This window comes from Osmerus eperlanus, chromosome 8, assembly GCF_963692335.1.
Source record: "Osmerus eperlanus chromosome 8, fOsmEpe2.1, whole genome shotgun sequence".
Taxonomy (NCBI): domain Eukaryota; kingdom Metazoa; phylum Chordata; class Actinopteri; order Osmeriformes; family Osmeridae; genus Osmerus; species Osmerus eperlanus.
In genome coordinates this window covers 13,836,486-14,317,415 of record NC_085025.1, presented here as the reverse complement: position 1 = coordinate 14,317,415, position 480,930 = coordinate 13,836,486, and the positions used below count along the sequence as shown (strand labels likewise).

At 44.5% G+C, this 480,930-nt stretch overlaps 34 protein-coding genes, 7 long non-coding RNA genes and 2 pseudogenes across 56 annotated transcripts; 23 read left to right on the top strand and 20 right to left on the bottom strand.

Annotated features, from left to right (window-relative positions):
- Positions 1-3,150: 3,150 nt before the first annotated feature.
- LOC134025234 (sodium- and chloride-dependent GABA transporter 2-like) lies at positions 3,151-16,324 on the top strand. Its single transcript, XM_062468130.1, is given in 28 exon segments — positions 3,151-3,331; positions 3,476-3,610; positions 3,841-3,978; positions 4,094-4,181; positions 4,292-4,424; positions 5,592-5,726; positions 5,822-5,837; positions 5,840-5,921; positions 6,019-6,143; positions 6,639-6,751; positions 6,892-7,029; positions 7,177-7,279; positions 7,594-7,618; positions 7,620-7,692; positions 7,773-7,943; positions 9,208-9,313; positions 9,418-9,505; positions 9,616-9,748; positions 9,882-10,016; positions 10,140-10,243; positions 10,356-10,435; positions 10,438-10,479; positions 14,612-14,724; positions 15,103-15,240; positions 15,390-15,492; positions 15,680-15,780; positions 15,861-16,031; positions 16,223-16,324. Coding segments are annotated over 28 exon segments (3,072 nt in total).
- Positions 16,325-48,129: 31,805 nt separating this feature from the next.
- On the bottom strand, positions 48,130-55,075 carry gnpat (glyceronephosphate O-acyltransferase). The gene is made up of 16 exons (XM_062467679.1): positions 54,947-55,075; positions 54,476-54,667; positions 54,063-54,239; positions 53,848-53,977; positions 53,639-53,766; positions 53,418-53,493; positions 52,605-52,756; positions 52,289-52,419; positions 51,949-52,193; positions 51,417-51,668; positions 51,190-51,269; positions 50,906-51,046; positions 50,569-50,668; positions 50,374-50,467; positions 50,076-50,137; positions 48,130-49,531 (listed from the first exon to the last, which is right to left on the bottom strand). Exons 1-16 carry the CDS (start codon positions 54,968-54,970, stop codon positions 49,488-49,490), a joined length of 2,028 nt encoding a protein of 675 aa, XP_062323663.1. The 5' UTR covers positions 54,971-55,075; the 3' UTR covers positions 48,130-49,487.
- Positions 55,076-55,085: 10 nt separating this feature from the next.
- c8h1orf131 (chromosome 8 C1orf131 homolog) lies at positions 55,086-59,021 on the top strand. Its single transcript, XM_062467683.1, has 7 exons — positions 55,086-55,295; positions 55,841-56,115; positions 56,864-56,923; positions 57,042-57,137; positions 57,317-57,403; positions 57,567-57,601; positions 57,829-59,021. The coding sequence occupies exons 1-7, from the start codon at positions 55,223-55,225 to the stop codon at positions 57,956-57,958; spliced, it is 756 nt and encodes a 251-aa protein (XP_062323667.1). The 5' UTR covers positions 55,086-55,222; the 3' UTR covers positions 57,959-59,021.
- A 108-nt stretch (positions 59,022-59,129) lies between these two features.
- Positions 59,130-84,497, bottom strand: LOC134024931 (E3 ubiquitin-protein ligase TRIM9). Of its 3 annotated transcripts, XM_062467676.1 has the most exons (11): positions 83,651-84,493; positions 73,855-73,950; positions 71,856-71,978; positions 69,439-69,549; positions 67,486-67,639; positions 66,533-66,601; positions 65,884-66,044; positions 65,043-65,181; positions 62,998-63,301; positions 61,587-61,749; positions 59,130-61,328 (listed from the first exon to the last, which is right to left on the bottom strand). In XM_062467676.1, the coding sequence occupies exons 1-11, from the start codon at positions 84,413-84,415 to the stop codon at positions 61,278-61,280; spliced, it is 2,136 nt and encodes a 711-aa protein (XP_062323660.1). In that variant the 5' UTR covers positions 84,416-84,493; the 3' UTR covers positions 59,130-61,277. The 3 variants fall into 3 exon arrangements, with proteins under 3 accessions (XP_062323660.1, XP_062323661.1, XP_062323662.1); XM_062467677.1 differs by lacking the exon at positions 66,533-66,601 and having other exon boundaries at positions 67,477-67,639; positions 83,651-84,497; XM_062467678.1 differs by lacking the exon at positions 66,533-66,601 and having other exon boundaries at positions 83,651-84,496.
- A 1,702-nt stretch (positions 84,498-86,199) lies between these two features.
- exoc8 (exocyst complex component 8) lies at positions 86,200-89,061 on the bottom strand. Its single transcript, XM_062467728.1, has 2 exons — positions 87,264-89,061; positions 86,200-86,853 (listed from the first exon to the last, which is right to left on the bottom strand). Exons 1-2 carry the CDS (start codon positions 88,917-88,919, stop codon positions 86,446-86,448), a joined length of 2,064 nt encoding a protein of 687 aa, XP_062323712.1. The 5' UTR covers positions 88,920-89,061; the 3' UTR covers positions 86,200-86,445.
- Positions 89,062-89,299: 238 nt separating this feature from the next.
- On the top strand, positions 89,300-93,395 carry sprtn (SprT-like N-terminal domain). Its single transcript, XM_062468191.1, has 6 exons — positions 89,300-90,180; positions 90,318-90,417; positions 90,496-90,624; positions 90,878-91,137; positions 91,192-91,271; positions 91,688-93,395. Exons 1-6 carry the CDS (start codon positions 89,864-89,866, stop codon positions 92,527-92,529), a joined length of 1,728 nt encoding a protein of 575 aa, XP_062324175.1. The 5' UTR covers positions 89,300-89,863; the 3' UTR covers positions 92,530-93,395.
- Positions 93,396-94,908: 1,513 nt separating this feature from the next.
- On the top strand, positions 94,909-98,888 carry fam89a (family with sequence similarity 89 member A). 2 transcript variants are annotated; one of them, XM_062467670.1, is made up of 3 exons: positions 94,909-95,368; positions 95,915-96,184; positions 96,346-98,888. In XM_062467670.1, exons 1-3 carry the CDS (start codon positions 95,117-95,119, stop codon positions 96,442-96,444), a joined length of 621 nt encoding a protein of 206 aa, XP_062323654.1. In that variant the 5' UTR covers positions 94,909-95,116; the 3' UTR covers positions 96,445-98,888. The 2 variants fall into 2 exon arrangements, with proteins under 2 accessions (XP_062323654.1, XP_062323655.1); XM_062467671.1 differs by having other exon boundaries at positions 95,915-98,888.
- A 1,531-nt stretch (positions 98,889-100,419) lies between these two features.
- On the bottom strand, positions 100,420-103,730 carry arv1 (ARV1 homolog, fatty acid homeostasis modulator). The gene is made up of 5 exons (XM_062467669.1): positions 103,237-103,730; positions 102,889-103,008; positions 102,588-102,744; positions 101,982-102,203; positions 100,420-101,783 (listed from the first exon to the last, which is right to left on the bottom strand). The coding sequence occupies exons 1-5, from the start codon at positions 103,405-103,407 to the stop codon at positions 101,656-101,658; spliced, it is 798 nt and encodes a 265-aa protein (XP_062323653.1). The 5' UTR covers positions 103,408-103,730; the 3' UTR covers positions 100,420-101,655.
- On the top strand, positions 103,392-114,943 carry ttc13 (tetratricopeptide repeat domain 13). Of its 2 annotated transcripts, none has more exons than XM_062467668.1 (23): positions 103,392-103,701; positions 104,460-104,554; positions 104,821-104,896; positions 105,031-105,101; positions 105,268-105,333; positions 105,680-105,772; positions 106,038-106,154; positions 106,612-106,722; positions 106,847-106,929; positions 107,076-107,217; positions 107,992-108,166; positions 108,760-108,916; positions 109,094-109,224; positions 109,459-109,591; positions 109,704-109,796; positions 110,085-110,168; positions 110,284-110,368; positions 110,700-110,806; positions 111,756-111,891; positions 112,362-112,441; positions 112,708-112,786; positions 113,021-113,100; positions 113,291-114,943. In XM_062467668.1, the coding sequence occupies exons 1-23, from the start codon at positions 103,524-103,526 to the stop codon at positions 113,403-113,405; spliced, it is 2,487 nt and encodes an 828-aa protein (XP_062323652.1). In that variant the 5' UTR covers positions 103,392-103,523; the 3' UTR covers positions 113,406-114,943. The 2 variants fall into 2 exon arrangements, with proteins under 2 accessions (XP_062323652.1, XP_062323651.1); XM_062467667.1 differs by having other exon boundaries at positions 103,394-103,701; positions 110,697-110,806.
- Positions 114,944-116,190: 1,247 nt separating this feature from the next.
- Positions 116,191-119,406, top strand: selenol (selenoprotein L). 2 transcript variants are annotated; one of them, XM_062467681.1, is made up of 10 exons: positions 116,191-116,375; positions 116,754-116,832; positions 116,921-116,974; positions 117,120-117,165; positions 117,473-117,600; positions 117,934-118,048; positions 118,233-118,355; positions 118,535-118,672; positions 118,794-118,902; positions 119,117-119,406. In XM_062467681.1, the coding sequence occupies exons 1-10, from the start codon at positions 116,273-116,275 to the stop codon at positions 119,128-119,130; spliced, it is 909 nt and encodes a 302-aa protein (XP_062323665.1). In that variant the 5' UTR covers positions 116,191-116,272; the 3' UTR covers positions 119,131-119,406. The 2 variants fall into 2 exon arrangements, with proteins under 2 accessions (XP_062323665.1, XP_062323664.1); XM_062467680.1 differs by having other exon boundaries at positions 116,192-116,375; positions 118,794-119,406.
- Positions 119,407-119,758: 352 nt separating this feature from the next.
- clec11a (C-type lectin domain containing 11A) lies at positions 119,759-122,174 on the bottom strand. The gene is made up of 4 exons (XM_062467682.1): positions 121,798-122,174; positions 121,268-121,376; positions 120,988-121,179; positions 119,759-120,774 (listed from the first exon to the last, which is right to left on the bottom strand). The coding sequence occupies exons 1-4, from the start codon at positions 121,924-121,926 to the stop codon at positions 120,374-120,376; spliced, it is 831 nt and encodes a 276-aa protein (XP_062323666.1). The 5' UTR covers positions 121,927-122,174; the 3' UTR covers positions 119,759-120,373.
- Positions 122,175-123,665: 1,491 nt separating this feature from the next.
- Positions 123,666-125,788, bottom strand: c8h1orf198 (chromosome 8 C1orf198 homolog). Its single transcript, XM_062467663.1, has 4 exons — positions 125,377-125,788; positions 125,019-125,069; positions 124,160-124,849; positions 123,666-123,907 (listed from the first exon to the last, which is right to left on the bottom strand). Exons 1-4 carry the CDS (start codon positions 125,680-125,682, stop codon positions 123,851-123,853), a joined length of 1,104 nt encoding a protein of 367 aa, XP_062323647.1. The 5' UTR covers positions 125,683-125,788; the 3' UTR covers positions 123,666-123,850.
- A 615-nt stretch (positions 125,789-126,403) lies between these two features.
- igf2r (insulin-like growth factor 2 receptor) lies at positions 126,404-154,996 on the top strand. Its single transcript, XM_062467662.1, has 46 exons — positions 126,404-126,647; positions 127,170-127,309; positions 131,100-131,221; positions 131,801-131,899; positions 132,315-132,447; positions 132,548-132,659; positions 132,899-133,004; positions 133,372-133,531; positions 133,927-134,119; positions 134,612-134,715; positions 135,141-135,305; positions 135,547-135,693; positions 135,904-136,050; positions 136,536-136,673; positions 136,805-136,955; positions 137,447-137,624; positions 137,765-137,880; positions 138,075-138,234; positions 138,578-138,856; positions 139,372-139,473; positions 139,696-139,870; positions 140,120-140,293; positions 140,768-140,917; positions 141,198-141,376; positions 141,770-141,857; positions 141,986-142,195; positions 142,526-142,656; positions 142,884-142,987; positions 143,223-143,353; positions 143,468-143,664; positions 143,994-144,120; positions 144,301-144,432; positions 144,740-145,011; positions 145,484-145,696; positions 145,975-146,124; positions 146,243-146,609; positions 147,856-148,008; positions 148,399-148,633; positions 148,963-149,099; positions 149,535-149,652; positions 149,985-150,131; positions 150,465-150,646; positions 150,913-151,099; positions 151,278-151,430; positions 151,883-151,952; positions 152,117-154,996. The coding sequence occupies exons 1-46, from the start codon at positions 126,502-126,504 to the stop codon at positions 152,543-152,545; spliced, it is 7,509 nt and encodes a 2,502-aa protein (XP_062323646.1). The 5' UTR covers positions 126,404-126,501; the 3' UTR covers positions 152,546-154,996.
- An 877-nt stretch (positions 154,997-155,873) lies between these two features.
- On the top strand, positions 155,874-163,806 carry LOC134025445 (solute carrier family 22 member 2-like). Its single transcript, XM_062468482.1, has 12 exons — positions 155,874-156,174; positions 159,375-159,567; positions 159,652-159,755; positions 159,909-160,063; positions 160,176-160,344; positions 160,470-160,584; positions 160,692-160,792; positions 162,095-162,309; positions 162,505-162,613; positions 162,738-162,850; positions 163,208-163,307; positions 163,433-163,806. Exons 1-12 carry the CDS (start codon positions 155,963-155,965, stop codon positions 163,515-163,517), a joined length of 1,671 nt encoding a protein of 556 aa, XP_062324466.1. The 5' UTR covers positions 155,874-155,962; the 3' UTR covers positions 163,518-163,806.
- Positions 163,807-167,314: 3,508 nt separating this feature from the next.
- slc22a2 (solute carrier family 22 member 2) lies at positions 167,315-170,788 on the top strand. Its single transcript, XM_062468483.1, has 11 exons — positions 167,315-167,752; positions 167,863-167,966; positions 168,151-168,305; positions 168,453-168,621; positions 168,728-168,842; positions 168,912-169,012; positions 169,324-169,538; positions 169,857-169,965; positions 170,130-170,242; positions 170,443-170,542; positions 170,632-170,788. The coding sequence occupies exons 1-11, from the start codon at positions 167,348-167,350 to the stop codon at positions 170,717-170,719; spliced, it is 1,674 nt and encodes a 557-aa protein (XP_062324467.1). The 5' UTR covers positions 167,315-167,347; the 3' UTR covers positions 170,720-170,788.
- A 345-nt stretch (positions 170,789-171,133) lies between these two features.
- On the bottom strand, positions 171,134-182,568 carry plg (plasminogen). The gene is made up of 19 exons (XM_062468220.1): positions 182,419-182,568; positions 181,876-182,011; positions 181,521-181,627; positions 180,010-180,124; positions 179,174-179,313; positions 178,944-179,064; positions 178,624-178,742; positions 176,818-176,980; positions 176,585-176,709; positions 176,089-176,248; positions 175,738-175,913; positions 175,194-175,342; positions 174,900-174,993; positions 174,578-174,689; positions 174,362-174,436; positions 173,872-174,012; positions 173,621-173,727; positions 172,590-172,735; positions 171,134-171,656 (listed from the first exon to the last, which is right to left on the bottom strand). Exons 1-19 carry the CDS (start codon positions 182,465-182,467, stop codon positions 171,495-171,497), a joined length of 2,397 nt encoding a protein of 798 aa, XP_062324204.1. The 5' UTR covers positions 182,468-182,568; the 3' UTR covers positions 171,134-171,494.
- Positions 182,569-184,274: 1,706 nt separating this feature from the next.
- Positions 184,275-279,156, bottom strand: LOC134024909 (caspase-1-like). The gene is made up of 4 exons (XM_062467656.1): positions 278,937-279,156; positions 278,230-278,307; positions 277,676-278,061; positions 184,275-184,418 (listed from the first exon to the last, which is right to left on the bottom strand). The coding sequence occupies exons 1-3, from the start codon at positions 278,998-279,000 to the stop codon at positions 277,715-277,717; spliced, it is 489 nt and encodes a 162-aa protein (XP_062323640.1). The 5' UTR covers positions 279,001-279,156; the 3' UTR covers positions 184,275-184,418; positions 277,676-277,714.
- On the top strand, positions 192,318-199,655 carry LOC134025231 (uncharacterized). The gene is made up of 3 exons (XM_062468128.1): positions 192,318-193,139; positions 193,705-193,789; positions 199,333-199,655. Exons 1-3 carry the CDS (start codon positions 192,693-192,695, stop codon positions 199,653-199,655), a joined length of 855 nt encoding a protein of 284 aa, XP_062324112.1. The 5' UTR covers positions 192,318-192,692.
- Positions 199,999-201,728, bottom strand: LOC134025318 (12-(S)-hydroxy-5,8,10,14-eicosatetraenoic acid receptor-like). Its single transcript, XM_062468286.1, has one exon. The coding sequence runs from the start codon at positions 201,540-201,542 to the stop codon at positions 200,499-200,501; it is 1,044 nt and encodes a 347-aa protein (XP_062324270.1). The 5' UTR covers positions 201,543-201,728; the 3' UTR covers positions 199,999-200,498.
- si:ch211-140l13.3 (centromere protein J) lies at positions 201,968-212,272 on the top strand. Of its 6 annotated transcripts, none has more exons than XM_062468251.1 (14): positions 201,968-203,711; positions 203,971-204,070; positions 204,438-205,593; positions 205,763-205,987; positions 206,749-206,836; positions 207,074-207,155; positions 208,697-208,912; positions 209,155-209,283; positions 210,590-210,632; positions 210,768-210,949; positions 211,049-211,189; positions 211,314-211,398; positions 211,499-211,619; positions 211,763-212,272. In XM_062468251.1, exons 1-14 carry the CDS (start codon positions 203,554-203,556, stop codon positions 211,947-211,949), a joined length of 2,913 nt encoding a protein of 970 aa, XP_062324235.1. In that variant the 5' UTR covers positions 201,968-203,553; the 3' UTR covers positions 211,950-212,272. The 6 variants fall into 6 exon arrangements, with proteins under 6 accessions (XP_062324235.1, XP_062324234.1, XP_062324232.1 ...); XM_062468250.1 differs by having other exon boundaries at positions 207,074-207,185; positions 209,155-209,274; positions 210,593-210,632; XM_062468248.1 differs by having other exon boundaries at positions 207,074-207,185; positions 210,593-210,632.
- Positions 212,776-214,664, bottom strand: ttll2 (tubulin tyrosine ligase-like family, member 2; the record flags this gene model as incomplete). The annotated part of the gene is made up of 1 exon (XM_062468127.1): positions 212,776-214,664. A coding segment is annotated over exon 1 (1,875 nt), but the record flags the coding sequence as incomplete, so codon positions are not given.
- Positions 221,356-222,829, top strand: LOC134024982 (vitelline membrane outer layer protein 1 homolog). The gene is made up of 4 exons (XM_062467754.1): positions 221,356-221,581; positions 221,750-221,862; positions 222,162-222,468; positions 222,679-222,829. The coding sequence occupies exons 1-4, from the start codon at positions 221,366-221,368 to the stop codon at positions 222,682-222,684; spliced, it is 642 nt and encodes a 213-aa protein (XP_062323738.1). The 5' UTR covers positions 221,356-221,365; the 3' UTR covers positions 222,685-222,829.
- Positions 224,843-231,226, top strand: LOC134025229 (uncharacterized). The gene is made up of 15 exons (XM_062468126.1): positions 224,843-224,857; positions 225,495-225,572; positions 225,654-225,731; positions 225,854-225,856; positions 226,067-226,138; positions 226,317-226,400; positions 229,227-229,325; positions 229,443-229,490; positions 229,607-229,687; positions 229,775-230,137; positions 230,298-230,413; positions 230,521-230,590; positions 230,689-230,775; positions 230,859-230,957; positions 231,107-231,226. The coding sequence occupies exons 1-15, from the start codon at positions 224,843-224,845 to the stop codon at positions 231,224-231,226; spliced, it is 1,413 nt and encodes a 470-aa protein (XP_062324110.1).
- On the top strand, positions 231,299-231,719 carry LOC134024581 (uncharacterized). Its single transcript, XR_009930900.1, has 2 exons — positions 231,299-231,397; positions 231,502-231,719. It is a non-coding gene; the product is annotated as an uncharacterized LOC134024581 (long non-coding RNA).
- On the bottom strand, positions 231,835-241,385 carry LOC134025228 (protein unc-93 homolog A-like; annotated as a pseudogene).
- LOC134024987 (uncharacterized) lies at positions 250,941-252,285 on the top strand. The gene is made up of 2 exons (XR_009930958.1): positions 250,941-251,069; positions 251,790-252,285. It is a non-coding gene; the product is annotated as an uncharacterized LOC134024987 (long non-coding RNA).
- Positions 258,175-262,006, bottom strand: LOC134024980 (protein unc-93 homolog A-like). Its single transcript, XM_062467750.1, has 7 exons — positions 261,821-262,006; positions 261,043-261,224; positions 260,633-260,862; positions 259,915-260,255; positions 259,282-259,417; positions 258,894-259,025; positions 258,175-258,461 (listed from the first exon to the last, which is right to left on the bottom strand). The coding sequence occupies exons 1-7, from the start codon at positions 261,908-261,910 to the stop codon at positions 258,190-258,192; spliced, it is 1,383 nt and encodes a 460-aa protein (XP_062323734.1). The 5' UTR covers positions 261,911-262,006; the 3' UTR covers positions 258,175-258,189.
- Positions 267,880-454,394, top strand: LOC134024910 (uncharacterized). The gene is given in 17 exon segments (XM_062467658.1): positions 267,880-267,919; positions 398,968-399,239; positions 399,242-399,674; positions 400,054-400,758; positions 419,482-420,186; positions 420,566-421,270; positions 421,879-421,880; positions 422,799-423,144; positions 423,147-423,485; positions 443,082-443,159; positions 443,348-443,505; positions 443,603-443,658; positions 444,340-444,554; positions 451,849-452,087; positions 452,228-452,347; positions 452,872-453,019; positions 453,408-454,394. Coding segments are annotated over 17 exon segments (4,671 nt in total). The 5' UTR covers positions 267,880-267,885; the 3' UTR covers positions 453,524-454,394.
- Positions 273,293-275,742, bottom strand: LOC134024907 (uncharacterized). The gene is made up of 9 exons (XM_062467654.1): positions 275,651-275,742; positions 275,476-275,536; positions 275,354-275,393; positions 275,095-275,124; positions 274,981-275,010; positions 274,717-274,888; positions 274,396-274,505; positions 274,100-274,277; positions 273,293-273,579 (listed from the first exon to the last, which is right to left on the bottom strand). The coding sequence occupies exons 2-9, from the start codon at positions 275,485-275,487 to the stop codon at positions 273,477-273,479; spliced, it is 675 nt and encodes a 224-aa protein (XP_062323638.1). The 5' UTR covers positions 275,488-275,536; positions 275,651-275,742; the 3' UTR covers positions 273,293-273,476.
- On the top strand, positions 284,567-286,223 carry LOC134024912 (uncharacterized). The gene is made up of 3 exons (XR_009930945.1): positions 284,567-284,674; positions 285,666-285,758; positions 285,866-286,223. It is a non-coding gene; the product is annotated as an uncharacterized LOC134024912 (long non-coding RNA).
- LOC134024903 (protein unc-93 homolog A-like) lies at positions 299,412-306,028 on the top strand. Its single transcript, XM_062467645.1, has 8 exons — positions 299,412-299,501; positions 300,110-300,291; positions 301,330-301,559; positions 303,436-303,776; positions 304,024-304,159; positions 304,409-304,540; positions 305,122-305,316; positions 305,916-306,028. The coding sequence occupies exons 1-8, from the start codon at positions 299,412-299,414 to the stop codon at positions 306,014-306,016; spliced, it is 1,407 nt and encodes a 468-aa protein (XP_062323629.1). The 3' UTR covers positions 306,017-306,028.
- Positions 307,018-308,506, top strand: LOC134024908 (protein unc-93 homolog A-like). The gene is made up of 3 exons (XM_062467655.1): positions 307,018-307,107; positions 307,339-307,520; positions 308,024-308,506. The coding sequence occupies exons 1-3, from the start codon at positions 307,018-307,020 to the stop codon at positions 308,349-308,351; spliced, it is 600 nt and encodes a 199-aa protein (XP_062323639.1). The 3' UTR covers positions 308,352-308,506.
- LOC134024914 (uncharacterized) lies at positions 313,485-314,214 on the bottom strand. The gene is made up of 4 exons (XR_009930947.1): positions 314,182-314,214; positions 313,920-314,003; positions 313,650-313,748; positions 313,485-313,532 (listed from the first exon to the last, which is right to left on the bottom strand). It is a non-coding gene; the product is annotated as an uncharacterized LOC134024914 (long non-coding RNA).
- On the top strand, positions 322,096-325,508 carry LOC134024905 (putative nuclease HARBI1). Of its 5 annotated transcripts, XM_062467648.1 has the most exons (12): positions 322,096-322,191; positions 322,475-322,545; positions 322,633-322,809; positions 322,900-322,961; positions 323,044-323,130; positions 323,218-323,259; positions 323,328-323,501; positions 323,581-323,616; positions 323,715-324,269; positions 324,339-324,454; positions 324,551-324,662; positions 324,757-325,508. In XM_062467648.1, exons 9-12 carry the CDS (start codon positions 323,798-323,800, stop codon positions 325,125-325,127), a joined length of 1,071 nt encoding a protein of 356 aa, XP_062323632.1. In that variant the 5' UTR covers positions 322,096-322,191; positions 322,475-322,545; positions 322,633-322,809; positions 322,900-322,961; positions 323,044-323,130; positions 323,218-323,259; positions 323,328-323,501; positions 323,581-323,616; positions 323,715-323,797; the 3' UTR covers positions 325,128-325,508. The 5 variants fall into 5 exon arrangements, 4 of the variants coding, with proteins under 4 accessions (XP_062323632.1, XP_062323633.1, XP_062323634.1 ...); XR_009930943.1 differs by lacking the exon at positions 324,339-324,454; XM_062467649.1 differs by having other exon boundaries at positions 323,218-323,501.
- On the bottom strand, positions 330,361-354,120 carry LOC134025138 (GTPase IMAP family member 8-like; the record flags this gene model as incomplete). Its single annotated transcript, XM_062468022.1, has 6 exons — positions 330,361-330,854; positions 331,063-331,152; positions 331,634-332,326; positions 332,930-333,634; positions 352,286-352,990; positions 353,370-354,120. Coding segments are annotated over 6 exons (3,291 nt in total), but the record flags the coding sequence as incomplete, so codon positions are not given.
- LOC134024913 (uncharacterized) lies at positions 342,781-343,977 on the bottom strand. The gene is made up of 4 exons (XR_009930946.1): positions 343,550-343,977; positions 343,363-343,440; positions 342,983-343,060; positions 342,781-342,859 (listed from the first exon to the last, which is right to left on the bottom strand). It is a non-coding gene; the product is annotated as an uncharacterized LOC134024913 (long non-coding RNA).
- LOC134024915 (uncharacterized) lies at positions 363,312-363,776 on the bottom strand. The gene is made up of 3 exons (XR_009930948.1): positions 363,675-363,776; positions 363,488-363,565; positions 363,312-363,390 (listed from the first exon to the last, which is right to left on the bottom strand). It is a non-coding gene; the product is annotated as an uncharacterized LOC134024915 (long non-coding RNA).
- LOC134024911 (uncharacterized) lies at positions 367,167-369,319 on the bottom strand. The gene is made up of 6 exons (XR_009930944.1): positions 369,250-369,319; positions 369,137-369,166; positions 368,883-369,054; positions 368,552-368,661; positions 368,255-368,432; positions 367,167-367,370 (listed from the first exon to the last, which is right to left on the bottom strand). It is a non-coding gene; the product is annotated as an uncharacterized LOC134024911 (long non-coding RNA).
- LOC134024906 (12-(S)-hydroxy-5,8,10,14-eicosatetraenoic acid receptor-like) lies at positions 373,993-375,220 on the top strand. The gene is given in 2 exon segments (XM_062467653.1): positions 373,993-375,011; positions 375,013-375,220. Coding segments are annotated over 2 exon segments (1,023 nt in total). The 5' UTR covers positions 373,993-374,181; the 3' UTR covers positions 375,206-375,220.
- LOC134024904 (uncharacterized) lies at positions 393,261-396,977 on the top strand. 2 transcript variants are annotated; one of them, XM_062467647.1, is made up of 9 exons: positions 393,261-393,337; positions 393,425-393,787; positions 393,948-394,063; positions 395,830-395,899; positions 395,998-396,084; positions 396,168-396,266; positions 396,419-396,505; positions 396,611-396,715; positions 396,820-396,977. In XM_062467647.1, exons 1-9 carry the CDS (start codon positions 393,284-393,286, stop codon positions 396,958-396,960), a joined length of 1,122 nt encoding a protein of 373 aa, XP_062323631.1. In that variant the 5' UTR covers positions 393,261-393,283; the 3' UTR covers positions 396,961-396,977. The 2 variants fall into 2 exon arrangements, with proteins under 2 accessions (XP_062323631.1, XP_062323630.1); XM_062467646.1 differs by having other exon boundaries at positions 396,608-396,715.
- A 3,615-nt stretch (positions 454,395-458,009) lies between the features above and the next one.
- Positions 458,010-461,235, top strand: LOC134025227 (uncharacterized). The gene is made up of 12 exons (XM_062468125.1): positions 458,010-458,182; positions 458,318-458,389; positions 458,568-458,651; positions 458,823-458,921; positions 459,039-459,086; positions 459,203-459,283; positions 459,371-459,733; positions 460,286-460,372; positions 460,456-460,554; positions 460,704-460,790; positions 460,896-461,000; positions 461,095-461,235. Exons 4-12 carry the CDS (start codon positions 458,853-458,855, stop codon positions 461,233-461,235), a joined length of 1,080 nt encoding a protein of 359 aa, XP_062324109.1. The 5' UTR covers positions 458,010-458,182; positions 458,318-458,389; positions 458,568-458,651; positions 458,823-458,852.
- A 227-nt stretch (positions 461,236-461,462) lies between these two features.
- LOC134025226 (protein unc-93 homolog A-like) lies at positions 461,463-464,961 on the bottom strand (annotated as a pseudogene).
- Positions 464,962-465,252: 291 nt separating this feature from the next.
- Positions 465,253-469,965, bottom strand: LOC134024978 (protein unc-93 homolog A-like). The gene is made up of 7 exons (XM_062467748.1): positions 469,788-469,965; positions 469,049-469,230; positions 468,639-468,868; positions 467,194-467,534; positions 466,814-466,949; positions 466,433-466,564; positions 465,253-465,850 (listed from the first exon to the last, which is right to left on the bottom strand). The coding sequence occupies exons 1-7, from the start codon at positions 469,875-469,877 to the stop codon at positions 465,555-465,557; spliced, it is 1,407 nt and encodes a 468-aa protein (XP_062323732.1). The 5' UTR covers positions 469,878-469,965; the 3' UTR covers positions 465,253-465,554.
- Positions 469,966-480,930: the final 10,965 nt, after the last annotated feature.

Sequence of the window (480,930 nt, the reverse complement as noted above, 5' to 3'; positions counted from 1 at the left end):
GAGAGAGAGAGAGAGAGAGAGAGAGAGAGAGAGAGAGAGAACTAACAAAGAGGAAGAAGAGACAAGCATACATCCCTTTTCATAAAACAGACAGACAGGCAGGTGGGCAGATGAAGGCAGGTGGGCAGGCAGACACACAATAAGTGACTATGCCTCGGTTATAACCTGTGGATAAACAAGGGCTAAAAGGGCTTACTGTAAGACCAGGGATGAAATCCTTACGATTCTTTCATCTTCCTTGTTAACCCCAAAGTCCTCTTTGTTAACATTGAAGGACTAGTTTTGGAAAGTTCTGAATGACCACTGCAGACACAACTGGAATTCCTGCAAGGCAGCTATCCTAACCGGCAGAGGTTATTAAGCATGGGCGGGGGGTGGGGGGCGGGGGGTGGGGGGCCATTCCTCTCCTGAGGGAATCCCCCCCTTGTGTTTCACCATTCTGCCATACTAGACCATGGCTTCTACTTGCTCACAAACAAGATGGAACTGGCAGAAGAATATCCCTGACAGGAATCCCAATGAGCTGTCTCTTCCTCTCTCGCCTCCCTCAATGTCCTACAGTAGGACAGACAGACATGTGCCATCCAAATCTGAGATGGTATGCTGACCACCCACCAGTTAGGAGAAAGCTCTTTGAAGTAAATACCCGTTTCATCCAGGTATGTGAGTGTTTGTGTGTGTCTGTGTGTGTGTGTGTGTGTTTGTGTGTTCTGCAACAGGGAGAATGGAGCTGGTTGAACTGTGTGATTTAGCCTCCCACAGAGATGAGACGAGAGACTGTAATGATGAGCATACACCATCTCTCTCACACACACACTAAGACACACACACACATGAATGCCCCTAACAGTTTTGGTTGTCTCAGCATTAGCCCAGTGTGACAGTCTGAGAGGATACAGGCTACAAGGAAATAGTAGATGGGGGTCAGATGGCTCAGCGGTTAGGGAATCGGGCTACCAATCAGAAGGTTTCTGGTTCGATTCCTGGCCGTGCAAAATTACGTTGTGTCCTTCGGCAAGGCACTTAACCCTACTGGCCTCGGGCGAATGTCCCTGAACTTACTGTAGTTCGCTCTGGATAAGAGCGTCTGCTAAATGACTAAATGTAAATGTAAATAGGTGGTAAGGATGCAGGCCAGTGCCAAGACAGCAGTCCTAAACACACCGTAGCTAATGTCTGGGATGGGGAGTATGTGTGCATCTCCCACACTAGCAATTATAACTTGATTTGAGGGAGAGTAGATTATCACGGTCCTGTATGGTCTCCACAGTGATTTTCCTACCCGCCCCTTAGCCCCCCCCCCCCCCCCCCGCCCTCTCTCCCCCACACACATCTTTCATCTACTCAGATAAATTATCAATTTGATTCGGCATTGGAAACTGTTTACGCTTCACCCAACAAATGGGGATTTTATAGAAACGAAATCATTATTGAAGTTCTGTGAATATCAGCGGTTTTGTAAATAATATTATTACTGTAGCAGCTGTTTGCTGTAGAGAAAGGCAGACAGAGACAGCCTAAACGAACGGGATGAATATTGACAGTTTCTTGAAATTCAATCATTTTTGTAGCTGAGGAAGATTGAGCTCACACTCACAGACCCTCTGATTGAGCCCAGCCAATCACCACCAGTCACAACCTCTAGCTGCCGCTGACTTGTTCCCTACATTGCTGCGCATGTATCAAGTGCCTACGCGTCACTTATCAGTATCGCTTCCTCCCTTTTGTGCCAATACCAAGGCTCAAACCTGGATCCTCTGACTCACACATGCGATGACCACCTCTCATAAACATCACTATGCCACTGAAAAGCTAACTATTTTTTGTGTGAACTTCTGTGCTTTCCTCCAGCTCAAGTTTGGTTGACAGTGGTTTAAAAAAATACGCCAAGGAGGAAGGCTCGCCTCAATGAAGATGATTGGCTGGAACAGGATTGCCGGAACATAATTGGCTGGAAAATAGCGACATTTTAAATTGACATTCCATTGGCACTGAGCTGTCTGTGTTGCTAAACAACTGAAGGGCCTTATTAGCTTACACAACATGTTTATAGGGGATAAAACCTTTCTTATCAATTGTACCTTTAACTCTCTAATGTATACTAAATTGTGTTAGAAAGATGTAATATTAAAAAACATTTGGTTGTTCTTTACGTGTCAGATAGTGTGCCACAACGTGCCCTGTGTCCTGAGAAGCTAACGATCCTCTACAAATACTGAGAGACCTTGCAGCTCAAACCATGACACTGCCTCCGTAATGTCATATATTGTTGATTTTGTTGCTCACAAAAATAGTATATTGACTGGGTGGAACTACGTATGCATGAGGAACAGAAGAAAGAATCAAACAAACATGCTCCTCAAACCGGATTGGTTGCCTTGAATATGTGACATTTGTCAACCGTTCAATGCTCACTTACCGTTCCCCTTGTAGGGTTTGTGCCACCATGTTTTCCACAATTCCCTGCATGCTTCTGCCCTTATCTAGAATACTGATGGAACTTCTCCAGTCAAAATCACTGGTGGTGAAAACTTATCATTATTGTTGTATATACCAAACCCTCTTCATGCATTAATTTTAATAATAAATAATGTAACTTTTTCAATAAAAATTACAAGAACGTATTGCCTTGGAGTCAGGGCAAGTTTGTTGTTGAAAAACACAAAAGTCAAGTTGTGTGTGAAGAAGAGAGTAAGGGAACAGGTTATATGTTTTTAAGAAAAAACCCCATTTGCCCATTCAAATTGTGTTCTGTGTCTACTTAATTCTCCATGTGTAATGAATTGTGTGCTTTACATGGTTATAAGGGCCAAAGGGAAACTTAATGTAAATGATTACCAAGAGGTTTTCAAACAGGAATGCCTATGAACATAATATAGACTTCCTGAGGATTTATACGTTATGATATGTATGTTTTTGTTTGTGTTGTGAAGTTAAAAAAGTGTTTGTAGAAAATGAAACTCGTTGTTGATTACTGTTAATTAAATTCAACAGAAGTTATTGTTTAAATATCATTTGTGAACAAAACCGTTTGTTATATAGTCAAATGACATTCAAAGTAAAAATGTGAAGTTTGCATAAATGATGTTTCCCCTCACATAAAACATCTTTCTCAGTCAGTTTGTGGAAAAGAGTCAAAGCAGCCAGACAATGGAACTCAGAGGATTTGAAGAAGACATGAGAGAGGAGGAGGGACAGGCTGAAGACAGCATAGTAGAAGAGAGGGATCAGTGGGGCTCTAAAACAGAGTATATTTTAGCTACTGCTGGAACTATAGTTGGCCTGGGGAATTTCTGGAGGTTCCCATATCTCTGTTATAAGTATGGGGGTGGTAAGTATGGACAATCTCTTTGCAATATGATAATATTCTTTACTATACTTTCTGAAAGCCTAAGACTGACAGACATTTAGCACCTGAAATGTAGTGACACGTCTGTTATTTCTTTATGTTTTTGATACATTTGAAATGATACAGGTGCTTTTTTAGTGCCCTACGTGATATCTATTGCCGTTTTGGGGGTACCTATGTTCCTGTTGGAAGCATGGATTGGTCAGTACACCCAGGAAGGCCTAGTCACCTGTTGGAGAAAACTCTTCCCACTGGCACAAGGTGAGGTAGAATATAGCAACAATAAATCCTGACTCATTAAAAATAAACTTCTTGCAAAAGATTGACCAGAATCACGACAATGATTGATGGAGTTTAGCTGTGTGTCAGTTTTAACCATATGGGTTTAACCTAAGTTAAACCCATATGTTAGTTTTTTTAAATAGTTTTTGTTGAGAGAAGCTGACAAAATCTCGACTTCAATGTTATTTACATCTGCTTCTTTTTTTTAGGGATTGGCTATGCTGAACTACTAATCAACATATATAGTTGTGCTTATATGATAGTCCTGACCTGGTCTCTGTTCTACCTGGTGTTCTCCTTCAGATCCCAGCTACCCTGGGCCAGCTGTGGAAACACCTGGAACACAGGTCGTGGATTATTCTAGTTTGAGGACTGATGTGAAATGCTGTGCATTCCCACGTGTATGTTCATTTATAACAATAAATATATAATTCATGCAAAATGTTTGTTACCATAAATTAGATAAGTGTGTGGACCTCACTGCAGCCAATCAGACGATCAACTGGACGTCCACAGTAAACACCACATCAGCTGCTACTGAGTTCTGGGAGTGAGTACACATCAGGAACCTATTGAGAATACTGAGCAGCTTTTTATTACATCTTCATTCCCAAATGTACTCTTATTATTTCTTCCCTGTTATTAATTGTTCACCCCCAGGCGCCGGGTGTTGGCAATGTCAGGGTCCATAGAGGAGGTGGGCAGTGTGAGATGGGAGCTGGTGCTTTGTCTCATCATCTGCTGGGCTGCCAGCTACTTCAGCATTTGGAAAGGAGTCAAGTCCACTGGCAAGGTGTTACATTTATTTATATATAGCAAACATGGCACCATCCTTCATCAAAGATAAAAACATTGACACACTACAAAAGTGTGAGTCAATGGGGTGCTGCTTAGGATTTATTCAGTAAACGCTAGCCCAGTCATCAGGATTGCTGGGTTTGTGTCCTCAAAACCTTTGCTTTCTGCACTCAGAAGTACACAAGAAGATTAGTGTACACTGGTTTTTACCATTTTCCTTTGGTCCATGCCACAGTTTTTTTTTTTAGGCCTCGGGTATGGGGGAATGGCAGTACCAGCTCATAAGTTTCATCTAACCGTACTTGATTGAGGCTCCTTGCTCCGCCTCTTGCTGGTTTGGAGGATCTAGCCCATAAGACATCCATCCAGAAGAGTCCGTCTAAGCTGCTGTGCTGGTACCCTGACTGACTGGTGGTGGACCTCAATGGAGGTTGCAGTCCCTGAGGGCTAGGAACCACCAGGTGATGTGGATATTGCTTTCCTGGGCCCTAACCATCCACAAAAGGGCGGTAGTGGTTGTTGACCAGGGTGAAGTGGTGGGCCAGTAGATAGTACTTATCTTAGCTCCTGACTGGTCCCCTTGGCAAACGTCTAACTGGAGAAGGTAGGAGATGAAGGAGATGTTGGGAATGAAGCGTCTGTGGCCAGCCCCTAGAACACTTCCCTAGTTCTTGCTAATGGGTTGATGGAAGGCTCACAGTTGTGTTACCTTCTCCAGTGGATTCAACAGTTCTCTGTGAATCTGGTCCACCTGGTGAGGTGAGGTCGAGTGTGGAAATGGACCAACAGATGCCCCAACTGCAAGCACACCTCATTTCCCCAGACATTGTACCCTCTCTAGTTTATATGAATCCTTACCCCCCCCCCCCCCCCCATACTAGGTTTTGCCTCTGGGGTAGATTTCAGGCCTAGGTGACAAGGAAGTGGTAGGACCAGTGCAATGTCTGGTGGAGTCCAAGATCTGACAGGCCAGTCCTGCAGGAGAGGGAGCCTCAGTCCTTGGTGTTGAGGACCAGCTCCTTTCGGAATCTGGTTCTTAAACTGACCTGTTCCTAACTGGGCTTGACTGGGTGAAAACTGGAAGCTGGTTCCGCAATACACATACGGTATTTCCGAACATTTTTATGTCATACTTGTTCCAATGTATTCTCTTTTCATTTAGGTTGTGTATTTCACAGCCACGTTCCCCTACGTGATGCTCTTACTGTTATTGGTGAGAGGCTTGACTTTACCTGGAGCTTGGGAGGGAGTTTACTATTACCTCTATCCTGATCTGGATGGTCTTGCAGACCCTCAGGTAACCTGTTTTTCATTCATTTTCATTTCAAGCTGAGATCTCATTTGATTATCACACTGTTGGCAATGGACTTTTGTTATTTGTGGTTGCTGCAGGTGTGGATGGAGGCTGGAAAGTCCTTTTTTCATACAGTATTGGAGTAGGCAACCAACTTATTCTTGGAAGTTTTAACAAATTCAAGAACAATTGTTACAAGTAAGTTACATAAGTACATGCTGTTCGTGAATAAATATGAACCACAAACTTCTAGCAATTTATTTTTTATATTCTGGAATTTGTCTCTTGTGTTTAGAGACTGTCTGTGGCTGAGTTTGCTGAACAGTGGGACCAGTTTTGTCGCTGGATTTGCAGTATTTTCTGTCCTAGGATTCATGGCCAAGAAACAGGGTGTTCCAATAGAAACGGTGGCAGAGTCAGGTATTGCAATAACTTTAGAATCATGTAGGATTGCGCTTCTACTAACATGACAGATCCTGAACCAATTTGTGGAATAAGTTGTATTCCAAATCACATTATTGCCGTACACATACTTGAACAAGAACGACATACTACAGACGATGCCAAGGAGTTTGTGTTACTGTCAAAATGTTGCCACAGCCATGGCACCCCTAACCAACAAACGGCAGTACAACAGTACTAAGCCATTGCTACGTAGCATGTTAACGGACTATTTACTGATCACAGTATTTCACAGTATTTATGGCAAGTAAGTATGACTACACAGCAGCCCCATAGTCAACGGTACCACTGCTACAGGTGTAGTCACATGGCTCGTCTGTATTGCACACACCTTGGGAGTGTATATAATGCTCAGGAACCTTATTATTGCAAAGTAAAATTAAGAATTTAATTTGGTGCTTTTACAACTTATTATTATTTTTCTTAAATGTCCCTGATTATCGTGTTGAACAGGTCCTGGTCTGACATTCATCGTGTATCCTCAAGCCGCAGCCATGATGCCCCTTCCTCAACTCTGGTCAAGCTGTTTATTCATCATGCTTCCCCTACTGGGTGTGGACTCACAGGTGATAATGTCACATATCTTTTGAAGTTTTATTAATATGTGTCAAGTGTGCTCTTCATCTTCGGACTTTGACATTGTCTTTTCAAACATGATACCCCCTATGAAATCACTCTGTATCTCACTGTCTCTTTCTGTCTTCAGTTTGTAGGTTATGAGGCATTCGTAACCTCTGCCATTGACTTGCTCCCTACAATACTGCGTAGAAGAGGACGTTGGGAACTCTTTGTCCTCCTCTTTAGTGTCTCGTGTTTCCTTGTAAATCTGACTCTCGTCACACAGGTAATATATTAAAATATGATCTGAAAGGTGAGGGGATGTTTTATCATAAACAAAACAGGCAACAGACTGACGGTACAATTCAGCATTGTGATGATTTAAATATCAGGATAATATAAACATGCTTGTGTGTTCATATCTTCTCTCCAGGGAGGGGTCTATGTTTTCCAACTCATAGACTACTACGCCTACAGTGGTATCTGTATTTTTTTCATGGCTCTGTTTGAGTCTCTAGTCATGGGCTGGATATTTGGTGAGTTTCTTTTTTCCAATGCATGTATGTCCTAAAGTTGCCACTCCTTGTCTAAGTAATTGCATAACTCCTAAAATAAACCAAGAAACACAATCAAATCAAGCTACTTATGCACTTCCTACTTTGGGATTGCAAAATATCAGAAACACAATCGGAAAAACAGCTCAGTGTCTCAGAAATGAATCTTTAATTCACCAACATTTAGTTTCAACATTCAAGATGTTTCAACATTTAGTTTCAACATTCAAGATGTTTCATGGGCGACACTACATTCTCCCATTGAAACTGTTAGGATCTCTCCGTGTTACGGTTAGGTGCTGGTCGTGTATGTGACATCACTGGACATGACTGGACAGCGGCCTTGTGTTCTCTTCCAGCTGTGCTGGCGTTATCTAACCCCAGTTATGTGTCTGGTAAGACTTGAAATGCACAGCACACTTTTGAATCTTAGATTTGACAAAGCATTAACCTCTTAACCTCTTGTTCGTCCCAGGGTTCCTTAATTTTCTACCTAGTGGACTACAAACCTCTAAAGTTTAACCACTGGTACGTGTACCCAGATTGGGCATACGCCCTTGGATGGACCATGGCTCTCTCCTCCATCCTACTGGTACCAGTGTGGGGGATTGGAAAGATCTGTGTTGGCACAGGCAGCCTCAAGCAGGTTGGGGATTTTCTGTATTCGCACGTTATCAACATTTTGAACTTCATTTGCAGGTTTCGAATATGTTTGAGTGGCATTATTGGGAATGTCTGGTACCATTTGAATATTTCACAGACTTATCTTTGGGTAGTGCCATCTAGGTAGGAAATCTATGTGTCAGCGTTTTTTAGAGATGATTAAAACGTGTATCTTTTTTACAGCGTATAGCTGTCCTCTGTCATCCAGAAGATGGACTTCCTCCTAACAAGGAAAATAACACAAGACATCAAGCTCTCATAATAATGGACACAGAAGCCTTTAGGATATAAGAACTATGGGCTCGCTATTGAAAGTAGAAGCATTTCCATAACAACAGACACAGCACCATAAGAGAATGTCTTTGAGTATGAAAGTATTAGGGTGTTGAGCATGTCGTTGTTGGTGGAGGTGGGTAAAAAAATCTCCAAAAAGTTTTACAAATACAGATGGATGCTGTCAAACCCTGCAAATCCTGCCAAATCCTCATCCTATGCAAATGGTGTTGACCCATCTACCCGTGTGTGTTGTCATTCAAATGTGAACAAAAACTGTTCTTTTTGTAATTTAACATAACAAATGATTATTATAAAGTCAGTCAAATGTACCCCTCATATCTTTTATTGAAGAGAGTTGTGAATCAGACAATATAATTCATTGTCAGAGCAAGATGTTGAGATGACAAGGAAGAAAAGACACGATGAAGAGAGGAACAGGGTAGAAAAGAAGGATCCGTGAAGTTCTAAAAGGTTGACAGTGTACTGGAACTGCGGAACGTGTCGAGGTTCCTCTACCTCTGTTATAAGTGTGTGGGAGGTGAGTGTGTTTGTTACCCTGCAGATATGATCCCATACTTTCTGAGATCCTAATGTTCTTTGAGAAATAATTGAGAAGAATAAAAGTGTTGTTGTGTAATAGAGATTGTGGGAATAAATGTAATATGTTTGTGTGTGCTTCACAATCAGTAGATTAGCCATTGCCTTGTTAATTCAATTGTATTATTCATTAATGTGTTCCTGTTGTAACTTCTCATATTTTGTAGCTTACTGCTGATAGTCATGGGCTTATGATAACTTATGATTCAACTGATTGAATAAAGAATATCTGTTGGCTGATATTATCTTTGTTTTTCCCTATTCCCTAGAAATCTTCTTCTCAGCCTCATGCAGAGAGACCTTGCTACAACCACTGCCTTGACTGGTCATTTTACTTGTTGAGGTGTATGTTAACTCTCTCTCCACTCAGCTAGTTGTTTAATACTTATAAAATTATCCTGGCCTGGTCTTTGTTCTACCTGGTGTTCTCCTTCAGATCCCAGCTACCCTGGGCCAGCTGTGGAAACACCTGGAACACAGGTAGTGGATTATTCTACTTTGAGAACTAGTGATGCACCAGCACTTGTTTAAATGATATGCTTATAAACAATCCATTTAAAATGTCCACTTAAACCTTCAATTAGATAAGTGTGTGGACCTCACTGCAGCCAATCAGACGATCAACTGGACGTCCACAGTAAACACCACATCAGCTGCTACTGAGTTCTGGGAGTGAGTACACATCAGGAACCTATTGAGAATACTGAGCAGCTTTTAATTACATCTTCATTCCCAAATGTACTCTTATTATTTCTTCCCTGTTATTAATTGTTCACCCCCAGGCGCCGGGTGTTGGCAATGTCAGGGTCCATAGAGGAGGTGGGCAGTGTGAGATGGGAGCTGGTGCTTTGTCTCATCATCTGCTGGGCTGCCTGCTACTTCAGCATTTGGAAAGGAGTCAAGTCCACTGGCAAGGTGGGAAACTTCATTTATTTAAATGCATACAAATAACACAAGGTCCACGATAAGCATTGAATCATGGTATAAATAATAATACTTTCTGACGCTATTTATGTGACACCTGTACCAATCATTCATTTTTATTTAGGTGGTGTATTTTACTGCAACGTTCCCATATGTGATGCTCTTGCTGTTGTTGGTGAGAGGCTTGACTTTACCTGGAGCTTGGGATGGAGTTTACTATTACCTCTATCCTGATCTGGATGGTCTGGCAGACCCTCAGGTAACCAGTCAGTCAGAAGTTAACATTAACTTTCCTGTTTCAAATTGAGCAACTGAAATGTTACCTTTTTGAAACCATGACCGCTGTAACTAACTTTGGTTTGATTATTTAAAATATGTCTAGGTGTGGGTGGAGGCTGGAAGTCAAATCCTCTTCTCATACAGTTTTGGAACAGGCAACCTACTTACTCTGGGAAGTTTTAACAAAAATAAGAACAACTGTTACAAGTGAGTTGAGTTACGTGATTGAACTGGAACTGACAAACTTTCAGGAATGGTCATATATTGCAAACTACAAGCATTTATTGTACTTATTCTGGAATTTGTCTCTTGTGTTTAGAGACTGTCTGTGGCTGAGTTTGCTGAACAGTGGGACCAGTTTTGTCGCTGGATTTGCAGTATTTTCTGTCCTAGGATTCATGGCCAAAAACAGGGTGGTCCAATAGAAACGGTGGCAGAATCAGGTATTGCAATAAATCATGATTGATGACTGTAGTTCTGTAATAAGTGATGTGATTTTTGGTTATCATGAAAGCATCAATAATTTGTTCAGAACTTCTGTAAAATAACTTTTTTAGGTGTTAAGATTCACAGAATCGCAGTATTTTGTTAGTGGTGTAAAAAAAAAAAAGAACAAAAAAGAAAATTACAATTCACACAGAGTTGTGATGTTTCCTGTTTCATCAATGATGGATGTGGCTAAACTTTAAGCAAGCCCTTCTTAGCCAGTGTTTTAGCTATTTGCCCGTGTCAATGCTGACTAACGTTCAGGTTACCCAGCATGTAATTTGAATAGCTATCTAGCTAGCAAGCTAAGTAAATATACTTACGACATATCAGCATGGCCAGGCACCGACTCTTCTTGACCAGCAGTAACAATAATTATTCCATTCCTCCCATATTATAATATACATTTACATTTATTCATTTAGCAGACGCTTTTATCCAAAGCGACTTCCAAGAGAGAGCTTTACAAAGTGCATAGGTCACTGATCATAACAACAAGATAGCCACAAAAACATTGTGAGTAGCCAAAACATGAAGCACACATTGTGAACAACCAAAGTAAGTGCCAAAGGGAAGAACCATAAGAGCATGTAGTTAAACAAGTTACAATTAAACAACATGAACCGCTATAAGTGCAAGTGTACCTGTGAAAAAAACAAAACAAGCAACAATAATAAAAACAATATATCACAGCGAGTACAATTTTTTTTAATCAGTTACCACTAACCACAAGAGCAACAAGTCTCTAAGCAAGAGTCATTGTGATCCTTGAGGAAACTAACATCGGGTCAAGAGAACCATTCATAAGTACCGTTGTACTCCCGGAACAAGTGCGTCTTGAGCCTTTTCTTGAAGGTGGAGAGACAGTCAGTGTCTCTGATGGAGGTGGGGAGTTGATTCCACCACTGGGGGGCCAGACAGGAGAAGAGCTTGTGTTGGGACCGGGCGGTCTTGAGCGGTGGGACCACCAGGCGGTTGTCTGAAGAAGACCGTAGGTGACGGGTGGGGGTGTAAGGCTGCAGGAGAGACTTGATGTAGACGGGTGCAGTCCCGTTCACTGCTCGGAAGGTCAGTACCAGGGTCTTGAATCTGATACGGGCCATGATGGTGGCCTGATACGGGCCAATATAAAATATTATTTTATGATCGCTGGTCAAGTTGAGACTCAGCTCTAGCACTGGGCTAGGCTATGAACTTCAACAAACATTCAGTGTGTTCAGAACATTTGGAGGCCGAGCCCCTGGAGATGGAGACTCTTTTTGGGGGTGGCTGTGCTCACACTGCCTATGATACCAACGACATCTCTCTTCATGGCTCAATTGACTCCAGCAAGGAGGAGTATGAGGGAGTGCTGGACCCAGCTGAGCACTCTACTTCAGCTATGGCAGTATCTACTTCCCAGCAGCAGTCTGGTTCTAGATTCTTTGTTGGCCTGTGCCAATGAGCTTGCATGCCATGGCCTATTATCGATCAAGTACAATTACCGTGGTAGTGTTGCAGAATCCATAAGATCAGTGGAACATTATGGGAAACGTTTGAGACCACCAAAATCTTCCTAAAGTTGTCAGACTAAACTAGGACAACCAGACAAGAAGGTTCTTGGCATTAGAGTTCATCTGCAGAGGTGGGACCACACCCATCAATCAGGGCTTTGTGTGAGAGTTGCCAGACGGAAAGCACTCTTATAGACAGCAGGTTAAGAGTTTGCCAAATGGCACTTCGATGAATGCCAGAATGCCAAGCACCTGGCGAGAACTAGACAGCACGCCTCACCTGCCTAATACCATCTCAGTGGTGAAATGGGTTTGTGGCAACATCATGCCATGGGATTATTTTCCATGGCAGTGACTGGGGGAGTAGTCAGAACTGAAGGAGGATGAAGCGCACAAGATCATAGATGTTTCCACTTTCAGCATGAAAACACACAGGGCGCAACAAAGACAATGCGGGAATGGCTTCCAAAAAAGATTCTGAATGTCCTGGGGGTATTCCAGGTAGCGGATTTAGTTAAAACTTTGAGTTGTTTAACCCTGAAAAGAGGCATACTCCGAGTTTCACGTTCCAGAAAGAGAGGTAACGAAACCTTTTGGTAAGTGGTCATGGTAACTTACTCTGTGAAACTAACCTGCTCGCTAGCAGGTTTTCCATGCCAAACTCTGCGTTTTTACCTATCCCCTCCCACTTTCTGAGCCTGACAGCGTTGGCAGACATGGGATATCCTTTCCTGGTTCAGCCGACCGATCTTGAACACAATTGAATTTGCTTAGTTATACGCCGGGAGAGAATTTTAAGACTGCGATTTGATGTGCTTTAATTCCCTGATGAATACCTAGGTTAACGTTACCGTTTCCCGTCACAATCTGTAATTTTTTGAATGCTGCTTCAGCATTCCAAGTATTGTTCTTTGAATCTTTATTCAACTTCTTCATATTCTTCTATTTCTTCCGTGACACCTTTCAGCTCCTTCAAATCTTCAGCTATTAAAACCGTTCAGCTATCAAAAAATTTGACTATGACTGCTATAACTTTTCAGCTTTCTACCTCTTATGCTTGAATTAATATAAATCAATATTCATAATATTTTTTAACATGGTTTTCCAATGGAGTTTTCTTCAAATCCTCTTAATCCTCTTAAACTTCTTCACCTTTCAAATCCTTCTTCTTCCTCAATATTTCAGCTACAGCCACCATTTAAACTTAAAAATGTTGACAAAACCCTAAACTATTTTTTAAAAATCTGATTTTTGATATCTATTCAACTTTTTTCAATATCACTGATTATGTTTCATGAGTTTTTCAAACCGTTTCTGAGATTTACATGGGTGTGTATGTGAGAGCCTAGAGTGCTGACTTAAACGCTTAGAGTGGAGGGGAGCTTCGAAATCTTCTTCAAAAATATTTCTAGTTTTCCAGCATTGCCACAATTTTCACTCTTCATGCTTCGTTTTTGGATCAATAGATAGTGTGACACTGTGCTGTGCATTGTGCTGGTCGTAGACATTTGTCTGTGGAATCCAACAGACTTACACACTTACACAAAAGCGAGACAAAGTCCAACTCTCGCCCCAGAGACCAATGCAAATCTGGTGACAAATTTCTCAGAGAAAGCAGAAGGTATACGTTTTTGAAACTGCCGGTAGAGTCGTATTATTTTTTGGGGGGATTGGACGTATAGTTTTGCGTCTAGGTTAACTTGTTTGAGGTGTGTATTCTAGGTACATTTCTGTTATTCTCTCTGCCCTCAGCGCGTTAACAATCATAGTTGCACCATCACAGTGGCAGCCACACAGACACGCACCACTCAGCCTCTCACACAGGTGATTGGTATTAGTTGATTAGTGGAGTCACAAGACAGAGCTATTCAGTCAACTCGTCTCATTAAAAGTCTAAGAGCACTACTACACAACTATTACCACTACTAGTGCTGCTACAACTACTGCACCTGCTGCTATATCTTATGCCACTACTAAAACTACTAATGCAGATGCTGCTAATATCTCTTTTACTACTATTGCTAATGGAACTGTTTTATTCTACTACGCCACTGATACTACTGTATCTGCTACTGCTATTACTATCCCAACTATAATTTCAGCTACCAAAACGAATATTCTACTTCTTCTACTACTTCTACAGTTTAACAGTTCAGCTTTCAGCTTCTCCCGCATTGTATTTCAGCATTGTATTTGAGTTTCCCATTTTAGAGTAACTCAACTCAGAGTTCAGGGTTAGGCTCAGAGTTTGTTAAACCCGCTACCTGGAATACCCCCCTGTATGCTCATGTTAAAAGTATTTGTGATAACAAGCAAACCTTTTTGTTTAGATTGTGTTCCCTGTTTTAAAACTTGGTCCATTTACCTTTGGAGTGTCAAGATTTGGGATTCAGGATAACACTTGCCATTGCCGTCGTCGTCATCTGCCGCTTGTCCGGGTGTCGGGTCGCGGGGGCAGCAACCTAAGCAGGGAGGCCCAGACTTCCCTTCCCCCTTGCCATTGCCAAGTTTTGAATTTTTTGTTGTCTTTTCTGAACTGCATATATTGAACTTTAAACAACAGTTTTGCATTCAATAGTTCCTTATTGCTGTACAGGTCCTGGTCTGGCATTCATCGTGTATCCTCAAGCCGCAGCCATGATGCCCCTTCCTCAACTCTGGACAGTCTGTTTCTTCATCATGCTTCTCCTACTGGGTGTGGACTCACAGGTCATAATGTCACACAATTTCTATTTCAATGTCCTTTGACTCAAAGATTTTTGCTTGGTTTCTGGATTGTGATGATTGAAAGTACTACCTACTCCACAGACAAACAATGACTGTCTTTTTAAGAACCAATACAGTGCACAATGATGAGAAACCTGCTGTTGCATTCAGTCTCTAAAGTATCAATGCATCTGTTCAGACTTCAGAAGAGAACTTTGTTTCCTCCCTCTTCTCCCTGTGTCCCATTCACAAAATTCTTCAGTCAAACTTATACCAACATACTGAACCCACTATCCACTATCTCCTACATTGGACTTTGAAGACATTGTTTGTTCAAACTTGACCCTGTAACTCACTGTCTCTCTCTCGGTTTTCCTTTAGTTCGTAAGTTTTCAGACATTCGTAACCTCTGCCATTGACTTGCTCCCTACAATACTGCGTAGAAGAGGACGTCGGGAACTCTTTGTCCTCCTCTTTAGTGTCTCGTGTTTCCTTATAAATCTGACTCTCGTCACACAGGTAATATTTTAAAACATGATCTGAAAAGAGTGTGTGATATTTTATCACAAACAAAACAGAAAATAGACAGACAGTAAAATGCAGGAGATGTGATGATCTAAATAGTCGGTACACATGAACATGCTTGTGTGTTCATATCTTCTCTCCAGGGGGGAATCTATGTTTTCCAGCTCATAGAATACTACGCCTGCAGTGGTATCTGTATTTTCTTCATGGCTCTGTTTGAGTCTCTAGTCATGGGCTGGATATTTGGTGAGTTTCTTTTTTCCTTAAAGTAGTTGTTTGCTTTCACTGCAGTATATGAACAATTGTCTAACCAACTATATACAACACTAACTACTATATAGCTATTCACCAACATTTAGTTTGAACAGATGTTTCATGGGCGACACTACATTCTCCCCTTGAAACTGTTATTATCTCTCTGTGTTATGGTTAGGTGCTGGTCGTGTATGCGACATCACTGAGGACATGACTGGACAGCGGCCTTGTGTTCTCTTCCAGCTGTGCTGGCGTTATCTAACCCCAGTTATGTGTCTGGTAAGACTTGAAATGCACAGCACACTTTTGAATCTTAGATTTGACAAAGCATTAACCTCTTAACCTCTTGTTCGTCCCAGGGTTCCTTAATTTTCTACCTAGTGGACTACAAACCTCTAAGGTTTAACCACCGGTACGTGTACCCAGATTGGTCATACGCCCTTGGATGGACCATGGCTCTCTCCTCCATCCTACTGGTACCAGTGTGGGGGATTGGAAAGATCTGTGTTGGCACAGGCAGCCTCAAGCAGGTTGGGGATTTTGTATATTCTCAACATTTTGAACTTCATTTGCAGGTTTCGAATATATTTGAGTGGCATTATTGGGAATTTCTGGTACCATTTGAATACTTCACAGACTTATCTTTGGGTAGTGCCATCTCTGGGTAGGAAATCTATGTGTCATTTGTTAGAGATGATTAAAACGTGTATCTTTTTTACAGCGTATAGCTGTCCTCTGTCATCCAGAAGATGGACTTCCTCCTAACAAGGAAAATAACACAAGACATCAAGCTCTCATAATAATGGACACCTTTAGTATATAAGAGCTACAGGCAACCACAACAATGTATTTACGCAAGCAAGGCACCATTAGGAGCAGTATACACTGGCACTGGTTCATTTGCTTGCTGTGCAAATAGTCAGTGTGGATGTGGGCGTAGCTTAGTTAGCATGACGAAACTCATGGTTGTCATTATTGTGTTTGCTGTGTGTTTAATCTGAGTTGCCCATACTGATGTTGTTCATTCACAAATGCCCTTTTTAAAAAGTAACAAGTTTATGTTGTGTGATTGAATTGTCTTTAAATGGTCCCGGGATTGTGAAGCTATGATGCAACAATAGTTAGTTAACTATTGGTAGCTATGTAGCTTTGATAGCTAGGAACTCCTGAAAACAGAAATGGGTCATACTAATCACTCTAAACAATCCAAAAGTATCCCCAAAATGCAAAATCACCCAAAACAACCAAACAGTACCAAAAACAAAAAAAGGAAATGTACCAAACAGAAGCCAAAAGAAAACCCCAAAATACAATTGAAAGGGACAGTTGTTATCCAGTAGGTAAAGTGACTCAAAACTGGCATCAAATTCAAAAAATGTATATTGTCTTTCCAATCCATCTTATACTTGTTACACTGGTTACAGCAATATCTGTCAGACGACTGCAAGTGCTGGTACCATGCTTCATGTCTGTCTCGGAATGAAAGACAGATGCAGTCTTGGAACTGCACAGGTTTGGAATTTCTCTGCCCCAAGTGTGTGCAGCAACTATTTTATTTGGAAAGTTGTGTGCAAACAATAGTGAGTGCAAAAATAAAAGGTTTTAACTGGAGTCAAGCTCCCACAGTCTTCCTCTCACAGTGACCAGGCATGTACTGACACTGTCTCACTAAATATTTTGGGAAAATACCAGCCTAGTCTCACTTCTGACTACAGACCGGGACAGGGGCAGACAGAAATGGTTTGTATTGTGTCACCTCTGCAGTTTTTTTTTTCTCCAAAGAGTTTCAGGCATTTCTGAGAATTCTAATACTTGAAATGGCAGCTTCCTTCCTGGTATGAAAAATAGCAAAGTATTGCTCTCCTTTCCAGGATCATTCCTGTATTATATCGGACAAAAACTGTGCAAAACCGCCTTGCTGGAGAGCTATTCCGATATAAACCATATGCTTGTTCTCACAGTGGTACTTGGCATGCCTATCAAGAGCTATTTCCCACCTGGTGAGTAAAAATGTGATCAATTGCATCCATTTATTTGATTAATCGCTCTATTTACTTAACAAGAATAATAGAAAATCACCCCTCTTCCCCTCTTCCCCTCTCTCACCCCTCTTGCGAGTGAGTGAGAGAGGAGCAAATTCAATCTGTCTTTCTCAAAACCCATTGGATGGAAAGGACAGGTTCTGCTCCTCTCACTTTCTCCAATTTTCCAAATGTGCACAAATCAGAGTAAGCCAAAGGATAGCCCAATCCCAAATGGATCCATAAACACCACAACATGACCTGACAGGAATGCTCTGTATAAGCAAGATGGGTATAGAAATAAATATGCCTGATTGAGTGAAATTGTGGATGAGAGAGTGAGGCTATATCTAGATATTACATATGATTATATATGAGCTAATAATGTTCAAATTAATTGTTGTTGAGACCAGTTACATCTTGATTGTCATATGACATTTTATATCAACTATTACTTTTCCACCTCCAGTTTCCAGGAGCTTTGTCCCTTCACACTCATGGTAAAAGCAGGAGGAGTTAGATCTAACCGGTACTAATGTTTCAGTAATGTGGACATCTGTGTCTTGGAACAAACTGATGAACACCTCAGTGTTCATCATTTTGTGCTACTTGTGACAAATACACAGGAGGAGAAACTGATTGACTACAGTATTACGTTTTAAATTGGAATAGTTAAATGGAAGCAGGAAAACAACTGAACTGCTCAATGATTATCACTGAACTACATGCTGTGCAGCCTTGGAAGAGTTCTGCCCAGCCCTTCTTCTTGATGTCTTGAAGACAGAACGGTCTTTCTCCACCTTATACTTCCTCCACCGTCCACTTCCTTCTTGTCCTTGAGTTTGTCCTGGACGAGGGGATCTGCCCTGCAGTGACACTCTTGTCAGAAGACACAGAGTGACTATTTGTAAATGACCCTCATGTTGTCAATGAAGTCCTCACACTTCTTGATGTCATTTGACACTCTCCAGCATGAAGGAAATCGAAATGATTTGTCTAATATAATTTTTGTTAAAAGAAAATAAACAAAAATAACAATGTTGAAGAAATAAACAAACATCCAATTATCATTTTGGATTCGCCTTCAATTTACCAATGAGTGACTGCTTTTCTTTGAAGACAGGCTTGGCGAGGCGTGCTCTCCCAAGCCACAACCTGACTGCCCGTACCCTTTCAGATCAGCTGGCGACAGTTTGCACGTTGTAGAGGTTTAGGGCTGCTACAAATGAAAGAAATCTATTCAATCAAGGCACATGAAGCACTGAGCTTCTCTCCTTTCCTGTAACCTTGTTTGTTATTGTTTAAATATGTTTTAATTCCAGTGAGTTTTTCCCTTCCCTGAAAACATTTAAGAAAAATGTCTTCAGAGGAAGTGCTCACTGGGGGGAGAAGCTTTCTGGAATTGGAACCCATTCCTTGTATAAATGAATGTCACCAAGAACACAAGAAGACAGGAATGGAACTCAGCCACATTCACTCCAATGCAGTTTACCATGCCCCAGGCTGTAGGTCTGCAGGCCACCCCCTCAAGGCCAGGAAGCAGGAAATTACATCTGCAGTAAGGAAGTAGGATTCTCATGGCAATTGTTTTTAATTCGATTTTTTTCGCCCCACAGGACCAACTGAGTCGAGGAAGTGAAATGATCCTCCGACGGTAATTGCTTTTCACCCATTGAGAATGGTGGTGGGGGGGCTAAGAGAGGGGGGAAGACCAGGAAACGGAGAGAAAGGAAAAGAGGGCAGAGAGGAACACGAGAGAGGAGGGACAAGAAGGAAGAACAAGTCGGAAAGAAGAGCGGGAGGACAAGCAAGCAGGAGGGGAAAAAGAGGAAAAAGCTGGACGGGCGGAGAGAAATGAAGGACTCTTAATCGCTTTTCAAGTAGTCCCCACCCGCACGCGTGAGAGACACGCGTTACCACGGCGCTCTTCAGGCTGATGAATGGCATCTGACGGCGAGACACCGCCTTTCTTTCAGAGGAACAGGACTTCAGACAAGGAGATTTCTATTACCAGAGGATGAAAGAGAACATTATGTGTGCTCTGAATAGTCATTAGCACCTGGGTGCCTGTCAACACGTGTGCCCATCAACTCGGTGGCAGTTTCCTGTGCCTGTCTGAGGGAATTCCTGTCGTAGAGGTGACACTGGCGTTGTGTGCATGGAGGAACAGATTGAGCCGACCACAGTTTGTGTATTGAGTGTATGTGTGTATGTGTGTGTTTAATGAGCATCTGTAGTTAAGCAGTTTTTTGACATTGGACAGGTTCATAGCCAGAAAGACCATAAAGGCAGGTGCGCACACAGAAACACACACAGATGGCCACACCCATTCCAACTTGTTTCAAAGTGTCTGTTGAGTGCTTCATAGGATCTCCACACACCATTTACATTTAGTCATTTAGCAGACGCTCTTATCCAGAGCGACTTACAGTAAGTACAGGGACATTCCCCCGAGGCAAGTAGGGTGAAGTGCCTTGCCCAAGGACACAACGTCAGTTGGCATGACCGGGAATCGTTGTCTCATTGTTTCATTGTCAAGAACATGTCAACATGCTTTTTGGCCACTTACAGAAGATGCATGTGTACTCATGTGTGATTACTCCCGCAACCACATGCTTCTGTTCCTCTGAACATGTTTTTTGAGTGTGCCAGGCATTTAGTGTGTGTCAGTGAGTGAGGGTGTGTGTGATGTCCCTCCGTCATTTTCTGCTCTGCAGCGTTGTCCGTTGGGGGTGTGTGGTGGATAATTAGCTTTCTTGTGTACGCTCTCACACATACCAATTCACAAGATACATACTTACATTTCCTTTCTCCCCACACTCATGCATGTACACATGCATGTACTTCTCACACACACCAACTGATCCTGAAACAAACTAACACACAACAAAGGAAAAAAAAACACGCACACGTTTTCAGTCTGTCTCTCCCATGTGCACCCTCGTGCATCCACAGTGTTGAGGGTGTGTTGAGATGTTGCAGGTCAGACTTGGCCAGATTAGTTCCACAGACCTCCAGCAATTCTCATTAACCCAAACAAGCACCCTGTGATGGGACTCGCAGATGAGAGGCAGCCTGTGGTCTGCCTAGGTAATGAGGGGAGAGGGTCAGTCCAGCAGACCAATGAGGGCAGGGGGTCTGGGCCTGGGGCCAGGTTCAGGTGAGGACACCATGTCGGTGCCAGAGCTGCAATGAGCACGTCTCTGCTCCAGCCCGACCTTCGGTCGAATGCCAACATAATCAACCTCTAGCCCTGCAGGTGTCCCAGTCTTAACCCTTGTGTTATCTTCGGGTCATTCTGACCCATCAGTCATTGTGACCCACCGTCGTATTGCGACAACTTTACCGCATACCAAAACAAAGTGAATCATTTTCTTTTAACCGTTGGGCTGTCTCAGACCCCCCACATTGCGATGGTTAAAAGAAAATTATTTTTATTTGTTTTTGTATTGGGTAAAATTGGGTAAACACAACGATGGTTCGTTATGAACCTTTGGGTCATGTGACCCGAAGGCAGCACAAGGGTTAAGGGGCTGCAAAAGAGGGGGAAATGGCATCGTTCCCTTGAGTATCTGACAAGGCTAAACAGTTCCTGTACTACTGATAATTTTTTGCTTAGAAACTTTTAGTTTTGGTGTTGTTTTTCTTAGTTCAGTGTCTTTAAAGTCATTGAAGGTCGTCTTTGACGGGGAATGACAACAATCTATTTCAGTCAGAGCAAGAGATGAAATGGGTGATATCCCTCTCAACATCCCTCTCAGAAAGGAATACATAAACGGAGCGTTATTGTTAAAGCCTTTTATTCCACCCCCCATTCAGGACACAGTCGTGACTTTTACAATTCAGACAAGTGTTTAAAATGCTACGGAGACTTCCAGTCTGTATCCTACTGAGCATGGTTCATTTGGTTCTCTAATAAAGCCAGTCGGAGTAGCTGTGACTCAATGGGTTCCAGGAGTCGTGTTTAGGTGGAGGGAAAGAGGAAGATCCGCAGAGACAAAACACTAGAGCTCTGCACACACACGTACACATTCAACCCACTGTACAGGACGTCAAATGTTACTGGTGATTCTACCACTGAGAAGTAGTTCTGTTACGGGTGAAGCTACTGTGCTGCTTTCAGACAGGAGGGAGCATCAAATACTGATCATCTACCAGGTGATTCTACCTGTCAGCGCAGGGACTAATAAGCCCAGTGTGGATTCTAACAGGAAGGAAGTCGTTTCAGAGTTCAGACCGTCTTTTTGTCAGCATTTCAAATTCCCTGCTATACCTTTCTCCTTTTCCACCCTCCTCAATCCCTCTGTTCAGCAGTCTCTTCTCAGGTGTGGCTGTGTGTGTGTGTGTGTGCGTGTGTGTGTGTGTCTAGGTGTGTGTGTGTCTTTGTGTGTGTGTAGTCATGTGTCTGTTTCTTGTCACATCACTACCATTCACTGGAAGAATGAAACATAATTAATTTTGTTAAGAGCTACCTTGACTGGGTGTGCCTTCCTGCAGCCTCTCTCTCTCTTTCTCTTTCTTTCTTTCTTTCTCTCTCTCTCTCTCTCTCTCTCTCTCTCTCTCTCTCTCTCTCTCTCTCTCTCTCTCTCTCTCTTGATATATATATATATATATATCCCACCCTATCTCTATCTCTCTTTCTCTTCCCTCTTTGCATTCTGTACGGGGTACGGTTCAATGTCATATGTTAAAAGATGTAGTCACTCAAACACTGTACAAAACACATTCTTAGCAGGGTGGGGGGGCAATGGTAAATTAATCATTATTCAAATTGGAAGAATCAGGTTGTCATCACTGTGTAAATTGTGTGGGTGATTTTATCTGATAGCATAGTGCCAAAAGGTAAGGGAGAAAAAAGGGATTTAAAGAGAGAGAGAGAGAGAGAGAGAGAGAGAGAGAGAGACTAAAAAGGTAAGCAGAGTGAGCTCTATTGTTATTCTCCAACATTCAGTTCAAGAGTCATTTGTTTGAATTAAACAGCTCTCGACAGGAGAGGCTGCTATATCTGATTCTAATTATTTATCTGTGTAAAACACTTGTGCTCTTGTCCTCCTCTTCTGACCAACTGGTCACTGTGTGTGTGTATGTGTGTGTGTTTGTGAGTATGGGACATGGAAGAAGGGGGAACAGTTGTTCCAGCTGACCAGAGCTGACAGAAGGCTTAGCCTCTCCCAAGTAAGAGGTCGAAGTTCATCGTGTTACTTTTTCTTCAACACTTTTCTCACTCAGAGGCGTGACGCGGGGGGGGATGGGGATTGTCAGTCTCGACATTTGCCTGGTCTCTCCTCCCTCATTCCCTCCCCTCCCCACCTCTCTCTCTTGCTCTCGCTCCCTCTGCCTCTCTTCCCTCTTTTTGGAGATTAATCAGGATGGCATGTTTGGGAAATGAGCTGGCATTTCCCAATAATGAGAGCGGGAGGGGGAGGGGAGCTCCACCTAAACCCCCCCCCCCCCACCACCACCACCCCCACCACCCCACCCAAACCCCCACCCGCTGACAAAGATTGACATTTTCCATTACAAAGTAAAAATGTACATGTGTTCGTCCGTCAGGGCGCGGAGCGGAGGGGTTCTGGCACACGACGCCGGTCAGGTCATCAATCTTGCTGCTCGCCAGTCAGACGTGGCATTGCCGGGGAAAGAGGAGGTGTAAAGGGTGATTTATTAAAAGGAATGGCGCTGGAAGCCCCCGGTATGAGAGGGCCGGTAAATCCTGATCAAAAGTTGGATAAAAGCAATTTAATGCCATCAATCATGCAATGTTGGGGCAGGAAGGTAACAAGAGTTGGGGAAAAGGGGGATGCATCGTTCTGTGTGTGTGTGTGAGTTTGTGTGTGTGTTTGTGTGTGTGAACGTGGTGGTCTGTCACACACACTACTGACCAAAAAGGCTACCATAAACAGAGACCTTCCTTCATGTATTCATCAAGAGGTCAAATTTGAAGAAATGATATAGGCTACAGTACTAATTTGTAGATTTGAATAATCTTCGATTAGGATACATCCCATTGATACAGATAATTGTTTATGAACGGAAAACGTCGCACAACTTGAGTAGTATAACGTCACGTCTGTTGGGAACACATCGCAGCAATGCAGCAAACCTCCAAGTGCGTAACTTCTGACTCAATTCCAGCAACATGAACAAGCTAAAAAAGAACAGCGCTCATCTCGTCGTCAACAATCCATGTCGTCAACAATGGATTGAGGGGCATTGTGGCAAGAAATTAGAAAACAAACTTAGAATCAAAGCGTAAGCTGCCCATGAAGACACAAAGGAATGTTGCAGCATCAAACCTCTTTGACGGTGTGAATATTGCACTGTATGCGTCGAATAACATTTGAATACTGTAGTTAATACAAACTACAATGAAGGGTAACATACATGCATACTGCATATTGTAGAAAAGTGACAAGTGGCCCTGGCTCAAAACATAGGTGATGGGAAACTCCCAAAAATTGAATCCCCCAGTCTCTCTCCCAGACTTACATGCTGCAAAATGGGGGTCACAATGTTAAGTCTAATGAAAAAAAACATTGGAAGGATTTACTGAACTTATGTGTTTTCGTATCACAAGTTAAGACATTTGCCTGTGGCCTATTTCATCATTACAACCTGAGTGTATCCATCTGAGATTATGTTTTTTTGTTTTCAATTCTCATAATAATTTGGGGGGCAACATATTACTAACAGTTAGGTTCTGGACCATGAGCCGCCCAAATACTGTAGGATATGGAGCGTATAGGAAGAAGGAACAACAGCGGCCTTTAGAAAACTGTGTGTTAAATTTAGCTTTAGTTTTTCTCTCTGTGCGCCGAGATTTTATCATAATAAATAATAAATATCATAATATATTACATATATTATATATATGTAAAACCTAATATTATAGATAGGACATAGTATGTGCCCATCCATGCTGCCAAGTACAGCCTACCATTACCTTTACTGACAGTGGCAGACACAGATCCCAACAGCAAGACCAAGCCTTTAAAGGAAGGGATTTTCACAGGCTAATGCGGCACACTTTTCCAAAAATTCCATGATAGTGGCCTTGTTCCTGACAACATTCCAATAAACGAATTAACCCTACTCTTTTTTTCATTTTTTTAGCTCATTGGTTCAATCTCAAATGTAGCTACTTGGAATGTGGAAGTAAAATGGAGACTTTGAGAGTACAAAAATGATTTCAAGGACATGAAATAGAACGAGGACCATAGCAAGCATGGGACTATGTGAGCGGTGTCTGTGTTTGTAGTACACCGAGCACACTGAAACACAGTGGAAACAGAGGAGAGCGAGCCTCAACCCAAACCTGACCCTAACAGCACAGCACAGGCGATAATGTAACACAGCATTCCCACCGGAGTGCCACGGCAAACTGTCAAAGGGTTTTGAAAAACAAAACAGACAAGTGCACACTCCCGGGAGATGCCGGTCTAAAATAAAACGCTGACATGCTCTCCATCAACACACTCAAGTCCTTTCAGTGACCAGAGTCCGCTTCAGTGGAGGACTCAGGGGGAAGTCCTGTACGGTGGCCCAGTGTGCAAGAAAACGTCATGCAGTGCCCTCGAGGGTGCTCTACCTGTGGAGGAAACATGCATCTTATTTTGACTCAAACATAACAACAACATGAGTCATACTTATTATATTACATAAAGCTTTTTTTGCGAAAGAAATTGGTGTGCTCACATGTGCTATGGATGTCCCTGCCTAAGCTGATATCAAACCTACATCCCTGAACTGTACATATAGTGGGTTAAGCGAGCGAAGTTTGTATAGTGAATTGTATTGCACACTTCTTGTGTAAGCTTGGAAGGAAAATAAAAGTGATGAGTAGCTCTATCGAGGGGCCTGTGCCCCAATAGAGCTGTATGTCTAGCAACCCCCCTGTGCCCCACCATATGCAACAAAACAAAATGTCCCTGCCCCTCAGGTAAGGAGTCCACCACTGGTCCGCATGATTAAACTAACATGCGACTATCACAAAGCGTGGTGAATCTTTTTCTCCATAAATTCATTGACATTTTAATACAAGAGGTTGCTACAGTACTTTGGCTGTTACCTAAACAGCAACAATGGAGTTTTAAGTAACCCGAGGAGCAGCTGTTTGAAACAGAAGCCCTAAGCTGCAGTAGCCTGCACTACGTTCAGCTCGGCCCTCCAGAAGTGCAGCGTCAGAAGTTTTTAAGCGCCTTCTCACACTCGTTCAGCTTCACTGGCAGATGCACGGCTGACGGCTTAATTAGGATACTTAATAATTGTGTAATTTTCCAGAACACACAGCTGAACATTCCAGATGTGTTGTTTGCCATGACTGATGAGACAAGTTCTTTTTTTTTCTTTTTTACGACACACATAGGCTACATACCGAGAAGAAAAGTATGTATCCCTGCCTGCTCCCGGCCTGTGTGAGGCTGGGATGTGCCCTGCCTCTCTTTCTCTCTTTCTCTCTATATCTCTCCCCCTTCCCTCTCCCCCCCCCCCCTTTCTCTCTCTCTCTCCCACTCTCGCTCTCTCTCTGTCCCTCTCTCCCCTCCATCCTGGACGGATGTTTATCTGCAGCTTGTTCGAGCGCTTCTCTCCGCGGCAGATCTTTTAGGAGGAGGCGGTGCTTGGCCAATGCATCTTTTTATTGGACAAGCTAGACTGGCGAGGCCTTGAGGAGAGATTTAACTCTCCATACCAGACTATATATCACCTCCAGGGCTGCCGTCTTCTACCCTTTCCTCTCCTCTTCTCAACTCCCCCTCTTACCTTCCCCCTCTTCCTCGCCTCTCCTTTTCATCTCCCTCATTCCATTCCCACTGAGATGACAGTTGTTTGTCTGGTTAAACTGGCTTCGTTTCTGAGACAGAAGGGGATTATAGAAAGTCACGTTCTATAGAAGATCTGAAGACGTTTTCAGCATCTTCCAGAAAGTACAGGGAAAATGCAGGACTATAAGTTATTGCTCAGTGTAATGTCGAGGTATTGCGAAAAGATACAACAATATGAATAAAACTGGGAGGAAAAAAAGCTGTCTTCGTTTTTGACGGACTTTCAGATGGAGTTTGGTGTCTTGGTGGCTGTGTCTCTGGTGCAATGACCTGTAGACTTGACTTGACTGACTCTTTTGAGCCACTAGTTCAAACTTCCTTCACAACAAGACTGTGTGTTTTCAGACTACTGAAGCAATCCCACAAAATCCCTGTGGAGAAAGTTAGCCTTTTGTAGTCACCCCCACCATCACATCTCTCTCTCTCTCTCTCTCTCTCTCTCTCTCTCTATTTCCCTCTCTCAGTCTTAGTATCTCTCTCTCTACCATTGATCCCCTCTCCCCAGCCTCCTCTTACCATTCCTCCCCCTCTCCTCCCGCCCCCCCTCCCTTCCCTTTCATCTGTCCTCATCTCCCTATCGTTGCCACACTCTCCCCCCACCCCCACCCCCTCCTTCCACCCTTCTCCATCCTGTTCAATATTTCATGGTTCCTCTGACCTGGCTGATGGAGCAAGGACACACCCATCCAAAGAGGCAGGGGGTAGGAGGGGGCGAGGTGTGTCTGTCTGTGTGTGTGTGTGTGTGTGTGTGTGTGTGTTGTGGGGGGAGGTTGTCAGACAGAGTTTTTTCCAGACATCTCTAAGCTCCGTCTCCAGACATCACTTCTCTGACACCTGTCCCCGCTGTCGCTTGGCTTTCCCCTCCCTGGGTGTGCCGCTACCTGGCGCCCCACTGCCCACACACACTCACACACACAGGCAGACACACTCGGCATACTCATGCACATACACACAGGCCGTCACACACAGTCACATCACACAGATATACACACGCAAAGACAGACTCACACACACATATCACACAGATATAGACACACGCAGACGGGTGCGCACACACACGTCACACACATGCACACACAGACACACGCACATCACACACGCAAACAGCCACGAATGCACACACTCACAAATTCCACCTCGTACACCCACACACACACACACACACACACACAACAACAGTCACATGGACACACTGACACACACACGCCACACTGCCAAACACTGCCATGAATGACCAGAATGAGGAGGGGACAGGGGAGAAGAAAGTACCACAGAGTGATAGTTAGAAAGAGAGAGGGAGAAAAGGAGGATGGATTGTCAGTGGCACATGACTTGTCAACAAGTCATAGTTTTCTCTCCGGTCCAAGAGAAAGTGAAAACTGACGTGTTATGTCATAAGTACATGAGTCACGCACACAGCTTCCCGTTTGACTATGGAAAGTTTGGAGATCCCAAATGAATGCTCCATGTGAGCAGACCGCCAGAGAGGCTGTCTGTTAAATGTGCTGCCCCACCACCCACTCTCCTCCCCCTCCCCTCCCTCCTCCCTGCACTGCTGCCCTCATCTCCTCCTCTTCCTATCATCTCCCTCTCTCTCCTCTCTTCTCGTCTACCCTATGCTCCTCTCCTCCCCTGTCATCCTCTCTGCCCCCCCCCCTCCTGCTACTCTGTCAGGTAGCAGCCAGATAACCTTGCCCTGTCATTGCATTCTAAGAACAAATCTCCTCTTATCTCTCTCTTGTAGTGGCAGCAAATGCAATTTCCCCGCTCCCTCCCAGGAGCCCGCCTCTCATCCGGCAGAGCCAATCGGGGCTTTGATCTGACGGCCTTAAGAGGGACTTGAACTGTGTGGGTATGAACCCATTTGACAACATCTGTCTGCCGACTCGTCAGGGTTGGCTGGGCTCACTCCCGAGCCAGCTCCCAGCTCGCAGATCACTGGGACACATTAGCAACTGCTGCGCTGTGTGTGTGTTTGCCAGCGTGTCAAGAGTAGAAAGTCTATCAAAGAAGAATATATCTACATGCTTGTGTGTGCGCATGCTTGTGTGTAAGCGTGTGTTTCTCTTCCCCATATGGGTCCTCTTCCCAGAGAGAGAGAGAGAGAGAGAGAGAGAGAGAGAGAGAGAGAGAGAGAGAGAGAGAGAGAGAGAGAGAGAGAGAGAGAGAGAGAGAGAGAGAGAGAGAGAGAGAGAGAGAGAGAGAGAGAGAGAGAGAGAGAGAGAGAGAGAGAGAGAGAGAGAGAGAGAGAGAGAGAGAGAATAAAATGAGAAAGAGAGGGATGTTTCAGGTTGCATGCCCAGAGTCAGTGTTCTAATAATGCATAACCTGAAATGGAAATGGCCTGACTCATCATTTTCGAGGTTGTTCCAATTGCTTTTGGATTATTTGTGTCGTCTCGCATCCACGGTGCCCAGAGATAGAGAGCAGGGGGCTTATTAGAAGGATTTGGTGTCGGAGTAGATAGCACTGACTGGAAAAGGAAATAGGACCATGGCCTATGTGACATTTAGTGGAAAATACTAGAACAGGGGTCGGCAAGTAACTTGGGCCTCGGGCCAGTATTTTTCCTCGCCACAAAATGACGGGCCAGAGTCTGGATTACTGCCTATTTAGACGCTGCGATAGGTGCCCTTGCGATACGTGCACTCGCAACAACTAGGCCTATTAACCATGTGAATGAGCCCATTGGTGGTCTGTTTGAATAATTTCATTATTTTAACGAACTCAATCAACATGGTCGTCACTGTCATCCCAACGTGGTGGGTCGTCATCGTTGGTGCACATAAATACTGTCTCATCCAGTGAGAATAGGATTACTAGGACCTAGCAAAGGTTTTGATGTGAGGTGAAATCGGAACTTCACATTAATGCGAGCGCGCGAGCGAAAGGTTTTGCATTAATTTCGGTGCAAAATAGTTTTTAAGCTTTATGTAGCCTAACCTAAATAAACATTACGTTTGACTCATATTCTTATATTTTCCGGAAATTACAACCCAAATGTTTACCTGAAAGATTCAGGGCTTTTAAGAAAACATATTTTTCCCACCCTTGCAAGAACCTAGATTTATGAAGTGACAGATCTTTCTTTTTTTTAACTGGCTTTTTCAGTTCCTCCTGGGATCTTTTTCCCTTCCATTTTATTCTTTTTGCATCAGCTTAATCTAGCTAACTCCCTCCACAACAATAAATGATGGTTTAAGGGTTGTCTCCATAGCAACAACTTGGTACACATACTTGAGAAAGAGAGCATGCGCGACAACTGAAAACAGCACTTTTGAATGCACGGTCAGATCATGCGCTTAATTAGATTAAAACCTAATGTAGCCTATTAGCTTACTTATCAGTCACACAGTAACTTAACAAACTTAAGACATTGTTAAATTTTATCAGCAGAGTGGTGCTGCTGACGATGCGTATGAAGGAGGCTGACGACTTCTCTCATTATAGGACATTTATTTCAGAACAATGAAATGTGGCCATCTGCCAGTTGGGTTGATCGCGAACTAAATTTTTAAAGTAAAGACGTTACGCATAAAAATGTCCATGTACGGGAAGTCCATTAGATCACAATACAATACATGAACATTCATCACATTAATTATTGTGTGCTCTTGCGCCCTCTTGTGTCGCTAAGAGTAAATCATATTTACAGTCATGTAACCTGAGAACATAAAAAATAGGCTTACATTTTAACACCCCCACTTGTACTCAGGTTGGTAACACAAAAAACACCAAAACAAGTTAAACAAATGTGTACCTTTGGCTTACACATATTAGTCACCAAAAAGAGGACCTGCAAACTTTCCCAGTTTGAACTTGCTGACAGGCTTCGTCATCACATCAGCGACCATTTCATCAGTAGCACAATACATTAAATTCACCTTACCCTCATTCACAGTAGACCTAATAAAGTGATACCTAATGTCTATATGTTTACAACGCTTTCTATTTACAGGATTTCTGGCAAGAGCAATCGTCCCCTGATTGTCTTCGTGTATTACCATTTGTGTGTATTGGTAACCATCCATATTCTCCAGTAATTGTTCTAGGTAAAGGCATTCCTGAACAGTAGAAGCAAGTGCCATATACTCTGCTTCGCATGTGGAAAGTGCAACAGTAGGTTGCTTCTTAGACTTCCATGAAACAAGTGCACTGTTTTCACTAAGACTAACACAGTATCCCGAGGTACTGCGGCGATCACTGATATCAGTCGCCCAGTCTGCATCACTGTAGGCTTTTATACCAAGATTCTCAGTGCTTCTCCTAAAGGTTAAACCTTTGCCTGCTGTACCTTTAAGGTATCGCAGGACATGCTTCACAGTAACCCATTGCTCCTCTGTAGGCTCGGCTAGGTACTGTGACAGCCTGCTCACCACAAAACTCAGATCAGGCCTACTGCAGGTCGTCAGGTATATCAGACTGCCCACGGCCTCTCTGTACATCCTGATATCTGTCATTTTAACGGCATCATTACTGTATTCCAGCTTTTGCTCACAAGGAGTATCTCTCACCCTGCATTCTGACATGTTGAAACGCTGTAAAATTTTGTTAATGTACTTCTCTTGTGACATCTTAATGCATCCATCAGAAAAATCAAAATCAATACCAAGAAAATGTTTGAGTTGCCCCAAATCTTTCATCTTGAATTGCTCTGCAAGCATCCCTTTCACCCTTTTCAGTTTTCCTTCATCGCTTGCAGCAATGATCAAGTCATCGACCCACACAATTATGATTAATTTCCCTTCTTTAGACTCTTGGGAATAAACACAGTTGTCAGCTTGGTTTTGTGTGAAACCATTTTCAGTTAAGCAATCATGTAAAACCCTGTTCCAGTTTCTTCCAGACTGTTTGAGACCATAAAGCGATTTTTCTAGCCTATAGACTACACCCTCTTTTTCTTCATAGCCCTCTGGTGGATTGATGTAGATTTCGTGGTCGATGGGGGCGTGTAAGAACGCGGTTTTCACGTCCATTTGGTGGACCAGTAAATTTTCCTGCACTGCCTTCTGTATCACAATTCTAACACTGGTTAGATCTGCTGTAGGTGAAAACGTTTCCCCATAGTCTACCCCCATTTTCTGGCTGTAGCCCTTGGCGACAAATCGAGCCTTGTACTGGTCATTCCCATCTACACCAGACTTGATTGCGTAAACCCACCTACCCCCCACTGGTTTCTTGCCCACGGGTAGTGTTGTCGGGGTAAAGGTTTTATTCTCATTTAGAGACTGGATTTCCTCATTCATTGCTTTTCTCCATTCTTTTGAATTGTCTGACTGCATTGCTTCACCATAAGTTTGCGGAATGCCATAAACTGCTCTGCAGCAGTAGTCTACTGTGACATGCATCCCGTCACTATCACTGTCTTCTCTCACGAAGTCGTCTAGGTAATTAGGTGCCCTCCTTTCTCTAGTTGGATACCGCCTACTCTCAGGATCGACGCTTGTAACAGTTTCATTATGCTCAGTAGACTCATTTGCTGCCCTTGGACTATCGCAATGTGGACTTTTACCGGGTTCATTTTGCTCTAGAGCCTTTTCTGCACTCCTGTTGACCCCCTGCGTCCCCCTAGTCCTGACTCTGTGCCCCACACTGTCATCATTTAGATCTGGCTCATCTGTCTGTGTTTGTTTTTCTGCAGCTGTTTTGCTCACAAATTTCACCAGCCTGTGTTTTTGCACTTTGTTTGTATCTGGGTGGTACACCAAATACGCTGGGCTATTTTTATCGTACCCCACAAAACGCCCCTGATCACACCTGGAGTCAAGCTTTCCCTTTTCCTGCTTATAGTTGTAGCAAACAGACCCGAATCGTTGCATTCTGGACACATTGGGCTTTTTGTTTGTCAACATCTCGTAAGGAGTCAGCCCTGTGCGCTTGTTCAAGCATCTGTTGCGTACCGTTGCTGCTGTTTGTACTGCGTAGTGCCAAAGGTGTTTTGGTAACTCACTTTCAATTAGCATGCACCTGCCCATCTCGAAAAGAGTACGCCACCCACGTTCTGCTGTTCCATTTTGGTGTGGTGAGTACGGAGCTGTCGTCTCATGCCTAATTTTGCTTTTCCTCAGCAGCGCCTGGAACTCACCACCTGTGAACTCAGTTCCATTATCAGATCGCACACACTTCACCTTCCCATAAGGGGATACATCTGCAAGGAATTTTTCAGTTGACTGCACTGCGTCACTCTTTTTCTTTAGAAAGTAAACAAATACTGCATTTGAGTAGTCATCGGTGAAAGACTGTGCATATTTGTACCCATCTAATGACTCAGTGGCTATTGGACCTGCAAGATCTGTGTGTATCATTTCTAAAGGAGCCTTTGCTCTGGCATCGGGGTTCCTATTTCTAGTTTGTGTAAACTTCCCTTGAATACACACCTCACACTCTTGCTCAGGCTTGCTCATTTTTCCCTTGATCTGCATACCATCAACAACATCATGTAACCTAAGCACATCATCATAATTACAGTGGCCTAGTATCTCATGCCATGCTTGGATGTCGTGGGTTGCATTACACTTATCATCAGTTGACTCAATCTCAGTGTGCAGGTAGTACAACCTGCCACACACATGAATGTCAAACCTGGTACCATATCTGGTTATCAAGACATCATTGTCTTCTTTGAAGACGACTGTGGACCCATTCGTGGTTGCTGCCTTCACCGAGAAAATGTTCTGCGGGTACGACGGCACATACAGAGCGTCCAACAGTTTTGCATTGCACCGCCGTCCACTGCTGTCGATGAGGGTAACCACTGCCGTGCCTCTCCGCTGAGCGACGCCGCTGCATCTGGTCCCATCAGCCAACTCGACGCTGTGAGTCTCCGGCCTGAAGGTGCTGTCGAAACTTGTGAACAAGGCGATGTCGTTGATGATATGGGATGTGGCCCCGGTGTCCACCATCAGGCCCCTTTCCTGGATGGTGCGCGCCGGCTTCCGCTGGTCACTGGCCCGTCCGTCCGCCATCTTGAACGCTAAGTCCTCCTTTACCTCAGCATTCTCCGACACTTTGCTCACGCCGTCCCTTCGGTCTCTGTTTTTGTCTTTTCGTCTGCATGTCGCGTCCCTGTGTGTTTCACTTTTGCAAACACTACACCACGTCTTCTGTCGACACGCTCTCGCTCGGTGCCCCTTGGTCCCGCACTTGAAGCACACCATCTCGCTGTCGTCTTTGCCCGGTCCATGTGCGCTGCTACTGGGAGGTCGCCGTCCGGTTCTCCCCTGGGTCTTCATCACGCTGTCATCGTTCGACCCGGTTGCTCTGATGTTCTCGGTTTCCTCGAAACTCCGCAATTTGGTCTTGAAGTCAGCAAATGTGATGTTTTCGTAGGTGTGCGCCACATGAATTGCGAATGGCTTGAAGCTCTCTGGCAATCCCTTCAGCACCATAGCCACCAGCAAACTGTCCCCCAGCGTTTCTCCCGCGCTTCTCAGGGCAGTTATGGCGGTCTCTGCTCTAATGATATAGTCCATTACACTTTCGCCGATGGACTTTTGAAGTGAGGTCAGCGTGTTGTACAAACTAATTATACGAGGCTTTCCCTTCCCTGCATAATAGTCTCTCAGAATATTTAATGCTTTTCTGCCATCATCTTGCGCATCTCTCATTACCAGAGACAGACTTTTGTCATCTAGCAGTAGGATCAACTCTGCATACGCGTCCGCATTTTTCTCAGGATCTGCTGCTTTTTCAGCTTCTTCTACTGGCTCATTCAACACAGTGTTTTTCAGCCCTAATAAACGAAAGTGTCCCAACAATTTAGTTTCCCAAACTTCATACTTTGCTTCGTCGCCGTCGAATACCAGTTGATGTAGCCTGCTGCTACTTGCCCTTCGTTGCTCTGCCATGCTAGCTTGCCCCTCTTCTCAGGTTAGCAGCCTTCCTCAGCACGCGATCCGTTGCAACTTTCTTGGCTTTCGTCGACTATCTTCTCCTTCAAACGTCTCCTGGGCCCATAACCTGTTAAATTTTATCAGCAGAGTGGTGCTGCTGACGATGCGTATGAAGGAGGCTGACGACTTCTCTCATTATAGGACATTTATTTCAGAACAATGAAATGTGGCCATCTGCCAGTTGGGTTGATCGCGAACTAAATTTTTAAAGTAAAGACGTTACGCATAAAAATGTCCATGTACGGGAAGTCCATTAGATCACAATACAATACATGAACATTCATCACATTAATTATTGTGTGCTCTTGCGCCCTCTTGTGTCGCTAAGAGTAAATCATATTTACAGTCATGTAACCTGAGAACATAAAAAATAGGCTTACATTTTAACAGACATATTCTTTTATTCGGTGTGTGAAAAAAATAAGAGAAAGCAGGCGATCTTCTGGCCTAATTTATAAGGGGGCAGAGCGGCCCTCCGTGAATTCTCCCTATTCTCCCGATGGCCACTCCGGGCCTGAAAACTATTAATTTCACAAGCAATATTTTGGGGGGTGCTATCGGGGTGCTTTGGATCATATGTCTATGGTAGCGATGACATAGCGAGAAAATACTTCAGAAAAGTCAATGACACCATACCCAGTTTCCGGTTTCAAAATAAAAGTCGACGGGGAAAAAAAACGATACAAAAAATATATAAGCGGAAATATTTTGACGGGCCAAATAAAATCGCTGGCCAGCTGTTGCCGACCCCTGTACTAGAACCAATACTATGGAGACCAACAACGTTTTTTCTCAATTTACAGTTTTTTTCAACTGCTGTATACACTTTTTTTTTTTACTTGTCCTCTTTTTTTTTAAAACTTAACACACAAATCCAAGAATTGCACACACAAAATGCGAAATGCCTCGCTTCTCTTGCAAAATGAAGCACTGCATTCAAAATACTAGAGAGGGTACAATTTCTGGGTTTTTGAATGACATTTTTACAACTGATATTTCTGTATACTTTATATAAAAATGCATACTTATTATTTATAAAGATTACATAGATTTAAAAGCATTTTTTTTGCTGCTCATTTACAACTGAAAATACGAGTGAAGTGTAGAATGAAATAGATGTCTTATTTCACCTGCAAGAGGCAGCCTCATCGTTGAATCAAAACGAATACATTTGGCAGACCGGTGTAAAAATTGACCTAATCTCTATGACTTAAACGTCCTTTTAAGTTTTTCCCTTCTCGTGATATTTTAAGGAATTTAGCCTACTCATATTGCATTCATTCATGAATAAAGAACCCCCTTTGAAGATTATTCTACGACGTTACCGGCAGTATAAGATGGAATCGCGATTCAAACAGTACCATCTGCTAACTGAAAATATGCGCCCAAAAACGTAAATAAGCTTGACATTTATTTAGTGGAAAATCGCTTTCATAAAAAGCTCACTGGTAGCGATCATTGTCAGTAACAACGCAAAATGCGATATAGCCCTGTGTGGAGAAGCTGCCCCGGCAAATTGTACTACTACAGTACAGTACTAGACTACTGCTGTGTTCGTCTTGGACCGAGGTGAAATCAGTTTCATATTCGAGATTCAACAGACATTCATATTCGTACCTCCGTTCAGGCTCCGCGTCATATTTAGGGACCGGGGTAAAAGAGTGGACAGTCAGAATGTTTCTTCAATATCTTTGTAAAAAATGAACATAGAAAATTAAAACTTGTTGCACATTCTTCTACTACTAGCTGACCAAGTTGTCCAAGCTTTGGTTTGGTGATAAAGTTGATTATTGATTAACCTATAGCCAATAAATCAATAAAAACACCAATATTTCAGTGTTTCCTCAATATATTTGTCAAAAATGAACATAGAAACTTCAGACCTGTTTCACATTCTTCTACTCCTAGCTGACCAAGTTGTCCAAGCTTTGGTTTGGTGATAAATTGATTATTGATTAACACATAGCCGATAAATCAACAAAAACACCAATATTTCAGTATTTCCTCAATAACTTTGTCAAAAATGAACATAGAAACTTCAGACCTGTTTCATATTATTTTACTCCTAGCTGACCAAGTTGTCCAAGCTTTGGTTTGGTGATAAAGTTGATTATTGATTAATCCATAGCCAATAAGTCTATAAAAACACCAATATTTCAGTATTTCCTCAATATCTTTGTAAAAAATGAACATAGAAACTTTGAACTTGTTGCACATTCTTCTACTCCTAGCTGACCAAGTTTTCCAAGCTTTGGTTTGGTGATAAAGTTGATTATTGATTAACCTATAGCCGATAAATCAATAAAAACACCAATATTTCAGTATTTCCTCAATATCTTTGTCAAAAATGAACATAGAAACTTCAGACCTGTTTCACATTCTTCTTCTCCTAGCTGACCAAGTTGTCCAAGCTTTGGTTTGGTGATAAAGTTGATTATTGATTAACACATAGCCGATAAATCAACAAAAACACCAATATTTCAGTATTTCCTCAATAACTTTGTCAAAAATGAACATAGAAACTTCAGACCTGTTTCACATTCTTCTACTCCTAGCTGACCAAGTTGTCCAAGCTTTGGTTTGGTGATAAATTGATTATTGATTAACACATAGCCGATAAATCAACAAAAACACCAATATTTCAGTATTTCCTCAATAACTTTGTCAAAAATGAACATAGAAACTTCAGACCTGTTTCACATTCTTCTACTCCTAGCTGACCAATTTTTGACAACTTCATCACCAAACCAAAGGTAGGATAACTTGGTTTTCTAGTAGTAGATGTTCAATTTTGACAAAGATATTGAGGAAATACTGAAATATTGGTGTTTTATTGATTTATTGGCTATGGATTAATCAATAATCAACTCTATCACCAAACCAAATCTTGGACAACTTGGTCAGCTAGGAGTCCGTTGGAAAGGATGAGCCCGGTCCAGGTCCGTTTAGCGGATCTGCGCCAAATGCTAATGAAGACCTGGTCCAAATCTGGCCCAAACACATTTTGCTGTCTGGGTGGTAGCGATCATTGTCAGTAACAACGCAAAATGCGATATAGCCCTGTGTGGAGAAGCTGCCCCGGTAAATTGTACTACTACAGTACAGTACTAGACTACTGCTGTGTTCGTCTTGGTAGCGATTGCGTTGGTTGAATTCAATTTAACGTTCCGTTGTACGGTTTAGGCTGAAATTAATTATTTTCATGAACAGATTGACAAAGTTTAGGCTGTGGAAATGAAGTTAAGGTTAGTAGTTAGATAGATTTTTGATTTAAGTAAGGGGAGTGCCGAACATGTTCTGTCGCCGTTTGACTTCCTAAACAGCTGTGTCTCGCGTACAGTAGGCTACAGCGTTTCAGTGAGCAACACTGGTTTGAAACCACAGGTAATGATAATTTCACCCACAAATCGTTTACTTGTAATGTAATGTCATAATAAATCCTACAACGAAAATGTATTTGTGAGGAATGTTTATTTTAACGATTGAAAACAGATACGTCATAGACCACTGTAGTGTGTGTTGCCCGGGCAACAGGATGATGGTGCAAGTTTTGTCCGTGGAGCATACAACGATTAATAAAAAAGAATCATGTAGACGCGTTTATTGAGTAATCGCATAACTAATTACACATGTAAACGGAGTAATCGTATTATTGGCATAAAACGACAATTGCTAATAATCGGGTTTCTCATGTTCAAGTAAACTACCAATCACCTGTGTGAGAGACTGAGTGGTGCGTGTCTGTCGTTACGGTGATGGTGCAGCTATGATTGCTAACGCGCTGAGGGCAGAGAATAAGAGAAATGTAGCTAGAATCCACACCTCAAACAAGATAACCTAGACGCAAAACTGTACGTCCAATCCAAAATATAAGGATATTTTCCGAGACCCAAGACTCTGCCGAAACCAGAGATATTCTTTATATGTCTGTGCAGTCAGAAATACAACTCTACCTGCAGTTTCAAAAACGTGTTCCTTCTGCTTTCCTGGTGCGTGTTTGTTTGGTTGCCACGGCGATGGAGCAGCTGTGATCGCTGACGAGCTGGGCAGAGAGAATAACTAATGTAGCTAGAATCCACACCTCAAACAAGTTAACCTAGACGCAAAACTATACGTCCAATCCAAAATATAACGATATTTTCCGAGACCCAAGACTCTGCCGAAACCAGAGATGTCCTTTATATGTCTGTGCGGTCAGAAATACGACTCTACCGGCAGTTTCAAAATCTTGTTTCTTTCGCTTTCTCTGACGAATTTTACCCACCTCTCCATTGAAGTTAGTGAGAGAATTTGAAAGGCTGCTCTCGCTTCAAGGCTCATAGCTGAAAATCTGTAAATGTGAGCTCTTTAGTAGTTACATTGGCTGAAAGAGGACAATTTTTCCTACATTTTAAGGTATAACTTGTTTCTGTAAGTTAAACTATATGAACGTTAGAGGAATTTGTTTGACAATTTAGTTGAATATCAGAAAAAGAGCAGCCAGCAGTGTGCCACTCTGCTTGCTGCTCATTCATAAAAATCAAGAAGGAGCAAACATTTGTTTGTATGTATTTCAAACTGTCATAATTCAAAATTGGCTGAATATTTGAAAAAGCTGAATCATTTGGGAATAGCTGAATGTCTTGTGAACATTTTAAAGGTTGAATGGTGTCTCTAGCTGAAAGTATGCTGAAGTAGTTACGTTTGAAAGAGGAGGAAGCTTTTTAATGATTTGAAAGGATTTACCATTACTTTTAATGGGAGAATAATTTGCACAAAAACCTTAATGTCTTAAAAAGTATAAAAGTGAGAAATACCAAAAGTCATAGCCAACATCTCCTGAAGGAGCTGAACATGTTGATACAAAAATTGTAGGAATCGGTGAAAGTATGCAGAACTAGTTAAAGGCCAAAAAACGGTGGAAGAACTAAGAAGTTGATATAACTAGAAAAGGCTGTTCCTGCGAAACAGCAGTGAGAATGCTGAAAACCTGAATGGGGATAGCTGACCATGCTAAAAAAGCTGAAAATAGTGAAAATTTAGTAGAAAGTTATAAGCTGAAGCTTCAAAGCTACCGAAAGGTATTTTTGAAAGGGGCTGGAGCAGCATTCCAACAATGATTTGAAAGGATTTACCATTACTTTTAAAGGGAGAATAATTTGCACAAAAACCTTTATATTTTAAAAAGTATAAAAGTGAGAAATGAGAAAATACCCGCAAGCTGAAATGAATTTCAAAAATGTGTGAGTGACACAAAAGAGGCAGTGTGGAAGCTGAACTGCATCATCTGCATCATTTTAACAAAGCTAAGAGCTAAAATAGCCTACAATGCGGGAGAAGCTGAAAGCTGAACTGTTAAACAGAAGAAGTAGGCTAGCTAGTCGGAACAAGAATATTATCGTTTTAACAGCTGAAATTATAGTTGGGATAGTAATAGCAGTAGCAGATGTAGCCTACCATTGAGTGCGTTTACTCGGCTTTCTTAGTAGGATTCAATGTGTTGATGGAATGAAACATACAGCAGTAGAGCCGATACAGGAAGACACGGCGACACTTTGTTGCAGAAGGATGATGGTGCAAGTTTTGTCCGTGGAGCATACAACGATTAATAAAAAAGAATCATGTAGACGCGCTTATTGAGTAATCGCATAACTAATTACACATGTAAACGGAGTAATCGTATTATTGGCATAAACCGACAATTGCTAGTAATCGTGTTTCTCATGGTCAAGTAAACGTACCAATCACCTGTGTGAGAGACTGAGTGGTGCGTGTCTGTCGTTACGGTGATGGTGCAGCTATGATTGCTAACGCGCTGAGGGCAGAGAATAAGAGAAATGTAGCTAGAATCCACACCTCAAACAAGTTAACCTAGACGCAAAACTGTACGTCCAATCCAAAATATAAGGATATTTTCCGAGACCCAAGACTCTGCCGAAACCAGAGATATTCTTTATATGTCTGTGCAGTCAGAAATACGACTCTACCTGCAGTTTCAAAAACGTGTTCCTTTTGCTTTCCTGGTGCTTGTTTGTTTGGTTGCCACGGTGATGGCGCAGCTGTGATAGCTAACGAGCTAGGCAGAGAGAAAAACGAACATTTACCTAGCATCCACACCTCAAACAAGTTGACCTAGACGCAAAACTATACGTCCAATCCAAAATATAAGGATATTTTCCGAGACCCAAGACTCTGCCGAAACCAGAGATGTCCTTTATATGTCTGTGCGGTCAGAAATACGACTCTATCGGCAGTTTCAAAATATTGTTCCTTCTTGCTTTCTCTGACTGATTTTACTCACCTCTCCATTGAAGTTAGTGAGAGAATTTGAAAGGCTGCTCTCGCTTCAAGGCTCATAGCTGAAAATCTGTAAATGTGAGCTCTTTAGTAGTTACATTGGCTGAAAGAGGACAATTTTTCCTACATTTTAAGGTATAACTTGTTTCTGTAAGTTAAACTATATGAACGTTAGAGGAATTTGTTTGACAAATTAGTTGAATATCAGAAAAAGAGCAGCCAGCAGAGTGTGCCACTCTGCTGGCTGCTCATTCATAAAAATCAAGAAGGAGCAAACATTTTAATGTATTTCAAACTGTCATAATTCAAAATTGGCTGAACATTTGAAAAAGCTGAATCATTTGGGAATAGCTGAATGTCTTGTGAACATTTTAAAGGTTGAATGGTGTCTCTAGCTGAAAGTAAGCTGAAGTAGTTACGTTTGAAAGAGGAGGAAGCTTTTTAACCCTTTGACGCGTACGAACACACCGGTGTGTTGAGTCCTGGCTGGTCCCTGGAGCGTACCAACACACCGGTGTGTTGGAACGCGTCCTTTAGAATGTCCAGTTTGGCTTATTACGTAACAATAAACTCTTCAGCATTAGCCTACGCGTATGTTATAAACATGAATCTCAATTTACTGTATATTTTGAGAAAGTTTACCTTTATTATCCATAAGAAAACGTTCAAACAATTTAGTTTAGCTAATGTTAGCTAACAGCTAACCAAAAATAACTCACGCTTTACTCACGCCACCTAGTAAACCATAATATTATCCGTTTTCCTTGACTTGGCTATCGCTTTCAACAGATTTTACTATTGTACAACCAACCAGAGATCGAAATAATAGATATACGTTCACAAATATGCATCTAAAACATCTGACATTCGTCTGTCTTTCGTCTCGTTTTGAGCTACTAGAGGCCATCTTTGATTTTTTTGTCTTCCGGCAACAAATATGACCCTTGATGATGTACCCCTTGACCCCGTACACCTCAGTATTTTCTCGTGAGAAGATTAGGTCATCTCGTTGACCATTTGACACCCACAATGCAGAGTACTGATCAAAACAAAAAACATGGCAGCCTACATTATCGTCATTAGCCAAGTTAGCTTCTCGAAAGCTACACTACGATAATATATCATATCAATTCACTGTGGATTCACCTGTGTGAATATTTAAAAATCGGAACAGTAATGACAGTACTAAGTTATTTTAATAAATATTTTAATAAGTTAAAAAGCCCACACCAACACGTTTCTTAATTTTTAACACGTATCCTTTTACTCATTTCAGGTAGCTAATTACATGTCCAGGAAAGGGTACAATCTCGTCATTGTCACGTTACATATCAATGAATATCATTAGCACACAGGTATAAAAAATATCACATCAAAATTATTTAAAACCTTACTGTGTAGGGGTAGGCAAAGCTTCCGTCAACATATCGGCAAAAAGGTACAGCATGTTTGAGTTGTGTGATGTACTGGCTATGTTTAGGACATGATCCTTTACACAGGATCCACTATGGACATCCAGGATCATGAAGGGCTTGGGATTTCTGGATCTGTTGTCATGACAAGTCAACTGGTATTTATTGTCATCATATACTTACAGTACACAATGAAACAAAACAACGTTCTTCCAGGACCTAGACATAACCTAGACAACTACAACAACTGTGTGGAATTAGGTCAATAAAATTGGTCCAATAAGACAAGATGAAATTTGTGACAAATGCCTCAAAACACCAAGAAGTGGGGATACTGTGAATGTAAACAAGTAAGCTAGTGCAAGGGAAACTGAATGTAAACATAACATACTAATACCATAATACATGGACATCAGTTATTGAGGTAGCAGCAATATGCAAAAATATTGAGTTTGATGATGTACAGGAGCGTGTGGGGTGCATGGGTTTGTCCACAATGCGTGTGGGTTTGGGGATGCAGCATTTGGTATAGATGTTTGTGAGGGAGGGCAGAGAGATCCTGACTATCTTCTCAGCTGTCCTCACTGTCCTCTGCAGGCCGTGATGCAGCTCCTTGGGATGCTCTCTACAGTCCCTCTATGCAATGTGGTGATGGTGTGGGATGGGAGATGGGCTTTCAGCCTTTGCAAAAAAAATAAACATGCTGCTGGTACATCAAGGAATTAGGTGTTTGACGGTCTCGTTGATGTTCAGCAAGGAATGGTCACTTTGTGCTGACCGTACTTGCTCGACACCTGAGAGAAGGCCATGTACTATACATGGACAATTTGTACAGCAGTGCTGTCATGTTCTGTTTCTTGGAACGGGGCCTGTGCAGGCCAACATTCACCTGTAAAATTATAGGGAGATGTTCAAGATATAGAAAACGGTCAACAGCAGGCAATCAAGTGGTATGACAAGTGGTGCGTTTCATTACCCTATGAAACATTACAGTCATACATTGCCGTCTTGTCATTTCAAAAGGTTGTTAGATTGAATAAGCATAAAGTCTGGTTTATTCTACATGTCGTCCATCAACTAGCCCTAGCCCAGATTTTCCAAACAAATTACACTTGCCATTTCATTTTTGCTTGAACTGTGGCCTGACAATAAATGAGGAATACATTTTCTATCAACACGGAAATTAATGACAGTAGATGGTAGCAAGAGATCACAAAACATAGCCATCAATATAGAATGGATGTCTGAATTATTGTGTTTGCTTTAATTTGACTAAACATGGCAAGTTAGTAATCGCTAGTTACCTGAATAATACCCTTTACTACGAGCTAGCTAGTAAAAACATCAGATAGTGGAAAACAACCACAGGTCATGCTTTCGTCTCAATATCATGCCACAGGTATGTGTATATTTTGTGGGTATAAATAATCTACTCACCAGAAAAGTTTCCCAGATAAATTGAAGCCAACCAAAAAGGTTTGAAGGTATCCAAGCAGCATGAGCTTGCTTGATCGCCTTTCGCCGAGGTGTCTGGGAGTCATGTTCCAGTCTCGCCTACAGTATAGCTCAATTTGGTTGACGATCAACAGTTACTGCTAATTTACTTGGCTATGTTACGTAGTTTGTGTAGTAGGATTATAACAAAGTAATGCAAGTGCATCTAGTCAGTCTAGCGTATTACTAGGATTGTAATGTATCGTTTTGTTTTCGTTTAGCTGGCTTCCATCCAGTAACTTATTTTGTGAACACTGGCTGCGTTGCCAACTCAGAAGGTTTACGAGATGGAAGCCAGCTAGAGAAAACAAAACGATGAATAGAAATCAAATTAGACTGACTGGATGTATCCAAATTATTTTGTATTCGTTATAATCCGACCACACAAACAACGTAACATAGCCTAGTAAATTAGTAACAGCTAACTTGTTGATTGACTCTTTACTACACTACGAGCTAGCTAGTTTGGCAAAAACATCACCTCGTGAAATACAACAGTTCATGCTTTCATCTCAGTATCGTGCAAACTATATGGGTGGTATAATTTGAGTTATACAAATACTTCAGTCACCAGAATAATAGCCAAAATATCTACTTTGAAGGTTTCCGCCAGTCCCCTGAAGCGGAAGAAATACGTAACGAGAAGGTGGATAAACAAAACAACCAATGAATGGAGTATTCGTCACTAATACGGGGTGCAAACTAGGTCAATGGAAAATGCGAACCGAGAAATACTTAAATTGTATAGCAATTCGATTTTAATGCGTCATAATCAATTTCTGGAACGTTGAGATTGATCCAAACTCACGCGCATAAAAAACTCACTCTGGGGGACCAGTCAAGGAATTTAGAACCTACGTGTGAAAGGGTTAATGATTTGAAAGGATTTACCATTACTTTTAATGGGAGAATAATTTGCACAAAAACCTTAATGTCTTAAAAAGTATAAAAGTGAGAAATACCAAAAGTCATAGCCATCATCTCCTGAAGGAGCTGAACGTTTTGATACAAAAGTTGTAGGAATCGGTTAAAGTATGCAGAACGAGTTAAAGGCCAAAAAACGGCGGAAGAACTGAGAAGTTGAAAAGCAATAGTGAGAATGCTTAACAGCATTCTCACAATAATAAAGAGAAACAGGAAAACAATAGTGAGAATGCTTAACAGCATTCTCACAATAATAAATATATGTGAGAGAACAAAGGTTGTGCTCTCGCCGAAGGCTTGAGCACACCCAATAATATATATGTGAGAGAACAAAGGTTGTGCCCTTGCCGAAGGCAAAGCACACCCAATTACAAACATGTCTCAAAAGCAAACATTTGTCTCATGTTGCAAACACTTCCCATTATATTACATTTTTGGATAAATCATTTACACAGTTATTCAAAACCTAAAGCTCTTCTTCCATGAGCTCCTTTGTATATTTCTGTACAAGATTGAAAGTAAATGGCAGAGATGATGAAAAATTCATGGTAAACACGAAAACAAGATTGAAACCAAACTTTTTTTTACTGTAATCATTTGTGGTTGTAAATACAGTGTTACACAGTACGAAAGAAAGAGTGTAGTAGGACAGAAACATTTACATTTAGCAGATGCTCTTATCCAGAGCGACTTACAGTAAGTACAGGGACATTCCCCCCGAGGCAAGTAGGGTGAAGTGCCTTGCCCAAGGACACAACGTCATTTTGCACAGCCGGGAATCGAACCGGTAACTTTCAGATTACTAGTCCGACTCCCTAACCGCTCAGCCACCTGACTCCGTGGAATGGAGAAAACAAACCTCATTTTAAAAAAGTGTGACAATTCGCTATCTCCGTCACCAAATATGTTTCCCCCGGGTGCAGGAGAGAAAAAACGAGATGCTGAGACGGAGAATTGCAGCAACACTTCAGTTATATTTTTTGTTCAGAGGAGCCAGAACACTAGCAGGCACACTGCCATACTGGGATTTTCAAAAATGATAAAATAAACACTTTACGTCAAAACAAAGTTAACACAAACAATCGGCGAAATCACAGGCGGTCCCTCTGCCCGAGTATTTCTCCGGCTCCACTCTGTCCTCTCTTTCATCTAATCGGGACCTTTTAAAGAAAGCACAATCAAGCATATGCATTTCACCTGGTTACTCAATCAGGTGAAATGTTCGAGAAACCAGGTGTGTCCTTGGGCCTACCTCCCAGGAGAAGGTGCCCCCGGACCCTGTATTCCACCTGACCCCTCACAAAAGGTGATTACGGAATGGTGTGTGTGTGTGTGTGTGCCATGAACTGTAGCATACAGTAATATATACTATTTTCTACATTATTGTCAGAATGTCTTCTTACAGTCACTGTACTGTTGCACAGTATGATACAGGAATCCACCAGACTGTGACCAATCATGCAGTGCACTGCAGTCAATGGATGCATGGGTGCTAAAATATATGTTTGTGTATAGTATACCGTGTGTTGCGCTGAAACAGCTAATAGCTATGCAGGGAATGGAGGTATCGTGTACTACACAGTAGTTTCGTTTCATGACATTCTACAGGCTGGTTCGGAGTTGGAGAGGAGGAGGAGAGGAGGAAAGGGAAGGAGGCGAGAGAGAAGCAGGCAGTCTGTGATCCTTCATCTCTTTGTGTCTCTATTTTTTTCCCTCAGGTAGAACACAGGGAGACTATGACAGTCACCTGAGGGGGTACGGAGAAACAAGACAGAAGAACAGAAGGAGGGCGGGTTCTAATAACCAGGAGAACAAACCTTTCACGGCTTGAAGAAAGAAGAAACCGATTTTTCATTCAGTGCTTGCTCATTGCTTTGCATCAACAAAATATATCCCCCTTTTCCCAGAGAACATTAATTAGCTTTTGAGAAACACGCTAAAAGCTTTAGCTAATGAAAAATACTTTTACATTACTGTGAGCCATATATTAAATGTAAGTAGACAAACCAACAACTCATGTTGCAGAACATTCCAGTGAACGGACTGAAATCGAATTCATTAACCCTGTACTTACTCTTGAAGGAGGACCTAGATGTCTTACTGGTCAACTGCAACTGAGAGCTTTTAGGAGACAAGGAAATGGATGTGGAGAGAGACAGGGAGCTGGAGAGCCAGTACTCACCCTGGCAGACCTATTCGTTTACCAGAGACTTTCTTCTTTCAGAGATGATGTTCCTCAGAGAGGAGGACAGAAATAGAGACTGATGGCTCTCCAGGGGGTTGGTCTGGTTCCAGCTCACCACCTCAATTAGATCCTATTGGATTTTATTAAATCTTCCTCTGGCTGTCACTGCGTTGCGGTCGCCATCACAGGATTATTATTTATTTACCTGTCAGAACTGGCAGCTCCAGAAATCCCACAGTGCCGGAGAAACACACACAAACACACTCTCACTTTCTCACACACCGCAAGCACAGTCGGTTTGTGTTTTTCTTGCTCTCCGCACACACACAAATGCTTCTTATCTCTCTTTAACACACACGCACACATACCTTTTTTTCTCACACACAGAACCCCCCCCCCCCACATACACACACAGCAGAGAGGGAAGGCGGGAGGTGGAGGGTGTAAGATGAAATGAGTGCTAATGGATCCACTCCCTAGTGAGAGTTCACACTGCGTCTTCAGCATGACAGGACATCCCGGGATGTGTGTGTGTGGTATGTGTGTGTGGTGTGTTTGTGTGTGGGGGGGGCTTTGGAAAACAACGTGTTAAGAGAGGGGAGGGTAGAGATGGGGACTGAGGGGCGAGAGGTGGGGGGGGGGGGGGACTTGACAAGGGACTCAAAACTGCTCATATCAGGAGGAAAACAATAGCACTGAAACTGCATTTCTGTCCACACTCACACACAAACACGCCTTTACGGAAGGCTATACCCCCAGTTGAGAACAGTTAATCTGGTTCATGCCCCCTTAAATAAAGCATGTCAGGAGCCACACACAAAGTGCTGATAAAGCTGTAGCCATCTTTCAGCTGGAGATGGATGGAGATGAGGAACAGAGAGCAGAGTTAGACCTGCCTCAGCCTCTACCCCAGCCCCCCGCCCCCCAGCGCCTCCTCTACTGCCTGCCTATACCTGCTTGCCTTTCTACCTACCTACCTACCTACCTACCTGCCTGCTTTTTTGCTTGCCAGTCCGTTTGTCTCCCTGCCTACCTGACTGTTTTCCTACCTGTATGTTTGTCCATCTGCATGCCTGTCTGTCTGCCTGCCTGTTTCCCTGCCTGTATATCTGTACATCTGCCTGCCTGTCTGTATAACTGCATAGGTTTTACTCAGCAGCCCAGGCAGAAGACAATCGAATTAGCAATGCTGCTGTTGTCAAGAGACCTGTCTGTCTGCCAGGAGGAGGAGGAAAGGAGAGTGGGAGAGGGGAAGAGGAGGGACGAGAGTGGATGCATTTGAAGAGCTACACTTCCACCTAGAGGTGGGCCAGAGTTACATGACGGGGGGACGTTCCTGAAGTGACGATGTAAGAGACAGAGACAGTCTTTGTATGGCTGTTTAGGACATTTTCCACCAGCGGTTCACAATAACGTTTTAGGGTTCCAAGGTCAATTATTTAGAAAAGAAATCCTTGGAACCAGATTAAATGAATCACCAGTCCATGAATTATAATAAAAGATGACATAAGCCTGATCATGAATACAGATAGTAAGGACTGTGGGTCCAGGGCATCTGGAGCAGAGTTGCTAACACACACAAAACCAGCCATGATACTTCAAAAATCCTTTATTGACCTGATACACACCAGTCAGCAGATTCCAAGTGTAGACCTCAGGATCATCATAGGTCTTCACAGCGAAACCTTCAGATAGCTTTGTTGTGACTCACCACAAGGACAGTCACCAATGGTAAAGCATTTCACAGTCAGTACATCAACACAGTCTACATAAAGGCAACAGACAGTAAGAATGCTTTGGCCAGAACAGGAGTGGTCGTGTATCTGCTGCCCTTGGCATCAGAGACTTCCACTCAGTCGATAACTTCCTGTTTATGTTGGTTTGTGTAAACAAATAGGCGTCAACAGCCAGGACAACAGTCGCTAACACTAGGTGTTGCATAGGACAAAAGTCGTCCAGACAAGCTGTAAAATGTGTCCAATAATGACTGTGTTCGACATCTTAAAAGGATCCTTCGGTTAAGCGACAGAGAAACACTTTGGCGTTAGATATGCTGCTGAGAGTCTGTAGCTGAGGGTATGGGAACAGCCGTAAACACAACACGCCACAGGAAACATGGGTCTTGCTCAATGACAACATGGTTCAGGGAAATCCTTGGTAACAGACAGTTGGCTAGTAAAATCCACCTCCACCTCTTTTGGCTTGGTTCGTAGGTGGTTCAGGTCCACTTTGACTTAATTAAATCCTTTGTAATAGATTGTAATGTTAAAATACAATATCTGAAATGGTTAATGCTCCATTTACCCAGCGTTAATATAAATAGACTACTATCACCCACCTTATAACATAATCCAATCCTCCTTTGGGGTCATTTTTAACCCCCAAAAAACTACAAAGGCAACAATTCTCTTTACAAAAGGGGAATATAGAACTATAGATAGGAACATCATTCGACAGGTCCACATCACCGTGCAAACATATACGTAGATTAATACAAAAGTGCAAACAAAACCTATTAAACATTGTTATGTAAAGCAGACCTCTATTTTCGTTGTAACAAACAGCAGTAGACAGAGCTAAAGTCCAAGCAGTTAGAACATTTGACACACGCCACAACGTATTACATCACGCACGTTAATCAAAACCAGATACTTCAAGACTTGAGTTGGCAGCATCAGGTCTGATTCAAAAGGTTTCTGAAGAGAGACACAAGAGCTTAGTCAGGGGCCTGGAGACATAAGAAACTTTGTGAGGTGTTAGCTGTCGGAAACCTCTTCTTGTGAGAGGAGAGCTCCACGTGGCAGGTGTGTGAAGTCCCCGCTAGCAGACGCCTGACGGCAGCCTTTGTAGTCGGCCCCAGTGGTGGAACACAGAAGGTTCCGGAATGCTCAGCTTCATATGCTAATGAATCCAGAAGACATGCTCTCCAGACTTTCCTTCTGCTCCGGTGAGGATGACAGTTAGAGGCGAGCGAGGACAGCTTTCTGAGCGCAAAGTTTTCCTCCTGGGTGAGTGAGAGAGAGAGAGAAGAGAGATAGATAGATAGATAGATATAGATAGAGAGAGAGAGAGGAAAGGAGAGACAAGAAAAGGAATGAAGGGTGCAAAGACAGAGAGAAGGCGGGGGGTTGAGAAAAACTGAAAAATAAAACAAAACATAAAAACAACTGTTGTGTTGGGAAAGCCCATGGTGAGCTAGCTAACTAGCTGGCTAGCTAGCTGTCAAGATGCTTCTCAGCAACATCAAAGAAAGCAAACACCGGAAACTAAAGTTTAACTGGAACAGATGTTGTAATCTGGATAACAGGGTAGCTAGATAGAAGCAAGGAGACAGCAGAACAGACTAGTGTAACGCCATCTACTTATACAACATACCTTCTTGTAGTTCCGACCTCTGTACAATTACAATTACTGGGTTAGTCATGACAAATCATAAAATCTACTGTTCGATTTTGTCTGCACCTCATGCCTGGGACCAAAGCACGCCCATCGTACATCCATGGTCTACCATAGCCTCGTGTGTGCTTCGATAGCTAGCAGTCTCTTACCCAACGTGTCTTCTAGTGAGTTCACCGCCATCTTGTTCACCTTCAGGGTCACCTTGTCAGCTCTGAGACAAAGCAGCAGAAGATTCATGAACCAAATACTCACGCCATTCAAAAATACAGTTTATACCTCTTTGACATGGGTTAGAATCCCATCCCAGTTCACATTCAACTAAGTCAAACCTTTTTTCGTAGGACTCAAGACACCTTCTCATTCATCCAATCCACTTTGGAATATGGATTTAAGTGAGTAACGGTTTGTCCCTCTTAACGGTCAGTGGGCTGGTTCATGTGCTCTTACCCTTTGACCTTCTGTACCGCCCCCATGCGCAGTAGAGCCGCCAGGGAGTTTTTCTGCAGGTCAGACGACAAGACCTCGTAGCACCTCAGACTGCCTGTGGACGTGCACACACACGCACAGTCCTTCATTGGTGGATTCATTGTGAGAGTGAGTGAGTGAGTGAGCGAGCGAACAAGCGAGGGGGAGTTTACCTACCTGCCAGGATGAGCTTGACCGCAAAACTCCTGACGGCCGGGACAAACTCTTTCTCGGTCAGCCCCTCCCCTGCCTCCTCACACAGGAACCGACACACCACCTTCAGGACACAAATGACACATAAACTGCCAGTTAAACTGGCCCTGGAAGGTGGGGTGTAGACCGCACACAGCACACCTGGTATCCCTGTCTAAGGATGTGTGTGTGTGTGCCTGGTATCCCTGTCTAAGGGTGTGTGTGTGTGCGTGTGTGCGTGTGTGTGTGTGTACCTGGTATCCCTGTCTAAGGGTGTGTGTGTGTACCTGGTATCCCTGTCTAAGGGTGTGTGTGTGTGTACCTGGTATCCCTGAATGAAAGGCTCCAGGACAGCCACGAGGAAGGACAGTGTGTCCTGTGTCCTGTCGGTCCCCAGCAGATGATCTTGAAGCACCTGCACAGCCCCGGTCTTCACCAGCAGGTAGCACGCCTCCTCGTAGTCCTGCACAGCACGACACGGAACAGATTCATCACAACTACACCTGCATACTACTTCCTGTATTGACTGACTGATAAATTAACCAGGGGAAACGAAAAACCCACTACTGTCGAGACAGTCCTGTCAAGACAGGTTTCTGCTCATACCTGCACCGTGTCTCCAGGACAGAGGATGAACTCGTTGGAGAAGATGTTCCTGAGGAAGCTGAAGCCGTTGTAGACGTCCTCTGAGAACAGACAAGGTGGAGTTAGACAGGCTCTGAGGAAGACACCTTTTAAAACAACAAAAAAACACCTCAGACTAGACGACTAAGACTACCGTCTAGACTACTCAACCAGATTCGGGGGAACATTTCTGTGAACAAATCGCTCACCTTTCTTCGTGGAGTTTGCAGTGTGCATGGCTGTGGCCAGCAGGGCTGGTCTGAGGAAGATGTGGAGGACCTGGTTCCTGTAGGAGGTGCAGGCCAGCATGCCCACAGCCCGGGAGAAGAGGCTCTCCTCCGGGCTGGTCGAGGAGGGAGAGGAGCCTGCCTCCAGCAGCCTCACGCGGCCTCCGGACACACACACCAGGCCTTTGTGGAGAGACAGGCTGGAGGAGACCACCGTGGCTGGAGGGACATGGTCTGGAGAAGGGGCGGGGAGTACATAGTGCTTGTTGCCAGTATAACAATGACCTCCCCATTCCGTGTCCGCACCTTTCATACAGAACTAATCGACATAAAGGTGCAACATTCCCGCCTTAACAGGCTGTGTGAAAGGGTGGAGGACAGAGAGATCTACATGTATACCACTAACCAAACAAAGTCTTCCTCACATCAAAGGCAACTTGATATCAAATACTAGTGGTTCAAACACAATTACCACCTCAACCTAGAGTAAGAGAGAGGGTGTATGTGTGTGTACCAGGCCAGTCCAGGAAGGCCCCGTATTCCCGGGCCAGGTGTCTGAGCCACAGGCTCTGTTCCGTCAGCAGGTCCAGCTCCATGCCCTGGTTCTGGTCCTGGTCTGTGGTGTGGTTCTGGAGCAGCAACAAGGCCATCAGAACCCAGGGCTTCAGGACCATGTTCTCCTCCTGCAGACGCACGACTCGATAAGCCGCGTCATTCACCAACGCCTGGGCCTCCCTGCTCGGCCTTCTGGGAATGTGTCTGAAACGGAAGGTAGGGTCAATGGGGAACCAAAGGACCCACCGCAAAACACCTACACCCTCTCATTAGGACCCTTTGAGGGTTAGGGTGTGTACCTGGGCAGACAGTTGTATTCTGCTCGGTTGACTCTGCTGTGAGCCAGACTTCTGACTGAGACTGGCTGGCCAAAGTAGACATGGATGCTGCCATAGTCCTCACTAAGGACATTGCGGGCTTTCAGCAGACCCTGAGGGGCAAAACACACACATACACACACAAGCTAAGAATGGAGGAACAAATACATAAGTGGATGGGTGGATGAGCAGACAAACATGACAGTAAATGGGTGAATAAATAGGAAGGTGTGAACAGGATCCTATGATAGGTTGTCTGTCGTTTGACTGACAGGAGCAGAGCCAATGGAAGACTCACAGAGGTGGACTCCTTGGGTTTGGGCACGCCCAGAAGCTCCCGGGCATACAGAGTCTCCTCCATGATCCTCTCGTAGCTGATGCTGACCGGAACCAGGCTGACGTCAAACACCTCACCCTTGAAGAAGGGCTCCATCACTATGTTCAGCAGACCTGGACAGGAAGGAGAACAATGCTCTGCTGAAGATGGATAAAAGCCTTCGACCATACTTCTTTCATCCCTCCATCTGTCTTTGACCCGTTTTATTAATCTATTCCTTCATCCATCCATTTATACCACCGAGCATTGAGTGGATATGGACACGGCTGTTCTGCTAAACACCAGCTTCTGCAGGCTTAGCAAAATGTACCTTTTTTTATGCATTTACCTCAGGTCTTACAACCAGACTATCATTATGAGGGGGAAATGTGATACAGTAAATGAGCGTTCCGCCATCTGTGCCTCGGGTGGAAAACGGAGGCTTACGGAGGAGAGGCAGTGTGGCGCCTCTCCCCTGAGTGTTCAACAGCCACGCCAGCACAAAAGCCAGCTCCTGCCACCTGCCACCCCCCTGCACGCTGGGAAATGAAAATAAAAAAAGTATCCAAAACAAGAAAAGTGCTTCCCTCAGCAAAATAGCAGGCCAGGTCAGCAGTGACCTCCAGTAGGAAGACTGACAGGTACGACTGAGGTAGAGGGGGATTGTACTCTCTCACCCTGCTTCAGCTAGCTGGTAAACACTGACTGTGTGCAGTGAGGAGTCTGGGTGTATGGGCTCAGAACAGCTAACAGATGTCTTCTCTCAACTAGTCTCCATGGTGACGTTTCCCCTACCTAATTTTGGAGTGAGGGACTTGGATGTTCGGCTTCTGGTTCCTTCTAGGAAGAACTCGATTGGTGCATATCCACTCTGAAACACAAATAAAGAGTTCAACCTGGCACTTCAATTTCAGAATTTAGTGTAGTTCTAGAAAAAATAGAGGAAGAATTAAGTCGTTTTTTAAGAGTGATTCGTTGCGCAACAGCTTGGCACTGTGCAACAGCTGTGAACGCACCCTCAGCATGGTCTTGACGTACTCAGAGAACACAGCCCAGTACAGCCTGTCTCCTCCGAACGAGCGGCGGAGGAAGAACGCCCCCGACATCCGCAGCATCTCTCCTATGAACTTCATTCCCATGAAATCTACAGGAAAAACAATAGCAGGGCATAACCATATTGAAGCACAACGTCCAACTCGGCCCATGTCCAAAACACAATGCTTACCCATCCCGGCCGCGATGACAGGAAGTGTGAGGTCGTAGGTGAACAGGATGTATGACATCAGCAGGAAGTCCATGTAACTACGGTGACTGGGCAGGAGGACTACTGGGTGTTCCTGGATGGCCTGCTGCAGCTGTGAGGGGGGGGGGGGGGGGAGACTGAGTGTGTGTGTATGTGTGTGTATGTGTGTGTATTTGTTCACACGACTGCGGACTCACCCTCTGGATGCCATCCTCGTTGACCCTGATGTTCCGGAAGATGATCTTGAAGGCCTTGGTGAGCGTGTAGGCTAAGAACCTGACAGTGCTGATCTGCTGGCGGTGAGCCATTTCATCCAAGATGGCCGAGGCCTCCTCCTGGATGAGCTCACGGTCCTCGCCAGTCTCCCTGGACAGCTAGACACACACAGCCATCCACCAATGAATAGGAGACAGTGACCTTGATCATGTTGTTCTCTCTCACATCCAAGTGATACTGATAACCATATCAATGTCTCTCAGGGGCTTGTGTGACCCTGCTCTCTTAGCTGTAGACTAAACTGAGCCTGAACTCACTTGGCAAACTAAAACGTGGCACACTTGACAATCGGTATCTGACGCTGCATTGACTGAATAAACAAGTGATAGATTACCTGATTGATGACATAGCGGAGCTGATCAGAATGAAGCACGATGTCCTTCAGCTTGCTGGCTGTGCAGGGCGTCACACCTTTATACAGTAGGGGCGCGTAGCATTTCAACACATATCTCAGATCGCTTGAGTTCCTCCGCTCCTCCAACATGTCTTCGAAGTCATCCCTCTTTTTCAGCACTGGGTCCCTTTGCTGAGCAGACAAGGCACAGCGTATTGTGCAATTATGTAGCTACGGTCACCTAGCTACCACAAGGCAACACATTTATGCCATAACAAAAACTGAGCTAAAGTATAGGTACATGTACCTATATATAAAATACCACTATGCTCGTTCCCTAACTTAAAACACATTTTCTGAAAAGTGTCAAAAGTGTCAAACTTAAAAATATTTGTGGGTTGGGCAGCTGATGGTGGGTTACTGTAGCTAGAAACGAGACAGCTTGGCGTCAAGTTTGCAAAGGATACATACCGAATAAAGAGAATTTGAAGCCATTCCTCAATAAAATGTATAAAAACGTGGAAGCTGCATTAATGTCGAAAAATCTCACATGGGTGGTGCTGTATTGCACTTCCTTGTTTGTACAATAAGTAACTACGGTAACCGCTAAACTACAATTTGTCTCCTGAATTTTCTATCGCGTTTTCCCACGTGGGATCAGATACAGTCAAACAGGTTACTACAGTAGCTAACCAGTTTACTCCTACAAACTTAATTTCCTATCCGCAACAGTGTCGATTGATTGAAATGAACAACGAAAACGAAGAGGACTTGGATCAGTCCTATCTTGACGATGTCCTAAACAATCTGTATGATTTTGGTGAGCACAAACAGGAGCTAACTAGCTAGCATTACTAAAGTTGAGCTAGCGTCACTCACCCGGCACCAGCATGTAAACAAACTATTTTCCGTGATTAACTTGTTGACAATCCTATCAGAAGAAGCCTACCGTGATTTAATGCTTGATGTAGTTGGATAGGTTTACCATGCTTCATAAATTAATTGTATGCATTTTAGCTAGCTAGTGCTAATATGGCAGGCAGTTTCGTAGCTTAGCAAATGGCATGCATGCGTCTAGTTAGTTAGCTTGCTACAAGCTAAATTCTGTCTATTTGTCTTCTTAACCCCGTCCTGCAATATTGCGTTTGTTGTCTGACTTCTGAACATATACAACTGATAACCGTATTCTGGAAATAACCTAGCAAACAATTAAACGATTTGATGAAAAGTGAGAGGCTGTATAGAGAGTACTGTGTGGCTAGACATGACGAGATGAGTCGGTACAGTGCTTGTTGAGATGACATTAGTATTGGCGCTAACATGGTGGTCATTGATAACCATCGTACATGTATCTCATTGTTTTAGGTGATGGACCAGCAAGGCGAAAAAACAAGTCACAGAAAAAGAAACGGAAAAGAACCGCGGAAGAGCGGAAGGAAGCATGTGCAGATGAAGACTGTCTTCTTGAGGAAGTACAGCAACAGGACGGTTCAGGAACCTGCTCCGACGTAACGAAAACAGAGTCCGACAATCAACATCATCCGCCAGGAGTAGAAGTGGTGACCTTCCAGGACCCCATGAAAAAACTCATGACAAAGAAGAGTCCCATGGTACCTGTAGCCTCAACTGAGATAAAGGAGGTAGGTCATAACCATAGGCTGATTAGTTATTGGTAGGTTGAAGGTCATGGCATTAGTAGTCACCCCAACAGTGAATTGTAAAACTGTACAGTTACAAAAAGGGTGGCCATTTTGGGACACAGATATTGGCATGTTTAAAGAAAGGAGATGAGTGTTTTCTCTTCCCGACGTTTTTTCATGTTTTCTCTCTGAGCCTTTCCATGACTTCCTGGAGGTTTTAAGTTGTTTTTTGGTGCTCACAGCCCATAGGTCTGTGAGCATATGTGAAGTCCTCTGTGCCATTGCTTTAAAAAGGCTATACAAATAAGATTAGATTTGAATCACAGCAGTGTCTATTGGAAGATGAATACACACACACACACACACACACACACACACAGTTCTTCCTTCCACTTTGTCATCCTGCTCATCTCAGTCCTATAAATATAGGCAGCAAAGCACCAGCAGCAATCACGTTGTCACAATAATATTGTTGTCCGGGATGATTGAATGTGCATAATAGCCTCAGTCTTAAATAATGATGCTTCATTTGCCACCAGTGTTCTGAATGGACCATAATCAGCCCAAAGACATTGATTTCACATAGCTTGCATCATGCATAGATTGACATTTCGTACCACCCTTGAGGCTGATGTAAATGCCAGTTTTCTCTCTTTCTTCAGTCCCCCCCCCCCCCAGCCAGCATGTTCTATTTCTGTGCCTCCTGTCAGAACCACTGCATCGCCAACCGTTCCACCCTCTCTTTCAGAAGTCCAAAACAAAGGAGAAACAGAAGCCGGAGTTATTGGAAGAATTCAGTTTAGAAAAGGTAACAGATCCGTAATCTCGTTTCCCCCATCTAGTGGTTCATCTTGTCTCTGGCTCTTTCTGTTAATTGGTTTAAGGCTTTGTGAGGTGTATTTTATCAAGATTTCCGTGTGTGCCAGGCTCGGTTAGAGGTGCACAGGTTTGGGATCACAGGGTATAAGAAGGAGCAGCAGAGGATGTTTGAACAGGAGAGAGCCATCATGCTGGGAGCCAAGGTATTGGAGCTGAGAACATTCTCTCTGTCTGTCTGTGTCTCTCTCTCTCACATGAATCCTGTCTCTCTTCCTCACTCCCGCGCCATTAAATCCGCTCTGCTCTATTCAGACGTAGCTAAAGGCTGTGTTCCCTGGGTTAAGAAAGAAGCCACTCACTGTTGTTTTTCCTCTGCCTTTAGCCCCCTAAAAAGGAATATGTGAACTACAAGTTGTACCAGCAGATGAGTAAGGACAAGAAGCAGAAAGCCAGGGAAGAGGTCCAGACAGTGAGTTGATGCAGCCACCTTATTGTTTTCATGACAGTTTGACACTCCAGGCTTTGTCTCGACTAACAATAGCTGAAGACTTGTTGAAGTAGTTGTTCGGTAAACCCTTCATGTCTGTCAGACTGATGTTCCCTCGGGTCTTAATGACTTGTCTGCTTTCCAGGACCTGAAGAAGAAGAAAAAGAAGAGTAAACCGAGGTGAGATTTCCCAACCTCACCTGACCCTATATTACCTTACCTCACCTCACCCTACCAAATCCTACCTTACCCTATCCTACCATTCACAATCCTATCCCATGATAGTGTTGCTCCACAACACGCATAATCTTCTGGGTGAGCTACAGAGTCCTTGTTATTCCAAGGCCTGATGATAACCCTCTTCTGCTCTATCTCTCTCTATCTCTCTCTCTAATCCTGTCCTCCAGGGACGAGAAGAGGAAGTCTTCCTCAGGCAGCTCTGCCCCCACGGGCCAGGTGGGACGCTTCAAGAACGGCATGCTAGTCCTGAGCTCCAAGGAGATCCAGAAGATCAAGACCTCCAGGGTCAGCAAGTGACGACATGCATGAGGAGAGGAGAGAGAGAGGAGGGTTTGGTACTTTGTCTGTGGAAACTAAAGGGGTTTACTGGATTGTTGGTCCCAGACCAACAGCAGTCAAAGTTTGTGATTGAAAACTTCTCTTCAGAAGGACCAGTACTCTCACCTCAGACAGTAGCTGTTCCAAACACTCATGGTACGGGAGGACGAGAGAAGAAGAAGAAGAAAAATGAACCCAAGCCAGAGCGTCACCTATTCCATCAGCGTTTATTAACACATCCCTTTTAAAAAGGAACCAAGACACCGCATATTCTTTTCTGTATCACCATGAAAACAATGTATGAGTACAATGCATTCATTTTCCATATACAAACCACTGAGTACAAAATGTTTACATACTTGTGGAGGGGAAAGGATGAAAACACACACATGGATGATATTGTAGAAAGGGATGAAGTCCTGCCCCACGAGCATAGGGCAGCTGTCACAGACTCGACCTTTAAGCTTCAAATGTGAGGCCCCATTGAACGCTTCTATTCTTGTACCTGGCTTATACTGTGTCCTTGGATACCACCACCCCATACAACAAACACAGTAGGCATCCCATAATGGACTTGAGTGGAGGGCTGAAGATGAACTGGGTATGAAATAAACATTTCTGTAATATATTTACATAAATATATGAATAAATGTATTAACCTGTAAATGTGTTTACGTTCCTGGCTCTTTAAGCAGGGACACAGGTAGAAAGGGGGTCCCAACATCAGTGACTAGCGCAATTTAGTTAGCATATTTAGCTTTTTGTCTTTTACTTTGAGATGTTCACATTCAGAGAAAATTCCCCGTGGTCGGGGAAAAGGGAGCATGCATGTGGTCAGTAGGCTCCTACTGATGCGAGTTGTTCGATGGCTTGTTTTCACGGTGGGGGTGATTCAGTTAGCAGCAACTCTGAGACAAAACGGCACTCAATCATCTCACATGCTGAACCCTGACCAACGCTCTCGTTTCTGAAAACTTCCGTCCGTTCTTGAACCATCTGCTGCTCTGTGAAGCGCTCTATGTTGTGAAAAGTACATCCAAGATTCTGTTTTGGAAAAACAGCTCTATCAGAGCCTACTCTACATCATGTCATCAGGTTTGAGTCATCAGGTTTCTATGTACAATGCAACAGTTAAACACATAAGAAAGCTGTCACGACAGAATACAGGAATTTCTCCAAATCCACTTTGAAAGAATAGTCCTTGGTATGACCCATATTGACCCATTTTTGGTGTTTTTGTAATAAGTTTACAAAGAGGTTCATCAGAAGTACAAATCCTTTCCATCACCCCTAATCTAGTAGTCCCACTGTGATTTAACTTCTAATGTGGGTGAAATTGGGTTTCCTTTCTAAAAGAACAACAGCAGCTTTGGTCATTTTAATCCAGATGCAGTCATGGAGTTAAGGGTTCATTACATTTCAGGAACAGAATGAAGTCTGTGACACATCTGGACTGTTGGGTGTAGGGCTTTAGATGTTGGACTCAGACAACTAGAGCAACTGCCCAGTGAGAAACCAACCAAATAATAAGATATAGCTCTTGATTTTGGTAGAAGACAGCTCACGTTACTGAAATTGGCTGCAAGACTTGGCCTGCCAGGGTCTGTATTAGTTTAAATGAGGACATAGACATTTGAATGCCTAGAGAAATCCACCTGCTCTAAGCCTTTGCATAAGCCTGCTTAAGTGTCTTCGATTTCACTAAGACTCTGGAACCACAAAATCCCCTTTTTTATAAAGCCCTCTATTGTCACTGTCATTTAAAAGGTTTAATATGCCTGAGCTTCATAACGGTGTTAACTCTGGAGTATAAAGGTAGCCTAACATCTGTGTGAATGTGGGGCTGTAATGTTCATTTTGATCTCTAGGGGGCAAAGTACCATTGGACTGAACTTGTCATACACATATAAGCACTCATATGGCTCCCAGTTTACTATGTATGTGTGTTTTTCAGTAAACAGCTTCACTTAGACTACATGCTTAGTATGAGCTCATGACCTATCATGACTCTAGTTTCAGTATTTACAACATGCACACAGAATGTTCCGTGGATCTTTCTCTAAATGCTTAACAATGTGTCCTCATTCACACACCTACGCACAAACACCCTTTTAGGCAATAAATATATACTGTAAATAACATATTCAAAGTCAATGCATAAAACATAAGAGTAATAGGGTTAGTAAACTGACGGATAGGATATTGATAGGATAGGATTTCTGACCGACTGTATAGGAATCATTTGTTAAAATATACATGGGAATGTCTCTTTCTAAATAATCACAGTGGTTTGGTTTAACCTTTGAACCTAAATAGCCTCTACAGGTTTCCTTAATGACTTTTGAGATTTGTGTTTGGTGGTGAACACGCCAGCATCATTTGTGCGATTAAAGTTTGTTGATATGTACACAGCGTTATGGTTTACTTGACAGCATGGACACAGTATGTCATTGTTGTTCAGTACAGTTGAGGGTTCGAAGGCTGTTTGGTCATACTTGTGTGTTGTGTTAGGAGATATGTGAGGTACATCACCCTGACTTATGAACGGTTATCATTTAGTAAGAGCAGGGTTGGACTGATTCCATTTCTGTACAAGCTGACTGAGAGGACAAGTTCAGATTCAAATCTTAACGTGAAACGTCCTCTCTCGAATAAAGATTTGTTTTCGACTGAGTATTGAAACCAGGACTGAAACGGAATTTATCCATGTGCCATCTCTGATATAGGCAGGTTCTGTAACAGTTACAAAAACAGCAAAGCATTTGATTTAAAAAATTCGAAACAATCTCTACTTTATGGAGTCTGAGAGATTCCAAGTTAATAACAGACATATCCAAAATGGCGGTTGAAAGTTGTACAGTGTTCCTCTGTTAACACACCTGAGAGAGGAGAAACAGAGCTGCAGGGGCCCTACTTCCTACTACTTCCTACTTCCGGTCCTCCTGACTTCCTCTTCCTGTAAGAAGAGGTCCCTGGGGCAGCTGGATTGTAAACATGAAGTGTGATTGTACGCTGTGTTGACACGTGAGTAACTAAGACCTAATATACAGATAAATAATATGCCTTTTTAAAATACAGACGGAATACTTTCATGGTATTCAGTATTGGCAGATGTTCTGCTTGGCTGTTTTCCCAGGGTGGTGTTTGCACAGCATCAGATGTAGAGATGGGGGGAGGGTGGTGGGGGAAGGCCGAATGTCTCGGGTCGCTCGTACGGTCCAGTCGGGTGCGGAGGGAGAAATGGCCCCTCCCTCACCAGGCCCCGGGTCACCTTGGGAGCCCAGCCATTGGACGACAGCTACTGCTGTTTAATATTCTTTGGCACCTCCAGTCCTGTCAGTAGGGTGACCTGTGGGGGACAAGCAGAGCACAGCCGATGAGATCATTCGCGGATGAGCTTAGCGCAGTGCAGAGCACCGCAGTGCCACCTCCTTCCTTCCATCATCCATCCAGTCATCTGTGCCTTCTCAGTCATTCCCTTGGGCTTTCATTTCAATATTCTCCTCCAATTCAAATCAGCAAACAATGGATTTTTCGTCAAAACATAATTCTATATCGGGCGCCTGCATGAGATGTTCCTGCACGTGAAGGTAGTGTTGTTCCAGACCTGGACGTTTCTGTTGAGGCTGACGGCAGGCATGAAGACCCCCTCCAGGTTCTCGAAGGCCATTGGGCCGTGCTGCTCCTGGTTGATGAAGAAGGTCAGCGTGTGCTTGTTCAGGTCCAGCAGGATGCCCACCTTAGCTCCCTTAGAGATGCCCCCCTCAGCCCTGCACACGACACACACACACATGTTCTGGTCTGTATTCGGTCGAGCCAAACGGTCGTCCAGGGTTGATACAGGATCTCCCACAGCAGACAGGAACATATGGAATCTTCCTTCATTCCAACACATCTGACCCGATTTATTTTGATTTCATATTCACGGATGATTTGATCTCAATCTGTACTTTAAATGGAATCATTAGACAGCCAATTTAGCTTCCCAAAATGTGTCATACTAGAACAAATAATACTATTATTTTCAATGGAGATGAAAGTGGAGGAGCAATTTCCGAGGCAAGCTGGGAAAACATAGCATCTCAAAGGGTTCCACAGTGAATTCCAGTGAGGTTAGAAACCAACATGACTACCGAGAAGAGGGATATAAATCAGGCCACTGCCAAACACCAAATACACATACATAAATAAAGACACAAGCTGTTTATCTGTGTTGTTTACTAGAAAGACAGACAGACATGTCTACTGGGAAAGAGGGGGGGGGGGGGGGGTGAGATAGGAATAGTTCCCCATGGCAACAAGAAGGTGTAATTACTCCTACTGTATTCTGGGATGGAGGATAGTGCTCTCTGTGTACTGGTCAGAGGGAGGGGGGGGGGCGCTTTGGTTGCTAGGGATTGTTACCAGGCCCTAAAGCTACCCACTGTTTCTTTTTGTCCCTGAATCTGTGTCAGCGCTGTCCTACTGTGAAACAGAGAGAGTGTGCGTGTGCATGTGCGTGAGTGTGTGTGTGTATACTTCCATTTCCATCTGACTGCCTACCTGATGACGCAAGTCTGTTACTGTACTCGTGCCAGTCTGACATGCGAAGCTGATGGTCTAATTTTGGCTGTGTGTGTGTGAGAGTGTGTGTGTGTCTATAGAGAAAGAGCAGAGCTGTATCTTCCCACCAGCAGACCCCTGCCCTTCTGAATCATTCTCTCTCTGTGTTATCCATGTGCGGCTCACTTCTCCATCCAATCAAATCGCGTTTCATTTGCCTGGCCCTTAGTACAAGTAACATCACAGAGAGCTTCACAGTCGGGCAAGCGTCTCACCACCCTTCCACACAGTAATTAGCAATCAGGCATACCAACTGTACGCCTGTCTAAAGCCATGTCTCCAGAAGATTCTTCAGAACAGAACCCTGCCTACTTTCGCCGGAAAGAGCTAGAAAGATCGAAGATGGAAGATGAAAGGAATCGAAATGTATAAATACCCACCCTCAAATAGAATGTGATCCGGCGGGGTGTGTTTACCTGTTGGTGTGGGAGTTGTTGTGCATGAACCAGGAGCGGTTGTTGTCCACGTACATGGCCCAGGCCTTGTCGTCCTTCCCCAGCATCATGTCCTTCACCGTGTTGATCCTCGCCACGCCGAACGCAGGGTCCGGGTGGTTGTCATAGCGATCCACGCTCAGCTCCCAGTAGTGCACGCCCTTGGAGAAGGCGGCGGTGCCCAGGACGACGCGGTCGTCGTAGCTGCTGCACGACACCGTCTGGTTGTCGTTGGTCAGGACGATGTCGCGGTGGGCGGAGCTTTGGTCGAAGGTGAACCAGGCCACTGTGGAGGGGAGAGAGAGGGAGTTATGGCAGGGGGATCCCCAGGCGGAAAGAGTCGACTTCAATTTTGTTTAAATGTGTGAAAAGTCAGAGCTTAATACTTTCACATGATATTTATATGTATGTGTATACAATGTGTCGACACAACTGGAAGTGCGCTTGAAATGTAGGGAGTCAGGTGGCTGAGCGGTTAGCGAATCGGGCTAGTAATCAGAAGTTCGCTGGTTCGATTCCCGGCCGTGTCAAATGTTGTTGTGTCCTTGGGCAAGGCACTTCACCCTACTTGCCTCGGGGGAATGTCCCTGTACTTACTGTAAGTCGCCCTGGATAAGAGCGTCTGCTAAATGATGTAAATGTTATGTTTTTGCATGTTCACAGACTTACCGACCACCTTAACATGGTGGTCACATGTTATCTACTTTCTCAGTATGCTTTAAGTAAAATATTGTTTTGCTTGGATCGAGTCTGGTAGGGGAGGTTACAAATAGTTGGTCCACCCCCCCCCCCCTCACCTCACTCCCTCGTTCCCCACGGCATAGCAGTGCATGAACCCTAGAACACGAGGAAATTAAGGGGAGACCGACCGTTCCACCGTTAATGTGCTATTTAAAACACAAGCTTCAGCTGCGTTTCCTTGCTTAGGAAGCAAGCTCGGGCGAGGCCCGTTCCCATCATGCAATGCGCTGCTGTATGGCCCGACTCCCGCTGGCTCAAAGCCCTCATGTCCGCCGTGTGTCTTAAACCCCCCGCAGTTCTTCCAGAGAACAATAGAGAACCAGTTTGGAGCGGTTTCCTCTGGCGCAGTGGACGCAGTGCCGAGTTGGTCTTCTGGCATCTGCTTGCACCATTGTTCCTGCTCTGGCAGAACTGAGGCTGTTAGGCTGAGAACGAGGCTGGGACTAGGGTAGAAGCTGAGGTGAAAAACGATGGCCGGGACTGGGAATGAGGCTGAGCCTGGTAGGCTCTCTCCTCTTTCATCCCGCCGTCTCGCTATCTCCTCTCATCCGTCCATCCGTCCTCCTCTTCCACTCCTCTCGCCTCTCCGTGATACGGACAGATTGCACATCAGACGTGCCTCATTAGACACATCAAAACAGCCTGTCACACTCTCCAAGCATTAGAAAGACAGATTAAAATGTTCTTAACAAAATAAAGTCATCTAATCAGGTTAATTCTACTTGATTGCACTATTCCCCTGTCAGGGTTCTCTACTGTCATTTGTGTGTGTGTGTGTGTGTGTGTTAGTGAGCTGTACCCATGTTCCTCTATCTGTGGCTCAGCGCTCCAGCGGTAGTGACATTAACATGGTGTCTGCTAACAGCAGGCTGGCTGTCCCAGCGGACTGGAGGAGCAGCGGTGAACACGCGCACGCTCACACACGCTCACACACGCTCACACACGCTCACACACGCTCCCAGCTCTCATTAAACCTAGCTCCCATCAGGGGGCATCGCTTTCATCTCGACGTGGTAGGATCCTCTCGGTTCTCCCGTTTACCCTTGTTCTCCTCCTCTCCTCCCGTGTTCTCCTCTCCGTTCCCCTCTCCACTCGCGTCAAACACTTCGCCTCGATTCGACGTCGCCCCCTTCCGTTCCCCCTGTTCTCCACCCCGGTTCCCATCTCCCTCACCCGTACTCACACTAAGACACTTGCAGGGACGGCGAGATAGGAGGGGTGTTGTGGTTGTGAGTGGTGTGAATGTGTTCCGAGGTGCCGCGGTTGTATCCGGACCGAGAACCCACCGTCGGAGGTCTTGAGGACCACGGTCTTGCTGTAGGGCCCGACGCCTGTCGAGTTGTAGGCCTTCACCCTGGCGTTGTAGGCGCTGTTGAAGTGGAGGCCGTCCACGGTGCATACCGTCTCTTTGCCCACGTACACCTCCTGAAACACACACACAGTATTAAAATATACATTTAAAAACACACTCACACACAGTATATGAACACTCACACAGTATTTGAACACAAACATAGAGTGTATGAACACATGCACACCGTATATAAACAGTATATGAACAAAAATAGGCAAACACACACACAGTATTTGAACACACCCACCAACAGTATTTCAACTCAAACACAGTATGTGAACCTACGCACAGTATTTGAACACACACAGTATGAACACACACACACACTCCTGTCCATCTGGCGTTGGTTTAACTGGGCAGCAGACACACAGGGTGAATCATCTCAGAGCCTGTGGAATGACAACCCTACTGTCTGGGGAGCGTGTTGTGACAGCTCACACACAGAGTGACACAGCACTGACAAGCACCACACAGCGTACTCTTTCATTACACCACCTGTCCACACTGTGTGTGTGTGTGCATGTGAATGCATGTCTTTTTGAGTGCTTGTGTGTGTGTGTGAATGTGTATCTTTTTGTGTGCTTGTGTGTGCTAGGGTGTGTGCCTGTGTGTGTGTGTGTGTTTGTGTGTGTGTGTGTGTGTGTGAATGGATGTCTTTTTTTGTTGTTTTGTGTGTGCTTGTGTGAGTTTGTATGTGAATGCATGCCTTTCTGTATGCTTATGTTTTTGCAATGCTGTGTGTGTGTATGTGCGTGTGCATGTGCGTGACTGACCCTGTACTGCCCCCCATTGCCATCATCCAGCTCCAGAACGTAGCCCTCTATCGGGTTGCTGGGGGGCGCAGTAACCCTCCAGGCCAGGGTGGCGCTGTTGTTCCTGGTGCTGCACTTCTCCAACTGCAGCAGAGGGGCCGTGGGGACGGCAGCAGACTCCACTGCAGAGGAGCCGACATGGGGGGGGGGAGAGATCACACACACACAGTGCAGTGAGTCAGTGAGTCTGGCGAGGCTAGTGGACACCGTGGAGGGCTGGAATCACACACGGGCCAGGCTGGGTTCCATATCCATCACAGGTTCCTCAAACAGGACTCCTAGACCTCTGAGTGTGGAGGCCTGGGGTGGGTATGGAATGCAACCATGTTGGGAAGGAAGGAGGGAGCGTGGAGGGTGAAGTGAGGAGAAGGGTGTTCACACTCTTAAAGCCACAGTACATTCCAGAGAGGTAAGGCATGACCGGATAACCAGGGGCGTTACATGCATGGGGGAAGAGGAGGAGGAGGATAGAGGAGGATAGAGGAGGAGGAGGAGAAAGAACGCAGTTTGAGTGTCCTAGAAGGTGACGGAGGTGGAGGTGTTGGCTGCTAGGTTTTCAAGGGACAAATAAAAGGGGGAAGGTTGGATATTATTAGCGTCTCTGAAATACCTCCCGGACTCTCGACTGCGGTCTGTCCACCTTCGTGAACTTGTTTCATTAACGGGGCCTCCTGAACATCTGAAACACGATTGGACAGGTGGTTTGGCGCGTCAACACCATTGGACGGATCGCAAAGACCTCCTGTGTTTCCGTACAGTGCAGTGGGGCAGCCAATCAGAGGCAGCCTCATTTAGATGTGATTCAGGGATGGACGAATCAGAGCAGGCCTTACTGACTCGTGAAGTAGGTCACACCAATCAGGCCTATTTATAGTGTTTGTGAGATGTGGGGCAGAGTGAGTAGGGTAACTGAGTAGGATTGCCCAGAAGCAATCCTGTGTAAATGCGAGGACGGTAACTGTAGTTTTATAAATTCAGTATACATGAAATATGCATCCCTCCAACTCAGAAACAGACATATCTGCAATAAAAAGTGTAAGCATGGCTACGCCAGTCTAACAGACTTCTGTATGATTAAACCCCACCAACAATGGGCTGTTTGATGTGGAGAAGCCAACAGAAATGTAGGCGTTTGTCATCTGAGCCTAGAACTCGGAGCGTGAGTGTAGATGGAGCTGGTCGGCTTGGCTCAAGAGCTCCACAGCACAGCCAGGAGGAGGAGGAGCTTTTAACGAGACAGCATCTCGGTTCACAGTTAAGACTCCACTATAGGTCTTTACGATCGATTACGAAACTGCTTCTTCACACTGGAGAGAACCCATTGGGGATGGGAAGCCTTCTGTGGCAGTTTAGATGGACTTTAATAGACCGGTGCTGCCGAACCCTCTTCTCTGAAGAGCTCCTGTGCTGTAGGTTAACTCTAATCCAATACAAGCTGATTGTAATAGTTAGCTTATTGCCAAACTGAATCATGAACACCCAGGAGAGTCATGTTGGGAGCTCTCGGGAAATGGCATGAAATGTCACAAGGGTGACGGGGTGGTCATAGGTCACCTGTCTGACCTTTGCTCTGCAGGAAGTCCAGCTGGAGGATGGTTTGGAGGAGGGCGTCACTGTTCAGAGTCAGGTCAAACTCCGCCCCCACCTTGGGCTCCAGCGCCCCCTTCACCCACTGGTCCTGAGAGGACGTCACGCGCTTGACCAGGGCGTCCGAGATCTGCACACGAGGAAACACGCACAGGCGCACACGTGTCACCAGACACACACGTAGGCACACACATGCATCGGCACACACACACGTAGGCACACACACACACAGAAACACCCACACGCAAACACAGAAACACACACAAATGCAAATAGACCGAAACACACACACACACACAAACAAAAGATCAGCGGGATGTCAAACAGCTAACTGCCAGCTCAATGTGCTTTCTGCTTTAACGTCTCAGCACGGCTTTCCCTGCTAGGTCGAGAGCCTTCAGTAAGCGCAGGATACTGCCTGTTACAATGCAGAGAGCGCATGCTGAGCTGGGCGGCGAGGAGCAATAGCTCGATCAATACTTCATCCATTTTTTAAGCAGGAGCCGAGCCTTCTTCCCCAGAGAGAGTCTTTGATCTGCTTTTTATCTCTCCTCATGAGGAGGCCTCATACAGGATTGAATGTTCAGCATGGTGGGTATCTCAACTTGAGGTTTAGATCTCAGCTTAAGCTGTGAGGTTCTGGTTCCGGGGCAGGGGCGGACTAGCCATCGGGGATACCGGGGGAATCCCCGGTGGGCCGACGGGGTTGGGATGGTCCAAAATACCTGGCCACTTCCATCACCAACCGGCCCTCCCTCTGACATCGCCGACACCTCCAACTATTTTCCATATTACACAGCTTGAACACGTATAACGTATAATATATAAAGTTGCCTTGCCTTGCCTACTCAACATTTGCGTCACTCGCTAGCAGACAAAGTTGTTTTTGAAAGTGAGAGCATGTCATCGGCACCAACACGTTAAGGTGGACCTGAAAAGCTCAGGGAGAAAAAGAAAACATGTCTGGAGGAAGGTGCATCAAAATATTTAAAAATCTCTGATTTATTTGGGAAACCACCGACTGGTGACAGTGATACGACGGTAAGTTGTGCCGTTGACTTGGCCAAGAGCCAGTATCATTTTATTCCATGTGTCAATCCAGGCAAATTGGTGGATCCAAATGTTATTAAAACATATAATAACATAAAACATATATGATGTAATTTCTTTGTAATCATCCAAAATAATGTTAAGTGTATGGGTATTTTGCCAAGTAGGCCACTGACTGGTTGATACGTGCGATGCATAGAGTGGGCAACGCGCTGTGTATTGAGTGGGAGGTGCGCCGTGGGCCGGTCTAACAGTAACTCCCGGGCCACTTTTTCCCCCCAGTCCGCCCCTGGTTCCGGGTAACCTGTAACCGAGTTAACCTCTGATACCGAAGATCAATATTGGATAAAACAGCCTTGTCCATCAATGTTATTGCACAGCAATGTTAGAATTCAGATTATATTAGCTTCAGCGTTTGGTTGAGTCTTTATGAAGGAAGGGCAAATATGTTACAAAAATGTTACTTCCAAGGAACCAGAGTTTTTAGGTTGACTGCAGTACTGTGCTGCCCTGAAGGGGGCAGGGGCAGATGCAACAGGAAGGGAGGGTGAGGGTGGGGGTGAGGCAGGGCAAGCAAACACCCTCAACCTCTAGACTTTGCTCCTCAAAGCACTTCCATCTTAATGTGCCCAAAGCATGAACCACCCTGGGCTGTACCTCATTTCAGTTCGGCTGGAGTAGAGACCGCAAACATTGTGGTTTCAACCACACGCCACTCTCATAAAAGCAAATCACAAGATACACTTTGTCTTTTGTTTCTATTTCCAATGTATTTTGTTTCTATTTCTATTATGTCTTTTCCCAGCCTTATCTCGTGCACTAGGTGCATCCTTACGGAATGGTACGTGAACCACCTCTGTAACAAGCCGTGTGGCGTACCTGCAGGAACCCGCTGGGGTCGTTCTCCTTGATGACCTCCAGACAAAACTCCATCATGCCTGTGGTCTGACGTAGCTTCATGGTGCAGTGTGTGATCTGGTCACGCACCACCTGGACACACACAGACACACACAGAAATATACAGCCACACACACAGAAACATACACCCACATACAGAAACATACACACACAGAAACATACACAGACGCACAGAAACACACACAAAGTCAGGCATTAGAGACGCAAAACATAAATGTTCACATCCTTTTTGTCTACACAAAAAATGACAAATAGGCCAACAAATACATACAGGTATGCAAATACTCGTGTAAACACACATTCACTGGCACACATTCGGGGCGAGGGGATTTGGATGGGTGTCAAAGTCGTTCATTCGGGACTAATTGATATTCAGTGTGCTGTCAGCTTGAATGAGGCATGATTTGTAAGAGCATACACCTGTGTCCGTCACAGTCACACAAACATACTCTCATTATGCTTTTTACTAAATGAGAACTTTGGTTAAATTCAGTAAAAATACTTTAAAAATATAAATATATAAAAAGTCATAAAAGGTTCATGATCTGTGTATGCTAATTACTCTCTCATCTAATTAAGACGTGGCACTCCAATACAATCTATAAAATGAGATTTAATTGCAGACAATTTCCTGTAATTAGCTGCTCTTTAGATACAGCACCATACAAAACACCATCCATATTTCTGAAGGGTAAAATGAATAAAAAATTACTCCTGAACAAAGAGAATTATGGATGATATGTCTTTTGGATCTGTAATACTACTAGGACATACATTGGAACAGTGAATTATTCCATACACATTTCTTGTATTAATCATTAGAATGATTATCATTATTAATAAAAGAGATCATCTTTCCAAAGCACAGAGCAATGGAGAAACAGAGAGGAAAGCAGATTATAATTGCAGAAGGCATATGTACCCATAGCATGATCCCAACATTCAAGGATGGAAATGTCAATTCAGACTGGATTATACCAATGATGACTGGCTGTGTGTGTGGGTGTGTATGTGTGTGCGTGGGTGTGTGGGTGTGTGTGTGTGGTGTGTGTGGGTGTGTGTATGTGTGTGCGTGGGTGTGTGGGTGTGTGTGTGGTGGGTGTGTGTGTGTGTGTGTGCGTGGGTGTGTGGGTGTGTGTGTGTGGTGTGTGTGGGTGTGTGTATGTGTGTGGGTGTGTGGGTGTGTGTGTGTGTGTGTGGTGTGTGTGGGTGTGTGTGTGTGTGACAGACAGAGTTTGTGTAGGGATGACAGAGTACAGAGTTGGAAGAGCAGATAATGACCTCCACCATCAAACACTCCCACACACCCACAAAGAAAAAAGGCCCAGTTGAGACAAAATAGCCTGTATTCAGTGTATAATACTAACCGACATCATGAAAGACTAGGTTTGTGGGACAACAGCATTACATCTGTTCCAAGAATACAGGATCTGTTTACCTATTCCTGGAATAACAGACCTTTCATAGTTTCACAGAGAGAGAGAGAGAGAGAGAGAGAGAGAGAGAGAGAGAGAGAGAGAGAGAGAGAGAGAGAGAGAGAGAGAGAGAGCAAGAGAGCAGAGGGAGAGAGGGGGAGGGAGGCAAGGAGAATCTATATCCCCCCCTTCCACATACTCATCCTTCATACTTCATCCCCTCTCATCGGTCTCCCACCCTCCCCCTTCCCTCCCCCTTTCCCTCCACCATCTGCTATACCAGCAACGCCCCCACCCCACCCCGCCACACACACACTCTCCTACATCCTACGCCTCCATCTCCCATTCCCCTGTCCCATCCCTGCCCACCCTCCTCCTCCAGCCAGCAGCTGTCCCAGAGAGAGAGTCCTGACACCATGCCCCCCCCCCACCAGCCCCACACCTCACCACGGGGACTGGGCATCTCTCCATGTGACCAGAGGAGGGCTTAGACAGAGCAGCCCGCCAGTTGGCCGGTTTCGCCAAGCAGTCATAAAGTCAAACTATCATTCAGCCAGACAGGTGGTTGACTCTGGTGTCTATGTCAAACCAATACAGTAGCTACACACACACACACACTCACACAAGCACATGCATACCAGACCTATAAATCAAATCAAAAAATCGAATCAAATTTATTTGTATAGCCCTTTTTACACGCAAGCATGTCACAGAGGGCTTCACATACGCCCATAGAACTGCCCCTCAACCAACCTAAACCCTCAAGGAAGACAAGGAAAAACCAGAAAAACTCTCAACAGGAGAAAAAATGGAAGAAACCTTGGGAGGAGCAATTCAGAGAGGGATCCCCTCCTCCAGAGACGGCTGGTGAGAGAGAGGATAATAGGCCCCCACACACATAAGATATGTACAAAAGCAAAAGACAAAAGAAATCAGAGGGATGGGCTTTGGTGACATGCGTACCTTGAGTTTGTAGTCTTTCTCCTTGGTGACCTTGGTGAGCAGCTTGGCCTTCTGCCTGGTCAGGGCCTCAATGAGGGAGTCACACTGGGCCACCAGACACGCCTCGAACTCCACGCCGTTCTCCTGGAGGACACACACACACGGACACACACACATGTGTGTCTGCAGTGTCTGGGATTGTGTCTTGTGTCCTATTGTGTGGTTTAATTATTCGTAATTGTACAGCACTTTGGCTAACAGTTGTTATTTTAAAATGTGCTTCATGAATAAAATTGAATGACTGACTGACATACACACGTTTGTGTGGCTCTTATTGTGGGGACTGGATATTGAGGTACTTTACCATTACCCTAGCTTTAATCTTGACCCAAAATTCTAACCTGAACTCTAAAGTTAACCCTAGCTTCTAACCCCAAAATCCCTAACTCCTAACCCCAACACTTAATGTAGTTCTAATCGTAACCCTAATTATAACCTTCACCCGTAAACCCCTTAAACCTCCCTAGAAATCGTACTTGAACTTGTGAGGACCAAGACATTTTTCCTCTCTTCACTATTCTTGAGGAAACTTCTGGTCCCCACAGGAATAGTTTACAGTAACAAGGACACACGCGCACACACACACACACCAGAGAGTTAGAGACAGAACTGCACTCAACAGACACAACAGTGCATCCAAAATTCCGTAAATTCCAGATTTGCCTCATAATCTATACATCCGCAGAGGACACTGTACAAATCCTCTCCCCCCTCACATCCTCCAGCGACTCATCACACATGCCCAGTCACCCCAACCACCTCTGCCACAGGCGCGTTGCCTGCCCCGCTGCATGGATGATTAATCTCCGAGCCGGAGATGAGAGCTGAGATAGAGACCTCTAATCCTGCTTTAGACAGTAGCGGCTGTGGGCTCTCAGGGCTGAGAGGGAGCGGACAGAGAGTCTGGGAGATAAGGGAGTACAGAGTAGAGCTGGGGGTTTACTCCGACACTATCCCACCCCCCTTCATCCCGCTGTAAGAGCTTTCATACACACGCTAGCCTTCCATTCCTGAGGGAATGATCAGATATGATGGCGAGGAGGGGTGAGGGGAGGAGGGGAGAGGAGAGGGAGAGTGGATAGATGGGAGGAGAGGAAAGTGGGGGGAGAAGGGGGGCAAAGAATGCCGGGGTAGAGGAGACAGCGGGGATGGGAGGAGAGGGGGGTAGAGGAAAGGAGAGAAAGTGAGGGCACCACGTCAAAAATAATTTTAATCGCCAGGCCAAGGGGTGTATAGCAGTGTGTGTGACTATGTGTTCATAGCAGTGTATGTGTTTGCATCAGGCTGTGTGTGTGTGTGTGTGTGTGTGTGTGTGTGTGTGTGTGTGTGTGTGCGTCTGACTGGCAGAAGTTTAGGGCTGCTGCTGTACTTCTCCAATCAGCAGCATGGCAACACAGCCCTCAGGGTTTCTCTTGACTTGCTGCTGGAGAGGAGAGGAGAAGATAAGGAGAGGAGAGGAGAGGAGAAGAGAAGAGGAGAGAGGAGGTCCCCTGAGGGCTGTGTTGTCCAGCTGCTGATTACAGAAGTACAGCCACAGTCCCACAATGCTGCCAGTTATACACACACGTCCACATGAAAACACACATAAACATATTTGGCAGACAGTCACACATACTGCTCTTCTAAGCCCCTTGGTCAGGTGATAAAAAGAAGTTTAGAAGACGTGCCAGTTTAAAAAGAAACACCACAGTAAAGAAGTGTGTCATACTACAGTGTTCAGTCAAGTAACACTAAAGTGTTTAGCGCAGAGATTACTAATATGACTGTTCAGTGTAGAGCTGGGTAGGTTGTTGGATACAGAGCTAGATTACACCCTAATAATATCTAAATTGTTTATGTATTCATTATTTATTTTTGCCAGTAGGGGTAGGCAAAGACTAAGATAAAGAGTTTGTCAGGTAAGGGAAAAAGTTGGTGTAAAATGGTGAGGCTCCATTGACCAACGGGACAACGTCCATACCTGGATCTGCTGGAGCATGTTCTTGAGCTGCACCAGGAACTCCTTGGCATCCTTGGCCTTGTCAGACACTCCGTTCAGAGCCTGGGACAGCTGGCACTGGAACCAGGAGGACACACGGACAGACAGGTCATTAGCAGGTCAGCATCAACACACAGATAGTGGGCCAACGTAGACACATTACGAGGGTCCTAATCCCCTCCATCAGAGTTGCAGCCCACCCACACAGCAGCGGGGACATTTAGAGGTCACAGGGTCAAGGTCAAAGGTGAAGATCATTTATTAAGATCACCGGAGCCATGCACCCGAGAGGTTAAGGCCCTCCATCCAAACAATGGACTGTGGTTTATGATGTGTGTGTGTGAGAGAGGGTGGGATTGGGGGGGGGGGGGGGGGGGGGAGAGGCGTGTCTGCACATGTGTGTGTGTGAGACCAGCTCGGTATCATGCAGTTTTGTGTTCATAGACACCAAAAAAAAGTATCTATTGGATCGTGTTATGGGGCACGATTGTCCAACTTTTTTTGAGTTGCACAAAAACGTGCATGCAGTTTTGGAGAATGATTTACCCATGGGTTAGGGCAAGGGATAGGATTAGCTGCCCCTAACTAAAGTCTGACAAATGCTCCCTTTTATAAAGCATGGGTTTACATTTTATTCTGTGTAACTTAAAAAAAAAACATGGACAATTATGTCCCAAAATGCCAGGGTTTTTAATGTTGTTCTCTGTAAGACCAAATCACACACTCATGCTCTGGCACATGCTTGATAAAAATAAAACAAATCAAGTCTGAGCACAGAAAGGGGTGATACCGGGCTGGTGTGAGGGTGACTGTATGTCTGCGGGTGTGTGTGCGTGTGCATGTGTGTGTGTGTGCTTTCCTCCCATGACTGATGGGTAATCACAGCGGACAGCCTCACCCACCCCACACTCCTCACACACAAACACACACGCACACATCCTGCCCTGGCCACACACGATGAGGGGGGCTGGGAACCAGACATACCTCCTTGGTCCTACACAACCTATTAGAGAGCCATCTGGCCTGGCAAGCTGTCTGTCCAGGTTAGGGAAGACCAGGGCTAGAGTGGGTCCGGGCCAAGGGCTAGGATAGGCCAGGCTGGCGCTACCAAGGGAACAACAAGCCATTCCTGTGGAGAACAGGCTGGCTGAGTCAAGAAGACTAGCACCAGGATAGCACCAGAGCATAGTGTGTGGAGATTGTGTGTGTGTGTGTGTGTGTGTGTGGATGACCTTTCAGAGGTCAGCACTCCCATTGGGAGACAGACTGTCGCACCACAACTATCTCTCTCACACACACACATCTACTAATGATGCAATTGCTCATCATGCATGAAGGGTTCTCCAAGGTGCTAGTATCCGGGAAGGTTAATGGTCTAGTCATGGACATGTTAGGAGATCTAACAGGATGTCCTGTGGCCGACAGATCTACTAAGCAAACCATTCGGTATTGACCACAGTATCTGACAGTGAAGAGATTCGGGTCATGTGTTGATTCTGTCACAATCAGTCAACCCAGAATTTAATACATGAATAAACATGTCAATTGCGAGAATAAAACAGTTTTAAAATACAGACTTTTTGTTTGTTTGTTTGTTCTCAACCTGAGCTGGTTTCCAACCCTGACATCACTGGTGGGTGATGTTATATTGAGGCAGAGTAAAATGCACTTACTCTAAGTGTCTGACACAGTGAGAGTATGTCAATAGTTGGCCCGTCAGTAGGCCAGTAGTCACCCAAACAAATCAAAGAGGCCTGATAGACGCAAAGTTAGCCAGCTAGCTAAACTAACCTACATCCATTTAAATATGACAGTAGTAATCCCTAACCCTGTCTACCCTGCACCTCTGCACCCTGCACCTCTCTCTGCTCCTCTCTCTCACCAACCGTCACTGGGGGAGGGGATCCCTCACTGAATTGCTCCTCCCAAGGTTTCTTCTATTTTTTTCTCTAATGAGTCTTTCCGGGAGTTTTTCCTTGTCTTCGTTGAGGGTTTAGGTTTAGGCAGGGAGGTTCAGTAAGTCAGGGAAAATAGCTCTTCTATCAATTTTAGTCTACACTTCACGGTTTACTTCCAGCGAACAGGAAGTGAGTCATGCTCTTCCTGTCACACGCAGATTCTGTCCTGGGTTATTATTTGATCACACAGATGAACTAGAGAGGGTACAATTTCTGGGGAAATTGTAGGGTGTGCTTGCTTGCGTCGGTTGCACAGGGGTCCGTTTTTGAATGACATTTTTACAACTTATATTTCTGTATATGTTATATAAAAATGCATACTTATTTATAAAGATTACATAGATTTAAAAGCATTTTTTTTTTGCTGCTCATTTACAACTGAAAATACGAGTGAAGTGTAGAATGAAATAGATGTCTTCTCATTTCCCCTGCAAGAGGCTGCCTCATCGTTGAATCAAAACGAATAAATTTGGCAGACCGGTGTAAAAATTGACCTAATCTCTATGACTTAAACGTCATTTTAAGTTTTTCCCTTCTCGTGATATTTTCAGGCATTTAGCCTACTCATTGCATTCATTCATTAATAAAGAACCCCCTTTGAAGATTATTCTACGACGTTACCCGGCAGTAGAAGATGGAATCGCGATTCAAACAGTACCATCTGCTAACTGAAAATATGCCCCCCAAAACGTAAATAAGCTTGACATTTATTTTGTGGAAAATCGCTCATTCATAAAAAGCTCACTGGTAGCGATCATTCATTGTCAGTAACAACGCAAAATGCGATATAGCCCTGTGTGGAAAAGCTGCCCCGGTAAATTGTACTACTACGGTACAGTACTAGACTACTGCTGTGTTCGTCTTAGTAGCGATTGCGTTGGTTGAATTGGATTTAACGTTCCGTTGTACGGTTTACGCTGAAATTAATTATTTTCATGAACAGATTGACAACGTTTAGGCTGTGGCAATGAAGTTCAGGTTAGTAGTTAGATAGACTTTTGATTTAAGTAAGGGGAGTGCCGAACATGTTCTGTCGCCGTTTGACTTCCTAAACAGCTGTGTAGATGTTTTTGTAGTGTCTCGCGTAGGCTACAGCGTTGCAGTGAGCTACAGTATATTGGATTGAAACCACAGGTAATGGTAATTTCACCAACAAATCGTTTACTAATGTCAGAATAAATCCTACAACGAAAATGTATATGTGAGGAATGTTTATTTTAACGATTGAAAACAGATAACGCTACATCATAGACCACTGTAGTATGTGTTGCCCGGGCAACACAGGCTAATGTCATGATGCTAATACTTCAGTGAAATAGTAGACTACTGTTTCCGAAAGTAGATGTACTTCCTTAATAATATCAGCTTATATTGTACATTACACATCACAATTGTGTGTCATATCACAAAGTAAAATGAGTAAATAGTTATCACCCTGGCCTCTTTGCTTGTGGCGTTTCTGCAGCTGCCTTGCAGTAAAGCTATAGTTAGCCTAGCTATCCCCCAAGTTAACAGATGCGAAACGAATGTTCTGCCAAAGGTAGTCACACGTGTTTTCGTGACGTTAGTGACGTAGTGACGTTGGTCACGTCAGTGACTGTTGCTAGCAAATTAGCCACCGTTAGCTTCACTTTTCGCCACAAAAACGTAACTTGAGCCTAAACCATGCAACGGAATGTAAATCCCAATAGAAGCAACTCAATCACTACCAAGACGAAACTTTTGACACCTAGGTTGTCTATGTAGGCCAAATATTGACTGAGTTTTAGGGGGGCAAAAATAATAATAATAATATATATGTGAGAGAACAAAGGTTGTGCTCTCGCCGAAGGCTTGAGCACACCCAACTAATGTATGTGCGTGCGGTAGCCTAGTGGAGGAGGACAGGACACAGCTGTGCTGACTAGATGGATATGTACAGGGAGAGAGACAGAGAGAGAGAGAGAGAGAGAGAGAGAGAGAGAGAGAGAGAGAGAGAGAGAGAGAGAGAGAGAGAGAGAGAGAGAGAGAGAGATAGCGGGGGTCAGTGAGGGAGGGAGGGAGGGAGGGAGGGAGGGAGGGAGAGAGAGAGAGAGAGAGAGAGAGAGAGAGAGAGAGAGAGAGAGAGAGAGAGAGAGAGAGAGAGAGAGAGAGAGAGAGAGAGAGGAGTTGACCTTGGTTACAATCACTCCTCAGGGACACGCTTGCCAGGAGGAGTGGGTCACCGCGCCCGAAAACCCTCCCCCTCCTTCCTCCCCTCATCCCCTCATCGCCCCGCCTCCCCTCCTCCTCCTCCTCCTCCTCCTCCTCCTCCCCTCCCCTCCTTCACCTCACGTCCCCTCATCCCCCACCTTTCTGTGCCTTCCAGCTCGTCCTCACCCCCTCAGCCTCTCCACCGCTTCTCAGATGTGTTCTCCTCAGGTCTGCTGCCTCTCTTTTCCCCCCCCCTTGCTCCTCTCATTCTCCCTCCTTCTCTTCATCCCCCTCCGCACTCACTCAGCAGCTGTGTCATTAGTGTTCCACATCTGGTGGCGCCGGGCACAAACAATCTCTCTTTCTTTCTCTTCACTTGGCAGCTTATGATCAAAACCCTCTAGTTCTGTGGCCCACGGATGCTGCATTGACACACACTACACACACCACGGTACTAAAAAGATACGCTACACACACCACTCTACTAAACTATACTACACTACACACTACACTTTGTGGTACTACGTCACATACACCACTATGATACAAAACGTATCCCAACATTGCAAAATAGTACCCAATATACAACACTATACTGCAAAATACCACATTACACGCACCACTATACTACAAATGACCACACTGCACACAGACAAGTGTGTATGAAATTGAACACTTGAACGCACATTCACTATGTTGTCCAGCACAACACCACTATACAATTCTGCCAGGCAACTCACCAGCCTCTAAAGAATAGGTTATGACAGAGAGCTGTGTTCATTATTAAAGCATGTTCTCTAGGGCCATATTACTGTAAAGAGGATGCAGAGAACGTCCTACATACCAAAAAATTATCTTCCACTACAAATAGATTATTCATGGACTTTGCTACATTAATATATGCATGGAAATGCAAAATATGGACCCTTCCCATCCAATTAAACCAATCCAGATAAGATGTGTAAGGAATAATGAATCTATCATATCTATATTTTATCAAGCATTTTTCCACCGAGTGGTTAACAAACACTGACCTAGCACAACTACAGAGCGACTTCATTTTATTATTGAAAATATTTCTTTTGAACCAGGGTGTTTATGTAATCGTTTTATGAGGTGAAATTAGGTTTCATTTTAAGTAATAATAGGACTACTTGCTGCCATGTATCCATGGTAACACAGGACGGTATGTACATAGCAGTACAGTCCACCCTTCATAGAAGCTTGGCACTAGCACTCTCTCCTGCCTCTAAATATAGACCACAAAAACTCTGGCTCTCAACGCCTTTGGTCACAGTGAGTTACGCGCACACACACACACGCGCACACACACACTCGAGAAAGCTCCTACTAAAGCATACACACACACTCGGAAACGCACACTCACGATAATGGTGCATGCACTCATCCACACACACATGCCCATGCTGTACACACACACACACACATACAATCACCCTTGCTTTTCTCCTTTAGCACCTTTCACCAAATTGTACAGACCCCAGATACCCCAGCATTAATCTGGTATGAAGAGCTAGCTAGATTCAGCTGAACAGTCTGTATTCAGTGGAACAATTGAACAGTCAGTATTCAGAAGAACAGTCCGAATTCGGTAGAACAGCCTGTATTCAGTAGAACAGCCTGTATTCAGTAGAACAGTCTGTATTCAGTAGAACAGCCTGTATTCAGTAGAAACAGCCTGTATTCAGTAGAACAGTCTGTATTGAGTAGAACAGTCTGTATACAGTAGAACAGCCTGTATTCAGTAGAACAGCCTGTATTCAGTAGAACAGCCTGTATTCAGTAGAACAGTCTGTATACAGTAGAACAGCCTGTATTCAGTAGAACAGCCTGTATTCAGTAGAACAGCCTGTATTCAGTAGAACAGTCTGTATACAGTAGAACAGCCTGTATTCAGTGAGACGGCAGATCCAGTGCATTAACCTACATTTCTGAGGCTGTGTGTGTCTGAAGCATACTTTAGTGCAGGAGGGTTAAGGGTGGCAGCCTTCTCTCTGTGTGCCTCAGGATGAGAACTGTAGCAGCCAGGCCAACCTGCTGTATGGAGGCACCCACAACTAGCAGTGGGTTAGGCTGTCTGCTCTGCTCTGCCTGGTTAGACTGTCTGCTCTGCTTACTATTGTAATAATATTCTATTGTACTATTCAATGAACTACAATAGAACATTTGTGTGTGTGTGTGTGTGTGTGTGTGTGTATGACTGCGTCATTTGATAGCACAACAGGATGCATCCTAAAATCTATGGATCGCTCCACTTCTGCAGACAAGCAGGAGAAGGAGAGACAGAAGGATAGAGAGGACAGAGCCGACTCAGCCAACCCCCTCCTCCCTCCCTCCCTCCCTCCCTCCCTCCCTCCTCCCTCCCTCCCTCCTCCCTCCGCCCTCCTCCCTCATCCCTCCTCCCTCCCTTCTCCTTTTGCCTCCTCTGACCACAGGGAGACCACAGTGGGACACACACATCGATCCATCGATCCGTCTGCCTCCTGGAGAGCCCAGACTCTCCCGTGCCCTCAGGTCCCTGAGTGACCAGCCCACCAGATGGGCAGACGCCCCAGGGGTCCAGCCGGCCTGGGCTGCACATAGACACCCGTTCAGGTGGGAGTGAACCTGAACAGAACCAACATGGGGGGGGTGGGGACGGGGGAGGGTCAAGCCCCCTGTAGATGCTGATGCTGGGATGAAGGATGGCTGGATGGAGGGGGGGGGGGTGTGTCACTCAGTGTGTTTCTGCTTCACTGGTCACAGGAAGCTACACGACTGTTATCCCCCCCACCCTACCCCTCAGCTGAGTCCATCCGGTAGTAAATACATATTCATGAACTGTAAATGCATATTCATGAGCTGTGAATGCATATTGTCATTAGGCCTCTTTTATGCACAGTGATTTTGACGGAGGGGTAAGTATCGCTGGCAGCCCAGGGTCGTCCCCTGTGTACGTGTTGTTAAATAAGATAACATGACCATGACGTTTCTTCATAGCGCTAAGCGCTAATGTCTGTGAAAGCAGCTATGTTTTCAGGTCTCGGTTGATGTGTTCAAGAAGCTTTAAGTGAGATTGACAAGTCGGTGTTAAACACCACTCGAGAGGGTTTATCGTTACTGTCAAAGTAAATCATAAACACACACACACACATGCACGCACTCACGCAGTATTCATCGGTTTAATTTGTTGAGGGAGATAGGGTGCGTGTGTGTGTGTGCGTGCATGTGTACGTGTATGATGTGTGTCTCCGTGTGTGTGTGTGTGGGTGTGTGTGTCAGCCACCGATGCTGTGGAAGCTCTTTCATCTCACTACGTCAGTGCAGGCGTCGCCACTGTCAGTGCCCTACATCTCTGCCTACACCACGCATCTGTACAGTATCTAAAACCCACATCTCAGAGTCATAATCTCTCTTTCACTCCCCCCATCCCTCCCTCCTACTCTCTTTCTCCCTATCTCCTCCCATTCTTAACCCCCTAACCCAGCAGCCTGCTTCTTCCATCTGGAAAAGTGAACCCTGTTGTCAAATATGTCCTCGTTGACAGACAATTGATACTAATGCCTGTCAACATGAGGTTGAAGTTGATATCCTATATCCTATAACACCATTATAGGATATATGTTGAATGTATGCACCTTCCTGCGAAAGCAAACTCCTTGTCTGTGCAAACTGTCATGGCGATCGAAACCCTTTCTGATTCTGATATTGACATTGCTCTTGAGTTTGAGGTTGAGCACAGGGACGGGGATAGGGTGGCCTGGTCTCTGTCCTGAGGGGTCACAAATGTTGTCACTTAGGCAGAAGTCTTAGCGTCACTGTTCCAATGCAAAAGGTGCCTATGGCGTCGGCCTTAGCCTATGGCTTCAGTTTATTCATGCATAAGATCGTCCTAACCCTGACCCTAACCTACTGCGTCAAGATACTAGGTAAGATGCTGCCCCCCGCGTCATTATAGCTGCCCAAGAAGAGTAAAAATATGACGAGTAGGGATGATATCAAGTTAGATAAGGATGAGGAAGGGAATGAATATGGGGATAGGTATAGGTATAGGGATTGGTATGAAGATGAGGATGGGGCTGAAGCTGATGTAGACGCTGGGAAGTGAATGAAAATGCATTTGAAGATGAGGTTGTGGATGAGGTTGAGGATGCCTGGCAGGTTGGATCTCAAATCCAGACCCAGACCAAGCCCAGTACCCCATCTCCAGACAGGCATGTAGACCAGCTGTAGAGAAACAGCATCACTTCAACGGCCCTTGAAAAACAGCCGGCTGCAATAAAGAATAAAACACCTTCTCCTCTTTTAAGATGAAAGACCACTGACCTTCTCTCTCCCTCTCATTCCTTCTCCCTTCTTCTCTCTCTCTCTCTCTCTCTCTCTCTCTCTCTCTCTCTCTCTCTCCTACATTAAACTCCACTAGCTAACCTCCTCTCTTGTTGTGCTCTGTTACGTAGTGTTCATCAAGCCCCGGCAGGGATAAGTGGATGACATGGTGGATCGATCTCTTTCCTCTGCAGAACCGGGAGCTGTGTATTAACTAAGTGCTTGCCGTCTTGTGTCGACGACGCTCGTTACTTATGAAAACGCTCGTTGGCGGCAAATGCGATTTTCACGGCCCATTTGCGGTGTGGGCAGCGTGGTGAAGGTGAGTCCGGAACGACAACCTGATTATCGAGAGGTGGAGGGAGGGTGGGGGTGGAGTGGAGTGATAGAGATGAATGAGGGGAGAGAGAGATGCATGGGGGGGGGGTTGGAGGGGGCACAGAGTGAGGCAAGGGATAGATTATGAGTGATAGACGGCTAGACGCGAGGGCGCCCACTCCCAATCGCACTGGTGAGGGATTACTGACCCACTTCATTCCCCGGGCCCAACAGAAACTTAATTTCCGTTGGCTGAATTTGGGCGTTGTGAGGACAGCTCTATCTAAAAGGCTTGTTTGCCTGCGAGGCTGCTATTAGCTGTGAGAGGATGGCAGGCAGTGTAATAGCTCTGTTAGTCTTCCCACAGTAGTCTGTTATCACGTAATAACTTGCCTGTGGTGGTGTGTGTGTGTGTGTGTGTGTGTGAGCGCGTAGGAAGAAGAGGAGGAGGAGGAGGAGGAAGGAGAGGATTCATACACAGCTCTGAGTCATATCCTCTTCCACACACATTCGCGGCCCCCAAAGCCAGAGCTGGAGGCAGACAGAGACTGGAGCTGGAGGGCTTGTAAACAGCAAGCTCTAAAGACTGTATAATTGAGCTCTGGGGACAGGGCACTGTTTGAACTGAAAAGGGGGGGGGGGGGTATTGCAGAAGTATTTACACACCACCCCACTCACCACCCACTTTTGGGGCAACCAAGACCTCTGAGCCTATTCAAACTCTAGTGCTGGACATTGGGACTTTCTGCATGGAGACAGGGTGAACTAGCTATCCAACAGTGCTGTGTCTAAGACAGTACTGGAGGCCATTTAATAATTTCCAATGAAAACATGCATGAAAAGCTGCACAGCTGACCCTGTTAATGTATCCCAATTGGTGACCTACTCCACTGAGTGACTAACACCAATTCAGTAGCCTACATTGGATGACACTTCGGTGAGGTGCTCTTGTGATCTAGATTGGACGGTAATGATGTTTGTGACCAATTAGACTTCTATCTTACCTTATGTTGTTTCCACATGACGCTCAGGGGTTTGATATCGTGTTTTCCGTGCTTGCCGTCGTCCAGACACTTCAAACACACGGGAGTCTTGCAGCTGACGCAGTACATGCTGAAGTTCTCCGAGTCGTGATCCGCACAGCTCGCCGGTTTGCGCACAGTTGCGCCGGGGAGTTTCTGTGGTTGACCCCCGGCTGCCGGCGCATGTGTCGGCGGCACCAGCCGGTGCTTGGCCAGCGGTCCGCGGGAGGGGTGGCATCTCTGCTGGCAGGGCGTGCAGTAGAAGACGTCGCACTGCTCGCACATCACAGTGGCGTCGACTGGGTTGCGATCACACAGCTGGCATTTGACGGCGGCGCCGCGGCCCTGCTGATATCGAGACACGATCGATTCAAGCAGCCGGTTCCGAGGGAAGCCCCGCAGCCCCCGCTCGTCCAGCGAGACACTCCGGTGACAGAGCGGACAAGTGATGGAGCAGTGACGGTGCACCAATGTCGGTGGAAACACCCTTACACCGTTCGGAGATTTGAGGCACGGAGTGTATGATCCATAACCGCTGTCTGTTTCGCTGTACATGCTCATTTTGTCCATGTCCAAGTAATCATAGTCCGAGTTCCCCGATGCTCGGCAATGCGGAGGTGTCTCACCCTCCGGGGTCTGCACGATTATATTTCGGGCGCACGCTAAACACACATTGTGCGAGCATGGTAGCAGAATAGGATCCTTGAAGAGAGAACCGCAAACAGGGCATTTTAATTCTTCGTCCATAGTGTTAGTTCGTCTGTGAAAAGACGCTCTCACAGAACGCAGGAGCAGCGGTCAATGAAAACAGACCAGCACTATCTGCTGTGGACAGCTCCCAAACGTAACTGTACGCATGCGCACGGGAAAGGAGTTGTTGGGATTGTAGTCCGCGAACGCGCATTCATCCAACGCGCCATCCAAGGAGGTTTCACACTATCGTCTATACATTATCATAAAACTACAAATCCCATTGAGGGACTGCAACTATAAACTAACACACACACGACACCCATCCTCACCAAAAAGAAATCAATTTACAGAAGTCCTTTGTTGCCTGACAGGCCTGTGGGGGCTATACCACATCCAACAGTCTGGACTACCCTTAGTATCCTACGAGCCCATCCGACGAATTCCAGATTGATGGCCTGTGCTCAATAATTAGGTCATCTATTGACTAACATGTATTGATCTATTCAATTTGATCAAATTGAATGACCTTATTAAATAGTGTATATTCTTGTTTTTACTGTTGTGTGTGGGTCTTTGGTTTCAGATGTCTTGGCAGAGTCCATCAACCGATCACTCACCTTCTTCCACGTTTCTAAATCCGATGTTGGTAAGATATAGGAAAGCATAACCCTGCAAGCTTTCACTGGAATGTGATGGTCATGCATTTAACTCAACAGTAAATATCTGGGTGTGTACATATGTGTGTGTGTATGATGTATTTAGAGTACAGTACATACAGTAGTCTGTCTATAATGTCTACAACAAGATCATGTTAACTCATGGTGACAGCTTCTACTTAATTCCTCTCATAAGGATTTGAAAACAGACACGAAAAAACAGTGTTCCCAAAGAAAGAAATCATTTTCAGATAATGTAATCCTAAACAATCCCGATAATCCAATTTTAAGAACACTTGTACACCTGATTTACACCTAACACCGGAATGAAGGACCCTCATCTTTAATTGGATGGCAGAAGTCTGATGTACTGAAGAGAAGGGAGCTCAGGGAGGGATCAGGGAACTACAGGGAGGGATCTAAGGGCTCATGGCTCCATCCCTGCAGATCTAAGTGGAGAAGGAACAAGAGACTATATGCAAAGAAGGTCATCCATAAATGATAGTATATGGACTCTGTGTAGAAACCCTGCTGTAGGTTCAATCCAGGCAGACCACCAAACAGAACCTAGTTTCCTACTAGGCCTACCTAAACAAACAGTCACAATCTGTCAGCCAATAACATTTCTAAAAACCTTAAAAGGAAGAAAATGATTTTTTTTCTTTAGTTTTTGACTGACACTCCCTCCCAGAGTGTAGCTGAGCTTTAATGGACGATTTTATTGTGAAGCTCGGGAGATGGAGAACAAATTCAATTGCAGAACTGTGTGCTCCAATATCAGGTTGTAGAGGGATGTTTGTTTTGATATGAAACCAATCCATACAGAGAAAAGCCACGTGTCTTCACGCCCAAACAAGCACAGCACAATTTTCAAACAATGTTCACTTATAATACAGGGAAACCTATTTCCTTAAGAAGATTATGGATTTCAATATCGTATTCTAGATTTCTAAAATCCCCTTGATCTTTTTGTTGCACATCTCTTTTGGTATCGAAATTCAGATTTAAATTAATCCTGAATCTTGTCATGCAAGTTGCACGTGCCTTCTGTGCGGATTTCTCTCCTGGTCTCTCTGAGTCGATCTCCCTGGTTGAAAATAATTCAAGATTTAGTGCCATCGTCACACAGCAGCTTGTCCCCTCAGCCTGGGAACACTGCAATGATCGACCCCGAGACCACAGTAAGCGAGTGCAGCACTTTTATTACACGAGCATTCGAGCGGTGCCTTGGATTACATACAGCTTCAAACATCAACCATTTTCCACCCGACCATCCCCTATCATCCAGCACAGAAACACTTAAAAACGAAGAAATGATGAAATCAGCCGTTCGGATCATTTTCTGCAGTCCGTGAGCAAAGTCATGAACGAGAGAGGCACGTGAGCGTGGGACGCACACCTCACGGGCGCCCCGGGGCGGGGGGCCTCTTACACCATGGACATGGTGCTCTCCGGGTTCACCCTCACCGGCCTCATGCTCTTCCTCAGGTCCTGCAGCTGCTTGGCCGGCTTGCCCACGCCCTCCTCGAACCTCCTCTCCACCACCACCAGCACCGTCTCGTGGAGGAAGGAGGCGTTCTGCAGGATGAAGGCCTTCTTCTCGGGCTCCTGCTCGCAGCGCAGGCTGTAGTCCACGTGCTGCACGGCCACCAGGATGATTTCCCTCAGGCTCTCCAGCAGCACCATGTGCAGCTCGGGGAAGTAGAGCTTGAGGCCTTCCTCCAGGAAGCCCATCATCTGCTTGGTGAAGGCCACCACGGTGTAGCTCAGGTTCACCCAGCAGTTGTCGCCGGTGTACTGGTCGAAGCCGGCGATGCCGCAGGTGCGCATCTCCTCCTGGGGGGGGGTTTGGAGAGAGATAAGGAGAGAGAAGAATGGAGATAGGGAGGGGGGGACGGAGAACAGAGAGTATAGAGAGAGAGAGAGAGGGAGGGAGAGGAGAGAGAAAAATAGAGAGAGAGAGAGAGAGAGAGAGAGAGAAGAATAGAGATAGGGAGAGAGAGTGAGGGAGGGAGATGAGAGAATGAATAATTGAGAGAGGAAAGGGGGCGTGGATAGTTTAATGTTTTGTATAGGATTTAGATCCTCTACCCTCAAACTCATCCTCTCCTTGCACACACGCGCGCACACACCCTCCTCTACATCTATCACACAAGTACTCCCTTTTCTGTACACATTCGCACACTTCTCTATATGTGACACTCCTGCACATCCACCACACCAGCACACCCTGGGGGTCCACCTGCCTTGAGCTTGGCCAGGGCCTCGGGCGTCATCAGGTTCATCTTCCTCCACATCTCCTCGGAGTTGCGGTGCTTGGTGGCCTCCATGATGACCTCCTTGTAGCTCTGCAGCGCCGCCTTCACGTCCTTCACCAGCAGCGACTGCAGCGTGAACGTCAGGTCCAGGCCGATGTCGCTCAGCTGCCTGCAGTGCTCCTTGGCCACCTTCACGCACTCGGCCGCCGTGGACAGGCTCTCCTTGCTGTCGAACACCTGCTTGCTGAAGGCGTCCACGAACATCCGCATGGCCGAGCGCGACCACACCACGAAGGCCGAGTAGCAGCCCGTGTTCCCGGCGAAGTCCGTCTCGAACTCCTTGGCCGTCTCCAGCAGGCTGGTGAAGAAGATGTTGCACAGCTTGTGGATGTAGAGCAGCGTGGCGCCTTCGATGCGGAGCTGGCGGATGGCCGTCTGCACGGCGGCCGCGCGGTTCTTCAGGAACAGCTCGCAGGCTTTGGTGGACTGGCCCAGGCGGATGAGCTGGGACACGGCCCTCCGTGTGGCCTTGGGCCCGCCTCGGAGGGACCGGTCCGGGGAGAGCTCGAACACGAGCACCTCGGTGAGCTGGCGAACGCGCTCGTCCACCTTCCCCCTCAGCTCCTTCACCCTGGGGCTGGCGGGCTGGTCTTTCAGGTACTCGTTGAGCTTGTCCAGGAGGTCCACAGCGCCCTCGAAGTCCCGTTGAGCGATGCAAACATCCAGGTCTTCGGGGAGATCCTGGATCCACTCCAAGCTCAGGTCCACGGCCTCCTCAGCGTCGACTGGCTCCTCGTCGTCGAAGGGGTTGGTGGAGACCGAGGATGGCTCCGGCCTGACTGGAGAGTGAGGGACCTCCTCCTCCTTCTTGTGCTTGTCTTTGGTCGCTTTGTTCTTCTTGGTCTCGTCCAGGATTTCCAGCCACTCCTTCTTCACTTTGCTGTTCTCCGCCTGGAAAATGCGGCTCTCGGGGAACATGAGGATCTTGAACATGTCCTTCATTGGAGGGTGGTCCTTCACGTTGACGATAGCGAAGCTCTCCAGGTCATAAAGTGCGTTGTATTTATATTTCTCGGTGCCTCGTCGGGTCGCTAGCCATGTGGCGATGAGGAGGCAGTCATTCATCAGGAAGGCATGCACTTTCTGAATGGAGGACATGCTGTCCACATCATATTCGACCAAGTCACCGTTGTACACCAGGTATCTCCCGGGTGTTTCCATTATATTTTTGCAGCCCTCTACTCTCTCCAGCAGAGTGGTAAGCGTCCTCTGTTTCACCTCCTCCGTTTCCTTAGGGAAGGCGGCCAGCATCTCTTTGGACGTCTCGTCCTTGTCGGTAGAAAGCAGGGCCTGCGTTATGCTCTCCATGATGCTCTTCTGCTCGGTTAGAATGTGGCTCAGCTGGTACATCTCACTTTCCAAATACGAGATCTCTTTAGCAGTCTCAATGAACTGTCTGTAATTCTTGTAAACGTTTTTCTTCAGGTTTTGAGCCGTTTCGTCAGCAAGGGTTTGTATTTTCTGACGGTGCTCCTGCAAATCTCGGTCTCCATCGGATTGTTGTGACAGCTGTTTGACGTAGTTTTGAGGGTCGAAATTAGCTGATTCTAGCTGCTTGCGCAGCCTACCAGCTGTGTCGGTCATATTCTATACTTTATCGTTGCCTATTTAACACAAACAATTGTTTCAGGGAAACTATAACAGACAAAACGATGACGCTATCACCACCGCAACTCAACTGCGAGCTTCAACAATACAGGAAACATCACGGGTTTACTCCCTGAAACGTCACGATCTGAGGAAATAGATGGCCAACAAATGACATGGGGATCCAAACAAGAATTGTTTGCTCAAACATATATTTTATAAGATAAATGAAATATGTAACAAGTAAATCATACAATACGAATATATTGTTAATTGTTTTTGTTAATTAGTGATCAGTAAATGTGTTAGTAAATTGTTTTGTAAACTTCCGTGGATGGTTTTAGTTGGACAACAGTTATTTGCCAACACTGGTTAAATTCTAATTCAAAAAATTGTCCCTATCGTATGTTCTTGTTTATTTATTGTAACAGATATTTTATTTAGATATATTTAGGTCATTTGTTTATGTTGAATTCGTTCTGGTCTATATTCAGCTGTTCCTATGAACTATACGTTCAACGTTCAACGTTATTCATGAAGATTATTTATAAAGAGGCGTACAGAGCGATGGGACGTTTTGAATTGGAATGCCACCGAACCCACGTAAACAGGAACAGTGCAGTAATTTAAAAGAAAGGGGACGGCGCGGCTAGTGTTGCTACTTAAAGCTTCGGTCTTTAGCTTAATTCCGTTCACTGGTCAACAAATAACTTACTATCAAGCAAGTGAACTATACTGAGATGGATGGATATAAACTGGATATTAGGGTTAACAGAACTCGAAAGGCACAATCACTGGGCCGACATGACTGATTCGATTGACTTGGCTTGACAGCTCTGCTGCTAGTGCTAGCATCAGTCATAATCGTTAGATCACTATCACACCCCGAAAAATAATAATCTGAACGAGGGAAGTGGGCATCTGTTCATCCTTTGTTGAATATGGACGAAGATTATTTGCTCGCCATTCAGCTGCAGGAGCAGTTTGACCACGAGGCGTCCCGATCCACAGTAAGTGATGAAGGAGACAGTTTTGGACAAAGCAGCAAAAAGCGAAAAGTTGAGTCTGGCAGCAGCAGTGTCATCCCTTATTCGCGTCCGCGTGTCGACCCCGAGAGGCCAATGTCCATCGTGGATGACTCATGGGAAACGCTGGACCCCAACCCCGATGTGAGGTCCATGTTCCTTGAGTTCAACGACACTTTTTTCTGGGGGAAACTCTGCGGTGTGGAGGTCAAATGGAGCCCTAGGATGACTCTGTGAGTTCTTAAGTTGTAGATTCTTGAATGTCATACTCCAGGTCTAAATATTATCCTAACCTACCTGGAAGATTAGTGTGATTATCAGGGGTCATTTTTTACTTTCTACATCCATAAGTCCTGCTCTCTTTTGCCAGATGTGCAGGTGTGTGCTCCTACGAGGGTCGAGGTGGACTGTGTTCCATACGTCTCAGCGAGCCATTACTGAAGCTTAGACCCAGACGGGATCTTGTCCAGGTGACCTACCTTGATCAGCTCCTTTGACGTAGACATACAGTATATGCTTACTATAATTGATACATTTTCTGATTTCAGACGCTTCTTCATGAGATGATTCACGCTCTGCTGTTCGTGACCCAGAACAATCGAGACAGGGACGGACATGGGCCAGAGTTCTGCAGGCACATGGACAGAATCAACCAGGCTACTGGGACTAAGATCACCGTAAGCGTCCATTCTGCTTGTTTGGAGTCATCTGTGACATCATTTGCATGATGTCGCTGACACTTGACTCTTGAATCCGTCTTTGCAAATGTCATAGCTAATGATTAGTAGACAACTTCAAAATAGAATATTTGGACAATGAAAACGACTTAAAACAAGGTTTTGTATGACCACAAATGACACAGTCCCCTACTAATAAAAGAGGACGCTCCATAGACCAACACTGACGTGGAATCTGTTTACATCTCTCTAGGTGTACCACACCTTCAACGATGAGGTGGACCTGTACCGCCAGCACTGGTGGCGCTGCGACGGCCCCTGCCAGAACCGCAAGCCTTTCTTCGGCTACGTGAAGCGGGCCATGAACCGGGCCCCTTCGTCCCTGGACCCCTGGTGGGGGGGCCACCAGAGCAGCTGCGGGGGCACGTACACCAAGGTGAAAGAGCCGGAGGGCTACGGGAAGAAGGGGAAGGCCAAGGGAGAGGGCAGCAAGGAGAAGGGGAAGACCAAGGGAGAGGGCAGCAAGGAGAAGGGGAAGACCAAGGGAGAGGGCAGCAAGGAGAAGGGGAAGACCAAGGGAGAGGGCAGCAAGGATGGCTTCGAAACCAAGCCCACAGCCAGCAGGAAGCCCTCCAGCACAACAACAGGTCGGTTTGAAACCTAATTCATGCACACACCTCCAAGGGAGGTATATCCAGTGGTAAACAAACGGCAAAAGCACCCAGACTTCGAAACAAAGCTCTTCAATGAATTCTTAAAGTGCATTCTCTTATCTGTTTCTACACGATTAAATGAATAGTTGTATATTATGACCGGAGATGTGATCTATAAGGGTGGAAAAATAACATTTTCATTTCCGCTTGTCTTTGAGTTTCCGTTTCTGTGTTTCTTCTTTGATTTGTGTAATTTTTACCTGGCAAATGCAGACACTGCCCCCTAGTGCATGCATATGTCTAGTACTGTATGTTGACAGCCACCTATGCAAATATCTGCTGTTTAAGCCATGTCTCACTGAGTGTATTTCAGCCATTTTTGATGCAAATATTATTTTTTTTACTCTTAGGTTCCGGTTTACAGGACATCAGGAATATCATCCCCTTCAGCGGCAAAGGTTTCTTGCTGGGTGGAAGCTCTCAATCGTCATCCTCATCGTCCACCAACAAACCCTCTGGGCCCAGCCCCACACAGCCAGCAGTTTTCCCCCCAGTCTCCCCAGCCAAGCCCTTGATGTCCCCCCCAGCCCTGTCAGCCAATAAAACAGTGGGCTCATCTGGATGGCTTAATGGAAGTAGCCCCATTAGGGGTAGTAACACAAGCTCACCAGCAGGTGGAGCCCCCAGTGCCCCTCCAAGCAAGGGACCGCCTATGAAGAAGTCAGTCAGCAACACCAGGGTCTTCGTCAACATCAACGGCTCCCCAGTCAGGATTCCCAAACCCAGCCGACAGGTCGCCAATCCAATGAACACGTTACCAAAGACCAAACAGCAGTCTGTACAGGACCTATTCAACTCCAGAAGCCTTCAGACATCTCAGAGTGCAGCTGGTCCCTCCACTGTGTCAAAACCTCCTGAGGAGATACAGACCAGAGACCCTACCAGCCAATCCGGGGGCATCAGTTCCAGGAAGAGACCTTGGGACAACCGGACCTCCGCCAACATCTTCGACTTCTTCCGGAAGACCATGGGAGAGTCTTCATCCTCCTCATCATCTACCACCACCTCCAGGGACGGGAGACAGGGAGGAGCCTCAAGGGCAGCCCTCCCAGCCCCAGCCCCCTCCACCTCCACCCCCGTTGCCCAGGCCAGTTTTGGGGCTTCCACCAGCCTGACAGTGAGCTGCCCAGTGTGCCAAGTCAAGGTGCCGGAGGCCAAAATCAATGAACATCTAGACTCCTGTCTGTCCTGATGGAGAACAGCGTGAGGAAGAAACACAGCCGTGGCATTTTATCACACAGCTCAGGGACTTTTAAATAGGACCAAAGCACTGACTGGGATGTAATTGGTTTGTTGGATGCTGTAAATGTGGACATGTGAAGGATTTGCTACTATATCTTTTGTAACCACATAGAGCTGATTCCTGAGTCCCTGTACCTTCAGTTTGAGATTTAAATTATAAACAACTCCTGACTAGAAGTCACTGATTTAGTTACAACCGGTGTTTTAAAAAAAAATATGCAGTGACTGATTTTTTACTTAGTGGTGGACACAAGCAATCATTACAAAATAATAGTTGGTGTACTTTCTCATAAAATAAGTGCTTTAGGCCATGTCAAACCATCTCTATTGCAGCCTCTTTATAGACTTGCTGTGGTACATAGTTTGGAGGGGTCCTGATAGGCTGTGATGCTGATCGGGCAGTATTGTATTTCACACCTGCTTGCGGTTCACGTCTTTCAAGTTTTGAGAATTCATACCGCATTCCGCATTCAGTTGGGGTGTGACAAGGGCGTTGGGTGACCTCAGTCATTTGTTACTGCGGTGCTATTCTGTGCTGTTCTGAACCACAACACTAAGACATAATGCCTTTTAACCTTTTATTTAATGTTATGTTGTCAGTTTCTGTCAGCCTTTAAAACGTATCTACAATAGTTTTAAGGTGCCTGTTTGTTTCGTTCAAAAAAAGTGTTTACATGTTGGAGGAATAAGATATATACTGATTGTGTTGGATTCATTGCTTTGATACAAAACTATAATTGTATTTTACCTTTTATATTTTTGTCCAGTTTTACTTAAAAATAAATTGTTGTGAAATAAACGTTCTACTCAAATGGATGTGTTCGCATACAGTTCTGTCTTCAAAATCAGTCAGCCTATTGGGGATCAATAAAGCAGCCTCAAGTTCTGTGTTGTCATCTCACAGTGCTCCGTTAATTGTCTGGAAAGGTCACATCATTTTCAAACACATACTTCAATGCATGGTCATGCTCAGATGCTCCTGAATAGATTTTCCATTCCCCAAAGGCATTGCACTCGAGAGCAAGAGAGCAGTCGGTAACTAAGACAAGGTTAAAGGAACAGGTTGTTTAGAAATACGTGTGTACATACTGGTCTTGTGTCAAGTAAAAAGCTTTATTTTCAACACAGGCCTGTTAGAGTTTTCACTTTGCAGGTCTTTGTGCTTCTTTCTGCCTCATATAAGGCACATCCTCAAGTCTTCTCTGAGGCATTGTGTCTCCAACAGCTTAAGTGCCAGACAGCAATCCTGCTTTCTATGAATATTGTTTTGGAACAATTCAAGCCCTTTCATGCTCATGAAGACCTATTTGCATGTGAATATGCCACATGGTGTAATTCATATTCCGTGTTTGTTTTCATTAGGGTTGGTGTTCCTCTCTTTGGGGGTCTGCTACGTTTAGAGATTGTGGCATTAAAGACAGCCACTTATGGGATGTGTTTTCTTTGTGAGAGAGGGATCTGGAGAAGTGAGCAATGTTTCAGATTAGAAGCTGGCTGCATGCTATCACTGACACATATTTAAATGATGCCCCGGGGGTACATTCACTGGCCTAATCTCCCCATCTTGAGCGGCCTCTCAAAAACCAACTACAGCACTTATGTTGATCATGAAGGCTTAGAGGTGCAGTGTCCTTGACTCTGCTTTAAGAGACCTTCAGAATCACATGCAAGAAGACCTCAATGTCGTTTGAAAAGGGACTCACCATCCGCCAATTTATATAATTGGAGATAATTCTATTGGTGTGAGCTAAGTGGCTGACCTGGATGTTTTTTTCTAAGGGCATACAGTGTACGTTTCTGACATCTGCCGGTGTGTGGCTAGCGTGTGCCTGTGTGCGTTTGGTTCTTTTGCCTCTTTGTCTCCAGTGCTGTTGTTGTTGAAGAGACAGGCTCACCATCTGTCTCCTAGGCTGACACCTTTGTTGCACACACTCTCTTTGTAATGGTCTCACCACCAAAATGTCTATTGTACCGATGCAACGTACGTGGTCTGCGAGTTGTTCTCTAGCTCTCTCGCTCTTTATCTTTCCCTCTCTCTCTCTTTTTTTCTTTCTTTCTTTCTTTCTTTCTTTCTTTCTTTCATGCTTCCATTGATAAAATACTACTTCCACAATATTTCCTGCAGTGAAGTAATTTCATATTACATTTAATTTAATATAACATTCGAATATGGCTGTTGATGTTGTTTTGTCCTTTGTATTTCTTATGTTATTTAAATATCATGCACAACACGTATACATAATTAGTGATGTGTCCAATACAAATCTAATAAAAGTTATGAATATTCAGCCAGCCGTTTCATGTCTGTCACCAAGGGAGACGCCCCATCAGCCTGGAACTAAAGAGACAGGAAGTGCAAGTCAGCTCGAGCCCGTGAGGGGGATTACTGCGTTTCGGTCAGCAAAGAATATCGACTGTTGCATGGTACTCGATAGAAAAACGCATTTCTTTAACGAATGTTGTAATTTAAATCGACGCCAAGTTACTCTTAACGTCTCCAACATTTGGTGTTGCTTTTGCTCTACAAAGACACCACGATGAACGGGAAATCTGCGAACGGTACTGCGGGCGGAACACTGGCCTGTATCGAGGGGCTACCCCCACTGCCGAAGAGCCTGAGCGGTCTGCTTAACTCAAGCGGCGGGTCTTGGAGAGACATGGAGAGGATGTACGCGAAGAAGACCATGATCCAAGACGACCTGAGCCGAGGGCGAAATAACGCAGATAATTTGCTGGCAAACAAACCGGCCAACCTCGATGCGGCTTTGGCTCTCCTACGGAAAGAAATGGTAAAGAAAATCTTATTGCACAATTGGAAAATCTGGCTTAGGGGGTTGTGTACGGGTGTAAATAGGGCGAGCAACAGCTGTTTGGGCTAAATCATGAGATCTTGCTTTGATCTGAATTCCAACCTTCAAATGTCAGCCTGGTGCCGTCAAATAAAACACAGTTGGCTGTACACACAGTCATATAGTTACTTGACAGCTGGCATAATGATTTTGCAACCGTGAAATGCGGATGAATTGTAGCTCTCGGGATTCGTCTAAGTCACTTTAATGACAACCAGTGAGTCCCCAGCGCTACATCCCATTTCGCCCCTCATCCCACCCTCATCCAGATATTCCTGTTTGACTTTAACCTCAAAAGCTTTCCCAACACTTGTCACACTGAATAAAACCCACGCACAACATCAAGTCCCTTGGCCTGGCACTGATCCTATAATGATGACTGACTAATCCTTTTGGCTGTTCCTCTCAGCCAGCATCTGTGATAAACCAACTGGTTGAACGCCGGTAAATTCAGAACCAACGCCTAACTCTTGTTGTTGCTCCCAGGTGGGTTTGCGGCAGCAGGACATGTCGTTGCTGTGCCAGCTTTGGTCCCTGCACGAGTCCATCCAGGAATACAAAGGCAGCTGTCATGACCTAAGTGCCGGCGCCGGTGGCCTGGATAACGGCTACTTCGACGAGGAGGACGAGTACTACCAGGAGGCCTCTGGGACCACCCCTACGGAGGCCCTGCCCCCGGGGGAGGGCCCCGAGACGGAGGGTTTGAGTCCCAAGAACGGGACCAGCAAGGACAGCTGGCTGCAGGACTCCTTCCATGTGACTATTTGAGAGATGGAGAGATGGAGGGAGGGAAGGGGGGATGTGGTGGAGAAGGGAGTAAGACATGAGGGAGGTTTAAGAGAGAGGAAAGGTCTCTGGTTGGAGTTTTGAAGGCCTTCCTCTCATGGCGGTCTCTCTCTCTGGGTCTTTCTCCTCAGAGAAGGCAGGAGGTGGCCTGTTATATCCTACCTCGACCACCTCCCCTGAGGCCTTTAGAAGGAGAAGATATGGAAGCTACCTATCTACCTTCCACCTGACTAGAGAGACTGAAAGGAGCTGAGCTGTGGACCTCCAGACTTCGACAGCTCCACACCTATAGAGGCAATATGCTCTTTATAAAGAGCTCCGCTGCAGTACATGCTGGCTTATATAACCCCCCCCCCCCCCTTTTTTTTGTTCTTTTTCGGCAAACCTTTTCATATAAAGATATAAACAAAGGTTGATTATTTATTATATTATAAAAATGAAAAATGTTATATCTCGTGTATTTACTTGGATGAACTTTAGAGTTTTTTTTTGTATGGCTTGGTGGAAAGAGGCTGCCAGTTTTGGTCCAGCCTTGAACAGGGTTGAGATGGAGGGGGACCTCCAGTTGCTCATCCATACAAGAAGATGTCAGCTAGCAAGAAGTTATGGGGATCTCCATCTCCAGGGTTAGAAGTGGTTTGCGGTTGCCTTTTGTATCGGCCAGAGACAAAAGCGCGGGAAGAAATGTGATTTACAAATACTGGAAACATTCTTACATCTGGAACAAGTTTCAAGACCACGAGAAGCGCACATATCTGACCCAGCACCAGACTGTTACCCCCCCCCCCCTCCCCCCCAAGGCCCCCGAGCTTTGCTTCTCCACCCATGGTGATGCCATCTCAGACACAGGTAGCCTAGCCACCTTGTTATACCACAGATGACATGACGTTGGTCCAGCAATGTTGTTAATTTTGGACGCGGTTTCTCTGTGGGGAAAACAACGAACTTGGTCTCAGGCGGACCTGCGTTTAGGATGAACTAGCTTAACTTTCATGGGATCTTCCTGGTTCTGGGTAACCAACCGGAAACACTCACTCATGTTGGGGGGGGGGGGGGGGGGGAATATTGTCCAAATCCTTGTAGACATTTAACAACTTGACACAGGGTACCCTTTCTAACTCCCGTCTATATGTTATTCTCCCATATATGATCTGTGATATTTATTTTGTTTGTTTGGCAATGTTTCCAAACAGTCTTCCATAGTCTTACCCAGAGAGCTTAGGTGACTGCACTTGGCGTCACTACAAGGAGAATCAACTCCAATGTTCATTCTGAAATTGCATCCCGAAGGTGAACTTGTGCTTGTGCATATCCTGGCATTTTGTGTGTGGAAAAAAAAACGGTCCATATTTTTGGGTGATTGTGGTACTCGAACCAAAGAGTCAAAATGACGCACACATCCTGGTTTATCGTATTTGGATTTCAAGGTGTTTTACCACACAGTGGTGTTGTGGTTTAAAAAGCCTGTAATGCCAAGTTGTCTTTTTGCCCACCATCAGCCTAGTTGTTGGCTACTAACACATGTATGATGTGATGTCTCTATTGAAGAATGTTGAACCTTCCAGGGTTAGCCTCAGACAGAGGCTTCTGGGTAGTGTAGTCTGTTATCTTGACTGTTAATGCAGTTTGACAATGGAGCATGCCTGTAGGCCAGATGCTGCAAAAAAAACAAAAAAATCCCAAATCGAAATGGAGCACTGAAAGAAAATGTCTACGGAACCTTGTGTGGTACTCTACAGACATGTATACCTCCTTCTGCTTTTGAGTCTTTAGCCTACTGTAGGCATGCAGGTTAACACACTACAAACACCAGCCCCTCATTGTGAAAGTCAGTATTACAGGACACCTGTCAGTCCTAAACCTTTGTCTGTAACACTACACAAAAACGTCCCTCCCAACGCTAATTGCTATTAGTGCCTTTATGCCATGTGGTCTCAGACCATTGGCTATTGCTGTTGTCTCTCTCCAAACCCCAGAGCTTTGGTAGCGTCTGCGACAAGAAAATATGGTGCATCTCGTACAGGAGCTCTCCTGTAAACCCAACTCTGCAAAACGTTTGATTCCCACCAAAAAGAAACCCCTTAAAAAAAGAGGTTGTTCACCAGCAAAAGAAAGTTCACATTATCAGTTATGTGGAGCAGTCTGAAATGTACCCCACCACTACCACCTGAGGGCTGGAGTGCAGGGTGTGGCTCTCTGTTCTGACAGGGTTTACCGGTGCAGAATCAGGATCTGCAGCCAGGCAGAAGGTCTTGTAGACCTTCGGGAAGTTCCACATGAATCATTCATGTTGTCAAACTATTGAATATTTGCATGAGTTCACATTCTAAATAAGGAATCATCATCTTGTCCATCTCCTTGTGGGGGTGGGGGGGGGGGTGCTAACGTGTTTAAAACGGCCATTAGTGACATGAGGGTAGTCAAATACAACTTTGGTTCATTCCTCCTCCATTAAGTCAGTGGATATGTTTTGATGTGTTTTAAGTACTTCTGATTGTTCATTAGGATGAGAATCCATAAAACCTGCAAGGGGATTGTTATTCCGGTCTGTTCCTCATGTTGATTTGTTATTTTTCAGTGAATGACCATACTACTGTTATTGGAAGATTGTTTTTATGCTATGTAATAGTTACACAAATTGTGTTAATAAATGACGAGTAATAAATATCCTCAGCTTGATAAGGTCTTGTGAAAACATCTTTAAAATAGTTGTTATACAATTCTTTCTTCTGGAGCAACAAGGCATGACCCAATAGAAAAAGCTAAAAAGGAGAGAATGTCGTTACTCTTCGCGACTGTTGCCCTAGTTCTGCGTTTCCTGGAAGCAGTTTCCTGAGCTGAATGTAGAGCATCGTTCCCTGTTTGAACAGCAGCAGGCCTCAGCTCTGGGGCTCTGTCACTTTTGGTGTAAATATCTTGTTTTCTATCTGAATGCCGTCTTTGGTGACCCCATTCTTAGACTTAATACAGACACAGGACACTAGTCCTCAGATTATGTGTGCTAAATAGATTGTGTGTAAATATTGGCTAAAAAATTCAGCACTGCCATTTGGAATGTGGTTCTGTCTACCCTGCCCAAGCACCTGTTTAGGAGATTGCAGCAGATTAAACAATCTTGATTGACAGCAAATCCAAGGTACGCATCACTCACCATGGGATTGGCCAGGCTGCCTATTGTACAATTTGCCACTATCACCATGGATGCACCATATAATCACTACCACCATGGGTGCACCAAAACAAACACTGATGTCATCACAAAGTATTTTTTCAGTTTGAGCAATGGGCAGGCTTAGACAGGCTTGAGCACAGTTGTACAGTTCAAATAACTTTTTCAATCTTACAGCCTGCTTTAGACCCTTGCCGACTTCATTAAGGTTAGTATCCTATCCAGAGTAATTAAGAGTGCAAGGTCATCCAAAGCTTTACTCGAAGAAGTGCAGTAAAATATATAATCTTAGAGTAACAGTTAAGCTATACCAGAGTTGGGTGGTGCTGATAGTTTACAGTCCTACTTAACCCTTGTGTTATCTTCGGGTCATTCTGACCCATCAGTCATTGTGACCCACCGTCGTATTGCGACAAATTTACCGCATACAAAGTGAAGCATTTTCTTTTAACAGCTAGGCTGTCTCAGACCCCCCACATTGCAAAGGTTAAAAGAAAATTATTTTTATTTGTTTTTGTATTGGGTAAAATTGGGTAAACACAACGATGGTTCGTTATGAACCTTTGGGTCATGTGACCCGAAGGCAGCACGAGGGTTAACACTTCAGAAAGCCAAGACAGGTAAGAAATGCAAAGGTATGCACCAAACATGACGTTTTGTACCACAGCAATGTGCAGACATATCCACTGATATTTTCATTAAATGTTTACTACATCGGCAACAATGTCTGAGTGAAATGTATTGGATATTGTGTAGAGTAGTATAGTTACTAACTTGAACTCAAGCTGTGATATTTAGGACCATAAATCAGATCTTCATTTAAGATAAATAGTTTAAAGGGGTTCACAAGTTTACACTGGCAACAGCATCTGTACTGTTCCAACCAGGGGCCAACTCTGAACCTCAGGACACCAAACCAAACATTCCAAGCTGGAGTGTTCCCCACGTGATCTGACGAGCTGTTTCAACTTGTGGGTTCACTATGAATCCTAGCATTCCTCTCAAACAGAAATCTGGCAGGAATTCACACAGGAGAAACAGTAGAAAATGTGCTTTATTATAAAATGCTGGCTATCAAAATTACAGATATCACCAAATAAAATAAACGTAAGTACGTTATGTATACATCGTATGGACACAGAGGACCATGTTTGAAGAGAACAAAAGCGTTTTCAGAGAATGTTTCCCCCAGTGAGGTGAAACTCTGCAAACATCTGGTTCTGGTGAGGAGTTATGCACTTCCTAACACACGACCAGTTATCCATGGACATGCACGTCAAGTCACCCCTCTCTCTGTGTCTCCACACGCTCATCATTCCTCGGCTACTTGCGTTAATCACAGCAAGATTATTACCAAGCGAACACTGCCCTCTTGTACAGTTCCGATTCAGGGTGAGGGCCATACCAGGGGAATTCCACATTCATACTAGCCCCTCGAGATCTTCCGCGCACACACAAATGTCACATTCACAGCCCGCCAACTTGTAAAAAGTAGACATTTCTTGCTGCCGATATCGCTAGTCCCCCCCCCCCCCCCCCCCTCTTTCTGACCTCAGGTAACCTCCGGAATGGCAGCTCACCTGCCAGGCTAGTTGCCTGGACACAGGAGGTTGTTGGGTCAATCAGGTCCTTCTTCTCTCTCATGGTGTGTAGCATACCTGCATTAACTCACTCCCACGTAAGTAGGTACACACAGTCCATTCATTAACCCTCGTGCTGCCTTCGGGTCACATGACCCAAAGGTTCATAACGAACCATCGTTGTGTTTACCCAATTTTACCCAATACAAAAACAAATTAAAATAATTTTCTTTTAACCTTTGCAATGTGGGGGGTCTGAGACAGCCCAACGGTTAAAAGAAAATGCTTCACTTTGTCTTTGTATGCGGTAAATCTGTCGCAATACGACGGTGGGTCACAATGACTGATGGGTCAGAATGACCCGAAGATAACACAAGGGTTAAGTGGTGTTTTTTTTGACAGGGAGTATGGTCCTTGTCCTCCCAGGCTAACTAGATGGCAAATTCCAGACAGACAGTTATTTATGGAGTTTGGTCCACTGGGTTCTGCTTGATAGTGCAATCTGACCCATATCAGTCAGTTGTTGGCTCTGTGGCAGGTGGCTGAAGCTAAGGGAACACGCACACCACTCACTCCCAGTATGAGAAGACCTGAAAAGGATTCAAACCAATCAAAAAGTTCCTTTCAGGCCTATCAGCCAATCAAAAGATATTGTAAGCCCTTCTCAGGGAATGGCTGCGGCAGGTCAGAAGTCAGTGCAATGCCAGGATGTCCTGGAGGCTCCAGGGAATCTTCTGGAAAGCCCGGGCCAAGCCGGTCTCACACAGCAGGCCCACACACACCGCCAGTAGGGACAGCCTCCTGCTACAGTTTAGGATTACTGGAAAGATTGGGAGGAGGGGGAGGTCAGGTAGGAGAGACAGGGGAGGCACAGGGAAGGGAGAGACAAAATATCAAACATCAAATCCGTGTCAGCTTTCAGGTTTCGAGTTTCAGACGGGGACAGCTGCCATCTGGCGGAAGCCATCAGGCATCCAGACGAGCAGAGCCTCAAACAGTTTGCCGGAGAGTTGCCTACCCCTGATGGCCTGGGAGTTGGAGGTGAGGACGAACAGCTTGATGAGGGTGAAGCAGAGCGGGGAATGGTCGTGCTCCCAGATGACGGCGGGGACGAGCAGGACCTTGCCGTAGGAGGACAGCATCAGGGCCCGGAGCAGACGAGCCATCTCGGCGCTGCGGCAACACAGCCTCCCCGACAACCACAGCAAGCACAGCACCCCCGCGCAGAACACACACAGCTCTGCCCACGCACAGGGACGCAAACCGGAGAACAGAACTCAAGTCTTTTTGATCTATAAACGTGGTGGTTTGGTGCATGAATCTTCCTTAAGTTGAAACAAAAAAAGTAATTGGGCCAGTGTCACAAACTAAATGGACGCTAATCTCAGTACCCAGAAAAACTAAACTTCTAGGGGGATATCACTGATTCTCTGGCTGGAAACATGGGTGGTGGGGGGGAGCCTACATTGAACACGATTCATTAGATTATTGTGGAACAGAGAGAAAAGTGTGATGCCCCGTTTACACACAACTCACCCATCAGACTTTTGATGTATTCACATGTTTGATATGTGAGACTTAAATGGAGCCAAACCCTGTACAGTGGCAGAAGTCTTATTATTACCAAGAGTGGCCAGGCCGAACATGGCGTAGAAGTTCCACTCCTTGGTGTATCTGATGATGTCAGAGGGGTCGCTGCTACCGGGCTCAGATACGTGCAGCTGAGACCACCTCAGGTAGGCCTCGCATAGCAGGCAGAACACACACAACTTCCAGTGGATCTGTGGAGGGAATAGGAACACATGCACGCACGCACGCACACACACACACATACACAGTGAGGCATCCTCGTTTCTCTGCGTTGATTGTAAAGGTTTGTTTGTAGCATTCTGACAGACACCAACCTCCAGAAGACTAATGCTTACGTTCAGGGTAGTGTTGAACAGAATGTGCCTAAAAGCTTGGGTTTTGCATAGAATGGCATCTATCAGGATTATGACTGGGTCATATTCAATGTACTTGTCCACGGGCTTCTTGCAAGACTCCTGTGAAACGAATCCGCAAACATTGAGTGTGTGGGGTAGAGGCACAGATAGCAGGGAGACACTGTTCTCACTGCCCAAGTAACCACGCAACAATTTACTACACAGGTTTTCTCTTGGTGACATATTGTGCCATAGCCTACAGCTAGCTAGCTTGGCAAAGTGTCTGCATCCACGACTACAGCATCAACACTACCACTCAGCCAGGTGGTAATTAACTAGTTAACTCACGCATATGGTTATCTTCAAAATCCCATTACTGTAATCTCTGTGAAGCTCGACCGCGTCCTCGTTACATTCCACACACCGAAAGACAGCTTTAGCCATTCTGTCTTGTGCAAACTCCCAAACTAGTCTACCGGCTTGACGAAGGCGACTTCCTTGATTGGTCCCAGATAGCATGGGAGATGTAGTTTTTTGTAACTCTCGCTGGCAGATTGGTTTCGGGGAATTTGCAAGGGGGCGTAGGCAGTGAAGGAACTACACGAGCAAAGCTTCCGCTCTCATCACCTACACACATGAAACACAACATGGCACCTGCCTGCCGAGGTGTTGTTGTGGTAGCCCTTTCACTTCTCTACTTCAGTCGAGCCATCTTTTCCACTGAGCACTTATCTACTCTCACTTTCTTCAACAGCGATCTGCACAAACATGGTTGTAGCTCGCCAGAGTTGGAAGAGTACGCGGCGGACTGCGGTAGGATCTCTCTTTGCCATAGTTTTGCCACGTCCTCGTACTCGGTGTTGAAGGCAGCTAGCTAACTAGCCACCAGTGCTATCTGTTGTTGGGTGTCAAACCCGTCTTCCTCGCCCGTTGACATATAACACGGACAACCAGCTAACCGCTCCCTGGAGCTACTCTAGGACTAGAGGTTACGTTTTGCAATGACAAAGGTCAGAGGAGAATCAGTGACTCTGCAATTAAGTCACTGCCATAGCATTTAATTGAATGAAGCAGGTTTTCTTGATCGTAACTAGTTTTATTTACTGGCTTTAGCTAGAACAGTTGTTGTAGTCTAAAGTTGCTTAAATGGCTCGCAATGTAAAAGGGAACGTATTGTACTATGTTGTCTAGTAGTCCCACCGTGCACTCTTCAGCTCGCAGCATTGGGTTCTAAAGGTGCATAATTGGAAGTGTAACGTGACGATTCAAATTCAAGAACGACGTGAATGAATGACTTTAAACTCTACAAAATGTTGTCAACGGAGCATTCATGAAAAGTCTGTCAGTATTTTGTGGTATGTATTGTGTGCGGTCCTATTTGAGACGTGCAGCTTTTTATTTAATTGATATCCTTGGCACACGTTGTAAAAACAGTCCACTACTGAACCAAGTCACAAGGTGACTCTAGACCTGTGTATCGTATTTCACTGTAGGCTTGGAGCTCTGTGGAGTGTGTACCAAAGGGGATTTTGGTTATGATTGTTTGACACTCTCTCACACTGTCTCTGCAGAGTCATCGATTCTGCAGTTGGAGGACCCGGACTGTGAGGAAGGAAGCAGTCCGCCCTGCCAGTCGGTCTTCTCGCTCAACGCTGAGAAGATCCTGGTGAGTTCCACAAGTTTCACACGGTTTCACCCGTCCTACTTCTGTAACTCCTGACAGGCCTGTATACCATAACAACTTCCCAGAAGATAGGAAAGCAACATGAGAGCAGACTATTCCCCCTACTATGACAGACTGTCTCCTCAGCTCCCAGAGGCAGACTGCTCCACCTCTCTTCCTCCCAGAAGCAGCGGTGTGGCTGATACAGTCTTATCTGACTAACCTCCTTGTGGTGTGCTTGTGTGTGTGTGTGTGTCCGCCTGCTCCAGAGCCAAGCAAGGCTGTTCATAGAGCAGAAAAGGTTCCCTTTCCCTGTCGACAACCTCAACACAAACGAGGAGCTTGGTACGTTTCCGCCAGGAAGAGACATTCATTCATTCTTGTGTGCATTCATTCATCCATACAGTGATTCTTGTGTTCTTGCATTTATTCTGTGTTTCTGTGTTTTAACCCCTGTTGACACATTTTTTGTTTTGCAGCAATAGGATACGTTCTCATAGGCAACGGCCTCTACGACGAAGCCATCAAACACTTCTCTTTGCTACTGCAGGTGGGTGGGCTCGACCGGTCTGTATGTGTGTTCAGGGTTCAACAGTCCCTTCTGTATAGGAGAAAAATAGGCCCACTCCCTTTCCAAAATGGCGTCTGTCTATATGGCATGGCAGTGTTTGTGCAGTTGTTGATGGTGTGTTTGTTTTTGTTGCTGTTTCCAACAGGGGGATCCAGAGCTGGTCAGTGCCATCTACGGACGAGGAATAGCGTACGGGAAAAAGAGTCTGCAGGTGGGTGGCGATCTCACAGAGGGATTTTGAACAATGAGTTTGACAACATCTGGTGTTTGGGGTGCTCCACACAGCAGTGACTGCTCAAGTATAAGATAACGCTTTATTAATCCCCAGGAGGGGAAATTTGAGAAATGCAGCAGAAGAAAAAGATAAGAGATAAAGTAATGACTGAAAGTGAAATGGACCAGAAAAAAACAATATGAACATATAAACATATATTTTTTATGAACAACACCAAAATAGACATATTAACAATATAAAACAACACCAACTTTACATTGAGTGGTAACTGTGTGTCTCTCCCCCCCCCCCCAACCTCCCTTTTCCCCTCCCCCTCCTACAGGACATAAAGAATGCTGACTTGGCGCTGTACGAGCTGAGCCGAGTCATTGCCCTGGAGCCCAGCAGGCCTGAGGTGTATGAGCAGAGGGCAGAGGTGAGAACCGCAATCGAGGAGAGGCAGGGCGACGTGGAGGAGGAAGCCTAAAAACACGGGAGTCTGGGAAGCCTGGGAAGGGATGGGCAGAGAGAGAGATACACAGACGCAAATAGAGAGAGCCACAAACATTCCTACATTCCTTCATTCTGTCTCGATTCCTCCCCCTGACTGTTGACTCCGACACCATGCGTTTGTCTGGTGCTGCTGTTACAGTATGTGTGTGTGTGTGTGTGTGTGTATGTGCGTGTACGTGTGTGTGCAGATTCTTTCACCGCTGGGCCGTATCACTGAGGCCTTGAGTGACCTGTCTAAAGCCATCCAGCTGCAGCCTTCAGCACGCCTCTACAGACATAGAGGAACCCTGCTCTTCATTTCTGAGGTCAGAACACACACCGTCTCACACACACACAAACACACACACACTCAATAATGCTACACACAATCAAACACACACGTTCTCGGACGTAGCACTGGTCTTCCCACAGTCCTCCTCTGGCATGTATTTTGATATTATCAGGCAATAACGACCACTGACGACTTGCACTGTTTACTGAACATCTTGTGCAGTGTTATACAGGGATTCAATCACTTCTCTGTCACACAGATACTCTCACTAAGCCTCATGGGTAATATTCTTGAAGCTGAATGCCACAATAAATGGCAAATTAAACAGTTTCTGTTTCTGTTTTTTCTGTTTCTGTTTTCAATGAAACTCAATTCTAAAGACAACAAATTAAACATTGAATAAAACATTCATGACTATTGGTACTCATATTAATTCACAACATCCCCCTCTGCTCTCCATATCCTCTTCTGGTGCTGTGTGTCCCTTGCAGGACTATGTATCTGCAATGGAGGACTTCCAGCGCTCTCTGGACCTGAAGAAGAACCAGCCCATTGCTATGCTCTACAAAGGCCTTACCTTCTTCCACAGAGGCATGCTCAAGGTGAAGTCCTCTGATTCACTGCCTAGCATTAGCCTTAACTAGCCTGGAGCTAGCTAGCTGCGTTAAAGTGCTGCCTGTTACTACATGCTAACCGTGCTAGCCCTGTTCCTTTTCATCTTTCCAGGAAGCCATAGAGACCTTTAAGGAGGCCCTGAAATTGAAAGCAGACTTCATAGATGCGTATAAAAGCCTGGGGCAGGCCTACAGGTAGTCCTTTTTTTCTTTCTTTTTCTCTTTTAGCTCATCCATCTCTCTTTCCCTCACTCTGTGTCTGTGTTCTAACTTTTCTGCCACTCTCTTTCTCTCGCTCTGTGTTTAACCATATCTCTATCTCTCTTTGTCTCTCTCTCTAGGGAGTTGGGGGACTTTGAGGCGGCCATGGAGAGCTTCCAGCGAGCCTTGCTGCTCAACCAGAACCACATCCAGTCCCTTCAGCTCCGAGGCATGATGCTCTACCACCACGGCAGCCTGCAGGAGGCCATCGGAAACTTTAAGGTAACTGTGTGTGTGTGTGTGTGGGGGTGGGTGAGAGAGTTGGTGCCCTGTGTGTGGTATTCTCGCTAGGCTTTGCTGACTGTGTTGTGTTCTTATCAGTTCACTTGCTGACAATGCTTGGCCAGTGATGACACACGAATGGACGCACACACAAACACACTGTGTGTAGTTGAGGACTATCACAGCTACCAGCAGCCACCGGAGACGCACGGCCCTACACACACATTGTTTACACCCGCACATACGCAGACACGCTCCACACCCCTCGTAAGTGGGCCTTTCAGTCTCGTGTGCTGCTCAGCCAGTGTGTGTGTGGTTTGTGTAGGATGTGGTGTAAGAATTCACCTGTTACGACGTATCTCCTTGCCACTCGCGCAGTCACGCTGCGTGAGTCACGCCTAGATTGGGGGTAGAAAGTGTTTCAGGAAGCCTTTGTTTCCTGTTGTGTCCTGTGTGTCGTAATGTGTAACACAACTGGATACTTGTCATCTCTACTCCATCGCTCATTCAAAGTCATTCTTTTTCTGCTCGAGTTTCTAAACGAGCTCCTAGCTACCCGACCCACTGACATCAACTAGGCCACGCATAAATGCTAACCTGCCCCACAATCTTACGTTTGTCCCACGGCCATCTGTCAACCACTATAAATGATTTAGGGCCTTGTCTTTCTGTTGCTCAGATCTGTCACTCATCATCGCTTTCACCCTTCCAGCAGTGCCTATAGTTAGCAACAGTAGACTTAGACCTGTCTCTCTCCTCCCTCCCCCCCCTCAGCGGTGTCTGCAGTTGGAGCCCTACAACGAGGTTTGCCAGTACATGAAGGGGCTGAGCCACGTGGCCATGGGCCAGTTCTACGAGGGCATCAAGGCCCAGACCAAGGTCATGCTCAACGACCCCCTGCTGGGGCAGAAAGCCAGCTCTGAGTACCTGAAAGTCAAATACCTCAGAGGTTGGTGAACCAACCTAGCATGAATCCCCGTTGACACACCGATTGCAATCACAAATGGTCACGCTGTTCACAAATCGCTGAAATTCTCGTTTCGTAACTTCCGGGGGGCTGGTTTTAAATTGAGATTAGACTTAGTCTGTCAGGATACTCATCCACTTTTAAAAGCCTGTTGTAAAGAGTTCCATTACATTTAGTCATTTAGCAGGCGCTCTTATCCAACGCGACTTACAGTAAGTACAGGGACATTCCCCCCGAGGCAAGTAGGGTGAAGTGCCTTGCCCAAGGACACAACGTAATTTGGCACGGCCGGGAATCAAACGGCAACCTTCTGATTAACAGCCCGATTCCCTAACCGCTCAGCCATCTGACCCCCTAGCCATCTGAGTTCCTTGTCATTCATCCGACTAGGTTTTCCTGTTGGATAGCTTTGGATAATATAGGTCAACTTTCCCATTAGTCTGGGTGGAATACAACTTCTTGTCTCCCTTATGTCTCTCGTATCCTAATGTCCTCTCCTGATGTCTATCACTACGACAGAGTCCATTCCTAACCTTCCTTGCGTGTCTCCTCCCTTCTCCCCTCTCCTCCCCCAGAGTACTCCCGATACCTCCACTCTCACCTGGACATCTCCGTGGCCGAGTACAACGTGGACCAGGACCTCCCAGGAAACTTCAAGAACCACTGGGCAAAGAACCTGCCCTTCCTCATCGAGGACTACGAGGAGCAGCCGGGCCTGCAGCCGCACATCAAGTACGTGTGTGTCTGCGTGTTTGTGTGTCTGTGGGTGTGTCTGTGTGTGTGTATGTCTGTGGGTGTGTCTGTGCGTCTGTGTGTCTGTGGGTGTGTGATTGGAGAGAGAAGCACATTCACGCGCACCTGTCCTGCTCATCCCCCCTCCTCCTCCCCCGCTGCTTCTATCCGATCCAGAGACGTGCTGCCGCAGAACTTCGAGAGCTACAGCAGCGAGGTCCAGAAGCTCATCTGCACGGCCGATCACCTGGGGGGCCTGATGCAGTACAACACCCCGGGCTTCCTGCCCAACAGGCGCATCCACCGAGGTACACCCTGGGGGTGGTGGGGGTGTTGGGTAGGGGTGTGTGTGTGTGTGTGGGGGGGGCGCTTGTGGGAGGGCGGGGGGGGGGGGGGGGGGTTCTCGACGGCTCTGCCTGTTAGCATTTGTCAAAGGGGATAGTGTTATGGACTGGACATGGATAAGAAGGGATCACAGCTGTGTTTCTCATTCTCTCTCTGTCTCTCTCTGTCTCTCTCTCTCTCTCTCTGTGTGTGTCCAGCCATGGGCCTGGCCACCCTGGAGGTGATGCAGGCGATGCAGCGCACCTGGAGTAACGCCAAGGTCCGGGTCAACGGCAAGACCAGGCAGATGCAATGGAGAGACATGTTCGACATAGCCGTCAAATGGAGGAGGTAAGGCTCGGGAGATAGAGAGAGTCATATGTCACGTTTAATGACACGTTTGGGCAATGACTCACCCCCTCTCTATCCCGTGTGTGTGTGTGTGTGCGCCCCTTTCTTGCAGGATCGCGGATCCAGACCAGCCAGTTCTGTGGTTGGATCAGATGCCCGCCAGGAGTCTAAGTCGTGGCTTCAACAACCACATCAATCTCATCAGGTAGACTCCCCACCGACACACACACACACTGCCGGACAGAAACCTGATCACCAGACACCTCGCTCTACAAAGAGCGATCTGACAACAGGCTGGAGTTTCCCTCAGCTTTTGTGGTTTCTTTAAGACATCAGGTCTGTTGTGTCTAGAACAGTGAGCCCATGAAAGAATATCTCAGCGCTACGACTTCCAGCGGGGAAACTAGCCCTTGGGAAAAGGCAGAAGAAAGTTGGATTTTTGTTGTTTTACTAGGGTGGTCTTGCTGATGTAGTGGCTCTGCTTCTCCTTCAGGGGGCAGATTATCAACATCCGCTATCTGGCTTACTTCGATGACATCCTCAACTTCATCAAAGACAGAATACTGGTCTATCACGGGTTAGTCACATGAAAGCTACACCTGTGGCTCAGGTATATGACCCGAGCTCTCAGTGCTGCTTTCACAATAAGGCCCAAAGTATAATCTTGTGTGTGTGTGTGTCCTGCTGCCCAGGGCCTACAACCCCAGGGGGCTGCTGGAGGTTAGGCAGGCTCTGGAGAGTGTCAGCAAGGTGGAGGACCTGCTGCCTATCATGAAGGTAGGGAGGGGGCGGGGGGAGAGGGAGAGGGAAAGGGGGGGGATGATGGGAGGAGTTAGGATGGGGGGGGTGGGAGAGAGGCTGGGATCATGAAGGACTAAGGGGAGGGAGTTTGAAATAGTGAGGGATGGTGTCTGGGAGAGATGGAGGGATGGAAGAGATAGAGTCTGTCAGTAAAAAAAAGTGTCAGTATCTCTTCCAGAAAACACCAGTTTTGCCATGGCAGTGTTTCAGCCCATAGATCTGATTGTGCTGTGTTGTTTTTGTATATCTTGTTTGACGGCATTTGTGTGTGTGTGCGTGTCTTTGTGTGTTTTGTGTCTTGAAGCAGTTCAACAGTAAAACCAGAGATGGCTTCACAGTCAACTCCAAGGTGCCCAGTGTGAAGGATCCTGGGAAGGAGTATGATGGCTTTACCATCACCATCACAGGAGACAGGTCTGTACTTGAACCCAGTTCTAAACCAGCCCATACCCCTAGTCCCTACTGGTCTGAACTAGAACCCAGTCCAGACATAGCCCACCACCAACTCTATATCCTTTACAGATATGTACAAGCGCTCAGTTCTTAGCCGCTTAGTCCTAGGAATCCCTAGGTTCTAGTCCCTATTCCCAAGAACTGTTCTCTACCCTATACTCCAAAACTCCTAGTCCCTAACCCCTACCCCCTATGGAGATATCCTTAGCCCCCATTACTTTTCTTTACCCTTAACTTATAGAATATAGGGGGGGGGGGGGGGGGTTTGTTAAAGTGACTCAACCGAGCACAGGAACCCACACACACGCAGTCAGCAGAGTCGATTTAACCAACAAACACACTTCCTAACAGGAAGCGAGGTTTGATGGTGTGAATGTGAGTCTCTCTCTGTAATGGAGAGCAGAGAGGTACTTTCCAGCTCTTTGGGAAGGTTCAGGTCTTCAAGGTTCCCTCCAGGCCTGCCCATGTTGACTAGGGGTCTACAGCATTAGTAGTTAATCTAATCCTAGTGCCTGGTGACACTGTGTGGTAACACAAATGCTGGAGTGAGCTGAACAGCAGCAGAGGGAAAGAGTCGTCAGTGTTCAGGTCCATGTTCTGGGTCAAAACTTACCATACTGGTTTTTTAGTGCCTGAGATCTTCCATCACATAAAATACACCATGCCTTCATCCACGGTGTGTGTGTTTGTATGATTTTATTTGGGCTGTATGGTGATCCCCTATCCCTTGATGTTTCCTGCTTCCTGACCTGCTGTCTTTCGGACGCTTCCGTGACATTGCTCTGTGTGTGTGTGTGTGTGTGTGTGTGTGTCTGTGTCTGTGTCTGTGTCTGTGTCTGTGTCTGTGTCTGTGTCTGTGTGTGTGTGTGTGTGTGTGTGTGTGTGTGTGTGCGCGTGCCGCGTCCTGCAGAGTGGGGAACATGCTGTTCTCAGTGGAGACCCAGACCACCGAGGAGAGGACCCAGCAGTACCAGTCTGAGATCGAGAACCTCTACAAGGACCTCACAGCCAAGGGCAAGGCCCTCATGCTCTCCACAGAACTGGGGGTAGGAGCCCTGCCTCTCTCCCCCGTCAGAGAAACGTCCCCAGCCTGGGGTTGAGCTGTAGTACTGGAGCAGCAATAAGGCAGAAGCTGTTTGAATGGCTCAATGGACTTATTTGTAGTTGTCTTGTCTGAAAATGTGCCGTTGTAAAAATGCCTTCGCACTTGAAACACGGGTTTGTCTATGAGCACACCAACTATGTGAACTCCTAAAGCTGGTAAAAAGACTAAGCCTATTTGATACTGTGATGCTGTGATTTTGATTACTTTTGATTAATTACTTATAATATATAATTGATATAATTACTTGTATTATGACGGACAGGTATATCTAGCATAATGTTCTCAAAGCATGTTATCAAGGAGCAAGAGCCATTATCATCCATGAAACGGTATTGAGTTTTCTTCTCTCTTTTTAACATTTTGTCTGCTTCTCTCTCTCTCTCTCATTTCCTGTCTCTCTACCCCCCTAAGGATGCTGATGCAGTGTGTAATCTCATCCTATCTCTGGTCTACTACTTCTGTAACCTCATGCCCCTATCTAGAGGCTCCAGGTAGACACTCTCTCACACACACACACATACACTCGCACACAATCCACCCAAAACACTCCCTCACACACACCCCACCCCACCCCACCCTAAACACTCCCAAACATTCTCCACACCCTACTCGCACACATCCCGCCCAAAACACTTACACACCCCCATCCCTCCTCCCACAACAGAAAACGGCGGCGTTATGACACGTGTTCCCTCTCCCCCTTTCCCCTTGTCCACCTCACCCCTCTCTCCCTCTCCCCTTGTCCCCCTCTTGCCAGCGTGGTGGCCTACTCTGTGGTCATGGGAGCTCTGATGGCCAGTGGGAAGGAGGTGATAGGGAGGATCCCCAGAGGAAAGGTACTTAGGCAACACCCCTACCCACATGCAACTAGACAACCACTCTCAACACACCTGGCCTTACCACCGCCATGCTGCCCTGGGCGCTTTCATCCACTGCAGTCAAGTGGCTGTGTACTGTGTCGTGGGCTATAGAATACCTGAATTGTATCATAGCAGATTAATGAGATCAGTGGGAATATCAATCAGTGTCTTCTCTAATTACCATTTTTATTCGGTTGACGTTTGATCCAGCTGGTGGATTTCGAAGCCATGACGACGCCCAGTGCAGACAGCTTTAGTAAAACAGCCAAGAACTGGATGAATTTAAAAAGGTATTCCTTTTAAGCGTTCCTTAAAAACTTAAAGCGTGTGTTCGTGCTCATGTCAAGAACTGCTGCTGAGCTTAGTCTATTTATTACCCATCTTGTTATCTGGCTATGGTGTGTCTCCAAATGCCTGCCCCCACTACCCTAACCCAGTCTGCCCCCCACCCCTCTACCTTTCTCTCTGTTTCCTCCCAAGTTTACCGGGCTGGTACCAGAATCTTCCGTCAGTAGCAGAAACCTTCCCTACCTCCAGAACCATGATTGAAGTTCTGAACACAGACCCGATCTCGCACTGTCCCAAGAAGTCATAACAAGACCCTCCCCCCCCTCCCCCCTCCTCTAACCCACCCTCCCCAGCGACCAGCTGCCTGGACCACTCAGCCCCCGACCCCCCTCACCCACCTCTACACTCCCGTGCCCTGTAGATACAAGATCTGAAACAACGGGGTAGGCCTGAGCAAGTTGGCGGACAAGTCCACTCTGCCTGCCGGAGGATACAGTGAAGCCGGCGGCCATCTTACTTGATCCTGTCTGTTGTTCTTGAGGTCTAGTGTCTATGGGGGTTAAGCTGTAGAGGTTGGTGGAGGCCTGGGGGGGGGGATGTCCCCTCTCTCTCTCTTTCTATATCTCTCTCTCCAGAAGCACAACAACCCCTCCCCAAGTCTCTAAATGGAACTGTGAACGTCCCCACGTTGTTTAGTAACAGCCTCGGCCTGTGGACAAGGAGCTCTCTGCCTGTAGACGTGTCATCACCATGGGATGAGAGGTTGGGGTTGCGTTCACAACTCCCATGGTTAAAATCTCATGTTTTTTAGTTGTTTTTTTTGCACCCACCACCTGCTATCTAACGATTGTTCTCTTATGGTACTGGAAAGCTTGGTGGGTGGGTACGACAAATTGATATGTGAATGGGAGGGATTCCCTATGAATGTGATTGGCACTTTAATTCTATTCTATTTTAAAAACAACCCCCTTATATATGTACTAGCAAAGAGAAAGGACAGGGAGATTCTGGATTTAACTTTTTCTTCAGGGCTATTTAATTCCTCTTGGGATACTTGAACAACAAACAAAAAAAAGACAAGCAATTTTTATATTATTTTGTCTTGTCGATGTCGGAAGACACTTTCCGTCATTGTTTTAACTTGACCAGTAAAAGGTGTGATGAGGAGGAATAGGATTAGAAACGATTTTGGGTTGCACTCAAACCCAGCACATTATTTTGAGGGAAAAGTGAACCGAAGCACACGACCTGGTGCTATTTTAATCATTCCTCTGGTGATGTCAGAAGGCAAACATCCGTGAGCCAATCATTTCTTTACCCTTTGTTCTTTTTTTTCTCCATTAATGTGTTTTTAATTAGCAAGGTCACAACTGCACACACAACAGTGTACTTTCAGGGACTTTCACTAGGGCAGACTATGGGTGACTGAGATTAGTCCTGGACCAATTATCCACAAAGTTCTCTGTTCCCATTTCAACCTTTTACTGGGACTTAGCAACACACACAACGTTGGTTCCCTTTGTGAATGAGCTCATGATCAAAACGGCTTATTGAATGAAACAAAGATGCTCTTCAAACGGACCTGTTTAGGTCAATTTTGGGAGGAAACGACTGTTTTATGTTTCCATATTAACGATTGTGCCGACTGGTTTGGATTTAGTTTTTCTTTTTGTTTGTCTTCTCTTTTTTTTTGCACTGGGTTAATCATTGTGATAAAGTGCTACGGTGGACTTTTAAAGTACTGTATGTGTCTCAACTTGAAGAAAAAGGAATGCGCAATTTTAGGGGATTTTGTGGTCCAGGATGAATTGGGATTTTCAATGGTCAATAAAACTGCTACACTGACTTACCATGTCACTTTGGTTCCTTTTGTAATGATTTACTATAGCCTACATCTGTCAGAAGTAATTAGAGGATTATTCATATTGCGTGGCATCAGCACATTGAAAGAGAAGTACCTGACTGCAGTCTAAAAATCAGGAAGAGGCTCAACCTGGGCGGAGTCAAGCGTTTGATTGGCTTACTCAAAGGCACCAAGTGGTGGAAGCCATGCAGAATCAAACGTTTGACTTGAGGCAAATTGACGTTAGCGGAATGAAATGAAATCATACCAACAAATATTGTGGGTTCGCTATAAATGAGATGAAGCTGTTATTAGTGGGATATTGCAAAAAAGTGGTGAAAGTATATTGGACCTCTCTCCAGTACTATGATTCTGACCTCTAAACATTCTAGGGGGGCACAAGGGTACGCCTATGGGAGAAATAAAACAGTTTTAACAGTTAAATGCATCAATCTGGTGCACTTTGAGGTGAAAACATAAAAAACAGATGAACATTTGCTGTTTCATCATTGACAATCAACAGACATAGGCATACTCATTCAGGATGAACTTTGAAGAGCTGAGTTGACACTGGACGGACGTTAGGTTCATCCAGAGCCATAGGGCTCTGGGTTCATTCAGTTCAGGGTGACCTCCCTGACTCTGATCTAAAGCCTCAACAAAAGCCTAGACAGACTCTGGCTTCACCTGCTGGTTGAGGACATCTGAAGTGCGCAGGGACATTGGGTAAGATGTAAACGCAGATTTTTGATAAAGTTCTGGGGCGTCAGACACGGTAGGCTTGTTGAGTTTCTCCACTGCCTCTGCAAACTCAATCAGAATTTTTCTGAAAATACTGCTGGAACTGTTCCAGAAACCAACTTTTTTCTCTTTCTCTGTTTGCAAGAGACAAGCATTAAACATCACAACACGGACGAGACTCTAGATTCAGAATAACTTATGTCAAACCTACAAAGGTGAAATGAGGACATTCTGACATGACACTAATTCAAACTCAGCTTTAAAAAAAAGGTTAAAATGATAGTGAAATGTAATGTACATTTGCTGCAATTTGCCTAGACCACATTCCGAGCATTATAGAGATGACTTATAGTATACTTTCACATCACAAGATCTGGGAGTAGTGATTAGTTTGAAATGTTCCTCTGACTCCTCCCTCTCTGACTCCTCCCACTCTGACTCCTCCCTCTCTCCCCCATTCCAGTTTCTGTATGTTAACCACCAGATATCGCTGTTGAGCATTTTTGGTCACATGGTGCTTCTCACATCTGTAAAAGCAGGTTCCCAGTGTAATCCAGTGCTGGAGCTGGGGGAGAGAAAGAAGGACAGGCATGGAGAAGGAGGACGTCAGCTTGGATGATGTGACGTGCTCTCTGTCTCTGCTCATCAACCTCGGAAGGGTGCTTCTGGAGAATGGAAAGCAAGAGGCTGAAGGTAGAGTGAAGTAGCCTAAAGTTGACTAGCGCGTTAGCTTCTGTAGCATGTAGCAATTAGCCAACTGTTCTAGCAACCTCTGACACAATCAAAGATCCGCTAGCCTCAGGAAGTCTCTTAAAATTGACACAAGCTCGAAATCTAAAAGTCACTAATGTAAGTAAGGTAGTTGACTATGTATTTAACACCAGCGTTTGAAACTGTGTTCAGTTTACCATCCAGTTGATCCTTATTCTAGAATCATCAGCAATTAGTTCGACACTCTCAAACTATAGTATTGCAAATTGGAGATTATTGCTGGCATGTGGCGTTGTGCAAGGCAGCACTAAGCTCTCACATGCCCTAGCCATCACTGATAATGCTGCTTTGTTCCCACAGCCTCTGTACAGGATTATGTTCCCAATAAAATCACCACTTTGTTTGGCCTGATGACTGCTGGTGCAGATCTCTACAACAGGTGTGCACTGAAGGGATAAATGATTGGCTGAATTTATTCAAACGTTTAGTACTCCCGTCAACTTTCATCTCTTTTGTATATCTAACAGCATTGGAGTCACAACAAAGTCTGAAGCAGACGCTGTTTTGCAGAAGTTTTTCCAGTGAGTAGAAGCCAGAGAACATACTGGAAATCCCAAGGGCCATGTACAGGGTCCTGGGAAAGTTTCAAGTTCTACATTAGGCTCATTCATGTGTATTGCAGCACAGTGTTTACATAACTGAGCCTTCTCCCTCCCTCTGTATCAGCCATGAGAGTGTCCGGGATCGCATGGAGGACCTACTGAAGTTGGAGGTTCGTTTAGTCATGATGCACACAGTCGAAGCCCTGTCCCAAACCACCTCTGCTACACACTAACATTCCTCAGACATGATTGGTTAGCGCCGCACACAGACTTGTTATTATCCCTGTGGTTTCAACTAATGTTTCTGTGGTCACTCATATTTGTAGACATGGGTTTACATTGTATTTGTGTGTAGGCAAAAACAATAGGTCCTTACACACTGGTTTGTTCCCTTCTGTGGTTTTGGTTGTTATTGTGCCTTAAGCTGTATCTCGAGAGTGCAGTTGATGTGTAATTACAGAGTTGTAATTCCTGCAGACGGAGTGGGATGAGTTTCTGGAGCGTCTGGATGTAGACCTGCAGGCCACAGACAGACAGCTAAGCAGAGGGCCCACCGTGGACAGTCTGGGTGCAGACACACCCCTCACCGATGCCAGGACTGGAGAGTAAGTCTGCGGAACCCCACCAACTCTGTCTGTCTGCGTAACTGTCTGTCTCTCCATCTGTCTGCTTAGCTGTCTGCCTGCCTAACTGTATCTCTGTTTGTCTGCCTGTCTGTCTGCGTAACTGTCTGTCTCTCCATCTGTCTGCTTAGCTGTCTGCCTGCCTAACTGTATCTCTGTTTGTCTGCCTGTCTGTCTGTCTGCCTAACTGCCATCTGTGACTAGCTAACTGGCTGGCCCTCTTTCATCTGGGATTAGACTGACTGTATTTCTGACGGTGAGACTTCTGAACGAATGTATGACATACTCTCATAGTTGTGTGTGTGTGTGTTCTAGGAGTGTGTCTCTGGGTAGGTACTTTGTGAAAGGAGAGAACCTGTTGCTGGTTCTGATCCGACACCTTGGATGACTTCCGTGACGAGACCACCTGGCACAGATGGAGACCAATCAGGTTTTGTTATCAGAGTTCCACGTCGCCGGGTCAGTCACACGTGTGTGACTGAACCTGTTCTGTGTGTGTGTGTGTGTGTGTGTGTACCTGTGAGTGACTGACCCACATGCATGTAACTGGCTCTCGTCTCTGTCTGTGTGTGCGTGTAACTGACTCTGTGTGTGTGTGTGCGTGCACCGTGCAGGATCTCCTGGATGCCGGGTCGGTGCGTGTTCTGGTGGTCTCCTTTGGCGCTCAAGAGGGGGCTAAGATGTGGCTGGAACAGACAGGCTGCTCTTACGACATGCTGCTGGACCCTGAGAGAAAGGTCACATGTACACACAGATACAGAAACGTACCCACAGATACACATATTTACATATTCAAATGGACTCATTTGGTGTGGAGACGGACACGCACACAGGCAGGCTGCATGACACAACACTGCAACACTGCTTCTCATCTGCTGTTCACCTCACAATGTGCTCCTTGGCTTGCGTTCGCTAGATCTACAAAGCATTCGGTTTGGGCTCCTCCTACGCCAAGGTGCTAAAGTTCAGCAGTCTGCTGCAGTGCGGAGAGTACCCGGCTGCAAATCGGGGCTTCCCCGAGATCCCTTTCCATCTGTTGGGGGACCTCTACCAGGTACGACCTTCTGGAGGAAATGTCTCCCCCAACGTTGAACCACACCCATACCAGCTCCTCTCTCGCCAGGAAGCTCTGTGATTGGACCAACCATGTGTCTGTCTGTCTTGTCTGTTACCAGATGGGGGGCGACTTTGTTCTGGACCAGGGAGGGAAGGTGTTGCGGTCTCATCCTTGTATGACCCCCAGAGACAGACCAGCGCTGGGGGACTTGCTGCAGGATATTACTGGTACAGGCTCCTCCACCATCTCTGGATAAGCCCACAGGCCCTAGTCAAGCCCTTAGCCCTTGCATTCACTAACCTAGCCTGGCTGGCCAATCTCTGACCCAGCCCAACACCCAGCCTTTGATTAACTTCACCTAGCCCAATACCCAACCTCTTCCATACCCTAACCTTGTCCAGCCACCAGCTGCTACTAACCTAACCCACCACCTTCCTCTAGGGCCAAGGGAGTGATTTGAGGTCCAGGGTCCTTGTAGATGACACTGACACCACAGAAGAAGAGCAGCCCTCAGTCTCCTGTAGATGACGACACGCCTCACACTCATGACGTCATGAAGAGGCGAGGTCCGATGAGAACTCCGGAGCTGAGGGCCGACCCGCTCTTCCTGCCGTGGTGTCAGGGTTGTGATGTCACTTCCTGAACGGTATACATGTTTGCTGGGAGTAGACCTGAAGTGTAGATTGAAATTAACCTCTTGTAATTCATGTGATTCATAAAAAAAATACTGTCTTTAAATCACGTGATTTAAGGATTTTAAGGAAAATCTTTCTGTGATGCTAACTGGTCCCAGGAGCACTTGTGTGTGACAGTGTTTTATCTGGTCACTCTTCAAGTTCTTGTTTTAATATCCTACCAAGAGAAATCCCTTTTCCTGTTGACTGCAGTCAGTGCACTATAGAAAGTTATTGTGTACTTGTGTAGACGGCACCTTGAGAGTGAGGACCACTGTGAACTAGTCTATTAGTGATTGTGTAATAATAAGGTTATCCAGTAGTAGTAATGTAACAATGTTATGAGAATGTAAATCACCACACATCTTTAATAAACTAGACATACATGACTGAAATAATTTGGGTTTAGGCTTTTGTAGATGTTTTTTATTGCTTTGCTCACATCTCTTAGTGAATCAACATAAAACAGCATTCAGTGTACTGATTTTACTGAATATAATTTATTTATGGAGCTTTTACATTGTGCGTTACGAGTCTGCTTACAGTATTTTAACATTCTGTTTTTTGACAGAATTGTGTATTATTGTTTAACATTAGAATCGTTGAAGCCTACAATGTCTGTGAATAATTGATCATTGAATGACAGTACTCTACTGTACACAGTAAATTACTCAATACTTGAACTCATATTGTCTGGGTGTGAATCTGTGACAGAGACCTGCCAATCATAGAACAGAATTTACATACAAATGTGAGGCTCACTTCTGGGAAAGCTGCTCATAGAAAGTGTAAAGTCATTTTCTGGTTATTTGCATTGTCTTGGCTTTAAGGGCCAATCTGCTCCAACACGACGTTTGTCAGAGAATATGTCGTACATTCAACCATTCCATGTCTATGAAACTCGTCTACAGTATAGGCCATACAACACCACACAGAAAATCGTGGAAGCAGAAGGATAGAAAGTGGAGGAAAGAGTGGACAATCCACTATAACTCAGATGGCGGTTGGACTGCTTGGGTGTCACTTAGGCATCGAATTCACAGAGGTAGTACATGTTTCTATCACAGTAGTGGTCCCACCAGTCGCCGTCATCCGACGACATTGCCACGCAATTCTCGCGCTTCCCTCCGTCCGGCTGGCTAGATAAGAAGTGCTTGCGCCACTGAAAGTAAGAGACGCGCGTCATGTCCTCAAACAGGTATTGTCCCTCGGTGAGTAGGTCATTGATACCCAACCAGACCGGCCAGTTCCCAGGGTGAAAGAAGTTTTTGACGTAGTCTGCAAGTGCCTCCTGCTCTTTCCTGTCTCTGGGCATAGCCATCCTCCCACCACGCTCCTGGCATTTTGCGTTGGCGCCGGCGTAGTTCTCGTAGCTGCGGTAGACCAGGTAGCACTTGTGGCCGACACGACGGCCTTTCTGACACCCTGGGACAGCGCAAGAGGCGGGTTGAGAATACAGTTGGAATGAGCACTGGGAGTTAGTAAAATGTGTCAAATTGCAAAGTTTTACTGTGACAAATTGGTGTGTGGATGATTTCAATGCTACAATACAAGTAAAAAATACCTTTTTATGAAGGTATTTTTGACATTTAGATTTTCCCATATTTAAATTATGTGGTATTTCCTCAGAATACCTACCCTCAAGCCGGCCTATCTCTTTGCGGTTGTCCTTGGTGTAAAGGACGACCTGCTGCATGTGTTCCTCCATGTCTCCTATCCGGCCGTCCAGCCGGGACACCCCATCCAAGAGCTGGGTCACCTTTATATCCAGAGTGTAGTGGCCCACATTTAGTTTGTGGATGGCCTGGTCCATGGCTGCCAACCTGGACACTGGAGGAGGAGAGAGGAGGTAAATAACAGAGAATTCTCCTGGCCATATGGTTTTGGGTCAGATGTTGCGTTTGTATGTTATACGTACACACGTAATTGTATGTGTTCTCAAAGTCCGAGAGGGGGCTTGTGGGTTCAGGTTCCGGAAAATTGTTTGGCACGTCTCCCCTGACCTGTTTCTCCTCCGCTTCCGACCTCTGACAGACACGACACAAATGGAACCATGTGGAACCATGTGGAACCTTTAGAACGTTAGCATTCACGAACAATTTGGAAATCATCTCTTGGTAAAAAGCTTCACTATCTAATCATGAGCCATGGTTGACACCATTGTCTTTAATATTAACATAATTTTTGCTTGGCTGCCTCACCCTCAGGGTGTCAGAATACACCACTGCAGCGGAAAGACTTTGCATCTTACGAAAATCAACACAGTTAAACAGTTCCTTATGTACTCAATACTAAGTTATGTCCATTACCCCGGTAATCAAACAGATGCTTCTGTGGCCCTTTATGGTTTTACTAGCATGGGGACCTATGGAGGTCATACCATCTACAGTATAGGTTGTGTGTGTAATTGTGTGTTATCTAGAGGGGTCTCTAGGTTGGTCCACTCACCTGTATGGACGCGGGGTTGGCCGGAGAGGCTTCTGTGGAGCCAGGGTCTGGCTCACCTCTGCTGGGAATGCTCATCAGACACAGGACGCTGAACAGAACCACCGTAACACAGTCCATTATCCTCTTCATAACTCGGCTGGCTGTGCAAAGTGTTGGCCACTTCTGCCCTCTCTCCCTTTCTATTTTCAATGTCGGTTTCCCTCTCTCGCACTTGCCCTCCCTCAATGTCTCCCTCACCTTCCTTGCCTTTCTGTCCCTATGCCTCTCTCCTCTCTTTCTCCTTCTCTTTCCTTGCCCGCTCTCTCGTTCTGACTTGTCCTGAGCTACACCAACAACAGGAAAGCTCTTTGTTTTCCTTTAACTCCCACTTCCACTCTTTGTGTTAGCTAGGCACTTTTATGAGCACACACACAAACACACACATCCCCATTCACTAATACTCCCCCCCCCCCCCCCCCCCAGTCTTTTTGGGCTGGCATGTCAGGTCTCGGGCTGTGGAAACAAATCACTGCCAGTGTTTTCCCAGGGTTTGCGGCGAGTGAATTAAGAGAGGAAATGAGTGAATGTGTCCTTACAGAGGGAAGCTTCTGTACATTGGAAGGATGCCAGTTCAAATGCCACAGGAATCCTGCTTTCCACAGCGGCAGTCCACCAGAGTCTAGGATGTCTGGGTGGGGTAGACAGAAGGACTGACTGTGTTGCATAACTCAACTCAACATGGCTCAGGCTAACTCTTCACATAACTTTACACAGTGGCTTGGACAGGCAGATGTAGACCATTTTAAGATGCATGCAGCTTGTTGGCACCCTAACACTACTTTAGTAGAAGATGTAGAAAATTATAATATAATAAAGCCATACAATCTGTTGTAATATTTTGTTTGGCATTATGTATATCTTTGGTTCGGAGTTGACTTAAAAGAAAAGCTGACATATGTTCTAAATCTTACCTTATTCCACAAGTTGATTTAACACTATCCCTGATCATTTTGTTGTCATCTTATAGAAGAAGCAATTTTATTTAAAGCAGATGGATCATCTTTGATTCTCTTCCTTACTACCTCATTATTGTAGGAGGGTTACCCACTTCACTGTTGCTTGCAACTATATTTTTACTTTAACTACTAACTTATTACTTACAACTAACTTAATCAAAACAAATGTTATGCAATATTGCCATTGAGAAAACTAATATTTTTGTGAACTTCAACTCATGTTTAAGAGAGGAGTTTAAGTGCCAGGCTGCTAATATTTTTGGACACGACTAAATGGATTGACCACACTGTATTTCTAGACTATATTTAGGTGGCAGTGTGTGTATTTAGTAGACAGAAAGGGACAATTGCAAGTTCAGTTTCATTTATTAGCTTTTTATCTGTGATTTGCAAAATGCATGAGTGCAATATAATAGCATATGATACAATCAATGAATATACTCTACATACAAAAGTCAGTAAAATAGTACTCTCTAGTCGTGTAAAATGGTCATCGATAAATAACGCGAGTGGTACAAATCACTTAGGTCATGCTCCTTTATCTAAACACACCGACAAGACGGCTGCAGCATCCTACATGTACACTACGTCATAATAGCACGAGTGGAAGGTCTCAGTACCAGGATAAGGGATGGATAGAATCAGGAAACTGGAAGGGAAGAGATAGTGACTATGTTGGTGGGGAAACACAAGCACATGGCCGTAAGAAACGTCCTGAACAAGATAACCTAACCTGCTTTCATGCCTTTACGACACTTAAAAGTGAAGCTGGAGGACAAACGTCGACTTTCGAACGTGCTAATCGACCTTGACAACGTCGCGTGTCAACCTAAGTGGAAAGTTTGATGCAGTGAGCCGAAAATAACAAGTCGGTCAGTGACACTTCATTTAATCTGGAATAACATGACAGGGATATGACGTTGAACACCTTCAGAGTGATAAGAGGAGTGCGAGCAGGCAGCATAAAGAGAGACAGACACACGGGCCAGCTGAGCCTGGATCCTGATGGTGCACCTGCTGTCGGCCTGGCCCGTCGAGCAGTGTGGCGTTACTGGTCGTTACCAGTTGTCCAGGAAGTCAAACCCGGTCTTCAGGATGTTGTTGCTCGTATTGAACTGAAGTCAGAAAAAACACATAACATGTCACTAGTGTAAGGGCTAATTATAATTATAAAAGGAAGGTCTAATTATTTTTCATTTGGCATCGATTTTTCTCGTGTCGCAGACACTTTTCTATAAAGCGACATACAGCACGAGGTAGATCTGAACCCACAACCTCTTGATCTGCATTCAAATTCTCAAACCACTGAGCTATACCTATCCCCCCCAGGGGTTGAAGGGCGTATATGTTTGTGAACGGACGCTAACCTGTGCAAAGGTAGGGCTGGAGGCCAGTGGAGGAGACTCCACCCTGTCTCCGTCTCGCGCCGCGCTGCCTGAGCGAGCGGGGGTCTTGGCGCCCGGCAGAAACACCTCTTCGGGGGCGCTGCTAACCGACGGCAGCGTGCTCTGAGCGCGCTCCCAGCCGGCCACCGTCGACGACACGCTGACGGGGGCGGGGCTAGGGGCGGCGCTGATGGCGGCGGGGGTCACGGCGATGGCGACAGGGATGGGAGGAGGAGGGGCGGGGGGCCTTGGGGCTCTCTGCTTGCTGGACCTGGACGGTGGAGGAGGGTCCTCTGGCTCCTTGGAGGTTGGGGAGGGAGAGGGGGTCTCCGAACGCAGGTAGGAGGAGGAAGGGGTCTCGGGGCGCAGGTAGGAGGGCAGTGGCTTCTCGCCCTTCTCCAAGGACTTGATCTGGCTGGGGGTGAGGAAGTTTGCCTTCTCCCCATCCAACCTGGAGCGCTCCGCACTGATCTTCCAAAAGGAGGACTCCTCCTCTTGCCTGCTGCCCAGACTTGGGCCCTCACCGTTGGATGGCTTGCCGCTCGGGGTCCCCTTGGCTAGCTGGCTGCTTTGGGCCACTTTGGCCGGCTTAGGGTCGGCCTGGATGGAGGAGGAGGAGGTAGATACGGGTTGCTCTGGGAGAGCACTGGTCATGTTGAAGTCCAGCTGGCTCTGAAGGGTAGTGGACAGATTAAAGAGTGAACATATGTAAAAAATAAAATAAAAAAAAGCATAGTTAATGTATCTGCTCTTGTCTGGATCATTACCAGAACAAATGAACACTGTGTCCATGTATATGAGGCGTTAGGCTATCACAGTGACAGAGTTGCTGCACACACACCTTGGTCTCCCATGAGAACGGGGCCGAGTGCTCATCCTGCCAGGTGAGGTCCTGAAAACAAACACAGACGGAGTTAGAAGTCATCTCTGTGCGTGTTCCATCGTCAGGGCTGTGAAAACTTAAATGGGTCATAAGATTATTAGATATGATTCAAAAATATATATTCGTAGTCCACTTATACACTGACCAAATGTTGATCGGTCGGTTACGGTAACTTACTTAATAGTAAATATCGATAGACGTTTTAGTTTTGGCAGACCGGTGTGACGTTTACTGTCCGACTGCATACGCGTGTCCTAGATAGCTGGCCTAGCTTGAATTTTAAAACGACAATGACAAAATAACCAGAAGAACATACCTCCTCGCCGAAATGGACAATTTTTTGTCCTGTCTGTATAAGTAACCTCGGATAGCAAATGACCTCCTCTCGGTCGACTTTGTGCATCGCGTATCTCGTTCGGATGTGTGGGTCCATCATTCCATTGTCGATCGCGGCGTCCTGCTCGTTTTGAGTCATTGTATCCCATGCCGAACCATACCTCTCCTTGATCTTCTCCCGTTCCAGCATTATTTTCCTAGCCATCGAGTTCATCGAGGAGAAATACTCGAACTTCTTCTGCTCCATCCTGTGGCCGTCGGCCCCAGACATGGTCGCCGCAGCCATTTTTCTACCAGCTGTACAGCATTCCAGGGTGGAGACTGGAGGGCAGTAACCAGCCCTGTGACGTTTAGTTCGCTTGTAAACACAAACGTATTTTTCATTGACGAACAGGGCCACCTGGCGGATACATGCATTATTGTTCTCCCTTGTCTGCAGTGGCAACATAATTCATTTTCAGTAAGCGTACAGTTTCGGGTATTATTATAGATCATTCGGGTTATGAGAGGGTGGCTTTGAGAGCTTTGTGCACACGATCAAAGCGGTTACCCCATATTGACAGGAGCTGTCGAGCTGACATTGGATATACAAGATCTTTAAATGATCACAAAAGATTATTTAATGATCTTTGTGGAACTTTCTTACAGAGCTTGTTGATTGCTCATGTCTTACGCCCACATCAAAAGGACAACATATTATCGTATTATGATACTGATGACTCCAGACCCCAAGCACCTAAAATACTGTTTTCAGTGGCAAACGTGACGTCATTCACAAATCGGCTAAAGGTCATTTTGCTGCTGCTCAACAACGAAAACGGAGATGGTCAAAGTCGCTAGATTTGCCATTAGTCGCTAGATGAGATGGGAAACGTGAAAAATCGCACAATCTAGCTACAAAGTCGTAAAATTGGCAACACTGACTTTTTTTAAAATCATGACTCATGTGTAGAAGGTCACACCACGTGATGCCTGCTATCAAGCGTTGAGTGGATCATGTGATTCGGCCAGTTCCTGCTTCAGCTAGCAGAAGACAACCGTGGAGACTTTGCTGTATCATGTCGGACGCAGCGCGATAGCTTATTATTTCAAAATACTCTACAAGATGGTCTCATCGTGTAAACATAACGACATCGCAGCACCATGGAAAAGACCAACAATGTTTCTGGTGTGGCTCGTGGCGATTGTTTCATCTTTCCCCCGTGGCGCAGCGGGCACGGATGTCAGTCCTTGGTACCAGGATCTTTGCAGGTGGGTACCTCTCGGTGATTATAGATCTCGCTTGACACCTAGACGATCGGCTAGCTACAGATAACATTAGCTAAGATACGTTACGAAATAAAAACAGATGTTAAACAGATAGCTACAAAGTGCCTTATCAGTGTGGTATTCCATGTTTCCATTCGCACTACTGTTGACTGGCGCAGCAGAGTTAGCTAGGGGAGCTACGTTAGCTACCTGGTATTTATCTAGCAAACAATGAATACAATAGTGAGAAATCAAATTTTGGTCACAGCTACTATAAGTGGTTTTAACACCTTTGTATGGTCTAAAGCAGAACGTTAGCAAACATATGGACAAAGGCTGATCATCTGTTTGTAAAGCAATATGTGCAAAATATGCAATTTAATAACATATTATTGTGCATACGTAGCAATACAAGGTCATGCAGTATATTAGCAGCCAAGTCACTGTCCATTCAAATGTTGTTGTGGTATTTTAATGTTTGCATGTTATCTTAAGCATCATCTGTCTTGTCTTCCGTTGGTGCAGTTACAAATGGGAGGCCATAGACCTGGACAACAATGTCAGCTACTCTCTGAAGCTGTGTGACTCCTCTCCAGACACTGGCTGTGGGGCTGGCACTGCCATCTGTGCCCGCAACCTCACCACACAGAAGGCCCAGTCAGTGGGTGAGTACACCAACAGCACCGCAGTACCGTCGTAATATCCACAATCCTCAGTAGGTGAGGTTACAACCAGAGTCTACTCCTGAGAATAGCACATATCTAGAAAACTGTCCAGTAGGCCTACGGTAGATGAGTAGCCTAAGCCTGCAGTATTGTAGCTCGAGGCTCTGTTGTCAGTAAGGGGAGCTTGGGGAGCAGTTTGTCCATTAGCTGGAGCTGGTCTCTGGCTGGTCGCTGTGCTGAGGAGGCAGAGTGGAGCCAGGACTGAAATGCTGATTGTGAGCTGCTTGCATGACTGTGGGGTCAGCAGGCCTTGCAGAAGGAGCTAGGCTAGCCAAGCGAGAAGACCACCACAGCCAGAGAGCTAGGTTAGCAGGAGCATCGGGAGCGATGCTAGGCTGGCTAAGAAGGCTAGCCACAGGAAAACTCAGGGGTTAAACCACTGGTTGACCAATGACGTCTGTCACTAATAAATGTACTTCAGCAAAGAGGTTGTACAAGCCGTTGTATAAACCTGTTTCATGTGAAGAGCGATTGTGGTGGGAGTTCATTGTTTTTGTGTTGAGGTTCCTTCACTGTGGTCGTATTTCCTGTTTCAGTCGCTTTGTTTTCAGAAGATGAAAACGGGCAAGGGCAAAGGAAATTAGCTTTCTACAACACTCATGAGTTAACTTCAATAGACACATCCTCCCACAAAGCCATTATCTTGATGTAAATATCATTCGAAGATCATAAGTCCAGAACTGGTTGTGAACGAGACTCTGTTTGACTCTCGTAGCTTTAACAGGTTTGTGTCAAGGTCTCAGTTGTGGCTAGACGCTGCACTAAAAGCAAACAAATTAAATGACAATTCAAATTATTCTTGGCAATGCCACTTTTTAGTCCTGATCGAGCAGTTGTGAAGGGATGGGCTGTTGACATGGTTGTGTTACTGGAAAGAGAGGACAGTTATGATGGAATAACTGGGGTGAAAAGGCCAAATGGCTCCTTGAATATATTTAGGCTTACATTTGTTGTACATGCTAGAGACAGGCCTAGCCTGTAGCTAGGGCTGTAGGTCTACATGCCAAACAGCCTGTGGAGCTCTCCTGGCAAGCAGAGACAAGAGTGGTGTCAGGAGTTATTTCAGAACACGGCGCTAACAACATGGCTGGAGCAGGGGTCGGGGACCTTTTAGTGCTGTGACAAATCAGTGTTTGGTCGCGCTCAGCCAGCCAGTGACATCAGCTGATCACGTGAGCTCAGGGTGGGAGTCACTTGGGCAGTCTGGCCCTGTGCAGATACCCCAGCAGGAGCTAAGCTCTCTTCCCAGAAGAGACCAGGCCCCGCCCCAGGCCCCAGAGTCACCTCCCCAGTCCCTAGTCCTCTCACCCTGGGTCCTCTCTTCCTACATGTGTCCAAGCCTCCAGTCCTCATTCCCTCTAATGACGGCTACTTTTTATCGGATTACGTGGGATGGCCTGATCGTTGCACCTTGCTGTCCACACGGGACTGCCAGCGTTGCTCTACGAAGCTGCTACCATCACATGCCGTCCTCAATCAGTGATTGGTGCTCCTAAACAAAGAACGGGCGAACGGAAGAGAGGGAGAAAAGGAAAGGAGGAGAAGAGAGATGCTGTTTTTTTATGCTTCGTTGAACCGCTTCGGAGATGATTAGAAGGGATCAAAGGTGGACAAAATCGTCTGTCTCACATGACCATGTGATCTTTAAACCTTTTTGTCTTCCTACCCGACAACATGTTATGCCTCGACAAAAACATAAAGGAAACACGAAACAACTTATTATTCATGTAACAAAACTGGAGCCAAACCCAGTTTAACCATTCACTTCCTCAACTCCGGGAAGCGCTCTGAATTCCTCAGGCGCCCGGCATGTGGTCAATTAAGCTCAGTAGAATACAAGCTTCTGTCCTCCAGGGCTGGTCTCATTGTTGTGCAAATGGTGTTACTGGGTCATCGCGCTGGCAGCTTGTCAGCACTGTTATCAAACTGTGCTCTCAAGCACTGGTTTATGACAGGGAGAGGGAGGAAGAGGGAGACAGAGTGAGAGAGTGAAAGGGAGGAAGAGACAGAGCGAGAGAGTGAGAGGGAGGAAGAGACAGAGCGAGAGAGTGAGAGGGAGGCCCCAGTGTCCTTTAAGGCTACCACCAGCCTGGGTGTGGCTAAAGATAGGAGGCCAGCCAGGGAGCAGGACAGCCTAAACACAGTTGGGGAAAGTTCAGAGTTTCACTTGAAGGCTGAAGGTAACGTGCTAGCAACGTCAAACACGAACACAAGGGCTGCACAGAATGGAACTACTGAATGAGACATGGAACATAAAGTCGTTTGTTTCAGTTGAATTGACCTTGCTTCTTTGTAGCGGGTACTACTGTAAACTGCTCAAAGTAGCATACTGTACTGGTCAGTGTAAGGGATTCTTGTAAGTGATGTTCCGCATGGCATTTTGCGATAGCTTGACGGAGCTTCTTCAAGTAGTGAAGTAGCTAAGGTAGGATTGGTCAAAGCCGTTTTGGGTTATGTCTTTCGCGATAGGTTAATTCGTACGTTTGTACATGAGTGCGTTAGGGAAGCTCTGGGAGGAGCCGTCACTGACCGTTCTGCACAGCAGCGGAGACGAGTCTAAAGCCGACTCTGAAATGTAGTTCTTATCAACGCCTGGGGTTTGGGTACAGGACTGTCTGGCTGCTTGTCAGTACCAGGCTGCCTCGCTGCTGGCTCAGCACCGCACCCTGCCTCTTATCAGCTCACGTAGAACAGGGAGACCTACACTGTGGACTCAGGACTGTCAACGGCTTTTACTGCGCTGATGTACCGGGGAGAGGTTTTTGGTGCACGTCGAGTCGAACCCTTGTTAGAGGCCGGGACAGAAGCAGTCTCGGTCTGTTTACTCGTACATAAAGCAACTTCACTGGTACAGAGAAGGGAAATAGCCACACAAACGGATAGAGACAAGGAGAAATAGATAGAGACAAGCAGAGAGAGAGAGAGAGAGAGAGAGGTCTAGATAGAGGGGGACAGTGACACACGGACAGCATAACAGGGAGAGACCAGCCGTGCGTTGGCAGCAGTGTGTGAAAGACCGACACAAGTCGCACACATAGAGAAAGAGACTGTGTATCCAGACGTGTCTTTTCCCTCCGTTTCACATTTGTATTCACTTAGCAATTGCATCATCATCCAAAGTGACACGTGTGGAAAGTACAGGATCACGGATCAGAAGTACGTAGTTCTGCTCCAGGACTCCTGTCTGCGAATCTCCCCGGCTAGTACACACAACAGACAAGCCTGGCAGCCAAAACCACGTCATATCCCCCCTCCCCTCCCCTTTCTCCCCCCAGTACCCTAATGTTCACCTCTGACCCCACGGAGGACTGTGTGGCAGCCCCGGGGAGCTGGATTATGAATCACCTCGGAGCTCCTTGAGGGAGCATGTTAGCTTTAAGGGGAGATGGATTCCGTCACTGGGTCATGTTGGAGTCTCTGGGCGTGGGACTGAACGGGGCTGGGAAGATAAAAATGTTTTGCCCGTTGCCTGCATGCCTCACTGGTGTGTCTGTGTCTGTGTGTAGGGAGTCAGATGGCTGAGCGGTGAGGGAGTCGGGCTAGTAATCTGAAGGTTGCCAGTTCGATTCCCAGCCGTGCCAAATGACGTTGTGTCCTTGGGCAAGGCACTTCACCCTACTTGCTTCGGGGGGAATGTCCCTGTACTTACTGTAAGTCGCTCTGGATAAGAGCGTCTGCTAAATGACTAAATGTAAAATGTAAATGTGTGTCTGTGTGTGCGTCCGTCCAGGTGAGCTGTCCCTGCGGAGCGTGACGGGCACCAGCGTGATGGACTTCAACAGCACGCAGCGTTGCCCCGGCGACAGCAGCGTCATCCAGAGCAGCATCAGCTTCCTGTGCAGCAAGACCATGGTGAGACCAAGCCCCTCCGCCGCCCCCCCCCCCCCACCCACCACCACCCACACGTTCCCTCCACGCCCCCCTGTAACACCTGTCAGCGAACAACCCCTTTCTGACGAACTGCAACGTTTCCTGTCAGAGGGACGTGGGGACCTCCTGTTCTCACAGCAGGTCTAACCACAGACGTGAAACGGTTTGCTCACTCTCACCGACTGCATGTTCAGCTCAGGCACGGTGAGCAAGCATAGGAGACGATGAGGCGGATGCAAACAGGTTCCGGTTTTCATCTTTTGCGCGCTTGCCGCTTCGGCCAGCTGAGCACACAGGAGGAGCGTTTTACTGGGCGGGTGTGTGTAAAGAGTGTGGGCGTGGGTGTGTGTGTGTGTGTGTGTGTGTGTGTGTACATATGCATGCTGTATATAGACCTGACAGCCTGTTTCACTGCCAATCTGTAACAGCCTTCATAAAAAGCTTTTCTAATCCAGTTGTTATTGGGTTGAAAATGCAAATAAAGTAAATGTCCACCGAATATTGACACAATGCCTTTCACTAGGTCACATTCATCTTTGTGTGTGTGTGTCCTCCTTCCAGGGGACACCAGAGTTTGTCACCATGTCCCAGTGTGTCCACTACTTTGAATGGAGGACGTATACCGCCTGTAAGAAGGACAAGTTCAAACCACATAAAGAGGTTGGTTGAAATTCTATCTAATTTACCTCTCTCTCTGTCTGTCTGTCTGTCTGTCTGTCTGTCTGTGTCTGACTCAGAAGGTGTGTGTGAAGCCACAGAAGACCCTATCTGTGGGTAGCCGTTTATGAGTAGCTCGTTCAGTGTGGAAAAGGTGACAGTGAGTCAAAGGACTTCTCTGCAACCTACGTAGGCCTCACTGGAAATTGAAATGCCAAAGATCATTACTGCCATATCATGTCTGCCAACCCCCTTTTCCAGCTGAATAATGTTCTCACTGCAGTGGTTGCAGGTCTGTTGTACAGCCCTATTTCTGATACCGTAGAAATGTTGCCGTGGCGGGCCCACATGTATACACACACACACACACACACACACACACAGAACAACACTGATGTGTGTTGCCGTCCCTGTCCAGGTCCCCTGCTACGTGTTTGACTTGGACGGTAAGAAGCACGACCTGAACCCCCTGGTCAAGCTGTCGGACGGCTACCTGGTGGACGACTCTGACGACGAGGTGGACTTCTACATCAACATCTGCAGGAGCCTGAGTGAGTCGGCGGCACATCACCTCGCGTCTCGCGAGTCAAACGTAGAAAATGCGTTTCTTGGCTTTGACGAACAAACGCTTGTTTCTTCCTCCCCCCTCAGACCGTTCACAGAGCCCCTGTCCTGAAGGCTCTGCTGCCTGTCTGACCTCCAGTAAGGGCTCCTTCAGCATGGGCTTGCCCACCCACCAGCTGGAGCTGCTGTCCAACGACAGGTAAAGCCGAGCAAAACGCGAGCGTCTCCATACGCTAAAGCGGACCACGCTAACTGCTAACGACCTCGGAGCTAGCCTCGGAGTGACCTTAAGATTCCTCTCTGGTGTAGCTTTGACCTGAGCCTGACTTTCTCTCTCTTTCTCCTTTTTGTCTCTTTCTTTTTTCTGTTTTTTTTCCTCTTTTCTTTCCTCTTCCTTTTTCGTCCTCTCTCTCTCCTCTCTCCTCTCCTCCGTCCCAGGCTGAGGTTGCGCTACGAGGGAAGCCCCGACAGCCCGCCAGACTTCTGTAACGGCCACACCCCCGCCGTCACCATCACCTTCGTCTGCCCCTCGCGTCGACAGGAGGTGAGCATCCAAACTCCTGACACCCACACACCAACCCGGGGGATTTCTGTCAAAAATACGACGTCAGAAGATGACGCAAACCTAAACAATATACTACATTTACATTTAGTCATTTAGCAGACGCTCTTATCCAGAGCGACTTACAGTAAGTACAGGGACATTCCCCCCGAGGCAAGTAGGGTGAAGTGCCTTGCCCAAGGACACAACGTCATTTTTGCACGGCCGGGAATCGAACTGGCAATCTTCAGATTACTAGCCCGCTTCCCTAACCGCTCAGCCACCTGACTCCCTACATACTAGTGTCTCTCTCTGTTGTTGGTTGGCCAGTCTCACGACTCTGTGTGTGTGTGTGTTTGTGTCCCTCCAGGGCACCGAGCCCAGGATGACAGCCAAGACTAACTGTCGCTACGAGGTGGAGTGGGTGACGGAGTACGCCTGTCACCGTGACTACCTGGAGAGCAAGACCTGCAAGCTGACAAACGGACAGCACGACATTTCTATAGACCTCACACACCTCACACTCAGCGGTATGACCACACTCCCTATAATGACACACACACATGCACACACATACAAATACACACACACACGCAAGCATGCACGCACACCAATACAAATAGACACAAACACATACAAATACACACACACAGACATACAAATAAACCTAAATACACACACACACACACACAAAACATATGACACAGCCACACACGCAGTTACAATATTTGAGTAGAAGTGGTTCTCTAATTTCTGTGAGAAACAGTGGAAGACTTTGTTTTGGTTTTGTATTTAGCAAAAGGGAACTTAAATCATGCGTCTTGCAGTATTCCTCTTGCAACACCGCTAAGCAGGTTCCTCTTCGACAAGTTGTGTGAACTCATAACTCTAATGTAATTGTGTGCGCGTGTGTGTGCGTGTGTAGCTCAAGATGCACCGTACTATGCGGAAGCTAAGAGCCCTGATGGGAAGGACAGCTACGTGTACTACATGAACGTGTGTGGCGAGACGCAGGCGGGACAATGTGGAGACGACAAGCACTACGTCTCAGCCTGCCAGGTCAAAGAGTCCGGAGACGTCACCAAGATAGCAGGGCGCTACGAGAACCAGACCCTCAGGTAGGAGGAGAGAGAGCCGCTCTCTCTCTGGCTTTGTCTCTCTGTCCCTCTCCATCTCTCCCTTCTGAGCGCTCTCTCTCTCTTTCTTTGAAATTGTGTAGTCTCTCACCCCTTTCTCTGTTCATCCCCCCTCCCCTTTACTCTTCTTATCCGCTCCACTTCCCTCCTCTCCGCTCCTATCCTTAACTCCTCCTCTCCTCATCCATCTCCTCCTCATCCCTCTCCTCGCCCCCCTCTCTCCTCTCCTCGCCCCCCTCTCTCCTCTCCTCGCCCCCCTCTCTCCTCTCCTCGCCCCCCTCTCTCCTCTCCTCGCCCCCCTCTCTCCTCTCCTCGCCCCCCTCTCTCCTCTCCTCGCCCCCCTCTCTCCTCTCCTCGCCCCCCTCTCTCCTCTCCTCGCCCCCCTCTCTCCTCTCCTCGCCCCCCTCTCTCCTCTCATCATCCCCCTCTCTCCTCTCCTCTCCTCGCCCCCCTCTCTCCTCCTGTCTCCTCCAGGTACTCAGACGGGGACCTGACCCTGATCTATCCAGACGGGAGTCGCTGCAGTTCTGGCTTCCAGAGGATGACCATCATCAACTTCCAGTGCAACCAGACCGCAGGTGAGCTCCCCCCGACCAATCGAGTTGCTGTTGAATTATTTACATTTCTACACGCGTTCATGGCCCCTTTTATCTAAAGGGGTGTGCGTAAAGTGCAGCAGATAATGAAGGATTAGAGGGGCACCTTTGTGATGAGTGGACAGTACTTAAGTGGTTGGTGCCGAGGGGAATCGGTGTTTACGGAACGCCGTCAGATCCCAAATGCATCCTCCGAAAAGTCAATATAGCGCGAGAAGTGATGAACAGATAAGTGAGGCGGCTACTTGTGAGAGCCACCATCTGGAATTAAGCTGCATCTGTTGTTCAGCCACATATGAACAAGGGTTAGAGGGTCGTGACGTCGGCCATGACACTCGAATGCAAACTCGGGTCCAAGCGAATATCGAAATTGATTTATGTCTTCTCCCCCCCTCCTCCACCTCCAGGGAACTCTGGGAGGGGCTCCCCAGTGTTTGCTGGGGAGACTGACTGCACCTACTACTTTGACTGGCAGACGGCCTACGCCTGCGTCAAGGAGAAGGAGGATCTGCTCTGTAGGGTCACAGAGAGCAAGAAGCACTACGACCTTTCACCCCTGACACGCTACCCTGGTAGGACAAGAGCTCTTCTTTCTTCTCCTCTCTCTTTTCTCCTCTCTTTTCTTTTTTCTTCTCTCCTTTCCCCTCCTCCTTCATTCTTCCCCCCTCCACTCCTTTCGCCTCTCTTTTCTCTTCTCTCTCCTCCTCCTTCCCCCCTCTCTCCTCCTCTTTCCCTCCTCTCTCTTCTCCCCCTTCCCCTCTCATCTCCTCCAGTTACTGATTCCTCCCTGTCCTCTGACCTCCTCTCCTCCAGAGTTGGAGTCGGCCCAGAACTGGGAGGCCGTGGACGCCAACGCCCCCGAATCCGACCCCCGCCGCTTCTACGTCAACGTGTGTCACAAGCTCCTCCAGCAGGGGGCGGCGCTGGGCTGCCCCGAGGACGCCGCCATCTGCGCCATAGGTACGTCTGCTACTGGTACTGCTACTGGTAGTGGTACTGCTACTGGTACTGCTACTGGTACTGCTACTGGTACTTGTGGTATGTGTACCGGTTCTGCCTGGTCTGATAGGTACTGGTCAGAGTCACACAGTTTACTAGCTTGTCTGAACTTGTTGATGTTGTAGGGATGCGAACGTTTCATGGTCCCTTGTTGTCTTGTTTGTCCTCCAGGCAAAGACAAGACAGCCGTGAGCCTGGGGAAGTTCCTGTCTTCCCCCAAGAAGACAGGGAGTGACCTCAGACTGACGTACACGGAGGGGGACACGTGCAGGAAGAACAAGTGGATCAGTACCATCATGACCCTCAAGTGTAAACCAGGTGAGGAGGAAGATGAGGGCGATATAGAGGAGGGAGGTTGGGAGAGTGTTGTTTTGAGAGAAATCCAGGATCCCCCCCACACACACACGCTTGTTTTCACTGAAACTGACAAGTGATTCCAGTATTCCTCTTGCAACACTGCAAGTGACAGAACCACCTAAAGGTTCTGTAGGGGGGTTTGGAAACAGTTTACCTTCCACTAGCAGGGTGCTTACCAGAGCAATCCGAGGTGAGAGACTTTCTCTGTAGTATCTGGAACCTTCCGTCCATCATTTTGCAGCTAAATGTTTCAAACCTGCCCCTTTCACCAACTGAGAGGAAGAGAAGGAGAGTAAATATGGACGATGAGCTCAATAATTGAATACCAGTAGAGATGTAGCGAAAGTAGAAAGGCAGACACTTTCAAAACGAAAGGGCCGATTTGGACAGTGTGTGTCCGGCTCCTGGGACGGGTTTGTGAGCGGAGAGGTTGTGTTTGTGTCCAGGGGACTTGGAGAGCGCCCCCATCCTGAGGAGTGTGTCGAGTGACGGCTGTCTGTACGAGTTTGAGTGGTACACGGCTGCGGCCTGCGTGCTCGCCCGGGCGTCGGGCGACGACTGCAAGGTGGAGGACCCCCAAGCCGGTCAGTCACACACACACCCACACACACACAGATCATTTCACAATGTCAGAGCACCACTGAAACGCTAAACGTAAAGAAGGGAAGGATTCATAGTCTCTCATCCTCTCCCACGCCTCTCCCCTGCCCTCCAGGTATATCGTTCGACCTGACCCCCCTGCGCAGGCCGGTGGGCAGCTTCTACAACATGTCCAGCGGAGACTATGAGTACCTCATCAACGTGTGCGGCCAGGTCAAGGCAGCCAAGTGTCCAGACAAGGCTGGAGCCTGCCAGGTGGACCAGAGGTATGCAGACAGACAGACAGACATGCAGACAGACACAGACAGACGGACATGACAGACACGACAGACAGGCAGGCAGGCAGGTAAACGGGTAGTTAGACAACCAGGCAGACAGTTAGGTAGACGACGAGGCAGGCTGACAGACGGGCAACTAGACAGGAAGCCAGGGTAGACAGACATACTTTACAGGCTGGTAAACTAAACTGGCAGACAGGCACGCAGGCAGACAGACCGGCCGGTCGACAAGTTGGCAAGCAGGCAGGCAGATGGGTTCAAACCATGGAGATGACACTTGACATTCCTTTAGCACTCACCCCATGCTCATCCAGCTATCGCACAAACTACCCCCCCACCCCCCCCCCCGCGCATTAGTCTATCGCACAAAGTACACACCCCCCACCCCCCCTGTCTGACGGCATACCCCACCCTACCACATTAACTAACACATTTTCTGCGGGAAACCCTTTGCTCCCCTCTTCTTCTCCCCTCCTCAGTGGGACTAGCTCGTGGAGTCTGGGGGACTTTAACTCTCGTCTGTCGTACTACGACGGTCTGATCCAGCTGTCCTACGCCAACGGCTCCCAGTACAACAACAAGCAGCACACGCTGCGCTCCACCCTCATCTCCTTCCTCTGTGACCGCGACGCCGGCCTCGGCAAGCCAGAGTTCCAGGTAACAACCACTCAGCACCTCCACAACCAGAGCCTAGACCAAGACCTGAGAATCCCCATCATTTGTTCCTTCTGGATAACTGGAGACACCTTCTATAACCGTATTTGTGTGTGCGTTTGTGCGCGTGCGCGCACCTGCAGGTAGAGGATAAGTACACCTACAATTTCCGGTGGTACACGTCGTACGCCTGTCCGGAGAGACCCCAGGAGTGTGTGGTGACAGACCTCAACACTCAGGAGCAGTACGACCTGTCCAGGTCAGTCATGCACGCTAGTCTCTCTCCCTCTCTCTCTCTGCTCCTCTGTCTATCTATCTCTCTCTCTTGCTTTCTCTCTTTCTCTCTCCTTTCTCTTGTCTCCCTCTGTCTTCCTTTCCATGTAGGTCATCCCCAATACACCTCCCTCTCTTTCATCCTTCTCCCCCCCCCCCCCCCCCCCCTCCTCCCTCCAGTCTCTCCAGGTCCAGCGCCAGCATAAACTGGCAGATCATGGATTTGTCTGACCCCGGCAACCTCAGGAAGTACTACATCAACGTGTGTCGTCCCCTCAGACCGGTGGCCGGCTGCGACCGCCAGGCGTCCGTGTGCCAGATGAAGTACGAGCCGCGGGAGGTGAGGCCTGCAGCGCCCCCTAGGGGAACACGCAACGCACTTTATTTAACGCACGTTTATTTCACCGTCTTTATTTCACGCGCTGGTTCGGTCGTGGTTTTGTCTCCCGTTTCTCCTTCTTTGTCTTTTTCTCTGTCTGTCTCTCTTTCACTCTCGCTTGCTCGCTCTGCCTCCCCCTCGCTTGCTCTCTCTCACTCTGTCTCTCTCATTTTCTCCCACTCTGTCTCTCTCTACTGCACTCTCTCACTGTCTCTTTTTCTTTCCATCTCTCTCACTGTCTCTCTCCCTCCTGCCCTCTCTCATTCTGTCTCTATCTCACTCCCCCCCTCCCCCCCTCCCTCAGGTCACCCTCACGGAGACGGTCTCCGTCAGCAACATGGGCGTGGCCAAGCGCGGGCCCGTCATCGAGGGCCGCGACCGCCTGCTGCTGGAGTACACGGACGGCTCGGTGTGCCACGCCGGCGGCCTTCAGCTCAGCTACACCACGCGCATCCACCTGGCGTGCTCGCGCGGCTCCGTGTCGTCCGGGCCACGCTTCCTCACGGAGCAGAACTGCACCGCCAACTTCTTGTGGGAGACGAGGGCGGCGTGCGCCATCCGAACCACCAGCAACGTTAGCAACGTGAGTGGACCAGGGAACCTGGACAGTTTCGTTCCGGAAGTTGCCGCCTGCAGTCAGATACAAGCTAGAGTCAGGTGTTTTTGGGGTAGGAGCGCTTCCTGGACTAAATGACATGTATTCTCGTGCTGTGAGTATCAGAATGGAATGCTTGGAACGTTGGGTAACCAGATTTGACCAGGTGGCGTGGAAAGGAACTGTTGACACCAAATGCTTTGATACACTAATGATCATGAGCAGGGGGGATGGAATATCGCATCTTTCAAACAGCCTCAAAGATGCATCCAAGGTTTACCAGCCCCCCCCCCCCTAAAAAGAATCCTGTGCACATTGCAATGCCCAAGATCATTTTTTGAGGTGCTCTTTATGACTTGCAGGTGACTTGTAATACACACTGCCATGATTTGACAAAGACTCGCTCGAAACTCTCCTCGGGTCGCCGGGTCGGTTCAGGAAGAAAGAGTGTGATGTTGTTTCCCAGTACGTGAGATCTCCTGTGTGTGTCCATGTTGTAACAGACCTGCTCAGTGGTGGACCCCATCTCTGGCTTTGAGTTCAACCTGCTACCACTGGCCTCCGAGACTGGCTACAAGGCTGAGGGCAATGGCAAGACCTTCCTGGTAAGCTGCCTGCACACACACACACACAAATATTGACACACACATTGACACACACACATTGACACACACACATTGACAGACACACATTGACACAAACACGTTCCCAGTCACTGACTCCCTGATGTTTACCTGTGAACACATACACGCAAACACCCTACATGTTTCAGATGCCTAGCTGACGTGGTCTTACAACACTGTGTGTGTGTGTGTGCGTGCGTGCAGGTGAACATCTGTGAGGCGGCGTCCGAGTGTGGCTTGGCGGGGGGCAAGCCCGTGGCAGGGTGCGAGCTGGAGGAGGGCCGAGCCATCGGCCCCGTGGGGGTGGAGAGGACCCTCAAGTACTCCACCAACAATCTGCTCACCCTCACCTACAAGGGAGAGCTGGACAAGCCTACAGGTAGGGCCTCGCGCGCGCCTCGTCGCCGTCTCGTCGCCTTGCTGAACGCGGTGTGTGGAACGTGTAAATGAACCCATGTCTGGTCTCTCTCTTCCTTCTCTTCTCGCGCTCCTCTCTGCCCCTCCTCTCTTTCCCTCCTCTCGGTCCTTCCCCTCCCTTCCCTTCCCTTCCAACTGCCCCTCTCCCCTTCTCTCTCGGTCCAATGTGTGCTCCCCCATATCTGTCGTCCACCTCCCCCCCCACCCCCAGGCACGAGGGACACCTTCACGATGAGTTTCGTGTGCGACCCGGAGGCCCACCCAGGCCGCCTGGAGCTGGTGAAGGAGGAGCTGAGCTCGTCCGCACACACCACCCACGACGTCTTCTTCCAGTTCCACACCGCCCTGGTGTGTGTCCCCGCCCCCGTGGACTGCCAGGTCACCGGTAAGACCCCCTCACCCCCCCCCCATGTGGTCTCACCTCCAGGGGGAGATCATATGGATGTTCATGACCAAGGTGGTCCGGTGTAACAGTTGACTGCAAGGCTGCTTGTTTCCTTGATGCCATGGCAGCGTTTATTTCAAACACTAAAGCATGTTTTTACTGGGTTGTTGTGGCCTATAGTTATACTGAAGTTAGTTGACATTTCCACATGAATGAAAGTACAATGAAATGTTTCTATTTGGTTAATTTAGCAGACACTTGTATACAAAGTAATGTATGAATAGTGCAAATGGAAGGTACAGCAGAGGGTCAAGGATCAAAAGTGCATACTAGTTCGAAAGTATTTCGGTGGTCATGCAAGGAATAGTCTGTATTTACTAGCCACAATCTAAAGTAACCACACGGTGACTCCCACCCCCAAAAAAACTGAATTATGTGCACACAATGACATGAGCGGTTGCGGTTGACCTCCAGATTCCCACGGTAACGAGTATGACTTGAGCCACCTGAGCCGCGATGTAGACGACAGCCCCTGGACGGCCCTCGACACGTCGGACCAGGCCAGCAAGCGCTCGCTCTACATCAACGTGTGCAAACCCTTACCCTCTGTACACGGCTGCCCGGGTGAGCTGCACCTGCACACACACACACACACACACACACACTGGCGCTCACACACACTCGCTCACACAGTCACATATGCTCACACACTCATTCCCTCACTCACATTCATATACGCACACATATTCACTCACTCACACGCAAGCCCCAATATCCACAAGCACGTGGAAACTCTTGAAATAGGAACGACTTAAATCATTTTGAACTATTCCAAAGATTGAAATCCTTCTATTGGTGACACCTCCCCCCCTCCCTCCACATCTGGTTTATGTCTCCTCTCTAGTCGGCCCGCTGGGGGCGTGTGGGACTATCGGGGGGGTGGGGGTGAACCTGGGCTACATCCAGTCCAGCCCCCAGGTGGCGTCTGACGGCTCGGTCAGCATCGTTTACCTGAACGGAGACAGGTGTGGCGAGCAGGGGCGCTACTCCACACGCATCCTCTTCCAGTGTGACGACCACCCGGTGAGTAACACACGCGCACACCACTGACACACCACAATATGACATGAACACTACCACAACATAACACGCACACATAATGCTAATAGCCAGTGTAGCATAAATGCGACGCTGTAACACCCACCCACCACTAACACACCACAATGTAACACACTAAAGAACGATGACTTCATATCCGGTTTAAACTGATGTTTTAATGGACTGGCTTCCTTTCGAACCCAATGGCAAGGAGTCCATAGCAACCTTGTGTTTCGAGTTACACACCATTTCAGTACCTTCTTCTCTGTATCAGATTGACATTGTAGCATTAGCAGATTAGTACCTCCGATGTCCTCCGGTTGGTACGGTCCTAGGAGAGTAACTAGGACTAACTGTCTGACCCCCTCCGCTGGGCAGGGCTCTCCCGTGTTCGACCGGCTGGACGGCTGTGAGTACGTGTTTGTGTGGAGGACCTCAGAGGCATGTCCCCTCAGGAAGACCCAGGGTGCGTTCATCCATTCCAATCGTCGATTTGCCGTTGTTGTTGATTTAGGGCATTCGAAATGGTGCAGATGCCTAGCTCACGTGGGCTTACACTGTGTGTGTGTGTGTGTGTGTGTGTGTGTGTCCCAGGCGACGACTGCAGGGTGAGGGACCCCAGGAGTGGCTACGTGTTTGACCTGAGCTCCCTGTCGGGTCAAGACTTCAAAACGCTGAGCGCCCCTTACCAATACCACCTGTCCGTCTGCGGGGGGCTGAATAAAGGCATTTGCACCCACAAAGACACAGGAAGTGACCTTGTGTCTTCCTGTCAGGTGGAAGGAAGCACTCATAGAATCGCTGGTACGTTCACGAACCCATTCCTGTTGTAACATCATAAATGTTCAACTTTTTTCATATTTGATTTGAACGGTACATTTTCACAGCTAGAAAACACCACTAAGCTTTACTTAATGAAGGGAATATACGTTAAGCGTTACGATACGAAACGGGTGACATAAGATTTTCTTGCTCTCAGTTAAACCTGTCTTTTCAATATCATCGAAAGAGAACTTAATGATTGAGTTAGCTTGTTAGTTTGTGAGTTAATTAGTCCCCAGTGTGTCCGGCCCTCTCTCTACTAAGTGGGTTAGTTTGTGAGATTGTGAGTGTCGTGAACTCTCCACCTGTCAGGCATGGCGTCCAAGATCTTGAGCTACGTGGGAGACCAGATTGTGCTGAACTACACCAACGGAGAGACCTGTCACAAGATCTACCAGAGATCCACTGAGATCTACTTCACCTGCCACCCCGACAAGACCCCGGTGAGTACCCCGGCACACCGTGTTGGGTCAAAGCACAGCAGTCACTGGATCTGGAGGCAGAGCAATCACTGGATCTGGAGTTTACTAGAATAGTAAAACCATCTCTTACTTAAGGCCACCACAAAGTAATTTTGTTGTTTGTCTGGTGAGTGTTGCAAAGCTGTGTAACTTTTAGACAGAATGTAGTTCTCCTGACTCACTGTGCGCTTTGTATTCTCTGCCTCTAGGGGGCGCCCGAGTTCATCAAGGAGACCCCAGGGTGCACCTACCTGTTTACCTGGCAGACTTCTCTGGCCTGCATTCCTGTCAAGACCGCCAGCTGTTCCTACAAGTAAGACCTCTCTCTCCTCACCTCTCTTCTCCTCTCCTCCTCCTCTATTCTGCTCCTCCTTATCTCCACTGCTCCTCCTAATCTCCACTGCTCCTCCTTATCTCCACTGCTCTTCCTCTCCAGCACGTTCCCTCTTTCTCTCTCTGCCCACTCCCATCTGTCTTGCTCCTCCCTCCCTTTGTGTGTGTGTGTGTTTGTGTGTTGGCATCAACATTTGGCATCTGTTCCCCATCAGCGACGGTAAGGGACACTCCTACGACTTGTCTTCGCTAGCCATGGACTCTAGGAACTGGGTGGTGGAGTCCTCCACTGGGGAACAGCAGCGTTACTATATCAACGTCTGCAAGTCTTTAGTTCCCCAGGGTGGTGAGTACAGGCGCCTGGCCCGGTCAGAATCACTCTCCCAGAAACGTCTCATTTCCAACGCATGGGATACATTTCCTTATTAAGTGTTTCCCCTCCTTGGCTTTTTCGTGATAGGCTCCTGGAAGTGTCCGTCAACTGCCGCTTCCTGTTTGAAGAGCGACAACCAGTACGTGAGCCTGGGGGAGGCGGAGTCTGCGCCAACGTTCCACAACGACGTGCTGGTCCTAAAGTACACCGGCGGAGAGATGTGTCCCAACAAGCTGAGGAAGAAGAGCACCTTCATCCGCTTCCAGTGCGACAAGGACAAAGTGGTGAGGGTCCGGCGACACACTCTCACACACACACACAAGTTTTTCTATCCTAGTGGGGCCGACCATTGACTTCCGTTCAAAAATGTGTTATCGATGACCCCAACCTCAACCCGAACCCTGAGTATTATTCTAAGCCTTACACTAATGCTAACCCTAACTCAAAAATCCAGTGAAAAAAGCATTAGAAGTTATTAAAGAAAGTGACAGAAAGTCAACATTTTCACTATACCTGTGAGGACTTTTGGTCCCCACAAAGGTAGTTAAACAAGACCACATATACACACACACACACACACGCGCGCGACTACAGATGTTGTGTGTTTTCCCAGGACTCGCGGCCCACCCTGATCACAGCCTTGGAGGACTGTGTGTACACCTTCGTCTGGTTGACCGCAGCGGCCTGCCCTCTCAACAGCAGCCAGCAGGGAGACTGCAGAGTCACCAACCCAGCCAGCGGTGGGTCACACACACACACACACACACACACAATAATACAATCTAGCACACCATGACCCATCATACACATACACACAATGTCAGTACACACACAAACATGCACTCATGCACATAATGACCACAAGCCCTCACACATGCACACACACACCCTTACACTCTCTGTTCTGTCCTGTGCTCCAGGTCACCTGTTTGATCTGAACTCTCTGAACCGCAAGGGAGGCTACACCGCTTACGACAACCGGGACCCACGCAAAATGTTCAGGCTCAATGTGTGTGGGGGGATAGACAACGCAGGCTGCCAATCAGAGACAGGTAGGAGGGTGGGGCCAAGAGAGGGGGGCTTATCACAGAGGGTGGAGGGAGGGAACAAAGCGTAGACTGGACAGGAATTGTGGAAGTTGGGGAATATGTCACTCCTCACGTGCTGTGTGCGTATGTGAAAACAAACACACACGCTGATTGTCTGTGACGTCCAGAGACATTCTATATGACGCATTAGGTGTGTTTGTGTGTTATGACTGAGTGACAAAAGTAGAGAGATCTCTCTAATGAGTGACACCTCAGATCTGAGAGATCAGGAGATGGCTAACTGCCGCGTGTGTGTGTGTGTGTCCCACAGGCGTGTGCATCAAAGACAGCCAGAGCGCGGTGAACGGTGGCACGTTCAGCAGGAAGTTGTCCTTCCTGGACCAGGTGCTGGAGCTGACCTATGAGGGCGGAGACGCCTGCGCCGCCAACCCCGCCCTCAAGCACAAGAGTGTGATCAGCTTTGTGTGTCGCTCGGAGGCGAGGGGCGGGGCCCAGGGGACGGGGCCGGTGCTGGTGGACTCGGAGCAGGACACCTGCACCCACTACTTCTCCTGGCACACCCCCCTCGCCTGCGAACAGCAGGTAACCAATCACAGTGCGGCAGAGTTGGGGAGGGGGGAGTCAATGGCCAATGACAGGATGAAATGCGGGCTTAGAAGACGAGATTGCGAGTGGGCGTGCTGCGTTACGAGTGTCTGTGAGGTGCGTGCATTGGTTAGCCAACACACACACACACATACACACAGACAGCCAGCTGCAGTAATCAGTAACTACCCAATCATCTGGCCCAAAGCCACGCCGGGCTGTGACATCTTCACCCACGTCAGCAATCGACTTCACGGGTTAGCCAATAACGAAGACAACTTGTCTCAGTTACATTTTACAGTTTATTCCTTTAGCAGATGCTTTTTTATTATCTAAAGGAACGAACGAAGGGGCAGGATGTTCTTTTTTCTAACAGCATATCAGCGGTTACTGCCAAGGAACTCGCAGTGACAATGTAAAAAATGTCCAAACCCTAACCCCCCTTCCTTTTCCTCCTGTTCTTCTTCAGGTCAAGTGCTCGGTTCTAAACGGGTCGACTCTGATCGACCTGACCCCGCTGATCCACCTTGCTGGCTTCTACACGGCCACGAATGAGGACGGTGACAAGGACCAGACCCCAGACTTCTACGTCAACATCTGCCAGCCCCTCAACCCCATCCCTGGGGTCAACTGTCCCCCCGGGACCATCGTCTGCATGGACCCTGTGGAGGGGCCACCCATAGTGAGACACACATTCAGTCAGATACACGCACTCCCATACACTTAGACACATGCAAGACATTCCAGACAGACACACACACCTCTGCCCTGACATTCACAGTAGTCACAAACCCCATCAACCCCCCCAAACAGACACACACACACACAAACCCCCAAATAACCCATCCCCCGGGACACTCTCACAGCCTGTCTGAGACACACACACACATGTGCACACACGTACACATGCTCACGTGTACAGAGCCGTTATTAAGCAGTGCTGTTCCCTGTCTGTTCTAGGACATTGGAAGAGTCTCGTCCAGCCCACAGTTCAGCACGCTCACCAACGAGGTGTCAATCACCTTCAACAGCTCCACCCCCTGCGTCTCTGACTCCGCCTTAAACTACACCTCCACCATCGTCTTCATCTGCCAGAGAGGCCTGGATCTGGTCAGTACCAACTTGCGCAATCACACGCACGCGCGCAAATACACACACGTATGCACGCACAAACGCATGCACAAACACACGCACACAGCCCATAATGGCGTGCGTTTCGCCTCCCCAGGGCTCTCCCCAGATGGTCCGTCAGCAGGGCTGCGAGTACGCGTTCGAGTGGGCCACGCCCCTGGTGTGCCCCGACGCCACGCGAACCAATGGCTGCACCCTGACCGACGACCAGCTTCAGTTCACCTTCGACCTCGCTGCCCTGTCCGGGGAGGTCAGCGTGGCCGCGGGGGCGGACTCGTTCAAGATCAACGTGTGCGGGGCCGTGTCGGACTCCGGCTGCAAAGGCGGCGCCGTGTGCCAGCTGCCAGGGGCGGGAGGGGGGGTGCCGGCATCCTACGGCATCAGCCAGGCCATGACCATGGACTACCGTCACGAGGAGCAGGGGGTCCTCATGCAGTATGGAGGGGGGGACCCCTGTCCCACAGGTAAGATGCTAGAGGTTTGCGCACAACAGAACAGTAGTACACTGCATGTTCCCCTCCTGGCCTAGCTTTAGTCACACCACTAGCCTTACTCCACATGACCTAGCTACTACATTACATTTACATTTAGCAGATGCTCTTATCCAGAGCGACTTATAGTAAGTACAGGGACATTCTCCCCAAGGCAAGTATGGTGAAGTGCCTTGCCCAAGGACACAATGTCATTTTGGCACAGCCGGGAACCTTCTGATTACTAGCCCGATTCCCTAACCGCTCAGCCACCTGACCAGCTACTAACCTTACTCCCTATGACTTAGCTACTAGACTTACACCCTATGACCTAGCTACTAGACTTACACCCTATGACCTAGCTACTAGACTTACACCCTATGACCTAGCTACTAGACTTACACCCTATGACCTAGCTACTAGACTTACACCCTATGACCTAGCTACTAAACTTACACCCTATGACCTAGCTACTAGACTTACACCCTATGACCTAGCTACTAGACTTACACCCTATGACCTAGCTACTAGACTTACACCACATGACCTAGCTACTAGACTTACACCCTATGACCTAGCTACTAGACTTACACCCTATGACCTAGCTACTAGACTTACACCCTATGACCTAGCTACTAGACTTACACCCTATGACCTAGCTACTAGACTTACACCATATGACCTAGCTACTAAACTTACACCCTATGACCTAGCTACTAAACTTACACCCTGTAATCTAGCTACTAGCCTTACTCCCCATGACTTAACCACTAGTTTTGACTCTACAGTCGTGGCCATAAGTTTTGGCAATGACAAATGTTGTGTTTTGCAAAGTTTGCTGGTTCAGTATGGAACATGTTTTCACATGTTTCTATAGAATACTGGAATACAATAAGGCACATTTCATATTTTTTAAAGCTTTTTTGGGGCGAAATTTTCAATATATGCAAATAGTCCCCTCTTTTAAAGCAGTCAATTTTCTCTTAAAATCCAATCAGAATGATAGAATATTTTCACCTGGCTAGCCTGTGCTGATGATATGACTTACCGAAATTATGTTAGCAGTCATTTTATGCCAAGGCCCAGCAAGCTTTGCAAACACAAAATGCACGTCGCTCCCAATACTTTTGGCCACGGCTGTACACACTGTTTGTAACTAACCATGGATCCATGTTCCTGATGTGTGTGTGTGTGTGTGTGTGTGTGTGTGTGTGTGTGTGTGTGTGTGTGTGTGTTGCAGTGACAAAAGAGGGCGAGGTGTGCGTGTTCCCCTTCATTTTCCAGAAGTCACCCTATTCTCAGTGCACCACAGAGGGGCGTACCGACGGCAAGCTGTGGTGTTCCACCACCAGCAACTACAACAAGGACAGGAAATGGGGCTTCTGTGTCAAAGGTCTGAAGACGTATTACATAATACCCAATTGCTGTGAAAGTACCAAGTCAATGAAGAGAATAGTTAACCCTTGTGTACCCTTCGGGTCATTGTGACCCTTCAGTCATTGTGACCCACTGTCGTGTTGCGACAACTTTACCTAATACAAAAATAAAGTGAAGCATTTATGTATTAGGTAAAGTTGTGAGTTTGAGGAGTTCGAAGCGAAATTTAGCATAATTCTCTAAATACCAAATATATGTAAAAACCACTGATATCCCCCCCCCCCCCCTCGAATGTGGCAAAAGTAACCTGATACCTGAATAAACCTTGCTCGTTTGGTAAACTCTCTGTTCAGTCCGGGCCCCAACTGTGTTTCTCTAATCGTGTGTCTAATCCCTCACCCCCCAGTCTCAGAGAAGCGCCAGTCCTCCATCCTGTTCACCTGTGACCAGTCGGCCAACCATGGGACCCCCCAGTACCTGAGTGGGACGGAGGGCTGTGCCGCCACCTTCCGGTGGCCCACCAGCGCTGTGTGCCCCCCCAGTAAGATGGAGTGTAAGCTGGTGAGCCAGCACAAGACCTACGACCTGCGCACCCTCTCCTCCCTCACCATGCCGTGGAAGTTCAGCCACGGAGGAGACTCGTAAGTCCTCGTGCCTCCTGACCTTTCTTTCGCCGCTGCTTTCCTCTCTCCTTCTCTTCTACCCCCCCCTCCCCACCCTCACACACCCTCTTTCCCCCTCATCCCTCTTTGTTTCCCTCACCTCCCCTGGCTTTCTTCTGTCTCGTTTTCCCTCTCGTTTCTCCAACTCTCCCCTCTTGCCTGGTTCTCTCTCTCCCCCCTTTCATCTTTCCTTCTTATCTGGTGCGCCCCCAGGAAATAGCCTCTGATGGAAGACCTCGGCTGTCCATGGTAGAATCGAAATGTCGCTTTAACCGGCTCTCTCTGCCTCCCCTTGTGGTGTCCTCCAGGTACTACATCAACCTGTGCCAGAGTATACACGGAGGCCTGAATGACTGTCCTCAGGGGGCTACAGTCTGCAGGAAGACCAGCCAGGGCCTCACCCAGACCCTGGGGCGGGTCCACACCCAGAAGATGGGCTTCGCTGGTGGGTAGAGGTCCTGCTGTCATGGCCCCCTGGCTGAGGCAGTGCCACAACCACGCACTACAACCCTAGCCTTGCTGTGCCTATACCTCACATCAACTTCATATGTCTAAGGCAGACCTGGGGCTCAATAGTATTTTAAGATATTTTCATTGACTGGCGTTGACTAGCGTTTGCTTGAGTCTGTCTAGTGTTTTAGCAGGTGGGATTAGCAGCCCAATTGACCTGTTATGCCAGACAAAGGCAGTCAAGCCCAGATAAGTAATTTAGGTTGATTACAAATAGTATTTAAACCTGTGCCTGCAATACCCCTGGCAACCCATATCTGTCAGCTCTAGAATACTTCATGAAAACTCCAGTATTATGTGCTCAAAAGATATGTTAGGATTTGAGATTTTAGTGACGGCGTTCGTGTGTCCTCCACCCCTGTGTCCTCAGATGGTTCGCTCCAGGTGAACTACACCCTGGGAGATGATGTTTGTGGGAACGGCCTCAAGGCCAAGACTGTAGTCCAGCTAAGCTGTGGCTCTACTGTGGGACACCCCAGACTCATCAGGTGAGACTGGAGCCAAGTGGAGAAGCAAGCTGTTTATTTCCTACATACTTGTTACAATTCCATTCTGTAAAAAAAAATATAGTGCATCGGGACTAGATATTGGAGCTATGCATAGCTGATACAAAACTCAGCACAACTGGCTCTGCACCAAAGTTACTGAATGTTTGGGTTGAGGTCCTAATGTTTATTAACTCTTCAATGACGGACGCCTGACTCGCGTCAGTCGTTTATGTTTAGTTCTCTAGTTAAAGGTTTGAATCTTTCACGGATTCATTTTGCGGTTCTCACGTTCTGATTGCACCATTTTTGCGTGTGCGTGTGTGCACGGGTAGCATTGACAAGGCCACATGTGAGTTCCTGCTGGGCTGGGAGACCCGTGCAGCATGCGCTGTGAAACAGCGTGAGGTGGAGATGGTCAACGGAACCATCCGGGTCCCCGACACCGGAGCCAGCATCAGCCTGGGGGCCATCTACACCAAGTGAATACCACACCACAAACACATTTATATACACATACTATGCAAAGTCTTATGCAAAAATGCATTAAGAAATAATGAAATGAAAAGACTAAACAAAAACATTCTCGACATTGCACGTTTTTTACCGCCGCACAAATACAATGGACAATAAAGTAGAGATTCAAAATAATATTCATGTAAAAAATCTTGGGTGCCTAAGACTTTTGCACTGCATCGTGTATATGTCTGTACATATAAACACGTACTGAAAATGTATATCCTATTTATCATACATGCCCACAAAGATTTCTAGACAGATCGTCAAGCTATGTATCACCTCCACCGCCCCTCCAGGCTCCACCAGGCATCAGGGGACATCCGCCCCAATGGAGACCGCTACATGTACGACATTCAGCTCTCCGGCATCACCAACTCCTCCTCCTCGTGTCTCGGTGCCAACATCTGCCAGGTCAAGCTCAACGGGGACTACTGCCGCAACATTGGCTCCTCCAGCAATGCCAAGTACTTCATCAAAGGTGCCCGCTCAGCACGGTTTTACGCACGGGGTTAGCTTGGTGCTGTCTAGGCTCTAGATGGTGCTAGATGTTGTCTCCAGTCTAAATGGTACTGGATGTTGTCTAGATGTTCTTCTCCGCTCTAGATGGTGCTAGATGTTCTCTATATATTCTCTCCAGTCTAGATGGTGCTGAATGTTGCCTAGTTGTCTAGATGTTCTCTCCAGTCTAGATGGTGCTAGATGTTCTCTAGATGTTCTGTCAAGTCTTACTCACTGTCCTATCAGGTGGCAGCCTGGACATGCTGGTGCCGTCCGAGTCTGTGTGTGGGCGGGACAATTCGAAGAAGGTCTCATCCACCATCGTGTTCCACTGCAACCCACTGGTGGGCGAGGGCATCCCAGAGTTCATGCTGGAGACGGACGGCTGTCAGTACCTGTTCAGCTGGCACACCTCCACTGTCTGTGGACTGATGTGAGTGACAGGGCCTCCCACACGCATGTACCTGTACACACACACGCACACACGCCTTGACACGCGCGCACACACGCACCTTGACACGCACACATACCTGAACACACACACACCTGTACGGTGCTTTCCCACACGCAGGTTCACACACCCTCACTGTGTGTGTGTGTGTGTTCAACAGGTCTGTGGACCCTTCCAAACAAGCCAAAGATGATGGAGGGGAGAACCCGGGTCTGTCTGGGCGGAGCCAGGCAGTCGGGGCCGTTCTGAGCGTGCTATTGGTCGTTCTGACCATCTGTCTCCTGGTCCTGCTGCTCCACAAGAGAGAGAGGAGGTAAGAACACGCCCACTCTCCCCTCACTGTCCAATCATCTTCATCATGAAAAAGCATTCAGTCCATCTCGGTGTACTGTACTGTATCTCTGTTGTGTACGTGCAAATGACTAAGCTCAGCGTGTTTATGATTATCTATGTCTGGGAGTGGAGTAAGACATACACACACACAATAGGTTAAAGCATACGCAGCTTCAATTATTTACATGTACATGAATTCAGCTGAGTGTGAACACAAGCTGTGTGTGTGTGTCCGATGGCTGATCAGTTAGGGAATCAGGCTATTAATCAGAAGGTTGCCGGTTCGATTCCCGGCCGTGAAAAATTCCATTGTGTCCTTAAGCAAGGCACTTCACCCTACTTGCCTCGGGGGGGAATGTCCCTGTACTTACTGTGAGTCGCTCTGGATAAGAGCGTCTGCTAAATGTCTGTGTGTGTCTGTGCCACTTCCAGGGAGCTGGTACTGCAAAAGGTGGCAGGCTGTTGCAGGAGAGGAAAGCCTGTGGCCTACAAGTACTCCAAGGTAGGGATGGACTCCACACCTCACCCACCCACACCTCTGGTACATGCTGTAGCTTTCCATGATCACTGAGGACACATATCCAGAGGGTTAGACTGTCTTCCAGTACTGTATCGCCAGTCTGGTCTCTCACCCCCCCCCCCCCCCCCCACCCACCCCTCCCCCAGGTGAACATAGATGACGAAGGGGGCGAGGAGGAGATGGAGTGGCTGATGGAAGAGCTGGAGGCCCCACCCCCCGGCAGGGGGGGGAAGGGCGGTCAGGAGAACGGCCACATCACCACCAAGCCCGTCAACGCCGACGCGCTGCGCTCCTTCACGTTGGACGAGCAGGAGGATGACGACAGCGAGGACGAGGTCCTGAGTGTGCCCGGCGTGCGGGTGATGACCCGAGGCCAGCGGGCCCCCTCCCGACCCCTGACCTCCGGCCCCCGCAGCGCCCTGCTCCAGGAGGAGAGCGACGAGGACCTGGTCGGCCTATTGGACGACAGCCAGAGGAGGAAGAGCCGCGGAGGCAGGCAGTCCCGCCCCCGGCATGACGGAGCCAATAGGAAACGAGAAGACGACGACAGCGACGAGGATCTGCTGAGAGTGTGAGGTCATATCCTCCTCCGTCCACCCGAACTATTCCCTCTGGAGTGTTGCCATAGCAGCAACAGCAACCGTGTGTAGCTCTCTGGGTCTTTGATGTGTATAAAGGGAATGATGATGATGCTGCAGAACGACTGGCTGTTTACAGAAGCTCTGTTCGGTTCCTCCTCCTCCCCCTGAAAGAAATATTTCAATGCCTTCCTGATGACAAACGCCGTTTTCATCAATGAAATGTTTTCTTTTCTTTCTTTTTTTTCTTTTTCGGTTCGTACTGATCCGATTCTGTTGATTTGATGGATGTACATAGGTAATGTCATGTATGGACTTTCATGCGGTCACATGCTTCTTTATGGAAATGTTGTTTATTTTTATTTAAGAGAACTGAGTTTGCTCCGTCAAAATTCCCGTTGGCTGCTGGCTGTCTGTGAGAAGGGTGAACAGGATGCGGCCTTAGTGTGAATGGGACTGTCTTGCGGGCCGCAGACTCAAACTTGTATCAGAGACACCCACATCATGAATGAACATCGGTACTCTGCCAGTTGTATTCATTAGTCCCCCCCCCCCCCTTGTAAGCCATATTTATTCAACAACAATCACAATCACCATAAAGTGGTTTGTCTGATGTTTGCACATACGCCGACTTTCTCCCCCCACATAGACACCTACGTAGACAAACTCTGCTTCTAGATATTGCCTTGTCACAACTTTTTAGTTGACTTTTTAGTTCTTTTTTTTGCCAAATGCATGAACTAGCCTGGATGGCTGCTATGGGATCTATGGGTCGGAAAGGCAGGACGTTGTATCTGACAGTTTGAGGTACAGTTTCCTCATCTTGGACCCTCCGGTGGGTCTAGCTACAACACGACACTTTGAGTGTACAATTTCTTCTCTGGGAAACTATTTATTGAGCTCTTCTTTCCTTTGTAACACGTCCTTTTTACAGCCTGGGTTTTTGAGTTTAGACGGTAGATAAATATATTGGAACAAGCAGTATGTATTTTGTGATTGTCACATACTAGTTTTTATCACGCTGTTAGGATCGGTGTTGTCATTTTGCAGTGTGGATTTTACCAACCCTCTTAAGAAGGATATTAGAAAAGTGGCACGTCCACGAATAAGGCATTATTGATAAATGATAAATTACTTTTTATAACTCAATAGGCAGGTAAATATATATATATATAAGACAAAGTAATTAAATACATACTTGTTGTTCCTTTATATTTACCCAGTAATGATTGTGACCAGGTAGTTATAGTACATACTTTTACATATTGGCACACACCACACAAAAGCTTATAGGCAGTTACCATTCAAAGGATGTTAAACATACCACACTTGCTTATCTTGGTCATTGGCCTAATTACAAATAAACTGTACAAACCTCCATTGTACACCGTATGTCCTGTGCACTTCCGTAGATCTAAAAGAAGATGCATAGGATGTAGCGTCTAGAGGTGGCTTTGGGACTATGACTAGGGATTCACTTTTGAATGTTAAAGGTACTAAATGGTCCCAGTAAAGTTTGGGAGTGGATTCAGTCCGATTGCAGTGTTTCAGCATCAGTGTTGAAGCTAACATTCTGTTAGCAAGCGAAAGAGCGTTTGGCCATATAGCTACTCAATCCAAAAACAAGAGTTCACCATTCAGGGTATTTCTATACAACGTAGTGGGGAGTTTTGCCAAAGCGGCCCTCCTGCCTCATAAATGGAGACTCGCGTATGTTTCGCGGTATTACAGTAACACTGTAAATGCCGTTGGGCAGGTTTTAGTTGTGCCATGATGTCAAATCAACAGTAATACATCCCTGCAGTCTGCTAGTATGTTGTTTAGGTTCGGACATCTCTGATTAAGAATCAAGAGTGGATGAAGAGCAACTTTATTAAAATAGATAGATACTTTATTGAGCCCAATGGAAATGTAGACAAGGTCAGAACTTCCACAGGTCATCATGACAGTCAGTCAGTAGACCTGTGGCTGTGTGTGAGGCTTGTCCCTTCTAACTTGGGAGCTTACTAAGGCACTTTGAGATTGGCAAAGGTACCTCAACTAAATTGGTTCATCTTACTTTTCCCCAATGGTCAAGGTTAGGCTTTTTAGGGACTATGCTGATTCCAGATAAGACCTTAACATCAACTTCACTCACTAGCTGCTTGCTACCCCTAATCAAAGGGAGATTGATTGATACGGATGACAGATGATCGTGTGTATTTGTGTGGTCTATTTCTGCTGTAAGCATAAATCTGCCCAGATTGGTCCAGAGTGTATTTGATTGTTGTATCATGTGACAGGGAGCTGGTCATGTGACAGGAAGTCTTCTCTGTGAGCTGGTACTTTGAGAGGGGCTTTATGTTCCTGTACGTTGTGCTCAAACACATTTTACTGCTTTGTCTGTTTTCCTATTTAAAATGTTGACGTAAAAATATTGCATTATTTGAATAAAACGATTCGCCGTTACCCCCTTTGTCCTCTGTTGTTATAAGGGAGATTCGCCCAGTTCTTCCTCCCTTGTTGCAAAGAATTCATAAACAAAATGAACTATTCACCCAATGTTTAGTTGGAACAAATGATTTAATGGACATTGAAATATATGTAAGAAAGTAGTGCATTTCTAGGGCTTTAATGAGATTTAGGGTAATTCGATCTGTTATAGTTAATATATAGTTTAAAGAGTGTTGAGGTCTTTTCAACCTTGCTAAACTTTCTTTTAAGGTGTTGGAGCACAAAAGCGCCATGCCTGTAAGTGACCAGACAGTTTAGGATATATTTTGATTCAGCAGGACAAGAGATTGAATCAGTCAAACAAGAGAAGGAATATTGCAAGAGAGTTGGGGAACAGATAAACAATTTTTGCCCTGTGACTTCTCTTGTGCATTAGACCTGCAACATGAACTCAGAAATCATGAAGCGGGTTGGAAAACTTGTACACACCCGTATATTGTAGAGTAGGAGTTTCTTATAAAATGGATGTGGAATTGGGAGTTCTAGAAATTTCCTGCCAGAAGTGTGACCCTGGCAGATGAGTGCAGATACTGTATTTCTGAGTGCTCTGTTAATGGAGCATTAAAACTAGTTAGCTATCGACTCTTAAGTGTGGGTGGTATGTGTGATTTCTGCCAAGCCAACCTCAACTGATTTATTCTGAAACGGGCAGCTTGCGTATAGAATTTGACCTCTTGACATGTTTGATCTGAGGTACAGAATGTGTTGTAACGCTCTGTTGATCTCGGCTGTGACCTGAGTTGTGCCATCCCCCAGACCTTTGCTCTGCACTGCTCTTTTAAGAGCCAGGGGCCGAAACACAGCACCCATACCCATTCATGTTATATAGAAGGAGCACTGCACATACAGGTACACCCAAACGCACCATTGACACCCAGAGGGGAAGATTTACACACCGCATGCTCGATTTAACTGCCAACCATGGCCACGTTTGATGACATCCTGGAAGAAGCTGGGAAGTTCGGCCGCTGTCAGAAGCGCATTTTCGCCCTGCTGTGCATGGTGTCCATGCCCTGGGCCGGCGTCTACGTGGGCATCGTGTTCCAGGGCTTCACCCCTGAGCACTGGTGCCGGGAGCCGGGGGTGGTGGATCTGAAACAGAGCTGTGGATGGAGCCTGGCTGACACTCGCAGGTAGGACTGTACTGTATTGTACAGTGTTGTGGAGAATTTTTTGTGATGAAATTAGCTATTGTCAGGGTTAAATTTCAGAAGGTTTTCCAGGAAGCACAAACCCTCTTTTGGATGGCAATGAGCAGAAAGTGTGAGCAGAGAGGCAAAAAGGCACAGAGTCAAAACACAGTCCAATATTTATACTGAAATATTGTCCCTCCCCAAAGGAATCCCAACAGCTGATCTAAAGGTCCCTATCACCTGTTCTATTTTTATACACAAATCTATTCCGGGACTAGCTCTCCTTATGAAACTTCCATGCTTAGATTCCATGGGACTCTAGTTCCTTAATTAGAGGTATCATCCAGGCCTGGACTGGTAATCTGGCATACCGGGAAAATCGACGCACTTAGGGCCGATATTATATGATATTTAATATATATAAAAATCTTTATATAATAATAAATAAATAAAAATTACAAACTTAAAATTGGCCAACGACCGGCCCATACAACAGGGACAGCGGCCGATTGGTTCATTTTCCATACTGACACTGGGCTGGCCCAATCACATCTCTTAACTCTTTTGGTGTACTGGTAGGTGGTGTCCGACCGATTGTGGTGGGCCGGTCTGAGGATTTTTGGGTTGTCCCAGTCCAGCCCTGGTATCATCTGACTGAATTACCCCTCCCTTTCAGAGAGAGCGAAGTTGAGAACATGTTTACCAGGTTATTTTAAGGGGAAGTGGGTCTAAGGTAATCTCCTAGTCTCTTTCTTACCACCGCTCTACAACTAGTCTGTTATTTTAAGGCCAGGTACTACAGGCAAAAACCCAGATGTTTGTCAATTTTGATTTTTTTAATTTATTTTGGTTCTATAACCAGTAAACTTTCATAACATGCCACAATTATTGCCAAAAACACTTTTTAAATTATTTTTTTATGATTTTATACAACCTTCGCCAAGTAAACAAAACCTTAAATCATGGTCTGTTACCATCTTTTATTGTAATTTGTCTCAGCAAGTTAAGAAATAACTGTATATTATTGGAAAAGCTTATTCTCTCAAGCATATGGCTAGCCAAATCATATATTGCAATTTACTTTTTTGTCATGGCAGTGAGGGGGGAACACAGAGCGATAGAGAGAACCCTTTCTAACACTTCTAACACTAAGTTTAGCAGCAATTTTCTCAAAATGACATCTAGCACACATGTCAAGTTAGACAACTCTTGGCTCATAATAGGGAAAGCCACACAATTTTACATACTGCTTTGTACCTTGAATATCTAGACATGTTCAGAGGGATTTTTAAATATATTTTGTCAATCTCATTTTATGTGGTATTATATACAAGAAAAGAGTCGAAAACGTTTTGGTTTGTTTTAAAGGGATCAATAACTAACTAGTTAGAATTGTTCAGAGGCTTTTGTCAAAATAATGATTTTTCAGTTAATTATGATGAAATGCACTTGACAAGTGCAAAAAAACTAAGTTTTCGCCTCTTTTCTTGTATATAATACCACATAAAATGAGATTGACAAAATATATTTGAAAATCCCTCTGAACACACAACGTGTGCTAAATGTCATTTTAAGAAAATCGCTGTTAAACTTTTTGAAGTGTTAGAACGGGTTCTTTCTATCACTCTGTTTCCCCCCCCCCTCTCACTGCCATGCCAAAAAAGTAAATAGCAATATATGATTTAGCTAGCCATATGATTGAGAGAATAAGCTTTCCAACAATATCCAATTCCTTTAAGTTATTTAGTAACTTGTTGAGACAAATTATAATAAAAGATGGTAACAGACCATTATTTAAGGTTTTGTTTACTTGGCGAAAGTTGTATGAAATCATACAAATGAAAAATAAAGTGTTTTTGACAATAATTGTGGAATGTTATGAAAGTTTACTGGTTATAGAACCAAAATATCAAAAAATATCCAAATTGACAAACTGAACAAAAATCTGGGTTTTTGCCTGTAGTACCTGGCCTTAAGGGAATAAACAAGCAACAGCAAACTTTATCCATGTACCGGTATGTCACCTCCCTTCAGATGTAATACAATCTAATACAGACAAACATTTATGGTTACTTCGCCTTTAAAAGGAATCCCATTTCTCTCTCAGTCTTAAACACATTTGTCTAAGAATATGTTTTTACCAGTCGACATCAGTTAGACACAGTACTCCAATAGCATTGTGCATAGACATTTACTCAATGTTACAGATTCAACAGTTCAGCTGAACTGGACATTAGTTGTTCAAGATTCTGGACAAACACTCAGCATGGGTTTGCAGTTGTGCATGTCGTTATGCTGACGTCAGGGTTTTGTAATAGAGTGACGTAAGCTCCTACCCTGGGCTCCGTCAGTACAAATTTTCATCGTTCAACAAAGATCGTCCTACTGGTGGTGTGTGTGTATTTCTACCTTGTGTCCCCTTTTGAGTGTGGATGCCTTGTCATGCATAAGGTGTACCACAACTAAACCTTGATAGTATGGGGGCAACGCTAACTCTACTGGTGACAGGGCCAACGAATAGTATGCTACAGGCTGCTTCCTTCCTCCCACCCCGGAGGACTGTGTGAGCATCGCCGTGGCACAGTTCAGTCGGTTTGAGACATACAGATGGAAGGTTCTCTCATAGTGTGTCAGGGTCAGGGGCTGGGGCCGTCTGTTTGATGTCTCTGAAGGCCTCTTCTCCCTCCTCCGTCCACGTCAGTCTGGCTTTTAGTGCCATGTGGCCCGCCTCCTTCATCCTGTTTCTCAGTGGGGGCCACAAGAGCTGCAGATCCGCTCACCCATTCTGAGCTGGAGCCAGTCATGCCAAGGAACGTCATCAGGTCTCGAACCGTCTGTGGCTTTGGAGCCTGGGAGATCCCCACCAGGTGTGTGGGAGAGACTGGCTTTGGTGCCAGCTGCGAGTCGCCGAGCCAAGTACTCTAGACAGTCGCAGGCGATCTAGGCTCAAATACAGGTTTATGAGTATCAGATCAATCCTCCCATCCTTCAGTCTATTGCTTGGTTAGACAATGAGATATGCATCTGTTTGTGGACTCTCAAGGTTATACTGTTTTCCAATACTATGTGTTGTTTTTTTACCGTGCATGTATAGGCTAATTCCATCTAGGGTTTGTTAAAAATATAGTATTGAAGGTGAAGAGGAATACAATTTGCTCCAAGTGTGTTCAAGGTAAAGTGTTATGTTTTCCACCGAACAGGCTGACGGTTCCTCTGGTGAACTCCTCTGCTGGGGGGATGGTCCACAGCCAGTGTGAGAGGTACGACCTGGACTGGAACTCTACAGGCCTCAGCTGCCTGGACCCAGAGATAGACCTCAGGACAACTCCCATGACCACCTGCAGGAACGGCTGGGAATATGATTATGATGGTCGAGAGTCCTTTGTAACCGAGGTGATTTACATTTGCGACTTTTAACCTTTTAAGGTAAGGTTTCCGGCACCCATCAAGCTCAAGTGTTGCCTCTGTTGGTTACAGTTTGATCTGGTGTGTGGGCAAGCCTGGTTAGTGGACATGTACCAGGCCACACTCAACATTGGCTTCCTGGTTGGCTCCATTGCTATTGGCTACTTGGCTGACAGGTAATACTTGACTATTGGTTACTGTGCCTGGCAAAGAGGTCAATCTAGGGTACATCGTAGAGTAGTTACTGTAAATGATTCCAATCCAAATGGATCTTCTGTCTTTGAACGATCCTCCGATCTGTCTCGTTCTCTGTCTTTCTCTACTCTCAGGTTTGGCAGGAAGGTGAGTTTCCTGATGTCTAACCTGTTTAATGGAATAGCTGGTATCCTGGTGGCAGTCGCTCCAAACTACGCCTCCCTGCTGGTCTTCAGAACGCTGTACGGCTTCGGAGTAAAAGGAGGCTGGGTGGCCGGATATGTCCTCAGTAAGATACAAAATGACCCCTCCACACCCCAACACATGCAAACACACACACACACACACATGCAAACACACACACACACACAGTCTGTCTAAGCTGTGCCCTCTCCCCTCAGTCACAGAGATAGTGGGTGTGGAGTACCGGAGGACGGTGGGGGTGATCTACCAGATGTTCTTCAGCGTTGGAATCCTCATCCTCCCCCTCCTAGCCTACTACATCACAGACTGGCGCTGGCTACAGGTGGTCATCACTGTGCCCTATATTGTCTTCCTGGCATACTACTGGTGAGACATACATACACACACACACACACACACAGAAGCAAACACACACACCACATATACACACACACACAGATGCAAACACACACACACACACACAAACACTGACCTCAGTGTTGTCCTTCCAGGTTTATCCCAGAGTCTCCCAGGTGGCTCCTCTCTCAAGGCAAGGCCAGGAAAGCTGTTGAGATCACCGAAGCCATAGCCAAGGAGAACAACAAGACGCTCTCCAAGAACATCGAGGTGAGAAACCTCCTCTAAGAAGTCTTTACTCTGAAGGAGAAGACAACTTCAGTGAGTGAGCACAGCAGGACCATGATCCATGTTGACGTCTGTTCTGTGTGTTCCAGACCATGAGGGATGACAACGCGCACTCCTCCACCGCCTCCTTCATGGACCTGGTCAGAACTCCCCGAATGAGGAAACACACCTTCATCCTTGGTTTCAACTGGTGAGACAGTAGAATGCAAACACAGTTATTCTCAGATATCAGGACCCAGGAACCTTTTGGCCATAAACATCTCAAGGTTCACCATTTTGGAGAACATTTTATATTCGTAAGGTTTTGCATCCTAGACCTAGCTAAAATCTTTACATTTCTTCACCTGGAAACAAACATGTTCATACAATACTTTTTTATGTTAAAGGGGTCATTTATTGATTTTTATAGGGTATTTCACACTGTTCCTTAAGGTCTCTGAATAGGGTATGTAACATTGGTTGGGATGAAAATGGCCCGGGTGCTGTTCTATGCGCCCTAATGCACCCTGTGAAATAGCCCTGGAATAAAACTAGAGGTTTTCTCCCTTTTATGGTATGAATATATAGATGAGCTGCGCGCTGATTGGTTGGTTTACAACAAGTGAAGCTAGTGGAGCAAAGATGCAACACGGCCAACAGCACTCACTGAAACATCGAAGGTGGAGACTTGAAATGAAAACGTACAAATAAATCTATTGTGCCTACACAACACTGTTTTCAACTGATTGACTAGATATCATCTGAAATTATAACGTTAGTTGTTTCCACTTCTGTTGTCGAAGCAATCGACTTAGGTGGGTAACATTACAGCTTAGCAACCAAACTATCATGATTCAACTCAGCTTCAGTTAGCTATCTTGCTAACTAATAAAAAATGACCTGACAAAGATCTGGACAAACATGCATCGTGAATTGTAGATTTACATGACAACACAGGTTATTTATTTGAATGAAACACAGTCAGGAACATGAAATAACGCGTTAGCCCCATTGCCAATAAACTAAATCATCACACATTCTACCTATGCTAGATACAGTATATGTTAGCATTGCTAATAACTGTTAGCGAAAAAATCATACCACAGCTTGCAGTTGTGATGAACATAAGATCGAAACAGCACCTCTTTTCAGCAACAGCTTCAAAGCAAATCCTGCTTTAGGCCTACATTGTCTTTTGGGGCGTGACAAAGGTACAGACCAGAGCCAAAAAGGTGGAGATTTTTTGTAACTACTTGTTTTACAGCAGCAGTTTCAAATTGTGAGATTTAGATAGGAAAGAGGTGTCAATGGACTTTGAGATTCACTGTATGTCCATTTTACACACCGAACTGTCGTTATTCAACTATGACAAGGTAAACTCGGTTTTGCAGTCAATGACCCCCTTTAAAGAATATTCAGAATAATTTTAAGTTATACCTTAATTCTCTGAATCCGTTTTAAGCTTCACTAGACGTAAACCTAACAACGTCATTTGTGCCCGCTGACCCATCAGGTTCACCAGCGCGGTGGTCTACCAGGGGCTCATCATGAGGCTGGGCATCCTGGGAGGAAATGTGTACCTCGACTTCCTGATCTCGGGCCTGGTAGAGTTACCCGCTGCCTTCCTCATCCTCTTTACCATCGAGCGCATCGGACGCCGTCTCCCCTTCGCCACCGCCAACATAGTGGCTGGAGCCTCCTGTATCATCACCGCCTTCATACCTGACAGTGAGTCTGTTAAATAGAACTTCTGTCCCCAGAATTCAAGATAGGGATGGATGATGACTTGAATTCAAAGAGAGAATATGTACAGGTATCAATCATCATTTACCAGTACAAACATTATTTTTTAAATGTATTCTTTACCCCTGACTCTTGCGATGTATCTGCAGTTATCTCCAGTGTTCTCCCTCTCCTTCTCAGGTATGTTCTGGTTCAAGACAGCCGTGGCCTGTATCGGCAGGCTAGGCATCACCATGGCTTTTGAGATGGTGGTGTTTGTCAACACCGAGCTTTACCCCACTTTTATCAGGTAAGGCCCGAGTCTGTTTTATAATGGAGGTGATTGGTGGTTCAGTGATCCACACACCATGCTGTATGTGGGCTATAGCTGAAAAGGTTAATGCGCGTCTCTGTGGTCGTGTGTCTGCATGCAGGAACCTGGGGGTGTCCGTGTGCTCGACTCTGTGTGATGTCGGAGGCATCGTGGCTCCCTTCCTGCTCTACAGGCTGGCTGTCATCTGGCTGGAGCTGCCCCTTATCATCTTTGGTGGGTCCAGCATTGTATAGCTTTGCAAAAGACACATAATAAACACGTTGTAGCGTTTTCCTCTGTAGACCAGAATTGGAATATGGAGGAGTGGAGGAGGACTGGAGGAGGAGTGGAGGAGGAGAGAGGAGGAGTGGAGGAGGAATGGAGAAGTGGAGGAGGAGTGGAGGAATGGAGGAGGAGTGGAGGAGGAGTGGAGGTGGGGCTGAGGCTGCTATCTGCCATCTTATCACATGTAGGATCTAGATCAGCCTTGTTAGACACGGTGGGGGATGCAACTGGTATTCTGAAGACCCCGCTTTGTGTTGTGCTGTTGCTGAGTTTGTGTGTGTGTGTGTCTACGTGTGTGTCGTACAGGCTGCCTGGCATTTGTAGCAGGAGGGCTGGTCCTGCTGCTTCCTGAGACCAGGGGAGTTCCTCTTCCTGACACCATCGATGACATTGAGTTCCCCAACAGGTCAGGGTTTCTCCTGAATATTATAAACAGACAAGGTTTTTTTGTGTGGTTTTGAGAGGATTGCTGATACAGTGTGTGTGTATGTGTGTGCTTGTGTGTGTTTGTTTACCTTTTGCCCTACCCAGACCCAAAGATGACACTTTCGAGGATCAGATGTCCAATCTCCTTCCAACTGATGCAACAGCCAACAAGGAAACAGCCACTGTTTAGTTGACACTTGTGTGCCTGGATAAGAAATGGTTTGAGGTGTAATGTCAGTAGGGACTATGGTGTTGAAACCACGTATAATAACTAGTACACTGTCCACCATTAAATACTCTGTTCAACTACTATGTTTTGCAAAACAGCTGTAAATAGAATATGTCTGCAATTATATTCTTGTTGTTGTTAGTAATACTGTTGTCAGATATATTCATGTTGAATAGATATTTGTCTTTTCAGTACGTCTTTGATGAAAAGTGGAGAGGGAATTATGTGGATTTAATAATAATAATTTAATAAATATAGCTGCAAGCAGCGATGCGGGTTCCTCCGCAAAATGGCAAAATATTATAAACATGTACACTGTAGAAGATCGAGACTTGGACAACAAGAGAGCAAAACTACTTCATGTTTGGCCAACAATAATAGGCTGAACGGGGATTTGAACTCATGAGCATAAGGTTACTAGTCAGTCTCTCTAGCCTCTCTGCTACACACCAACTGCTGAGATTTTATGATTAGTAAGGGCTGATTATTAACTTTTTATAGGATACTGAAACTCTTCTTGAGTTGATCTCCTTCCAGACTCTTAGTCAATGCACAACAAACAATAGTCATGTGGGCAACTGGGCTAGGGCAGCACTCATATTCAGCTCCTTTCGAGAATAGCCTGTGACAATACAGCAGCCGACTCTCTGGTCCCATTAAACTACACAACATGCACAATCAGGGTGACCAACAAGATTATATTAACTAACAAACAATAACATTACAAACATCTAACTGAACGAACACAACAACTGAAATCCCTTGCACGGCTGTTGTAACCAACTATTTTCCACAAGTCTTTGCGTTTTTTGATATGCCGCACTGCATGCTGGGTACCCAAGGGTGCTGACGCTGATTATCTAGCTGTGCTCCGACTGCGTGATATGAGTATTAGTTTTTGGTCAGCTTTGGGACAAAGGTTAAGAAACGGTTGACATTTCAAGGTGAAATTGCGCATGGTATTTCAGAATGATGTCTGCCTGTTTAACTAAACAAGTAATCAAAATTATGACAGGCCAATAGACTGTGCCTGGATACGAACCTGTGACCTTGCACTTTGTAGGACACCGTTTCAACCCATTAAGCTACCCTCAAGGCTGAGTATACGTGGTCAGTTTCTGTACAAAAAAAGGAAGCCGTTTCTCCTGAAGCACGGATTGTTCGATTTGGCCAAAGTTTAAACAGCTGTAATTCAATGATCTTTTGACATATCAAGGTGAAATTGCGCATGGTACTTCAGAACGATGTCATCCTGTTTAACTAAACAGATATTTAAATTTAAGACAGGATCAAACACTGTGGCTGGATTCAAACCTACAACCTTATACTTTGCAGGTCACCGTCCCAGCCCATTGAGCTATTCTCAGTGTTAAATATTGTCATGTTCAGTTACTGTATGAAAAAGTAAGCTGTTTCTCCTGTGGTAAGCGTTGTTAGATTCAGCCAAGGTTGAAACAGCTCTAATTCAATCATATTTTGACATATCAAGGTGAAACTTTGCATGGTACTTCAGAGGCATGTCACCTTAAAGCTTATTAGGTTTGAACCATCCTTCAAAAATACATTTGATTTAGTGACACAAACATATTGAGGCAATGTGGACATTTACATAAATACACCAATTTCAGACATTTTGTACTTGATTCAATTGCCTTAAGTAACGTTTTTAAATACGTCAATGATACATATCTGTACCAAATTTCAAGTCAATTTCACCTTTGGTTCAAGAGAAGAGGAATTTTGAAGGTTTTCCCAAATTATCACAGTACAGGAAAATCCATCATGGTGGACCTTATGGGTCCTTGAGGCTTTTTTGTTCCTCGTGAAAAATGAGGCATGCACACCAAGTTTCAGAAGAATTGGAGCAATGGGGTGGAAATGCCATCACTTTGAAAATCGGACTTTTGGGCGTGGCCTGTGGCGCCCCCTATGGTCCCATGTGGCCCATATTTGGTGTGGGGGTACCCACTTGGATGTAGTATCAATGTGCCAAATTAGAAAATGTATTACCAGGGACTTTTTGAGATATTGGGGCGCAAGGAGAAGAAAAATAATAATAAGAATAAGAATACCAACAATAACAATAGGTTCCCTCCTACCGGAGGAACCTAAATATAGCTGCAAGCAGGGATGTGGGTTCCTCCGCAAAATGGCAAAATATTATAAACATGTACACTATCGAAGATCGAGAGTTGGAAAACAAGAGAGCAAAACTACTTCATGTTTGGCCAACAACAGGCTGAATGGGGATTTGAACTCATGAGCATAAGGTTACAAAGCAGTCTCTCTATCCTCTCTGCTACACACCAACTGCTGAGATATAGAACTGTTTCTTTGAATAGAAAGGGCAGAGTATTAGCTTTGGTCAACATTGGGACAAAGGTTAAGAAACCGTTGACATTTCAAGGTGAAATTGCATGAAATTGTGCATGGTATTTCAGAATGATGTCATCCTGTTTAGCTAAACAGATAATCACAATTATGACAGGCCAAAAGATAATGGCTGGATTCCAACCTACTACCTTATACTTTACAGATCACCATCCCAGCCCATTGAGCTATTCTCAGCGTTGAATATTATCATGTTCAGTTACTGTATAAAAAAGTAAGCTGTTTCTCCTGTGGTAAGCGTTGTTAGATTCAGCCAACGTTGAAACTGCTCTAATTCAATCATTTTCACATAACAAGGTGAAATTGTTTGTGGTACTTCAGAATGATGTCATCCTGTTGAACTGAACAGATAATCAAAATTATGACAGGCCAAAAGACTATGGCTGGATTCCAACCTACGACCTTATAATTTACAGGTCACCATCCCAGCCCATTGAGATATTCTCAGTGCTGAACATTGTCATGTTCAGTTACTGTATAAAAAAATAAGCTGTTTCTCCTGTGGTAAGCATTGTAAGATTCGTCCAAAGTTGAAACTGCTTGTACATTTCCTATAAAAACGGGACAACGGAATGACTGGGTTGCTGCTGTAAAGAATAACTTACTCATAGTTTTTTTTTAAAGGTTGTTAGGAGTGCCATAACTTGTCAAATTTCAAATCATGCCTAGCATCAGTGGGGATGTGTCCTGGCTCAGGTTACTGAAATGAATTTGTGCAACAGGCAAGGGATCCACCTGAACAATTAATTTACTTCATTAGAGATAACCATTAGTGTTATCTCTACCATGCGTAGACTACAAGTAGCTAGCTACTGTGGTGAACCTGGCTTGTTTTGCAATGGTTTACACAGTCTCGCTAAACAGATGATCGGAGTGTTGTGATGGGCTCAAATAAACACGCATTGCTATGTTTTACAACCGAAGGATTTATCGGGAGACTAGAAACCGTTTGGTCAGAATAAAAAATTAAAAACTATGCTTCTGTAAAATAATAAACCGTGAACGTTTTCCATCGGGCAAAATAAAACAAATTATTGTATACAAACAAGCACTCTCACCGTAGCTCATAAATCAGCAGCCAGACTGAACTCATGTGGCCAATACCTCACCCCTAAACATAATGCTAGAGTAGAGGGCTCATTTGTTCTGGCAATGTGACAAACCGCAAGGTGACCATTACACCCAGTCCAAGAGATTTGTTGCGTAATTCCAGTCGCATCAATGTCAGGCTGGATTAAACAGTAACCGAGGCCTCTGTTGATGTATCATAGCATGGTTAGTTGGTCATTTGGACTTTAGATCAGATCACGGCTGTTAAAACCCCACACACAGACCCCTGGAGCTGCATGAGTAGCAGTTTCAGGACTCTACCTGGACCTCTCCTGCCCAGCGTAACAACTATGGCGACCTTTGATGATATCCTGGAAGAAGCCGGAACCTTTGGCCGTTGCCAGAAGCGTATCTTCGCGCTGATGTGTTTAGTGTCACTTCCCTTCACCGGCGTCTACGTGGGCATTGTGTTCCAGGGTTTCACCCCGGAGCACTGGTGCCGTGACCCGGGGGTGAGCGACCTCCGGAGGGGCTGTGGATGGAGCCTGGAGGACACGCGCAGGCTGACGGTGCCTCTGGTGAACTCCTCTGCTGGGAGGATGGTCCACAGCCAGTGTGAGAGGTACGACCTGGACTGGAACTCTACAGGCCTCAGCTGTCTGGACCCAGAGATAGACCTCAGGACAACTCCCATGACCACCTGCAGGGACGGCTGGGAATACGACTATGAGGGTCGAAATTCATTTGTCACTGAGGTGAGTACTACTCCTGAGAGACTGCCTCAAAAGATTGTGTGATATGTGAAGCGAGAAAGTACAGAAAAGGAACAGATATATTGGAGAATGTTGATATTTCTTGGTTCCAGTTTGATCTGGTATGTGGGGACGCTTGGGTGGTGGACATGTTCCAGGCCACACTCAACATTGGCTTTCTTTTTGGCTCCATTGCGATTGGCTACCTGGCCGACAGGTAAGGCTTTGCAGCGGCTTACTTGGACCAACTTTATTATTGACTAGCTAACTGACAGTGAAGAACATACAATATAACTAATTTCAAGCTAACATAGCTAATGAGCTACTATTGCTAATATCAACAACATGTTGTTGTTTTACGCGTCCATCTTCTTTCCATAACCACATTTCTGCACCTACAGGTTTGGCAGAAAGATGAGCTTCCTGATGTCTAATGTTTTGAACGCAGTAGCTGGCATTCTGGTGGCAGTGTCTCCTAACTACATTTCCATGCTGGTCTTCAGAGCCATCTTTGGTTTTGGACTGAAGGGAGGCTGGATGTCCGGTTATGTCCTCAGTAAGAGGCTCAAACGAACACACACACCTACACAGTCACATGAATTCACGTTTCATTTAGGGTTTTTTCCATCAGGACATGTTATGATTCCAGATATCTAATTTTCTGAGTGGGATTAATTCCTAAGTGGTTCTATTCTTCTACTAGTGACAGAGATAGTGGGTGTGGAGTACAGGAGGACGGTGGGGGTGATCTACCAAATGTTCTTCAGCGTTGGAATCCTCATCCTCCCCCTTCTAGCCTACTACATCACAGACTGGCGCTGGCTACAGGTGGTCTTCACTGTGCCCTTCATCTTCTTCCTGACATACTACTGGTGAGACACACACAAAAACAAACACTACCGCACACCCATACGCACACAGAGAGACGCAAACCCTACAACACACACACGCACACTGACCTCAGTGTTGTCCCTCCAGGTTTCTCCCAGAGTCTCCCAGATGGCTCCTCTCTCAGGGCAAGTCCAGTAAAGCTGTGGAGATCACCAAAGCCATAGCCAAGGAGAACAACAAGACGCTCTCCAAGAACATAGAGGTGGGCGACAGTCAGGAACATGACCCTTTACTATTTTAGAGTTACTGTTCTGTTTTTGTACGTTCTCAGACTATGAGAGATGACAACGCAGACCTCTCCACCGCCTCCTTCATAGACTTGATCAAAACGCCCAACATGAGGAAACACACCTTCATCCTCATGTTTAACTGGTGAGAGCTCCACAGCAAAGAAACTTTAATTTTTACCTATGTATGAAGTATTGTATGTATATATAACAGAGGGGTTTGTATGTATGTGTGATGGAGGGGATATAAACCACCAGCTTTCGTCATAGGAACCTAAGCATCTACTGCTGAACACAAGATCATGGTTGAGGCCTAAAAATAATTTCAAGCCCTAATGTTTTGATCAAATGGAATCCCTTTAAAGACACATTGAATATGTGGTCTCTAGTCTGACTAGTGGCTGGTGGTCTACCAGTGTTGTCTGGACCTCATACAGCTATGTGTCTACACCCCAGGTTCACCAGTGCTGTGGTCTACCAGGGGCTTATCATGCGTGTGGGGATCACTGGAGGAAATGTGTACATCGACTTCCTGATCTCAGGCCTGGTAGAGTTCCCCGCTGCCTTCCTCATTCTCTTTACCATCGATCGCATCGGACGCCGTCTCCCCTTCGCCACCGCTAACATAGTGGCTGGAGCCTCCTGTATCATCACCGCCTTCATACCTGACAGTAAGAGAATATAGCAAGGTTGCTTCAGGAAGCCATATGATTTCAGAGCCTTGTGGTTAAGGGTGTCTGTTACATTGGGTCAATGGAGTGTCAGTGTAGTCTTAAGGTTACAATTGTTATGTTTTTAAAGGGTGTTCACTTCTATGGAGTCATTGCCTTGGATTTTAAAGGGTTGAATATACATACATGCACGTAACATATTAGAATCCAACGGTTGAAAGCTCAGGGCCCAACATAGTCTTGAACTGAACATGTCACAACTGTTGTTGCTGGCGATATATCTGCAGTTATTTCAATTTTTCTCCCTCTCTTTCTCAGGTATGTTCTGGTTCAAAACAGCCGTGGCCTGTATCGGCAGGCTAGGCATCACCATGGCTTTTGAGATGGTGGTGTTTGTCAACACCGAGCTTTACCCCACCTTCATAAGGCAAGGAAAACAGGGTGACAAAAACCTTGGAACGAGTGTTTATTCAGGGACCATGGCAAGGAAATGTCCACCTGTTTTGCATCCCTTTCATTAGCTTCATTGTATTGAGATAGCGAAATAAACTGCACTTTAGGTTTGATGGGTCTTTGCCGTTTACTTGGCAGGAACCTGGGGGTGTCCGTGTGCTCGACTCTGTGTGACGTCGGAGGCATCGTGGCTCCCTTCCTGCTCTACAGGCTGGCTGTCATCTGGCTGGAGCTGCCCCTTATCATCTTTGGTGGGTCCAGCATTGTATTACTGTGACAGAATCATGTAGCGGAACACAGTTTGTTAAGACCCACAGACACACTCCAGGGTTAAGATTAGAGTTAGGGGTTGTTAGAGATGACACATATTTTGAATGGAAGTCAATGGTCGGACCCCACTAGGATAGAAAAACAAACTTGTGTGTGTGTGTGTGTGCTGTGCCATTCCCAGGAGCCATAGCGTTTGTAGCAGGAGGGCTGGTCCTGCTGCTTCCTGAGACCAGGGGAATTCCTCTTCCTGAAACCATCGATGACATCGAGTTCCCCAACAGGTCAGTCTCCTCAACCATGTTTTCGAAGATCTATAGGAAGCACATCTCAAACCAGATGTTGACAGGCATGGTTTTGGTGTTTGTTCCAGAAACAAAGAGAACTCACCGAACGTCCAACAGATGACCAATCTCTTGCCCTCTGACGTGACAGCCAACAAAGATACAATGACAGTATGAAGAGAAAGAGAGCTACTGAGTACTCATCAGGATGTGTTCCAGTCCAGAATTGGCTGATGTGTCCGTCTGTCTGTCCAGTACAGTATGTATGTATGTATGTATGTATGTATGTATGTATGTATGTATGTGTAATAAGTATTTATTTATATTTATGACATCTCTGTCATCATTCTTAATAGCTAATGAGGAAATATTGGTTAAAACTTCAAGTATTAAAATCAAACCACTATGGTATCTTCCTAGTGGCACTTTTTTAAGCTTCCTAGCACTACATTGTTTTGTTTTCTTTTTCTTTTTGTGTTTTCCATGCTTGTAAAACAGCCCTGTATTGTGAAAAATTGTAAACTCCGGTTTCCAATTTTTTTCCTGGTGAAATAAACAATTTGTACAAATGAAGAATATGTGAGTATTGAACATGGGGCGTTTGAATTGTTTATACAGCTTTATTACTCCAGAGCCTCCTCCGTTCCTCCATCAAACAGGAAGTTCATTCAACTTCCTGTACTATATCACTGTGAGGCACGCCCCAGAGACTGGGGCATCTTAATACTTTTGTCGTATTTTACAAGGCAGGTTAATTAAGAACATATTTTTCTTTAATGATTCCATCCCTTAATTGTAGGGCGGCGATACAAAAGCACCAACCATTTTCAGATCTTATCAGGTCTTTATAACAGAATTAGACCATTGGGACTGTACAACATAGAGGGGCTAGCACATTGCCTCACCAGCTGCTGCAGAGACTAGTAAACACAGTGTTGGGCAACGAGCTATGCTAGTTGGCTTTTATGGTGCTGTCTATCCAGTCAACAAACTTGGCGACCCGAGCGTAGACACCGGGCTTCATGGCGTTGGCACAGCCCAACCCCCAGGAGGTGACGCCCTGCAGGATGAAGGCATTCTGGGCATGGCACACCAGGGGGCCACCACTGTCACCCTGGAGATGGGAGGATGGGTTCAGGTTATTGTTGGAAAAATTGAAGATGTAACACATTTATCCTGTATAAGAATGATTCTGTGTTCAGTATTCCTTGGGTGCAAAGAGAGGCCTAACCCCAAATCTGAACTCTGGGTAAACATACAAGACCCTTATCTTGGGGCTGAGGACTAGGAAGAAGGGGGTTGGTTTGGTTGTTTTACGGAGATACTTTGTGACAAGGACTATAGGTGGAGACGCAAGGTCTGGTGACCATTTGTTGTCACCTATGTGAAGGAGTTTAAGACCCCAGGACCGGAGATCCTGCTGTTGTGTTTCAATCAGGGTTGGTGTCGTAAACACGCACACACGTAAACATGCACACACACACGCGCGCCAGGTCTATGCAAGGGAGCCGATGAAGAAGAGCCATGGGACATTCGCATGCCTTTGTCTTAACCAATGACTGGAAAGACCGGTGCTGCTTAAATAGGTAGCTAGCGCAACATGCTAGCAGACAAACTTTGTAGCACAATGGCGTGTGATGTTTTTGTCTCCTTGTGGGCCGGCCGCAAGCAATGAAGCTTTCTTAAACTTGTTCACCGACTGACTGTGCAATGCTTGATAGATTAATATTCCTGACCGTTATTTTCACAATCTTCATCAAAGTTTTCACCACCGCTGTCATCATTACCATCATTAGCATTTTCATCATCGCTTTTACTTTGCAATTCAGGACCTTAAGGTTTTTATTCCACCATTATTTTTCATTATTTTAATCATTGTTAACTTTGTTGTGACCTTGATTGTTAAGTATTACACTCCTAGTTTTCACCATCATTACTCTTGTCATCATTACCACCATCACCATCATCGTAATCACCATTACCATTATCACCAGCATCTAAATCACCATCATCACAATCATCACCACCATCATCCTAATCATCAAACCTGGCAGCTGTCTGATCCTCCCTCGATGTTCCCTGCACACATCTCGTGGTCCTTCACCCGGCCGGCCAGGTAGGACGGCCGGTTACACACCTTGTTCTCGATGACAGGGAAGCCTGTCTCCTTCAGGACGCCCTCTCCTCCCGTTCCTGCAGCACAAGTAGCCAGGGTCACACCTCCTGTCACACTGTCACACCTCCTTTCACACTGTCACACCTCCTGTCACACTGTCACACCTCCTTTCACACTGTCACACCTCCTGTCACACTGTCACACCTCCTTTCACACTGTCACACCTCCTGTCACACTGTCACACCTCCTGTCACACTGTCACACCTCCTTTCACACTGTCACACCTCATGTCACACTGTCACACCTCCTTTCACACTGTCACACCTCCTGTCACGCTGTCACACCTCCTTTCACACTGTCACACCTCATGTCACACTGTCACACCTCCTTTCACACTGTCACACCTCCTGTCACACTGTCACACCTCCTTTCACACTGTCACACCTCCTGTCACACTGTCACACCTCCTTTCACACTGTCACACCTCATGTCACACTGTCACACCTCCTTTCACACTGTCACACCTCATGTCACACTGTCACACCTCCTTTCACACTGTCACACCTCCTGTCACGCTGTCACACCTCCTTTCACACTGTCACTCCTCATGTCACACTGTCACACCTCATGTCACACTGTCACACCTCCTTTCACACTGTCACACCTCATGTCACACTGTCACACCTCCTTTCACACTGTCACACCTCCTGTCACACTGTCACACCTCCTTTCACACTGTCACACCTCATGTCACACTGTCACACCTCCTGTCACACTGTCAGTTTCTCTGTAGTTAAAACACTATACATCACTAGTTCATATCTCATATGCAGTATCTCTAGTTCATATATTTTATCTCCACTTGTGTGATGAACAAGGAGGAAGTTTGGAAACGTTCAGCGTATTGGGCTCTTCTTAGGAGCCTGAAGGCTCACACTGAAGGCCCGAGTGTTGAGCTATACCTTGCGTCTCCCCCCAGCCTGTCACGTAGCACTCTGTCCCACTTGGAACCACGTAGTCCTTCTCAGGTAAACAAGCAGGTTGCACTTTGTCATTCAGGAGAGCGGGACTGGAAACACACACACACAAATAAACATTCTCCCATTGACTATCAAGCTGAACATTGACACATCAAGTGGTCATTTATACCAAACAGCAAATGGGTGAGGCTTGTCTACTGCATGCTGGCATGCAGGCTGGTAGATGGACCCACCTGTCTAGTTTGAGCAGGGCGATGTCGGCACCACCGGGCTCCAGAATGAGCTTCTCCAGGTTCTTCTCCTGCTTTGAGGCCTCGTAGCCCCGCTCCTTGTAGGTCCCCAGGTAAACCTTGTAGGCTGACGGCCTCTTGGACCTTGCACGCACACACACACAAATTAACATACAAATTACAGTATATACTAATTATCCGTATACTTATGTAGGTATGGTGTATTGTAATTATACTTTAGTATATTGAAGCATTGTGTATTTATGCAGACAGACAGTGTTTGTAATACTATAACCTAACGAATTCGCATAACAAGCAGAGAAAGTATATGGCAGTAAACTGTAGCTTACGCTACAGTAGCTTCCTAGCATGACATGCCTGTAGCTGTATAGAGTAACTTCCTGTAGATAGATAATGTCAAAAGCTGTATAAAGTAACTTCCTGTCGACAAAGAATGCCTGTAGCTGGACCACACACTGCCAGTGACACTGACCTCTCCAGACAGTGAGCAGCTGTCAGAACCCACTGAGGGGCGATGAGGGTCCCTCCACAGAAGTGAATCCCAGTGCTGCAGGAGGACAAGGAGACAGAGGGGAACAAGGTGAACTGGTCGCTCCCACGCGTCCTTCATTCATTCAGGCATTTCTTCAAGCGTTCATTCACGGGATGACTCATCCATCGTTTTATGTTTAAAGACTTAAAGCCCTACTTGGTTCGCAGGCTGATCTGCCAAGGCCATGAGTGAGGTTTGGACACGCAGCCTCCAACGATGCGACCGAAACACCTCTTAGGTTTGATGGCAGGCTGGCCGCACTTCTGACCTGACCGGGACAAAGAGGAGGAGCTTGTAAACAACAGAACCAACTGTATCTTTGGAGTGTGTGTGTGTGTGTTGGAAACCCAAACAACTACCTCTACTCTAAACAAGAATGTACTGGGTTTTGGGGGGGGTCCCCCCATATACTGCTACATATGTATGTACTATGTGTAGCGTGTTCATAGTGATGTGTAGTGTGTCTTAGTGTGCGTACCACAGTCAGGGATGATACAGTAGTCCCATTTCTTGCTGCTGTCAGTGGTGTAGCACCAGGGCCCATTGGAATCACCATCTGGGCTTCGGCAGCTCTGAGAAACAGCAGGAAGAAAGTCCAGAACAAAAAATCAAAGACCTTCCCCAAACACAGACCTAACCCAAGCTTGATAACACCTCTACTAAAACCAGTCAGCGTAAATATTGCCATTCAATGGGCCTTTTCGATCTTGTTAAGGTTGGTAAATCAGTGTAGTGTCCCAGTGGCCTGGGTTGTGGGGGTCCAGGGACCTACGTTGGAGTCGAGGCCCTTGGTGGGGTGCGTCACGGGGGTGAAGGAGGCGTGCTGGTGGGGGCTCTGGGAGGACCAGGCCTGGCAGGTCACCCCCAGCTGGGTGATGGAGATGGAGCCTCGATACGTTGTACCGTCACCCACCTTGCAGTCTGGAGTACGCAGCAGGGGCAGGGCAAGACAAGGCAGCCGAGCAGGAGATGAGAGAGGCAGGGGGAGGCAGTAGAGGCATGAAGGGAGGGGGAGAGAGAGAGAGAGAGGAGAGACAGGGAGGCAGGAAGGAAACAAGAGAGGCAGGGGAAGGCAGGGAGAGGCCAGCAAGGAGACAGGGAGAAGACATGAGAGGCAGAGGAGAATTCAGGAACAAAGGCAGGGTGCTCAAGGAGGAGTCAGAGTAGTCAGGGACAGGGATTTAGTGAGTAACTCTAAATAACAGCTTATCTGATTGACCAACTGGGTTACTGACAAGCTAGTAACCTAGTGACCCACAAACCAGGTAACCGACTGAATAAATGGATTGCCTAGCTACCGGACTGAAACCAGGCACCTGTTTCGGGGACGTCCTCCGTGGAAGGGGCGTTGGGGGTTTCAGCCGTGGGTCTGACAGGCTGGGCAGAGCAGCGTTCCACGCCGCAGTACTCCCAGCGGACAGAAGGGTCAGTAGTGTAGCACCAGGGGGCTTGGTCTCCGTCTGGGTTACGACACAGGTTCCTCCTCAAGTCACTAGGCAGCAGTGACAGAGAGACAACACGTGTCTTTACCTTCCGTACGGTGACTGACTGCTTGTTAGGTTTGGAACACACACAGGTACACCTCAGAGGAACAGCCTTGAGGTGAACTAGAGACACCACCTTGGTAGCCACACTGTGTGTTGTTTTTGAGAGTGTGTGTTCCTCACCCATTAGGGAAGTCCCTGGGGGTCTTCTTGTGGTTGTGAGGCACCATGGAATTCCAGGCCTGGCATTTCTTCCCGCTCACAGTCTCTGACATCATACCTCGGTAGGTGCTGCCGTTGCCCTCGTAGCATTCGTCTGTCTCTGGGGGAATCACCGGATCATCTACGCTCATAGGAAAAACATACAAATACAGAGGATGTGACTGATTATGAGAAATATTCTCATGAAGCTAATCAGACAGTCCAAATTATACCAACTTATGTCAAATGTCTAGCAGTGTTGGAGCCATTTGAGTCAATTTTCAATTATTTACTCAATGTATGTGAGTGTTTGATGGACAGAATCACATTTTTCTGATGACTCATTGTTATGTAGCAGAGAAGCAGGACAGGATCAAGGACATTAAAGTTGTACCCTACATTAGAGGCACCAAACAGACTGGCCAACACACACACACACACACAGACTGGCCAACACACACACCACACATACACACACCTGGTGCAGGTGCGTCTCCACAGGACGGGACCTTGCAGTATTCCCAGCGTGTGTCTGCGTCGGTGGTGTAGCACCATGGCATGCGCTCGTTGTCAGGGTTACGGCAATAGTTCTTGTCTAGGTCTCTGACACACACACACATACAGCAGTGTCATTAGTGATCCAATATTTTCCTTTGGTGTGTGCATGTGGGTAAGTGCAAGTGTGCGTGTGTGTAAGTGCACGTATCTTACTTGCAGGGGTAGTTGTCGGGTGTGCGGTTGTGTTTTTGCGGCACTTGGGCCGACCATGCCTGGCAGATTTTGCCGGAGGTCGTCACGGAAACCGTGCCTCTGTAGGCGCTACCGTCTCCGGTGGAACAGGTGAGCTCTCCGGCAATGGTGGGGGGTTCAGCAGCTGGAGTGGAAGGGCATGGTAAGAGCGGGGGGGGGGGTTACTAAGGAGAGTCATCTGGCGAGGCTACCCTTACAAAAAAGAAGTATATTAAAGTATACTATAAGTATACTAAAATATGGATAGTAGACTTTTAGTTAACTTTTGATATACTTTTAAGGAGTATACTTAGAAAATAGTTCACTTTTGATATACTTTTAAGGAGTATACTTAGAAAATAGTTCACTTTTGATATACTTTTAAGTATGCTTTGAAAATAGTTCACTTTTGATATACTTTTAAGAAATATGCTTCGAAACAGAAAATTGTAGCCTATACATTTCTTCTGGAGTAGGATGTACGTTTTCTATTATTATACAGCAAAAACAGTCAAACATTTTTTTAAGTACATTACAGGTTAAATTCTTTAGATCCATCTCATTCTAATTATTCATGTCTAGGAAAATCTATTATGCATTGCACATTGAATCTTTTTTCGTACTGAAGCTGTAACCTTAATTACTGCCAAAACATTTTGAAGTCCTATACTCTTATACTAATAATTATCAATTTGAGTATTAATGGAAAAAACGAAAAAGCTACTTGAGAAAGAAGCAAACAGACTGAAGAACGAAATAAGGACGTGAAAAAATGAAGATAGCGTGGCTCATTGGCTGGTCAATTTCCATGATGCAAGGCGGTAAATAATGTAAACATTTGCCGATAAATTTGCCGTTTGTTCTAAATACAAATGTGACTTCATGAATTTCGTTTTTTTAATGTGTCTGCTTAGAATGTAGTGTTTTGTTGCGTGGTAATTGTCATTGTTGTGCCGGTTTACCATTGTAACCATGAGTTAAATGAGTGTTACGTTTCATAAAACGAGCTGGATTAATTCACCAATAGTCTACACAAAATAATTAGCTTCTTCAGTTAAGAATCTACGGTGTCTCTTGTTAAACGCCCCCGTTCTCGCCAAGTGACGCAAGGTCAGCGGCGTGCGAAGGGCTCCTAAATATTAAAATATATTAGTAAATCAGAGTAATTTTACATTTTTTACGTTTACATCTTGACGTACTTACATTAATTGAAAGTGCACTTGAAAGTATTGCAAAGTATACTTTGAGGTACTTTAGGAAATATACTTTATGAACTGAAAGTGCACTACACAGGCTACTTTACAGTATTCAAAAGTAAACCTCAAATACACTATAAGTGTACTTTAAAGTGTACTAAATGACCTAAAAAGTGGGCCAATTCAGTTTACTTAGTACAAAAATAGTATATAAATAAGTACACTGCTAGTACACTGCTAGTATACTCTTAAGTACCATGATAATAGTATACTTTTTATACTAAGTATACCTACAAAATAAACTTTAAGTATACTTCTTTTTTGTAAGGGTAGTCTACCGACTGGGCAGAAGAGGGATGAAAGAGGATGGAGGGAGGGGGGAGCAGGGTGGAGGTCAAAAAACAAACACAAAACGGAGGCAGGTAAAGGAGAGAGAGCAGGAGGGTAAGGTGGGAGAGAGGGCGGAACTGCAGAGGGAGAGAGCAGACAACATGGAAGATGACCAACAGTCAGAGAGGGAGAGGAGAGGAGGGCAAGCAAGGCAGAAGAGAGAAGGAGAGATGGGGATGGAGGGGAGGTCCTCGTCTCTCACCACAGCGAGAGATGGAGCAGAAGTCCCAGCGCTTGGCAGGGTTTTTGGTGAAGCACCATGGCCGTGGGTCTCCATCTGGATTCCTGCAGAAGTTCTCCTCCAGGTACTTATCTGGGAGACTTACAGAGAGAGAGAGAAGGACAGAGACAGACAGAGAGAGAGAGACAGAGAGAGAGACATAGAGAGAGACAGTGAGAGAGACACAGTGAGAGAGACACAGAGAGAGAGACACAGAGAGAGAGAGACAGAGAGAGAAAGGGAGATGCATGTGTGTGGTGTGTACTATTTTTTGTGTGCGTATATTTCTGTGTGTGTCCTACGCGCTGGGGATGTATCCATGGTTATGAGGTGTCTGAGAGCTCCAGTGCTGGCAGGTGTATCCTTTTTCTGTGGTGGAAATCTTCCCTCTGTAGTCCTCTCCACTGCAGAACATACACTCCTCTGACAAACACAAAAAAAAAACACATTCACAGGAATGAACACATGGATTCTTGCTTTTTTAGAGTGTGTGTGTGTTTAGTGTGTGTTGTTGGTGTGTGTCAGGTGTTACCGGTGCAGTCCTGGACGTTGCAGGTCTCCCAGCGTGTGATGGGGTCCGTGGTGTAGCACCAGGGGCCGGAAGCGTCTCCGTCTGGGTTCCTGCAGAAGTTGGACTCCAGGTCGGCCCGTGGATGGCTCTGCGGCGTGATGCTGAAGGAGGCAAAGCAGGAGCGAGAGAAAGGAAGCGGGGAGGAGAGAAGGAAAGAGAGAGAGAGAATGAGAGAAGGAAAGAAGGGAGGAGTGAGACAAGAAGAAAGAGAAGGAGAGAGAGAGAAGGAGAGAAGGGAAGAGGGGAGTGATAGTAGAAGAGAGAGAAGGAAAGAGGAGAGAAGGAGAAATAAAAAGGAAAGAGGAGAAGAGGGAAAAGGAGAGAGAGAAGGAAAGGGGAGAAGAGAGAAAGGGAGAGAGAGAAGGAAGGAGAGGAGTAGAGAGAGAAGACAGGACACAGAGGAGGACAGTGAGCAAAGGAAACAGAGAAGGAGAGAGGAGACAGAGAAGGAGAAAGAGAAGCAGACAGAGAAGACAGATGAGAGAGAGAGACAGAGAGAGAGAAAAGAGTGTGAGAGAGAGAGAGAGAGAGAGAGAGAGAGAGAGAGAGAGAGAGAGAGAGAGAGAGAGAGAGAGAGAGAGAGAGAGAGAGAGAGAGAGAGGAGAGAGTGGAGGAGTTGGAGTACATTTAGTCATTTAGCAGACGCTCTTATCCAGAGTACAAGTGGAACAGGTTGGGTAACAGAGAGACGAGTCATGGTTAGAAGACAGGATGAATATATAGCTGGGTCCAGATTACAGTGTTCTGACAAACTGTAGGAGATGCGAGTTTGTGTGTCTGATATGAGGAAAACCTACTTGGGTTTGTGAGGGAATCTGGATGCCCATCTCTGACATGTCTTCCCAGTTTTTGTCTTGGTCTTGGTCCCCCTGTAGTCAGTACCAATTCCGTTCACACACTCCAAGAGATAACCTGTAAAGGGATTAGATCTAATATCAGAATATGGTATTCTTTTCGTTTTGTACAACAAAACCGTACATTTAGAATTTGTAAAAACGTCTGTCGATGTAAAACTACTATTCAATCGATATGCCAAATCACCAATAATTGTGTGTAAAGTCTAAAGTGTAACTTTGAAAACAATATTTATTTTAATTTTAGATAGGTTAATACTCATGCACAGCTAAACTCCTCAATACTTGTCTCCATTGTGAGTCCATCTTTGCATAAGTGTTATTTTCGATTATCCCGTCTTTTTTGCCCCTTGTTGTTAAAATGTTCCATAGAAATCTACTGTATGATGTATGAGTGCCTTTTCAGGATACTTTGACGCAGAACAGGGAGGTGTTGCCTGATGTCCTCTCCACTGAGATGTGGTTGGGAGCTGGTAATGCCCATTAGCTAACCTATCCAGGTGACTGCATACCGAGAAGTTTGATGGGGGTTGGAGAATTCTAGAAGAGCATTAGCCATTTAAACACTCAGCAATGACCTCAAGAATCATAGAGCAGAGAGTTCTAATGTGGACCAAACCTTCCTATCCGTGCTGTTCACATACTCCAAAGGATTACCTGCACAGGGAGTACATCCAAATGTGATATTGTCAGGTATCATAAGAGCAAAAAAGTGCAAATAAGATCAAGGAATGTGGGGGAAAAAAGGATGTATCATCAAACTGCTTCCAATTCCAAACGACACTGGGAGTCAAAAGATCCTACAAGTCTGTCGTTTCCATCCACATCGGAGGCACAGCATCATTACACATTTCCTGATTCAGGGACCTGGTAAAGATCCTCCTACAGTAATCGATCAATCCTCGTGATCAGGATCCTCCTACAGTAGTTGATCCTGTTGTCCTCTGAAAGCCCACCTCTGATAAGATACGACAAGGTCACTCATTGACCCCATTGATCGTCCAAAGGGGGACGCACACACTGTGTTTGGACAGCGTCCTCCTCTGTTTACACACTCTGGCACCACTCGGGCTAAACATTAACCTCGGACAAAAGACCCAAATAAATCCTCTTAAACTTGTCCTAGTCAATTGAGTCCTAGTCATTGGTGGTAGGATGCAGATTACATTAGAACCGGTTTGAATTGTCTTAGCCAAACCGAGTTTCCAAATTGACTTTGGAATGTACGACCTTGCAACATCACTTACAGGAAGATCCTTAGACAACTCCTGAACTAGGCAGACACAGGAGACCTATTGGGTTTACACGCACTGAAAGAATATTCCAGAATTGCACCATTGCTAGCCAGACTGAGAGGGTTTCTACTTATATCTTGAAAACAGGATGATGTGTTAGGGTTTGAATTGCAGACAGTGTCCAGATTTGAGGATTTTGGAATCTCGACGAGGACTCACGTTTGTTTTCCCACAGGGATGTGCTGGCTCTCCTGACAGATTCTTCTGACTTGCTATTGGCCGGTATCGTCCAGCACTCTTGGTCTTTCTCAACGTACATAAAAGACCTGCAGACACATGCACACAGTGTACAAAAACACATGACCACTCACTGATCACAGGATCTTTCCCATGTCATAACCCAAACATTCACCGCAAAAACGGTACGTCTTTTTTTCTGCTGTAATGCCTGAATTTCCCCATTGTGGGACGAATAAAAGTATAGCTTATCTTATCTGAGTGTAACAAACTTGTTTTGAGATTTTAAATCTTTTCAGACTTGTTTCCAGCATAAATGGCTTTTCCAGTGACTTACCTGCAGACGAACTCTGACTCCTGATCACATTTGACAGCACACCCCTCCACCGTGCCGATGTTGTACTCTCTCTTCACCAGGGACAGGATCCAGGCCCCCTCTGTCTTGACATAGTTGTCTATTGCAGATGCACTGGCTGCAGTCACATCCACAAACACAGGCCTGGTTTCAGAGCCGGCTCTGGCCCACCTATCTCCTCCCTGGCCTGGCTGCCAACATTTCATGTTTCCCACCCGATTGATGTTGTCCGAGTCAGAAAGGACTGTCCTAATCACTGTGCTCGATCCATTTATGCCTCCTAAATATTTTTTTATTTTTGGCCCATACGATAAATTGACTGACTTGATCCCCCATCAGATCCTCTACACAACTAATACCATTTTCTTTAAATCAACATGATTCAATGACTGTTAGATTTGAGGAATTGACTCTGATGGGTGCTAAACAACACATTATCCAATCGGCTCGTATTTACACTGAATCAGGAACATAGCAAAGTAATCTGGATGAGCAGTCAGTCTCCAGAATCACACCAAGTCTTACCTGAGGAGAGGAGGGCGCCCAGTAGGATAGCTGTTCTGGACAGTTCCATGATGAGCACTGATGAGCAGTTAACAGGCTCACTCACAGCCTGGGATTTGGCCACTTTTAGTCGAGTCAGTAAGACAAATACGATGGATTCCAGTCATCGGTCAATCATTGTCCCGGTATGAAGATGAGCACAGGTCAAAACCATGTTTGTCAACTCGTGGGCAGGGCAGTCTCTTCTGTGAGAGAAATGGCCGGGTGGTAGGTAATCTGAAGCATCTCTAACTTTTAAAATGGTTTTGTGTTTTATGAAGTCAGTGCTGTTGGTAGTATGGTGATAAGAGCAGAAGAGGAGATGGGGAATGGAAAAATACCATACTTAGGCCAGTGATGTCCTTCACCGTACAATGGATCGTTTTTTAATGAAATCTTTTACAGCTTTATCAAAATGTTTGCAGTAGCGGTTCTGTCTTCTGTAATGACTGATATTATAAGTTATGTCAAGACACTATCGGAATCAATTTGACATTAGACCGTGTGCGTGCCTTTTGTAAATAAATAATAAGCAAAACAATTGAGTAATAAGTTTGAACGGAACTAAAAGCTACAGCTTAAATAAACAGTTTGTGTTTCGTTTTGATTCTGACAGAAAATGGGTGTGTGATCCGTCTAAAATCAATAGGAATGGTTTATCATCAACTTTTGCAGGGCAAGGTCCTACACTTACAAATAAAACACAACTCCAAAAAGTGATGACCTTTTGACACCTATATGCACTCTGTTGCATTGCTTAGAGACTGTTTTCATTAAGATGTGGACAGGACTTTCATTTTAGACATTTACATTACATGTATTCATTTATCAGACGCTTTTATCCAAAGCGACTTCCAAGAGAGAGCTTTACAAAGTGCATAGGTCACTGATCATAACAACGAGATAGCCACAAAACATTGCGAGTAGCCAAAACATGAAGCACACATTGTGAACAACCAAAATAAGTGCCAAAGGGAAGAACCATAAGAGCATGTAGTTAAACAAGTTACAATTAAACAACATGAACTGCTATAAGTGCAAGTGTACCTGTGGAAAAAGCAAGCAACAATAATAAAAACAATATATCACAGCGAGTACAAAAATTTAAGTCAGTTACCACTAACCACAAGAGCAACAAGTCTCTAAGCAAGAGTCATTGTGATCCTTGAGGAAACTAACATCGGGTCAAGCGAACCATTCCTAAGTACCGTTGTACTCCCGGAACAAGTGCGTCTTGAGCCTTTTCTTGAAGGTGGAGAGACAGTCGGTGTCTCTGATGGAGGTGGGGAGTTGATTCCATCACTGGGGGGCCAGACAGGAGAAGAGCTTGTGTTGGGACCGGGCGGTCTTGAGCGGTGGGACCACCAGGCGGTTGTCTGAAGAAGACCGTAGGTGACGGGTGGGGGTGTAAGGCTGCAGGAGAGACTTGATGTAGACGGGTGCAGTCCCGTTCACTGCTCGGAAGGTCAATACCAGGGTCTTGAATCTGATACGGGCCATGATAGGTAGCCAGTGGAGAGAGATGAGGAGCGGGGTAACATGGGAGCGTCTGGGTAGATTGTAGACCAGGCGGGCCGCTGCGTTCTGAATCCTCTGAAGAGGGCGGGTTGCACATGCTGGGAGACCAGCGAGCAGCGAGTTGCAATAGTCCAACTTGGAGAGGACAAGTGCTTGGACTAGCAGCTGGGTGGAGTGCTCAGACAGGTATCTCCTGATCTTCCGGATGTTGTAGAGGGTGAATCTACACGACCGGGAGACCGCAGCAATGTGGGCCGTGAGGGAGAGCTCGTCGTCCATGGTAACCCCAAGGTTCCTGGCAGAGGATGAAGGGGTCACCGTCGCAGATCCCAGGGTGATTGAGAGATCGTGGGAGATGGAGGGTTTAGCCGGGATGATGAGAAGTTCTGTTTTGGCGAGGTTCAGCTGGAGGTGGTGCTCGGTCATCCAGGCGGAGATGTCTGTGAGGCAGGCCTCAATCCTAGCTGAGATCCCCGGATCGGTCGGGGGGAACGACATTTAATCAATGTAGGCATTTTCAGTAATTATAAAACTGACTTTGCACTTCGTAACCGACCCAATTAAGCCGGTTAAAAGAGCAACCCTTTGGCGCTGAAAGGGATCTGTTGTGGCGCCATACGCACAAAAAGAGATCAACCACTCGAGTGCACTTGAATCGTGGCACAAAATAATATTTTTTACTCCACATGAAAATGAACCATCTGACACCCTCATACATCTGGTAGACCAACAGCAACATAGATGCTATTTTAACACAGGCAGGTATTAAAACAAAAAAACTGTTTGCATTTTTATTGGCAAAAAATGTCGTTCCCGTTGAGCCTAATGTTTACAGTAACTGTAGCCAGTGGCGACAGATAAAACATCAGTTTAGCTCCACTGCTCAATACACGCCGCTGAAGAAGCAGAAAACAAGACGGTTAGTATTAAGCGCTTTTAAAATATCGCAGGTTTTTCTATAACTTGTAAATATGTCAGATTATGTAAATACAATATGTTTTCATGCAACAGTCTTCAGTGAATGAAACAGACGTTCATGATGTGTAGGTCTAGTAAGCTGTTACTGAATAAACACCTTTCTACGTAGGCTAAAGCAACATGTCCAGTTTTAATGTTGACTATGTTCTGTTCTTCTTGCCACCTGGCAGAGACCACATACGTCACTATGTAAAGAGCACATTATAAAAAATAGCACATTGCTATGGCACGGAGAACCTGTGGGTGCAACCTTACAGGGAGGATTTTCTGAGACATCCTTCTGCATTACTGGTATAATGTCAGCTGAGATTTCAATGGACAAAAACTGCCAGAAGAAATGGTTGTTAGTTCCAGCCTCGTGTACTAATCTGGAGGGCAGACAGTTGGAGGAGGAGAGGAGGGCAGAACCGCACCCATCTGCTGGGGTTCCTGATCCACAGAGATCTGCAGGAACCCACGCCACAGAGAACCAAGGTATCCACCACGACCCAAGGGATCTTGGCTCCAGCCCTCTCTCCCTAGCCCAACTAGTTGTACCAGGCTCTTCAGCCCAGCCAGCCAGTCCTACTGGCCCTAGTCCGCATGGTTCAGCCCAGCCAGCCAGTCCTACTGGCCCTAGTCCGCACGGTTCAGCCCAGCCAGCCAGTCCTACTGGCCCTAGTCCGCATGGTTCAGCCCAGCCAGCCAGTCCTACTGGCCCTAGTCCGCATGTTTCAGCCCAGCCACCCAGGCCTACTGACCCTGGTCCGCACGGTTCAGCCCAGCTGCCCAGTCCCGTCATCCAGGCCCTGTTGGAGTCTTCTGTCTCAGATAGAGACTCATCTCAACAGGCTTTACATCAGGCCCTGCTCGTCAGAGCTTTGCAACAGGTCAGTCACTGTTTCTTCCACTACCACAATGGCTCTTCCCAACCACTAGAGGGCAGTAAAACACCTGCAATCGAGGAATGAAGGCACACACTGATATAATATTAGATCTCTGCAGACTGGATTTTTGGTTAAAGGTAAAAGTAAAAAATGCATGCATGTAGTTGTACATGTGTTTGTGCCTAGAAGTAGAAATGATGTTCATACTGACAACATGTGTGTTAGGGATTATTTGTGGTAGTTGTGATGTATGTGTAGTAGTGATATCTACCGTAGAGAAGTACAGGTACCGGTATGTGTGTATTAGTCATGCGTCTCTAGTACTGGTATGTAGGAACAGTGTGTGTGTGTCCTTACAGGGCCCCAGCCCCCAGGACCAGCTGGCTCTGCAGTTCCACAGACTCCTCCAGGAGCAGGCCAGACTGCTCTCTCTCCTGGGACCAGGTGGGTGCTGTACCATCCCCATGGATCTCCAAACGTCTCGGTGTTAGACCAAGAGGGAGGGGGGCCGAGGAGGGGGGCGGGGGGCACGGATTTTAGCCTTACCGCAGAAGAGGTGCTCTCAAACGTCCTCGACCACACTTGCAGACTGTAGAAGTTAGGCTAGACAACTGCAGGGTATCCAAGCTGGAGGTGTCTGCAGTGAAACACTGCAGCTTAGATACTCTTAACCAGTGGAGGGAGGAGGAGGTGTATGGAAGTGCTTCCAGCCTATATGCCTCCCCTGGCCTGTATTATAGATAGGCCCTAAACAGCAGTGCATTGTGATGAGGTGCTGGGAAATAAGTGAGCTCAATGTCACGGATCACAGCCACAGAACACAACACCCAATATATGTGCTGTTTGTTGGCTTTCAATGCAGGGAAGTTGGATGTTTGTTGGTACAGCATTTAGAAGCACTTCCCTTTGTTTGAAATGCTAATTAGATGTAAACTCTCTTCCTCTGTGCTTCATTTTAAAGTTCCTTCCAGGAAGATTTTCCCATGGTCTTGTGTGTGTGTGAGAAAAATAACCATTGAGGTTTTCAGATTTGAAAGAGATGAACTTTTCTCTGAGTCCAAAGCTGCTTAGCTCGGCTTCTGACTTAAAATTAAGAAAGTAATGTTTTATGTTCAATAGATTGAAGTACATGCTGATCCAGTCTGGTGACGTCTGGTTTAACTGGTTTCTCTGAGCTGGTGGATAGACACAGGCTTGTGTTACAGCACATCGGTCTTCTATAATGATGAATGGAACTGTAAACAATGCCGAGGAATTCAAGCATTCTAGATTTGATATACCCGAGCACATGGGGAACAATTTTAGCTGTTTATCAGCGGTAGGTTTTAACTCCATGCATATATTCCCCACTAGACAGGAAAATCACTTTTTTTTAATTATTAGTAATTTTTGTAGTTTTGTCTTTTTAATTCTTTGTATTAATTAACTGTGGTAAATTGTTTTTTATTGGATTTCCAGAGTGCAATAGCAGACCATCAATTGAACGTTTAGGATGTTTATTAGATTGATGGGTCGGGTATTACACCGAGCCCGGTAGATGAAGAGGCTGGTAGCAGCAGAGCCTGATACTGGATGAAGAGGCTGGTAGCAGAGCTGTGCCTAACGTCCGGTGGAAACAAGAGTGTCATTAAGGTGTGAATGAAGTGGGGGAGGGCGCTTCATTTGTTACCAGGCTTGAACTCGGGTTGTGGCGGGAGAGTCCTTGAGGGTCACCACTGAGCTGTTAGCACAAGCAGATCCCCCCCCCCCCCTCCCCCCCTCGCGACAAAACATGCAAGCACGAAGACGGAGGAGGAAGTGAGAATATATGCGGGAATGTCTAATTGGAGCTTTACAGGTGCGGTCGCATTCCTCCGTACGTGAGGGAGGAGTTGAGGAGCGATATTATTCACTCAAACTTCAGTTAAGCTTAACTCCATTTGGCATTGTAGCAGTTTGAAACCCACAGCTGTTTTTATGTAGTAGCGAGACCTGTGGGGTATTCCAGAAAGCAGGTTATGCGACATAACCGGGTAAGTTAACCCCCCAGCTGATTCACAATGTTGCAGCAACTTACTGGCAATGTTGCTACAAAGCTGTGTCAGCTAGGGAGTTAACTTACCCGGTTATGTCGCATAACCTGCTTTCTGGAATACCCCACAGGTCTCGCTAAGGTAAGTTAACCCCCCAGCTGATTCACAATGTTGCAGCAACTTACTGGCAATGTTGCTACAAAGCTGTGTCAGCTAGGGAGTTAACTTACCCGGTTATGTCGCATAACCTTCTTTCTGGAATACTCCCCTGGTATCTTGAGCTGAATTTGCAAAACAAAACAATATTCCTCTGCACTAAGCATCTTTATGATTCAACAACAACCACCAAGCAGATATTTTTTATTGAACGATAATCACTCATAATCACACCTTCTGTCATGTAACAGTAAAACTTTAGACAGACTCATTACTCCATAATGATTGGGTTAGGAATTCAGTTCAAAATAGTTGTGAGAAGTTTCTTTGCAGTCCTTGTTTTGTTTTTTCGTTTTTGGAGAACCTCCTTGAATCCAGAGCTGCAGAAACAGTAGACCAGTGTCCTGCAGGCAGTCTGTGTAGGACAGGACCATGAAGCCATCGTAGACCTGCACAGCCACATCCTCAGCCTGGGGCGTCATCCCGGTTGGTGGCGTCGTAGCTCTTGTGGCTGTTGCAGCACTCGAAGGTCTTCAGCATGGTGGGGATGGTCAGAGGGAGCAGCAGGAGCCAGATCAGGATGGAGATGTGAGGAGACCTCTTCAGGGCTTTCAGGAGGTTCTTCCTCCCAGGATGCACCACGTTGAAGTAGCGGTCGATGGAGGTGACGGCGAGGAAGGCGAGGCTGGCTCCTGGTTGAGGAAGAGCGGGACGAAAACGGTCTTGAGACACCACCGTGTTCTTTCTTCTTCACAGCTCCAGTGGCAGTGTAGACGGCTGCATATATGAAAAAACAAACACCTAACCCTAAAAAAGTTTGAACAAAAGGTTTCTCAGCTGTTTTTTTTGTAGTATTAGGTGTCCTTAATAACATACTAAAAGTTTACCAAAGTTTGACCACTAGAAAGCTGTAATTTTCAAGATGGCGTCCAAGATGGGCTGGAAGCCCTTAAAATATCCTAACTCCTTTATTATTTGACCCAGCCAAGTAATCTTGGTGTCTAACCCCATGTTTTCTGGGTCTATGAATCCATTGGACTTGTCTAAATTGCACTGACATGATTACATACTTATGGAATACATGATTTTGTGAGATTACAGTAAGGTTTTATCTTTGTTTGGGGTGAGCCAGAGATGTAAACGATTTAGCCTATGTCATGTAACTCCTACTCAGTACGTGTTTTTGGACACATACCCTTTTTGTTGCTAAAACATAGACTTGACATTCAATGTAAAAGGTAACTCTGAATTAGCCCGAACAGAGGCCTGTCTGTGAACCCTCTAAAATGGTCACTCATTTCAATTTGAATAAGGTAATACATATGTAATGCATCCTAGATGTTTTTGAGTATATAGGTGACATTATACTAAACCCAACAAAAAAAATCACAATTTTCAGCAATTCAGAAGATGGTGGAAGAGAATACTGACATTTGATATTGCTTGCCTCATTGAAATGTTGTTGCCAGCACAGTGTATACCATTTTCCTCAAACAAAATGTATCCTTGACTACGTAAACCACCCACCCCCCCCCACCCCTCCTTTCTGGGAACAGTCATTTTACCGCAGTCTTGCAACAGGAGGAGCTCCACCATCAAAGTTGCCCAAGACCAAATCATTGAACCTTCATCTCAGTGATGTTGTACACTTTAGTAGCTTTGTAGAGGTAGTAGAGGAGAAGAATAGAACAGCCTCAGAACAGTTCCTGGTACAACTTCACGCATTTTTTGTGTTGGCAAACAGACAGCATTCCAGAAACTGCAAATGTGTTTCTGCTCACACATCAAGCAAGGAATGTCATAAAGGACCATGGGACCAAGGCAATGGCAGTGTTGTTTGGCAGAAAGAGTACCGATTCACTTGCCTCTTTGCGCTACAACCTTTTTAGCAAGAAAATCGTTAACGACAAATGATTTGTTACCCGAGAACATTTGCCTCCAACCAAATACCACTGCCAAAGAGTTTACTTCCAGATCATGGTGTGGATTGGAAAGGTGGCACCCCTGTTTTGACTAATTTTACAGTACCACACAGTTCTAATGAATGTATTCTTTATTGAAATCAAAAGAATGGTTATGAACCACAGAAACCACCAACACTAGGCTAAACGATATGAGAAAGGAGAAATATGCAATTACTTAAGGGAGATTGTACTTACTTTCGCATAAATAAATATGCTTGTAACCAATTGCTTTAATATATAATTGTACTTGTAATCACTTGTCTATCATGCAAATATGCTCATTAGAATATGACATGGCCAAAACATGTATCAGGCACCAGTATTCCTGGTTTAGGAGGAATACAAAGGAGTAATGGTCTTATCTTATCTGAGTGTAACAAACTTGTTTTGAGATTTTAAATCTTTTCAGACTTGTTTCCAGCATAAATGGCTTTTCCAGTGACTTACCTGCAGACGAACTCTGACTCCTGATCACATTTGACAGCACACCCCTCCACCGTGCCGATGTTGTACTCTCTCTTCACCAGGGACAGGATCCAGGCCCCCTCTGTCTTGACATAGTTGTCTATTGCAGATGCACTGGCTGCAGTCACATCCACAAACACAGGCCTGGTTTCAGAGCCGGCTCTGGCCCACCTATCTCCTCCCTGGCCTGGCTGCCAACATTTCATGTTTCCCACCCGATTGATGTTGTCCGAGTCAGAAAGGACTGTCCTAATCACTGTGCTCGATCCATTTATGCCTCCTAAATATATTTTTATTTTTGGCCCATACGATAAATTGATTGACTTGATCCCCCATCAGATCCTCTACACAACTAATACCATTTTCTTTAAATCAACATGATTCAATGACTGTTAGATTTGAGGAATTGACTCTGATGGGTGCTAAACAACACATTATCCAATCGGCTCGTATTTACACTGAATCAGGAACATAGCAAAGTAATCTGGATGAGCAGTCAGTCTCCAGAATCACACCAAGTCTTACCTGAGGAGAGGAGGGCGCCCAGTAGGATAGCTGTTCTGGACAGTTCCATGATGAGCACTGATGAGCAGTTAACAGGCTCACTCACAGCCTGGGATTTGGCCACTTTTAGTCGAGTCAGTAAGACAAATACGATGGATTCCAGTCATCGGTCAATCATTGTCCCGGTATGAAGATGAGCACAGGTCAAAACCATGTTTGTCAACTCGTGGGCAGGGCAGTCTCTTCTGTGAGAGAAATGGCCGGGTGGTAGGTAATCTGAAGCATCTCTAACTTTTAAAATGGTTTTGTGTTTTATGAAGTCAGTGCTGTTGGTAGTATGGTGATAAGAGCAGAAGAGGAGATGGGGAATGGAAAAATACCATACTTAGGCCAGTGATGTCCTTCACCGTACAATGGATCGTTTTTTAATGAAATCTTTTACAGCTTTATCAAAATGTTTGCAGTAGCGGTTCTGTCTTCTGTAATGACTGATATTATAAGTTATGTCAAGACACTATCGGAATCAATTTGACATTAGACCGTGTGCGTGCCTTTTGTAAATAAATAATAAGCAAAACAATTGAGTAATAAGTTTGAACGGAACTAAAAGCTACAGCTTAAATAAACAGTTTGTGTTTCGTTTTGATTCTGACAGCAAATGGGTGTGTGATCCGTCTAAAATCAATAGGAATGGTTTATCATCAACTTTTGCAGGGCAAGCTCCTACACTTACAAATAAAACACAACTCCAAAAAGTGATGACCTTTTACATTTAGTCATTTAGCAGACGCTCTTATCCAGAGCGACATTCCCCCGAGGCAAGTAGGGTGAAGTGCCTTGCCCAAGGACACAACGTCAGTTGGCATGACCGGGAATCGAACTGGCAACTAGCCCGATTCCCTCACCGCTCAGCCACCGCTCAGCCACCTGACTCCCTTTTGACACCTATATGCACTCTGTTGCATTGCTTAGAGACTGTTTTCATTAAGATGTGGACAGGACTTTCATTTTAGACATTTAATCAATGTAGGCATTTTCAGTAATTATAAAACTGACTTTGCACTTCGTAACCGACCCAATTAAGCCGGTTAAAAGAGCAACCCTTTGGCGCTGAAAGGGATCTGTTGTGGCGCCATACGCACAAAAAGAGATCAACCACTCGAGTGCACTTGAATCGTGGCACAAAATAATATTTTTTACTCCACATGAAAATGAACCATCTGACACCCTCATACATCTGGTAGACCAACAGCAACATAGATGCTATTTTAACACAGGCAGGTATTAAAACAAAAAAACTGTTTGCATTTTTATTGGCAAAAAATGTAGTTCCCGTTGAGCCTAATGTTTACAGTAACTGTAGCCAGTGGCGACAGATAAAACATCAGTTTAGCTCCACTGCTCAATACACGCCGCTGAAGAAGCAGAAAACAAGACGGTTAGTATTAAGCTCTTTTAAAATATCGCAGGTTTTTCTATAACTTTGTAAATATGTCAGATTATGTAAATACAATATGTTTTCATGCAACAGTCTTCAGTGAATGAAACAGACGTTCATGATGTGTAGGTCTAGTAAGCTGTTACTGAATAAACACTTTCTACGTAGGCTAAAGCAACATGTCCAGTTTTAATGTTGACTATGTTCTGTTCTTCTTGCCACCTGGCAGAGACCACATACGTCACTATGTAAAGAGCACATTATAAAAAATAGCACATTGCTATGGCACGGAGAACCTGTGGGTGCAACCTTACAGGGAGGATTTTCTGAGACATCCTTCTGCATTACTGGTATAATGTCAGCTGAGATTTCAATGGACAACAACTGCCAGAAGAAATGGTTGTTAGTTCCAGCCTCGGGTACTAATCTGGAGGGCAGACAGTTGGAGGAGGAGAGGAGGGCAGAACCGCACCCATCTGCTGGGGTTCCTGATCCACAGAGATCTGGAGGAACCCACGCCACAGAGAACCAAAGTATCCACCACGACCCAAGGGATCTTGGCTCCAGCCCTCTCTCCCTAGCCCAACTAGTTGTACCAGGCTCTTCAGCCCAGCCAGCCAGTCCTACTGGCCCTAGTCCGCATGGTTCAGCCCAGCCACCCAGGCCTACTGACCCTGGTCCGCACGGTTCAGCCCAGCTGCCCAGTCCCGTCATCCAGGCCCTGTTGGAGTCTTCTGTCTCAGATAGAGACTCATCTCAACAGGCTTTACATCAGGCCCTGCTCGTCAGAGCTTTGCAACAGGTCAGTCACTGTTTCTTCCACTACCACAATGGCTCTTCATTTACATTTACATTTAGTCATTTAGCAGACGCTCTTATCCAGAGCGACTTACAGTAAGTACAGGGACATTCCCCCGAGGCAAGTAGGGTGAAGTGCCTTGCCCAAGGACACAACGTCAGTTGGCATGACCGGGAATCGAACTGGCAACCTTCGGATTACTAGTCCGACTCCCTCACCGCTCAGCCACCTGACTCTTCCCAACCACTAGAGGGCAGTAAAACACCTGCAATCGAGGAATGAAGGCACGCGCTGATATAATATTAGATCTCTGCAGACTGGATTTTTGGTTAAAGGTAAAAGTAAAAAATGCATGCATGTAGTTGGGATATGTGTGTACATGTGTTTGTGCCTAGAAGTAGAAATGATGTTCATACTGACAACATGTGTGTTAGGGATTATTTGTGGTAGTTGTGATGTATGTGTAGTAGTGATATCTACCGTAGAGAAGTACAGGTACCGGTATGTGTGTATTAGTCATGCGTCTCTAGTACTGGTATGTAGGAACAGTGTGTGTGTGTCCTTACAGGGCCCCAGCCCCCAGGACCAGCTGGCTCTGCAGTTCCACAGACTCCTCCAGGAGCAGTCCAGACTGCTCTCTCTCCTGGGACCAGGTGGGTGCTGTACCATCTCCATGGATCTCCAAACGTCTCGGTGTTAGACCAAGAGGGAGGGGGGCCGAGGAGGGGGGCGGGGGGCACGTATTTTAGCCTTACCGCAGAAGAGGTGCTCTCAAACGTCCTTGACCACACTTGTAGACTGTAGAAGTTAGGCTAGACAACTGCAGGGTATCCAAGCTGGAGGCGTCTGCAGTGAAACACTGCAGCTTAGATACTCTTAACCAGTGGAGGGAGGAGGAGGTGTATGGAAGTGCTTCCAGCCTATATGCCTCCCCTGGCCTGTATTATAGATAGGCCCTAAACAGCAGTGCATTGAGATGAGGTGCTGGGAAATAAGCGAGCTCAATGTCACGGATCACAGCCACAGAACACAACACCCAATATATGTGCTGTTTGTTGGCTTTCAATGCAGGGAAGTTGGATGTTTGTTGGTACAGCATTTAGAAGCATTTCCCTTTGTTTGAAATGCTAATTAGATGTAAACTCTCTTCCTCTGTGCTTCATTTTAAAGTTCCTTCCAGGAAGATTTTCCCATGGTCTTGTGTGTGTGTGAGAAAAATAACCATTGAGGTTTTCAGATTTGAAAGAGATTAACTTTTCTCTGAGTCCAAAGCTGCTTAGCTCGGCTTCTGACGAGGGCAGCTTCTCCACACAGGGCTATATCGCATTTTGCGTTGTTACTGACAATGATCGCTACCAGTGAGCTTTTTATGAATGAGCGATTTTCCACTAAATAAATGTCAAGCTTGTTTTGGGGGCATATTCAGTTAGCAGATGGTACTGTTTGAATCGCGATTCCATCTTCTACTGCCGGGTAACGTCGTAGAATAATCTTCAAAGGGGGTTCTTTATTCATGAATGAATGCAATGAGTAGGCTACATGCCTGAAAATATCACGAGAAGGGAAAAACTTAAAATGACGTTTAAGTCATAGAGATTAGGTCAATTTTTACACCGGTCTGCCAAATTTATTCGTTGATTCAACGATGAGGCTGCCTCTTGCAGGGGAAATGAGAAGACATCTATTTCATTCTACACTTCACTCGTATTTTCAGTTGTAAATGAGCAGCAGCAAAAAAAAAAATGCTTTTAAATCTATTTAATCTTTATAAATAATAAGGATGCATTTTCATATAAAATATACAGAAATCAGTTGTAAAAATGTCATTCAAAAACGGACCCATGTGCAACCGACGCAAGCAAGCACACCCTACAATTTCCCCAGAAATTGTACCCTCTCTAGTTGTACTTGTAATCACTTGTCTATCATGCAAATATGCTCATTAGAATATGACATGGCCAAAACATGTATCAGGCACCAGTATTCCTGGTTTAGGAGGAATACAAAGGAGTAGGGGAGACTGGGGACAGGCGCAACAAGGGGCAGTTGCAACAAGTCTTATTCCTCCAATCAGAAACATGCTAGAGTGATGACACTCATACTGCACATGCACAGTTAGATCCCTCCCACTACCAAGAAGAAAGAAGACACATTCGAGATCTGCTGCTGCATTCATTGACAAAACTTGTTTTGGAGGTATGAAAGTAAATTTTTTCATTAAGTTTATTTTTGTCATACTGTCCTGACCGTTTGTATGAATTAATCAAAATGTACTTAGTTTAGATTATTGTTTTGTTGACTTCGAAGTGACATGGTTAGCATGTGTCAATGTCAGTGTGGCTAGCTAGCACATTATGTTTTGTCATGGCTGCTTGATTGGGGACGGTTGCAACAAGTTGTTGCAACTGTCCCCTAGCTAAGCAGCAATATCAAAACAGACCACACAACAGTATTTCTCAACATAAACAAGTCATTTAGTTTGTTTTCAGTATGCCAAGAGTGAGGAAGAGGGTGACTAACAGAGGGGTTCCCCTCAATATTTTGGAACGAGCATCAAATATAATCAGGGATGAGGGCAGGTCAGTCAGGGCAGTGGCCAAGGACTTTGCCATCTGTCACACCACGTTATACAGATTCCATAAAAAAGAGAGAACCTTACAGCCCAGGGATCAAATAAGCTACCAAGAGCAGGGTACTGGACCAGCAGAAAAGTGTTCTCAGAGGACCAAGAGAGGAAACTCAGAGAGTATTTAAAAAGAGCAGCTGACTTATACTATGGGTTAAATCCCAAAGAGGTAAGATAAATATGCGAGGAAAAACACATTTTAACAAGAGAATTATGTAGCCTATATAAGAGAGTGAAAGACAGAGAATCAGTTTTAAAACAGTTGCAGTTTTGTACAATAAATACATGTTTAATAAAAGTTTGTTGCATTGCAAATTGTTCAATTCTTGCCTGTGAAATATGGAGAGATTGAATAGCATCTGTAACACCTGCACACTGAATCTATGTAGGCCTATGTTCTACACATGAACAAAACTCAATAACTGTTATTTGATAAATATGACAAAATAAATAAATAATACAATAATATTATTGTATAAATAAATAATACGATAATATTATAGTAACACAGTTATTATTTTCAGAATTCTATGCTCATTGAGACAAAAAGCTAAAGTTAATTAGTGAAACTTAAGGTACTTTTAACATGTTGCAACTGCCCCTGATTGTTGTTGCAACTGTCCCCTGGGTTGGGGTCAGTTGCAACATCTGGCTTCTTCCATTCAAATGAATACTGTGAACGATATGTCATATGTAATCATATTTAAATGGTATGGGTAATTAGCAGACAGATGCAAGTTTGATATATACAAATTTGGTTGGTCTAGTCCAAATAGTCTCTGAGAAACTGAGAGAAATGTAAAAAGTGTTGCGACTGTCCCCAGTCTCCCCTAATGGTCATTTTAAGGACCTGACGGCCGCCATTTTGAAAATGGGTCCTTTGTTGGAGTCAAACTTTGGTCAACTTTTAGGATGTTTGTAAGACCTCTGATACGACATCTGATACTACTGTAAACCACTGAGAAACCTATTGTTAGATTTTGGGGGGGGTCAGTCCATATTTGCAGCTGACAAGTGGGGCCTTGACAGGGAGAGAGGCCAGTAACAGCAGGTTTGAACAGAAAAATACTGTTGGATTTCTTGAACTCAAACCTGAGGGAGACAAAAATGACATACTGTATGCTCATACAGTACTCATTTGGTTTGATTGTGTCATTGTGGTAGCTCAGCAGATTTTGAGAGGCGATTTAACAGGCAACCGACTGACTGTTGAGCAATTGCGCAATCAAATGTATCAGACAAACATATGTATAGAGCACATTTCACAAATAGGAGTGTTAGGCAAAGTGCTGCACAGATGAATGTGATCACCAATATCATGACACACTATAAACTTAAAGCACTATACACATGACAAGACAACTGATGGAAGTATTCATAAAAGATTCATAGGCCACAAAAAAGAGACAATATGGGTCGAGCACAAAACTGTCATCCTATTACAACTCTCTTCACACTGGCAGAGACATGAAGGAGATGCGTAAAGTCTTCTGACTGGGGGGGTAAGAAATTATCCCAAATCTCTTAATCTCAAATAGTTTAAGGAGCATTTAATGTCTTTCGCAAATAGTAACCCGACTCAGCACCAACTTTTTGGTTTTTGAGGGCCGCTCTAAATGCACACGATTGGTTTGAGGTTTATGGTGTACCGATCTTATACTTATCTTCTGTCCTTCTAGAACTGCAGCATGGTTGTTTAGGTTGTTTATCAGATCAGTGGGATGCAGATTTGTGATACCACAATCAGTTATCTGTGTTATAGAAGCAGCGTTTCAGGCTTGGGTAAGTACAGAACATCAGTGGTTGGTCATAGACAGTAGCTGGGGTTTTTTGTGGCTGTACTAGGAGGTCCAGATGGCTGTTGCAGGATCTTTAAATGTGGCTTCACGATAGCAGTTTTGCACATTTGCATGTCTTAGTTCCACTCCCACGTCCGTCCATCTGACTACATATAATAATGGTTTGACGGTTAGAGCCATCGAATTATCTCGGAAGGATCATGCTTAAAGGTAATACGGATAGAGCTCAGCATGGAACTGACATCAGTTCTGATGCAGTTTGTCACATGAGAGAAGAAGAGAAGGTGCATAGTGATTGGCTGAACTTGTTAAAAGCCTGGATATGAGGGCTGTGAGTTAGTTTTCTGCACTTGAGGCTAAATAGGGAAGGTGCAATCATTCAAAATGACAGTAAGTATCAAGCCCTACCCTACAAATACATTTAGTCATTTAGCAGACGCTCTTATCCAGAGCGATTTACAATAAGTACAGGGACATTCCCCCGAGGCAAGTAGGGTGAAGTGCCTTGCCCAAGGACACAACGTCAGTTTGCATGACCGGGAATCGAACTGGCAACCTTTGGATTACTAGCCCGATTCCCTCACCGCTCAGCCACCTGACTCCAACAGTACTTGAATAAAATGTATGTCTCTATTAAGTCATATGTCTTAATGGGGTAGAGACTCAGACAGGTTGTTGACAGACAAGTTCCCCTAGAAAGATACTCTGAAATCAAGGCCAAGTCTGAGATCACTGACAAAAAATGGGAAACAAAATATTTCCACCAAGGGGATTTACTACTCAAAGTAAATGGCAGGTGGCCAAGTAACTCAGAACACCACAGAGAACTCATTACATCACAATGATGAATGTTTCTCAGGCCTCTGGTCTTCAACCAAAGTCCATATGAACCAGTCGTACAGTAATACATTGAGCTTCAGTGCACTCATATGGCCATACAGAACTGTGCCTCTTACAATGATTGTAACTTAGTATAAGGTCTACTGCTACATAACTACTTATACCGGTAGACTGCTTCTCACCCCCTTCATCCTTCATGTACAGTAGCTATGCTCAAATTATGCCTTTGACTATCACATTTATGATTGGGACCTCTATGGTGTCCTTGTGCCTTCAACTGGCTCTGGTGGAGGCGGCTCTTCACTGTGTTGCTCATCCCAACATATCTCTTTTTCTCCCTGTGAGATTTAGTTTAGTTTTGATTGTTTCTTTGTCTAATTAAAAGGGTTTACCGTAAGTTCAATCTCTGTAGTTGACTAATATAGTCATTATGACATTAATGATGTAATTAATATTTGTGTAGCCAAGTATGGCTATACAAATATTATTTCATTTGATCATTCTATCCCGCAGAATAAAAAAACAACTGGTATTTATAGCACAGTTTTTATTGAAGTATCATTATTTAACAATATGTACACATTGAAAATATACAAAAATGCTTCACAGTAATAAAGGCTTTAGTACATGAGGTAATTTCTTTCTCGGTTAGATATAAGATGACAGTTTCATCGTGCTCATTATTAATATATGGACACTACTACTTAATCATATTGCATGATTGAAGTTGAACGTGTGTGGCTAGATTCATGGGAGCTATTGCTGTTTTGCTTCCACCTAAATTCATATTGACACTTAAGTGGTACAAGATTTTAAAGTGCCCTGGTCTTGGCCTTTTTTTTGGCCTGGAGCCTTGTTTTGATGTACACTGTGTACTACAGAATGGAATGTTACAATTCATAACCTTTTCTCTGATGTTTTCTCCTCTCAGGTCTGCCTTTCCCCCCTTCTCTCTCTACCCAATGGTTTGGCTCAGCTGCACCGGCACTGACAACTTCTGGAGTGGACTGTACCATAGAACTTGGGAATTATTCAGGGAGGGGAACGTCTGTTGCTGTCATCCCTTCCAGTGGGGAAGATCTAGCTTCTCTAGGTTTGTCCCTTGGTGCTCCAGCTGGCCTCCCCCCTGCCAATCTCCAGGGAACCAGGAACCCGTCCTCCCACACGTTCCCCTCCTCGGTTGAGACTCTGGGACCAGAGGTGTATCCTGTCCCAACACGCCCAACCCAAGGTAAGAAAGCTACACCTCAATAAGTTCACACAGCTGGGCTGACAAGCCTGTTTCTCTAACATTGTATCTTAACAGACAAACTTTATGGAGGGACAAGAAATTTAAAATCATGTTTGTCTGTAATGGCATCATTAACATTCAGGGGGGACAGATGTACGTAATGGAGTTGCAAATGAAATATATTTACATTACTGGTATTTCATGTTATTGACTGACAAACAAGCACCTCAAGCGACCACAGAACTGCCCTCAGTAAAACCTGACTTGCATGACAAATGCCCTACGTTTAATCCAGACAGTTACTAACCACTCAGTCATACTGAGCAGTAATGTAATGTAACACACACAGGGGTGTGTAAACATGACTGGTTACTGTACGGTTTATCAGTGGTGAATCACGACATCTGCACACAACAACACAGACATGTCACCATGCAGCCTAAGCGAACAGCTGAAATGACCATATTCTGTACAAATACGTTTTATAGCCTTCTAAACAACCAATAGTTGTTTGAACTTGTCTTGGTATTGCAAGTGCCCTGAGCTCTGAAGCAAATGCAAAAGCTGGAAGCATAACCACCAGCATACATTTAGTTATCCCTCGTCTAATGCAGCAAATAACTCTTACGTCTTCTACTGGAGCTGAAGGGTTCTTGTTCAGACTTCCTTTGGTAGAATCTAATATTGTTGCGTTTGCTACATGCTCAGGCGGCACTATGACAACCAGAGGTCTGATGAAAAAAACAATGACGACCAATGTTACGCAAGCATTAAAATGATTGGCTAACTGTACATCCTTTTTTTTTTTTACTTCCTTTCCCCAAATAGTCATATAGATGAGAACAGTCTTTTCCCCCGGGGCTTGGCTAGTATGCCGTATTTACATTATCGCGTTTGGGATTTGTGTTTGCTGTGGAGGTGCTGTTCTCGAGGGGGTGTTCGTGTTTCTTCAGAATACAGGGAAAGTAATTGCCCAGGTAAATGTTTTTGAACTTGGTGCTGCAGAAGCAGTAGACCAAGGGGTCCAGCAGACAGTCGATGAAGGACAGGACCATGAGGCCGTCGAACACCTGCGCCGCTGCGTCCTCGGAGAGCTCCTTCCACTCCTGAACCCGGGCCACCAGCAGAACGATCCTGGCCACGGTGCAGGGCAGGAAGCAAACAGAGAACAACACCATGACCGAGGAGACCAGGAACATGGCTCTCCTCAGCTTGGTCTTGTCCCCCACCGTCTTCCTCTTCAGGCGGTTGACAATGTGCACCGTGCAGTACAGCAGGATCATGAAGGGGATCAAGATCTGAGTGAAGAACACCACCTCCCTCAGACTGTCCACCACGTCCTTCACCACGGCGTCGTCCCGATTCTCCGTGGCGTCGTAGCTCTTGTGGCTGTTGCAGCACTCGAAGGTCTTCAGCATGGTGGGGATGGTCAGAGGGAGCAGCAGGAGCCAGATCAGGATGGAGATGTGAGGAGACCTCTTCAGGGCTTTCAGGAGGTTCTTCCTCCCAGGATGCACCACGTTGAAGTAGCGGTCGATGGAGGTGACGGTGAGGAAGGCGATGCTGGCTCCTCGGTTGAGGAAGAGCATGAAGAGCATGGCTTTGCAGACCACGTCGTTCTCACTGCGTCTCTCACCGTGGATGAAGTTGTAGGCCTTCACAGGCAGGCAGAACAACAGCAGGATGTCGGCCAGGACCAGGTTAAACAGAAACACATTGTTGGTGTTGGTTTTCCAGAACTTGAGCTTGACGATGAAGAGGTGGAGGATTGAGATGTTCAGTGGGATAGCCAGCAGGAAGATGATGATCATCACAGCTGCGTAGAAGCTATAGAGGCCCCGGCTAGTGGTCTCACAGTCCTCTGAAGCGTGGTATTTCACGGTCGGTGAGATTAGCAGGTCAGCCTCCATGCCTGAGCTTGTAAAAGACAATCCTTCACGACAATGAAATCACTGCAGTTTCGAGCTGAACCTCAAAAGCGGTTTGGTTTGGAAACCAAGGAAAGATACGGGGAGTCTCTAGCCACACCAGATGAGACGAGCTCTTGTAACTCCCGAAGAGGACTCCGGAGATTTCTGCGTTTGCATGTGAAGGCAAACTCCAAGGCTTGTGTGTTTGCTTGGTGAATTTGAGACTTGAATCACAGCACACCCTCCCTCCTTCCTCCTCCCCTTCAACACGTTGCACGCAGTCAGCTCTGTTCTGTGGTTTGTTTAGCCCCTCCCTGACCCTGAGGAGGGGAGTTACTACTGACTGAACAGGACTAGCATGCTGCTGAGAGGGACAGAGAGAGAAGGGGGGAGGGGGGGGTGGACGAAGGGGGCAGGAGAGAAAACATTATGGAAACGTTTCACCTTCTCACAAAATATAATTCCCTCAGGATTTGGAGCAGGGAGGGGTGTCCCCCTCCTCCATCCTGTGGTATCTCTCCAGGGAGTATCTCTCCTGAGAAAGACAGATTTTATGCTGGAGAGTCGTTGCCATAAAATGAATTTTGAGTTTTGATTGATGAAACTTAAAGAGAGTTTAGTATGAGAGACTGCCAGACTGGCTGGGAATCCAGAAACTTCTGCATACAGCAGGAATGATAGCTATGTTAAGAAGTTGTATAAGACTGTCAACAGGGACAGAGTATATCCTGGGGAATATGCTAGATATTAACAAGCAGAGGCAACATGGTCTAAAGGGTTTTTGGGGTCAAATTGTTTTCTAAAGTAAATAAAGCCACCAGTTGGAATGTTGTGTTTTAAAGGCAGATATTTCTTTGTAGTATAGCCTCCAAGCTAGAATAGATGTCATATTGTACAGTGCAGAGGCTCGTTCAGACTTGTCTCTGTACGCTGACTGACTCAAAGGAATGTCTCCAGTCAAGCAGAGGATATACCATGTTTCAGCTTTCAATGACACTAGTCATAAACACCAATGAGGGTTATTAGGATATGTTACAGTCAATTGCTGCTCATAAAAGTCACCAGATAAATGTCCACATCAATTATTTAAATAATTTCTATCTTAACAATGGATTCCCATAATCCAATTAACTGACATAAAGAGAATGCACAGAGAATACATTTGGATTGTATCCAGCCGTTCCAGTGAGGGCAGTTCCATCAAACAGACAGTGGAAATCCAATGGGGTTTCACACAGACTCATTTGAAAATACTTCATTTGAGAAATGGTACATGGAACCTCCACCCACGGCAAACTCCAGCAAACACCCGTCGAACACAACCAAAAGTGTCTCAACCACAGTAACAACAACCCCTTTCTTAAACCACAGGATGTCAACAGCTCCAGAATCCTCTCTTCGAAAGATGCAGACGTGATTTGGGACCACACCATAGGCTGTTTGTTCTTTACTTGTTTTTTTTTACCCTGAACACTCTTTTTGGTTTGATTGTAGATGTTTAAGTTGGTGTGTGTGTTAGACAAGATGAGACAATCACAGTGAGACACACCAATCCTATCCCCCAGTCTCCAATCCCCCTGGTGCTCACATTGTAGACCTGCAGGTTAGACAAGGCACCTCCAAAGGATAATAATTAAGCTGGAGTGACTATATCTTCGATCCATTCTAGTTCTTTCCAGTTGATCTGACTAAGACAACACTCTCTGTCTCCAAACAACGCTGCCCGGTGCTGACGTAGACGTGTGTTGGCTCACACCTACCTTCTGGCACTGTTATGTTACTCATTCATTTCCCAACATCTGCTCCACAAGCCCTCGATTCCCCAAGTGCACCATCAATGTTTTGGAGAATGTTATTCTTATCTTGAAAAATGACTAAATGAATCATTATGGTTGTCTTAGGATTTCTATTGAATTTCTTCCACAGACAGCTGTGACATCATTTGATAATCACACATGCTCACACACACACACACACATGCACACAACACAAACAACACCCTAACAGCCTGATGGTAATTGTGTGTATCTGTCATTTAGACAGTTCAGGACAGGATGTGGCCAGACGGAGAACCCTGTCCCCAATCAAAGAGGACCGGAGGGAGGAGGGGGAGGGCCCTGTCAGCCCCTTTGGTATACGGAGGCCGTCGCTTACAAACATGGAGGACAGGTACTAAAGCCTTTGTTAATGACCACGTACCAATCTGCTAGCACAAAAGGTAGCTATATCTATCTAGTACACAGGTGTGACTAATGGAGTTTGAGTAACTCGCATTCCTACTGACCCATATTTGCTGAGTGTCACTGAGTGTTGACAATCTGCAAACAAGGGCTACGAGCACAGCAGAGACCAGGTACTGCTAAGCACTGCTCTAGATGGCTGCTACATTTGTGCAGTATGCAACTGGACCATGATACCTGTGCTCCAGACCCATCCGGCCCGCGGTGAAGGAGAGGGAGAGGACGTTTGAGGACTTCCTGGAGGAGCAGCTGAAGGTGGATGAAGATGTCAGGCTAAGAGAGAAACAGGTACTAGCAAAGCCAATCACAGGGCAGTTTGGTATGCAATAGTTACAGCAGGCCAATCCCAGAGCAGTATGACATCAGCTAGGGGCTACTTACATTTAGTCAATACAGAAAGGATTACCATGTTCTACATTACTACATAGTGTACTACGTTTGTTTCTTGCACTGAAAATGGTTGTGAGGCTGAAACCGGCAACTTTTTAATCCTACTTTGTCGTAATGTGTGGTGTTGCCGTGTATCTCCTTATGTAGTGAGCCCACCCATTTAGTCATGTAATCCAGGTGTTGTATTGGGTCAGATGAAAATGCTGCAGTGCCCTCTTTCTGTCTCTCTGTCTCTCTCTCGCTGTTTCTCTCTCTCTCCATCCAGGACCTGCAGGAAGCCAAGGGAATGGCGAGGGGGCGGTACTTCCTGCGCAAAGGGGAGGGAGTGTCCAGAATGGAGCGAAGCAAGCACAACGTCCAGAGGAGGGCCTCCCTGTCCCAGGTGCCCAGAAGGAAGTTCACCTCTGGCGGGTTGCAGCGGCGTTCCTCGGCCCCTTCCATGTTCGACCTCCCCCTCACCTCCACGGCCAATTTACCTGCCACGCCCCATCCCCCAGCCCAGAATCAGTCTCAAGAGAGGACAGCCCGATATGTAGCACAAGAGATGAAACACAGGGTTAAACAGCCAGATGTTGCTATAGCAACAGCTAACGGGCATCGTAATAAACAGAAGGATAAACAAACAGTGGTAGATCACCAAGAAAGGAGAGCAATGGTGAGACAAATGTCACAAAGCACAGCCAATGAGAACGCTGGAACTCTTTTATGCTCCTCTGACAGAAATGCCAGGGGTCCGAGAGGGATCAGCGTGTCGCGGAGGGCACGGCTGGCGCGGTCATCGTGCTCGACATCTGCCGAGCGAGAGGAAGAGGGGGGGTCGCAGGGTCAGACTCTGCCCACTGTGAGGCGAGAATCTGTCCATAAACAAGCTGACTTGAAGGAGCCACAGCTGGTTCAGCATTCTAAAATCTCCCCCACGTCTCCTCCCAACATCTTAGTTCCCCCTAGGGTCAAGTCCTCGGAGGAAGGAGTTGGTTTTAAGACGGTCGACGACCGCATAGTGAGAGTCGTCGGGTCTGGGGCCGCAGAGGGTCGTCCGAGGAGCGGCTCTCGAACCAGCCACAGGGAGGTGACTAGCTCAGCTCCGAGAGCATGGCAGGCGGTCAGAGGTCATCCCAGGACCAGAGCAGAGAGTCTCCACTCTTCAAGTGGTCCCTCCTCCAGCGACAAAGAGGCGGAGGGTGAGGGGGGGGTGGAGGAGATCCCCTCCCCCAATGCCCACCAGCTTCCCTCCCCTCCGTCTCCTCCCCCTCACGCTGGGCCCGAGGACCGTGGCCTGGACCTGTCGGAGGGGGACTATGCCAGCGACGCCCCCAGTGACGGCGGGGAGGGTCAGCTGACCAGCCAATTGCAGACTCCGAACCAGGGACCTGCCGGTCTCCCCCTCTCCTCCTCCCTGTCCTCCAGCTCCGGCAGCGATGGTGAGATTTATCACCTTTATTTACACAATCGGGAGATTCCAAAAATCAAAACAATAGAAGGGGAACATACACAAGTGCCTGAAAGATTGAAAAACAAGAGAAAAATAAAGGATAAAAGGAAGGAAGAAAGTAAACAAACGATGCTGTGTTTCTTTTCCACCCCCCTCAGAGCTTAGGGACGTCCTCTGGTCTGAGACGGCATCACAGGACCCTCACACACTGTCAGCCTGGGGAACCTCTCCTCTGAGAACCCTGCCAGGGAACCGTCGCAGACCCACCAGGAGAGGGACCGAGCGTCTGTCTTCCTCAGAGCTCACGAGGCACGTTGACCCTGAAGGAACGTCAAGAGCCAAAGACAGAGGAAAGAACCGCCCTCTCCAAGTGTTCCAACATGGTCAGTGGGCTATCTGTTGTATAAGAATACAACTGAATATAGGCGGGACAGTAGAATGCAACAGTAGAATCAGTCTACAATGTGTGTTTTGCTCTCTGCCTCACCCAGATGTAGAGTAGTGAAGTATAAAATCTGTCATCAAAATATTGATTACACTAATATGAAATGAGAGATTCTCGTAATTGTTACCATAGCGTAAAGCCAAGCAATGGATTTTCTAATAGATGGTCATAAAATGTTGCAGAATCATTTAGTTTGGTCCAAACTAAATTATGGATGAATGTTTATTACAGTTTGGCGATGCCAACAGATATCTATTCTATTATCAAACCTTTCGATTTATTGTAAAATGACAGCTGTAACATGACAGCTGTAATATGACAGTGCCTCAGTCACGCATACTCTGCTGTGCTCCCAGCTGGGTGATAGGTGTGGATAATTCTGGAGAAATCCAAGGAGGCAGGTCAGAGCCATGTTCAGTCGATTGAGATTTTGTATCTAAAAAGGTGCCTAAACGTTTTATGAACTCCTGACCTAATAATATGTTAGACACATGGATTTGATGACTGCAAACCTTAGGCTTTAGTCCCAACCAAACTGAAAGCCTTAACTAACCATCTATTGTTTCTATAACCAGACACACAAGATGTGTATGTTGCTTTGGATAAAACTGTCTACTAAACAAATGAATGTAATGTAAATTAAAATAACCAGACACAAAAGACATAATGCCCATATTAACACACACTGTTCGCCCGTAGGAATCAAAAATATGCCAACCCCCTGCAAAGTCACAGCAGATAAATATCATCACCCTCCACAAAAGATGAAAATAGAAGAGAAAACCACGTAAGAAAAAGATTCTGACCACAGGTGAAAAACTGCATGTCTTCGTGAATGCTCGTGACACATTATCTGACCGACCCGCATGGAAACCAGATAAGGATGTTGGTTATACCAGGAAAACTACACCATGATTAAGCAGATTCCTTCTTATCTCTTGGTTTCGTGTCATGCAATTTGCAAACTGTCATGCAAACAGAGCTCATGTACATGACTGTGTGGCGGTGGTGGGGTTTCCCCCAGAGAGCGAGCGGTGCTGAAGAAGAGAGGAGAGAGGGACAGGCACACCAGCCTCGCGTGTCCTGGTTTATCTGGGATGGATCAGGTGAATTCAAGATGGTGGACCGATCAGTTGGTATGTCAGTGTAAACGTGACACGTTTGCTTGTAACTGTAACTGAGGTGGTTGGAAACCGACCACTGTGATAGGGTATCACTGTCCGAATCCTGCCATCAGACCATGAGTCTTCTTGTATAGTATAGGCCTGTTCGGACAAGTTTGGATAAAACCATTAGAGCAGGGGTTTTCAAACTAAAAAATATAATATAGTCCACTACGTACCCCCATCTGATATAGTCATATGGTCCAATAATGTGATACAAACAACATAACAATGACCTAACTATTCGAAACATTTAAAAACTCTTCAGTTTTCACATCAGGCATACAGTGCATAGCGGCTTGTAAAACATTTTTTAAATTAGTCTGCAAGGCAGAACTTCGGCTTTTAATTGGTCATGTGTATTTTGAAATTAACCAATAATTGGGAAATTGCAAAAACAAGACTTCACAATCGGCTGGTATAAACATACAGGAGGAGGGATTAGACCTCTACCAAGTGGTCCTGCACAGCTGTTAGTAACATATTTAAATATGGCTTCTGTTAAAAAACTGAATTTAATATGTAAAATAGCCATGTGTGCACTGAACATTTGTAGTCAGCACGCAATTGAAACAATCATCAATGCATCTGAAGTTTATAGAACAGAGATTACACATCTATTAGATTGCCAAATGATAGTAAATACAATGCATTGTGCGCCATTAGAGATTTGTTTACACGTACCCCAGTTTGAAAACTGATGCATTGAGCGTGCAAGAGAATGTTTGTAATGGCAAATATATATATTTTTAACTGAGGTAAACTTCACATGCCAAAGTTTTATTGAGAAATACAGTTTCACATTACAAGCTGTAAATTACTCATGATTTAATTTCATTTTACAAGCACGTCTGTGTCACAATAGCCCCGCCCTGTTCATATTAGGCGCTAAGTGATAATTCATTCATTTATTTTTTCGCTTACTACATTCATCAAAATGGACTGGTAAAAAATGGGCACTTTAAAGAAATCAAGGGACAGTAGGAGTGAGCCATCTACATCGGCATCTTTAGCAATTAAAAATGTGAAGTTTAACCAGAGTTTGGTGTTGGAGGGGGCTTGACAGGTGTCAAACACTAGAAAGGGGTGCATGCCCCCCCTCTTCTCTATACTGTAAAATAACACAGTTTAGAACTGGTCTCACCAGGATCCTGGGTGGGGGGGGGGTGTTCTAAGGTAATACTGGATAATGTTATATTACTTCATTACTACTACATGTGTCATCACAGTCTGAGTCTTTTCACTATGATGACGACAGGTTGAGGGAAATTACTGTGTGTCACTGTGAAACAGGTGAAATTCACCTGTTCCGGATCATAGGTCTACTTGTGTTGACCTGCCTGCAACAACAGTCATTGGAACTTCCATATGACTAGATATGCAATACGCACACTGTAACTCATGGAAACTGTATTAAACAGACACTGTTTTCAATTCTCTATTAGAAAAGGTCACTGGGACTGTGTGTGTGTGTGTGAGAATAGGACCTCAGAAAGCAGATCCAGGCGCTGCAGGAGCAGTTCCAGAGGAGAGAGTGTGATTGGTCGCAGGCTCACGGTCGCCTGCAGACCCAGCTGGAGACGCTGACCAGGGAGAACCTGGTGCTGAGAGACAGGCTGAATTCCCCAGGACAGCACCCCCTGGTGGCGCGGAGGAGTCAGACCCCCAGCAACACAGCTCACACACAAGCACAGAAAACTGTGAGTTCAGCGCACACGTTACTTAAGTGCATTATAGATGTATGTGTCTATCTGTCTGTCTCTTATACTTATTTCTTAATGTATTTCTCATTCCAGACCCATCAGTTAAGCACAAACTACTATTTGCAATGGCTGAGTGATGAGAGATTGGCTAGACTAAGCAACAGCTCCTTCCTGTGGACATTCTAGAGAACTGATAGGGTGTGTGTTCGTGTGTGTGTTTATCTCATACTACTGGGCAGAGACCACCGTCATCCTCATCCAGGGCTGTGTCAGCCAGATCTGCAGATCTCACCCAAACCAGAAGTGACACGCCTGCCTTCAACAGACCAGCCTATCAGAGGAGAGCAGTGCATTCTGCTGTAAACACGGTTAGTGGGCTTCTAATGGCCCACACACACATTAGACTTAGTATAATTAATGCATTGTTTGTATGAATTCTTGCCTATAGAAGGGTTTTCTTGCCGTCCAACTTGCCCATGGGCATAGATGGCTGTATTTCTGGAACCACAGGGGGAGGGAAATCTAATTAGCACCAAGTTATTCAAGTATATGATAGTCTCTGAAGTGGTCTTTAAGCACCTCAGTAATTATTGATAGGGATTGACAATACCTTGTGTCAGCCTTGGGTCTCTGACTTCATCCATAATTCACACAGTGCAATCAATACGCTCCCTGCCAATACTTAGAGGCTTTCCATGTTCGAGCCTGATTTGACTCTTGTTTCGCTTCCCGGCTCTATAATGTATGGCTCCTTTAGCTTTGACCTGTATCCCTCCCTATGAGGGCTGTTTCCCTCCCTACGAAAAATAGGGCCTCATTAAAAGTGGATGTGCTGCTTTCTCAAGTCCTCTCTGACAGTTGTGTTTTCAGGGAATTACCAACTGGAGAGTGGTGAAGGCTGTTGCTAAAAGACAAAGATACCATGTTCTAGTGGTTCCCAATCCAGTCCTCAGGGCACCCCTGTCCTGCATGTTTTAGATGTTTCCCCTGCTCCAACACGCCTAATTCAAATGAATGGGTCGTTATCCACATAGATATATATAAACACTAGATGTCTCGTCCGCGTTGCCGGACAACAGAGTCGAACGTCCGCACATGGCGGCCATCTTGCGACAGTCAACTCGCTCACCCATAACATTGTGTTGATGCTACATGTACTTTTTAAATTACCATAACTTTCTCAATTTTCAACCGATTTTGAAACGGTTTGGTTTATTATCAACGTCAGAGATGTCGGTATGCCACTGCATACTTATGAATAATTATGTTATTTAAAAAAAAAATAGAATAGAAGTATGCAGTGGCATAACGACATCTTTGACGTTGATAACAAACCAAGTTATGGTCATTTAAAAAGTACATGTAGATTCAACACAATGTTATGGGTGAGCGAGTTGACTGTCGCAAGATGGCCGCCACGTGCGGACGTTCTAGACTCCGCCGTAAGACATCTAGTGTTTATATATGTCTATGGTTATCCAGCACTGCAGAAGCCTGCTTATGACCATTCATTTGAATCAGGTGTGTTTGGAGCAGGGAAACATCTAAAACATGCAGGGCAGGGAGGCCCGAGGACCAGGATTGGGAACACCATCTCTGTGATATGATTGGGATCTTGGCTGAGCTTAGCTACATTAGCTTTTATACGCAACATTCCTCTTGTGTTTGTGTTAGCAGCATCAACACCCTCACAGGGAATGGGGACCAGCCTCCACAAGTAAGTGCAGGTTTCCTGTCCTGTGTATATTTAGTGCATTCTATTCATCCTTGAGAGTATTAGTATTGTATGACAAATGTTGTGGGTGTCCATGATTGCTAATCCTCCATGCTCATGTTTCTTTATCTCCACCAGAGAGACTGGACTCATACTCAGGAAGCTCAGAGGGCACACTGGCTAACTCCCCCCTTGAGACACAGACAGATACACTTGCTAACTCCACCCCTGAAGCACACACTTACACTCACGTCGAGCACACCCCTGGGACACATACAAACATAGACATAAGCGAGGAGATACGCTATGCAAATAGAAAGGTAGGGGTTGAGACATGCCCTATTGTCATGTGAATAAAGGGTGTGATTTCCTTCCCATCCATATAAACCTTGCCTTCTGATTGGTTCCCCTCTCCCCAGATTGAACATATCCTGTCAAATGGCTGCCGAGTAATCACATTCCGGAACGGAACCAAGAAGGAGATCTCTGCTGACAGGAAGTCTGTGACGGTCACCTTCTTCAACGGAGATGTCAAACGCACACTGGCTGATGGGAAAGTAGTACGTCTGTCTGTTAACCTCTCCATCTGTCAGTCTACCGCACTGTATAGGATTCAATAGTTTTACTGAAGCTACGCAATTAGTTGGGTTTATTTGACATTTGCCGATTCCTGTCACACGGCAGGTGTACCACTATGCTGACGCCCAGATGACACACACCACCTACCCTACTGGTCTGGAGGTCTTGCACTTCCCCAATGGCCAGATAGGTAAGGCTCCGTCTCACAACCACCTTCCACTACGCAGGCGTAGATGAATAGATCCTCACGTTATATATTCCCCTGGTGCTCCCATCCCCGTCAACCCCAGAGAAGCACCACCCGGACGGACAGAGGGAGATCGTGTTCCCAGACCAGACCCTCAAGTACCTCCACCCTGACGGGCGAGAGGAGAGCATCTTCCCTGATGGCACGCTGGTCAAGATCTCCCAGTAAGAGCCTCCGGGAAACACCGCCTGCTCAAACCAAGCATACACAACATACTAACCCTAACCAACATACACTAACCCTACCCCCATCAGGTGCATTTGATTTGACACTTCTTAATGGCTCCTCTCTTCTCCGTCCCCCATAGAGGAGTTAAGACGTTGGAGTTCACCAACGGGCAGAGAGAGGTCCACACCTCCCAGTTCAAGAGGAGGGAGTACCCTGACGGGACGGTCAAAACGGTCTACGTTACCGGTCGCCAGGAGACCAAGTTCCCCTCCGGCCGCGTCCGCATTAAGGACAGAGACAGAGCCGTCATCATAGACAGGAAGTGAAGCATGTCCATCATCACAGACAGGAAGTGAAGCATGTCTATCATCACAGACAGGAAGTGAATAATGTCTTTTGTCAGGCTGCTGTTTGTTCTGAGGCTTTTGTGCCAAATGATTGAATGATTCTTACCAATACAAAAGATTCTGTTGGTTATTTATCTGCTGTTAGATGTTTGAGATGATTGCTTTGCATCATATCTTACATGTGTCTTCATGTTTATCATGTAAAGTCTATTTTTCAAAGACAGCGCTTAAAACATTTTTTTCTGATAGAATTGTACCATTTTATATTGTTAATTAAAAACTATTTATACTTCACATATAAACTTTATATAAAGTTTTGTGTAAGTTATGTCTACACTGGTCTACGGCAGATGGGTATTCAGGGGTGAGAGGGTTAGAGTTTTAACCTAAAACTGACCCCTGTTTGTGTGTCAGCAGGAATCTAATTAGGATGACAGATTATTCATGAGGTCAACATGTACGTTCTCTTCTCATCTCACTCTCTCTTTGTAAAACCATGATCACCCTCCAGCACACACACACACCTCAGTCCATTTGACATACAGTATTTTGTCTCGAAAAGGCTGTATACATGGATCCTGACTTTATGTATAGTTGTAATGTTTTTGTCTGTGTACAATGTGGTCTTGGTACTCTTCTCTCAGGACCACAATGGCAAATCAAGCATAAGCTTTAATATAAAAGTTGTTCACAAGTGCAAATATAATCAGTTGGAGATGCAGAATTCCCGAAGCAGGGGTGGGTTCTTAGGCCCCCAAAACAGGTACTCCTCCTCCTCCTGCCTCCCCCCACACACCCCTGGCCCCTCCTCCTCCTTCCTCCTCTTGCTCCTCTCCGCCTGGCTCCGACGCGACGTCAGCTGAGCCGCCAGCTTGCTGACCTCCTGAACGGCTGTCCGGACGTCCAGCCCGTCTCGCGATGCCCTCAGCGTGGCCCGGTTGAAGGGGAAGGTCAGGATAAAGTCCCCCACGCGGCAAGGAGGACGAGGAGCCATGATTCGCTCCTGCCTCTGATTGGCCCAGGGGCTCCTGACTGACAGCTGTCGCCTGGGAGGGATGGCAGGTAGTTTACAGGCTTGGGAGGAGGATGAGGACGAAGAGAAGCCCGCAGCGTGGTGGTGTTGCGGTGTGGCCCGCCGCCGGAGGCTATCGGGTGTCGACGCGTCCGTGTCTCCTGACACGTCTGTAACCTCAGACACGCCTGCGGTCGCCCGATTCCCCGTGACGAGCGACGAGGGCGTCGGACGTGTCCTCCTGTTTCCGGTTACCTCGGCGATAGAGTGAGGATGTGGTGGAAGTATTGGGTGAGGCCCGGCGGTGCCGCTCACCCAGTGGAGGGAGGAGCCGGTCTGATTCAGCTGGGAGGAAGGAGGGAACTTCCTCCTCTGCTCAGTCAGCAGGGCCTGTAAACTGGACTGGCTGTGGCTCCTCTTCTTTGATTGGTGCCGGCAGACAGACTTGGGGAGAGGAAGACCGGGAGCCGGCTGTGATTGGCTGCCCAGGTAACAGGGGCGTTTGTGCTTCTGTCGGAGGTAGCCTCTCTGCCTGAGGCTGTCCTCTGATTGGTAGCCCATCAGATCGATCATGTCGTGGACCAACCCTTTCTTGACGGTGACGTCGGCCTGGCAGTCAGTGGAGAGGGCGGGGCTAAAGTTGACCTCCAGCAGCCAGGGCTTGAGCGCGGCGTCGATCAGGATGTCGAAGCCCAACAGCTCCACGCAGTTGCGGCTGGGTGGGATGGAGGGGGCCACGGTGAGCAGGGTGAGGGTCACAATGCTGTTGATCCTCAGCCACAGGAGCTGCTGGTCGACGCCCTGGCTGTGGAGAAAGCACCGGAACTTGCTCATCGTCCACTTGCAACCCTGGCCCACCCTCTCCTTATCTGTGGTGTAGGAAGGGCCGAACTTGTTGATGCTGGTGTTGGTGAGGTGGGAGAACAGGTTTTCCAGAGACGACAGGCTGTACTTCTCGGTGGCGAAGCGCACCAAGCCCTCCTGGTGCATGTAGACGGTGAGGGGCTGGAAGCTCTTCACGCACACGTACAGCCGCAGGTCGAACTTGTAGCCGGAGATAAGTAGGGGGTCGCTGACGTACCTCTGGACGATCACGGACGAGTTGTAAACCAGGTCTTTGACGTCCTCGAAGATGTAGATCCCCCTGCCTCGGGAGAGATCCACTGGCTTACAGATCCAGTAGCCTGTGGCTCTTCCTCCCTCTCCTCCTCCTCCTCCTCCTCCTCCTCTTCCTTCTCCACATAGGTGATGTTTGGTATACTCTGCCAGGAACCGTGTGTAGTCGTTGGGTAGAATGAACACAGTGGGACTGAAGTCGTAAAGAGTCGAACCAAACGTCCCCCTCATCCTCCTCAGGTTGCGGGCCAGGCAGTCCTTGCGGGTGATGCCCACAGTTTTGGGATGGTGGTTGAGGCGCTGCCAGGGGAGGAGCCTCTTGTAGTCGGAGGCATGGAAGGCAGAGGGGCGCCAGTACAGGTTCCAGTCACCCTCCTGGTGCTCCTGTGAGTTAAACTCCTCCCAGCCACGCTCCAGAAGCACCTCCCGGACCAGCTCAGGGGCGCCATCATGCAGCCGGAAGACCAGCGGTGGGGTGTCCCTAACGCCCTCAGACATTGGCCGGAAAGCACGAGTGGGCAGGTCCACCAGACATGAGGTGACAGTTGTCATTGTTCTTACACTCTGTTGCTATAGGTCCTCAGTCATAACAACAACATGAGGAGGATTATATATCAGGACATTCATGGTCAACATGTAAATTTCATTTTGCCATTTTGTTACTGCCATGGCAAGTTTAGTTGTTTTTAAGGCATTATTTTTAAACACACATTTTAAATAGCTTACATAGTTAGGCTACTATATAGGCTAGTATATAGATACAAAATACATTTTTAAGACAAATACAGCTACTTTATAGATATTCTTAGGGAAACATTTTACACTATGGCTAGTGGATCCCCAGAGATTTTATGCCAAATTGCGGAAAGATTTGTATTGCCCACCTGCAGCTTCTGTGAGTTCTCTCTTCTCTCCGACAGCCGACAGACACCGGAATCTTTCCCGTCACCTGCGTAGCTATGGAGACCCACTGCGCACCACTGATAATTCAGAGATCTACTGCGCGCGAAACTATACTTAGATGGAATATTGATGCTACGTTGTTTGTGCATTTGTGAATTTTTTTTTTAATCATCGATTTAATTTTTTTAATCATAGATTCAGGTTTTGTTATATTACACTTGGTCTTGTACATTTTTATATTAATATCTAAGCGACATACTGCAGGTGTTTGGAAAAAATATTGTGCTGTACAAACTAGACCACAGGCAGGGCCGCCCATAAGGGGGGAAAGGGGGGAAAGCTTTCTGGGGCCCAGCCGTGGTGGGGCCCAGACGCGGTGCCAGCAATAATCATGTTCATCCTAAATATTTTAAGAAATTATAACCAATTTTATTTTGAACTGAAATACTCACCATTACTTAGAAAAAGCAAACATAAACATTGTATTGTTGCTTTAGTAAATTGTAGCCTGTTTCATAATGACCCCCCGCCCCTAAAAATGGTATGAGTCGTTTTTTGTTTAGCGATGTCATTTATTGATCTAAGTTTAAGCTAATACTAATGTCAGAGTAGGCTACATTTCGTTGCTATGCCAGCAACTGTTCAGAAATCGGGATATCAGAAAAGAAAAAAAGGAGAGAGCTAGCAAGGGCATTAGACCCCAAAATAAAAGTAATAAATATTTTTTTCCAGTCAACTACGAAAGATGCTCCTAGACAGGCTGCAGAGACAAGCAGCAGTGGCCACGATGCTAGCCAAGAGGAAGCTAGTTTGAGCAAAGCTGACACTGAGAAAGCGCATGTTCTGCGTTGCTCGTATTTCTCTGAGGATATTCTGCACTTTACCTGTAACTGTGGCAGGAGGAGAAAGGTCCTTCAGTAAACTCAAAATCATAAAAATGACTTGCGCTCCACAATGAATCACCTCAATCACCTGGCAATACTTGCCATTGAGTGTGAAATGGCTAAACAAATTGACTTCAAATACATTATAAAAGACTTTGCATCCAAAAAGACAAGGAAGATGGCTGTATAATAGGCAAAGATGAAGACAGGTAAATTGCATTTTATACTTGAAAATGTGGTGTGAGTGTAGCAGATCTCAGTGTGTCAAATTTGATGTGTGTGTGTGTCTGGCCCGGCGCCACACAAGTTGTTAAAGCCTTTCAGTTTTATTTATTCAACTTTATGTTTAAGTTTTATGTATAAAGATGTATTTGTTTTGCTATAATGTAGCTCCCATCACTGAGTAAGTCTCTCTCAGTTCACATATGTTTTATGTGGGAGAGAGCACACATGCGCATGCGTTAATTAAAGTAAAGCTTTAGGCTACTTTCTTTAAAGACCTATTAGGGGGAGCCCATTCACTGGACCTTTTCAGGGGCCCAGCAATTTCTAGGGGCGGGGGGCGGGCTGGAGGGATATACACATATGCCTCAGACAAATTGGTCATTGTTTTCTAATGTGGAGTTGTGAGCAGAGATTAGTGATGGGCATTCCGGCTCTTTTTCGTGAGCCGGCTCGTATGGCTCAGCTCACTAAAAAGAGCCGGCTCTTTTGGCTCTCCAACGGCTCTTTAAAAAATACATGTTTTAACTATGAATTTGACTATGATAGGTGTGAAAACAATTTGAATTAAATTCTTAAATGAAATCATACTCGACCGTAACCACATATCTTTAAAAATGCATTGATTTGTCATGGCTCTCCTCGGAGTTTTGACTACTCTCTGACTGTGTGTGAGTTGGCTCGGCCCTCCCTCATGCAGGATTGACAGGAACAGAATGTGAGGATGATCGTGTGCGCCTTTAAGCCTACAAGTATTTTTTTGTTGTTCTTTGAATCAGTCAATTATTTTAAATACAATTAAAATTAATTATTTCATAATCATTTAGTTTTTATAGGCTGTATTAATCTATTAAAAATAGAGTCGGCTCTTCAGATATGCGAGCCAGCTCCCGACGTTCACCTTCAAGAGCCGGCTCTTAGAGCCGGATCGTTCGCGAACGACCCATCACTAGCAGAGATGAAATTACGTAAGTGATAATGCCCGACGAGGTGTCCAATATCATCTGATAATGGACGATGTGGAGGCGTGAACCGTCCGACGCGCACCTCGAAGGGCATTATCCCGCTTATACCATGGTCACTTGCCAACGATTTTTTTTTACAAACATTAATTTATGTTTTCAGGCGTTTTGCAAAAGAAATCTAACGTTTTTTAACGTTAGATTTGCTAGTTTTTAAGTTTCAAAAGATTACAAACTCCTGCCCTTTGTCTCACAATGGTTTTACCCACTGCAAATGCAGGTTACAGGTACAGTGGTAATCTGACAGTGGCTAACCTCCAGTAAATAGTTGTACGGGTGTAAAATCAAAGCAAGAATGGTCAAGGTAAAGATAAATGAAATATATATTTTATATCATTGCACATGAATGACATCAATTACAAGGCAAACATGTTACAAAATGAACGTTTTAAATCTTACCTACTCTACCATGGTTATTGTAAATCAGAGGGAGACAGAGTAAGAGGTGAGCAAGGAGAATGAGTAGGACATGTCCGCAGGGCTCTCAAGTTTTGAAGACAGGCAAGAGTGACATTTCCCCTCCCCCAGCCCCCCCCTCAAAATTAATTAATTAATTAATAGCTTTTTACCTGACATCTTTGAAAGGCAGCAATGATTAATGCATCCATGGCCAGGATATAATGATAAAGTATGACATGATTTTAAAAGTGACCTATAACATCGACTATGCAAAACACTTAAATGTATTTAGTGCTAATAAAATTATTAAGCCTATTTTGAAAAATATGTTTATAATGTGACAATATGTCAGTCATCGTGTGATAACGAAAATATGACTAGGCCTACTCAGGGGCGATTCTAGGATCAGACCTTTAGGGGTGCTCAGCCCCCAATGACAATGTGACATGAATACAGTGCCTTGCAAAAGTGCAAAACCCCCTTGCTAATAACAGGCATGCAAACAGGTCAAGGATGAAAAAGGTGAGAAGGATACGGCGAACCCCCGACCCTCTAGGGGGGTCCGGGGGCATGCTCCCCCGGAAGAAAAGAGTTAAACGCATGAATCTGGTGCACTTCGAGAGCAAAATTAAGAGGCTAGATCTATGTAGAATCTGTGCTCTTGTAAACATTGTCATGTTCTTTTAACCATAAAGACATTTTTTGTATAGCATTGGTTCCAGAGCCAGTTGTAAAGTTGGGAAGCACGGGTAAAATGCTGTGTTGGCCACGGCCACGAACGTAGGTTATTTTGGTTTCAAAAAGGTGAAGAGTTTGCATGCCTATAAATCCCTAATTTCACTGGATAGCAATTCATACATTTAGGCCTATATGTATTATTATGCAAAATATTGAATGAATGAAAAAACTAACAATGTCCCTTCATGAACTTTTTTATTATTATTAATTTTAGGGGTGCTGATTTTTTTTTTTAGGGCTGCTTGAGCAATAGTGCTATTTTCTGATTAGCTATTGTGTAGACCTTTTCTTTTTTTTGATTGGGTGGTAAGTGGCAGGCTCGACTAAGAACTCCAGGGGAGACGCGCTTGATTCCTGCCGGTTCCATAGTGAGAGAGGCGCGGCCAGAGAAATTTTGGTTGGGTGCTGCGGCATATTAAATATAAAAAGTTTTTCCGCGTGAGAAATACGATGTGTGGCGGGAGTGCGTGACAAAAGACCAAAATGAGTGACACATGCGTGACACTTGAGAGCCCTGTGTCAGAGCTGAGGAGAAGACCTCAAGAGAGGAAGAATCCACAGAATAATGCTTCACAATTCCCTTTATACCAAACGATTATCTGTAGGACAACCAAACAAATCACATCTTGACACTTATCAACATATGACTAGCAATGAGACAGTATTGCCAGACCTGTTCGTCTGTCTCTCTGGGGAGTCAGGTGGCTGAGCGGTTAGAGAATCGGGCTAGTTATCAGAAGGTCGCTGGTTCGATTCCCGGCAGTGCATAATGACGTTGTGTCCTTGGGCAAGGCACTTCACCCTACTTGCCTCGGGGGAATGTCCGTGTACTTACTGTAAGTCGCTCTGGATAAGAGCGTCTGCTAAATGTAAATGTCTGTCAATGTCTTGTTTTGATACGGGAACAATGGGCCTCATTCACCAAATGTTCTTAAGAACAAATTTAAGAAATAACTTAGGAAGATATTGGTGAATGAGGCCCATTGATACCAAGCAATGCACGAGTAGGCTATAGGCGATATTAGGCTACAGCATGCCACTTCGGTTGTGGATAGTATGTCCATGCGTGTCAAAATACATTCTTATGTCTACAAAATTATTTTAGATAGAGTATAAGTTTAGCTAGCTTGCAAATCCTGAGAATAGCCTACCGAAGTTGAATTGTCGTTAGCGATGCTAGCTAACGTTGGTTTGCTAGCTGTATATAACATTTCACTGGGTCTTGCAGCTGTTTGATTTACTGAAATTATTATGAAATGTTCTACTAGCCATTTGCCTACTTTAGCAAGTCACTGTATTTCTAAGCCCTGATAGTGTAACTGAGACGACACGGTAAATAATTCCTCTTTCAATAAGCCCCCATTCCAGTGTTGACCATTAAATTAGCTGCACGCCCTTACAAAAAATACGTATATTTCAAGTTTAATTTGTAAGTATACTTAAGTATAAAAAGTATACTATTATCATGGTACCTAAAGTATACTAGCAGTGTACTTATTTATATACTATTTTTGTACTAAGTAAACTGAATTGGCCCACTTTTTAGGTCATTTAGTACAAAGTACACTTATAATGTATTTGAAGTTTACTTTTGAATACTGTAAAGTAGCCTGTGTAATGCACTTTTAGTTTATGAAGTATACTTCCTAAAGTACTTCAAAATATACTTTGGAATACTTTCAAGTGCACTTTTAATTAATGTAAGTACTTCAAGAAGTAAACTTAATAAATGTCCATTTACTACATTTACATTTAGCCATTTAGCAGACGCTCTTATCCAGAGCGACTTACAGTAAGTACAGGGACATTCCCCCGAGGCAAGTAGGGTGAAGTGCCTTGCCCAAGGACACAACGTCATGCCTTGCATCATGGGAATTGACCAGCCAATGAGCCACGCTATCTTCATTTTTTCACGTTGTTATTTTGTTCTTCAGTCAGTTTGACAGTATAACCTTCAAATGCATAATGCAACCCTTCTGTCTGCTTCTTTCTCAAGTAGTTTTTTCCATTAACACTCCAATTGATAATTATTTGTATTGTATAGAGTATAGGGCTCCTTCAAAATTAAGGTTACAGTTTCAGTAACAAAAAAGTTTCAATGTGCAATGCATAGACATGAATAATTAGAATATACAAGATGGATCTAAAAAATGTAACTTGTAATGTACTTTAAAAGTATTTTGACTGTTTTTGATGTATAATAAAAGAAAACGTAGCCTACATCCTACTCCAGAAGAAATGTATACTATTTTCTAAGTATACTTAAAAGTATATCAAAAGTGAACTATTTTCTAAGTATACTTCTTAAAAGTATATCAAAAGTGAACTATTTTCTAAGCATACTTCTTAAAAGTATATCAAAAGTGAACTAAAAGTGTACTATCCATTTTTTAGTACACTTATAGTATACTTTAATATACTTTTTTTGTAAGGGCGGTCTGTAGAGATCTTGGGACAAAGCCACTTTTTTGTTCTAAAAACAGGCTATACGCCGCTTCGAAATATAAGCCGTACAACCACAAGAAAACTATAAAATCAGTGTACAAGCCGCGGTTTTATTTCCAAAGAATACGGTAAATCAACTCAGGTTAGGTTCACAGTTTGTTGAACTCGCTTTCTGAAATACTCCCCTGGTCTACTACCCATGCTGGTTCACAAGACTGTAAATAATTAACATATAGATAACAACACCCCCACCAGGCAGGCCAAGCTACACCCAGCTCAAAAAGAGCCACCTCCCTGAAATGAGTTTTTGCAGGTTGGGATGTCTGCATTCCCTCAAATTTGTATTTCGTCCCCCCCACCCCAATGTTGACTCTATGGCTACGGCCTTGCTCTCTAGTTCATATCAGCTTTACTGGAACCGAAAAATCAAGGATTCCCATTTTACAGTAAATCAAGTCAGAGACCAGGGTTAGGTTCAGTTTGTTGAACTTGCTTACTGGAATACCCCCCTGTTCTACTACCCATGCTGGTAAAAAGACTGTTATTTATATGTTAATTATTTACAATGTGGAGGCCACATTAGGCCAGGTCAAGCTATAAGAGATATCAGTTCTCAGTTGGCTTTCGGTGTCTTCAGGCTGAGAGACTGTAAACATGGCCATCTTTCTCCCAATTGCTGTGGTCCTTGCTACGTTGTCCCCTGGCCTCTCTGCATCTGTGGAGATTACGTCCGTAGAGCGTGCAGGCACGGCATACAGTAGCAGACCCTACTCATCTGTGCTTACCGTGTCCAATGGAGAGAAGTTTGGGAAGTGGAAATGGCCTGAGATGTGTCCTGACACGTTCTATGCTGTTGGGTTCAGTCTGAGGGTAAAAACTATGTATTGTGTGTGTGTGTCAATTTACAAATTGCAAGTTTGTGAGAGTTTGGTTCAAATGTTTGTCAGTTTTGGAATCAATACAGTTGTGCATAGAAGTAACCCACACTACTATTTGGGTTAATTTCATGCTAGCATGTGTCTATCTACTCTCTTTCAGGTGCAACCTCATCAATATTCTAGTGATGACACTTCCCTCAATGGCATTCGTCTCATTTGTGCCAAAGCCGAGGACAGGCGCTACCTTCATACAATCGAGTCTCACATTGGATAGTAAGATAACACTTTAGCTCTTACGGACTTGTTAAACTTCTTTGTAAACTTTAGCCTTCTGCCTTGTGTGAGTAGTTTAAATGTAGGGTACAGGTCAGGCTTCTGTCTGATCATGTAATTTCTTTGTAAAAATGTTGTTAAGATATGAGAATTGAGGAAACTTGAGTAACTTTACCTGTATATCCCCGGTAATTCACCAAAAGAGCACCCTTTGTCTGTTCCATGCTCCCTCATGATCTCTTTTAGCTCATTTACCTTTTCCCCCCCTCTCCCTTCCCCATTTTACTCATTGTCTCCAGCTATGGTGACTGGTCGAGCCCTCAGTATTGCCCCACGGGAACACTCGTCTCCTTCCAGCTGCGTGTGGAGCCACACCGGGGCATATTTGATGACGACACTGCCGTCAATAACATCAAATTCCGCTGCAGCAGCGACCCAGTTCTGGAGGGTAACGGCAATGAGTGGGGAGAATACGGCACCTGGAGCCAGGAATGTCGCAATGGGGGCATCTGCGGCATTGAAACCAAGATGGACGAGTACAAGAGTTGGCTGCTCGACCACACATCTCTCAATGACGTGCGTTTCCACTGTTGCTCCCAATCCCAGGTAAAACAAACATTAAGATTGTAGTTTGTTGGTATTTATGGATTTCTACACATTTTTATGTTAGATGGCTTTTATTTAAAGCCATTTAAGTAAATTAATCGAGCATAGAGCATGTACTGTATTGATGCCCCTGAAAGAAACATATACCCCTGTAATTACTTGAATCATTCATTTTGACCTTGTTATAATTAGCATGATTCTTTTTTCCAGAAATGATCTGTGAGTAACAGATCGTGAACCACCTCAACCTGGAACACAAACTTGGACCAAACGGTTGTATTTTGCGTTGTTACTGACAATGATTGCTTCCAGTAAACTTTTTTGGAATTAGTCATTTTCCCCTAAATAAATGTTAAACTTATTTACGTTTTCTTGGCATGTTTTCAGTTAGCAGATGGTACTGTTTCACTGTTTGAATCGCGATTCTATCTGAGATGCCGGGGACAACGTTGTTAATAGTTTCAAAAGGGGTTCTAATAAATTAATGCAATATGAGTAGGCTAAATGATTGCAAATGACTGCACTTCATGCAGGCGACGCCGGCGCTGCATGAAGTGGAACTCACCTATTCAGAGGCCTGTTCCATAAAGGCCGCTCAAAAAAGTTGGACTTAAAGTCCCAAACCTGACTTGAATTAGTTTAATTAGTCAAGTGGGGCTAAAGCGGTTCCATAAAGGCCAATTTCAGCTCACGCACTCCTACTAATTCAAGTCAGATTTAAGTAGTCAAGCTAATTGCGCGTGCACCCTATTCTTAAGCAGCCCGAGAGGTAAAACATGGATCATACAATCCACCACGGCAAAAGCAATGCACACGGCCACATGACTTCTTCCAGAAAGAATGTTCCCTTTAAGCCGTGTACTATGACAGCTCTCATCCACCGCTTCATCAAAATAAAATGACACGCCATGATTGACGTGAACGATAGGCTACGTAGGTCGAGGTCCTTATTTAGACCTTTACTTCATTGATTAAAAAACAGACACCCTGTAAAAACATCAAAATTGTTTTTTTTGACATAGTTTAATATAAATAGCCTACTATTAATCAATACATTATCCAGTAACCTAACTTTTTAACATGGTTTTTGTGTCGGGAAAATGGAGGATATGGATTTTAGGTTCGTTTTGCAATTGTAGGCTACTGTTAACAATTATATAGCTATGATAATTATACTTGGATAATTTAGATTGAGATATAGGCTTATGCCTGATGCCTAAACATTTGAAATCACAAACTACCATAGCCATACATTTAACGACTATGGTGTGTATCAAATCATTGTTCATAATTTTTTAATGCATTAGGCTAAATGTTGTTGTTGCTAAATGTTGTTATTTAAGTTGATTTTCTATAAATGTAGCCTACATACTGAACTGATGAGATAACCCCCACAAGACCAAACCCCATGAAGACCAACAGACGCCGGACGGGAAGAATCCTGATTAAAAGTTTGTCCCACTACCCTTACCCTGACATCCGTCATTAAAGGACAATTTATGTCAACGCTAAATGTCTCTGAGTCCTATTTCATTGTAAATCATGCCTTCAAGGCCCCTGGGTTGCTACGACGTCACTTAGTATTTGGAATTGTAAATGAGCAGCAACAAATGTATGGTTTTAAATCTATGCAATCTTCATAAATAATAAGTATGCATACCTATTTAAATTACCTAAATATTACTTGTAAAATGTAAGTTAAAAAAACGCACCCATCTGCAACTGAGCAAGCACACCTCACAATTTCCACAGAAATTGTACCCTCTCTAGTTAGACACGCATCACTTTGCCGACACTGTCTGCTATCAGCCTTTAGTGAGACGGCTGGTGGATATAACTTCTTAACTGCTCCTTTCAAAGGCCTGGCCCGCCAATCCGTTTTCCTGGGGAGAACACGTAGCTGTGTTTATCTGATCAATATCTAACCTGAACACAAGCCCTGAAAGCTGATCATTGGGGGGGGGGGGGGGGGGAATCCAGGGCTATTGGGTTGGTAAATGAAGTGCTGTTTCCTATCTCAGGTTCCTACAACAGCCGCAGTAGCGTAGAACCACACACCACCTTGTTCAGGCTGTACTGTACTGAGACTGACTGTGCTGCTCCCAGTCTACCCTGGTTGAATGTGTTCCAGGGCATCTGTGTTTTATAATGGTGGGTCTAAACAACAAAATGGACAATCTCCATGACACAGTGGACTAGTATGGATAGACTGCATGTTAGTAATATTAACCCACACCAGAGTTGCTTTGATCTACTAGGCCCACTATGATGTCATAAGAATAACCATAGAAATCGGAATGGACTGGAATGGAATTCTGGCACAAGACACATACAAGTTACTAATCAGTCAGATGCGTTTGAACACTTGATGAACATGTTTTTGGAGATGGTGAAATGATCAGGACTTGAAAATGATTCTCAGCAAGATGCTACCCAAGTTTGGGTGCAACCGTATACACCCTTTAGTGTGGAGTGCCGGAGTGGCCTTAACAGCAGTTGGGGCTGTTTATATCTATCAGTGGTACTGCAGACCCACACCTGAGGAAGGTATCAAGATAACTGTGTTAAAAAAATATTTTAAAATCTGAGTAAACTAATGATATACAGCTCACATGACTTGGGAAACATTTAATTTATAACCCTAACAAATCCACAACAGGAAAGTATTTATTTTCTTGAAGGTATAGGTTATTAGACAACACATTTCTGTGTCAATTAACACCTAGAGTGTTCATGTGACTTGTTTCCAAGATGTCTATATTGTCTCAATTAAAACTACAATTCAACTATGACTTTGACCCTCACTGTATATTGGTTTACTTCATTACTAACACCGTGTTTGTTCTTTAATCCACCTCAAGATGATCTTCCCATTACTTCTGATAGTCAGGACGTCTCAACAGCTGAAACACCTCAAGTAAAGTGACATTTTTGCTTTCACACAATTCCCTACTCTGAAAAATAAATTTAGAAAATTGATTGGCAGTGGTATGTCAGAACTTTACATGTTCTATGTGTCTTGGCAGGCTATTAACGAGGAGAATGGCAAGCTCATGCTTTTTATGTACAGTCCACTGTACTGTGGCCCTGTCACCATCTACAGGGTGAGAATCCAGTCCCTTCACCTGATCATCTGATAACGTATGTAGATTTTTCTCTGAAGGCTTGACTTTTCTGTGTTATAGGGGGTCAGTGAGACAAGCGGACAGCTGCTTCCATGGAGATACAGTCCTTTATACTGTGGACCAGTGGTTCTGTTCTCTGTAAGCAACACTGCATGTTTCAATCCAATTAACACATTTATAGAAATCAAGGATTGAACTCGCAGCATTTGGCTTTTCTGAATGAAATATTGTATCCATTCCCTTTTTGTTTACTGTTATAGGGGGTAAGTGAGACAAGCGGACAGCTGCTTCCATGGAGATACAGTCCTTTATACTGTGGGCCAGTGGTTCTGTTCTCTGTAAGCAACACTGCATGTTTCAATACAATTAACACATTTACAGAAATGAAGGATTGCACTTTTAACTCTCAGCATGTGGCTTTTCTGAATGATGTATCCATTTCCTCCCAATCCCCGATGTTGTTGTGTGTCCAGGAAGCCAGTGAGGATGAGCAGCAGCTGTTGCCATGGAGACCCTTGTACTGTGGGCCTGTGGTCCTGTTCCAGGTCACTATTATCTTCTATATATCTCAACACAACCACTCAAAAGCTGTCTGATAGAAAAGAAAGTACAGAAAGTAGATTTTGAGAGTATACTCATTTGATCAGAGCCTTTTCAGCTAAATCATGTCTGATACTGATTGTAAAAGAGTGACTTGTAAACTTGAGTGATCGATGTCTGCAGGGCCTTCCAGAGTCTGGTCCACTGGTGCTGGGAGACGACTGTAACCAGTTTACATTTCAGTTCTCTTTCAGGACCCACTTTGAGGTCAGTGTGAATGGGATCTCATCACTATGGCTACTAAAACTAGAGAGGGTACAATTTCTGGGGAAATTGTAGGGTGTGCTTGCTTGCGTCGGTTGGACAGGGGTCCGTTTTTTAATGACATTTTTACAACTGATATTTCTGTATTTTATATAAAAATACATACTTATTATTTATAAAGATTACATAGATTTAAAAGCATTTTTTTTTTGCTGCTCATTTACAACTGAAAATACGAGTGATGTGTAGAATGAAATGGATGTCTTCTCATTTCCCCTGCAAGAGGCAGCCTCATCGTTGAATCAAAAAAAATACATTTGGCAGACCGGTGTACAAATGGACCTAATCTCTATGACTTAAACGTCCTTTTAAGTTTTTCCCTTCTCGTGATATTTTCATGCATTTAGCCTACTCATTGCATTCATTCATTAATAAAGAACCCCCTTTGAAGATTATTCTACGACGTTACCCGGCAGTAGAAGATTATGGAAGCAAATCGCGCATGATACCGTTCAATAAAGCCCACAAACTTGCTAAAAAATGAGTAAACACACGTCTTTGCAGAGCTTTTTTGCTCAGGGGAAAAGGCCCGCGGAGAAGGAGAGAATGAGGTCATTTTTCAGAATAAAACGTCTTTAAGACTCTGATAATCAATTAAAAGGAAATAATGTTATTAATTCTTTTTTGTGCGGCCCGGTACGAAATGACCCACGGACCGGTACCGGTCCGCGGACCGGTGGGCACCGGTTGGGGAACGCTGCTCTAAAGACCCGGCAATTCAATCAATTTCCCGGCACATTTGCAATGTAATTGCAATGCAGATGTGCACACCGCTCCCTACCGAACAAGATGGGTAGCTCGGTCAGCAGGGAGCTGAAGAAGAGCGGCTACTGACGTCACTCTGCTGCGCCGCTCAGAATGCTTTTTCGTTCATTTTGCATTTCTGCAAATGCATTTGAATTTGAATTGTAGTCACGATTTTACAGCCACGTTCTTAAAATGAAAATGCATTTCTGGAAATGCATTTGAATTTGAATTGTGGTCACGATTTTGCAGCCACGTTCTTAAAATGAAAATGCATTTCTGGAAATGCATTTGAATTTGAATTGTGGTCACGATTTTGCAGCCACGTTCTTGAAAATGAAAATGCATTTCTGGAAATGCATTTGAATTTGAATTGTGGTCAGGATTTTGCAGCCACATTCTTAAAATAAAAATGCATTTCTGGAAATGCATTTTAATTTTCAAATTTTACATTTCAAATTGAATTTTGGTATCTATTTGCTGGGGCATGTTTTGAAAATTAAATCTCAAATGTCTATTTCTTTTTCATTTTAATTAAGTGAAAGATTGAGCACTCTTGAAGAAGAAAATTAAAATGCAAATAGGATGATTGATTACTAATTTCATTTATGAGTCAAATAATGCAGCCACATTCTTAAAATGCAAATGCATTTGCATTTGAATTTTGGTAACGATTTGCTTCCATAGAAGATGGAATCGCGATTCAAACAGTACCATCTGCTAACTGAAAATATGCCCCCCAAAACGTAAATAAGCTTGCCATTTATTTAGTTGAAAATCGCTCATTCATAAAAAGCTCACTGGTAGCGATCATTGTAAGGTAACAACGCAAAATGCGATATAGCCCTGTGTGGAGAAGCTGCCCCGGTAAATTCTACTACTACGGTACAGTACTAGACTACTGCTGTGTTCGTCTCGGTAGCGATTGCGTTGGTTGAATTCGATTAAACGTTCCGTTGTACGGTTTAGGCTGAAATTAATTATTTTCATGAACAGATTGACAAAGTTTAGGCTGTGGCAATGAAGTTCAGGTTAGTAGTTAGATAGACTTTTGATTTAAGTAAGGGGAGTGCCGAACATGTTCTGTCGCCGTTTGACTTCCTAAACAGCTGTGTATGTTAGATGTTTTTGTTGTGTGTCTCGCGTAGGCTACAGCGTTGCAGTGATACACTGGATTGAAACCACAGGTAATGATAATTTCACCCACAAATCGTTTACTTGTAATCTAATGTCATAATAAATCCTACAACGAAAATGTATATGTGAGGAATGTTTATTTTAACGATTGAAAACAGATACATCATAGACCACTGTAGTATGTGTTGCCCGGGCAACAGAGGCTAATGTCATGCTAATGCTTCAGTGAAATAGTAGACTACCGTTTCCGAAAGTAGATGTGGGCCTACTTCCTTAATAATATCAGCTAATATTGTACATTACATTTCATAATAGTGTTTCACATCACAAAGTAAAATGAGTAAATAGTTATCACCCTGGCCGCTTTGCTTGTGGCGTTTCTGCAGCTGCCTTGCAGTAAAGCTATAGTTAGCCTAGCTATCCCCCAAGTTAACAGATGCGAAACGAATGTTCTGCTACAGGTAGTCACGCGTGTTTTCGTGACGTTAGTGACGTTAGTAACGTCAGTGACTGTGGCTAGCAAATTAGCCACCGTTAGCTTCACTTTTCGCCACAAAAACTTCACTTAAGCCCAAACCATGCAACGGAACGTAAATTCCAATAGAAGCAACGCAATCGCTACCAAGACGAACCTTTTGACACCGCTGTTGTGTATGTAGGCCAAATATTGACTGAGTTTTAGGGGGGCGAAAATAAACAATAATAAATATATATGTGAGAGAACAAAGGTTGTGCTCTCGCCGAAGGCTTGAGCACACCCAATGACAGTATGATAGGGATGAATGTCAACAGTTTATTAAGGAGAGGTTGATAGACTCATTGAAGAACATCCCTAACGTAAATGCATGCAGACATGTGACCTGACTCAGCTGTGTTTGGACTGTGTAGCAATTCTTGGTGAAGACTCATCATATATGGATGACCCGAGGCCCAACCACTCAACTGTGGTGGAGTGATCTGGTTGAGAGGACCAGAGTGGATCACCAGGTAATGTGTTTGCTTGTTATTAACGTTATACTCTGTCATAGCAACCCATAGAACATTTATTTTCAAAAAAGTTGTCAAGAAAGTATAACTTAATGTTCAACTTTTTCATTGGTGAAGGGTGCTCCAGTTTACAAATCTGTCACCAAGTACATCACAGGAGTTAAGGTAAGTTATTCCTTCATTTATTACATTTATATATGCATGAATACTATAAATACATTTTATTGTATAATTATGACAAGATAATCCTTATTAAAGTGTTATTTTCTTCTTGACTGTAGCTGGTAGGAGCTGCTGTAGAGAAATACATGTCTTCCAGCTGCAAGCAAAACACCCACTTCACCCAGTTTGATGGTTTTCTGGTGAGTGGCTGTTAAACTTGAACAATATTTTCTGTTCGATCCCTGAACAAGTCTGTTTCTAAATGAGTGTTCTTGTATTCAAAACAGGAGCAGAGAGTGACATGGGAACATTCAGGGGTTTATGTGGATCCCTGTGGCCAAGTGTTTCCTTCCAGCCGGACCAACACTCAGAGCTTCTACTCCCATCTTCCCGGACACACCCACGGCCATGGTAACAGCCACGACTCCCAGCATGCCTCTGGACCAGGCCATGCCAGCGGGTCTGGACACAGACACAACCATGCCCACGGCCACCAGCACTCCCAGGGAGCCAGCAGTGGCCCCAGGAACACCCCCAGACCAGGCCATGCCCCTGGCCCCAGACATCACCACAGCCACAGTCATGCTGGGCAGGCTAGCAGCCACAACCACGGCCCTCCTTCCCCCCCAGAGCATCCCTTCCAGCCCCAGGTACAATCAGATCCTTCCCTCTCTGACTGTAGAATCCTAAGTCCTTTATCTTGATAAAGATTTGAGACATCCTACAGTATGTTGATATGGTTGAGGGGATTAGACCTTCTGGAAGTTTGAAGGTGGGGGAGGACTACTTATCTTGTCCACTATTGTGCAGCAGGAGCCTGAGGAGGAGGAGAGGGTTCAGAAGGAGGAGTCTGGATATGAACACGCTGAGGGGGAGGAGTCACATCAGGCTCCACCCCCTGGGAACAGAGATGCTTCCCGCCTCATGTTAGTCCAAATACACTCACACTTTATTGCACAATATGTTCATAATAGATTCAGATGCCATTTTGAAAGCACAACATGAACTGAGATGTTTGTTGTGGTGGTTACAGGACATATCTACAGGAGAAACAGGTCCAGGACTTGACCAATAAAATTGTGGCCCTTCGTGAGGGATTTCACGTGAGTTTATCGATCTAATGTATGTAAGCATGCAGGAACATACAGAAATCAATATCCAGAAATCTAGATTTTCAACTTGAGATGACCTTGTGTTACAGTCACTCCTGACCCAGGACACCACAAAAAACTTCCTGCTAGTTGCAGGAAGGATGATTCTTTCAGGGCTGGTCCAGCTCAACCAGGCGGTAAGGACCAGGCATCTTAGTACAACAGAGACTTTGATGGCCCATTGATGAACGTAATGATTATATTGTTGTCTATAATCTAGGATGTTAGTTCCATCAGCACATCGTTCAACCGCCTGGTGAGCTACATTGAAGATCCCGCCCACAGGGCTGGGATAGAGAGGGAGCTGGCCTCTGTTAATGTAAGCGATGACATTGATAAAAATAACTGACTTTTACATATTGATTTATCATGTTTAATTAAACGTCAATAAGGTACATTCTGTTCAGACATTGTTGTGCATTGCTTTGTGCAGCCCATGTCAGCTTTGCCTGTGTTTGGTTCCTGCAGATCCATCACACCAACTTCCTGGATATTGTGTATGATTTCATCATCCTGGGAGTGATGAAAAACAATGCTGCCTTGCCTCCACAAAACGTAAGTTGTACTGAGAAAAGAGAAAAGCTTTGAAGACTTTAGAGTTTTAAGATGTTGAATAATTCATTGTAACTTTGCTAATGGCAAACTTCTGACCCCAAGGAACAGGGATTTCTTGATCACCTTTTCAAGGTGCTGGAGCCAATCCTAACTCCTCCAACTGGATGGCAGCCCTGTGCCAAAATGTTCCAGGAAGTCCTTCAGGTACACAAATGTATAACCTGTCTCATGGTCAAGCTGGTTCTGTTTACTTTTATGTTCTGGATCTATGTGTCGAATAACGTCTCATTGTGTCTCACTGATCTCAGGTCCAGCTAATGAAGTTGCTAGACAGCATCTTAGATCTGGACGAGTCAACCTTCAGCCAAGCTGACGTCCTATCAGCTGTGCTCTTCAGCCGGCTGGAGGGAATCATCCAGGAGCTGCTGGGAGATCTGGATGGCTGCTGACTTTCACAGCCAGACCTCACTTAACATTTCTATTCACATCTAGAAGTCTGCTTCATTTAATAAACTGCATACCCACATCCCTTTGGCCATTTTGTGATATTATTTGCAATAAGCATGTAGGAGTATGTTTGGAGATCCTTTTTTACTTGGTGTTTGGAGGTCACCACGGTCCACCTTTAGCTCAGATAGCGGCTAGCTTGAGTCGGACACCAGGACAGCCTGGCGCTCGCTGAAAGACTGGCATGGCTGAGCTGACAGAGTTATGAAGTAAAGCTCACAGAATTATCTGCAAATGCATTGTGCAATACTCATTACTGAGCAGTAGAATGTATGTGCGTTTACAGTAATAGAAATACAGTAATGTATATTATTACATTAATACAGTAATACATAGGTCGTGTACTGTACTCCCCATACTCCACAGTGAAACACAGGCTCACAGACAGAAGCAGGGCTGACAGCAGGATGTACAGCTTCACGTCCACACACAGGAAGCGGCTGGAGGATTAGGCAATCACGTACCCGACTGCCTCCCAGAGTCGGTAGTTAGCAAACGCTGCCTCCATGTGGCCGTGGAAGAGAACTCCATAGAGGACTGGAGACAGAGAGCACGATGGTTATGGCCTAGTGTCATCGCAACTTTTAGGTGCCGATCATCAAGGTGAAAGTTCTAGATGTAGTGTGTTCTCTATGGAGGGTATAGTCTGTTTGGAGTGTGTGAAGACAGAGTCCTGTGTTCCTCTCACCGTTGGTCTGAGTCTGCCACACAGCGTCTGCCAGGCCCCCAGAGAGCAGGAAACACAAAGAAGACAGGAAGCTGGTCTGGGTGAAGCTTCCAGAACAACAGAGCCAGGATACAGGACAGGTTGGTGACAGCAGCTGGAGGAGAGGAGAGAAGAGAGAGAAGAGCATCACAACATGGCCTAAACATCTTACAAGTCCAGGGCTCGACAATAACGATGGCCCAGGGCCAGTAAAAAGTAACGTCGGGACAGTTAAACTAGCAACTCACTGGCCCGATCGGGCCACTGCAAATTATTGATTGAAAAAAAAAATCCCATTGTAAAAGTTAACATCCTTCATATGTTTTGCTATCTGCTAAATGCATAAATAACTTTGCAGCTTGTGGGGTGCACAGTTGGCAAATCAAGAGTTGAGTAGTGAGTGACGAGTGGTTGTCAAATTGTAATTCTCTAATCTTGATACATTTTTTAACAACTGGCGGAGACAATAAAGTGAAGATTTACACTACATTTAGTCATTTAGCAGACGCTCTTATCCAGAGCGACTTACAGTAAGTACAGGGACATTCCCCCCAAGGCAAGTAGGGTGAAGTGCCTTGCCCAAGGACACAACGTCATTTGACACGGCGGGGAATCGAACTGGCAACCTTCAGAGTACGAGTCCGACTCCCTAACCGCTTAGCCACTTGACTCTCAGCAAAGTAGAGCTACGAGCTTAAACGGAAGCAACTTTTTTTATGGAACGAAGATGCACTGTGTCGTCTGTTGTATGTTCCCGTCTAAAGCAGACAAAAGTGGATCTTTTTACACAGGCACCGACAATTTTCTAAAACAATCCCTGACCAGCCATGCTAGCAGACAGCACCTGGTTTGCGTGACAGCTAAGCGGATGGTTGACAGTCCATCTTCCAGGCCGTTGACCATGCTGGTCAGGAATGTAAATGTAGATGCCCATCGTGTTATTGCACGACTTATAACAACGGCATATCACGTAATTAAGACGGGCCAGCCGTTCGCCTCGTTCCCCCGGGCTATTGAACTGTAGCAGAAGAATGGTGTCGACTTGGGTAGCATACTTAGTATCATACTGATGAAATGCTATGGAAGCTTTTATATATTAGCATTGAGGGACCAGACGTTTCAGTTTCAGCCAGACAGAGTTGTGCAGAGATGGCTCTCAGCAGGGAAGAGACTCGAGAGCACGTCATGTTTGAGGTTAAAAGTCAATTGTTTTGCTGACTATTACCTTTTAATTTTTTATCACTAGAAATTTCTAGTGACACATTTCACATGAAAATCACATGTGATTTCATTTTTGTTCTTTTTATATCCAGGATGTGTTTAATAAATGGTTAAACATGTTAACAGAATAACACAACTTATAAGTCTTTGGTTTTGTAGTAACAATGATAAATTACAACTTTTGGAGGGGGGGACAGTAAAAATTGTCTTGGGGCCAGTAAGTTTCAAACCAGTGCCAAAAAATGTTAATGTTGAGCCCCGAAGTCTCTTTACAGGATTTAAAGTCCTCTCTCTCTTACTCACTAACTCACTCTCTTTTACTCATTCTCTTTCTGTCACTTCCTCTCTGTGCTGTATCTGGTATCCTACCTAAAGTAAAGAGTGCCACTCTGCCTGTATACTGAGACAGGCGCCCAAAGAGGTAGGAGAAGAGCTGGTGGTGCCAAAACAGATCAGCACGTAGCCCACAAAATGGATCCCCAACGCACAGGTTACATACTCATGAGAGAAACTACACACACATGGGGGTAAACATTCAGTATGTGTAGGACAAGTTATGTGGAGATTCCACACTTTGACCTCAGTTCAAGTCATGCTGTTGCAGGCTGACATGAGAATTCCAGCATATAATCTCTATAGTCTTTCACGTGCATAAACACACTCACGTTGGTATACTCTCCGTTGAGGAAGCCCAGGTGCAGGCCGATGTAGGAGGTGACTGGGAGGAGGAGGACCTGCCTCCGGTCTCCCAGCTGTCTGAAGGTGGCCAGGAAGGTGCTGCAGAAGGACTTTTGGATGTTCCTCACCTCTTCCTCCTCCTTCTCGCTCCTCACCTTCTCCTTGTCCTCCTCGCTGCTCGTCCCCTCCAGCTGCCTCCTGCTCCTCGTGGCTGCAGGGTTGTCCTCCCTGCTGACGTTGTCCAGAAACACAGCCACCAGGAGCACGGCCAGCACCCAGGACCACCGAGGAGGGGATCAGGGTCTCCCTGATGGGGACACAGAGAGGGTGGGTGTGGGCAGCGAGAGAGATATCGACAAAGAAATTGACAAAGAAAGAGTGAGAGAGATGGAGAGAGAGATGGTCAAATACCCCTGCTTGATAATGGGGTTTCACGTTCCTCTGGTGACAATGACATAACATCCTTTAATCAGTTCCCACACAGACCTGAGCGCAAACTCTAAGGACTTGAACAGGCTAGTGATGTATTCATATCATGGATCATCTTTGCCCCTGTGAGGTTTTACCATCCTGGGAAAAGGACGTTGCAGCCCATGCAGGGCTGCAACGTCATGTACACTGTGGGGAGCCTGTGGGGAATGGTCCACTTGCAGCCCAGGTAGTGGATGACCAGGGGAGTGAGGAACATGGAGGACAGGATGATGGAGGCAAACTGAACGCTGGCTGATGCCACGCCAAGTCCGTCCTCTGCGTTCAGACTGCTCTGGAACCGTAAAACTGAAAATGAAAAAAACACCTTCAGAACATTTCGCCAGAACAAGAGCCTTTCAGACATAGTTCTTCAGAGTAAGACAGCATTAATCAATCACCTTTATCAGTCACTTAGTCATTTGTTCTGTACGCACGTCGCACATGCACGTTTACTGTCAACACAACCTTTGACCTCATCGGCCACAGAAAGCCTGCTGTGGCCAGGCTCTCCTGCTGCTGACATCAGGAGATAGACACACCTGCAGGTTGAGGAGACTTCCTGTAGCACTGAAGAGCAGCAGGAACCCAGTGGAGATCACCACACTGTAAAACTTTTTACTGTAAATTTACAGTAATATACTGGCAGCAGCTTCGCCAGTAAACTACTGTTTATTTACAGTAATCATACTGTATTTCAAAACTACAGTACTTAACTGTAAACAGGTATACAGTCACTAACTGTATTATATGAATTTACAGTAATATACTGGCAGCAGCTTCGCCAGTAAACTACTGTTTATTTACAGTAATCTTACTGTATTTCAAAACTACAGTACTTAACTGTAAACAAGTATACAGTCACTAACTGTATTATATGAATTTACAGTAATATACTGGCAGCAGCTTCGCCAGTAAACTACTGTTTATTTACAGTAAGAATACTGTATTTCAAAACTACAGTACTTAACTGTAAACAGGTATACAGTTACTAACTGTATTATATAAATTTACAGTAATATACTGGCAGCAGCTTCGCCAGTAAACTACTGTTTATTTACTGTAGGCATACTGTATTTTAAATTTAAGATGCTTTACTGTAAATAGACATACAGTTTCTTACTGTATTATTTGAATTTACTGTATTTTACTGGCAGCTGCCAATATTACACTGTAAATCTGAAAATCTAAAAATATGTTCATGTTTTTTTAAATTACTGTAAATAAACATATTATTGAATTTGTTTTACATTTATACACTTGTGTATTATATTATAAAAATCTCAAAAAATTGCAGCTTTAAACTCTACCTTAGGGAAGACTACAGAAAAATATCAGTCCTAAATAACAATGAAAAAAAGGCAAGATTCAAAATCTAATTAACTCTTTATTTATACTGTAAATATCATGTGAGTATACGTACATCAGAGTTTGCAGTTTTGTGAACTGTATCAAAGCCGTAGCAGAAAAAGTTAACACCCGTTTTGCGGCGTGTTTGTGACGTTGAACATACGCACCAGAAGAAAAAAACAAAGGCACTCGTCTACGTGCAATGGAAAATGTGTCTATCATTTTCGATCTAAATCATCTGAGGCAGATTATTATACACACACTATTATATAGCCAGTAGGGGTGGTACGGTTCATGAAAAAACACCCGAACCGCTCGGTTCGCTAGTCTCGGTTCGGAGCATGTGTGTAGCGCTCGGTTTGTCAGTACACTGTTAATGGTCACTAACCTCTTACTGCTGTACCGAACCGTGGGTTTTGTGAACCGTACCACCCCTAATAGCCAGTCACAATCCCAATACACTACAAACAGGGAAACTGCTGTATATAACTAAACTAAACAACACAAAATGAGTATTGGCCCTTTATCGGCATATATTGTTCACTGATGAAAGACAAATGGTATCTGCGCTTAAAACAATGAGAAAAGATCAAACAAAGTCCCACTTGAAGTCGTTGAGCTTCCTGATTAGGGTGCAGACATGCGGGTTCACTGTTGATGGTTTCTTCTGGACCATCTTTCCAGTTTTTCTGCTGTCCACTGTATGCCTTTGATCCTCTCTCAGGATTAATCCCCATGCAGATCCTAAATGACAACATAACAACACAAATGCTTTAGGTTAGTGAAGAAACGGTTAATTTTGTAGGAGAACATATAGACTTTCAGTGTTAAAGGAGCTACAGCTTAATTTGTATTTTTTTTAGTATTATAGTAAGTAGTATTCAGCTACTAAACAAGTTTAAAAACGGTATATTATTTATACCAATGTATAACTACACATTCCAAAGGAAAAAAATATTTTAAAGCTTAATACAATTATTTTATTATAAGTTGACTTTTTTCATCCTGTATTTGTGGAGAACATTTCATGAACATAAGAGCTGTGTTTTTATAGTATTATTTTAGAAAACTTTAATGAGGAAAAATATTATTTTATTTTGAAATGTCACAAAATGTAACAATGCTGCTTGACGGTATACGCACAACCGGCACATACGGGTACTTCGCTAAAACTCAATGCCGCGCCCCCTTTTGGGGGATAGAAAACAGACGGTCCCATAGAAGTCAATGCAATTTGATGCAATTTTGACAAATGTGTGTGGATTTATTTCTTGTTAAACAGATGGTTTGTTTTATACACGTCTAATGTTTATATTGTGACCTTGCCTGAACCTGAGCACGATACCTTAATAAACTAAGTTTGAACGCCGCTGGTCTGGCCTATAGCCTGGAGCCTGTCTAGTCTATAGCCTGGAGCCGGTCCGGTCTATAGCCTGGAGCCAAAGCCAAATCTATCAGGATCTACTTTAGGACATGGCAAGAGGACAAATCAAAGACCAGAGTTTTTGGATGTGTTGTTTGTGCAACAAACTACTCAGCAACCTTTCAGCATAGTTATTAATTCAAAACGGTTTGTTTAAAGTAAAAGTTTGGAGTGATTTACATTTCCTCTGTCGTTACGCTGTTGTCGTCTATGGGGAACGCGGGATTGTTTTCCCCTAAAAGTGGGCGTGAATCTGTTCAGAGACTTCCTATGACGTTGCTCTGGTTGTGCATATAGTTACAGGGCTGCCGCTACAGCATGACGGGTGACGATAGGTACTTACGGTAAAGCAGCCTATTGTGTGCTGCACATTGTACACCAAATGAGCTGCGCACAAGCAGACCTATGGTTTTGGTCTGGTTTCACCCAATCCAGATTTAGTGTCGCGAAAAGATGTCAAACCCCTAAGTATTTTTATTATTTTTTACATTTTAGTAAATGTATATGCTTGTAGTACATCAGCAGCTTTAGCTACTGAAATTCTAATCTTGGAGCACTTAATCAATAAAAAGTCAATCCAGGTGTGTAATATGTGTGGGAAATATCCTACCTCTGAATGAACTCCAATGAGCATGCAGCATTGTCCTGGTATTGCAGGTTAAAGTTGTAGTACGTTGACATCAGAACAGCAAGCCCCAGCACAAAGGACACTCCCTCACTGACAACCTGGCCCTCCACGCTCACAAACCAGCGCTGATCAGTCAGCAAAGTTGGACCTGAAAAAAAATATGAATAGTTAATAGAAATGGCAACAATATGATTTCACTGTACATAAATTAATTTGATCTGAATTTATTTACATATCCACACGATTTGATTCTATGTCTTCATACGTATGGCTAAACAAAATATTAGTTTTATCTATGGCATTGTGGCTTTACCCAACAAATACAAACCCTGATGACTTTCCGTCAGTGTATTTTCCCCTATAGCCCATGGTTTGTTAGGTCATGACAGCCTTTACTATAATGCACTGCAGAAAACCCTGTTTTTTATTGATGTGGCTATCTAAATAAGAGATGCACTGATTACAACTTTCTAGGCCCATTCTGCTTTCCGATTTTCTCTGAGTTAGGCCAGCCGATTTAGCCACACCATTTTCCTCTAGATCTTTTAGATCTGTTACAAGTGAGCTAAATACTTTGTCTTGGCCAAAGTACTTAAAATCCTGCTCTCTACATAATAAAACCAGCTGCATTTGATCCATACTTGACCGGTTGTGGGGAGCAATATCGGCCAGTGTAAAGTAAACAGCAAGTATCTTATGCTTCTTTTTCTCCGAGCCTAGTGGATTTGCAACCTCAAAGGCATCCTGATATAGTATGAGGCCCAAGGAGTTAGCATCGGATTTAAATAATGCATGCTCTGTCACATTGGTACCATCCCACACATTCTCCAGTGTATCTTTCGGCTGAGCTGAGGAACACACCTGCTCCTTATGTGAATAAACCTGTTGCCTGACTGATTCACACTGGAAAAGTGACTTGAGTGTCTCTTTCACAGGCACATACTGGGCAAAGCATTCTTTTCCTGACTCATTCTGACCCAGACAGAGAGGAACTGGTTCAACATATCTGAACTGATTTTTGAAAACTGTTTTTCTTCTTTTATCAGTTTTTAATGTACCAGAGTTGCATTCCCGGAATAGGTCTTCGGATTTGAGGATATCTAAAATGTTGTTAATATCCCCCTTTGAGATTCCCCGGGCAACCAGCTTCTCTGCAAATGTAGCCGATGTGTATCGGTGAAACTCACTCCTCAGGTATGTAACAGGCCACCCGCATCAATGAATAGCTAGCTTTTCGTTGGCGTAGTTGGTAGTGGTGGCGCTTGGGAAGCCAGAGGTGGTAAGTTCGAACCCAGTGCGGGACGATTTGCCCGATACCTCTGACGGAGCTTGCAAGACCACGTCTGTTACACAAGCTTATGGAATACATTAGATTGGCTGATATCATGTATGCCCTGGATATCCTCAATAATGCACTGTATGACTGAAGATGGTAATAACAGCTTTGCCTGCAGTTTAAGATAAAACAATGCCAAACTGTTCAAGAAAATTGACTCATCTACATGTTCAAGAAAAACCTCTGAATGCTCCCCCTCTGTGTCATCATTATCCTTGCCAGCCAACATGTCTGCCTGCCTACCCATGACTTCTGTCTGTTCACTCAAGCCTTCGACCTGCTCACTGACACACTCCATCTGAATATTTGCTCCTGTTTCTGAAGTCAGATGGCTTGCAACACCTCCTACTGTACTTTTTTTGTGCATCCTTGACAAATGTGATGAAAATGTAGACACCACAGAGAATATTTTATCACAGTTTGTATGTGGACAAGAAACTGACTTGCCTTCTCTAATATGGCTCTTTAAATGAGAGAACAAATTTGAAATATTGTCACACTTGACGGTGCAAAAATCCACATGACAAGACAGTATTGTTTCATGGCCGACAAAATGACTTGTAGCATTAACGTTACCAGATGGCCTCTTATTTTTATCTGGGTGATCTCTATATACATGAGTTTTGAAAACAGTTATGTTTCTGAATGTACGCTTACAATTAGGTAGGGCACATCTAAAGGATAGGTTAGGGACATTTCTGTGAATTTTCATATGCCGAACAAATGCAAATTTTGTGTCAGTCATGACCACAAAGTTGACAAAGGAACATTTTGAAATGTTCGTTAGCTAAAAAAAGAAGAAAAAGGTCTGTTAACTAAAGTTAGTTTAAGATGGGAAAAGGAGCAAATATGAAGCTACCCAGTTTACAATAGAACCGTTTCAAATGTTCGTTAAAAAAAAGTCCGCCAAAAGTGTTTTTGAAAAATACAAATTTTGGGTTGAGGATTTTTAGGTTTTATTTTTAAAGAACGCCAAAATGTCTGTACAGTATAACGTTAGGCTCATTGAGGAAAATCTTCTAACGGTAGCTAGCTAACTAATTGTGTTAGTGGTAATGTTAGTGACCGTGACCTGTCAACTAACATTAGCTAACAACATCAACTGATGCTTAACTTTACTAGCTAGCTAGCTTAACGTTAATGTTACTGAGTGATCTGCTGCCATTTATGACAAAAAATAAATCGATAAAACTATACTACAGTAATAACATTTCAAGGCATGCAGGCAAACAAAAAGATTTTGAAACTTACATAAATGTTGAAAAAACCGCTGAATCGCGTCCTCTTGCTGCAGCTGCTACTGTCCATGCGCTTTCCTTCTCAGAGACTGCGCATCACCGACTGAGTCCGTGAGAAAAAGTCACCGTGAGAAAAAGTGTCACGGATCTCTCGTGTCCTTCCCCCCCCCCCCCCCCCCCACACACACACACGCACACACTCATACAAATAATAGACTCTTTGCCGTAAGATATAGTCCTGTTATATGCTAAATATTTTCTCACTAATTATTAGCTGCTAATCACACATATTTTCCCTTAAAGCATAATTTGGAAAGAGTAGCAACAGCGAAATGTGCTGCATGTCTTGAAATAGACTGGTCAGAAAAATAAATATGTTCAAATTCAAAGAGTAATTCCCGCTTTTTTCTTTATTTTCCCGAGATGCACTGCGATTAACAGTAAAGTCCTGTAATCTGCAACATTATGGAGATGGTGCTGTAATATCATTATTTTCTCCCAGAATGCATTGCCACTTACAGTATGATCCTGTATAACATTAAAACAGTAAGATACTGTGAGATTTTAGCTGTAAATTTACATCAAAGGTTTACAGTGCAGGACGTTCTTCAAACAGCCGCCCTTCATCTTCAGCCTCGACGTTCCTGATCCTGATCAACCGTTGTCCGTCACCCAGGGATCAGAACTGCTGTCTGAGATACTTATTTCCTTTCACGCTCTGATGCAAGAGTGAATGGCTACACTTTGGCCCTGCTGTAGAGCAGGGCCAAAGTTTGCTCTATACCAGGGGATTACTGTAAACAGGCAGGCTTTATTGTATGTGCAGTTCTTTGTACTAAGTTAGACCGTACAAAGGAAATGTGTATCCACTGACAACGACTTGTAACTAATTTTTGGATACAAATATAGAAGCTGACATTCAGTTCCGTTTTTCCGTATGTCGATGTTTTATTGATGCTTTATAAATCTTTTACACTTTGAATAATTGGCAAGTGATAGAAAATTACATGTATCCCCCCCCAATTGTAAAATGAAATGTAATACATGTTTTGAGAAAATATAGTAAAATATAACACCTTATTCATATAATCCACATTTAATAAAATTTGATATTGACAGGTTCAGTAGCTGCAGACGAATACTATACAAAAAGTGCAAGAACAACAAAATTGATTGTTTGTTTATACAATGCTGTCTCTCAAAGCCAGCTGGTAAAAAATCTAGGAGTCACAATGGACCCAGACCTTTCGTTTGAGTACCATATTAAGCAAATTACCAGAACTGAATTTTTCCATCTACGTAACATAGCCAAAATACGAAAATTCCTCTCAAAGGATGATGCTGAAAAACTAATACATGCATTTTTTACATCCCGACTGGACTACTGCAATGTGTTGTTCTCTGGCCTCCCAATTACCTACTTAAAAAATTTAAAGCGGGTGCAAAATGCTGCTGCTAGACTATTGACTAGAACCAGAAAGTTTGATCACATAACATCGACTCTCGTCTCTTTACACTGGCTCCCTATCCAAGCCAGAGCTGATTTTAAAGTTATATTACTAACCTACAAATCTCTGCATGGATTGGCACCACTTTACCTCTCTGGTCTCTTTGCACCCCATCACCCCGTAAGGACACTTAGATCTCAAGATGCCGGCTATCTGGTGGTTCCCAAAATTAATTAATTTGGGTTTAATTAGGTTAAAAACGTTATTGTTTAGTCAATTCTATGACTGCTAAGCGTCCTATGACTGCTAAAGTATGTGTGTATGTACTTTCTATGTAAACCTGATGTGTGTGTTTGTCTGTATATGTATCACATGTAACTTTTAAATTACAATTAAAGCTTCTATATGTTCATGTTGCCCAATCTAAATTTTACAAATAAAGTAAACCTGTTACTGTATATTGTTACTGTTATAGTTTCTGTTACTAGTAGGTGACGACGGGGGACGGGGCATTCTCATCCTTATTCGTATAAGTATAACTTATCTTAGAGTTCTCTCCCCTGGAACAGATTTCATGTTCCAACCGAGGGGGGCTGGCGTTGTCTTAGTGTCTATAGGACTGCATCAAATACCCTTTTTTGCTCTGATAAATTGCTGCTCTAGTCCACCCTTGACCGGTGGGGATATCATTCTAATATGACTGTAACTGTTAGCTGCTCCTGGCATTCTCTAATCCCTGCTCTCCTCTCTCTGTCCCCCCTCCACACATCCCCTGTGGTGTGGGGGGTTTGAGCTGTCAGCACCTGCCTGGTCGTCGGTCTGCCAACGCTGGACCTGGTCGCCAACCGGAAACCAGTCTCCATGACGGGCAAGTTGAACAATGGATTTTGGTGTTTCAAAACCCATTGACACTTCCCTGCTGTATGACTATGTTAAGCCTGTGTTCTGCTCCTCTCTTTCACCAACCGTCTCTGGAGGAGGGGATCCCTCACTGAATTGCTCCTCCCAAGGTTTCTTCAATTTTTTCTCCTCCAGTGAGTTTTTCTGGGAGTTTTTCCTTGTCTTCCTTGAGGGTTTAGGTTGGTTGAGGGGCAGTTCTATGGGTGTATGAAACCCTCTGTGACCTTCTTGCGTGTAAAAAGGGCTATACAAATACATTTTGATTTGATTTGATATAAATAAGAAACAGACAAATTAAACATGCCGTCTTGGGAAACCGTCTACAAGCTGGTCTGAGCAGTGACATTTTTGGGTGTGCTCAAGCCTTCGGCGAGAGCACAACCTTTGTTCTCTCACATATATATTTGTGAGAATGCTGTTAAGCATTCTCACTATTGCTTTTCAACTTCTCAGTTCTTCCGCCGTTTTTTGGCCTTTAACTCGTTCTGCATACTTTAACCGATTCCTACAACTTTTGTATCAAAACGTTCAGCTCCTTCAGGAGATGATGGCTATGACTTTTGGTATTTCTCACTTTTATACTTTTTAAGACATTAAGGTTTTTGTGCAAATTATTCTCCCATTAAAAGTAATGGTAAATCCTTTCAAATCATTAAAAAGCTTCCTCCTCTTTCAAACGTAACTACTTCAGCTTACTTTCAGCTAGAGACACCATTCAACCTTTAAAATGTTCACAAGACATTCAGCTATTCCCAAATGATTCAGCTTTTTCAAATGTTCAGACAATTTTGAATTATGACAGTTTGAAATACATTAAAATGTTTGCTCCTTCTTGATTTTTATGAATGAGCAGCAAGCAGAGTGGCACACTCTGCTGGCTGCTCTTTTTCTGATATTCAACTAATTTGTCAAACAAATTCCTCTAACGTTCATATAGTTTAACTTACAGAAACAAGTTATACCTTAAAATGTAGGAAAAATTGTCCTCTTTCAGCCAATGTAACTACTAAAGAGCTCACATTTACAGATTTTCAGCTATGAGCCTTGAAGCGAGAGCAGCCTTTCAAATTCTCTCACTAACTTCAATGGAGAGGTGAGTAAAATCAGTCAGAGAAAGCAAGAAGGAACAAGATTTTGAAACTGCCGATAGAGTCGTATTTCTGACCGCACAGACATATAAAGGACATCTCTGGTTTCGGCAGAGTCTTGTGTCTCGGAAAATATCTTTATATTTTGGATTGGACGTATAGTTTTGCGTCTAGGTCAACTTGTTTGAGGTGTGGATGCTAGGTAAATGTTCGTTTTTCTCTCTGCCTAGCTCGTTAGCTATCACAGCTGCGCCATCACCGTGGCAACCAAACAAACAAGCACCAGGAAAGCAAAAGGAACACGTTTTTGAAACTGCAGGTAGAGTCGTATTTCTGACTGCAGACATATAAAGAATATCTCTGGTTTCGGCAGAGTCTTGGGTCTCGGAAAATATCCTTATATTTTGGATTGGACGTACAGTTTTGCGTCTAGGTTATCTTGTTTGAGGTGTGGATTCTAGCTACATTTCTCTTATTCTCTGCCCTCAGCGCGTTAGCAATCATAGCTGCACCATCACCGTAACGACAGACACGCACCACTCAGTCTCTCACACAGGTGATTGGTACGTTTACTTGACCATGAGAAACACGATTACTAGCAATTGTCGGTTTATGCCAATAATACGATTACTCCGTTTACATGTGTAATTAGTTATGTGATTACTCAATACACGCGTCTACATTATTCATTTTTATTAATCGTTGTATGCTCCACGGACAAAACTTGCACCATCATCCTTCTGCAACAAAGTGTCGCCGTGTCTTCCTGTATCGGCCCTACTGCTGTATGTTTCATTCCATCAACACATTGAATCCAACTAAGAAAGCCGAGTAAACGCATAGGCTACATCTGCTACTGCTAATACTATCCCAACTATAATTTAATCTGTTAAAATTATAATATTCTTGTTACGACTAGCTAGCCTACTTCTTCTTCTGTTTAACAGTTCAGCTTTCAGCTTCTCCCACATTGTAGGCTATTTTAGCTATTAGCTTTGTTAAGATGATGCAGTTCAGCTTCCACACTGCCTCTTTTGTGTGACTCACACATTTTTGAAAATCATTTCAGCTTGCGGGTATTTTCTAATTTCTCACTTTTATACTATTAAGGTTTTTGTGCAAATTATTCTCCCTTTTAAAGTAATGGTAAATCATTTCAAATCATTGTTGGAATGCTACTCCAGCCCCTTTCAAAAATACCTTTCGGTTGCTTTGAAGCTTCAGCTTATAACTTTCTACTAAATTTTCACTATTTTCAGCTTTTTTTAGCATGGTCAGCTATCCCCATTCAGGTTTTCAGCATTCTCACTGCTGTTTCGCAGGAACAGCCGTTTCTAGTTATTATTTATTTTTGCCCCCCTAAGCCTCAGTCAATATTTGGACTACATAGACAACCTAGGTGTCAAAAGTTTCGTCTTGGTAGCGATTGAGTTGCTTGTATTTTTATTTACACTCCGTTGCACAGTTTAGGAGGTTACAACGTTTTTGTGGCAAAAAGTGTCTTCTGTCAACGAAGGGTACCAGTGCTAGCCTACGTCACTACGTCAGCACACGTTAGCAACGACGCATGGATACAACGTGATAGAGACGTTCTAGCACGCAAATTGGAGCTTGGATTATGAGTGAAAAATGCCAACCACCAAAATTACCAACCATTGGGTTTTGTTGAGAAAGCAATTTCGAGTGGAACTGCCATCTCTGATTTTTTATTTAGGTCGTGAAAGTCTTTGTAATTTGAGAGAGTGCGCGTCGCCCGTGAGACTGCCTAGGTGGCAGCCTTGCAAGCGTCATAGTAGTTTAGTATTTTCGTAATTTTATACACAAGTTTTTGAGCCGTTTCCGCTCTACATTCTAAATTCCTCCCCTCGATGCAATCCACTTCCGTTCTGACGGGCTGGGTTTGTTTTGCTAGCTAGCTCCGTTGTGCCGATAAAGCACTGATATCGCAGTGACAAAGAGGATATAAAATTTACAACATGAAGAAAAGTGGTTCGGGAACGACGTGTGTGGTAGTTGGTTGCAAACACTCGAGAAAGCACCTGAACGAGTGGTTAGATAGAGAGTGCTACGACCACAAACCAGCAACAAAGAGGCAATGTCCATGCGCTCCATTGTTTACATTTTTTCGCAAGCCTGATACCGACTCGGAATCAGGTACGTGGCTGAAGGCATTGAATCTAAAGAAACCACCCGGTAACGTTTTTTGTTTGTTCCTATCACTTTGTTGACCAAAAAACAACCAAGGATAATCATTTCCCAGAGTTGTGGTTGGGATACAATCGCGCTCCCCAGCCAAAGAGGCGTCAATTCACCCAGCGGACCACTGCCTCCACCCAGAATCTGATCAATGGTTTACTACTAATATAATGTCATAATAAATCATAAAACGTTCATTGATTTGTGAGCCATGCTTATGGCAAGCCGTTTTATCATTTAACCAATGAATTCTTGATATCCAAAATTCGAATTTTTGATATCAAGAATTCAATTTTGGATATCAAGAATTCCAATTTTGGATATCAAGAATTCAATTTTGGATATCAAGAATTCCAATTTTGGATATCAAGAATTGCATTTGGGATATCAAGAATTCCAATTTTGGATATCAAGAATTGCATTTTGGATATCAACAATCCAAATTTTGGATATCAAGAATTGCATTTTGGATATCAACAATTCGAATTTTGGATATCAAGAATTTCATTTTGGATATCAACAATGTATGTTAATGACCTTAATGGGGGCGGGATTATATTTGCATGTTCTATGTTATATCTTGGCAAGCCGTTTTATCATTTAAACAATGCTAGTTAACATGGCTGCGCGTGTACTGAATGGTCCGTGTACCTTGTGGCCATTGGTTTTTCTATTTTGCAACCCGTGTTGACAAACGCAAAATAGGGCCGTAATATTGTTTTGTCACTTTAGTAAGTCGAACACACATTTAAGTATAACGGCTTGTTATACTTATTATGCATACTGGCACAAGTGAAAAAGAGAGAGAGGGGGAAAAATGCGAAACTATTGGGGGTGTTATTACTTGCGAACACCAGAGGGCAGCAACGACTAGCTTTAAAAAAATGTTCCTGTGATCTGCAGGCCTACAATCTTGACGACATGGCAGCAGGTTCTTTAGTAGAAGACACACACACCAAACTGAAGGCACATGTTGACCGCGTTTGCTAGTTGCTACTTAGTTAATAAATCTTTGATGAACCCAAGTTTCTTTAATATATATTAAGTTTCTTTAATATATATTAGAAACATTACAAGACAGGGCTCCAGTGTGTGTTCAAACAAGGCCAAAAGTGCCAGACGGTATCAATCACACCTGTGCAAGTAACACTCCACGCCCCAACCCTCCCTCCCCCCACCTAAATGATGCTTTCAGTTCTGTTGTACGTCTTAATGAAGTGCAATGAGGCAATCATAGTAAGAAAGTTGAGGTCATGTGGGCTACCTTTGCAGTTTACATAGAAACACAACTGACAGAGGCACTGTTGTGGATACTTTTTTCAAAGTTCTGATCATATTCCAAATTCAACTTCTTCAAAGTCCAAAAACAGCACGGAGCAGCAACGAGAGGGTTCCCAGGAAAATCTGATTTCCCTTTTGTCTGTGCTTCACCTTTTATATCCAATAAATTACACCCCTGAACTTTTAAAACAGATCTATTGGCCTACTACAATTGTAAATATCCTATGACTTCTGCTCCAATTGGGCCTTGACGCAATGCCATCGAATAGTTTCTGCTGTTTCTGCCATGTTTTTGGGGACTAACCAGGGACCAAACCAGTAACTTGTGCCCAGTTCCTCTATTCTGCCCTACTACATGTGTTTTCCAACACCAGTTGCAATCAACCCTGGGTTATAGCCCTTCACCATTGCATGGTGCCATTCATTCTTCACAGGTCACACCCATCAAGTCAAAGTGAAAAGTAACTGGTCCAAGCCCATGGTATCTGTGGAGGAATACAGTCATCACATTTGTCAAACCCTCCCCACACAAGTCCAATGACTTAATAACTTTCGTGTAGGCCCATACTATAGCAGTTTGCAGACATACAACACAGATGAGACTCAGGAGAGTGAATTAGAGATAATGGTAATGGGAGGGTGTTGCACTTTTCTGCTTCTCTTTTCTCCACTCACTTCTTTACCTTCTCACGCTTTCCAATTGTTTAAACAAGTCTCTATACTCTATTCTCTCTGTATCCTGCACAAAAGATGACTGTGTACTGTATATAAAACATTCCGGCATATAAATCCACGTATCTCCACACTCAGATCCTGTCACCCTTCCCCAGTCCGCTGCTGTTTTCAACTAACCTAAATACTACAACAGCATAATACAATTGCTGAAATTCAGTTATGACTTGTGATTTTGGAAAGCCACCCCAGGATTTCAGTGGCCCCATCTGGCCACTCCTATAAAACATTTCTGGGGGTGCCACTGCATTTGCCTGTTAATGCCTGCACTGCAGTGAAGAAAACTATATGACAACAATAATGTTTAATGTAACTGGCCCCTCTAACAGAACCTCTGGCCCCAATGTAACTGCTGCCCCCCCCCCCCCCCCCCCTAAAGCTAGTATACTAACTTTAAGCACAGAAGTGTAGGCTGATATACAAATCATCACAAGCAGAACAGAAATTTTCTTTCAAAGGACATTTTTAAATTGTGTGTCACAGGGTATGAATGCATTGATGTAGGCTAAAACGTGTTGTACATTGATGGATGTAAGGACAACAATTGTATTGTCCCTACAATGGCCTTTTGCAAAATTGAATAGATTTAAATGTAATGTTTTGGGTCAAGTTAACTCTACATTTAATCCAAACTGAATAAAAGTTACATGAGAAAATAATATTGTGTTTATAAATAAAAATAAAAAATAAAAAGGGAAGATTTGCTCAATGATTGCCTCGATGCACTTCATTAAAGTTCTTCATTAAGCTGTTTTTGGATTTTTAAGAAGTTGAATTTGGACATAGAATATGATCAGAACAGAAAAGTATCCACAACACTGTCAGTTGTGTGTCTATGTAAACTGCAAAGGTAGCCCACATGACCTCAACTTGCTCACTATGATTGCCTCAATGCACTTCATTAAGACGTACAACAGAACTGAAAGCATCATTTAGGTGGGGGGAGGGAGGGTTGGGGCGTGGAGTGTTACTTGCACGGGTGTGATTGATACCGTCTGGCACTTTTGGCCTTGTTTGAACACACACTGGAGCCCCGTCTTGTAATGTTTCTAATATATATTAAAGAAACTTAATATATATTAAAGAAACTTGGGTTCATCAAAGATTTATTAACTAAGTAGCAACTAGCAAACGCGGTCAACATGTGCCTTCAGTTTGGTGTGTGTGTCTTCTACTAAAGAACCTGCTGCCATGTCGTCAAGATTGTAGGCCTGCAGATCACAGGAACATTTTTTTAAAGCTAGTCGTTGCTGCCCTCTAGTGTTCGCAAGTAATAACACCCCCAATAGTTTCACATTTTCCCCCTCTCTCTCTTTTTCACTTGTGCCAGTATGCATAATACGGCCGATCAAACAAATGAGTAAATGGCTCGTTATACCGTTTGTGTTATATGGATATTCCGTAATTCCAAAATGAAACAAATCAACGGAAACCAAGCCTTTCCCCATAATCTGGTTCTGACATCCAAAATGGACAAAACGATATTACGAGGCTATTTTTCATTTTTTGCAGATACCAGCATAAAGGATATGGAATAATCAAACAAACGAGTAAATGGCTCGTTATAACATTTGTGTTATATGGTTGTTCCGATATTCCAAAATAAAACAAAACAACGGATACCACGCATTTCCCCATCATCTGGTTCTGACTTCCGAAATGGACAAATCGATATTACGAGCCTATTTTTATCTTTTGCAGATATCAGCATAAAGGATATGGAATAATCAAAACAACGATTAATGGCTCGTTATACCATTTGTGTTATATGGTTATTTCATTATTCAAAAAAAAACGAAACAACCAAAAACAAGCCGTTATACTTAAATGTGTGTTCGACTTACTAAAGTGACAAAACGATATTACGGCCCTATTTTGCGTTTGTCAACACGGGTTGCAAAATAGAAAAACCAATGGCCACAAGGTACACGGACCCATGTTAATAAACCTGCTTATTACAAAAAATTCCTGTACAAATCGCCCTTGCAGTAGCCTTGCTATCCCATCTCTTGCAACATGGAAAGAACTCAAAGATTTTCACTGTCGGCGTTTGCGCATGTGTTCACTCTTCAACTCCAAAATTCTCTTCAACTCCATGATATTGTTGATATCCAAAATGGAATTTTGGATATCAACAATACAATTCTGGATATCAAAAATTCGAATTGTTGATATCCAAAATGAAATTCTTGATATCCAAAATGCGAATTGTTGATATCCAAAATGCAATTCTTGATATCCAAAATTCGAATTGTTGATATCCAAAATGCAATTCTTGATATCCAAAATTCGAATTGTTGATATCCAAAATGCAATTCTTGATATCCAAAATTCGAATTGTTGATATCCAAAATGCAATTCTGGATATCAACAATTCGAATTCTTGATATCCAAAATGCAATTCTGGATATCAACAATTCGAATTCTTGATATCCAAAATGCAATTCTGGATATCAAGTTAGCATACATTTGCGTAATTAAAGCTGTAAACCAATGGGTAGGGGAGTGGGGGGAGTTTAAAAAAAACGTTGCGTACACTACGCAAAAGTTGGGATTCTGTTGGGTTTAGTCTGCTCGTACCGTAGCAGACGGGTTGGAAGATGTCTGTGCAAGTGTTTGTAATGAAAAAGTCTCATAATCTCATAAGAAACCTACGTGGACCACCCAACAAAAGAGGTACTGTACTAGTTTTGGCTTTTATACTTTGTTTTGTTTTGTTCGATAACTAGCACTACAGTCGAGCTAGCAAGCACACGTTAATGCTACTGTACTCTAGCTAGCTAGGCTAGCTCATCATGAAACGTGAAAAGATATGAATATAATAGACTACGAGTCTCCAATCCTGTTTCTGAAGAGCTACCTGCCAGTAGGTTTAAGGTCCAACACTAGTACGCCTGATTCTAATTATTATCTGGTTGATCAGGTAACTTGTATCAGGTCAAATGAGTGTTGTTGGATCAAAAACCTACAGGCAAGTAGCTCTTCAGAAACAGGTTTGGAGACTGCTGGACTATATAGACTAGTAGCTTGCGAAAAGTAATGCCAGAGCCTGTCTAAGGTAGATGGTAGCCTATGGTGTATGGTGACACAACGTCCTAATTTCCCCAGACATGTCGTCTTGATGTGTGGGATGTGGAACTAGGGTCAGTCACAATTCTGATGATGGTATTGTTTTTAATATAAGTCCTTTAATATGTAACTCTGGACAGGCTAGTTTTTTTATTCATTTGAAGGCTCCAATCAGGGCATACATTTTATCTGTGACACTGCTGGGAGGGTGAGTGACGGTGATGAGGTAAAACAGAAAGACTGCAGACTCAAGACTGCATAGAAGTTGAATACCCCTGATCTAAAAAATGTTCCCTCTTATTTCTTTCTCTTATTTATTTATTGTAGGTGGCCCAGAGTCCTTGGATCATGACCACCTGGCCTGACAACACCAAGCTGACCTTGTCCAAAGCCGCTGTCCACAGCCCACATGGTGGACCTTGTCTACCTGGTTGAACAGCTCATCTGGATTCAGTCTGAAGAAAGGACACAGTTCACCTATGTTTATTGAGCTGCTGGTCTTCTGAACATGCACACATATGAATGTGACTTTAAAGGTAATCCAATCTGATCTCACCAGCAAAAGCAGAAGACAACACCTCATACTCCGACTACTATTTGATTGATATTTGATATGTCAGCAACGTTAGATCAGAGGAATGTGCCCATATTGTGTACAAACTTTTACCTTTACATCTCATGTGCTAGGGATAAGTAGTTATTAGAGGGGGCAGGTATCAATGTAATGTTTTATGTGAAGCTATTAAATAAATCCAAAGTCACATTTATATTGTACGAATTATAATCACTTTCTTTTAATAAAGTTTGTTTGCAATACACCATCTCCATTGTGTTTATTTCATTGTATTCATAAAATTGATCATATCTGCATTTATCTTACTAGCTAATGAATTGTAGTGTGGCCTCTAATTATTGTGGCTGTCTATTCTGTTGCTGCGGGTTCTCCATTGCATCATCACTGTGGGGATGAGATGGGTTGTCCATGATGGCCATCAGCTACTCTCAGCCTCCTTCTCCAAGCTGTCCAGCATGATCCCCAGCAGAGAACTCACCTTTGATGAAGAGTGTCTTGTTCGTCTTCATTAACGGAGACTTAACCCTTGTGTTATCTTCGGGTCATTCTGACCCATCAGTCATTGTGACCCACCGTCGTATTGTGACAAATTTACCGCATACAAAGACAAAGTGAAGCATTTTCTTTTAACAGCTAGGCTGTCTCAGACCCCCCACATTGCAAAGGTTAAAAGAAAATTATTTTAATTTGTTTTTGTATTGGGTAAAATTGGGTAAACACAACGATGGTTCGTTATGAACCTTTGGGTCATGTGACCCGAAGGCAGCACGAGGGTTAAGTTCAGTTCTGTATTTTTGTATTCTTATAAGTGACTAGATGTATTATTGATCTGCAGATTGGGAGAGAACAGACTTCTGACAATAAATGACGGCACAACACCAGGCTTAGGTCTCAATCATGTTTCCCAGCTTCAAAAGTCGGGGGAACGTGTTTTATAGGGTCAAATAAATTCAACATGGATATTGATAGTCAGGTATTAATGGTGTTACAACAGTCACAGAGAAAGATTCCCAGCTCCCAGCCCATGACCACTCAGGGCAGAGAGAGATCATAGGTGGAGCTCTCCCCGCCATCACAAGGGACGTTCACCCAGTACTTTCTCGTGACCCTGAATATCTATTCAACCTGACTACACACAATCTACTCTTATCAATAACAAACTCACATGACAACATACTAAGTATCCAATGACTAGTTCTATTGATTTGTGAAAGTTGTATTGATTAGTGTATAACTTAAGTACATGGGAAATCCCATACATGCATGTACAGTGAGACAGACACAGTGATGCAATGTGTGTCCAAGTTAGGACTGTAATTGGAATACTTCAAGTTCAAGTCTTTTATTTGTCAGGTACACAGAACAACACAAGGTCAGACTGGGCACTGAAATTCTTAAGACAAGACAACGCAAGCACCTGGCATAACATAACATATAAGTACACAGATCATAATTTACATCTATGCTGAGCTTAAATAAGTGAAACTTTCTAAATATGCAGATAGCAATAAATAATCGACTATACTAACCCTAATACTAAAACTTCCTAAATATACAGATAACAATAAATAATACACCATACTAACCCTAAATGCACATAATACCTATTACAACCCTATAACCTATTCTAACCTAGGTGGAGTACAGTACAATAGTGCAAAATTGCAGATCAGTGACTATGTCAATGACCATACAGGAGCCTGATGGCGAAGTACAGTGAGGTACAGTAGTGCAGTGTTACTGATAGTGCAACCAGTACTGAAAGTGACAGTGTATGAGTGACTAGTCTGCAGTGAATCAATGTCCATATCAGTGTCCATTCAGAAGCCTGATGGCCCTTGGGTAGAAACTATTGTCCAGTCTGCGTGTGCGCGACCGGATGCTGCGGTAACGCCTGCCAGAAGGCAACGGGGTAAAGAGACTAAAGGATGGGTGGGAACAGTCTCTTAGAATCCTGCCAGCTTTCCTGAGGCAACGTGTGTGGTAGGTGTCCTGTAGGGCTGGGAGCTTCCTGCCGATGATGAACTCAGCAGAACGGACCGCACTTCGTAGGGCCTTGCGGTCCCTGTCTGTGCAGCTCCCATACCACACTGTAATGCAACCAGTCAGAATGCTCTCTATAGTGCATCTGTAAAAGTTAGTGAGAATGACTGAGTCCATACCAAACTTCTTCAGTCTCCTCAGGAAGAAGAGGCGTTTACGGGCCGCTTTGACCACCTTGTCCGTGTGAACAGACCAGGTGAGGTCGTTGCTGATGTTCACCCCGAGGAACTTGAAGCAGTTGACCTTCTCCACATCAGATCCGTTGATGAGTAGGGGTGCATGCTACTCCTCCTGCCGCCTCCTATAGTCCACAATCATCTCCTTGGTCTTGCTGATGTTGAGAGAGAGGTTATTGTCCTGGTACCATGATGTCAGGGTGTCAACCTCCTCTCTGTAGGCTGACTCGTCACTGTCAGAGATGAGGCCCACGATGGTTGTGTCGTCAGCAAACTTAACAAGGAGGTTGGAGCTGTGCGTTGCCGCACAGTCGTGAGTGAACAAGGAGAACAGGAGAGGGCTGAGCACACAGCCCTGGGGGGTGTCTGTGTTGGTGATCAGTACGGATGAGGTGCGGTCACCGATTCTCACCACTTGTGGCCTCCCCGTCAGGAAGTGGAAGATCCACTTGCAGAGGGAGGTGCTCAGTCCCAGGTCCACAAGCTTGGAGACCAGTCTGGAGGGGATGATGGTGTTGAATGCTGAGCTGTAGTCAATGAACAGCATCCTCACATACGTATTCCCTTTGTCCAGGTGGGAGAGAGCGGTGTGCATAGTCAGAGCGATGGCATCGTCTGTAGACCTGTTGGACCAGGGTGGGGGGCAGCGAGGAGCAGATGAATGATTTGACTAGCCGCTCAAAGCACTTAATAACACCCATTGGAAATGCCAGTCCTAGGAATTAATGACTGCATCTTTTGTTATGAACTGCATCATTTCAACAAATTTGTGAAATAATAAAACACAATGCCTGCCTTTTCCCTCCCACATGAACAACATAGGCCATGCTTATGTAAAATGAGCTGGTTTTGGATTGTGTTGGACGGTTTAGCATCTATAGCTCCAAGAGGAAAGTTTAGTAGTTTTATTACAAATAATTGAAAGCTTAATGTATGCCAGTAGTGCTTCAAATTATTGGATGGTATAGTCTCATAAATTTTTGTGCGTATGTTACTCGTGTGTACCTGCTACTCGGAGCAGGTACACATTTGAACAGTAGATGGCGTAGTTCTGCCAATTTAGTGGAATTTAATCTGAACCCAGATAACGATGTTACACATACAATACATTCATAAAAATAAAAAAAGGACAATGATTACGTTTTTTGGGGTCTCAAAACATCCAACTTCATCCATTTTCAAAATCAATGTTGAACTAAACCAAACGCCAACGGATGGCAAAGTCTACAATGGCCGCAGTGGGCAACGCTCTTAGCGTAGAAAATGTTACGCCTTTGCAAACAGAATTTACGTAGCCTGCCTACTCCCGCCCACATGAAAGTCATTAGCATACATTGTTGATATCCAGAATTCAATTCTTCAATTCAATTCTTGATATCCAGAATTCAATTCTGGATATCAAGAATTCGAATTGTTGATATCCAAAATGCAATTCTTGATATACAAAATTCGAATTGTTGATATCCAAAATGCAATTCTTGATATCCAAAATTCGAATTCTTGATATCCAAAATGCAATTCTTGATATCCAAAATTGGAATTCTTGATATCCAAAATTGAATTCTTGATATCAAAAATTCGAATTTTGGATATTAAGAATTCTTAAATGATAAAACGGCTTGCCATACATGCTTATTATTTTAACGATTGAAAACGGATGTATCACAGACGACCGTTATATCGTATATGTCGTCCAACAGAGGCTAATTATGCTAACGCCTCAGTCAACAAGGTAAAATTGACTACTGTTTTCGAAAGTAAACGAAATCTCACAATTGTGTTTTATATCACAATGTTAATGAAGGATTCTTATTCTATGTGTCTATTCCAATATGTAATGATGGTATTCAATGACACAAATCTGTGTTCTAGAAAGAGTGGTCTGGAGTCGCAGAGGTCCGATAATATCAGCTTTAATGCAGCAGTTGGAAATCAACAAGTACAGACCTCTGGGGTTGTCTAAGTTTCCCTACCCGCAACAGAGTTTGGGCTGGTTCACGAAGTGCAACTGGCTATCTGTCCCTCCCCAGCATATATTTATACAGTGCAATTGAAACACAAGTATCAAAAAAGGGTTGAGCTTGTTCTCTCGTGCATCAGGGAGTTGTTCTTACGCGTCCCACCTGCTCGGGTGCCGTCTCCACCCGGTTTCAAGGTTGTTTCTGAAAATGAAGAGATAGAGACACAAAGAACAGCCTGCTTCCCACACCCAGTGTGAGACCCAATGTTTAAGCCTGAGCACACTTCTAAGTTCATAACTTTAATAAGCACAATGCATAACTTTAATAAGCACAATATATTCTTTATTAATGAGCAATAAATTAAGTTTAGCATTTGTTGACGCTTGGAACTCTCCGTTTTGATTACATTGAGAGCAGAACGTTTGTCCTCCCTACCCAGATAAAGAAACGCAGACTTGAATCTGAGGGTAAGTTCAGCAACTTTAGCTATGAAGCTGACAACACTGTTAGTGTTAATTATGAAGTTGTCATACACTAACATTGCTACCGGTATTTTGCTAAGGCAGTTGATTGTTTTGGAGATGTGACAAACAATGCCCACGATAGCTAACGTTACATCATCAGAATGGGATTTATTCGCCATGAAAGTTTGCACAGACAAGGAATTTGCTTTGGCAGGTTCTTCTCATCGTCATGTTATCCTCCCAGTTCTGCACTGAATAACAGTAACGCCATCTCCAGTCAATGTAGTAGAACCGTGATCCCAAGCTAGCATCGACATCACTGTGTTTACACCGGCAGACGCTGTGCAAACCAGTTCCGGCGGAAATTAAGTGCATTTGTGTAGAGTTATGGCGGCCCCCTGGGATTTGGCGCGTAAACTTGTGTATAGTTCGGTCAATTCTACACCAAAAAACAGAAGGAGGGCAATGTTATGACGATATGACTATTGTGAAGACAGCCAGGTGGTGAGATTATAATGTAGGTTGATGTAAAAACTTTGGTTTGCTACGTGAGAGCCCCGTCAGCCTCCGTTGACGATTGCGTCAGCTGTTGTCGATCTCTGATGAGTATTTTCTTAACCCTTGTGTTATCTTCGGGTCATTCTGACCCATCAGTCGTTGTGACCCACCGTCGTATTGCGACAACTTTACCGCATACAAAAACAAAGTAAAACATTTTCTTTTAACCGTTGGGCTGTCTCAGACCCCCCACATTGCGAAGGTTAAAAGAAAATTATTTTTATTTGTTTTTGTATTGGATAAAATTGGGTAAACACAACGATGGTTCATTATGAACCTTTGGGTCATGTGACCCGAAGGCAGCACAAGGGTTAATTTCGTACCAGGGTCAATTCTACATCAAAAATCAGAAGGAGGGCAGTGTTTTAAAGATATGGCGATTGCGAAGATAGCCAGCGGGTTGGCATATTTTTGTGATTTGTGTAAAACTTGGAATTTGAGTGACACCGCGGCTTGTTTTGACATTAGCCTCAGTCAGACTCGGCTCGCCCACTGGCAGTGTGTCGTACTGTCTTCAAAGCCATGAAAACTATAATAACTATAATATTAAACTAAACTTTGTCAAAAGAAACATTCTCATTTCCGGTGCTTTCAAACAATCAGTGAAATGTGGAGCAACAGCAGCTAGCTTGCCTCTAGCAAACTTATTTTGAATTAGCCATTTCCCCCTACATTAATGTCAAACTTATTTACGTTTTGGGGGGCATATATTCAGTTATCAGACGGTACTGTTTGAATCGCGATTCCACACTGCCAGTGACAACGTTGTTACAGTAGCTTGTTTCAAAGGGGGTTCGCAGCTGTTTCAAAGGGTGTTCTTAATGAAATATGCAATATGAGTAGGCTAAATGCTTGAAAATATCACTAGAAGGGAAAAACTTAGAGGACGGACCCACCTGCAACTGACGCAAGCAAGCACACCCTACAATTCCCCCAGAAATTGTACCCTCTCTAGTTATCCATTGCTGCTTCCGGCATCTTCCCTGAGTGTTGTTCGTAGGCCCCCTCCTCCATGGGAGGGGTGGGGTTACGCCACTCATGGTACTCCACGATGGGATACGTTACCGTGGGGACCACCAGCACGGCCAGCAGGATATAGATCTTAAAGTCCAGGCAAATGAAGTTGCTGTAGGCGAAGGTGATAACAAAGCCCAGAGACTCCCAAATGCGGTAGTTTGCAAAGGCAGCCTCCTTATCTCTGGGGAACAGCACCCCATATAGAGCTGGGGAGAACACGGAAAATGTATTTAACCAGGCAAGAGGACTGAGATCAATGACCTCTAGGCCATGCAAACCGCACAAGGCCTCAAGTCTACAAAAGGTCTTCTACACAACTTCAATCTTGGACATGGTCTAACTACTGACTGTAAAGAAAGGCTGTCGACTGCAGTATCCTCACCCACCCACTGTCTTCTACATCCAGGATCACATAGTAAAGTAAAAGACACGTTTAAAACACTGTAATGGTATGTTGATATCCTGGAACTATCTTTTCAGTTCTGGACCTGAAGTTCTAAAGATTTGACATGTAGAACCTGCAATACTTTAGTGAGAAAGGTTGTTGCCAGATATGTCTGAACAAAACTTCCCAGCTGCTTGAGACTTTTGCATGTAAAAGATTTGTGTGAAGGTACAGTATGTAGTAGTCCTCTCACCGTTGGTCTGAGTCTGCCACACAGCGTCTGCCAGGCCCCAGAGAGCAGGAAACACAAAGAAGACAGGAAGTTGGTCTGGGTGAGGCTTCCAGAACAACAGAGCCAGGATACAGGACAGGTTGGTGACAGCAGCTGGAGGAGAGGAGAGGAGAGAGAAGAGCATCACAGGAGTTAACAGAACTCCACTGAAGCAGAATGAAGCAGAGTGAAGCTTGGCCTAAAGTAAATAAGAGGCAAACATGTCACATGATTTTCTCCCAGAACCATTGTTGCAGGGTGTCAAAGTGGAGCTGGAATCGCACTGAAGTGGTTCTCATGTCTCTGTCACATGCTATACGTGTCACATATTGTGTCAAATCTTCCTACTTTATACATTCCTGGCTCTTACCTATGAAAAAGAGAGGGGCTCTGCCTGTGTATTCTGCCAGCCGGCCAAAGCCGTAGGAGCAGAGAGAATTGGAAGCTCCAAAACAAATCATGGCAAAGCCAACAAAGTGGATCCCTAGGGCGCAGGTCACATAGTTCTGTAACAAGAGCACAACATGGAGGTCAATTCTAGGAACACAAGACACTTTACTGTACTGAGTCACACCCCACCGCCCTCCCTCATCTTGGTGTAATCTACTGAGAACAGACAAGGAAAGCAACCCACTTAACCCTCGTGCTGCCTTCGGGTCACATGACCCAAAGGTTCATAACGAACCATCGTTGTGTTTACCCAATTTTACCCAATACAAAAACAAATAAAAATAATTTTCTTTTAACCTTCGCAATGTGGGGGGTCTGAGACAGCCCAACGGTTAAAAGAAAATGCTTCACTTTGTTTTTGTATGCGGTAAAGTTGTCGCAATACGACGGTGGGTCACAATGACTGATGGGTCAGAACGACCCGAAGATAACACAAGGGTTAACAGTGTGGAATCTATCCCTACATATTAGTGAACTCTACTGAGGAGAGACAAGGAACGGCAGACACTTTACAATGTTGAGTCCCCCCCCCCCTCTCTCCCCCCCCCCTCACCTTGGTGTACTCCCCAGACAGGAAGCTCTGTTCAAACCCGCTGTACATGGTGAGGGGAATGAGAGTGACCAGCCTCCAGTCCTTCAGCAGACGGAACGTGGCCAGGAACGTGCTGCAGAACGGCTCACGGTTCCCCCGGAACTCCCTCGTCTGCTCACTGTCGATGTTGTCCAGGAACACCGCCACGATGATCATGGCCAGCACGCCCACAGCGATGTAGCTGCCCACCAGCGTGTAGATCAGCTTCTGCTCAGGCCTGGTGGAGTTGGAGGTGGAGTTAAAGATGATCTCCTCGCAGGTCCCGGCTCCGCAGAGCTGCAGGTCCTCCTCAGGAATGTCCGCTGCAGCAGAACACACGCACAATGTTCTTTGACCTCGCCAGTTCCTGTGCTGTTACCAGACATGTGGTGCACTTGATTTACATTACCCTGAAATATTAAACCCAGAAATATTAAATGGATGGGGCAGTTCCACAAGTATATGTGTGTGTGTCTGAGCCTAAATCATTGTGTCATTGAGTCATTGCTGTTGCTAAGAACCATAGGTTAGACACCATAAAGTTCTGCAGTTGAGATATGGTAGTTATGAGAAACACACCCTAAAATTGAGTATCACCCTAAAACTAATTGACGACTTTCACTTTGACAAGCAAGGATTTCAACCAGTGGCCACACAATACAGTTTGACATGTATTGTGTATGTGTGTGTGTGTGTGTACCTATATTAGTGTCCTGCCCAAAGATAAACGAGGACATGAGGTTCCCCCAGACAGCTGAGGACTGGAAGATGAGGAAGAAGATGCCAAAATACTGGTTGATGACATCAGCACTCTTCTTGTTGTCCTTGGGTGCCTGCAGGTTGCCAGCGATGGTGAGGTAAACACACTTAGCTGACCACAAGGAGGAGCCCCCCATACCCAGGATGAAGGAGGTGGGGATCAGGGTGTACCTTGAGCAGCAGGGATGGGCGGAGGGGGGGGTTATGCAGAGGTCGGAGTAGTTAAACCACTGTACTAGTGGTACGCTTGATTCACTTTGCTGTATTCACCGACACTGAGTGTTCATTTCTGGTTTATTTAAAGGATACAGAGTAATGAATGTGTTGTACTGAGAAGGTGGTCTGTGTTACCAGCTGGGGTAGAGGTTTCCAAAAGAGTAGGCGACGTAGCAGCCCATGGAGACCACGATGGTCCACTTGCAGCCCAGGTTCTTGATGAGGATGGGCGGCAGGAACATGGAGGACAGGATCATGGACGCGTAGATGACGCTCAGAGAGGCCACGCCCATCCCTGCCTCCGCATTCAAGCTGCTCTGCAGGGGGAACGGGTCGCAGGGGGAACGGGGGGGGGGAGAAGATGGAAAAGGTGGGATGAGATGAAGGGATGTGAAAGTGGAGGGGAAGATGGGGGAAGGGGAGGTGGTGAGGAGGGAAAGGGAGCAAGGACGCGGAAACAACATTAGGAGTTGGAGAGAAAAGAGACAGGGAGATATGAAGACAGGAGGAGGAGGAGGTGAACTCATGGTACCATGAAATGTGTCTGTCGTGTTGTTAGATGTGTTATCAAGGCTGCAAAAAAAATCCCTTTCACTGTATAAATTAAGAGAATGACTGCACACGTGTAAATGAGAAAACTGTTAAGATTTGCTCATATTCACACATAAGTCACATATGTCACACACAGTATATTCTCCTAAAGTCAAAGCAAGCTCCCATCATACCATACAGCTGAAGACATGTACACGTACAATATTTCCTTTTTATCAGCCTGTATTTCCTGTTTATCTATAAATGATTTGTAGTTAATCCGCATGGATTTGCTATTTAGTTATCATTCTTCTGCTCATTTCCTGTTCACCTACATGGGTTTCCTGTCTGTCACGTCCTGTCAATCTGTCTAAGTGCTCACCTGTAAGCTCTGCAGACCTCCATAGGCTGTGAACAGGGACAGGAAACCTATGGACACCACAAGAACGTTCTTGGTGTTCCTGCTGATCATCTCTGCATCTTCAAACACCCAGAGGGCTCCAATGGACAGAAGAAAAATGAAAGTGTTAAATCTCAGATGCCTGGCTACAGCTGTCCTCGTAGAGTGTCAAGGAGAGTCCAGGACTCTTTAACTTTGGGATTCTCAGATATAGCCGAGGTTGGCTGTTATCAGAGCCAAAGTTCATCTTGCTGGATGACCATAAACTTAAGGGAATGCAGAATGCCACATATCTGTTCTTATCCATTGTCGAAGGAAGACAGCAGGAAAGAGAGAAAGACTAAGGTCTAAGGTTCATCAACTGATTGAAATTACATGATGAGACCGAGATATCAGTGCCAGTCTTGACCTGACTCTCTACAGACCTATAGCTGGGTGGGGGTGGATGGGAGTGGGTGGGGGTATGAGAAGAAACAGAAACCTATATCAATCTCACAATCGTGAACACACACACACAGGGAGAGGCAGAACACACACACACGTATGCCAGGGTGTCCACCAGAGACATTTGGTTCTGGCCTCATCACATCCTGCTGTCCTTTCTCCGAGGGGACCAGGAGCAGAGAGCCGCCATATCAACAGGGGGCCAAGTCCAAGTGCCCACCCCTGACCTGACCAGGGACATGGGCATGGAGAGAGATCTGTTCTGTGTGTTTTTATTTTACCTCTGTATGTCAATATTGTGTTGTATTTTGGAAATACAGACATACCACAACAGGAAATATAGTAATGGGTGAGGTGTAATGAGCAATGCTTTTACAGGTTGGTAGCCTTATGAGTCAAATTAGACCCCAAGTCAAATTACTCTGTCTAACAAATAAGCTATAAGAACTGATTGAATATGAAGACTCAAAGCTAAATGTCGAACAAGCTTAGCTTCTGAAGACTGACAGGGTTCCTCTTACCCACATTTGTCTTGTAAATGTATAGCACAATCAGTCGATGTGTCAGCAGAAACTTTGAGTGCAGATCTGTTTATTAGTTCTAGATTATTATTAATAGTCATGGATGATAGGCCATCGTGATGGCTGGACTGACAGAAAAGGCCGCCAGCAAATCGGTATATGTATTAAATATTAATTCAGTTATTATTCATGATAAACAAGTAAAGGTTCTGTTATTTGTCCCAGTTATGGAACCCTATGAAATACTACATACAACTGTTTACAATGTAAACATTCTATAGAATAAGTAATTTTTCCCTCCTAGAACCATGCCTCTTGTTCTGATCTATCAGGGAACACGCTTGGGTGCTTGGTGTCCAGGAAATCAAATAGCAGTCGGATCTGCTGTTCCTGTTGAGGAAACCTCCAAGGAACCCTGTAATCCACAGAATGCATTCAATAAAGAACATTCTTGGCCGGGTTTCCCAGATTCGTTAAGAAGCTCTTAACGCTAAGAGCTTCTTAGGAACGTTCTAAGAGCGCTCTGAGGTCAGAGGAAGGAGGAAGCATTTAGGAGTGGGGATAGAGACAGATTCAAGGAGTCGAAGAACAGGTTTAGCAAGGCGGTGAGAGAGGCTAAACGACTGTACTCAGAGAGACTGAAGCGCCAGTTCTCTGCTAACGACTCTGCTTCTGTCTGGAGAGGGCTCACCAACTACAAGCCCAGAGCCCCCCACTCCACTAACGACTCCCGCCTGGCCAACGACCTGAACGAGTTCTACTGCAGATTTGAAAGACAATTGGACTGTCCTGATCTACCCCCTCCCACCCATGTGGCCTCCCCCACCCCCCCCTCTACAGTGATGACTCTCTCCTTTCAGGAGGTTGAAGTTAACAGACTTTTCAAGAGGCAGAACCCACGCAAAGCAGCTGGGCCAGACGCTATCTCTCCTGCCACCCTCAAGCACTGCGCTAACCAGCTGTCTCCGGTGTTTACCAACATCTTTAACACCTCCCTGGAGACATGCCATGTGCCAGCCTGTCTCAAGTCCTCCACCATCATCCCTGTGCCCAAAAAGCCAAGGCCAACAGGACTTAATGACTACAGACCCGTCACCCTGAACCTCTGTGGCAATGAAGTCTTTTGAGCGCCTTGTGCTGGCACACCTCAAATCCATCACAGACCCTTTCCTGGACCCACTGCAGTTTGCCTACAGAGCCAACTGCAGCACCTGGACTCCCCAGCATCCTATGCCAGGATCCTGTTTGTGGACTTCAGCTCTGCCTTCAACACCATCATCCCCGCCCTGCTTCAGGACAAGCTCTCCCAGCTGAACGTGCCCGACTCCACCTGCAGGTGGATCACAGACTTCCTGTCTGACAGGAAGCAGTGTGTTAAGCTGGGAACACAAGTCTCGGACTCCCGGTCCATCAGCACCGGATCTCCTCAGGGCTGCGTCCTTTCCCCTCTGCTCTTCTCCCTGTACACCAACAGCTGCACCTCCAGTCATCCATCTGTCAGACTTCTGAAGTTTGCGGACAACACCACCCTCATTGGGCTCATCTCTGACGGGGACGAGTCTGATTACAGGTGGGAAGCTGACAACCTGGTGACCTGGTGTAGCCAGAACAACTTAGAGCTCAATGCTCTTAAGACAGTGGAGATGGTTGTGGACTTCAGGAAGAATACAGCCCCACTCACCCCCATCACCCTGTGTGACTCCCCAGTCAACACTGGAGTCCTTCCGCTTCCTGGCCACCATCCTCTCCCAGGACCTCAAGTGGGATCTGATCATCAGCTCCCTCACCAAAAAAGCACAACAGAGGATGTACTTCCTACGGCAGCTGAAGAAATTCAACCTGCCAAAGACAATGATGGTGCACTTCTACACAGCCATCATTGAGTCCATCCTCACCTCTTCCATCACCATCTGGTACACTGCTGCCACTGCCAAGGACAAGAGCAGACTGCAGCATATCATCCGCACTGCTGAGAAGGTGATCGGCTGCAATCTGCCTACCCTCGAGGACCTGCACACCTCGAGAACCCTGAGGCGAGCGAGGAAGATTGTGGCCGACTCCTCCCACCCTGGCCGCTCCCTGTTCCAGCTACTCCCCTCCGGCAGAAGGCTGCGGTCCATCAGGACCAAAACCTCACGCCATAAGAACAGTTTCTTTCCATCTGCTACTGGCCTCTTCAACAAGGCCAAGGACTCCCACTTGAATTCATTCATCTATTTAACTATCATAAATCTATCTAATGGCAATTACACTATGCATAAGCCACCTTATCTCAGTATCTGATTGCACTATGTTGACCACCCAAGCTGCTCATTCTTTATTCTTATTTTTATATATATTTATTTTATATTTAAATTGTTTTATTCTTAGATTGTTTAGTTCTTAGAAATAGTTAAACTTTAGTATTTTTACTTAATTTAAGATTTGTATATGTTTAGTGTTTTGCACCTCCCTGCCACAGTAAATTCTGTGTTTGTATAACATACATGGCGAATAAACCGAATTCTGATTCTGATGTCGATGGTGGCCCGTGCACTCTCTGCCCTCTGTGTCTCCACCTTCACTGCCTCTCTCTCAGCATCGCTGATCACACTCTCCTGCAGAAGTCCATCCAGCAGATTATCCAGGACAGGCTTGGACACTCAATCCACAAACGCCAGTCTTGCGGAACGCAGCTGCTCCTCTGCAGAGCCACTCTGAGCATGCTCAGTCTGCCTTCCACCCGTCGATGAGGAACCTGTTTGTAAGGAGGAAACCCAGATGTGTTCAGCTGTAAGTGCTGAAGTGTTCACTGTGACAGAACATTGATGAGGGAGAAGCATCTGATCACTGCTGGGTGTATTCTGTGTATTCATTCAGCAGACGTACAGCCGTGCATACAGAAAGTGCAGAAGGCATAGTTCTAACAGTATTTTGTTCTCATCAGTTAAACCTCATTTAACTTTAACATTTAGACTTTACAGTGGGTGGGGCTTCCTTTTATTCAAATGTCTTTGTGAGGGAGACTGATTCTGGCATCAGGTTGGTGGACATTGCTGCCAATCATTAACCTCAGTAAAGTAATGCAGAAACGGAAGCCTTAAGTTGGACTTTGGGGATGTCCTGTACCTGTTAGTGGAACAAGTGCTGCCCACATCTGCTCTCCTTCTCCCCCTCTCTCCAGAAGCCTCAGCCCCACCTTCTCTGTGTCAGCGCTCAGAAACACCTGGAAGTCGGGGGGTAGTTTGGACCGTAGTTCCAGTGGACCAGAACACGCTGAAACACAGATGAGAGCATTGTTAACAGATAAACACCATTCAGAATCATCTGCCTGGTTTGGACGAGCCTAGGCCAGTGGATAATTAGGTAAGAATGTTTTAAGGGAAACATATTAGAAAGAAAACAAACTCAGATAATATAAAGGTTGTTTTGAGCCTAATGTGACATCATCTGAGAACAGCATTATTACATGGTATTCGTTTACCTTAGGTTGAATCATATATCCCTCCACCACATCACAGCAGAGACTGTAGACTTCCCCACGAGAGAGTGTGCAGTCTGAACACACAGCTATCTCAATCTCTGCATCTTCTCCACCTGCAACAGAACAGTGCATTTCACTCTCTTGGCTCACCAACGTACTTTTACCCTTTATTTAACCACTTTAAATTCAAACTTTTCAGTGTTTGTTGATACAACCATAGCAACTGATATACTGAAGTGTTTTGGGTGTTTGTTGGTAGAGGGAAACATCTCAAACATGCAGGCCAGTAGGCCATGATGACCAGGCTTGAAGACCATTGCTTTCTGTACTAGGTTGTAGGACAAGTTGTTGCAGACATAGATAAATACTTTCACACCCTCCATGAATTCAGGTCTGAATGAAACTACACACTGTCTCATCATTTACAGACAAACATGTTACATTGTTAGCAGAAATACCGGTAACTAAATAGGACAGTAAAAAGAGAAACAGTGGCTTCCTGTTCTATGCAGTATTATAGTAAAAAGACATGGAAACAGAGAAGTGGAGGAGTAACAACAATGGCTTCAAGTAAGCAGTCTTCATTTCACTGTTTCAGTACGAAAACATGTTAGTTCACTAACAGGAAGGGGATCATGTTTGAAGGTATTCATTGCACCATCTCAGGTGTAAAAATAACTAATACATTTGCTGCCATCTGATAAAAAACACAGTAGTTCATTGACAGTTTTATTTACCACCACAACATAATTTACCACTCCTTCCATCTTTCATTACATTTATAACATGAAAAATATGAATCAGTGTTTTCTTTATTCTCTTCACTGTCTCGCTCTTTTTCTCTCTGTTTCTCGTTTCTATCTTTTTCTGCCACTTTCTGTCTTTCTCCCTCTTTGTCTCTTCCCACCCCTCTCTCTGACAGGTGGCTCCCTCCATCTGTCAGAGCTGAGGATTGTGCTGCTGGGGGGGGGGGGGGGGACGGGGACGTGAAGGAAAGAGTTCATCAGGAAACACCATCCTGGGCAGAGAGGAGTTTGACCTGAGGACAGCTGCTCAGTGTGTGAAGAGACAGGGAGAGGTAGCAGGGAGGCAGGTCACTGTGGTCGACACTCCAGGATGGGCGAGGAATCTCCCTGTAGAGTGGACTAATGAGCTGGTTAAACAGGAGATAATTCACAGTGTGTCTCTGTGTCCTCCAGGAACTTACACTCTCCTTCTGGTTATAGACTTGAGTGACTCATTCAGAGAGGAACACAGAAGATCAGTAGAGGGACACCTACAGCTTCTCAGTGAGAGAGTCTGGCATCACACTATAGTGCTGTTCACTTGTGGGGACTCTCTGGGTGACACAACCATTGAGCAGCACATTCAAATCAAATTCACATTGAGACAGAAGGGAAGGTCCTCCAGTGGCTTGTTGAGAAATGTGGGAACAGGTATCATGTCCTCAACAATAAGAACAGGGGTGATGACACTCAGGTCACTGAGATGTTGGACAAGGTGGAAGAGATGGTGGCAGGAAACAGAAGAGGTCACTATGAGATGGACAGAAAGATCCTGGAGAAGGAAGAAGTGTGGAGAAGATAAAAAGAAATGCGGGCGAAACAGAGGCTAAGGTGATGAAGCAGAGAGATATCCACAGAACATTCATCAGTAAGTTATTTCTGCTGCCTATGCAACATGTTTGTCTGTAAATGACGAGACAGCGTGCAATGTCGTCCAGACCTGAAGTCAAGGAGGTTGTGAAAGTATTTTACTATGTCTGCAACGATGTGTCCTACAACCTAGTACAGAAAGCAATGGTCTTCAACCCAGGTCATTAGGGCCCACTGGCCTTCATGTTTTAGATGTTTCCCTATACCAACAAACCTGATTCAAATGAATAAGGGGTTATCAGTCTCTGCAGAATCATCTGAATCAGGTGTGTTGGAAAACTGAAACATCTAAAACATGCAGGGCAGTGGGTCCTGAAGACCAGGTTGAAGACCACTGACATAAAGCATACAGTAGCCCTTATAGTGCCCAAATGAGTGTTTAGTTTATAGCAATAAGATAATATTATATAAAGCTACACAATATCATTTATACATATATACGAATATACTGCTTATTTTAGAAACTCCTCTGTCTCTCTACTCATTTCTCAGAGAGACGTGTTTAGTCACATAAAAGATACTTCGTGGCCGAAGACCTGCGCTCACCCACTGTGTAGATCCTCTCTGGGGATGTTACACTTCATCATACTTGACCTTGTTTGGTTATTTGTGCGTTGTTGTGCAGTGAGTGTAGACAGCAGAGCTGAGAAAGACTGTGATTGGGTGTGCTTTGCCTTCGGCAAGGGCACAACCTTTGTTCTCTCACATATTATTTTTATTTCTTTTTGCCCCCCTAAAACTCAGTCAATATTTGGCCTACATACACAACTTAGGTGTCAAAAGTTTCGTCTTGGTAGCCATTGAGTTGCTTCTATTGGGATTTACGTTCCGTTGCATGGTTTAGGCTCAAGTTAAATTTTTGTGGCGAAAAGTGAAGCTAACGGTGGCTAATTTGCTAGCCACAGTCACTGACGTTACTAACGTCACTACGTCACTAACGTCACGAAAACACGCGTGACTACCTACCTTTGGCAGAACATTCGTTTCGCATCTGTTAACTTGGGGGATAGCTAGGCTAACTATAGCTTTACTGCAAGGCAGCTAATTTGCTAGCCACAGTCACTGACGTTACTAACGTCACTACGACACTAACGTCACGAAAACACGCGTGACTATCTTTGGCAGAACATTCGTTTCGCATCTGTTAACTTGGGGGATAGCTAGGCTAACTATAGCTTTACTGCAAGGCAGCTGCAGAAACGCCACAAGCAAAGAGGCCAGGGTGATAACTATTTACTCATTTTACTTTGTGATATGACACACAATTGTGATGTGTAATGTACAATATAAGCTGATATTATTAAGGAAGTACATCTACTTTCGGAAACAGTAGTCTACTATTTCACTGAAGTATTAGCATCATGACATTAGCCTGTGTTGCCCGGGCAACACATACTACAGTGGTCTATGATGTATCTGTTTTCAATCGTTAAAATAAACATTCCTCACATATACATTTTCGTTGTAGGATTTATTATGACATTAGATTACAAGTAAACGATTTGTGGGTGAAATTATCATTACCTGTGGTTTCAATCCAGTGTATCACTGCAACGCTGTAGCCTACGCGAGACACTACAAAAACATCTACACAGCTGTTTAGGAAGTCAAACGGCGACAGAACATGTTCGGCACTCCCCTTACTTACTTAAATCAAAAGTCTATCTAACTACTAACCTGAACTTCATTGCCACAGCCTAAACTTTGTCAATCTGTTCATGAAAATAATTAATTTCAGCCTAAACCGTACAACGTAACGTTAAATCCAATTCAACCAACGCAATCGCTACCAAGACGAACACAGCAGTAGTACTGTACCGTAGTAGTACAATTTACCGGGGCAGCTTCTCCACACAGGGCTATATCGCATTTTGCGTTGTTACTGACAATGATCGCTACCAGCGAGCTTTTTATGAATGAGCGATTTTCCACGAAATAAATGTCAAGCTTATTTACGTTTTGGGGGGCATATTTTCAGTTAGCAGATGGTACTGTTTGAATCGCGATTCCATCTTCTACTGCCGGTAACGTCGTAGAATAATCTTCAAAGGGGGTTCTTTATTAATGAATGAATGCAATGAGTAGGCTAAATGCATGAAAATATCACGATATCTCGTGATATTTACCTCATCGTTTTGATTCAACGATGAGGCTGCCTCTTGCAGGGGAAATGAGAAGACATCTATTTCATTCTACACTTCACTCGTATTTTCAGTTGTAAATGAGCAGCAACAAAATATTTTTTTTTTAATCTATGTAACCTTTATAAATAATAAGTATGCATTTTTATATAAAATACAGAAATATCAGTTGTAAAAATGTCATTAAAAAACGGACCCCTGTGCAACCGACGCAAGCAAGCACACACTACAATTTCCCCAGAAATTGTACCCTCTCTAGTTTTTTTTAAATATCATTAATATTAATCATCGACTTTCTATAAAAATGCGATTTTGACACTGTCCCAGTCAACCAATAGTGTATTGTTAAACTGGGACACGGTATTACTGGAAAACTGGGACAGCCATTTAAATCATTCTAATGGGGGAAATTTTGTTCCCTTTTTATATACCCCTCATAAATTTAGTTAGTTAGCTAGATGCTAAATGACTAAATGTAGATATTTCAACCAAGACTGATTCAACTGATTATATTGAGCAAGGTTAATGCTAATCGCTATGGTAATTGTTAGCTAGTTAGCATAATTAATTAGCCAACTTCCGATTGACTGGATAATGGTAATGATGATAATAATCATGTATTTCAGAATCCACTGACAGAAAAGAGGTCAGGGAGGAAGGGGAGGAACGCAAAGAAGAATAGGCCAGGCCAGAAGCCAGGGCTAAAGTTGAATCAATGGAGTGAGGATAGGATGAAGGGTGCAATAATGGAGTATAGGGAGCAGGTGGAGGCAGGGCAGGCTCCACAACTTCGCATGATTGCACGTGCATGGAACGTGCCAAAAAGCACCCTACAGCGGAGGGTCAAGAATAATGTACAAGGCTACAAACATGCTTCGGGTCACAAACCAGTCTTGCCTAATGAGAGTGAGGCAGAGTTGGTTAGGCTGATCAAGACCCTTTCCAAGAGAGGTTTCCCACTTAGGAGAAAGGAGATCCAGTCACTTGCCTACCAGTATGCAGAGGCAAACAACTTGCCTGGATTTTCAAAAAAAAAGAAGAGGGCTGGGCAGTACTGGTTTGAAAATTTCATGCGCCGAAATCCTGACCTCAGCCAAAGGAAACCTGAGGCCCTCTCTGCTGCAAGAGCAGCAGGGATTAACCCCACAACAATTGATAAATGGTTCCATCAATATCAAGATCTCCTTACTGAGTTGGGAATCAAGGATGTGCCTTCCCACATTTGGAATTGTGACGAGACAGGAGTGCAGGACCATTTTCTATCAGCCACTGTGATTTCAGAGGTGGGGAGTGCCTGCTACGAGGTCACGTCAGGCGAAAAGGGGGAGACGACAACAGCTTTGGCCAGCTTTAATGCTGCAGGGGACTACGGCCCTCTTTTGATCATCTTCAAAGCCAAGAGGCTAAAAGCAGAGTGGCTTTATAATGTTACCCCCAACACAGTAGTGAAGGTGTCCAATAACGGCTGGGTAACAACAGACCTGTTTTTGGATTGGGGGAAGCAGTTTGTGGACATGCTCCCTAAGGATGACCTCAGACCACATGTGTTGCTGCTGGACGGTCACACCAGCCATGTATACAACATAGAATTCCTGAGGCTCATGCAGTCACATAGGGTACATGTGGTGTGCTATCCTTCCCACACCACCCACTGTCTGCAACCAGCGGAAAAGTCCCTCTTCAAGTCCCTTAAACACCATTGGAATGAGGAGGGACGGAGCTTCTTGCGGCTAACAGGAGGGAGAAAGCTCCTTAAAGCAGAGTTTTTTTTCCATGTTTGGGAGGGCATGGAGGGGGGCAGCCACAGTCCAGACTGCCCAAGCTGGCTTCAGGGGGACTGGAATGTTCCCAGTAAATCCCATGGCCATACACCCCAATGTGTATGAGCCAAGTTTGACCACCGAAAGGGCACTGGAGCCTGAAGGATGAGCACAGGAGGATGAACAGCTGGAGTTGCCAGAGATGCCTGATAGGATTGGGGCAGAAGTGTCTGTAGATACCACTAACATAGGCCAAGGAGAGGTGTCTTTCGCCACACTAATTACCATTCCGAAGAGAGAGAGGCCAGACGAGAAAGAGGTCCAAACCACCCTCTTACCACCTAACCAGTGATGAACACTTCTCATACATTGCCTCAAAAACACAAACAAAGACAAAACAAAAAACAAAACAAACAAAAAAGAAAGATGGAGGGTACAAGCCCGGATGACCAGGGCATTTGAAACATTTGTAAAGCCAAATTTGCTGATGAAAATGATCCCAAGAAGACAGAGGATTGGATCATGTGCATTGTTTGCGAGGACTGGTGAGACGTGTGGCGAGGAGAATGGCATCATTGAAGATGGGGAGGCATTCACTTTTACTGGCTGTTTTGACGCGTAGACTAACCTACTATACAAAAAGCTGAAATTAAATTTAACCTGTGTGAAATTAGTTAACCTATAAGATGATATGTTCATGAAGGTTCCTCTCTTTTTATATGTAAATGTATATTAAATAAATGAAACTATTCGGTTCATACATCATGGTTCGGTACAACGGAGGGAAAAGCAATACAAATCAGGTTCCTCTATGAGTGAATACGGCGCATTGAAGATGACATACTAAATTCCGATTGCGTCAGTAATTTTTTTGGCCCTATTTGTATGTGTATCTAATGGCTGGTTAAGCACTAGGGAGAAGCTGAAAATGTTTGTCTCGGCCAGTGATGGCACACCTGGGTGATGGCGTCGGATATTTTTAGTCATTTAGCACACGCCAGATGCGTTAGCATGTTAGACTCACATACGCCGACACACAGGGCAATTGTCTTATCCACCACACTCGCCTGTACTACTGTAACTGAATGGGAAACCGAAGTGTTCCCAAACTTGCAATCTTAAAGGCCGGCGGGTCCTTTCTCTCGTGGGTCGCCACCACTCGCCCTCAGTGCTGCTAGCTAGCCCATCTCTGACTCACGGCAGCGCCATTCAGAGCTTCAGATTACATGTCCCTAAATAACACGAGTATCTAACCGTAGTTCCGCATTACATTAATTTGTACGTTTTATACCGTGTAATGTCATGCACCAAACCGTGACACCCGTACGGTTCGGTACGAATACATGTACCGTGCCACCCCTAGTTCGGTCTCATCTTCCATCCCACCTGAAGATTTGGCCCGATAATAAAAACAACCACAAACACTTCACAAGACTTCTACACTGGAAGGAAGGAAAGGGCAGTATGGACTTGAGATGAGTACTTTTATTTCCACAAATAATTCTTACAGAAACCATGGAAGCCAGAATTACAATTAAACATTTAAAACCAGAGCTCTAGTTGATCAGATTAGAAAACTGTACATGGTTGTGTACTAGGAAGTCTCAATCTCCATTTTTAGCCAAACATTTCTTCCAGTCGTTTTCAGTTTGAATTAGCAATCACAAGGGCACCCAAACCTCACTTTGTAATCACGACAGGAACCACCACCTTTCTGGTCTGCATTGCGACAGACAAAGCCCCGGGTCGGATTGTAGCTGGAAAAAAGGATTACAATAGTTAACACCACCCCATCAAGTGGCAAGAGAACTATTAGTAAAAATAAAAAAATAATATCTGCACCCATTATTTTTGCGTACAGTACTCGCCACAGACCTGCCATTGAAATGAGATTCAAAGAAATGTCTCTTCTAGAGCCATGAAGTGGTAAAGAGACCAAATGAGATGCATGGACATTTAAACCACCAACGGGAATACAAGAAACCTTGACACCAGTACGGTCTACCTTTCTGGCCCAAGACTTTTCCTTTACATTTAGCAGACGCTCTTATCCAGAGCGACTTACAGTAAATACAGGGACATTCGAGGCAAGTAGGATGAAGTGCCTTGCCCAAGGACACGTCATTTGGCAGGCCGGGAATCGAACTGGCAACCTTCAGATTACTGGCCCGGTTCCCTAACCGCTCAGCCACCTGACTCCCTTTACCCAGAATCCAGTGCGTGTCTTCACTGTCAAGGAAGGATGCATTCCAAATTGAAAACAGAAATTGTACGTACATGTAGAAAATCTGCCCAGTTGCAATGGCAGTGGTGCTGGTGTCCACGGTAACGCTCTCTATGTAAAAGGGATTAGCACAGATGGATCCAGGATATTCTTTCTGCATATCACCGAGGAGCTCCCAGTCCCCTGTCCCACTAGGGTCGTCGCGATCGTACCACTTGCTCCAGCACACTACTAAACGGTTGAAACATTGGAAAAACAAAATGGACCTCAGGCAATACAATCTCTTCACACCACCTCACCTCAGTTAGTTGGGCTAGAAATGCTTTTTTGGACAGGCCTAGCTGGTTACCGTCTCCACAAAATGGTGGGTAGCATCTGAAACGAACACGGTAGTCCTGACAGGGCGTTTTGGGCGGCTGGTCCTTGTTTTTACAGATGAAACCTGTGGTCGTGTCAACCCTGAAAGAACCATAAAATGCATACCTTATAACGATTGGCTACCATCTTCCCTTCCGTTACATTAAAGAATCATCCATAAAATTGACTCGATCTCATAGGCGGGTGGTGAGCCGTTTCACCATGTTAGGATTACTAATCTGGCATGTGTAAAAATAACCCAAAAACTGGTACCTTGTTTGTAAATCAGCTAACCAATCCAGGTTGTACTTACGCTGCAAATACGTTCCCTGTTGCAGTGTGACTCACTCCACTGATGGTGGTGACCTCAATCTGTACAGGACTGGGACAGATCTTTCCAAGGTTCTCAGAGCGTAGATCCACCAGGGTCTCAAAGTCTCCGGTCCCAGTGGGGTCGTCCCTGTCAAACCAGTCTGTCCAGCACTCTGAACCAGTCACAAACCGAAAAGCACATGAGAAATGTTTCCCTGCACTTTATGCATTTTCACATTATCGATGAAAACAAAAATGTACTTACGAATGTGAGTAGGGTAGTAGCAGGGATTTACTGAGCAGAGAAAAAGACTGAATGAACCCAACAAATCATTCAAATGCATAATTATCTAAAATACATTCAGTGGGGTAGTCTTACCTGGATTCCCAGTAATCTGTGCATCGATGTCTGTCAAGAGGAGACTTTAGTCATGTGACAAATCATGATGAGGTACGGTATCTGAGAATAAAAATCCCAATTCCAGCTAGCTAACCCTTATCAGGGGGTAACTAACAAAAGCATTCAATTACTGAATGCTTTGTACATGACTAGTCACTTAAGACTACTTGCAATGTTCTAAATACTTAAGTAACCATTCAGTATTATGGTTGTGTTAACAAAATCTAAAAAGGTGCACCAGAGCTGAAGAGCAGTCCAGCGATGATGGCGAAGCCCAGCTGAGAGAGAAACATGGAAATGTCAGCCATGGCCATTTCAGATACAGTTTTAAGCACACAAATTAAATCCAGCATTTAGTACCATTTGGATCATGTCGGCTATGGACGAGATGTGGCTGCACCTATTCTCAGAGTTCACAGATCTGGAAGAAAAGAATTTCAAAACATTACAATGCCATTAAACTCCTTACTACTACAACACCTAGATACAACCAAAATACTTAATGTTATTTTTAAACGTAGTCAAAAACTCTCACCAAGCGAAGTACATATGTGACAGCAGCTCTTCCTGGAGTTCTGTGTTAGTAGAAGGTCAATTCGGTGTGTAGAAGGGGACCCTGTCACCTTTTAAACTTACATGTTTGTGATGACTTCAAAGTGTGGAATTGATTAATCAGACACACCTGCAACAGGTTGGCAACTAATGGGAGTTAGCCGATGAAGGAAAATACATTTGTTTTAGGAATAGTAATTAGAGGGTGTTGGGAGATTTGAGCACCGATTGAAGTGCTTTGCTGGTGGTGATTGGGCACTATGATGATTGTCTGAGTGATGTGTGTGGACAACCCAGGTCATGGTATGAGTAAATGTGTCACAGTTTGTGGCCCTAACTACTTTAGCTGTTATAAAAATGTATCTATATTATGACTTGGGGCCAATTTCTTTCTAATAACATTAACAATGATTTAACAAGAATAATAACAATAGGTTACTAAAGAAATTAAAATCAAATTGCTAGCTAGCATAAAGACTAGTGACTTGTCATTTGCAACGAAAATGAAGACTGGTGAGGATTATAAATGTGTTTTTATTGTATTTACTGGTAGAAGTGTAAATGTGTTGGATCGTATTGAGTGGTAGAAGTAAAGACATTTCTAACATATTCTTTGTTTGAACTATGTAAGGATGGGGGTCACCCTGCCCCCCACCTCTCATATGCTAAAATCTGGAGTTGCTTCTTGAGTCTCTACTTGATGGATCTCACCTCTTTGTGTTACTTAAAAGGCCGATATATGCTAGCAATACTGTCGCATTGCTAGTCATATGTTGATAAGTAAGGGTCAAGATGTGATTTGTTTGGTTGTCCTACAGATAATCGTTTGGTTTAAAGGGAATTGTGAAGCATTATTCTGTGGATTCTTCCTCTCCTGAGGGCTTCTCCTCAGCTCTGACATGTCCTACTCATTCTCCTTGCTCTGTCTCCCTCTGATTTACAATAACCATGGTAGAGTAGGTAAGATTTAAAACGTTCATTTTGTAACATGTTTGCCTTGTAATTGATTTCATTCATGTGCAATGATATAAAATATATATTTCATTTATCTTTACCTTGACCATTCTTGCTTTGATTTTACACCCGTACAACTATTTACTGGAGGTAAGCCACTGTCAGATTACCACTGTACCTGTAACCTGCATCATTTGCAGTGGGTAAAACCATTGTGAGACAAAGGGCAGGAGTTTGTAATCTTTTGACATTTAAAAACTAGCAATTACGTGTCTATAATCAGCAATTAGAAAACGTGATTTGTTATTTCAAATTATATAGGTATGTTTACAATGATATATTGGGGGGGGACAAATCGTATTTTGCCCAGGATTGGGGGGGGGGGGTCGTGTCCCCCCATCCCCCCTGGGATTTCTGCAAATGTGTGTTTAAGCAATACTTTTTTTTAAATGATGTGTCTTGGCAAACTCAAAATTCACTTTACAGGGACTTTAAAAGTTTTCATTGCACCATCTCAGGTGTAAAAATAAAATAATGTATTTGCTGCCATCTGATAAAGAACACACTGTAGTTCATTGACAGTTTTATTTACCACTACTGTATAATTTACCACTCCTTCCATCTTTCAATACATATACACTAATGCACAGTACCCATGATGCAGTCTATGATTAAGATGTCAATGAAACACACAAATACAGATTACTTGAATATAGATAGTAAGGTAAAAGAAAAGAAACCTTGGGAGGAGCAATTGAGTGAGGTCTACAGTTACTCATGTCTCGTCTTAAAAAGTGACCCTTAACCTTAAAGATTAATACATTTTAACTTTTATATAAAATTGCATTGAATATATAAAACTTTTACATTAAGTAAAAATGCTTCTACCACCTAGTGGAAATAAGTTCCATAATCAGTGATTTTCCATCCTTTTTTTCCGCCTGAACATCCATACAATATTTAAATATGTATACAATATGAATTTGATTTACATTAAAACCCATCCTTCATTGCTGCCATGCCACTAACCCGTTTCTAGACTGAAACATTTCACCAGCATTTTGTTACAGCTATAAATTCATCCTATTCAGCATTATTTAAAGCCAAGTGTTGAATATAAGTAGGGGTCCATATCACACAGGAGGCATCTCATCACAGAACATGAGTCATCTCCTTTCCTCAAGACCATGTCGATGGTGGCCCGTGCTCTCTCTGCCCTCTGTGTCTCCACCTTCGCTTCATCTCTCTCAGCATCGTTGATCACCCTCGCCTGCAGAAGTCCATCCAGCAGATAATCCAGGACAGCCTTGGACACTCGCCCCACATACTCCAGTCTTGTACAACGCAGCTGCTCCTCTGCAGAGCCAGAAGGTCTGGACGTCTGGGAGCCATAGCCAGAGCTCCTCAGAGACAGGACATCAGATCTACCACCTCCCCACTCTGTAGAGAAACACAGCAGGTCAGACCAGCTACTGGGCTGCTTAGATTTCTACCAAGGGACGACATCTACGGAACATTAAACTGACTGAAGGACAGACAGGTAAACCTAAAAACAAACAGACACAAGTAAGCAGGTAAAGTATCTAGACAGACAGACAGGCATCTTACTCTCAGGTCTCAGCAGTGATCCAGCCTCAGATATCAAACTAGAATCACAGTCTGTCTCAGCTCTGCTGTCTCCACTCACTGCACAACAACGCACAAATCACAGCACATTTATGTGACTAAACACGTTGTCTCTCTAAGAAATTAGTAGAGAGACAGAGGAGTTTCTAAAATAAGCCTTGTGATGTATAAATGATATTGTGTAGCTTTATATAATATTATCTTATTGCTATAGAACCAAACTAAACATTTCACAGTGTTATTACATTAACACTTCATAGGAAACAACACATACATTGACAGTGCACCAGTGTCGAGTCACAAACTACTTGTCATTTGGGGACTATAAGGGCTACTGTATGCTTTATGTCAGTGATCTTCAACCCTGGTCTTCAGGACCCACTGCCCTGCATGTTTTAGATGTTTCAGTCTTCCAACACACCTGATTCAGATGATTCTGCAGAGACTGATAACCCCTCATTCATTTGAATCAGGTTTGTTGGTATAGGGAAACATCTAAAACATGAAGGACAGTGGGCCCTGATGACCTGGGTTGAAGACCATTGCTTTCTGTACTAGGTTGTAGGACACATTGTTGCAGACATAATAAAATACTTTCACAACCTCCTTGACTTCAGGTCTGGACGACATTGCACACTGTCTCATCATTTACAAACAAACATGTTGCATAGGCAGCAGAAATAACTTACTGATGAATGTTCTGTGGATCTCTCTCTGCTTCATCACCTTAGCCTCCCTCTGTTTCGCCCGCATTTCTTTTTATCTTCTCCACACTTCTTCCTTCTCCAGGATCTTTCTGTCCATCTCATAGTGACCTCCTCTGTTTCCTGCCACCATCTCTTCCACCTTGTCCAACATCTCAGTGACCTGAGTGTCATCACCCCTGTTCTTATTGTTGAGGACATGATACCTGTTCCCACATTTCTCAACAAGCCACTGGAGGACCTTCCCTTCTGTCTCAATGTGAATTTGATTTGAATGTGCTGCTCAATGGTTGTGTCACCCAGAGAGTCCCCACAAGTGAACAGCACTATAGTGTGATGCCAGACTCTCTCACTGAGAAGCTGTAGGTGTCCCTCTACTGATCTTCTGTGTTCATCTCTGAATGAGTCACTCAAGTCTATAACCAGGAGGAGAGTGTAAGTTCCTGGAGGACACAGAGACACACTGTGTACTATCTCCTGTTTAACCAGCTCAGGAGTACTCTCTACAGGGAGATTCCTCCACCATCCTTGAGTGTCGACCACAGTGACCTGCCTCCCTGCTACTTCTCCCTGTCTCTTCATACACTGAGCAGCTGTCCTCAGGTCAAACTCCTCTCTGCCCAGGATGGTGTTTCCTGATGAACTCTTCCCTTCATATCTCCCCCCCAGCAGCACAATCCTCAGCTCTGACAGATTGAGGGAGTCACCTGTCAGAGAAGGAAAGAGAGAAAGGGAGGCAGGAAAAAATAGATAAATGTGAAAGAAAGTGAGATCGAAAAACAGGAAGTGGAGAGTAAAAGAGGGATTATATATTCTTTGTGAAATTCACATTCATCTGAGTTCAAAGTAGTGGTGACTGAAGCATTTATACTAAACGGTAATTATGTGAGCTGCAGACATTTTTTCTTTTCATAACAGTGTCCTTTAATCTGCAATTTACTGGAAATACTGTACATTATGAACAGCATTGTTAAACAATTATTGAACAAAACATTCACTTATACTATAATCTGTCTGTAAATGTGTATCATACACTGCATGTCACATAGCTTAATAACACCAGGACTCTGGGTGGACACTGAAATAAACTCACCCATTAGTGATCTGAGAGTCTCTCTCTGTTCCTGCACCTTCATCAGCCTCTGTTGTGCTCCCTCTTCCTCTGCCCTCCTCCTCTCCTCCATCTTCTCCAGGATCCCTCTCTCCATCTCATAGTGACCTCCTGTTTCCTGCCACCATCTCCTCCGCCTTGTCCAACAGCTCAGTGACCTGAGTGTCATAACCTCTGTTCTTATTGTTGAGGACATGATACCTGTTCCCACATTTCTTAACAAGCCACTGGAGGACCTTCCCTTCTGCTCTCATCTGTGTTTCAGCGTGTTCAGGTCCACTGGAACTACGGTCCAAACTACCACCCCGACTTCCAGGTGTTTCTGAGCACTGACACAGAGGTGAGGCTGAGGCTTCTGGAGAGAGGGAGAGAAGGAGAGCAGATGTGGGCAGCACGTGTTCAACTAACTACTAAGGTACAGGACATCCCCAAGGTCCAATTTAAGGCTTCCGTTTCTGCAGTACTTTACTGAGGTTAATGATTGGCAGCAACGTCCACCAACCTGATGCCAGAATCAGTCCCCCTCACAAAGACATTTGAATAAAAGGAAGCCCCACCCACTGTAAAGTCTAAATGTTAAAGTTAAATGAGGTTTAACTGATGAGAACAAAATACTGTTAGAACTATGCCTTCTGCACTTTCTGTTTGCACGGCTGTACGTCTGCTAAATGAATACACAGAATACACCCAGCAGTGATCAGATGCTTCTCCCTCATCAATGTTCTGTCACAGTGAACACTTCAGCACTTACAGCTGAACACATCTGGTTTTCCTCCTTACAAACAGGTTCCTCATCGACGGGTGGAAGGCAGACTGAGCATGCTCAGAGTGGCTCTGCAGAGGAACAGCTGCGTTCCGCAAGACTGGCGTTTGTGGATTGAGTGTCCAAGCCTGTCCTGGATAACCTGCTGGATGGACTTCTGCAGGAGAGGGTGATCAGCGATGCTGAGAGAGAGGCAGTGAAGGTGGAGACACAGAGGGCAGAGAGCGCACGGGCCACCATCGACATCAGAATTCGGTTTATTCGCCATGTATGTTATACAAACACGGAATTTACTGTGGCAGGGAGGTGCAAAACACTAAACATATACAAATCTTAAATTAAGTAAAACTTCTAAAGTTTAACTATTTCTAAGAACTAAACAATCTAAGAATAAAACAATTTAAATATAAAATAAAAAATATATATAAAAATAAGAATAAAGAATGAGCAACATGGGTGGTCAACATAGTGCAATCAGATACTGAGATAAGGTGGCTTATGCATAGTGTAATTGCCATTAGATGGATTTATGATAGTTAAATAGATGAATGAATGTAAGTGGGAGTCCTTGGCCTTGTTGAAGAGGCCAGTAGCAGATGGAAAGAAACTGTTCTTATGGCGTGAGGTTTTGGTCCTGATGGACCGCAGCCTTCTGCCGGAGGGGAGTAGCGGAACAGGGAGCGGCCAGCACTCAAAAAAATACTTTTTGGCCATAATAAACTTTAAGCATAACATTTAAATTAAACCTGTTTAAAGTAAACACATCATATATTATATTCATCCATATACATTAAATACAACATGAACCAGTTCAATCGGAAATGAAATCTGATTTATTCACATTAAGTCTATTGTTTCACTGGATTTAATTGGATCCACCTGAGGCACGCACGGGCACACCATTCTTTCATCCCAAAAACAGCAATGCAACAGACCTCGTGCTGATGGATGGACCGAGTTTGGTAAGCTTTTTATCCGTTCTAGTTAACTAGAAACCGATTATTAGATGTCCACATGCTTAATGTAATGTTAGAATAGATTTACTGTAACTGAATATAAGCGTTTCTTTATTCATTTAGGCAAGTTATCTAGCACTGTAACTAGCACTAACGATTTAGCTAGCGCTAACGATTTAACGTTAGCTAGCTAGCTAACTAGCTGGGTAACCTGGCTAGGAAAATTGTCATGAAACACCACAAATATGCTATGTATTGCTTTCACAATGGTATCGCAAATCCCTTGGCTTAAGTTGTGCAATGGCTTGTGCCCTTAGCATTTTGGCATGGTCAGGTGGCTAGCACTAGTTAACGACATTGGCTCTGCCAAAGCATTTAATGTAGCTAACTAGCTAACATTAGCTTGTTGGAGTGTACTGCCGATCTATGGAAACGGGGGGGGGGGGGGGGGGGCTGTTTTGATCAAATACCCACACAGTTCGAATATATGCTATGCTTTGCCATCTCCAAATGTGTTAAAACGTCCAAAAATGGCATTACCACAGTTGTGGACGACATTTGGTAATGGCGGCGGTTGTAAACACAAACGGCGGGAATTCATGCCCATGGATTTACATTTATCGTTGGGAGTGAATTGTGTTATTGGACATGTACCGTAACTGAGGTGAAAACGTCACTTATAACCTACTTTTCCTCAATTTTGACATTCAGGCATTCTCTTTGGATTTGCGGCACTTTGTGAAAACCAGGGCAACCTCTTTATAGTAAGTACAAGTGGCATTTTTTTTTGTTTTTTCTCTCCTAAAATATTGATCAGCTAATCTGTCCCTTCCCCCTTTCTTTTTTTCTGCAGGTTTGTGTGAATGTGGGAGTGTAAACTGTGACATATCACCAGTATCAAGCAGGTATGAAATATTAAAACATTATAAGCTTAAACATGGGCATTATAGTTAGAGGCATCATTGTGTGTACACTAAGTGTCCTTGCACATTTAAATCCTATAGCAAGTTATTAAGTCACATATACAGAACCCACAGTAATGAAGCACCTCCAAAGTCAGTTGAACAATGCTCATTTTCTAGTAAGTTATGTGCATGTCATGAGCTTTTGAATGAGAGATTATTTTAGTCATATTAATGAACATTTACGAAGCCATGAAACCGTCACTTGTATGTTTGAAGGATGTATGTTTCAAACTAACATTTATAGTACATTTCACTCCCACAAAAATAGGAAACACAATCCCCATACTTTAAACGATTTTAAATCTGATGTTCTCACTGACCTGCTGGTAACTGCTGTCACCCCCCCCCCCCCCCTTTGCTGTCTAGAACGAGAGAAAGATGTCATGTCCAGTCAACCTGAGGATCCTTTTCGGAGGGGATGACGACTCCAGGAAACTAACCCTTACCTCAGGAATTCCAACATCTGTGGATGAACTTCTTCTTGAGATAAAGACTGCATTTGGACTGAAAGAGCAGTTCAGGGTCCAGTATAAAGACGTGGACTTGGAAACGAGTACATGAATCTGATGTCGACCAGCGAAATTCAAGACAAAAGTACATTGAAACTGATATTCTTATGTGACGACTCTATCTCTAGCATTCCAGGGACCTCTAGATCTGTGACCCCAGTTAGTAGTGCCAACAGCCCCTTTGACATTGAATCTGACCTCCAAGACCAAGACTGCTCATTAAATAGTACCAGTGACACAGTCATTTTACACATTCTTCCTCCAGTCACTGGAGCCCTCTCCTCCAGGGGAATTTGCATATTTTCTTGCAAAGGAACACATGTCCTCTTCTCCAGTTGAACTCATGTCCTCTCCAGAGTCAAGGACCTATTCTTGGCCTGAAGTCTTTACTGTACCTCGGTTTTCGTATTCTGCTGAAATTCAGCTACAAAATGCAAATACAGAGTTCAGCACAAGTGGTAGTCTTCTTATCCCTCCGCCAAAGCTAAGATCGGATATTCTTCAAGGAATGGCTGAAGAGATTGTAAGATACACGGCATATGCCAGTGATCGTCAAAAGTTTACATTCTTAGTTGTGATGAGGTGTGCCCCCTTCCCCCACAACCACTTTCCCACAGCTCTTTGAGCATCTTATTGATGGAAAGGTTTTTTAATGCAATATATTATAATATCTCCGATGCTGCCTTTTTCTTTGTTACTTTTCTCAGGTTAACCTTTTAACCCTCGTGCTGCCTTCGGGTCACATGACCCAAAGGTTCATAACGAACCATCGTTGTGTTTACCCAATTTTACCCAATACAAAAACAAATTAAAATAATTTTCTTTTAACCTTCGCAATGTGGGGGGTCTGAGACAGCCCAATGGTTAAAAGAAAATGCTTCACTTTGTTTTTGTATGCGGTAAAGTTGTCGCAATACGACGGTGGGTCACAATGACTGATGGGTCAGAACGACCCGAAGATAACACAAGGGTTAAGGAGTGAGTTCTAAATATTACCGACGCTTCCACCAGAGTGAGTTATTTTTCCAAAACGGAAACTAGCTAGTTTTAGTTAGCTTCCGTTACCTAGCAACCTAGCATAATACTCGTAGCAATGCTACTACCTGCTAGTGTTACTTGTTAGCCTCCTAATTGTAAATTTTGAAGCCATACTACAGTGTTTTTCATATAGTTTTTGTCTATCGGAAAATAGTCGGTTGGAATGTTCAGAATCACACGTGTGACGGTACTCTGTGGGGCCGCTTTCGAACGATCACATATGTGTGACGCTACTCCTTAATGCAGAATTCATGCGGATCACAACTTTGCCTCTACAAACCAAGTTCATGGCACAACTTGACAGATACTCAGCTGACCTAACCAAGCAAGAGAGGCGGGGCTGCTGGGAAGATTAGACACATCATGGAGAGGAAGGCTCAGGTATATGAACTTTGCCATTCTGTAGTTAACACTGTAAGAGCCTGGCTGAGCAATGACATGTCCAGAGCCTGGCTGAGCAATGACATGTCCAAACATGGAATACGGAAGGCAAAGTCCGGGTTAAAATGCCGAGATATGTTTATTGCACGAAGACAGGTAGGCCTAAATAATAATAATAATCAGTCACTTAACCCTTGTGTTATCTTCGGGTCATTCTGACCCATCAGTCATTGTGACCCACCGTCGTATTGCGACAGATTTACCGCATACAAAGACAAAGTGAAGCATTTTCTTTTAACCGTTGGGCTGTCTCAGACCCCCCACATTGCAAAGGTTAAAAGAAAATTGTTTTTGTATTGGGTAAAATTGGGTAAACACAACGATGGTTCGTTATGAACCTTTGGGTCATGTGACCCGAAGGCAGCACGAGGGTTAAAGGTAACCAACGGAGCATGAATCAAAACAACTAGTTTTTTGTTTATTTTCCAAATTCCTTGATTATATGGTTCCTTGTTGTCTAATAAATATGTTGAATCGCTCTAATGTATGTCCTACATTCTAATTTCTTCGCAAAATGATATTTAACTAATGTTTTTGTAAACAGCGATGTTTACTTCAAATGTAGAGTTGGATACCTTCTAAGTCTTGCTCAGTCCAGTGTGTGGTTGCCCTCTCCAGGAAACAACAGCACTCCAGCTTAGTCCTGGTTCAGTTCTTCTGCACAAAAGACAAGTCAGCCTTAATATTGAGTTGAGAGAGAAATTCCCCAGCATGATGGTCGGCAAATCATAATAGGTTAAGCCTGATATCCGTTGTCCCCATCCGCAACTCCATGTGCCTCCCAGGTCCTTCTCTTCTTGCTGGTTGGCCTGGCACCTGCCCTGGCTCCTGGTCTGATCTGGGTCCTGGTCTGGCCTTGCTCTGGCCTGGCCTGGCTCCGGCCTTGGGTTTTATGGGATAGTAATCATAAATATTCTCTGTTAAATTACAGTGTGATGACATAAACTACAGACGAGAACGTGTCCTAAGAAGCCTCTGTGTCTACCTCAATGAGAATGATGAAACTCTCATCAATGAATACATGGTAAGTATATGTTATTTCACTCTGGTCTTTGACAACTGATCCTACTTGTTTGAATCTTTTTAGTATTTAAGCGGCCCTCAGGTCAATTTGTGGTTTCTTGCCCATAGAATCGCAACGTGGAAGAAGCGGACAGGGAGTCGGCCACCATTAAGACTTCATGTCGTCCGGAAAGAGGGTGCTGATGCAGGGGAAGAGCCTTAGCATGTCAGAGTGGTGAACGAGGGTGTGGAGCTGCTGAGCAACCTGGGAAGCGTTTCTTTTTGATTTTCCATGCTTTTTGGACTGATTTACTGTCTCAACATGAGCTACCCACAAGAGCTCAAATTCACATTTGAGTTCCTCCAGAAGGTGCTGATGAACTTGGATGGCAACAATCTTTCTCCTAAGGTTCAAGGTTCAAATTAAGATGCTCCAGTGAACTCACTTATAGGTCTGAAGGCCTCATGTTTTAAAATTTATTTTAGATCTTAACCCTTGTGTTATCTTCGGGTCATTCTGACCCATCAGCCGTGTGACCCACCGTCGTATTGCGACAAATTTACCTCATACAAAAACAAAGTGAAGCATTTTCTTTTAACCGTTGGGCTGTCTCAGACCCCCCACATTGCAAAGGTTAAAAGAAAATTATTTTTATTAGTTTTTGTATTGGGTAAAACTGGGTAAACACAATGATGGTTCGTTATGAATCTTTGGGTCATGTGACCCGAAGGCAGCACGAGGGTTAAAGAGCAATCGGAATTGTCTTTTTCTCTCTCCGCTTAAGGAGCCATTCAGTTGAAACTCAGTAGCAGTGACAATCATTTTACACATGTTTTCTCCTCCCAGGGAACACATGTCCTCTTCAGTTGAACTCATGTCCTCTCCAGAGTCAAGGACCTGTTCTTGGCCTGAAGTCTTTACTGTACCTTGGTTTTCGTATTCTGCTGAAATTCAGCTGCAAAGAGCAAATACAGAGTTCAGCACGTGGTGTGTGTGTAAACCTTAGAGCGTTCAGGCTCTTTAAGATCAGGCACTCAGTGACACCCACAGAGCCTGGCTCTTTAAGATTTACACACCCACCATAGTGTCAGTTTATGTGTTTGAATTGAATCCATCCTCAAGTGGAAAAAAAACAAACTTAAGGCCAGACACGGCAGGCAAACATACGAGTTTTTCATATACTGGTCAATTTTGACATTTTTTGTTATTTTGCTTCCTCACCATGTCTATTTTCAAACTAGTTGATAGAAAACGTTAAGAATATCTTAGTGTTTATTTTACTGCACTTTGTCTTGTTACGCCTGTGGATTTCAACAAAATTCAACAAAAGTTAGCATTCTAATGTAACATACAGTACCGCGACCGTTTGCTTCACCATGACATTCGTGGTATCGTTGTAAAGCTCTCCTTCTCCTGCACAACGTTATCCGATCCAAACATGGTCATTTCCTTTGTATCAGCAACCAATCGTGAAAATAAAAATGGGGGGTTAGACCAAAATAAGAAATCCCATTGGCTGGAGTCGATTTATGATAACTTGATTCGTTCAAATGCATCACGTGATGTGCGCTGACGCTTCCTGGTTTAGCTGTCAGTGGGACCTTTTAAATCTCAAAATGCCGAAAGAAGTGCGAACAAAAACGACTAAGAAAAGAATTGTCACTTGCCAGACAAAAGGCTAAACAGTCTAATGAAGAAGACTATCAAGTTCCTTCACAAAGCGCATCCATGCGAAAATTATCGATAGGAAAAGAGTTAGATAGCGGTGAACAACGCGCCTCACAGCAGTGGTTGATAGTTCATGTGGCACGTTTGAATGAACTGGTTAATGGATTAATTTGTCCTAATTGTGCAGGGACAGGGCTTAAAAATAATATTGATCTGCAAAATCAAGGCTTTTGTAGCAGTTTGCTTCTGGAGTGCAGTCTGTGCGAAAAAGATGGGTACCGCAAAAGTATATACACATCAACGCGTCTTCAAGACGGAACGAGAAACGACGTTGCCTTTGACGTGAATGTGCGAATGGTGCTCTTAGCGCACGAGTTAGGGTTGGGGTATGCTGCGCTCAAGAAAATAAGTAAAGTGTTAGGGATACCTGCTCTTCATTTGCTAACCTATCAGAAACACGACAAGAGAGTGACAGGTAGGCTATGGAAACAGGGCTGAGACTTAAAGTGGTAGGGGAAAAGGAATGCATCTCTCTCACTCTGGTGGAAAACAATGTGGCACTTTAGACAAAGTCAATTACTAATGAAAGGAGGCACACAGCTCCACTGTAGCCTTCATCAATTTGTTTTACGGATCAATAAAGTATTTAATTCATGTGTTATTTAATCAGTTTTACAGTAAACCCCACAGCCTTTTCCTTTTAATATCCGAGTGGACAATATTTAGATAATGTAGCTTACCAATACACATAATTTGTTTTACTTTAGTGGCAAAAACATAACTTTAACAATAACACTTGGCCAAATGAACAGTAACTAATACACTAAACATTTGATTTTAGTGGCAGAAATTGAGAGAGGGCTGGAGTCACTGCACAGGACCAGGGAGCAGATCAGACAGGCTTATGCAGATGTTGACCCAGAAGTGGCAGAGTTGCTGAGGGAGGATGAATTAGCATTCATTAACATCAGCGTGTCTTTTGATGGAACCTGGCAAAAAAGAGGCTTCACCTCTCATTATGGCATTGGTGTTTGCATTGACCTCCTTTCAGGGCTGGTAATAGATTATGAGGTCCTATCCTCATACTGCCATGCTTGTGCTCTAAAACAAAATGCCAAGCAAGAAAAAAAAATTACAGAGCAGGAGTTTGACAGTTGGAAGGACACTCACAATGACTGTGCTAAGAACTTCACAGGGTCAAGTAAAGCAATGGAGCAGGAGTCCGCAAAGAGGATGTGGGCGAGGTTGGTGAATCGCCACCAGGTGCGGTACACGGAGATGCTGTCAGATGGGGATAGTGCAGCATTTAGGGAGGTGGTTGCACTGAACCCATACCCTGGGCATGACATTGTTAAACTAGAATGTATCAATCACGCTCACAAGCGTATGGGGACAGCTGTAAGAAAGCTGAGTGCACAGGCAAAGTTAGGAGGAAAGGGTTTGGGAAAGCTAACTGCAAATAAATGCAAACATTTGCAAAATTATTACAGGGGGGCAATTATAAATAACCAGGGTTCAGTAGACGGGATGAAGGCAGCAATATGGGCAAGTCTCCACTGTATGTCCACAGATGATAACCCCTTGCACACCAGGTGCAATCCTTCCTGGTGTTGGTTTAGAAAAGCAGAGGAGAACGGGCAATCACCTGGTAGCCACAAGCAGCATGCTGGAAACTATTTAACCCGTGAGGTGGGAAAGCAGCTTATACCAGTGTACCACCGGATGTCAAGTGACAGCCTGCTGCAGCGAATGCAGCATGGAGGCACTCAAAATGCAAACGAGTGCCTCAACTCTGTTATATGGGCGCGGTGTCCAAAAACGGTTTTTGTGGGTAAAAGCAGGGTTGAGGCAGCAGCCAGTATGGCCATCTCCACTTTTAATGAAGGTGCCTCTGCCATGCTAAGTGTAATGGAGAGGTTGTGGCTTTAGAGCACAGTTGTGACAGTTAACGCCATGAGGGAAACTGATCGGTTCCGAATATCCAAAGCTGAGGCTTACACCACCAGCATGAAGCACAGGCGCAAGTGTCTGAGCACCGCAAAAAAGTGAAAAGGCATCAGCAAGAAAGGGATGAGGGTCCAACATATGAAGCAGGCATGGAAAACTAGGCTGCAGACATAAATGCTAACAAATACGACAACCACCAAACAAGGGTGGCAGTTCTGGTCGCAGTGTGTGTCTGTGCGGGTGCGTGTGTTTGACTACAGTTCTGTTCAGTTAAAGGCCAATGCTGGTTCAATTTTTAGTTTTAATGTGTTTGGGATGTTGTCTGTTGTGGTTGCTAAGGTCTTGATGAGATATTTTGTCTGTAAATAGTGCTTTCAAATACATTTGTATAAAAATGTACAACTCATATCTTTTAAAGGCCGTTTTCTCAAAATGAGTTTTTTCTCATGCTCTGAGCGTGAAATCTCCACTTCTGTAGTACTTACATAAATCAAACTTTCTATTGATATTCCTATTTACTTTGTCTAGGATTTACAGAAGGGTTTGTTTATAAATATTTCATAGCCTGATTTATCGGGCATTTTATAAAAAAAGTGGCGAAAATCGTGTTTTTATGAGTGTTGAGAGTATTTTCTGATTTCTGAAGTGATAAAAAGATATATCAAAAATGTCCTCTGTAAAAAACTTTATATTAAAAGTATCAACAAAAGGACACTAAAAGTGTTTACCTAGCTTTAACCAATGTTCAGATTTCAGTTCTGGAAATGTGCGCATATTTAAGTATATTGTGCCTCATTTGCATATAATTTGCATATCTACATAAAATATTCAGAAAACTTGTAATGCAAAAAACCATTGTCTTAATATAAGTAATCAACTTGGCAAGTTTAATGGGGATATCTATTAGTTAAAAAAATACCCTAATAACCTGTGGTGTCTGGCCTTAAATATGTATTGATATTTGCTCATTAACAATATTATTTGTGTTAAAAGGTGGTATATAAGACTAATCTTGTTCATGGGTCAAGTTCATTCCCTTTCACTGACGCCTGGTGCTAATGTTCGTCGGTCAATATTATTCCCTCTTACTGAGGCCTGTCATTTATTCCAGAAGCTTCCAAATTGTGTTCATTTAAGTGGTATGGCGAGGCAAAAAAAACTCTGTAGGTGAGGGTTTACTTGATTGTATGTTTTTTTTTTATATATATACGTTTTTACGGGTGAGAGCTTTTGAATTGAAGGAGTTCATGAAGAGTTGTGATGTTGCAGAGTAGTAGCTTCTACTGTTACATCGACCTAAAGTAAGATTCCATTCAACATGAATGATGGATCTGTTTAGAGGCACTAGTAACGTGCAGTGTGGTTGAGCAGTCTAAAATGTACATTTTAGAAAAATTTTATTTTTATTTTTTATAAATGTTGCACATTGTTTGCAAATGCATACCTAAATGTGTATTGTGGAAATTATATTTACAGTAATAAATGTTTGACTTCAATTTGACGTATGGCTTTTTCAAAATATTAGGTTCATGTAATCTAACCAAATACATTGGGTTTATGCATAATACCTGAGTAAGTCCAATTTAATTGATTAATGTTGAGTTATCTAATTTATTCATGTTGAATTAACATGATTAAGAAACATGGATTGAAATTTCATTTTTTACATTGGAGTTATGTGATCAAAATAGATAGAAAATCGTCATGTAATTGAAATGCATCCATTTGCCAGTTCAACGCAACATAGGCTACATGGAAAATAACAAGGAAAATAACAAAAGGAAAGTAAAATCAGATATAACATTCACAACTCAACAGTATGAAAAGCTATGGTGAATTATATTCAACATTTAGTTATAATCACGTTGGGCAGTCCAATGCTAATTCTGCTTGATGTGACGCAGAAGGAAAGTTTTCGATTAGCAGTGAGTCCGCTGGAGTCCAAGATTACCGAAATCCCAAGTCCAGTAACTCCACTCACATCAAGAACATTTATGCAGACTTGTCCTACCGCAACCGGGATGAATGAGTTCAACACGCAGGTGACTCACGGATGCAAGGTTATTGTCATAGAGTTAATATTACTAGAGGAAGCAACTTTTGTCTTCCAAGATGGCGTCCACATTCATTTCTATTAATTTGATTTCCAACGCATTGTATCGGATTAAATAAACTGTTAACATGAACACTTAGCTCCGTTGTTGTTCTCGCCAGGCAAAGAAAGCTTAATAGTTATTTTTGTAACAGAAATCTTCCATAATGCAGACTTACCATAGCTTACTGTCAACTTTATATTCAAACGAAATGCCACGAAATTCACACTGCCTTCAATTTAACATCAGTGTAGAAATGTGGCCTGTGTTTTATATGTTCAACCTACAAAACCAAACGCCTATTAATGGATATAACGTGATCTAACAAGACTTGGTAATAATGTAATAAATTGAGAAGTGTGTCTAAAATATAGTCTACTTTATTGAACATGTGCCTTTGAAAGGGGCATATTAACAGAACTATATACAAGACGTTTCCATCAGATATAAGTGGGGGTGAAACAGTCACTGAGGACCTTCATTGTCCCACAAAAGCAGTCTGGCTTGATGACACGATCAAAAAAAGAATAATGAGTGTGTTTAACAAAAGCTTCTGAAGGCAAGACTAATATTATTTAAATATATATCATTTCTTATTGTGGTTATCAGTTAAAGTATTAATCTTTGTCTTTGCTCCAGATAGACATGTCAACAATCTATGCTCACACTTAACATAATATAATATTTGCCATCATGTCATGAACGTTTTTACGAAAAATCAAATCTGTTTTAAAATAACAGGAATAAACTATATTAACAACATTTCATGTATGTGTGACAACCATTCGCTAAACTTGCTACAACAGGGCAGGCAACTTAAGCAATTTATTTCAGTTCCAGGTAAATCGGCTATCGGCCAATGTGAACTTTTGTGCTCGTGCCCTGTTAGTATCCGCGAGCACATTTGCAGGCAACTTTTATTGACATATGCAAATACATGGGGTGCTAGTTTACCCATTTCGGATTGGTTTCAAACTTAACAAAAATCAGGAAAAATTATTCTATGAAAAAGCTAGTAGTATGAGCCAGGTTCGAGAATCTAACAAAAATGATTGGGGGAGATAGTTTTGTAAATGTTGACTGGAGTTAATAGAATAAAAACGACCGGAAGAGCCGGAAGTCTAACAAGAAATGCAATACCACCTACATCCACCGGGGCCGTTGCTTCAAGCCGAGGGGCGAGGGGTGGGGGCTTGGTTATTGTCCGTTGTAGATTTTCTTCATGGGAGGCTCGCCATCTTTGCCGTCTGCTTGCATGAAACGTACCTTCAAGCATTCGAACATTTACTCTTCGCTCAACTTATTAAATAGCAACAAATAAACCACAGTCTACCTGTGTAGACAGAATGTAACATAAAAACACTTTTCTAAATCAAAATAAGAGAGTATAAAACACTAGTTTTACTATTCTTGTTTCGCTCACTGGCTCAGTCAAGCTAAAGTCTTCTACCGTTCATCTCTCGCAACTAACACTTCCCGCCACAGGAAGAGCTAAGTCGTGCTGATTGGCTGATACAACAGCAGTATCTTAAAGTAACAGGATACCTTTCTTTTTACATTTTAATCAGATTAAATAACTAATATGAACTTTACTCAGTCTAAATGCTATTTATTCATTTATTTATAAACTAATCATGTTTCTTTTTTTTTACCTGGGTTACACTAACAAAGCTCGCAGCCTGGATCTTTCCTCCCCAAGCTATCTTTCTGGCAATCGTGGCACTTCAAAAGACAGCGCTGACTGGCATATTCGGAACCAGAATCATGTCGGCCTTCTTTAACCCTTGTGTTATCTTCGGGTCATTCTGACCCATCAGTCATTGTGACCCACCATCGTATTGCGACAAATTTACCGCATACAAAGACAAAGTGAAGCATTTTCTTTTAACAGCTAGGCTGTCTCAGACCCCCCACATTGCAAAGGTTAAAAGAAAATTATTTTAATTTGTTTTTGTATTGGGTAAAATTGGGTAAACACAACGATGGTTCGTTATGAACCTTTGGGTCATGTGACCCGAAGGCAGCACGAGGGTTAAGACAGATTTGAGACAAAAGTGACCACATTCTCCTCACTATATTCTCCTAATGTGTATTTTATGGATTTGTTTCTGTCTTATCTTTTTTTATACCCTTAATGTTTCAAAACAAACGTTTAACACAAAGTTGCAAAACTAAAAAAATCGGAATTCAAACTTCAATTTCACCATTGAACCCGAATTTTGTTTTCCATATTTCTAAGCATTTCACACTTCCTCTGTACAACATGTAAAACAATTACCCATGGTTATATTTACATAGAAGCACGTTACAATTATTCCTCATAGACTATTTAGTACTATTTTCCCTTTTACGTGCGGACAGAGTTATTTAATAGCTACCTGTAGTCTTCTCACAACGACTGTGGACCGGTCCATTTACTTCAACGGCTTTCTACAGAACTCAGTAAAATAGGCTACGCTGCTTCCCGGTACCCCGGCGCCATATCTTAGTAAACGTGACCCCAGTGTTTAGTCTTCACCATCTCACAAATCGAGAGTCCAAATCCTACATTTTACACTGAAAAGTCCTATTTTATGTTCACGCACATAGCTGAGTCCTGGTCGGCCAGGCCTTGTCAACCTGTTCGTTTGGCTAGGATTTAATAACACATTTTTGTAAGGCCACCAGTGTCCACCACCAAACTCTAATATATCAAAACAAACACATCTCAGCAACAATAAACACACTTATGTAGAACTTATGTTTTATTTATTTTTTATTTCACCATTATTTAACCAGGTAAGCTAGTTGAGAACATGTTCTCATTTGCAACTGCGACCTGGGCAAGATACAGCATAGCAATTCGACACATACAACACAGAGTTACACATGGAATAAGCAAAACATAATAATTACATTAATTACAATATAACAATTATACACAGAGAATACAAGTGCAGGTAGAGATACTGGGGTGCAAAGGAGCAAGATAAATACATAAATACAATATTGGGATGAGGTAGATAGATGGGCTGTTTACGGGTGGGCTATGTACAGGTGCAGTGATCTGAGAGCAGCTCTGACAGCTGGTGCTTAACCCTCGTGCTGCCTTCGGGTCACATGACCCAAAGGTTCATAACGAACCATCGTTGTGTTTACCCAATTTTACCCAATACAAAAACAAATTAAAATAATTTTCTTTTAACCTTTGCAATGTGGGGGGTCTGAGACAGCCCAACGGTTAAAAGAAAATGCTTCACTTTGTCTTTGTATGCGGTAAATCTGTCGCAATACGACGGTGGGTCACAATGACTGATGGGTCAGAATGACCCGAAGATAACACAAGGGTTAAAGCTGGTGAGGGAGGTAAGAGTCTCCAGCTTCAGAGACTTTTGTAGTTCGTTCCAATCATTGGCAGCAGAGAACTGGAAGGAAAGTCGATCAAATGTGGAATTGGCTTTGGGTGACCAGTGAGATATACCTGCTGGAGCGCGTGCTACGGGTGGGTGCTGCTATGGTGACCAGTGAGCTCAGATAAGGCGGGGTTTTACCTAACAGGGATTTATAGATAACCTGTAGCCAGTGGGTTAGGCGACGAGTATGAAGCGAGTGCCAACCAATGAGAGCGTACAGGTCGCAGTGGTGGGTAGTGTATGGAGCTTTGGTGACAAAACGGATGGCACTGTGATAGACTGCATCCAATTTGTTGAGTAGAGTGTTGGAGGCTATTTTATAGATGACATCGCCAAAGTCGAGGATCGATAGGATGGTCAGTTTAACGAGGGTATGTTTGGCAGCATGAGTGAAGGATGCTTTGTTGCGATATATAGGAAGCCGATTCTAGATTTAATTTTGGATTGGATATGCATAATGTGAGTCTGGAAGGAGAGTTTACAGTCCAACCAGACACCTAGGTATTTATAGTTGTCCACGTATTCTAAGTCGGAGCCGTCCAGAGTATTGATGCTGGACGGGCAGGTGGGTGCGGGCAGTGATCGATTGAATAGCATGCATTTCGTTTTATTTACGTTTAAGAGCAATTGAAGGCCACGGAAGGAGAGTTGTATGGCATTGAAGCTCGTCTGGAGGTTAGTTAACAGTGTCCAGAGAGGGGCCAGAAGTATATAGAATGGTGTCTTCTGCATAGAGGTGAATCAGAGAATCACCATCAGCAAGAGCGACATCATTGATATATACAAAGAAGAGAGTCGGCCCGAGAATTGAACCCTGTGGCACCCCCATAGAGACTGCCAGAGGTCCGGACAACAGGCCCTCCGATTTGACACACTGAACTCTATCAGAGAAGTAGTTGGTAAACCAGGCGGGGCAATTATTTGAGAAACCAAGGCTGTCGAGTCTGCCGATAAGAATGTGGTGATTGACAGAGTCGAAAGCCTTGGCCAGGTCGATGAATACGGCTGCACAGTAATGTCTCTTATCGATGGCAGTTATGATATCGTTTAGGACCTTGGGCATGGCTGAGGTGCACCCATGACCAGCACTGAAACCAGATTGCATAGCGGTAAAGGTACGGTGGGATTCCAAATGGTCAGTAATCTGTTTGTTAACATGGCTTTCGAATACTTTAGAAAGACAGGGTAAGATAGATATAGGTCTGTAGCAGTTTGGGTCAAGAGTGTCACCCCCTTTGAAGAGGGGGATGACCGTGGCAGCTTTCCAATCTTTGGGAATCTCAGACTATACGAAAGAGAGGTTGAACAGGCTAGTAATAGGGGATGCAACAATTTCGGCAGATAATTTTAGAAAGAAAGGGTCCAGATTGTCTAGCCCATCTTATTTGTAGGGGTCCAGATTTTGCAGCTCTTTCAGAACACCAGCTATCTGGATTTGGGTGAAGGAGAAATGGTGAGGGCTTGGGCGGGTTGCTGTGGAGGATGCCGGGCAGTTTGCCGGGGTAGGGGTAGCCAAGTGGAACGCATGGCCAGCCATAGAAAAATGCTTGTTGAAATTCTCAATTATAATGGATTTATCAGTGGTGACAGTGTTTCCTAGCCTCAAAGCAGTGGGCAGCTGGGAGGAGGTGCTCTTATTCTTCAGAATCAGAATCAGAATCAGAATGGGATTTATTCGCCATGAAAGTTTGCACAGACAAGGAATTTGCTTTGGCAGGAAGGTGCATACAATAAACATCTACCTAAAATTTAAATATGTGGACTATCTATACTAAGGGTACATAAACTAGCAGTACTAAGTGGGATTAGAATAGAATTAAATATACAATAAAATAAAATATAAGTTGCCGTAAATTACAATATAAAAATACAAAAATACAAATATTACAAAAAATTCAAATGTACAAGATACCATTTTGTAATGCAGTGCAAAAAGCAGTGTGTTTTAAGCAAGAAGTCATTAGAGTCAGTGTGGTCCCTTGGCCTTGTTGAAGAGGCCAACAGCGGAAGGGAAGAAACTGTTTTTGTGGCGTGAGGTATTGGTCCTGATGGACCGCAGCCTTCTGCCGGAGGGGAGTGACTGAAACAGGGAGTGTCCAGGGTGGGAGGAGTCGGCCACAATCTTCCTCGCTCGCCTCAGGGTCCTCGAGGTGTGCAGGTGCTCGAGGGTAGGCAGATTGCAGCCAATCACCTTCTCAGCAGTGCGGATGATACGCTGCAGTCTGCTCTTGTCCTTGGCAGTGGCAGCAGCGTACCAGACGGTGATGGAGGAGGTGAGGATGGACTCAATGATGGCTGAGTAGAAGTGCACCATCATTGTCTTTGGCAGGTTGAACTTCTTCAGCTGCCGAAGGAAGTACATCCTCTGTTGTGCTTTCTTGATGAGGGAGCTGCTGTTCAGTTCCCACTTGAGGTCCTGGGAGAGGATAGTGCCCAGGAAGCGGAAGGACTCCACAGTGTTGACTGGGGAGTCACACAGGGTGATGGGGGTGAGTGGGGCTGTGTTCCTCCTGAAGTCCACAACCATCTCCACTGTCTTAAGAGCATTGAGCTCTAAGTTGTTCTGGCTGCACCAGGTCACCAGGTTGGCCGCTTCCCACCTATAATCAGACTCGTCTCCACCAGAGATGAGCCCAATAAGGGTGGTGTCGTCCGCAAACTTCATGGGCTTAACAGTGTCCCAAAACTTTTTTGAGTTTGTACTACAGAATGCAAATTTCTGTTTGAAAAAGCTAGCCTTAGCTTTCCTAACTGCCTGTGTATATTTGTTCCTAACTTCCCTGAAAAGTTGCATATCACGGGGGCTGTTCGATGCTAATGCAGAACACCACAGGATGTTTTTGTGCCAGTCAAGGGCAGACAAGTCAGGAGTGAACCAAGGACTAGGCCTATATATATTCTTGGTTCTAATGGCATTCAAACCAATCTTAACATGTGTAAATTACAATTCCCAATTCATCAGCAATACAAATCGGTTATTATATGACAAATTCAACCAATATACATTTACAGGTCAGGATCCATTGTGAGTTTAGTGCACAACTTTACTGCAGAGTTTTTCATCCGACTATATTAACCAGTGATTATAATAAGACTTTATATAGCACATTTCATACAAGAATTGCACCTCAATGTGCTTTACATAAAATCAATACAAACAATAAAAACAATAATCCAAGTGATAAAAGTAATAAAAATAAATAATAATTCAAACAATTTAAATGTAACACAACAAAATACAAGCCGCAGTCTTTGCGGGAATCGAAAACACATATAAGCCACAGTCTTTGCGGTCGAGTCCATCTTAGACTCGAGCTGCCTTTGCAGTTTCCAAAACATATAACAAACCAGACTAGCCGCAATCTATCTGCGGTCTCTCAAATCCGTCTTACGCCTGGTATGGGACACACTGCCTGCGATCGGCTGCGATCTGCTGCGACGCACCTGGAAGCGCCACTTTTTTCTTTCGGCGCCCATGTTATCAAATGGGACCGACCACACTGGCTGCGAAGCGCCACGATTTTTTTCGCGAGACGCTTGCAAAATCGGCTGCAGGATGATGAAATACACCATATTAGTTGATATATTTGAATAAACGGTGAACATTTGTAAAGTTGTAGACTTTATAATTATTTTTTTTATATTACTTTGAAGGCCTACGTACAATATTCACTTTATATAAAACCTAACTACACAATGTTGGTAACGAACGGCCTTTACATGTGGTTACCCTAATGAAAACGACTGAAAATAAACGGATTGATCTGTTGAGCTAGCATGCCCGTTGTTGTTTTTTGTTTGTTTGAGAGAAACGAGTTGTCACGCGTTGCACACAACACACACGCGTGCAGACATACCCTACCGAGAGAGAACCCCCAAGTCGATTTAGAAAATCTGCGAGAAATTCAAGGAGATGGACGACATCAAATTAATTCTCGCATAGACCTTGCGCACGTGTGCATGCGTGTTTGAGTGTGTGAGTGCGCGTGTGCGCTCTCTGACCCCTCTAAGCTTGACCATATGATTACCATCTTTTATGACCTCTCCAGTAAGATAGTGGTCAGCCCAGGTCACCATGTTTACGTAAGCATAGTGTTACCCAGAGTTCAGATTTGGGGGTAGGCTTCTCTTTGCACACAAAGAATGCTGAACATAGTTTCATTCTTATACAGGATAAAAGGTTACATCTTAAACTTTTCTGACACTCCCAGTTCTCTAATGGCCAGGTACCCATGCACAAGCACGCAGGCACACATGCGTGCACACTCAAACTAAAGTAAGGGGAGGACTGTTGAGTGAGTTTCCAAAGCAGTCTCCGTATAATGATTGATAAGGTAAAACAACAATGGATTAGAACAGATATGTGGCATTCTGCATTCCCTTAAGTTAATGTTATTCCAGCAGGATGAACTTTGGCTCTGACAACAGCCAACCTCGGCTATATTCGAGCATCACAAAGTTAAAGAGACCTGGACTCTCCTTGATAGGAGACAGCTGTAGCCAAGTATCTGAGACTTAAGGCTTTCATTTTTCTTCTGTCCATTGGAGCCCATTGGGTGTTTGAAGCTGCAGAGATGATCAGCAGGAACACCAAGAACGTTCTTGTGGTGTCCATAGGTTTCCTGTCCATGTTCACAGCCTATGGAGGTCTGCAGAGCTTACAGGTGAGCACTTAGACAGATTGACAGGACGTGACAGACAGGAAACCCATGTAGGTGAACAGGAAATGAGCAGAAGAATGATAACTAAATAGCAAATCCATGCGGATTAACTACAAATCAATTACAGATAAACAGGAAATACTGGCTGATAAAAAGGGAATATTGTATGTGTACATGTCTTCAGCTGTATGGTATGATGGGAGTTTGCTTTGACTTCAGGAGAAGATATGTGACATATATGTGACATGTGTGAATATGAGCAAATCTTAAGTTTTCTAATTTACACGTGTGCAGCCATTCTATTAATTTATACAGTGAAAGGGATTTTTTTGTAGCCTTGATAACACATCTAACAACACGACAGACACATTTCATGGTACCATGAGTTCACCTCCTCCTCCTCCTGTCTTCATATCTCCCTGTCTCTTTTCTCTCCAACTCCTAATGTTGTTTCTCCCTCCGCGTCCTCGCTCCCTTTCCCTCCTCACCACCTCCCCTTCCCCCATCTTTCCCCCCACCTTCACATCCCTTCATCTCATCCCACCATTTCCTGCCCCTCTCCCTCCAACCTCCATCTCCTTCCATCTTCTCCTGCCCTGTTCCCCCTGCAGAGCAGCTTGAATGCGAAGGCAGGGATGGGCGTGGCTTCTCTGAGCGTCATCTACGCTTCCATCATCCTGTCCTCCATGTTCCTGCCGCCCATCCTCATCAAGAACCTGGGCTGCAAGTGGACCATCGTGGTCTCCATGGGCTGCTACATCGCCTACTCTTTTGGAAACCTCTCCCCCGGCTGGTAACACAGACCACCTTCTCAGTACAACACATTCATTACTCTGTGTCCTTGAAATAAACCAGAAATTAACACTCAGGGCCTCATGTACGTACATTCGCAAACGTAGCGTTATTAGCGCCATGGCCAACCCGCAGATTGCGCACGCTGCGATACTTCAGTTTACGTCGTATTTACAAAACCTGCAGGTCATCGGGTAATCAGCGCCTTTCTCCGCCCACTATACCGTACACTGCGATCATTTAAACGCGCAATTGAATGGGCCCCCTTCTCTCTTTCTATCATGGATCAGCCACCAAAGTCAAAACAGCGATGACTGTTTGAAATGAACCCGATGCCAATATTTGTAATGTAGTGAGGAGTTAAACAACTGCTACAATGGAATGTGAATGCTGAGTCGGAGATTCGATGTAATCTTTGATTTCTTCCAGTAACTGTAATATTGCATGGCTGCTTAATCTGTAACGCGTAATGATTTCGTGTTCACTCAACTCAAAAAGTGTGATCCTTGTGGCAAAAAATACTTTGGACTATGTCTCCTTCGTCTTGCTCGGGTTACGGTTGCCATTTCAACAGGAGGCATATGCGCATCCTGGTTTACCCCTGCTTTTATCAGGCGGAGAATTTTCACCGCAAAATAGAGGTGCGCTTTCACAGGCGGTTTTTGTACATACCGTGGAATACATAATTAGGCGCACATTATGCATCCCCTCCCATCTCTTTATGGGAAACTCCCACTTTCCCCTTGACCCTCCCGTGAATGCATATGCATGACACGGAAAAGCGCAATTTGCCATTTTCAGTTCCCGCGACAGGCAGTCTGCGCTTTTACCTCAGTGCGGCATGTTTGTACATACCTCGCCATGCTTTTACGCGCAAATTGCGAAACAAATAAGCCTGAAGTGGGCGCAAAAGCGTTAGTACATGAGGCCCTCAGTGTCGGTGATTACAGCAAGGTGAATCAAGCGTACCACTAGTTCAGTGGTTTAACTACTCCGACCGCTGCATAACCCCCCCCTCCACCCATCCCTGCTGCTCAAGGTACACCCTGATCCCCACCTCCTTCATCCTGGGTATGGGGGGCTCCCCCTTGTGGTCAGCTAAGTGCGCTTACCTCACCATCGCTGGCAACCTGCAGGCGCCCAAGGACAACAAGAAGAGTGCTGATGTCATCAACCAGTATTTTGGCATCTTCTTCTTCATCTTCCAGTCCTCAGCTGTCTGGGGGAACCTCATGTCCTCGCTTATCTTTGGGCAGGGCACTAATATAGGTACACACACACACACACACACACAATACATGTCAAACTGTATTATGTGGCCACTAGTTGAAATCAAGCCCAGGTGCTACGAAATGTGACTGATATGAATGTTGTGTTCGCCATACTTACCCTCACAGGTGTGCTCAGAGCAGACGCGTCCCAAGCTGTATCTGTGTGAGTGACGTGGAGTTGCTCTGCTTAACTTAAGTTTGGATCAGAGCAGACATTGCCCCTAAGCTTTATCTAGCCATGTTTACCATACACAAGTGTAGCTCAGAGCAGACAGTGCTCCTAAGCTTTATCTAGCCATGTTTACCCTACACAAGTGTAGCTCAGAGCAGACAGTGCCCCTAAGCTTTATCTGTTGTGAATGAGCGTTGTGTTACCCATGTTTGACCTAATAAAGTGTAGCTCAGAGCAGACAGTTCCCCTAAGCTTTATTTAGCCATGCTTAATCTACGACAGTTTAGCTCAGAGAAAACAGTGCTCCTAAGCTTACCGTGATTGACCTATTCAAGTGTAGCTCAGAGCAGACAGTGCCCCTAAGCTTTATCTAGCCATGCTTACCTATGAGAGTGTAGCTCAGAGCAGACAGTGCCCCTAAGCTTTATCTAGTCATGCATAACCTACACGAGTGTAGCTCAGAGCAGACAGTGCCCCTAAGCTTTATCTAGCCATGCTTACCTATGAGAGTGTAGCTCAGAGCAGACAGTGCCCCTAAGCTTTATCTAGCCATGCTGGCCACACTAGTATGGGGTAAGCATGGCTAGTCAAAGGGAGTCAGATGGCAGAGCGGTCAGGGAATCGGGCTAGTAATCAGAAGGTTGCCGGTTTGATTCCCGGAGGTGCAAATTACGTTGTGTCCTTGGGCAAGGCACTTCACCCTGGTAAGGGGTGATTAAGTACCCCTGTGTACATGCGTATGTGGCTATGGTTAAGTCGCCATGGCAAGATTGGGCAAGGTTGGAATGTGCTTGACCGACACATGACGTCAGCTACGTTGTTACTAACCCGGGAATGAATGCGGCCCGCAAAACACTTGCCCGTGATGCACGTCCAGCTTTGTAAGACGTCTCACTACCTTTTAATCAAATGCCACAGAGGATGGTTGATCGTAATCGCTGTGCCTCATTATCACAAGACACAATGATCCTCTTCCTGCACCATATTTACCCTGTGACAGACAGCTACAACGATTCTCAGACGGCATTTCGTCTGAGAATGACAGAGGTTTTTCTGACGGCGTTTGGTTTGACGGCGTTTTGTCTGAGACCTGATGCCTTTTCGTTTGAGAATGAGAATTGAGTCTGAGATCTGAGGATGTCCTAAAATGAACACTGTATCGCAGACAGAACATATCCCATGGGTGTCCCGCCGAATCACGTCCACATTTCCACACTCGACCAATTGTTTTTAAAAGATTCAGCCCACACAACAGAAATCCTCCAAGTAGGCCAACGTCCTTACCTGACACATTTTGCTCGCCACCTAGGAACCAGATCGATCGGACACATTGTTTGACACAAGAAACTGCAGGAACACTGAGAGCGTCTGTGTCGCACTAGCAATGCAAGTGCCGGGATCCCTGCTATATACCCCGCCCTATTAGGAAGGTGTGCCCTGACGCGTTGCTAGTAACACGCTAGGTCTCGCGTCTCCTGCATGAACCAGCTCCACTTGATTCTTAGCAACAGCATTGACTCAATGACACAATGATTTAGGATCAAACTTAAACCACACACACATATACTTGTGGAACTGCCCCATCCGTTTAATATTTCTGGGTTTAATATTTCTGGGCAATGTAAATCAAGAGCACCACATGTCTGGTAACAGCACAGGAACTGGCGAGGTCAAAGAACATTGTGCGTGTGTTCTGCTGCAGCGGACATTCCTGAGGAGGACTTGGAGCTCTGCGGAGCCGGGACCTGCGAGGAGATCGTCTTTAACTCCACCTCCAACTCCACCAGGCCTGAGCAGAAGCTGATCTACACGCTGGTGGGCAGCTACATCGCTGTGGGCGTGCTGGCCATGATCATCGTGGCGGTGTTCCTGGACAACATCGACAGTGAGCAGACGAGGGAGTTCCGGGGGAACCGCAAGCCGTTCTGCAGCACGTTCCTGGCCACGTTCCTTCTGCTGAAAGACTGGAGGGTGGTCACTCTCATTCCCCTCACCATATACAGTGGGTTGGAACAGAGCTTCCTGTCTGGGGAGTACACCAAGGTAAAGGGGGGGGGGGGGGGTGACTCAACATTGTAAAGTGTCTCCTCAGTAGAGTTCACTAATATGTGGGGATAGATTCCACACTGTTAAGTGGGTTGCTTTCCTTGTCTGTTCTCAGTAGATTACACCAAGGTGAGAGAGGGCGGGTGGGGTGTGACTCAGTACAGTAAAGTGTCTTGTGTTCCTTATCTCTTATCAGTTGAGTACTACAAGTAGAATTGACCTCCATGCTGTGCTCTTGTTACAGAACTATGTGACCTGCGCCCTAGGGATCCACTTTGTTGGCTTTGCCATGATTTGTTTTGGAGCTTCCAATTCTCTCTGCTCCTACGGCTTTGGCCGGCTGGCAGAATACACAGGCAGAGCCCCTCTCTTTTTCATAGGTAAGAGCCAGGAATGTATAAAGTAGGAAGATTTGACACGATATGTGACACGTATAGCATGTGACAGGGACATGAGACCCACTTCGGTGCGATTCAAGTTCCACTTTGGCACCCTGTCCAACAATTGTTCTGGGAAAAAATCATGTGACATGTTTGCCTCTTATTTACTTTAGGCCAACCTTCACTCTTTTACCCAGGATGTAAATTCTGCTTCAGTGGAGTTCTGTTAACTCCTCTCCTCTCTTCCAGCTGCTGTCACCAACCTGTCCTGTATCCTGGCTCTGTTGTTCTGGAAGCCTCACCCAGACCAGCTTCCTGTCTTCTTTGTGTTTCCTGCTCTCTGGGGCCTGGCAGATGCTGTGTGGCAGACTCAGACCAACGGTGAGAGGACTACTACATACTGTAACTTCACACAAATAGGGGTCAGATGGCTGAGCGGTTAGGGAGTCGGGCTATTAATCAGAAGGTTGTTGGTTCGATTCCCGGCAAGCCAAATGACGTTGTGTCCTTGGGCAAGGCACTTCACCCTACTTGCCTCGGGGAGAATGTCCCTGCACTTACTGTAAGTCGCTCTGGATAAGAGCGTCTGCTAAATGACTAAATGTAAATCTTTCATGTGCAAAAGTCTCAAGCAGCAAGGAAGTTTTGTTCAGAAATATCTGGCAACAACCTTTCTCACTAAAGTATTGCAGACTCAACATGTCATCTTTAGAATTTCAGGTCCAGAACTGTGTTTTAAACGTGTTTGACTTTTCTATGTGAGCCTAGATATAGAAAACAGTGGCTGGGTGAGGATACTGCAGTCGACAGCCTTTCTTTACAGTCAGTAGTTAGACTGTTAAATATTAAAGTTGTGTAGAAGACCTTTTGTAGACTTGAGGCCTTGTGCGGTTTGCATGGCCTAGAGGTCATTGACCTCAGTCCTCTTGCCTGGTTAAATACATTTTCCGTGTTCTCCCCAGCTCTATATGGGGTGCTGTTCCCCAGAGATAAGGAGGCTGCCTTTGCAAACTACCGCATGTGGGAGTCTCTGGGCTTCGTCATTGGCTTTGCCTACAGCAACTTCATCTGCCTGGACTTTAAGATTTATATCCTGCTGGCCATGCTGGTGCTCACCACGGTAACGTATCCCATCGTGGAGTACCATGAGTGGCGCAACCCCACCCAGGGGCGTTGTTAGACCCTTTTTACTGGGGAACATGCCCCAATATAAATCTGCTGTGCCCCAGTAAAATCTTTATTTATCTTTATTAGTCAATGCATTCATTTAGATTGATAATCCCGGAAAAAATCTACGCAGTATCCCAATCAACGCTTGTAAAAGTGTTTAACTGAAAACACAAAACCATATCAGCGCGCTCTTCTGAGCTTGCCAAATAGCCACTGCAGCATGCACACAGAAGCACACAAGTCAGAATTGAGTTAGGCTAAGAAAACATTACAAAACCAAAGACAGTTTATAAATGCCAGGCCTACCGATCATCTTAATTGACTAAAACATAAAAACAATATTACACAAAGCTAAAAAAAAACAGTATTCACGCTCAAATGAATACGAAAAAAATGTGTGCGCTCGCATTAACTGATTGATGTCCCTGCAGCTGATATCAAACTTGCGTCCCTGAACTGTTGTATAGTGGGTTAAGCAAGTGGAGTTTATATAGCCTAGTAGTGCATTGTGCACAGCAAGCCTGAAAGAAAAGGGATATGAATAGGGACCTGACCCAGTAGAGTTTTATGTCTAACAACGCCTCTGACCCCACCCCTCCCATGGGGGAGGGGGCCTACGAACAACACTCAGGGAACATGCCGGAAGCAGCAATGGACAAAAATGTCACACCTCAGACCAGCTTGTAGACGGTTTCCCAAGACGGCATGTTTAATTTCACTGTTTCTGATTTATAAACATACAATCGGTTTTCCTTGCACTTTTTGTACAGTATTCGCCTGCAGATACTGACCCTGTCAATATCAAATTTTATAAAATGTGTATTATATGAATAAGGTGTTATAATTTACTATATTTTATTAAAATATGTATTTAATTTTTTTTTTTATTGGGGGGGGGGGGGGCAGGGGTAGCCTGACGTTGTCATACTCATAATTCTAGTCAGAATATGAGTCTGATACCGCTCCGTTGGGCTGTGAGTATGGGGCGTGTTTCAACCGAACCTGGAAAAAAATGCCTCTTCACTCAATTGGATAGACCTACAACCAATCAGAGCGACGTAGTATGTTGTTTGTTGAAATTAATTCAACCCAAGCGCTCTTTGGTGATGTGGTTGATTACGTTACTGTTGATCATCTGTCCATCATTGTATAAAGCCCGCCCTGACAATTTGATTGGTCCGAACAGCTCTTGTTCGGACATAGTTCTTCCCCAACCGAGCGACCCCAGACCCAACTTCCCGACCAAATTTGTTTGTGGGCGGGCTAAGTTTGGCTGGCATCCAGGCTAGGGGGGGGGGGGGATACATGTAATTTTCTAACACTTGCCAATTATTCAAAGCGTACAAGATTGATAAAATTTCAATAAAACATCGACATACAGAAAAACAGAACTGAACTTCAGCTTCTATATTTGTCTCCAAAAATGAGTTAAAAGTCGTTGTCAGTCGTTGTGTCTACACATTCCCTTTGTACGGTCCAACTCAGTTCAAGAACTGCACATACAATAAAGCCTGCCTGTTTACAGTCATCCCCTGATATAGAGCAAATTAACTGCTCTAGAGCAGGGCCAAAGTGTAGCCATTCACTCTTACATCAGAGTGTGAAAGGAAATAAGTATCTCAGACAGCAGTTTTGATCCCTGGGTGACGGACAACGATTGATCAGGATCAGGAACATCGAGGCTGAAGATGAAGGGCGGCTGTTTGAAGAACGTCCTGGTGATCTCCACTGGGTTCCTGCTGCTCTTCAGTGCTACAGGAAGTCTCCTCAACCTGCAGGTGTGTCTATCTCCTGATGTCAGTAACAGGAGAGCCTGGCCACAGCAGGCTTTCTGTGGCCGATGAGGTCAAAGGTTGTGTTGACAGTAAACGTGCATGTGCGACGTGCGTACAGAACAAATGACTAAGTGACTAATAAAGGTGATTGATTAATGCTGTTTTACTCTGAAGAACTATGTCTGAAAGGCTCTTTGGCGAACTGTTCTGGAGGTGTTTGTTTTACGGTTGCAGAGCAGTCTGAACGCGGAGGACGGACTTGGCGTGGCATCAGCCAGCGTTCAGTTTGCCTCCATCATCCTGTCCTCCATGTTCCTCACTCCCCTGGTCATCCACTACCTGGGCTGCAAGTGGACCATTGTGGCCTGCATGGGCTGCAACGTCATGTACACTGTGGGGAACTTTTTCCCAGGATGGTAAAACCTCACACGGGCAAAGATGATCCATGATATGAGTAGTTCCACAACTGTTATAAAGGCGTTAATGGAATACATAAGTATACATCACTAGCCTGTTCAAGTCCTTAGAGTTTGCGCTCAGGTCTGTGTGGGAACTGATTAAAGGATGTTATGTCATTGTCACCAGAGGAACGTGAAACCCCATTATCAAGCAGGTGTAACGGAGTGAGAACCATGAAACTCGCTCCTCAGGTATGTAACAGGCCACCCGCGTCAACGAAGAGCTAGCTTTTCTTTGGCGTAGCTGGTAGTGGTCACGCTTGGCAAGTCGGAGGTCGTGCGTTTGTATCCCGTGAGTGGAGAGCGAAGCCTTGTCGTGACGGAGCGTGGCTACAGCTGTTACATACCCGTCACACAGGGGTATTTGACCATCTCTCTCTCCATCTCTCTCAGTCTTTCTGGGTCGCTCTTTGTCGATGTCTCTCTTCTGCCCCCACCCACCCTCTCTGTGTCCCCATCAGGGAGACCCTGATCCCCTCCTCAGTGGTCCTGGGTCTGGGGGAGGCTCCCCTGTGGTCAGCCAGCAGTACTTACCTGACCCTGGCTGGACAGATCCAAGCCCGGCAGGACCGCAGCAGGAGCCAGGCCGTCATCAACCAGTACTTTGGCATCCTGTTCCTGATGTACCAGTCCTCAGCAGTCTGGGGGAACCTCCTGTCCTCCCTGGTTTTCAGACAGGACACGGCCTCAGGTGCAGACAGACGCCAGCTGAATTCCTTTCAATGGCTTTTTACAGTCGATATAATCACACCAATTGTGCTTCTCTATAGTGGAAGTATCTCCTTTTAAAGTACGCATCCCATGACTCTAAATCCCAACACAGTCAAAGAGAGTTGGAACAGTCCGATGAGTTGGGTTGTGGTTGTGTGCTGAGGCTGTCTGGTTATCAACAGTCAACATCACCGAGGGAGACCTCCAGGTTTGTGGTGTTGGCGGCTGCATGGAGGTGAGCGATGAGAGGTTCAACTCCACCAGACCGGATGACAGACTGGTCCACACACTGATGGGGTGCTACCTGGGTGAGCCCCACTTGACGTTAGCCAGTCTTGTTGCGTCTGCTGGATGTTCACTTCCACAGAATGTTCTGGGAGAAAATCTAGTCACGCTAAATACTAAACACACTAAACTGGTAAAACCATAATAATGTTTATTTACAGTATAAGCAAATCAATTAACAATTTCAACACATCATTAACAAATCTTTATCTGTAATGTTTTTAAATGGTATGTGCTTAAATAATTATTAGTAGATGCGTTTGTAATTTGTACATAGTTTTACTGCTGGGCTGGTTCATGCTTGTGTGATTTTATCTTAGTCACACATTAGATGTAAATGTAAATGTAAAGATGTAATTCATGAGGCAAATAATACCAAACCACACTAATACATCAAACGTATTAATGCCTTGCAATATTTTCACAAAAAATAGATTCAACAAGTAATTATATTAAACAATAACAAATCAAGAGTCAGTTCATAGTCCTTTAATGGAGGATAAAATGGCTAAAAAAGCAAAGTTCTATTTTTGTGTCAACAAAAATCTTTCATTTAGGAAAAAAAAGGAGGACTCATTGATCGGACGCCTGTCATCTGGCTTGATTGAATGAGAAGCCGACCTCGGCAGGTTTCAAGTGAACTGTGTCTCTGTGTTGGAGGTGTGGGAGTGCTGGCTGTGCTCCTGGTGGCTGTGTTTCTGGACAACATCGGCAGGGAGGACAAACCTGCAGCCACGAGGAGCAGGAGGCAGCTGGAGGGGACGAGCAGCGAGGAGGACAAGACGGAAGTGAGAAGCGAGGAGGAGGAGGAAGAGGTGAGGAACATCCAAAAGTCCTTCTGCAGCACCTTCCTGGCCACCTTCAGACAGCTGGGAGACCGGAGGCAGGTCCTCCTCATCCCAGTCACCTCCTACATCGGCCTGCACCTGGGCTTCCTCAATGGAGAGTATACTAAGGTGAGTGTGTTTATGCACGTAAAAGACTATAGAGATTATATGCTGGAATTCTCATGTCAGCCCGCAACAGCGTGACTTGAACTGAGGTCAAAGTGTGGAATCTCCACATAACTTGTCCTACACATACTGAATGTTTACCCCCGTGTGTGTGTGTGTGGTTTCTCTCAGGAGTATGTCACCTGTGCGTTGGGGATCCATTTTGTGGGCTACGTGATGATCTGTTTTGGCACCACCAGCTCCCTCTTCTCCTACCTCTTTGGGCGCCTGTCTCAGTATACAGGCAGAGTGGCACTCTTTACTTTAGGTAGGATACCAGATACAGCACAGAGAGGAAGTGAGGAACAGAAAGAGAATGTAAAAGAGATAAGTAAAAGATAGTGAATTAGTGAGTAAGAGAGAGAGACCAGTATTTTTTTCCAGAGGACTATTAAAAATTGTAAAGAGACTTGTAAGATGTTTCAGCCATGTTGTGATGCTCTCCTTGGGTGAGGCTATGCTTTGGATAAAAGCGTCTGCTAAATGACTAAATGTCTCCTCTCTCCTCTCCTCCAGCTGCTGTCACCAACCTGTCCTGTATCCTGGCTCTGTTGTTCTGGAAGCCTCACCCAGACCAGCTTCCTGTATTTTTTGTGTTTCCTGCTCTCTGGGGCCTGGCAGACGCTGCGTGGCAGACTCAGACCAACGGTGAGAGGAACAGAGGACTCTATTTTCACACACTCCAAACACACTACACCCTCCATAGAGAATATGCTACATCTAGAACTTTCACCTTGATGATCGGCACTTAAAAGGCAACTTATGACAATAAACTACTACACTGCTTTGAGGATTTGTTGGGATAACATCAGGCCATAACCATCGTGCTCTCTGTCTCCAGTCCTCTATGGAGTTCTCTTTCACGGCCACAAGGAGGCAGCGTTTGCTAACTACCGACTCTGGGAGGCAGTCGGGTACGTGATGGCCTTCTCCTCCAGCCGCTTCCTGTGTGTGGACGTGAAGCTGTACATCCTGCTGTCAGCCCTGCTGCTGTCTGTGAGCCTGTGTTTCACTGTGGAGTATGGGGAGTACAGGAGCCCCACGCCCAGTGCAGAGGACACTGCACCCAGCACACACACTGCACCCGATACACACACTGCACACAGGACACACACTGCACCCAGCACACACTACACACAGCACACACACTGCACCCAGCACACACACTGCACCCAGCACACACACTGCACACAGGACACACACTGCACACAGTCCACAGGCAGAGAAGACTGGGACCCTCAATAGCCAGCTGAATGTCGATGGAGTTTAGACATTTCGTAATTTTGGTACTATTGACAACTAAGTGATGATGTGTTGTTTATGGAAGTGCATGTGTTTTGTCTGACTTCAAACAGGTAGTAACAAATTATAATAAAAAGATACAATCCCGTTGGTAACTGTAATTCATTTGGCCTCAAGGTCCCCATTGAGAAGCAATGACCTATTTATTACTGTATTACTGTAATAATATATATTACTGTATTAGTGTATTATTACTGTAAAATCACTTACATTCTACTGCTCAGTAATGAGTACTGCACAATGCATTTGCAGATAATTCTGTGAGCTTTACTTCATAACTCTGTCAGCTCAGCCATGCCAGTCTTTCAGCCAGCGCCAGGCTGTCCTGGTGTCCGACTCAAGCTAGCCGCTACCTGTGGTGACCTCCAAACACCAAGTAAAAAAGGATCTCCAAACATACTCCTACATGCTTATTGCAAATAATGTCACAAAATGACAAAAAAGGGATGTGGGTATGGAGTTTATTTAATGAAATAGACTTCTAGATGTGAATAGAAATGTTAAGTGAGGAGGTCTGGCTGTGAAAGTCAGCAGCCATCCAGATCTCCCAGCAGCTCCTGGATGATTCCCTCCAGCCGGCTGAAGAGCACAGCTGATAGGACGTCAGCTTGGCTGAAGGTGGACTCGTCCAGATCTAAGATGCTGTCTAGCAACTTTATTAGCTGGACCTGAGATCAGTGAGACACAATGAGACGTTATTCGACACATAGATCCAGAACATAAAATTAATCAAAACCAGCTTGACCATGAAACAGGAAATACATTTGTGTACCTGAAGGACTTCCTGGAACATTTTGGCACAGGGCTGCCATCCAGTTGGAGGAGTTAGGATTGGCTCCAGCACCTTAAAAAGGTGATCAAGAAATCCCTGTTCCTGCTGCATGCAGCAAAGATACAATGAATTATTCAACATCTTAAAACTCTAAAGTCTTCAAAGCTTTTCTCTTTTCTCAGTACAACTTACGTTTTGTGGAGGCAAGGCAGCATTGTTTTTCATCACTCCCAGGATGATGAAATCATACACAATATCCAGGAAGTTGGTGTGATGGATCTGCAGGAACCAAACACAGGCAAAGCTGACATGGGCTGCTCAAAGCAATGCACAACAATATCTGAGCAGAATGTACCTTATTGACGTTTAATTAAACATGATAAATCAATATGTAAAATGCAGTTATTTTTATCAATGTCATCACTTACGTTGACAGAGGCCAGCTCCCTCTCTATCCCAGCCCTGTGGGCGGGATCTTCAATGTAGTTCACCAGGCGGTTGAACGATGTGCTGATATAACTAACATCCTAGATCATAGACAACAATATAATCATTACGTTCATCAATGGGCCATCAAAGTCTCTGTTGTTCTAAGATGCCTGAAGAATCATCCTTCCTGCAACTAGCAGGAAGTTTTTTGTGGTGTCCTGGGTCAGGAGTGACTGTAACACAAGGTCATCTCAAGTTGAAAATCTAGATTTCTGGATATTGATTTCTGTATGTTCCTGCATGCTTACATACATTATATTGATAAACTTACATTAAATGCCTCACGAAGGGCCACAATTTTACTGGTCAAGTCCTGGACCTGTTTCTCCTGAAGATACGTCCTGTAACCACCACAACAAACATCTCAGTTCATGTTGTGCTTTCAAAATGGCATCTGAATCTATTATGAACATATTGTGCAATAAAGTGTGAGTGTGTTTGGACTAACATGAGGCGGGAAGCGTCTCTGTTCCCAGGGGGCGGAGCCTGATGTGACTCCTCCCCCTCAGCGTGTTCATATCCAGACTCCTCCTTCTGAACCCTCTCCTCCTCCTCAGGCTTCTGCTGCACAATAGTGGACAAGATAAGTAGTCCTCCCCCACCTTCAAACTTCCAGAAGGTCGAATCCCCTCAACCATATCAACATACTGTAGGATGTCTCAAATCTTTATCAAGATAAAGGACTTAGGATTCTACAGTCAGAGAGGGAAGGATCTGATTGTACCTGGGGCTGGAAGGGATGCTCTGGGGGGGAAGGAGGGCCGTGGTTGTGGCTGCTAGCCTGCCCAGCATGACTGTGGCTGTGGTGATGTCTGGGGCCAGGAGCATGGCCTGGTCTAGGTGTGTTCCTGGGGCCACTGCTGGCTCCCTGGGAGTGCTGGTGGCCGTGGGCATGGTTGTGTCTGTGTCCAGACCCGCTGGCATGGCCTGGTCCAGAGGCATGCTGGGAGTCGTGGCTGTTACCATGGCCGTGGGTGTGTCCGGGAAGATGGGAGTAGAAGCTCTGAGTGTTGGTCCGGCTGGAAGGAAACACTTGGCCACAGGGATCCACATAAACCCCTGAATGTTCCCATGTCACTCTCTGCTCCTGTTTTGAATACAAGAACACTCATTTAGAAACAGACTTGTTCAGGGATCGAACAGAAAGTATTGTTCAAGTTTAACAGCAACTCACCAGAAAGCCATCAAACAGGGTGAAGTGGGTGTTTTGCTTGCAGCTGGAAGACATGTATTTCTCTACAGCAGCTCCTACCAGCTACAGTCAAGAAGAAAATAACACTTTAATAAGGATTATCTTGTCATAATTATACAATAAAATGTATTTATAGTATTCATGCATATATAAATGTAATACATGAAGGAATAACTTACCTTAACTCCTGTGATGTACTTGGTGACAGATTTGTAAACTGGAGCACCCTTCACCGATGAAAAAGTTGAACATTAAGTTATACTTTCTTGACAACTTTTTTGAAAATAAATGTTCTATGGGTTGCTATGACAGAGTATAACGTTAATAACAAGCAAACACATTACGTGGTGATCCACTCTGGTCCTCTCAACCAGATCACTCCACCACAGTTGAGTGGTTGGGCCTCGGGTCATCCATATATGATGAGTCTTCACCAAGAATTGCTACACAGTCCAAACACAGCTGAGTCAGGTCACATGTCTGCATGCATTTACGTTAGGGATGTTTTTCAATGAGTCTATCAACCTCTCCTTCTTAATAAACTGTTGACAACATTCATCCCTATCATACTGTCATTTTAGTAGCCATAGTGATGAGATCCCATTCACACTGACCTCAAAGTGGGTCCTGAAAGAGAACTGAAATGTAAACTGGTTACAGTCGTCTCCCAGCACCAGTGGACCAGACTCTGGAAGGCCCTGCAGACATCGATCACTCAAGTTAACAAGTCACTCTCTTAAAATCAGTATCAGACATGATTTAGCTGAAAAGGCTCTGATCAAATGAGTGTACTCTCAAAATCTACTTTCTGTACTTTCTTTTCTATCAGACAGCTTTTGAGTGGTTGTATTGAGATATATAGAAGATAATAGTGACCTGGAACAGGACCACAGGCCCACAGTACAAGGGGCTCCATGGCAACAGCTGCTGCTCATCCTCACTGGCCTCCTGGACACACAACAACATCAGGGATTGGGAGGAAATGGATACATCATTTAAAAAAAACACATGCTGAGAGTTAAAAGTGCAATCCTTCATTTCTGTAAATGTGTTAATTGTATTGAAACATGCAGTGTTGCTTACAGAGAACAGAACCACTGGCCCACAGTATAAAGGACTGTATCTCCATGGAAGCAGCTGTCCGCTTGTCTCACTGACCCCCTATAACAGTAAACAAAAAGGGAATGGATACAATATTTCATTCAGAAAAGCCAAATGCTGCGAGTTCAACCCTTGATTTCTATAAATGTGTTAATTGGATTGAAACATGCAGTGTTGCTTACAGAGAACAGAACCACTGGTCCACAGTATAAAGGACTGTATCTCCATGGAAGCAGCTGTCCGCTTGTCTCACTGACCCCCTATAACACAGTAAACAAAAGGGAATGGATACATTTAATTCGGAAAAAGCCAAATGCTGCGAGTTCAATCCTTGATTTCTATAAATGTGTTAATTGAATTGAAACATGCAGTGTTGCTTACAGAGAACAGAACCACTAGTCCACAGTATAAAGGACTGTATCTCCATGGAAGCAGCTGTCCGCTTGTCTCACTGACCCCCTATAACACAGAAAACACAGATTCTGTTCAAGTTAAGCCTTCAGAGAAAAATCTACATCTGTTATCAGATGATTAGATGAAGGGACTGGATTCTCACCCTGTAGATGGTGACAGGGCCACAGTACAGTGGGCTGTACATAAAAAGCATGAGCTTGCCATTCTCCTCGTTAATAGCCTGCCAAAACACATAGAACATGTAACGTTCTGACATACCACGGCCAATCAATTTTCAAAATTTATTTTTCAGAGTAGGGAATTGTGTGAAAGCAAAAATGTCACTTTACTTGAGGTGTTTCAGCTGTTGAGACGTCCTGACTATCAGAAGTTATGGGAAGATCATCTTGAGGTGGATTAAAGAACAAACACAGTGTTAGTAATGAAGTAAACCAATATACAGTGAGGGTCAAAGTCATAGTTGAATTGCAGTTTTAATTGAGACAATATAGACATCTTGGAAAGTCACATGAACACTCTAGGTGTTAATTGACACAGAAATGTGTTGTCTAATAACCTATACCTTCAAGAAAATAAATACTTTCCTGTTGTGGATTTGTTAGGGTTATAAATTAAATGTTTCCCAAGTCATGTGAGCTGTATATCATTAGTTTACTAGAAAGAAAAAACACATTTTTAACACAGTTATCTTCATACCTTCCTCAGGTGTGGGTCTGCAGTACCACTGATAGATATAAACAGCCCCAACTGCTGTTAAGGCCACTCCGGCACTCCACACTAAAGGGTGTATACTGTTGCACCCAAACTTGGGTAGCCTCTTGCTGAGAATAATTTTCAAGTCCTGATCATTTCACCATATCCAAAAACATGTTCATCAAGTGTTCAAATGCATCTGACTGATTAGTAACTTGTATGTGTCTTTTTGTCAGAATTCCATTTCAGTCCATTCCGATTTCTATGGTTATTCTTATGACATCATAGTGGGCCTAGTAGATCAAAGCAACTCTGGTGTGGGTTAATATTACTAACATGCAGGCTATCCCTACTAGTCCACTGTGTCATGGAGATTGTCCATTTTGTTGTTTAGACCCACCATTATAAAACACAGATGCCCTGGAACACATTCAACCAGGGTAGACTGGGAGCAGCACAGTCAGTCTCAGTACAGTACAGCCTGAACAAGGTGGTGTGTGGTTCTACGCTACTGCGGCTGTTGTAGGAACCTGAGATAGGAAACAGCACTTCATTTACCAACCCAATAGCCCTGGATTTCAGTAAACATTGCTTGTTTCTATCAAATTAAGTCTATTTGTTCTTATATCATGGTATGTTCAGGTTAACTACAGAGAAACGGCTCTTTCTATGAAATTAGAAATCAATGATTCATCTTGCAGGAGGAACATGAAACCTCACAGGAGACTCAAACCTGCATCAACTTGGATGATAAAGATGACATATTTACTAGCTATCTTAGGATCATGGGATGTTATTAGATCATATATAGTTTTAAATGTGGCCTACAGACCACAATACTTTCCTTTTGGTTTACAGTAATGGTAGATACGTCACCATGGCATACAGGGTACCAGGGTACAATCACTGCCAGGCTAAACTCTACATTCCTACACCTTATCAAATATATGACCTATGATTATATGGCCTGTTATAAAACTGCAACCAAATCAACTATGGGGATGATTAAATGTGATTTGGCTACATAAACTGAGAATTGTCCTCCACCTTTTGTGAGTTGTGACCTCACCAAGTAAAACAATAGTTATGTTTTGACTACTAGTGGATTTTTAATCATCCCTGATTTCCTGACTATGGTTACTCACAGCTTTACCTGTCTAGGTATTGTTACTTACAGAACTTTGGGCCAGTTTATAATAATAATAATAATAATAAGACTTTATTTATATAGCACATTTCATACAAGAATTGCAGCTCAAAGTGCTTTACATAAAATCAAATTATACAATATGCAAAATAGGTATTACTAGTGTTCATTTAAGATTTATTCACCCATTAAATATGAGCTGCACTCTTCTGTAGTTCCAGGACTATGTGGCCTGTGCCCTGGGGTGAACTTTAGTGGTTAAGTCATTGAATCAACTACAATTTAATTTGCATAGTTCTTTTTAAAAGCAATGTCACAGAGGTCTTCACTGACCAAACCAAATCAAGTTTATTTGTATCGCCTTTTTTACAAGCACAGAGGGCTTAACATATGCTCATAGAACTGCACTTAAACAAATGTAAACCCTCAAGGAAGAAAAGGAAACCCCCCCCCCCCCCCGAGAAAATTGAGAAAAAAGAGGAAATCCGTGAGGTCTGCAGTTACCCATGTCTTCTAACAAAGTGACCCTTAACCTTAAAGATGAATACAATTGTAATTTTTATGAGTTTAAAAAACAAAACATTTTATACATAAAATTGAATATATAAAACAATTTTAGATTTAGTAAATATGCTTCTACCACCTAGTGGAAATAGGGAGTCATTTTCCTTCCATTAATAAAAAATGTATAGTAAACAAAATGATGTGGAAATAATATATGACATGATAAAACTATATCTTTATGAAGAATCTTAAAATGTTTGACTCAACATCCATTCAGTATATTATTATATATACACAACATGAATTTCCTTCATTGCTGCCATGTGATATGGAAAAATTCTAGCGGCACTGTGTAGATTTGAATAGTCAAGAGATGGCGGTTACAATAAATTTATTTTGCTTATACAGATCATGATTTAACAAAGTACTTTGTGATCAGTCATAACGAAGGAGGTGCTAGCCACAGGTCGTTCGCCAGAGTGATACAGAACAACCCCAAAACCCTGCCTTATATAAACTTTAGATCAAATGGTTTTTCTGAACTCTGTGATTGGTCAGCACTGCTCAGTGACAGTTAAGACAATATAACCCCCCAGGTCAAGTGACCAAAGTCTTTTGATGTCACGGCTCTTTCTCTAAATGAGGACAGTAAAGATACCCTTAATGAAACACAAACAGGACACAGGACACAATCTCCTTGGCCAAAAGGTCAGGGCTGCTAGATCAACTGAATCCATCTATCCATCTCCCTTTAGGCCACAGAACTCAAACATCCCCCAACCTCTGTGCCCCTAGCTTCTCAATCAGGCATCATAAACCAATACCATAAATACCTTAAGACCAACTGCAACATCCATTTGTTTAAACACAACCTCAGTCTATTAAAAATACATTCTTAGTAACTATATCAAAAAATGCCATTACATTCCTTACTTCTTTTTTTTTTAAACAACAAAGGCATACAAAAGCATAAGCATACAAAAATATAAAACATCCATACAGATATGGATGCAAGAAAATAAAGTAACCCCCTTTAATCAAAACATAACCCCAAAAATAACAAGAGAATTACATATCACTCACAGTAGCCTCTTCATCCTTAAATGGTGGAACCCAGTCAGAATCCTCTAAGGGACTATAGTTCATCATTTGAACAGCAAATGATTTAGCCATTGTCTTTTCCACAATCTTCCTTACACAGGGAAACAGACAACAAGCCAAAAACAATAGTATCAACAAAATGACACCTATTCCACACAAAACAGACAGAAGAACTGCCTTCCATTTACCAAACCTTTCCCAAGAACCGTCAATCCATGACCAAACTCCTTTTGAATCATCAAATCCAGAATGTTCAGACAATTCTAATCTCAAAGTACGCGTGCTTGATAATGCTTTAGTGACTGACCCATCACTCGCTGTATTATTGGGAATGTACGTACAACATGTATTATTGAAAAGTACACAAACACCCCCTTTTTCAGCCAACAACATGTCTAGAGCAATCCTGTTCCCTCGTTCTCAATTGGTCCAGTAAGCATAGGACGTACTGCTGCACATCCTAGATTGGAATTTAAATACCAAGCACTAGAACTCTGGTAATGATAGCAGTTAGTGGGACAGACTGGACAATTCCTGAACAAAACCAGATGACTACTGTCCACACATCTCGTTTTATCCATGTCACCTGAAATAATTCGATGGTAATTAAAATCATAACTAGTTGAATTAAATGGTGCTGGCATAATCAGTGAAACATCCTTAAGTGGCTGGCAATACACACATGGTGGGTGTTCTTCGCCTAAAACTTGTTTTACTGAATATGTTGCTAACTTATACCAAGAATTAAACTCCATCTCCGATTCCATTTCATCTACAACCTCTCTCTCATCACTTTTCAACATCTGGAACGTTGCAGGTGAAACAGTTGAAGTCATTGGATCTATTGTCATAGTATCATCAGAATTATGCATACTTTTATTCAAATACAAAAGCAAAAATACATTAAGAGCAATAAGAAATGCCATTCCCAAGACAGAACCCACTGCACCCCGTATACCACAAAGTCCAGGTTGTCGGAACTGATGCCATGGTCGTGCATCCGTAGTGGCCATCTTCAGTTGAATGTAGGCAAACTTCTGTCAGGCGGTGTAGTCTAGTCGAATCGATTGCAAACGACGATCAAATTGCTCAGGGCAACTTTCAACGACACTGCACTTCGCGTACAGCTCGGAAATGTCCTTGGTACTACGCAGAACGCGTATCCTCTGCTTCCGTCTCCAGACAAGGTGCACGCTTGCAATGGTTAGCGTGTATCCACGTTGCTCTCCTCTCCGATCTTAACCACCGGATTAGTCGTCAGGAGAATCTGGTATGGCCCCGTCCACCTTGGGTTCCTCCAGGCGTTTCAGGTCCTTCACCACGATCCAGTCATCTGGTATCAAATCATGCAGCGGTCCAGTCATAGGAATAGCCTCCTTCACCTGCCTGTGAATCTCACACAAAATAGACTCCAAAAAGGTTGCACAGTGATAAACAAGCACATTCTCACAAAAGCTTGATCACTGAGCCCCTGAGAAGTCTAAAACTTCTTCCCATCAACAATCATTAAACAGTATCACTTCTCCAAAAATTGAACTCTACAAAATCCATCTATCAATACCCAAATATTTTCTCTAACCTTAACTGTGAAGCTTATCGTGTTTAAATTCCTTTTCTCATAATACTTGTCCCACATATGAAGTATTAACAAAATGACCATGCATCCATTACAAATCCTCTTGTATGCTAAAATAATGCATTCTTCTTGATATCACACAAACTGTAGAGGCATGATCTTTCCATGTGTTAACTTAGCAAAATCTCAAGATAAATGTTTTATGCAGACCATACAACCTCCATTTTTTATTCTCATATCCTTCCTTTTTCCAAAACGCATTTTCTTGTGGATTTGTCCAAGTTCGAATCTCCATTCCACCATTCCTTTCTCCATCTGTCCGCTGTATTCTGTAATTCTTATCAAATATACTCAAACAAAACAAAATTCTCACTCTGGGTTAAATACAGTCCAATACTTTCAACTCAGCAATATCATATCAAACCCTCACAATCCTATCACAAATCCAAACTACTAAAGCTAAATTCATAAAACCATAAAACCCCCATAGTCACTCTCTGTTTAGATCAGTCAGTCATCAGTCAGTCATAAATTCCTAAACGTCATCTCTTCCTCTCTAAGAAGCCTGCGCTTCCCTTAAAGAATCCATAACAAATGTTGTATCAAGGTCACAACAATTTTCCTCAAAAGAGTCCTGTAAGCCCAAATTTGTCAAATTAGGCTCATCCGGACATAGCAACATCATCTCATCACTTCCTGTAAACATATCAACATCAAAAACATATTCTAGTTAGTTCATCAATGCATTCAGGCAATCTAGAAACTGCTCCAGCTAGTATCAGCACTAGCATTTTCCCTGTGGAATAATCATAATTGTTAAGAGTGAATTCCACATTTGCATACAGCAAGTTGTTCTATAAGTGAAAATAAGAAACTTCCTGTTTCCATACCTTTCCCAAAATCATATGTAACACCAATGATGTATTTAAATATCAGTAAATATTTTAACTTTTCCCTTTTATGAATTAACAAGCTTACACTGAAGCAAACTACTTTTGAACCAATTTGTATAAAATAAAACTATTTTAGAAAACAGCCAAATTACGAATAACCTCAACTTTTAGTCTCTTATCTTTTCTTCAAAAAAACCTTTAGGAACAGTTCAAATGAATACCTTTAAATTTCAGATTCCCTTTTAATTTTTCCCTGTATTTAAATTCACCAAATCAACTCTCTCTTTTTCCAAGACATGTAGAAAACTAGCATCACTACCCTAAACCAGAATTTAATCTGTATGATTCCAAAATAAAACATAGACCATAAAATGTTCTTAATGTAACCATTAACCAAACTTATACCCCATCTATATTTCTATATAGGTTAGATAGGTAGAACTTCATAACTTGCTTTGGCTGCAGTCCAGAACAAGCTACTTAGCACAACCATCACACCACAATTTATCAGACTTAATGAGTCTTCCCAAATTATTTCAAAACCAAATTATCATAACCCTCTTTATGAGCCAATACCATAATGATACAACCTCATCACAGCCTAACTGTTTATCCCAAAACATTGTACCATGCCCTTAAGACAAAAGAAAATATAAACTCTCCCTTTTTCTTTTAAACCTTTAAATTCACAATTTAACATAAACCCGTAAAACAAAACCTTATTCTTTAACACCTCAAAAGTTTTATCAAAGCATGTAATGTATACACCTTTGAATATTCCTATATTTACCAGCTATCTCAATTACTCTTTGTTAGTGAATCAACTCAAATAAACAATCGCGCATTTCAAACTCGCATCAAACAGCGCGCTCTGGAACAAAGCAAAAACTCTCAACCTTTTTTCATTTCTTTTAAACAACACAGATGGTTGGCGTTTACCAGCTATTCACTTAATTTTGCTAAAGTATAACTTTTCCAATCCAATTAGAACTAATTTATGAACCAGGGTCTAATTTCTGCATTTTTATGGATACCATCACACACCACAGATTTTCCGCTCGTAAATACAAGTCCTGGGGCCTGTTGCACAAAAGTAGAATTAAGACATCCGGGATAAATGACTCAGCTGAGCTCAATGAAGCCAAAACATGTGCGTCCAGGCTTAATTGGTTGCACAAAGACCAAGCCAGGATGAGCAGACACGGATTCATTAAGCCAGGTGAAACCAATCCTGGATAGGTGCGCGCTCACGGCTCACTCAAATAGACCCCGCCACAGATCACAGATTAACTGATTTACCATGGCAACTAGAGCCGCGTACTTTTCCCCGTCGGAAGCACAAATCCTCATGGAGGCTACGAGGAGGTAAAAGATATAATTAAGAAGAAAGGCAACACCGCCACAGTGATAAAGCAAAGAGAAAAAGCGTGGCAAAGTATTGCAGACCGCCTGAATGCGTAAGTAGTGCACAATTACACACTCACCGCTCCGCTGAAACATCACAATTACAATTCAAATATTTAATTCACATCTCCAAAAATGCAGTTGTACTGTAATTATGAAACGGTTAAATTTTTAATTGAAATGCACTGCAGATATGAGTGAAATTGTGTAAAGTAACTCCATCACACTGTATAAAGCTATGATAAATTTTTTGATATTTTTACTGAAAACAAGACAAAAATACCAAGTAATTTTTTGCAGTGTGACTCCATTAAGTGTGTGTGTGTGTGTGTGTAGATTAAACATGAACGGGCCAAAACGGACATGGCAGCAGGTCAAAATCAAATACAAGAACATTCTGCAGAATGGTATGGTCCCTGACTAATATTTAACAAAGCACAAGCATATATTGTACCCAGAAGGTGCCTGCTCACACATTGTCTGTACTGTTTTAGCAGTGAAAAAGAATACCCACAGACAAGGCACGGGTGGTGGGTCACCAAAGGCTGACCTTACCCCAGCAGAGGACATGGCCTTGGAGCTAAATAAAGGCAGGCCCGTCTTAGAGGGGATCCCTGGGGGGAAAGAGACGAGCATAGGTTCCTCCCAAGATGCCACCCGCTTCATTCAAGGTATGTCCTTCCATCTCTACATGGGATACAACCACATTCATATTGAATCAATTTGGACTGTCTGACTTTGGTTTACCTATTGCCTTGCAGTGTCTGGCAGCACTGTGTTCCTGTTAGAGCCACCAGCACAAGCACCAGACGATGCTGATCCAGTGAGTACTCCATCAAAGGCATACTGTAGGCCTGGCATGTCTTGTCTACTAGCTTCAATATGAATCCGATTAAATGTGATAGGGTGAAGGCCCCAGTGCAGCAGCAACAGCACATGATGGAGACGATGATGAGGAGGAGACCATCTCTCTGGATTCCAGAAGGCATGAGGTATCATGTTAAGACTGTGAAAGTACTATTTACTCTACAATGGTGAGGAGTCCTCATCAAAATCAAAAAATCTAATTTCTTTTACAGGACCCAGATGCTATACAGTGGGAAAACCAGCCTGGCAACATAGTGCGTATTAATAAAAGGACACCACATCCTGCCAAATTCCAGCTGCGCTAATTGTATTGTGTTCACAGAGCTCACAAGCTATCAGAAAGTTGTATGGCAACCACCTCCGGCGCCAAATAGAACTGGCAGACATAGACATTCAGTACAAGAAGAAAAAGATGGAAAATCTTGCACTGGAGTCCGAAATAAAAAAGAGGACAATTAGGAAACTGGACCTTGAAATAAAAAAACTTGAGAGGGAGGTGAGATATGCCTTCAATGTACACTGTATGCTAACTGTAACACAAATGTATTAATCATTATTTTTCTTTCCTCCCCCAGCTCCAAGAAGATGACACAGCTGAAAATAAAAATTAGGTATATTCTCGTAAAGTCAAGTGAGCCATGACATATGAGCTCTTATTGTGAGCACACAGGACGGTGGCATCTTTCTAAGGTTTTTTTTATTTTCCCAGCAATCAGTACAACCAAGTCATCGTTATAAGGCATCGCCCTCTTTTGCCCACCCCCCCAGCACCAGGTGTGGCCACTAGCCTATATGAAGGCCCAAAATTGTGTGTTCCTTTCTGCTCTGACAATGGCATGCCCATTCGTGCGAGATGTGGTGGATGAAGAAGCACTTGTGCTGAGGAGAGCCTTCAGGCGAGAAAGGGTCTTCAGGGACCGGTTGGACCCACTGGCCTTCCCTGATGACCATCTATATGAAAGATACAGGTTTTCTGCAGATGGCATCAGGTATCTATGCAGACTACTGGGTCCCAGGATTAAGCACCGCACTGCACGGAGCCATGCACTGAGTGTGGAGCAAATGGTTTGTGTGGCCTTGCGCTTTTTTGCTAGTGGAGCCTTCCTGTACTCAGTGGGGGATGCAGAACAGCTGAACAAGGCCACAATTTGCCGCACAATAAGGAGTGTGTGTCTGGCTATCAAAGCATTAGCAGATGTCTTCATCTCCTTCCCTGGCCACAGAAGACTCTGTGACATCAAAGAGGAGTTCTATAGGATTGCAGGTAAGAGGATCTACAAATTACAGGACAACTGTTAACACATAGTAGGATACTCATTACTTTGTGTGACAGGTTTCCCCAATGTCATTGGTGCAGTGGACTGCACACACATAAGGATAAAAGCCCCCTCAGGTGCCCATGAGGCCGATTTTGTGAATAGGAAATCCTTTCACAGCATTAATGTTCAGGTGAACATAACTTTTTGATATTGTCCATTGACGAACACTCTGCATTGCCAGTGATGTGCATTGATTGGTGTAATATTCCTCATCTTATGATTTCAGATGGTCTGCAATGCTGACTGTGTGATCAGCAATGTTGTGGCAAAATGGCCTGGCTCAGTCCATGACTCCAGAATCTTTCGGGCCTCTGAAATCTATCAGTGCCTATCACAAGGTAAGCCACACAACCCCTATTTATAACCATCATGGCTGTGTCAAGAATATCACTGTGTTTATGAGGTAGTAATGATGAGATTTTGTGTTGACAGGTGAATTCTCTGGTGTGTTGCTGGGAGACAGGGGGTATGGCTGCCAGCCTTTTCTCCTGACACCTTTCACAGACCCCCAGGAAGCACAGCAGGCCTACAACCATGCCCATGCCAGGACCAGGGCCAGAGTTGAAATGACCTTTGGCCTCCTGAAGGCACGCTTTCACTGCCTTCACAAATTAAGGGTCAGCCCTGTTAGGGCATGTGATATTACTGTGGCTTGTGCTGTCCTCCACAATGTGGCCTGCCTGAGGAAGGAGAGGGCCCCCAGAGTGCCACCAGCCATGGACTGGGACAATCCGGCAATCTTCCCTGATGACGACAGTGGTCGGCTGCTGAGGGACCAATATGTGTTGAATTATTTTAGTTAGTATGTGTGCTTTCAATTTTGGTTAAATATGTCCTGCGGTGGCAGAGGAATTTGGTTTTTTTTGGGTTCGTTTTTTTACGAATTTGGCCTCTTATGATGTTTGTGCGGTATACTGTGTGTAATACAAGGCTGCAGGGAGGCTACTGCATCCATTCATTTGTCTGTTCAGTTGATGTGTATGGATTTGTCCTGCATTTATTTTAGTGTGCAGACATGCAGGGTGTGTTATATACAGACCTTTGAATGTGTATGTATCATTTTGTATAATATGCTTGGATTCTGTGCTTTCCATCTTGTAGAGTCACTGTGACTTCAGTTTCGAAAGGAGCTGATGGTTTACCTGCTTTGTTTTGTCCTTATTCAATAAAGGAACATAATGTTACACATTGTGTTTTTATATTCATATGGAATGTGTATTTGTTTATATGACAGAGTACTAGGGCCACACTGAAGAAAAAGGATAAAGTCATAAATTTATGAGGCTGGTTCTTTCTGCAGAAAAGCTACATATTGTTTTTACAGTTTTGATACTTATGACAATGTGATACTTAATATTCTGGCACATCAGCATGTCTTTGTTTATGAAACCATACTGAAGTACAATTTCACGAAATGCCCCACATCTGTCATTTTAACAACTGTCCTCCTTTAAAACAACTGGTTACAATATTATGACTTGTTTTTTTCCCCTCTGTGGCCCTAATATTCTATCATTTTATATATAGCCTTATAGTCTATGGGAAACTGTAAATTATCTAATGATAGCAACATCATCTAAAAATCATTTTTTATCCAAAATCATTGAAATTAATGATCACAAACGTTTAAATAATGACAGTGGGTCTAGTTATATGTGATAACAATGTATAGTGAGCAGTGAAATAACTATTGGTTTCCATTTGTGGTGACTGCTGACTGACATTAGGGATGAGATTAAATAGATCCTGGAATTTAGCCTGGTCTGGAGCAGGCTAGCTCCACAGAATAAATCTCCATGGTAATTTATACCATAACATATCCTCCTGCCCCCTATCCATCTTTAGTGCAACCGGATTACGGATCAATTGAGCCAGGATCACCAAGATATCCTGGCTTAATCCCTTATCCTAGTTTTGTGCAACAGGCCCCTGGTCTGAAAGGCTTCTACCTCCCTGTTTGGCTAGGATTTAGAACAAATGTTAAATCATACATTCGTAAACCACCAAACTTCGAATTCATCTAAACGGACACATCTTTCACCATTAATACTCACATAAGTATGCAGAATTACACCCTCTGGGATCACCTTTGTAAAACTCAACGTAACGGGATTTTTTTTTTTTTTTGTAGCCCCCACCTTTCCTCGGAATTTCTGAAACTCATTTAAAATGTCCTCAAACAAACAAAACCTTGTTAGCAAATGTCTCAAAATACTCATCACGTAACATATTTCAAAAGTAACCAAATTAATATGTAAAATTCGCTCCAAATGTATCTATTTCTCTAAATTTGCGTCTTTGTAAATTTCTCAACTTCCATCTGCGCATGCGTCATGCGGTTACTCATCCTGGATCTCAAATATCAAGCTGCAATTCCTTTACTAGCCTGTACCCGCCTGTCGGTGTGTTAGTTTGTTGGCCAATGTCGTTACCATAGTTGCAAATTCAACTTCCTGGACTCTCCTTTGTCTCAGGACAGAACAAAATGCACTTCCTCCACATTTTCACCATTAGCCATTAACCAACAGTCACAGCCTGGATTATCTTTTCAAGTCTATCAACCATTAGTACCATTTTAATTTCAACATAAAAATTAGGCTCCGAAATCTACATATGCACCTAATATCACTCGTCAGAGGACGACAGTTTACCCATGTATTAGCATTCTGGTTGGACAAAGCTTCAACTTCAAGTCCATTTAAATAGGTAAATATGAATACCACCAAACCCAACACATTTCAACAAATCATCTCAGCAGCAATAAACACACATATGTAGCACCTTTGCCCTTGACAACAATCGCAATTCAGTCTCTCTAACTAGTTCCCCTTGTATACACTTAAGTCCCTCGGACTGGCTCAATCTTTCTAATCACTTCTTCATAACCCTTTACATATTTCTTTAAACAACAGTAACATCTGTGAACTTCCACAAAATTAATTAAAAACCATCGAACATTTCCAGACATAAACAAAAATATTCCTTAAACAACATAACATTTCCGTTTGAACACATAACTTTCTATAAAAGTTTCAATAACCCCGGGATTGTAATTCTTAAAATGAATACCGCTTTTATTGCCAAAACTGGCCTTTTACCAATTATCCTACCCAAACACTAAATTTCCAGCGCGTTATTCAATAACGAATCAAGCTCATAATATAGAAAATCGGTCTGTACATAATTTCCAAATCAAGAGTATGGCAACTCACAATATTTTCTTAAGTTCGACAAAGAAACAGAAACACACATCTTTTGTCCCAACCAATATACTTCACAATTCAACGTCAAATTCTCAATAAAATGAGTGAAGTTTTTTTTTTTTTTTTTGCACTCATGTGTGGGCACTGCACGCAGAATGAGCTTCACTGAAAGAATCAACTTCTGCTAGGCTCAAGCGCATGCGCCTGTTTTCAAGTGGAGAATTCAGTCAAAGAATTAACATTAGCATTTTCAAAACAGAATGTCTCCGTCTTCAAAAACAAATGCCTTCTGGCAATGCCAGACCGATGTAAAGTCTAACATCAAACATATAACGGTTAACACAGAGTTGTAAAACAATCGTCTCTCCTCTACCAACAGTGTCAACCGATAAACATTGTACGCCACCATTTCGAAACTCAACTTCCGGTCACGAACCCCTCTGATTTTGCGAGAGTTCGCTCACAATTTCCAGAAAACTTTCAACAAAGATGACACATCTCCGGACATTCACGTACATTTTGCTCAAATTCCCACAATTAAAGCACGCATTTTGGATTGACCTTACCTAGCAATTCGTGTTGGCCTACATGTTTTTTCAACAGCATGTCAACACGCTCTGCATCAGCTTTGACCATAGCCCACAACACGCTTATTCCAAACACAACAGGGACTCAAACCCTTTGTTCCGGAGAGGACTTTAACCTTTCCTTCTTGGAAACACAATGGCAATTGCAAGTCAAGGCACAAGCTTCAATCTTTGCGGGAATCCAAAGCAAATCTATAAAAAACATTCCAGGATCCTACTTTCTTGACTTTTCCTAGATATAACCGGCTGTCAGAAGAAATGGCAAATGTCTGACCTCTTCGTATTCTGTTCTCGCATTCCCGCAAACCCTCATGCGCCCGCGCATCCTGCCGCAACACCCCTGGCTGCGGATGAGGCGAAATTTGTTTGCGGAACAGCCAGAAAATCTCAATCGTGAATCTGTGGGGAAATAGATGAAAAATTCCCCACACTATTCTGTCCTAATATTTCTTTATCCCTCTACCTATCTCCATCCAATCAGAAAAAAAGCTCTCCAATCAGGCTAAAATCTAATCTTTTCTCCACTTCAAAAAAAAAAAAAAAAAAAATCGTGTATCTATTTCTCTCCACGAACCCATTTCGCAATACAATAAGGTCCTTAAAACAAAACGACTCCACACTCGAAAATCCACATTTATCAATCCATATTTGCATTTGCAATAAACTATCGTTACCATACTTTTGCTTCATGTAATCGATGTTTGGACAGGTCAATTCTGCCTCCAGACCATTCATTTTCAGAATTACAATCCATAAACGATAACCAACAACGGAAAATAAAGACACAATTACCCCTTTTCTTTTCTAAAAACAATTAAATTCCGACTTCCCAACTTTCAATGAAAATAACTGCACAATCTTAAATTACAAATGTTCAAACCGAAAAATAATTAAAGTTTTGAAAAATAATTAAAATTTTGATTTTTGTAATTTGTATATAGGTTGAATAATAGACACCATTAGTTACTCATACTTCTTTTAACCTCAAAAAACATAACTTGCAATTAAAACAAAAAATGAACACGCGTGTTGCAAACTTAAAACCTCTACTTTGAAATTTCACAGGCCCAATACCTTCTAAGCTTTTTTTTTTTTTTTAAACACTCAGCTGATTACCAATTACCAATTTTAATCTTTACCAATTTAATATTTACCAATTTAATCTTTACCAATCCTCTAAAGTATACTTTTTAACATTTTACTCTTGGGACTCAGAAATCAATACATTTCCTGACCCAATTTCCCAGGGCCTTAAAGACACACAGCACGATATCACGTGTGAATTATTACCCTTTATGCGCTCGTCAGCACATTTCCTGCATGCTTTTTTGTACGACTCTAACGTAACGGGACCAACGTTCCCCACGTTCCCCCAATTTGTACGACTCTAACGTAACGGGACCAACGTTCCAACGTTCTCCCAATTTGTACGACTTGCACGCACAGGACAAAGCTCTTCTCCAGTCTCCGCCCTATTACTAACTAAACCAAATTATTGACCATAGTCTAAACAACACACATTTAGACAACTCAAATTACACAGTAACCAAAAGAATATCTCACCGGTTCTTTTGAAGACCCCGCGTCAGCCACAAAACGTCCAACGGGCGCCCCCCCCTGGCCCTGCTGTCTCACGCATGGCGGAAGGAAAGGCGGCTTTTTGCCGGAAGATCAATTCGCCGAGGGGAGCCGCCTGCTGAACGCCGTAGACCAATCGAGGATACCCGTACTGGCCACCAAGTGATATGGAAAAATTCTAGCGGCACTGTGTAGATTTGAATAGTCAAGAGATGGCGGTTACAATAAATTTATTTTGCTTATACAGATCATGATTTAACAAAGTACTTTGTGATCAGTCATAACGAAGGAGGTGCTAGCCACAGGTCGTTCGCCAGAGTGATACAGAACAACCCCAAAACCCTGCCTTATATAAACTTTAGATCAAATGGTTTTTCTGAACTCTGTGATTGGTCAGCACTGCTCAGTGACAGTTAAGACAATATAACCCCCCAGGTCAAGTGACCAAAGTCTTTTGATGTCACGGCTCTTTCTCTAAATGAGGACAGTAAAGATACCCTTAATGAAACACAAACAGGACACAGGACACAATCTCCTTGGCCAAAAGGTCAGGGCTGCTAGATCAACTGAATCCATCTATCCATCTCCCTTTAGGCCACAGAACTCAAACATCCCCCAACCTCTGTGCCCCTAGCTTCTCAATCAGGCACCAACTGCAACATCCATTTGTTTAAACACAACCTCAGTCTATTAAAAATACATTCTTAGTAACTATATCAAAAAATGCCATTACACATGCCACTAATCAGTTTCTAGACTGAAACATTTTACCAGCATTTTGTTGAAGAATCGCTATAAATTCATCCTATTCAGCATTATTTAAAGCCAAGTGTTGAATATAAGTAGGGGTCCATATCACACAGGAGGCGTCTCATCACAGAACATGACTCATCTCCTTTCCTCAGGACCATGTCAATGGTGGCCCGTGCTCTCTCTGCCCTCTGTGTCTCCACCTTCGCTTCATCTTTCTCGGCATTGTTGATCACACTCTCCTGCAGAAGTCCATCCAGCAGATAATCCAGGACAGGCTTGGACACTCGCTCCACAAACGCCAGTCTTGCACAACGCAGCTGCTCCTCTGCAGATCCAGAAGGTCTGGACGTCTGGGAGCCGTAGCCAGAGCTCCTCAGAGACAGGACATCAGATCTACCACCTCCCCACTCTGCAGAGAAACACAGCAGGTCAGACCAGCTACTGGGCTGCTTAGATTTCTACTCAGGGAACACATTTATGGAACATTAAACTGACTGAAGGACAGACAGGCAAACCTAAAAACAGACAGACACAGGCAGGTAAGCAGAGTATCTAGACAGACAGGCAGACAAACAGACAGACAGAGAAACAGACAAACAGACAGACAGGTATCTTACTCTCAGGTGTCAGCAGTGATCCAGCCTCAGATCCAGCCTCAGATTTCCAACCAGAATCACAGTCTGTCTCAGCTCTGCTGTCTCCACTCACTGCACAACCACACACGAATAAACAAACAGGGTCAAGTATGATTAAGTGTAACATCCCCAGAGAGGAGCTACACAGTGGGTGAGCACCGGTATTCAGCAACCAAGTATCGTTTATGTGACTAAACATGTTGTCTCTCTTGTAACACGTTCAGGTCTAGGAGAGGAACAGGACACACAACACCTTCTATCCTTTTGTTATGTTCACCATTAAATACATGTACTGTATGTGCTCAACCTCCGTTTGTCTGAACAGTCTACATTGTACACGTCCCAAGGCCTCTGACTCTTAGTGAATGTTACAGTATCTTGTGAGATGTGTTTGAGTATGTTGTATGTTGCTTTGAATAAAAGTGTTATATATATGTATTTATTTGAAATGAAAATGTAACATGGAATATTAAAAGTATGGGTGTTGAATTGGTTCTACTTACAATTAGTTATGTTGCAGAGCAGCAGTTAGTGTAAATAGTCAGATACTCACTGTTCGGAGGGATGTCTATACTCCTGACTTTTGTCACAGGCAGTGGTGACATCTGATACTCTTCAGAACTCCAGTTAATTTCTTTACTGACATCCATCTGAGGGTGAAACACATCTCCACTGTTTGCTGCCACCATCTCCTCCACCTTGTCCAAAAGCTCAGTGACCTGAGTGTCATCACCCCTGTTCTTATTGTTGAGGACATGATACCTGTTCCCACATTTCTCAACAAGCCACTGGAGGACCTTCCCTTCTGTCTCAATGTGCTGCTCAATGGTTGTGTCTTCCAGACAGTCCCCACAAGTGAACAGCACTATAGTGTGACTCCAGACTCTCTCACTGAGAAGCTGCAGGTTTCCCTCTATAGAACTGGCTTCTTCCTCTCTGAATGAGTCATCCAAGTTTATAACCAGGAGGATAGTGTGGGGTCCTGGAGGACACAGAGACACGCTGTGTACTATCTCCTGTTTAACCAGATTAGTAGTGTCCTCTACAGGGAAATATCTCCACCATCCTGGAGTGTCAACCACAGTGACCTGCCTCCCTGCTACTTCTCCCTGTCTCTTCAAACACTGATCAGTTGTCCTCAGATCAAACTCCTCTCTGCCCAGGATGGTGTTTCCTGATGAACTCTTCCCTTCACCTCTCCCCCCCAGCAGCACAATCCTCAGCTCTGAGAGATGGAGGAAGTCACCTGTCAGAGAGGGAGAGAGAGAGGAATGAGTAGAGAGACAGAGAGGAATTTCTAAACTAAGCAGTATATTCATCCAATTATTCCTGACAACGTATTAATGATATTGTGTAGCTTTATATCATATTATTGAATCGCTCTATAACCAAATTCAATACTTCACAGTGTTATTACATGAACAGTTGTGAAACAACACATATATTGACAGAACATCAGTGTCAAGTCACAAACTACTTGTCATTTGGGGACTATGAGAGCTACTGTATGCTTTATGCCAGTGGTCTTCAATCCTGGTCTTCAGGTCTCACTGCCCTGCATGTTTTAGATGTTTCAGTCTTCCAACACACCTGATTCAGATGATTCTGCAGAGACTGATGACAACCCATTCATTTGAATCAGGTTTGTTGGTAGAGGGAAACATGTAGGCCAGTTGGCCCTGATGACCTGGGTTGAAGACCATTGCTTACTGTACTAGGTTGTAGGACAAATCGTTGCAGACATAGATAAATACTTTCACACCCTCCATGACTTCAGGTCTGGACAACATTGCAAACTGTCTCATCATTTACAGACAAACATGTTGCATATGCAGCAGAAATAACTTACTGATGAATGTTCTGTGGATCTCTCTCTGCTCCATCACCTTAGCCTCCCTCTGTTTCGCTCGCATTTCTTTTGATTTTCTCCACACTTCTACCTTCTCCAGGATCTCTCTGTCCATCTCATAGTGGCCTCCTCTGTTTCCTGCCACCATCTTCTCCACCTTGTCCAACAGCTCAGTGACCTGAGTGTCATCACCTCTGTTCTTATTGTTGAGGACATGATACCTGTTCCCACATTTCTCAACAAGCCACTGGAGGGCCTTCCCTTCTGTCTCAATGTGCTGCTCAATGGTTGTATCTCCGAGACAGTCCCCATGAGTGAACAGCACTATAGTGTGACTCCAGACTCTCTCACTGAGAAGCTGCAGGTGTCCCTCTACTGATCTTCTGTGTTCCTCTCTGAATGAGTCATCCAAGTCTATAACCAGGAGGAGAGTATGTGGTCCCGGAGGACACAGAGACACACTGCGTACTATCTCCTGTTTAACCAGCTCAGTAGTCCTCTCTACAGGGAGATTCCACCGCCATCCTGGAGTGTCAACCACAGTGACCTGCCTCCCTGCTACTTCTCCCTGTCTCTTCACACACTGAGCAGCTGTCCTCAGGTCAAACTCCTCTCTGCCCAGGATGGTGTTTCCTGATGAACTCTTCCCGTCTCCTCTCCCCCCCAGCAGCACAATCCTCAGCTCTGAGAGATGGAGGGAGTCACCTGTCAGAGAGAGGGGTGGGAAGAGACAAAGAGGGAGAAAGACAGAAAGGGGCAGAAAAAGAGAGTGTTAGAGCGAAAAACTGTCTGAAATGTCTTTAGGTAAACCAGATTACTGGATAAACCCAGTAACCACAGGATGGAAAATAACAGGCACTCGTCTGTATTTAATATGACTTATAAAAGAGCGATAAGTAACTCATGAGCTCCAAAAAGGGAACAGACATGCAGTGACAGTGTTAGGTATTCGCTACAGACAGGATGTGTGTTGTCTTTAGGTAAACCAGATTACTGGATAAACCCAGTAACCACAGGATGGAAAATAACAAGCACTCGTCGGTCTTTAATATGACTGATAAAAGAGAAATAATTAACTCATGAGCTCCAAAAATGGAACAGACATGCAGTGACAGTGTTAGGTATTTGTTACAGACAGAATGTGTTTCTGTCTACTCATGATTAGGTGGAGGCGATTTCCTTGAGTGTATAAAAGTTTTTTGTCTATTGCTCTGTGCACTCTATGCAAGGCTTTCATGTGGTTTGCCCAATAATTTGTCACCATGTATTAAGATAAATAAACCATAAGTACTTGATTAAAAAAAGACTGAGCGTCCCTCCTTTTGAAACCTTGACTAAGCTGGCTCCAACAAGAAAAACGAGAAACAGAGAGAAAAAGAGCGAGACAGTGAAGAGAAGACAGAAAACACTCATCTTTTTCATGTTATAAATGTACTGAAAGTAAATAAAACTGGCAATGAACTACAGTGTGTTCTTTATCAGATGGCAGCAAATACCGGTACATTATTTATTTTTACACCTGAGATGGTGCAATGAAAACATGATCCCCTTCCTGTTAGTGAATTAACATGTTTTCTTACTGAAACACTGAAATGAAGACTGCTTCCCTGAGGCCATTGTTGTTACTCCTCCCCTTCTCTGTTTCCTTGTCTTTTTACTGAAATATACTGCATAGAACATGAAGCCATTGTTACTCCTCAACTTAGTGTCCTTCTCCTCTCAATACTCCTGGAGAGAACGGAGTAAGGTCTATAAATATATATTAAACTTGCCCAAATATATAACATAAGACATGTTAACATGGTGCCAAGCTAACATACGTAGCCATGTACTTGGAATGAATAACACATCTTAATCTAAAGGCTACTTAAGATCAAACATCTTGCACTGTGTTGATATTGTATTATTGCAGTTTTTAGGCTATTAATTGGTTATTCTGGCTAACAATTAATTACATTTTCAATCAACTCTTAACTTACGTATATCCACACCGCACAGTCTAAACCAAGCAGATGACTAAGGAAAGGGGACGGTGTCTGAAGTGAAAGTAGACAAGTTTGGGCAAGAACTGTACAGAGTACAGTACAGAAGTACAGAGTGTTCTCACTTTTTCTCACACAATTTTTACACCTGAGTGCAATGAAAACCATCAAACATGACGCTTTTCAGAATCAGAATCAGACTGGGTTTTAGTTGCCATGAAAGTTTGCATAGACAAGGAATTTACTTTTACCTATACTAAAGGTACAAAGTCTCACTAATCTTAAGGTGCTAAAGTGTGTCAAATTTAGAGCAGAGCAACAATGTTCTCTATATCTGTGGGGTTAGGGGCACAGAGAGAAAGAGAAAGATATAGACAAGGCCAGATTAGAGCCCCAAAGGGCCCCTGGGCACTGAAGCTCATGCCCCCCCCCCCCCCCGCCCCCCTACAAAGGGAGCAGTAACAGAACTATGGACACCCAGACAGACTCCACAAACATACACACATTAGGTGCGTTCGACATGAACTGACTTCATGCAGCGCTGCAGCCGGCTGCAGGCGGCTGACTTGAAACAGTGAATTCTGGTTAGACTTTTTGTCCGACCTTAGACGGCGCCGAGGCTAGGTCACTGTGACGTAGCCATCAAAGTACCGTGAGATCGATTCCAGAACTGCCGGCTGTGTAGCCGAGCGCATTTTCTCAAGAGCAACTGCAAGGGTTCTAATGACGACACAGCTATTTCATGATTGGCCAGACTCACACACGACAACTTTGACGCGTGTTTTGTAATTATTCTGACACCTTCAGTTTTGCCAACGCTCAAATCCGGACCAAACAGTTTAATTGAATTAAAAATGTGTTGAAGAAAGGGTTTTAGTCCGCCTCTTCACTAACGGAAAGACTAAGTTTAATTATAAATAAAGTAAAGTAAGCAAACAGCGCTTGATCGGCCATGACTGACGTCAACGCAGCAAACCACGAGAAGCTGGAATGTCTGACTTTACAGAACCAACTCCTCCCCGACTGCAAGCGGCTACTCTCGCCAGTCGTTTCATGCAGCCGCAGTCCATGTCGAACGCACCTAATGCTAAGGCCCACCTTCATTAATTGACCCTCCAGCCCTGCATGTCAAATCACACACCTATTGGTCAAAAGCTGAATGACAAGTCCAGCCCAGCAGGCAGCAGGTATGCCTGTCCAACTGGATAAACTAAGTACTGCCATCTCACTCACAAGTCACAAGACAACGATCAATTAGTTTAATCATCTAAAGGCAGTGTATGGCTCAAGACTATGGCAATATATCGTTCACTGAAAATCACACAAGCAGAAAGCACATGTCAAGTGTACTGTAATGATTTAGTGTAAATGCCATGTGTATTATGTGCTGGACTTTTATGTGTTGAATGTGTCTGTTATGGGGGCGTTGCTATGGGCTACAAACGCTGCGAATCTAATTGCCAATTACCTGGCAATTAGCTTGATGGGAAGGGAGTGGTGTAGTGCGTGGGGATAAGTCCCTTCCCTGTGTAAGAGGGGAGCCGAGAGATGAGGTGGGCCGTGGCGGATCTAAGGGGTGGCAAGGGGTGGCAAGGGGTGGTACCCCAATCTTTAAAAAAAAAAAAAAATGGTAATGCATTTAGCAGACGCTTTTATCCAACCGACTTCCAAGAGAGAGCTTTACAAAAGTGCATAGGTCACTGATCATAACAATGAGATAGCCCCAAACATTGCGGGTAGCCAAACATGAAGCATACATTGTGAAAATTAACAATTAAACAACATGAACCTCGACCTTCCCATGGAAAATATTATTTGTACATTACAGAACATTTCAATAAATAATATTAATGTTACTGTTTAATTTACACTACAATGTTATAGCCTAATCATTTACCATAGGGCAGGGGTCGGCAACAGGCGGCCCGCGGGCCAATTGTGGCCCGCCAGCGATTTTATTTGGCCCGTCAAAATATTTCCGCTTATATTTTTTTGGTATCGTTTTTTTCCCCGTCGACTTTTATTTTGAAACCGGAAACTGGGTATGGTGTCATTGACTTTTCTGAAGTATTTTCTCGCTATGTCATCGCTAGACATATGATCCAAAGCACCCCGATAGCACCCCCCAAAATATTGCTTGTGAAATTAATAGTTTTCAGGCCCAGAGTGGCCATCGGGAGAATAGGATATAGAATATAGAATAGGGAGAATTCAGGAACTGAAAAAGCCAGGTAAAAAAAGAAAGATCTGTCACTTCATAAATCTAGGTTCTTGCAAGGGTGGGAAAAATGTTTTCTTAAAAGACCTGAATCTTTCAGGTAAACATTTGGGTTGTAATTTCCGGAAAATATAAGAATATGAGTCCAACGTAATGTTTATTTAGGTTAGGCTACATGAAGTTTAAAAACTATTTTGCATCGAAATTAATGCAAAACCTTTCGCTCGCGCAAATGCGCGCTCGCATTAATATGAACTTCCGATTTCACCTCACATCAAAGCCTTCGCTAGGTCCTAGTAATCCTATTCTCACTGGATGACAGTATTTATGTGCACCAACGATGACGACCCACCACGTTGGGATGACAGTGACGACCATGTTGATAGAGAGAGTTCGTTAAAATAATGAAATTATTCAAACAGACCACCAATTCACATTCACATGGTTAATAGGCCTAGTTGTTGCGAGTGCACGTATCGCAAGGGCACCTATCGCAGCGTCTAAATAGGCAGTAACCCAGACTCTGGCCCGTCATCTTGTGGCGAGGAAAAATACTGGCCCGCGGCCCAAGTTACTTGCCGACCTCTGCCCCTACTTTGGATTTTGATTCGCCTCCAGGAGGCCACCCAACAACTTCCTTCTGCCACCACATTGCCACCCCGAATGAAAATCTCTAGATCCGCCCCTGCTCTCCTCTCCTCCAGCTGCTGTCACCAACCTGTCCTGTATCCTGGCTCTGTTGTTCTGGAATCCTCACCCAGACCAGCTTCCTGTCTTCTTTGTGTTTCCTGCTCTCTGGGGCTTGGCAGACGCTGTGTGGCAGACTCAGACCAAGGGTGAGAGGAACATAAGACTTTATCTACACACACTCCATACACACAAACTTTCACCTTGATGATCGGCACTTAAAAGGCAACCTATGACACTAAACTATAACACTGCTTTGAGGATTTGTTGGGATAACATCAGGCCATAACCATCGTGTTCTCTGTCTCCAGTCCTCTATGGAGTTCTCTTCCACGGCCACAAGGAGGCAGCGTTTGCTAACTACCGACTCTGGGAGGCAGTCGGGTACGTGTTGGCCTTTTCCTCCAGCCGCTTCCTGTGTGTGGACGTGAAGCTGTACATCCTGCTGTCAGCCCTGCTGCTGTCTGTGAGCCTGTGTTTCACTGTGGAGTATGGGGAGTACAGGAGCCCCACGCCCAGTGCAGAGGACACTGCACCCAGCACACACACTGCACCCAGCACACACACTGCACCCAGCACACACACTGCACACGGCACACACACTGCACCCAGCACACACACTGCACCCAGCACACACACTGCACACAGCACACACACTGCACCCAGCACACACTACACACAGCACACACACTGCACCCAGCACACACACTACACACAGCACACACACTGCATCCAGCACACACACTACACACAGCACACACACTGCATCCAGCACACACTACACACAGCACACACACTGCACCCAGCACACACACTGCACACAGCACACACACTGCACACAGCACACACACTGCACACAGCACACACACTACACACAGCACACACACTAAACACAGCACACACACTACACACAGCACACACACTGCACCCAGCACACACACTGCACCCAGCACACACACTGCACACAGCACACACACTACACACAGCACACACACTAAACACAGCACACACACTACACACAGCACACACACTACACACAGCACACACACTGCACCCAGCACACACACTGCACACAGCAAACACTAAACACAGCACACAGGCAGAGAAGACTGGACCCTCAATGACCAACTGAATGTCGATGGTGTTTAGACATTTTGTAATTTTGGTACTATTGACTACTGAGTGAAGTTGTGTTGTTTATGGATTGGCATGGGTTGTGTCTGACTTCAAACAGGTAGTAAAAAATAATAATAAAAAGATACAATCCCGTTGGTAACTGTAATTCATTTGGCTTCTTGATCCCCATTGAGAAGCCATGACCTATTACTGTGAAATCAAATACATTCTACTGCTCAGTAATGAGTACTGCACAATGCATTTGCAGATATTTCTGCAAATGCAGCTTTACTTCATAACTCTCACAGCTCAGCCTTGCCAGTCTTTCAGCGAGCGCCAGGCTGTCCTGGTGTACGACTCAAGCTAGCCGCTACCTGAGCTAAAGGTGGACCGTGGTGGCCTCCAAACACCAAGTAAAAAAGAAATGATAGAAAGTAACCACTCATATCTTGAACATTCTCCTACGTGCTTATTGCAAATAATGTAACAGAATGGCAAAAAAGGGACGAGGGTAAGCGGTTTATTACGTAAATGAAGAAGACTTCTAGATGTGAATAGAAATGTTAAGTGAGGTCTGGCTGTGAAAGTCAGCAGCCATCCAGATCTCCCAGCAGCTCCTGGATGATTCCCTCCAGCCGGCTGAAGAGCACAGCTGATAGGACGTCAGCTTGGCTGAAGGTGGACTCGTCCAGATCTAAGATGCTGTCTAGCAACTTCATTAGCTGGACCTGAGATCAGTGAGACACAATGAGACGTTATTCGACATAGATCCAGAACATAACATTAATCAAAACCAGCTTGACCATGAAACAGGTTATACATTTGTGTACCTGAAGGACTTCCTGGAACATTTTGGCACAGGGCTGCCATCCAGTTGGAGGAGTTAGGATTGGCTCCAGCACCTTGAAAAGGTGATCAAGAAATCCCTGTTCCTTGGGGTCAGAAGTTTGCCATTAGCAAAGTTACAATGAATTATTCAACATCTTAAAACTCTAAAGTCTTCAAAGCTTTTCTCTTTTCTCAGTACAACTTACGTTTTGTGGAGGCAAGGCAGCATTGTTTTTCATCACTCCCAGGATGATGAAATCATACACAATATCCAGGAAGTTGGTGTGATGGATCTGCAGGAACCAAACACAGGCAAAGCTGACATGGGCTGCTCAAACCAATGCCCAACAATATCTGAGCAGAATGTACCTTATTGACATTTACTTGAACATGATAAATCAATTTGTAAAATGCACAATTATTTCAATTTGTTATCATTACTCACGTTGACAGAGGCCAGCTCCCTCTCTATCCCAGCCCTGTGGGCGGGATCTTCAATGTAGCTCACCAGGCGGTTGAACGATGTGCTGATGGAACTAACATCCTAGATCAGAGACAACAATATAATCATTACGTTCATCAATGGGCCATCAAAGTCTCTGTTGTTCTAAGATGCCTGGTCCTTACCGCCTGGTTGAGCTGGACCAGCCCTGAAAGAATCATCCTTCCTGCAACTAGCAGGAAGTTTTTTGTGGTGTCCTGTGTCAGGAGTGACTGTAACACAAGGTCATCTCAAGTTGAAAATCTAGATTTCTGGATATTGATTTCTGTATGTTCCTGCATGCTTACATACATTAGATCGATAAACTCACATGAAATGCCTCACGAAGGCCCACAATTTTATTGGTCAAGTCCTGGACCTGTTTCTCCTGTAGATATGTCCTGTAACCACCACAACAAACATCTCAGTTCATGTTGTGCTTTCAAAATGGCATCTGAATCTATTATGAACATATGGTGCAATAAAGTGTGAGTGTATTTGGACTAACATGAGGCGGGAAGCGTCTCTGTTCCCAGGGGGTGGAGCCTGATGTGACTCCTCCCCCTCAGCGTGTTCATATCCAGACTCCTCCTTCTGAACCCTCTCCTCCTCCTCAGGCTCCTGCTGCACAATAGTGGACAAGATAAGTAGTCCTCCCCCACTTTCAAACTTCCAGCAGGTCTAATCCCCTCAACCATATCAACATACTGTAGGATGTCTCAAATCTTTATCAAGATAAAGGACTTAGGATTCTACAGTCAGAGAGGGAAGGATCTGATTGTACCTGGGGCTGGAAGGGATGCTCTGGGGGGGAAGGAGGGCCGTGGTTGTGGCTGCTAGCCCGCCCAGCATGACTGTGGCTGTGGTGATGTCTGGGGCCAGGGGCATGGCCTGGTCTAGGTGTGTTCCTGGGGCCACTGCTGGCTCCCTGGGAGTGCTGGTGGCCGTGGGCATGGTTGTGTCTGTGTCCAGACCCGCTGGCATGGCCTGGTCCAGAGGCATGCTGGGAGTCGTGGCTGTTACCATGGCCGTGGGTGTGTCCGGGAAGATGGGAGTAGAAGCTCTGAGTGTTGGTCCGGCTGGAAGGAAACACTTGGCCACAGGGATCCACATAAACCCCTGAATGTTCCCATGTCACTCTCTGCTCCTGTTTTGAATACAAGAACACTCATTTAGAAACAGACTTGTTCAGGGATCGAACAGAAAGTATTGTTCAAGTTTAACAGCAACTCACCAGAAAGCCATCAAACTGGGTGAAGTGGGTGTTTTGCTTGCAGCTGGAAGACATGTATTTCTCTACAGTAGCTCCTACCAGCTACAGTCAAGAAGAAAATAACACTTTAATAAGGATTATCTTGTCATAATTATACAATAAAATGTAATTATAGTATTCATACATATATACATATAATAAATGAAGGAATAACTTACCTTAACTCCTGTTATGTACTTGGTGACAGATTTGTAAACTGGAGCACCCTTCACCGATGAAAAAGTTGAACATTAAGTTATACTTTCTTGACAACTTTTTTGAAAATATATGTTCTATGGGTTGCTATGACAGAGTATAACGTTAATAACAAGCAAACACATTACCTGCTGATCCACTCTGGTCCTCTCAACCAGATCACTCCACCACAGTTGAGTGGTTGGGCCTCGGGTCATCCATATATGATGAGTCTTCACCAAGAATTGCTACACAGTCCAAACACAGCTGAGTCAGGTCACATGTCTGCATGCATTTACGTTAGGGATGTTCTTCAATGAGTCTATCAACCTCTCCTTTTTAATAAACTGTTGACAACATTCATCCCTATCATACTGTCATTTTAGTAGCCATAGTGATGAGATCCCATTCACACTGACCTCAAAGTGGGTCCTGAAAGAGAACTGAAATGTAAACTGGTTACAGTCGTCTCCCAGCACCAGTGGACCAGACTCTGGAAGGCCCTGCAGACATCGATCACTCAAGTTAACAAGTCACTCTCTTAAAATCAGTATCAGACATGATTTAGCTGAAAAGGCTCTGATCAAATGAGTGTACTCTCAAAATCTACTTTCTGTACTTTCTTTTCTATCAGACAGCTTTTGAGTGGTTGTGTTGAGATATATAGAAGATAATAGTGACCTGGAACAGGACCACAGGCCCACAGTACAAGGGTCTCCATGGCAACAGCTGCTGCTCATCCTCACTGGCCTCCTGGACACACAACAACATCGGGGATTGGGAGGAAATGGATACATCATTCAGAAAAGACACATGCTGAGAGTTAAAAGTGCAATCCTTCATTTCTGTAAATGTGTTAATTGTATTGAAACATGCAGTGTTGCTTACAGAGAACAGAACCACTGGCCCACAGTATAAAGGACTGTATCTCCATGGAAGCAGCTGTCCGCTTGTCTCACTGACCCCCTATAACAGTAAACAAAAAGGGAATGGATACAACATTTCATTCAGAAAAAGCCAAATGCTGAGAGTTCAATCCTTGATTTCTATAAATGTGTTAATTGAATTGAAACATGCAAATAGTGTTGCTTACAGAGAACAGAACCACTGGCCCACAGTATAAAGGACTGTATCTCCATGGAAGCAGCTGTCCGCTTGTCTCACTGACCCCCTATAACAGTAAACAAAAAGGGAATGGATACAACATTTCTTTCAGAAAAAGCCTCATGCTGAGAGTTCAATCCTTCATTTCTGTAAATGTGTTAATTGTATTGAAACATGCAGTGTTGCTTACAGAGAACAGAACCACTGGCCCACAGTATAAAGGACTGTATCTCCATGGAAGCAGCTGTCCGCTTGTCTCACTGACCCCCTATAACAGTAAACAAAAAGGGAATGGATACAACATTTCCTTCAGAAAAAGCCAAATGCTGAGAGTTCAATCCTTGATTTCTACAAATGTGTTAATTGAATTGAAACATGCAAATAGTGTTGCTTACAGAGAACAGAACCACTGGTCCACAGTATAAAGGACTGTATCTCCATGGAAGCAGCTGTCCACTTGTCTCACTGACCCCCTATAACACAGAAAACACAGATTCTGTTCAAGTCAAGCCTTCAGAGAAAAATCTACATCTGTTATCAGATGATTAGATGAAGGGACTGGATTCTCACCCTGTAGATGGTGACAGGGCCACAGTACAGTGGGCTGTACACAAAAAGCATGAGCTTGCCATTCTCCTCGCTAATAGCCTGCCAGGACACATAGAACATGGAAAGTTATGACCTAACACTGCCATTCAAGTTTCTACATTTCATTTTCAAAGTAGGGAATTGTGTGAAAGCAAACAATTATCTTTACTTGAGGTGTTTCAGCTGTTGAGACGTCCTGATAATCAGAAGTAATGGGAAGATCCTCTTGAGGAGGATTAAAGAACAAACACAGTGTTAGTAATGAAGTAAACCAATATACAGTGGGCTCAAAGTCATAGTTGAATTGTAGTTTTAATTGAGACTATATAGACATCTTGGAAAGTCACATGAACACTTTAGGTGTACAATTGACACAGAAATATGTTGTCTAATAACCTATACCTTGAAGAAAATAAATACTTTCCTGTTGTGGATTTGTTAGGGTTATAAATTGAATGTTTCCCAAGTCATGTGAGCTGTATATCATTAGTTTACTAGAAAGAAACAACACATTTTTAACACAGTTATCTTCATACCTTCCTCAGGTGTGGGTCTGCAGTACCACTGATAGATATAACCAGCCCCAACTGCTGTTAAGGCCACTCCGGCACTCCACACTAAAGGGTGTATACGGTTGCACCCAAACTTGGGTAGCATCTTGCTGAGAATAATTTTCAAGTCCTGATCATTTCACCATCTCCAAAAACATGTTCATCAAGTGTTCAAACGCATCCGACTGATTAGTAACTTGTATGTGTCTTGTGTCAGAATTCCATTCCAGTCCATTCCGATTTCTATGGTTATTCTTATGACATCATAGTGGGCCTAGTAGATCAAAGCAACTCTGGTGTGGGTTAATATTACTAACATGCATACTATCCATACTAGTCTACTGTGTCATGGAGATTGTCCATTTTGTTGTTTAGACCCACCATTATAAAACACAGATTCCCTGGAACACATTCAACCAGGGTAGACTGGGAGCAGCACAGTCAGTCTCAGTACAGTACAGCCTGAACAAGGTGGTGTGTGGTTCTACGCTACTGCGGCTGTTGTAGGAACCTGAGATAGGAAACAGCACCTCATTTACCAACCCAATAGCCCTGGATTTCAGTAAACATTGCTTGTTTCTATCAAATTAAGTCTATTTGTTCTTATATCATGGTATGTTCAGGTTAACTACAGAGAAACGGCTCTTTCTATGAATTTAGAAATCAATGATTCATTTGGCAGGAGGAACATGAAACCTCACAGGAGACTCAAACCTGCATCAACTTGGATGATAAAGATGACATATTTACTAGCTATCTTAGGATCATCGGATGTTATTAGAGCATATATAGTTTTAAATGTGGCCTACAGACCACAATACTTTCCTTTTGGTTTACAGTAAGTATTTATATAGGACATTTCATACAAGAATTGCAGCTCAAAGTGCTTTACATAAAATCAAATTATACAATATGCAAAATAGGTATTACTAGTGTTCATTTAAGATTTATTCACCCATTAAATATGAGCTGCACTCTTCTGTAGTTCCAGGACTATGTGGCCTGTGCCCTGGGGTGAACTTTAGTGGTTAAGTCATTGAATCAACTACAATTTAATTTGCATAGTTCTTTTTAAAAGCAATGTCACAGAGGTCTTCACTGACCAAATCAAATCAAGTTTATTTGTATTGCCTTTTTTACAAGCACAGAGGGCTTAATATATGCTCATAGAACTGCACTTAAACAAATGTAAACCCTCAAGGAAGACAAGGAAACCCCCCCCCGAGAAAATTGAGAAAAAAGAGGAAATCCGTGAGGTCTGCAGTTACCCATGTCTTCTAACAAAGTGACCCTTAACCTTAAAGATGAATACAATTGTTTGAGTTTAAAAAACAAAACATTTTATACATAAAATTGAATATATAAAACAATTTTACATTTAGTAAATATGCTTCTACCACCTAGTGGAAATAGGGAGTCATTTTCCTTCCATTAATAAAAAATGTATATTAAACAAAATTATGTGGAAATAATATATGACATGATAAAACTATATCTTTATGAAGAATCTTAAAATGTTTGACTCAACATCCATTCAGTATATTAATATATATACAACATGAATTTCCTTCATTGCTGCCATGCCACTAATCAGTTTCTAGACTGAAACATTTTATCAGCATTTTGTTAAAGAATCGCTATAAATTCATGCTATTCAGCATTATTTAAAGCCAAGTGTTGAATATAAGTAGGGGTCCATATCACATAGGAGACGTCTCATCACAGAACATGAGTCATCTCCTTTCCTCAGGACCATGTCGATGGTGGCCTCTGCTCTCTCTGCCCTCTGTGTCTCCACCTTCGCTTCATCTTTCTCAGCATCGCTGATCACCCTCTCCTGCAGAAGTCCATCCAGCAGACTATCCAGGACAGGCTTGGACACTCGCTCCACAAACGCCAGTCTTGTACAACGCAGCTGCTCCTCTGCAGAGCCAGAAGGTCTGGACGTCTGGGAGCCGTAGCCAGAGCTCCTCAGAGACAAGACATCAGATCTACCACCTCCCCACTCTGCAGAGAAACACAGCAGGTCAGACCAGCTACTGGGCTGCTTAGATTTCTACTCAGGGAACACATTTATGGAACATTAAACTGACTGAAGGACAGACAGGCAAACCTAAAAACAGACAGACACAGGCAGGTAAGCAGGTAAAGTATCTAGACAGACAGACAGACAGACAAACAGGCAGACAGGTATCTTACTCTCAGGTCTCATCAGTGATCCAGCCTCAGATTTCCAAACAAAATCACAGTCGGTCTCAGCTCTGCTGTCTCCACTCACTGCACAACCACACACAAATAAACAAACAGGGTCAAGTATGATGAAGTGTAACATCCCCAGAGAGGAGCTACACAGTGGGTGAGCACCGGTATTCAGCAACCAAGTATCGTTTATGTGACTAAACATGTTGTCTCTCTTGTAACACGTTCAGGTCTAGGAGAGGAACAGGACACACAACACCTTCTATCCTTTTGTTATGTTCACCATTAAATACCATCCATCCATCCATCATCTTCCGCTTGTCCGGGGGTCGGGTCGCGGGGGCAGCAACCTAAGCAGGGAGGCCCAGACTTTCCTCTCCCCGGCCACTTCCACCAGCTCTTCCTGGGGGACCCCGAGGCGTTCCCAGGCCAGCCGAGAGACATAGTCCCTCCAGCGTGTCCTGGGTCTTCCCCGGGGCCTCTTCCCAGTGGGACGTGCCCAGAACACCTCACCAGGGAGGCGTCCAGGAGGCATCCTTATCAGATGCCCGAGCCACCTCAACTGGCCCCTCTCGACGCGGAGGAGCAGCGGTTCTACTCTGAGCCCCTCCCGGATGACCGAGCTTCTCACCCTATCTCTAAGGGAGAGCCCGGACACCCTGCGGAGAAAACTCATTTTGGCCGCTTGTATTCGCGATCTCGTTCTTTCGGTCACTACCCACAATTCGTGACCATAGGTGAGGGTAGGAACGTAGATCGACTGGTAAATAGAGAGCTTCGCCTTTCGACTCAGCTCCTTCTTCACCACAACGGACCGATGCAGAGCCCGCATCACTGCGGACGCCGCACCGATCTGCCTGTCGATCTCGCGCTCCATCCTTCCCTCACTCGTGAACAAGACCCCGAGATACTTGAACTCCTCCGCTTGGGACAAGATCTCCTCCCCGACCCGGAGATTGCACTCCACCTTTTTCCGGTCGATAACCATGGCCTCAGTTTTGGAGGTGCTGATTCCCATCCCAGCCGCTTCGCATTCGGTTGCGAACCGCTCCAGTGAGAGCTGGAGGTCACGGCCCGATGAAGCCAACAGGACCACATCATCCGCAAAAAGCAGCGACCCGATCCTGAGGTCCCCAAACCGGACCCCCTCAACGCCCTGGCTGCGCCTAGAAATTCTGTCCATATAAGTTATGAACAGAATCGGTGACAAAGGGCAGCCCTGGCGGAGTCCAACCCTCACCGGGAACAAGTTCGACTTACTACCGGCAATGCGGACCAAACTCTGGCACCGGTCGTACAGGGACCGAACAGCCCCGATCAGGGAGTCCGGTACCCCGTACTCCCGGAGCACCCCCCACATGAGCACCCGAGGGACACGGTCGAACGCCTTTTCCAAATCCACAAAACATGTGTAGACTGGTTGGGCGAACTCCCATGCACCCTCCAGAACCCTGCCGAGGGTATAGAGCTGGTCCACAGTTCCACGGCCAGGACGAAAACCACATTGCTCCTCCTGAATCCAAGGTTCGACAATCCGACGGACCCTCCTCTCCAGCACCCCTGAATAGACTTTCCCAGGGAGGCTGAGGAGTGTGATCCCCCTAAAGTTGGAGCACACCCTCCGGTCCCCCTTTTTAAAGAGGGGAACCACCACCCCGGTCTGCCAGTCCAGAGGCACTGTCCCTGATGTCCACGCGATGTTGCAGAGTCGTGCCAACCAAGACAGCCCTACAACATCCAGAGCCTTAAGGAACTCCGGGCGGACCTCATCCACCCCAGGGGCCTTGCCACCGCGGAGCTTTTCAACCACCTCGGCGACCTCAGCCCCAGAGATAGAAGGGCCCCCCCCAATGTCCCCAGACTCTGCCTCCACGTCGGAACGCGTGTTGGTGGGATTAAGGAGGTCTTCAAAGTATTCCTTCCACCGATCCAGGACGTCCCCCATCGAGGTCAGCAGCGCACCATCCCCACCATATACAGCGTTGACAGTGCACTGCTTCCCCCTCCTGAGTCGCCGGATGGTGGTCCAGAACCTTTTCGAAGCCGTTCGGAAGTCATTCTCCATGGCCTCGCCAAACTCCTCCCACGCCCGGGTTTTTGCCTCCGCGACCGCCAAAGCCGCATTCCGCTTGGCCTGCCGGTACACATCAGCTGCCTCTGGAGTCCTACCAGCCAATAAAGTCCGATAGGCCTCCTTCTTCAGCTTGACGGCTTCCCTCACCTCCGGCGTCCACCACCGAGTCCGAGGGTTACCGCCGCGACATGCACCGACCGCCTTGCGTCCGCAGCTCCGGTCAGCCGCCTCAAAAATGGCCCATTCGGACTCAATGTCCCCGGCCTCCCCCGAGACATGGTCGAAGCTCTCCCGGAGGTGGGAGTTGAAGCTCCTTCTGACAGGGGATTCTGCCAGCCGTTCCCAGCAGACCCTCACATTACGTTTGGGCCTGCCAGGCCTGACCGGCGTCTTCCCCCACCATCGTAGCCAACTCACCACCAGGTGGTGATCAGTTGACAGCTCCGCCCCTCTCCTCACCCGAGTGTCCAAGACATTCGGCCTCAGATCCGACGACACGACTACAAAGTCTATCATCGAACTGAGACCTCGGGTGTCCTGGTGCCAAGTGCACATATGAACACCCTTATGCTTGAACATGGTGTTCGTTATGGACAAGCCGTGTCTAGCACAGAAGTCCAACAACAAAACACCGCTCGGGTTCAGATTGGGGGGGCCGTTCCTCCCAATCACGCCCCTCCAGGTCTCACTGTCATTGCCCACATGAGCATTGAAGTCCCCCAGGAGGATGAGGGAATCTCCGGGAGGAGCGCTTTCCAGCACCCCTCCCAGAGACTCCAAAAAGGGTGGGTACTCTGCACTGCCATTTGGTGCATAAGCACAAACAACAGTGAGGACCCGTCCCCCCACCCGAAGGCGGAGGGAGGCTACCCTCTCGTCCACCGGGGTGAACCCCAACGTACAGGCGCCGAACCGAGGGGAAACAAGTATTCCCACCCCAGCTCGACGCTTCTCACCGAGGGCAACTCCAGAGTGGAAGAGAGTCCAGCCCCTCTCAAGGAGACTGGTTCCGGAGCCGATGCTGTGCGTCGAGGCGAGGCCGACTATATCTAGCCGGAACTTCTCTACCTCGCGCACCAGCTCCGGCTCCTTTCCCGCCAGCGAGGTGACGTTCCACGTCCCTAGAGCTAGCTTCTGCAGCCGAGGATTGGACCGCCAAGGCCCCCGCCTTCGGCCGCCGCCCGTCTCGCACTGCACCCGACCCCCATGACCCCTCCTGCGGATGGTGAGCCCACTGGAAGGGGGTCCCACGTTGTCTCTTCGGGCTGTGCCCGACCGGGCCCCATGGGAAAAGGCCCGGCCACCAGGCGCTCGCCATCGAGCCCCACCCCCGGGCCTGGCTCCAGGGGGGGGCCCCGGTGACCCGCTTCCGGGCAGGGGCAACTGAGAACCATTGTTAGTTTTCTTCATGGTAGTTTTTGAGCCACGCTTTGTCTGATCCTTCGCCTGGAACCTGTTTGCCTTGGGTGACCCTACCAGGGGCATAAAGCCCCCAACAACATAGCTTCCAGGATCATTAGGACACGCAAACCCCTCCACCGCGGTAAGGTGGTGACTCAGGGAGGTAAATACATGTACTGTATGTGCTCAACCTCCGTTTGTCTGAACAGTCTACATTGTACACGTCCCAAGGCCTCTGACTCTTAGTGAATGTTACAGGATCTTGTGAAATGTGTGATGGAGCATGTTGTATGTTGCATTGAGTAAAAGTGTTAAATAAATGTATTTTTGTAAATATATATGTATTTATTTGAAATGTAACATATGGAGTATTAAAATGATGGGTGTTGAATTGGTATTACTTACAATTAGTTATGTACCAGTGCAGCAGTTAGTACAGTCAGTGAATAATGAGATACTCACTGCTTGGAGGGTAAACATCTATGCTCCTGACTTTTGTCACAGGCAATGGTGATATCTGATACTCTTCAGAACTCCAGTTCATTTCTTTACTGACATCCATCTCAGGGTAAAACACATCTCCACTGTTTGCTGCAACCATCTCCTCCACCTTGTCCAACAGCTCAGTGACCTGAGTGTCATCACCGCTGTTATCATTGTTGAAGACATGATACCTGTTCCCACATTTCTCAACAAGCCACTGGAGGACCTTCCCTTCTGTCTCAATGTGCTGCTCAATGGTTGTGTCTCCCAGACAGTCCCCACGAGTGAACAGCACTATAGTGTGATTCCAGACTCTCTCACTGAGAAGCTGCAGGTGTCCCTCTACAGAGTCTGTGTGTTCCTCTTTGAATGAGAAATTCAAGTCCATAACCAAGAGGAGAGTGTGGGGTCCTGGAGGACACAGACACACGCTGCGTACTATCTCCTGTTTAACCAGCTCAGTAGTCTCCTCTACAGGGAGAGTCCTCCACCATCCTGGAGTGTCGACCACAGTGACCTGCCTCCCTGCTACTTCTCCCTGTCTCTTCACACACTGAGCAGTTGTCCTCAGATCAAACTCCTCTCTGCCCAGGATGATGTTTCCTGATGAACTCTTCCCTGAACCTCTCCACCCCAGCAGCACAATCCTCAGCTCTGAGAGATGGAGGGAGTCACCTGTCAGAGAGGGAGAGTAATAGGAATGAGTAGAGTATTAAGGGGACTATAAGAGCTACTGTATGCTTTATGTCAGCGGTCTTCAACCCTGGTCTTCAGGTCTCACTGCCCTGCATGTTTTAGATGTTTCAGTCTTCCAACACACCTGATTCAGATGATTCTGCAGAGACTGATAACACCCCAATCATTTGAATCAGGTGTGTTGGTAGAAACATCTAAAACATGTAGGCCAGTGGGCCCTGATGACCAGGGTTGAAGACCATTGCTTTCTGTACTAGGTTGTAGGACAAATCGTTGCAGACATAGTGAAATGCTTTCACACCCTCCATGACTTCAGGTCTGAATGACACAGCACACTGTCTCATCATTTACAGACAAACATGTTGCATAGACAGCAATGTAACACAGTCAAACCTCCAACACGATGCCAATCTGATCCCCACAAATGTATTTATTGTATCATTTTAACTCATGTAATTTGTTTCCGCATGTTATCTGATCTGCTCTACTCTAAAAAATGAATTAATTCCTTTAGAATACTAATCATTATGAAGTGGAATTAACATAACACTGTTGTAATTATGAAGATGGGTAGTGATTATGGATTTAAAATGAACCTCTTAATCACCTTTTTACTTGTATATGCTATATTACTGAAAACCAGATTCACAGCTGTTGACTGATTAGTATTAACACTAATATGTAGAAGATATTAAGCCCAAAGTTTAAATATGATTTTGTCATAGAAAAAAGAAAACCCGGCTATCTCCTGTGGCTCATTTATGTCCCTAAGCCCAGGGGTCTCATTTATAAAACTGTGCGTAGGATTCTTACTAGTGTAAGTGTACGTACGCCCCCAAAAGCCGAAAATGGCGTACGAAAAAATCGGATTTATAAAACCGTGCGTATGCACACCTGTAAGCAATGTTCCGTTTATAAATCACAGACTACCCACAAGTGTGCGTACGTGAATCAGCATTGTACCCCGCCCTAAACATGCCAATTTTTAACCATAAATGGTCAATGCAAAGCACCTCATGAATGTTAATCCAGTATATTAGTAATGAACCTGGCATGCAATTGTTCTTTACGGTGAATCATGGCGACCGGTGGGAAAAAACTAAAAAGCGCAACTCAGACACTGCCTATTGGTGGAGGCCCGAAAACCACATTATTTGGTGGCCGGGGATCACCAATAAAAAAAACTGTGCCAGTGATACCCCGAGTCGAGATACAATTTGAAAACTGAAGCGTATGAACAGTAGTCTAGTAGTCAGTAGTCTGGACTGATAACGAGGACGTAGTGTAGAGATTGCACGGGAGCTTAACGACTGTATTTCCAGTTTTTGACATATGATGATATATGCACAGTATTAAAGAAATATATTTAGTTATACACTGTGTTCTGCAGTTATGTAAAGGTAGGATTAAAGGTGGTGACCTGATGACAAAATATTTTTTATTTTTATATTGAATATCAATTCTTAAATGACCACACCCCACTACAAGAGAAATAACTTACTGATGAATGTTCTGAGGGTCTCTCTGTGCTTCATCACCTTAGCCTCCCTCTGTTTCGCCCGCATTTCTTTTGTTCTTCTCCATATTTCCATCTTCCCCAGGATCTGTCTGTCCATCTCAAAATGACCTCCTCGGTTGCCTGCCACCATCTCCTCCACCTTGTCCAACAGCTCAGTGACCCGACTGTCATCACCCCTGTTCTCATTGTTGAGGACATGATACCTGTTCCCACATTTCTCAACAAGCCACTGGAGGACCTTCCCTTCTGTCTCAATGTGCTGCTCAATGGTTGTGTCTCCCAAACAGTCCCCACGAGTGAACAGCACTATAGTGTGACTCCAGACTCTCTCACTGAGAAGCTGCAGGTGTCCCTCTACTGATCTTCTCTCGTCCTCTCTGAATGAGTCACTCAAGTCTATAACCAGGAGGAGAGTATGTGGTCCTGGAGGACACAGAAACATACTGTGTACTATCTTCTGTTTAACCAGCTCTGTAGTCCATTCTATAGGGAGTTTGCGCCACCATCCTGGAGTGTCGACCACAATCACCTGCCTCCCTGCTATTTCTCCCTGTCTCTTCACACACTGAGCAGTTGTCCTCAGATCAAACTCCTCTCTGCCCAGGATGGTGTTTCCTGATGAACTCTTCCCTGCACTTCTCCCCCCCAGAAGCACAATCCTCAGCTCTGAGAGATGGAGGGAGTCACCTGTCATAGAGGGAGAGAGAGAAAGGGAGGGTGGAAACGATGGATAAATGAGAGATGAAGTGAGATGGAGAAACAGAAAGTTGAAGGCAAAAGAGAGACTGCATTTCCTTTGTGAAGTTCCCAGTCATTGGAGTGTAAAGTTTGTGTTAAGTGAACCATCTATATGTCATTGTAATATTGTGAGTTGCAGAAATGTTCTCTATTCATACATGTGCTTCAATCTACAATTTACGAAATATACATGCTGTATGCACATTATTGTTCAACAATAAATAAACTGATGTTTTCTCATACTATCACCTGTCTCAAAATATCCAGCATACTGTATCACATAGCTTAATAACACCAGAACTCTGGGTGGACACTGAAATAAACTCACTCATTAGTGATCTGAGAGTCTCTCTCTGTTCCTGCACCTTCATCCGCCTCTGTTGTGCTCCCTCTTCCTCTGCCCTCCTCCTCTCCTCCATCTTCTCCAGGATCTCTCTGTCCATCTCATAGTGACCTCCTCTGTTTCCTGCCACCATCTCCTCCACCTTGTCCAACAGCTCAGTGACCTGAGTGTCATCATCCCTGTTCTCATTGTTGAGGACATGATACCTGTTCCCACATTTCTCAACAAGCCACTGGAGGGCTTTCCCTTCTGTCTCAATGTGCTGCTCAATGGTTGTGTCTCCCAGACGGTCCCCACGAGTGAACAGCACTATAGTGTGACTCCAGACTCTCTTACTGAGAAGCTGCAGGTGTCCCTCTACTGATCTTCTCTCGTCCTCTCTGAATGAGTCACTCAAGTCTATAACCAGGAGGAGAGTATGTGGTCCTGGAGGACACAGAGGCACACTGTGTACTATCTCTTGTTTAACCAGCTCAGTAGTCCTCTCTACAGGGAGATTCCACCGCCATCCTGGAGTGTCAACCACAGTGACCTGCCTCCCTGCTACTTCTCCCTGTCTCTTCACACACTGAGCAGCTGTCCTCAGGTCAAACTCCTCTCTGCCCAGGATGGTGTTTCCTGATGAACTCTTCTCTGCACGTCTTCCCCCCAGCAGCACAATCCTCAGCTCTGAGAGATGGCGGGAGTCACCTGTCAGAGAGAGGGATGGGAAGAGACAAAGAGGGAGAAAGACAGAAAGGGGCAGAAAAAGAGAGTGTTAGAGCGAAAAACTGTCTGAAATGTCTTTAGGTAAACCAGATTACTGGATAAACCCAGTAACCACAGGATGGAAAATAACAAGCACTCGTCGGTCTTTAATATGACTGATAAAAGAGAAATAATTAACTCATGAGCTCCAAAAATGGAACAGACATGCAGTGACAGTGTTAGGTATTTGTTACAGACAGAATGTGTTTCTGTCTACTCATGATTAGGTGGAGGCGATTTCCTTGAGTGTATGAAAGTTTTTTGTCTATTGCTCTGTGCACTCTATGCAAGGCTTTCATGTGGTTTGCCCATTAATTTGTAAACCATGTATTAAGATAAATAAACCATGTGTACTTGATTAAAAAAAGACTGAGCGTCCCTCCTTTTGAAACCTTGACTAAGCTGGCTCCAACAAGAAAAACGAGAAACAGAGAGAAAAAGAGCGAGACAGTGAAGAGAAGACAGAAAACACTCATCTTTTTCATGTTATAAATGTACTGAAAGTAAATTAAACTGGCAATGAACTACAGTGTGTTCTTTATCAGATGGCAGCAAATACCGGTACATTATTTATTTTTACACCTGAGATGGTGCAATGAAAACATGATCCCCTTCCTGTTAGTGAATTAACATGTTTTCTTACTGAAACACTGAAATGAAGACTGCTTACCTGAGGCCATTGTTGTTACTCCTCCCCTTCTCTGTTTCCTTGTCTTTTTACTGAAATATACTGCATAGAACATGAAGCCATTGTTACTCCTCAACTTAGTGTCCTTCTCCTCTCAATACTCCTGGAGAGAACGGAGTAAGGTCTATAAATATATATTAAACTTGCCCAAATATATAACATAAGACATGTTAACATGGTGCCAAGCTAACATACGTAGCCATGTACTTGGAATGAATAACACATCTTAATCTAAAGGCTACTTAAGATCAAACATCTTGCACTGTGTTGATATTGTATTATTGCAGTTTTTAGGCTATTAATTGGTTATTCTGGCTAACAATTAATTACATTTTCAATCAACTCTTAACTTACGTATATCCACACCGCACAGTCTAAACCAAGCAGATGACTAAGGAAAGGGGACGGTGTCTGAAGTGAAAGTAGACAAGTTTGGGCAAGAACTGTACAGAGTACAGTACAGAAGTACAGAGTGTTCTCACTTTTTCTCACACAATTTTTACACCTGAGTGCAATGAAAACCATCAAACATGACGCTTTTCAGAATCAGAATCAGACTGGGTTTTAGTTGCCATGAAAGTTTGCATAGACAAGGAATTTACTTTTACCTATACTAAAGGTACAAAGTCTCACTAATCTTAAGGTGCTAAAGTGTGTCAAATTTAGAGCAGAGCAACAATGTTCTCTATATCTGTGGGGTTAGGGGCACAGAGAGAAAGAGAAAGATATAGACAAGGCCAGATTAGAGCCCCAAAGGGCCCCTGGGCACTGAAGCTCATGCCCCCCCCCCCCCCCCCCCCGCCCCCCTACAAAGGGAGCAGTAACAGAACTATGGACACCCAGACAGACTCCACAAACATACACACATTAGGTGCGTTCGACATGAACTGACTTCATGCAGCGCTGCAGCCGGCTGCAGGCGGCTGACTTGAAACAGTGAATTCTGGTTAGACTTTTTGTCCGACCTTAGACGGCGCCGAGGCTAGGTCACTGTGACGTAGCCATCAAAGTACCGTGAGATCGATTCCAGAACTGCCGGCTGTGTAGCCGAGCGCATTTTCTCAAGAGCAACTGCAAGGGTTCTAATGACGACACAGCTATTTCATGATTGGCCAGACTCACACACGACAACTTTGACGCGTGTTTTGTAATTATTCTGACACCTTCAGTTTTGCCAACGCTCAAATCCGGACCAAACAGTTTAATTGAATTAAAAATGTGTTGAAGAAAGGGTTTTAGTCCGCCTCTTCACTAACGGAAAGACTAAGTTTAATTATAAATAAAGTAAAGTAAGCAAACAGCGCTTGATCGGCCATGACTGACGTCAACGCAGCAAACCACGAGAAGCTGGAATGTCTGACTTTACAGAACCAACTCCTCCCCGACTGCAAGCGGCTACTCTCGCCAGTCGTTTCATGCAGCCGCAGTCCATGTCGAACGCACCTAATGCTAAGGCCCACCTTCATTAATTGACCCTCCAGCCCTGCATGTCAAATCACACACCTATTGGTCAAAAGCTGAATGACAAGTCCAGCCCAGCAGGCAGCAGGTATGCCTGTCCAACTGGATAAACTAAGTACTGCCATCTCACTCACAAGTCACAAGACAACGATCAATTAGTTTAATCATCTAAAGGCAGTGTATGGCTCAAGACTATGGCAATATATCGTTCACTGAAAATCACACAAGCAGAAAGCACATGTCAAGTGTACTGTAATGATTTAGTGTAAATGCCATGTGTATTATGTGCTGGACTTTTATGTGTTGAATGTGTCTGTTATGGGGGCGTTGCTATGGGCTACAAACGCTGCGAATCTAATTGCCAATTACCTGGCAATTAGCTTGATGGGAAGGGAGTGGTGTAGTGCGTGGGGATAAGTCCCTTCCCTGTGTAAGAGGGGAGCCGAGAGATGAGGTGGGCCGTGGCGGATCTAAGGGGTGGCAAGGGGTGGCAAGGGGTGGTACCCCAATCTTAAAAAAAAAAAAAAAATGTTAATGCATTTAGCAGACGCTTTTATCCAACCGACTTCCAAGAGAGAGCTTTACAAAAGTGCATAGGTCACTGATCATAACAACGAGATAGCCCCAAACATTGCGGGTAGCCAAACATGAAGCATACATTGTGAAAATTAACAATTAAACAACATGAACCTCAACCTTCCCATGGAAAATATTATTTGTACATTACAGAACATTTCAATAAATAATATTAATGTTACTGTTTAATTTACACTACAATGTTATAGCCTAATCATTTACCATAGGGCAGGGGTCGGCAACAGGCGGCCCGCGGGCCAATTGTGGCCCGCCAGCGATTTTATTTGGCCCGTCAAAATATTTCCGCTTATATTTTTTTGGTATCGTTTTTTTCCCCGTCGACTTTTATTTTGAAACCGGAAACTGGGTATGGTGTCATTGACTTTTCTGAAGTATTTTCTCGCTATGTCATCGCTAGACATATGATCCAAAGCACCCCGATAGCACCCCCCAAAATATTGCTTGTGAAATTAATAGTTTTCAGGCCCAGAGTGGCCATCGGGAGAATAGGATATAGAATATAGAATAGAATAGGGAGAATTCAGGAACTGAAAAAGCCAGGTAAAAAAAGAAAGATCTGTCACTTCATAAATCTAGGTTCTTGCAAGGGTGGGAAAAATGTTTTCTTAAAAGCCCTGAATCTTTCAGGTAAACATTTGGGTTGTAATTTCCGGAAAATATAAGAATATGAGTCCAACGTAATGTTTATTTAGGTTAGGCTACATAAAGTTTAAAAACTATTTTGCCTCGAAATTAATGCAAAACCTTTCGCTCGCGCGAATGCGCGCTCGCATTAATATGAAATTCCGATTTCACCTCACATCAAAACCTTCGCTAGGTCCTAGTAATCTTATTCTCACTGGATGACAGTATTTATGTGCACCAACGATGACGACCCACCACGTTGGGATGACAGTGACGACCATGTTGATAGAGAGAGTTCGTTAAAATAATGAAATTATTCAAACAGACCACCAATTCACATTCACATGGTTAATAGGCCTAGTTGTTGCGAGTGCACGTATCGCAAGGGCACCTATCGCAGCGTCTAAATAGGCAGTAACCCAGACTCTGGCCCGTCATCTTGTGGCGAGGAAAAATACTGGCCCGCGGCCCAAGTTACTTGCCGACCCCTGCCATAGGGAGTACTGTACCCCCCTACTTTGGATTTTGATTCGCCTCCAGGAGGCCACCCAACAACTTCCTTCTGCCACCACATTGCCACCCCGAATGAAAATCTCTAGATCCGCCCCTGCTCTCCTCTCCTCCAGCTGCTGTCACCAACCTGTCCTGTATCCTGGCTCTGTTGTTCTGGAATCCTCACCCAGACCAGCTTCCTGTCTTCTTTGTGTTTCCTGCTCTCTGGGGCCTGGCAGACGCTGTGTGGCAGACTCAGACCAAGGGTGAGAGGAACATAAGACTTTATCTACACACACTCCATACACACAAACTTTCACCTTGATGATCGGCACTTAAAAGGCAACCTATGACACTAAACTATAACACTGCTTTGAGGATTTGTTGGGATAACATCAGGCCATAACCATCGTGTTCTCTGTCTCCAGTCCTCTATGGAGTTCTCTTCCACGGCCACAAGGAGGCAGCGTTTGCTAACTACCGACTCTGGGAGGCAGTCGGGTACGTGTTGGCCTTTTCCTCCAGCCGCTTCCTGTGTGTGGACGTGAAGCTGTACATCCTGCTGTCAGCCCTGCTGCTGTCTGTGAGCCTGTGTTTCACTGTGGAGTATGGGGAGTACAGGAGCCCCACGCCCAGTGCAGAGGACACTGCACCCAGCACACACACTGCACCCGATACACACACTGCACCCAGCACACACACTGCACACGGCACACACACTGCACCCAGCACACACACTGCACACAGCACACACACTGCACCCAGCACACACTACACACAGCACACACACTGCACCCAGCACACACACTGCACCCAGCACACACTAAACACAGCACACAGGAAGAGAAGACTGGACCCTCAATGACCAACTGAATGTCGATGGTGTTTAGACATTTTGTAATTTTGGTACTGTCGTGGAAGTTTTTGAGAGAATCAATCGTTTAAGCTGAAGTCGGGTGAAGTACAGAGTTAATGTTTATTTGACGTAGATTTGAACATAATAACGTTATCAACATAACATCATCGACACACAAACATAAGACAATAACACAAAGACAATTCTATACAGCTCCATCTAGCATTCTAAAATGGAACCGGGAGAATCCAGCCCACCAGCACTACCCAGCTGATGGCCCTGAACCCCCCAGAACATTCTTCAACAGACCATTTTATAGATACGACAGTTCTCAAAAGCCATTGGTCCATCCTACAGACATGCAGCTATACCAAATCTCTTCTGTCATTGGTTAAATCCTTAGAACAATACAGTTGAATCCACATTGTCTTCAGACCAACTGTCTCTTCCCCCCAGGTGACAAGAACTCTCTCAGGTCACCCAGACTTCCCGTCTCTTAGACTTCACGTCTCCTAGCTAGGTGTAATAAAACTACAGGTGGCATCTCTACCAAATGGAGTTTAATCAACATACATTGTATCAAGCTTCTTAACCAACTGTAAACTTATCCTAAAACACATTCATTGTACATAGGCCCAAAATTTCTTTCACAGTACTATTGACTACTGAGTGATGTTGTGTTGTTTATGGATTGGCATGGGTTGTGTCTGACTTCAAACAGGTAGTAAAAAATAATAATAAAAAGATACAATCCCGTTGGTAACTGTAATTCATTTGGCTTCTTGATCCCCATTGAGAAGCCGTGACCTATTACTGTGAAATCAAATACATTCTACTGCTCAGTAATGAGTATTGCACAATGCATTTGCAGATATTTCTGCAAATGCAGCTTTACTTCATAACTCTCACAGCTCAGCCTTGCCAGTCTTTCAGCCAGCACCAGGCTGTCCTGGTGTACGACTCAAGCTAGCCGCTACCTTAGCTAAAGGTGGACCGTGGTGGCCTCCAAACACCAAATAAAAAAGAAATGATAGAAAGTAACCACTCATATCTTGAACATTCTCCTACGTGCTTATTGCAAATAATGTAACAGAATGGCAAAAAAGGGACGAGGGTATGCGGTTTATTACGTAAATGAAGAAGACTTCTAGATGTGAATAGAAATGTTACAGTGGGGAGGTCTGGCTGTGAAAGTCAGCAGCCATCCAGATCTCCCAGCAGCTCCTGGATGATTCCCTCCAGCCAGCTGAAGAGCACAGCTGATAGGACGTCAGCTTGGCTGAAGGTGGACTCGTCCAGATATAAGATGCTGTCTAGCAACTTCATTAGCTGGACCTGAGATCAGTGAGACACAATGAGACGTTATTCGACACATAGATCCAGAACATAAAATTAATCAAAACCAGCTTGACCATGAAACAGGTTATACATTTGTGTACCTGAAGGACTTCCTGGAACATTTTGGCACAGGGCTGCCATCCAGTTGGAGGAGTTAGGATTGGCTCCAGCACCTTGAAAAGGTGATCAAGAAATCCCTGTTCCTTGGGGTCAGAAGTTTGCCATTAGCAAAGTTACAATGAATTATTCAACATCTTAAAACTCTAAAGTCTTCAAAGCTTTTCTCTTTTCTCAGTACAACTTACGTTTTGTGGAGGCAAGGCAGCATTGTTTTTCATCACTCCCAGGATGATGAAATCATACACAATATCCAGGAAGTTGGTGTGATGGATCTGCAGGAACCAAACACAGGCAAAGCTGACATGGGCTGCTCAAAGCAATGCACAACAATATCTGAGCAGAATGTACCTTATTGACATTTACTTGAACATGATAAATCAATATGTAAAATGCACATTTATTTCAATTTGTTATCATTACTCACGTTGACAGAGGCCAGCTCCCTCTCTATCCCAGCCCTGTGGGCGGGATCTTCAATGTAGCTCACCAGGCGGTTGAACGATGTGCTGATGAAACTAACATCCTAGATCAGAGAGAACAATATAATTATTACATTCATCAATGGACCATCAAAGTCTCTGTTGTACTAAGATGCCTGGTCCTTACCGCCTGGTTGAGCTGGACCAGCCCTGAAAGAATCATCCTTCCTGCAACTAGCAGGAAGTTTTTTGTGGTGTCCTGGGTCAGGAGTGACTGTAACACAAGGCCATCTCAAGTTGAAAATCTAGATTTCTGGATATTGATTTCTGTATGTTCCTGCATGCTTACATACATTAGATTGATAAACTTACATGAAATGCCTCACGAAGGCCCACAATTTTACTGGTCAAGTCCTGGACCTGTTTGTCCTGGAGATACATCCTGTAACCACCACAACAAACATCTCAGTTCATGTTGTGTTTCAAAATGGCTTGAATCTATTATGAACATATTGTGCAATAAAGTGTGAGTGTATTTGGACTAACATGAGGCGGGAAGCGTCTCTGTTCCCAGGGGGCGGAGCCTGATGTGACTCCTCCCCCTCAGCGTGTTCATATCCAGACTCCTCCTTCTGAACCCTCTCCTCCTCCTCAGGCCCCTGCTGCACAATAGAGGACAAGATAAGTAGTCCTCTCCCACTTTCAAACTTCCAGAGAACTTCCAGGTCTAATCCCCTCAACCATATCAACATACTGTAGGATGTCTCCAATCTTTATCAAGATAAAGGACTTAGGATTCTACAGTCAGAGAGGGAAGAAGCTGTTTGTACCTGGGGCTGGAAGGGATGCTCTGGGGGGGGAGGAGGGCCGTGGTTGTGGCTGCTAGCCCGCCCAGCATGACTGTGGCTGTGGTGATGTCTGGGGCCAGGGGCATGGCCTGGTCTGGGGGTGTTCTTGGGGCCACTGCTGGCTCCCTGGGAGTGCTGGTGGCCGTGGGCATGGTTGTGTCTGTGTCCAGACCCGCTGGCATGGCCTGGTCCAGAGGCATGCTGGGAGTCGTGGCTGTTACCATGGCCGTGGGTGTGTCCGGGAAGATGGGAGTAGAAGCTCTGAGTGTTGGTCCGGCTGGAAGGAAACACTTGGCCACAGGGATCCACATAAACCCCTGAATGTTCCCATGTCACTCTCTGCTCCTGTTTTGAATACAAGAACACTCATTTAGAAACAGACTTGTTCAGGGATCGAACAGAAAGTATTGTTCAAGTTTAACAGCAACTCACCAGAAAGCCATCAAACTGGGTGAAGTGGGTGTTTTGCTTGCAGCTGGAAGACATGTATTTCTCTACAGTAGCTCCTACCAGCTACAGTCAAGAAGAAAATAACACTTTAATAAGGATTATCTTGTCATAATTATACAATAAAATGTAATTATAGTATTCATACATATATACATATAATAAATGAAGGAATAACTTACCTTAACTCCTGTGATGTACTTGGTGACAGATTTGTAAACTGGAGCACCCTTCACCGATGAAAAAGTTGAACATTAAGTTATACCTTCTTGACAACTTTTTTGAAAATATATGTTCTATGGGTTGCTATGACAGAGTATAACGTTAATAACAAGCAAACACATTACCTGCTGATCCACTCTGGTCCTCTCAACCAGATCACTCCACCACAGTTGAGTGGTTGGGCCTCGGGTCATCCATATATGATGAGTCTTCACCAAGAATTGCTACACAGTCCAAACACAGCTGAGTCAGGTCACATGTCTGCATGCATTTACATTAGGGATGTTCTTCAATGAGTCTATCAACCTCTCCTTCTTAATAAACTGTTGACAACATTCATCCCTATCATACTGTCATTTTAGTAGCCATAGTGATGAGATCCCATTCACACTGACCTCAAAGTGGGTCCTGAAAGAGAACTGAAATGTAAACTGGTTACAGTCGTCTCCCAGCACCAGTGGACCAGACTCTGGAAGGCCCTGCAGACATCGATCACTCAAGTTAACAAGTCACTCTCTTAAAATCAGTATCAGACATGATTTAGCTGAAAAGGCTCTGATCAAATGAGTGTACTCTCAAAATCTACTTTCTGTACTTTCTTTTCTATCAGACAGCTTTTGAGTGGTTGTGTTGAGATATATAGAAGATAATAGTGACCTGGAACAGGACCACAGGCCCACAGTACAAGGGTCTCCATGGCAACAGCTGCTGCTCATCCTCACTGGCCTCCTGGACACACAACAACATCAGGGATTGGGAGGAAATGGATACATCATTCAGAAAAGCCACATGCTGAGAGTTAAAAGTGCAATCCTTCATTTCTGTAAATGTGTTAATTGTATTGAAACATGCAGTGTTGCTTACAGAGAACAGAACTACTGGCCCACAGTATAAAGGACTGTATCTCCATGGAAGCAGCTGTCCGCTTGTCTCACTGACCTCCTATAACATTAAACAAAAAGGGAATGGATACAACATTTCCTTCAGAAAAAGCCAAATGCTGAGAGTTCAATCCTTGATTTCTATAAATGTGTTAATTGAATTGAAACATGCAAATAGTGTTGCTTACAGAGAACAGAACCACTGGTCCACAGTATAAAGGACTGTATCTCCATGGAAGCAGCTGTCCGCTTGTCTCACTGACCCCCTATAACACAGAAAACACAGATTATGTTCAAGTCAAGCCTTCAGAGAAAAATCTACATCTGTTATCAGATGATTAGATGAAGGGACTGGATTCTCACCCTGTAGATGGTGACAGGGCCACAGTACAGTGGGCTGTACACAAAAAGCATGAGCTTGCCATTCTCCTCGTTAAGAGCCTGCCAGGACACATAGAACATGGAAAGTTATGACCTTACACTGCCATTCAAGTTTCTACATTTCATTTTCAAAGTAGGGAATTGTGTGAAAGCAAAAATGTAACTTTACTTGAGGTGTTTCAGCTGTTGAGACGTCCTGATAATCAGAAGTAATGGGAAGATCCTCTTGAGGAGGATTAAAGAACAAACACAGTGTTAGTAATGAAGTAAACCAATATACAGTCATAGTTGAATTGTAGTTTTAATTGAGACTATATAGACATCTTGGAAAGTCACATGAACACTTAAGTGTACAACTGACACAGAAATATGTTGTCTAATAACCTATACCTTCAAGAAAATAAATACTTTCCTGTTGTGGATTTGTTAGGGTTATAAATTGAATGTTTCCCAAGTCATGTGAGCTGTATATCATTAGTTTACTAGAAAGAAAAAATAACATTTTTAACACAGTCATCATCTTCATACCTTCCTCAGGTGTGGGTCTGCAGTACCACTGATAGATATAAACAGCCCCAACTGCTGTTAAGGCCACTCCGGCACTCCACACTAAAGGGTGTATACGGTTGCACCCAAACTTGGGTAGCATCTTGCTGAGAATCATTTTCAAGTCCTGATCATTTCACCATCTCCAAAAACATGTTCATCAAGTGTTCAAACGCATTTGACTGATTAGTAACTTGTATGTGTCTTGTGTCAGAATTCCATTCCAGTTCATTCCGATTTCTATGGTTATTCTTATGACATCATAGTGGGCCTAGTAGATCAAAGCAACTCTGGTGTGGGTTAATAATACTAACATGCAGTCTATCCATACTAGTCCACTGTGTCATGGAGATTGTCCATTTTGTTGTTTAGACCCACCATTATAAAACACAGATGCCCTGGAACACATTCAACCAGGGTAGACTGGGAGCAGCACAGTCAGTCTCAGTACAGTACAGCCTGAACAAGGTGGTGTGTGGTTCTATGCTACTGCGGCTGCTGTAGGAACCTGAGATAGGAAACAGCACTTCATTTACCAACCCAATAGCCCTGGATTTCAGTAAACATTGATTGTTTCTATCAAATTAAGTCTATTTGTTCTTATATATGTTCAGGTTAACTACAGAGAAACGGCTCTTTCTATGAATTTAGAAAGTAATGATTCATCTTGCAGGAGGAACATGAAACCTCACAGGAGACTCAATCCTGCATCAACTTGAATGATAAAGATGACATATTTACTAGCAATCTTAGGATCATGGGATGTTATTAGATCATATACAGTTTTAAATGTGGCCTACAAACCACAATACCTTCCCTTTGGTTTACAGTTATGGTAGATATGTCAACATGGCATACAGGGTACCAGGGTAAAATCACTGCCAGGCTAAGCTCTACATTCCTACACATCATAAAATATATGACCTATGATTATATGGCCTCTTATAAAACTGCAACCAAATCAACTATGGGGATGATTAAATGTGATTTGGCTACATAATCTGAGAATTGTCCTCCACCTGTTGTCAATTGTGACCGCACTAAGTAGAACTATAGTTATGTTTTGACTACTAGTTGCTTTTTAAATCATACCGGATTTTCTGTCTATGGTTACTCACAGCTTTACCTGTCTAGGTATTGTTACTTGTGAAACTTTGAGCCAGTTCATGCAAAATATGTAGAACTGGGGTTTATTTAAGAGAGTATTTATTCACCCATTCAAAATGAGCTGCACTCCAGGACTCTCTAATTTATAATTAGTTTTGATTTTCGTTTTTACAAGCAATGTCAAGGATATTAAATCAAATGTACTTGTATAGCCTTTTTTATTTTATTTACAAGCACAGAGGGCTTTACATATGCCCATAGAACTGCACTTAAACCAATCTAAACCCTCAAGGAATACAAGAAAAAAATTAAATAAAACTTTGGAGCAGTAGTTCAGTGAGGTCTGTAGTTACCCATGACTGGCCTTACATCTAACAAAATGACCCTTAACCTTCAAGATGAATACAATTTAAACTTACATATATAAAAATATAAGAAATTGTTTAAGAACTACCTTCATGCCTCAGAGAGACTTTTCTGGTACCCTGGTCATCAACTGGTTGACAATATGTTGAGGTGTTTGTTATATTCTCTCTCCAATCTGCAGATCACTAATACTCTTTTCTTTTATCAGTTAGAACGTACTTCCACTGTGTTATATGTTCAAATCTCAAATCGCATTTTTTTGTTTTGGGGTCTTACAAGATTGCATTGAATCTTAATTGTATCGTATCTGTACGATACGATTGCTTACATTTGTGGAATATGAAAAATAAAGTAGTCAGATGAGGCAAACAGCACCTTTTTATTTCTCACAACAAACACCAACTGACAATCTCATCTCACTCATTCTTCTCCATTCCTTATTCCCTCCACCCAGCCTGCTGTGTATGAAGGCATTTATCACCACAGTGTGTGAGTGATTCCTACCCTGACACAGTGACATCTTGATTGGGGCTGGGCACAGGCACACACCGTGGCAACCGTAGGAGAGACATAGACCCATAGTATGGGACTCATACTGTATTGGAGTATGACATAGCATTGTGAAACATAAAAACCAATATTGTAATACACTTTTTTAATATACTGACAGTAGAGGGTGCTAGAATCCATAAGTTTGTGCCAACACCAAGTGATCTAACACACACACATGTTTTTTCCTCTGTGAACTCCAACAAAGAAGAGATGAGCGAGTGAAATTGAGCCCAGCAGCAAAGAGCTTTATCTGTTATTTTGAGGGATTTCCTGCTACCTCACTTGTTTGGAGAATCACACCTGGCAACCTACTCAAATATTTGCCTTCTCTTACATACCGCTAAATATGTTTTACCCTCGACATTGCCCAAGGGTGCAGTGTAGCCAAGGAAGATTTCTGATCAATCACTGTCAACAGTCCCCCAGGAGATTTGAAGCACAAGAATGTATACTTGGAACGTAGACTTCTAAACTGGAGTTCAGTGTTGCAGATGTAAACAATCAAAAGGGTATATTTTTCTACTGTGCTGTCAAGTCTCTTGGGGTTATGCAACAACACATTTTACTGTTCTTGAAGTTTTGTGGGGGACACAGTGTGCCAATACTTAGTGCCCTAGCATACATCAGCGCAGTGTGTACAGTATGTATGTGGGCATTTGTCCATGCATAAGAGAAACAAATATCAAATTCTGATGGGCAAAGGACAAAGGGTGAACAGTGAGTTAGTGTATGTGGAAATGAGGCAGAGTGCAGGGGTTGAAAGTTGCCATGTTCCAGCTATAAGTGCAGAAAATGCTTGTCACATCCCGTCCCATGTCCTGTCTTTTTCCATTCCTGTTGTGTAGTCATCTCTCCTCGTTTGTGAAAACAATACTAGAAAGGGGGCAGCAGCAGTTAGTTCAGTCATCTTCCTTCCATCCCACCTGAAGATTTGGCCAGTTAATAGAAACAAGCACAAACACTTAGACAAGACTCCTACACTGGAAGGAAGGAAAGAGCAGTATGGATTTTAGATGCGAGTACTTTTATTCCACAAGAAATTCTTACAGAAACCATGGAAGTCAGAATTAAACATTTAAAACCACAGAGCTCTAGTAGATAAGATTAGAAAACTGTTTTTTGTGCAGAGTATTAGGATGTCTCAATCTCCATTTTTAGCCAAAAATGTCTTCCAGTCGTTTACAGTTTGAATTAGCAATCACAAGGGCACCCAAACCTCACTTTGTAATCACGACAGGAACCACCACCTTTCTGGTCTGCATTGCGACAGACAAAACCCTGGGTTGGATTGGAACTGGAAAAAAAAGGATTACAATAGTTAACCACACCATCAAGTGGCATGAGAACTATTAGTAAACTAATCGTAAAAAAAGAAAGAAATCAGCACCCATTATTTTTGCATACAGTACTCGCCACAGTAGAGCTGCCATTGAAATGAGATTAAAAAAAAATGCCTCTTCTAGAACCATGAAGTGGTGAAGAGACCAAATGAGATGCATTGACATTGAAACCACCACCGGGAATAAAGGAAAACAGTACGGTCTACCTTTCTGGTCCAAGACACCCAGAATCCAGTGTGTGTGTCTTCACTGTCAAGGAAGGATGCATTCCAAATTGAAAACAGAAATTGTACGTATGTAAGGCTGGGTGTCAGACCTGCCCCCACCTCTCATATGCTAAAGTCTGGAGTTTCTGGACGGTCTCAACTTGATGGCCCTCACACCCCATTCAAGATGTGGTCTGATTGGTTGTCCTTGTGTATAAAGGGAATTGTAATGCATTGTTTGTGGATTCTTCATCTCCTGAGACTTTCTCCTCAGTTCTCCCTTGTCCTACTGTCCTACTCCTTGCTCACCTCTTGCTTTCTCTCTGATTTACAATGATCATGGTAGAGTAGGTAAGATTTAAAGCTTTCATATTGTAATTTTGTATGTATAAAATGTATGTTTGCCTTGTAATTGATTTCATTCATTTGCAATGTCATTAAATGTGTATTTCATTTAACCGTACTTTGACCATTCTTGCTCTGATTTAACCCATAGAGTCAAATACCTGGAATTCTATTTGTATTGGCATTATTTGGTTCATGCTAATACACTATTCAGTTTCCCATCTTCCTTTAAACCATAGGGGAATTTGTTTTGGTTGTTTGGCCAATATTTAACCCCCTACACGTACATGTAGAAAGTCTGCCCAGTTGCAATGGCAGTGGTGCTGGTGTCCGCGGTAACGCTCTCTGTGCTCATCCCTTTTACATAGATGGATCCATGATATTCTTTCTGCAGATCACCGAGGAGCTCCCAGTCCCCTGTCCCACTAGGGTCGTCACGATCGTACCACTTGCTCCAGCACACTACTAAACAGTTGAAACATTGGAAAAACAAAATGGACCTCAGACAATACAATCTCTTCACACCACCTCACCTCAGTTAGTTGGGCTGGAAATGCTTTTTTTGGACAGGCCTAGCTGGTTACCGTCTCCACAGAATGGTGGGTAGCATCTGAAACAAATACGGTAGTCCTGACAGGGCGTTTTGGGCGGCTGGTCCTTGTTGTTATAGATGAAGCCTGTGGTTGTGTCAACCCTGAAAGAACCATGAAACGCATACCTTAAAGCGATTGGTTACCATCTTCCGTTCCGTTACATTAAACAATCATCCATAAATTGACTCTCAGATCTCAATCTCATAGGCGGGTGGTGAGCTGTTTCACCATTTTGGGATTACTAATCTGGTATGAGTGTAAAAATAACCCGAAAACTGGTAACTTGTTTGTAAATCAGCGAACCAATCCAGGTTGTACTTACACTGCAAATATGTTCCTTGTTGCAGTGTGACTCACTCCACTGATGGTGGTGACCTCAATCTGTACAGGACTGGGACAGATATTTCCAGGGTTCTCAGAGCGTAGATCCACCAGGGTCTCAAAGTCTCCGGTCCCAGTGGGGTCGTCCCTGTCAAACCAGTCTGTCCAGCACTCTGAACCAGTCACAAACCAAAAAGCACACGAGAAATGTTTCCCTGCACTTTATGCATTTCCACATTAGCTATGAAAACTTACAAATGTGAGTAGGGTAGTAGCAGGGATTTACTGAGCAGAGAAAAAGACTGAATTAACCCAACATTAAACATTCGAATGCATTATCTAAAATACATTCAGTGTGTCAGTCTTACCTGGATTCCCAGTAGTCTGTGCATCGATGTCTGTCAAAAGGAAGAGACTTTAGTCATGTGACAAATCATGATATGAGGTATGGTATCTGAGAATAAAAATCAAAATTCCACGATAGCAATTGATTAAATTGCTATCGTGTTAAACTCAGCAGGAAGAGGACCTTCCTCCTCCCCCTGAGCCTAGGGCCTCCACTTCAAGGCCAAGTCAAAGACATAGGGTAAGCAATGAACCTTGAAACACAGTAGTCAAATGGACACCTTCAACTTTCTCCAAGTGTGCCTTGCAAAGGGACAATGTTCTGTGTTTCAGGTTGGAGCAGACAATGTGAGGGCCCTCTACAAAAGGACCCTGGAGCTCGATATCGAGTACAAGAGGCTCGATATTGAGCATAAGAGGCTTTTAATGACAAAAACAAGGCTGGAGAAACTGCAATATGAGAAGGTAGTACATGACTGAATGAATGACACTAAACCTACAGTTACACTGACATTCTTTTTCTGTGTTCCTAGGAAAGGGAGCACGCATGAGGATGATGTATCTTGTCCCAAAGATTTTTTTGGTGCCTTAGTCTTTTGAGGGGGTTTACAACATTTCTGTCTTTCAATGTTCCATTTATTGTTTTTGAAAATTGATATAAAAGTGAAAACATCCAAATTCAATGAAAGTAGTGAAATGATTATTTATTTAACTTGTGAAGAGCATTGCACGGTACACGTTGTTCTTTTTGGTTTGAAATGTTTTGGTTGAAGGAAACACAAATATCTAATATGGAAATGATTAGAAAATGGGTCAAAGCAACCCAAGGACAACAGAAGGGGTTAAGGGGAGACACCCAGTGAATAGGCATGAAATATCAACATGAAACCTCCCCAATTGATAACTAATATTAGGTCAAATATTGTTTTCATTACTAGTTTCCTGTAAATGTATGTTTAAATGAGCAAATGATGCATTAAGTTATGAAATATGATATATAATTTGCATACATTTCCAGAATTGAAATCAGAACATTGGATGAAGACAGAATGCAAATCCTTGTTTAATTTTGTCAACATATTAGAGTCCAAAGTTTCTACAGAGGGCACTTTGGATATCTCTTTCATCACTCTATAATCAGAATATGGTGGCAACAGTCATTAACATAATTTTTTGCTCCGAACACAACAACAGCGGATGATAAAACAACCGCTGCTGAGGTGACCAAATTATTTCATGCTGTGAAACATCACCCCTCTTGACTAATGTTATTGTCTTAATTTCTTACTTATGGCCCCCATCCCCCCCGGTCAACAACTTTTTGGGATTGGCCTCCTTTTTGGACCCAAGTGTCCTCCTTTTCAGAGTCATGCTTATGGTCACCCTAGCTAGATAGTCATCTGCAAATATGGATTGACCCCCCAAAAATTCGAACAAAAGGTTTCTCAGTGGTTCACGGTAGTATCAGATGTGCCGTCAGGTCCTTAAAATGACCATTACTCCTTTGTATTCCTCCTAAACCAGGAATACTGGTGCCTGATACATGTTTTGGCCATGTCATATTCTAATGAGCATACTTGCATGATATATAAGTGATTACAAGTACAATTATATATTAAAGCAATTGGTTACAAGCATATTTATGCGAAAGTAAGTACAATCTCCCTTAAGTAATTGCATATTTCTCCTTTCTCATATCGTTTTGCCTAGTGTTGGTGGTTTCTGTGGTTCATAACCATTCTTTTGATTCCAATAAAGAATAAATTCATTAGAACTGTGTGGTACTGTAAAATTAGTCAAAACAGGGCTGCCACCTTTGCAATCCACACCATGATCTGGAAGTAAACTCTTTGGCAGTGGAATTTGATTGAGGACTCAGTTGGAGGCAGATGTTCTGGGGTAACAAATTATTTGGCGGTAACGATTTTCTAGCGCAAAGAGGCAAGTGAATCGGTACTCTTTCCGCCAAACAACACTGCCATTGCCTTGGTCCCATGGTCCTTTATGACATTCCTTGCTTGATGTGTGAGCAGAAACACATTTGCACACACAGGACTGGATGGTTGATTCACTATTCACCAAGTTTCTTGAATGCTGTCTCTTTGCCAACACAAAAAAAATGTGTGAAGTTGTATCAGGTGTGAATAAACAGCAACTGGGAACACAAGTCACTACCCAGGATGTGTTTCATCTAACTGATGTACACTTTAGTAGCTTTGTAGAGGTAGTAGAGGAGAGGAATAAGTCTGTATCCTCCCCTATCAAGGTTGTGGGCTGATGTTCTGAGGCCTTGACTGCAGCTTTGACAATGTCCACGTCAGCAACACCTGATGCCTTGATAACAGTGCAGCCCTTCTTCTCCAGCTCCTCGGTCATAAGATTGAGAAGTCTAGAAGATCTAGAAAGGAAATCATCCTTTCTTCCCACAAACTCAGTCTCTGCATTGAAGTTAACGATGGGGTGAGTGTTTTCCCTACGTCTCTGATGCGTATTGTCTTTAATGGAAGGACCTTCGCTATAACTTCAAAAACAACTGTTGCTTTACCATAATGGCGTATGGTAAAGTCTGCATATGACTGTGCAATGGCACCGTAACTGTCACCCTTTTCCCATGCCAAGCGGTGAACCAGGGAGCCACCGTCAAGGACATAACGCTCAGTTGGTGGAATGGAATCCAAGACAGTTTTGTTCGATTTCTTGCTTGAGAACTCAGTGACTGCCTGCGCTAGTTGGGGCTTTTTGGCTAGACGGAAGATTTCCTTTCCTTCAAACAGGGCTGCAGGAAATGAGCTCATAGGTCATTACATCTTCCAGTAAAAACTGTTCAGTTTTCGACATGATCAGGAACCATCATGTTGGCAAACAGACAGCATTCCAGAAACTGAATGGTGAATCAACCATCCAGTCCTGTGTGTGCAAATGTGTTTCTGCTCACACATCAAGCAAGGAATGTCATAAAGGACCATGGGACCAAGGCAATGGCAGTGTTGTTTGGCGGAAAGAGTACCGATTCACTTGCCTCTTTGCGCTACAACCTTTTTAGCAAGAAAATCGTTAAAGCCAAATAATTTGTTACCCGAGAACATCTGCCTCCAACCAAATACTGCCAAAGAGTTTACTTCCAGATCATGGTGTGGATTGGAAAGGTGGCACCCCTGTTTTGACTAATTTTACAGTACCACACAGTTCAAATGAATTTATTCTTTATTGGAATCAAAAGAATGGTTACGAACCACAGAAACCACCAACACTAGGCAAAACGATATGAGACAGGAGAAATATGCAATTACTTAAGGGAAATTGTACTTACTTTCGCATAAATAAATATGCTTGTAACCAATTGCTTTAATATATAATCATCTGTATTTCCAGAGCATGTCCCTGTCTGGTCACTGCTTTCAGCATGCCTCTCTGTCTCCCTGTCTCTCTGTGCTGCCTGCATTGTGACCACATGTCATTATGTTATCAGAAGAACAGTGACTGACCTTCATGATAATTTTGATTTATGTATTCTGCTTTTATTAGTAGTACTTTTATTCATCGCTGACATGTAGGCCTAGATTAAAACCAATATTGTAAGGCTGTCTAGTCTCACATTCCAATTTCTCACCTGATCACCTGCATGTCCAGAGAATGTCCCTGTCTGGCCACTGCTTTCAGCATGCCTGTCTCTCTCCTTGTCTCTCTGTGCTGCCTGCATTGTGACCACATGTCATTTTATTAGAAGAACAGCGACTGACCTTCATGATCTATAATTTAATATTCTGCTTTTTCAAGGCTACTCGTTTTATTTGCTTACACATTTAGCTCGGTATCAAGTTACTTACTGTCTGAAAAAAAACCATATGCTTATCCAGTTTTCTCCACTTTTTAGGTAACCCCAAATCCTCCATTACTCTACCTCCTCTCCAACAAGTTAACTAACGTTACTATCTTTGCTCTCAACTGACTGACAAAAAAGTGTTAGGTGACCATGACAACGCAGAACGATGCAAGGTGGATTCAAACAAAATCACACAAGTGTACAATTAGGAGGGGGGATTCACACACTTATGTTTTTCTTAATAAACGGAAATAAATTGAAAATAAATAAGACATAACAAGAGACCGATCCATTGACAGGGTTCATAAAGGAAAACATATATTTTACATATTTTCGGCTGTATATTGGGGGGGACACGACCCCCCAATATTGAGAAAATACCAATTGGAAAGAAACTGTTGTCCAGTCTTCGTGTGCGAGACCGAAAGACGGTATCGCCGGCCAGAAGGTAACGGAGTAAAAACACTGAAGGATGGGTGGTAACAGTCTCTTAGATTCACAGCCAATCTGGCAGTCTCTCATACTAAACTCTCTTTGAGTTTCATCAATCAAACCTTCTTTTTATGGCAACGACTTTCCAGCATAAAATATGTATTTCTCAGGAGAGATACTCCCTGGAGAGATACCACAGGATGGAGGAGGGGGACACCCCACCCTGCTCCAAATCCTGAGGGAATTATATTTTGTGAGAAGGTGAAACGTTTCCATAATGTTTTTTCTCCTGACCCCTTCGTCCGCCCACCCCCCTCCCCCCTTCTCTCTCTGTCCCTCTCAGCAGCATGCTAGTCCTGTTCAGTCAGTAGTAACTCCCCTCCTCAGGGTCAGGGAGGGGCTAAACAAACCTCAGAACAGAGCTGACTGCGTGCAACGTGTTGAAGGGGAGGAGGAAGGAGGGAGGGAGTGCTGTGATTCAAGTCTCAAATTCGCATAAAAACACCCGAGCCTTGGAGTTTGCCTTCACACACAGAAATCTCCAGAGTCCCCTTCGGGAGTTACAAGAGCTCGTCTCATCTGGTGTGGCTAGAGACTCCCCGTATCTTTCCTTGGTTTCCAAACCAAACCTCTTTTGAGGTTCAGCTCGGAGCTGCAGTGATTTCATTGTCGTGAAGGATTGTCTTTTACGAGCTCAGACATGGAGGCTGAACTGCTAATCGCACCGACGGAGGAATACCACGCTTCAGAGGACTGTGAGACCACTAGCCGGGCGCTCTATAACTTCTACGCAGCTGTGATGATCATCATCTTCCTGCTGGCTCTCCCACTGAACATCTCAATCTTCCACCTCTTCATCTTCAAGCTCAAGTTCTGGAAATCCAACACCAACAATGTGTTTCTGTTCAACGTGGTCCTGGCCGACATCCTGCTGTTGTTCTGCCTGCCTGTGAAGGCCTACAACTTCATCCACGGTGAGAGACGCAGTGAGAACGACGTGGTCTGCAAAGCCATGCTCTTCATGCTCTTCCTCAACCGAGGAGAAAGCATCGCCTTCCTCACCGTCACCTCCATCGACCGCTACTTCAACGTGGTGCATCCTGGGAGGAAGAACCTCCTGAAAGCCCTGAAGAGGTCTCCTCACATCTCCATCCTGATCTGGCTCCTGCTGCTCCCTCTGACCATCCCCACCATGCTGAAGACCTTCGAGTGCTGCAACAGCCACAAGAGCTACGACGCCACGGAGAATCGGGACGACGCCGTGGTGAAGGACGTGGTGGACAGTCTGAGGGAGGTGGTGTTCTTCACTCAGATCTTGATCCCCTTCATGATCCTGCTGTACTGCACGGTGCGCATCGTCAACCGCCTGAAGAGGAAGACGGTGGGGGACAAGACCAAGCTGAGGAGAGCCATGTTCCTGGTCTCCTCGGTCATGGTGTTGTTCTCTGTCTGCTTCCTGCCCTGCACCGTGGCCAGGATCGTTCTGCTGGTGGCCCGGGTTCAGGAGTGGAAGGAGCTCTCCGAGGACACAGGTGTTCGACGGCGTCATGGTCCTGTCCTTCATCAACTGCCTGTTGGACCCCTTGGTCTACTGCTTCTGCAGCACCAACTTCAAAAACATTTACCTGGGCAATTACTTTCCTTGCCTTCTGAAGAAACACGAACACCCCCTTGAGAACAGCACCTCCACAGCAAACCCAAATCCAGTTAGCCAATCATTTTAATGCTTGCGTAACATTGGTTGTCATTGTTTTTTTCATCAGACCTCTGGTTGTCAGAGCTCAGGGCACTTGGCAATACCAAGACAAGTTCAAACAACTATTGGTTGTTTAGAAGGCTATAAAACGTCTTTGTACAGAATATGGTCATTTCTGCTGTTCGCTCAGGTTGCATGGTGACATGTCTGTGTTGTTGTGTGATGTCGTGATTCACCACTGATACGCCATACCAGTCATGTTTACATTTCCCCCAGTTTTCTGCCGTGCCCCCCCCCCCCAGCTCCTTCTGACTTCAGCCAAAAAATTTACATTTTAAAAGTATGAAAAAATCCGGCTTTCAGTAATATGCATTTTTTATATGCAGGCGAGGTGGTTTGAATAGAAGCACTCGGTTCTGCCGGTTCTGCAAACGCACCCCATGCGCATTTTCAGCCAAGGTCCTCAGCCAAGGTCCTCAGATGTTAGTTTATTCCCTCCAGGAACACAATAACACTTATTGAGGAACTTGTTGCACTTGTTGGTTAGTTGTAACTGATTTAACTTCCTGTACTCGCTGTGAATTATATTATTGTTGCTTGCTTTCTTACAGGTACACTCTTGCACTTTTTGAGGTTCATGTTGTTTAAATTGTAACCAACTACATGCTCTTACGTGTCTTCCCATTGGCACTTATTTGCTTTTCACAATGTATCATGCTTCATGTTTTGGCTACCAAATCGTTTTAACAAATTGAGGCGACAAAGCGTTTGCTGACCTGTCGAAGAGTAAACATTTGGTTTCTTATATACTACAACAATACGTGGGAAGATCCAAAATCAAACACGGCGAATCTGGAGCAGACGCCATCTTGTCAGAGCAATCAGCTGCACTTGTACTGGTGACGTCACGACATCTCCAAGGCAACATATCAACAACTCTTTTGAGAACGTCTTCTGAACCAATAAGAACAGCATATTGGTTCAATTGCAACAACAGTACGAGCGTTCTGATTGGCTAATGGGTAGTCATGCCAGCCGCGTATTAAGTCCTTATATGTATCTATGCGCGTATTGACCTCATCTGCGGTCTGATACGTATTCTTATTGCCCTCCGCTGATGTCATCTTCAAAATGAGCGAAATCGAGGAGTTTTACTATCCAGATGACAATGAAGACATCAACAGCGACGAGGAAATTGGCCTTGATCTCAGAGTATCTGTCATGGGGAACTTCTCTGTCAACAACCTGTCTCAGTCTCTACCCCATTAAGACATAGGACTGAATAGAGACATACATTTTATTCAGGTCCTGTGCTTAACACTGGGATGTGAGCATATTTGTAGGGTAGGGCTTGATACTTACCGTCATTTTGAATGATTGCACCTTCCCTATTTAGCCTCAAGTGCAGAAAACTAACTCACGGCACTCATATTTAGGCAAGTTCTGACAATCACTATGCACCTTCTCTTCTTCTCTCATGTGACAAACTGCATCAGAACTGATGTCACTCAACAGCTCTAGCTGTGTTACCTTTAAGCATGATCCTTCCGAGATAATTTGACGGCGCTAACCGCCAAACCATTATGCTTAAGATGTAGTCCGTTGGACGGACGTGGGAGTGGAACTAAGACATTCCAAACGTGCAAAACTGCTATCGTGAAGCCAAACTTAAAGATCCTGTAACAGTCATCTGGACTTGCAAGTACAGTCACAAAAAAACCCAGCTACTGTCTATGACCAACCACTGATGTTCTGTGCTTACCCAAGCCTGAAATGCTGCTTCTATAAAACAGATAACTGATTGTGGTATCACAAATCTGCATCCCACTGATCTGATAAACAACCTAAACAACCATGCTGCAGTTCTATAGAAGGACAGAAGATAAGTATAAGATCGGTACACCATGAACCTCAAACCAATCGTGTGCATTTAGAGCAACCCTCAAAAACCACTCCTGACCAACACAGGTTCACATTGGTGCAAAACTTTGGTGCTGAGTCGGGTTACTAGTTACAAAAGTCACTAAACGCTCCTTGCCTTAAACTATTTGAGATGAAGAGATTTGGGATCATTTCTTACACCCCAGTCAGAAGACTTTACGCATCTCCTTCATGTCTCTGCCAGTGTGGAAAGAGTTGTAATAGGACGATAGTTTTGTGCTCGACCCATTTTGTCTGCCACTGGAGCTGTGAAGAAGGAAAAACACCGTGGTGTCTCAGACCGTCTTCTTCCCGCTCTTCCTCAACCAGGAGCCAGCCTCGCCTTCCTCGCCGTCACCTCCATCGACCGCTACTTCAACGTGGTGCATCCTGGGAGGAAGAACCTCCTGAAAGCCCTGAAGAGGTCTCCTCACATCTCCATCCTGATCTGGCTCCTGCTGCTCCTTCTGACCAGGGTAAAAGACCAGTTGATCCTGGGATCAGCTCACGTTTATTGGGGATTTTGTCACCTGGAAGACCAATAAACACTTTGCATCCAACCTTTATTGTCATTCAATTTCACTTAACAGTAAGATTTCAATTTCAATTCAATGTATTTGATCAAGAGGGACAGTGTACATTCATGAACATCAAAATGTTAATGTACCCAAATATTGCGAAAAGGCTAGTTTCCGTTGGCAGTCCCCCTGCCAGAGTGAAAAAAGTCTGTACAACCTAACAAAAAAAAAAAAGGCATTAAGTTACCATTAAGATAAGAACAACATTTTGTTTCAGTAGGCTCAGGATAGTGCAGGGATGTGCTTACCGGTACATAAATAGGTATATACACTATGTATAAAAACTATGTCTAAAATATATATTGCATATATTACAGCCAGTTATATGTATTAAGCTATGTATAAAAAAGTAAAATGATGTATGACTAAATGTATACAAATGCTAACCAACTATATTACACAGTCCAGTGAAGCAGTCCTGTAAGGATATGTGAGGGGGGATTATTAGTTCAGCAGTCGTATGGCTTGTGGGATAAAGCTGTCACGACCCCATCCCCTTGAGCTTCTTTTCCCTGTCTGTCTGGTTTGTTCTGTGTTTTGTGTTACGTTCCTGAACGTACCCCGTTCCGGTTGCTGTGCAACAAATCTGCTCTCACCTGTTCCTCTTCAGCAATAAACACACCTGGTCCTGATCATCATCACTACACTACTTAAGCTGTGGCCTGACATCCAGTCCCTGCCGGATCGTTAGCCGTACTCATACGTTATGCTTGCGTGTCAGCCTTTATAATTCTACTAGTCTGTCTGTTCGCTTTGTTAATCTTTTGCTTGTTTTTCTGATCGGATTCCTGTTCCTATATGTTTTCAGTACCTTCACCCTGGAATTCTCTTCACTCCCACCTGGCCACCAGTAACCGTCGACCTGCACGTTCGTCACCACCATCAGCCTCCCATCACCCGTACTCACCTGTCTACACGTCTGGCGATACCCCTTCAGTCATTTTTGTATCACCAATAAATACCGCCTTTTTGTTCACCACCTACCTTGTCCAGGTCTGCGTTTGGGTTCAGTCACTGGGGACTGTGACAAAAGCTGTTGTAAAACCTGGCTATTCTGCATAGAAGGCTGCGGAACCTCTTTTCCAGAGTTCAGCAGTGAGAACAGTCCATGGTGTGAGTGGGAGGTGTGCTTGGCGATATTGTGAGCCCTGGTCAGACAGCGTTTCTTTGCAATATATGTAGACTGTTCCTTTAAAGATGACATCAAACGAGTTCACGAGAACACGAGAATGGAAAAAAATGCAGATTGAAACCAAGCCTCGGTTTCGATTGCCTCACTGAGCACTTTCCATAGAAATGAACGGGGTGACAACTTTACAGAGCTTTGACGCTTGGTCTACTTAATATCAGGTCTATGCTCTGGCTGAGGTCAAGGTTCCCCCTTTACATGTACTGAGGGTGGTTCTGCAGGCAGGTGATGAGCTTCTGCACCGCTCTGCCCTCAAAGCAGATCTGAAACACAGCTGCAAACAGTGGGTACCTGAGAGGCAGATACACGTGGCACCAGGTTGTAAACAGATGCAGGGATGTAGCAGTTGAAGGCAGCCGAAGGCAGCACAAGGGTTAATAAATCACATTGTTTTGGCTCCTGAAAAAAAGGACTGAGGCCAATATTACTAATGTTAATACTAATGCTAGTGTAAATGTTAATGCTGATGTTAATGCTAATGTGAATGTTTAGACTCAAAGAGAGGACTATGGACACCACATCTCTTTAAACACATGGCCATTTAGTTCATTCTTCGCCCCTGTTTTGGTCAGAATTCAATTTCATGATGGAAGCTCCCAGAGCGAGTAGAGAGACTGTGTGACATGTATAACCTCAGAAAAAAAAACATTTAAAAGAAATGGAAAGAAATTAAAAGCCAAACGAGAGCCTTACCAATGGTGGTCTCACAGAACTTCTAGTCTGCAACCTCGCTGGCGATGTTGGCCCCCATCAACATGTTGACTTTTATCTCCAGTTTCTCTCTGATGATGTCAGAGATGAGCTTTAGACCCTCTGGACCCTTGTAGATGCTCTGGATGAGGAACAGAGTTGTTTTGTTTTTCCCTCACTTCCTTTCTTGTGTCTCTGCACAATTTGTGGGCTGACTGTCAACAATGAACATAAGTGAAATAACTATTACTATAGTTAAATAATAGTTTTTATGCTACAATTTAACTAGCAACTGTGTTTTCTATGATGAAAACAATCTAGTGTTCTCTCACCATTTGTCTGAGTCTGCCACATAGCATCTGCCTAAGCCTAAGTTGGATGGATGGAAGTATGGATGGATGGATGGAAGGATGGATGGAAGGACAGATAAGTAGATGGTGGAGTGCTGCTTTGCCAGGAACGTTTCCCAAACTTCATAGCAAATATAAAGATGTTGACAAGAAAAATACATCTCTTCTCTGGAGGAGAGAATCCCTCACTGAATTGCTCTTCCCAAGGTCTTCCATTTTTTCTCAGTTATCTTGGATGTTTTTCCTTGTCTTCCTTGAAGGTTTAGTTTGCTAATAAGTGCCAATATGTGAGCCCTCTGTGCTAATGCTTACAAAAAGTAAAGGAAAACTAGAGAGGGTACAATTTCTGGGGAAATTGTAGGGTGTGCTTGCTTGCGTCGGTTGCACAGGGATCCGTTTTTGAATTACATTTTTACAACTGATTTCTGTATATTTTATATGAAAATGCATACTTATTATTTATAAAGATTAAATAGATTTAAAAGCATTTTTTTTTGCTGCTCATTTACAACTGAAAATATGAGTGAAGTGTAGAATGAAATAGATGTCTTCTCATTTCCCCTGCAAGAGGCAGCCTCATCGTTGAATCAAAACGAATACATTTGGCAGACCGGTGTAAAAATTGACCTAATCTCTATGACTTAAACGTCATTTTAAGTTTTTCCCTTCTCGTGATATTTTCAGGCATGTAGCCTACTCATTGCATTCATTCATGAATAAAGAACCCCCTTTGAAGATTATTCTACGACGTTACCCGGCAGTAGAAGATGGAATCGCGATTCAAACAGTACCATCTGCTAACTGAATATGCCCCCAAAATAAGCTCGACATTTATTTAGTGGAAAATCGCTCATTCATAAAAAGCTCACTGGTAGCGATCATTGTCAGTAACAACGCAAAATGCGATATAGCCCTGTGTGGAGAAGCTGCCCCGGTAAATTCTACTACTGTACAGTACAGTACTAGACTACTGCTGTGTTCGTCTTGGTAGCGATTGCGTTGGTTGAATTCGATTTAACGTTCCGTTGTACGGTTTAGGCTGAAATTAATTATTTTCATGAACAGATTGACAAAGTTAAGGCTGTGGCAATGAAGTTCAAGTTAGTAGTCAGATAGTTTCACCTATTGAAAGACTTTTGATTTAAGTAAGGGGAGTGCCGAACATGTTCTGTCGCCGTTTGACTTCCTACAGCTGTGTAGATGTTTTTGTAGTGTGTCTCGCGTAGGCTACAGCGTTGCAGTGAGCAACACTGGTTTGAAACCACAGGTAATGATAATTTCACCCACAAATCGTTTACTTGTAATGTAATGTCATAATAAATCCTACAACGAAAATGTATTTGTGAGGAATGTTTATTTTAACGATTGAAAACAGATGCATCATAGACCACTGTAGTGTGTGTTGCCCGGGCAACAGAGGCTAATGTCATGCTAATGCTTCAGTGAAATAGTAGACTACCGTTTCCGAAAGTAGATGTGGGCCTACTTCCTTAATAATATCAGCTAATATTGTACATTTCACAATTGTGTTTCACATCACAAAGTAAAATGAGTAAATAGTTATCACCCTGGCCTCTTTGCTTGTGGCGTTTCTGCAGCTGCCTTGCAGTAAAGCTATAGTTAGCCTAGCTATCCCCCATGTTAACAGATGCGAAACGAATGTTCTGCTACAGGTAGTCACGCGTGTTTTCGTGACGTTAGTGACGTAGTGACGTTAGTAACGTCAGTGACTGTGGCTAGCAAATTAGCCACCGTTAGCTTCACTTTTCGCCACAAAAACTTAACTTCAGCCTAAACCATGCAACGGAACGTAAATAAAAATACAAGCAACTCAATCGCTACCAAGACGAAACTTTTGACACCTAGGTTGTCTATGTAGGCCAAATATTGACAAAGATTTAGGGGGGCAAAAATAAATAACTAGAAAAGGCTGTTCCTGCGAAACAGCAGTGAGAATGCTGAAAACCTGAATGGGGATAGCTGACCATGCTAAAAAAGCTGAAAATAGTGAAAATTTAGTAGAAAGTTATAAGCTGAAGCTTCAAAGCAACCGAAAGGTATTTTTGAAAGGGGCTGGAGCAGCATTCCAACAATGATTTGAAAGGATTTACCATTACTTTTAAAGGGAGAATAATTTGCACAAAAACCTTTATATTTTAAAAAGTATAAAAGTGAGAAATGAGAAAATACCCGCAAGCTGAAATGAATTTCAAAAATGTGTGAGTGACACAAAAGAGGCAGTGTGGAAGCTGAACTGCATCATCTGCATCATCTTAACAAAGCTAAGAGATAAAATAGCCTACAATGCGGGAGAAGCTGAAAGCTGAACTGTTAAACAGAAGAAGTAGGCTAGCTAGTCGGAACAAGAATATTATCGTTTTAACAGCTGAAATTATAGTTGGGATAGTAATAGCAGTAGCAGATGTAGCCTACCATTGAGTGCGTTTACTCGGCTTTCTTAGTAGGATTCAATGTGTTGATGGAATGAAACATACAGCAGTAGAGCCGATACAGGAAGACACGGCGACACTTTGTTGCAGAAGGATGATGGTACAAGTTTTGTCCGTGGAGCATACAACGATTAATAAAAAAGAATCATGTAGACGCGTTTATTGAGTAATCGCATAACTAATTACACATGTAAACGGAGTAATCGTATTATTGGCATAAACCGACAATTGCTAGTAATCGTGTTTCTCATGGTCAAGTAAACGTACCAATCACCTGTGTGAGAGACTGAGTGGTGCGTGTCTGTCGTTACGGTGATGGTGCAGCTATGATTGCTAACGCGCTGAGGGCAGAGAATAAGAGAAATGTAGCTAGAATCCACACCTCAAACAAGATAACCTAGTGTTAAATTTTATCAGCAGAGTGGTGCTGCTGACGATGCGTATGAAGGAGGCTGACGACTTCTCTCATTATAGGACATTTATTTCAGAACAATGAAATGTGGCCATCTGCCAGTTGGGTTGATCGCGAACTAACTTTTTAAAGTAAAGACGTTACGCATAAAAATGTCCATGTACGGGAAGTCCATTAGATCACAATACAATACATGAACATTCATCACATTAATTATTGTGTGCTCTTGCGCCCTCTTGTGTCGCTAAGAGTAAATCATATTTACAGTCATGTAACCTGAGAACATAAAAAATAGGCTTACATTTTAACACCCCCACTTGTACTCAGGTTGGTAACACAAAAAACACCAAAACAAGTTAAACAAATGTGTACCTTTGGCTTACACATATTAGTCACCAAAAAGAGGACCTGCAAACTTTCCCAGTTTGAACTTGCTGACAGGCTTCGTCATCACATCAGCGACCATTTCATCAGTAGCACAATACATTAAATTCACCTTACCCTCATTCACAGTAGACCTAATAAAGTGATACCTAATGTCTATGTGTTTACAACGCTTTCTATTTACAGGATTTCTGGCAAGAGCAATCGTCCCCTGATTGTCTTCGTGTATTACCATTTGTGTGTATTGGTAACCATCCATATTCTCCAGTAATTGTTCTAGGTAAAGGCATTCCTGAACAGTAGAAGCAAGTGCCATATACTCTGCTTCGCATGTGGAAAGTGCAACAGTAGGTTGCTTCTTAGACTTCCATGAAACAAGTGCACTGTTTTCACTAAGACTAACACAGTATCCCGAGGTACTGCGGCGATCACTGATATCAGTCGCCCAGTCTGCATCACTGTAGGCTTTTATACCAAGATTCTCAGTGCTTCTCCTAAAGGTTAAACCTTTGCCTGCTGTACCTTTAAGGTATCGCAGGACATGCTTCACAGTAACCCATTGCTCCTCTGTAGGCTCGGCTAGGTACTGTGACAGCCTGCTCACCACAAAACTCAGATCAGGCCTACTGCAGGTCGTCAGGTATATCAGACTGCCCACGGCCTCTCTGTACATCCTGATATCTGTCATTTTAACGGCATCATTACTGTATTCCAGCTTTTGCTCACAAGGAGTATCTCTCACCCTGCATTCTGACATGTTGAAACGCTGTAGAATTTTGTTAATGTACTTCTCTTGTGACATCTTAATGCATCCATCAGAAAAATCAAAATCAATACCAAGAAAATGTTTGAGTTGCCCCAAATCTTTCATCTTGAATTGCTCTGCAAGCATCCCTTTCACCCTTTTCAGTTTTCCTTCATCGCTTGCAGCAATGATCAAGTCATCGACCCACACAATTATGATTAATTTCCCTTCTTTAGACTCTTGGGAATAAACACAGTTGTCAGCTTGGTTTTGTGTGAAACCATTTTCAGTTAAGCAATCATGTAAAACCCTGTTCCAGTTTCTTCCAGACTGTTTGAGACCATAAAGCGATTTTTCTAGCCTATAGACTACACCCTCTTTTTCTTCATAGCCCTCTGGTGGATTGATGTAGATTTTGTGGTCGATGGGGGCGTGTAAGAACGCGGTTTTCACGTCCATTTGGTGGACCAGTAAATTTTCCTGCACTGCCTTCTGTATCACAATTCTAACACTGGTTAGATCTGCTGTAGGTGAAAACGTTTCCCCATAGTCTACCCCCATTTTCTGGCTGTAGCCCTTGGCGACAAATCGAGCCTTGTACTGGTCATTCCCATCTACACCAGACTTGATTGCGTAAACCCACCTACCCCCCACTGGTTTCTTGCCCACGGGTAGTGTTGTCGGGGTAAAGGTTTTATTCTCATTTAGAGACTGGATTTCCTCATTCATTGCTTTTCTCCATTCTTTTGAATTGTCTGACTGCATTGCTTCACCATAAGTTTGCGGAATGCCATAAACTGCTCTGCAGCAGTAGTCTACTGTGACATGCATCCCGTCACTATCACTGTCTTCTCTCACGAAGTCGTCTAGGTAATTAGGTGCCCTCCTTTCTCTAGTTGGATACCGCCTACTCTCAGGATCGACGCTTGTAACAGTTTCATTATGCTCAGGCTTGCTCATTTTTCCCTTGATCTGCATACCATCAACAACATCATGTAACCTAAGCACATCATCATAATTACAGTGGCCTAGTATCTCATGCCATGCTTGGATGTCGTGGGTTGCATTACACTTATCATCAGTTGACTCAATCTCAGTGTGCAGGTAGTACAACCTGCCACACACATGAATGTCAAACCTGGTACCATATCTGGTTATCAAGACATCATTGTCTTCTTTGAAGACGACTGTGGACCCATTCGTGGTTGCTGCCTTCACCGAGAAAATGTTCTGCGGGTACGACGGCACATACAGAGCGTCCAACAGTTTTGCATTGCACCGCCGTCCACTGCTGTCGATGAGGGTAACCACTGCCGTGCCTCTCCGCTGAGCGACGCCGCTGCATCTGGTCCCATCAGCCAACTCGACGCTGTGAGTCTCCGGCCTGAAGGTGCTGTCGAAACTTGTGAACAAGGCGATGTCGTTGATGATATGGGATGTGGCCCCGGTGTCCACCATCAGGCCCCTTTCCTGGATGGTGCGCGCCGGCTTCCGCTGGTCACTGGCCCGTCCGTCCGCCATCTTGAACGCTAAGTCCTCCTTTACCTCAGCATTCTCCGACACTTTGCTCACGCCTTCCCTTCGGTCTCTGTTTTTGTCTTTTCGTCTGCATGTCGCGTCCCTGTGTGTTTCACTTTTGCAAACACTACACCACGTCTTCTGTCGACACGCTCTCGCTCGGTGCCCCTTGGTCCCGCACTTGAAGCACACCATCTCGCTGTCGTCTTTGCCCGGTCCATGTGCGCTGCTACTGGGAGGTCGCCGTCCGGTTCTCCCCTGGGTCTTCATCACGCTGTCATCGTTCGACCCGGTTGCTCTGATGTTCTCGGTTTCCTCGAAACTCCGCAATTTGGTCTTGAAGTCAGCAAATGTGATGTTTTCGTAGGTGTGCGCCACATGAATTGCGAATGGCTTGAAGCTCTCTGGCAATCCCTTCAGCACCATAGCCACCAGCAAACTGTCCCCCAGCGTTTCTCCCGCGCTTCTCAGGGCAGTTATGGCGGTCTCTGCTCTAATGATATAGTCCATTACACTTTCGCCGATGGACTTTTGAAGTGAGGTCAGCGTGTTGTACAAACTAATTATACGAGGCTTTCCCTTCCCTGCATAATAGTCTCTCAGAATATTTAATGCTTTTCTGCCATCATCTTGCGCATCTCTCATTACCAGAGACAGACTTTTGTCATCTAGCAGTAGGATCAACTCTGCATACGCGTCCGCATTTTTCTCAGGATCTGCTGCTTTTTCAGCTTCTTCTACTGGCTCATTCAACACAGTGTTTTTCAGCCCTAATAAACGAAAGTGTCCCAACAATTTAGTTTCCCAAACTTCATACTTTGCTTCGTCGCCGTCGAATACCAGTTGATGTAGCCTGCTGCTACTTGCCCTTCGTTGCTCTGCCATGCTAGCTTGCCCCTCTTCTCAGGTTAGCAGCCTTCCTCAGCACGCGATCCGTTGCAACTTTCTTGGCTTTCGTCGACTATCTTCTCCTCCAAACGTCTCCTGGGCCCATAACCTGTTAAATTTTATCAGCAGAGTGGTGCTGCTGACGATGCGTATGAAGGAGGCTGACGACTTCTCTCATTATAGGACATTTATTTCAGAACAATGAAATGTGGCCATCTGCCAGTTGGGTTGATCGCGAACTAACTTTTTAAAGTAAAGACGTTACGCATAAAAATGTCCATGTACGGGAAGTCCATTAGATCACAATACAATACATGAACATTCATCACATTAATTATTGTGTGCTCTTGCGCCCTCTTGTGTCGCTAAGAGTAAATCATATTTACAGTCATGTAACCTGAGAACATAAAAAATAGGCTTACATTTTAACACCTAGACGCAAAACTGTACGTCCAATCCAAAATATAAGGATATTTTCCGAGACCCAAGACTCTGCCGAAACCAGAGATATTCTTTATATGTCTGTGCACTCAGAAATACGACTCTACCTGCAGTTTCAAAAACGTGTTCCTTTTGCTTTCCTGGTGCTTGTTTGTTTGGTTGCCACGGTGATGGCGCAGCTGTGATAGCTAACGAGCTAGGCAGAGAGAAAAACGAACATTTACCTAGCATCCACACCTCAAACAAGTTGACCTAGACGCAAAACTATACGTCCAATCCAAAATATAAGGATATTTTCCGAGACCCAAGACTCTGCCGAAACCAGAGATGTCCTTTATATGTCTGTGCGGTCAGAAATACGACTCTATCGGCAGTTTCAAAATCTTGTTCCTTCTTGCTTTCTCTGACTGATTTTACTCACCTCTCCATTGAAGTTAGTGAGAGAATTTGAAAGGCTGCTCTCGCTTCAAGGCTCATAGCTGAAAATCTGTAAATGTGAGCTCTTTAGTAGTTACATTGGCTGAAAGAGGACACATTTTCCTACATTTTAAGGTATAACTTGTTTCTGTAAGTTAAACTATATGAACGTTAGAGGAATTTGTTTGACAAATTAGTTGAATATCAGAAAAAGAGCAGCAAGCAGAGTGTGCCACTCTGCTTGCTGCTCATTCATAAAAATCAAGAAGGAGCAAACATTTTAATGTATTTCAAACTGTCATAATTCAAAATTGGCTGAACATTTGAAAAAGCTGAATCATTTGGGAATAGCTGAATGTCTTGTGAACATTTTAAAGGTTGAATGGTGTCTCTAGCTGAAAGTAAGCTGAAGTAGTTACGTTTGAAAGAGGAGGAAGCTTTTTAATGATTTGAAAGGATTTACCATTACTTTTAATGGGAGAATAATTTGCACAAAAACCTTAATGTCTTAAAAAGTATAAAAGTGAGAAATACCAAAAGTCATAGCCATCATCTCCTGAAGGAGCTGAACGTTTTGATACAAAAGTTGTAGGAATCGGTTAAAGTATGCAGAACGAGTTAAAGGCCAAAAAACGGCGGAAGAACTGAGAAGTTGAAAAGCAATAGTGAGAATGCTTAACAGCATTCTCACAATAATAAATATATATGTGAGAGAACAAAGGTTGTGCTCTCGCCGAAGGCTTGAGCACACCCAAAAAGGGAAAATAAGTTGAGCCGCCTGTTTGTGTGTGTGGTCCATTTGATGACTTAACCAACAAAGTTCACCCCCAGGGAGCAGACCACATGGTCCTGAAAAAGAAAAGAGTTTGCCCCATATTTATTGGGTGGATATAATACTGTCTGTCTTAACCCTTGTGTTATCTTCGGGTCATTCTGACCCATCAGTCATTGTGACCCACCGTCGTATTGCGACAAATTTACCTCATACAAAAACAAAGTAAAGCATTTTCTTTTAACTGTCGGGCTGTCTCAGACCCCCCACATTGGAATGGTTAAAAGAAAATTATTTTTATTTGTTTTTGTATTGGGTAAAATTGGGTAAACACAACGATGGTTCGTTATGAACCTTTGGGTCATGTGACCCGAAGGCAGCACGAGGGTTAAATGGAAAAAAGAGCCACTAGTGGCCACAACATTAACTATACTGTTCTGCTTTGGTGGGACACAATTCACAACAGGTGGAGGACAATTCTCAGTTTATGGAACCAACCCACAGTTAATCATCCACACAGTTGATTTGGTTGCATTTTTATGAGAGGCCATATAATCACAGGTCATATTTTATAAAGTGTAGGATTGTAGAGCTTAGCTTGGCACCGATTGTACATTTGTACGCTGTATGTCATGTTGAAGTATCTAACATTACTGTAAAACAAAACAAAATCATTGTGATCTGAAGGTCATATTTAAAACTATAAATGATCTAATAACATCCTAAGAGCTCTAGTCTCAAAAATCCAAGGAAGCAAATATGTCATCTATATCATCCAAGTTGATGCTCCTTCTCACTTCTGCTGCTATGAGACATACTATATAATTTTATTTTGACTAATTATCCAGTGGGTCCACAAAATAGAATAATGTAGTTTTCTTTCTGCTTCTGTTTGCTTTCTGCGAACACCGACCTATTTCATAATCAGAGTCTAGTTTCAGGGTGTGCTCTCCTCCACGTTGTGATTGGTTCCTGACAGGTCCTTGGTAGGGCTTGTTTCACTGTCAAGACCCGGCTGACTTAATTCCTTAGCTTCTTCTGAACACTGGAGTCCATGAATAACATGCAGATAAATCATTCATTTCTAAATTCCTAAAAGAGAGATTTCTCTGTAGTTAACCTTTCAATATATTCTGAAAATACTACAATAGACGTATGTCTACAAGTCTTAGACATAATTTATAGAAACAGGCAAGTTTTACTGAAAACCAGGGCAGTTTGTTTGGTAAATGTAGTGCCATTTACTTTATCCAGTTCCAAACAGCACACAATACAACAATACAACAGACTGCAAGTCTGGGGGATTATAGACAGGTTTTGATTTCTAGGTAGACATTTACATATCCATATCATATCCTTATCAATTACTGTAGGTCATTTGCAGGGCTCATTGATTATTTCTTTAATTATTATTATTCATTTATTTTTTATTTGACGTGACAAGGTTCCTTTAATTATTTCATGCAAAAAACCCACACCAGAGTTGCTTTGATCTACTAGGCCCACTATGATGTCATAAGTAAAACCATAGAAATCAGAATGGACTGGAATGGAATTCTGACACAAGACACAAGTTACTAATCAGTCAGATGCGTTTGAACACTTGATGAACATGTTTTTGGAGATGGTGAAATGATCAGGACTTGAAAATGATTCTCAGCAAGATGCTACCCAAGTTTGGGTGCAACCGTATACACCCTTTAGTGTGGAGTGCCGGAGTGGCCTTAACAGCAGTTGGGGCTGTTTATATCTATCAGTGGTACTGCAGACCCACACCTGAGGAAGGTATGAAGATAACTGTGTTAAAAATGTCTTTCTAGTAAACTAATGATATACAGCTCACATGACTTGGGAAACATTCAATTTATAACCCTAACAAATCCACAACAGGAAAGTATTTATTTTCTTGAAGGTATAGGCTATTATACAACATACTTCTGTGTCAATTGTACACCTAAAGTGTTAATGTGACTTTCCAAGATGTCTATATAATCTCAATTAAAACTGCAATTCAACTATGACTTTGAGCCCACTGTATATTGGTTTACTTCATTACTAACACTGTGTTTGTTCTTTAATCCTCCTCAAGATGATCTTCCCATTACTTTTGATTATCAGGACGTCTCAACAGCTGAAACACCTCAAGTAAAGATAGATTTTTGCTTTCACACAATTCCCTACTTTGAAAATGACATTTAGAAACTTGAATGGCAGTGTTAAGTCATAACTTTCCATGTTCTATGTGTCCTGGCAGGCTATTAACGAGGAGAATGGCAAGCTCATGCTTTTTGTGTACAGCCCACTGTACTGTGGCCCTGTCACCATCTACAGGGTGAGAATCCAGTCCCTTCACCTAATCATCTGATAACAGATGTAGATTTTTCTCTGAAGACTTGAACATAATCTGTGTTTTCTGTGTTATAGGGGGTCAGTGAGACAAGCGGACAGCTGCTTCCATGGAGATACAGTCCTTTATACTGTGGGCCAGTGGTTCTGTTCTCTGTAAGCAACACTATTTGCATGTTTCAATTCAATTAACACATTTATAGAAATCAAGGATTGAACTCTCAGCATGTGGCTTTTTCTGAAGGAAATGTTGTATCCATTCCCTTTTTGTTTACTGTTATAGGGGGTCAGTGAGACAAGCGGACAGCTGCTTCCATGGAGATACAGTCCTTTATACTGTGGGCCAGTGGTTCTGTTCTCTGTAAGCAACACTATTTGCATGTTTCAATTCAATTAACACATTTATAGAAATCAAGGATTGAACTCTCAGCATTTGGCTTTTTCTGAATGAAATGTTGTATCCATTCCCTTTTTGTTTACTGTTATAGGGGGTCAGTGAGACAAGCGGACAGCTGCTTCCATGGAGATACAGTCCTTTATACTGTGGGCCAGTGGTTCTGTTCTCTGTAAGCAACACTGCATGTTTCAATACAATTAACACATTTACAGAAATGAAGGATTGCACTTTTAACTCTCAGCATGTGTCTTTTCTGAATGATGTATCCATTTCCTCCCAATCCCCGATGTTGTTGTGTGTCCAGGAGGCCAGTGAGGATGAGCAGCAGCTGTTGCCATGGAGACCCTTGTACTGTGGGCCTGTGGTCCTGTTCCAGGTCACTATTATCTTCTATATATCTCAACACAACCACTCAAAAGCTGTCTGATAGAAAAGAAAGTACAGAAAGTAGATTTTGAGAGTACACTCATTTGATCAGAGCCTTTTCAGCTAAATCATGTCTGATACTGATTTTAAGAGAGTGACTTGTTAACTTGAGTGATCGATGTCTGCAGGGCCTTCCAGAGTCTGGTCCACTGGTGCTGGGAGACGACTGTAACCAGTTTACATTTCAGTTCTCTTTCAGGACCCACTTTGAGGTCAGTGTGAATGGGATCTCATCACTATGGCTACTAAAATGACAGTATGATAGGGATGAATGTTGTCAACAGTTTATGTTTACGCTCCTGTTTCGCCCGCGAGACAAAAATGCTGCCTCCCCCTCCCTCAGTTACGACGCACTAAATTCTAACAAATATATTTTTTAGACGCTACACATGTTATACATCGTTGGAAAGCTACGATTCTTGTGCTTCCATTGAAATAAACCAATTCAAGATCAAGTCGCAATAGCAAGCAAAGTCAACGTCTTTTTCCGGTGAACATTCCTTCAACAATGCCAAAGAAAAAAGTTGTACTCACCCTAAGTTGTTCAAATAGGTCCAGGTGTGCAAATCATGCCATCAAAACTTGATCTGCGTAAGTCCCAAGGGTTCAAAGTATCTAACCATGTAAAGTAATTCGTCCAAATACAATGTTTTACGTTCATGAATAGCCATTATCCTTTGTTTCATTATGCAAGTTAGCCGACGGAAGAAACAACTTGTTCACATAAAAGTGTTATTTTCTCCGGTTAGCAACGGAGTATTTACAAAATGAAGGTATCAAAATGTCCGTTGAACCCTCCCCTTTTGATTGACACCTTGTTCGACCCAATAGGAGCTTCCATGCCCCGTTGACAGCCCTCTAAAGCCAACTAGGTCTGTGCGTCCTGCCCCCCCCCCCACACTCGTTCTAAACAAATTTCTCGAACTGGCTTCGACTGGCTCTGAAATTAGCTCGTTAGCCTTGTAGCTGACAGCTAGCTGAAAATGCCAATACCTCATTTGTATGCGTCTGTGGAGCCTTCAAAATAAAAGTCGATTGCGCAATATGGTTGACAGAATCAGTGTTCTTTGTGCGCCAATCCTTGGAATCAGATAAAGCACTCCAATGTGTTCATGCTTCAGTTTTTGTGTTTCAGTATTACTAATTAGGGATTTAGCTATTATATATGATAGTTCTAAGTACCACCTTTCATTAGAGATAACAATTATGAAAAATAATACCTTTTTATTTGACCTTGACCTTGGTTACAAAGGGTCATTTTGGAGTCTCCAAAAGACCCTTTTAGAAAATTCCTGGATGTATTCTTATAAAAACATGTGTCAAATATGAATATATTGTGGTATTATGTTTGACTTTTGATTTGAATTGGGTAAGGCTTCAACCTGTGGTCCAATTTAGTCTTCCAGATAATACCTACCACCTCTAGGCCTCTTCAGGCCTCTGTTTTCAAAACAAAATCTAGGCGGAAATAGAAATGTTCACTTTCCTTGTGTTCAAGCTTCTATTACTCAAAACTAGAAGGACTGACAGGGGTCCTGACAACAGGGGACATAACTTCAGAGTGTCAGCTTTCAAAAGAGATCATTTACATGCATGTACTCCAAATGGTTCAAGAACAGCTTCCAATTTACTTTGGGTATGCTGTTTAGGCGTTTTCAGGCAAATTTAACAGGAACATGAAAAGGTTAAAAAGGAGAGATTGATAGACTCATTGAAGAACATCCCTAATGTAAATGCATGCAGACATGTGACCTGACTCAGCTGTGTTTGGACTGTGTAGCAATTCTTGGTGAAGACTCATCATATATGGATGACCCGAGGCCCAACCACTCAACTGTGGTGGAGTGATCTGGTTGAGAGGACCAGAGTGGATCAGCAGGTAATGTGTTTGCTTGTTATTAACGTTATACTCTGTCATAGCAACCCATAGAACATTTATTTTCAAAAAAGTTGTCAAGAAAGTATAACTTAATGTTCAACTTTTTCATTGGTGAAGGGTGCTCCAGTTTACAAATCTGTCACCAAGTACATCACAGGAGTTAAGGTAAGTTATTCCTTCATTTATTATATGTATATATGTATGAATACTATAATTACATTTTATTGTATAATTATGACAAGATAATCCTTATTAAAGTGTTTTTTTCTTCTTGTAGCTGGTAGGAGCTGCTGTAGAGAAATACATGTCTTCCAGCTGCAAGAAAAACACCCACTTCACCCAGTTTGATGGCTTTCTGGTGAGTTGTTGTTAAACTTGAACAATACTTTCTGTTCGATCCCTGAACAAGTCTGTTTCTAAATGAGTGTTCTTGTATTCAAAACAGGAGCAGAGAGTGACATGGGAACATTCAGGGGTTTATGTGGATCCCTGTGGCCAAGTGTTTCCTTCCAGCCGGACCAACACTCAGAGCTTCTACTCCCATCTTCCCGGACACACCCACGGCCATGGTAACAGCCACGACTCCCAGCATGCCTCTGGACCAGGCCATGCCAGCGGGTCTGGACACAGACACAACCATGCCCACGGCCACCAGCACTCCCAGGGAGCCAGCAGTGGCCCCAGGAACACCCCCAGACCAGGCCTTGCCCCTGGCCCCAGACATCACCACAGCCACAGTCATGCTGGGCGGGCTAGCAGCCACAACCACGGCCCTCCTTCCCCCCCAGAGCATCCCTTCCAGCCCCAGGTACAATCAGATCCTTCCCTCTCTGACTGTAGAATCCTAAGTCCTTTATCTTGATAAAGATTTGAGACATCCTACAGTATGTTGATATGGTTGAGGGGATTAGACCTGCTGGAAGTTTGAAAGTGGGGGAGGACTACTTATCTTGTCCACTATTGTGCAGCAGGAGCCTGAGGAGGAGGAGAGGGTTCAGAAGGAGGAGTCTGGATATGAACACGCTGAGGGGGAGGAGTCACATCAGGCTCCGCCCCCTGGGAACAGAGACGCTTCCCGCCTCATGTTAGTCCAAATACACTCACACTATTGGGTGTGCTCAAGCCTTCGGCGAGAGCACAACCTTTGTTCTCTCACATATATATTATTTATTGTTTATTGTTTATTTTTGCCCCCCTAAAACTCAGTCAATATTTGGCCTACATACACAACGGCGGTGTCAAAAGGTTCGTCTTGGTAGCTATTGCGTTGCTTCTATTGGAATTTACGTTCCGTTGCATGGTTTGGGCTTAAGTTAAGTTTTTGTGGCGAAAAGTGAAGCTAACGGTGGCTAATTTGCTAGCCACAGTCACTGACGTTACTAACGTCACTACGTCACTAACGTCACGAAAACACGCGTGACTACCTGTAGCAGAACATTCGTTTCGCATCTGTTAACTTGGGGGATAGCTAGGCTAACTATAGCTTTACTGCAAGGCAGCTGCAGGACCGCCACAAGCAAAGAGGCCAGGGTGATAACTATTTACTCATTTTACTTTGTGATATGACACACAATTGTGATGTGTAATGTACAATATAAGCTGATATTATTAAGGAAGTACATCTACTTTCGGAAACAGTAGTCTACTATGTCACTGAAATATTAGCATCATGACATTAGCCTGTGTTGCCCGGCCAACACATACTACAGTGGTCTATGATGTATCTGTTTTCAATCGTTAAAATAAACATTCCTCACATATACATTTTCGTTGTAGGATTTATTATGACATTAGATTACAAGTAAACGATTTGTGGGTGAAATTATCATTACCCGTGGTTTCAATCCAGTGTATCACTGCAACGCTGTAGCCTACGCGAGACACTACAAAAACATTTACACAGCTGTAGGAAGTCAAACGGCGACAGAACATGTTCGGCACTCCCCTTACTTAAATCAAAAGTCTATCTAACTACTAACCTGAACTTCATTGCCACAGCCTAAACTTTGTCAATCTGTTCATGAAAATAATTAATTTCAGCCTAAACCGTACAACGGAACGTTAAATCCAATTCAACCAACGCACTCGCTACCAAGACGAACACAGCAGTAGTCTAGTCTGTACTACTACTGTACCGTAGTAGTACAATTTACCGGGGCAGCTTCTCCACACAGGGCTATATCGCATTTTGCGTTGTTACTGACAATGATCGCTACCAGTGAGCTTTTTATGAATGAGCGATTTTCCACTAAATAAATGTCAAGCTTATGTACGTTTTGGGGGGCATATTTTCAGTTAGCAGATGGTACTGTTTGAATCGCGATTCCATCTTCTACTGCCGGGTAACGTCGTAGAATAATCTTCAAAGGGGGTTCTTTATTAATGAATGAATGCAATGAGTAGGCTAAATGCATGAAAATATCACGAGAAGGGAAAAACTTAAAAGGAAGTTTAAGTCATAGAGATTAGGTCAATTTGTACACCGGTCTGCCAAATGTATTCGTTTTGATTCAACGATGAGGCTGCCTCTTGCCTCTTGGGGAAATGAGAAGACATCCATTTCATTCTACACTTCACTCGTATTTTCAGTTGTAAATGAGCAGCAAAAAAAAAATGCTTTTAAATCTATGTCATCTTTATAAATAATAAGTATGCATTTTTATATAAAATACAGAAATATCAGTTGTAAAAATGTCATTAACGGACCCCTGTCCAACCGACGCAAGCAAGCACACCCTACAATTTCCCAAGAAATTGTACCCTCTCTAGTTGCACAATATGTTCATAATAGATTCAGATGCCATTTTGAAAGCACAACATTAACTGAGACGTTTGTTGTGGTGGTTACAGGACATATCTACAGGAGAAACAGGTCCAGGACTTGACCAATAAAATTGTGTCCCTTCGTGAGGCATTTCATGTGAGTTTATCGATCTAATGTATGTAAGCATGCAGGAACATACAGAAATCAATATCCAGAAATCTAGATTTTCAACTTGAGATGACCTTGTGTTACAGTCACTCCTGACACAGGACACCACAAAAAACTTCCTGCTAGTTGCAGGAAGGATGATTCTTTCAGGGCTGGTCCAGCTCAACCAGGTGGTAAGGACCAGGCATCTTAGAACAACAGAGACTTTGATGGCCCATTGATGAATGTAATGATTATATTGTTGTCTCTGAGCTAGGATGTTAGTTCCATCAGCACATCGTTCAACCGCCTGGTGAGCTACATTGAAGATCCCGCCCACAGGGCTGGGATAGAGAGGGAGCTGGCCTCTGTCAATGTGAGTAATGATAACAAATTGAAATAATTGTGCATTTTACATATTGATTTATCATGTTCAAGTAAATGTCAATAAGGTACATTCTGCTCAGATATTGTTGGGCATTGCTTTGAGCAGCCCATGTCAGCTTTGCCTGTGTTTGGTTCCTGCAGATCCATCACACCAACTTCCTGGATATTGTGTATGATTTCATCATCCTGGGAGTGATGAAAAACAATGCTGCCTTGCCTCCACAAAACGTAAGTTGTACTGAGAAAAGAGAAAAGCTTTGAAGACTTTAGAGTTTTAAGAAGTTGAATAATTCATTGTAACTTTGCTAATGGCAAACTTCTGACCCCAAGAAGCAGGAACAGGGATTTCTTGATCACCTTTTTAAGGTGCTGGAGCCAATCCTAACTCCTCCAACTGGATGGCAGCCCTGTGCCAAAATGTTCCAGGAAGTCCTTCAGGTACACAAATGTATAACCTGTTTCATGGTCAAGCTGGTTTTGATTAATTTTATGTTCTGGATCTATGTGTCGAATAACGTCTCATTGTGTCTCACTGATCTCAGGTCCAGCTAATGAAGTTGCTAGACAGCATCTTAGATCTGGACGAGTCCACCTTCAGCCAAGCTGACGTCCTATCAGCTGTGCTCTTCAGCCGGCTGGAGGGAATCATCCAGGAGCTGCTGGGAGATCTGGATGGCTGCTGACTTTCACAGCCAGACCTCCCCACTGTAACATTTCTATTCACATCTAGAAGTCTTCTTCATTTACGTAATAAACCGCATACCCTCGTCCCTTTTTTGCCATTCTGTTACATGATTTGCAATAAGCACGTAGGAGAATGTTCAAGATATGAGTGGTTACTATCTATCATTTTTTTTTTATTTGGTGTTTGGAGGCCACCACGGTCCACCTTTAGCTCAGGTAGCGGCTAGCTTGAGTCGTACACCAGGACAGCCTGGCGCTGGCTGAAAGACTGGCATGGCTGAGCTGACAGAGTTATGAAGTAAACCTCACAGAAATATCTGCAAATGCATTGTGCAGTACTGATTACTGAGCAGTAGAATGTATTTGATTTCACAGTAATAGGTCATGGCTTCTCAATGGGGATCAAGAAGCCAAATGAATTACAGTTACCAACGGGATTGTATCTTTTTATTATTATTTTTTACTACCTGTTTGAAGTCAGACACAACCCATGCCTATCCATAAACAACACAACATCACTCAGTAGTCAATAGTACCAAAATTACAAAATGTCTAAACACCATCGACATTCAGTTGGTCATTGAGGGTCCAGTCTTCTCTGCCTGTGTGCTGTGTTTAGTGTGTGTGCTGTGTGTAGTGTGTGTACTGTGTGCAGTGTGTGTGCTGGGTTCATTGTCTTGTGACTTGTGAGTGAGATGGCAGTACTTAGTTTATCCAGTTGGACAGGCATACCTGCTGCCTGCTGGGCTGGACTTGTCATTCAGCTTTTGACCAATAGGTGTGTGATTTGACATGCAGGGCTAGAGGGTTAAATAATGAAGGTGGGCCTTAGCATTAGGTGCGTTCGACATGGACTGCGGCTGCATGAAACGACCGGCGAGAGTAGCCGCTTGCAGTCGGGGTGGAGTTGAAAACGGCTCTGTAAAGTCAGACATTCCAGCTTCTCGTGGTTTGCTGCATTGACATCAGTCATGGCCGATCAAGCGCTGTTTGCTTACTTTACTTTATTTATAATTAAACTTAGTCTTTCCGTTAGTGAAGAGGCGGACTAAAACCCTTTCTTCAACACATTTTTAATTCAATTAAACTGTTTGGTCCGGATTTGAGCGTTGGCAAAACTGAAGGTGTCAGAATAATTACAAAACACGCGTCAAAGTTGTCGTGTGTGAGTCTGGCCAATCATGAAATAGCTGTGTCGTCATTAGAACCCTTGCAGTTGCTCTTGAGAAAATGCGCTCGGCTACACAGCCGGCAGTTCTGGAATCGATCTCACGGTACTTTGATGGCTACGTCACAGTGACCTAGCCTCGGTGCCGTCTCAAGTCGGACAAAAAGTCTAACCAGAATTTACTGTTTCAAGTCAGCCGCCTGCAGCCGGCTGCAGCGCTGCATGAAGTCAGTTCATGTCGAACGCACCTAATGTGTGTATGTTTGTGGAGTCTGTCTGGGTGTCCATAGTTCTGTTACTGCTCCCTTTGGAGGGGGGCGGGGGGGGGGGGCATGAGCTTCAGTGCCCAGGGGCCCTTTGGGGCTCTAATCTGGCTTTTTCTATATCTTTCTCTTTCTCTCTGTGCCCCTAACCCCACAGATATAGAGAACACTGTTGCTCTGCTCTAAATTTGACACACTTTAGCACCTTAAGATTAGTGAGACTTTGTACCTTTAGTATAGGTAGACCACTTATTTAAGATTAGGTTAAGATTCCTATATGTTGAATGTATACACCTTCCTGCCAAAGTAAATTCCTTGTCTATGCAAACTTTCATGGCAACTAAAACCCAGTCTGATTCTGATTCTGAAAAGCGTCATGTTTGATGGTTTTCATTGCACTCAGGTGTAAAAATTAATGATTGATTTGGTGCCATCTGATAAGTGAGAACACTCTGTACTTCTGTAATCTGGTTTACCTAAAGGCATTTCAGACAGTTTTTCGCTCTAACACTCTCTTTTTCTGCCCCTTTCTGTCTTTCTCCCTCTTTGTCTCTTCCCATCCCTCTCTCTGACAGGTGACTCCCGCCATCTCTCAGAGCTGAGGATTGTGCTGCTGGGGGGAAGACGTGCAGAGAAGAGTTCATCAGGAAACACCATCCTGGGCAGAGAGGAGTTTGACCTGAGGACAGCTGCTCAGTGTGTGAAGAGACAGGGAGAAGTAGCAGGGAGGCAGGTCACTGTGGTTGACACTCCAGGATGGCGGTGGAATCTCCCTGTAGAGAGGACTACTGAGCTGGTTAAACAAGAGATAGTACACAGTGTGTCTCTGTGTCCTCCAGGACCACATATACTCTCCTCCTGGTTATAGACTTGAGTGACTCATTCAGAGAGGACGAGAGAAGATCAGTAGAGGGACACCTGCAGCTTCTCAGTAAGAGAGTCTGGAGTCACACTATAGTGCTGTTCACTCGTGGGGACCGTCTGGGAGACACAACCATTGAGCAGCACATTGAGACAGAAGGGAAAGCCCTCCAGTGGCTTGTTGAGAAATGTGGGAACAGGTATCATGTCCTCAACAATGAGAACAGGGATGATGACACTCAGGTCACTGAGCTGTTGGACAAGGTGGAGGAGATGGTGGCAGGAAACAGAGGAGGTCACTATGAGATGGACAGAGAGATCCTGGAGAAGATGGAGGAGAGGAGGAGGGCAGAGGAAGAGGGAGCACAACAGAGGCGGATGAAGGTGCAGGAACAGAGAGAGACTCTCAGATCACTAATGAGTGAGTTTATTTCAGTGTCCACCCAGAGTTCTGGTGTTATTAAGCTATGTGATACAGTATGCTGGATATTTTGAGACAGGTGATAGTATGAGAAAACATCAGTTTATTTATTGTTGAACAATAATGTGCATACAGCATGTATATTTCGTAAATTGTAGATTGAAGCACATGTATGAATAGAGAACATTTCTGCAACTCACAATATTACAATGACATATAGATGGTTCACTTAACACAAACTTTACACTCCAATGACTGGGAACTTCACAAAGGAAATGCAGTCTCTCTTTTGCCTTCAACTTTCTGTTTCTCCATCTCACTTCATCTCTCATTTATCCATCGTTTCCACCCTCCCTTTCTCTCTCTCCCTCTATGACAGGTGACTCCCTCCATCTCTCAGAGCTGAGGATTGTGCTTCTGGGGGGGAGAAGTGCAGGGAAGAGTTCATCAGGAAACACCATCCTGGGCAGAGAGGAGTTTGATCTGAGGACAACTGCTCAGTGTGTGAAGAGACAGGGAGAAATAGCAGGGAGGCAGGTGATTGTGGTCGACACTCCAGGATGGTGGCGCAAACTCCCTATAGAATGGACTACAGAGCTGGTTAAACAGAAGATAGTACACAGTATGTTTCTGTGTCCTCCAGGACCACATACTCTCCTCCTGGTTATAGACTTGAGTGACTCATTCAGAGAGGACCACAGAAGATCAGTAGAGGGACTACTGCAGCTTCTCAGTGAGAGAGTCTGGAGTCACACTATAGTGCTGTTCACTCGTGGGGACTGTTTGGGAGACACAACCATTGAGCAGCACATTGAGACAGAAGGGAAGGTCCTCCAGTGGCTTGTTGAGAAATGTGGGAACAGGTATCATGTCCTCAACAATGAGAACAGGGGTGATGACAGTCGGGTCACTGAGCTGTTGGACAAGGTGGAGGAGATGGTGGCAGGAAACCGAGGAGGTCATTTTAAGATGGACAGACAGATCCTGGGGAAGATGGAAATATGGAGAAGAACAAAAGAAATGCGGGCGAAACAGAGGGAGGCTAAGGTGATGAAGCACAGAGAGACCCTCAGAACATTCATCAGTAAGTTATTTCTCTTGTAGTGGGGTGTGGTCATTTAAGAATTGATATTCAATATAAAAATAAAAAATATTTTGTCATCAGGTCACCACCTTTAATCCTACCTTTACATAACTGCAGAACACAGTGTATAACTAAATATATTTCTTTAATACTGTGCATATATCATCATATGTCAAAAACTGGAAATACAGTCGTTAAGCTCCCGTGCAATCTCTACACTACGTCCTCGTTATCAGTCCAGACTACTGACTACTAGACTACTGTTCATACGCTTCAGTTTTCAAATTGTATCTCGACTCGGGGTATCACTGGCACAGTTTTTTTTATTGGTGATCCCCGGCCACCAAATAATGTGGTTTTCGGGCCTCCACCAATAGGCTAACAGTGTCTGAGTTGCGCTTTTTAGTTTTTTTCCCACCGGTCGCCATGATTCACCGTAAAGAACAATTGCATGCCAGGTTCATTACTAATATACTGGATTAACATTCATGAGGTGCTTTGCATTGACCATTTATGGTTAAAAATGGGCATGTTTAGGGCGGGGTACAATGCTGATTCACGTACGCACACTTGTGGGTAGTCTGTGATTTATAAAGGGAACATACGCACGGTTTTATAAATCCGATTTTTATTTTTCGTAAGCCATTTTCGGCTTTTGGGGGCGTACGTACACTTACACTAGTAAGAATCCTACGCACAGTTTTATAAATGAGACCCCTGGGCTTAGGGACATAAATGAGCCACAGGAGATAGCCGGGTTTTCTTTTTTCTATGACAAAATCATATTTAAACTTTGGGCTTAATATCTTCTACATATTAGTGTTAATACTAATCAGTCAACAGCTGTGAATCTGGTTTTCAGTAATATAGCATATACAAGTAAAAAGGTGATTAAGAGGTTCATTTTAAATCCATAATCACTACCCATCTTCATAATTACAACAGTGTTATGTTAATTCCACTTCATAATGATTAGTATTCTAAAGGAATTAATTCATTTTTTAGAGTAGAGCAGATCAGATAACATGCGGAAACAAATTACATGAGTTAAAATGATACAATAAATACATTTGTGGGGATCAGATTGGCATCGTGTTGGAGGTTTGACTGTGTTACATTGCTGTCTATGCAACATGTTTGTCTGTAAATGATGAGACAGTGTGCTATGTCATTCAGACCTGAAGTCATGGAGGGTGTGAAAGCATTTCACTATGTCTGCAACGATATGTCCTACAACCTAGTACAGAAAGCAATGGTCTTCAACCCTGGTCATCAGGGCCCACTGGCCTACATGTTTTAGATGTTTCTACCAACACACTTGATTCAAATGATTGGGGTGTTATCAGTCTCTGCAGAATCATCTGAATCAGGTGTGTTGGAAGACTGAAACATCTAAAACATGCAGGGCAGTGAGACCTGAAGACCAGGGTTGAAGACCGCTGACATAAAGCATACAGTAGCTCTTATAGTCCCCTTAATACTCTACTCATTCCTATTACTCTCCCTCTCTGACAGGTGACTCCCTCCATCTCTCAGAGCTGAGGATTGTGCTGCTGGGGTGGAGAGGTTCAGGGAAGAGATCATCAGGAAACATCATCCTGGGCAGAGAGGAGTTTGATCTGAGGACAACTGCTCAGTGTGTGAAGAGACAGGGAGAAGTAGCAGGGAGGCAGGTCACTGTGGTCGACACTCCAGGATGGTGGAGGACTCTCCCTGTAGAGGAGACTACTGAGCTGGTTAAACAGGAGATAGTACGCAGCGTGTGTCTGTGTCCTCCAGGACCCCACACTCTCCTCTTGGTTATGGACTTGAATTTCTCATTCAAAGAGGAACACACAGACTCTGTAGAGGGACACCTGCAGCTTCTCAGTGAGAGAGTCTGGAATCACACTATAGTGCTGTTCACTCGTGGGGACTGTCTGGGAGACACAACCATTGAGCAGCACATTGAGACAGAAGGGAAGGTCCTCCAGTGGCTTGTTGAGAAATGTGGGAACAGGTATCATGTCTTCAACAATGATAACAGCGGTGATGACACTCAGGTCACTGAGCTGTTGGACAAGGTGGAGGAGATGGTTGCAGCAAACAGTGGAGATGTGTTTTACCCTGAGATGGATGTCAGTAAAGAAATGAACTGGAGTTCTGAAGAGTATCAGATATCACCATTGCCTGTGACAAAAGTCAGGAGCATAGATGTTTACCCTCCAAGCAGTGAGTATCTCATTATTCACTGACTGTACTAACTGCTGCACTGGTACATAACTAATTGTAAGTAATACCAATTCAACACCCATCATTTTAATACTCCATATGTTACATTTCAAATAAATACATATATATTTACAAAAATACATTTATTTAACACTTTTACTCAATGCAACATACAACATGCTCCATCACACATCTCACAAGATCCTGTAACATTCACTAAGAGTCAGAGGCCTTGGGACGTGTACAATGTAGACTGTTCAGACAAACGGAGGTTGAGCACATACAGTACATGTATTTACCTCCCTGAGTCACCACCTTACCGCGGTGGAGGGGTTTGCGTGTCCTAATGATCCTGGAAGCTATGTTGTCGGGGGCTTTATGCCCCTGGTAGGGTCACCCAAGGCAAACAGGTTCCAGGCGAAGGATCAGACAAAGCGTGGCTCAAAAACTACCATGAAGAAAACTAACAATGGTTCTCAGTTGCCCCTGCCCGGAAGCGGGTCACCGGGGCCCCCCCCTGGAGCCAGGCCCGGGGGTGGGGCTCGATGGCGAGCGCCTGGTGGCCGGGCCTTTTCCCATGGGGCCCGGTCGGGCACAGCCCGAAGAGACAACGTGGGACCCCCTTCCAGTGGGCTCACCATCCGCAGGAGGGGTCATGGGGGTCGGGTGCAGTGCGAGACGGGCGGCGGCCGAAGGCGGGGGCCTTGGCGGTCCAATCCTCGGCTGCAGAAGCTAGCTCTAGGGACGTGGAACGTCACCTCGCTGGCGGGAAAGGAGCCGGAGCTGGTGCGCGAGGTAGAGAAGTTCCGGCTAGATATAGTCGGCCTCGCCTCGACGCACAGCATCGGCTCCGGAACCAGTCTCCTTGAGAGGGGCTGGACTCTCTTCCACTCTGGAGTTGCCCTCGGTGAGAAGCGTCGAGCTGGGGTGGGAATACTTGTTTCCCCTCGGTTCGGCGCCTGTACGTTGGGGTTCACCCCGGTGGACGAGAGGGTAGCCTCCCTCCGCCTTCGGGTGGGGGGACGGGTCCTCACTGTTGTTTGTGCTTATGCACCAAATGGCAGTGCAGAGTACCCACCCTTTTTGGAGTCTCTGGGAGGGGTGCTGGAAAGCGCTCCTCCCGGAGATTCCCTCGTCCTCCTGGGGGACTTCAATGCTCATGTGGGCAATGACAGTGAGACCTGGAGGGGCGTGATTGGGAGGAACGGCCCCCCCAATCTGAACCCGAGCGGTGTTTTGTTGTTGGACTTCTGTGCTAGACACGGCTTGTCCATAACGAACACCATGTTCAAGCATAAGGGTGTTCATATGTGCACTTGGCACCAGGACACCCGAGGTCTCAGTTCGATGATAGACTTTGTAGTCGTGTCGTCGGATCTGAGGCCGAATGTCTTGGACACTCGGGTGAGGAGAGGGGCGGAGCTGTCAACTGATCACCACCTGGTGGTGAGTTGGCTACGATGGTGGGGGAAGACGCCGGTCAGGCCTGGCAGGCCCAAACGTAATGTGAGGGTCTGCTGGGAACGGCTGGCAGAATCCCCTGTCAGAAGGAGCTTCAACTCCCACCTCCGGGAGAGCTTCGACCATGTCTCGGGGGAGGCCGGGGACATTGAGTCCGAATGGGCCATGTTCCGGGCCTCCATTGTTGAGGCGGCTGACCGGAGCTGCGGAGGCAAGGCGGTCGGTGCATGTCGCGGCGGTAACCCTCGGACTCGGTGGTGGACGCCGGAGGTGAGGGAAGCCGTCAAGCTGAAGAAGGAGGCCTATCGGACTTTGTTGGCTGGTAGGACTCCAGAGGCAGCTGATGTGTACCGGCAGGCCAAGCGGAATGCGGCTTTGGCGGTCGCGGAGGCAAAAACCCGGGCGTGGGAGGAGTTTGGCGAGGCCATGGAGAATGACTTCCGAACGGCTTCGAAAAGGTTCTGGACCACCATCCGGCGACTCAGGAGGGGGAAGCAGTGCACTGTCAACGCTGTATATGGTGGGGATGGTGCGCTGCTGACCTCGATGGGGGACGTCCTGGATCGGTGGAAGGAATACTTTGAAGACCTCCTTAATCCCACCAACACGCGTTCCGACGTGGAGGCAGAGTCTGGGGACATTGGGGGGGGCCCTTCTATCTCTGGGGCTGAGGTCGCCGAGGTGGTTGAAAAGCTCCGCGGTGGCAAGGCCCCTGGGGTGGATGAGGTCCGCCCGGAGTTCCTTAAGGCTCTGGATGTTGTAGGGCTGTCTTGGTTGGCACGACTCTGCAACATCGCGTGGACATCAGGGACAGTGCCTCTGGACTGGCAGACCGGGGTGGTGGTTCCCCTCTTTAAAAAGGGGGACCGGAGGGTGTGCTCCAACTTTAGGGGGATCACACTCCTCAGCCTCCCTGGGATAGTCTATTCAGGGGTGCTGGAGAGGAGGGTCCGTCGGATTGTCGAACCTTGGATTCAGGAGGAGCAATGTGGTTTTCGTCCTGGCCGTGGAACTGTGGACCAGCTCTATACCCTCGGCAGGGTTCTGGAGGGTGCATGGGAGTTCGCCCAACCAGTCTACACATGTTTTGTGGATTTGGAAAAGGCGTTCGACCGTGTCCCTCGGGTGCTCATGTGGGGGGTGCTCCGGGAGTACGGGGTACCGGACTCCCTGATCGGGGCTGTTCGGTCCCTGTACGACCGGTGCCAGAGTTTGGTCCGCATTGCCGGTAGTAAGTCGAACTTGTTCCCGGTGAGGGTTGGACTCCGCCAGGGCTGCCCTTTGTCACCGATTCTGTTCATAACTTATATGGACAGAATTTCTAGGCGCAGCCAGGGCGTTGAGGGGGTCCGGTTTGGGGACCTCAGGATCGGGTCGCTGCTTTTTGCGGATGATGTGGTCCTGTTGGCTTCATCGGGCCGTGACCTCCAGCTCTCACTGGAGCGGTTCGCAACCGAATGCGAAGCGGCTGGGATGGGAATCAGCACCTCCAAAACTGAGGCCATGGTTATCGACCGGAAAAAGGTGGAGTGCAATCTCCGGGTCGGGGAGGAGATCTTGTCCCAAGCGGAGGAGTTCAAGTATCTCGGGGTCTTGTTCACGAGTGAGGGAAGGATGGAGCGCGAGATCGACAGGCGGATCGGTGCGGCGTCCGCAGTGCTGCGTTCCTACCCTCACCTATGGTCACGAATTGTGGGTAGTGACCGAAAGAACGAGATCGCGAATACAAGCGGCCAAAATGAGTTTTCTCCGCAGGGTGTCCGGGCTCTCCCTTAGAGATAGGGTGAGAAGCTCGGTCATCCGGGAGGGGCTCAGAGTAGAACCGCTGCTCCTCCGCGTCGAGAGGGGCCAGTTGAGGTGGCTCGGGCATCTGATAAGGATGCCTCCTGGACGCCTCCCTGGTGAGGTGTTCTGGGCACGTCCCACTGGGAAGAGGCCCCGGGGAAGACCCAGGACACGCTGGAGGGACTATGTCTCTCGGCTGGCCTGGGAACGCCTCGGGGTCCCCCAGGAAGAGCTGGTGGAAGTGGCCGGGCAGAGGAAAGTCTGGGCCTCCCTGCTTAGGTTGCTGCCCCCGCGACCCGACCCCCGGACAAGCGGAAGATGATGGATGGATGGATGGTATTTAATGGTGAACATAACAAAAGGATAGAAGGTGTTTTGTGTCCTGTTCCTCTCCTAGACCTGAACGTGTTACAAGAGAGACAACATGTTTAGTCACATAAACGATACTTGGTTGCTGAATACCGGTGCTCACCCACTGTGTAGCTCCTCTCTGGGGATGTTACACTTCATCATACTTGACCCTGTTTGTTTATTTGTGTGTGGTTGTGCAGTGAGTGGAGACAGCAGAGCTGAGACCGACTGTGATTTTGTTTGGAAATCTGAGGCTGGATCACTGATGAGACCTGAGAGTAAGATACCTGTCTGCCTGTTTGTCTGTCTGTCTGTCTAGATACTTTACCTGCTTACCTGCCTGTGTCTGTCTGTTTTTAGGTTTGCCTGTCTGTCCTTCAGTCAGTTTAATGTTCCATAAATGTGTTCCCTGAGTAGAAATCTAAGCAGCCCAGTAGCTGGTCTGACCTGCTGTGTTTCTCTGCAGAGTGGGGAGGTGGTAGATCTGATGTCTTGTCTCTGAGGAGCTCTGGCTACGGCTCCCAGACGTCCAGACCTTCTGGCTCTGCAGAGGAGCAGCTGCGTTGTACAAGACTGGCGTTTGTGGAGCGAGTGTCCAAGCCTGTCCTGGATAGTCTGCTGGATGGACTTCTGCAGGAGAGGGTGATCAGCGATGCTGAGAAAGATGAAGCGAAGGTGGAGACACAGAGGGCAGAGAGAGCAGAGGCCACCATCGACATGGTCCTGAGGAAAGGAGATGACTCATGTTCTGTGATGAGACGTCTCCTATGTGATATGGACCCCTACTTATATTCAACACTTGGCTTTAAATAATGCTGAATAGCATGAATTTATAGCGATTCTTTAACAAAATGCTGATAAAATGTTTCAGTCTAGAAACTGATTAGTGGCATGGCAGCAATGAAGGAAATTCATGTTGTATATATATTAATATACTGAATGGATGTTGAGTCAAACATTTTAAGATTCTTCATAAAGATATAGTTTTATCATGTCATATATTATTTCCATATCATTTTGTTTAATATACATTTTTTATTAATGGAAGGAAAATGACTCCCTATTTCCACTAGGTGGTAGAAGCATATTTACTAAATGTAAAATTGTTTTATATATTCAATTTTATGTATGAAATGTTTTGTTTTTTAAACTCAAACAATTGTATTCATCTTTAAGGTTAAGGGTCACTTTGTTAGAAGACATGGGTAACTGCAGACCTCACGGATTTCCTCTTTTTTCTCAATTTTCTCGGGGGGGGTTTTCCTTGTCTTCCTTGAGGGTTTACATTTGTTTAAGTGCAGTTCTATGAGCATATATTAAGCCCTCTGTGCTTGTAAAAAAGGCAATACAAATAAACTTGATTTGATTTGGTCAGTGAAGACCTCTGTGACATTGCTTTTAAAAAGAACTATGCAAATTAAATTGTAGTTGATTCAATGACTTAACCACTAAAGTTCACCCCAGGGCACAGGCCACATAGTCCTGGAACTACAGAAGAGTGCAGCTCATATTTAATGGGTGAATAAATCTTAAATGAACACTAGTAATACCTATTTTGCATATTGTATAATTTGATTTTATGTAAAGCACTTTGAGCTGCAATTCTTGTATGAAATGTCCTATATAAATACTTACTGTAAACCAAAAGGAAAGTATTGTGGTCTGTAGGCCACATTTAAAACTATATATGCTCTAATAACATCCGATGATCCTAAGATAGCTAGTAAATATGTCATCTTTATCATCCAAGTTGATGCAGGTTTGAGTCTCCTGTGAGGTTTCATGTTCCTCCTGCCAGATGAATCATTGATTTCTAAATTCATAGAAAGAGCCGTTTCTCTGTAGTTAACCTGAACATACCATGATATAAGAACAAATAGACTTAATTTGATAGAAACAAGCAATGTTTACTGAAATCCAGGGCTATTGGGTTGGTAAATGAGGTGCTGTTTCCAATCTCAGGTTCCTACAACAGCCGCAGTAGCGTAGAACCACACACCACCTTGTTCAGGCTGTACTGTACTGAGACTGACTGTGCTGCTCCCAGTCTACCCTGGTTGAATGTGTTCCAGGGCATCTGTGTTTTATAATGGTGGGTCTAAACAACAAAATGGACAATCTCCATGACACAGTAGACTAGTATGGATAGTATGCATGTTAGTAATATTAACCCACACCAGAGTTGCTTTGATCTACTAGGCCCACTATGATGTCATAAGAATAACCATAGAAATCGGAATGGACTGGAATGGAATTCTGACACAAGACACATACAAGTTACTAATCAGTCGGATGCGTTTGAACACTTGATGAACATGTTTTTGGAGATGGTGAAATGATCAGGACTTGAAAATGATTCTCAGCAAGATGCTACCCAAGTTTGGGTGCAACCGTATACACCCTTTAGTGTGGAGTGCCGGAGTGGCCTTAACAGCAGTTGGGGCTGGTTATATCTATCAGTGGTACTGCAGACCCACACCTGAGGAAGGTATGAAGATAACTGTGTTAAAAATGTGTTGTTTCTTTCTAGTAAACTAATGATATACAGCTCACATGACTTGGGAAACATTCAATTTATAACCCTAACAAATCCACAACAGGAAAGTATTTATTTTCTTCAAGGTATAGGTTATTAGACAACATATTTCTGTGTCAATTGTACACCTAAAGTGTTCATGTGACTTTCCAAGATGTCTATATAGTCTCAATTAAAACTACAATTCAACTATGACTTTGAGCCCACTGTATATTGGTTTACTTCATTACTAACACTGTGTTTGTTCTTTAATCCTCCTCAAGAGGATCTTCCCATTACTTCTGATTATCAGGACGTCTCAACAGCTGAAACACCTCAAGTAAAGATAATTGTTTGCTTTCACACAATTCCCTACTTTGAAAATGAAATGTAGAAACTTGAATGGCAGTGTTAGGTCATAACTTTCCATGTTCTATGTGTCCTGGCAGGCTATTAGCGAGGAGAATGGCAAGCTCATGCTTTTTGTGTACAGCCCACTGTACTGTGGCCCTGTCACCATCTACAGGGTGAGAATCCAGTCCCTTCATCTAATCATCTGATAACAGATGTAGATTTTTCTCTGAAGGCTTGACTTGAACAGAATCTGTGTTTTCTGTGTTATAGGGGGTCAGTGAGACAAGTGGACAGCTGCTTCCATGGAGATACAGTCCTTTATACTGTGGACCAGTGGTTCTGTTCTCTGTAAGCAACACTATTTGCATGTTTCAATTCAATTAACACATTTGTAGAAATCAAGGATTGAACTCTCAGCATTTGGCTTTTTCTGAAGGAAATGTTGTATCCATTCCCTTTTTGTTTACTGTTATAGGGGGTCAGTGAGACAAGCGGACAGCTGCTTCCATGGAGATACAGTCCTTTATACTGTGGGCCAGTGGTTCTGTTCTCTGTAAGCAACACTGCATGTTTCAATACAATTAACACATTTACAGAAATGAAGGATTGAACTCTCAGCATGAGGCTTTTTCTGAAAGAAATGTTGTATCCATTCCCTTTTTGTTTACTGTTATAGGGGGTCAGTGAGACAAGCGGACAGCTGCTTCCATGGAGATACAGTCCTTTATACTGTGGGCCAGTGGTTCTGTTCTCTGTAAGCAACACTATTTGCATGTTTCAATTCAATTAACACATTTATAGAAATCAAGGATTGAACTCTCAGCATTTGGCTTTTTCTGAATGAAATGTTGTATCCATTCCCTTTTTGTTTACTGTTATAGGGGGTCAGTGAGACAAGCGGACAGCTGCTTCCATGGAGATACAGTCCTTTATACTGTGGGCCAGTGGTTCTGTTCTCTGTAAGCAACACTGCATGTTTCAATACAATTAACACATTTACAGAAATGAAGGATTGCACTTTTAACTCTCAGCATGTGGCTTTTCTGAATGATGTATCCATTTCCTCCCAATCCCCGATGTTGTTGTGTGTCCAGGAGGCCAGTGAGGATGAGCAGCAGCTGTTGCCATGGAGACCCTTGTACTGTGGGCCTGTGGTCCTGTTCCAGGTCACTATTATCTTCTATATATCTCAACACAACCACTCAAAAGCTGTCTGATAGAAAAGAAAGTACAGAAAGTAGATTTTGAGAGTACACTCATTTGATCAGAGCCTTTTCAGCTAAATCATGTCTGATACTGATTTTAAGAGAGTGACTTGTTAACTTGAGTGATCGATGTCTGCAGGGCCTTCCAGAGTCTGGTCCACTGGTGCTGGGAGACGACTGTAACCAGTTTACATTTCAGTTCTCTTTCAGGACCCACTTTGAGGTCAGTGTGAATGAGATCTCATCACTATGGCTACTAAAATGACAGTATGATAGGGATGAATGTTGTCAACAGTTTATTAAAAAGGAGAGGTTGATAGACTCATTGAAGAACATCCCTAACGTAAATGCATGCAGACATGTGACCTGACTCAGCTGTGTTTGGACTGTGTAGCAATTCTTGGTGAAGACTCATCATATATGGATGACCCGAGGCCCAACCACTCAACTGTGGTGGAGTGATCTGGTTGAGAGGACCAGAGTGGATCAGCAGGTAATGTGTTTGCTTGTTATTAACGTTATACTCTGTCATAGCAACCCATAGAACATATATTTTCAAAAAAGTTGTCAAGAAAGTATAACTTAATGTTCAACTTTTTCATCGGTGAAGGGTGCTCCAGTTTACAAATCTGTCACCAAGTACATAACAGGAGTTAAGGTAAGTTATTCCTTCATTTATTATATGTATATATGTATGAATACTATAATTACATTTTATTGTATAATTATGACAAGATAATCCTTATTAAAGTGTTATTTTCTTCTTGACTGTAGCTGGTAGGAGCTACTGTAGAGAAATACATGTCTTCCAGCTGCAAGCAAAACACCCACTTCACCCAGTTTGATGGCTTTCTGGTGAGTTGCTGTTAAACTTGAACAATACTTTCTGTTCGATCCCTGAACAAGTCTGTTTCTAAATGAGTGTTCTTGTATTCAAAACAGGAGCAGAGAGTGACATGGGAACATTCAGGGGTTTATGTGGATCCCTGTGGCCAAGTGTTTCCTTCCAGCCGGACCAACACTCAGAGCTTCTACTCCCATCTTCCCGGACACACCCACGGCCATGGTAACAGCCACGACTCCCAGCATGCCTCTGGACCAGGCCATGCCAGCGGGTCTGGACACAGACACAACCATGCCCACGGCCACCAGCACTCCCAGGGAGCCAGCAGTGGCCCCAGGAACACACCTAGACCAGGCCATGCCCCTGGCCCCAGACATCACCACAGCCACAGTCATGCTGGGCGGGCTAGCAGCCACAACCACGGCCCTCCTTCCCCCCCAGAGCATCCCTTCCAGCCCCAGGTACAATCAGATCCTTCCCTCTCTGACTGTAGAATCCTAAGTCCTTTATCTTGATAAAGATTTGAGACATCCTACAGTATGTTGATATGGTTGAGGGGATTAGACCTGCTGGAAGTTTGAAAGTGGGGGAGGACTACTTATCTTGTCCACTATTGTGCAGCAGGAGCCTGAGGAGGAGGAGAGGGTTCAGAAGGAGGAGTCTGGATATGAACACGCTGAGGGGGAGGAGTCACATCAGGCTCCACCCCCTGGGAACAGAGACGCTTCCCGCCTCATGTTAGTCCAAATACACTCACACTTTATTGCACCATATGTTCATAATAGATTCAGATGCCATTTTGAAAGCACAACATGAACTGAGATGTTTGTTGTGGTGGTTACAGGACATATCTACAGGAGAAACAGGTCCAGGACTTGACCAATAAAATTGTGGGCCTTCGTGAGGCATTTCATGTGAGTTTATCGATCTAATGTATGTAAGCATGCAGGAACATACAGAAATCAATATCCAGAAATCTAGATTTTCAACTTGAGATGACCTTGTGTTACAGTCACTCCTGACACAGGACACCACAAAAAACTTCCTGCTAGTTGCAGGAAGGATGATTCTTTCAGGGCTGGTCCAGCTCAACCAGGCGGTAAGGACCAGGCATCTTAGAACAACAGAGACTTTGATGGCCCATTGATGAACGTAATGATTATATTGTTGTCTCTGATCTAGGATGTTAGTTCCATCAGCACATCGTTCAACCGCCTGGTGAGCTACATTGAAGATCCCGCCCACAGGGCTGGGATAGAGAGGGAGCTGGCCTCTGTCAACGTGAGTAATGATAACAAATTGAAATAATTGTGCATTTTACAAATTGATTTATCATGTTCAAGTAAATGTCAATAAGGTACATTCCTCTCAGATATTGTTGGGCATTGGTTTGAGCAGCCCATGTCAGCTTTGCCTGTGTTTGGTTCCTGCAGATCCATCACACCAACTTCCTGGATATTGTGTATGATTTCATCATCCTGGGAGTGATGAAAAACAATGCTGCCTTGCCTCCACAAAACGTAAGTTGTACTGAGAAAAGAGAAAAGCTTTGAAGACTTTAGAGTTTTAAGATGTTGAATAATTCATTGTAACTTTGCTAATGGCAAACTTCTGACCCCAAGGAACAGGGATTTCTTGATCACCTTTTCAAGGTGCTGGAGCCAATCCTAACTCCTCCAACTGGATGGCAGCCCTGTGCCAAAATGTTCCAGGAAGTCCTTCAGGTACACAAATGTATAACCTGTTTCATGGTCAAGCTGGTTTTGATTAATGTTATGTTCTGGATCTATGTGTCGAATAACGTCTCATTGTGTCTCACTGATCTCAGGTCCAGCTAATGAAGTTGCTAGACAGCATCTTAGATCTGGACGAGTCCACCTTCAGCCAAGCTGACGTCCTATCAGCTGTGCTCTTCAGCCGGCTGGAGGGAATCATCCAGGAGCTGCTGGGAGATCTGGATGGCTGCTGACTTTCACAGCCAGACCTCACTTAACATTTCTATTCACATCTAGAAGTCTTCTTCATTTACGTAATAAACCGCATACCCTCGTCCCTTTTTTGCCATTCTGTTACATTATTTGCAATAAGCACGTAGGAGAATGTTCAAGATATGAGTGGTTACTTTCTATAATTTCTTTTTTATTTGGTGTTTGGAGGCCACCACGGTCCACCTTTAGCTAAGGTAGCGGCTAGCTTGAGTCGTACACCAGGACAGCCTGGTGCTGGCTGAAAGACTGGCAAGGCTGAGCTGTGAGAGTTATGAAGTAAAGCTGCATTTGCAGAAATATCTGCAAATGCATTGTGCAGTACTCATTACTGAGCAGTAGAATGTATTTGATTTCACAGTAATAGGTCATGGCTTCTCAATGGGGATCAAGAAGCCAAATGAATTACAGTTACCAACGGGATTGTATCTTTTTATTATTATTTTTTACTACCTGTTTGAAGTCAGACACAACCCATGCCAATCCATAAACAACACAACATCACTCAGTAGTCAATAGTACCAAAATTACAAAATGTCTAAACACCATCGACATTCAGTTGGTCATTGAGGGTCCAGTCTTCTCTGCCTGTGTGCTGTGTTTAGTGTTTGCTGTGTGCAGTGTGTGTGCTGGGTGCAGTGTGTGTGCTGTGTGTAGTGTGTGTGCTGTGTGTAGTGTGTGTGCTGTGTTTAGTGTGTGTGCTGTGTGTAGTGTGTGTGCTGTGTGCAGTGTGTGTGCTGGGTGCAGTGTGTGTGCTGGGTGCAGTGTGTGTGCTGTGTGTAGTGTGTGTGCTGTGTTTAGTGTGTGTGCTGTGTGTAGTGTGTGTGCTGTGTGCAGTGTGTGTGCTGTGTGCAGTGTGTGTGCTGTGTGCAGTGTGTGTGCTGGGTGCAGTGTGTGTGCTGGGTGCAGTGTGTGTGCTGTGTGTAGTGTGTGCTGGATGCAGTGTGTGTGCTGTGTGTAGTGTGTGTGCTGGATGCAGTGTGTGTGCTGTGTGTAGTGTGTGTGCTGGGTGCAGTGTGTGTGCTGTGTGTAGTGTGTGCTGTGTGTAGTGTGTGTGCTGTGTGCAGTGTGTGTGCTGTGTGCAGTGTGTGTGCTGTGTGCAGTGTGTGTGCTGGGTGCAGTGTGTGTGCTGGGTGCAGTGTGTGTGCTGTGTGTAGTGTGTGCTGGATGCAGTGTGTGTGCTGTGTGTAGTGTGTGTGCTGGATGCAGTGTGTGTGCTGTGTGTAGTGTGTGTGCTGGGTGCAGTGTGTGTGCTGTGTGTAGTGTGTGCTGGGTGCAGTGTGTGTGCTGTGTGCAGTGTGTGTGCTGGGTTTAGTGTGTGTGCTGGGTGCAGTGTGTGTGCTGGGTACAGTGTGTGTGCTGGGTGCAGTGTGTGTGCCGTGTGCAGTGTGTGTGCTGGGTGCAGTGTGTGTGCTGGGTGCAGTGTGTGTGCCGTGTGCAGTGTGTGTGCTGGGTGCAGTGTGTGTGCTGGGTGCAGTGTCCTCTGCACTGGGCGTGGGGCTCCTGTACTCCCCATACTCCACAGTGAAACACAGGCTCACAGACAGCAGCAGGGCTGACAGCAGGATGTACAGCTTCACGTCCACACACAGGAAGCGGCTGGAGGAAAAGGCCAACACGTACCCGACTGCCTCCCAGAGTCGGTAGTTAGCAAACGCTGCCTCCTTGTGGCCGTGGAAGAGAACTCCATAGAGGACTGGAGACAGAGAACACGATGGTTATGGCCTGATGTTATCCCAACAAATCCTCAAAGCAGTGTTATAGTTTAGTGTCATAGGTTGCCTTTTAAGTGCCGATCATCAAGGTGAAAGTTTGTGTGTATGGAGTGTGTGTAGATAAAGTCTTATGTTCCTCTCACCCTTGGTCTGAGTCTGCCACACAGCGTCTGCCAGGCCCCAGAGAGCAGGAAACACAAAGAAGACAGGAAGCTGGTCTGGGTGAGGATTCCAGAACAACAGAGCCAGGATACAGGACAGGTTGGTGACAGCAGCTGGAGGAGAGGAGAGCAGGGGCGGATCTAGAGATTTTCATTCGGGGTGGCAATGTGGTGGCAGAAGGAAGTTGTTGGGTGGCCTCCTGGAGGCGAATCAAAATCCAAAGTAGGGGCAGAGGTCGGCAAGTAACTTGGGCCGCGGGCCAGTATTTTTCCTCGCCACAAGATGACGGGCCAGAGTCTGGGTTACTGCCTATTTAGACGCTGCGATAGGTGCCCTTGCGATACGTGCACTCGCAACAACTAGGCCTATTAACCATGTGAATGTGAATTGGTGGTCTGTTTGAATAATTTCATTATTTTAACGAACTCTCTCTATCAACATGGTCGTCACTGTCATCCCAACGTGGTGGGTCGTCATCGTTGGTGCACATAAATACTGTCATCCAGTGAGAATAAGATTACTAGGACCTAGCGAAGGCTTTGATGTGAGGTGAAATCGGAAGTTCATATTAATGCGAGCGCGCATTTGCGCGAGCGAAAGGTTTTGCATTAATTTCGATGCAAAATAGTTTTTAAACTTCATGCAGCCTAACCTAAATAAACATTACGTTGGACTCATATTCTTATATTTTCCGGAAATTACAACCCAAATGTTTACCTGAAAGATTCAGGTCTTTTAAGAAAACATTTTTCCCACCCTTGCAAGAACCTAGATTTATGAAGTGACAGATCTTTCTTTTTTTACCTGGCTTTTTCAGTTCCTGAATTCTCCCTATTCTATATTCTATATCCTATTCTCCCGATGGCCACTCTGGGCCTGAAAACTATTAATTTCACAAGCAATATTTTGGGGGGTGCTATCGGGGTGCTTTGGATCATATGTCTAGCGATGACATAGCGAGAAAATACTTCAGAAAAGTCAATGACACCATACCCAGTTTCCGGTTTCAAAATAAAAGTCGACGGGGAAAAAAACGATACAAAAAAAATATAAGCGGAAATATTTTGACGGGCCAAATAAAATCGCTGGCGGGCCACAATTGGCCCGCGGGCCGCCTGTTGCCGACCCCTGCCCTATGGTAAATGATTAGGCTATAACATTGTAGTGTAAATTAAACAGTAACATTAATATTATTTATTGAAATGTTCTGTAATGTACAAATAATATTTTCCATGGGAAGGTCGAGGTTCATGTTGTTTAATTGTTAATTTTCACAATGTATGCTTCATGTTTGGCTACCCGCAATGTTTGGGTCTATCTCATTGTTATGATCAGTGACCTATGCACTTTTGTAAAGCTCTCTCTTGGAAGTCGGTTGGATAAAAGCGTCTGCTAAATGCATTAACATTTTTTTTTTTTTTTTAAAGATTGGGGTACCACCCCTTGCCACCCCTTGCCACCCCTTAGATCCGCCACGGCCCACCTCATCTCTCGGCTCCCCTCTTACACAGGGAAGGGACTTATCCCCACGCACTACACCACTCCCTTCCCATCAAGCTAATTGCCAGGTAATTGGCAATTAGATTCGCAGCGTTTGTAGCCCATAGCAACGCCCCCATAACAGACACATTCAACACATAAAAGTCCAGCACATAATACACATGGCATTTACACTAAATCATTACAGTACACTTGACATGTGCTTTCTGCTTGTGTGATTTTCAGTGAACGATATATTGCCATAGTCTTGAGCCATACACTGCCTTTAGATGATTAAACTAATTGATCGTTGTCTTGTGACTTGTGAGTGAGATGGCAGTACTTAGTTTATCCAGTTGGACAGGCATACCTGCTGCCTGCTGGGCTGGACTTGTCATTCAGCTTTTGACCAATAGGTGTGTGATTTGACATGCAGGGCTGGAGGGTCAATTAATGAAGGTGGGCCTTAGCATTAGGTGCGTTCGACATGGACTGCGGCTGCATGAAACGACTGGCGAGAGTAGCCGCTTGCAGCCGGGGAGGAGTTGGTTCTGTAAAGTCAGACATTCCAGCTTCTCGTGGTTTGCTGCGTTGACGTCAGTCATGGCCGATCAAGCGCTGTTTGCTTACTTTACTTTATTTATAATTAAACTTAGTCTTTCCGTTAGTGAAGAGGCGGACTAAAACCCTTTCTTCAACACATTTTTAATTCAATTAAACTGTTTGGTCCGGATTTGAGCGTTGGCAAAACTGAAGGTGTCAGAATAATTACAAAACACGCGTCAAAGTTGTCGTGTGTGAGTCTGGCCAATCATGAAATAGCTGTGTCGTCATTAGAACCCTTGCAGTTGCTCTTGAGAAAATGCGCTCGGCTACACAGCCGGCAGTTCTGGAATCGATCTCACGGTACTTTGATGGCTACGTCACAGTGACCTAGCCTCGGTGCCGTCTCAAGTCGGACAAAAAGTCTAACCAGAATTCACTGTTTCAAGTCAGCCGCCTGCAGCCGGCTGCAGCGCTGCATGAAGTCAGTTCATGTCGAACGCACCTAATGTGTGTATGTTTGTGGAGTCTGTCTGGGTGTCCATAGTTCTGTTACTGCTCCCTTTGGAGGGGGGCGGGGGGGGGGGGCATGAGCTTCAGTGCCCAGGGGCCCTTTGGGGCTCTAATCTGGCCTTGTCTATATCTTTCTCTTTCTCTCTGTGCCCCTAACCCCACAGATATAGAGAACATTGTTGCTCTGCTCTAAATTTGACACACTTTAGCACCTTAAGATTAGTGAGACTTTGTACCTTTAGTATAGGTAAAAGTAAATTCCTTGTCTATGCAAACTTTCATGGCAACTAAAACCCAGTCTGATTCTGATTCTGAAAAGCGTCATGTTTGATGGTTTTCATTGCACTCAGGTGTAAAAATTGTGTGAGAAAAAGTGAGAACACGCTGTACTTCTGTACTGTACTCTGTACAGTTCTTGCCCAAACTTGTCTACTTTCACTTCAGACACCGTCCCCTTTCCTTAGTCATCTGCTTGGTTTAGACTGTGCGGTGTGGATATACGTAAGTTAAGAGTTGATTGAAAATGTAATTAATTGTTAGCCAGAATAACCAATTAATAGCCTAAAAACTGCAATAATACAATATCAACACAGTGCAAGATGTTTGATCTTAAGTAGCCTTTAGATTAAGATGTGTTATTCATTCCAAGTACATGGCTACGTATGTTAGCTTGGCACCATGTTAACATGTCTTATGTTATATATTTGGGCAAGTTTAATATATATTTATAGACCTTACTCCGTTCTCTCCAGGAGTATTGAGAGGAGAAGGACACTAAGTTGAGGAGTAACAATGGCTTCATGTTCTATGCAGTATATTTCAGTAAAAAGACAAGGAAACAGAGAAGGGGAGGAGTAACAACAATGGCCTCAGGGAAGCAGTCTTCATTTCAGTGTTTCAGTAAGAAAACATGTTAATTCACTAACAGGAAGGGGATCATGTTTTCATTGCACCATCTCAGGTGTAAAAATAAATAATGTACCGGTATTTGCTGCCATCTGATAAAGAACACACTGTAGTTCATTGCCAGTTTTATTTACTTTCAGTACATTTATAACATGAAAAAGATGAGTGTTTTCTGTCTTCTCTTCACTGTCTCGCTCTTTTTCTCTCTGTTTCTCGTTTTTCTTGTTGGAGCCAGCTTAGTCAAGGTTTCAAAAGGAGGGACGCTCAGTCTTTTTTTAATCAAGTACACATGGTTTATTTATCTTAATACATGGTTTACAAATTAATGGGCAAACCACATGAAAGCCTTGCATAGAGTGCACAGAGCAATAGACAAAAAACTTTCATACACTCAAGGAAATCGCCTCCACCTAATCATGAGTAGACAGAAACACATTCTGTCTGTAACAAATACCTAACACTGTCACTGCATGTCTGTTCCATTTTTGGAGCTCATGAGTTAATTATTTCTCTTTTATCAGTCATATTAAAGACCGACGAGTGCTTGTTATTTTCCATCCTGTGGTTACTGGGTTTATCCAGTAATCTGGTTTACCTAAAGACATTTCAGACAGTTTTTCGCTCTAACACTCTCTTTTTCTGCCCCTTTCTGTCTTTCTCCCTCTTTGTCTCTTCCCATCCCTCTCTCTGACAGGTGACTCCCGCCATCTCTCAGAGCTGAGGATTGTGCTGCTGGGGGGAAGACGTGCAGAGAAGAGTTCATCAGGAAACACCATCCTGGGCAGAGAGGAGTTTGACCTGAGGACAGCTGCTCAGTGTGTGAAGAGACAGGGAGAAGTAGCAGGGAGGCAGGTCACTGTGGTTGACACTCCAGGATGGCGGTGGAATCTCCCTGTAGAGAGGACTACTGAGCTGGTTAAACAAGAGATAGTACACAGTGTGCCTCTGTGTCCTCCAGGACCACATACTCTCCTCCTGGTTATAGACTTGAGTGACTCATTCAGAGAGGACGAGAGAAGATCAGTAGAGGGACACCTGCAGCTTCTCAGTAAGAGAGTCTGGAGTCACACTATAGTGCTGTTCACTCGTGGGGACCGTCTGGGAGACACAACCATTGAGCAGCACATTGAGACAGAAGGGAAAGCCCTCCAGTGGCTTGTTGAGAAATGTGGGAACAGGTATCATGTCCTCAACAATGAGAACAGGGATGATGACACTCAGGTCACTGAGCTGTTGGACAAGGTGGAGGAGATGGTGGCAGGAAACAGAGGAGGTCACTATGAGATGGACAGAGAGATCCTGGAGAAGATGGAGGAGAGGAGGAGGGCAGAGGAAGAGGGAGCACAACAGAGGCGGATGAAGGTGCAGGAACAGAGAGAGACTCTCAGATCACTAATGAGTGAGTTTATTTCAGTGTCCACCCAGAGTTCTGGTGTTATTAAGCTATGTGATACAGTATGCTGGATATTTTGAGACAGGTGATAGTATGAGAAAACATCAGTTTATTTATTGTTGAACAATAATGTGCATACAGCATGTATATTTCGTAAATTGTAGATTGAAGCACATGTATGAATAGAGAACATTTCTGCAACTCACAATATTACAATGACATATAGATGGTTCACTTAACACAAACTTTACACTCCAATGACTGGGAACTTCACAAAGGAAATGCAGTCTCTCTTTTGCCTTCAACTTTCTGTTTCTCCATCTCACTTCATCTCTCATTTATCCATCGTTTCCACCCTCCCTTTCTCTCTCTCCCTCTATGACAGGTGACTCCCTCCATCTCTCAGAGCTGAGGATTGTGCTTCTGGGGGGGAGAAGTGCAGGGAAGAGTTCATCAGGAAACACCATCCTGGGCAGAGAGGAGTATGATCTGAGGACAACTGCTCAGTGTGTGAAGAGACAGGGAGAAATAGCAGGGAGGCAGGTGATTGTGGTCGACACTCCAGGATGGTGGCGCAAACTCCCTATAGAATGGACTACAGAGCTGGTTAAACAGAAGATAGTACACAGTATGTTTCTGTGTCCTCCAGGACCACATACTCTCCTCCTGGTTATAGACTTGAGTGACTCATTCAGAGAGGACGAGAGAAGATCAGTAGAGGGACACCTGCAGCTTCTCAGTGAGAGAGTCTGGAGTCACACTATAGTGCTGTTCACTCGTGGGGACTGTTTGGGAGACACAACCATTGAGCAGCACATTGAGACAGAAGGGAAGGTCCTCCAGTGGCTTGTTGAGAAATGTGGGAACAGGTATCATGTCCTCAACAATGAGAACAGGGGTGATGACAGTCGGGTCACTGAGCTGTTGGACAAGGTGGAGGAGATGGTGGCAGGAAACCGAGGAGGTCATTTTGAGATGGACAGACAGATCCTGGGGAAGATGGAAATATGGAGAAGAACAAAAGAAATGCGGGCGAAACAGAGGGAGGCTAAGGTGATGAAGCACAGAGAGACCCTCAGAACATTCATCAGTAAGTTATTTCTCTTGTAGTGGGGTGTGGTCATTTAAGAATTGATATTCAATATAAAAATAAAAAATATTTTGTCATCAGGTCACCACCTTTAATCCTACCTTTACATAACTGCAGAACACAGTGTATAACTAAATATATTTCTTTAATACTGTGCATATATCATCATATGTCAAAAACTGGAAATACAGTCGTTAAGCTCCCGTGCAATCTCTACACTACGTCCTCGTTATCAGTCCAGACTACTGACTACTAGACTACTGTTCATACGCTTCAGTTTTCAAATTGTATCTCGACTCGGGGTATCACTGGCACAGTTTTTTTTATTGGTGATCCCCGGCCACCAAATAATGTGGTTTTCGGGCCTCCACCAATAGGCAGTGTCTGAGTTGCGCTTTTTAGTTTTTTTCCCACCGGTCGCCATGATTCACCGTAAAGAACAATTGCATGCCAGGTTCATTACTAATATACTGGATTAACATTCATGAGGTGCTTTGCATTGACCATTTATGGTTAAAAATGGGCATGTTTAGGGCGGGGTACAATGCTGATTCACGTACGCACACTTGTGGGTAGTCTGTGATTTATAAAGGGAACATTGCTTACAGGTGTGCATACGCACGGTTTTATAAATCCGATTTTTATTTTTCGTAAGCCATTTTCGGCTTTTGGGGGCGTACGTACACTTACACTAGTAAGAATCCTACGCACAGTTTTATAAATGAGACCCCTGGGCTTAGGGACATAAATGAGCCACAGGAGATAGCCGGGTTTTCTTTTTTCTATGACAAAATCATATTTAAACTTTGGGCTTAATATCTTCTACATATTAGTGTTAATACTAATCAGTCAACAGCTGTGAATCTGGTTTTCAGTAATATAGCATATACAAGTAAAAAGGTGATTAAGAGGTTCATTTTAAATCCATAATCACTACCCATCTTCATAATTACAACAGTGTTATGTTAATTCCACTTCATAATGATTAGTATTCTAAAGGAATTAATTCATTTTTTAGAGTAGAGCAGATCAGATAACATGCGGAAACAAATTACATGAGTTAAAATGATACAATAAATACATTTGTGGGGATCAGATTGGCATCGTGTTGGAGGTTTGACTGTGTTACATTGCTGTCTATGCAACATGTTTGTCTGTAAATGATGAGACAGTGTGCTGTGTCATTCAGACCTGAAGTCATGGAGGGTGTGAAAGCATTTCACTATGTCTGCAACGATTTGTCCTACAACCTAGTACAGAAAGCAATGGTCTTCAACCCTGGTCATCAGGGCCCACTGGCCTACATGTTTTAGATGTTTCTACCAACACACCTGATTCAAATGATTGGGGTGTTATCAGTCTCTGCAGAATCATCTGAATCAGGTGTGTTGGAAGACTGAAACATCTAAAACATGCAGGGCAGTGAGACCTGAAGACCAGGGTTGAAGACCGCTGACATAAAGCATACAGTAGCTCTTATAGTCCCCTTAATACTCTACTCATTCCTATTACTGTCCCTCTCTGACAGGTGACTCCCTCCATCTCTGAGCTGAGGATTGTGCTGCTGGGGTGGAGAGGTTCAGGGAAGAGATCATCAGGAAACATCATCCTGGGCAGAGAGGAGTTTGATCTGAGGACAACTGCTCAGTGTGTGAAGAGACAGGGAGAAGTAGCAGGGAGGCAGGTCACTGTGGTCGACACTCCAGGATGGTGGAGGACTCTCCCTGTAGAGGAGACTACTGAGCTGGTTAAACAGGAGATAGTACGCAGCGTGTGTCTGTGTCCTCCAGGACCCCACACTCTCCTCTTGGTTATGGACTTGAATTTCTCATTCAAAGAGGAACACACAGACTCTGTAGAGGGACACCTGCAGCTTAGAGAGTCTGGAATCACACTATAGTGCTGTTCACTCGTGGGGACTGTCTGGGAGACACAACCATTGAGCAGCACATTGAGACAGAAGGGAAGGTCCTCCAGTGGCTTGTTGAGAAATGTGGGAACAGGTATCATGTCTTCAACAATGATAACAGCGGTGATGACACTCAGGTCACTGAGCTGTTGGACAAGGTGGAGGAGATGGTTGCAGCAAACAGTGGAGATGTGTTTCACCCTGAGATGGATGTCAGTAAAGAAATGAACTGGAGTTCTGAAGAGTATCAGATATCACCATTGCCTGTGACAAAAGTCAGGAGCATAGATGTTTACCCTCCAAGCAGTGAGTATCTCATTATTCACTGACTGTACTAACTGCTGCTCTGGTACATAACTAATTGTAAGTAATACCAATTCAACACCCATCATTTTAATACTCCATATGTTACATTTCAAATAAATACATATATATTTACAAAAATACATTTATTTAACACTTTTACTCAATGCAACATACAACATGCTCCATCACACATCTCACAAGATACTGTAACATTCACTAAGAGTCAGAGGCCTTGGGACGTGTACAATGTAGACTGTTCAGACAAACGGAGGTTGAGCACATACAGTACATGTATTTACCTCCCTGAGTCACCACCTTACCGCGGTGGAGGGGTTTGCGTGTCCTAATGATCCTGGAAGCTATGTTGTCGGGGGCTTTATGCCCCTGGTAGGGTCACCCAAGGCAAACAGGTTCCAGGCGAAGGATCAGACAAAGCGTGGCTCAAAAACTACCATGAAGAAAACTAACAATGGTTCTCAGTTGCCCCTGCCCGGAAGCGGGTCACCGGGGCCCCCCCCTGGAGCCAGGCCCGGGGGTGGGGCTCGATGGCGAGCGCCTGGTGGCCGGGCCTTTTCCCATGGGGCCCGGTCGGGCACAGCCCGAAGAGACAACTTGGGACCCCCTTCCAGTGGGCTCACCATCCGCAGGAGGGGTCATGGGGGTCGGGTGCAGTGCGAGACGGGCGGCGGCCGAAGGCGGGGGCCTTGGCGGTCCAATCCTCGGCTGCAGAAGCTAGCTCTAGGGACGTGGAACGTCACCTCGCTGGCGGGAAAGGAGCCGGAGCTGGTGCGCGAGGTAGAGAAGTTCCGGCTAGATATAGTCGGCCTCGCCTCGACGCACAGCATCGGCTCCGGAACCAGTCTCCTTGAGAGGGGCTGGACTCTCTTCCACTCTGGAGTTGCCCTCGGTGAGAGGCGTCGAGCTGGGGTGGGAATACTTGTTTCCCCTCGGTTCGGCGCCTGTACGTTGGGGTTCACCCCGGTGGACGAGAGGGTAGCCTCCCTCCGCCTTCGGGTGGGGGGACGGGTCCTCACTGTTGTTTGTGCTTATGCACCAAATGGCAGTGCAGAGTACCCACCCTTTTTGGAGTCTCTGGGAGGGGTGCTGGAAAGCGCTCCTCCCGGAGATTCCCTCGTCCTCCTGGGGGACTTCAATGCTCATGTGGGCAATGACAGTGAGACCTGGAGGGGCGTGATTGGGAGGAACGGCCCCCCCAATCTGAACCCGAGCGGTGTTTTGTTGTTGGACTTCTGTGCTAGACACGGCTTGTCCATAACGAACACCATGTTCAAGCATAAGGGTGTTCATATGTGCACTTGGCACCAGGACACCCGAGGTCTCAGTTCGATGATAGACTTTGTAGTCATGTTGTCGGATCTGAGGCCGAATGTCTTGGACACTCGGGTGAGGAGAGGGGCGGAGCTGTCAACTGATCACCACCTGGTGGTGAGTTGGCTACGATGGTGGGGGAAGACGCCGGTCAGGCCTGGCAGGCCCAAACGTAATGTGAGGGTCTGCTGGGAACGGCTGGCAGAATCCCCTGTCAGAAGGAGCTTCAACTCCCACCTCCGGGAGAGCTTCGACCATGTCTCGGGGGAGGCCGGGGACATTGAGTCCGAATGGGCCATGTTCCGGGCCTCCATTGTTGAGGCGGCTGACCGGAGCTGCGGACGCAAGGCGGTCGGTGCATGTCGCGGCGGTAACCCTCGGACTCGGTGGTGGACGCCGGAGGTGAGGGAAGCCGTCAAGCTGAAGAAGGAGGCCTATCGGACTTTGTTGGCTGGTAGGACTCCAGAGGCAGCTGATGTGTACCGGCAGGCCAAGCGGAATGCGGCTTTGGCGGTCGCGGAGGCAAAAACCCGGGCGTGGGAGGAGTTTGGCAAGGCCATGGAGAATGACTTCCGAACGGCTTCGAAAAGGTTCTGGACCACCATCCGGCGACTCAGGAGGGGGAAGCAGTGCACTGTCAACGCTGTATATGGTGGGGATGGTGCGCTGCTGACCTCGATGGGGGACGTCCTGGATCGGTGGAAGGAATACTTTGAAGACCTCCTTAATCCCACCAACACGCGTTCCGACGTGGAGGCAGAGTCTGGGGACATTGGGGGGGGCCCTTCTATCTCTGGGGCTGAGGTCGCCGAGGTGGTTGAAAAGCTCCGCGGTGGCAAGGCCCCTGGGGTGGATGAGGTCCGCCCGGAGTTCCTTAAGGCTCTGGATGTTGTAGGGCTGTCTTGGTTGGCACGACTCTGCAACATCGCGTGGACATCAGGGACAGTGCCTCTGGACTGGCAGACCGGGGTGGTGGTTCCCCTCTTTAAAAAGGGGGACCGGAGGGTGTGCTCCAACTTTAGGGGGATCACACTCCTCAGCCTCCCTGGGATAGTCTATTCAGGGGTGCTGGAGAGGAGGGTCCGTCGGATTGTCGAACCTTGGATTCAGGAGGAGCAATGTGGTTTTCGTCCTGGCCGTGGAACTGTGGACCAGCTCTATACCCTCGGCAGGGTTCTGGAGGGTGCATGGGAGTTCGCCCAACCAGTCTACACATGTTTTGTGGATTTGGAAAAGGCGTTCGACCGTGTCCCTCGGGTGCTCATGTGGGGGGTGCTCCGGGAGTACGGGGTACCGGACTCCCTGATCGGGGCTGTTCGGTCCCTGTACGACCGGTGCCAGAGTTTGGTCCGCATTGCCGGTAGTAAGTCGAACTTGTTCCCGGTGAGGGTTGGACTCCGCCAGGGCTGCCCTTTGTCACCGATTCTGTTCATAACTTATATGGACAGAATTTCTAGGCGCAGCCAGGGCGTTGAGGGGGTCCGGTTTGGGGACCTCAGGATCGGGTCGCTGCTTTTTGCGGATGATGTGGTCCTGTTGGCTTCATCGGGCCGTGACCTCCAACTCTCACTGGAGCGGTTCGCAACCGAATGCGAAGCGGCTGGGATGGGAATCAGCACCTCCAAATCTGAGGCCATGGTTATCGACCGGAAAAAGGTGGAGTGCAATCTCCGGGTCGGGGAGGAGATCTTGTCCCAAGCGGAGGAGTTCAAGTATCTCGGGGTCTTGTTCACGAGTGAGGGAAGGATGGAGCGCGAGATCGACAGGCGGATCGGTGCGGCGTCCGCAGTGATGCGGGCTCTGCATCGGTCCGTTGTGGTGAAGAAGGAGCTGAGTCGAAAGGCGAAGCTCTCTATTTACCAGTCGATCTACGTTCCTACCCTCACCTATGGTCACGAATTGTGGGTAGTGACCGAAAGAACGAGATCGCGAATACAAGCGGCCAAAATGAGTTTTCTCCGCAGGGTGTCCGGGCTCTCCCTTAGAGATAGGGTGAGAAGCTCGGTCATCCGGGAGGGGCTCAGAGTAGAACCGCTGCTCCTCCGCGTCGAGAGGGGCCAGTTGAGGTGGCTCGGGCATCTGATAAGGATGCCTCCTGGACGCCTCCCTGGTGAGGTGTTCTGGGCACGTCCCACTGGGAAGAGGCCCCGGGGAAGACCCAGGACACGCTGGAGGGACTATGTCTCTCGGCTGGCCTGGGAACGCCTCGGGGTCCCCCAGGAAGAGCTGGTGGAAGTGGCCGGGGAGAGGAAAGTCTGGGCCTCCCTGCTTAGGTTGCTGCCCCCGCGACCCGACCCCCGGACAAGCGGAAGATGATGGATGGATGGAAATGGTACAAAATAACCATACCATACTTCATCATCACACTCGATTATTTATTACAAACAAAAACAACTGCCTCACATGAGACAACACTTAAGTTAAAAACAAAAGACTCCAAAAAGTTACGGCTGATGCCATGCCATCCGCGTGGTGACCTACTCACAGCTCAATACGGATCCGTAATGCCCTCCGACGAAAATTTCTAAATGAGCGAAAGCAATCAGTCTGAGTTTTACTATCCATATCTAACTTCGGTTTCGGCGTATCAACCTCGTTAAAGCTCGGTCGATATGTTAAAGCCTCAGTTTGATATTTCCTGGCATGACCTCACAGTTAGTAAGTCTTCACTAGTCATCCTAGATCAAGAATGCTAGCAAACACACCAGTGTAATTTTACAACAATAATTTTACAGCACGAGACATAAAACTTGAACAACAAATTGAATTGGTTACCTGCAGAATGGGTCATCAAATATATAATTAATTAGCATCGGCATGAATGTGGTCCGCTTAGACAAAATACACTCCGTTCCGTCAGACCGAAAATAGTAAATCAAATAAAAGTTAAACTACAATTCTAAATATCGCAAGAATGCGATTTATATGATGGCTTATATACAATACAACAACCAGACATTTAATTGACACGTGTAATACAAAAATATAGTATAAAAGTATACCGCGGTTGAAACGGTATAGCCAAATCTCTCCCGGTAGACACATTTCTACCGTCGCACGGTATATACAGTCATACCGCCCAGCCCTACTTCCCACGCAAAGGTTGTGATTTATAAAAAAACAAACTTGACGGGAGAATGTGCGGTCCTCCACGCAAACTCTGACCCATCCGTAGGCCTACATTTTGGAGACAGTGGGAATTGGCGACGCAGATGACCGTACTGTAGTCCGACTGAAGAAAGTAAATGTGGGAAGAACGATTACTTGTAATATTTATATATTTTGTTTTCCTCACACACATTTTTTTCACTCCATTTCATCATTATCATGAAGATTACATCCAGCAGTGTTATTTGCGCTTATACTGAGTGATAATTGTTCCATAAACACCTTGTACAATCCAACTCAAATTTTAAATCAAAATTCAGCGCTGTTTCACCATCCGATTGTCCACTACGGGAGTGCAGGAGGGGGAGATGCCCCGACTGCATGGAATACAGGATAATAACTCCTTACTAACCGAGAGTGAGGTCATGCCGGAAAATATCAAACTGAGGCTTTAACGTATCGACCGAGCGATAGCGAGATATTTCCCGGCATGACCGAACGGTCGAGCAGTCGCAGAGCCAGAGGGGTGGCTGGGGTGGCACTGGACCCCCCTGATATTGGACTGGCCACCCCAGTTGCCACCCCAAAAGTCATTCGCTATCCTTGGCAATTGGATGCTGATTGACATTTAATTTATCTTGTTCAAAGAAGCTTTTCTTTTGACATCTGGCAGCGCATTTTTTCAATCAAGGATATTTCCACAATTTACCAGTCAGTCACAAATCACTACGCCAGCGTCTGATACAGCGCCAGCGACGGAAGACAAGAGCTGTTTATTATATGGCATTTTAACTCTTTTCATTTTGTGAATGAAAATAAATGGTAATTGACCTATCGCTAAGCACCTCGAACGCAAACGGGCCAATGGCAGTTTAGTAACAGCTGCACTCGGACATCTTCAGTTTACAACTCCATAGAGTAGCATTAGGAAAAGGGATTCTTTTCTTGTTTTATCGGGTTTGTTGTAATTTAAGTGTAAAACAATGGTCAAATGATGTGCGTGGGGTAGATGCAACACTGATACGAGGTATCATGAGAGGATGGGCAATGGGGTATATTTTATCCCATTTCCCAAACCAAAACAAGACAGGGCCAAATGTCTCCAGTGGATAAAGCTGTGTGGCAGACCACACAGTCAACTCAACGTAACGAAGATAAACAAGGATGTCATCACATTATTGAAGAGCTTCTTAGGAGCGTTCTAAGAGCGTTCTAGAGCGCTCTAGAACGCTCTTAGAACGCAAGAAGATCTTAGCGTTAAGACCTTCTTAACGAATCTGGGAAACCCTGCCATTGACAGTACCGGCTTACTTTCACCACCGATGTTATGCTAGGCTTAGGCAAGTTATCTCTGGTTAAAACTAGCTAACGTTAACGTTATTAGCTACGTATAACGTTTGGCTAGCTATTCACTAGCTAGAAAGTTAGGACACTGCCCTGACAGGGACAGGGTAATGCTAGTAAATAAACTAATGAACTTAGGTTAACATCTCAGTGCCTATCCAGATTAGTTAAATTAACTGAAGGTAAATTAATGTAGCTAATCTAACCCTGCGGTGCATCAACAATACTGGTATTGCCAAGCATTGGATATCCACGATTCAGGATATCGTGAATGACCGTGAGATGAAGCTTCTCCCTCTTGCATTGAGATCTGTAAATTCTTGCCTCCAATTTAAGTTTGTCATCCACCATATCTACTTTCGAATTATGTATGTATCCCTCCATTCATTGCATAATGAAGTCCCTTTTGACGGCTAAAACTCTAGTCAGCTGCGATAGCTTGTCCGAGTTACCAACAGTAACTAAGGGGGGCGGGGCTTAGCGATAGGTCGAGCGGTACACCATGACACCCGGTAAGTGGGCAAAATACGGGAAGAAATATACAAAAGAATGGGAAAGTGAAAACGGAATTAAAGAATGGATAGAACGTGTGGCTGGGGATGATACCAAAGCTTTTTTTCGGTACTGCAAAAGCGAGATTTGCGCGCACCACAGTGATCTCCAAAACCACAGCAATCGGAGAAACACTTTCGAAATGCTGCTCCGTTTGCCAGTTGTCGAGTGCGTACATTGTTTGACAGTGGCATAACCACAGTTAGCCAAGCTTAAAATGGCAGCGCACATTGCTTGCCATTCAAGCATTTTGACCATGGATCACCTGGGAGAGCTTGTTGATGAAATTGCACAGAAAATGCTCTGCACTCATACAACACATAATCGGCCCAGACATGCAGCACCAAGTACCGACGTGGGCATGCAAAAACAGCTTGCTGTTGTAATACGATACTACAGCCAAACACAGCAGCGCATTGTGTCTACTTTTGCTGGTATCAAAAATGTAGACGGCGGAGATGCCAATTCAATAACAGACGCATTGCTGAATTTTTTGCAAGAATGCAAGCTGTGTCCAAAACGATGCATTGGGCTCGCAACCGACGGGTGCAATACTATGTGCGGCAAGAACCATTCACTTCTCACAAAACTTCGAGAGCACAACTCCAACGTTGTGTTTGTGAAATGTGTGTGTCACTCGATTCAGCTGTGCTCCTCATATGCAATGCGTGTGTTGCCGAGAAATGTAGAATACCAGATTTCGCAAACTTATACGTGGTTTTCAGTACTCTCCGCCAGCAAAACTACAAGCAACTCTATGAAACGATTAACGTTGGAGAAGCTCCACTAAAAATACTCCAACTTTCAGACAAGGTGGCTAGCTGTCAGCGCGTGCCTGAATTGGGTGCTCGACCAGAGAAGAGCTCAGATTGCACTTCCAGTTGGCAAAAGACAAGGACTGAAGCTACAGTGTGGAGATTGTCTTTCAGATGTACTCAGATCCAGTCAACAAACTTTACTTACTGTTCCTTCAGCCCATCGTCCAAGAGGCAAACCAAGTGAACAAGATGTTAACGATGGAAAACACAAATCCATGCAGGCTTTTCCACAAACTCATCATGTTCTATCTGAGCCTGCTACGAAGAGTCACAAAAATCAGCACCGTGGTCGTGGATAGCCTTTGACGGGGCCATTGAAACCAACCAGCTGCCTCTCTCCGCTGTTGATTATGGAATTCGGTTCCAGATGTAGCTGGAGAACGCAAATCTACGCACAGCAGCAGCAGAGAACCTCAAACAACGTTGCAAAGAATACCTGCTTGAATTTGCGAAGCAAATGAAACGTCTGCCTACCAACATGCAGCAACTCCAGTCTCTCGGGGCCTTGAGTCCATCTACGGTGCTCAGTGTTCAGAAAAAACCCCAACTAGCATCTCTGTAATTTCTCCACCTGTACACAGGAAACCCCGGCAAGCTTGATCAACAGTGGGAGAATACAGAAGACTGCAAAACCGAACAGTTCTGGATTGAAGTGAAAAATCACATGGATGCTGCCGGTGACAAGGACTTTGCTGAGCTTGGATCGTTTGCCGTCTCACTTCTGGCATTGCCATTTAGCAATGCAGCTGTGGAATGCACATTCTCGGAGATTAATTTGATCAAAACCTAATTGCGCAATCGAATGAAAGACTTCTGGAGAACATCCTTCGCATTTGGGCCTTCATGCAGAGGCATGGAATCTGCTGCCACCAGTTGGAGCCAACCAGAGAGATGCTGGCCTTGTTCAGTACAGACATGTATGACAAGGGCCAAGAGGGCGAGGGATCTCAAAGCGTCTAAACAAAAGACATTGGAAATTGTAAATAGTTCCATTTCAAGGAGTTTTTCTCTTTTTTTTTCTTGACATGATAAGGTGTTTCAGTTGAAATAAGGTATTGCATTAACTGCAGTAAATGCATATGAAGTAAAAACAGTACATTCATGTTGTCCAGGCAGGGAGGAAGAGGGAAAAGGGAAGAAAAAGACAAAGCAACAGGTTAGTTTGTCCGTCAGTGAATTGTTCTACACGTTCACAGAGCTATATTTTATTTATGATAATATACTGTGTCTAATTACACAAGGCCATTTTAGGACATAGGTGAAAGAACTGTTTAGGGAAAACAGATTGTAATGCTAGCATACTAAACATTTGGTGGTACTTTGTAGATATTAAAATACATTTGGCAATGATAGCAATGCTGTTGGACTGTAAAAGCAGTGTATATGGTTTTGCAGGGGCATATTTTGAGTTCTGATATTGGGCTGGTTTTTGGCCTGGTTTTATTGGCCATTGGGCTGGTTTTATCACACATACCTGGCAACCCTGTACAAGAGAGACAACATGTTTAGTTTCATAAACTATACTTGGTTGCCACGCTCACCCACTGTGTAGCTCCTTGTTCCTCTCTGCTGCTCTGGTTTTATAGACCGGCGTGCTGACTGCTGATAGGGAACAGCAGCACAGCTCATCAACGGAGCATGTGGTGGGAAATCATGTGAAAACTCCCCCCACAACTAGGGGTACACCGATCGGATAACGGCCCGATATTGACAAAATAGCTGGATCAGGATCGGAAAAATTAACAGATCCACTGGTCGATGCATCCATTTATTTGTTAGTTTTTTTCGCAGCACATCCTATGTCATTTGTCAGCAGCATGAGTTAACAGTTAACCGAACCTTTAGATGCGTGAGTTCTAAGTATTTCCGACGGTCCCCACAGCTAGCATAATAATCGTGGCAATGCTACTAGCATGCTAGTGTTACCTGTTAGCCTTCTCATTAATACATTATGAAGCCATACAGCGTTTGTCGCATAGTTTTTGTCTATCGGAAAATATTCAGTTGGAATTTTCGAAATCACATATATGCGACGTTACGCTGTGAGACCCGCATTCGAACGATCACATAGGCTATGTGCGACGCTACTCCTTAACGGGTTAATCTAGCTCCGGACGTCACGTGACTTTACTGTTTACGTCGCCATTTTGGCAGGATAGTAGTGGCCAGAGCCTGTTTAAGGAGAGCCTGGCCACTCTCTATTAAGCCCCATTGTACCGAATTTTGTTGCAGTTTTACCAGAGTTCCACTGGGTAGGCCTGTCGTGATAGTCAATATATTGACTTATCGCACGGTATATGGAAACTAGAGAGGGTACAATTTCTGGGGAAATTGTAGGGTGTGCTTGCTTTCGTCGGTTGCACAGGGGTCCGTTTTTGAATGACATTTTTACAACTGATATTTCTGTATATTTTATATAAAAATGCAAACTTATTATTTATAAATGATATAATGATATTATAACTGATATAAAGATTACATATATTTAAAAGCTTCTTTTTTGCTGCTCATTTACAACTGAAAATACGAGTGAAGTGTAGAATGAAATAGATGTCTTCTCATTTCCCCTGCAAGAGGCAGCCTCATCGTTGAATCAAAACGAATAAATATGGCAGACCGGTCTAAAAATTGACCTAATCTCTATGACTTAAACGTCATTTTAAGTTTTTCCCTTCTCATGATATTTTCAGGCATTTAGCCTACTCATTGCATTCATTCATTAATAAAGAACCCCCTTTGAAGATTATTCTACGATGTTACCCGGCAGTAGAAGATGGAATCGCGATTCAAACAGTACCATCTGCTAACTGAAAATATGCCCCCCAAAACGTAAATAAGCTTGACATTTATTTAGTGGAAAATCGCTCATTCATAAAAAGCTCACTGGTAGCGATCATTGTCAGTAACAACGCCAAGTGCGATATAGCCCTGTGTGGAGAAGCTGCCCCGGTAAATTGTACTACTACAGTACAGTACTAGACTACTGCTGTGTTCGTCTTGGTAGCGATTGCGTTGGTTGAATTGGATTTAACGTTCCGTTGTACGGTTTAGGCTGAAATTAATTATTTTCATGAACGGATGGACAACGTTTAGGCTGTGGCAATGAAGTTCAGGTTAGTAGTTAGATAGACTTTTGATTTAACCCTCGTGCTGCCTTCGGGTCACATGACCCAAAGGTTCACAACGAACCATCGTTGTGTTTACCCAATTTCACCCAATACAAAAACAAATAAAAATAATTTTCTTTTAACCATTGCAATGTGGGGGGTCTGAGACAGCCAGACAGTTAAAAGAAAATGCTTCACTTTGTTTTTGTATGAGGTAAATTTGTCGCAATACGACAGTGGGTCACAATGACTGATGGGTCAGAATGACCCGAAGATAACACAAGGGTTAAGTAAGGGGAGTGCCGAACATGTTCTGTTGCCGTTTGACTTTCTAAACAGCTGTGTAGATGTTTTTGTAGTGTCTCGCGTAGGCTACAGCGTTGCAGTGAGCTACACTGGTTTGAAACGACAGGTAATGATAATTTCACCCACAAATCGTTTACTTGTAATCTAATGTCATAATAAATCCTACAACGAAAACGTATTTGTGAGGAATGTTTATTTTAACGATTGAAAACAGATGCATCATAGACCACTGTTATGTGTTGCCCGGGCAACAGAGGCTAATGTCATGATGCTAATACTTCAGTGAAATAGTAAACTACTGTTTCCGAAAGTAGATGTACTTCCTTAATAATATCAGCTTATATTGTACATTACACATCACAATTGTGTGTCATATCACAAAGTAAAATTAGTAAATAGTTATCACCCTGGCCTCTTTGCTTGTGGCGTTTCTGCAGCTGCCTTGCAGTAAAGTAGTTAGCTTAGCTATCTCCCAGAAGTTAACGAGCTTCTAAACTAATGTTCTGCTAGAGGTAGTCACGCGAGTTTTCGTGACGTTAGTGACGTAGTGACGTTAGTAACGTCAGTGACTGTGGCTAGCAAATTAGCCACCGTTAGCTTCACTTTTCGCCACAAAAACTTAACCTAAGCCTAAACCATGCAACGGAACGTAAATCCCAATACAAGCAACTCAATCGGTACCAAGACGAAACTTTTGACACCTAGGTTGTCTATGTAGGCCAAATATTGACTGAGTTTTAGGGGGGCAAAAAGAACTAGAAAAGGCTGTTCCTGCGAAACAGCAGTGAGAATGCTGAAAACCTGAATGGGGATAGCTGACCATGCTAAAAAAGCTGAAAATAGTGAAAATTTAGTAGAAAGTTATAAGCTGAAGCTTCAAAGCAACCGAAAGGTATTTTTGAAAGGGGCTGGAGCAGCATTCCAACAATGATTTGAAAGGATTTACCATTACTTTTAAAGGGAGAATAATTTGCACAAAAACCTTAATATTTTAAAAAGTATAAAAGTGAGAAATGAGAAAATACCCGCAAGCTGAAATGAATTTCAAAAATGTGTGAGTGACACAAAAGAGGCAGTGTGGAAGCTGAACTGCATCATCTGCATCATCTTAACAAAGCTAAGAGCTAAAATAGCCTACAATGCGGGAGAAGCTGAAAGCTGAACTGTTAAACAGAAGAAGAAGTAGGCTAGCTAGTCGGAACAAGAATATTATAGTTTTAACAGCTGAAATTATAGTTGGGATAGTAATAGCAGTAGCAGATGTAGCCTACCATTGAGTGCTTTTACTCGGCTTTCTTAGTAGGATTCAATGTGTTGATGGAATGAAACATACAGCAGTAGAGCCGATACAGGAAGACACGGCGACACTTTGTTGCAGAAGGATGATGGTGCAAGTTTTGTCCGTGGAGCATACAACGATTAATAAAAAAGAATCATGTAGACGTGTTTATTGAGTAATCGCATAACTAATTACACATGTAAACGGAGTAATCGTATTATTGGCATAAACCGACAATTGCTAGTAATCGTGTTTCTCATGGTCAAGTAAACGTACCAATCACCTGTGTGAGAGACTGAGTGGTGCGTGTCTGTCGTTACGGTGATGGTGCAGCTATGATTGCTAATGCGCTGAGGGCAGAGAATAAGAGAAATGTAGCTAGAATCCACACCTCAAACAAGATAACCTAGACGCAAAACTGTACGTCCAATCCAAAATATAAGGATATTTTCCGAGACCCAAGACTCTGCCGAAACCAGAGATATTCTTTATATATCTGTGCAGTCAGAAATACGACTCTACCTGCAGTTTCAAAAACGTGTTCCTTTTGCTTTCCTGGTGCTTGTTTGTTTGGTTGCCACGGTGATGGCGCAGCTGTGATAGCTAACGAGCTAGGCAGAGAGAAAAACGAACATTTACCTAGCATCCACACCTCAAACAAGTTGACCTAGACGCAAAACTATACGTCCAATCCAAAATATAAGGATATTTTCCGAGACCCAAGACTCTGCCGAAACCAGAGATGTCCTTTATATGTCTGTGCGGTCAGAAATACGACTCTATCGGCAGTTTCAAAATCTTGTTCCTTCTTGCTTTCTCTGACTGATTTTACTCACCTCTCCATTGAAGTTAGTGAGAGAATTTGAAAGGCTGCTCTCGCTTCAAGGCTCATAGCTGAAAATCTGTAAATGTGAGCTCTTTAGTAGTTACATTGGCTGAAAGAGGACAATGTTTCCTACATTTTAAGGTATAACTTGTTTCTGTAAGTTAAACTATATGAACGTTAGAGGAATTTGTTTGACAAATTATTTGAATATCAGAAAAAGAGCAGCAAGCCACTCTGCTTGCTGCTCATTCATAAAAATCAAGAAGGAGCAATCATTTTAATGTATTTCAAACTGTCATAATTCAAAATTGGCTGAACATTTGAAAAAGCTGAATCATTTGGGAATAGCTGAATGTCTTGTGAACATTTTAAAGGTTGAATGGTGTCTCTAGCTGAAAGTAAGCTGAAGTAGTTACGTTTGAAAGAGGAGGAAGCTTTTTAATGATTTGAAAGGATTTACCATTACTTTTAATGGGAGAATAATTTGCACAAAAACCTTAATGTCTTAAAAAGTATAAAAGTGAGAAATACCAAAAGTCATAGCCATCATCTCCTGAAGGAGCTGAACGTTTTGATACAAAAGTTGTAGGAATCGGTTAAAGTATGCAGAACGAGTTAAAGGCCAAAAAACGGCGGAAGAACTGAGAAGTTGAAAAGCAATAGTGAGAATGCTTAACAGCATTCTCACAATAATAACAGCATTCTCACAATAATATATATGTGAGAGAACAAAGGTTGTGCCCTTGCCGAAGGCAAAGCACTAATTTTTGGTGACGCGATATATTGCAACTGATAATTTTTATTATAAAAAAAATGATTATATACATTTTTACATAAAAACGAATGTCACCAACATTTTAGTCGATCCCGTTGCCTCAGTCATCTTGTCAGCTTTCTGTGTCGAAAGCGTAGGCGGGACTAGCGTCTCCACACACACACACAGAGCGGACACCGACAGGTGAAGAGAAGGCGTGAACCCACTGTGTTATAAAGTGTTCCGTTTCGTGACATCTACAGCTAGTTGGGAAGAACAAGTAAAAATGGACTTGGTTTCAAAGCCGCAATCTTCAGCTCCGGTGTGGGAACATTTTGTCTTTAAGCCGAATGAGATGAGAGCCAATTAACGTGAACAAGCCGGTATGTCGACTTTGTTTAAAAACAGTGGAAACGAAAAGAGGCAACTAACCTAACACAGTGACGAACCGTGAGTACTATAGCTGGGCCTTCACCTCGGCCATCACCGCTGAGAAAAAAATCATAGCGGAAAAAAGCAACAATACGATTAATTGAAAGGGTTAAACAAGTGCAATCCTTTAATTAACGATGACAAGGATGTAAACAAATAGACCATAACGTCAATAACATTCTCCGCAAAAAGAAACATTCTCAACATTAACTTCAGAAAACTGGAGACCATTTAGGCTACCTAGTTGAAATTAAATAAACATACTCTAAAGCCAAAATCTGGAAATATAAAATTAGGTCACCCAGAATGTCACCCCATGACGCTGCTGACACAGACACCGAGGCTCATTTCATCACCATGGTCAGCGCTATGAAATCACGGCGCATTACAAATCATTCAGACATTGACAAATAAATTCATGAGCATCATCAATCTACAATACAATTTTAAAATCACAATACGCCAAAAGTTACACAAAGCTGGTAATACAAAGACTATGTTTTAAAGTTACAATGAAGCGCAAATGCCTCTCCTTGCGCTATTACGCATGGCGCAATAAATTAAAGTCACACTTTTAATTTATAGGTCCTACCTCCTTAATTCTCCACAGGGAAAGGGACAGACAAGTGAGCATGGGGGGAATAAAAACCCTCTAAAAACAAAAATCCAACCACACACTTCTGATACGTTTGATATATTGATTGATTTACTGATTACATATTGAATTAAAGGCAATTTGCGCTGGGACAACCTCCGCAATGAATACAAATTCCTGAATGTCCACTTAGCCAGTAATCTTAATCCCTTGAAATAATAAAGGTGATTTATAACACACCTATTTTACACGAAAACAAAGTCCATTCGTCGGTCTTTCTTTGTGAAGTGGACGATGGCGGCGTCATAAAGTTTGTCCTTTGATTTGAGCTCCAAAAGAAGTCCTTTCTCTATGGACATGAGTGCCAAAGCTCCCAGGCGATCCTGTCCAGTACTGTTCCTGACGTGCGTCTTGATGCGCTTCAGAGCCGAGAAAGACCGCTCCACGGAGGAGGTGGACACGGGGATGGTCAGCACCAGGCAGGTGAGGTGATACAGTTGCGGCATGCTCTCAGTCAGCTCTTTGAGAGTCAGAAAGCGCAGCAGGTCTGATGGGCTCCTTGCCTCAAAGTTTGTCATGTTGTACATGACCGTCAGTTCAGTTTTGAACCTGGAGAGGTCAAAATGCAGCCCGTAGTTTTCGGCGAGGCTCTTAAACTCAGAGTTGGGGACGTTTTCTCTGTATGAGGAAAACTTTTTGGGGTCCAGAAGGGCAAGGAACATGAGTTTTTCACGATCCTTGAACCTGTTCCTCAGCTGAGTGAGAATGTTGTCCAGGATTTCACAGTGTAGCTGCTGGTACGCTGCGCGCACATCTCCAACTCTCCGTGCCCTGCGCCCGCTGGGAACCCCGACTTCGAGTACAATGTCCTCATAGATGGAGTCAAATTTGGCCTTTTCTCTCTCTGTGGTGCTGCAAAAGTCCTCGATGGTGGACAAACAGAACTGCATGTCATACTCCTTATTCTGCAAGATCCCAAAGAGCACGTCGGAGTATGCGAACACGGAGTTGAATGTGGCGAGGAGAAAGTAGAACTCGAAGCTCGTCAGCAGTGCAATGTATCCATCAGCGCTGTGTACAGCATCATCATCAAAATCATTGTGGTTGTCAACAATGAATTCAAATAGCTCCAATAGTTCTTCTCTCCGCTCATACACAATGCAAACCAAACGTGATGAAAAGTTCCACCGTGTTGGAGTCACTTTGGGCAGTCTTCGCTGGCATATTTCATCCAGGAGTTTTGTGCGTTTGGCTGACTTTGAGAGAAAGGCTGCGAGGCCACTTAGGTGGGAGAATTTTTTTGCACTCTTTGATTTTAGCAGCACTTTGAGACATGACGAGGTTCAGAGAGTGCTCATAACAGGGAACGAAGAGAGCTTGTGGTATTTTTTGCTTTATTTTAGCTTGGACCCCATTCAGTCCAGAAGCCATGACTGCAGTACCATCGTAACACTGGGCAATTACCTTATTGGTGCAGGCACAGTCCGCCAGAAACTCCAAAACTTGACCAGCTATGGCTTCTGCGCGCTTATCACCACTGACATCACCAAACTAGAAAAAGCGCTCCTTCACACCACCGTCAGTGGTGTAACGCAGGACATATGACATCTGAGCGGTGTTACTTACATCAGTTGTCTCGTCTACCATAATGGAGACAAAAGGTGTGTTCCTCACCTCCTCCCTCATTGCTTCGGTCATTACATCTGCCACCGATTGAATCAGGTCATTCTGAATTTTGCTGGAGGTGCCGATGAAAACAGTGGCAGAATCCAGATGACAGCGCAGAGGGCTGTCATACCCCGCCAAAAACTCCAGAAACTCCAAGTAGTTCCCCTTGTTTTCGGAATCTTTACTCTCATCATGTCCTCGAAATGCCAGCTCTTGCTTTCCAAGAAATGTGACGACATCGATGAGACGTTTCAGGATCTCTCTGTTCTGCCTGACCTTGTTGTTGTGGGCCGTAGTATGATTACGGCGCTGCTCATCGAGCTGAAGATCAACTCTTGTGTCCCCAAAAGTTTTCAAACTGACCGTAGCTTGCAGGTGTGCCGCAGAATCTTGATGTCGGTGGGCTGACTTTGTCAGATTTGTAAGGCTGACAAATCTGCCGCTGACCCAGGTGGATGACTTTGACAGTTGTAAAAAGTAAACAACTCCAGCAGTACAGCTTGTTTGTTTTCTTACAGCCAGTCATCCATGGATATCTCTGATAATTGTCGGTCTTGAAATGCCTTTCCACTTTCTTAACCTTTTCTTTTAATTCCAGTTCTGGAGTTGGTCTTCCGTTTTTTATTATTTCAAGTTTTTCTGTTAAAGGCCGCCTTGAAAAAGGCGATGCTATCAAGCTAGCCACAACATCACTCTCGTCTTCTGCCATTTAACTCTCTCAACCGCTCTCACCACTGCAGAGATTCGGACTTCATGAAGGCCTACGATCTTTTGTTTTTTTCCCGCCCACTTGAAATCAAAGCGTGATTGGTCGATTTGCCCGTCACTCTTCACACCAAAACACATACTAGAAAAAGTTTTGGTTTGCTAATGTTGCTAATGCTCTGACATTCTGATTCCGCTTCGGATGCCATCAAGCGGGATCTCTGGTCGTAGTCAGTCCTTCACTAACCAATCAGCATTCGTTAGCAGAATGCTAGCGTGTTATGGGCAACAACGACTTACCCTGTAAAAAATAGAAAGGATATAAGTGCTCGTTCATTCAATTTTCGACCTATAATCCATGTTGAACATATAAAAACTACAATAAAATCTGATATTTCTCAACGACAATCAGGTGAAAGAGACAAATTTAGCCATATAGCCCCATAGACTCCCATTCATTCTGCACTCGACCACGATCACTCCCAGTGGAACTCTGGTGGAACTGCAACAAAATTGGGTACAATGGGGCTTAATAGGGAGTGGCCAGGCTCTCCTTAAACGGGCTCTGGTATGGGGCGTGTTTCAACCGAACCCGGAAAAAAATGCCTCTTCGCTCAATTGGATAGACCTACAACCAATCAGAGCAACGTAGTATGTTCTTTGTTGAAAACGAATTCAACCCAAGTGCTCTTTGGTGACGTGGTTGATTACGTTACTGTTGATCATCTGTCCATCATCGTATAAAGCCCGTCCTGACAATTTGATTGGTTCGAACAGCTCTTGTTCGGACATAGTTTTTCCCCAACTGAGCGACCCCAGACCCAACTTCCCGACCAAATTTTTTTGTGGGCGGGGCTAAGTTCGTCTGGCACCCAGGCTAATGTTCGTGTGCTACAAGTCAACAATACACCCTTTCACTGGATGGCTTGTAAACGACTTCTAAGTGTTTATATAATTTGTTTGCCGGTCAGATCGCTGCCCTACGCTCTGCTGCGATAAGAAGGCGTTACATTAGCCACAAACATAAGTTGTTCTAACAATTTCACTGAAGGGCATATGCATTTGCTACCTTGTTTGAAAGCTTAGGTCCTCTAGAATTCAGTCGTGTGATTAATTTTAGTACATGTATTTGAGATTCCCCCACAAAACCGACCAGCTAACATTGTTAGCAGTAGAACGTTAGCTTCTTGTTTATCTACTTGAGGCTCTAGTTTTTATATCAAGTCTCTGCTATTAGTCATCAACTGCAAATGTATGAGTGACAAATTACACAAATTGTGCTGTAATAATAAATAGTAACAACTTTTTCATCGAGGGTCTTTGGTACAAGCTTTATGCAACGTGTTAAAACTTACATGATATAGGGTGTGCACTAGTAATCTTCTCTCCTGTCTAATGGCAATTAGAAAGACGCATCTATTAAATAATTTGATTGCTGCGTTGTTTCAAAAGCTTTACATTACATTTAGATGCACTGCAGCAGTTGTTTTGCTCACAGCCATGCCCATACATTTGGTTATAATCTTGAATCTAATATCATAAATTGAGAACACTAAAACATACTAAAATATAGCTAGTTTATCTCTTATTACACACTTTATGTTGCAAGTGATACGAGCAGACAAAAGGAAACTTCAGTGGGTTTTTTTAATTCAGCGCCTTCAGCCAGGGACGCAGATCCTCAACTTTGGTTGGAGGTCGGTGCAAAGTAAATGTCGGCCCACAACACTCGGACCTCTTCTTTCCATGCTCAAAACAATGATAAGACAGGGTCAGATTATGTTTTCTCCAGCTGTTATGGCAGCCACGAACTGCACAGTTGACGCTGGCCATCTCTATTAGCCTTAAATTAGTACCTTCAGAGCCTGTTTAATATTAGACATTCTCTGGTACCGTTATAAACCAGGAAGTAACTAAACCGGAAATGAGATTACGTGGATGGCCGCGCCCATCGTGACTTCCGGAATAAGGTGAATAGTAGAGTTGTTGAGCTGCAGGAATTCTGCGTGCTCCTAGCATTGTGCTTTTGGATGTGCTTAATTACATTGGTGGTATTCAGTTGGCGTGGCAAGCGTGAAATATCTCCACACAGCTGACTCTTCGGCTTGCTCCATGTTGCTTTTAAGTTTAACTGTCCACTGGTTGGACACAAGCTGTACACCGCACGGTGCAATGCTTCAAGCTAAAAACTTCCATGGTTCACACACCAGCGACAACAAATAAGAATTCAATTAATTTTATTTTTTTACATGTTTACAATGTTTGGTAACTGTTTGATTACTGTTGTATGTTTGACCAATACACTATTTTGTTTCTACTGCTACATTTTATTTATTTTAATACGTGTGATTACATTCTATTTTCGAATTTTGAATGCACAATTGTTTTTTAAATAACAAATAAATAAGAATTCGGTACATTACATCTGTTATTTTGTCTTAGTTAGGAAAGTAATGTTTAGTTAGGAAAGTCTGGTGCCTTTAGTCTCTTCCACATGGTGGAAGAAAGGTATAAGCTGGGATGTATACAGTTTATTATTAATTTAACAACAGTATCGGATTGATATCGGGTATCGACAGATACACAAAGCCCAGGCATCAATATCGTATCGGGACTGAAAAAGTGGGATCGGTGCATCACTACCCACAACCTGTCTATGTGGAGCCTGGTGTTGCTGTCCCTGGTGCTGAGGACTCTGGGAAGGCCTTGACTCTGAGGATGTTACACTTCATCATACTTGACCTTGTTTGATTATTTGTATGTTGTTGTGCAGTGAGTGGAGACAGCAGAGCTGAGACAGACTGTGATTCTGGTTGGATATCTGAGGCTGGATCACTGCAGAGACCTGAGAGTAAGATGCCTGTCTGTCTGTTTCTCTGCCTGTCTGTCTAGATACTTTACCTGCTTACCTGCCTGTGTCTGTCTGTTTTTAGGTTTGCCTGTCTGTCCTTCAGTCAGTTTAATGTTCCATAGATGTGGTCCCTGAGTAGGAATCTAACCAGCCCAGTAGCTGGTCTAACCTGCTGTGTTTCTTTACAGGGAGTACATTTAAAATCCTGTTGAGGAATGCTAAACATAGGGACACCCCTATGTCCAGACCTCCTGACCACAGCTCAGGGATTAAACCCCAGAGATCTCCACACACCAGATTAAACCCTGAACCTGCACACTGCAGGGAACCACAAGGAAACTACCAGGTTATCTGCTCCGGTACAATTGTTGTTCTAAAGCATCAGGTATGTGAAAAGGTTACATAATACATTTTGATTATTTGAATGTCTCTTCTCTTTCCAGATCCTGACTTCTGTGATTCCTGTATTCACCTCACAACCTTCAGAGACTTCATACAGGTGACGGTTCAGTTCTATGGTATCAGAGGTATTCTAAGGGCCAATCCCAATACTACCCATTACCCCTACCCCTTACCCCTAGCCCTTACTTTTGCGCGTTCACGTGAGAGCTAGTGGTGTCCCAATACTCCTTTTGAGCTAGGGGTAGGGCTAAGACGAAGGGGTATACGCCCCTTAAAACCAAGTGAAAGCAAAAGCTTACTTGAAACCTAGGGCTATGTCAATATTGTGCGACCGAATCAATTTTTTATCATATAATTGATAAAAAAATATGACAGCCTTGTTTTGTGCTATACACAGTCCTGTACATTTTGCAATCATTTTCCTAATTGAAAAATTTCTAAAAATCGCTAGTTTGCTACGCTAATGTTACAGTGCTGATTTGCACAACAGTCCCGCATTTCTCTCACTAGCATGTCTACAGTTTTAAGTAAACTCCATTAGCAGATAATTTCATTTGATATCAGTGCATAACACTACTTGCTTTGGAGATATCGATACGTGCTAGATGACGTACCCGTAACCAAGTGGCGTCCCATTTCTTAAGGATATGTAGCCCTTACCCCTCAGTTTCGAGGGCCAAGTGCTAGGGGTAAGGGGTAGGGGTAAGGGGTAGTATTGGGATTCGGCCTAAATCTTCTCCATGAAGCTAATTACCACTGTTGTCCTGTGTCTCCCCAGGCTCCAGTGCCCCCATGCAGGTGTGTTCCAGTGCAAGTTGACAGGTCTGGCCTTTCAGATGGAGGGAGAGGGTGAGGTGCTATACAGAACTGTCCAATGGGACGAAGGTCTGCTGCACTCCACAGGCCAGACCCCTGCAGGACCCCTGTTCAACATCAGCTGTCCTCAGGGTTCTGTCTGTCAGCTACACCTCCCACACTGTGAGATTCTCTCTGGTGAGTTCCACACCTCTCACAACTCAGTAATACGGAAACACACTAGATCTAGTAATAACAACTGGACTAAACATCAATAATATTTCAATAACTGATCTACCCCTTTCAGACCATCATTGTATACTTTTTAATGTGTAAATTATCCTAACAAAAACCACAAAATAATTCTTAATCCAAAGAAGACATCTAGATGATAGAGCTATGTAGGATGGCCAACTTTGCAGCGGTGATCAAAAACTTGGAGGCAGTGATTCAAGGGTTTAGAGTCAATCCCCGCAGGTTTTATTCAATAAAATGAAAAAAAAAACTCTGGAACCCTAATTTCCCCTACCTACCCAACTTCCAAAATAACCAGACACTTTCAAAATATTTCCGCTAACTCAGGTCATTTCGGCATTTCCCATACTTGCTCGCCAGAGGTGTGGTCGGCTGTTCCCCTTAGTCCCCACTTGCCTCCACCTGCTCTGCGCTGCACTTTTATCCGCGCAGCCTCAACCATTCTGACCATTATCCCCCTCCTAAATCAATTAATCTTACTATACTACCTACTCCACCTAACTAAACATAAATACATTCCCTAAAATACTACCGACAGGTAAATACACATACCATCCCGCAACACAATGTCTAACCCGCTAAATAGCTCCCCAGCGCTCACCTTATACAAACACCCCTGTCCTTCCACCAACAAAGTCTTACGTTCCGTGCGCTCACGTCTTAAAAAGACCCTTCCGACTTTCCGTCGGGTCTTTCCTCTGTCCGGACACAGGATATCCCCGTGCCACTGCCCAGCCCCGCACCACGTTCGCCATGCGGTGCATGAACGGCTTCCCCGCGACGGTACGTTGCTTGCTAGCGGTAACGGGCAGCCGCACCGTTACACATCCCCCCTCCTCTACAGACGATGGCTGTCGTCTCAGGGAAGAGCCACGCCGCTCCCCGTAGGGCACCATCCTCACACCCCCTCCCCCTCATCCTCTGGGATGCGGGAGAGGAAATCTGCAACCCTGTTTGAAGCACCTGGCCGGTACATCACTGTGAAGCTGTATGGCTGGAGAGACAGGTACCACCTGGTGATACGGGAGTTGGTGTCCCGCATCTTCTCCAACCACTGTAGCGCCCTGTGGTCGGTCTCCAGCTGGAACAATATCCCCAGGAGGTAGTACCGCAGAGAGTCAAGCGCCCACTTGATCGCCAGGCACTCTAGCTCCACCACAGAGTACCTCCTTTCTCTCTGTAGCAGCCTCCGGCTGATGAATGCAACCGGCCTCCGGGACCCGTCCACTTCCTGGAGCAGGACTGCCCCGAGCCCCACCCCAGAGGCGTCCGTCTGGACGATAAAGGGCCTGTTGAAGTCCGGGCTCAACAGGACTGAGTCGCTGCAGACTGCCCCCTTCAAATCCTGGAAGGCCGATTCGCACTGCTCCGTCCACACCACTCTGGTTGGCAACGCAGCCCTGGTGAGATCCGAAAGGGGAGAGGACCTCTCGGCGAAGTTAGGGATAAACCTTCTATACCACCCCATTAACCCCAGGAACGATCTCACCTTCTTCTTTGTTGTTGGAGGTGTGCAGCTGCGAATGGCTTCCACCTTCTCCACCTGTGGCCGGATGACGCCATTGCCGATCACGTAGCCCAGGTAACTGACTTCTTTCTTTGCTAGCGAACACTTCTTCGGGTTGATGGTCAAGCCTGCTTCCCGAATGCGTTTGAGGACCTGCGTGAGGTGATACATGTGATCCTGCCAATTATCGCTGTAGATTACCACATCATCTAGGTACGCCGCGGCAAACTTGTGGACGGCCTCCAGAACACCATCCATTAGCCTCTGGAAAGTTGCTGGCGCCCCCTGCAGGCCAAACGGCATTACCCGGAAGTGGTACAGGCCGAAAGGGGTCCGGAAAGCCGTCACCTCTTTTGCGCGCTCCCTCAGGGGCACTTGCCAATAGCCCCGGGAAAGGTCGATTGTGGAGATTTACTTCGCTTCCCCCAACCGTTCCACCAGATCGTCAATCCGGGGCATCGGGTAAGGGTCCACCTTGCTGAGGGCATTGACATGCCGGAAGTCTATGCAGAATCTGATGGTGCCGTCACGCTTCGGCACCAGTACCACTGGGCTGCACCAGTCACTAGAGGAGGGCTCCACAACTCCCAGTGACAGCATGACATCCAGCTCTTCCCTCAGGCCAGCCACCAATCTCTCTGGCACCCGGTAGCTCTTCCGCTGGGGGGATGTGTCTGGCCGCAGGATGATGTCGTGCTCCACTGCCGTTGCCCGCCCAGGCTTTTCCTGGAACACATTGGGATCTAACAGCTCCTTCACCTGGTGCTGCTTACCTTCCTCCAGGTGGGAAAGGTCTACGGTCTGTGAGGTGGTCCCAACAGGGAAGAACTGCTCCTCTACTTCAATCACAGCTCCGACAAACAACTGCGTCTCCATTTGTTCTCTGGAATGGAATTCTTTCAACAAGTTAATGTGAAAAGTCTGTTTCTTCTTACCCCGCTCTGGCATAGAGACCTCATAGGTGATGTCTCCCACTTTCTTGGTGATCTCATAGGGGCCGTGCCACTTGGCAAGGAGTTTGCGGTCATCAGTGGGCAGTAACAGCAGCACCCTTTGGCCTGGCACAAAAGTTATTTCCCTGGCTTTTCTGTCATACCATGTTTTCTGCTTTTTCTGCGCCATCTCCATGTTCTGATGCGCCAGAGCGGACATTTCTTCCAGCCTGTTCCTCATCTGGATGACGTACAGGGCCACATTCTGCTTCTCGTCTTTGGGCCCCTCCCAGAGCTCCTTCAGTAGGTCCAATGGACCTCTCACTTTCCGACCATAAAGAAGCTCAAAGGGCGAGAAGCCAGTCGAGGCCTGTGGAACCTCCCTGTATGCAAACAGGAGGTACGGCAGCCACTCATCCCAATCCTTTCCCGTCTGTGAGACAAAGCGGCGGAGCATGGTTTTGAGGGTACGGTTAAACCGTTCCACTAGCCCGTCTGTTTGGGGGTGATATGGCGTGGTCTTAATGCCTTTAATGCCTAAGAGACTGTACACTTGTCTCAGAAGTAGGGACAGAAAATTAGTGCCCTGATCTGTCACTATCTCTCTCGGCACCCCCACCCGTGAGAATAGCTGTATCAAGCAATTGGCTACCTGCCTTGCCTTGATGTTCCTAAGGGGAAATGCTTCAGGGTATCTTGTGGCATAGTCGCACACTACTAAGATGTATTGATACCCCCCCTTACTTCTTTCTAATGGGCCGACTATATCCATCCCAATACGTGCAAAGGGTGTATCGATGATCGGAAGAGGATGAAGATGTGCCCGTGGGGCTGCTCTGCCTGATGTTAACAACATGTACAGACAAACTCTGCTACATCCGTGTACATATTGGGCCAACTAAACCGGCAACCAACTCTGGCAAGGGTTTTGTGTCTCCCTAGATGTCCTGACCATGGGATAGAATGGGCTAGTGTCATAACTTTCTGCCTCATGGGGCCTGGCACCACCAATGTCTCAATCCCTCCTTTCACTTGATACAGCATCTGATTCTTCAGTATGTATCCCTCTTTCTCCAAGAGACTACCCGTGCCCGGTGTCTCTTTGTCGCCCCCTGTTGCTTTCTGAAACCATAGCTCCAGGGTCTTGTCTTGTACCTGCAGTTCACCAATGTTTGTGGGTATATCAATGTCCAATGTAATCTCTGGCCGTGGCCACTCTTGCTCCTTCTGACCAACTGTCCCTTTTAACTTCTGTCTGCGTTTCTTCTGCCTTGAAGATGCCTCCTTCCCGGCCTACTCTCCACATCTAGCACCAATTCAGCCTCAGCAAAAGGAAGTGCCCTCCTCTCACTAGCAGCTTGGGCCCTAGTGACTGCATTACAGTGCTTAACCTGGGGAACTAAGTCACATAAAATTGGGAGATCATGACCTAACACCACCTTATACGGCAGCTGCGGTGCTACCGCCACCGACATGAAAAAAGTTTGGCCACTAACGGTAAGAAAAATCTCAGCAGTTGGGTAGCTCTTCACATCACCATGGACACAACATACTTTTACTGAGGGCTGACCACTACCCAACTCCTCAGGAACTAGACTCTCGTGAACCAGTGTTTGTGAACTGCCGGTATCAATTAGAGCTTTTGCTGACTCTCCATTGACCAGCACCTGAACTGTGTGACCTGTGATGTTAGGTATATGTGGTGTATGTGGCCTAGGTGTATAGCAGACACTGGTGTCCTGCGTTTTCCTTGCCTGACAGTTTGGCTTAGTGTGACCCCATTTCCCACAGAAGTAACACTGAACGTCCTGTCTGGTGTTATCTGGCCATCTAGTACTTGTAGGTCTACCATAGCCTTGACCATGACTCTCCCAACCCCCACTAGATTTACTTCTAGCTGCGCCCCGCTGGCTGGTGTTTGGACCCATGGTGCCTAGTCGGGCAGACTGGAACACTCCAGCCCATCTAGCTGCCTCCTCTGCAGTTCTGGGATCGTGCTCCCGGATCCAGATAGCCATTTCTGTGCCCAGCATATCCATATATTGTTCCAGAATGATAATTTCTGTAATTTCCTGTACAGAGTGCTTCTCTGGCCTAACCCACTTTATAAAGAGGTCTTTCAAGCGCACATACAGTTCTTTGGGCGTCTCATCCGGCCAGATCTCTGTCGTGCGGAACCTCAGACGGTAGGTCTCAGGGCTTATGTTAAATTTCTTTAGGATGGCCTCCTTCACCAACGCATAGTCCCCTGTTTCCGCCATCTCCATAGAAACAAATGCACTGCGGGCCTTCCCAGTCAGCAGTGGTATCAGCCGTATGGCCCATGTTGACTCTGGCCATCTGCACGTCACTGCCACCCTCTCAAATGTGGCCAGAAAAGGTTCAATGTCGTCGTCCTTGGACAGTGGGTGAAGCTTAGGTTCCTTAACGAATTCTCTGGGTTCTTCCGTTGTTGCAGGCGACTGGAGTGTCCTGGGCCTTGGCCCCTCGTTGCCCTGACGGATGTCTCCCACCTGGCCCTGAAGTTGTTGAAATTGGTGATTAATTGTCTTCCATCGCTGGTCCTGGGACTGCACCACGTTCTCCCATCTTTGATCTCGTTGCTCTTGCACCTGTAGTAATGTCCTCATAAGCCCGGCCAGTTCTGCCACTGCCCCTTCTGCTGACTTTGTAGATGTTGAGACCTCATCTCCATCTGCTGGCTTTGAGGTGGTGTCCCCCTCCTCCCCTGACTGGGAATTGGCCTCGGCCCCCTTGGCTGGTTTGGGTTTAGGCGGCATCTTGAACACTGCCCCCTGTTAAGGCGCTCCAGTTTCTTCTGACACCAATTGTAGGATGGCCAACTTTGCAGCGGTGATCAAAAACTTGGAGGCAGTGATTCAAGGGTTTAGAGTCAATCCCCGCAGGTTTTATTTAATAAAATGAAAAAAAACTCTGGAACCCTAATTTCCCCTACCTACCCAACTTCCCAAATAACCAGACACTTTCAAAATATTTCCGCTAACTCAGGTAATTTCGGCATTTCCCATACTTGCTCGCCAGAGGTGTGGTCGGCTGTTCCCTTTAGTCCCCACTTGCCTCCACCTGCTCTGCGCTGCACTTTTATCCGCGCAGCCTCAACCATTCTGACCATTATCCCCCTCCTAAATCAATTAATCTTACTATACTACCTACTCCAGCTAACTAAACATAAATACGTTCCCTAAAATACTACCGACAGGTAAATACACATACCATCCCGCTACACAATGTCTAACCCGCTAAATAGCTCCCCAGCGCTCACCTTATACAAACACCCCTGTACTTCCACCAACAAAGTCTTACGTTCCGTGCGCTCACGTCTTAAAAAGACCCTTCCGACTTTCCGTCGGGTCTTTCCTCTGTCCGGACACAGGATATCCCAGTGAAAAGGGCGTTACAGTAGTCCAGCCGGCTGGACTACTGTAACGCCCTTTTCACTGGTCTTCCCAAGAAAACCACTGAAAGACTACAGCTCATTCAAAATTCTGCAGCTAGATTATTAACCAAAACTAAAAGGAGAGAACACATTAGTCCTGTCCTAGCTACTTTACACTGGCTCCCTGTTACCTTCAGAATTGACTAAAAAGGTCCTTTTCCTCACATACAAAGCTCTACACGGACAAGGACCTAGCTACATTGCTAACTCTCTTATAAACTACACACCAGCTAGAACACTGCGAGCATCAAATGCAGGCCTATTAGAGGTCACCAGAAGCAGTCATAAGAAGATTGGTGACGCGGCCTTTGTCAATTACGCCCCAAAACTATGGAACAAATTACCCATACATATTAGGGAAGCAAACACGCTAGACATTTTTAAAAGACAGTTTAAAACCTACCTTTTTACCAAAGCTAATTATTTATAATTTATCTAATTTGATCTCAGAAGGGTTTTACTACTTTTATTAGTTATATTATTGTTTGCTATTAATTATTACTTTTATCACTTGTATTATTGTTTTTTATTGATTCTATGTAAAGCACCTTGAGCTGCAATTCTTGAAATGTGCTATATAAATAAAGTTTTATTATTAATACCACGCTTACCCTTCTCAGCTCTGAAATGCCGCTGAATGAAACTGTCAGAAATATTAATCTGTATCATGTATTGCACAGTCAGTCGGTGAAGAAGTTAAGAAACTTTATTACTTGCGGCCGGCTGCAAAGAGAAAAGTTATGGTGATACAAAGTCTGTCCGTTAGCATGTTGTGCTAGCTAACCATTTAAACAAAACCGCTCTCCACAGTCAGTGGTTCATACACAGGCATGTAACTGTCACATGGTCTTCTTTCATTGGCCCCCCTTGCATAGATCTTGCGTGCGGGTGTGTGTGTGTGTGAGTGGATGCATGTCTGTGTGTGTGCATCTTGAAGTGGCCCGCTTAGGCTAACTAAATGACATGCTCAGATAAGATAAGGATCTTCCTGTTTACCTAAGCCTGGTCCCTTGCCTATAGTTCATTTGGGGGTGGCCTCTCTACACAGAAGGCTAAACACAGTATCATTTTATACAGAATAAAAGGATAAGAATAAGGGAGTCAGGTGGCTGAGCGGTTAGGGAATCGGGCTCATAATCTGAAGGTTGCCAGTACGATTCCCGGCTGTGCCAAATGACGTTGTGTCCTTGGGCAAGGCACTTCACCTTACTTGCCTCGGGGGAGTGTCCCTGTACTTACTGTAAGTCGCTCTGGATAAGAGCGTCTGCTAAATGTAATTTTTTTTTTTTTTTTTAAGGTTGTATTCTGAACTTTTCTGACAGAAACATTGCTGTCTTACAGGAGAGGGTCTTGACTCCTTGTCTGTGGCTCATGTCAGTGGTGATAATGTGGAGCTTTTGCCTCCCCTGAGGGTGACTGACACACATGTGGTGGTGAACATCACAGACCTGTCCCTATGGGGCCTGGTGAGACCGTTCATACCTTTCCTCACCATCAGGGGGCAGGTGCTGCCCTTCTACGAATCACAAAGCTCTCTTCTGAACCTGGTTGTTTTACCACACAACGTTCCACTCCCGGAGGTACAGTCCTTCCAACATGCCCAAAACACATCAGTATATCAGTTGCTATGGTTGTATCAACAAGCACTGAAAAGTGTAAATTTTAAGTGGTTAAATAAAGGGTAGAAGTATGTTGGTGAGCTAAGAGAGTCCTGTTGCAGGTGGAGAAGATGCAGAGATTGAGCTCCTACATAACTGTGTGTTCAGACTGCACACTCTCTCGTGGGGAAGTCTACAGTCTCTGCTGTGATGTGGTGGAGGAAGATGACATTCAACCTAAGGTAAACTAATACCATATAATACTGCTGTTGTCAGATGATGTCACATTAGGCTCAAAACAACCTTTATATTATCTGAGTTTGTTTTCTTACTAATATGTTTCCCTTAAAACATTCTTACTTAATTATATACTGGCCGAGGCTCGTCCAAACCAGGCAGATGATTCTGAACAGTTCAGATGTACAACCCCAATTCCAGAAAAGTTGGGACGTTGTGTAAAATAAAATAAAAAACAGAATACAATGATTAACAAATCTTATAAACCCATTATGTTATTCACATTAGATGTGAATAACATAATGGGTAATTCATGCTGCCATCAAATTCAAATTCCTTATTTTTTTCCTTAAAATTGTACATTTCATCAGTTTAAACATTTGACATGTTTTATATGTTCTATTGTGAATAACATAATGGGTTTATGAGATTTGTAAATCATTGTATTCTGTATTTTATTTTACACAACGTCCCAACTTTTTTGGAATTGGGGTTGTAGCTGTTAACAATGCTCTCATCTGTGTTTCAGTGTGTTCAGGTCCACTGGAACTACGGTCCAAACTACCACCCCACCTTCCAGGTGTTTCTGAGCGCTGACACAGAGAAGGTGAGGCTGAGGCTTCTGGAGAGAGGGGGAGAAGGAGAGGAGGTGTGGACAGCACATGTTCCACTAACAGGTACAGGACATCCTCAGGGTCCACATTCAGGCTTCTGTTTCTGCAGTATTTCACTGAGGTTAATGATTGGCAGCAATGCCCACCAACCTGATGCCAGAATTAGTCCCACTCACAAAGACATTTGAATAAAAGGAAGCCCCACCCACTCACTAAATCCACCACCCACTAAAGTCCTGTAATGAAGTTTAGCTGATGAGAACAAAATACTGAACTATGCTGATCTTTGCTTTACCTTCTGCACTTTCTGTATGCACTATGTGTATGTCTGCTAAATGAATACACAGAATACACCCAGCAGTGATCAGCTGCTTCTCCCTCATCAATGTTCTGTCACAGTGAACACTTCATCACTTACAGCTGAACACATCTGGGTTTCCTCCACAAACAGGTTCCTCATCGACGGGTGGAAGGCAGACTGAGCATGCTCAGAGTGACTGCAGAGGAGCAACTACGTGGTGTAAGACTGGCGTTTGTGCATCGAGTGTCCAGGCCTGTCCTGAATGATCTGCTGGGTGGACTTCTGCAGGAGAGGGTGATCAACGTTGCTGAGAGAGAGGCAGTGACGGAGGAGACACAGAGGGCAGAGAGAGCACGGGCCACCATCGACATGGTCCTGAGGAAAGGAGATGAGTCATGTTCTGTGATGAGACGCCTCCTGTGTGATATGGACCCCTACTTATATTCAACACTGGGCTTTAAATAATGCTGAATAGGATGAATTTATAGCTGTAACTGATTCTGTAACAAAATGCTGGGAAAATGTTTCAGTCTTGACACGGATTAGTGGAATGACAGCAATGAAGGATGGGTTTAATGTAAATAAATATATTTTATCCATATTTATATACAGAATGGATGTTCAGGCAAACATTTTAAGATTTTAAAATATTGTTTTTAATAGGTAATATTATTTTAACATCATTTAAAAGGATGGAAACGACTCAGATTATGGAACCTATTTCCACTAGGTGGTAGAAGCATTGTTACTGAATGTAAAATTGTTTTATATATTCCATTTTATATAAAACTCAAAATTGTATTCATCTGTAAGGTTAAGGGTCACTTTGTAAGGCGAGACATGAGGAACTGCAGACAACACTGAATTGCTCCTCCCAAGGCTTATTTTCTTTTTTCTCAGAGTTTTCTTGGGGGTTTTCCTTGTCTTCCTTGAGGATTTAGATTGGTGCAGTTCTAAGGGCATATTCAAATACATTTGATTTGGTCAGTGCAGACCTCTGTGACATTGCTTGTAAAAAGAACTATGCAAATGAAATTGTATTTGATTCGATGACTTAACCAGCAAAGTTCACCCCAAGGCAAAGGCCACATAGTCCTGGACCTAGTGAAGTGTGGCTCATATTTGATGGGTGAATAAATACAGTCTGTCTTAAATGAACATTAGTAATACATATTTGGCATATTGTATGAACTCGCCCAAAGTTCTGTAAGTAACAATACCTAGACAGGTAAAGCTGTGAGTAACCATAGACAGGAAATCAGTTCAGTCAAGACAATCACATATTAGATTTGAGAATTTATTGTTACATGACATGGACATGTAGATTTAACTTTGGCGGAGTGGATGATCTAAGGGAAACACTCCCTGCCTCCTCGATGCAACACATACATGACATATGACGCAGGGAGCAATAGAGATATAATCCCCCTGGTGGATATGGTGGTGGGGATGGTGGAGGGCGGCAGCAGCACTGATCATACAACAACCGGGGTGAGTGTGTGCGTATCCGCGCGTCTTTTAAGACGCCTTATCGGACATGGCCCAATGGATATGCGCTGCTAACATGAGTGTAGTAGTGGGCGGAGGAAAGGAAGGTGGAGTAAGACGCCTTACGTCCCCGACAAATGGATGACACGTGCTGCCCGATTGCCCTGCCTGAATTAACTGAGCTTATGTATGATTAAAAAGCCACTAGTAGTCACAACAGTAACTAATGTTCTACTTTGGTGGGGTCACAATCACAACAGGTGGAGGACAATTCTCAGTTTGTGGAATCAACCCACAGTTAATCATCCTCACAGTTTGCAGTTTTATGAGAGGCCATATAACCATAGGTCATATATTTTATAAGCTGTAGGAATGTAGAGGTTAGCCTGGCACTGATTGTACCCTGGTTCCCTGTATGCCATGTTGAAGTATCCAACATTAATGTAAAACAAAATAATCGTGTTGTGTCGGCCACATTTAAAACTATATACAATCTAATAACATCCCATGATCTTAGATCTCTATCAGAAATTTCACAAAGCAAATATGTCATATGCTGTATATCATCCAAGTTAATGCAGGATGGGGTCTCCGGTGAGGTTAAATGTTCCTTCTCACTTCTGCTGATATTAGACATACTGGATCATTTTGTTTTGACAAAGAAGGTCCCACAGAAGATAACAATAGTTTTAATTCTGTTTCTATCTATTTGCTTTCTGCGAACACCGACCTCTTTCTTGATCGATCAGAGTCTAGTTTCAGGATGTGCCCTCCTCCACGTTATGATTGGTTCCTGACAGGTCCTTGGTAGGGCTTGTTTCACTGTCAAGACCCGACTGACTTGTAGTTTGGAGCTCCTTAGCTTCCTCTGAACACTGGAGTCCAAGAATAACATGCAGATAGATTAATCATTAATTTCTAAATTCATAGGACAGCATTTTCTCTGAAGTTAACCTTTTAACAAATTCTGAAAAGACATGAGTAGATGGATGTCTACAAGTTGTCTTAGAAGTAACTTTTAGAAACAAGTACATTTAGTCATTTAGCAGACGCTCTTATCCAGAGCGACTTACAGTAAGTACAGGGACATTTCCCCTGAGGCAAGTAGGGTGAAGTGCCTTGCCCAAGGACACAATGTCATTTGGCACAGCCGGGAATAAAACCAGTAACCTTCTGATTAATAGCCCGAAACCCTAACCGCTCAGCCACCTGACTCCCTCCCCAAGTAAGGCTTACAAGGTTTACTGAAATCCAGGGCAGTTTGTTTGGTAAATGTAATGCTTTTTACTATCTCAGGTTCCAACAACAGGTGCAGTAGAATGACATATCATCCAACAATCTCAAATAAAACAATAATTAAACAATCAAATCACTCAGTGGTTGATAATGATGACATTTTGGCCTTACAGCATGAACAATTATAACCCACACATATGTTGAAATACTTTGAAATACAAAATATGTACACATACTTTGCTAAGTGCACCAAACAAGGCCATACTGTATATATTACCAACCAAAATCAAGGTGGAGTCCCTGAGTGGGGCGAGGGCTGAGCCTGGGACTCCTCCTGCAGAAGCAGCTGTTGGTGAAGAGGTGCCAGGGTGCCCCAGAAAACACCCCAAACAGCACACAATACAACAATACAACAGACTGCAACAGCAGTGGGGATTGCAGACAGGTTTTGATTTCTATGTAGACATTTACAAATCCAAAACTATATACTGGCCTTAATTTGCTGTGTGCAGTGTAATAACTCATATCTTTATCTTTTACTGTATGTCATTTGCAGAATTCATTGATTATTTATTTAATTATTATTTCTTTATTTTAGATTTGATGTGACAAGGTTCCTTTAATTATTTCATGCAAAAAACCCACACCAGAGTTGCTTTGATCTACTAGGCCCACTATGATGTTGAAGTGGAAGAATATGTACTACGTTTTTGATCAATTTCTCAAAGTTTGAAACAGCACTTGAACTTCAGCAGAGTTTGATGCAAAGGTTTATTGGACAGAGTATCAAGAGTACAAGTGAGTGTGTTCCTGGGAGCAGACTGTACTTTTTCTCCGGACATTCCTCTTATATATCAAAACCTTATTATTTTCTGTAATTTTGCTATTGGTACAATATTGTTTGTCACAGATGAATAATGCATTTCTCACACCATTGCTCTCTTACTCCAGGGGCTTCAGATTACAGTTGCATAGAAAAACTTAAATTTACCTCTTGATAGCTGGGCCTTGTAGTTTTCTTATGGAAGAAGCATATACACATAATGTTCTCTCGCCCTCAGCCCCTAATTATCCAGATTTGCACTTTGGGCTTAATATCTTCTACATCATTAAATCCATAATCATTCTCCATCTTCATAATTACAACAGTGTGATGTTTTTTCTACAACGTCATAAGTAGAACCATACAAATCGGAATGGACTGGAATGGAATTCTGACACAAGACACATACAAGTTACTAATCAGTCAGATGCGTTTGAACACTTGATGAACATGTTTTTGGAGATGGTGAAATAATCAGGACTTGAAAATGATTCTCAGCAAGATGCTACCCAAGTTTGGGTGCAACCGTATACACCCTTTAGTGTGGAGTGCCGGAGTGGCCTTAACAGCAGTTGGGGCTGTTTATATCTATCAGTGGTACTGCAGACCCACACCTGAGGAAGGTATGAAGATAACTGTGTTAAAAATGTGTTTTTTCTTTCTAGTAAACTAATGATATACAGCTCACATGACTTGGGAAACATTCAATTTATAACCCTAACAAATCCACAACAGGAAAGTATTTATTTTCTTGAAGGTATAGGTTATTAGACAGCATATTTCTGTGTCAATTGTACACCTAAAGTCTTAATGTGACTTTCCAAGATGTCTATATAGTCTCAATTAAAACTACATTTCAACTATGACTTTGAGCCCACTGTATATTGGTTTACTTCATTACTAACACTGTGTTTGTTCTTTAATCCTCCTCAAGAGGATCTTCCCATTACTTCTGATTATCAGAAGTAATGGGAAGTGGCCCTGTCACCATCTACAGGGTGAGAATCCAGTCCCTTCATCTAATCATCTGATAACAGATGTAGATTTTTCTCTGAAGGCTTGACTTGAACAGAATCTGTGTTTTCTGTGTTATAGGGGGTCAGTGAGACAAGCGGACAGCTGCTTTCATGGAGATACAGTCCTTTATACTGTGGACCAGTGGTTCTGTTCTCTGTATGCAACACTATTTGCATGTTTCAATTCAATTAACACATTTATAGAAATCAAAGACTGAACTCTCAGCATTTGGCTTTTTCTGAAGGAAATGTTGTATCCATTCCCTTTTTGTTTACTGTTATAGGGGGTCAGTGAGACAAGCGGACAGCTGCTTCCATGGAGATACAGTCCTTTATACTGTGGGCCAGTGGTTCTGTTCTCTGTAAGCAACACTGCATGTTTCAATACAATTAACACATTTACAGAAATGAAGGATTGCACTTTTAACTCTCAGCATGTGGCTTTTCTGAATGATTTATCCATTTCCTCCCAATCCCTGATGTTGTTGTGTGTCCAGGAGGCCAGTGAGGATGAGCAGCAGCTGTTGCCATGGAGACCCTTGTACTGTGGGCCTGTGGTCCTGTTCCAGGTCACTATTATCTTCTATATATCTCAACACAACCACTCAAAAGCTGTCTGATAGAAAAGAAAGTACAAAAAGTAGATTTTGAGAGTACACTCATTTGATCAGAGCCTTTTCAGCTAAATCATGTCTGATACTGATTTTAAGAGAGTGACTTGTTAACTTGAGTGATCGATGTCTGCAGGGCCTTCCAGAGTCTGGTCCACTGGTGCTGGGAGACGACTGTAACCAGTTTACATTTCAGTTCTCTTTCAGGACCCACTTTGAGGTCAGTGTGAATGGGATCTCATCACTATGGCTACTAAAATGACAGTATGATAGGGATGAATGTTGTCAACAGTTTATTAAGAAGGAGAGATTGATAGACTCATTGAAGAACATCCCTAATGTAAATGCATGCAGACATGTGACCTGACTCAGCTGTGTTTGGACTGTGTAGCAATTCTTGGTGAAGACTCATCATATATGGATGACCCGAGGCCCAACCACTCAACTGTGGTGGAGTGATCTGGTTGAGAGGACCAGAGTGGATCCCCAGGTAATGTGTTTGCTTGTTATTAACGTTATACTCTGTCATAGCAACCCATAGAACATTTATTTTCAAAAAAGTTGTCAAGAAAGTATAACTTAATGTTCAACTTTTTCATCGGTGAAGGGTGCTCCAGTTTACAAATCTGTCACCAAGTACATCACAGGAGTTAAGGTAAGTTATTCCTTCATTTATTATATGTATATATGTATGAATACTATAATTACATTTTATTGTATAATTATGACAAGATAATCCTTATTAAAGTGTTATTTTCTTCTTGACTGTAGCTGGTAGGAGCTGCTGTAGAGAAATACATGTCTTCCAGCTGCAAGCAAAACACCCACTTCACCCAGTTTGATGGCTTTCTGGTGAGTTGCTGTTAAACTTGAACAATACTTTCTGTTCGATCCCTGAACAAGTCTGTTTCTAAATGAGTGTTCTTGTATTCAAAACAGGAGCAGAGAGTGACATGGGAACATTCAGGGGTTTATGTGGATCCCTGTGGCCAAGTGTTTCCTTCCAGCCGGACCAACACTCAGAGCTTCTACTCCCATCTTCCCGGACACACCCACGGCCATGGTAACAGCCACGACTCCCAGCATGCCTCTGGACCAGGCCATGCCAGCGGGTCTGGACACAGACACAACCATGCCCACGGCCACCAGCACTCCCAGGGAGCCAGCAGTGGCCCCAGGAACACACCTAGACCAGGCCATGCCCCTGGCCCCAGACATCACCACAGCCACAGTCATGCTGGGCGGGCTAGCAGCCACAACCACTGCTCTCCTTCCCCCCCAGAGCATCCCTTCCAGCCCCAGGTACAATCAGATCCTTCCCTCTCTGACTGTAGAATCCTAAGTCCTTTATCTTGATAAAGATTTGAGACATCCGACAGTATGTTGATATGGTTGAGGGGATTAGACCTTCTGGAAGTTTGAAGGTGGGGGAGGACTACTTATCTTGTCCACTATTGTGCAGCAGGAGCCTGAGGAGGAGGAGAGGGTTCAGAAGGAGGAGTCTGGATATGAACACGCTGAGGGGGAGGAGTCACATCAGGCTCCGACCCCTGGGGACAGAGACGCTTCCCGCCTCATGTTAGTCCAAATACACTCACACTTTATTGCACAATATGTTAGATATTAATAGATTCAAGCCATTTTGAAACACAACATGAACTGAGATGTTTGTTGTGGTGGTTACAGGATGTATCTCCAGGACAAACAGGTCCAGGACTTGACCAGTAAAATTGTGGCCCTTCGTGAGGCATTTAATGTAAGTTTATCGATCTAATGTATGTAAGCATGCAGGAACATACAGAAATCAATATCCAGAAATCTAGATTTTCAACTTGAGATGGCCTTGTGTTACAGTCACTCCTGACACAGGACACCACAAAAAACTTCCTGCTAGTTGCAGGAAGGATGATTCTTTCAGGGCTGGTCCAGCTCAACCAGGCGGTAAGGACCAGGCATCTTAGAACAACAGAGACTTTGATGGTCCATTGATGAACGTAATGATTATATTGTTGTCTCTGATCTAGGATGTTAGTTCCATCAGGACATTGTTCAACCGCCTGGTGAGCTACATTGAAGATCCCGCCCACAGGGCTGGGATAGAGAGGGAGCTGGCCTCTGTTAACGTAAGTGATGACATTGATAAAAATAACTGACTTTTACATATTGATTTATCATGTTTAATTAAACGTCAATAAGGTACATTCTGCTCAGATATTGTTGGGCATTGCTTTGAGCAGCCCATGTCAGCTTTGCCTGTGTTTGGTTCCTGCAGATCCATCACACACACTTCCTGGATATTGTGTATGATTTCATCATCCTGGGAGTGATGAAAAACAATGCTGCCTTGCCTCCACAAAACGTAAGTTGTACTGAGAAAAGAGAAAAGCTTTGAAGACTTTAGAGTTTTAAGATGTTGAAGAATTCATTGTAACTTTGCTAATGGCAAACTTCTGACCCAAAGAAGCAGGAACAGGGATTCCTTGGTCACCTTATACAGGTGCTGGAGCCAATCCTAACTCCTCTAACTGGATGGCAGCCCTGTGCCAAAATGTTCCAGGAAGTCTTGCAGGTACACAAATGTATAACCTGTTTCATGGTCAACCTGGTTCTGTTTACTTTTATGTTCTGGATCTATGTGTCAAATAACGTCTCACTGATCTCAGGTCCAGCTAATGAAGTTTCTAGACAGCATCTTAGATCTGGACGAGTCCACCTTCAGCCAAGCTGACGTCCTATCGGCTGTGCTCTTCAGCCGGCTGGAGGGAATCATCCAGGAGCTGCTGGGAGATCTGGATGGCTGCTGACTTTCACAGCCAGATCTCCTCACTTAACATTTCTATTCACATCTAGAAGTCTATTTCATTAAATAAACTGCATACCCACATCCCTTGTTTGTCATTTTGTGACATTATTTGCAATAAGCATAGAGGAGGATGTTTAGAGATTCAAGATATGAGTGGTTACTTTATATCATTCCTTTTTTATTTGGTGTTTGGAGGCCACCACAGTCCACCTTTAGCTCAGGTAGTGGCTAGCTTGATTCGTACACCAGGACAGACTGGCATGACTGAGCTGACAGAGTTATGAAGTAAAGCTCACAGAAATATCTGCAAATGCATTGTGCAGTACACATTACTGAGCAGTAGAATGTATGTGATTTTACAGTAATAGGTCATGGCTTGTCAATGGGGACCAATACGTAAGCCAAATGAATTACAGTTGCCAATAGGATTGTGTGTAGTGTGTGTGCAGTGTGTGTGCTGTGTGCAGTGTGTGTGCTGGGTGCAGTGTGTGTGCTGGGTGCAGTGTGTGTGCTGTGTGCAGTGTTTGTGCTGGGTGCAGTGTGTGTGCTGGGTGCAGTGTGTGTGCTGGGTTTAGTGTGTGTGCAGTGTGTGTGCTGGGTGCAGTGTCCTCTGCACTGGACGTGGGGCTCCTGTACTCCCCATACTCCACAGTGGGCTCACAGACAGCAGCAGGGCTGACAGCAGGATGTACAGCTTCACGTCCACACACAGGAAGCGGCTGGAGGAAAAGGCCAACACGTACCCGACTGCCTCCCGTATTCGGTAGTCAGCAAACGCTGCCTCCTTGTGGCTGTGGAAGAGAACTCCATAGAGGACTGGAGACAGAGAGCACGATGGTTACGGCCTGATGTTATCCCAACAAATCCTCAAAGCAGTGTTATAGTTTAGTGTCATAAGTTGCCTTTTAAGTGCCGATCATCAAGGTGAAAGTTCTAGATGTAGCATGTTCACTATGGAGGGTGTAGTGTGTTTGGAGTGTGTGAAGATAGAGTCTTCTGTTCCTCTCACCGTTGGTCTGAGTCTGCCACACAGCGTCTGCCAGGCCCCAGAGAGCAGGAAACACAAAGAAGACAGGAAGCTGGTCTGGGTGAGGATTCCAGAACAACAGAGCCAGGATACAGGACAGGTTGGTGACAGCAGCTGGAGGAGAGGAGTTGGGAGGAGAGGAGAGAGGACAGGACAGGAGAGGGTAGCATCATAACATGGCCTAAACATCTTACAAATCCCTTTACAGGATTTAAAGTCATCCAAAAATTATAATTGGTCTCTCTCTCTCTCTTACTCACTAACTCACTCTCTTTTACTCATTCTCTTTCTGTTTCTCACCTCCTCTCTGTGCTGTATCTGGTATCCTACCTAAAGTAAAGAGTGCCACTCTGCCTGTATACTGAGACAGGTGCCCAAAGAGGTAGGAGAAGAGCTGGTGGTGCCAAAACAGATCATCACATAGCCCACAAAATGGATCCCCAACGCACAGGTTACATACATGAGAGAAACTACACACACACACAGGGGTAAACATTCAGTATGTGTAGGACAAGTTATGTGGAGATTCCACACTTAGACCTCAGTTCAAGTCATGCTGTTGCAGGCTGACATGAGAATTCCAGCATATAATCTCGATAGTCTTTCACGTGCATAAACCCACTCACCTTGGTATACTCTCCGTTGAGGAAGCCCAGGTGCAGGCCGATGTAGGTGACTGGGATGAGGAGGACCTGCCTCCGGTCTCCCAGCTGTCTGAAGGTGGCCAGGAAGGTGCTGCAGAAGGACTTTTGAATGTTCTTTACGTCCTCCTCCTCCTCGCTCCTCACCTTCTCCTCACTCCTACACCTCCAACACAGAGACACAGTGCACTTGAAACCTGCCGAGGTCGGCTTCTCATTCAATCAAGCCAGATGATGAAAAAAGATTTTTGTTGACACAAAATTTGAACTTTTCTTTATTTGCCATTTACTCCTCCATTAAAGGACCATGAACTGACTCTTGATTTGTTATCGTTTTATATAATTACTTGCGGAATCGATTTTTGGTGAAAATACTGCAAGGGATTAATACGTTTGATGTATTAGTGTGGTTTGGTATTATTTGCCTCATAAATTACATCTAATGTGTGACTAAAATAAAATCACACAAGCATGAACCAGCCCAGCAGTAAAACTATGTACATATTACAAATGCATCTACTAATAATTAACTAAGCACATACCATTTACAAACGTTACAGATAAAGATTTGTTAATGATGTGTTTAAATGGTTTATTGATTTCCTTATACTGTAAATAAACATTATTATGGTTTTACCAGTTTAGAGTGTTTAGTATTTAGCGTGACTAGATTTTCTCACAGAACGTTCTGTGGAAGTGAACATCCAGCAGACGCAACAAGACTGGCTCACGTCAAGTGGGGCTCACCCAGGTAGCACCCCATCAGTGTGTGGACCAGTCTGTCATCCGGTCTGGTGGAGTTGAACCTCTCATCGCTCACCTCCATGCAGCCGCCAACACCACAAACCTGGAGGTCTCCCTCGGTGATGTTGACTGTGGGAAACCAGACAGCCTCAGCACACAACCACAACCCAACTCATCGGACTGTTCCAACTCTCTTTGACTGTGTTGGGATTTAGAGTCATGCGTACTTTAAAAGCAGATACTTCCACTATAGAGAAGCACAATTGGTGTGATTATATCAACTGTAAAAAGCCATTGAAAGGAATTCAGCTGGCGTCTGTCTGCACCTGAGGCCGTGTCCTGTCTGAAAACCAGGGAGGACAGGAGGTTCCCCCAGACTGCTGAGGACTGGTACATCAGGAACAGGATGCCAAAGTACTGGTTGATGACGGCCTGGCTCCTGCTGCGGTCCTGCCGGGCTTGGATCTGTCCAGCCAGGGTCAGGTAAGTACTGCTGGCTGACCACAGGGGAGCCTCCCCCAGACCCAGGACCACTGAGGAGGGGATCAGGGTGTCATTAACCCCTTTGTTTTACAACCATTCAGTCTCATGGCCCTTGACTTGCGAATGTAAATAGAGATTGACGAAGAAAGAGTGAGAGAGATGGAGAGAGAGATGGTCAAATACCCCTGCTTGATAATGGTGTTTCACGTTCCTCTGGTGACAATGACATAACATCCTTTCATCAGTGCCCACACAGACCTGAGCGCAAACTCTAAGGACTTGAACAGGCTAGTGATGTATACTTATGGATCCCATTAACGCCTTTATAACAGTTGTGAAACTATTCATATCATGGATCATCTTTGCCCCTGTGAGGTTTTACCATCCTGGGAAAAAGTTCCCCACAGTGTACATGACGTTGCAGCCCATGCAGGCCACAATGGTCCACTTGCAGCCCAGGTAGTGGATGACCAGGGGAGTGAGGAACATGGAGGACAGGATGATGGAGGCCAACTGAATGCTGGCTGATGCCACGCCAAGTCCGTCCTCCGTGTTCAGACTGCTCTGCAACCGTAAAACAGACAATAAAAAAAACACCTCCAGAATAGTTTGCCAAAGAGTTTTTCAGACGCAGTTCTTCAGAGTAAAAAGCATTAATCATTTACCTTTATCAGTAAGTCAGTACTGTCAACACAACCTTTGACCTCATCGGCCACAGAAAGCCTGCTGTGGCCAGGCTCTCCTGCAGGTTGAGGAGACTTCCTGTAGCACTGAAGAGCAGCAGGAACCCAGTGGAGATCACCAGGACGTTCTTCAAACAGCCGCCCTTCATCTTCAGCCTCGACGTTCCTGATCCTGATCAACCGTTTTCCGTCACCCAGGGATCAGAACTGCTGTCTGAGATACTTATTTCCTTTCACGCTCTGATGCAAGAGTGAATGGCTACACTTTGGCCCTGCTGTAGAGCAGTTAATTTGCTCCATACCAGGGGATTACTGTAAACAGGCAGGCTTTATTGTATGTGCAGTTCTTGAACTGAGTTGGACCGTACAAAGGGAATGTGTAACCACTGACAACGACTTGTAACTCATTTTTGGATACAAATATAGAAGCTGACGTTCAGTTATGTTTTTCTGTATGTCGATGTTTTATTGACATTTTATCAATCTTGTACGCTTTGAATAATTGGCAAGTGATAGAAAATTACATGTATCCCCCCCAAATTGTAAAATGTAATACATGTTTTAAGAAAATATAGTAAAATATAACACCTTATTCCTATAATACACATTTAATCAAATTTGATATTGACAGGTTCAGTAGCTGCAGGCGAATACTGTACAAATAGTGCAAGAACAACAACATCGATTGTATGTATATAAATCAGAAACAGACAAATTTAAACACGCCTTCTTGAGAAAACGTCTACAAGCTGGTCTGAGCAATGACATTTTTGTCCATTGCTGCTTCCGGCATGTTCCCTGAGTGTTGTTCGTAGGCCCCCTCCTCCATGGGAGGGGTGGGGTTGCGCCACTCATGGTACTCCACGATGGGATACGTTACCGTGGTGAGCACCAGCATGGCCAGCAGGATATAAATCTTAAAGTCCAGGCAGATGAAGTTGCTGTAGGCGAAGGCAATGACGAAGCCCAGAGACTCCCACATGCGGTAGTTTGCAAAGGCAGCCTCCTTATCTCTGGGGAACAGCACCCCATATAGAGCTGGGGAGAACATGGAAAATGTATTTAACCAGGCAAGAGGACTGAGGTCAATGACCTCTACGCCGTGCAAACCGCACAAGGCCTCAGTCTACAAAAGGTCTTCTACACAACTTCAATCTTGGACATGGTCTAACTACTGACTGTAAAGAAAGGCTGTCGACTGCATTATCCTCACCCACCCACTGTTTTCTATATCTAGGCTCACATAGAAAAGTCAAACACGTTTAAAACACAGTTCTGGACCTGAAATTCTAAAGATGACATGTTGAGTCTGCAATACTTGAGTGAGAAAGGTTGTTGCCAGATATTTCTGAACAAAACTTCCCTGCTGCTTGAGACTTTTGCACATGAAAGATTTACATTTAGTCATTTAGCAGACGCTCTTATCCAGAGCGACTTACAGTAAGTACAGGGACATTCTCCCCAAGGCAAGTAGGGTGAAGTGCCTTGCCCAAGGACACAACGTCATTTGGCTTGCCGGGAATCGAACCAACAACCTTCTGATTAATAGCCCGACTCCCTAACCGCTCAGCCATCTGACCCCTATTTGTGTGAAGTTACAGTATGTAGTAGTCCTCTCACCGTTGGTCTGAGTCTGCCACACAGCATCTGCCAGGCCCCAGAGAGCAGGAAACACAAAGAAGACAGGAAGCTGGTCTGGGTGAGGCTTCCAGAACAACAGAGCCAGGATACAGGACAGGTTGGTGACAGCAGCTGGAAGAGAGGAGAGGAGTTAACAGAACTCCACTGAAGCAGAATTTACATCCTGGGTAAAAGAGTGAAGGTTGGCCTAAAGTAAATAAGAGGCAAACATGTCACATGATTTTTTCCCAGAACAATTGTTGGACAGGGTGCCAAAGTGGAACTTGAATCGCACCGAAGTGGGTCTCATGTCCCTGTCACATGCTATACGTGTCACATATCGTGTCAAATCTTCCTACTTTATACATTCCTGGCTCTTACCTATGAAAAAGAGAGGGGCTCTGCCTGTGTATTCTGCCAGCCGGCCAAAGCCGTAGGAGCAGAGAGAATTGGAAGCTCCAAAACAAATCATGGCAAAGCCAACAAAGTGGATCCCTAGGGCGCAGGTCACATAGTTCTGTAACAAGAGCACAGCATGGAAGTCAATTCTACTTGTAGTTCTCAACTGAGAAGAGATAAGGAACACAAGACACTTTACTGTACTGAGTCACACTCCACCCGCCCCCCTCACCTTGGTGTAATCTACTGAGAACAGACAAGGAAAGCAACCCACTTAACAGTGTGGAATCTATCCCCACATATTAGTGAACTCTACTGAGGAGACACTTTACAATGTTGAGTCACCCCCCTCCCCCCTTTACCTTGGTGTACTCCCCAGACAGGAAGCTCTGTTCAAACCCACTGTACATGGTGAGGGGAATGAGAGTGACCAGCCTCCAGTCCTTCAGCAGACGGAACGTGGCCAGGAACGTGCTGCAGAACGGCTCGCGGTTCCCCCGGAACTCCCTCGTCTGCTCACTGTCGATGTTGTCCAGGAACACCGCCACGATGATCATGGCCAGCACGCCCACACCAATGTAGCTGCCCACCAGCGTGTAGATCAGCTTCTTCTCAGGTCTGGTGGAGTTGGAGGTGGAGTTAAAGATGATCTCCTCGCAGGTCCCGGCTCCGCAGAGCTGCAGGTCCTCCTCAGGAATGTCCGCTGCAGCAGAACACACGCACAATGTTCTTTGACCTCGCCAGTTCCTGTGCTGTTACCAGACATGTGGTGCACTTGATTTACATTGCCCAGAAATATTAAACCCAGAAATATCAAATGGATGGGGCAGTTCCACAAGAATATGTGTGTGTGGTGTTTAAGTCTGAGCCTAAATCATTGTGTCATTGAGTCATTGCTGTTGCTAAGAACCATAGGTTAGACACCATAAAGTTCTGCAGTTGAGATATGGTAGTTATGATAAACACACCCTAAAATCGAGTATCATCCTAAAACTAATGGACAACTTTCACTTTGACAAGCATGGATTTCAACCAGTGGCCACACGTATGGAAGCAAATCAGTGACATCATGTTTAGAATTTTAAAAGGCATTGAATAGTTAATATTGAAATTTAAACAAGACCGAATTCTCATATGAATATATTTCAATGTAAAATAAAATTCAGGTTGCTCAAATTCGAGCATAAAAAAATTGATCTTAAAAAATGTTATCGTAAAAAATTCAAGCCAAAAGAAATCGAGTCTATCAAATTCGAGCCGAAAAATGTCGAGCTGAATAAAATTGAGCCTGTAAAAATCGAGCCTATCAAATTCGAGCCCAAAATGTTCAAGCTTAAAAACTTCTGATGGCAACATCCGGGATACCAAGGACACCAAGGGTAGAGCAATCAAGCCTTAATGCAAGATTTGAACACATCGGACTCAACTAAGCCGATGGTTCTTTTCCCTGGTAGTCATCATGCGTTATCTGCCTATCCTTGGTATCCCGGATGTTACAATCAGATTTTTAAAAATCTGATTGACATTTTTTTTCTGACATTCTGATTGAATTTGATAGGTTCGATTTTTTGAGGCTCTAATTTTTTGGACTTGAATTTTTTAAGATCACATTTTTTAAGATCACATTTTTTGGGCTCGAATTTGAGCAACCTAAATTTGATTTTACATTGACATATATTCATATTAGAATTCGGTCTTGTGTAAGTTTCAATATTAGGTATTCAATGTCTTTTAAAATTAAAAACATTATGTCACTGATTTGCTTCCATACACACGATACAGTTTGACATGTATTGTGTGTGTGTACCTATATTAGTGTCCTGCCCAAAGATAAGCGAGGACATGAGGTTCCCCCAGACAGCTGAGGACTGGAAGATGAGGAAGAAGATGCCAAAATACTGGTTGATGACATCAGCACTCTTCTTGTTGTCCTTGGGTGCCTGCAGGTTGCCAGCGATGGTGAGGTAAGCGCACTTAGCTGACCACAAGGGGGAGCCCCCCATACCCAGGATGAAGGAGGTGGGGATCAGGGTGTACCTTGAGCAGCAGGGATGGGCGGAGGGGGGGGTTATGCAGAGGTCGGAGTAGTTAAACCACTGAACTAGTGGTACGTTTGATTCACTTTGCTGTAGTCACCGACACTGAGTGTTAATTTCTGGTTTATTTAAAGTATACAGAGTAATGAATGTGTTGTACTGAGAAGGTGGTCTGTGTTACCAGCCGGGGGAGAGGTTTCCAAAAGAGTAGGCGACGTAGCAGCCCATGGAGACCACGATGGTCCACTTGCAGCCCAGGTTCTTGATGAGGATGGGCGGCAGGAACATGGAGGACAGGATGATGGAAGCGTAGATGACGCTCAGAGAAGCCACGCCCATCCCTGCTTCCGCATTCAAGCTGCTCTACAGGGGGAACAGGGCAGGAGAAGATGGAAGGAGACGGAGGTTGGAGGGAGAGGGGCAGGAAAAGGTGGGATGAGATGAAGGGATGTGAAGGTGGAGGGAAAGATGGGGAAGGGGAGGTGGTGAGGAGGGAAAGGGAGCGAGGACGCGGAGGGAGAAACAACATTAGGAGTTGGAGAGAAAAGAGACGGGGAGATATGAAGACAGGAGGAGGAGGAGGTGAACTCATGGTACCATGAAATGTGTCTGTCGTGTTGTTAGATGTGTGATCAATGCTACTAACAAAAAAAAACTTTCACTGTATAAATTAAGACTATTACTGCACACATATCTTCTCCTAAAGTCAAAGCAAGCTCCCATCCATCATACCATACAGCTGAAGACATGTACACGTACAATATTTCCTTTTTATCAGCCTGTATTTCCTGTTTATCTATAATTGATTTGTAGTTAATCCGCATGGATTTACTATTTATTTATCGTTCTTCTGCTCATTTCCTGTTCACCTACATGGGTTTCCTGTCTGTCATGTCCTGTCAATCTGTCTAAGTGCTCACCTGTAAGCTCTGCAGACCTCCATAGGCTGTGAACAGGGACAGGAAACCTATGGACACCACAAGAACGTTCTTGGTGTTCCTGCTGATCATCTCTGCAGCTTCAAACACCCAGAGGGCTCCAACGGACAGAAGAAAAATGAAAGCGTTAAATCTCAGATGCCTGGCTACAGCTGTCCTCGTAGCGTGTCAAGGAGAGTCCAGGTCTTTTTAACTTTGGGATGCTCGGATATAGCCGAAGTTGGCTGTTGTCAGAGCCAAAGTTCATCCTGCTGGATGACCATAAACTTAAGGGAATGCAGAATGCCACATATCTGTTCTAATCTATTGTTGTTTTACCTTATCAACCATTATACAGAGATTGCTTTGGAAACTAACTACGATCCTCCCCTTACTTTAGTGTGAGTGTGCACGCATGTGTACGTGCATGCTTGTGCACGGGTACCTGGCCATTAGAGAACTGAGAGCAAAAGAAAGAGAGAGAGAGAGAGAGAGAGAGAGAGAGAGAGAGAGAGAGAGAGAGAATACAGCAGGAAAGAGAGAAAGACTAAGGTCCAAGGTTCATCAGCTGATTGAAATGACATGACGGTCAAATGACGGGTTGTGGAAAAGTTTCTTCTTTGACAACTCGTAGACGATAACACAACAAACAAAACTGCAGTTCTTATAGTATTTTATAAAATCGCTTTGACAATTTTTTCAATACTTTTAACAAGTTTCCTAAACTCTTGACACAGTTAGCACAACATCCGTCTGTGTTAGCTATACAATTAACACATTTCTTGTTGCTTTGACACAAAATGCAATAAAGCAAATTTAAAATGCTTAAACTTCTTTTACACACAAGCTCAACCAAGACCAAAACAATCTATTTTTACTGCACAATTTACTAATGCTTTCACACTGTATGTCAGAACAGAATCAGAATCAGAATGGGATTTATTCGCCATGAAAGTTTGCACAGACAAGGAATTTGCTTTGGCAGGAAGGTGCATACAATAAACATATAGGAACATTATAACTTAAAATAGGTGGTCTATCTATACTAAGGGTACATAAACTAGCAATACTAAGTGGAATTTGAATTAAAATTGAATATACAATAAAATAAAATATAAGTTGCCGTAATTTACAATATAAAAATACAAAAAATTCAAATGTACAAGATACAATTTTGTAATGCAGTGCAAAATGCAATGTGTTTTAAGACATGAAGTCATTAAAGTCAGTGTGAACCCTTGGCCTTGTTGAAGAGGCCAACAGCGGAAGGGAAGAAACTGTTTTTGTGGTGTGAGGTTTTGGTCCTGATGGACCACAGCCTTCTGCCGGAGGGGAGTGACTGAAACAGGGAGTGTCCAGGGTGGGAGGAGTCGGCCACAATCTTCCTTGCTCGCCTCAGGGTCCTCGAGGTGTGCAGGTCCTCGAGGGAAGGCAGATTGCAGCCAATCACCTTCTCCGCCGAGTGGATGATTCACTGTAGCCTGCTCTTGTCCTTGGCAGTGGCAACAGCGTACCAGATGGTGATGGAGGAGGTAAGGATGGACTCAATGATGGCTGTGTAGAAGTGCACCATCATTGTCATTGGTAGGTTGAATTTCTTCAGCTGCCGTAGGAAGTACATCCTCTGTTGTGCTTTCTTGGTGAGGGAGCTTATGTTCAGTTCCCACTTGAGGTCCTGGAAGAGGATAGTGCCCAGGAAGCGGAAGGAGTCCACAGTGTTGACAGGGGAGTCACACAGGGTGATGGGGGTGAGTGGGGCTGTATTCTTCCTGAAGTCCACAACCATCTACACTGTCTTGAAAGCATTGAGCTCTAGGTTGTTCTGGCTGCACCAGGTCACCAGGTTGTCTGCTTCCCACCTATAAGCACTGCTTCCTGTCAGACAGGAAGTCTGTGATCCACCTGCAGGTGGAATCAGGCAGCTGGGAGAGCTTGTCCTGAAGCAGGGCGGGGATGATGGTATTGAATGCAGAGCTGAAGTCCACAAACAGGATCCTGGCGTAGGATGCTGGGGAGTCCAGGTGCTGTAGGATGAAGTGGAGGGCCATGTTAACTGCATCGTCCACAGACCTGTTGGCTCTGTAGGCAAACTGCAGGGGGTCCAGTAGAGGGTCTGTGATGGATTTAAGGTGTGGCAGCACCAGGCACTCGAAAGACTTCATTACCACAGATAACATCATGTTTGAAACCTAACTTATTGGCTAAAGTCAAAGTTCATGTTGTGAATTGAAACACAAATATATCTCCTGTATTTTATTCCATTGCTACTGAGAAACAGCTGGTTGAAGTTATCAAACAATCAAATCACAGCTGATTCCCAACTAGAAAACACTCAGGCGTTGAGGTTCTTTCAATTGCATGACCATATGGTATATAAAGAGGACCTCTTTGGGCTGATCTTGTGTGGAAAAATAACAATGTAGAGCAACACGAAGAAAGTAAGAATAATGCCTGCACGAGGGAGAGGAAGACAAGTACCAGGACAAGGGAGAGGAGTGGGGCAAGGGCGAGGGAGAGGGCGAGGGAGAGGAGTTAGAATGTGTGGTGGCGCTCAGAGAAGGGCCAGAGCTAGGGTAACTGATGAATTACTGTAAATGGAAGCTATATTGCATATTTCTGTTATCTTGCAGTAATGTCCTGTTGCAAATGAAGCCTTTACTGCAGCAAGTCTCTGTCTTCTTTTTTCATAAACCGTACTTTCTATAAAGCTACTCTGAGATGGGTCATTCATTTTTTGTACTGAATCTCTGCAGCAAAAGAAACAAAATGCATGCTTTTACTAAATCCAACAAAACAAAAATGTAGAGAGGCTTCAAAAGAAACTGCATTACAAAACACAATCTATGATCAATATACTGTCAAACCTGACACATATACTGTAAAAGAATGCAGTTTCTATAATTCCATCTGATGTTAAGTGTTTTTATGACATTTTTCTATGATTGACTAAATGTTCCTGTTGAAAGAGAACATGTATTAGTGTTTTGGTAGACAGTGTATTGTTTAGTGTATTTTTGTGTTATGAAAATTGGTGTTGGAGTTTAGTTTACAATGTGTGATTTTGAGCATGAAATTAACAATTTTGCCAATCGTGTGTTGGTGCGTTAAAAGTTTAGGAAACTTGTTAAAAGTATTGAAAAAATCGTAAGAGGAAACGACAGCAGGAGACAGATATATCAGTGCCAGTCTTGACCTGACTCTCTATAGGCCTGAATTATTGTGTTCCTGTATTCAACACTCTGCAATTCAGCTAATCTCATCAATTGAACTCATCAATATGATGGGGACACCCACACGAAACAGATACCCACAGCATATCTACCAGTTACAAACCCATCCACACAACCATATAAAAACATACTCAGGTAAGGGTATACTGCCTTGCTGGTATAATCTGACCAGGTTTATGTTTTTATGCTGGGATACGGGAAATGTTGACGAGAAAACACTTCTGAATCATCTCTCCTCCCTGGCGATAAGGAGCAGATGAGCAGATGATAAGATCATGACTGTGGTGGATCTTCTGGGGTGTGGTCTGAAGATAACACCAGCCTGGCCTGTCACATCGTGCTGGGCCGGTCCTGTGACATCACCTCCTTCACTGGAAGTGAGGGCACTGTCCAGGAACTGGGAGGAATGTTAAATTACATCACAAAATCACATTATAACTGAAACTACTGCCATGGAGATGCTAGAATTCCATAGTAATGGCCTTTGTGTGCGTTCACAGAACAAATGTTGAACTTTTTTATACGATTCTGGTAGAACGATCCACTCAGACATATGGACCGGATGTGACAGACAGGAAACCCATGTAGGTGAACAGGAAATGTGCAGAAAAAAGATTCATAGCTAAGCCATGTTGAATTAACTACAAATCAATTATACATAAACAAGAAATACATGCTGATAAACAGGAAATATTGTATGTGTACATGTCTTCAGCATTCGGTTCAGGTGTTTTGCTGATTGTTCAATGACCACTACCATAACTGAAAAACTAAAGTTTTGCTGCCGACGTTTTCAGATGCGTGATACAGTGTGTATATGCTGGATGACCACCAGAGGGCATCACACAACGTTATAAATGTATTCTGGTCATTTTGTGCTGGGGGTGTACAGAGGGCCTGTATCTATATTATACTACGATAACGCTCATCAGGTTACCATGAACAATAATAATGAAAACTAGAGAGGGTACAATTTCTGGGGAAATTGTAGGGTGTGCTTGCTTGCGTCGGTTGCACAGGGGCCCGTTTTTTATGACATTTTTACAACTGATATTTCTGTATTTTATATAAAAATGCATACTTATTATTTATAAAGATTACATAGATTTAAAAGCATTTTTTTTTGCTGCTCATTTACAACTGAAAATACGAGTGAAGTGTAGAATGAAATGGATGTCTTCTCATTTCCCCTGCAAGAGGCAGCCTCATCGTTGAATCAACGAATAAATTTGGCAGACCGGTGTACAAATTGACCTAATCTCTATGACTTAAACGTCCTTTTAAGTTTTTCCCTTCTCGTGATATTTTCATGCATTTAGCCTACTCATTGCATTCATTCATTAATAAAGGACCCCCTTTGAAGATTAGTCTACGACGTTACCGGCAGTAGAAGATGGAATCGCGATTCAAACAGTACCATCTGCTAACTGAAAATATGCACCCCAAAACATAAATAAGCTTGACATGTATTTAGTGGAAAATCGCTCATTCATAAAAAGCTCACTGGTAGCGATCATTGTCAGTAACAACGCAAAATGCGATATAGCCCTGTGTGGAGAAGCTGCCCCGGTAAATTGTACTACTACGGTACAGTACTAGACTAGCGTTACTGCTGTGTTCGTCTCGGTAGCGATTGCGTTGGTTGAATTGGATTTAACGTTCCGTTGTACGGTTTAGGCTGAAATTAATTATTTTCATGAACAGATTGACAAAGTTTAGGCTGTGGCAATGAAGTTAAGGTTAGCAGTTAGATAGACTTTTGATTTAAGTAAGGGGAGTGCCGAACATGTTCTGTCGCCGTTTGACTTCCTACAGCTGTGTAGATGTTTTTGTAGTGTCTCGCGTAGGCTACAGCGTTGCAGTGATACACTGGATTGAAACCACAGGTAATGATAATTTCACCCACAAATCGTTTACTTGTAATGTAATGTCATAATAAATCCTACAACGAAAATGTATATGTGAGGAATGTTTATTTTAACGATTGAAAACAGATACATCATAGACCACTGTAGTATGTGTTGCCCGGGCAACACAGGCTAACGTCATGATGCTAATACTTCAGTGAAATAGTAGACTACTGTTTCCAGTAGATGTACTTCCTTAATAATATCATCTTATATTGTACATTACACATCACAATTGTGTGTCATATCACAAAGTAAAATGAGTAAATAGTTATCACCCTGGCCTCTTTGCTTGTGGCGTTTCTGCAGCTGCCTTGCAGTAAAGCTATAGTTAGCCTAGCTATCCCCCAAGTTAACAGATGCGAAGCGAATGTTCTGCCAAAGGTAGTCACGCGTGTTTTCGTGACGTTAGTGACGTAGTGACGTTAGTAACGTCAGTGACTGTGGCTAGCAAATTAGCCACCGTTAGCTTCACTTTTCGCCACAAAAACTTAACTTCAGCCTAAACCATGCAACGGAACGTAAATTCCAATAGAAGCAACTCAATCGCTACCAAGACGAAACTTTTGACACCTACTTTGTCTATGTAGGCCAAATATTGACTGAGTTTTAGGGGGGCAAAAAGAATAATAATAATTGGGTGTGCTAACCTGTAGCAGAACATTCGTTTCACATCTGTTAACTTGGGGGATAGCTAGGCTAACTATAGCTTTACTGCAAGGCAGCTGCAGGAACGCCACAAGCAAAGAGGCCAGGGTGATAACTATTTACTCATTTTACTTTGTGATGTGAAACACAATTATGAAATGTAATGTACAATAGTAGCTGATATTATTAAGGAAGTAGGCCCACATCTACTTTTGTAAACGGTAGTCTACTATTTCACTGAAGCATTAGCATCATGACATTAGCCTCTGTTGCCCGGGCAACACATACTACAGTGGTATATGATGCATCTGTTTTCAATCGTTAAAATAAACATTCCTCACAAATACATTTTCGTTGTAGGATTTATTATGACATTACATTACAAGTAAACGATTTGTGGGTGAAATTATCATTACCTGTGATTTCAAACCAGTGTTGCTCACTGCAACGCTGTAGCCTACGCGAGACACTACAAAAACATCTACACAGCTGTAGGAAGTCAAACGGCGACAGAACATGTTCGGCACTCCCCTTACTTAAATCAAAAGTCTATCTAACTGCTAACCTTAACTTCATTGCCACAGCCTAAACTTTGTCAATCTGTTCATGAAAATAATTAATTTCAGCCTAAACCGTACAACGGAACGTTAAATCCAATTCAACCAACGCAATCGCTACCAAGACGAACACAGCAGTAGTCTACTGTACTGTAGTAGTACAATTTACGGGGGCAGCTTCTCCACACAGGGCTATATCGCACTTTGCGTTGTTACTGACAATGATCGCTACCAGTGAGCTTTTTATGAAAGTGATTTTCCACTAAATAAATGTCAAGCTTATTTACGTTTTTGGGGGCATATTTTCAGTTAGAAGATGGTACTGTTTGAATCGCGATTCAATCTTCTACCGCCGGTAACGTCGTAGAATAATCTTCAAAGGGGGTTCTTTATTCATGAATGAATGCAATATGAGTAGGCTAAATGCCTTAAAATATCACGAGAAGGGAAAAACTTAAAAGGACGTTTACGTCATAGAGATTAGGTCAATTTTTACACCGGTCTGCCAAATTTATTCGTTGATTCAACGATGAGGATGCCTTTTGCAGGGGAAATGAGAAGATCTATTTCATTCTACACTTCACTCGTATTTTCAGTTGTAAATGAGCAGCAAAAAAAAATGCTTTTAAATCTATGTAATCTTTATAAATAATAAGTATGCATTTTTATATAAAATATACAGAAATATCAGTTTTAAAAATGTCATTCAAAAACGGACCCCTGTGCAACCGACGCAAGCAAGCAGACCCTACAATTTCCCCAGAAATTGTACCCTCTCTAGTTATTATTTATTTTCGCCCCCCTAAAACTCAGTCAATATTTGGCCTACATACACAACGGCGGTGTCAAAAGGTTCGTCTTGGTAGCGATTGCGTTGCTTCTATTGGAATTTACGTTCCGTTGCATGGTTTGGGCTTAAGTTAAGTTTTTGTGGCGAAAAGTGAAGCTAACGGTGGCTAATTTGCTAGCCACAGTCACTGACGTTACTAACGTCACTACGTCACTAACGTCACGAAAACACGCGTGACTACCTGTAGCAGAACATTCGTTTCGCATCTGTTAACTTGGGGGATAGCTAGGCTAACTATAGCTTTACTGCAAGGCAGCTGCAGGAACGCCACAAGCAAAGAGGCCAGGGTGATAACTATTTACTCATTTTACTTTGTGATATGACACACAATTGTGATGTGTAATGTACAACATTAGCTGATATTATTAAGGAAGTAAGCCCACATCTACTTTCGGAAACGGTAGTCTACTATTTCACTGAAATATTAGCATCATGACATTAGCCTGTGTTGCCCGGGCAACACATACTACAGTGGTCTATGATGTATCTGTTTTCAATCGTTAAAATAAACATTCCTCACATATACATTTTCGTTGTAGGATTTATTATGACATTAGATTACAAGTAAACGATTTGTGGGTGAAATTATCATTACCTGTGGTTTCAATCCAGTGTATCACTGCAACGCTGTAGCCTACGCGAGACACACGACAAAAACATCTAACATACACAGCTGTTTAGGAAGTCAAACGGCGACAGAACATGTTCGGCACTCCCCTTACTTAAATCAAAAGTCTATCTAACTACTAACCTGAACTTCATTGCCACAGCCTAAACTTTGTCAATCTGTTCATGAAAATAATTAATTTCAGCCTAAACCGTACAACGGAACGTTTAATCGAATTCAACCAATGCAATCGCTACCAAGACGAACACAGCAGTAGTCTATTACTGTACCGTAGTAGTACAATTTACCGGGGCAGCTTCTCCACACAGGGCTATATCGCATTTTGCGTTGTTACCTTACAATGATCGCTACTGTACCAGTGAGCTTTTTATGAATGAGCGATTTTCCACTAAATAAATGTCAAGCTTATTTACGTTTTGGGGGGCATATTTTCAGTTAGCAGATGGTACTGTTTGAATCGTGATTCCATCTTCTACTGCCGGGTAAAGTCGTAGAATAATCTTCAAAGGGGGTTCTTTATTAATGAATGAATGCAATGAGTAGGCTAAATGCATGAAAATATCACGAGAAGGGAAAAACTTAAAAGGACGTTTAAGTCATAGAGATTAGGTCAATTTGTACACCGGTCTGCCAAATTTATTCGTTTTGATTCAACGATGAGGCTGTCTCTTGCAGGGGAAATGAGAAGACATCCATTTCATTCTACACTTCACTCGTATTTTCAGTTGTAAATTAGCAGCAAAAAAAAGTGCTTTTAAATCTATGTAATCTTTATAAATAATAAGTATGCATTTTTATATAAAATACAGAAATATCAGTTGTAAAAATGTCATTAAAAAACGGACCCCTGTCCAACCGACGCAAGCAAGCACACCCTACAATTTCCCCAGAAATTGTACCCTCTCTAGTATATATGTGAGAGAACAAAGGTTGTGCTCTCGCCGAAGGCTTGAGCACACCCAATAACATAATGTAAAATATTTTTTAGAAAATCGTCTTGAAATTGACATTGAATGGAGCTGGTTTTGTGTGGTCTTTCTACTGTGGCAAAGGAAAGGTCAAATGTGTTGTGTCTTCCCAAGCTAAAAAGTATAATACTTTAATCTTATTAAAAAGTACTAAATGACAGCTTGATCTTAGTTATCTTTTTCTACACAATTGTAAGTGTAATTAAAATATACACATTTTACATCCTGTACTCATTGACAACTTTAACATTTGTTTTGCTTGGGTCCCTCAGCCTTCCCTGCCTGTTGCTTACTGCGACGAGTCTCCCGGTCTCCCGGTCCTGTCCTACATCTATAAAGTTGAACAATGGATTTTGGTGTTTCAAAACCCATTGACACTGTATGACTATGTTTAGCCTGTGTTCTGCTCCTCTCTCTCACCAACCGTCTCTGGAGGAGGGGATCCCTCTCTGAATTGCTCCTCCCAAGGTTTCTTCCACTTTTTCTCCTGTTGGGAGTTTTTCTGGGAGTTTTTCCTTGTCTTCCTTGAGGGTTTAGGTTGGTTGAGGGGCAGTTCTATGGGCATATGTGAAGCCCTCTGTGACATGCTTGCGTGTAAAAAGGGCTATACAAATACATTTTGATTTGATTTGATTTGTGACTGTATGAATAATTGGATGTAATGTTGTTCTTGGACCTTTAATAGGTCTAACTCCTTTAGTAAGCAGCTTACATGCACAAGTAGTAGGCTAACCATGAAAGTGAAAATTCACTATGCTGGTCAGTCAGCAACTGACTCATAAGGTTGCTGTCTAAAAACGAAATAAGAGGAAAAAGCAACTCCCCTTCTCATCTTTGTCTTCAACTGTCTGCCATAATAACCCACCTCATCCCCCCCATTATTCTTCATTAAAATGGTCTGAAGAGGATCCGACACAGGGCTTACACTCAAGCTCTCACACACACACACACGCACAAACTCTCTCACACATGCAGACCAGGTACAGGAATTCCAGACCAGTTACAGGAATTCCAAGGGGTTTAATTCACTTTTAAAAAGTACTTTTATGGAAAGATGCCCTTTTATAACTGCAGAGTTCTAGAGAGAGATCTGTCAGAGTCTGTGGTTACAATTGAGTGGTTCCTTACCCTGGTTGTAGTACACACTGGTCTAGCAGGTCAAACCGGTGTAGAAGTGATTGAGATCCAGGATGTTCTAGAAATAAAAACTTAAACCTCAAATATGATCAGAATCGTTTTTTATATCATTGGAATGTGTGCTTTTTTTCCACCTTTCCCTGCCTATTCTTCAATTGTCCCCACCCCATCTCCACAGACAGTGAGTTATACCAGGGGTATGTTTACACACCCTGTTAAAAGGTATGAGACGTCATTGATGGCTTCTTATGAGGGCTGAGGTCAAAGGTCAACTGTGGCCTCCCAGTCCCAGGAGCTGTCGAGGGGTCGACTTTAGAGAGAGAGAGAAGGGGAGAAAAGGGGAACAGTGGAGACGGCGACAGAGAGGACGGTGGGAGCGAAACAAAAGAAAGACATGCATCCAAACGGGGAGGGAGAGAAAAGGGAGCGGGAGATTCTACTTGTAAGTTGTCAGTGTCATGGTTGATGGGAGTCACTGGGGACTGGTGTGGGCTGTGTGTGTGTGGGTGGGTGATGTTGGGGTGGATAGGAGGATATGACACACAGGTTTGACACACCCCTGACATGCTAGGAGCCATTAGACCTTAACTAACAGCCACAAGACCTGTGGCCGACAGCACACCCCAGAATACTCATCTCTCAAAATAACCTTATGTGCTCATCTTTTGCTGCTCTTGTTTGTTTGGGATTGTGGCTTTATTGTGGGTGGGTCTGTCTGGTGGTGTGTGTGCTAGTGTGTGTCTGCGTGTGTGTGTTCTGTGCTACCCGGTGCAGAAGATTTGTTGTTTCTGTAGCTATCTGCCAGTAAGTGAGTGAGTCAGTCAGTCCTAGACCTGCCATTGTTAGCTGTTTGCTGATGTCAATTCAAATCTGTTGGGCAGTTTCTGTTGCTGCCCCCAGCACAATGCACAATGGCTGCCGGCTGCTGACACGGCCACAAAATGTCTTTATTTAGCAAAACGTCAGGGAGTGAGCGCTGACACACGTGTGTGACCCCAACAACAACAGAGAGAGAGAGAGATAAATGGAGAGAGAGGGAGGGGTATTGCAGGGCAGACAGAGAGGAAGAGAGGAGCTTCGGCTATGTGTTAGCATTTGATTTTCCTGTGCGAAACTTTCTATTGTTCTCTTGAATGAAGAATAGGCAGACACCCAGCAGAACCCCATCTTGACAGATACACAGACAAAAAAACATTAAAACATGGAGAGAGAAAGAGAAAG

Bases quoted from the DNA above. Each gene is read 5' to 3' on its own strand.
- LOC134024909 (XM_062467656.1), bottom strand. From the start codon at position 279,000: ATGCGGGCGAAACAGAGGGAGGCTAAGGTGATGAAGCAGAGAGAGATC. The intron at 278,308-278,936 runs GTAAGTTATTTC...GTTGTTGTGCAG, and splicing joins GATCCACAGAACATTCATCA to TGAGTGGAGACAGCAGAGCT. The intron at 278,062-278,229 runs GTAAGATGCCTG...GTTTCTCTACAG, and splicing joins ATCACTGCTGAGACCTGAGA to AGTGGGGAGGTGGTAGATCT.
- LOC134024982 (XM_062467754.1), top strand. From the start codon at position 221,366: ATGGCCATCTTTCTCCCAATTGCTGTGGTCCTTGCTACGTTGTCCCCT. The intron at 221,582-221,749 runs GTAAAAACTATG...ACTCTCTTTCAG, and splicing joins CTGTTGGGTTCAGTCTGAGG to GTGCAACCTCATCAATATTC. The intron at 221,863-222,161 runs GTAAGATAACAC...CATTGTCTCCAG, and splicing joins ATCGAGTCTCACATTGGATA to CTATGGTGACTGGTCGAGCC.
- LOC134024908 (XM_062467655.1), top strand. From the start codon at position 307,018: ATGAAGGGCGGCTGTTTGAAGAACGTCCTGGTGATCTCCACTGGGTTC. The intron at 307,108-307,338 runs GTGTGTCTATCT...TTACGGTTGCAG, and splicing joins GAAGTCTCCTCAACCTGCAG to AGCAGTCTGAACGCGGAGGA. The intron at 307,521-308,023 runs GTAAAACCTCAC...TGTCCCCATCAG, and splicing joins GGGAACTTTTTCCCAGGATG to GGAGACCCTGATCCCCTCCT.
- LOC134025229 (XM_062468126.1), top strand. The intron at 230,776-230,858 runs GTAAGGACCAGG...TCTATAATCTAG, and splicing joins TGGTCCAGCTCAACCAGGCG to GATGTTAGTTCCATCAGCAC. The intron at 230,958-231,106 runs GTAAGCGATGAC...TGGTTCCTGCAG, and splicing joins GGGAGCTGGCCTCTGTTAAT to ATCCATCACACCAACTTCCT.
- LOC134025318 (XM_062468286.1), bottom strand. From the start codon at position 201,542: ATGGAGGCTGACCTGCTAATCTCACCGACCGTGAAATACCACGCTTCA.
- exoc8 (XM_062467728.1), bottom strand. From the start codon at position 88,919: ATGACCGACACAGCTGGTAGGCTGCGCAAGCAGCTAGAATCAGCTAAT. The intron at 86,854-87,263 runs GCAGGTGGACCC...ACCCCCCCCCAG, and splicing joins AGGCCCTGGCCAAGCTCAAG to GAGGAGATGCGCACCTGCGG.
- LOC134024907 (XM_062467654.1), bottom strand. The intron at 275,125-275,353 runs GTGCACCTTTTT...TCCTCTTGACAG, and splicing joins TGGACTGCTCTTCAGCTCTG to ACATCGATGCACAGATTACT. The intron at 274,889-274,980 runs GTAAGTACATTT...TGACTGGTTCAG, and splicing joins CTACTACCCTACTCACATTC to AGTGCTGGACAGACTGGTTT.
- LOC134024903 (XM_062467645.1), top strand. From the start codon at position 299,412: ATGATCAGCAGGAACACCAAGAACGTTCTTGTGGTGTCCATAGGTTTC. The intron at 299,502-300,109 runs GTGAGCACTTAG...TTCCCCCTGCAG, and splicing joins GAGGTCTGCAGAGCTTACAG to AGCAGCTTGAATGCGAAGGC. The intron at 300,292-301,329 runs GTAACACAGACC...CTGCTGCTCAAG, and splicing joins GGAAACCTCTCCCCCGGCTG to GTACACCCTGATCCCCACCT.
- arv1 (XM_062467669.1), bottom strand. From the start codon at position 103,407: ATGCTATCTGGGACCAATCAAGGAAGTCGCCTTCGTCAAGCCGGTAGA. The intron at 102,745-102,888 runs GTAAGCATTAGT...TTCCCTCCACAG, and splicing joins TGTTCAACACTACCCTGAAC to ATCCACTGGAAGTTGTGTGT. The intron at 101,784-101,981 runs GTAGGCAACTCT...CAATCTTTCCAG, and splicing joins CAACTCCCAGGCCATCAGGG to TAATCCTAAACTGTAGCAGG.
- LOC134025445 (XM_062468482.1), top strand. From the start codon at position 155,963: ATGGCCACGTTTGATGACATCCTGGAAGAAGCTGGGAAGTTCGGCCGC. The intron at 156,175-159,374 runs GTAGGACTGTAC...TCCACCGAACAG, and splicing joins AGCCTGGCTGACACTCGCAG to GCTGACGGTTCCTCTGGTGA. The intron at 162,851-163,207 runs GTGGGTCCAGCA...TGTGTCGTACAG, and splicing joins GCTGCCCCTTATCATCTTTG to GCTGCCTGGCATTTGTAGCA.
- c8h1orf131 (XM_062467683.1), top strand. From the start codon at position 55,223: ATGAACAACGAAAACGAAGAGGACTTGGATCAGTCCTATCTTGACGAT. The intron at 56,116-56,863 runs GTAGGTCATAAC...CCTCTCTTTCAG, and splicing joins CCTCAACTGAGATAAAGGAG to AAGTCCAAAACAAAGGAGAA. The intron at 57,404-57,566 runs GTGAGTTGATGC...TCTGCTTTCCAG, and splicing joins CCAGGGAAGAGGTCCAGACA to GACCTGAAGAAGAAGAAAAA.
- LOC134025231 (XM_062468128.1), top strand. From the start codon at position 192,693: ATGTCAGCTGAGATTTCAATGGACAACAACTGCCAGAAGAAATGGTTG. The intron at 193,140-193,704 runs GTCAGTCACTGT...GTGTCCTTACAG, and splicing joins TCGTCAGAGCTTTGCAACAG to GGCCCCAGCCCCCAGGACCA. The intron at 193,790-199,332 runs GTGGGTGCTGTA...TTCTCCTCTCAG, and splicing joins GCTCTCTCTCCTGGGACCAG to GTCTGCCTTTCCCCCCTTCT.
- si:ch211-140l13.3 (XM_062468247.1), top strand. From the start codon at position 203,554: ATGGTAATTGTGTGTATCTGTCATTTAGACAGTTCAGGACAGGATGTG. The intron at 205,594-205,762 runs GTGAGATTTATC...CACCCCCCTCAG, and splicing joins CTCCAGCTCCGGCAGCGATG to AGCTTAGGGACGTCCTCTGG. The intron at 211,620-211,762 runs GTAAGAGCCTCC...CGTCCCCCATAG, and splicing joins ACGCTGGTCAAGATCTCCCA to AGGAGTTAAGACGTTGGAGT.
- fam89a (XM_062467670.1), top strand. From the start codon at position 95,117: ATGAACGGGAAATCTGCGAACGGTACTGCGGGCGGAACACTGGCCTGT. The intron at 95,369-95,914 runs GTAAAGAAAATC...TGTTGCTCCCAG, and splicing joins CTCTCCTACGGAAAGAAATG to GTGGGTTTGCGGCAGCAGGA. The intron at 96,185-96,345 runs GTGACTATTTGA...CTTTCTCCTCAG, and splicing joins GGCTGCAGGACTCCTTCCAT to AGAAGGCAGGAGGTGGCCTG.
- LOC134024931 (XM_062467676.1), bottom strand. From the start codon at position 84,415: ATGGACGAAGAATTAAAATGCCCTGTTTGCGGTTCTCTCTTCAAGGAT. The intron at 67,640-69,438 runs GTACGCCACACG...CCTCGTGTGCAG, and splicing joins ACCCCAGCGGGTTCCTGCAG to ATCTCGGACGCCCTGGTCAA. The intron at 61,750-62,997 runs GTAAACACACCC...TGTCGTGTGCAG, and splicing joins AACAACTCCCACACCAACAG to GGCTGAGGGGGGCATCTCTA.
- LOC134024980 (XM_062467750.1), bottom strand. From the start codon at position 261,910: ATGATCAGCAGGAACACCAAGAACGTTCTTGTGGTGTCCATAGGTTTC. The intron at 259,418-259,914 runs GTGAGGGGGGGG...CTCTTGTTACAG, and splicing joins TGTCTGGGGAGTACACCAAG to AACTATGTGACCTGCGCCCT. The intron at 259,026-259,281 runs GTAAGAGCCAGG...CCTCTCCTCCAG, and splicing joins AGCCCCTCTCTTTTTCATAG to CTGCTGTCACCAACCTGTCC.
- LOC134024978 (XM_062467748.1), bottom strand. From the start codon at position 469,877: ATGATCAGCAGGAACACCAAGAACGTTCTTGTGGTGTCCATAGGTTTC. The intron at 466,565-466,813 runs GTAAGAGCCAGG...CCTCTCTTCCAG, and splicing joins AGCCCCTCTCTTTTTCATAG to CTGCTGTCACCAACCTGTCC. The intron at 465,851-466,432 runs GTGAGAGGACTA...TGTTCTCCCCAG, and splicing joins GTGGCAGACTCAGACCAACG to CTCTATATGGGGTGCTGTTC.
- LOC134025227 (XM_062468125.1), top strand. From the start codon at position 458,853: ATGACCCGAGGCCCAACCACTCAACTGTGGTGGAGTGATCTGGTTGAG. The intron at 459,734-460,285 runs GTACAATCAGAT...CTTGTGTTACAG, and splicing joins AGCATCCCTTCCAGCCCCAG to TCACTCCTGACACAGGACAC. The intron at 460,791-460,895 runs GTAAGTTGTACT...GACCCAAAGAAG, and splicing joins CTGCCTTGCCTCCACAAAAC to CAGGAACAGGGATTCCTTGG.
- LOC134024905 (XM_062467648.1), top strand. From the start codon at position 323,798: ATGAAGGCCCAAAATTGTGTGTTCCTTTCTGCTCTGACAATGGCATGC. The intron at 324,270-324,338 runs GTAAGAGGATCT...TTTGTGTGACAG, and splicing joins GGAGTTCTATAGGATTGCAG to GTTTCCCCAATGTCATTGGT. The intron at 324,663-324,756 runs GTAAGCCACACA...TTGTGTTGACAG, and splicing joins CTATCAGTGCCTATCACAAG to GTGAATTCTCTGGTGTGTTG.
- plg (XM_062468220.1), bottom strand. From the start codon at position 182,467: ATGGAACTGTCCAGAACAGCTATCCTACTGGGCGCCCTCCTCTCCTCA. The intron at 176,710-176,817 runs GTAAGATACGTG...TGTGTGTGTCAG, and splicing joins CCCGACAACTACCCCTGCAA to AGACCTAGACAAGAACTATT. The intron at 171,657-172,589 runs GTTTGATGATTA...TCCCATCTCCAG, and splicing joins GAGGATCAGACAGCTGCCAG to GGTGACAGTGGTGGCCCCCT.
- slc22a2 (XM_062468483.1), top strand. From the start codon at position 167,348: ATGGCGACCTTTGATGATATCCTGGAAGAAGCCGGAACCTTTGGCCGT. The intron at 168,306-168,452 runs GTAAGAGGCTCA...TTCTTCTACTAG, and splicing joins GATGTCCGGTTATGTCCTCA to TGACAGAGATAGTGGGTGTG. The intron at 169,966-170,129 runs GCAAGGAAAACA...TTTACTTGGCAG, and splicing joins CTTTACCCCACCTTCATAAG to GAACCTGGGGGTGTCCGTGT.
- ttc13 (XM_062467667.1), top strand. From the start codon at position 103,524: ATGAAACACAACATGGCACCTGCCTGCCGAGGTGTTGTTGTGGTAGCC. The intron at 109,592-109,703 runs GTAAGGCTCGGG...CCTTTCTTGCAG, and splicing joins ATAGCCGTCAAATGGAGGAG to GATCGCGGATCCAGACCAGC. The intron at 112,787-113,020 runs GTACTTAGGCAA...CGTTTGATCCAG, and splicing joins GGAGGATCCCCAGAGGAAAG to CTGGTGGATTTCGAAGCCAT.
- LOC134024904 (XM_062467646.1), top strand. From the start codon at position 393,284: ATGTCTTCCAGCTGCAAGAAAAACACCCACTTCACCCAGTTTGATGGC. The intron at 393,788-393,947 runs GTACAATCAGAT...ACTATTGTGCAG, and splicing joins AGCATCCCTTCCAGCCCCAG to CAGGAGCCTGAGGAGGAGGA. The intron at 394,064-395,829 runs GTTAGTCCAAAT...TGGTGGTTACAG, and splicing joins AGAGACGCTTCCCGCCTCAT to GACATATCTACAGGAGAAAC.
- c8h1orf198 (XM_062467663.1), bottom strand. From the start codon at position 125,682: ATGGCTGCGGCGACCATGTCTGGGGCCGACGGCCACAGGATGGAGCAG. The intron at 125,070-125,376 runs GTATGTTCTTCT...GTTTGTTTTCAG, and splicing joins TTGTCCATTTCGGCGAGGAG to GACCTCACCTGGCAGGATGA. The intron at 123,908-124,159 runs GTTAGCGTCCGT...TTCTGACTTCAG, and splicing joins CCAGCCCTACCTTTGCACAG to TTCAATACGAGCAACAACAT.
- gnpat (XM_062467679.1), bottom strand. From the start codon at position 54,970: ATGGCTTCAAATTCTCTTTATTCG. The intron at 53,978-54,062 runs GTGAGTCCGCAG...CCCCCCTCACAG, and splicing joins ACGAGGATGGCATCCAGAGG to CTGCAGCAGGCCATCCAGGA. The intron at 50,468-50,568 runs GTAGGTAAACTC...GCACGTCCACAG, and splicing joins GGTCAAGCTCATCCTGGCAG to GCAGTCTGAGGTGCTACGAG.
- sprtn (XM_062468191.1), top strand. From the start codon at position 89,864: ATGGACGAAGATTATTTGCTCGCCATTCAGCTGCAGGAGCAGTTTGAC. The intron at 90,418-90,495 runs GTGACCTACCTT...TTCTGATTTCAG, and splicing joins CCAGACGGGATCTTGTCCAG to ACGCTTCTTCATGAGATGAT. The intron at 90,625-90,877 runs GTAAGCGTCCAT...ACATCTCTCTAG, and splicing joins CTACTGGGACTAAGATCACC to GTGTACCACACCTTCAACGA.
- clec11a (XM_062467682.1), bottom strand. From the start codon at position 121,926: ATGAAGAGGATAATGGACTGTGTTACGGTGGTTCTGTTCAGCGTCCTG. The intron at 121,180-121,267 runs GTACGTATAACA...CTCCTCCTCCAG, and splicing joins GAACACATACAATTACGTGT to TGTCCAGGTTGGCAGCCATG. The intron at 120,775-120,987 runs GTAGGTATTCTG...GCGCTGTCCCAG, and splicing joins AGAGATAGGCCGGCTTGAGG to GGTGTCAGAAAGGCCGTCGT.
- igf2r (XM_062467662.1), top strand. From the start codon at position 126,502: ATGGTCTCATCGTGTAAACATAACGACATCGCAGCACCATGGAAAAGA. The intron at 135,306-135,546 runs GTAGGACAAGAG...CCTCTCCTCCAG, and splicing joins ACCCCTGACACGCTACCCTG to AGTTGGAGTCGGCCCAGAAC. The intron at 142,988-143,222 runs GTAAGACCTCTC...GTTCCCCATCAG, and splicing joins ACCGCCAGCTGTTCCTACAA to CGACGGTAAGGGACACTCCT.